General features: G+C 36.1%; 15 protein-coding genes and 1 long non-coding RNA gene across 33 annotated transcripts; 6 read left to right on the top strand and 10 right to left on the bottom strand.

The window, feature by feature from the left end:
- The first annotated feature begins 44,584 nt into the window (after positions 1–44,584).
- Positions 44,585–46,998, top strand: LOC138178966 (homeobox protein 6). Of its 2 annotated transcripts, none has more exons than XM_069111358.1 (2): positions 44,585–45,039; positions 45,888–46,998. In XM_069111358.1, the coding sequence occupies exons 1-2, from the start codon at positions 44,924–44,926 to the stop codon at positions 46,606–46,608; spliced, it is 837 nt and encodes a 278-aa protein (XP_068967459.1). In that variant the 5' UTR covers positions 44,585–44,923; the 3' UTR covers positions 46,609–46,998. The 2 variants fall into 2 exon arrangements, with proteins under 2 accessions (XP_068967459.1, XP_068967460.1); XM_069111359.1 differs by lacking the exon at positions 44,585–45,039 and adding an exon at positions 45,070–45,376.
- Positions 46,712–134,348, bottom strand: Src64B (Tyrosine-protein kinase Src64B). 5 transcript variants are annotated; one of them, XM_069111350.1, is made up of 8 exons: positions 133,944–134,348; positions 89,033–89,099; positions 56,650–56,875; positions 55,662–55,793; positions 54,226–54,436; positions 53,051–53,304; positions 51,931–52,641; positions 46,712–51,663 (listed from the first exon to the last, which is right to left on the bottom strand). In XM_069111350.1, exons 3-8 carry the CDS (start codon positions 56,690–56,692, stop codon positions 51,449–51,451), a joined length of 1,566 nt encoding a protein of 521 aa, XP_068967451.1. In that variant the 5' UTR covers positions 56,693–56,875; positions 89,033–89,099; positions 133,944–134,348; the 3' UTR covers positions 46,712–51,448. The 5 variants fall into 5 exon arrangements, with proteins under 5 accessions (XP_068967451.1, XP_068967447.1, XP_068967448.1 ...); XM_069111346.1 differs by having other exon boundaries at positions 55,602–55,793; positions 133,944–134,347; XM_069111347.1 differs by lacking the exon at positions 133,944–134,348 and adding an exon at positions 105,428–105,468 and having other exon boundaries at positions 55,602–55,793.
- Positions 134,349–135,269: 921 nt separating this feature from the next.
- On the top strand, positions 135,270–138,285 carry Uev1A (Ubiquitin-conjugating enzyme variant 1A). 2 transcript variants are annotated; one of them, XM_069110982.1, is made up of 4 exons: positions 135,270–135,531; positions 135,961–136,103; positions 136,361–136,486; positions 136,551–138,285. In XM_069110982.1, exons 1-4 carry the CDS (start codon positions 135,507–135,509, stop codon positions 136,689–136,691), a joined length of 435 nt encoding a protein of 144 aa, XP_068967083.1. In that variant the 5' UTR covers positions 135,270–135,506; the 3' UTR covers positions 136,692–138,285. The 2 variants fall into 2 exon arrangements, with proteins under 2 accessions (XP_068967083.1, XP_068967084.1); XM_069110983.1 differs by lacking the exon at positions 135,270–135,531 and adding an exon at positions 135,690–135,843.
- A 102-nt stretch (positions 138,286–138,387) lies between these two features.
- Positions 138,388–141,119, bottom strand: Cyt-c1 (Cytochrome c1). 2 transcript variants are annotated; one of them, XM_069110977.1, is made up of 9 exons: positions 140,985–141,119; positions 140,723–140,839; positions 140,109–140,156; positions 139,718–139,866; positions 139,517–139,649; positions 139,242–139,406; positions 138,990–139,103; positions 138,794–138,928; positions 138,388–138,708 (listed from the first exon to the last, which is right to left on the bottom strand). In XM_069110977.1, the coding sequence occupies exons 2-9, from the start codon at positions 140,792–140,794 to the stop codon at positions 138,595–138,597; spliced, it is 930 nt and encodes a 309-aa protein (XP_068967078.1). In that variant the 5' UTR covers positions 140,795–140,839; positions 140,985–141,119; the 3' UTR covers positions 138,388–138,594. The 2 variants fall into 2 exon arrangements, with proteins under 2 accessions (XP_068967078.1, XP_068967077.1); XM_069110976.1 differs by having other exon boundaries at positions 140,109–140,159; positions 140,985–141,118.
- A 270-nt stretch (positions 141,120–141,389) lies between these two features.
- Positions 141,390–147,251, top strand: tral (LSM14 family protein trailer hitch). 2 transcript variants are annotated; one of them, XM_069110971.1, is made up of 7 exons: positions 141,390–141,593; positions 142,622–142,776; positions 142,914–143,100; positions 144,228–144,435; positions 144,553–144,834; positions 145,107–145,286; positions 145,382–147,251. In XM_069110971.1, the coding sequence occupies exons 1-7, from the start codon at positions 141,473–141,475 to the stop codon at positions 145,683–145,685; spliced, it is 1,437 nt and encodes a 478-aa protein (XP_068967072.1). In that variant the 5' UTR covers positions 141,390–141,472; the 3' UTR covers positions 145,686–147,251. The 2 variants fall into 2 exon arrangements, with proteins under 2 accessions (XP_068967072.1, XP_068967073.1); XM_069110972.1 differs by having other exon boundaries at positions 141,401–141,593; positions 142,914–143,205.
- Positions 147,252–147,421: 170 nt separating this feature from the next.
- LOC138178757 (15-hydroxyprostaglandin dehydrogenase [NAD(+)]) lies at positions 147,422–150,128 on the bottom strand. Its single transcript, XM_069110975.1, has 7 exons — positions 150,008–150,128; positions 149,405–149,550; positions 149,197–149,323; positions 148,834–148,940; positions 148,581–148,754; positions 148,133–148,287; positions 147,422–148,047 (listed from the first exon to the last, which is right to left on the bottom strand). Exons 1-7 carry the CDS (start codon positions 150,009–150,011, stop codon positions 147,813–147,815), a joined length of 948 nt encoding a protein of 315 aa, XP_068967076.1. The 5' UTR covers positions 150,012–150,128; the 3' UTR covers positions 147,422–147,812.
- Positions 150,129–150,328: 200 nt separating this feature from the next.
- LOC138178766 (uncharacterized) lies at positions 150,329–154,700 on the top strand. The gene is made up of 3 exons (XR_011172801.1): positions 150,329–150,534; positions 151,381–151,462; positions 151,559–154,700. It is a non-coding gene; the product is annotated as an uncharacterized LOC138178766 (long non-coding RNA).
- Positions 154,701–155,691: 991 nt separating this feature from the next.
- LOC138178760 (15-hydroxyprostaglandin dehydrogenase [NAD(+)]-like) lies at positions 155,692–158,920 on the bottom strand. The gene is made up of 6 exons (XM_069110978.1): positions 158,411–158,920; positions 157,905–158,031; positions 157,334–157,440; positions 156,680–156,853; positions 156,454–156,584; positions 155,692–156,020 (listed from the first exon to the last, which is right to left on the bottom strand). The coding sequence occupies exons 1-6, from the start codon at positions 158,501–158,503 to the stop codon at positions 155,846–155,848; spliced, it is 807 nt and encodes a 268-aa protein (XP_068967079.1). The 5' UTR covers positions 158,504–158,920; the 3' UTR covers positions 155,692–155,845.
- Positions 158,921–159,381: 461 nt separating this feature from the next.
- On the bottom strand, positions 159,382–170,559 carry LOC138179117 (uncharacterized). Its single transcript, XM_069111567.1, has 13 exons — positions 170,267–170,559; positions 168,794–168,920; positions 168,114–168,220; positions 167,571–167,744; positions 166,994–167,151; positions 166,206–166,338; positions 165,849–165,881; positions 163,332–163,430; positions 163,121–163,247; positions 162,514–162,620; positions 161,337–161,510; positions 159,847–159,995; positions 159,382–159,706 (listed from the first exon to the last, which is right to left on the bottom strand). Exons 1-13 carry the CDS (start codon positions 170,357–170,359, stop codon positions 159,571–159,573), a joined length of 1,617 nt encoding a protein of 538 aa, XP_068967668.1. The 5' UTR covers positions 170,360–170,559; the 3' UTR covers positions 159,382–159,570.
- A 683-nt stretch (positions 170,560–171,242) lies between these two features.
- Positions 171,243–325,791, bottom strand: LOC138178761 (15-hydroxyprostaglandin dehydrogenase [NAD(+)]-like). The gene is made up of 7 exons (XM_069110979.1): positions 325,780–325,791; positions 173,770–173,949; positions 173,450–173,576; positions 173,252–173,361; positions 172,810–172,983; positions 172,453–172,610; positions 171,243–172,112 (listed from the first exon to the last, which is right to left on the bottom strand). Exons 2-7 carry the CDS (start codon positions 173,860–173,862, stop codon positions 171,974–171,976), a joined length of 801 nt encoding a protein of 266 aa, XP_068967080.1. The 5' UTR covers positions 173,863–173,949; positions 325,780–325,791; the 3' UTR covers positions 171,243–171,973.
- Positions 176,062–495,848, bottom strand: LOC138178765 (alcohol dehydrogenase 2). Its single transcript, XM_069110985.1, has 10 exons — positions 495,835–495,848; positions 180,650–183,574; positions 180,406–180,516; positions 180,135–180,249; positions 178,267–178,393; positions 178,034–178,140; positions 177,682–177,858; positions 177,422–177,567; positions 177,084–177,246; positions 176,062–176,558 (listed from the first exon to the last, which is right to left on the bottom strand). Exons 2-10 carry the CDS (start codon positions 180,703–180,705, stop codon positions 176,451–176,453), a joined length of 1,110 nt encoding a protein of 369 aa, XP_068967086.1. The 5' UTR covers positions 180,706–183,574; positions 495,835–495,848; the 3' UTR covers positions 176,062–176,450.
- Positions 184,299–194,433, bottom strand: LOC138178762 (15-hydroxyprostaglandin dehydrogenase [NAD(+)]). Its single transcript, XM_069110980.1, has 7 exons — positions 194,237–194,433; positions 189,061–189,181; positions 188,137–188,260; positions 187,636–187,742; positions 187,355–187,528; positions 185,688–185,842; positions 184,299–184,515 (listed from the first exon to the last, which is right to left on the bottom strand). Exons 2-7 carry the CDS (start codon positions 189,151–189,153, stop codon positions 184,401–184,403), a joined length of 768 nt encoding a protein of 255 aa, XP_068967081.1. The 5' UTR covers positions 189,154–189,181; positions 194,237–194,433; the 3' UTR covers positions 184,299–184,400.
- On the top strand, positions 194,581–204,538 carry LOC138178764 (kelch-like protein 10). Its single transcript, XM_069110984.1, has 9 exons — positions 194,581–196,441; positions 197,036–197,373; positions 198,105–198,436; positions 198,910–199,094; positions 199,589–199,800; positions 201,285–201,620; positions 202,238–202,360; positions 202,669–202,836; positions 203,179–204,538. The coding sequence occupies exons 1-9, from the start codon at positions 196,215–196,217 to the stop codon at positions 203,352–203,354; spliced, it is 2,097 nt and encodes a 698-aa protein (XP_068967085.1). The 5' UTR covers positions 194,581–196,214; the 3' UTR covers positions 203,355–204,538.
- LOC138178752 (protein FAM135A) lies at positions 210,454–256,195 on the bottom strand. Of its 6 annotated transcripts, none has more exons than XM_069110960.1 (17): positions 255,423–256,195; positions 226,289–226,566; positions 226,089–226,165; positions 222,644–222,857; positions 221,226–221,360; positions 221,042–221,071; positions 219,856–219,937; positions 219,555–219,749; positions 219,061–219,201; positions 218,589–218,829; positions 217,635–218,300; positions 215,281–216,239; positions 214,393–215,201; positions 212,885–213,197; positions 212,056–212,305; positions 211,618–211,845; positions 210,454–210,796 (listed from the first exon to the last, which is right to left on the bottom strand). In XM_069110960.1, the coding sequence occupies exons 2-17, from the start codon at positions 226,363–226,365 to the stop codon at positions 210,591–210,593; spliced, it is 4,623 nt and encodes a 1,540-aa protein (XP_068967061.1). In that variant the 5' UTR covers positions 226,366–226,566; positions 255,423–256,195; the 3' UTR covers positions 210,454–210,590. The 6 variants fall into 6 exon arrangements, with proteins under 6 accessions (XP_068967061.1, XP_068967062.1, XP_068967066.1 ...); XM_069110961.1 differs by having other exon boundaries at positions 219,061–219,195; XM_069110965.1 differs by having other exon boundaries at positions 212,885–213,086; positions 219,061–219,195.
- Positions 256,331–259,261, top strand: GlcAT-I (Glucuronyltransferase I). Of its 2 annotated transcripts, none has more exons than XM_069110974.1 (4): positions 256,331–256,428; positions 257,784–258,304; positions 258,371–258,667; positions 258,735–259,261. In XM_069110974.1, the coding sequence occupies exons 2-4, from the start codon at positions 257,837–257,839 to the stop codon at positions 258,831–258,833; spliced, it is 864 nt and encodes a 287-aa protein (XP_068967075.1). In that variant the 5' UTR covers positions 256,331–256,428; positions 257,784–257,836; the 3' UTR covers positions 258,834–259,261. The 2 variants fall into 2 exon arrangements, with proteins under 2 accessions (XP_068967075.1, XP_068967074.1); XM_069110973.1 differs by lacking the exon at positions 256,331–256,428 and adding an exon at positions 256,851–257,374.
- Positions 258,934–430,704, bottom strand: Fas2 (neural cell adhesion molecule fasciclin 2). Of its 4 annotated transcripts, none has more exons than XM_069110967.1 (10): positions 430,375–430,704; positions 291,857–292,022; positions 285,364–285,530; positions 284,461–284,726; positions 282,728–283,787; positions 281,703–282,155; positions 265,749–265,880; positions 264,697–264,766; positions 263,364–263,489; positions 258,934–262,319 (listed from the first exon to the last, which is right to left on the bottom strand). In XM_069110967.1, exons 1-10 carry the CDS (start codon positions 430,436–430,438, stop codon positions 262,178–262,180), a joined length of 2,646 nt encoding a protein of 881 aa, XP_068967068.1. In that variant the 5' UTR covers positions 430,439–430,704; the 3' UTR covers positions 258,934–262,177. The 4 variants fall into 4 exon arrangements, with proteins under 4 accessions (XP_068967068.1, XP_068967067.1, XP_068967069.1 ...); XM_069110966.1 differs by lacking the exon at positions 430,375–430,704 and adding an exon at positions 296,080–296,231; XM_069110968.1 differs by lacking the exons at positions 263,364–263,489; positions 430,375–430,704 and adding an exon at positions 296,080–296,231.
- Positions 495,849–496,652: the final 804 nt, after the last annotated feature.

Here is a 496,652-nt window from a genome sequence, read left to right as displayed (position 1 = left end):
TAAGAAAATTAGGAAAAACACACGTTCGGTTTTAACGTTATATCTATCGGCATTGAATAAAAAATCTGAGACTTATCGTTTCGACTGATTCGACAATTTTACCGTTGAAATCAAATAGAAAGATTAGCTCGCGAAATTGTTTGATAAATTGACGAACGAGAACCGACTAAAATCAAATAATTTTTTCAAAATTGTTACGAATAATTTCATAGTAGACTAATAAACTTCTACACATTCGAATATGAGACCTAGGCCTTTTTTTCCTATTCCAAATATTTTCCACCTACTAAATTTCAAAACTGCTCGCCTGTACAGAAAATGAAAAATGCTGACTTATCGCATTCTTCCTCTGTAACGTTCATTTGCAACGACTAAAACTAGAGATGGGACACTCGATACCCCGAAATCCTTCGAAACTCCAGATGAATTTCATTTCGACTAATAATAATCCAATTGAATTTATATTTAAAATCCTTTAAACTCGTTTCAATTGGCAGGATTTCATCGATAAATAATTTGATTTTCCGCGAAAAATTGTCTAACTTCCTATCAATCGTAAGATTTCTTAGAGATTTCTTAGAAATTAAAAAAAACAAAAAAATAAACATTTCGAATTTTGAGAGTCGCGAGATCTCAGTTTTGACAACTTTTCCGAGTCTTAAGGCCCAAAGCAAATTCATTCGAGTTTCGCCATCTAATCTGAACATCAGATTTTGACCCGCCTCTGACTAAGATCCACCTGAACGAAATCGACGCATTTTTATTAACCTTTCGTTTTGCGATTAAACAAATTTCTAATTAATGGAGAACCCGGTTAACAGGTTAATTGGGCGTGCCGTGGAGTACGCCATCGACACAGTGTTCCTGAGAACCTTTTTCTCGAAAAAAGGCGGAAAGTTTGGTAAAAAGGGAAAAAGAGAAAGAGAGGGGGAAAAAAAAAAGAAAGAAAGAAAATTATTTTCTATGCTCCCGGATACCTGCACGTACCAAATAGATTTCCATCGATTTTGAAACTCAGTATCGAAATGATTTTTTTACTCGATAGCCATGACATTGTTAATTTAAGATAGACTTTCGTAATCGTTATAATCGCTAAGACGAAAGTGACATGGAAGCTTTAAGTGAGAGAGAGAGTGAAATGGTATGGCGAATTTAGTGTTTTCCTACGATCGAAAGAGACTCACGAGCGTAATTTTTTACACACTTTGATATTTTTCTCGAAATAAAGGGACAAAAGGGAATACGTAATGAAAAAAGTAAAGTATGAAAGAAAATAATAGTATTTTTATTGAAATTATCTTTCAAACGTAGACAATTGCGCATCAGCTAACGCTAATTTTCTCTTATAAAATAACGATTCACCAGAAAGGCCTTCGACACCTCGACAAAGTACAATCAAAGTACCAAATACAAAAATACAGAACCACCACGGCAATCTGATAGAAATAAAACTATATACGAAACTGAAATTGTACGCGCGTGCAATTTCATTGAGTAATAATAAACTGAATGGATTCTCCAAGGAAAGGAGGAATGAAAAATGTATATTTGTAAAGGGAATTTGTTAAACGCGATATTTGGCGTGTAGACGAGCAAAATGGCGGTATCGACTTCGGTTCTCGACCTCGGGACAGAGCGAAACTACTCAAGTATCTCATGAGAAGTCACCAATTATTGTAATCCTTTAAAAAGAGAAAGAAAAAAAAATAACCGTTTCGACGAAGGGGTAAAATTGCAAACGAATGATCGACAGCTCTTTCCTTTCGATTCTCGGCTCACGCAGGACACGAATCTCCTTTCTAAACTTTCCAAATTTCTGAAACCATGTCTCAAGAAAATTCGTCCATTTTATTCCCTGTATACTCGTTATTTCGAATATTCTATCTAAAACGCTCTATTTATTAATATATCTATATTAATTATATTTAACGTATTTTTCAAACGTCGAGATCGAAACGAACATTCGAACGATCCCGTCCCACGTGAAACGAGAATTGAAGAAAAGAAGCGAATAACGAAACGAAAAAGAAACACCGTAGAAGAGGCACGTTTTAGGCGTCGAATATGTATAGGTAAGCGTTGAAAAAAAAAAAAAAAGGAAGCGAAAAAGAATGGAAATGCCGATGAAAGAAGCGTACACAGTCGGTCGGTCCTGTGTGTGCACACGTATCAGACATCGTTCTGCGTGTACGTGTGCGCACAGATGAAATCAGAAGTTGTTTGGAGAGAACCAAAAAACAATGCCCGGGTAGTTTTACACACGACACTCGTGGTTTTTAAACCGCGAACAGACGCAAGCTTTTTTCCATCGTTAACGAAAAAAAAGAAAAGATTAAAAAAATAAAAAGAAAAATGTGTTCACGCGCATGCAATATTAGGTGATGAAGATTAATCGTATTTCTCTATGTAAAGAAAGAAAGAAAGATGAAACGTTATTCGAAAAAAAAAAAAGAAAAAAAAGGAAGAAAACGAGCGCGAACGAGTGAGAGCGTGAAGTTGAAGGAAAGAGAAAGAAGTGGGAACGAGAAAGAGATAATCGAGAGACACGCGAAGAACGAACAACAGCGGACTAACGAGAGAATATACGGTCCCTCGCGATTGAACGAGAGAGCAATCGACGAGAAGACGCGACAGAATGATTGTACGTGTGCCTGAGTGTGTGTACATGGACGTGTGAACAAGAGAATGAGAAGCAGAGCGTGCAAGAAATGGGAAAGGTACGAAAAGGTATGACTAAATCCAAAAAAAAAAAAAAAGGGTCTTGTGCAACTCTCGGTTAAATTAAAAGGATTAAAAAATATTTAAAAAAAGAAAAAAAGAAAAAATAATTGAGAGAGAATATTGTTATTGAATTAGATCGAATTTTTTAAGGGCCGTCGACGAAGCGGAGTTTTAGATTAAAGAACGTTTAGGCGAATTTGTGATTTTTTGATTTACGCGAAAGTAAGAAAGGAAGTTTGATTAATTGAACTTTAGCATTCTTAATAATTAATTCGAGGTGTGTGTATCGTGCTGTCTTTTTAACCCATTAAGCGTGAAAATTGCGTTGACGAAACATTTCATTTGCAATTTCTTTCCATCGGTTTGTATTATCGCAAATTATTTTTAATATTAATATCATTCGATACGTTTAACATCAACGTTCTGTAACATTTGCGATATTAATATTTCGCCGACGTTATCTTTTATTTCGATTTGATCGTTTCAAAGGAATACAGAAGATTTAAAAAAAAATACGTTCGTCTTTAATTTTATAGAAAAAAGAACAAGCGATTGTTTGATGCTTAATGGGTTAATAATTCGTTATGGGACGCTCGAGCTTTCATTAGGCGATCCAGCTGGAGCGACGAGATCGATCTATCGTGGCCTTTCGCTGAAAATCACCGGCAATTAGGCTGTGTGGAACGACGACGGGCTAGCTATCTTGTCGATATTGAAAAAGACGAAGGAAACGTTTTCCATTTGCGCGGATTGCTTTCTGGCAGCGTACTTTCGACAGATTAGCTCGCTGGATCGATAATCGATACTCTGACGTTCACAGCAGCTATTTAATCGAAAAGTTACGGCTATGGATCGGTAATATCCCCCAAAATCATGGTCGTATCTTCTTGATAATAAATCGGTTAGAATCAATTATACTTTAGGAAAAATTTAGATGAAGAATCTATCTACAGTGGCTCAGGAAAGTATTCGGAAACTTTCGTGTGTTATATTATGTTTGTTACATGAAATATTTTCAAGTTGTATAACTTTCGTAATGGAAAGTATAGTAATAATTGTTAGAAACGACATTTATTTCGATTGTCAAAGAGAAACTGGTGTTCCATCGTTCTAATCTTGAAAATCGGTCTTCAAAATCTTAAGTAAATACGGACAAAATTCGTGATCTGTAAGATGAAACAGAAAGTTGATCGATACAATGATCTAAAGTCTTGAATATTCCAAAATCGACTGTCAGCTGATATTTAGAAAAGATCTTTTTATTCTTTTATTTTATCACCATTCGTAATTCTATTCCCACTGTTTCACATTGTATGAACTATTTGTACTCTTGAGACACGTTCGTACAATCTCGTTCACTCGTAATTTCCATTCTCACACAATCACAGACTCATCACACTCGCCCTCCTATACTAAGTTCATACATCGATACATAGGTTTATAAGTATATGATATAAATACTTGAAAAAGATGTGAAATAGCAAAGAAAAAAAGATGCGTGGCACCAACTTATTGCACGATTTATATGCTATGATCTTTAAAGATCGTAAAAGGTTTCTATAAGTGTTCAAATATATGTATATATATATATATACAAACTTTCATGAGCCACTCTATGTACTGATTAGTCCCTGCTTAGAAAAGAAATAAGGAGATTTTCATGAAAAAATCTTATATGAAAGAAGCTATTTTTGAGCGTCAAAGCGAACGAAAGCCCGTTCGTCTTCTCCTCACCGTCTCCGTGTACGTCTTCACGGAAGTTCAGGTTGATCGACCAAACGATATCGCGCGTGTCCCAAATTGAATATGTATTTGAGCCAAGTTCATCGTCAACCTGGCCGCTTCCGGTCCATCTAGTCATGCTAAGCCATGCGCGTCCTGTCGGACGATGAAATCGATCTGTCGTCGTTTCATCGATTTTTTCCCGAAAAATGGCGGGGAATCCATTTTACGTAGGCGCGATTTGTGATTAAACGATGTGTTCGGAAATTCTCGGACGATCCACGTCCGTCATTTTCTCTAGCGCGAGAATTATACATATTATCGAAATTCGACGTTAGATTATCGGTTATTTCCTCGAAGATGTAATTATTGTCGTATTGTCGATAAGATTGGTGTGTCTAGTCTTAAATACCACGGCGAGAAATTTTGAGATATAGGTCGATATGGCGTCTCGGTGCTCCATCTTGTCCTGTTTTCATTGTTTCTGTATTTCACAATTCTATGAAACATCGAGACAGCCATTTCATGTTTTTGATCCGTGTCTCACCGTGGTATATAATAAATTATGTCTTCTTCCTCTTTTTTCATTTGTTTACGTTATTAGGTAATCAAAGTAAAAAAGAAAAAAAATATAATAGATCGAGATACGGGAGAGTTATATTATAAATAAATGCACACAGACCCGCAGACTGATATGGATGCAAATCTGAGAATCAAAATTTTCGACCGTCTCGTGGTTTCTCGGGGACGCAGTGTCTTATGGGGCGGATCTTTTGGTACTCGTTAGAAATCGAGTGAATGAAAAGTTTATGGTCTTGAATAGAGAGAATTTAAAGATCATGGGTTGGAGAAATTAAATATCTTTGGTAGGAACAAAGGTACCAAAAGAAAAAAAAAGGAGATGCGTGCGTGCGTGCGTGCGTGCGTGCGTGTAAAGAGAGAATGGAAACACGTGCAACTGGAAGATTAAGGAACTAATTAAAAAAAAAAGACGTAACAGGAAAAAAAAGAACCACACTAGCCAACGTATGTCATTTGAATCGAATAATCATCGTTTCGTTGTCGTGATGTACGAGCAGGAGAGAGAGAGAAAAAGAAAATATGCGAGTGGGAAATTGGAGAATCTTTTTTCAAGGTAATCGATCGATGTTGTAGAAACAGTGTCATTTAAAGTAGTAGATCGCTTCTACCAAAAAAAATAAATGAATAAATAAATAAAAATAAGAGTAAAGTAAAAATAACATAAAATAAAAACGAGTCATCTCGAAGAAAAAAGTATGAAAAACGGTTTACGTAATTCGAAAGTCGCGCCAGCCGCGTTGTAGAGAACGCTCGAAGCGGCGCGAGATTCGAAATCGACGCGCGAAGCATCCGCCTTCACGCTCCTTGTCCCTTCTTACGCTCCATTTTTCTCTTCTTTTTTTCTTTTTCTCTGCTTTCGTTATTTTTATTAATTGTCTCGATCACGCGTCGAATCTCGCGTTTCCTTCTAACGTGTCTCCGACTCGCGAGCAAAATAAACGATTTTTATACAGTAGAATTATACCAATTGTACCACATAGGAAAGAAAAAAAAAATAATGATGTTCGTTGTTCACTGCTCTGGCTTGCTAGTAACGGCAAAACTCAATAACCCGGGCCTCTCGGAGGCTGTTCGGACCAGGAGCGGCGCGAAAATTAGAAAATGAAACTAAAAGACTGTTGACCAATAACGAGCGTAATTCACTTGGAAGAACTTGCTCCGGACAGTCCCCTTCGTGCCCCCTGTATGAATCGGCAACATTTCAACATTGCAAGATTATTGGTGTACTTATCACGCAGTTTTCTACAAAATAAAGAAAACAATTTTGAAAAAAAATATACAACTGTTTCATGATATTCCTTTCTCCCATTGAAATTGTTGTATGCAATATTTATCGTATGTTTTAAAGTAATTGGTAGAATTATGTTACTTGGAAGATAAATTTTTTTTTCAATTAACGAGACTCAATTTATACGTAGTATCTTTGTGTATTTGGAGTATTCGCACTGTTTTATCGACTTTGCTCGCAAAGTTGAGCAGTACGTTAACAGATCGATCCACGTGTTCAAATTGCTCAGTCGGTATTTCTCAGTTCTTTTCTAGCATAAAAAGTCACAGACGAGATACGGGAGTCGTCCATGATACTATGCTCTATGATGATACGTACATATATATATATATGTAATTCCTGTATTTGCCGTGGAAAATCGCAGAGGGCGTAACAAATAATTTGATTTTTCTCAAGGTCGGTATTTCAGAGCGTAAGATATAAAATCATATATAACGTCGAGTCTACCCCGTATTTAGTCAATGATATAACATCTATCCTCCCTCTCGTTTATGACAATACGGATCTATTTATATGTATCTGCATATGCGAATATAAATGAATCGAACGTTTCGCGTAACTAAAATTGTCGTCACGTTCATTCAGTCTTCTCCAACACGTCTATCAAAAACCTTTATAGAGACAGAGTAAAAATTGTTCTACTTTCATTCAGCGAAAAAGAGAAAGAGAATGAGTCAAAATAAATCATCTTTATACTGCACCGAATTTGGTTCGATAAAAATAATCTTTGGAGGCAGAAATACTGTCGTGAAACATTATACGAGGAGAATGTAATACCAATCGTCGAAACACTAAATTTCCAGCATGAAAGATCATTGGTGTGAATAAAACGACGTTCATTGGGCCACAGTCGAAATTTAGCGATTCGACCGCTTAAACTGCTGGAATAATTAACAATTTGTGTACTACTAAATTTTAATATATTAAAAATACACCAGGATATAGAACATTAATTACATTCATTTATATTTATGATAATAAGTTTTAACAATAAAATTTATAGTAAAAATGCAACATTAAATTCATAACAATAAAGTTTCAACCATCTTTGAACGACCCAATACCTGTAGCATATCGTCGTTATAACTCTATGCTGCAATGTTAAGATCATATTTGTATATTGCAATGTATAATTATTCCATCTTAATACTTCAATTTAATACATATAGAAAAGAGTATTAAAAGTTATTGTATCGAACTTATTATATCGAATGCAATACAACGAAGAATGATAAGCAACGAAGAATACCAAATACTTAAATTCCTTGAAAGAAGCCTATCTTGCATTTTTATACTACAAGCTTACTCGTATTTTAATACATATACCTAAAGACTTTTAATGTCTTAAGGAAATTTTTACTATAATACTGAAACAAAAGGTCCTATGTCTAGTAATAATAAATAGTTCTTTCATATTTTCCACAAACCTGCGATACGTTTAAACGTTAAACAGTTGACTCGATAATGACAAAAAAGAAACGCAGCAAGGTTATGGAATCTATAAATGCACGAACCATCTTTTTCTAGATGGTTGAACTACTAAATTTCCTTCGTCGACCATTTGTACAACACGGGGAAAATATATAGCGAGGGATGAGGAGGCCAATGTCCTAAACGAAGTGCCTAGTTCTTAGAGGTTAATCGGCTTAATGAACGCGAGACGTGATGGGTAGCAGCTTAACGAAAGTGATGCGATGCGATGGGAGGAAGTGGAAGCTACCGCAGGCGGGTGGTGTTGTTTAAATTTGGAGCGACGTTCGTTCGGAAATAGACGCCTTTCCCTGCTTTACCCTTGTGTACGCGATCCTCTGCTCGCTACTTGGATCGCGCGCGCTCTTTCCAATTCTCCTGATACTCGCGCACCAACTGACCTCTTTACGTTGAGGGCGCGCGCGCCGGAAATGCCGCGTCACCCAAACGGAAGCGCACTTTACCCGGCTAACCCTTTTCGCGTTAAGAATACGACGTGACTCTGGAACAACCGAGCAAAATAAAAGATCGTAAAAATAAGGGACCGTGAATCATAGTAGAAGAGGAAATTGAGTGACAACTTCGCCAGAAAAGTTTTTAGCGAATTATGTTTCCGCTGCATCAACTCCTTACGATGGATTACTATGACTAGTTTGAAGTATCTTTTCTACTATATTTTATATAACTGGATTTTAATACCAATAATAGTTTAATATATCGGCGACTTCTATCATATAAATACAATAATTAAAGATTTTCCTGTAAAATAGTCTGTAATATCTTACAGTAAAGTAATGAAATAAAATAGCTGTTTATTTATTTCATTATTAAATAATTAATATATTTCACGTTAGTATAATATAACACGATATTATACCTATTTTTCTAAAATGTAATGTCAAATCAAAACACAAGGGTTTTGTACAAAAATTGTATACCTTTTTGACAAGCGATTAAATGATACTAAGAAAATCGATGACGCGAAATATATTGATATCGTTATTATTAAATAACATCGAGTGTTGTTAAGTTACAGCAATACTAAATACGATTACAAGTACTTATTGGAACCTGTTTGCTTAATATTTTGCAAGATTTTTAGTCTCGGTACATGTAATGTACAGAAATATCTTTGTTGAAACGGTGAGTTAACAAATTTACGAAGACAGTTTCATTGGAATGTGTATAGAACTCGAAGTAACATTGTCTACCACGTATTATGATAAGTGGCAGGTACAAATGTTGCGACGATGAATGCAAATTTATTCGAGATTGCTACTTTTGAGATTTTCTACGTCACTTCATTAAACACTGTCCGCTGTTGGTAACAAAGAAACAATACTTTTGACACCTGAGATCACTAGTATTTCTGTCCATCTTCTTTAAATACACACGTAGAACATTAGAATTGTAAGAAATTGAAATTCTTCCAACAAATTATTACCATTATTATTTCTTGAAATTTTAATAAAATTATCCAATGAAATTCCAAACGAAGTGGATTATACAATCGTAGCAGTTATTTTGCAGATTAAAACGAATTTTACAGTAAAGTTTCCAGTAAAAAAAAAAACTCTCACGAAGAACATGCAATACCATTCCTTCGTCTCAAAAGATACCAAACGATATTTACTGTTTCGTTAGAATTTTTATTTTAAGTAAACGATCGCTATTGATAGACATTGAAAACTAACAGTCGTTTGAGTAGAAATGAAATGTGCTAGTTTATTATAGAACTAATTTTAAAAAAAGAGATCTCGTGCAAGGTTGCATGATCCAAGATGTAGCAGAGACTCGTTAGCGTATCTGATTTATTTGCAGACCGATCTCGTCGAGCCTCTTCAGTAGTCTTCGAGCACGAAATACGATTCGAAGTAGAAAAGGGTGATGGATCAGACACGTTTAAACACAACCGTCCAGTAGAATATTCCTCGCGTGTCGTTCAACAGATCAAGCGTTGCGACTCCTCTCCGCTACGATATTCCGATTTCTCGTGTTCCTTTTCCATACGAATTTAGTTAGTCGATGACACATGTTCCGTAATAATAAAACAACCAAAATTGCAGAACTAGGAAATTGTTTTCTTTTCAAACTGTCCTGTTATCGCGTTTTCGGTATGAACTTAAATATACTTCCTACGTTATTAATATTTTTGATAATCCCATGGAAAATTACAAATTTCCAAATATTTTGTATATTTTTTTTTTTAGTAGTTCCTGGATATCTTTTATGCATTTCATATATTTCTGCATCGTTTGATATATTTTTGCCACGTCTGGTATATATTAGAGGAAACTTTCGGTACATTTTCTCAAGGATTAATTTATTACGTGGCACACTTCAATTTTAATTCGAATAAAAGCGGTTTCCCTTCTAAACTATCACTTCATCTTTTATATGGACGTCGAGTATTTTCTCAGTTATAGCAATTTTTCTAAAACGTACTATATTTCCGTACTTGTAAGTGTATAAAATTTTCTATTCTTTACAATTTCTTTAAATGCTCTGAAACATTTTGCCATCTTTATATCTTTCCTCTAAACTCCTTAAACAATCAATTATTTCTTTCTACTCGATGCGTATTCCGGGAATAGATGCGTATAATCCGTACACTCGATTTCCTGAAACAAATCCTTTAACTTCACCCATGTTGTCAAATACGATGCGAGTTGAACGTGCCAGCGACTTGTAGGTAGACAGGATCGATCGATCGGAAGTCGTGAACAAGAATGAAACATTACTATGTAGTTTGTTTTCCTGCCTGGTATTCAGTTCGAATTTATGCATTCGTATAATTGGCCAGATGGCTCCCAGTTTTATTTCGGTGACACTAAAATATTACGGTATCCGCTTCCCCGTGTCATTCCACGTCTATTTTTGACCGGCACAAGTTTCTGGGGACATTCGACTCATTCTACATTCCATCCACCATGAACTTTCTTTTTCTCTCCAAACTTGATCTATAATCGCCCTCGTTACTAGCAATTGAAACGAACCACTCGCAGCGATACAGAGACAACTCTGATATTCAAATTTTCCATTTTAAGCTTTCACGATGATCATTAAACGACATATTTCTGATTCTGTGATCTGATGGTGGTTTCGATGGCGGTTTTAATGCTACGTTTCGTGCCGATCTTCCATCGACGAGGACAATTCCTTCACTTGTGAGTAGCATTTTGCGAATTTCGAATATTTGAGTAATATATATATTATAAAAGGAAATGTACGCTATACAGCACGGATCGGCACGTAACGGCAGCGTCACGTAGCGATCGGTGACGGATAGTGTGAACGGTCTCATTCAAAACGCATGTTTCAATGTTCTGTCATGCCGATGTCAGTACGTGACGGTCGGTGACGGATTGTGTGAATGGTCTCACCTAAAACGCATGTTTTAATGCTTTGTCGTGCTGGTGCCGGTACGTGACGTTGTTGTTACACGACGTTCCCGTTACGCGACCATCCGTCCACTATACGTGCCGTATAGTGTAAATTAATCTTAACTTGTGGGATATTTTATCGATTTAACAGATACAACATTTTGTGTCGTTCATGTAGAACAGAAAGTCAAATTTGATTCGATACGAAAGTGAAGATTTGGATGTGAAATGAACGTAGAAATTGTGTGACCTGTAGCAGACAAAGGTAGGGAAAAGGATGAAAAAGTAAGCAGAAGTTGGAGGTAGAAACTGGGCAAGCAGAAGACGAAGTGGGAAATGAGAAATGTAATGGAAATAGCAGCAAATCGAAAATGAGAAATGTAACGTGCGTAATGTAAAATGAAACAACTGGCTTGGGAAGCGTAAAATATGAAAGAATATGACGCGTAAAACACGAGGCAAGGTGAATCGTATAATTTGGGAAATACGAAGTACGAAGTAGGATGTAGACAAAGAAGAATTGCCAGATAAAGAACGTGCGAAATGTAAACGGGAAAATAATGTGGAAAAGAATAAACAGAAAATGGACCGGAGAAAACAAACAGACGAAGTTAAAAAATGATAAAGCATATGTGCAAGCATATCCGTGTAACATAAATAATTACACAAGATACTAAAAAATATTATTCCGTACGTATAATATATACAACATAAATGATTAAACAAGCTTGTAAAATAATCCTAAAGTGTTGTATACCGATGACGATATTAAATAGTGAACTCTTCTCAGTATTCGTATTTAATCTGCACAACCACGCGAACTATACTAATTTTTCCACTAAATTTAAGATCGATATCTACCAAAAATGCTTTGTATATCCTTCTATGTACCTACTATAACTATACTATACTACTATATATATTATTATTACTATTACTATTATTGTTATTATTATTATTATATTACTATATATTATTATATACAACTATACCGTATTACACTATAACTATAACCAACCTGAACGTTCTACATACAAAGAAAGAACTAAAGCTTGTGTTTAAAAAGCAAAAAGAGGATAAAAGAAATAATAACAGTTGCCCCGCGTTTCATTTCTATAATCATCGCTTCAAACGAGCCGCCATGCCATCGCTAATTGAAACGCACGGATCTGTTTTTCTCGAAGATGCGACACGATGCAACGCGACGGAAGCGGTGGTCCCTACCTATTAATATCGAGAGTATATTTCAATTAATTCGAATAAATCGGTAAGCGACACGGCGCGAGTGTGCGTGCGCGTGCGTCGAAAGGAGGCAGAAAGAAAAAAAGATGACCGCCGTGGCGCTTGCGCGAGGGGCGTCGCGACGACCGCCGACGCCTTCTTGAATGAAACCGTCGCAGTCAGTTCGCATCAAGGCGTCCACCTTCGCTTCCACTTTCACGGATTTTCTAATTGTCCAATCGACCAACGGCAAGTGACATTGCACGGTGATAAGTCGTTCGATCATGTTTCATCTTGGCCATCGAAACAGGTACGATTTTACGGTTTTTAATCTGAACTTGCGGAAGCGGTCACTTACGCGCTCCAACTTTCAACTTCGTTTCAAATCCTTCAGCGATCCTCGCGCCGAGTCGCAATCTTTTGAGATAACGAAACTCGTCGATCGCCGCGATCTTGATGCAACGTTGATCCGAATCGCTGGAAATTGAAATTTGTAACATCTATTTTATGGTGAATCTATTTTAGAGATTCGTGTTTACACGTGTAAATTTAATTAATTGTCAGGATTTGCGTAACGTATGGCGGAAAAATTGATTGGCAAATAGACGTCACGCGATTGTTATGATAATTTGTAGTTTTGTTAATGGTTTTCTGGCAATTGAGGAAATGATTAAATAGTCAATGGAATCTTGTTTAGCTCGAAGTACGTATTATTTGTTTAATTAATTGTAATATTAGGTTTATCTGCTGTGAGATTAAAATTCGATCTGTATACGCCATAAAGTTGCATGGTTTTGCCTTATTTGTTATTGCACGATTCCCTCCTTACTTTCCATCCCTTCCTTCTGATCTTCATTTCGGTAACTGCGTGATGTACAAGTTTCGATATATTCAGAGCTTTCTTTCAAAGTGATTTAAAATAATTTCAAATGAAAATTGTATGAAATGTAGCTTTTTTGTATCTTTTAATACATTCGATATAATATGTGAAGAACATGGCAAGAAACGTAGATACAGGTGCTTTACATGCGCCGTAGATCAAATACGGTTGCCGTCGCAAGACTGGATCCGCGCAACTAGCTAACCTACTAACTAAAACGATTTTAATTATAATCCTAATGCCAATTAGCTTTTCGAAACTTTATATAATGTTACAAAATTTATGTTGCTTTTCAATGAAATTAATCGAGATATTTCTCCCCGTTCTCAAACAAAGATCGTGACAGGTGATAGATCAATCTCCTATAGTCTACCAAACGAACACAAGTTTTTCCGAAACAAATCTTCCAAGAACTCGATGATGCTTATCCTTTTCTCGGAATTTCCATTACGATATGAATATTTATTGTCGTCTCAAGATTACGCGTTAACCGTAATATTTTCTCTTGAGAATTGCAATAGATTGAAATATACAACGGTATAACGTTTAATTTTTGCAAAATATTATATAGTATTTGCAACTATCTTCTCTCGCAATTTTACGTAAATCATTCGCATTGTTGAAAATATTTCGAGCCGAATGAGATTTATCATTTACTTACTACTATCCTAAGAAATCTAGTAACGTGGCTCACCGATGGCCACTGTGGCATTCAACGTGTTAATTTGAATTCTCGTGCATGGTAAACGCAAATTGCAGGTTACAATGGTTAAATCTGATCGCGAAGATACCTACGGATATTCGTGGATATTCGTAATTGCACGTACTAATGACTTCTTCATTCTTGTCGTTACGTCTCTCTCCCTTGGTCCGGCGATTTTATCATTCGTCGTTGTGTCTTTAAATAAAACCAATTTACAAACACAACTTTCATACAATAATCGTTTGAGAGTTGCGGGACTAGTAAAATTAGTTTTAGAACACGTTCTGAAGATTTGAAGAATCGATAACGATAAAGTGGCTCGGTTTTCTCATATCTTTTAAAGAGGAATTTATTCCTGTCAGTGGAAGCTACTTTGAGATCGAGAAACCTGATCGTTAACTCTTTATGTTTGGAAAATCATTCTAAACGTGCAATTTTTAATTGCGATTTAGAGCCTAAGAGTTTCACAGCGTTTATGATTTCGTTGATTGAAAGAACTTGAAATTTCATTGATTTTTTAATTTGGTTGTTGTGTTTAGTTTAAGCCCGTATTTAACATTAAAAATTATTAATTATTTATGATATTAATTTACGGTAGAAAAATACGAAAAGTTTGCGTTTTTAATGTTTGATTTCTAATCTCAAAAAGGGTACAACGTGTTTTCTGGAATTATTTCTGCAATTATTTTTATAGAAACCTTAATCACGATCGTTTATTTTGTTATTAATTATTAAATAGTAGTTTCGAAAACACTGTCTTAGGACGATATATCACTCTTACATACAATAAGAAATCACTAATTTAACTATAGAGAATAATTATACTTATTGTACAAACAAATCGTTTAACATAATTTCTCCTATTTATATTTCTATTTTACTCTATTTTTATCTTGCTGTTATTATTTATATTATCTGATTTATATATTTTACGCAAGCGAAATGATCGCTAAAATTTCACAAATTATCGATGAATAAACTTTTTAACCAATTTTCATTTGATATACACGTAATTTTATCGTAAAATCGGATAACGAAAGAGATCGTTGCAACAGAGAAGACGTTCGAAACAGACCTATCTGGATATTTTCTTTCCGGACGATGCCGCGGTTGGCCGAACGGATTTGCAATTTCTGCGGCAGTGTGCGCCGCGGCGCCAACTCAAACAAACTGAGCGTCGCGGCTGCAAGGAGACGCGTATCTGGGAATCGGGAAAGAACAAACAATTCCAAGCTTCGAGGAAAGCCAGAGAGGGGAATTCTCTGCGTGTGTTTGACGTTCGCTAATCTCTTAAAAAATCTTGCCGTTGTCAGTAAAAGACGAACTGTCAGAAACATCTTGAAAGTCGAGCTACATACGTTGAGTCGGTTTCGAGTTTTTTTTTTTTTTTTTTTATTTTCCAATTGATTTTGTAGATATTGAAAACTCTGAACTCTAATATTAAATTTCAAATTAACTACTTGCAGAATATTCACTTACATCTATGTTTACAAAGAAATTATTAAAATCTTGTTTCTTTCTATTCGATTATCTCCATCTATTAACGTAACGAGTTTCTTACGAACAAACTGCGTGTCAAATGTATCGATCCGAATCTTGAAAGCGCTCGGTTTACGTTCGAAGCAAATCGCCGACCTAATTACCATATTCTCATTAAATCGGCTAAATTCTGCGCATTACAGCTAATTCTACAAACGATACCAACAATTTTAACGTTTACTAATCAGCCTAAAAACACAAGCAAATAACGCCTAAATCTAATTCTCATCCATTGAAACAGTATTTCCTGGTAAACAAAAACCTACCGTATGATAATAAACCATAATAGTAATAAATGATAATGAAGAAACAAAATTTATATGAAATGAAGTTTCACTTATTACAAGCTTTAAGGGTTGAACATCGAACAGCCTACCGGTTTGTTCACGATGGATATTGGTTATTAGTCGAACGAGAGAGAACAGCTAGTTAACTACCCATGATAAATAGATATGGATTCACGTTTAATTATACGGTCAGGAACAATCGCCGTTAATGTTGCCATCAAATTGTCGTGTTACGAGCTTCTTAAGAAAGACGGAGGCGAGAAATTGTTCAATCGTGAAAAGAATCTTAGAGTTGAACTAGTGTTACGTCAGACGCACAAATTAACGGACTTGGTTGACCGCTAATTGTTTGGACACCCGTTTGCCGCTAGCGGAATTGTCAAGTTAAAATACGACCGACACCTTACACTCGCCTTCGCTCGTATATTCGACGATTATCGTGTCACCATCGCGCTGTGTAACGAAATCAACTATGGACATCAGCAATTGATTTTTGTAATTGTACAAACTCAACAAGCTGTGATATCTTTTGAGGAAGAGGTAATTGATCGCATTATGAGATTCTTTGCAAAGTATATATGTATACAAAATTGTAATTAATTCTTCGACAATTTTAATTATTTTCTCTAATATCCTGTCCACGTAACATAGAACGTACCACACATTGCTGGACATCATGCTGACTCTGTAAATTAGAAAGTAAAAAAAGTAACGATATTACGGACATTGTGTAGACTGAAATGTACTTCGCGTTAGAATTTATATTTCTCTGAACTGGAAAGAAAGCGCGTAGTCGATCAGTTGTTAATTTCTTAAAAAATCGATTAGTCATGTTTATAGAATGCTCTTCCCTTTGATCAATTCAAATTCGAATGGTTTTTACCAACTTACTCGCCTCGTAGCCTACCAGAAACGCCCATGAAGCATACGAGAACACTTTAATTTTCATCAAGCGATGCTGTCCTAACCATCGACTGTTATACGATTTTCCTGGCTAACTCTACGTTCGTACTTCCTCGTATCTCTTCCTATTTCTCCGGATTTCACACGGCAAGTACGATACGACGTTCGAGAACACATCAGGGGCGTTTCGCTTTCAACAGCAGCAATCAGCTGTCTGCCGCGCGACAGCTATCTTTGACGGTTCAACCGGAAGTCGTTCCATGTCTTCCGCCATAGCGGAAATCTCTGGCCGTGCTACCTGGTCGAACGAGGTTTCTCGGAAAATCTAATTCAAGCGACTACTTTTGCGCTTCAACGTTGCGAGGTCCGCGTCGCAGGAAGTGGCGCTCGCGCGTCCACGTTTCAGCATATTAAAGGTTCATAGAGGGAGCCGCGCGGATATGACTGAACGTTATATAAGGCGGTCTTAATATAGCAGGAACACTCTCTGGATCTTAGCCATGTAGCTGGTAGCCGCACGTAGCGTGCATAACGCATGGACGATGTTTGGAAAATGGTACAGAGCAAGATGGAAGGAAGAGGAAGGAAGGGTAGATGCGAAGTAGAAAGGGGAAGGGTGAAACAGTTGGACGGATGCGCGATTTTTTCACTCCTTACCATAGGAATTTTCTTCGATTATCGGAAGATTAAGGTTTAATTGGATTATGACGGATTCAGAGTTTATTAATGTAAAGAAGGAAATGAATCTTAAGGGAAGATTTATTTCGTGTACTGATTATTATAACGAGTACCTTTCTTTGAATATTTTGGATAGTTTTGGATATTAAGTGGATTCTGTATATTTTTGCACCATTAAATTTCCTGCGAGTGCATAAATATCCCTAGTGTACGTATATTTCCTGCAGTTACGTTATTTCTATGGTATTATTTGTTATTCGACTATGTTAAAAACGATTTAACACAGACACTTGATGAAAGCAACATCGACTGGTTTACCGCGCTTCGTTTCTCCGGTCTTTTCCAACATTTCATTCGTCGTTAACGATTGAAAAGTTCTTTAGAAATTTAGACACCGATAACTGTGACGAGTAAGATCGATGTTAGGTAAATTTATAGTATTACGAATTTATATTATTCACGAATACAACTAAAGAAATAGAATCTAAATAGTTCAGTGGAATATATAATAAGATACAACAAGGTTTATAATAGATGTAAGAAGGTATATAATTTCTACGTAGATATATCGCATGATGTTATAAATGGTTGATATTATACAGCATTTCGATCATCGATCGGTAATAGGAAATCTGTGTGCTCTGACAGGATTACGAAAGTGGCGTGACTCATATACATATTTTTCATTCCGGGATATTTCTTTGATTTTTGTAAATATTGGAGGATATTTTGTTAGCAGCATCAAAGAGCTCGCTTCTTATAAATCGTTTCACATGGTTGCAATGTAGGTGGATCTAACGTGTAGTATATGACAGATTTATATATTTCTCTCTTTTCTTTTTTTTCTTTTTTACAATTTATATCGTCATATTCACGCGTACCTTTAGAAACTATCGCGAATGCATTACATTTTTGAGTGGTATTCGTGGAAAATTTATGGACGCATTGAGAGACTTGTTAGATTTCCTGTTTTAGAGTTTGAAACTTCGCAATTATTATTTAAGAGAGAGTATAATATTTCCGCAACTGTATCAAATGTCAATCGCGGAGCAGATGTTGGAAAATATCGTGTACGTTGAAACAATGACTCGATGGTTTTCATCCAGATTGTTCAATTTCGAAAATATAGATTTTTTTTCGTGGAGAGAGCACTTTAGAGATCGGAGTGATTCGTAGCTTGTTCTTAAATAAAAATTCAAATCGTATCTTTAATTTATATTGACCGGATCGTTTGTAACGTAGTTTTATTTAACGCGATATCGAACGAAGAAATGTTGAAATTTTATACGTCAATCGGTAACGACGTTCGATATTTCTCGTTCTATTTAAAAACATCATCCTTTTGACGTTACCGAAATATACGTTAACTGGATTACGTTATCGAAATTGTAAACTTAGCAGGAGTTAAAGCACTCGCTGAAATGTTCCATCTATTTTTAATGCCACTACAAACTTTTTCATTTCTCATTCGACACGCTTTGAAGCCAGCGGCCATTATATCGTTAGCCTAAAACGTGCCTACGGCTAAGTATACCACAGAAATGTTGTGCTTTGCATAAATCAAGCTTTGCTAACATCGAGTTTCCATTCTATCGAATCCTTCCAGTCTTAATCCTAGATATCTTGACTTTACGTACTTTCCTTCTTTGCGTATCTTGCTTCTATAGAATTCGTAATCCAAGGAATTCCTCACCGAGCCACGACGTATTTTGTTAAGATATCGACGATTTAAAATTTGTATCGTATCGGTAATTTTCATAGAAGGAAGGAAAATTATACAGTTTTACTAAAATACATACGATTTATAATTAGTTCATGATATATAACTATTCGCTTGCGATATAAAGCGAAGGAACATGACTGTCTGCAAAATATTCGCCTATTGTCACGTGAAATGGCTCGAGAAAAGTGACGTTCAAGTTTCTCGTAGCTCGATTGTTGGAAATCTTAGCGGAAAAGTTGTTGCGCTCGGGGGAGGGCAAACTGGTTGCGGCTTTGCAAACTCGATTTCACGCGGCATCATGTGAATTTCAGAGTTAAGGTTAACCGCATTCACCGCACGCACAAATAGAATTACAGTTAATCCACACGCACGGTGACGCGTCCTGAGGGTGCAACCCTTTACCTAGGCCAAACTCACGTCGACACAGCGCGGCGCGACGATGATGCGAATTTATGATCGCTAATCCTCGACAACTTTCAGCTGCGCTTCCACATCACCAGCTGGTCGTGTTATAAGTGAAAAATGGAAATCGTTCGTTCGATTAAATTGCTCTACGGCTTATCTATTAAATCCTCTCGTAAGTTCTATTTACTTTTTACTATCGATTTTCCAAACTTGTCATTATTTTTCATTTATATCTTTATCAATTGTCTAACCGTTGTAGTAAAATTTTGTTTCTGTATCTTACTTTATCAGATCGTTCTTAGAACAACGTTATTATTTGGCAACGAATATTTTCTTTTAATTTCTTCGATCGTTAAAATAATCCACGTGTGCATTTTCACTTTTACTTCGTTCAAGCTTATTCAATGCACAAATATTTGTACTTTTAGAAATTACCCACGAATTTTCGTTAATTATTTATTTATTTATTATAAAAATATTTATTTATTTTTGAAACAATAATACGAAATATGTCTATCATTATGCGAAGAATAGCGATCTTTAATACAATACATTTTAGTCTGAATTAAATCAGCTTCTCTGTTTTATATTTTCCAAGCTGTAAATGGTCAAGAAATTGGTAAATTTAAATTGGAATTGAAATTTACAAGAAAACTACAAAACAGAACTAGAAAAAGAATTTGAAGTAAACGTTGCAGAAGCTTCCCACAATTCGATATCACGTAGTTTGAGCGTCGCAAACATTTTGCTTCGATGGATAAACAAATAGACAGGGGGACGAATTTCCCTCGCGTATGTGTTTCAGACTTGACGAATGTGCCAAGATTCTGTATGCGATACAAGTGTCTGCAAAGTCGTCGTCGGTGAATTGGTGCTCGATGTGGAAGGTAGTTAAAAGCAACAGGTATTCCATTTGCGATGGGCGTAAATGGCACTGATTGTTTTAAATGACCCTACTCGAAACTCACATTTAAATATCCTTCGCTACTTAACGACTGTTAAAGCTTTTCCGTGCAACTTGTGGGTTAATTATTATCTCAGGAGTTTGTTTCATATTTTGTTTACTTGAGATAATTCGAACTTTTACTTGATATTAATTGTGTATGTTCCTCGGTACAAAAGTACTCTTCGTATCGATATTCGTTGTTATCGATTCGTACCTAGTTTAATTGTTTAACTTACTAGATTTTATTGCGTTTTTTAATTTGAAAAGATTTAGGATGGTATCCGAAACTGTGAGCAGCGCGTCAAAGGAAACACTGCTATTTAAAACAAATATCTTTCGACGAATCGGAGAAATTTGGGACAAGGTAGCTTTACTTTAAACAAAACCTTCTACGAGTCAAAGTTAGGTCAGTTATAATTCTTGCAAATTATTGTATTATGACTTGTCTTGAATGGAAATAGAACTATATATGAAACGATTAATAATTCCTAAATAAATAAATAAATTATGATCAAGGGATTGAAGGTAACATACGCATCTCTAACTTGAAGAAAATTCATTCGAAAGTTTCTAAATGAAATGGCAAACAATTTAGAAAGAAAAATTGTCTTCCACGATCTGACACACCTTCCCGAGCAAACACGCCGTTTCAACGCGCGACTGTGTCAAAAGACACGAAAAGCTTCGACGCAATCTATTGCCAATTTTTCGTTCAAAGAAAAAGAATCGCTGCAGCTTATTTCTACGTATTCTAGCGAAAACTATCAAACTTCGTTTCTCCGGGAAGACAGAAGCTCGAAGCCTGAATGCAGACATCGAATCAATAACTTCGCGATGAAAGTTAAACAAATAAAATGTACAGAAGCGCAAAGAGTTGGACGTAACGAGTAAGTTCGTGGAACGAAAAGTCGAAAAAGCTTCTGCAAAGACTGTTCGTTCACTCGACGAAATTCTCTCCAAAATCCACACCGGTGGTCTGCCATTTTTTCTCCGAAGTCTGTATCACGGATGTTTGGAATTTAAATTTAGCCCGGTACCTTTCGTTTCCACGACTACAAGCGACCGCCCACCACGATTTCGACGATGAAATACAAGCGACGAGGTCGCCTGATCCCTGATTATAAATTTACCCCATACGACGTACACCCACTTAATTACATAAAATAATTTGTATATAATTAACTCGGCGTGCAGGTTTACTAAAAGCGCAATGAACGAGTTATATGTCTCTCCTTGACAGCTGAAATATGCTCGCTGGATGAATGTACCTATACGTTTGCTACTTTTCTCGTAATTGAAACTAGAGGGTGGCGTATATAGAATTTTGTGTCGAGAATAGCATGTTTTCGGACAACGATGAATACAAACCTTGTGTAAACCTGTAAAATAACATTATGTAAACCGTGCGAATGTTAGAGAATATGTTAAAGTTACGTTGTTTGAAAAATTGAGTAGAGCTTTTCACGAATGATATTGTCGTTGGCGAAACAATAGGCTGGATGAATTTCTTCTTGTTTTTAACCATTATACGTGTGAACAGTGAACGATGATTATACTTGAAGATTATACTTCATTTTCTGCAGAATTATATGATTACTTCAATTATGAATAGTTTCTATAGTCTATCAGAAATGTTAAAAAAACAGAATTCGACGATATAAATGTCGACGATGATAAATAGAGATAATAGAGTAATTAGAATGGCATAGTGATAAAAAAATTAAGCAGGATTAAAAAAATATGGATATTCCACATTTGGAGTAACTTTGTGGAATTTAGGGAATTAAGATTTTTAACGATAATAGAAGCATTAACAATATCTCACCATCACCCTTCGATATTCTCACAACCCCTTGTCAGATATTTCACGCCCCACGAGATTCTTCGATACTTCGAAATTCCCCTGCACTAATCGACCCTTCTCATTGCACTGACAACCGGACACCGCGTGACACGAGTATGCGTACACACTTAACAAGATCGACTAACCATTTGCAAATATTTCTGTTCATCGAACGTTCGTCCCTTCCCATGTGTATTCTATCTTTGCCTTTATCCGTTTTATATTACCCGCACTACTTTGGTTGGGGGTGTGTCTTTTTCGATATGAACATACCTCTGTTTACACGGAAAAGAAACGAATACAATTGATCGAAACTTTCTGTTCTAGTAGAACCTACGTATTAGTTTAGTTCGATTATTTGTGAAGCGTTCCACTCATTTATACAGGTAAATTTTCAAAATTTCTGTCCATGCAAATGTGCGAGTACCGTGTGCGCATTCGTCCTCGGGTTCGAAACTAGTTTGCGAAGATCGAATACATCGCAAGTATTAGGTTATCCGGAAAGTTTCTTTCGTTTTATGAGAATATAGTAGACGCACAACGTTTTTCGTTTTATATTATTTTGTCGAATTACGTACGATCCATTTTGTTCTGTCGAGATAAACACCGCGACATTTCACAGACTTGGTTTTACGTTCGTACGTTACTTGTAAAATACACGTTTGCGAAAGAAAAACACTTTCCGGACAACCTAATATAATACACGAGCTCGATGAATATACAATTATTGTTCAAGTAATTACTACAAGAAAAACACCTTTTTTTCTTTGTATATCCGTAACCTGGAAACCACTGTAAATATATATTGGACTTCGCCCCGGTAATCGCTAATCGCTAATAATGTCTAATACTATAATTCAAGGCTATAACGATGAAACGAACTGATAAACTGATACGTGTGCGAAATAACAGTTAAAGAATGTACACATAAGGGGTGGTCACGCTATTAGTTGGCAATCGTATGGTTCTGAACGGGCCACGAAGAGGCGAAGGAAAACAAAGCAAACAGCGGAGAGAAGTGCTTCTGGAAGGTCTGCGTTGTTCGTTTTGGCCAAGGAGTGTCCGACATGGCAGGAGTGTTGGCCGAGGGTGTGTCTTTTTCCGCTTTGCTGCCGCTGAAATCGAGTCCGCCAGCAAAGGGGAACAGGCCGACCCTCCCGCACCAAGTAAATAATATTCGATGACAGTGATTTACTGGGAACACCGCCGTGGAACCGGCGCAACTTTCTCCCACCGATAAATCTCATCCTCGATCTAGGTAAGTCGGTGTCTTAGGCAGCACGAAGTGTTCAGCGAAACCACGAGACCCTCCACTCGTCTGGATTTAGGCACATCGAGGCGATGTGCGAACAACAACGTTGTTTCGAAGCACGCGTGATTTATGTCCACGTTAAATGGACTGATCATGTTCAACTATGCAGTTTCACGAAGATCCGTGTCGCAGTGTTGGTACACGTTAGAGTATCGAATAATAGGAATTCTCTGATCGGTATGGAATTGTATTGATCGTTATTGTGCCAAGGGTTGGTTTGAAAATTAAAATTATACCAATTGGAGCGTGGTAAAATATTATATACATATTAAGTCTGTATTCTTGTATCTATTGATATTTAATTTATTTTTGCGCAGACGGTGAAAGTGAAGATAGTTCTGTATTATGAAATATTATAAAAAGATGGAAATCTGTTTCAAACCTTAGAATTATGCTATATTTTTTAAACTTCAATTTGTTGCCTACGATATGTGGTGAATCAACATAGCGTCAACGAGTTAAATTAAACAGATGGAGAATAAATAATTTGATTATTATCCATCGTCTGCGACGATTTAACGCGTAATTTACGAATAACGATAGCAATCTTATGTTCGAATATGCAGAAATCTAATTTCTCTTATTTTTCATTTAAAAAATTTCTAAAAAGTAGCACATATGTTTTAGATTCTTTATAATTACATCAATTTGACATGGAATAAACCAAGGTGAGGATATGATAAGGCGAAGGAAGGTTATATATTTAAAAAGTAATTTGCAAGATTTCAATTCGTTAAACAATTTTCGTCGAATTAATTCCATATTAATGGAATAATCTTAAACACAAAAATTTCTCGTAAGACATCTGGCGGCATTTTGCGATGTGAAGCATCTCTTCTGCAACACACGAGGTCACCGTTTTGCGATCTAACTTCCGCCGCACGCTATTTAAGTGATAAATTGCTAAGCATGTGCGAATACTGAAGTGGATTGGAGACATCCAAGATGCATTGGGTTACTTATCAACCGTATCACAATGTGTGCGAACGTTTGATTCTTGCATTTGAGTTTGCTTTTACGCTTATTTTCACAGAGATTTATCAGAATTGATAGAAAATTTCTGTCTATGTCGCCCAAAATTTCACACAGCACTGCAAGTAGCGCGAACTTGTATAATATTATTAGTAATACGAAAAATCGAATAAATTTGTTATGGAATAATTTTCTTTTTGACAAATTTGATAATACCGTGACGATTGAACGTTGAATTTTCTATAAATCATCGTAAAACTTTTAATATTAATAACATTAAAAATTAGATAAAGCGATTATGTGATAATATTGTTTGATAAAAATTTTATAATACCGAATTTTCCGCGATAAAATCACCTAATTGAGCACTCAAAAGGTAGTAAATTTATTTTTAAGTCGTTTATCAAGATTTTCGTATACGAGAAAAATAAAGAACGATATTTCACGCGTGATTTTGATAATAAATTCACAAATTGGTGGCAATTATTGATTTATTAACTCATAAATATAAATACAATGATATACCGAAACATATGCGATCGTTTAAAACTGGCAAAGTACATAATTCTTACAGATTTATCGTCGCGTTTTATTCCCCTTCTTCGTAATTTCATGAATTTTTCGCCGTAATACATAACTAACCGCGGCGCATTTTTGTCACGTATAAATCAAGTTCAACAAGATTTGCGTCACGTTTAATTTAAACCAATAGGAATGCGAGAGAGCATATGATGTTGAAATATGCAAGATTTAAGAGAGACTCGATTTCTTTTTTTTTTTTTTTCAATTCTTAAATACCTTTACCGTAATATCGCTACAAATTCTACGATTAAATAGCTCCTATAACAAACGTGAAAACCGATCATTGCGTTTAACAAGGTCAATTACAAAATCCACAAAAGTCAGATCACATTTAAAAAGTCAATGAAGAAGTTCAAAAAGTTCGATCAATTTAAACGATCGATTTACTTCTATCTTTTATCAATCTGCTATATATCTCTTGGAAAATCGAAAAGACAACGATTCCATGTACTTTCCATTTAAATTCTTCATTACGAGTCGAATAAACCTGAGAAGAATCTTCGGCAAAGTTACGAATATTTATACCTGTGTTAATTGTTAAAGCCCGTATATGTAAGTACCATATGCTCTAAAATATTCTATAAATTTTATTACAAGAACAACGTTATTTTGTTGCCACAATATGCAGTGACAGTTTACAACTTGTTCATACGTTCTAGAGCTATCGTCTATTCCAAATAAAAAAAGATACGAAATAAAATTATTTCTCTATAGACTTGCAGGCCATAAATGAATTATATTTGGAATAATCATTCAACCCTGAAATTCAAAGTTCAAGTTTCGGCTTCTCTTTTCGCTTCTCTGTCTCTTTTCCTTTGTATTTAACGACAATACGTTCCGCGCGAAAGCTAGCAATATTTTTATCGCGGTTGCGAATTCACCGAGCGCAAGCCAGTTTTTTAATCTTCTGTCGATCCAACGCAACGCCTTCCTCCTTGTAACCTACATCTAATTTCGGCATCCGCGTCCGGCTTGTTTATCATTCTATTAATAATCCAAGCTTTCCTATATCGGTCCTTCGTCACGCTCACTAAACCAATGAGAAATTGCTTGGAACGTTATACTACCGCTTCTATCGCCGCGTTAAAGGTGCAACTAACTGCGCTAAGGTGCATCCACGAGGTACACGCACTGACGCGTCTCATATTAATATCCGACACGGATGCACATTGGAACTTTATGTTTTCATGCTTGAGATTTTCACACCGGGAGAAGCAATAATGTTAATAAATACGCAGTTAATGGAAGGACAAATATCATAGTTTCGAGGAATGAGGAAACATCAGCAAGATTGAGAGAATAGCGCGAAATTTTCATATTATTTCTGACACGTGAAATTAGAAAAAGAATATGAAATTATAGATCCGGTAAGATCAATTATATGTAGACTATGGACATTTATGCAAATTTACATTTTTATGAATGCAATTAAATAGATAGAACCTAAGTAGAAAATTGTTACATCTAATAAATTTTATAAAGAATATTATGCTTTGGATATTGTACGTAAGAAATGTTAGATGCGTTAGTCTTATAGATTCTGATAAAATTTGATCGCGAGAAAGGTTTGAAAGAATCGCGAGCGCAGTAGATTAGAGCGTGCTTGGTCAGACGCAGCGAAGTACTGATTGCGGCAGCTGACAATTTTTTAAGCTCTTGATTAGTAGAAGACATTAGTTATTATAAGTTACAATACGGTCATTAAATATTTGATATGGTTGATTACAGTTTTAATGAAATTTTAAGAAACTTTTCTAGTAGAAAGATGCTTTGGAAAATACTAAATAAAATTCGGGAAGATCTCGGGATCATCGAAGAGGTCTAAAATAATTTTAGATAATTTAGTCAGTAATAATTAGCAATTCTAAATAATCAATTTAATCAATAACATGAAAATAGTATATGACTCTTACTAGTATTAAAATCTATTCCTTTGACAAAAGTTTATATTTATAAAAATTAAGTAAAAATATATTTGTCTTCAAGAATATATATAATTTTCTAATTAACGAATCATGTTTCTATTCAACTTGGATTAATTCCATAATTATTAGATACATTTGATTTGCAATTATTAATAACTAGAAAATATGTGACGTGTGTGGTGGTCGTTTATTACATTGTTCGGAGCATAGCGTGCATGTTTAGTTTCTCCTATCAGAAGCATTTAGATTTGAGAAATTTATGGAAACACTTGATCCAAATGACGACACGCAAATCCATGATGGGCGTCAGTCACGCTTGTAAACCAGAGCGGTAAAGAGCCTCTTGTTGCTCGTTTACACTTTGACGTGTATTTTCATCCACAGTTTAAAACACGAGTGCCACTTACTCTACATTTCTTCGTCTCTTTACCCTCGTCTCTTTTATCTTCTTCGGTTCTCTGTGCGTTATCCCTGTTTTATCGTCATTTCTTGCATATGTTTCTTCTCTCTCCGAATAATTCAGATACATACAATTCGTCAAATATATATATATATATACGCACATTTTTGTGAAAATGTATTTTGTACGTATTTCTCTACCAAAACCTATTCTATTTCAAAACCAAAAATTCCACTCGCGATCGTTCAAATACTTTCACGATTCCGTTGTTGTACACGTCTCCTTTCAACTTTCTCTCGAATTTCTCTCTCCGCCCCATCACGATTCTCGGAATACGTCGAATTCCCCAACCACGGAACTCGTGTCATCGATTGCTCGCATTATATTTACTCTTTGATAGAACCGTGAAGCGAATATTTTACAAGAGGCCGTGTTTGCTGAGCGATGTAACGATCGCTCATTTTCAGGCTGGAACGAGGTGCGACATCGTCCAATATATTACTTTGATTAATAATCTGTAAACAGAATCCTTAATGTCGCCTGGACCCGGTCAGAATCTGTTCTACCGCCTAGGATGATGGACCACGTTGTATTCACGAATACCAGAATCACGAACGCGACATAAAGATATTAGTAGGCCAACATCGCGAAACCGAGGCTCGTTTGCCTCGAGCGAATTACATGCGTGATCTACTGTTGAGTTTGGCACCGATCGCCGTTTACTCAGCTGCCCTCGAAAGACAAAAGGCAATCGGACGCTCGACACGACTGCAATCGAGCTTTCGATCCTCTATTGTTGGACCGTGATGTCAGCCTTCGGTACAGTAAGATGCCAATGGGACTGTGATCTTTACAAGGAATGCTATAGATCGGGTTAATTTCTTCAGAGTAGAATCTGACACATTGTAGATAACATTGTATATAATATACGACGATACGAGAGAAACGTTTTACATCTTTTGTTGTACATTTTAGTTGACAAAAATGGAAAACGATAGGAAGTGCTAAAACATGTGGATTTATAAATCAATCGATATGATATAATTAATATTATCTAGCTCTTTTTATGATTTTTTTATACTCTAAAAATACTCTTTTAGAGTATAAAAAATTGTCGAAAATATATACATATTTGTGTGTATTATGGTTTCATGATAGCAACGTTTTAATATATAATTAATATCACTAAAGTTTGGAAGATTTCTTAATAAGGTGAAATAAAAGATACGTTTTTCCACAGAATGAAAAGGTAGCACGTATAGTTTGCATCCGATACCAGAAATGCAAGAAATCTCGACGACAAGGAAATAACCACTTTTCAAATCATTCATCTTGCATTCTTCGTCGTTTTATCATATCTTATAGCTTTTCAATATTAATCAACTTTTTGCCAAAAGAAAGTTTTTACACGTATTTTGCCTAGTTCGGTGAATGAATGCGAATAATTAGGTGAAACCTAAAGTAGGAGCTGATTTTTCTACAAAATTCGATATAATTTCATTCGTCCATTTAATTCATGATCACTTATCATTTATCCATCGCAATCGAATCGTTTCTTATCGTGAGACTAAAGGTATCGATCCTTTCTGTGACTGTACAAAATCTATCCCATAGATTATTCATAGCCTACTTGACACACAACTTCCGAAAGTTCTATTTTAACGCGTTCGTCACGGTAGCGTGAAGCTCTCTATGAAAAGTGACACACGTAGAACCAGTAAATAATGAAGTTCTCACAGCTGTCTTCGCTACATCGTGACCAATTCACGGGACAATTCTATACCGTTACTAGGAACGACTTCCGACGATGAGCTGGGCGTGACAAGAAGTTAACCACTCGGTAGATTCGTCGACGTTTGATTGGCAAGGCAAACACTCGAACAGCGTTCACGAAACCGTTGAAATTCCAAGCATCCATTCGTTCAGAATCGAGAACCAGGTTCCGACGCGTGATGGACGGAATTTTTTTAACTTTGTTCTGCGATCTCTGCTTTCCCCCGTAACCACCGATCGATCGAGTTTCCGCCATTCATTTTCCTTCTCAATTTTTACTTCATTTATTTTATTTATCTTTGCAAAGACTAGTAAGAAAACTTCTCAAATTATTTCAAATCTTTTTAGAGTTTATAAAATAAAATATGACCTACAATTTTCCCTTTTGTCCTACCAATTTACCATAAAAACAATTAAGCGAGAGAAGATCCAGGAAGATACCAAGGAAAAAACAACTTATTTTTAATCCAAATCAAATTTAATCGATGTTAAATAGAAAAAAGGGTTTATATTGCTTCAAGAAAATAATCTAAAAAGTGTAATCTAAGATAAAATATACGACTATATTATAACTGTACTGTAAGTATTTCATTACTTTCCCTTCCGTTTTACTAATTTGTCGTCACACCATAAATACGATTAAACGATGCTACTGATCTAACAGAAAATATCGATAAACCTAAAACAGGAAAACCTATATCCTACAACCGATTTCGTGTTTTACTATCGTTTTCTTTTCCCTTTACCGATTTGTTATCGTATGTCGTTACAACGTAATGCAAAATCTGCCGCTCGAAGAAAGAAAAAAGAAAAGAAAGAAATAACGAAGAACCAGAAACACGTCTCGAAGTTGAGAAAATTCTTTGTTCCCAAAAAGCTGACAATTCTCCTTTATGATTGCAGGTCGGCGATTATGAGAACATTGTCGATTTGGGCAGTGGCTTGTCGTTCTCGTGGATATCTCGGGGACAGATTCTACTTGTTGTCCATGCAGAGAAGGACGGGCAAGACCCTCGTCTGACAGAGACCGATGCTTGGTGCAAAGCTTTTGCTTCTTTCTTGTGTTGCTTGTCACTCACTCTCGCTTTACCCATTTGTATTCCTCTTCGTTGTAAATTATCCACTACCACTGTATTTCCGCGTAGAGAACAGTCGTTAAAACGGCTAGGATCGAGTTACTCAGGAAAGAAAAGAAAAAGAAAATTGAACGGATGTCGTTAAAGACATGAGTGGTCTATTTGAAATTTCGAAAAAGCAACGAGAAATTCTTGAAGATTGTGCAAACGCGATCGTTAAACGGCCACGTGTTTGGCATGAGGACCTTCTGGCATGGAATCGCGTGCCATGTGCAATTTACAGCTACTAAAATTAGACGTTTCATCCCTCTGCTCGTATGGGGTGGTCAAAGTGATTTTCGATACGCCATTGGTTACGGTTATGGTTAAACTACTCGTTTCCGGGTTCACAGGGTGTAAATATATGTTGAAGATTCTTCTTCGTTGTATGTAATATAATGATATTTCTTTGATAATTTATGTTAATTACTATATTTTCAAGCAATGGCGTTTCTTGGCTAATGAGAGTCTTGACTTATAGAGTTTTGCCATTAGATAAAGAAACAATTTGTCCAAAAACGGACAAATTAAATAGTTGACATTGCAATTTTTTTCTTTTACAATAACGCTTTATACGTACTTTGGATAATTTATGTTAATCAGATTAGATATCACAAAGTATTATCAAATTTCAGATTGACTATATGATTTGAATTTTAGTTTGGGTGTTAGAGAGATCCGAAACATATTGCTTTGTAATGACATTATTTGCATCGATCGATTTCTAATCAGCAATATACATTATGTATTGTAAAATTCTTAATTAAAATTAAGGTTATTTCTTCTATTCATAAACAAAGGAGCAACTTGTTCAGAAACAAATCGACAATGAATTAAACATTTTCTTTTAATTATCTTTTAAGCGACTTCCTAAGTAATTTGATATTTCTTTAAATAGATCAGATATCTAAACTCGAAAATTTGATTACTTCTATTCGACTAGTTACGATCCTAATTCGACCAGCGAAGAGAAGCTTCGATGTTATTTGTTCGCGACGTTACGCTCATTCCACTTACAACTGTAATTTCTTTCTTTTATTCTCACAGCCAAGAGACCGATTATATTCAACCCCTTTTCGCTATTGTCTACACGCGTCTAACGTCTCGCAGTCTGAGTCCATAAAGAAGATCGTAAAGATGTCGAATACGGTATGCGGACATTTATGAGCCTCATGAGAAGAAAATTTCATTGCAAGAGCAACGTTTCGGAAGTTGAAGGACCGAAAGAAACGAAACTCGCCCTGTTTTCAGCGTTCAGCGTTTAACTCTGACCTGCACAATGAATCTCGTTCCTATTAATTTATTATTTTGCTGTTTTACAAGATTATGAATAGGAATGGAATCAAGTATCATATATATAGCGTAAGTAAGTTTTCGTTTGATTTTAATATCCAGGACATCTCGTGAGGTATTCGAAAAAAGAATATCTTTAAGTAGAGTTAAACTTAAACAAGATTTGGTTGATTAGACTAATTTATAAGTATTTTGGGAAATATAAATGGTACTTTTTTCAAGAATAATTAGAAATTGACCGAATAGATGTGGTCTGTACTTTAATCGGAAAACCGATCTACTATATAATACCCAACTTTCCGTTTGTTGCATCAAGTTCAGAAGAAATTATTGGAGTATTGGAATATACATAAAGATAAAAATTAAATTAAATTTACATTAAATTTCACGAAATGAGATTTTTCTATAGAAATTGACCTAGATTTACAAATGCATACTGAATTTGATATCCTTACCAACAACATATCGTGCATCGTGTGTCCATCATTAAGACAGAAAACGAAGGACAAGAGTTCATGATTTGCGTGATAATTGAAGCTCGTTTCCTTCATTATTTTTTTTTTTTTCTTTTTTCAACGTGCCCATATATAAACCTTGACAAATAAGAGCAGCTGCAGATATTTGTCTTTCCCCAGTACTACGCGAAACTATAATTCGTGACAAACATCACGGTCCACTTACTATAATCTGAAAACCCAACAATTCCTCCTCTACCTCGAGTAGAAAATATAATAAATGTATACAGTAAAAGAAAATAAGTATAAAATGTATAGAATGGATACAGGAGTATACATAAAAATACGTGTTTTAATAAAACTTATTAAAAGGTTTGCCACTCGTCTGAGATTTAATCGAATCTTTAAACACCTGCCGTGTCTATATTCGTCTGTGAGTACGACAACGAGTAGAAGCTCCTCGCTATCTATTATTCTGAGCGTGCAATTAGAGAAGCACGAGTCCCACTCTTTCATCCTCTCTGCGTTTCTATCTCTTTCCACCTCCGCAAACGTAATTTACTTTGTCGTGGCTCTTGACCGTGCAGAAATGATATACATTATTAGGCAGCACGCGTAAGTGCATGCATACTTTGTGCCCTTTGCTCGTCTATTATAGTTACGTCGCTGTTCCTTCTGTATCCATTCGCTCCTTTTTCCGCGTGAGTCATGGTGCACACGCGACAACCGACCCCACAATGTCACTAAATCGCGAAAATGTCCCTTCATCGTGTGTTAAATTGATCCATAACTCACTAGAGTTACGAAGTATTATCGGAAAACGTTGGATTTCTTTCGTGATTTTCATTCAGTTGCGTTTGCAATGAGTTTACGATAAGCTCGTGTGTATTCTTAAATACAATTAGACTATTAATTTCACGTGTATTTGTAGATTCATTTGGCGAAAATGATATTTTTGTAGCATGAGTTTTGAAGAGTAACGTACATAGTTCAGTGTTACAGCCTTGGTGATTATATCGTGTACCTTTTCTCATTCTTTTCCCATCAAGATTGACGAGCTACTATACCGTTAGGATGTTCCAAAAGTTTCTTTCGTTTCATTAGTGAAATAATAAATGCACGACATTTTTTATTTTACATTATTTTATGGATTTATGTATAATCCATCTCGTAGTAATAGAATAAAATGGATCAAACGTAATTTAATTAAATTACATAAAACAACAAATGTTGTGCATCTACTACTTCCTTATAAAACGAAAGCAACTTTTGGGACAACCTAATACATTTTGTTTTTATAATATCTAGTCTCAATTTTGTAATATCAGAACACACACAAATCCTAAAGTTAATCGAACTCTTTATAAGTCAAACTAATCGTGTCAAATTTTTTTACAAATCTTACACTCTCATTATTTACGTACATAATCGCTATACAGTGTGTAAAAAAGCAAAACTGCTTGCTTCTACAAATTAATTCCTTACGACAAAGTGCATAAATAATCGTAAGATCCAAGACGAGCGTTTTAAAACGCATAAAACATCATCATTCCCCTCGACTTTATATTTTACAGAATAGATCAATACAATTCAAAAAAATGTTGAAAAGTTCAACTATCAATAAACAACAATAAACTAGCCCTACAATTGTAAATTGAAACAAATGTTCGACTAATTCGAAAAAAGGTAGTAAATCGATCCTAACTGCAGTGAAACTACACATATCGTAAATCACATATTCCTCTATCTTGTAAAGACTGAAAAGGTTGTCGTTTCTTGCCTTTAAATCGCAAACGCCTCACACGCAACACGTCTCATTATCAATGATATTTCTTTGTCAATGGAAGTTTTTAATCGCTGTTTAGTAACTCGTAAATTAAAGCACCTATATAGCTAACAGGTTGATTTACGGATCTTAAATGTCGTTTGTCCTTTAGTCCGTTGGACAGACAAACATTAGTCTATCATATGCGTTGACGCGATAAATTGCCGAGCTTTGCCCTAGCCATCTTCTTTCCACCTATTTGGTGTTACGAGGATGATTTACACACTCGAACTGCCCTTTGTAAGCACGTCTATCTTTTCCCTTTCTTCTTCATGGTCGCGAATATTATAGGAAACATAAAGATTTCCCATTGTAGATCATAATGCATGAGATCGCGATCAATAACATATGTATGATCGATAACATACGTGTAGTTCGACGATATTTGGAACTTCTGAGTTTTCCGTGACTTTGAAGGCGATTTTTGGAATTTCTAAAATTTCTAGATTCTACTTCCTAATCTCTAGCTTTTGGTTTTCGTTTCCTAATTTTTTATTTTTAAGCTCGTGTCAAGTCATGATAATCTTCGAGTCATTCTACGAATAATATCGTAGTTACGTATAATTACAAACATATAATTTTATCATATTAAGAAATAAAATTTATCGCGTTTATTAACGAAGAAATGAAAATTATTATTTCCCCTTTTCTAAAACTATGTTCCAACTCTTTCGTAAATTTCGTAATTTAGCTGTTGAAAAATTGTTAGGATTTTAACAAATAACTTACAATTAGAATTCAGTTTGATGCAATGTATCTTCGTGTAAATTATCTCGCGAACAAAATATTCCTAAATTAGCTACCATTGTAATGTGCGTAAATATAGGAATATAAACAGTGCGCTAGTTATTAATTTACTTGCAAACAGCAGGCAAATTTCCTGCAGAAGGATCTTGGATTGCGACCAACTGCTGCGACCACCATGTTCCCCTCATCAGTTTCAATTATTATCAAGTAGCGTTATCCGATTCCCTGAACGCGAATAAGAGAAGACTCGCGAAAGAATTCGACCAAAGGTCGAGACAATTTTTTATTTTTCCCAGCTTCGACGTAACGATTGAGTAATTTTGTGGGCGTTTTCTCGAATAAAATGATGTGATCGGTGAAGATCGTCTAACTTTATTTAGATCCTTGCGTTTTTACCATCCTTTTTCTTTTCATGAAATGACATAGATGAAAATCACAAAAAAGAGATATGATAGATACAGTCTAGTGAATTTTTTAGATTAATGTTACTTTACGATCAAAAAGGAATATCTTTAAAATTGTCTACAATGTGAAAATATGTGTTTTATTCCAAGATCGAATAAAAAGACAATTTAGCAACATTAGCATTTGTGAAAATAATTGATAAATAACTTACATCTTTGGATCAAATAAGTTGTCTCTATTTTTACCTGTATTACGTAGAAGTACACGTACTTAAACATCAAAATTAGAAAATCAACGAAATTGTACTTGTAGTATTTCTCTTCTGTAATCTTCATTTTTTCTTCGATTCGATACAAATCCGAAAAACCAGAAACTTTCTTTCGCTTTCGATACGTAACAAATATATTTCCTTTCAACATCGAAACAAATTGAAGAACATCGACGTTGCTTCATTTTTAACTCTCGACTCGAGGCGAAAGCTTAATTTGTTCGTTCGCCAATTCCCATTTTTCACTCGGCTCGCGTATAAATGCGATGCAAACACGAAACCCTTGCTTTCTACCGTCTAAAGCAGCCCGAACCTACGCTTTGTTTCCAGACAAATGAATCGTTTGTTTGAGCAATTCCTTCGGGCTATTTCGCAAACCGTTAAGCACAGATTCTTGTTCCACAAAAATAGGCTTGCCGCAACATGTTCCACCGCGCGTGGACAATGCTTGGAACATTGTGTAGATCGGATATCCTACCTTTTTAGTGTGTTTCGTATCTCAAACTCCCCCCCCCCCCTTACATGATCCCTTTCTTAATTTTCAAACATTTTACTTTTCATTACTTTCCATCGAATTCTCAATCTTAACTTTCTACTTTGTGTTTTAACTTGTTTTTATTTCAAAATAATACTGACGTATATATTTACATATATGTTGGGTATTTCCCTAATTTAAACGTGCTTCCAAATCATCAGAATGAATACAATTGCGAATGGATATTCTTAAACGTTTAGAATCGTTTCATGCGTGGGAAAAATAAAAAATAATAATCTTTGCCTAGCCTTGAGAAATTTATTCCTCAGATTTACTACAGCCAACATTTTCGAGATGATAGTTCAAACGAATTTACGCGAAAGGAAACAACGAAGACTTTGTTCGATATCCGCAACACTTTTTCCTACTAAATCTTGCTCAAATTTTGATATACTTTGTTTTTACAAAAAGAAAATTAGTTAAATTGCATCCTAAATTTCTTCGAAACGAAACCAACGCGTTAAAAAGAGAACGTGCGATTACTTTCTCTATCATTTTGCCTATAACATACGATGTTCATTCGTGTAACAACCTAGGGAATGTGTTACGCAGAAATCGGAATGTACCGCGATCTGATTGTGTCGGAAACTGAAGCATCGGAAAAATGACGAGAAGGAGCAAAGTAAAGAGGATAAGTTACGAGATTTATGAGATAAAAGGCGAATCCGCTAAGGAACGACGAAAACGATGTAACCCCCTTTGCAATTGATGTTCGTGTTAAAAGCGATTCCTCGATGTGACTAACAAGCACCGTACATATTCTACTTATTTCGTTTGTGGTGAATATATATACGCATAGAGACGGCTGAGAAAAGTGTACTTTTTTTTGTTTTTTCCTTTTAAGCAAAATTTTCCATCATGTGCGACTAAACGCGAGTTTGAAAAGTCATTACTTCGATACGATATGACAGTTAATATTATTCGAGTTATTTACTACTTTAGTGATTAGTATGAGATGATAATTGTTATTTTAGGAGAAAATCGGTTTCGTAAGATAATTTCTTTGAATTAGAATTTTAATTGAATTACAATTAGAAAACATTATTTTTTAATTGACAATTATAATATTTTCTTATTTACTTTTTAACTGTTCTAACAGTTAATAAGCTAATAGATGAAGGGATACATCTGTTCATTAGCGTTGGATTTATGAACGATTTCGTGTCAGTGTTAGACGCGGCAAAGTGGCCGTAGTTTATAACATATTTCTGCGGATTGCGAATTTTAAGAGGTATTTTTGTGCAAAACACGTGGCGCCTGGACGAGATACGTTATCCGTATAAACGTTTATATTCGCAGTGTGCAACAACTGCTAATCTCGGTTCGGAAAATATACAACGAGCGTGGAGTATTTTTCGAACTTTCAACATTGAAAAGAAACTCGTACCATCAGACCATACACGCGCGTTTCAATTTCATAAGATAAACTAAAATTAAAGAAAATTCCCTATTCAGACAGAAGAAAATACTAAGACGAAAGTTGAACGCAGTAGAAGGAGGAAGAAAAAGCGACGTATAAAATAATCTGTGAAAGAAGTAAAAATACTTGTTCAAAAAGAAACATATTACAAGATAAACTTAATATTCAATATACACAGGGAACTAGGAGACAAATGTTTATGGCTGCTAAATAATCTAGCAAAGATTAATGTATTCTTCGTTTTTAAAAAAGAAAAAACATACTAAAACAGGAATATAATATATCCATCCAAACCAGATGTCAACGCGAGTTTCACGATTTTCACAAGAATATATAAACGAAATGCTTTTAGAGGAGTTCCAGCAAATTATGCGGAAGCAGTCTGGAGAATGTGTCGAAAGTGCGTGTCGTTTCACCGAGAAATCCTTGCGACCAGCTATTTCCGTCCTGGTCGCGGCGGCGTCTCCCCGTGTTCCAACACCCCCACTGAAGTCACGCGACACGTTCCAGCATAAGGGCTCTCATAAATATCATCCGATGCCTTTGGCCGCGGTTGTCGCCATCGCGTGGTGGCCAGTCTCTTTCGTTTTCTAGGTGGGAGCGCATTCGTGCGATGGAAACGCGCCATTAAGCTGATTGGATTATTAGAAGGTGAAGAAATGGATTAATCATTGGCATGTATCACATAACATTCACGGTTCGACCAATGAAAATGATCAGAGAATTGTTAAAAGTGGAATTTGGCTCGATATTCTGGCATTATCGACCAACCTTTTCTCTAAGCATTTTGACATATAGGTGTCTTCTTACAATGTTGTTAGTTTAAAAGAGAGATTATGACAGTCACTTGACATATTTAACGTTACTAAAATATGACTGCTCTTCTTGCAGCAGCTTGTCTCACCAGAAATATCTTTAGTTTCCTAACTGTAAATATATATAACCTTGTGAAAAATTTGAAAATATATGACATGTGTGTAACATATAAAATACACAAGATAATGAGAGTAATTATATATGAAAAAAAATATCTCTGATTTTAAGTGTAAAATAAATCTAGAGAAGATGAAAATATTTGTTAGAAAAGAAGGTTCGACAAATGGATACCACGAAAGTCACACACTAGTTATAACCTAATATAATCGCTTAACGAATCTAGAAATTACCTAAACTCACTCTATCGACCACCATTAGCCCCATCTCGTCTACTCGATCGGTAATATTAGATACTTGCATACAATGTAATCCCACAAATAATGCAATCGTTGGTTTTCGTGTACCAGATGAAGATAAGAAAATTACCTACTGGCAATTGATCAATGTTGAACTTTCCCTTGTTTTATCCTAATTTGGAACTATTTCCATGAAGTTTTCTATTCCAATTTTACGAAATTCCAATATAGTACGAATACAATACGATAGGTGGAAGAATGATGCATGAAATGAACAGGATTTTGTAACTTAATAAACAAAGTAAATTGGTGTTTTAATCTTAATTTATGTTCTAGATTCTAGAAGATCACGAGTTTCATAATTGTATATTGATAGTGCTATCTATATGACGAATTAAGTGTTGAGTATTTCACGTATCTGGGTCAGAAGAAAATACGTAATAAGGACAACTCGTTTTAGAATGTCAACAAATGTCCTTCGATGTGATAATCGATAGACTTATAGACATTAATACGATGTATGTAAACGGATTTTGAGGTATCTCGTATCATTTATAATTTTGGAATAGCGATGAAAAATAATAAATTGAGATATTCAATATTATCATGACACCTACTACCGCAAGTGAATCTATCAGAATCAGAAGAACTGATCAATGTTCATATTAAATAATTAGAATTTAAATAATTAGAACTTGAGAATGATTATATCAATTGTTAATAATACCAATTCTTTATAAATGATTATAACTTTATCTTGCAGTAAGATACGCGGGAACGAATTCCTTTCTTAATTTCACTTTGGAAATAGAAGTAGTCGACACAAATTAGACACATCAAGGAGAAAATCTATGTATCGTGTAGATAACAAACCTATCCTACAAACTCAGAAGCAAAATACTACATAAATTAGGAATTCTTAAACACAACCTATCTTATGTTTTTCTATGGAATATATAGCCTGGGATACATATATATAGAAGATGGTAGAATACGATGTAAATATAAATATTTTTTTCACCATCTTCTAAATATAAAGCAAGTTTAATTTTAAGAATCCACAACTCTTATATAAACATAAGAACAAACGATTTAAAAATCTATTGCTCTACAGATACTCCACAAAATTCTCTCTTATAGGCGTACATTTATTTCAAAACTTTCCCAATCTTCTAAGAAAATCCTTTTTTATCCTTCTGCTACTTACATCATTTTTACCATTCCACTTACTATTGCTCAATTACCAAAAACGAAGCTATACGATAGTTGGTAAAATACCTTCGGCAAATTTTTAGTCGAACGACATATGGGGAATTAAGTTCCGCTACGTTCGATCACTTTATAAATACTCGACGGAAACAGATGTCGACGACAAGTGGAAACGACACTGGCCGCGTACAATGTATCAAGCCGGTGTCAAATTGACGTTCGTGCGCTCGCTCGCGCTTTGAAACCAACGCGCGCCATTTCGTTGTGATAGCGAGGCATCGAGCTGGATCTGTCAGTAATTGCCTCGAGTCGTGAACCGTTATTGTCAGGCAAACGTTCCAGCCATCGTAAAGATCATTCGGTAGGCGATCTTGAAATATAAATTTACCGACGTGGAGAACGCGTTCACCGCGTGCCACAGTGCCACGCCACGGTCTTTTCTAACCCGTGTGCAAATCCGCAGGAAGTGAACGCGGTCGCGAGACGTGGGTGTAGTGTACTGTGTATATGTACGTGTGGCCACCGTTTGGCATCGTACCAACCCGCGTTTCTGGTCTCTTAAGCAAGAAAACGAGACGATACGGAGAACAGGATACGCCTTCGAACGATCTTACCAAGCTTTTTAATTGGTAAAATTAATATCTTTCGGCGGTTTCATTTTTTTTTTTTTTTTTTGGAAATAGGCAATTTGGAAGAATGAACGAAGATGATTGAAATGGATAAAAGGAATTCTGTGTTTGGGAAAATGTGATTGGTATGATTGGGGTTAGGTTATGCGCTTATTTGACAAAGATAATATTTCTATCTCTCTATTTCGAAGATTCTTAAGATTCCTAGGATTTCTATATCTTATTTTCTTAATTTTAGGTAAGTTCCTCTCTTATTTAACTTTTATCATAACTTCTTCTTCATATTCTATTAATTCTTACATAATTGTGAAATTCGTACATGGTTTTGTTTGTGTGTCTGTGCACGTAAAATTGTATCGTTTTCCTTAATTCCTTTCTGCTTTTTCAACATTACGAAAGAGGATTACTTAATCTGAAGAAGAAAAATGGCGCTCCAGTTTCTAAGGACGGACGAACAAACTGAACGAACAGAGATATATGAGAATATGGTTGAATGGATTCAACGATAGCTTCTGTTGTTTCAACCTGACGAATCCCGTGGCTCTTGAGTGCTTTTCGGCACGAGGAATTCGTAAATATTTCGCTCATATGCTAAAATAAAGCGCCTCGTAGAGTGTGTCAGGTCTTGTAAGCCTCGTTCGCTTATTCATCGGTTGTTATATTGAAAATCGAGATCTCCGATAAAATAACTTTCACCAGTTGATATATTTATCATTTTCTTATACATGCTAAAACTGCTGGGGTAAACAAAGTGACTAATTCATAATATTTCATCGAAAGTTTATAAATTGGCAGTGGTGAATTTTTGGAAATTTGAATAATATTTTTAGTAAAATATATGAATAAGAACTTATTTTTCACTTTACAAAATTTACATGATATTCAAATGATTCTAATATTAAAATACACAAAATATCTTAACAGATTCGTTACTATATGTTCGTGACGTAGTTTATTGACATACATACGGTGAAAATGTTTACACTTGTATCACATAATAATGTTATACTTTAATTTCACGGTTCTCTAACGTATGTTTCATGTTTTAATCAAGCCTCATAGTCAAACAAGATAATCATATCCATCACTCATACGTAAGAAACAGCTATGTATACGATTCAATAAAATTCTTACAAAAGTTTCAACTGTTCTACTTCGTTCCATAAATCTGTCCTGATATACTATCCTTCAATAAATAAACTATATTTTTACACCCGCACTCGCAGAAGTAGAAAAATAAAAAATACAAACACAAATACATGTGGGAAACATGAAAATATCCTACCGGTGTGGAACTATTTTAACATTGTTTAAAATTTGCGTGAAAACAAAAAAGAAAAAAGAAAAAAGTGCGGCACGTGGGATACGATAAGAAATATTTCCATAAATTACAACGATAAATTGCTCTTGGTTCTATTTTATCTGGAGATTTGCACAACGAGTCACGAGTACACGCGACCGTTCTATGTACGAAGACTTGGAGTTGGAAGCAAGAGAACAGATTAAACCTATCACATTTCACGATATTGTGTTCTAACCGAGGCTTAGATCGATCCCCAGGAGGCTTTTCAAACTTCCACGGAAATCACGACATCCTTTTAATGGCGCAAAGATACGTTTGATCGATATTACGACCTGTATTTTCGTTCTACTTAAATCTTGGCAACTTATGCAGCGGCCATAAACGCAATGCAAGAGATCTGTCAAAGGAGAACCGCACGCGATTCGACTATATTCTATTTGTTACATTACCAGAATATTGTATTTATACTTATAAATAGGCCTCTCAAAATATAAACTGATCAACTCCACTATTTATTAATTTCTTAATTTCTTAAGTACACGGTTAATAATATAAAATGATTTAAAATAAGAAAAAATAAATACGATGAAAATAATATAAGTAATCATAAACTTTAATGTAAATTTAATAAACAGCATTTGAAATATCGTCACTTTTCTGAGCTTTTTAATTTGTAGAGTTGATCAATGTAGCTTCCGAAGGGTCAAATCCCAATCGAATTCGAGCAAACACGATACATTTGCATTTCAATAATAACTAGTACGTTGATATAAAACTCGTGTTTAACAGGAAGTATAAAATACTGAATATTATAAACATTAAATCTATTGACTTTTCATGTATAGTTATCTAAATATAATATTGATAGTTAGATAACATTAAAACAATATGATGAAAAAAGTATGCGAATATCTATTGTATAAAAGTAAACGTTCATATTATCAAGGATATTGAAAAAAATTTGATTATTAGTTAGTTAGCTTGACTAGTTCTAATGTAAATATTATGAAATCGAATGTATTATTAAATTAATACATATGAAATATTATTTTACTAATAAGAAGTTAATTTCTTTCAAATTCTTTCAAACATCACACATTTAATCAAAGTAGTATCGACGTGAATCAATGCACTTTCCTAGCGATGTAAAAGTTATCAGTATCAGAAATAAAAAATTCTATATGTGAAATGGTGTTGTTACTTTAACCTGCCATAACCATATTTATGTATATCCTTACATATATATATTTCCAGCAACTTTCATCATAATTTTTTCAAAATTCACACTCATATGTCTAAGAAAATCATACGACTAATTTAATCATTTATTGTGACCAATAATGACATTTTTTTTAATTTTTAATTATAAATATGACAGATGGAACAAAATTTAATAGATGATATTAGGTTAAGTAAAAAGTTCTGAGCGTTTTTCGCTAGATGTCTTTAGTGAGCCATATCTCACGATGTGCACATCGCATCGAGTCATAGTATACACCGATTTCAAGGTGATATTACGCATCAAAAAGGTTCTTTGTCAGTTTTGTGTTCGGTGAAGCCAGTTGTGTGTTACAGCGTTCGAAAATGGAGATAAAAAAAGAGAAAATTCGATACATTCTTCAGTACCACTACGACCAAGGTGAAAAGGCGGAGCAGGCGGCCAAAAAAATTTGTGCTGTTTATGGACCCAGTACAGTATCGAATGCAACAGCAAAGCGGTGGTTCCAACGATTCCGTTCTGGTAATATGGACGTCGAAGATGAGGCACGCTCTGGTAGGCCAATCGTCGAAAATGTGGATAAAATCATGGAAATCGTCGAGTCGGACCGGCATGTGAGCACTTATTCCATTGCCCAGGAACTGAAGATTAGCCAGAAAACCGTTTGGAACCATTTGCATAAGGCTGGTCTCAAGAAGAAGCTCGACGTATGGGTGCCACATGAATTGACGCAAAAGAACCTTTTGGACCGAATTGATGCCTGCGATTCTTTGTTGAGACGTAACGAAATCGACCCATTTTTGAAGCGGATGGTGACTGGCGATGAAAAATGGGTCACATACGAGAACAACAGCCGAAAAAGATCGTGGTCCAATCGCGGTGGGCCGGCCCAAACGATCGCCAAGCGTGGATTAACGGCCAAGAAGGTTTTATTGTGTGTTTGGTGGGATTGGAAGGGAATCATCCATTATGAGCTGCTCCCATCGGGGCAAACACTTAATTCGGACCTCTATTGTCAACAACTGACCAGACTGAAGCAGGCGATCGACCAGAAGCGGCCAGAATTGGCCAATAGGAAAGGTGTTGTGTTCCATCAAGACAACGCCAGGCCGCACACATCTTTAACGACGCGTCAGAAGCTCCGAGAGCTTGGCTGGGAGGTTCTATCGCATCCGCCGTACAGTCCAGACCTGGCACCAAGCGATTATCACCTTTTTAAGTTTTTGCAAAATTTTCTTGATGGTACAAAACTGGCCTCAAGAGAGGCTTGTGAAAATGAGCTGGTCAAGTTTTTTACCAATAGGGACGAGGACTTCTTCAACCGCGGAATTATGAAATTGCCTTCAAAATGGACAAAAGTAATCGAACAAAACGGCGCATATTTAATCTAAATCGAATAATCTTGACTATGTTAATTTCATCGTCGAAATAAAGCGAAAAAGCGCTCAGAACTTTTTACTTCACCTAATATTAGGTTTCAAAGAAGCGATATTTTATATGCAACTAAATGTATCAAAATATCGTAGTGTTATCTTAATATTTATACATCACAGAATTAATAAATTATTAATCTCATAATTACTTACCACCCACTCATTTCGACCACCAATTAGACGATGCGTTAAATATAATCTTTATCTCGGATGTTTGATTCAAACATGGACGTAAGTTTCGAAAGTTTAAATGGCGTTGGGCGCGTAACGAGAATACAGTTGGAACGCCATCTGGAATCGTTGCTTCCGGTATTGAGCAGCAGTATAATGGCAGTTGCGCGCAAAAGTCTGTTTATTTACGTGCTGTCGATGATTAATTGATCGCGAAATCGCGTCTACAAGCGATATCCGATGAGTGAGTTCAATGGAAACGAAAACGAAATGGTGTAGAGGTGAAAACATAACTAAACAGATTCGCAGAATATAAAAGAAAGAAAACGCTAGTGAATGTCGTGACTGTGGAATTCAGCCTATCGTCATCGTTCTAACCTATTTCGCGAAACATCGTATTCTTCATTCTGGAATTTTCTGACGCGCTGTCAACGTTTGTTTGCCAACAGTGGTTCGGCATGATGCCATGTTCCCGCAAACGCTGAGCACGGAACCGTGCAAAATTATTACCATGGCTGACGAAGTACTGCCGGCGAGTTTAGAAAAGCTCGAAATTGATCGTCTCTCATCGAGCTGTCCTCAGTAAGCATTTACCGCCAGAAAGCTCATTTAAAGCGCCTGCTCCTCGCAACTGTCCTATTCCAGTGCCTCGAACATTCTGAATTCTATCGTGTGTGCTCGTTCGATGTATCGGTTCGTTGCGGTTTTGCGACTCAATCCATTTTCAACGCGCGGTCAAGGTCTTCGGTTGAAACCTTACCTCGTTTCAAGAGTTACGCGACAATTTCTTGTTTACCCATCGTATGCGTGCATCTTGTTAATTTGATTTATTAATGATGCAAGCACTCGTGAACACGCATTTTAATGATCGTTACTTCTTGTACTCGATGCTGCGAAATAATAACATCGACTACGATCCGTAAGCAAATGTTTACACATATTTCGAGCAAGTTAAAGGGCCTCCACACAGAGTCATCTACATTTACGAAATATTGCTCTTCGTTAATTTACGCGTTAATACGATAAAGGAAACGAAAATAGAATACAAGTGAAGTGCAATGATTGATGTTCGTCAAAATGTGATACCGTGGATTTATTGAATCTTAAATATAATTTCATTCAATTAGTGCTCCATTTTATCGTGGCTCCAACATGAATTCACGTAGTTGGATGCTATTGCATAAGCGACCGAGTATTAAACGTTTACCAATATCCGATTCAAGGTTACGTGGCAAGAATGATGAATCATCGCGAGATGATTTTAAATCATCATATAGTTAATGTTTTTGTAATGTTTTCAAATCTCTTTCTCGACAAGATTTTATTGAATTTTATTTACGATATACGAATGTTGAAGGGATTATGCGTTCCCAATAATTATTTTTATTTGTCGTGATGTTAATTATCAACACTGCTTTCTATTGTTTCAGTATTACACCTACTGACAAAGGGAAGTCGTCAAATCCATTTAGAACAACAAGTAAAATCGTCAGTTCTGATTGCAGTCATTTATTTCGAAGACGATTGATACCTGTCAAGCCAACGTTAACCACAAACAGTCCCAGAGGCGTTAAAAGCACAACGAATTTTAAACCATCAAAAAATGAAAGAGTACTTGATAAAAATAAGAAAAACTCAATAATCAAAGAGGCTGTATTAAAATTAAATGATACTGGCACTAATTGTCTTAGTGATAATCTAGCGAATACATTGATTAAAGAAACATGTAAATTTAATATTTCTGGTAAAAACTCAAAGATTTTTGGCCATGGTACGGTCACAAAGGACTTTAAAACACTAAATATTAGTGAAGACTCTAGACAAGCTAAAGACGATACCAGCATTCAAGATAATTATCAAGCTAATAGTTTCCAACGTGCACGTAGTAATACAATGCCAAGCTTAAAAAGAGGGCCTGGGCCAGGTGGAGGCAATAACAATAATAATAATATTAACAATAATAATAATAATAGTCAATCAGAAGCTGCTGGCTCAACTGGTCAACCTTCAAGTTCAAATACATGTTCAGTACAAGCACGAATATCTCCACCTTCATGCGATGTCACTATTGACGAGCTTGCCAGCTACTTCGAGGAGTTTGTTCATATTCCAAAGAAGATGTCGCACATGGCAGAAATGATGTATATTTAATTATAATATATTGAATTGTAACAGACAGATTTCTTATACGGTTTTTCAAAGACTAGCATACAATACAATGTTTATGCATGATTACAAGTCTAAACACTGTATGTTTGCTACAAATCCAATTTAATTTGGTACCTAAATTATATATAATATACAATAAAACAAAAATACAAAAAAAATCTGCGTTTTTGTAGAGTATTAAATTTAAATATTGTTTTTTTTTTTTTGTAAAAATGGTATAAGAGAACAAAGATGATAATGTATTCATTTCAAAAAGCCATTTGTGTCAAACTATTTCATTTAGTTCAATGAAAAGATTTTAATGTATTTGTTTTTTAAATTTTTGTATTATGAAATGAAATATTGGTACTAGAATAAATTTCTTGCAACTAACGTATTGTATTATTAAAACTCCCAATTTACTTGCGCGTTTATTAATGAAAGAATAATAAAGCGTTATATGGATAAAATATATGAATATCACTTGACACTCATCTGTTAATATGATACATAATATATTTATCTGCATAGGCTTATGGTACTTAATACAATGATACAAAGTAACCATTAAATTACTTAATGATAATAAGCTTTGGTACGTAAACAATGACGATATATTGATCCGTTTTTACTTTAGGTACGAGTGAACCATGTTGACGCGCGGTGTGTATGATCTTGACGAAAGCCTAAATGCATTAAAAAATATCCATCTATTTGGTGTGACGACTGTTTCATTTTTTAACATTTATAAATGGTTATTAAGCAATTTCTGACACGTTAATTTCGTTGGTGGCCCCGCGCAATACTCAAACTCTGTATCAAAAAACATGAGGTTTGTCACTATATCACAGATTTATTAAAATTTCATTTGAACGGAGCCACAACGAAACAAATTTTCAAAAGTAGGCAAGTCAAACCGAACAAGAAGGGTTTACTTCATATTTTACGAATTATAAAAAGAATGAAACTATCTTTTCATGGAAACTTGTCTCCAAGCCGAGAGACGCAGTGTTCGAAAAAAGAAATTCGAAATAATACAAAAAGGAAAGTATATAGAACCATAGTACGTATTACAATCCATACTTAAAAGATATGCTAAAGCTGTCACACGATTTTACTAATTGTAAGCAGTGAAAGTAGTTATTCAATAAGAGTAATAAAAATAGAACTAGCGTTATGAGTTGCTACTTTGATAATTATGACGACGAATATTTATAGGCTATAGACAAAAAATTTAACTCGAAGATCGAAATACTTCAATTCGGGAGCCTTAATATAAAGCCTATATATTTATTCGTGGCAACGAATGGTCGAAAAAACGTTAAAGGATCGATAGCCTTACATAAACCAACTAGCATATTGAGTATACATACTTTGCTTTGAACTACCGAAAGCACAACGATGATAGAGCATTATTGCATTCGTGATAGCTCCATTAAAGACTGGAACATCTATACGTTACAATCAAGTTGAAACACGCAGCGTCTCCCGACCAGAATTCGATTTCAATGCATCGTGAAATACGTCGATGTAAATTTTTTGCTTGTTTTCGTTTTATTTAAAAATCCTTTGAAATTTATTATTTCAAATACAATAGAAAGGATATATACCTATATCTGCTCGAATCTCTAATTTGAATATGGACAAACAAGTATAAAATCGAGATCGTTTTTGAATTATTATATATATATATATAAATTACCAAATTTATTCTCGTGTAACAATCTCGTAAGAAAGATTGAAATTTCAATTACATATGATTCGATATCCTCGTGAAAAATTAGATCGAGCATATATAGTCGTCAAATACAAATTCAAATGCAGTTGATCTGTTCCTTTTGTCTAAACAATATCAGTCTCTAGATCCAGTGGAAAGGCCACATGATGCCCTTACCAGTATTTAACATTTAAATATACTACTCTCTTCGTTTTGCTCGGATAAAATGATGTACATGCGACAGTGTTGACATTCAAGATAGAGAAAATCAAATACATTACTTTGTATATATGATGGACATTATTTGCCATCGATTCTCGACGAATCGAATTCGTGCATGATTGTATTTCAACATGAATTCTACGAACTATGGCGACAACATGATCGTTAGCGAAAAATCTTGAGTGACCATTCTCCGTGAGAAACACAACATTTTGATCGGTATAAAACGCTCATAGAAAAAGTTTGTTGGACGTAATACAACTACATTTCTAACACTACGTAAACATGATGCTTTTTCACGTGCATTCACCGCATCATACTATCATAGAATAAATTAGTCAACTCACACAACAAAAGTATGTAGTGTTTGCCTCGCTAATTATAGTAAAAAACATTATATTTATTGGTATACTATGTAATTGTGGCAATATAATGTCGAGTTCGCGACGAGTCCCGGTAAACTTAAGCCACAAAAGTATTCCACATTCGAATCGATATATCAATTGTATCGATATCTATTTGGAATCATTCGTATTATAGTTTGTTACTAGACAACAAACACTGGTTTGTCAGACGTTCGTGCGTCCGTTTCATGAAAACGTTCGTTTCGTTGAAACGACACGATTTTCTTTCTGTTGAGCAATAGTTACGGGCCGTACAAGAAGCATGACATTTTATTGCTCATCTCTTAATATTTTCACGGCAAAATGCGCGTGAAAAAAATACCACACATTCATAGTTGTAACAATTCACTACACTCGCGTACATAGTCGTCTTATCATCGCTCGCACTTTCGTACTTATATTCTATCATCTTCTCTCTCTCTCTCTCTCTCTCTCTCTCTCTCTCTCTCTCTCTCTCAGCTTTTATTCCATTCATTCGTTTAATATTTTTTTCTTGTTCTTATTCGTTTAAATGTTTTATATATTTAAAGTGTCATAATGGCTCACTTTGCTTATCGTGACATAGTTCAATGTACGCCTAGGGACTTATACGTCTAACGATACGTTCCGCGGAGGACGACCATGACGAGACAACGATATACGTCCTCGGGATCGAAACCCTTTCTTATCCGAGAAATATTCTTGTACAACGGAATTACGAAAAAAGACGTGGATCTGTCGGTGTTTCACATCCCGAGGAGATTTACAACTACCTTCATGGGCCTATCGCCTAAACTCTACCCTAACTTGTCGTTTGTATGTTTAGTAGAAAATTTACAATTTTTTTTTTTTTCAAACACTTTGTACGAGCAACATCGATGACTTAATTTTTACCTTCAAGTAGTATCTCTAGTATTTTTTATTTTATTTTATTTTTTTCTCTCGATAGGTTCACGTAGTTTCGAAAAAAGTTTGTCACTTCTCGTGGCGACGTGCATTTATATAACGTACTTACATATGTTTGTTTCTGTTATTAGTAACTTCTTCTTACTCGCGTCTTAACGAATTTGAAAAAAGAGGTCTAAATTAATACAATGACGAGACATATTCAGATGTAGGTACATTATCGACTCACCGTAGAGAACAGATAGCTCTTGGCTTTCCTTTACAGATTGTGATCACAGTAAAAAATAATAATATATATATATATATATTTATATATGTATATGTATATGTATATTCGTCGGAGAAACGAACGTGTGCTTTCGAATCGTATATTTGGAATACACTGTTCACAGAACAAAAATACACACATCGAAAAAGTTTTTCTCGTTTACGTATAAAACGTACTTAATCTCTCGTATAAAATATTGTCCTACTCGACGTATCGTTCGAAATCAAACGAAAAACTTTGCATATCCTAATTTATTATATTAATAGAATGATTGTATTTTAATACAGGCTTGTGCATTCAATAATCGATGCACAATCTGTGCACTTGGATTTGCAAGGAGTGAATCCAAAAGAAAAAAACAAGATTTGAATTTTAGGAAAAGTCAGTCGCGATTGATTCGAGATCAATGAAGAAGCAATCGCGCAGATTACATAGATGTCGCAACACTTCTGTTTATCTGCGTCGTAATCATACATTGACGGATTAATATAATCGATTACATTGTCTACCATTTAAAATTCTACTTTTTAGTTCTCAACTGTTTCCGTTCTACCGTCTAAACATTATCTTTTTTTTTTTTTAATAATAAGATACCTTTGTCAAATATTTTTAATATACTCTCCAAATTGTGAAAATGCTTAATAAATAGCTCAAACGTTGAACGATTTCGTTTTAGATTCTATAATATATATCGAATACGTAGCGGGTAGAGAGATTCTATACTCTTATCTTCAGTCGCAACGTTTTGGCTCGTTATTAGTCGGCAGTTATCCACGATTGGTCACAAAAGTTTAAAGTCTCATCGATACACAGTACGAGCAAGACTCAGTTTCATTTTTTCGTTTCTCAGTTCCATGGCACACAAGATCATTGTTCTTGATCATGCTTCCTCGATGACTCTCAATTTTCGTAAAGATAACGAAAGAACACTTCGTAAATTATCCACGATTATCGCAGAATTTTCTTTTCCTTTTCTTCTTCTTCTCTTTTTTTCTTCTTTCTCTTTTTTTGGCAGCGTTTAACAACCATTGCTTCGAAAAATCTGGTAACGTTTACAAAATTCTTCGCCATCAAGAGACAGCTTATAAATATTTCCTGTACCATTCTGTACTTTCGGTAATTCTCCTTTTTTTCCAAGTTTCCTTCTTTTTTAGAATTCATTATTCTTGTTCGCACAGATAATATCTCTGCAGATTTTTTAATATAAAAAAGGACACGGTAAACAGAGTCTTCAGACGTATTGCTAGAGATCTAGCAATAAATACCATAAAACTCCATGGCACAGTTAATGTGCGCTGGATGGAAATGACCGTGCGGTACCAGGTGACTCTGCATGTGAGCTGTGTATCAGTCAGTTGGTGGTTCTAGATAGGGTATTTCGCTAGTGACGTTGAATGACTCGAAATAGTGATTAAGGAACTCGAACGTGGGTCGCTTCTCGGGGCTAGCATCCCAGCATTGTAACATTAATCGGTAAATGCTGTCCGGCAGCGGGTGATTCAATGGTTTAGGCATCCGATAGCCTTTATTGATCTGATCGATTACTTCGCGACCCTGCATACCTGTAAAATGAAACGAACGATCGAAGAAATAGCAATAATTATTTTCTATATTTTTAATTGTTCGATAAATTTAATTTATACAAACGTCGATTATTATGTAAGGACCATATCAATGAGAAGATATCAAACAATTACAATCTTGAACATAAGTTAATAAATAGTGAATTAAAAACACAGAATTGCAGAAAATTAATGAAATTACAAAAAGAAGAATAAAACACAATTAAAAGTTAATAAATCAGAGTAAACGGTATTATTGAAACTTACCAGGATAAGGAACTTGGCCATAAGTGAAGAGCTCCATCAGCAGCACGCCATAAGACCAAACATCGCTTTTGATGCTAAATCTGCCATAGACAATGGCCTCGGGAGCAGTCCACCTAACAGGGAATCTACTTCCCTGTTTAGGACAGTACTCGTCATCCTCGATCGCCCTGGCGAGACCAAAGTCGCAAATCTTTGCTTTATTCTTCTCGCCTATCAGGACGTTCCTCGCAGCAAGGTCTCTGTGTATCAATTGTTTGCTCTCGAGATGTTCCATACCGGATGCCACCTGTGCAGCAATGTAAATCAGATCCTCGAACTGCATGTATTTGCCGTCACCTGTCCTGAGAAAGTCCAACAAGCTGCCATTGCACATGTATTCTTGCACGATATAAATCGGTTCTTCCTTCGAACAGATCGCGTACAACGCGACTAGATGTCTATGTCGGAACTGTTTCATGATAGCCGCCTCTTGGAGGAACGCCTCCGTAGACATGGTCCCTGGTCGCAACGTCTTCACAGCCACTTCGATTTTATTCCTCCATTTACCGTAGTATACCTCGCCGAAATTGCCGTGGCCTAATTTCCGTATCAGCTGTATCTCGTTTCTATTGATCTCCCATTTGTCTCGTAACTCGGGCCCGAGATCCCACATGTCCGGCTGCGGTTTTGGACAGGGCTTCGAAAGCACATGACAGAGACCCAATGCATTCTCTGCAACAGTCACAGTTCGCAAAGTTACAGAGGAATTCCAACGAAATTGTTGTTGCAGGGAACAGTGTACAGGTTGATGTGGTTTAAAAAAAAAAATACCGTCCAAAAGTTTCAAATCGTATGCGTCACTTTAGAATTCCATTTGCTGTAGGAAACATTTTAATAAGACAAATAGAAGAAGATTACTTGTTAGTTACAGCGAACAAAAGTGGTTCTAAATCTTCGACCGGTAACGTAGCTTATGTTGTATGAAATAACGTCTTAAGGCAAAACTACCATATTTTAAGGGCAGAATACATATGTAATGGCGCAAGAATTATATTTGTACGATCATATATTTTTCGTAAAGAATAGAGACAGTAAAGGGGAAGAGATTAAAATAAATCACTAAAGATTCAATACAACTTACTGCTGTACGCCATAACAAGGGCGGGTAGGGTCGGGAATGTCTGGTTGGTAGCGATAAAGAATCCTCCATTGTCGAGCGGCTTAATTTTATAGTGTTTTACATGATGACCCCTTCCCTCCTCCCAATCCTTCACGGATAAACTGTATCCTCGTGGATTGTGCTCGCTGGGTCTCACCAAGAACGTTCCCCGAGGGTTTTCATCCACCAGAAGAAGCTTTCCAGCTTCTTTACGGGAGACATTCTCGAAAAACCAACTGCAGATGGAAAAAAGAAACAGAAAGGAACAGTGTCCAAGATTAATAAATTTCAAACTTTCTCGATCATTAGATGACACGTTTGTTTGCTTCTTCGAATTCTTTTAATTTAATTTTATCGGTACGCCGCGCTTTGTTCCGATTATTCGTGAGCGTTTCGGTTCGCTTTTTCAGGACAGACCTGCGAATGAAGGTTCCGTGTCCTAATGGCGCTATATCTATACGTATCCTCGCTGTGTCTATGAAAATGACGCAACAAAGCGCAACGTACTAATAAAAAGACGATTGAAGAAACACGAACGTAGCGGCGGAAAAATAAAACTTTAAAATTGCTACTTGCGTATGCGAGTTTTTCTGATCTTTTTATTAGACATCTTTTATCAGTCTATTTATCATTTTTATCTATCTTTTGTAGCCTGTCGCAAGATATACAGGGTGGTTGGTAACTGGAGGTACAAGCGGAAAGGGGGTGATTCTACGCGAAAAAAGAAGTTGAAAATATAGAATACAAATTTTTTTTTTTTTAATTTTTTTAAAAATCTACAGCGAGATCTGTTATAACGAGACGTGATAAGTACTCGCGTACCGAGCGAAAATTCAAAGTCGATTTTCTCGAAAACGAAGCCTCGAACGAAAAATTTTTATTCTATATTTTCGACTTCTTTTTTCGCGTAGAATCACCCCATTTCCGCTTGTACCACCAGTTACCAACCACCCTGTATACTATATCTACTCATTGGTTTTGCAAATGATAATTCAACTTTGTAAAATTATACTATCTTGCCCCTTTACTCGTTAAACTTTCCTTTGTCCGCAGCTATATGACAACGTCGAAGATCGTTAAAAGAAAATTCGTAACGAAGGAAAGCAAGTCGAATGTATTATATAAACTGCTAATTGGAAAATGGAAGGAAGACTCACTCTTCGCTCTCGACCGAACGCTCCACGGCCACGAAGTTCCACGGGATGAGACCTTCTTGCAAAGTTGTCAAGTGTAAAACTTTCCACCAGTCGGGCTCGGAATCGTCCAATACTTCCATCCGGTCTCCCTTTACGAAACTGACATCGGTGCTCTCGCGCGCGGTGTAATTGTACAGGGCCACCACGATCTTGTTCGACCTTTGTGAATGCGCTGTTTCCAGAACAAATCAACGTAGAATGACGTACACGTGGAAATACGAACTATTTAAGGAATCGAATCCAAATTTTCGCGAATGAATCTGATATTGCACAGATTATTGGCGATTGCAATTGCAATTGACAGAGTATCGATCGACGAGATTAGCACGCGTCGATGAAATACTGCGGTCGTCGATTCATATAGAGTTATCGTTCGCAAACAAACTATTGTTGAACGTTAACGACGAAAATATTGAAATTTCGAATTTTATCGACTATTCATCATATACATGTAAATATTGAAAATTGAATAGTTTCTCAATATGAATGGACAAATTTTTTGAAAAGACATTCATAGGGCAAAGTGATGAATTAAGTATAGAAGTTAATTACATAATTACATATGGTCTTTTTTTTTACATTTTACAAATTTTAGTTTGCTTCTTTTTGCTTATTCAAAACTACATTCCTGTGAATTTACTATTAAATGCTCAAATACATTAGAAGATATTAATTACAAACATTTGTTGTTCACAGTAATATCATTTTAGAAATAAATTAATATTTTTGAACAGTTGTACGAGTCCTTTTTATATATATAAATTAGCAAGAATAGAATGTTTCAGTAATATTAGTTGCCATTATAATATATAAACTATATTCCTATGAAATAAATGAAAATAGGCATCATTTTGTACTAACTGTAAGCAATACAAAATAACATCTTCTTTCTTTATGTTCAATTTTTAGAAAATCACAAGAAATCTACAGCAAACATATAAGTTAAGCATACACGAATCAAGGCGTTCCTAACTTCCTAAATTATTCAAATATAAAATGAAATTTAAATATCGAGGAGTTTACCAAAAAGAAGCTCACTCTTAAATCTATGGGATTATCTTCTACGAAGCTGAATAATTGAAACGAAACGATAATAATATCTTCCTGGTGGCAAATGTATTATTTTCATTAATTCACTGACAGTGAATCGTATATCCATTCTGAACTAAAATAGGTATAATAAAAGAAGTTTCTGTCTGTGTAATAAACAGATCTGCTTGGAACGTGAAGCGTATTAAGCAAAGTAAATCGCAGGCTAAAATAGAATCTTAAACTAGAAACTTAAAGTAAAATCGCTATGTTAAAAAAGTAAAATAAAAGAACATAAAAATACACACATGCAGGCTTAACGACAGGCGAGCTTGTTTTACGGGGCTGGTGAGGAATTTGGAGCTTACAAGGTGTCGGCCTCGGTCGTATGATGTCTGCCCTCGTTTGTACACCCCTCTGATTCGGGTCAGCAGTGTACCGATCCAAAGAACCTCCATTACTGTGTTTTGAGCTTAGTCCTGTATCTGCTTTCTTGTAACCTAAATAACCAAGCCGAACATTTGTAACGCGAAATTATGATAAACGACGTTACGTGTGACGTTACAGTTCAGACGTAAACGAGGCTGAGTGAATCAACGGAAACGTTATTTTAAAAGAGTAGAAAAATTACAGTTTTTATCGGGTTGACGAACTTGGAACAAATAATTTCATTGGCAAGATTTTAAAATGGTAAATGAATCAAAGTATAAGAAATATACTTTAAGAATATAGATGATAAAAATTTTTTTAATTGCTTTCTTTTCGTGCACGATTCAGATAAAAATATTCGCTATCACGAAAGGAGAAGGTCAGAGTGGAGAATCGAAAAATATTTTCTAATTCCCCCGTAATAATTCGAAGAAAGGTATCTAGAAATTCAGTCTACACGATTCTATCAGTTGGAGTCGATCGAGGAAAGCAATTAAAGTAGGATTAACAGGAGTTCCAGTTAACAAAGCTGGAACCATTTAATACTTTAATTAAATTACATCAAAGAGGATTTTTAATTTGAAATTAAAACTCCCGTACTACGGCCGTACTATTCCCTTCGAAATACTTTTAATAAATCGGATCTCTCGATGCAACTCTTTATTGCACGCTAAAAGGAAACGCAACTCGCCATAATTAAACAGCTTTTCTACTTCCACGATCTCATTTTACTCTGTGTTTTGTTGCATTTAACCGGGAACTTCCATTCAAGAGTTTCAAAAGACATACTTGAAAAAAAAAGAGAGAAAGAGAGAGAAAGTGAAAAAGGGAGAAGAGGAACAAAACACGTAGTAGGAGTTTTGTAAAAGAAAACTCATCGCGGTTTCGCCACGAGAATAAAAAGCAAGATAGAAGGAGGCTACTCACCAAGGGGTTGAGGCTCTTGCCGCTTGCTACAACACTTGCCCATCTTGGATGTTGTGCTGGATGTTTCCCCTTTCGATCCTGATTCTACGCGCCTTCTATGCTGATGCGTGCCCCCAGGAAAGTCGCCATCTCGTGAACTCGGGCTGATACGGCGCGACGGTGGTTTCCGTTTCGACTTTTAGCATCACTTTCTTCTCTCCATCGCGTGTTTATCGAATCCGCGCACCTGCAAGGTAAACCAGAATTGTCGACCATGATTCCTCTTCGTCTTGTTACAGTGAGGCGACTTTTGAACGTGCCACGATGCATTATCGTAATTCACAGTTAAGGACGTAGGTTTATATATACATCGGTAGATAGAGCGGAAAGCTTTTTCTTTTTTGTTTTTTCACGTTCAGTTATGATTTATCGAATTAGATCTTTTTAGTGCTACTGTGCATTCGTATATTTATAGCTTGCCAAGTTTTTATGTTTGTTAGTTTGATCTAGTATAAATGAGACGAATATTAATTTAAAGAAATTGCTATTACAGTCAAAGTTTTTATGTTTGTTAGTGTGATCTAAGATAGATGAAATGAATATTAATTTAAACAAATTGCTATTACAGTCAAAGTTTTTATGTTTGTTAGTTTGATCTAAGATAGATGAGACGAATATTAATTTAAAGAAATTGCTATTACAGTCAAAGTTGTTATGTTTGTTAGTTTGATCTAGGATAAATGAAACGAATATTAATTTAAAGAAATTGCTATTACAGTTGCAAGTATTTATTATTTCTCTTGAGTTAGATTTCACTTATGTTCGCTTATGGTGTTTTAAGTTGTAATTATTCAGATGTTTGTCATTTCGAAATCTTTCATGTTTTCAATTCTAATTTGCAACAGATGGAATTGTAAGCAATTCATTATCAATTAGTTCGGCGTGGATTTCTTTCGCGTTGACGTGATTTATTGAATTGCAATTATTAATATATTTATTATTTGTGTTCCGGTGCAACTACGGCGACGAAGAAGCTGACTTATGAAATTGCTTTCGCCGCTCCCTAGCTTCCACCGGTGGATCATCGATCATGTTGTATTTAAAGAAGACTTAGGACGTCCGTGTTTTCTTTCTCCTTGCCTTGTTCAACATCGTGCATCTTCTTTACCGGAGACTAGTGTGTTCCTTTTCGGTGCGAGACAAATCAGGCATGCCGCCTGTGTTTCCGAGTAATACGTTAAATTAAAACGAGCGTAACAGGAGGACTCGGAGAATGCTAACCAGTTGATTGTTCACATTCATAGACACGGTGAACGCTCTCAAACAGAAAAATGTTTTCTTTCCTTCGTTCGTTCGTTGAATACCTTTAATCCGTAATTAAAATGCTGGCGTCCAGTGATAAATATTACACATTAATTTTCCTGGATGCTTATGAGTCATTAACTTTCTCCCTCCCTTTTTACCTTTTATTTTCATTTCGGGTATAAATTAGGAATTTTTGTCGTAGGTAGAAGCTGTTATAAGCATGGATTGTTAATGTACCATATCGGGCAAGCTATTACATTGGTATGTGTTTAAAAATAACGGGTATTAGTAAGTTTAATATACAATGTATAATCTCATTACACATACATAAAATTTAATAACAAAACGAAATAATTGTTTTATTTTATTCGAATAAATGTCTCGCGGAATAATCATTTTAGATAAATATTGCTCATTCTATTACAATTCTATGATTGTAAGATTCGAATGCACATTCGTATCACTCGAAGCTCCTTAAACAAATCTAACAAATACGCAATCAAATTTCCATTGAGCTCTTTATTTCTTCCTAAGCGCAATAGACCTAAATACGCGTGAAATCTAACGATCCATTTCCAAAGTCTCTCTAAACGCGTAAACTTCCAAGGGACCTGTTAATTATTTCCAAGTATCAGTTGCCAATACCTGGAACGAAGTAAACTAGTCAAACTCGAAGCTGTAAATACAAACGTATAAACTACTATCGAACGACAATGTAAGCTGTAAGGTTGCAGGTTTTTTCGCATTGCTCTCGATTCCTTAGGGAAGACCAGTCTGAAAACAAAAAGGCGCGACACGATCGCGAAGTCACGTACAGACATTTTCTATATCCGTGTCTGTTCTTCCGATGAAATCGTTGCAAGGGATGAGTCAGATAGAGCCCTGTTTCAATGAAATTTGACGTGGTAACAGATATAACGTAGATACATAGGTATGTTAACATCTACGTTAATATACACAGTTGATTAATATTTTTGTATTTTATTTGGAAAATGATCAGTTCTTTCGTAACGTAGTGTATAAATATACAGGGTGGTTGGTAACTAATGGTACAAGCGGAAAGGGGGTGATTCTACGCGAAAAAAGAAGTCGAAAATATAGAATAAAAATTTTTCGTTTGAGGCTTTGTTTTTGAGAAAATCGACTTTGAATTTTCGCTCGGTACGCGTGCACTTTATCGCGTCTCGTTATAACGGATCTCACTGTAGATCGTTGTCTCGATGGAAAAACTAAAAAAACAAAAATTTTTATTCTATATTTTCGACTTCTTTTTTCGCGTAGAATCACCCCCTTTCCGCTTGTACCACCAGTTACCAACCACCCTGTATATATAATATTATGTGATTTTATCAAATTTTAAATATATTTTTGTTACAATTGATTAGTCATGTGTAGCTAAAATTACTATTTTATATTTTACTTTATTGCAAATTTTACTTTACAGTTTTATTTTATTTAATCGTATCTGTATAGAATTCATATATTCATTTGATATAGAACTATCAGCAGGCGAAATTTCATTGAAATTTGAAAGGACCGTGTCTGATGTAGCATGATACGTAGGAAAAGCGCGAGCAACAAGGATAAATAAAGTTAGGAACGCGCCTACAGGGTTCATTTAGAGTTTAGGGGAATACGACGATGTCTTTTGTCGTCCACGAAATACCATTACAACGTGCATAATTACGACGCGACGTTGCGAATTCCAAGTTTCTGCGGCGACCTGTTACACAAAAAGTGAAAAGCGACTTGGGAAAATCAACTTTACGACTTTTCATCTGCAGGCCTGCTGCAAACGAAGCCTCTTCGTGATCCTAATTCTCTACCGGCATAAATTGCACGTGATAAAAGTTCGCTCAATTCAGACGCTATATATAACATGAGAAATATTACGAATTTGTGTCAAGAAGTAAAGCTCAAACTCGAGCAGCTTTTTATATTCCGTCAAGTGTTTATTAAAGATAAAATTCTAGTTGCTTTATTTCCAGATATCTTTTATACAATTTATTTAATATTGTTTACAAGTTTTAAGTAGTTCATTTAATATTTTAAGGTACAATGTGTCTATTAGTTATCGAATTTTAGGTAGATCTTTTTGTACTAGATTCTAGAATTAAGAGATAACTGTTTGTAATTAAGAGATATTGTTTACAAGTTTTAAGTAGTTCATTTAATATTTTAGGGTACAATGTGTCTATTAGCTATCGAATTTTAGGTAGATTTTTTTTATTAGATTCTATAATTAAGAGATAACTGTTCTTTTTATTTTTTAGTTGGATCCGTTTATAAATATAAAATATTTAATATTAATATAATATAAATATAAATATTTTGGAACGCGTGAATAAAATATAGACCATGTTAAAATTACACGTTAGTATATATAATTATTCTGCGAGTACTCATTTTAACTTGATGAGTTGAAAGAATGGGAAAACTTTAGACAACTTGAGAAAAGGTCATTTTTGTAGTAAAAGTAAAATACAGTAAACTTCAAAAGATTAATAACTCGTTTCTTAGATTATAACCATTTTACAAATTTAATTGTTGTTTCTATCTGAACCCAAGTTTTTTCAATCTGACACTTGAACAGCTTGCCTAATTGTTCCTTTTAGTCTTCTTAGTTTTATGAAATTAGTCTAAGTTAATCTTAGTTCTAGTTTAATGACGGCTTTCCTTCCAAGATTTTTGTAATTTACAAAAGTTTTCTATGTCGTTTGGATTCTACTTTCTTAGTATTTAATAATAACCAAGTTGAATTTCTTACACGATCTAATTTTTATACGGTCTAATAAAGACGTAAAACAAATTACTGCCGTTTACCAGCACACTTTCACGAATTTTCATTATATTTGATACAAAGATGATCTACTGGCAACACACTACTTTAATATCCTCTTGGATTAATACAGAGAAACACTTTATTAACGAGAAGAATATTTTCTTTTCTAGAAACGTTATTTCATCTACAACAAGATCTCTGATGGACGTGCTGAAGAAATACATCGGATAAAATTCACGTTAAAAGTTCTAATTACCATACTTTTATAATTAAACAAAAAATCTAGAGATATTCTATACGTATCTCTTGATTCATTCTCGTCGTTACTTCCTTTCGTCGTAAGAATTTTCAAAAGAAAAGTTTAATAACGTGGCGAAGAAAGAACCTTGGAAGATATAGAATATTTTCCTGAAACTTCTTAAAATTCGATAACTGAAAATACATATTTCCATATTCAGAAATATTCATCAAATATATATTGCAAAAACTTGATATTTTTTTAAGAAAGTCAACAAAAATGTACTTGTCGTGTTCTTTTTCTTATGATCTTCGTGTATACTTTACGAAACAAAGTTAAAGAGTTAAGGAACCTTAGCATAAAACGAGGAAGATACTTGCGCGGTACTTTGTGCATAAACTTGCAGCATTACATAAACACGCAAAATGACGAGAACTCGCTCAACTTCCAGAGAGCTGCGGCCATGCATCGACGTCGATCGAAATATTTACGAGCCTCGTAGCCGTCTCTGTGCTCCTCTGACACGAATGAAGGTGCGAATGTTTCGAGATTCGTCGTGTGTGTTTAATATCCCGTTTGGAACGAAGTTTCCTCGCCTACACGTACACGCAAACTATCACCTGTCTGTGAGCAAAATTTTCGTACACGTGTCGTACGACGGAAATACAGGACGTTCTCTGATGGTTGTAGGTCGCTTTCGATGACCGATAAACAAATTATGGTGGCGGCGGAAGCGGGCAGAAATGAAATCACCGCTCGAAAGGATCACCGCCGTATGATAATGATAATGACGTAAGACGAGGAAAGAAAATTTCGTTGGGACCAGTCTGAATCAGCTGCGAACACGGCAATCAAGAAGACCACTTGACTTATGGATCATGTACGTATACGGTGGTTTCTGGTAAATTTCGCTTTTAAAAGCTGACACTTGCGTCAGTTGAAATTAAAGAGGCATTGTATATAATGTCGATTTAAATTGTTAATTCTTGCTATGAGTTTCACAAAAGGAACTTTGTGTGGCAGAGAAATCGGAATAAAGTCATCTCTTCTTCGTCTTTCGATCTGTTTTACGAGCAAAAGACTTACTACGAGTAGATCGTGGATATTTATGCAAATTCGTATCTTTGAGAGAATAATTAAAAAACTGGAACTTTGACACGAAATTAGTTTATCTATTCGCTATTGTAAAGGGTATTATACTTTTACATAATTTTGCATATTTAGGTATATGCATTTTTCATCTCCAAATTGTCCATAGACGCGTAAAAATCTAATTACAAGAGAGAAGTTGCCGAGGGCCAAAGGAAGGCAATTCGAGTTTGTATTCGACGCAAAATTTTGTCAGAAACTTTGGTAGCTTGGATAAGGAAACTAGAGGAAGTATTCCTGCATTTGACGTAAATCCAATCCTTGGATGTTGTACATGATCCAAGAATAAACTTAAAAAAAAAGAAAAAAGGATTTAGAATTAATACGAATTAACGTTAACCGAGGTGTAAAGCAAGCGATTCAATGAATAATTAAAGAGCGTTTAAGTAGGTCAGAAGAGATCTAGAAACGAGTCGAGTGAAAATGCTAAACGAGAGTCTTTGGTCGCGTTTTTAAGCGACGCGGTGACGCGATGCGACGGGACAAATCCAGTTCGACATCGGCAGTAATGAATTTAGGACGGTGGTAATCGCGAGCAGAGGCACTTAAAATATCGGTGTGGTACTTAATCTTGTCGTACGTTCGACCGCGTAATTTCGCGCGTTGTAATTCAGGATGTGGTCCTACGATATTTCTCGTTAATACATAGGACCATGGCAATTGCTTCCCCTCCCGGACAGAGCCGTCGAAAACTTCGATATTTGTGGTCTGTTCGTTCCACTTTTGGGTTTAATTTCATTGTCATTTAATAATGATTTAAGCGTTAAAATTATAACTCTTATATGTATTGCTCTTTCACATTTCTTATAAAATTGAACGATTTTGCACGTTACAATTAACAGATTCCACTTTTGTATTTCTTGCAAGGTGCAATTAATTTCAACGTTTTAATTATCATTAATATACTCTCTTGTCATTACGTTTCTTGTGAAACGAATCAAATTGTACCGATATAGTAGCCATTATGGTATTTATTGGAGATCGTTAAAAGAAATTTACGTAAATCGCGTAACACCACCGCGACATTTTCATTTAATGATGATTTAAGCGTTAAAATCATAACTCTTATATGTATTGCTCCTTCACATTTCTTATAAAATTGAACGATTTTGCACGTTACAATTAACAGACTCCTCCTTTGTATTTCTTGCAAGGTGCAATTAATTTCAACGTTTTAATTATCATTAATATACTCTCTTGTCATTACGTTTCTTGTGAAACGAATCAAATTGTACCGATATAGTAGCCATTATGGTATTTATTGGAGATCGTTAAAAGAAATTTACGTAAATCGCGTAGCACGACCGCGATCTTTAAACGTGCAATTCTATGAATTTTCTTTACGAAGAATCCGATGGATTCTTTTCACGAATAAGATAAGAACATATAATCTTAAACGTAAACAGTTTATTTAAACCGAAAATGCCAGTTTCAGAATGAACCGCGGAAAGGACATGCCGATGAAAACTGTGGATTTTCCATAGGATAAGCAACATGTACCGAAGGTCCTCTACATTTCACAATCATCTGTAAACTCTAAACTCTAAACCAAATGACATACCGCGTTCCAGCAGCCTCGAGGCTTCCAAAAACCCTATCGACGAGGAAAATACGATGGAAAACCTTCTGTATCCGCACGTTTCCCGCCGTTCGCGGTGATTTGAGATGGACAATGCCGAGAGCCCATGAAAAGGTCCCACGAAACGGGTAGAAAAGGAAAACTTCGTGTACGGAATGTTTCCGTAAATCAGAAGATGCAACGGGATGTCCCGCGTACTCGTCGCGCCATGAAAGTTTTTAATTAAACAGCTCAAGGCTGCTCTATCTCGAATATTCGAATAACTAAGCGTTGAACTTCACCTTGGGATACAGCGAATTCCTAACTTTCTTTTCGAAACATATAATGCTTACAAATTTGCATATATCTGTATTTTTCAGTGGACCATTTCTTCACTATGTTCCATTTATACATTTTATTTGTATAGTATCAAATTTTTGTAGGCGTAGATAATTGGTAATACCATGAGTCATTATTTACTAAATGACACTTGGACCTGATTGATCAATCAGTATGTAGATATATACTGTAATAAATAGCACGGGGTGGAAATATATTTTGTAGCCTCTTTTGTACGAAGACCACGCAGCAAGAACACGACAAGTCACGTTTCTTACTTTTCGCAGAAAAACTGTTTTAAGATTCAGGGATGATTTATGAAAATGTACCCCAAAAATAGCAGATTCAGGAACGTGTTTCGTCGCCGAATAGATACAAGTAAGTTAGATAAATATAAGTGAAAATTCGAGCAAAGTACGTAAATAATATAAAGTTAGAATATGTTTTAAAAAAAAAGTCAGAAATTCAAAGTACTGCAACACGAAGTTTAGCTAACGACAGACAGAGAAAGCGCAAGGCGGTCGATTTTGCTTGGCCCACCCCAGTGGCGAACCCCATGGAAACACCATGGCGCGGGCACAGGATAACGTTCATACAGGACTATACCACCACCATCATAGTAACACGTTCTCTCCCTATGTCTTTCTCTCTCTGTCAAATTGGACTGGGCGCACATGCACGTCACCAAAAACACACGCACAGAGAACAGGGTAGACGGTCGATATCCCACGGTTGTGCATATATACACGCTATCTGATGGGGCTTTTATGTGACGAACAATGACGACGTTTCGTGGCAGGCTGCATACAGAAGAATTAAAATTTCGTCGTGGCGCACTTTGCTGCTACTTTAAACATAGATCGAAAATCTTAGGACGAGATGACGATATAGAATCTTTTAGAAATCTTGAAACTCTCGGTAGACAACCAACATATGGATCCTATAGTGTGACATGAAATGTTTCCCGTTTTGAAAATTTCTAACTCTTAACCTGTATGTCTATAAAATATTTTAATGAATCAAAATTGTATATGAAGCGGGTGTGTACCTGCGTCATTATTATCACAATGCGAATATTTATGCAGATATAAACGAAAGAAATTGTTTCATCCTATAAACATCGTAACGCGTACATTAGTTTCGATATTTTCTTACATTTCGGTATATCGTACTATACGTTTCTGGTTATTTCGTGGTTCTCGACTATTGTATTAGAATTATATGCAGATTACGTTGTTCGAGTATGGAAAATAAATAGTATCTGTAAAACAATTTATAGTAGATCGACGTAGACTTTTATAGCTTCATATCCAAACATGTTTAATGGTTTCGCGACTAAGGAATGCGGATTTTGTCATTAATTGGTATTGATTGGTATTGGAAAAAATTCCATATTTTCATGAACTTTGCCAAATGGACGATAAATTGGTTTCTAAACAGATATTCCTCTCGTCTAGCAAATGCTCGACGAGTATACTCGACGTATTACGAATCTTTACGTATCTTGCCACGTTTTTATGTATTTTATGTACATTTTAAGAATAATACATTATAACGATTAATGCTTATTACCATGATTTTTGTATTACATCGAGATGCAAAATGATCGCAGCTATTTAAAGGTAGAAAGAAATTCATTTGACATATTGTTGCAGTTGACGTCATTCTTCGTGGTTGAAGAGAAACCGTATTTTAGAATCTATTTTTCTTCACCCCCTAATTTGAATACTAATAAATTAAGTACTAAATAATTAATATATCCAGTCTTCCTATTTCCAAATGACATACTATCCGCGATTCGTCAGTTCTTTTTATTACACGGAACCCTAAAAACACAGCGCAATATACGGCCTTAAGTGGGTCTTACAACCCTAAAACGTCACTCCTACTTACTCGATGGTTCGATTTACGACATCGTTATATGCATCCTGCTATATCCCGGGGAGAGGGGGCGAAAGGAAGAACAAGAGGGGGAATACATTGTTCAACGGGGGGTGCGGAACCCCGAGACTACTTTTTCCTCTCGTTGATAGAAAAAGTTGGAACAATGGGTGTATTAAAGCTCGCTTACAACTTGAAATCATTCGTTTTGAGTTTAATCAGCGTGTATGTGTAGGTTACCATGTCACGAGAGTGATGTACTTGACGTTTTCGACCTTATCGTATCGTTCGTTTCGACGGCTGATGTGTTTGTCAAACGGATTGATTGTTATACGAGAAACAAGATATTTGAGGCTGCCAATAGCTAATCGTATGAATTTTATTAGCTTACATGGACGAAATAAAAATATTCATATTCCTCGAATCGTTTAAGTTCAACTTTATATGCATAACGCAAACTTGAGCTAATTTCATTAAAAAAAATTCTGTACAAATAGTTATGTATATTAATTATTTGCTATAAAGTCTATTCGTTTGAAATAATTAAATAACATTTTTTGAGTAAAGTAAAAGTTCATAACAGTTGAGAAAAGATTATTTGTTTCAACTCGAACAGCTTTTAAATGATATTTTCTATTTTCCTCTAAACAGCTGTACCGAATATATTGACAAAAATAAAATAATACCAACAAATTCATAAGAATATCGTGATCGTCGTAAATCGTTTAATTCGTATCACTGTACAGTGAATTTATACAAATTCATTCTTGGTTAATTATATGATGGCTCGCGCGCGTCTTCCGATTTTGCATGTTCACGTTATGTTTATCGCTATTTAATTTTGGTTAATTAACGATGATGACGTTTAGAATTACGTGGATATTAGATTCCATGGTACGTGTATACATATATATATATATATATTCGCGGAAACGCTAGAATTACATCTGTTAAATTAATATCCGTCGTTAATTAGAAGCAACGGTTTGTTTCGTTTGCGTAAATTGAATATGCATATCTCGTATCACTGGAAAAGTACGTGAAATGATATTTGCGAGGCGAGACGCAGATAGGATAAGAATATTATTTTATCAATGAAATATACTGTGCAAACGTATACGTGTGAATGTGTAGGACGAATATAGAAGAAACAGCAAGATATAGTTACTTTTAGAGACACTTACTATGTGTGGGAAAATGATAGTGTTTACTGGAAAAATTAGAAATGGCAAGAAAACATATAGAACAAAAATATGGAATATTTTGTAGTAAGAAGATATCTTGAATTCTCTAATTAAAAAAATTACAACGTAAAAGAATAACAGTTTTTACTCGATAAATTGATGGGACATTTTATAAAAAAAAAAAAAAAGATATGAACAAGATATGGAATATTTGAAGAAAATATCCTGAATTTTCTAATTAGGAAAGAGATGGTGTGAAAGATTATGAGAAATTGCGTTAATTTTTAGTAATATTTATGTATAGAAAAATAGCAGATGGAATATTTGATAAAAAGAAAATCTCGTAAATTTTGTAGTTAAAATAAGAACTTATACGGGTATCGGAAATTTGAAAAACTACAGGGTCGTTTAATAGAAGAATTGTTGTACTTCACAGATATTGATACAAAAGGGGTACAAATACTAAATAAAAACACGCGTTATTTCTCGATAAATTGATCAACAATTTATAGTGCCATTTATAGATGCCTTTGTAAGCAAAAAAAAAAAAAAAATAGCACTCTGCTACAATAGATTGTGAAAACCTATTTACGCTGTAACTATACTCGGAAACTATTAAACACGGAAATGCTATTTCGATTTTCTGCTCAATAAAGATTCAACGGAATCAACAACCTTTGCAAAGAAGCATACGTGCGTATTTCAATTCTATAGAACCAAATCCCTCTGTAATTGGAGACAATAGAAAAACAAAGCTTTAACAAATTTCGATATTCGAGGAAATTACTAGAATTTGTAAAAGAAATACACTTATATACAAAATTTGTTAATTTAAAATTCAAATGGACGAAATTTCAGGATTTTATAGAAAATGAAACTTGAAACGAAGTAAATGCAGTAAATACGAGGAAAGATCGATATATTAACATGGGAATTCAAGGAAACAACAATGTATGAATTATCGAAATAAAAGAGAACTAGTTTTCAAAGAAACGAACCAAGTACTCAAGTATTCGAAATGATGTCCCTGTTCATTAATACATTTTTGTCATCAAATATTGTTTCACTACATCGTACGAGTGTTTCTTTCTATTGATTTATTTGAACACGTGCATTCTGTTTTTACTTTCACTGTCTTCACCGATACTATGAGGTTCTGGGAGATCCCAGACTTTATAAAAATTTTCACAAACATCAAGTATCAAGTAACAAGATTCTCGACGATTTTCAATACTTTTACAAACATTAAGTTCGCATGATATTAGCATCATACGATACTTGATGTTAAGTGTCTGGCTAATTTTCAATTATTATAAACTACATTCAAATATAAATTTCTCAATCTCAGAATCCCAGCAGAGGATCGCCATACATATGTACATCCATTTCATTGTAGTAATTAATACCACAATTATCGACCGATAATATGTACCCTACACTATAATTAACTACTATAACTAACGCTAATAATAATTACAGATCGCCATAATTAATCCGTTATAGTCTATATCTAATTAACGTATTTCGTTATGAGAAAAACAATTATTACGATCGATTACAGTTTCTTCTATTTTAAACTGCAGTCTGGGATCTAATAGTTCTATTCAATTGTCCTAAGATCGTTGGATGTCAAGAGAATAGTACAATAGGCGATAATAGGCCGTCTCTCTACCTCTACAAAAGTTGACCTTAATTTCATCAAAAGCATCTGTATAGCTCTAACAATTTCAAAACCAAAACCTTGAAATCAGTCGTTCATTTGATACTTCTAGCACCGAGAGAACAAAATTTCCAAGCAACGTTTATTAAAACTTTCTACGCGATAAATTCCACGTTCTACGAAGCTAATCCCATTTCAAGCCCATGAACTTGCAAAATTTCATCGTATCTAAGGCACCCTATACACATAACCCAACGAAAAGCTACCCACCGAATATACCAAATTGAGAAAACGCTCGCTTAATACTCGGATCGCTTTCAACTCCTAAAAACATCGCCAAATATTCTCGATTGTTCCCTGGTAAGGACCTATCTATCGATGGTTTTCAATGCAAAACGACATATATAAGCTCGCATTCATACATGTACGTATACATGTATGTACGTAAGTACATACATATATATCCAGATAATCCAGCGAGTTTTATCCACAAGCAGGGAACTCTAGGACCGGCAACCCCGTAGATTTGTCGAGCTTTTGCCCCAACCCTTGAATATCGTCTTCTTGAATGGATATATAAGCTCGTGATTTCGGGGACTACGCCCTTCCTAACCTTCCTACCCTTCATCCCCGACCGCCTCGGCGCGGCGCGGCGTCGCGCTCCAGGGGGTGGCCGATCGGACGTTATTGCGTTGCAGGGGCGTACGTAGGCCACGGTGTGTGCACAGTGAATTTCCCTCTGTCCGATACACAAATGAATTCGCCGCATCTAGTTGGCGTTCACGAAATACGATTACGCGATGATGAATCGTGCCGGTCAAATAATGTACTCGCGTGCCCATTAGAATGTCGGTCGCTAACGGAAACCCAGTTACGGGTCTCTCCCGATGGTTCTAGTGTATATACAGATGGTTTAAAAAAGAGCGAGTGATATTTGAACCGTTGATAGGCCAAAGCGGTTATATAACCGTTGCTTTTCAAAGTTTTCGAAATTTTATTGCCAAACCATTTGATCGATGGTTAGCTTGTGTAATTGCGTTAATTTTCTTTGATTTATATCTTGGCAAGTTAACCGATTTGACAAATAAGCAGCTCATGTATGAGTATAATGAGTTTCTAATTTCGATACCTAGCACGTAGCAATAAGGAAGTGTTTCGATATGCTTGCAGTTGATCACAAAAGTATTTATATAGGTGTGTTCTTTTTTTTTGAGATTTCTCTTTTAGATTTGCTACACGTAGTTGCAAGAGTAACGAGTAACGAGATCGAGCAGGAACACCTAGCGATTTCGTACGAAAGGTGAAAATTAATCTACGTCATCGACCGATGAATTGCAATTTGATGTTCGCACCAAGTTGCGACGCGATAATTTTACAATATGATCTCGACGATCTGTTCGAAACTTTAACGAGCATCGAAGTTTCGTAGCAGTAGTCGACTTTTGGGATGAATGTAAATTTTCTAGGTTAAACGTTCCGCGTATATTATATCGTATATGCTGTTACCGGTTCGCAAAGTTGAGTTTTATTTCAAAGTATTCTTCGTTTAATTCAAAGAATGTAAATGAGAAGCGAAAGAAATCGATGGACTACATTTTGATATTACTTTAGACGCTGTTAACCCAGATGTAGAATACGTTGTCTCCGTTTAATTCACCAGTAAGATATTAACCTGAATTTATTTTTTTATACTGAAACCAACTCGATGAAATTATTAAGGAACAACATACTGCATTACGGTAAGGATTGTTGCCAACTATTGTACACGTTGTATCGGTACTTCATCCTTTCAGGGATCAATATTTACGTTACTTACATATTGAGAGCTCATTATGTTCTGCAAAATAGGCCAGGATAGTGCTTGACTTCCGACTTGTTAGCATTATCAGGCATATTCAAGCCAAAGTGGTTCAGAGCAAATTGATACTTGTCATATTTGCAGACGATTAACATTTATCTCATAATTCAGTTCTCTATAATTACGTTAAATAGCTGAAAAATTATATACACTCGTATATTGAAATAAAAAATAAATCGACGTGCTTTTGAAAATACGAACTGGTTAATACTTTACACGACTATATAATATATATCAAATATATATTAAATTAAATATATAATATATTTAATTAGAATATACGATATATATTAAATTAATGTAATATACAATTTAATATACGGATACGTTAAATTAGAAAATATTAGATGTCATTAACTCTTAGTTGTGGAAGCCTCGGTCGATTTATTCGAAATCAAAGCAAACGTCCCTCAACTCCACAAACAGAGTCACCTTTTTAGAGATTAAAAAGCAGCTATCAGAAGCTGTAATGAGAAACTATTGCGCCTAACGTACGACTGATTAACCGTCGAACACACGGCACCGTGCGTTCTCATTTTACGGAAACGTCGCTTTTAAAAACCGTTGGATTGATAATTCTTCCATTAACAATCTGTCCATCCACGCGATCCTTATCCGCCTCCAATTATCTTTATCTGTCATATAAAATGAAATCTCAAAATCTATAACACGCATAAAGTATTGTCCGTGAAAAGTATCGGCACATCACTGTACTTGTTACAGTATTTACGCATTAACACTAGAACTACCGATAATTAACACGAAGTTATTTCTACCAAAAAAGAGTCAGACTGGTCTTTAAAAAATACGTAATAATAGAATATTTTTATATTCATTGATTTATTACTTCCTTACAGAAGCGACTCCATGTTATGAAATTTTTGGTATTATTAATCCATCTGGGACCATCATCCCTAAACGAGGGTTGGCGAATTTATAAAATTGTAGAACCAGTCATTTTGAATGGGGTGGAATTTCTAGTGTTAGCATCTAGATGTTAGTGTTAGATATCTGATATCATCGTATCGAATGATATGCAGTAAAAATTTTAGAAACGTGTGGCAAGTTGTACAAAACGAGAAAACTGGTTAATTGTGGTTCGATAAACAGATTGCGGCAGCCTTTTACACTTTGACAAGTATCAGCTATTTTGACCGCTGTTGGTATAAGTAGCCTTGATACAAAATTATTTTCACTTTGAATACATAAAAAACAAAATAAAATTCATTATATTATTCTTTTAGTTATCGTTACGAAAGTCATTACATCATTGTAGACAAAAAATATAACATGAAGTAGGAATTTTAAATTAAAATTGTAAAACCAGTCAATTTGTCCGATGTGGTAGTTCTAATGTTAATTAATTAGATCCAAATACCATTTAGTTCACAGTATCATCGTATGATTATAAAAGTCAGAGAAAGGACTTTCAAAGGAAAGGAACAAATGCGTTTAAAGAAAATACTTAGTCGTTGAAACGGGGACAAAAGTGAAAATATTTTTTCAAACAGATACTTTCGTAAGCCAGTGAACATTTGTTTTTCCCTGTGCAGAACATTGTAGCAAACAACTTCGTATTTTTACTTCTTTTTTTGGCTATACTTTTAGCTGAAGCAAATACAAATACGAAGAGAAAGGGAAGTTACGAACGATGCTAGGGTTGCTTCTGACGGCACCGAATCCGGAGATGCCCCCAACTTGGACGAAAATTAGGGGTTGCAAGACAGAAATGGCTGCCTCCCCTCAAACATTTCGCGGAGGGACGTAGAAACGTAATTTGCAACGCCTTCGACGATGGCCTCGCGGCCCCTGCTTCTCGTCGTTGAAACGCTTCTTCTTGGTTGACGATGCGGCCACGTACCGTAATGTAGATCATATGTCTTCGTATAATATCTGTTTCTTTCACGTCGTAGACGCGATCGATAGTGCATGGAAATCAATGTGCTTCCCTAATCATTTGCGTGGGATGAGTCACTTTCGCGAGGGCTGTGCGTGTATCGACGAGTTCGTTTAATATGAAGAAGAACAGAGCTTACATGGTCGGACTAATTTCGATAAAAAGTGCTGAAACTTTGATATTTCTATTAATACAATGAGGAAAATGAAAGCTAAACAGAGAGATTTATTTTATTTGGTATTACAGTAAGTACTCTGGAATTAAATTGGAATATTTTATATTTTATATTCTTAGCGCGTATCCTCGTTTTCCAATGAAGCATTTTTATGTCAGATTCTATACGTTTCATTGCCATGGTATGAAATTTTTGTAGCCATACGAAAATACTATTTAATCATACGAAATCTTATCAGTTGTTATTCAAATGTTGTATTAAGTACAATGGTGCGGCAATACCTTCCGTAGTTGGCATATAAATCATGAAATTCAAGCATCGTGGAAAATCTCAGAATTTGCACGAGAACGAAACGCACTCTAAGGAAGTGATACTTAAGGAAACGTTGGCAAATAAAGGATGTAGAAATTCTAAAACCGAAGAAAGTTCAACCCACGAACAAACTGTAGCAGCGTTGGAAAACCAATATCAATGGAATTTAATTTGTTCTTTTTTATCTATTTCGACACTACGTTTGTACAGTACATTTACGGTATAATAATAACAAAAATAAATAAAAAAAAGACAGAGCAGCAAATAATAAACATAGGAAAGAATCGTTCAAAAGATACCCTTAGGCTACAGCTTTCAGCTTAAACGAAAGCATAGAGGGCTATCTTGCTTGCACAGACTATTCCATTGTAAATACCTAGCTTTTATCCAAACCCTAATCTTCGCGACGATCTACCTTGCCCGGATAGTCCTGTACCCTAACCACATATTTACAATGCGATTAGAAGGAAAAGTGGAACATCAGAGAATCTTCTGCAGTAGGAAACAGTGTCACCGGCTGATGAATAATAACAGTCGCCATATTGACTGGCAGACGTTGTACGACGCGACGCGACGATTCATTAGGTATGCTGGCAGTAGAGAAGATATACGTTTTAGAACGATTGCGGACTTCCTGTCGCGGATAATTAATCATGGTGCTAGTCTGGCTTGCAAGTGACTAAGGAGGCTCGCTTCGTAGAAATTTTCGTACTCTTCTTCGGTCGACGGATAAAAGTTGGCGCGCGTTTTTCATGGATCCCAGAGATACAGAGAGAGAGAGAGAGAGAGAGAAAGCTCAGCATGTTTCTCGAGTGGAAGGGTCGCGTTTGCCAGGCATTGCGTAGCCCGAAGGGAAAGAAGAAAATCACACGGAGGTGGTGGCAATTTCTTGGTCAGCGCTTCAACTATGACGCATTTGCATTTCCATCGAAGTTGCAGCCAAATCTCTGACGCGTAGTGCGGTTGCTATCTTTGCGTCGGCCTCGGGACTGGAAACGATCCCACGTACTTGCATACTGCAGTCCCCATCGTTCCATCTAATTCCGTAGATGTCCTCCAGATACTTGGGATACCCGTTTCGTTTCTATTTCTGGACAAGTTGGCTCGTTATTGGACCGAGGCACGATCATTGTCTTTGTACTCGGTTGTGTCGAATATTTTATCGATACGATAGAGCAGCACCCTGCGTATGGTGAGATTAGAAGATTGCCACTGACGTCGTATAACGCAATTTGAGAAATAATAAGAGCGAAATACTTCGTACGGGAGTAATAGCCGAAGATAGGTTTCAAGATAAGGAGTACAGGAATTCTGAAGTTGAAGAACGATCCAAAGATCAATCAAGAAGAAATTGAAAACGCGGTGTCGGTGGGATTTAGTGTTCAGTTTTACATCATTCTGGGTATATATATAGCGAAGAAGAAAGTTTAAATTTTTATTGCTTGGAATGTTATTTTCTGTTATACCAAAGCAACTTTCCATTTAATTCAGATATTTTGCGCTCTCTTATATATCCTATCCTATACGTTCAGATTTACTTTCTTCAATGGAATCATATACCTTTCACTTCACTGCTCCATACAATTCGTCATACTTCTTATTTCGTTGATTTAGGTGTACTATCGTGTACTTCGTCGTTATACTATTATACTCTCGCCAAATCTACTTATTGCAATTATACGTTTCTATTCTTCAAACCAAAGTGACAAATTCTAATAAATTGTAAACGTGACATTTCAACATGTGAAGATGGAATAGTTCTTCGGTTATTACACTACCTTTAACTACCCTTAATAACTTTCAATAGCTTCGTATTGAAAAATTCTACGCGTTATAAACCGTAGAAAACCTTTCTCGAAACACGATATAAATGTAAGTACGTATACCGATTGTGAGTCAGCATACGAGCCAAAATTTATCGTGTTCCTCAATGGACCCTCAGACCTTCGGATCTTCCCAACTAACCAGCCCAACACGTGAGCTCACGAATGACGTCAGCCGATCAGTTCAAACAGGGTCAAAGATCTCCAGTTGCTCGACCGATGACTAGAGTCCAATGTGACTCCCACTGGGATCATCGTGAGCCTCTCATTTCCATATTTCTTCGCAATAGATCGGTGAATTTATCGTTTCTCGTTTCGCGTCAGCGCAGCGGAAGCACGAGCAGAAATTATTTCACGCCTCGTTCCGTAACGGCTACTTGCGTCGTTCGAGCGAATCCTCCTCGTTCTGGGTCGAAGAAGCTCGCAGCACCCATTTCGTAGACTCGTGGCTTCGATTATTATTAAGTCGGTTTTTTATTATTTTTAATTATCATTAATTATTATTAATAATAATCCTTAATAATAATTTTATTATTAAGGATTATTATCAAGTAACACGGTAAAATCTCCGTTTCAGGGGAACACAGAATAAGGTGATAAAGACACACTTTTAACGAGACTTTCCAACTTCTTGCAAAACTTTCAATAGCAGAGATGATATGCTTATACATATGCATTTTAATCGATGGAAGAATTATAATTGTAATAAAAAAAAACTATACTCAGATACAAAAAAGTCAATCGATTCCTAGCGAAATTGTAGAACGTTCGTGACACAGTGAACTTGCGTGTAGTATACTTCGACAGAATAGTAATTCGCCTATAACGTTCAACAAGAGAGAAGATCAGCCGAGTGAAATCTCTAGGTTTCTTCGGAACTGTTTGTTCCGCATCGTTGGTCCACGTTTCTCCTGGTTTATCGGTCGTCCAAAAAGCGTGCTCCTTCACCGTACCTTTACGACGTGACGCGTTTTAGCAGGCTCTTTGTCCGAATGGGGGGATTAAACGTTTCGATGAAACCTTAATCGTGCGGTTAAAAATTGAACTTCGGATATTTGATCGGGAAAAGAAAATGATCACTGATTTCTAGATACTTCACTTCTTTTAGACGGAAAACAGAATACACTCATTTATTTAATAATTTTGTACAAGCTGATCGTGTATTTGTCACAATCTTTTTGTACCAACTTGAAAATTGTTTACTTTTCTCCAACACGTTAAAGAGAATTTTACTTTTGCGAACAAAATTACTTATCTGCAATCTTTTCCAAGTTAGCTCTTAAGTCTTAAGCTGTTGAACTATGGAAGGTGATTACACCCCTCATACTTGAATTACCACAGCTACAAGAAAAGATACATATTTGCTACCTATTACCGTTTTTCCAGCCTACAATATTTTATCCAGCCGGACTTTACTTTGTTGGGCGAAGCCTCGTAACGAAGGTACGTGATAAAAGTAATAAAAATTCTAAAAGTTAAGGATCAGAGTTACACTTTATCACGCTTTATCGTAGACTATCCGTGGCCCACCAAACGCGTCATACATTAACGCGTGGATCCTTGTAACTTGTAATTGGAAGGTCGACGACGGATCGTCATCTTGAACGTAACTGGTTGAAGAGACGCCGAGTGGACACACGCGGAAAAATCCTCGGCTCTGGCGATTCCAGTGTTTCGCGTTTCACCGAAGCGCAATTAATTCCGCGCGAGAACATCGCGTTACCGAACGAATTCATTAATTTCATCGACAATTTTTAGCGCGGAAAGACGAAGAAAGGGGAAAAATATTTCGTCGTCAATTAGTATTCCGTGCAAGAGCCTTGATGTTCGCGCTGAATTTCCTTCCTCGTGAAATTAGATTTACGTTATAATTAATTTCGTGCGAAAGATGAGGTTGAATTTTGAAAGTTGCTTCGTTAATTTTGTCACTGCCAGTATTTATTCAATGGAAATTTAAATAGAAGATATACCTACAAAGCATTCTATCTTTTTATCGTTTTAACTAAACTTTGTCAATATGAGTAAGAAATAAGCGAGAAAAAATTTGTAACCGAACAGCGATAATCGAACGAGCGACAAGCAACGAATAAAATTGTATTCCCTGTTAAACATTTTCAGTAGAAAATACGTAGAAAAATTAATATAGAGTTGGAGAAATTTTTGATGAAAAAGGCGCGTTAGTTCGAGTAAATAGAAAAATAACTGTTTATTAACTTTATCGTTGACTTTAAAAGATATACAACAAAAACATATAGCGGTCTATGAAAGATGACGGAACTTGAGCAGTATTGCTTTGAGAAGGAAAGCCAAGATGAATTTTAAATAACACGAGATTCAAATAAAACAGAGAGAAAATAATACGAGAGTGTGAAGAAACATTGTCTTCGTTGTTCCTGTTCGAGGAATATTCCTCTTATTTATGAGTTTAAATCTATCACGTGACCTTCCCTGCTTGAAGAAAATAAAAAATACAATTCCTAGCTGCGACAGCATGTTTTCTTAATTAATTAGAAAATATTAAATAATTACTTGGAATGAATGTATATATGCAGTCTGTTTGACTCGTTAATTTTAGATTAGATTTATCAGAAAAATGGAAAAATTCAAAGTTTTATTATTTTTATCGAATAGATGTTTTTAAATTTATAATTTGTAAACTAGCTTTCGTCTGATATTTTTCAATCGATAGAATTTTTGTCATATGAAAGCGATTATTGAGGCGAATTCAACGATCAACAATGTAATAGTATAATTTACTGACACTGAAATATATATAGATATATATAAAGAAATTTCCTACAGCTTTCAATGAATTTATTGCGCAAAACAATAGAATTTTGTAACCGTATTCGACAAATGCAATGTCATAAATTTTCAAAATAGATATGTATTTTAATTCTTGTGTTTCAGTGAAAAATAAATCGCGTTGGTCATTGATCTCGTATACCTATAATATGGAAAAATGTACAGCTCGATTCAAAAACATTTATAGGGCTATAGTAGAAGATCTATAGCATATAGTATTATTTAATATTTCCAAATTAACTGAAAAATCCACTACGTATCTATCACTGGAATTACGTTCTTCTTTTCACTAGTAGGCACTGGATATCTATGCAAGTTTATATCGTTATGAATGCAACTAAAGAAATACAACCTAAGTAAACTAATGTCATCTATCCATCAAATTGTTTAAGAATAAGATCTATCAATTAAAATTATATTTTTTAAGATTCGTTTTAAGATACGAAGAGTTGGTTTTTTGAAGATTTTCAAGATTAAAAACGCGTCAATTTAAATTGCAAATTGCAAAGACTAGGATGCGTTGATTTAAAATGAACAGTGTATTGTATTATATTTTTAGGGGGTTGTATAGTATAGTATAGTATAATTTTGTACTGATATTTAAATATATTAATATTGTATTAATAGATATCGAGTATTTAATTTTTATATGAAAATTAAATTTAGGTTAATTGAAATAAATATTATATTTATTGTACTGTATTTTTGAGGGGTTGTACAGTATAGTATATTATAGTATAATTTTGTATTAATTTAAAAATATTTAATATTATATAATAGTATTGTATAGTATTATATTTTTAGGTGAAATGTACATACAAATGTCAGTGAATGCTATAGTTTGGATATTTGCCTCTCATCCAGCAATGCGTTCTATGCATCGTCGCACTTTCAAATTTTCCTTAAACGCGCCGACACGTACAGTTCCAAATTGGATCATTTACGCGTGTCGATAGTGTTTCTAATGAAACGTAACTCGCAGGTTAATTTCATCCCTTCGCGTCGTCACTGACGACGAGATACGCTTGATACGCGGTGAGAAGTTGGTTTCCCTTCGGCTACTAATTCTTCCTAAGTTTCAACGAAATCTGTGCGCGGCTGTGTAACTAACTTCCGGCTTCGTCGGCGTTAAAAGCAACTCAATTATTTCTTGAAACCTGGCGATCAAATCACGGTAGTGAATTTAATATCGTGGATATCGACAAGGAGCTTATAAATAGGAGGAAACACGGCACCCTCCGCTATATCGATTATGAAATAAGAAGAGCTTTTCCCTCCCCCTGCCCTTCAGCTTGGAAACACATCTCTAGCAGCCATTCGTGAAGAGTTATACCCGTCGTAGAAAAGTCAATAGAAACTCGAGACAACTGCAGTGCATAAAATCAATAAAATCAGTTTTTCAAGTCTTCTCCCTGACGCTCTTGCCAGGTCTTCCGCGTAACCGCAGCACACGTTTATGCGTTCTTTATGGAAATGAGACTACGGTATTACGTTGATTACGGTAGGTAACAACGAAAGAAAGAACGTGTTCGTGCGTAGTTGATGTAAAAACGGTGAAAATGATTCATAGATATCGTATCAAGACTGTAGGAGAAGAATATGACAATTTGTATTTTTTATTTCTTTTGAAAGAACAGTTTTAAAGTTCAATAATTATAGAAATTCTTTTTATTTGATTTTTAATTTTTAGGTAAATCAACGTATTTCTGTATTGCCTTTTTGGCTTCAAAAATATTCCACGATATTAAGATATTGTTTCATTTATTCTGATATTACAAAGAAAGAAGATTAGTCTTCTTCTTTAATAATTATTTTTAAGGCATAGGAAGAGTGTATTTAAGAGGAATAAAGTCCAATCTGATATTTGTAGTATTAATATCATTACGAAACTAATCTTACAAGAATTCCAAGTAATTTCGACTTATCGTGATAGAAGAAATTTGCGGATTTGTCACGGTTCACGCCACTCCTCTGTAGAGAAACAGAAACAGGTTTCGAAATTCATTAGGTTCAGAGATGCTAAAACATCGTGCATTTAATAGTGTAATAACCCGACTGAATGTATAATTTAGCACGACGTGTTTGAGTCTGCAGAAGTATCTACGTACAGCAACTTGTGTAAGTTTGATTAGACCAACGATCATGTTTAATGTTGGAATATTAAATGCCTCGCTAATATGGTTATATTTGTTTCTACGATCGTAACAAGTATACCATTAGTTAAATATGACAAAATACGCATTACAGATCGAATTCTATTTTTTGAACCATTCCATGCTACATACCTCGAAGTTTACCAGCTTTCAACGAATAACTAACAAACAAAATACATATTTTTCTCTATAATTCTGGAATCTTACAAATTTCCATCTGTAACTCCGCTCGACATGGTTGAATAATAAACGGCGGAAAATATAATAATCGAAACTTTGCAATATTCTCGAGTAAAATTTGAATTTTCTCTTAAAGGGCCGAATTAATTCACTCGCCAGCGTCAAACGACAGAGATCAAAGCAAGATTATTCTAATTTTGCGATCGTTATCATAACCATCCAGCACGATTCACGTCACGTGCACAAGAGAAAATACACGCGTAACATCCTCCTAACGATAGACCGACGTTCTGCGGCAAAGAAAACGGGACATAGTCGATATCTTGATCGAACGTAACACGAAAGATCAATCGAAAGAGATAACAACGGCTCGTGGTCGGAGCTGAAGGGATCCATCGATCGGATCGCGACAGATCGATGGCCGAGACGCGAGTCCGACTCGTGTGTTTCGAAGGCGAACGTCGACCTCGTTTAACCTCGTGACTCGGTGACGTCTACCGTAGCAGGTACCAAGCAGCGGAGAGAGGGTTGTGTGTTCCATGACTATGACTAACAATAAGTCACGGAACATCCGTGAGTCACGAGAGCTAGAGCCAGGTCAGCGTAGCCCATCGCTTGCCGACGAAGAATAGGACGTCGTTAGCCGCGACTCGAGGAGCTCGACCCGCGGCTTTCGAGCGCCACTTAACCCTCGCCGTGTCGCGTTACGCGCCCTTGCGTTCGTGTAGGCCTCTCCATCGACCCAAAATTGTGCCCAACCAACCGACCAATCGGATCATGGGACCTTTTTAATGTAACTCTATTTTTCATATTACAGAAAGGGTCGAGGATTTGGAATTGTTTCTTTGGCTTTCGATGGTATTTTCATCGTACTTTACAAAGACTCTATGCGTAGCCGGTTGCAATAAAATTCGAACACTGTACGCTTTTAATTCCTATGTTTTCGATAGATGTACAAGGACCAACAGAGATCTATCACGCTATGTTATATTATACTATGTAGATAGACCTTCTATGTGGAAGAAACTTTTGAATTATTATATATCGTTGTTTAACTATTAACCCTTCGCACTGCTACGTCGAGTGTGACTCGACATCGGTTTTTATCTCAGCAGCTTCTTTGTCTTATTTTTCCAGTGCCACCTTCTTTTGTGAAACGTGCGAAAGAAAAGCAGCATTGCATCCTGGACATTGTTTCAAGGTACATCATACACTTAAAAATTACAAAATACAACAATAGTGTGAATAAAACTGGTATTTAAGTGAGTTTCTTTCTTCCTTTGTTTATTTAAATTGTCTTATTTTTTAGTTAAAGTAAATTCCAAATAAAACACTTAGAAGCGTTAGGAGCTGCTGGCAACGAAATTGAAATAAAATTAGGAGTGCAAAGGGTTAAAAGAAACACGGAGAAAGAGGAAACTTTTGTGTGAGAAAAAGTTTCGCTGGCTGGTACTAATTATACGCGTAAAACTAAACAACAGCTAAATTATACACACAAAGCTAAAATTAATAACGATTATTCGCAAAAGTTTAATATTTAGTTGGATGTGTCATATGTTTGACGACGATGCAAATTTCTTGGTATAGTGGAAATAAGTTTCTCGAACGATCAACAGGAATTTGTTTCTATTCTCCTTCCAAACACTTCAACTTCGAATCATAGTTATTTCGTTTAATTCGAATCTGAAAAACGACTCGTAGATCTTAGCTAGATCGAAAAATAAATCACGACGGCTGAGAAAGGTTCCCGCCTTCGACGTTCAGCCATTGACACAACAAGTTTCCAATCGAATCCAGACTTCTTCCCGACTTTTTACTTTTTCCTCGAGTTTTCCCTCCAACATTTTTAGTTCCCGAGTTGCTCGGTCGGTCGAAAGAGGAGTTGCTCGCGATAGAAAAATCGCGGCACGGGAAAACTTGAGAAGAAAGCGGTGTTCAGGACGTAGAACGATATTCCGCACTTTCGAGAAACACCCGATTCAGCGACTTTCCTCCGTTTCGCATTCTTCTACGTAAGTACACGTGACGCGCATGTAACGTGCCGCTCAGCCGCATAACGAATCTGAATGTCATCTTTCTCGCGTCTAATCCGATCGTACGATGACCCATAACACTGAATATATGTGGCTGAATCGTAGGTTCGTTGCAATTATTTTTTACAATTATAAGTATCTTCTTTCAACGAAGCAGACGATACATCGTCCGATGTATTGAGCTTTTTACATATGTATTGAGTTGGCACCTAAGTGATTGCGGATTTTGTCAATACACCTAATGACAAAATCCGCAATCACTTAGTTGCCACCCCAAATATATAAAATCTACCTGCCAAATTTCCTTAAGGATTGGCAAGAACAATTTTACCGATCGAATAACTTGAAAAAATGGAATTATTATATCCGAACGCAGCGTCCAGGGACTATAGGTACTGTACGTATACCCTTCTCGACCATACACGCGTACAAACGCACGTAAAATCGATATCACTTATACGAGCAGCCTCGCAGCAATCATTTCAACTGTGCTAAAAAAAAAAGAAAAAGAGAAGAGAAAGAAAAAGGAAAGGACGAGAACGGCCCCGATGACCAAATGAATCTTCAACGGTACATTGCACCTATTGTTCGAACGGTGGAAAATTGAAGTCGAAGCTGCGAGCCAGCTGATTAAAGGGTCCCCCCTCCAATTCGGGCTCGTTACGAGATTGCTCGTGACCTTCGGTCAATTCCTTCGGGACAGAGGGTCAAACAAAGGATCGATATCCGTAAAAAAAAAAGAAGAAAGAGGACAGGAAAAAAAAAGGAAGAGAAACGTCGAGGACGCGACGACGAGGTTTTTTTCAGGCTCGTGGAAATTCCTTTCACCCGGTCAGCAAACAGAAGACGAAGAGGAGGAAGAAGAGAGGACGGAAGGAAAAATAGGAGAAGGAGTAGGAAAAGAAAACGTCGAGCCATTTAACCGCGGAACGAGGTCAAGAGCTTTTCGCGGTTCCGCTTTCAGCCTTCCAATTCTTTGGGGATTAATAGACCGTCCCGTGGGAACACAGTCGCTACGTGATCCGTTGTGCCGCGTTACGTTCGCCTTATTGAAAACAAAATCGGCCAGTGAGCCAGCATGGAAAACCGAATTAAACTTTATCGCCGCCTGCTACAGGAGATGACACGAGAATATTTCCGGCGAGCCGAGAGGTCTCGAGTGCCCTGTGCTTGCTCAAGTATTCGTTCCCCTGTTTCGAATATTCCGCGTTCTCGCGGTGCTGCGAGTTTCTCACAGGCTCGTCAACCGTAATTATTTTTCTCTTTCGGAATTTAATTACGCTCGCTGTTTTGCAAGGAACACGCTTCCAGGTCAAAGGAGTATTCTGCGAATAAATAAACAATCGTGCAAATGGACGAAGGATGTACAATACGAAGTGTATAATCGAAAGAGTGCACGAGTCTCTAGCCTTCGTATCAGCTGGTTTTCGAAATATCATTCCTCCTTGAAACGAATTCGACTCGACAATATCACAGTTATATTAGTTATATCGTTTAACCCAAAGTTATTAAAAAATACACAAGGAGCTAAAAATATATCCAGATATAGAGTGAAGCATTTTGCATGGAAGCTGTATTTATAACCTTCGTCCCCAAAAATCAGATAAACGCAAGAAACGATACGTAACACACAGTGTCCAGAGGATTTTTCTAAATGTTTCTTTCAGAAATTTCCAAACCTTTGCGTCTACCTATAGCAACATATAGTAACATATTTAGAAGCGATAATTTCAAAGAATCTTCCATTTTAACGGGTGCAAATCAATTTCAAGATAGAATTACGATAAAAAAAATAAAGAAAGCGTAAAATTATCTTCGACCGCCAAGCACTAGTTTTTGTCACGCCCTGTATCCTCTGCTGGTCTACTAGAATCGACAAGAAATCGACGGTTCCACGATTACTTTTAATTTATCACCAATTCCACTATTAAGTCCAGGCAATTGTCGATCTCTGTTCAGTCGGTTAGCCTCGTTCCTGCTTTCCTCTCGTTTCTTTTGATAGAGTTTCGTTGGATTCGGCGTTGAGGGCGTCCGGTGAACGGAACTCGCCTCCAATCGTTCCAAGAGTTATATCCTCTGAGAATTATAACCACTGGGGGAAACACAACCTCTCGTAGGATATTAGTAGTTGAACGAGCTTTACCTGCTGCTCTCTCCACAGGGTATACGAGCGCCAAAAGTGTCAAAGGTGGCCTCTTTTCTTTCCGCAGTGTTAGAACACAAAAGGAAGATGTCCATCTTTGGAGAATTACTGACCTTCCGTTCCAGAAACAGCGTGAAACCACGTCGAGTTTCGACCTTTCGTTTTCTTCTTGCCTTTTATTTCTCCTTCTTTTGTATATTTATGATATCGTTGCGAAGGATGAAACACGATAACGGTGAATTATGTGCACTTTGACCCTTAAAGGTCGATATATTCCTAGAGTCGTACGTACAACATACAATTAGATTATCGGTGAAGCTTTATAAACGACGACTTGCAAGGTTACAGTGTTGATAAATTCTCTCGTAGAATAGGAATAATAAAAACAAAGTTTCGCGAATAAATTTTACCAACTAGAAGACAACGGCTTATCGCGTTTAACATTTTTACAACAGCGAATGTTTATGTAAATTCATATTTTTACAGGCGTAAATAAAACAAAGTTGTATATGGAAGTAGAACGCGAATAAATGTTTTTTTCTTTTTAGACGTTCTACCTGATACATAATATATTTACACGATCTTAGTTCTAAATAATTACTGAAAAATTATCGATTAACCGCTTTTTCTTAATCATTGGGCGATTATTGATTTTACGAGTTAAACGAAAAAACAAGTTGCAGCTTGTAGCTTGCAGAGTAAAAATGCCATGGAAAATGCCATGGAAGAAAAAAACTATACTGATCCATCAAAGAAAGGTGAAGGTTGTTAAATGTCTTCTCTTATGTAGATTATGATGCATACTCTTAGTACCACCTACATTTTTTAATGTTTCTGAGTAAGGATGCGTGCGAATCGGATTAAAAGCATACGATAAACAATTAATTTTAGAAAAATGTCATTGAAGTTGTTTATAAGAGGAATCGATATTTCAATTTGCACAAGTTTCGTTACATTTATAACGTAACTAATTTTGTTTCAAATCAAACGAATATATATTTTATATGACAGGTTCTTCTATCAAACAACACTACGTAATAAATTTATAAGCGAGTGAAAAAAGATGTAATCGTGTATAATTAAAATTATAATTAATCATGTATTAATTGTATAAAATTATACACATTAAAATCCTTCTTCTCTATAGATTGAACAAAATAGGATATCCTCGATCGAACAGAAATTTCTTTTTTATCTTACAGCTATTTTAAATCATTTGGACGATGCAATTACGTATAATAAAAATAAAAATGCTGGAGCAAAAACCAAAAAGTCTTCCACGTGTTAAACGATTAACTATAAAAATCAGAAATGACAAGACAGGAATAAAAAATGAAATAAACAAAGATAATGTTTGAAGTATTTAAGAGTTGAATGGCAAAGGATGAAGTGAAAATGTCCGAAGAATTTCAGAGAAAGCTTCATGAATCGAAGTAGAGTGTCGAGGACAACGTTGATGCGATTATTTCCAGCAAATGGAAGACAGTAGAATCGTCAAGCGGTCAATTGAAAAACATTAAAAGGACGTAGAACGTCGCTGAAGACTATCGAAGAGATTCAATCCGTCATTAAAACGATCACTCTGTATCTGTATTCATTGCGTACTTCGCGTACGGACGTTTTATTTTATCGATCGTTTCCCAAACTCGTTTCCCAAGCTCGTTTGTCTCGAGTATTTTAAGCAGGCAGGTATTGAAAATCATTGGAAGGACTTAGGGTAGCCTACAAAAGCCCATTGAAAATTCTAATCCACGCTCGAGTGTCCTTACAGAAACGCCTTTCAGTTGGAAACTAAGATTTTGTTCTCCGAGAATTCCCACAGGGACTTTTATATACAATTCTGAAGCTTTTACCTTCGTTTCGTGTTATTTTGAGATTCGCGGCACGAAAGAGGAAAGGATCAAACTCGATATTGCTTAAAAGTATGGAAACAACGTTGAAAATGTATCACGAACGCTAATACGTCAATTATTACTAGACTGCGCATATTTATGCAAATTCGTATCTTTGTTGTACCGTAGTAAATCGAAGAAATGAAATTTAAGTAGAAACTTGTCTTTGTCTACTAGATATAGCAAGTACCTTACTTTACATATTATATGTAATTTTCCATTATTTTCTACGTTTCTGTACCTTTAAATTTCCCATAAACGCATAAAAATCCACAATCTAGTCGTAATGTGTATTCCCTGATATTTAATACAAATTAAGAAATCTTTCAATTAATAAAACTTTCTATTCCTTTCATTTCCTAATTATTTTATTATAAATCTATTAAATATAGGACAATACGTTAACATTTATAACCGACAGTCCGCCTATATGTCTGCCACCCTACAATTAGCGACCGAATTACGATTTACTGATGGGAAAAATAATTCTTTAATCGCGAGAAATATAATCGACCAAGCATATCACCTTTAGGGAAATATTAAGGATTCAGAGCGCGCTATAGGCGTTGCTAGTTGCTAGCTTATCTAGACACGTCCGTGAAAGCACGAGAGACGACGGCTAAAGATCCTCTTGGCTCTTGGGTCTTTCGCTGATTTCCAATTTAACCGCTCAAGAACTATCTAACTGGTATTTTACGTTCACCAAGTGATCGCCCAAAGGGTGCATGCTTTCACAATAGGAGATTTAAGAGTACTTATCGTCCTTTTCCACGTGATAACGTATCGCTCGCCCAAACAGAGGGAAATAATGTTAAAGATAACGCCAGAAGCAAATTTATATAGTGGATCTTCCGAACACTGGATAACCTTTTTCATAACTTTCAGACGTTATTATTTTACAACATGCTTGCTGTACACCTAAATCGCGTCTTTGTAGGTCGTTTAGTTTTTCTTGAAGAAGATAAGATTTGTATTTGGCTTCGGATAAGAATATCTATTTTAATACGTTCGTTGATTAATACGACATTAAGATAAATTTAACGTATATATGCATGTTGCTCTTTTTGAATAATTTGCTTGGAAAATGATGGCCAGATGTAACAAGATTCCTCGTTAACGCGTGAGACGAGAATACATCTGCAAACTTATAAACCGAATAATGTTCGTGGCTGTCTCATACGTTAATAAGGAACCATGTTACGTTTCGGAATATAATATAATTAAATTTATCTCATTCACGAGGTTGTTAGATATTGTATCGATGAGAATATGAATTCAATTAATTTGTCTATAATGTTTCCAAATGCAGGATGGTGAGATAATGTTAGTTTTGTCAGTATCCTTTAGAATAAACGAACCAGTTCTTGAAAAGTAGGCAATGCAAGAATCTATATCGACGACTCGAATTAATAATTGTAATTAACGATATCGTTACGTATCGACGATGAATTGTATTATTTATTAAATTATAAAAATTATTTTTTTTTAAAACGTTGCAAGGAAATCCGACCACGTCTGAATGAAATATGATTTGTAATAATCGATACGATAACGGATAATTAAATATACGAAATAAGACCAAATTTGAATAACGCTTTACTACAATCGCAATGTTATGAGTCCAAGTAATCGTCATCGGAGAGTGAGATCCAATTGATCGACAAGCGTAACACGAAGACAAAAGCAGACGAGCGTTCAAACGGTATTTTAGTCGTCCGTGTTTTTCCATTTTCTAAATAAAGCCGCATTATAGCGACGACGATCTACACAAAAGCGGCGCAAAAATGGATACAACCGGGCAACACGATTACAAGCAACGAAGCATACCTTTTCCCACCAGCCTGACAAAGCGTCCACGCGTAGAGAAACTTCAGGATGTCGCAGGTACAACTACAGTGCCATTGCAACCAAACAACATACAGATAAAGAGAAAGAAATAAAAAGAGAAAGAGAGAGAAGCAGAGACATAGAATTGGATAGCGATAGAGACGAAACGAGTAACGAGAGAAGAGAAAAAGGGATGGCGAAAAGGATGGAGACGAAGGGGATTCGTTTAACTTTTCCAACATTACGATTCAATGGACAACGAACGACGCGGCTTTTGGAAAAAAACCATCGATCCTGGCTCACCTTACTGGTTACGGGCTCTCTTATTTTCTTTCTTATGTTTGCCTCTTCTTTCGAACGAACGCGTAAGTTCGTTCTCGCGTTTGGTCATCGAGTATGCGAGCCGCGTGTATAAGGGACTTCCTTCGTGCACTGACAATCATCGCGTGGAACGTAGTCATCGTCTGCGACGCTCGAAGACGATACCCAAGTACGTGACGATTTATGTGAACACCGGAAGCTGGTTGAACGTGAGATCGAAATCGCCGGAATCGATATGTTCGACTGATATATAGATTCTAGGGGTTGTACGGTTTACACATGTTTTGTTTTTGAAATGTCCATTTCAAAAATTTGACAACTCGTACAATGTCTTTGATCTTCTAGCTAACGCGAGATGTGCAATTTTTGATATCTCGGTTGCTTCAATATTTTCCTCCGTCTTTTTTACTAGCGCAATCGCCAAGTTTCGTTCGTATTTCATCGAATCTCTACACTTGTCGATTGTTCAATTCGTAATCAATAACGCGCTTACGTTCACGTCGTGTTTTAGAACGCGAAATTTCCGACTTAAATCGTTTTATACGCCGTTTTAAAACTAACAATAAGAGAATTTTCGCCGTCATTACACGATTTTAATTCTTCAACATTTATGTATGTATTGGGCTGGCAACTAAGTGATTGCGGATTTTGCCATTAGGTGGTATTGACAAAATCCGCAATCATTTAGTTGCCAAACCAATAAATCTGTACACCTATTTTACGATTCAATGTATATGTATGCTTAAAAATTTCACGTATGTATTACTACAAATTCTACCAAATGTCCAAATCGGACAAATTGTGAATGTAAACAACTAAATAAAAAAAAAAATGTATTACTACACGACATATGTACGTATGTACACGCCGAAAGAAACAAAGAACGAACCTCAATCTGAAGTTCAGCTCGAGTTCAGCTTCTATGACACGCGTCCTCCCTTAGCCATTGGACATTTCTGAAACACATCGTTTGCTTATATTTAGTGATTGTCGTGTGGCTATTACATTTTAAGGTGTTAGAATACACATTTTTATTCAAATATCATTTTTGCATATATCACAAATGAAGTAATTAATATTTCCTTGATCTGTGTATTCGATATTATTACTATTATCGTTACTTTTGTTGATAACAAAATTACACGTAACACTTGAACTCGAATCTTCTTTCAATCTTCTCTATTCAAAATTCTCCTGTAAGTGCCGTAAAAGATACAACATGTATTTTGTTCTTTAGAATCTCTGCGTATAATGTTAATAGACGCGTATAATGAAAGTTGCCTTGATTATACGTTATTTCCCACGAACCCACGCAAATTCTTCGAAATTTCATTTTTTAGCAGATTAGATTTACAAGATAAATACAATAAAATTGCTGCTATTCTTATTTCTTAGATTATTCGTAGAAGATATGGAATTCAACCAAGCAAATTACACGGTGAAATCTTCTCCCTAGAGACACATATCACATACAAATGCGCTATGCTCGTCGTTTCTCGCGAAATTCTGCTGTTCCCTTCGCATTTGGTGGATTACGATTGGCCTGATAAAAACTCGTTAAAGTTTCAAATTGACCAAAGAACCGGTTCTTTGATGTCTTCCATAGAGAAGTTCTGCAGGAAGGGAATCTGCAAGTTCCGTTCAAATTCTCCACCATGTAAATGCCATACTTACGATAAAAGTTTCTCGATCGAGTGTTTCGAACTTGAAACGCGGCGATGTCCGCGTGAAATACGATCGTCGATATTCTTGCTTAAATTGAATGAAGTTATTAAACGTCCAGATCGAAGGAAATCAAGAACGTGCAACCTTTGTCTTCCGGATATTACCATTGCAGATTGAGCTTTGTAATATTTAATACCTCGTTCAATTTCTTTCTTTCGAAAGACGTATACCGTGTGTGCAAAATTGTTATAAATATATTTAATTAAGAGACAGTTAAATACAATTTTCTAATTTCAACTATTAAAAATTCACGAAGAAAATTATAAAGACGACGAGGAGAAAAGTTCTAGAGAAGGATGTTCGGAATTTTCAAATCTCGATTTTGAAAAATTTACAGGAAATTAGAATGGAATTAATGTTACTCGTTGGAATTTTCCAAGTCGTAAGCTACATAATACTACGACCAACGAATTCTTTTATATCCTTTCGGTTTCCTACTTCTTTCCTTTCACAAGGAAATCTCACATGTTACGAGTCGTTTGGTCGTCGTACGTACTTATCGTAAAATTATAAAATGAAAAATTAATATGTATTTTATAACGTATAATTATTGGTCATTAAATTACCGCGTAAGAATGCAGCACCGACACAAGCAACAAAGCTTAAACGCAATCAAACTCGCCACACTCTCTTCTTCCACGTTGCTGCCAACAGTTGCAGGCGTTGATATTTTCATACTATCCAATCACGTTCCTCCACTTCTCTACCCTCTTTCAACCTTCGATGATCGTATAAAAAAAGAAAGGGGAAGATCAGATGAAAAAAGTGAATCTGCGACGGTGATGGAACAATGCCTGGCACAGATAGTAATATACGGTGGTGCAGAAAAACAAAGGACATATCTCAAACGGGTTTTCTTCCGCCTATCGTAAGAAATATATCGTCGTGGAGCGCTTCGGGGGTTCTTGCGGGCAAAGTCGCGTGGCTTCGTGTGTATGCCCCTGAGAGATCGATAGCCTCTCCCCCGATAAGGGTAGAACGATTAACGTGGTAATGACGTAGTGGAGGAGTGCAAAGGCCCTCGAGGAAGACTCGACGGCGGCGAGGCGCGGCGCCTGGAAAAGGGAAAGGTAGGATTCGACCGACTGCGAAACGGGGAGAGGCTCGTCGGCTTGTCTCTCTCTCCTCCATCGGGCCGTGCTAATTTCAAATCTGCTCGTTGTTCCGGCCAACGCGCCGACAAAGCTTTGATGCCTCGGTACGCTACAAAAAACTAAGATAAAAAGGGAAAAAAAGAGGGGAGAAAAGGAAGGAAGACGCGACAGACGAGAAGGAAGAAGAAGAAGGAACAAGGAAATTGCGATATGGATGAGAGGGGAAGAAAGAGGAAAATGTACAGTGTCAAAAATAAAGATAAACGTTTAAGGATTTATATCGAAGTACAGCAAAGTTATATGGAAGCAAGTTATAGCGAAGATAGTATCGAATGAGAAGAGCAAAGAATATCTGTAATCAACATACAATAGCTGTTGAGAGTATTCAAACGCTAATCAACATACAATAACTGACGAAGTATTGGAACACTTGTAGAAACGTTTTATGGATACACGACGGTATTTCTCGAGCGAGAAAAATATGACACTATGGAACTAAAAAAAAGAATGAAAGAGAAAAGTCACGTTCCATGTACTAGCGTCGATTTTTAGTGAAATTTCGCAGTTGAGTCACCCCGCTTTGATTACCAAACACAACCTCGCCTGTTTTTCTGTTGCTAACTCTCTTCCGGTAAAGCGTCTTCTTTTTTCTTTCCTTTTTTCGTCATGAATGATCCGAGTGATATTTTTAGAAGCTGTCGTTGCTCCATTTTCCTATCACCATTACTGGACGTTTGCGAAATACAAACGTACAATAGTAGGATGAGGGGCGAGAGTGTACGAACTGAATGTAGATGACTGGATGAAGCGATTCATGATCACTTTTATAGAGAATATTTGTTATCGATACGGTTTGCGAGATGTTCGAAAGTGTGGAAGTTTCTGCAAGTGTCGTTTGGTGAGTAATCGTTTAAGACACGTGGATTTTTTATTTGAGAGGATCGTTGTGGATAAAAGGAAATTTCCTCTAGGAGAAGAATAGCCTGATCTTCTCGATCGGAGCTTTATTCCATGATAATTTATTAATGAAATTTCTATTAAAACTTTAGAAAAACCGTCAAACTACTAAAAATAAGAAACAGTTTTCATAGAACGATAATGTACAAATAAAACAACTTTTCATCGAGCAGCGAATACTTCTGAAAAAGAATGAACAGTGATACGTGTTTTTCAATTTAATTTAATATTGTATCAATGCAATCGGCTATGTAATCTAAATTGAACGTCCTATTAATGTATTCCCTCCTATACGTATTCCACCTAACTTCTACAGCTTATCCTAGATATTATGCACGTGTGTTATCGCGCATAAGCTCGAAATATAGATAAACGCAATAGATAAGAAACGCAATAGATAAACGTGTTCTTGTTTTATTTCATATCGAGCACATTAACATATTCTGTTGAGAATAAAAACTGCAAATATATATATGGGGGAGGGGGAGAGGAAGAGGGAGAGGGAGAGAGAGAGAGCAAACCGTTTCCATTGTGCATTACGTTAGTCTTTTAAATATCATACTGCATGTATATCGGGAATTTCGTTGCATAATCGGATTAAATTTCCCATTAGCGCGTTCCACATATAGTTTGTATTTTGTATAACAACGTATTACTTTGGATAAATTCTGTCAAATTCAGAATAGGATTATTATACGTGCCGTATCGTTAAAATATTGCATTCTTTCTTTTAATACGAAACTAACAATTGTTGGGCGTTTTTGTATTTTAATTTACATCGATGGTAAGGTAAGCGAATCCCGAGGAATTTTCAAAATAGGATTATTATCCACGCTGTACCTATTAATGAAATATTGTGTTCGTTCTTTCAATATGAAATTTTTAATTTCTTCAGTTTGAGTTTCTCTGTATATTAATTTAAATGGCAAGATAAACGAATTCTGGCAAATTTAAAAATTATTCTCTCTTTTGAAACAATTACAAATTTTTAGACATTCTAATATTTTAATGTATACAATCGTTGATTTTTATTAAAATATCGTACGATCGATATAATGGCGTTGTTAACAGCCACGGAGGTATTCAAATACATTGAAAGATTCAGACACCCATGACTGGCAGACTGCAGCTGTTTAAGCATATTTATATTCCTATCAACACGAATAAAGAAGTAAGACACAACAAGTATTATAACGAGTATTATTCTTTGGATACTTTGTATATTTTTACATATTACCTGCATCCTATAAAAAATTCATAGTCTACTAATTGTACATTACACTCTCGTAGAACGTTTAAAAGCCTCATATAGAATATTGAAATTCCACAAGTACAGAGTGTTAGAATAGAAAATCGGATTCAGAGAATCGTGTATATTTTACGACTAATTTCTATGTTAACCATCCACTTGGAAAACGACACATTCCCCAGCTATTAACGACAGCGAATGCATTGAAATTCTAAGGCTCCATCCACACTATCGTTTCGTTCTCGGTTCCACCGCATCCCTGCGTGTCCACAGTTGTTTTCCATCCACGTCATCGCACCGATCCGCCCTCGATTCCGTCAAATTGTTATTCCGTACTTTCAATTATACGTACTCACACCGACAGTAACGACCGATCTCACCTGCGATCCCGTCCCTCCAACGATTCTTGGGAAGAATATTTTACTGGAGCGAGATCGGATTTGTTGGAAATTGATCCGATAACGTGAACGCGCCACATGCATATGCAGATAAAATAATATATCAACGCGCGATTGTAAGCGATAAAACGCAATATATATCTCGCTTGTCTGTGTGCTATGTCGTAGCGATTAGCGACTGCCAACTTACCATCAACGCACGACACGTGTAAAATCCACGAAAGACAAAATAATTCACAGTTAACTGAGTTTGACGAGTATACACGTCGAACGAAAGCTTTATTTCGCTGCGTTTGACGCGTATATTCGTTGTCGTTCCTATCTGATCTAATCCCATGACAGATTTCTGAAATTAAATCCCGCAGTTGACTGGTTAACACGTCTCGTCATATAGCAGAAGCAGAAACTTTAACAGTTAGACGATGTCTTTTTCATAGATGAATGATATACCGTTTAAAAATCTATTAAGAATTTAAACAAACTGGAAATTAAGTAACAAAGAATGAAGAAAAAATGAGTTTTTATTAGACAGAATCGGCTATACGGTCAGTCGTAGCAACGCTCGAAAAATCATGGGTTGCCTGACGGTAGATCGAGAAACGCGTTCGCTCTTCGTTCTATCGACTCAGTTTCGATCCTGCTGCAAGCAAAATATTCTTCCCAAGGATCATCGTGGAGACAAGATCGAACCAAGAGCGAACCGATAGTGTGGATCGAGCCTAAAAAGCCGAAACGATGAAATGCAACTTTCCTCGCTAGGATGCACTTCAACTCGAGAAACGCACGGCGACTACGAAATGAATCCCTCAAAGTAGAAGGTATTCGTGACGATAAACTTTGCCAAGAACAAGCTTGAACAGTCGTTAACTTGTCAGTGAAGACATAACGAGCGTATACACGCATACAGCTTACGTAGTTACGCGCGTATTGCGTGGCAATTAGAACTAGGTGCTATTGGTCCAACCAAATTGTCGATATTTATCCGCTAATGGAACCATATCGTTAACCAATTGGCAATCAGCGTTAACTAGAAGATACTTCGAATAACGAATGAATCCATTTTATGAAATGGATCGTTATTCGAATTATTCGCTGTTCGTGAATAACGAATAAATTAGGTCAGTACTGAATACGTATGGATCCTGATGAACGATCTAAATATCAACAGTTATTTGTACATATTAATGATTTGACGTACATACGAGACATTTTACTTTTCTTTTATATCGAAATTCGAAGACGAATATATCAGCCTCTCGGATATCAAATTTTCTACGAAGTTGTTTATTCCATAAAAAAAAAACGAATAAATAAAATAACGAGGAACAGGTAACGTGTATATAACTTGTATATGATTATAATAATAAAGTTAGTAAAAGAGCAGGAAACTTTATTCAAGCAGTAAATAAACGAGTAATAAATAATGAATGAAACTTCGTTCCTTGATTCAATAAACGAATAAATGCTTACAAATAACATTACAATTAATAAAATAACGAATGAACGATTAATAAATAAAATTGTACTTCTTACTTGATAGATAAACCAATAAGAAGAAAGAGAGAAAAGGAGCTATAACGAAGCGATGGATGGTAAGAAATAAAATTTCATTGACTATCTATTATTCGACTAAAAGTTCATTGCAGTAAATTGTACACCGTGAACCGGATACACGCATACCGATGATTAGAGACAGAGGTGAAAAAGCTGACTGATCGTGACGGAATGGCAAAGGTATTATCGATCGATAATAATCGTCGTTCGATCTACAAATTTATATTCAATCTCGACCTACATACAGTCAGCCGACTTTCGTGCGGTTGCACCATAAGGAAAGTTCCCGGAGAACTGAGAAAATTGCCAATAAATTTTCGCACGCGCCGCTTCCTCGCGTTACGTAGTCCGCTGTCGTTATTAATTCGGTCGTTGTACTCGCTACAATCGATCGATTCGTTTCCAGAAGAACCAACCGGTCGCCGATTTGCACAACTCACTCTGTGTGTGTATGACGCGCACAAAATTCGTTTCGTCCCTTTGATCGATTGAAATTGCGCGCGCGGCGTTCTGTTGTTGGCCACTGGTCGCTGCCCTTGGAAAGTATATTTCTTCTTTCATTTTCTCGATTAACAGATGTGCGAGTTGTCTTATTTGAGAAATATATTTCGAGTTCGAGGTTTCTCCAGTTTGTTGGAATGAATTTTCTCGTCAATGAATAAAAATATATTTTTATTCCATCAATAGGAATATATTAGCGAAAACACGATTTTTCAACGATAAACAAGAATACATATTTTTATTTTATTAATAAGAATAGTACGGTTTACGTGTATTACATTCAAATCGAAGAATTCGTGGTAAGAACTCCGATTCGTGTTTTTCGTATTCTACGAAAGCGTCTTTAGTTTTCGTCCAACGTATTTCAACTTTTTTCAATAAAATATCATTCATACTACGTGATTACTACAAGTGCATCTGTAATTATATTTCAGTAGAATCGTATTTAAATAAATTATGAAGCTGTGAAACTATTAGATGAGTTACTTTAATAGAACCGCTTTAATTCATTCGACAATAAATCAGAAGGACGTAGATCGTTTTTCATAAAAGCAACTTCGTTATATGGTAAGTCTCAAAGTAGGTCTAACTCTGGTTACAAATTTGATTACGGTTATATTTGTTACAGAAGAAAGAAAAAAATATTACAATATGATAAAGAAGATATATTAAAAAGAAGAAAACAAATATCGCACGACATGACAGAAGGTTAAGGTATACGTATGCACCTGCGTATTTTAAAACTTCCTTGTAATGAAAACTTTGAGAAAATATAAAAATTCTGCGTGGAAAGTTTAAAGAGGATGAAAAAACACGGAAGAAAAATATTGATTGAACGTATCAGAAAGCTTGATTGCTTCGAGTCATTTTAACCGTGATCGCAAGAGAACACTCCCCCGGCATTAAGTTCGCTAATCTCTTCCTCAAAGCTTTTTAATCTTCAGCTCGAACCCTTTATCTGGTATCGACAGTTTGTTGTACAACGCCTTTGTAATCGGTGCTCTCCGTCGTATTATCGTTCGCGATTTACTTTTAACGGCTGTAAAATTACTGTTAACGGCCCTTTCATGATGCAGGAAGCGGAAGAAGCAAGATTGAACTTAGGTCAACGGTACGCCATACCACAAGTCTAACTAGCCTCAACTTTCCGCACGAAAATTTATCATTGTTTAATACGGTTAAGTTCGTTGTTAATGACTAGACAAGAGACACAGCGAGTTCATTTTCGAAGTTGCCTATAAAATTTCATGATTCAATTTGGTAACTACAATAGTGCCATTTATGCTCCTTGCACAATTACATATTTACGCGAGTTGATATCTTCATAGCAATGCAATTGCAAAAAATGCAAAAAATTGTTCAATACGGTCAAGTTCGTTGTTAATGACTAGACAAGAGACACAGCGAGTTCATTTTCAAAGTTGCCCATAAAATTTCGTGATTCAATTTGGTAACTACAATAGTGCCATTTATGCTCCTTGCACAATTACATATTTACGCGAGTTGATATCTTCATAGCAATGCAATCTTGAAGGTCTATAGTCTATTAACGAATAGACAGGAATTTTGGAAAATGAGAAATGTAAGAATTATAAACAATTAACGTAATAATAAAATATAAGAAAGAGCGATAGGATTATACGTATGTAAAGGAATAAGTAAAAAAAGAAGGAGAATATTATTTAAAAAAGGGTGAGGAAATAAAACGAATACTTAAGTGTAAATAAGAAAATGTAAGAATAATAAGAAAATAATATAATAATCGAACGAAATAAGAGTTTGTAACTATAAGAAAGGTAAAAAGATATTCTTCAAAAAATAGATAGGAATTCTGGCATGGTTTTATATGAATGAAAAAGAACTGATTCTCGTTCTCATTCAGTTTAATACGGAAAATCTGTCTCGAGCACAGGTTGATTCTAACGACGATTTTGCAGGTTATTGAGTTCTGTTGTGCAGACTTGTCGCGCGGTTTGCATACTGAAAAGACGCTTTCACACGACGATTCGTGAACGTTCACAAGGATGACTGCGATTAAAATAGATCCAGCGAGAGTGAGGAATTGTTTCCATGCACGGAGTTGTTCGCCGGTACATTTGAAACGCGAAATGATTGAAATAGGCGAACGTAATCGACTCGTTTCAAATATCATTGCAATTCTTCCAGTGAATATTCAGGACCAAAATCATTCGAATCGTTAAACTTTGAATGCGACTAACCTTATTTATGCTAAAAATAGATTTGTCTGCACGATGAAGAAGGAAAGTATCGGAAGCTTTATACTTAAATATCATTTTGATGGAGTAATTTTCAAAGCTGTAAATTTTTTATCTATTAAATGGTGAATACTTAAATAAAGAAACTATGCAAAAGAACGCTACGAGTGAAAATTTGGTCTTGTTTAAATGTAAATAACCACATCCATAGATGTTGTATAGTATAGAGTCGTGACACGGTTCTCAATCATCTCAATGATCTAAATGACTATGATTGTAGCGGAAAGAGCATCAATCTCCTCGAAAGAACAGCCGAGAGAAAGTTCAAGCCAGCTTATTTGTTGAGACTGAGCAATAAACGAAGGTAGTGCTACATAATTTCGAGCCAACTAGAGATCCAATTACTCGATCCTAATTAATCACTGGACTACATACTGCTTACTGCTGACTGACAAACAACTCCTGACAAGTGAATTCTTGTTCTCAAATCCTGTTTTCCAACATACTTGTGCTTTAGACTGCCTCTTCTCGACAAACAGCTCTTGTGCTAATAACTACCAACGAATAGATGCAAACTTTGCTTCAAACACTTCCAATTTAACTACTAAAAACTATTTCATTGTTTAGATACAAATGTAACTTTGCCTTTGCATATAATATATTACTAGACTGTGGATATTTATGGATTCACGGTAAATCTTTAAATATAGTATGCAAAAATATATTAAAATATTTAGACTATTTATTACAGCGTTCAGTAGATCAAACAATTTTCTGCCCAGTTTCCGTTTCTTTAATTATATTCACAAGAATCTGAATTATCCGCAGTCTATACACATAGCCATTACTTTGCTACTGCAAACAATAAGAACAGAAATACATCTTGTAGTTACAAAATATAGAAATACTGTGATACTTCGCTATTAAACGTGATAAAAATTAACAATTCCATTTCGCTATAAAAAATGATAAAAGCTACAATTACATTTCGTTAATACGAACGATGAAAGTAGAAATTAAACAACAGCCTAATCTATTTTCAAACCTCACTGTACGTACTTTGAAATATCAAAACAGTGCGGAGAAAAATGCCCTTTCTTTTTCACTACAGTAAACTACAGTAAATCATCTAAATCTAAACGATTTCTCCTCGAATACCTATTCAAACATGCAATCGTATTTTCAAGTCATCGCGTATTCAAACGCGAATAAATACGTAAGAATGGATATCGAAATGAGTAAACTTTGTCGATTCACCAATGTACCTGGACTTCCCAGAATAAATATGTATGCGGATAAAACGACCATTCAAACAGAGCATCGAGATTCGATCGTTGGAAACGTTGGATAGCGAAATTTTCGTTAGCTGATTCGAGGTTTCCGGAACAGTCGGCCACCACCGAAAGGTCAGTCGCTCGATGCGGAAATCGTGTCGGTGCGGTGGCCAGTCGGCGAAATAACGAAAATTCAGCGACGTGTTGGAACACCTGGCTGATTCGCAGGCTGAGAAGGTGCTCGCCCGCACGAATTTAATTCTTTCGAACCGAATCCAAATTTCATTCTCAGCCTGTCCGCCTTTCCCGAGTAATCGTCGATCCGTGCGCCGTACCGGAAACTCGCCACGACGCGACGTTCGCGTTTCGTAATATACTTGCCCATGAACAATTACCCGCGAATAAAAAAGCTTTTGCTTTTGGATCGTACAACGAAATTTACTTTTCCATCAAGTTCTACGCGAGAAATTTTTAGCACGATAATTAAATTAGTGTTGGCCGAATTTTCATTACGTGCTATATTTTATATTGTTCATCCTATTTTATTTAGTTAAAATGTCCTATCTATTATCTCGAAACTGAAGAACTCTGAATGTTTATTATTTTCTTTATGCTATCTTTGTTTTTCTTCGATTTAAAATACTTAGCCTTATTATTCGTTTTCTTTTTCTTTTATTGTTATTGGCTTTTTTTATTGTTCTTATTTAGACGATACGAAACACGGGGAACATCAAATATTTTAACATATCTAAAATAAAAATAAAATACATATTTGAATATGTTTCAAATAAAATGAAAATATTATAACATTACTTAAGTGATAATATACAAGAGATCATTCGAATATAAAGTTACATGAAGAAGACCATTTTCATGTGAAATATGTTAATAAAATGGATATTTCTTCGTCAGAAGGCAGTGTTCCCCTAATGGAAATCATACACAGTATTCTATACTCCGTCCACACACATCATGTACTAAGTACGTATTAAATCTTGATTTCGTCAGCGTCCAATTCATGGCCTACCCTTACGAGCCACAAAATGTGACCACATGTGTCCCACTAATTTCATCGTTATGTGTTATATACTGCTAGATACAACCTAATAGCATGTGCCTCTAGGTCGTGCAATAAAATACATCCTACACATATTTCCATATTTTATTGACATTATAAATGTGTGGGTAACGAATTGATCAAGGACTAAGCTGATATACCGGAATAATTAAAATTTCAAACTATAATGACGCTCAAACACTGACTTTTATTATAAATTTTAACCCATAGATATCTACCTTAGTATTTCCTTTTTATGGATAAACGAATGAAATAAATATTATAGAAAAATACAGGCTGCAATTTAGGATAGAGATGCAGTCACATTTTCCAATCTGAACAATATACAAATGTAGATAAATTTAATGACAGTACGTGATGTTGCATTTCGAACGATATTTATGCTTTTAAGGGAGATTGACGTTAGAATTTATTTATTAATCAATTCAGACCTAACTATAAAAGAAACACAACCGCTATAAATATGTAAACAAGTATTTTTTCAAGCATGTTATAATAGAAGTAAAAAATAAAGAGTATCTTTTTCTCGACATTAAAAAAATTCAGAAGAGACGAAGAGATAAATTTTATCTTATAAGTAACGTATCGTTCCTATGTATAACAGCTTCAAAAATATCGTTAATTGTAATTAGATGAAAACCTACGTGTGCAAATAAGCGACAACATTTTAATGTTAAGAATAAGAAGTACGAAATTCGCACGTCATTTTATTCAACGGTTCAAGAGTAAAGGCTCATCTATAATAGGATTCAATATTCAAATACTTCAAATGACCCCAACCAAACACTCAATCGTATTCAAACAGCCAAGCGTCTCGTTTCTCTAACTTAAAAGGAGCGTCGAACCTATCGGTGACAAAAAGCAAAGTGAGCTGTTTGTCCGAAAATAGAGTCTGGTTGTTCAGTGGCGCGAAAGAGGAACGCGAAGAAGCCCGATCGGAAAATAATCCGACGGATCCCTGTCGCGTCGGATTCGGGGTTTCTAGAGCACTCGGACACAGTTTTTTAAAGGTCAACAACCTTTTCCACCCTGCGTCATTGTTGAGTTACGTTGGTACTCCCGTTCGATATCGCTAAAATGCTATTAGGTCGATCCCAAAACGACTTCCTGGCGAGTTCTCGCAGCTCTTTCCAACTTCGTTTCCATCTGCTTCGCTTTGCCCGTGAGCACGGTTTCCAGAAATTTACGAGACTTTCCTAGGCAAACTCGGAGAACGTGTTCCCTGCGGAAACGAAATTCTACAGAAAAAGCGGAGGACGCGTTTGCGAAATAAAATAGCCGTAAAGTTTCTCAGCGACAAACAGTTGGTTCCCTGTCGATGTCGTTTGTCCCAGATTGATTTTGCAACTCAGACGACCGTGCTTCCATTTTGTTTGATAAACGACGATAAGTTTCGGCGTGAATAACGATCTATACGTGTGTTCGATCTAATTCTACTTTCTTGTTGTGCACTATGGCTCCCTCTTGCGCGATAATTCAGTTAATAATAAACGAACTCTTGATGTTTGTGTAAATTCATATCTTTCCGAATATATGAGCCGTTAGCAGGCCAAAATCATTAGCTACACTTTTTGAAATTTTTGAAATCTTCCTGTCAGAACTCCCGATCGATGTATATCTTATAATAACATATTTTAATAACATAATTTCATCGATTTTTTCTACTTCTTCTTTTGTGAAGTAATACGTATATCTCGCAAAGTTCTGCGATTATGCTGATATTAAATGCTGAGATTTCTTTGACTCACAATTTTTGTTACAGTATTCATCAACCTGCCCACTTCGTGGCTAGATCGTTCGCTTCCCACATGCCACGGGGCACCGTGTCCTCTAGTGTTCACGAATGTAACTGAGTGTACCTGAGTATACCCGAGTGTATTTGAGTATATCCGAGTATATCCGAGTGTACCCGAGTGTACCTGAGTATTCCGAATGTATCCGAGTACACCCGAATCATTGGTACCGTGTAAACGATCTTCTGTGGCAGACAGCAACATAAGAGATCGCACCCTTGTCGACACTCCGAAACTAACATGCATGACTCTTATTGTCAGAACCGCAGTAGTCCTTAAGTCCTTATGAGTATCACCACTCAAACCCCGGGCCTAAGCCTAAACCCTGATGATACATTGGGGGTTCCCAGTATCGACGATACAATATTTATTGAAATAGAACGACAATAGAACATAGAACTCACGATGCATTGAGCTTGACACGCGTATCTCCTCTATAGAAGAATCGACACTTACATATTCATATGCACGCACCAAACTTTTGAACTCCCATTCGTCTAGGTACAACTGTAATCAAGGAAATAGAAGCTAAAAATAGAGGTTCATTGCATTGTATGTACATCTTGTACAATTTTACACCTTTGAATTTTTCATAAACGCATAAAAATCTGTAGTGCATTAATAATATTACTTCGCCAACACAAAAGAACCCTGATTTCTCTGTCACGACAAACATCCAATAAGTACAGTGACTTTATTTTCTCGCGAGGTGATACCAGGAAGGCTTCCAGTTATCGTTCGATCTTCTTCGACTTCTTTTCGGCGTGCAACAAAGACGAGGCTCTCCAAGGTACGTTGTACGTTCCTTTTGTCTAAACGCCGACATTATGGCTGACCCTACTTTTCCCTACGCCACTGTGCAAAAGGTTGGAGGGTAAAGTAAGTAGGCACTTCAGCGAACTATTGATAGCACTAGCCAACCGTGGCCTTTCAAAGATTTGTCTCGCTCTCTTCTGTTCCCGGTTCGAACCTGGTTTCGCCCCTCTTGTTGCGTGTGTTCCACACACACCAAGTTAAACACCCGTTCACAGAAGTCTTAACTATGTAACGGTTGTGTTATTTTCATTACTAACTAACGATCTAACTAGACAATACGCTCGGCTTTTATTTCATTCCGTATAATGCCTGTGCGCTCAATATCGCGCTGGAGAACGATCGTTGCTCGCCGTACTATACTACCAGCCAGAGCGTCAGGTTTCTCCTATTGCTTATTGTCAGTGGAAGAGCTATGAATTTTTTAGAATACTCCAATGGTGTGTTTCCAGGATAAAAATACTCTGCTTTTGCTACAATTCCATGTTACCGAGATATCAAGGGTTTTTGCGTTTTTCCGCTAATTACACGACAAATGTTTTATTCCTCTCTTTTTCCTTTTTTCTCTTCTTTTTTTCGTTACTATCATAGTCATTAGAAGAAGTATTCGCATACGCTCTTATTTTTTAACGCAGACTTCGAATGCGATTTCGAATATCTTATAAGTTTTATTTCATAACTTTTATGGAATACAGGAATCTTCAAATTTTGTTTATTGAATATTTCAGCAGATTAATTGAAAAACCATTTACTTTCCCTAAAGGACTTTTCTTCGCGAATAAAAATTTCCAATTGACCAGTGATTAAAGGAGCGAGTGATTTAAGTTTCTCAAATACAAGAGATTGAAATATCCAACCGCAATCTTACGCTAATTAAACGAAATATTCAGCCAGGTGGCTTGTAATTTAATCGATGAATGTGTGCATTATATCTTTGATTTTCCGATACGTATAATGAAAATTTTCTTGAAAATAAATTCACGACAAGCACGTGTATTATTTCGATTGTGCGCGTACAATGTATACAAGGTAGGTGTACAGGTCGCAAACCGCATGCTCGATAACGAATAACCTGCCATATACAGAATATTCGAACAGAGTCGAGGCGAACGCGTACGCGCTTCGCCGTAATTACGATTCTCGATATTGTTTTCGGTCGCATTATTAGTTCGAATTCCGGCGAAAACCACCGAGCATCACGGGAACGATAAATCGATGAGATCCCGACGTAATAGGAATCGATTAACGACCACGCACAGAGTGCTACATATTATCCTTATCGACGTTTGACATTGCAAGATGATCGCACGAAGTTTAACAAAAATTGCTTTAATCATTAAATACGTATACCTATTAACGTTAATCTTGGATTTTGTCTTACCGGTTAATTTGGATATTAATTAGAGATTTTTATTTTAGATACTGTCAGCCACGTGATATCAGAATATCGCTAGTGCGATATTGATAATGCAAATGGTTCTGAAAAAATGATTACGAATGAATAAATGTTTGTCTTTCTATCCCCATAATATTATTCGACTTATATGCGAACATAAATATCTACCTAATTAAATTCACTCGTTTCCACGATGCCTACATATATATGCGTTTAGTATTATGAAATAGAATGTTATATACGTAAGTACATTGTACTTGCGCGTATTAGCTTAGAAATCTATTTAGTAATTTTCTTTAATGCAACAGTATCACGTAGAAGAACGTTAAATAGAAATGACAAATAGAAATCTTATAAATAATTGAGAGCAGAAGGGGAAAATTAAAAATAAATTGCAAACAAGCTAGAAATGAAAGCACGGCACTCGGAAAATCAATAGTTAAAAGTAAAGGAATAATTACTGTAATTAGAAAGGAAAGAGGAACGTTTCCAATAGATTGAAGTCAAAACGTCTTACGATTTTTTCAGCAGTATAATCGATGTCTTGTTTCCAGAATACAAACAATCGTATCGCTCGTATATAGGGGTGAAAAAGAAAAGGAAACGAGCCGTGTAATACAAACCAGACACGAAACCCATATGCTTCAATTTCCGTGCACTACCCGGCGGAAAAGGAAACAAAACTAACGGCGCGCGATTAAAAACGGATAGTATAACCCTCGTGTTTAATTTCCCACCCTTGGCGTGCTATGGCAGAGCTGATTCGACTGGTAGAATCGAATCGAATCGAATGAAACTTCCTTTCTTCCTTTCTCGCCAGATAGATAGGACATACAGAGGAAATGTAGACTTAAGAGTATCGAGGAATTAAACAGTTAGAAGATGTAAAAAAGCATATACTTATGTGTCATCAGAATTATTAAATCACCCTATGAATCATATCTTTGTGATATGTTACATCCTGTATACTAATGAAACGTATATCTTTTAAATTGTTACGTAAACGTTATCTACTGATTGCTAGTAACAAATATAACAATAGCATATCGGTAACAATAATTAAAACGATAGATAATCACTGATGATATATAAATTACATAAAACCAAAGAATCTCCAAACTTGTCGAGGTGTATATTAAACGTGTTGGCTTATTTATTAAAGAGACGAATGATAAAATTACAATAGCCAGTGTATATTAAAATCACTGCAAGTACAAGTACAGAGATAATGTATACCAGTCGTAATCGTCGCTCGCTCAATGCTACTGTTCGACTCTACGCTCGCTATTCGACTGTTATGACTCGCTATAATGACTCGTTATTATGACTGTCCTAGAGAGCACGTTCGTCTATTTGTATCGACAAGTGTTATTACAAAAAGTTCCAACGTAACTCCGGTTGACGATTACAAATAACAGCGATAATATTTTGCCCGGAGTTCATTTACCTTTGAACCTAGTAAACCAAAACAACGTTGGTATTCCAAGGCACAATAATATGAGTCTCTCCCGATACAAATCTTCCGTTGATTCATGTGCCTCTATATTGTATCATCCAAAGGCAAAATTTCAAGCACCCAGCAGTATTTTCATAAATCACGTTTTAACCCGAATTCAAAGGTTCTCACCAATCTGACCGAAACATTTGCACGATCCTGCTGACAAATCCATATTCGCCTATAGCTCGTCGCGCAAGTTGTCCAATATTTTTCGTAAACAAGCATCAGAGCGGATGCACAAGCGACGCCGGGATACGCATCGACCGAGCGAGTGCAACATCCAGTTGCCAGCAAGCACGAAACACTTCCCTATAGTTTATCCCGCCTGCTCGTCTATTTGCTCCCTATTTTCTGGCTGGTGGCACAAAGTTCCTGCGCGATGCATACCGGGACCGTGGAAAGTTGTTGAAAGAACGGGAAAAATGGCGCGGTAAAAAGCGGAGGACGGCCGAGTTTCCGTCTTCCCGTTTTATTATCTAGTCTCCGTGTAATCTCTCTACCCTTTCTTTATCTCCCTTCTTCTCTTTCTATCCCCTCTTTCCCCCTTATTATTTTTTCTTTCCTTCTTTTTCCCTCAGTCCCGCTGGGATCGTGTTTAACATTTTTACGTGTATTCAACTGGTTGCCGTTCAGCAGGGTTTCGTGCTCGAAAACTTTAATAAACGAGCCATCCAACCGTTCGTTCGCTCTTTTCTTTCTTCGTCTCGTTTCCACCCTCTGTTGCTACGATGAAAGCGACGCGAAGGCGGAGGATCGGTGCCTCTGTCCTCCTCTCGCGCGCATTAGTGCGCCCCGCAACTGTGCTGTTCTCCGTCTGTCCCGGCGCTTTCGACTCTTTGGGACACACGATCGATCGATATCCATTCCCCGGGGGGAGACGAATTTTCGCACGGCAACAAGATATATCCGGAGGAAATAGGCCCGCGACATTAATAGACACCGGCAACATAGTAACACCCTTTACGTCTCTATCGGTCTTGAGCGGGATTATCACGATTTCCCACGAATGCATATATTTATAATATACAAAGGTATCGAGTTGGATAATAAGGTCGTTCGCGTTTCTTCAGAAAAGCGTCGAAGATCGTTTGCTGTTGTATGGAATTTATTCAATTAGCGACGCGTTCTATTGTTCTTTACAAATGCGTTAACGATTTATATGTTGTATATTTTGTAATATTGTTGTATTGTAATATGTATATTTTTATATTTTTCGAACTATTTTACATTTTCGAAATATCGAAACAAATATCGTATATCGTTAATTTGCTGATTCATATCGGTTTATATCGTGTATGGCTTCATACAGTTAATTACTCACGTTGAGACTGTAATTTCAGACTGTAGTTCTTATTTCTGGTAATGGATTCTTTTAATTTATGGTTGCAATCAAACATATACAAATGAAATTAAAATACAACATCAATAGTATCTTTTTGTTTAAACTGAATATGATGCTCGATATCGTGCGATTCGATAAAGTATAGTTCATTAAAATCCACGTAGAATTGAAAGTATTTTCTCGACAGCTTACTGTATGAAAGTTGAACAAATGTCCAATTAATTAAAACGAAATTGACGCTTGAAAAAGAACATATGTACTTCGATTTGTAACTTCTCTTTTTCATTTCTGCGAGATTAATCTAACAATTTGAGAAAATAACGTATGATATAATGATTCTTGTCTTATTTCCTAAAGAAGAATGTTCGATATAAATAATGCAAATAATCTCCTTGAGTGATCTAAATTTCTTCGATAAAGAAAAAGCTCATCGACACAATTTAATTCGATAAATAATTAAACGAACCATTCACATCGTCGTATTTGTTTAATCAACAGCAATGAAACCTTATCGATTTGAAAGCAATCAATATAATGGAGCATCTTCCGTGAAATTGTGTTTTAATTTTCGCACCACCATTAATCCTCGAAGAAATCCTTTAATCTGTTTTTCCTTTTATCCTAAGTCTTATAGGATACAAGAAAACAGAAGGGAAGGAAGAAGAAAAGAAATACGAACGGTATATTTTTAAGTGGTCGCAGCTGGAGTTAGCTCTAAGATTAGATAATAAACTCTTCGTTTTCTATTTCATCAAACATCTAAATCCTACAAATTCTCTCTAAGTTATGACTGTGTGTACTTATGTATACACAGACGATTTAACATAAACATCTAAATTCGAATAGACAACCAATCGAAAAGTATCAAGAATAGAATTTTCTTGTAGTCACACAATTCTCCTCGACTTTGCAGATAAAAATCGAACTTTCGAAAATTCTCCGATTCTTTTGCAATACTCCTTTCGCGTATATTTTTCGTTAAATAACGTAGTTACGCAACGAGGTATTATTTCCTGATTCTATTGTAGAAACTGAATAATTACAGTAAAAAGTGTTTTAGCTACTTGTATTTAACGAATAACTAGGATATAACTAATTTATATTACGATGTTTGCGATGGATAGAATATATCGTCAGTGTATAAAGAGATGACGAAAATAACAACAGCTTATGGTAATTGCAAACGTTTTATTCCCCGATTAATCACGTAACAATTACTTGGTTCTACAATTAGTAGCCGAATACACGAGGACGTTTTCTTCCTATATTGTAACTTCTTTTGCTGTAGCATATACGCACGTCACTATGCTCTTTACCGCCAACGTTTTGTAATTTTACATTATAAAATTATAAAAGATACATTCAATAGTATTTTAACAAAAGATATCATTACGAATAGAAAACAATATAATAAATCATGCTCAAAATACAACGACTGGAACGAAATAAATTTTTTAGAATTTTTTAAAATTTCATGACACAAATCGTTAATAAGTGAACATTTCGTACATTACAGCCAAAGACTTTTATCTCATCTCCACTACACGATAACAGAAATATATTTCACGGCCCCTAAAAACTGTATCAAACTGTTTGTTAAAAATTTCGTAAAAAAAAGCCAACGCAATTTTCCAAAATCCCCACAATTATCGGTCGTACCATAATAATCTATTGGAAACTTCCTCTCCGAGAGAATTCTTCGCCAGACTAGCAGGCGATCGTGCAACAATGTATTAGGGATGATCAGCGAATTCGAGACACGTTTTGTCCAATGGCCCTGATAAACACGTGCGACCTGCCTCATGGATCAGAAAAGGAAGAAGTCTGGACGTATTCCTGGCTCGGATATACGGCCGACCATTAACGAACTGCCCCGTGTTCAATTGAAAGAACGCACAACTTCGCCAGGGGTAAAATTCGTGGAGCACGTGGTCGCCAGATGCGCCTCAAATTGGTCCCAGAAATCACCAGGCCTCGTTGATATTATATTATAATAACTGACTAATGGCAAACAATTTTTTTTGTTTCGGCGGATTTTCAGTAAAGTATTTGAATCGCTAAGCTCCTTTAGCTTTTAATCCTGCTACATTCTTTTACTTATTTTCGATCTAAAGCTTCGAACTAGAGTTTTCCAACATCTTCAGTTGAACAAAATACGAACAAAGTGTTTACCTTCGTTTATCAGAATCTTCAACGGAGCGTTTGAATTATCTGAAATATCAATCCTCTTCAACCCTGCTGTATTCTTTCGGTCACTATATTTTTCTAACATTAGAAAATATCTTCGTAATAGTTTCCAAAATATCTTCATAATAGTTTCCAAAATATCTTCAAAATAGTTGTTTTGGGAAATTTTCACTATTACATTTGAGTACCAAGTCCCTTTAATGTTATCGGTAGTGGTACAATTATCGCAATGAAAGTTTTGAACCAGACACGAACTTATGTAAATCACTCATTTTTAATTTCTTGTGGGTGATTCAATATACCGTATGTGTGTATCTATATACAGCTGGAAAGATTTCAAAAGCTGCAAATTGTTCAGTGCATATTTCAATGGTCGTAACGTAAACTATTTTGTGCTATAGTGCAACAAAAATGGTACCACTGCATCCCAAGAAGTTAAAAGTTACAAATGAGCAACAATTTTGTACTATTTATATTATCGAATCTCATGAAAGTTTATTGAATCCTACAGTTCTGTAAATTTAAGAATTTGTAATTCTCGAAAATTTTTCATTGTCATATTATCATCTTCGTACGTTCCATTCCGCCCGTATGCTCTCACGTATGCACTGTTTATCGTCAGCATGAATAATCCATCGGACCACCCGGTGTACATCCCGGTGTGCATATACGCGTTGTTCCGCTTTGCTCACCTTACAATAGGATCGAATCTTCCATGCATTCATAAAGGACACGTGGTACGTACCACGTTTGCGAACGTTCACTGAAATCTCAGATCAGCCAAGTTACTTCGGCAATCGTAATGCAAACTAGTTTGTTTCAGTTGATTCGCAAAGATCTGATTTATCGATCGATTGCTTGATTTTCTGATACGAAACTGATTTTTGTCAAATTTATATAAATATTGTTGAAAAAAATTCACACAGAAAGAACACTTGCTTTCTTAAAACTCGAACGATCCTCGATAATATTGTCCCTTTTTTAAATTGAAGAATTCACTCATAATTTCTCTTATTATTACAGACACTTCAGCAAATTCCACATTTTCAACTCCTTCATCGTTTTAGTATTCCTTGCGGAAAATCAAATTACTTAATTTCGAATGACCCCAAGTCACTCAACTTTACTTGTATAAACACAAACTCGAAGTGAAATTATTCCAATTCGAACAACTTGACCAAACTAAAGCCTGAGTAAGCCTTTACAATAGAATCAACTCTTGAAGCCATGTAACTGGTTTTCTAAAATCCTGTGCTTAAAGAACACGTGGTTTCGTGCGTAGAATTCATTAGAGGGATTTGTTAGAAGCCTAGGTAATCAGAAGTTATTGTAGAAGTTGCTATTGAATGGTAGAGATTTTTGGTTCATAGAAGCGAAGAAAGTCGCGATCGTTCCTAAGAAGCTTACGCATAGAGATTATAGTGAGAAGGGTACTTAAATTGATTGGTAGAATTGACAGATACTTTGTCTATGCCTGGAGAAATTGATGGAGGCGCTAAGCGTTTGTCATTGTGGCTCATTTGCTTGATAATGAGATGAACTCATAGCATCGAACACACGACCGGTTGTGTTCAGAACTTGTAGTTTGAGGATTTATAATTTCGTGCGGCGAATAAATCTAATAGTTTTATCGATGAGTAATAATTAGAGAACGAGATTGGCATGTAGATCGAATATAATAATAATAATTGCAAAAATAAAAGGTCTAACGCACCATTTTTACGGGTTTACTATTTTGATCAAAGCTGTTAAAACGGGAATATGTACAGAGAATGAAATTTTCACCAAACTTTATAAACTCCACTGAAACTGTTTATAGCTGCAAATATACTAAAAAAAAAAAATCGATTTCTCTCGATGATGAAGGTTCGTTTAAAAAAGAAACCCTTGGCAAAAAAGAATTAATAAGTTGGGCATGTTCGTGTAAAACGAGCCCGTATGCAAATAACGCGATTAAAGCGGTTGAAAAAATGGAGTAACGACCTGCACACATCGTCGACGTCGAAGTAACTCGCGCAGATAGGCCAGAAATAATAATCCATGGTGAAGGTAAATGCACGAAGGAGAGGTTGAAAACGTGTCGTCGACACGTGTTGCACGGACGATACGACTCCTCGTAAAATCATCGAACGCCTCTGCGAAAGCCCGTGAAAACGATCCTGTTCGCGACCGATTGGCTTTTAAAGCCACGATGAAAATGCGAGACGCTTAACTGCACGTTGATTGCGCTTTAAATATAGGTAGAGTGTTAGCAATGAACATGATAAGAAACAATTTAATTGCGTAACGGTACCATTTATGTATACAGTTTCCTGAAGAAGTTTCTATGAAAAATTCAACGTGATATTCGAAATTCGTGATGTCAGGTTGGTCTAATAGAAAATATGTTGCAGCGCGAGAGATCGTTCATGCGAACTTTTACTCGACTGCCTCGTAGAGCAACTTAACGCGATCGAGTCTCTTTAAAACGTTCTGGAAAGGACCAAATTAGGCTTGTAGACTTGTAGAAGAAACGAGTGGCTACTTGATGAAGTTCTGGCGATAGACTGATTCAGACTGACGATAGAACGATGTTTGAAATTAGGCAAGTTGCCGACGATGGACACTCGAATTTCCTGATTTCGTATTTTCTCGAAATGGAGGAGATGGAGAGAAGAAGTGCTTGGCGAGTGTGTGTTTCGAAGAAGCCAAAAATGTAACCTCTGCATACCGGTCACATCAGGTAGCGAAAGGCCTTGACGCCTGATCAATAAAACAAAAAAGTGGGCTCGGTTTAAAGGAAGAAGAAAGATATAGCAATTCCACAAAATTTCGTGTCATTGGACTGTCCTTGGTTATAAACAGTTGTAGTTTCCTTAAATTGTTTCTGAAGACTCTCGAAGGTTTTATAATCGTATTGTTGCGTTGCAACGAAATGTTTGTTTGAAGTTTTCATTGAAACACCTGAATCAAAAATCCCTCGAATCTCATTGTTGATAGATGATTCTTTTTTAATGAAAGTGTTACAAACAATTGTTTAAAATTGTTGTAAAGAAGATGAAAAAATATAGGTATAAAAATTAATCTGAAAATTCTGTAATTTCCAAGAAATTACACTCACTAAAGAAGAAGAGATTATATTTAACATGCACAAGCCTGATACAATATCTATATTTTCTTGAATTTTTCGCTAATTTTCAAAAACTACCTTCATAATAGTTACGTAAGTTTTATTTCATGGTAATGTCGGCGGAAACAATATTTTTATTCTTTCCTCATAAAGAAGAGTTATTGTTCATTCTTATGGCCAGTTGTAATCCGAATGTTCGCCACAAACGTCTATTTCCATTTTTCACGCGTAAAACCAGCCGATGAAACTGGCTCTTCGTACTTTTTTTCTACCTTAAATATACTACTTAACAAGAAGTTTCATAGTTTTACACTTTAAAGCGCGAGCAGTTTGAAACTTCTAATAGTCGCATTTACCGGTGGGGATGATGCGAAAGAAAAAAGAAGAAACATTCATTAAAAGAACGAGAACGACAACCTTTGCACCTCGAAGTAAAAAAGTAAGAAAAAAATCCAAGGATTCTCGTATTCAACGTTTCTCTGCATAAATTTTCGAGCTTTCTGCTTCCAGTCCACGTATTCGTTTGCACAATCCTAAATCTCTTATTCATTAGGTAATCCTAGTCCATAATATTTTCTGATATATACCATTAATATCTAACAACATTCAACTTGAAGGTATATATTCTAATCAATAGAGCTTCATCATGAGCGAGTATAGAATACAAAAGTAGCAATATCATTAAACGTTGTAGGTACACTTATCATCCTTGAAACGTGCCAAGATCCCTCCATTCTACCAATAGAAGGCAAACTACAACGCTTGTCCCTTCGAAGATCATGTTTTATTTATTTCCCTGGCTTTTCCGGTTGCTGACGTTTCAGCATTCTCAATCTACCTTTTCCTTCACTTATATGGTGTGTGTAAAAAAATACTTAGCTAGATTTCTTATTTATATAACTTTATAAAATAAAGAATAATAATAAAAGAAAAGTAAATAATATAAACAATTCGAAGTGTATACTATTTTTAACTTATTTAAGAACCTCATCTATCTGTAAAACTATAAAATATATTTATATAAACCTATAAAATTCCCACGAAAAATTATAAATTGCACAGTCATTTTGTTCGCTCAAAATCGACAATTCTAACGTTAAGTTACATTTCATTTTGATAGCTTCCGCCGCCGAGAAAATCGCAATCACTTCGTCATCATTATCATATTGGGCAATGGTAACGCGCAATGTGCTCTACGGGAAAGTAAATCGGCTGAAGAATTTTTCCATTATTAACTTGTCTGCATTACACCGGCTATTTCCTTCGTCCTTTGTTTCCCTATCTCGCAATTTGTTCACCACCTTGATATTACACGATATCGCAATTCGCAAATACCATTGGACGTCTACCCTTTTCCCTTTCAACCCTGTTCCTTTTAATCCTGTCTTCCCGTCTCTTGAGCACGCAAGTCTACAACCGCTTTCCTCGTTTCATTCGCAACTAGGTCGCAGACCTTGCCACAGAGAGAGAGAGAGAGAGAGAGAGAGAGATAATTATCGACAAATCGATTAAGAAAAATATGCAAATTCGAAATGATATAAACGACCTCGTATCGGAAGTACATATCGTGATTTTTCATCAATCTTATCTCACCAACGTTTTGCTTACCTTTCCCGTTCACTGTTACGTCAGAGACAAAAATGTCTTTGTCGTGAATCATTCGGTTATCTATAATCACATTATACTACACGTTAAAACGGATAATGTAAATACAGTATATTGGAAAAGAAGGAAATTATTGTGCTTCGAAGTGATTAACGATGAGTTCGCTTCTGTGTGTGGAATATTTCTGTTTACCCGAGCATTTGAATCGTCTGTGTTTCTTTGCTTTGATAATAGCGTTTATTGTAATTTGAAGTTCAAACGACTGTTTACTTGGAGAATCTAGCGAGATGATGTCGAGTAATATTTAATATTCCGAAGATATTCCGGAGAATTTCTTAATCGATCTTCACCGAATATTTATAAAAAGTAATTTAAACGTTTATTATGAACTTTCGTTCATATAATACTTAAATTAATACTATAAAAGAAATACTTTGCATACAAGATTGCAAGTACTTAATACAATTATATATTATACGGTAAACTTGAAAAATAATTTTCTTAGATCAATTTTTAAAGAAAAAACAATTACAAACGCATTTATTATTTGTTGGTTATAGGTAAGCATATTATAAATATTCGCTATAAGATCTGGCTGTATAAATACAACAAATTTCCACCAAATATTCACACAAATAACTACACCAGTTGGACGAGGATAATTTTGAGCGCAGCATATCAAAGCCAAAGAAGGGAAGAATGAAACGTGCCGGTCCATCGAAAATCCCTTGTGGCCAGACAAGGCATATGATCAAAAATCCTTCATTTGCCCGTCCGTTACTCGGTATGCGGCACGAGAGTACGAGAGCGACCACGGACACGAGACAATAGGACACACTCCATGCAACATGTGTTACCAGTCGAGTAAAAAGAAGGAGAGAGGGACAGGGTATACAGTGTTCCTCATGTCCCTGTATCCTTGCGCTATACTGGTAATACGGACTGCGTGTGCACGAAAGTGGCAAACAAGCGGTAAAAATGGAAGGGCCAGCTGGGCCAGTCCGTATCCTGGGCCCATTGTCAACGTGCTTATTACAATCGTCCATAGTGAAATTGCTGTTGTATACTATCCCTTCCATCATACAAGCTGCATACAGGCGACATAATGGCACGTCGTACGCAATTTTCGTTTGCAAGATTCGACGAGTTTTTAATACATTTCAAGTATTACTTCTAATCGAGCATTAAGTACGATTGCCTGTATCTATCAGTTTGCAAGAATGTTGTTTATAAACAGCTACAACTTGATAATCAAACAAGCTGAGGGTTGCTTAAAAAATATTAATTTTTCGTTACATATTAATTCTCCAAAATGAATTTTATGCTGTCTTAATATTCTGTTCATAATAATCAATATTATGGTCTCGTAATATTCCAATGAAGAACAAAGTCACTATTGGAATTTTGAACACCATCTCTCATAGGTATCCGGATATTTCCAAAATGTATAAATCAACGAGAAACTAATATCAAAAACAATATTTACTCCGCTATATGTTCAAGATGGCTATTCGTGCTATATGCTACGTAACTTTTTACTGAATTCCTTCCCTCGTTCGAATGTTAGAGAAATTTCAAAATGTTTTATATCAACATATACTACAATATATACGTATTAGGTTGTCCGAAAAGTTTCTTTCGTTTCATAAGGTGATAATAGATGAACAACAATTTGTTTTATATTATTTTATTGAATTAGGTATGATCTATTTCTATTATTATATTCGTGCATAATTCAATAAACTAATATAAAACAAAAAACATTGTGCGTCTATTATTTCCTTATAAAACGAAAGAAACATTCCGGACAACCTAATATAAGTTCTGTATGTTTCGACCGTTCGCGGGGAGACGCGATCTCGAAGAAGCGCGCCAACGGGAGTCGTATATTCCCGTTACGACTCGAATAATCGACGCCACGAACCGATCGATCCCTTATTTCGATTAAGATAATAAGGATGAATGAGCATAACGCTGATATTAACAAGTTACAATACATATTTTCAACAATCCAATAACTTCAATATTTGATACAATTGTGCGTATGTTGACTGCCAAACTACGAATGAGTACGACCTGAGACTCGTTTCGTGTTGGCGACTGTGATGAATGATTTTGACTCTATTGACTGTATGTTACTCTGTCGATTGACTGTCTTCGACTTGACGACTCTGATGACTCGACTTCTGACTCCTTCTGTTCCTCGAATTGTTTTTAACTGACTTAGACTGTTACCATGGAACCAGTCTAGAGATGTGGTGACTGTTCTGTAGTTGTCGCTCAAGACCAGAGAATGAGTGAAGTTCGTTCTCGTGTTATCGCGGAGGAAAGCTCGGGGTGGGCGTGTTTGTTGTATGAAGAAAGCGGATTCGTTGCTCACATTTTTCGTTAGGAAAATGAGGGTAACGAACCGCGATGCCCATTGGTTATGACCAACGTTATGAATGAAGATGGGAGGAGGAAGTCTCCTACCAACGTGGCTCGTGGGTGACATTGTTCATAGGAAAAAAACAGCTTTCTCCGTGATTTTTAAGAGCGAATAATAAACCTAAGGACTGTTCTAAGGACCAACCATAAACCGAAAATACTTGCAGGATTAAAGATTGCGTTAAAAAGATTCTGTTTATGGTGGTTCCTTAGGTTTATTAAGGGTCTGTATAACGATGTGTGGCCTTTGACGGTCATACAATGAAGGACGTCGCACGGACCATCTCACGCGACGTAACAGTCGATGTTGAAATACTTTCGTGAGCCAGTGATACCAACACCTGGCACTCGGAAGAAATTCCGCATTTGAGGGACGTGTATGATTTTTGGAGCATATGTTTAGCGAAGATTGATAGCGCGAAACGCCGCACCCGCGCCACGCCGGCACCGAATCGAGCACGTGCGTGCACCGGTGAAAGAGGGATCGCGTGATGAGGTGTCATCAGCCTGGCGATGCTCGCCGACGCAGGCTAATGCTTCTAGCGTGTCGTAGTGAGCTTGAAGCGTCGCGCGTGGTTCCATCCTCTATACCTATACTCTATAGTATTTAACGCGGTGCAATGCCGCGGTGACGCTTTCAACGGGAAAAACGCGAGCCTTTGAAAACGAAGGAAATATGAATGGGTGTCGGAGGACTGAATCGCGCGAAACGAGGAAATTTGAACGGAGTGGCGGGCATTTACGTTCGAGTAGACGGGCAAATTTTTGTGATACGGACAGCAGCGTGAAGGAAATACGACTTTTTCGTTTTTTTTTTTTTACCATACCTACGTGTCCTATTTTTAATATTCTTTTTCAGGATTTCTGTTTGTTATTGTATCAGATGGTGTAATGTACAGGGAACCTCGGAGATCGTGGTATGGCGGGAAAGAGTTTTTATAAAAATATAGATTTCCACATACGACGACTTTGGTTTTTGAGAGGAAAGATACTGAAAGTCGATTATGCGGATATTACGATCCTGCTGCGCCGTTTGTCGATTTCATGGAATTTAGTTTCAGTTTCAAGAGATTTAAGATCGATGGTAGCTCATTAAAAAGAATAAAAATAATGGATAATATAAATAACGTGATGACAATTTCGATTTTTTTCTGGGTAATAGCAGGATTGCTGGAACACCTAGTACGCTTCTATGTATGTGACAAAGTAAATACGGCAAAGCACGAAACATTCAACTCGTTAAAGCAACATTAAATCTGTGAAGTGTACAAGACGATAAATTCTTTATCTCGGAGAAGTTTCGAGGGAAACCTAAACTAGAGACCATCGGCGACGAGATTACGCTACTACCCAAGAAACAAATTAGCGTTTCCGTTTATAATCTCAATGAAAGTTGGACACAACAGACAGCAAGTTTAAAATTATAATAAATTATTCTGTTCTCGCTGTATTCTAACTTAACCCTTTTACATCTGGTGATAAAGTATGTATCTCGTGACGCAACGTTATGGACGAGACACTCTGTGGTTCGTAAATATCCAAACACTTTGGTCGATTCATGGTAACCATATTTAAATTTGATTAACGTGAACATACGAATGACGAATTAATAATTAGCAGCAGAATTTACTATTTTTCTCTAGAATCAGTAGTTTAAATTACTTATCGAAAAATATAACAATGTGTCTTACAATTCTAATCGTTTATGTACTGTACATTTAGCTGCACATTAAAAACTATTTATATTCTGCTGCTAAAAACTATCGCTGGCATTAACGTCAGAATTCTTCCCATCAGTTCAGAAGAAATAAGACTTATTTGCATTTTCACTGTCTGTAGCCGCACGTCGAACTGGACAGTTTCAATACACAAAGCGTGTCTTTTGTCTCACACGTTAATTTAATAAAAATACGTCAGTGTAGATATTAGTTTCAAAAATATATAAAGCTTTTGGTAAAAGCAGTCAGAATAAAATACGAAATGCTGCGTAAACCGCGAAATCGTTCCGTTTCTTTGCTGCAAATGTTCACGATCCTTGGTAATTCCAGTGTTCGTAAAACCATATAGGATAGATAATAGAGCGTAATCGCGATCGTGTTAGCGAGGCGTATTATCGAAATCTTTCTCGACTCCGGGCCAATCGTGCGCGAGGAAGATCGTTTCGAAACGAACGTTGAAAGCAGCGAGAACATCGACTGTCGAACTGAAATCGAGTCGAGAACGGATCGAAGATGCCAGCTGACTCGCTCCGGACGACGGAACGGCCGCATTGTCGACGAGATTATTGCCCGAGCCGTCGATGAAATTGTACCGTTCACTCGACTCTGTCAAGCACCCACTCTTCGAGCACGGGATCGCGAGTCGACCCTCGCCACCGACCCTCTTTCAACCACCCAACCCCTTTCGACCAACGAGATTTCCAAGTTGTAGCGACGCTGATCGTCCGACGAGTCGACGCACTTGGAAAAATGCATTTAGAATATCGACCGATTCTCCAGACGGACGAATAAAGGAGAGGCGCTTAATGTAAACAAGAAACGAGGATGGAAAGGGTTGAGGAACGTGGTGTTTCATTAAAACCATGGACATTTTGTAGAAACTCGATGCACGATAAGAGAGACGTTGACAAGTGGAGGGAATTGAAGAAGATTCACCATGATTTCTAATTTGGAATCCTCGATAATATGTAATATACGTATGTATGTATACTGAAGTATTGCAATACTTGTAGATACGTTTTATGAATGTATTATGTGTGTTATGCGAAATATTTTAAGTTGTTGTTACGAGATTCGAATATGATGATTATATATTGTTAAAGTTTGAAACAGACCAGAAAAAAATAGGAATTGGAAGATATTTGATACAAATAGAAATTCTCGATTACAAAAAACTAAAATAAAATACATTAAGCTTTCTAATCATAATTAATCTCATATTATCGTATTTAAGATGAACCCAAAACTGTATTATACGTGAAAAATAAACCTGAATGGTCTGAATATCTACATTTCAATTACTGCAGGCCATCCATTACGTTCGACACACCGTTAAGCGTATACAATACAATTATTTGCATTCAATACAGTTTCAATGCGTCTCTACCTCTTCTATATCTATTCATTCTACTCCTGCATCACATACCGGTCCATAAAAGAAACCAACAGTTCACGGATATACCGTATCATCGGCAAATAAACAATCGCCCTTCCCCAATCCCCACATATGTATATAACTTATACGAGCCATATAGTAGCAGTACTCGACTGTGTAGCAATCGTAACAATCGACAAATCGGCTGCAACTTGTTAAACCTAAGCCTAACGAGCCTCGACGACAGAATACGACGACAACGTTCACTTCTCGCCATCCGACTGGTTTCGTCCTTCGTATTGTCGCACATGGCTTGCTCTGACTATACAGGATGTTACAGAAAATTAAAGTCCAGGGACTTTATCCATCGAATAAATGGACTTAAAAAGACATATGGAAAATATATTTATATGTAAAAACTATATATAATACCTGTGTATAAACCGTTCGTATATGAGAACTTCGTATAAAATGTTTGTATATCAGAAGCGTATACGAATATTTATATGCAGATCAATTCTTATTTCGTGACTTTTCCATGAGTCGAAAATGTTTCTAAAACACTGTCATTTAATATTTAAATGGCCCTTCAGGATTTGAAATGACAATATCCAGTTGCCCCCTATCGAAAGGATTAATAAACACAGGTTGATGAATATCGTTAACTTCCGAGTTATAAGATGATTCTAATTATGAGTTTGAAGTAACATAAAACGTATGACTTTATTGCGCGTCTATCTACAACTCATTGAGTGGGTGGTTAGATCGAAGAAAGTAACCACGACAGATATTAACATGTACAGTAATTGTACGATATCGAAGGTAACAGAATAATATACAGTCTTCTTTTAAATTAAAACCGCATGATTTTAATTTTATTATTACTACACGATGTTATTACTAATATCGCGTGATCCTAAAATCTGCCCTACCTTTTTGAAACAGCCTCTATATACGCGACAAAGACGGAAAGGTGAGTGAGAAAATGACAGTGAGAACAGGGCACGAGGAAAAAAGGGCAGGTGAGAAATGTTCTACGTGCCATACGCTATACGTGGGCGATTCGCTCGATTAATCTAACGCCGCTGTGCTACACCTCCGCCTGAGTCCGCTCGTTATTACGGTTAAACTGTACCCCGGCTGGACGTAATACCATACAGCGGTGGATAGAAGTGGAAAACGACAGGGGAAGTTGGTGGTATCCTTCTGCTCGACAGATAGGGAAGAACGTTCCTCTTCTTTCCAACCGACGAGGTAAACCTTTCTCCCCTTTCTCTTAGTTTACGGACAACAATTACACTTAATATCCCTGGCGAATTATTATTTCACAGCTTTCCGATAGAGACACTGCAAGTTTCTCTCGTGTCGATGCTTTTACAGAGAGTGAGAGAACTGCGACAGCTCTCAATCAATAATCGTAATTGGTGGCGTCGTCGCTGGAAAATGCCAGTGAATATTCGTTAATTTTCCGCGTGCGCTCACCCACTCGATCGCCCGACAGTTTAATTGGAAGTATCGCGTCGGAACTATTACGAAACGGATCGAGTGTAAATGAAAGCTGTTTCCTTCGACCTTTCGGAGTAAGGGTGGTTATTTTATTCTCTAAAGACAGAGCTGTATCTCTTTGTTCTTAGGTCAGTTCCGCGCGAGATGCTTGTTTAGAAATAAAATACAAGAGAATACGTGGTACAGTATATCCATTTATAAAATAGGATAACTTCGTGTCGACTGTTCTTTCCTAATTGGAAAACAATTATAAATGGATAGCTATAAACAACTATAAATATCTATATTGTATTTCTTACACAAATAGAAGAATCGAAGGACTCGTATCAAAAATATTCCTTGCTAGTCTTTGCTTCAGTGGAATGAAGCGGAAGAAGACACTCTGTATAGCATTCTTAACTGTTATTCAATAAGTTGCAATATTATTAACAGGCTGCAGATATTTATGCATTTATGAAAAATTTTAATGTACAAAAACATACAGATTAGATAGAGATATGCGTACATCGTCATCGGTATAATAGTTACGAACATATCTTATATCTATATCTGTATACATACACAGTAGTGTTTGTATATTGAGTAAAACAAAGAGAAGCAAAATAAAACGGTCATCCAGAATCAGCTCGTAAGCTATGGAGTCGAAAAATCTAATTTTGAAAATGTTTGTCTGTTCGCATTGGTATCGCGTGAAAACTACCGAACGGATTTTGGTGAGGTTTTCTCTGTTCTATAGCTTAGTGTTCATGAAAGAAAATAGGATATGTTTCGTCTCGATCCATTTTGTAAAAGCTGAGAAATAGCCTGGCATCTGAGTTGTATACATTGCGAGATCGAACCTTCTTATAATTGAATATTCTTTACTCCGCAGAATAACCTAACTGTTAGTATAAAAAATATGTGGCTATTCCATTCATGAAAAATTCATCCGCTTAAATATTTTTTCTTACGTTAGTAGTCCACGTGAACGAAGTCACGCACAAAAACCAGTAGATACTTATAATGATAAAATATCCGTATAAAACCAGTCTTACGATTAAATTCTTATATATATACAGTAGGGATAAAAGGTAGAGACGCGAACGTGTTACCGGTACGCGGATGTTACCGTGGATCACACGATTCCTTTATCGCTTTCTCCTTTAACACGCGTACGATTTTCTGTATGATGGGTTCGTGTCGAGGACAGCACAATGTGCCAGCAGGATCGCCCACGAGAGAGAGCCTCTCGATAATTCAACGGGACAGGGCGAAAAAAATCAATAGTACAACTACCCCGATGGGGGAGGAGGTCCCCTAACTCTAACGTGCATATATAGACGCCACCGAGGCCAGGAACGCTTTTTCCACCTCGTATACTTAATGAGCACGGCAACCTATTTGCGCAACGCGCATGGTTTAACACTCGACGATACGACGAGCCGTAGGTCAAGCGATCTTGCATGGTTTTTCCTTCCTTTTCTTTTTTATTTTTTGCTCCATTTTTTGTTTCGTTCGTTGGTGTTTTTCTTCGAACGAAGACGAAGAAAAATAATAATTTTGGTGTGAGAATGACAAGGGAAAAAAGGGGGGATGAAAATAGGGGAAATTCTGATTGAAATTCAGATTTGTTAGAAATTGAATTTCTCGTGAGTAGGATCGTTTAAGAGCGAAGACGTATAACGTGCATTTTATAAACACGATAACGTTCTTTCCATCATTTTCCACGCAATTATATTTTTCTACGTTAAAGAATATCTTACAATTGATTTGAACAAAATATGAAAAAGATCGTGTCGGTATGTGTGATTTCTCGCTTTGATTTGATATCGAAGAATTCTATATTAAAATGATAAATTTCATTTTACATTAAGAGGCTTTTATTTAGTTGTGAAAAGGAGTGCTTTTGATCACATCGATACATTTGTATGCACGCGTGCATTCGATTGTCCTGGTATGCCCACCATAAACGTTCTTGGACCACATTAGCAAGCACGGTATCCATTAATGGTGGTTAATGTTATTCATACCGCGTAAGGTAACTGTAAATATTAGGCGAACGTAGAGTGTTTTCGCAAATGAATTGGTAATTGCGCGTGTAGTGAGGACGTAATTAGATCCGTGAAACGTAGACGTGTTGTAATGTTGATAGAGTGAAGTACGAGTCATACGAGTGGAAGAAATATGCAAAAATTATACATATTTCTAGGTAACACTGCAGAACAAAGATATCACAAATTTTACTACTATAAAAAAAAATCAAAACCAACATTTTAACTTAATTTTGATTTTTCTAATCAGAAACACAATACACCTACAAATTGAAATTGATTATTAAAAAGTGAAAACACAAATTTAAACAAAATGTACCTGCATTTTTAGATAAAAGAAATACGAACAGGAATATTACAAATTTTATCAATTAGCAGCAAGAAAATTCACGCCAATATTTCAATCTAACTTTGATATTCGCAAACTAAAATTGATTAAAAAGACGAAAAATACGCTTCATCTGTAGATCAATCTCATTAAAAGCTCTTGCCTTACTAATTATTACCAACTACTTGCTGAAAATATAACAATATCAGTCAATCATTTAAGTTGACACGCTGTAAACGTCGTCCTAGATTCGCAGAACTTTCGAATAGCTCCCGCGGAGCGTGAGAGGGCGTAAAGCATGGCGTCTAGCAAAGAAAACAATTACGTCCCTCGGAAAAGTTTCGAAAACGCGGCGGAACAGGCGGTGGAACGTTGGCCTGTCAAAGGGCTTTTCATCAAATTTCTGAGGTAAACAGTCCGGGCGCGGCATGGAAGCACCGGGATTCTTATACAGCGGAACACGGGAAACGAATATCGAGCAACGAGATCGACCGAGCCGTGAGAGAGACGCAAACCTGTCCCTTTTCCTTCGATAAAACGGCTCAAAGGAATTCCTGTGCACCTTGTTTCTCGTTAGGAAAGCGGAATCGCGAGGCGCTCGCGTCAAAGAACATTATTTCCCACCGTGAAGAGGAGAGAAGAGAGCAAGAAGAAAGGAAGAAAATGTGATAAGAGGCCTCGAAGCTTTTTGTGCCACCGCTTATACACAGGAAACGAGAGAGAAAGAGAGAAAGAAAATCAGGCAGACTTGCATGAGCTAGCAACAGCGGAACGAAACGGAACGGAAGCGTTTTCTCTGCGTGACGCGCGCGTAAAAGTGCGTATCGATTTGTGAAAGCAAGAGTGATACGAGTTTAGGGGCTATTGCAAGATGGGGTGGTTATTTCAGTCGCCTAAGCTTCGACATCTTAAAAGTCAATCTTCAACTTTACATAGAACAATGGTAAGAGCCAGCGTTCAGTAAGCTTAACGCATTCGCGTTTATCATTATTTATTCTATGAACACGGTAATAAATGATCAAAATTACTAAATATATAGCGAAAGACAAAAATATTCGTACAATCGATCCATTGTATAATATTACAAAAATGAAAGGAAATAACAATTATTGTATTTACTTAGGTAGACGAAGCGATTTGATCGGTTGCAAAAAGAACAGAAATTCTTGAGGGAATAAAAATTGTTCATAATCAAGTTTAACGAGTTACGAGGCAAATTCATTTTTAGATGTACCCTGAGGAATCTAAAAAGGCAAATTACTTCCTTTCACTCAAATAACTCAAATATTCTACACTTTATTCTATATTTTCTTTCTATTTTTCGTTTTGTTTCAGTTTTATCTTTCAGAAAGTTACCGTCAAGCTCGACGCGATGAATCTCGTTAACTATTTCGAGGGTGAGCGAACCTAAAATAAGGATGGTTTCGAAGGAAGCTTCACAGGGGACTCTGAACAACCCCTGGAGATTAGAGGCTAGGGAAAAAACACGGGGAACGGACCGACGATCGATTTTCCCGAAGGTTTTTCATCGGCAATCGTCCTAGACGCATTGTTCATTGCCCCGTTTCTCCTGTCTTTGACCGACGTTGCAGCCACCAAACGGTTTAATCCTCGAACAATCTATTATACATCTGTCGTGTTGTTAAACGAGTATTACATATACGTATTATAATTAGGATAAATGTCCTTCTAACTTACTAGCCAACTTAATTTTTGCGTGTACAGGACATATTGATGTTATGTGTCAAGTTATCATTGGAGTTGGGGGCGTATAGGGAATCTTCACGTGAATAGGCCATCATTGTTACGTACTATAGATGATATTTATTGATACAAATGTGATTATTACAGAGTTTAACAAGTAATAGCGGCCATTGGATAATCGAAATATCGATGACAATGAATTTAGGTTCGATAACAAATCCACGGTCAACGGGATGACGAATGCGATTTGATACACGACTCTAGTGTCACTCAACGTACTTGTCCACTGTACAAGTAGAACTTACCGGGCTGAATTTCAGTTCAAGTGGAACTGCCCTTATATACTCCTCTCCGCACCTCTCTGTAACCCTCGGGTCAATCTTTGTTTTTAAGGAGAGCTATATAATTACTCCATACCTCTGTTAGGTACACATCCCTCCCGTGACCGTGGCTACTTTCAACGACTCGTTATGTCACTTCGAGCCCAAGCCCACTGTCATAAATCTCGGATACCCATACTCGTATTAGATCATAAACAACTATTTCTCAGTTTTATTATTTAAGTGCAGCTATAATAAAAAGTCTGGACTAAAGTATTGGGGACCTTCCCAAACGTTCCAAAAGAAAGGCCCCGATGTCCTTTCATCTCCGACGTATATTTTCTAGTATGATAAACGTTTAATATTAAATGTATCGTATGTTGGAATAAATTTGACAAATTACCAGCAACACTAAATTCTCTTGCGTAGCATCGTCGATACAGCAAATACAGCGTCGCAAATATAGTTTGCGAATTACAAGTCTGTTATTTCTTTGCCTTTGTAGGAATCGAAATCCCGATTGAATAAAATGTTTCTATACGTGATTCTTTATTCTATACTCTTCTATTTAAGTAGAAGAACTAAAATGACAATTATAGAAACAGCTATTCTATTGATAACGTAGAATTAATCGAAACTGGCACAATTTAACGTGGAATTGCCAAGTCTAGATATTGTTTTATATCGAATGATTGGGCACTGGCCACGTTCGACGCTCGATAAATCGATTCTTCGCATTTCAGCATCTCCATTGGCCGAGCGAATAATTGAAAAGCTAGCCGCGTCAATAACGTGCGGAATGATATTCGGTGGTCCGTGGACCGTCTATCTACGAAATTGTTCGAGAATACATATTTTGCCCTGTACAAAAGAAATTGTCGCGTCTCGTAACTCGCGCTTTTGTACATGCTCGATGTTGCGTTCGACAAACACGCCATGCCGCGTGCTCGACGAACAAACGGAACAGGGCAAATATGGGGGTGCAAACGGGAAAACAGGGTGATTCGACGGGTAAAGAGGAAAATAAAAATTACGCGTGAAACACCTATCCATATATGTATCAGATATATTCTTTCACAAGGTCTTTTTTTCTCTGTAACGATGATTTATTTGTCATGGTGATAAACAGATTGCGAATATTTATGCAAATTCGTATCTTTGTCGTGGTAATTAAGGGAATAGAATTTAAATAGATATTTTTACGTTAGATGTTCTATTCTAATCTTGAGTTTCGTTTCTGACGTAGATAAACAGAAGTGGCAGACACAAGAAATACGTTTGTCATAAATATATAAGTCTAACTATCTGGCTACTTTATCATTTGCATGATAAAGTTCCTTGTAGAATATATAATTTTATGTTTAAAAATGTTACTCGCATCGTGAATAAGAATAAGTCACGCAACTGGAGCAACTACTAATTTCAACTTAACGTAGATAGATCAAAATGGCAGACAAAGATGACATAAAGATATGGCTCAAGCATGCAATACTTTTATTACTTTTACGAAACAAGTCCTTGTGGGATGTTCAGTCTGATTTTCGAAAATGTAAACTCGCATGTGTCAAGATCTTCGATCTTGTTATAAATACAATATTATATTGTAATTATCCAACTTTTTTTTTTATCAATTTTATAGCAGAATTTCTTGCAGAAATTTCCAATTTTATTTTCGAAAGTATTATTCGCATCTTGTGACACGAGTACGTATCTACGTAATAAACAGAATTGAATTGTATGAAAAAAAAACGTAGTAGACAGGCGTTTTCGAACCCAATTTCTATGAAATGTCGTGCTCGCACGAAAGAAGCTGTTTCACGTATACGGCATGTACAAAGTCTCGTCCTGTTCTCACTTAAATCGCAATTTTTTATATTCCATCGTACATTCCGCGCTTAATGAGAATGGAAATTAAATCTCATTTCAGAAATGGAAGGGAGCTACTACGTAAAGTGATATATTATACCAGCAACTAAAGTATGAAACCATTTGAATTTGTTGTTTGTCCCCTTTATGGCGGACTAGCGTACCTCATCTGATTAAACCGGCGACGATGTGCTATACTGATATGACTGCGTCCCTATTTTAATTCGTGAAAAGTAGATTTCAAAATGTTAAAATTATTCGTACTTTCATAAATATAAATACCTATTATTATTATTATTACCATTTAAAACGAATAAACAACATATTTTTACAACAAACGAAAACACAAGGATTACAGTTTTGAAGAGTTTTTTCGTTAGAAAAAAAAATACAAAAACAAACGTTGTACGTCCTTTTTAATGTTTTCAACGAAGATATTTGCATAAATATAAATATACATTTTTACTATTTTACATTTTGCACGTAAATACATTTATTCGTGTTTCAGTGACATTCGCAAATCTTTTCACAAAAATAATCAAACTCAAAATTCTCACATTGTATTTTTACCTATCATTATCTGGCCATAAAAAGAAAACAGAAAGAAAATTATAATATCATCTCTTCGACCATTTATCGTTTTTTTTTTTCTTTTGTATAGATGAAGAAATACTCGACAACAAGCATAGCGAAGGAATAAAAAGTGAGAAAGGAGGACAGATTTAAATCAAAATTCCGTATCCTTATCTGAGAACGCGACTACAAGCAGCTCGACCAGGGAAACACGTGGAATTGCCTACTTCCGTGATACGAATGCCACTGTAACCGAGTCGATGAGGCCTCCAAGGGCACAAAGGACCGTTTCCAAGGAAGGAAAACTCGAGGCCATGTGTCCCCATCCTCTAAATCGCGACTTTCGACGGATAACTGGCACGAATCCAGTGGAAGCGTTTGCACGACCCGCGTCGACCGGAGGTGCTACGTGGATTAGATTTACACGCAGTTCCGTCTAGCGGCGCAACAACCATGAATAAACCAACGAGCAACGAAACTTATATTTATAACGAGCCACGTTGAAACACTATACAATGGTTAAGTTAATATAAAAGATTACGCATGCAAATAAGCTTTCCAACTTTTCGGACGTATCAAGTAAATCGATGTGATTATATTAGATATAGATTGGCTTATATTATACCCGAGAAAGGAGGAATCGCGATTTTATTAGACGTTTTTATCGACAATTTTATCAGAGTTTTGTACTATTTGTTATCAGTGTAAAACCGTGTTCCGTATATAAATGGAAAGGTTATGTGTAAGATATAAAAATAATAAATCATGCTATTTTTATGTACTCTACGATGAATTTATCACAGCTTTCGCGTAATGGTGTAACAATGATTATCTTTTTACTAGAATGATGAATTGAATGATCGCGATAAGTTAAGCTAATGTTTGATTAAGTTATTTCATTTCTAAATACTCCGTTTCTTTGTGTATACATATATATTCTACGTTTTATACTATCGTAATATGTTAATAGTATGTTAATAGTATAATACTAACTACATATATTGGTCGTATCAATAGTATTTTACTATAGCTAATGCAATATTAAAAAGCTGAGTTCAAAGCAATCTTCTTATATGGACAAAAGCTAAAGCCAAGGATATTATGGTCTTTTATAATTTCATTAACAAATAACTTTATAAGTAACGAAAGATTTTTCGTACAAGAAAGCTGACTCCAGATACGGATTTCTAAAGGAAGACTAAAGTACGTACTTTCCTGATTTTCGAAAGTTAGTGTAATCGTTCATTCGCGACAATGAAAGGCACGAAAAGATCTCCCCTTAATGGGCGCGTTTCAGTGCTAAATGGCGTTGCTCGTGAAAAGTGGTGTTTTGCATTTGAAACACGCTCGAATAGGACGAAACGCAAAGAGAATATTTCGAGAAATCGTAATAAAGAAATTCTTCCTGGCTATACCGGTTCTTCTTTTTATCCGACAACTTCTAGGGAGACCGTCTTAGGGCAATGGGGAACATAGTCATTAGCGAATGGAAGACTTAAGTGACTCGACACGATCTCTACGAGATCACCATCATAATTTGATCATGAAATATCTAATGTGTTAAATCGTTGCACCTAATTAATATGACTATTGATTTTGTAAAAACATGCAGTAAGAAAATTTTACGATACATCATCCTTCGACCATATAGAAATTTTTCAATTTGATCAAGTTGAGATAGAAATTTTCATATTCGTACGATCGAATTTCTCAAAAATTTCATTTTCTTCGATAATTTCTGAAAAGAAAAAATGACTTAACTCATCAAGAATCAATAATGTATTTAATCAGATTTAAGAAGATTTCAAACGCAATCCCACGCATCTTCCAGATATGTACTGATTTCGTTACAGTGATATTTTAGTTCCAAGCTTCTAACGCTGTTTTTGACGTAAGCCTATTCAGAACACCGACACAAATTCATCTTGTCGTATTTAAAGATACTTTGACGCAAGTATCGTTCTTTTAAATGTCGCTGGTGGGCGGAGAACGCTAAGTGTCTGTAGCAAGACTAAAATGGTTTTGAGTTAGCCATGCCTGATACATTAACATCTTTACTTTTTTCTTTACTTCGTTCACGTGAAATCATACGCTTTCGTCTTTTCCCCGAACATTTTCTAAAGTATGTCATTGCTTATTTCTTGCAACGTAATGCACAGACCGTACGATGAATACAGAAAAGATAAAGCAACCTCTTCGACGAATCTTTCATTCCGTTTCCAAGATGTTGCTTTAAAACGCATGATTGTATTATACGTGTGCTTGTTACCTCGTTGGTTTGGTAAAATAAAAAAGAAAGATTAAAAAAAGGTAACAGTAATAGGTTACAATGTTCCTTGCTATAAAACGCGTTTTCTAAGGCTTTCATTTACGATCTTTTTACTACGAATCTATAAAATTTGTTCCATCAACGTTTTATACAAATATTTATCCATATTTCAGTAACATACACACATTTTTTTAAAGAGAAATAATTAGAATTGAGGGTAGTGTAACCCTTCGAATTCACACATTTTTCATGAGAATCAATGATTAAAGAAATGGATGACATTTTGAAGTTTGACTATGACAAAGTAAAAAAGGAAAGAAAATATGCAAAAAGGCTAAAAGATTTAAAATCAATTTTATTACTTAGTATAATGATACGTGTACATATTTGGAGCCACCATCGATTAATTGTATTTCAACCATTTTAAAACCCATGATAAAGTTAGTGATAATAATTAGACCGCAAATTTCTATGCAAATATCCAAATTACAGTACACATTTTAATATTTAGATAGTAAAACAAATTTCTGCTTAAATTCCATTTCTTCAATCGTACTCATAAAAATATGAATTTACGTGAATATTCACAATCTAACGATCGTAATAATAATAAATAAATAAATAAAGAGGAGATTTCTTCGCAAATTTCTAGCAATGGCAAAGCAACGTAAAATCGCCTATTGTCAGAAATGTACTATAGCTTCGATGACCTTAATCGCGAACAGTGGCAAAACAGTGATTATTCCGAGATAGAAAATGCTGCTTGCATCGTCATACTCGCTCTCCCGTATTTTTATTAACGATCGCGATGCTTTCGCGTCGCTTTGTTCAACTAGATATTTTAATGTTCGCATAAATTTTGTTTCAGCTTATTTCTTTTTATTACTTTCCATAAACAGAAAAGCCTCTTACGCATTCGATATTATTATTACAAATTGGAGGCATTAACAAAATGTCAGAATTTCTCATTTCGTTAATTTCAATCTTTCATTTACATATTTATCGAGCAACGTTGTCATTCGAGTTCGAATGAAAAACTCTACCATTCGACGAGTTTATAACGTGAAATATGTGCTCTGATACGATATGAAACAAATCTGCATACCGTTCTGTGTAAACAATCATCTGTTCAGAAAGAGGAACCTAAAGCACATTATTCGTCGATGCTTTCAAACTCGAAATACATTTTATGCAACGCTATGGCTCGACGGACTCATGGCAGAGAATACGATTTTCATAAAACAGTCAAATGATCAATTTACATTCCACTATTAATAGTATTATTGGTATCTCCACTATGACTTTTGAATTTTTATACTCTTGTTTTGATAAACAAAAGATTTTTTACAGTTTTTAGAAAAAGTTTAATTGTAGCGTGAAATTTATTAAATGTATCAAACTTTTTAATGATAAAACAATATAGTTGAGTGAAAAATTCCCTAAATAAAAATAGATAAACTACGACAAATAATGTATGATTTAAATTGTTAATGTTAAAAAGGTGAATCGAAGATAAGGAAGCAAATTTGTTGAAATGAGGCTTCTCTTTCGATAAAATCAATTTTGAAATTGTATCAAATATGCACGCGGTTATAATTCCGATAATGTTAAACCAATAGATACTGATAACTCATATCGATAACGAATTACTAGACTTATACTAAACTATCATCGACAACGTTAACGTAATGTTTAGAAATATAAGCACGAACCGAAAGGAAGATGTGACACTTAAATCAGTCTTCCATACGAAAAATTTTCATCCTGATACGGCACTTTGTAACCTTTTCTTTATACAAATATCTAAATCTTTCACACAAACGTACGAAAAATTCCAAACTAAAATTATATCGTCAACTTGATATATCATATTTACCAATATAAGAAATAAATTACCATTTATATAGCTATTATTATTCAAACAGCGCTAACTGATAACGACGATAAAACGTTTTATAGATATCTATGAATCGTGTTTCGGAATACGATCAGTAGTTTGTAGTATCAGCGTTTCGTACCACAATGTTATCGAACGTGAACGATAACGGTCAATCCACGTTGCAAAGTAGGCGCGTGCGGTTCTCCGGTGAAAGCTCGCGAGCGCAATGTCGCACGCGCGTGCCGGCGACGCCACGCAACGACAGATTTACAATTAAAGAAAGTTTACGGCATGCGCTATGACTATATACCTCGCTACGATTCCCTTGTGCGTGATTTCTGGGCAGACCCTATCGAATCGAATATCCTCAAACTAGATAGCCACTAAATTACAAAATTTATATCAAAGAAATTAAGATAAATGATATTTAAAAAAATATATAACGCAAATATTGGTCATAAATGTACCTTAATAAATATCATAAAAATCCTCCAAATATTCGCTCTTGTAAATCTACATGTAAATTTCTTAATGGAAAACTATGATTTTATAATTTCAATTGTCTCTGTATTTTTAATGATAATCTAAAAAATCTCTAAATTATTCAAAGTATTCAAATTTAAATTGTAAATCTATAAAATCTCTATTTCGACTATTCTGATTATTTCCATAGTTCTAGCGTTGAATATCACATTTCTGAATTGAAATACATACAAGGTTGGGTTGAAAACCTTGAATATATACACCATTGTAAATCTATGAAATTTCTAGGGAAAATTACGAATCGATTACTTCGACTATTTCAATATTTCTAGTGTTAATCATCCTAATCTCATACACGCCTTGCAAACTTTTAAAATGCCAATGAAAAGTTATGAATTAATCATTTTGATTATTCAAGTGATTCTAAGTGCTAATCGCGCTTATAACGGTATACATATGAACCGAACAAACGGCCGTTCCTCGTAACAAACCGAGAAGGATACGCATTATTGGCTCTCTTACTTTCGTCCTCGTCATTGCCTCTGTTCTGTTTTTCACGGTTCACTACCGAGATCATTCATTGACAACAATGTTGAACGATCACGGATGGAAAGTAGACAGGATTCGATTGGTGAAAACTAACCGAGTTTATAATAGGTTCGTGGGACGCGAAACTATCGAAACTCCACTGTAGCTGCGACGATAGCGATTATCGTTTTGTTCGATTCCCCGTGAACATTTACGGCAGCCACCGTAAACCGACCGAGCGCGTTGTAACGCGATAGTACCACCCGTTTACGAGATGTTAGAAACCCATTGGCAACTAATAAATGAGATTTAAATATGCATGTATTTTGAGTAAACGCTATCAAAGATGTTCTACATTCTTTCGATTTCTTACATTAAAATGGATGACGAATGCACTATTTGTTTTACGCACAGTTAGATTAAAATTTGGTCACCGTTCTGGATATATTTTGTCATCTTCAAAGGTGCTTTGTATCTATATAATTAATAGATACAATAACAATATTTTTCGTATGAAAATAAAATGTATAAAGATGATTTTATACATTTCAATTAAAATAAGTTGCAATATAATTTATCAAACGTTGAATTTTAGTCAATTGCGAAAGAATACTACTTAATTACTACAAATTTTCGATACAATATTTTTTATCGTGCCATTTACTATTTATCTCTCTACGTGAAAAGCACTTGTTTTGATTCGATACCTTCTGTTTACAGTTCTTGCAATGATATCTTCCAACACTGACACAAATATTATTTGGACTAAAGACTCGTGTAAATGAACTGTTATAGAAGATGAACAAAATATAGTTTCTTAAGAAAAGAATGCTTTCGAATATAATATTCAGAAATTACCACCAATGTGCGAAACTAAAGGTCAATGGCGTTCGTTTGTTTATTATGGTGAGCACTCCAATAGGTATACATATCTGTACGTATGTCAAACAGCACACACGGCTATCAAGGGAAACTTTTAATGCGAAAAATTCAAATTCTTTTTACCTGTGTTACAGCAGAAGTTTCGGCGTTCTTCGAGTAATCCGCGTTCAATGGAATATTCAATGAAACATACAGCACATTTTAACACACGTCGGAACACACTGTGCGCAGCCAAGAGTCAACGAATGCACCACGAGCAGACTGACAGTTACCACGGGTTGTTCATTATTAGAAAATCTGTCTTGCAGGCTGCTCTTGCGCAGCCGGCGCGATACTACCGACTTCCTCCCCTCTACGAGCTGACGCCATTTGTACCAACCAACCTTCCTTCCCTATAGTATTCGTATCGTTCATAATCGTATCGACGAAATACGGAGCCCCGACTCTACACACGAAATCCAATATTTACAATAATATGAAATATTTACAACTACAGGATATCCCAAAATTGATGGCATAAATGAAGTTGGCTAATTATATACGAAAAAGCAAGTGGAAAATATAGAATAAACTTTTGTCATTTGAGATTTCGTTTTCAAAAAAGTTGAATTTTAATATTTGTTTAGCATATGTGAATTTAGCTAATTACCATCTGGATACAAGTAAACAATCAGCAGGAGATTATTCCACATGCAAAAATAAATGAAAAAAGTAAAATAACACTTTTCTGTTTAAGGCCTTGTTTCCAAAAAATTAAAATTTGAATGTGTTTAGTTAAGAATAGACCTGGTATACGTGTACTTCATCGATTTTCAAATTTTGTTTTCACAAGAACGAAACGACCTACGAAGAAATTTTGTTCTATATTTTCGACTTACCACTTATATATTTTCATACGTAGACTAACCTCCTCTCCAGCACGGAATTAACCAAGTTCAAGTATATGTATATACTCGATAAATTTTCAAACTCGATTTTCTCGAAAACGAAATATAAATAAAAAACAAACCTCAAATAATAAAATTTACTCCGTATTTCCGACTTACTTTTTCGTGTAGAATCATTCTTACCTATCTTATTTATACCATTAATACTGAAACATCTTGTATAAATTGTAATTTGAATATAAACATCGACCTATGAAATTTTATAATAAATTTCAATTAAAAAATTTGTAGATAATCTTCTTTATAACAAAAATCATTATTAATATATATTAATACTCTATCATTTTCTTTACATTTTTTATAGAAAATAATTTATATCAGTAGAAGGAATAAAATTCGTTTAAAATGATTGAACTGTCAAATTTTGTAATGTTACAATCATATGATTATAAATATCATAAATGTTGTGTTTCTAAATTTAGAAAATGAGAAAAATTGCCTTAGAGTTTGTAAAAACAACGATAGTAATTACAAAATATGAAACTTATGATGTGATAATCCCGTCTAGAAAGTGAATAGTCTGTGGAAACAGACAACCTCACGGAGGTTGGCTGAATTTTCGCAAAGTGAATTTCACTTGAATATTAGATATTATTTTCTTCGTCTTAGCTTTGGGTGATGAAAGATTCGCATTATAGTTGAATCGTATGTTCTAAAGTGAATTCGTTTCGGGTACATTATTTGGTGTTATTTGCTATTCTTTAGAAAAATATACAGCGCTTCATAAAAATAAGATATCATGGCGGTACCTACTACCGGTGTAGGTAAGTATTTTATGTCTGTTTTACGGACCAAAGATGGGAACAGCAAGTAGGTCTCGTATTTTTACAAATTTCAAGAGTTAAGGTTAATAAATGATATAAATAAAATATCGTTATGAAAATTACATCTACGAAATTTCGGTAAAATACAAGAGCAGACGTGTAATGTTATAATAAGTTATCACGTACAGTAAACGTGTATAAAACTAATCAATGATTCGTCAACGTTTCGAAAATATCAGTATTATTTTGTTTTTTTTCATATATATAAAATTATATATATTGGCGAGGAGATTATGAAAATATGAACAAGAGGCAAGTTACACTATGTCTAAAATCATAGAGTCATAACCTGTATTTGTTTCACTGGTTTTAATTAATAACATTTCACTCATAGTTCCGTGGAAGATAACTTTAGTTTTATGTTTTTAGTTGTGCCTCGAAACTTTCGTTTATTAGAGGAATTAGAGCAAGGTCAAAAAGGTGTAGGTGATGGTACAATCAGTTGGGGCTTGGAAAACGATGATGACATGACTCTTACGCATTGGACTGGAATGATAATTGGACCACCTAGAGTAATTTTTTCTAAGTTTTTAATTCTACTTCGATAAATTAATTTCAGTTATATTATTTTAATTATCTATGGAATATCTTTTTTGTTATTCTAAAATCTTTTCATGAATTTGTATTGTATAAATATAAATCAGAGAATTAACTACGTTAAAAGTAAAATAAAATTAATAAAACTGATAACTGTTATTATTAATAACAGGAAAATATTTTAATATCACTAACCAAATATGTTACTTATAAAGTATATGACATTTTTTAGACACCATATGAAAATAGGATGTATAGTTTGAAAATTGATTGTGGTCAGAGATATCCAGATGACGCTCCCAATGTAAGATTTTTAAGCAGGATCAATATGAACTGTATCAACAGCACTACTGGTGCAGTAAGTATCACTTTTTCTCAGTTTCAATGAAATAGGAATATGTATTTAATTTTAAATTTTATAGGTTGATAACCGCAGTGTACCAGTACTTGCAAAATGGCAACGAGAATATACAATTAAGACAGTTCTTCAAGAACTTCGCCGTTTAATGACATTGAAAGAAAATATGAAATTGTCTCAGCCTCCAGAGGGTAGCACTTTTTAGCCTAACCACATGTAAACACAACACCTCTTCCTTTCTGCGGTAGCATGGGGCGAGATACAATAAAGGTACCAAATAATATTAAATGGGTGCCGAATAAAGACATATACTAAGAAGTGACATCTGTATAAAAAAAGCAAGGGGGATAATGACTATAAAAGTTGATTCAGTGTTTTCAATTTAGTAAAACATTTACTTACAAAATTCATAAATCATTTACTACTTATTATTTCTTAAACATGAAGCATATTTCATATACATATATGACATAACATATATATACTTGTATGATATATATATATATGTTTATATGTGTAAAATTATTATTTTCATTTTAATATTTTAAAACCATGCACACATATTTAATTTAAGGAAATGCTGTTTCAGCTTTTTAAGTTAATACAATCTAAAACAAAAGTCATATTTTGATTCTTAAAACTGGAAACACAGACTGTGTAATAAAAGTAATAATCACTAAGAATAACTTATGCCTTCAAAGTTTTTTAAATAAAACAAAATTGCCTGAATGACATTTCAGTTTGTGCATAAGTGCCATTTCATGATTTGTGGAGGTGTCTCAGTAATTACTATTGTAGACAATTCTAAATTTTAATAATTTATATTTCTGTGTGCTCATTTTTATCAAGCCTTACTTTATTTCTTCTCTGTTAGTTGTTATTAAGATTTTAGCAAATAGCAGGTTGTTGAGATCAATATTTAATGTAATAATGTGCCTTTTTGTGCAAGTAGCATAAAAGTGAGCATATATTGAGCGTGTTTGGTTGAGACATCATCCAAGAACGGCCTCTTATTCTATAAAAAAAAGTATTTCTTAACTGATAAACAAATTATGTTACAATTGAAAATATAAAGTAATAACTTGATTTGTAATAACATGTGGTTAATGGTATAGTGTTTTGCATCATTGTATACATCAATTTATGAAGCATTAGATTAAAAATGCTTAACTTTCCATATATTCCACTATTTATATATTAGAAATATATTTTCAGTTTCTTCTTATCATTATAGTGCAAATATAGTGCAAACATGTATTATTTACTCTTTGATCAAAGCTTCATAATTGATGTATTAATAAAATCATACTTAACTTTTAATAAATATCCAAAGTACCATAAGTAGTTTTTCAATGATTAGGGAACCAGGTCTGAATGCTAGTGTAATTCTATCATGAATTGCCATGAACTATACCGTTCCCATAAAGTTGTATACAGAGGGGAAGAAAAGTTTTCCATAATTATGTTACATTTTAGAAAAAAAGAGAGAGAGAAATATAATCATAAATTATTTCAAACATAATATAATTTTTTGAAATTTTATTGTCCAAATTGTAGAGATGTTGATCCTTACTTTTAAAGTAAATCCAAACCAAAGTATGAGATTTTTAACACAAGTTCACATTTATCGTGTAATATTATTAAATTCTCAACTACCTGAAACATTATACATACCTCTTCATTAGCTTTGCATTTCAGTATTACACTATAAGTAATGTAATAGTGTAATCCAATTCATACTAATAAAAATATTAAATAATTATTACTCCATGTCAATGAAGTCAAGCTTAAAAAAAGAATAAACAAATTTCTTTAGAAATTATCTTTAAATCGTTTTTTCATTCCTTATAATATTTATATTTAGGAAATTTTTTTGTTTAGGCAATGAATATATAATTAAATAAGTTTAACAATTTATTTCAATCTGACGATGACATTAATTGTAGTTATATGTACAAGGCAATTGACGTATTAAATAAACGTTTACAGTTCCGTGCAATTATGTCTTTGCAACGTTCAAACAAGGTATAAAACTACATTTCAATATTCGAACCTAACATCGTCGGATCATTTTCGTCGAGCTAATATAGCTTTATAGGTGAAAGATATTACTGTCGTTTATATCTCGGGGTGAAAAGTATTTTAGTATTTTTCACAGTTGACCATTTTAGTTTCTTCCAATATACGACCAGTGGTAATGCTATTGCACCCAAACCAATGACCTGCAAACGAGTAATAATTATGTAATTTTTAGATTAATAATAATTAGATATATTTTAACAAATATATATTAATATAAATTATTACTTTGATAGTCATTTTCTTTCTTTCATCAAATTCAGAATTTGATGTCCACATAAGAAATTCAACAACATCTTTTGCTACTTGAGAAGCACTTGCAGGAGTGCCATCTGTATATTCTAACACTTCATCATAGATAATCTAAAATATTATACAATTAATTTAGGAATCAATTTTATGTATCTTAATTACACTGACTTACTTGTGGCATACCAACAGCTCCATTAAGGAAGTAAGGATTGAAATATTGACCCTCTCTTATAGTAATGCCAGCTGGTGCATCACAGTACCCAGTTAACAATGAAAATATATAATTCTAGAATGTAAAGTATGATTCATGTTTAAGAATACTCTACTTCTAGAATATTAATAATTTGTTTCAAATAAAATTGATAAAACGTATATAATATTCAATATAGGAATTATATAAGAAAATTTAATTTAATCAATTTACCTCTCCATTATGTGATGCATTAACAATGTATGTTAGGTCTGGTGGATAGGCACCATTATTTGCTGCTCTAGCAGCTTCTTCATTTGGATATGGAGATGGTATTGTATCAGATAATTTACCAGGACGCATGAAATAAGCTCCTGTATCATCAGGACCATCTTGAACCTATATTAGCAAATATATTCCTCAACGTATATTTTATTAATATTGTGCAATTAGCTTATTAATTTTTATTCCATGCTATTTATATCATTATACGTTTTCTTTATACGTACCTGATATTCTTCTGCAATAGCTTTTACTTCTTCTTCTGTATGTGTAACACCCACAAGATGGCGAAAGGCCATAAATTGTAGACTATGACAGGCTGAACATACATTTTTATATACTTCCCAACCTCGTCGGAGACTAAATAACAACAAATATATATATATATTTAAAACTTACTGGTTACCTTTTATAATACTTTTAATTACCTCTTATGATCTAGTGAAGAAAACACTCCATAGAAACCCCAATTGTACGTTGGTGCATGTGCCACCTGATCAAAAGCTTTTACAGATTGATCCAAAGCATAAATTAATGCACTAATACCTCCAGCCGTTACTCCTAAACATGCTAACAGCTGTAATTATTTTAATTATATAAGTATTTCAAAATGGATCTTTATATTTCATATATGTATATATATAGGTAAGATATATATATTATGATATTTAAATTATTTAAAACTTACTACAAAAATGTATATATATATACATATATATGTATATGTATTCATATATTTAGTGAATTTATACTTTATTGGTTGTACATTAGGAATAAGGATAGGGATGCATCTTCAATTGTTTAGACAAATACACATACCACTTTTCTACCTTTAGACCATTGGTTTGCAGTAGAGAAATTATGTACCTGCTAAATTAAAATTCAAATATCAAATAGAGTTTTCAACCTGCAATACAATATTTTTTATTTTAAACTTAATCAAATTGGAACATATTTTGGAGTAGTAGATATTGGCAACTATTTATACTAATTTTGCTATTATCTGTTTTAATTTGTTACAAAAGATATATAGTTATTTAAATAATGTAATATTTCAAGTACTTTAAGTTATAAATTTGATTTTCTGAAGCTACCCACATAATTTAAGATATGTTTGGTCACAGCAACATCACAATTTTCTATGCTGATAACTATTACATAACATCGAATAAAATGTCTTCAAAATCTTGTTGAATTTATTATCCTGTTATAAAACATGCTTAATTAGAATTGGAAAAGTAACACACGATACAAAATTAAAGTATTTTCTAAGAAAAATGTCATAGCAGCCGACAAGCTGTATAGTTCGTCAAGAGATCCGTATTAGTTTCAATACATCAATATTATAAGAATGATAGGCAAATAAAGAATCATATTTTTCGAATAGACATATTAATATATCTAAAAACAGTTGACATTTTTAAATTACATACCTGGTTAAATAATGTTCCATAATTCGATTTCAAAAGACCGAATTTACAAACCCGACCCAATGAAGCCGCCATGTTGGCCAGAGGTACAATGTGCAAGATTCTTAGTCAATTAAATATCTGTACAATAAATAGATTATATGCTAGTGGAACAATAATTGCTCATATCAATTAAATTTTCCTATTGTCACATATAATTCTTGCATGCATTCACAAACTTTGTTCAGAAAGAAAAGGCATACATTCAAAAGCCGTAGGTACTTACACAACTTCTAATATCTAAGGCGACTTTAATCAAGGATACCAATATACTAAGATCAACTTTTAAATGGTTCCATCAGATATCTTTTTCTTTTGTGTATGATGTTTTTTTCTACAAACATAATAAGCATAAGCAATGCGTTTTCTTAGATTCCGAAGATAACAATATTTAATGGCTATAGCCATGAGTTATTTAAAACTCGTTTCAAATCGTTTATGGATACAATATCGTACGAATAAAATATTTATTTACTTTTTTCGGTGATATCTCGTTGCTTTCTATTTTTAATATTTTATTTATTTTTCAACTTGATTACATTTGAAATTTGTAAACTATTTGTAAATATATAGGGGGTGTGGCGCATGCGCAATTTCTGTTGGTAGACTTGGCAGTTCGCTGTCGACCATTGGTGTCAGCTGGTGGTTTCGTCAGATGGTATCGTGAATCCTGTAATATCACATCGATCACCGTGCAGAGAAAGGAGATTCAAGATGAGCGGAGGAATGCCAGAATTAGGCTCAAAGATTAGTTTAATATCGAAAGCAGATATTCGTTATGAGGGGCGACTTTTTACTGTTGATCCTCAAGAATGTACGATTGCTCTAGCTAATGGTGAGTCTGAAATCAAGATGGATACCGAAATCAGTTTTGCCGCTGTTTCATTTCCCGGCTATCTTGTTTTAATAAGCGTCATTCTTCATATTCGACTATCTTTTCGTTATACCTCCTTGTGTCCCGTTTACGTATCTTCTACAAAAATTTCATGATTCTTGTGTATTTGTTGTATTCGAAAACGTTTGTGGAACAGTCGGTATTTGATTCATCCGGTAAAACTTTGATGCAAAACAACCGGGGTCACCCGTCACTTATAACGGGTGTTTTGTACTTTATTTGAATGTATACTTTGAAATTTACTCGATTATTTGACATACTTTTACTTCTAATAAATATATCAAACGTTCACAGAGCACTCTTAAATTTGTAACAAATTATACCTAGATACAAAAAAGTAGAAACAAATCTGTGTCAGATAATATTATTCAAATGAATAGTTGTACATTTTATTTTGTATTTCAGAGCAATAATTAAAATTTTAGGAGATTTTTCATAATAAGCGCATATTTAATTTTGTGATATTTCTTTATTTAATGTTACTATGTTGGATTTTCTTCCTATAGCTTTAAATTAAAATGGAAAAAACAAATAGAATTTAAATCATAGAATATCTATTTGATTAGGATTTAATATTTTCAATGATAATATAACTGCTATTATGTTTACGTGGAGTTTGAAAGCCGTTACTTATAATCTACCATTGTATGGGATGTTTGTGTTCTATACTTGCCCTGTTTATGTCTTATGTCCTTCCTTTTTTCTGTCATATTACAGAGCTGTTCTAATAAATCGTTAAAATTTAAATTGTATGATATGGGTTTCAATTTATTCATATTATTGAATTTTAATTTTCATCTGTATTATTATATTAGATAGTGTATATCTTCATTCTATATTTAATTTTATAATTATGTAATTATGACAATTACATTTGAAATTAATAATAAAAATGTAATAAATGAATATCTTATTTCATTTGTTTGATTTTTTAAAATATGTAATATTTTATTTTTTTCACAATATAGTACGTTCTTTTGGCACTGAAGATAGAGAAACTCAACTTCCAGTGGCTCCACAAAATCAAGTATATGAATATATTCTATTCCGTGGTTCAGATATTAAAGATATTAGAGTTGTCAACAATGTCAGTTCTATTCCAAATGATCCAGCCATTGTGCAGGTAATTATAACTTATGTATTTTTCTCTTTTAATATTTTCCAAATGAAATTTTAATAGGCAATACTAAACCTAAATAATAAAGGGTAGGTCAGTATTATCTATAACGCTGATTGCTAAATAATTCTGGTTATTTATAGATGACGGTACAACCGTCTATGAGCCAGCAATCATACCAGCCACAGCCTAGTTATGCTCATCCAATGATGGGCCCAATGGGTGGACAGTATGGAACACCCTATGGCATGACAATGGGCACCATGGGACCTGTAATGGGAATGCCAACTTCTACTAGAGATCCTCGTGGACCAATAAATAAACAGCCAAGTGAGTTGAGCTTGGGCTCTGCTGAACCCAATGCCATCTCTATCCCAAACTCACTACCGACGGCCAATGTCGACCCATTACCAAAAGACCAATCTCTGGAAGATGGTAAACTGTTTTTGCTATGAACTATCCCTTGCCAATGGCATGCTTGATGCTTCTCTGGTAATGCTTGCTAACTTCACTTGTAATATTATTGTCTTTTCTTCTTTGTTTTATTGTGTTTCTTCTTTTAATTGCTTATCAATCATTGCTTATGCTGTGTGACATATATTTTTATTTTGACTTGATTTGCATTTGAATTTTATATTGTCAATCTTTTTGGGTGATCTTGATTGAATGCTTTGAGTGCATTTGATCTCATATTTATTAATATTTTTATACATATATAAGAATATATGTATAGTTATTTATTACAAATTTTTAATATTATTTTGATATAATGTTTTGTTTAATATTATCTGTTACAATATAATTACGCTTTTATATTAATGTTTGCTTTCTTATGTTAGTAGTTAATTCATACTGTTAATTTTTAAAAATATTTATTTAAGCAATAACAAATAATTTAACGTTATTTACATTATTACTTAATGTGTATAATTTTTTAAGTTAAGACAAATATTTAATATTATATTGACAATAAATATTTAAGATAATGAAATAATAGTATTACAGTTTCAATATTTGAATTGATTTGTTGATATATTTGTGGCTTATAAGATATATTTATATGCACATGAGTTTTGATAGCTTTTTATATTTTGACAATGCATGACAATTTCTTTATTGCATTTATAATTTATAATTTTACCCTAAGAATATGCATTTGATTTTCATTTAAATAGCGTTAGAAGCATTATGCACTAGCAAGTAACATGATAGCAAGAACAGTTGAAATTTCAGGTAGAAATCGTTTTATAAGATTAGTTTTTGTGCAATGTATGTTTAATGTAGTACTTTGCAATCATACTTCAATTAGAGCTAGAATTGGGAATTTAATACATATTTTAAATATTCCATATATTATATCACGTTTAAATAAATATTTGACCTCAAAATTCTTATTTGTGGTATTGCTCACATGGTATAGGATGTAACATGCATGTTTATCCACCTTACTTTCACAGGTGTATTAGATCTGATTAGTGGAGGTTCACGATCAACAACTCCAACTTCCTCTTTATTGACGCGAAAGAGTCCAACTATGGATCAGGGTATCCAGGTGGGCCATCAACAACAACAGCAGCAGCAACAACAGCAGAGTGGAAATGTTGGCAAGCTTGGTGAAAAGACGAATATGCGAAGTATTCAACCTGCTCGGCGCGATCACGATAGGTAATAAATATTACAATATATCTATATTTGAACGTTAAAGAACTAAACTTCAATTAAATCAATTTAAATTAACTGTTGTTAGTATTCCTAAATACATTTATATATTCTTATCTTCAGCCATAGCGGCAATAAAACGGGAGGCACTGTATCGCAATATAACGAAGGAAAGCGTGATACAATGAAACAAGATGGTCAACTGCAAGGACAAGGTAGTCATAATCAAGGTGGTCGAGGAAATCGTGGTGGATGGATGAATCGTGGAAATATGCGCGGAAGAGGAAGAGGTCGCGGTGGTTTTAGAAATCAACCTGGTAATGCTGGTGCCAAACCCAAGAATACACTGAAATTCGATAATGATTATGACTTCGAACAAGCCAATACTGAGTTTGAGGAATTGAGGTATGTATTCTAGATAAACACATACATATATATGTAGTATATAGCATGGTACTGCCGGATTCTTTTCAAGTATGTTTGAAACGACGTATGTGGATACCATGCAATATCAACGATATGCGTCTTTGAAACAATATATTTTTATTATAATATCCTTTGCTTACGCAACGCATCAACATATCCATTATCTGTAGACTATAAATAGATATAAACTTGTCTACTTAAAAGATAATTGAAAATGAATTAAAATTTACTTCTTGTATGATGTATTTTAGATCTCAGTTAGCAAAAACGAAAATTGATGCTGGTACTGATAATGAAAAGAAGGATGATAGTGGTAACGAAACAGGAGCCGGTGAAGGAGAGCCCGAGGAAGAACCTGAGATAGTTCATTATGACAAGTCAAAATCTTTCTTCGATAATATCAGCTGTGAAGCTGTTGAGAGGAGTAAAGGGTAAGTTGACGAATTTTCAATTTAATAATATATAGTTAAAGTTTTATGATTAAAATTTATATAAAAAATCGTATGAATAATTCTTTTTATTTCAGACGATTCCAACGTACGGACTGGAGGACAGAGCGTAAATTGAACTCTGAAACATTTGGTGTAGCGTCAACGAGACGTGGTGGTTTTCGTGGACGCGGTTACTATAATCGTGGAATGGGAGGCATGTATCGAGGTGGTGGTGGTGCAGGTGGTTCTGGCTTCCGAGGTGGTTATAGAGGTTCCAGAGGTGGAAATCGCAAACCCGCTAATCAGCAGCAACAGAACAATCCTGGCAGTCAAAATCGTACGACCAACGAACAATCTACTACTCAGTCGCAGCAGAATAGTCGCGTTGTATCTTTTTGAATGAACAATGCACTATTATATGTATAAGTATTCACTCTAGATTAAGATTTTTACGATACATGCTCTGCCCTTATGGACTGATTTGAATCGAGTCTAAAATGGATTCAATGACTCAAAGGAACAAAAGAAAAAAGGAAAGAAGTTATTTAAGAGAACTTTACCGTGAATTTTTTGAATTGTCATGCAGGAACGTAGGAGACTAATCAATGCTTTGCAGATCCTGCGTTTAGAGTTTCTGGACAAATAATCTTGTTGTTACAAGTAGTTAATTTTTGAAAACTCGATATTCAAAGCCATTATGTCCTACGAATTAAGGAATCGTCGAATGCTTCTGAATGTAATTAAGTACAATACACGCCAGACGGTAGAATATTTGCAAAGGAATGTATACAAAGCAACAAGTTTTAAATTTTCTGTTAATCTTTTTTTTTGAACATTATTAATTTATTCGACAAGCATGCAACTACGATTAAGTGAACAATAAGAATGTAATGGAAACTTTTGTAATACAATGTGAAAGAGTAGCACGAAACGATTTCAAGGAAGATGGCGAAGACGAAGAAGATGACTAATTAATTTTTCGTGTTGCATGTGTTGCGATGTTTTTGAAACGAAACACATAAAACACTAACTGTTCTTTACAGATTTTTTGTGAGTAAAAAATGAAATAAAGGAAGATTAGAAAAGGAGGAAATGGAGGAATATGCATAAAATTGCAGAGTAGAGTAGGACAATATATTATGGTTATTTGGAACAGTCGAAACTTTATTTATTTATAATGACCGTGTATGCGAATTAAGCTGGAATAATTATTTTACTCACATATTTACCAGGGGTTTTGATTTTCGAACAGGAACGTTGAATTGTTCCTTATATAAAGAAAAAAGAAAAAAAAAAGATTGATTTTGTATGATTCATAGAGATACGCGTGCGCATGCGAAGCCGAATCGTACATCGATTGTATTGACTATTAGTTTTTGAAATATTGAACGTAGTATGCTAGTGAAAGAGAAAATGTGAGTGCGAATGCCTTCTTGTAATTCGACTGCGTTTAATAGCTCCGAATTTCGAAGAAATCGTTTGATGTACGAGAACGTTCTCGCGCTGATCGCGGATAGCGTTGCGAGAGTAAGACTCTAAAAACATGATAATGTCCTTAACAATATAAGACGCAAACAAAAAACAAAGGCAGAATAAGTATATTATTTGCGACTGTTATTTTCTTATGGCTCATATGGAGTCCCAAGCGTATACAGATATATACATACATAACATGAGATTTAGTTACATATAAATCGAAAATCTCCATAAGCTACCAGTAAAGTTGCAAAGTAAAGTAAAACTACAAAAAAATTATAAAGCATATATGAATAAAGATAAGTAAAATAAGAAGGAATATGGGGAAAGAAAAAATATAACTTTTAAGTTTTATGCATTGCGTGTGTAAAGAAATGCACAGTACATGCGGTTTTCCGATGAAGAATTTTTGTTTTGTACAGCGGATATTGTGATTCCCAATGCTGAATAATACTGAAGTAATAAAATAATGTTTGTTGTACTCTTTAAGCCCACTAATTATTTCGAGAGATTTGTTCGTATAATATTTGTCAATTATCATTGCGTTTTTCTTACTGAATAAACAAATTGTTTGTCAAAAAAGGAGAAATGATAACATGAAAAAGCATTTGTAAATTGACATTATTGAACAAAGGTTGAAGAAATAAAAAAAGACTTGATCATATTACAAAACAAATATCATTATTGTCAACAATTGTAATTATTTAAGAAACCTCTTAAATATGGTCACGTTGATTTTATGTACAAAACATTGAGTATATATGTATGACTATCTGTATAAATACTTAACATTGTATTAATGACTAACAAATACCAAGCAGTCTGCAGCTTGAACCTCTTTTCCTCAACAATTTTTCAAGTGATCGAAAAAGATGCAATTTGATAGTTTCCGTCGACCATCGGCAAATTTTCCATTCGAAATTCTCCACGTATGTTACTACGAGGGATTTTTTCAGGCAAGACGACAACACATTGTAGTGGTCCTAGTCTGAGAGCTTCTTGAATACCGCGGAAGATCATCATGATCAAAGATGTTTCGCCATCGTGCCTTCAAGCGCAGCTCATCAGACCTGTTCGTGTATTGTCACAGACTTCTCTAATTGGCCGACCTTTTGTAATTACCTTGGTCTCAGCCAGCGAGAAATTGTTTTTGTAAGTACGTCGCAAACTACGTGGATTTGGAACATAGACCTCATATGGAGACCGACCATTTTCAATCACCCATATGGTACCGGATTCTGCGATTCTCAGTATTGACATTAGACCCTGAGCTACCACATACGGACTAATTGTAAGAAGAAAAACAGATTTAGTAATGAAAATTAGTTCTGTTAATTTTCAAAGTAAAATTTTTATGGAAAAGGACTTACGTTTGTATCGACAGCTGTTCGAGATTTTTTACGAAGTCCGCCTTCATAACACGAGAAAGTAATCTGTTTGGACTGTTCACTGTGAGGGCGGTTTCTGTCAGACCAGGACACAGAGTTATCACACGAACACCAGTCTTTTCGTACTGGTAAGAATCCTAAAGTAGATTTACGTTAGTTTTTTTATTTAATCAAATTTGCTGTTTGTGATATCGTGTGTTTTGTAGGCTGATTATAATCTCTAAAGGAAAGCAAACGATATACGAAATAAAAAAACAAATTAAGGTATTGAGAATGAATGATATTTAATAATAAATCTCATCATCATCAGTCATTTTTCTTTTTCCTTTTTTTATATTAACAACTAATAATAACAAATATTTTAACGATAGTACTTTTAAAACTACGAAATGTATATCATTCGATTAGTTCAGTCAAATAAATAACTTACCGCTAAAGATTGTGAAAGACCAATGATAGCATGTTTGGTGGCTGTGTAAATCGGAAGTTGAGCAGTGCTTTTAATATCTATATGTTGACTAATATTTACTAAAGTTCCTCCGTGTCCAAGTTGGTCTCTGCTCAAATATTTGGCAGCCAGTAATGCGGTGCAAACCATTCCTCCCTGACACGATCGAGAAACAATAGAATACTTTTTGATTAAAACAAACGCAAATAAAAAATTAGAGTCCTTCATTACTTACAATATTAACCGCTATTTCTTTTTCCCATCGTCGTTCGTCCAGGATACCGGCATTATTTACAACAATATCGATGTCGTTCATGAAATTCAAAGCTTCCTCAAAAGCCGCTGTAATTGAAAAACGAATAAAAATTAATATATAATAAAAAAAAAAAAAAAACACATGCAGGTAATTCATAACATATGTCATAATCAGTCGGTTTCTAAAATCAAAATATTTATGTTCTTTTTAGATCAAGGTCCAGTCAACCAGTTTGCTTCTATCGTATATATTTTATCAGCCATATCTTAGAAACTCGTAAAAACTTAATAACGTGTTATCTAATCAATTATTGCTCTGTATGATACTGTATTTGATGCTCACCAGCCATAAGTTCGTAATTGGAGACATCGACGTGGATAAAGTGCACCTTTTTCTCCCCATAGGACTTTTCTACGCTCGATTCTATTCGCTTTCCGGTTTCAGCATCAATATCTAATATAGTTATTTTCTAAAAACCGATTTAATTTAAATGATAGAATACTTTTAAAACTTGATATTATTTCTGGAATCGATTTACGAAGACACTTACGTTTGTACCGTGCTTCAAAAAATGATTCATAAACGCATTCCCTAAACCTGCAGCGCCGCCGGTGATAAGCACATTTTTTCCAGAAACCAGTCCATTTATCGCCTTCTCAGACGAGGAAGAGCGTCTGCTTCTAGTGTCTTCATTCTCTGTAAAATTCACGCGTCATTAAAAATATCGTTTTACGTTTACGTAACAACTAAACATTCATAAATAAGAGTTTTAATATTAGAATGTTCAAATGAAATATTTTAAAAGTATTGAAATATTCGAAGATGAAATTGCCACTTTAATAATGACACTTTATTGCGTGACAATTCGTTTCTTCTTCCATTTAATAATAGCTTTTTTCATATAAACAAAAAATATTCACCATATACTGAAAAATCAATTCAAGAATCCTTCGATTTAATTCAACCCAATTATTCAAAATTATTTAATTAACTAATTATCAAGAAAAATTAATTTGAAATTTATTAAGGCGAGAAATTTTAAGCAAAATAATAGCATCTTTTATTCATTTTTCAAACTAAAATCATTCGAGTAAATGGTACTCTTCTTTATCTATCTTATTTATTCACTCTAAAAGTACGCTTTAAAACGTACCCATTTTTGTCTAAAGGAAATCGCAAGAGAATCGGACACACGAGATAATGGTTACAAAGAATTGGAAGCCACAAGACGGAGTCAACGTGTCTCAGTATACTAAAGTTCGATCGGTCTTTGCCGATGGTATTTATAAGCCGTCTTGGATTGTTATCGTGGAGGATGCCCCGTGGTTAGATGGATAACAGGGGCCGACTGTTTCTCTCCTCTCGCCGCTTCTACCCACGATGGACGACGACGAATAGCGAACAGTCGATAGCTTCTCTAATTAACCCTTCCCATCGAAAGTAATTAATTCAGCCGGGATCTCTTATCGCGCATTTGCTGATCGCTCGGAAAGGAATTTCAACGCAGTGGCGGCGTCTGCTCTCGCGATAAACCCAATTAAACTATGCTTCGATGACTGTAGTCTATCGATAAACACGATTTCTTCTGTGTTGTATACGCAGCTTTAATCGTATACGTCAGGTAAAAGATATGTCGGTGAATGATGTGCTAATAAGAATTTTAGTTAACTACATTCGAAGGTAAAATTTTAATTGAATTCGTTGTATTTTATTATTAATTTGGCAGTTATATTTCTGTATTACGGGTATAAATGTTTTGTAATGATACTTTGGATATCTTTCAAAGTATTAATTTTGTTCTTTAATGCTTTTTAGGTTATGATGTAAACGTAAATTGATATTGTAATATAAAATTAGTATAATATTATTGTAATAGTAGTAGATTTTTTTATTTATTAGGATTAGTAGAATTCAATATCTATATAAAAGTCTACATGTTAAATTGTGGATTCTATTGAAAATATATAAATTATCACAAATCCTTTTCAATTATCAAATTTTGTTGAAAGGTCTTGGAAAATTTAAAGCCACTAAAGGACTTGCAAAAATGAAATTTATGCATATACTTGGTATTATAAAATTTACATTTATATCCGTATTTAAATTACAATTATACGATACGATCACACTATCTTCTCAAAGGCATTATAATTGAATTATAATAGCATATATACATATATATAAACAAGAGAGTATTTATGTTGCGATAATATTAATGATAATATTAATTATGATTAATTGTAATATTAATAATAATAATCATAACAGTTTTAGAGATTAAATAAAATACGTTGCATATTCTTCACTAGATTCTTTATCGTACGGTTACATCATTCTTTCACAGGAATTTCGCGAAAACAGAAAAATTACGAAATAAACTCTCAAATGTGGGAATGTCGTGTGATATCGATGCTAGATTACTTCATGCGTATTGCTGATTCTATAAATGCAATTATGGTGCAGTGATCTCATGATACAAATTCTATGACCTATCCATCTCTCTTATACCATTGGTAATTCCCACAGGTCTCGGCGCCTATCCACTTTCCTCGATTCATCGTTGAACTTTGATGGACTGCGAAGGAAGGGCGATTAGAGGAAATCTCTTGTAAGTGCGTCATGTGATATTTTTTGATGTACTAAACTTGATTTATCAATGATTTTTCTCAATCTCTGACTTTACATTTGTTTGTTATACAAGAAGAAAAAGAAGTGAAAGGGAAAATCCGTAATACTGTCGAATCTTGATGACTCGAATCTCAAGGGGAGTGCGAAATCTTTCAGTCACCGAGATTTTGTTTTATCGAGTTTTTCAAGTAAGAGAGGTTTAGGAAGAAAAATATGATAGTTTGTTACCGTTTGTACGTTGCAAATACGTCTTGGATTATTAGTTTGCTTTAGTTTGCTCATCCAATCTGATGGATTGAAATTTGAAAATATTTTATATATCGCAATACAATATGAATGTAACAGTTTTCTAAGGTAAGCGTTCAAATTAGTTTTGCGACGAGTCAGTGTATTCTAACTTGTGGAGGTTTTTATAGCAGAACGGAAGAAAATAAACATGACATTACATTCCTATAGAGTATAGAGGATCGAGTCATCAAGGTTCGACTGTGTAATTCTTATTAAAATAAGGACAGAGGATAAAGTGACTTTTGAGAAGAATTACATTGTTCTAAATTTCACTTTTCGCGATTATCTTCTTCTTTTATTCTTAGTTCGGTTTTTCTTTTCGTCGCAAAAGGCTGAAACTACCGTTTCGCCGGATATGGTTGGGTCTCAAGCCTTGGAAAACATAGTTGCGCGGTGTCGTGTGGCGCGCAGCTGCGATAAAGTGTCGACGTACGCGCAGCTCGTGCTTCGAGGTCTGTTATCGCGAAAAAAGTGCATTTAATGTGTTCGTCTCGGCGAAGTTGTGATAAATCGCGGCGAAACCACGCGTTTTAAAGGCGCATCGCGAATCCGGTATGATTCGGTTCGCGGTGAACTTTACTCCGAGTAACAGGCTAGAAACAACGTATTCTCTTTTTCTTCTTCTTCCCTTTTTTCTTTCTATCCTTGTTCTTTTCTGTTTCATCTCTTTTATTATAGTTTACTTTTCAACGATTCCTTTTCTGTTTTTCAGTCCATTAAATTATATTAATTTTTCAAATAAAATAATTAATTTAAATTAAATTTTCGGTTCTTTTCATTATACTTTGCCTTTTACCTTAATATTTAATTTCCCTTAGTTTCCTTACTTTTGTTTCATTTAACTTTCCTTGTATTTTCTTTATCTTCCTCTTTCCATCCTTCTTTTTCTTTTTCTTTAGTTTTCACATATTTTATTTCTTCCACCAAAATTTTTAAGAAAAAGCAATGATTTTGACCGACGAATTTGATCGCATTGTTACGATATTATTGCATAATCGATTGAAAGTATTAGACAAACGAAGGTTCTAATTTTGAACGAAGATATAGGGTCTGCAGATTTAAAAACGAATTTTTTAAAATATGAATAATTATAAATTTTACAATGCGCCATTTACAATAATAATAACAACAATCGTTTACTAACATTCAATAAAGATCCTTATATCGATTAAAAATACTTTGAAAGCTGCAGAAATAGATAAATATAAATCGTTCGTCTCAAGAATACAAATAAGAACAATTCAGTTCTTTATGCGTGTTTTTCGAGCTTATCATTTTAGAATAATGACGAACGACGTACTGTACTTTACGTTTCTCTGATTTTACCGTCGAAATTACTTTTAAAAATAATGTTCGTAAATAAATCATCACCATTCTTATCGTTTGGCATTTAACTAATCAGGCAAGTGTTTGAATTCTACACTAAACGATGTAAAATTTTCTTAACATTCTCAAGAAAATTTCACGTGCAATTGGAAAAAGACACCTCGATCTTGGAAGGATTAGAATTATAAAATGACAATTCAGTAATATTCTTTAAATGAAATTTTCATTGTCCATGATAGAATTAATCGAAAAAGAATTCGATTCTAAAAGGGACGAGTTCGAAAATGGTAAGAATATTTTTATAAAATTGCTATTATTCATCGTATACATAGTAAAATGTCAGATGCAATTGATTCTGAATCTGCACAGATTCTTTTCTGTATCATATATGTATGTAGATATCTGTATGCTATTCATAGAATATTATTCGAAACCACCTTCTACGGCTGACGAAGCAATCTGCAACTATAGACGTAGATATTATATTAAGCAGAATATTATCAGGTTATCATTCACTCGACCTGGTTAGAACGTTTTGTACACGTACTCTAACATTTCGCAAACGAATTATCTGCTACCTAAGAATCGCTTGCGTGTAACCATGTGAACGTAAATAGTCGTCACCTTTATACAACGACACGTATTATACTAAGTATATGCTTGCATGGTTGGTACGCGAGAAAACGTAAGAAGGAACGGGGCCAAGCAGCAATCTCTCAGAGTTGTTGGTCTTTTTTTTCTCTCTATACGATAAAAGATTCGAATCAAAGTTCAAGAGACCCATGGTCTCTCGATCAATCGAGTTTCCAGTGGTCCTTGATAAGAAAATACCGTAACCGCTAGTGTCCAAAAACATATTTTTACTCCCGCGAAGCGTACATTTTTTAGGGTTCTCAAGCTGAATAAATCACAATTTTGTGAGAAATTTGACGCAGAAAATGAAATTTTTATTGGTGTGAATCATTATTTTTTTTTATTGAAAGACTTGGAGAATTATCTAGTTAATTATTTTTCTTCTTATAAATGAAGATCGGTCGGAAGAAATATATCACAGTCTAGCCTCGTTGATCTTTCGATTTTTAATTGTTCAGTTTTTCAATTCTAACAGAAGGGAATTAAAACTGTTAATGATACGAGAAACCATTATAATTTTATAAACGTTGAATATGCGAATGAATAGTATGAACGTACCGTATAATAGTTTAAGATAGACGACTGTTACGAACATAATAAGAAATATTTAGTACAGACGTTAGTAATAATTCTCATAAAACGAAGAGAAGATGTATTGATTAATTCCGCACATTAACGAGTAAAGAGTAAAGGTATCAATAATGTTACAAGCACTGCTGTTTTAAATTTATTTTGCAATTTACCACTGCCATCTTCCTGTGATAAATAAGCTTATGGAAGCATATCGCGCGTTTTTAGAGAAGTTAAATACTAATCACGTAAACAAGAACGATAGACTTCTTGAATATTCATTTACCCATTAACATTGTCAGTGAATAAGTTACGAGTTGTAGGTGTAGACTTTAGACTTCTCCTTTACAAAGGTAACGATCGACTAACACGTAAAAGCGAGCACAACGTGATTCCTTGTAAACAAATAAGAAAAGGATATGAAATAAAATTGTTTTATTCTCGACTTAGTTTCCGGGCAAATGGACTTTGAAAATTTATCGAGTCTACAGGAACGTGGCTAATTGCTGATTAGATAAAATTAAATAATCGATAGCAGTTTGTTGTACGTGTGAAAATAAGTTGAAAATGTAAAATAAAATTTTTTCACAAGACGCTGTTTCTCCGAGAAAAATAAATTTGAAAAGTTGTCATACTCGCGTATTAGGTCAATTCTTAACTGAACACGTTCAAACTCTATTTCCTTGAAAATGTAACCGAGAGTGAAAACGTTTTATTCTATTATATCTATTATTCTATATTCTTTTCTCACGAGGAATCAGGTCGTGCCCAGTTCTATAGCACAACCCTACGATTTTATGTATTTTTCTCAATTCTACGTATCTAAAACTAAATTAACTTGAATATTTGAGATACACGTTGTTTGTTACGTTGCCACGCGATGATAGCGCACATCAACTGGCATGAATTTTTTCGACCATAGAAAGTTGGTTTATCTATAGTGTAACTGACATGCGAACAAGTCGATAGTCATATCCGATATAATTACTTCCTTTTCTGTCTTTGTTTGATGTATGCTTTCTTAACCTGCTAAATACGAGGATTTTATAAATCAAGTAAGTTGCGAGAAAATTCATAGTTATTGAAACGAGATATAAGTAAGTTAAATTAAATCTGTCCTTGTTTAAATAAACAGATAAGTGTGTATATGTATTTGTTAGATGCGTAAATCTAGACCAAATTAAAATTTTATACCACGGTGTTCTTTTCGAACGATGCCAATGTTTAAACGCAATCCGCTTTGGGTTTGCCATAATATAAATAAAATAATGAAAGAAAACGATGACGTATTAAATATGTAAATAATAGGAAAACCTACGAAAACTTTCAATATCCTTTCTTTTTTTTTTTTCTTCGTGTAGTTTGATTTGTCAAGTCGATTACAAACGCGTATTTTGCTTATCGCTATTTATTTATTACATTCAGATACTTTTATCGTAAATTATGCAAACATAAAAAACATCATGAGTAAGAGTAATACATACAAAATAATATATACATCACACACGTAACATATTAATATTGTCTATTTACAGAATTCAGTGATTTAATCTATTTGCATTTTACGCTCGTTTTCTTCCAATATGGAATTATTATGCTTTTGCGGTAGGCTGTCGAACAATTGTATCTCGTAGACAGGTTTTCCATCCTCGCTGATCCATATACTTCCGTTCTGAGCGCATCTCACCACGTAAACCAGTCCGTGCGCCACGCTGTCCACTCTGATACAATAAAGCGGCTTGATAATAGTAAGAAGGACATAGAGATAACGACAATAAGAAAAAAGGTATTAGATAAAGTTGGAGAGTTAGCGTCAATTTTTAGGCGAACTTTGCCAAAGTGTGTAATTAATGCTCGAATTTTAGCTTCAAAGAGTCTTTCAACGCGTCCTTCATGCAATCAATCGATGCTCATCAATGCGAAAATCCTTTCTGCTCTTCTTCATCTTTGAAATACTATAATTCTCAGAAAACCCCAATCAATTGCAACAAGCTTATTCTCCAAAGATACGTGAAAAGATACAAGATTCTCATTTCAATATAATCCGAATATTTTCTTAATTATTCGAGGAACACGCTCTGTCAAAATTCTTCCAAACTTTGGGCCTAGTTCCAAAACCAAATATTTCTGTAATTGTTACTTCGTTGAAAATACCTTCGGAAATATTTCTGTATCAGTTGATCTTGCGACGGATTTACTTCTGGATTTTTTACATTGCACATTTGAGAAAGCTCGGGACACAGGACTATTATCCTTACTCCAGTCCTTTCGTAATGATAAGGTTGCTGCAAAATTACCATCGAAATTAAGGATCGAAGTGTCGAGAGGCATGAAGTTGAGAATAACTGTGTACAACGTTTCTCGATGAACCATAACGTACCGCGAACGAACGGCTGAAGCTAACCACTGCATGTTTCGTAGCGGAATATACTGGAAGCTGAGATAAAGAATACAGACCAGCCACAGACGATATATTGACGATAACACCGCCTTTGCCACCGGAGTCCTTTTGCATTTGTTGGATTCCTAGAAGCGTCGCTCGTATCACCGCTGTCTACGCAAATCGATCTCAATTAACGAATCGCAACAATAAATCGTAAGACGTTCGATATCATCGATATTACGCTGTTTCTGATCAGATTTTCTTGAATGAAATTTTTAAGATTTTAAGATTTTATATATATACAGTCAATAATTATTTATCGTTAAAATTATCTGCAGGTAATGCAATAGAAATTCATATAATTATTCGAGCTATTTTACCTCGTTTATTTAATTTATTTAATTTACTTTTAATTTCGCTGAAACTCCTAAGTTTTAACTTTTACATTTATGCGTTATCTTTCCTTCTATCTTGTTTGTTAATTTATTAGTTAAATAATCGAGAATCCGAGATAACAGAAGTGTGAAAGAAACTTGAATGGTTCCAGCCATCGCCTGGATCTCTGATCCTAAGCTCTCTGTTGCAAGATGTAATATTCTGTTGCAAGAATATTACATTCGGACAAACGTCGTTGTTCTTGCTGTTGCTTACCACGTTTACATCGATGGTTTTAGTGAAATCGCTCTCGTTAATGACACCAGCATTGTTCACTAGAATCTCCAGACCGCCGAGTGTCTTCACAGCTCTCTTGAAAGTATCTGTTACTCAAATCAAGCATAATTTAACGCTATTATTTTTCGTAGATCCGAAGGAACAGTTATTTGGATAGTTGATTAAAACGTAGCGTGAATCAATAATTAATTGGCGAGTATTTTAATAAATATGCTAATAATCCAAATAATCTGTAATGATTTATACGGTACCTGGCAATAACTTTGCGTGCTATATCATATCCATATTAATTAACATAATATATCGAATTAAGTAGGATAACTATCGATATCTGAAGAAAACGAAAATAAAAACCAAAGTATTTAGAGAGTTCCCTTTTAAAGGGGTCGAACCATCTCTCACGAATTTCTTAAAAAGTCACTTCATCGGTTTCTTCAACGACGTTTAACAATCTCAGAGAAAATCAAACTCATTGTCGTCAGTCACAACGTCGCGTATGAAAACTTGTATTCAATAATTATAAGATTATGCTGTATAAAAATATAATTACCATCGAATTCGGAATTGTTCGCAACATCGCACTGGAAGAATATAGCACGATTGCGGCCGAATTCTGCGTTCAGCACGTTCATCGCTTCCTTGCCAGCTACCTCCTCGATATCTATCATTGCTATTACCTGCAATTATTTTGCAATTATGCGAGTACACGCATCCACGTTTAGTGTAAATCTTTTATATCTTTTCTAATCTCTGTAGCAGACACTCTCCGTTAAAATATTAAGCTTTGTTTTATTTTCTTTCTGCAGCCATGGTTATCATTGAAGAGTTTTTGAGAAAAAAGAAAGTCCATAAGATAAAATGGTGAATCGAGTAAACTGTATTGCAAGTGTTTTAGTTTTAGTTTTTTTTTTTTTTTTTTTGACATCAACTACTTTCGAATCGATTATTATAGAGAATTCTCAAAGAACTTGGTTCTCTTCATACTTGTGAAAATCAAACAAACATGTCACTCTCTCAGAAAGTTTCTCGATGATTATCAAGATGACAAGTACTTACGGATGCACCATTTCGTAGCAATTCTCTGCTAATAGTCATACCCAAGCCACCTGCAGCTCCCGTCACAATGACTCTTTTATCCTTGATCTGCATGTTGTTTTACTATATTATGCCTTTGTTGCGAAGAAAAATATAAAATAAATAGCCGACACTTTCTTTTCGTCCAAAATAATATAAATACGAAAGGAATCGCGTACTAGGAGTACTGTAAATTATTTTCACCATATGGTTTCCTTTTAAAAGAGTCAAACTTGTCGATCAAATACGCGATATGGTAAACTTAAAACGTTTGTGAAACAGCCTAGCGCGATTTTCACTACAAAATGATTGCTGTTTTAATTGTCTCATTTACGTAGATAGGGAAACGAGAGATAAAAGAATCTAAAGAGAAGCGCGAGAGAGAGGAAAGGAAGAAATCTAAAGGTGAATTATTGAAATTGAAAATCGAAACAGACAGTGTCTTAGTAGCTACTGGATGTGTTTCTGTACTGAAAGTATTTCGTATCGAGCTGATACGAAAGAAGTTGTTTTCGTGTCGCGATCTTCGACCTCTTGTGCGCCATGATGTTTAACGAGGGCACGAATCTTTCGCTATCTGCATCTATGATCCATTGCAACACGTAACGTCCCTTGATCTTTATTGCTTACGAGAGCCGCGAGAAGCTTTGACGTGTAGTTTAGCGCTTTTGGTCGATCTTTGAAATAGTTGTACTTAGTGGTAAGTTTAATTTTCATTTTACTTACGAGAAAGTGAATATTTTTGTGATTTACAGTGGTGTATAAAAGTTTCTGGCCAGATAGATTTTTCACTTTATACTCTAAAGGCGATCTTCTATCAAATCATTTTGATTAATAAAGTAATTATATAGCAGCGTTTATTTCCTGCAATATTCTTATACTCAATTCTAGTTAGAATTCTTAAAGATATCGCTTTTCGCATATAACGTGAAAAATCTATCTGACACGATAGGTTTTTGCTTTTAATAATTTATTTGTTTTAAGAAAAATGTCGCTTTTACGTTACGTATGCTTGCATGTAACTTACAATTTGATAAAGTACTTCAAATACCATTATTTGAATTTCAGTTGCTTCAGATGTCTTCTTTAAGTACAAAATGGGACAAGTCAATAATACAATATAAAAGATTAGTCATTCATCTTTAGAGCTTCACCTCCACTTTTTTGAAAGGTGGAAACTCAACAGCGTATGGTGGTTGTTTGTTTTCAATAACCCAGACAGCTCCATTTTCACCTTTCAAGAGAAACTGCATCATGCCTCTTCCTACGTGATGCGTTCTGGTGATATAAAAACAAAAACAATATTCTGTAATATCATTTATATTAAGAGCATCATTTCATTTTCTCTATATTCAAACAACTTCAGATTATGTTCAAAACTGTGAAACGAAGTGAGTAACATGTAAGTGAGTACTTACGATTGTACCGGCAGTGATTCTAGCAGTGTTTTAACAGCATTCTTTTCAACAAAGTCTAAAGCTTTCTCTGTTATTTCATCTAAAATCGACGTTGCTGTGGCACCAGGGCAAAGTACAAGAATACGAACGCCAGTTTTGTCAAAGTGTTCCTGAGACAATTGGTATAAACGTATAAATTTTTGGGTCAGTATTCTTGTGAAATTACAAAAAGTATTTCTATACACTGTCATTATCCAATGAAACGTTACTTCTTTATCAGATTCCACCTTTCATTTACATAGTATTAAATTTGTTTTGTCATACGAAACTACTGTCAAACGTTATGAAACGTAATACATTTGCTTATCATATTTCACTTTTCATTTAGATAGCATTCAATTTTTCTTTGTCATACGATATTACTGTCAAACGTTATGAAACGTAATACATTTACTTAGAATCAATTAGTTAGTATATAAATGCTATAATGAATACGACGTACAAAATGGAAATTCTTAAATAAACCAATACATATATATATATATATTTATTATATAAATAAATTCTTAAATAAACCAATACATATATATATATATATATATTTATTATATATATTATATATATGTATTGGTTTATATATATATATATATATATATATATATATGTATTGGTTTATTTAAGAATTTCCATTTTGTACGTCGTATTTATTATAGCATTTATATGCTAATATGTATATATATATTATCCTAAATAGGGCTTACAATATATAGCTTGTATATAAGAAATTGAATCGACACAAAGTATTTAATGTATACTTGTTAATTCTAAATTTATACTTAATTTTCTGAAAATGAATCCTATGACAAAACTGGCAAAAGTTATGACCACCAATCTCTATCAGTCGTTTCTCCAATCTGACAATATACATTTGTTTATACAGGGTTGATGTACGGTAAGTGTTGATTCAGCACGTTAAAGTAAAAAGGAAAATTCATATGGACACACACTGAGTATCAGCTTGTTTTCGAGTTTTGTGTTTATTTTGTAATGCGAAATTACTTAAATGTACGATTTCGTGGCAAACGGATGATAGATCGTGCTGGTTTTGTTCGATACATTCAATCCATAATCATTCGATCGAAAGAGAATGAATTCATTCGATTATTAGCTACGATGGAATTAAAAAGTCTCTTGTTTCTGATACGTCAGTTGATAGTGTTGAAAATCTCCGTCAATCTGGCGACCAAAATTGCCTACGAATCGTAAAAAATTGTAAGCTGTTCGAACAAACTCGACGATCAACGATGCCTTGTTGGAAAATTGGAACAATTTCACTGAACGTGGGTATGTAACTATTATAGGTAAACACAAAACAAGCTGTTATTCAAGAACGAGGTCATACATCGGCAATGTATTTATATGAACGCATTTTTTTTTTATTTTAGAATGCTGAACCAGCTCTTATCGTGCTTTTTACGTGCCCCGACCCACTCTGTATGCATTATAGTTACCTGTATGCAACGGCTGAACGCCAAGACAGCGTGTTTAGTGGTACAATAAATAGGTATTTCAGCGAAGATTTTCAGAGCCATGACCGATGCGATGTTTACTATGGTGCCTCCTTTGCCACCTTTGTGTTTGCCCATATAATCCAAAGCGAGCAAAGATCCTTGGATTACGCCGTTCTTAAATTGAAACAATTGACGAAATTACCAATCAACATTAATACCACATAACATTATCAAAAATTAGTAATTAGAAATTGATGTTATTACCAATGATGCTACAGTGGTGTCATGTTAGTTTCTAAACTGAGTTTCCGGAAAGACGAACTCATCAAATGCGTGTTAACTTCGTTGCTACATTACATAAGTATACGATTAATATTCTATTGTGAGGATGATATAAAAAATGTAGAGAATTTGTGGAGAACATGAGTATGCCTTCTGAACGGCTCAATTATTAGCGTAATTATTACTATGACCAAGCTACAAACGAAAATTTAAGGATACAAAGAAGTACAGAATGTACGTAATGTATGTAACATAAAAAGATATATAAAGTATAAATTAAATAAATAAAAAGTATCGAAGGCAAAGAAAAAAGTACAAAACAAAGATCGATATACATCCACGGTATATCTAATAACTTTACATTAAATTTAAAGTTCGTTTCCAGATTCAGAAAAATGGTTTGCCAGCTGTCATCTGAGATATAATATATTTAGTTGAAATTATTAAGTTTTTCTATAAACATCGTAAATGCTATCCTTCGAAACCAGTCGATCGTCATAGTGTTAAATGATTTTTCAATTTTACAACATGAAACATACCAATGCATTTTTCAGAATAATTGTTTCAATCACCTCGTATATAATTTGAAGCTAATGTTAATCATTTGACAACATTTCTTTTTTATAGAGTTTTTACTTTATAAAATTTTTCGTTAATTATTTTATCTACATCATTCATGTTGTAATTTTTCTAATTACATATATAATGCAAAACGTGAAGCAAGTAACGAACAATATTATTTCTTCGGTTTTACAGCATGAAATATGCAAATTTCAGAATATGCGTATAAAGCTCAAGAGATCGACAGTGTTCTTTGTCAATGAATACTTTAACTTGCTCTTCTCTACATCTTAACAGACTGTGATATTGTTTTTCGTAAAAATGTTGTACTTACAATGTTCACGCCAATAGTTTGCTGCCATTTTAAGTCATTAAGTAGACCAGCATTGTTAATAAGAATGTCCAGGCCACCCAGAGTGTCCCAAACTTTTTTAAAGGTTGCTGCAAAATTACAGTAAATCATAACCCGATGAACTGAGAAAGAATAAATAAATAATTATCCTTTCTTAGTTCTCAATTAATGATACAAAGTAAAATTACATTATCACTGTTATGAAACGCGATTATCATGTTATAGTATATCATTAGTCAAGTTAGAAATAAATTTGAAAATATATACAAATGTTACAGGATATTTAATGCAAGTATATAAACTATCTAATTTCAATCTATAAAGACAAATGACCGACAAGAAACTATTCATTCCAAAATAATAAATGATAATTATATCTGATTTCGCACATTCTTTTGATCGGATAGTTACTTTTTGGAAAATCACAATTATCAATAACAAAAGATTTGATCGATACGTTAAATCGAGAACCCAAATAACGGGGAAAAATGACGTTATTTTGAAAAACAACAGAGAACGAATATACTGAATGAATAGAAAGTATATCTTTGACGAGAATAGCTATGTGCAGTAGCTAATTTCAAAATACCTTCGAATTGTTCAGCATTGCTTACATCACATGGAAAATATTTGGCGGTTCCTTTGCCGAATTCTATTTCCAAATGGGACACTGCAACTTCTGCGGACGAGATTTCTAGATCAATGATAGCAACTACCTATAAACGATATCATTATTTTTAACAAATAATAAGACCGTGACAGGAAGTGAAGATCTTCATGATTTATTTATGAAAATTTACCTTCGCTCCATCTTGCAGCAATCTCTCAGCATAAATTAAACCGAGTCCACTGCCTCCACCGGTGATTAAAACGGTCTTGTCCTGTACGTTGTTCATTGTCTGAAAAGAAATTTTTTCTCTTCATTGTCGTTCCGTGAAGAAAAGAAGCAAGAAAACAAGAGAAAAAGATCCTAAGCAAAGAATGTGTAACGTTCTTTCTTTCAGAGTTCCGACTTTGACTAATTTATTGAATTAGATTTATTAATCTTCTACACTCGATGATGAAATATCACTCTCTTACATGCTGACTGTACTTTCAGTGTTCTTGTTTACGACGATACGAAGTGTGAGAATAATATTTCTCGTTCGCCAGTTCTGTGCGATATGTCTATTGCTTGAAAAGGTTTTATAAGGTAACTAAGATATATAAGATTTACGACAGAATCTTCCTATTGGTTGATTTGCAATGATAGTGATAGCAAGAAGTAGTGGGAGAAGATCACGTTTGTGACGTTGGTGGAAGACCACGGTATTTCTTATGTTTTCATATTATCATCTAGCATCTATCTTACGTGAATATGTATTTTGTACTCTTTTTCAATGTATTATTCATAAAGTCGAAAAAAGAAAAGTTCACTGAAAAAAAATTCTGCCGTTACTAGATTAATATTGTCCCTATTTAATTGATCAATGAATGGAAAAAATACAAATTTCCGATTCGTCATTCTGTCTTATGGAGCTATTTTCCATGAAACATTTTTGTCGATTCGATTTCATTCGAAACAACATTTTCTATTTAACGATAATTGGCAATATGTACATTGAATAACGATTATACTGTAGCTATCGTTAGTTATCAGTGTCGATATCTAAACCGAAATAAAAAGCCACTGACTCGAGAATTGAAAATAAAAATGAAAATGAAAAAGCTCGATTAACTCTGAATTATCGATACCCACTTTCATGAAACACTTACCGTGGTTTTTGCAAAATATTCGGTTTTCCAGTAGACGATATAAATGGACGTTCGAAATCAAAGAAGGACTGATTACAGATTGAAATTATGTAAAATAATACATGTTTTGGAAAGATTAATATGGAGCAATGTGTTATATAAAAGGGCATATGCATAAATACGTAATTTCGATTAACATGTAAGAACATAGATACAGGGGATTTTAAGTCGAAAATCTAAGTTATTTGCGTCGTTACTAAAGGTAAGCAAATTTTACTAACGATAAGAAGCTTCCTAGATATTGTTGAAGGCTATGCTGGCAGTTCCCTGCAAAGTCATTCACATTTCCTTCAGTGCATCTACATATTCCTTCTTTATGCACCAGTCTTTGTGATATTCTTTTTTGTTCTCTCCAAAAAATATTATTATAGTTTTGTCTAAAAATGATTAGTTTCAGAGAGATATGTTAACGTTATTTTTCTTGGAAGACAAGAAATGACAAGGAAACATGAACACAGGAATATCGTTTTGCGTTTTTGCTTATTTGCAATGTCTAATAAAATTAGTCAGTCATTATTATTATTAGCATTTAACAGCAGAAATAGCTTGGATGTTCGATTTAAAATTAACGCCCTGTATATGTAATAATCTGTCTTACTCCTTTTTGATCTGATCTTACACGCGCCTTTCGTAATAAGAATAATCATTTGATAAAAATAAATTGCGCACAGTTAAAATGAATAGAATGTATTCTTTCATCGATTTATACTTTCATATATTCTTTTCTTCTTCTGTTTTAATTATAATGTACATTACATCACGCTGTTACTTGTAGTTGTAACACACGGAGACACTTGAAACATTATATAATAAATAAATAATTATTAACGTAGATTATATTTATTATCCTTTTAACTATAATTTTGTATTGAACATTAAGATTTATTATAAATTTTCAACAACGAAACATTTCGTCTAAAACGCTTTTTCAGACAATTTGCATTGTCGTATTTTATATTTTAATATTACGAAGGAGAATCCCAAAAGATTTGTCCAACATCTGTTTTCTACTTGCAACAGAGATAGGAGTATTGAAAATATAATAAATTATGGAAATCACGCGTGTCTTAATACCAGAATGTATGATTAGTTCATTTCTTAAATTATAGAAAATTATGAGAAAAGAAAATACACATACAGAGTTCACATAATATGCAAAGATATATAAATCATCCAAAGCATTTATAGTACTCGTTATACTATTTGCTAGGTAAAATAATTCTTTACCTAGATTATATTCTTTCAATTACATATCCAATAATACGAACTCGCATAAATATTATATACATAATCAAATAATAACACTTAGAAAATAGTAAATATGAAATATCTACGTGAATTATGATTCGATTGCTGTACATATTGAACCGATTATGTTAAAGGATTTAGGAAGCAATAATTATCAATGTATATTTTCTTTTCTTAAACGTTAATGAAGAAGAAAATTACAAATAAAATTAGAAGTTAAAAAGATTAAAAATTAAAAAGATTAAAAATTAAAAAGAAACACGTACTCAACTTACGTATTTAACGGCGCTAGACTTGGATTTTTTTAACTTAATTTACATACATAACTACATGTCAGAGTACGGTCATATATGTACATGAGCGTACACCATAGACAGAGAATCGTGATGTCACAAAGATGGCGGACAAGAAACGCGCGTTTCCAAGTCATTCAAATATCGGTAAAGTTTCAACTTAATTATTTTGCTTAATAACTAAATATATATAACGAAAATATTATTAATATAAATTTTGAATAAAAAAGGAAAGATACAGCAATCGAATTCAACCGATCTTTGCTATCCAAAAGTGAAATTAGTATCTAATTGATAATATTTTAACTAGGTTTGTCTCTCTGGTTACATTAATGTTTATATAGGGACTTTTAAGGCGCTATAACTAGGAATTTCGATCGCGTATGCAGGTTGATTGTTTTCGATGACGTAAATGGCGCCGTTCTTCCCGTGTTCGATTAATTGGATAATAGCAGTGGCTACATGTTCTGGCCTGTTAACAAATATTATTTCATTCAAATAGATGCATTTTCTAATGGAATCAGACGAGTCAAAATATCACGTGTACATTGAAATTAATATGTGAAATAATTAATTGAACTATGATAATCTATTCTTTCAGATATTATAAGATAAGATAAGATAAGATATAATCTATATTTTTTCAGAACCAGATTATATTATGGTAGGATTTTAAGTATTGGTATTTATATATTAATTAAATATTTTAAGAACACCAAACAATGATATGTTGTTTAATCAGTGTCCAGAATGAATGGAAAATGAAAAATCAGTAAAGGGAAAGCAATTTTAAATAAGATATACGTAATTTACTTTCAATAGAATTGAAATGATACGTAAAGAACAGGGAATTCCTAAATCCGAGTGACAAATAGCCAAATTTATGTGATATTATTTTCAACGAAAGCTGTAAACGTTGAAAGTTTTGTTAAGATTTCCATAAGCTACTTCATCTGCAACGACAAAATAAATGATCTTTTTGTACGATAATTTTGTATAAAATTGAAAATTGAAGAATTGGAAATTAGAAATGTATAATATTGCAAATAAACATATGTTCGATGCTGCAGCTGTTTTTTCAAAAAGTTCATGGAATTTTAATATGAAAAATTGTACTCTCTGCTTACGGTTGTTTCTGCATGGTGGCCATTGCCATAGCCGCGGTTTCTTCATCGAGAAGATCCATAGCGTGTTCTTTGGAGGACATAAATCTGGCAGCCATAGCTGTGGTCGTTAATCCAGGGCATATCGTCAGCATACGGATACCAGTTTTCTCATAATAATGCTATGTTGGAGAATAAAATGTTTTCTTTCGGAAATCTTATCCACAGAAATGGCAATTGTGAGAATTTTTCACTCCTTTAAGAAGGTACGCACTTACATATGTACATAGAAATTACAAAAGCTTATTGCGTAGATGTGTATGTTCTATCTTATTTTAAAAGTGTCACAACTGGGAAAAAATACATTTTCTTGGACATCTTAAAAATTTCAATTTTATGTTTATTTTAACTTAGAAGATATCGCGAAGCTTTCAGAAAATATGTCCAAAACGTATCCAGAATATTGTTAGACATTTTTGAAATAACTTTGTATAGAGTACGAGACATAAAAGCAAAATAAAGTGCAAAGTATTTTCATGTATTTTAAATTTTCATTTTTTGTATGTTGCCATTCGAAGCAGAATTTCTTTTGCTTTTTTACCTTCAACGATTGAGTGAAACCAACAATGGCGTACTGCGTCCCGCCATAAATTGGCGCTATAGGGATGCCCTCGAGGCCAGCTACAGAGGACATATTTACGATGACTCCACCATTGCCACCCTTATACTTCCCCATAATATGTAATCCCAAGATAGTTCCATGAACAATGCCTTTCTACCAACGGCAAACAAAACGGTATTAATCCTTAAACATCAATTATCGTGGGTGAGATTATTACTTTTTACTTTTCCTTTTACATATAGATGAAGATAAACGAATGCCATCGAAGAGGCTGCTGATCTTTCAATAATTTAAATAAGCTACAAAAAATTAAGAAAGAAATTCGGTATTTGCATACTTCTTGCTAATTATGTAAATGAATTCGGAAAGCAGAAATTTTGGGCACGCGATTTCATTTGTCAAATACTGAATTACGGGGTAGACGTGGAAATACTTTTTAGTCACGGTATCACCTTGAGTAACAAAAGTTGTATATATATTGATTTATATAATATTTGTATGCAGAATGCAGAAATCTCTTACGTAGTTGACATCGACCATTATTTCCCAATCCGCGTCGTCCATAATGCCCGCGATGTTGACGAGAATATCTAGTGTCTCGTACATGTCGATAACTTTTTTGAACGATTCTGCGTATAAATTAAATTTAGCGATAAATATTATTCATTAAAACGCTCTATAAAGGGTAAATAAAAATGTAATGTACCGATGAATTATTGGACATAAACTCCTACACTCCTACACTCGATAAACATTAGGAATACACGTGGATTCGTAAAATGCAAATTTTATTACGGATTAAATCATATTTATGCTAATGGGTAAAAATATCTAGATATACACAAATACATAAAAGCTACGTAAGCATTATATATAAAGTGTCATTTATCTTTTTATCATTTCATTCGTGGTAATTGATTTTATAGTATATTATGTAACAATCATCTTCACGAAATTTTCTATTGTGATCGTCGTTTGTTTGACAACATTGATTTAGAAGAAAACGATCGTTCCATCGATTCCAGCTTATATATATTTATTTCAGTATTATGCTGGAACATGCTTTCGAGATGTATCGGTTATTATGATATTACGATTTTTCCTTTCGTTTTGTGCTTTCGTTTCTTACGACCGCGGTAATCGCATCTAAGCAATCTAAATCTTATCAAGAGATAAAGAAAACTTTAATAATTTGCAAGTACCTTTAAGTTTTTCGCTCTTGGACACATCGCAGGCGATAAAGATAGCGCGGTCTTTGCCAAACTCGTTGTTCAATTCAGCGGCTGCGCTCTCACCACCGGAATCGTTCAGATCCAACAGAGCTACCGTCTAAAATATATAAAAGTACACTTATCACGCACAGCTGGTTTGCTCAGAGAATTTGCACATTTACCATAGAACACTTCTATGTCCATACGAATTTGAAAAAATTAGATGAAAAAAGATTGGTAGGGACAGAAGGACCACCCAATCTTGTCTAATCGAAACACATGTATGACCGAGTCTCCTGACTCAATTTTGAATTAAAACTTCGTGTACGAAGTCAAACATAGACTCTACGGATAAACTTGACTTTGAAACTGAACTGTGATCCGAGTGACTGTGATTATCGATGTAGTCGCTTGAAAATCATGTTTACCCCCAATTGACTTTCTTCTTCTTCTCCCCGGGGGCCAGTTTGTCGATCGACAACCTCAGTCTTCTAGGGTTACCAATTGGAACGTTATTCCAAAAGAATTAGAATCTCAACGATCCTCGCGACTTCCCCATGGAACTCGTTATTTTCGAAGCAGAGATGAAGAATTTGTACGAACTCTTAGGGTGGTCCTTCGTACTGTTTCTCTTCCAAGTGCTGATTTTAGACGTGTAATGTTCTTACGACTTTTACCTGATCGATCGATAAGCTAATCTCATATCTTCTTTTTGAATAGTATCATCAAACTTTCAGATAAAATCGAGGAAAGCCTCTTATCTGATATTTATCGATATTATTAGTTATAATTGGAATTATGTACATACATACATATATTTCTCTATACTAATTTTAGAACACATTCTTTCAGATGAATTCGTTTGTAGAGGACTTGGCAAAAATCAAAGGTCAAGTCAATTGCGCGTGACTTTTGTATTATTTCTCAATAAAGGTTTGCACCTACGTACAAAGCTACTTGCAATCAACTATTCTCAATCCTACGGAGCACTTTGGCCACGATGTTAAAATTAATTTATTATCTGTTATATATTTTAATTGATCGTGACTAATCAGTTGGGATAATCAAGGCGTTGCCAATACTTTAACATTATATAACACAACATGTAACATTATGTAACATTATATAAGTTATTGCTCCTGAATGGATTAAGACGAATAGTCAGGTTATGAGAATTTCGATTCCTAACGCTGCTGCGATTTTCAACAACTTTCTATATTTCAATCTCACTCTCGTTCTATCAACAAACACGATTTGTACGATCAAAGATGATATTCAACATAGAATCGAGTATGCGTACCAATAACTATGTTTCCATATTTTGTTGAAACTTAGGATATCTCCTAACGGTAGAAAAATATAATTGCGTAGAAAACGAGCGAAAGAACATAACAAGATTAAGAATCGAAACTCTCTGGATTTACTATATAACCATCGCTGCTACAATTTATTGAGTTTTATTACCTTCGCTCCGTTTCGAAGGAGTTTTCGGGCGGCGCAGAAGCCGATTCCGTTCGCCCCGCCGGTGACGAGCGCGATCTTACCCTCGATGTTCATGATCGATCGCTGGCAAAGAAACGAATGTTTCCCCGTTTTATTTCTCACCAGATACAACGGTGGTTCCCGCGGCGTTCACGCGCGAAACCTCGCGAATCGAATATATCTTGGCGGCTGGTTCTTACGGCGACAGGTGACAACGGTGACCGATGAAATACGAGAAATCGAGAATCAATCGTATCGAGATCGTATGTCTCTCGTGGTCATTTGACGGGTAACGTGACCGCGAATCTGCGGGTAAACAGGATCGAATTATACGCCGATCGATGGAGAAAAAATTCGGCACGAGGTGCCATGGTATCCGCAAACGCCGTGTTTATTTCTGTCGATTTATTGAGTTACAACGCTGCGTAAGAGGAGAAGTATTATACAGGAAATATTTATTTGCTCGCGAAAGTACGCATTAGGTTGGTGCATACGAAATTGTCAAAATATTTGAGGCAGTTTGCGTATGATTAACCAATTAGCTGTTGCGACCTCATTGAAAAACGTGTACATAAAACGTGTCGCGAAAAGTAAGCGACGACGAGTATACTCGTCAAACACAGAGTACGTGTGGCTGTTACAATATAGAATTTAGTTGCAATGAAATGACTATTTTACATTTTAATTTTATTACTGACAAGGCCCGTCGTAATACAAAATATTGCCATTTCTTTATGACGAGTTACTCATTAAAAACAGCTACCTGTTACATAAGTATATGTGTAATCTTTCGACTTAAAACTGAATGACAAAATTTAGAGATAAATTAGATAAGAAATTGATCAAAATTTGAATCTGATATATGGGATTATTCAAGGCGTTTATAGAATCAAAGGAGAATTTGAGATTTGAGAAAGGAGATTATGAGGAAACTTTGCGAATGTAGAGAAAAAAAATATTTAATGACATCGTTGTATTAAATATACGAGTTTCTTATAGTTTACAATGTCAAATAGGATAGTGGTTCTTAATGATTTTAACAATTATTATTCGAATTTACTTGATCCTTCGCAAGTGCTCCATTACGATAGACTTTTTATGGTAAATAACGTAACTGCAGCTTAAAATTAATTTTTTTTTCAAATTCTTGTATCTAATGGAATTTAGCGATTCGTGTAAACACATGACAAGATCAAAACGCGTCATACAATATTTTTGAGATAAAGTACATTTGCACTGAACATTCACTTGTCTGTCAGTATTTGCGAAAATGTGAATTTGTACAAATATTCATAGTGTAATCATTTTATTAGATTTGGTCGGTAAGGGACGAATAAGATGAAATAAAATTACGTTATGAAGATCACATTACGAAAAAAGAACATTCTTGTTTCCATTTTTGCAGTTGCTAATATTTTATTTTACAAAACTTTATAAAAATATTTGCATAAAACAATATAGAAAATTTTTACTTTGCCAGTCTATAAGCTCGATCGATACGTTTGCATTTAGGATAATTTGTAATAATGTATTAATGTGTTTGTTATCAATCGCGAAATATACCGATGGATTAAAATCAAACATTAAGGCGACGATCGATAAAATTATCGTATTATCGATGGATAAGAAATCACAGAAACTTTACGTGATTTATACTTATAGATTTCGCAAATATCATATAGTTTATCTCTAAAGGGGACGCTTCACTAAATTATCGATTGTCTGAACATTAACGACATAAGGTGGTTGCCCATCATGTACCAAACATATAGCGCCATTTCCTTCTTTCTCCATCAATCGGATTATCGCTCTGGCCACGCACTCTGGCCTATGAAAATGAAAGATTAGTACAAATTAATAATTGTTTTTATATAAGTCGCTAAACGTCTAAAAATACCGAAGAACCTTATCTTTCTCGCTTATTATTTTCAGTAAAGAAAAGAATAATCATTATTACGTATTTGCTTCAGAAAATTTCATTAGCAACACGAATACTTTAACGACAGTTGCTTCATGCTTGTTAAAAAATTATTACGTTTAGATTGTTGTGAGTTTAGTTGTATAAATATTTTACATTTCGATTAATAGATTAAACCTACTATATGAGTGTTAAATATTAAATTATTATGATCCTAAGACGGCTATTTCATATTTCCTAAAATACTTACGCTTGGTTACCCGCTGTTCTCAAACACATCAACGCTCTATTAACGTTAATGAAATTTAAATGTGGATTTTCAAAGTTGTACAAGTTTGCGATTAAGGGAGTGTTGGTACGGCCAGGGCACATCAGCATCATACGAACGCCAGTTTCATTGTAACTGAGCTGTATAAAAGAATAGTATATTTTAAGCATATTTTAATGTTTCCTTAATTTAATCGATCGTTGTAATGTCGATATTAATTTTTTAAATATTGTTCAAATTATTTAATTATTTAATAGTATGATAATTATATAATATATCACGCTTTAAGTAACTTTGTGTGCATGTGTGTGTGTGTGTGTGTTTTAAAGCTAGTTTTACCGCTAAACTATTGGTAAGTCCAACGATGGCATGTTTCGTTGCAGCATAAATTGGATAATAAATTACAGGTGCCAGACCAGCCATGGAGGAAATATTTATTATTGTACCACCTTTGCCACCTTTGTGTTTACCCATTAAATCGATGGCCTTTAGCGTCGTACGTACGAGTCCAGTCTGCAATGATTATTAATTAGCGTCGAAACGAATAGTTAATCGAATCACATGGAAATGAAATTAATCGACTCTATTGGGATTAATTACTTGGCTGTTGAAAAATTCATTACAAAAGCAACTAGCTGAGTATTGTATCTATTTTTGCATATACGGTATCTAATATTTACTAGTATGTCTAATTTCCCATGAATGCATAAACATCCACATCTGTAAGTAATAGTTGAATTTATTTATTTACAATTCAAAAAGTATACGACGATATACTTACGAAATTCACATCTATCATGCGTTGCCAATTTTCTCCATTGGTCAAAACTCCTGCGCTATTGATGAGAATATCGAAGCTCCCTAACAATTGCGTGATCTTATCGAAGCTCGCTGTTTAAATTAAATCGATCTATTGATTTTGATATTTTTTTCTAATGAAATAAGCTTCAATTTACTCTTGTTACTTGTCGTATCTTACCATTTACTTGCTCATCCTTTGTGACATCACAGGCGAAAAAATCCACACGGTGTGAACCATGCTGAATGCCCAATGTATCCGCTACGACTCTTCCATTTGAGTCTGGTAAATCCAAAATTGCCACGAACTGAACGAAATTATGAATACAATTTGAATAAAAATTGCCAGATTTTGTATCAGGATATTTTTTTATTTCAGAATTTTCTTCGTTTCGGTAAATTTAATACTTGAACGAAATTAAACAGATCGCGAACGTATCTAACAAATTTAAATTTAAATTTTCATCGTCAACCAAATTTTTACAGTCAACAAAGAATTACCTCAGCCTTGGAAAACAAAAACTGTTCAGCACAGGTGCAACCGATACCGCTTCCTCCTCCAACGATCACTACAATTGCGTGTCTCACATTCATTCTTTCAGCACTCTTTCAATCACTTACTGGGAAAATTCTTAGAAGTAGTATAATTACATATAATCAAACACTGTCGAAAGTTCAAATGATTCTTTTACTCTGAATCGTTTACATTGAAGTTTCCAACACATCCTATTTATAGGTCTAGTACTTGTGTACAGTTTTAGGTATATAAATGACAGTTATACAACATAGACTACTTTCCAGATGAAGAAATATGGATGTGTTGAGATATTTTGAATTGAAATATGTCTACAAGTGATTAGATATGTAAACAAACAAGGGTACTATATATATATCGTAGCTGGAAACGATATAGCGAGGTCGCAAAATTAAAATTTATACGCTTGCTGTTGAAACATCTTAGGGGAGATAAAAAGCTCGAACTTTGTTTAAGCCTGTACGATATTGTCACTCGGAACTATTTCTTTTTCTTAAACAGACAGGTAAATAATTCTTTTTTAACCCTGAGCGTGGCTAGATCGATCGGTATTACCGTTTAAAGTTTAACGTTTCAATTTATGATCTTACTATGTACGTATACAGCTTTCAGCTACATACGTATCTATATACATATATATAAATAGTTCAGTGTTTTTCAACCTTGAATATTTTGGGAGCAATTGAAAATTACTTTTATCGCTAATATCGCCGCGTATCGTAAGAAGATCTCTTTTCTACGCTTACAGACGTTTTGTTATGTAACATTTTTATGTAACACGTTGCTATTCTTCTGATTATCCAAAAGTTACGTTACTTTCAATTTAAGCAAGTTGAACACTTTGATCGTATTCGTTCGACAGCCAAAGTCATAAACATAATTTTTCATATTCTTCAAATTTATATTCAACGTAGACAAATAAATTAAAAACAGTTTTGCATATGTTTCTTTTTTCATTTCATTTGAAGTACGTGTTTATATTATACTTTAGCAGAATTTGCTTGATTATATATCATATAAAGAAGTATCCGAAGGTTTCAAAAACATTGACGACGATCATGATGTACGATCGTTACTATTATTATTATTTTGAAGCGATTATTAATACTCGATGTCATCGAAAAATCGTGTAAATGGCGAAACTGTCGATGATTTTATTGTTCAACATTTGTAAAGCTTTTTCCTATACATATAACCAACGATCGACCTTAGTTTACGAGATATTCGTAACAATGTACTCTCCTTGTACGAAGGTCGTGGAGAAAGTAATACCCGTTTTGAAATAACAAGCGTACAAATACGTTTTGAGAAGATTTCTTGATTTGTAACTTTGGCATACGTAACAAGTTATTTTTCAATACAACCATCGGCTGTACTTGAACATTCATCGTAACGATAATAATACGAGTTTCTCTGTGCTTTCGTCACACGTTTCCGTAGTCAGTTCAGCATACTTTTATTATTATTTTTATTTCGAAATGATATAATGGAAATTATTAACCATACTCTTACGCAATCGTCCAAACCGTTTCTTTTTTGCGAAACATTATCGGTCAAGTTTGACTCTTGAAATTTTGCAAAAAACTGCAATGAATATCATTTGCAACGAGACCTTTTTGAACTCACGTATCGCGTACAATTTTTCTGTCCTGATTGAATTCAATAATTCATCCATCCATAATAATTCAAACATCTATAGCTCTGTCACCGTTAACTGCTGTAAATCGATGATGAGTTCCTTTTGCAAAAATTCTTTCCGCGTTCCAGAAGTATAAAAAGCATTTTCAGTTCGCATCGTCGTTTTAAACGGCTGATACAACGACGATATTCAATATTTAAACAGAAAATTTTGTATGACTCGCGCCAATACGCGAATGAAGCTGGATGACCTTTTGTAAGTGCATTTCGTCGTTTTACATGGCTTCTGGATGTAAACGGGTAGTACTTTTTGGACAACCCTCGTAGTTGTGCGTCTGTGGCAGCGCATAGGTCGGTATTGATTGGTCAAATCCAAATGAAATCTAACTCTTATCTTTCGTCTATAGTACGCGTAAGCGAGGGTTGTGCGAGCTTAAAGCCTCGTGCACAACTGCGTACGCGAGGCTGTAAGAAATTTCTGTTATAACTTAATTAAACACGAATATCATCAACGTATTGGATTTGAATTTAAATTAGTTTTTTTGATCCGGCGGTCTTGCGCCAATCTTGACCCAATCGGAATTCGGATATTGAAAAAAACATTGGAAAAAATGTTCAAAGTGTTGATTCCTATAACGTATTTCAAAATCATCGAAATCGGAGGAGTGGTAACTCTTTTGCAATTTCACACGTGTAAATTATACTACGTATTTGTTAAATTGAACGTTTAAATCCTTCCCTCTGTTGTATGATTTTGAAACCCGCATCTGATCGTAATAAAAAGATTATTCTTTGGTTATTGTTCTTTTTTAATGAAAATCTGAATATCCGATTAGCTTAGAGAAAAAATAAGTATAGGGTAAGATAAAAAATTAGAGAGAAGCGAAGGGGGCAGTTTAAATATCTCCAGATTTCTCAAATTTGTCAAACAATCGAAGGAATATTTTTAACTTAATTATATAAATATATTATTTTCAATTGTTAAAATTACTTACGTTGTTGAAAGAGATCACTTTTTGTCATCATCTTTCCATTTCTTTTTTGCACACATTTGTTTTTGGCTGGGTACGCACACCTTAGGTTCGACGCATGATGGTTCTATCTTCACTGGGCAAGGCTGCTATTGTCATAAAACTTTTTTATTCTTACGAAAAAATATACTTATTAATATGTAACATGATATTAGTAAATAGAGACTCGTCTTTTAATAAGCATAAGTATTAGGTTGTCTAATAAGTTCTTAAGATTATCATCTAAAATCTGTCTAATCATCGATGCATATCTTTCCATTATTTCTTGTACATGCATTAACCATAACATTAACATTCTAATACTAGCAATATAAACATCCGAATGATCTGAAATATTCAATTAATTATAAAAACTCGATATCTGATGATATATGTATTCGTTTTCCTGCACTAGATCATATAATTCTAAGCAATATTCATTCGTACTTCTTGTCGTATGTTTACTGCAGGTAACGATAACATGAATAACGCTCCTATAATACTCATCAAATTGTAACGTCAAACGCATTAAAAGCGAGCTTCTTGAGCAATCAAATGCGTAAGGGAAGAAAAGAAGAAAAAAGAAAAGTAACGTAGATTGAAATAAAAGTTTGAAAGGAGATTGATTTTACTTGTGCCTGATAGACTTTAGGGTCCACTTGTCCACCTTCTTTCTCCGGGAAGTGAATTAATCGAGGAATTTGATGCACACTGATTGCTGGTTCTACGAGCCATGCACTTCCGTTCTTTGCCCACGCTAGTATGTAGCTTAAAGCAGTTCCTATGTGATACTTGCTGCACATAGACGTGTGTTCGTAAACTATTTTATACGTCTATTGATATTTTTATAAGTATAAATAAAACAAAAGATTAGAATAAATAACATAGAATAATATATCTTTCAATTGTAGACTGAATTTTTATTTCATTGCTACAACATAACGACATACGACGATGAAATTTAACTTACGCATGCGGTATACAAATTGGCATTTCGTTCATTATTTTATTTGGGATAGGTTCTGGGAAATCTGGTAATCCAATATTGGAGAAATATTTGGTCGTCGGACAAAGGGCCACAACACGAACATCCTTTTCTTTTCCTTTATAATTTTTCTTTAATGTAGAGTAAAACACATATCATTCAATAATAATAGATACAAGAAGCACAAATAATAGATACAAAGTGAATAGTTTCATTTGTACGATTATATAGGCAATGTAAGATACCGCGAAATCTCTCGTCACTTCTATAGCTGGTTCTTTGTTGCAATAAACCGGGAAGGGATCTTCAGGCCATCCCATGAAACCAAAAATACTCGCGCAATTTATTATTATCCCGTTAGAGCCAGCTTGATCCTTTCCTAAAAGCTCCAGTCCTATTTGAATCGTTTTAGTTGTAGCGTTCTGTAAATTTTTGTGATTAAACTGTTTATCCTTATTGAATATTTTATATTTACGTAAATTCTTTTATGACACACATGTTATGATATAATCTTACAAATTTTATGTTCCAAATATTTAAATACCTTCGTGAACCACTATAGTTAATTTTACTTCTTTTATCTTAATTATTACGAACCTGTTTCGAAGTCGACGTTGGACACTTTAATGGTGGTCGTTCTTTATCGAGATTGTTGAAAAGAATGTGAACCACTTTAAGCTTGCAGAGAGCGTTTGTCAAACCAGCTAAAACGATGATAAAATAAAGTTTGTCGTTATACTCACATTATACGTATTACTCGTTATCGTTGTACTATGTTTTATTTCTTCTTTTATTATTATATTTCATTGTCTTCGTCGATATTAATTTACCTTGAACGTGACAATCACTTTTAATGTCATAATGAACAAACACAGCGCGATTTTTTCCGTAAGAATCGCATAACTTCTTTACTGCAATTTTTCCCTCAATAGGATCATCGTCAGCTACTACGACGATCTGCAATGTTCGAAAATCCGAACGATTAGCTTTGCTCCTCTCTTTGAATTTTGATTATCTTTTCTACCAACGAAATAGACTTGTTTACGAGATAATTTGTCAGCACGTTAATTATATGCTTATACTCGAGGACGTGTTTGTTGATGACTACACTATACTAAACATGATTACTGTATTGCGAATGTTTATGCAAGATTTCATATTAAATGTAGAATCTAATTTAAGATTTAGTAGCTCCACAAATATTATAACGAACATCTTTTATCTCATAACATAAATTTCATCTTCAATCTCAAATTTACTCTTTATGTTTCGAATACATTGATTTATAATCTTTGATTTTTAAGCCAAGATAACAATTTGTCTTAGCAAACAGATCTTACTTATAGAGGCTAGTTTCTGATATATCAACGTAAAATGATTTCAACGAGCCTCTAACATTCTTCTTGAATGAAACCTTTTCCCGAAACATAAGAGGCAGACGGTTCTAGTTTCGAAAATATTCGCAAAAATCTATCGGTACCGCATATCAAATTCTGCCTATAATTGTGCGTCTGTGACAGGGTATGCGTTAGTATTGGTTACGGGTTTTTCTATGATTTATAGCTGGTGATCTACGGCCATGATTGTACTATATGTTCGTGCCGCGGTGTGTCAGTATGTGTAACGATTTAATTTGTATATACAGCGAAACGAGAAGAACGCAACTTCTTCGTAGGCGATGCGGTTGTTTACGAGACGCGTGTCTCGATGGCACGAGCCTGATTACCGATCGCCAATATTACAATTTGCACAATTTACAATAATATTATTTCTTTGGATTGCTGTGAGTCATTCGACAATCGTCGATGATGGTCAAGTTGTACATGTTATTAACAAAAGATAAGAGTTAGGTTTTGATTACGTTATTTTATTTACGCCGTGATCAAGATTAACGCAACTCAAGATTACGGACGATAACTAAAAGAATAATACAATGAATTTTATTTTGTTTTTTATGTACTCAAACTCCAAATAATTTTGTATCAAGGCTATTTCTACCAATACCAGTCAAAGCGACTGGTACTTGTCCAAGTGTAAAAGAGTCTTGCAATCTGTTTATCGAACCACAATTAACCAGTTTCCTCGTTTTGCACAACTTGCCACATGTTTTTCAAATTTTTACTGCGTATCATTCAATATGTTGATATCAGTTATCGAGAAACTTCCGGATGCTAACACTAGAAATACCACACCAGTCAAAATGGCTGGTACTTGTCCAAGTGTAAAATAATCTTGCAATCTATTTATCGAACCCCAATTAACCAGTTTCCTTGTTTTGCACAACTTGCCACATGTTTTTCAAATTTTTACTGCGTATCATTCAATATGCTGATATCAGTTATCGAGAAACTTCCGGATGCTAACACTAGAAATACCACACCAGTCAAAATGACTGTTTCTACAATTTTATAAATTTGTCAACCCTCGTTTAGGGATCATAGTCCCAGATGGATTAATAATACCAAAAATTGTATTACGTAACATGGAATTGCTTCTGTAAGGAAGTAATAAATCGATAAATATAAAAATATTCTATTATTACGTATTTGTTAATGATCAAAATGACTGGTTTTGGTAAAAATATCTTTGTGTTAACTATCGGTAGTTCTAGTGTTAAATAACCGACAACATATTAAAAAATCGTTGAAATCATTTTACGTTGATATGCGAGATTTCGTTGGAAATAGAAAACACTAACGCGCGCTCCTTTACACAGGAGATGATCAGCCGCTGCAAAACCGAAACCTTCAGACCCACCGATCACTATAGCGTTCTTACACGAAGGCTCCAGAATTGGTTTAGGTAATTTCTCGCTAAAATTCCATTAAAATTTCGTTGAAGATATAAACATCAGCATCCGAACAAAATAGCAGTGCTATATAAACGATATCGTTTATTTTAAATAAAGAATAAATAGTACGATGTTAAAAGTATCTTGGCAAAATATTAGTAATTTCATGGAAAATTACCAGATCGGTTTTATTATTTTTGGCCCGTCATCTCCTTTACCCTTTCTGTTCTTCTTTCGATACGCTATTGCAGTTGCGTGAAATTGACACCGTTCGATCTTCCAGAAGCTTCTGAAGTAACAGAAGAAAACGCTTATGATCCAGTGGAGAACTAAGGAAGGACGAAGTATACACTTCGAAGATGATGAAACGAAGGTACGTCGTTATTATTTACGAGGGAAAATATCATATTCAAGTAGTTTACTTTGGACTCTTATTCAAAAGGTTGATGAAAAGCGAGGTTATACATCGTGATTGCATGTTCAAAATTATGTTGAATCTTTCGCCGTAATTCCTACCACAATGCCACCATCGTTAAATAAGACATTAGAGAAAACAGCGAAATTAGTAAAAAAAAAAAAAAAAAACAGAATCAAAAGGGCAAGCGATAAATCTAATACGAGTTGAATGAGACAAGAATTTAAAAACTCAAGTCGAAAGTTGGACAGCTACGTTTCCGATATGTCAAAGTCACGTGCAGTTGTTTGTTTTTCTCTCGATTGACTCGTTAACGGTATATTTCATTTTCCACTGACTATCTATGAATCATTGAATTAAGGAAAACGCAGAGAAAGAAAAAAGAAAAGAAAAAAAGTCGCTAATTAGGAAACGAAATTTATTAGGAAATCGATTTAATTGGAATATTTGACGAGGAAACGAACTTGTTACTTTTACGACTTAATAACTTTAAGGTGTTTAAATTACTCTAATGCTGATACTGGTAATTGAGTTGTTTTGTAAAAAAAAAGCTATGCATTTTATTGGCTAGGCTTGCAACATACATTTCCAGCAAATTATAACAATTTCCACTAGCTATCGATCAAACTGTCGTGTCGATAAAGACCGTGCGATGTTATATTTAAAGGTGCGGCTGATCTTCGATTTTAGATCCTGTGGATCCGCTTCTTGTTTCTCAGATTATACGTAATAATCGTGTAATAATAATAATTTATATAACGATTATAATCTTTCAAAAATTTACCAGCTATTGTATTGCTTTTTATTATCAAAAATTTCAAGAATTTTTCACATAACGGAGAACATCGTAGTAAAAAATAATACGAATATAATATTAATTGCTAAGTACGATGGTGGGGACAGATTCTTAATTCGATTAGAGATAGACGAGGGATAGATTTTCAATTTTCAAGAGAGTATAATCGTTGCGAAGAAAATGTGATCGGGACAAGAGAGATGTTAAGGATGTTCGATGGAAGAATGGACGATTAGCATGTATAATAATTATGATTTTTCGTCGAAGACGTCGAGTTTAGGCCTCGATTTCACTGCATCTAAACCTAAGTTTCTTCGTTTCTTCTTTTACATTGGTCGTCCCCGTGTTTACGAATTTGTATAAAATATTACACGCACGATTATCATTCTGTTCTTGGACAAATCGTTTTAATCGGTTTCTTTCGTGATAATAAATCTATCCTCTCGATCGGTTCAGTCGAAAGTTTGCATAAAGTAGTCGCAAACGAGGGACTCGATCTTACGCGATTATCGATTTTATTTTATAAATGTAGAAAATCGTTAACTTATGGATGGAATGAATTTTGTTCAGTTTCTCAACATTCTCAGTATACATTTATCAATATCGTATTAACGTACTGGACTGGCACATATCGAGTCACGTCTGTTTGCAGACACTTTGATGCGTAATTTATTGTGATCGAGCAATTAGAACGGAGTAGTAGAAAATTTAAAATGTTATTCGATCTTGAAAACTACCATTGATTTCTATTGATATTCGCTCTTACTGTTAGTACATTATACGATTGCTTACGTCCAAGTTACAAATTGGACAGTTTAGTGTGTTTGAGGTAAATTCATTTATTTTAATTTTAAACGGTTAATTATTATTATTATTATTATTATTAATATTATCATTATTATTATTTAGTTCGAGTCGTTTTATCGCTTTTTCTTGCCTTATTACATTACTATAAGCCTAACTTAAAAAACGCTTGTACATTTTGAACATTGAAAATTTTTCAAGTCCAAAGATCAAAACCTTGTTCGATTTTTTTTTTTTTTTTTTTTAATGGCGCAGTTTATGTTACGTATCTTTACACGAAAGGTGTTACATTCCGGGAAAAATTGGTTAATGATAATAATCGTCGATAACATGAAATTTTACTTATTTTACTATTCAAAAAATATCGAACAAAGTTTAGTCTGAAACCTTCACCAGTAAAATATCTAATCGACTTGTGTATCTATTATTAAAAGATCGGAGACAGGTTTCTTCAAAGGGCTTAGGGAAGGTATGATAAAATTCATCGTACACCTCTTTAAATATTACTGCCAACCATTGTACGTGACTATCTAAGCGAAGTCCTTTGATTTTACAATTGTTTATGAAAAATGGTTAGAAACCTGTTGTGCAGAGTCGCGCAGTATAACAAATATGTATAAGTAAAGAGTGTCGAGGATATATTTTACAAAGTATCGAGTCTTATCGGGAACACATGGTAATTGTTAAACAATATAAAATCCAATATGGTGATTCTGATTTTTAATTTTCATCGAAAACGTTGTTCGTTCGACCAACTTTCGATTCACAGCGTATATTTAATTTTTTGTCGACATTTAACTTAACGCGTTGATCGCCAAGGTAGTTCGAGCTGACAGTTCATTCGAAGACAAAGTGAAAAATGTCGGTTTGACGTGTTAGATATACAATTTTAGTTTCATTTTTATATCACGTGATTGTTTACATTTTTAGAAATAGCGCGTTTCTAATGTCTAAAGAAGTTAAGGAGGTACGTAATTTAAAATTTTCATTGCAATTAACAATTTTTGTTGAATTTGCTATCAGCTTGTTAGAACCATTAATTTTCAGGTATTCGTAAAAATTGTTTCAAAAAGCGAACTACTAACTAGGATAGACGTGCCACGATTATTCAATTAAATTATAGCATTCAACTATAGTGTCACAATTTAAAGTACAACTGTTCCAATTCATAAAAACTATACAAATCTGAGAACTATTAATTAAATGATGAAAGGAAGCGAAGATTTTCATCGTTAAACGATCGAATAATTAATAATCTTGTGTTTTAAATCGATTTTCTCAAACAGTTGATGTTTCTCTAGTTACGTCATTCGTCTGAAATGAACTAGAATTCTATCGTAGGAATGATGAATATCAAACATATATCATTTGTTGCAACTCGACGACACAAATGGGAGTATTCTCCCTTTTCACGTGTTGTTATAGAAAGAACGATTCGTATAAAATGTATAAACTTATTTTTCTTAAACTGCTTACATCGTTATTTTTCAATCACGTGGTTGTTGTAACGAATGAACATAAGGTAACATCCGAGGTCCTCGATTTCTATGTAACGTGTATAAATAACATGGCGATAAACGCGTTAATGAAAAACTTACAGCAGTGCATGACTTCTCGATTTATAGATCATCATTTGCCTCCTTCGAGTAACATTGCGACGTGCCATTATTGAAGAATTTCCTGTGAATTTCCATCGAGTACACTCTCGAAGGAAAATAGGAACGGACACTCGAGAAAATCCCGTTAAATTATCATATTATAAGTAAAACGAACGTTATTCCTTCTAAATGTAACACGAAAGGATAACAACGCACAAAGAAACTTTCTCATCGTACTAATTGCCTTCCGTAATCTTTGGCAATAAAAATGATGCAACCTTACACCTAAACGCGTGTTCATTATCCCGCGTAGCATTTCACGCTTCCTCGATGATCGATCCTTAGGTCGTTAACTCGAATTTCCGATAAAATTTGAATTGCAAATAAATTTTAGCTTGTGGATACCAGGAATATTCTGGAATATTTGCTTTTCCTTTTCTCTTTTTTTTTTTCGCGTATTTGTAGCGATGATGAGAGACGATGAGAGGTTTTGTATGTGGTACGGCACAGCTATTTGAATTCAAGCGAGTAAATTCACGCGAATTACGACAGTTAGGATCTTAGTTTTTCGGGAATGTGATCTCATGAGGAGGTTGGTCCTTCTCCACCAGCCAGACGCTTCCACTTTTGCCTGTGTTTAGGATCTGGATCAGCGCTTTAGCTACGTGCTCTGATCTGCAACATATTAGATCGTTTAGTGAATCTTATAATTTTTGTTTAAGGTCTGTCAATATATGTATATATTCACGTGTAAAATATTCAAAATAAAATATCCGCTATAACTATTTATAGGTCCGACAAATTTCTACACAGAGAATTCCTATCCAGTTCTGTTGTATAAAGATATGGAACGTGATAAAAATCTACAGTCTGTTAACGATCTTTCGAAGCGAATATGAATTATTCATTGAATAGCTGTAAATATCTCAACATATTTATTTTTAACTAGTCACGAGTAAACTTTTGTTTCCATGTATAAAATTAAGTTCGCGTATGTAAGACAACAGATGTGTAAGCATTTTAATAAATATTTTAATATCTGCTATCCCTAGAAATAATTTCCTTAGTTCATTAAATCCGGATAGCTATAAGGCTACCTTTTATTTTTTCTAAACGATAAAAACGATATTTCTTTTTATTCTTAAAATTGCATCGGTCCATAAATATTTTAATTATTCAAATAATTGACAGAATGCAGAATGGAGACATAACTTCTGTCGAAAATATAAAACAACAAAAACGTGGCAGTATCCTATAAACGTTAGAATAAAACGAAATCTGAAAATTAACCGTTACTATTATATTTTATATTTGGAAGCTTGTTGAAATATTCCATTGAAATTGTGGGATAAAGCAGCGCTACAGAGGAAATCTGTGGTGCTTTTACGACCGAGATTTTAAAAATGTTATGTCTGAGCCAACTACCAGTGTTTCTAATAGCATTGAACGCTGTTCAAAGGGATAAACGAATTAATAAGAAAAGGAAGGAAATAATTTGTTATTACAGTTTATCGACAATTATAGTCAAATAATAAGAGTTCGTGTATAACATCGATCGTATATGTATTTATAAAACTGTAACAGCCATTTCCGCGTAATTTCACTTTTCCGCTATACTGTAACATCTATAGATACGTGGACATATCGTAATACAGAATATTAAGCACAGAATAAATACACAATAAAATCAAATTAAAAATTGTTTGCGATTTAATGAATTTAATCTAATGTTTGATTAGAAATTTTAAACAAAATAACTTGATAATTAAAAGCTAGATGATGATATAAGAAGCTATAAGGAGATTATGTAATATCTTGGAATATATATAATATGGAAGTATTATTACCTTTGAGGAACTGAACTGGCGACATCACGAAGCCAAGCGTCTACGTATCGAGCCCAGAGCAATTGTTTACTGACATCTCCTAATAATTTGCTATCTGTCGCGCTTGGGCATAATGCCATCACCTTCACGCCGGTTAAGTCCACGTGGTATTGGTGCTATGGCAAACGACAACAATATCAAACTGATTCCCACGATTTCCAATCTTGTAAGTTAGATCAAAGATAAATGACGATTTTTATACGGAAAATCTATACCAAGTATGTAAATATGAAACCGGAATTTTTGTATAGAAAATACACGTTTATTGTATGAAAATGATTAAAAATATTTTATTCGAAGTATTGCCCATCGCTAGCTATACATTTTTCCCACCTGTCTGGCAATTGGTGGATGCCACGCCAAAAAAACTGTCGCTCTTTTGAGGCAAACCAGTCATCGAGCCATTTTCGTACATTTTCGTAAGAAGTGAAGTGCTGGTCGGAAAGTGCGTGTCCCATCGATGCAAATAAATAGTAATCGGACGGAGCCAAGTCTGGTGAGTAAGCCGCGTGCGAAAGTATTTCCCAACTGAACGCTTCGATCGTTTTCTTGACCGGTTTTGCTGTATGCGATGGTGCATTATCACGAAGCAAAATTGCTTTGTGTTGCCTTTTTTGATATTCTGGTCGTTTTTCACGCAAAGCTCGATTCAAATCGATCATTTGTTGTCGATAGCGCTCAGTATTAACGGTTTCGCCAGGTTTTAACAGCTCGGTGGTCTTTTTCGGTGGTCTTCCACGTTCTTCGTTCCTCGCGTCAAAATTGCCACTTCTGAATTTTTTAAACCACTCGAAGCACTGTGATTTACCAAGAGCATGCTCACCGTAAGCTTCGACAAGCATTCGATGCGATTCTGCAGCAGTTTTCTTCAAATGGTAACAGAAAATCAATGCTGTCCGCAAATCGTAGTTTCCAGGCACAAAATTTGACATGTTCAACGCTATTACAAACTATGCTGTTGTATGAAACTTGTATTGTTCTGAGTCGAAAATGTTTGTGAGATGTCAACAAAGACTTTTGGCATCAATGACGCAGTTTAGTGATAACCTCATTATCAGCTAGGGCCATCTATATGCAAATTCCGGTTTCATACTTACAGACCTGATATACTGGATATTTTTGAACAAGTATCTTGGAGATTTTGCTTGAAACTTTCTGTAAAAAAGGGTTCGAATTGTTCGAAAGGTATCGTAAAATAAGAACATAAATACATCGATCGATTTTTATCCCTGTGATATCAAACTTTATAGATTTAGATAAAAATGAATCATGATGTTCGTGTAAAAAAAAAGGAAGTCCTGAATTGTAAAATAGATACGATATACATGTGTATGTATAATTCTATGCTTTTTGATAAATTGGATACAATGTAATTTATGACATTCGCGTACAGAAGTGTCCTAAATTAAACAAACGTAATGTCTCTCGAGGGAATCTCGTGTAATGCACATGCATATGTAGAGATAAGTACGTATCTATAAATATAAACTACATGTTACTAGAAGATTATTTATCTCTCGTACTTTTTCCATAATAACTTTCTACGATCATCTTTTTAGCTCATGATTTATTTAACGCGTAAACCACGAATGCAATTTTATTATTAATCATCGTCAAAGTTGATTTACCCCAAACGCTCTGGTGAAGTTGACGATTGCCGCCTTGGTGGCAGAGTAAATTGGAACACTCGCATAAGGGTTGATGCTGACGTTGCTTCCAATATTAACCACTATTCCACCCTGGCCACCCCTGTCCGTTCCCATAAATCGCTGAGCGAGCAAAGTTCCGCGGATCACGCCATTCTGCAATAATTTCAACAAAGACCTCGTGCAGATAAAAGAGAAAAATCAGGAGGAAAAGAAAAGAGCGTGGAGAAAGTTTAGGAAGGTGTTGAATATTAAATACTCACAACGTTGATGTCCACTTCCAGTTCCCAAAATCGATCGTTCATTATTCCAGCGTTATTAACAACGATATCGATGTGACCGAACGTCGCGAACGTTGTTTGAAACGATTCTGCGAATTAAAATTAGTACGTTACTCTGACGTAAATTAAATAACTATGTAAATTTAATTGCGATGGAATTCTGTAGATTGAAATTAATCAAGTATAATAAATCAAGTGCACACGTGTGTATGTAGATTGAATGTTTAAGATTATACTTTGCATTATGAATATTGAATATTAATGTCAAATTTTACAGAGTTTAATTTTATTCAGTGTAAATGGAACTTGGATCATTAGAGTATAATTATATTTCTATAAATAAGTTACACGCGTATTGATAGGTAGAAAATAAACGTATGATTTCCAATTTAACAATCGATAAATTAGATAGATTTTTCTCATTATACTCTGAAAATTTCAATTAATATTGTAATAGGAAAATATTAATTCAGAGTCTTTTACCCTCGAATTGCGAATAGTCTGTGACGTCGCATTGACAGAAGATCACACGGTCTTTCCCATGTTCTGTAGACAAAGTGTCTGCTAATTTTTCACCCTCTTCTGAGTTTATATCGCATATAGACACCTATATATAGAAAAATATAATATCTATTAGAATAGAATAGAATTTTATTTAATAATGTTTTACACGTAATGCGTGGCAAAACGAGACATTATTGCTAGTAACATGACGTATTACTATTCCGTAGAAGTCGGTCAGAAGCCAAGATAAAACTTCACTGGAGAGCGATCTAAATATACGCGAGATAATTTTTAGCATAAGGCGTCGAAACATTCATGGAACGGTATACATACTAAGTCAAGGTTACATCCTTAAGGAGGTTTCGCGAAATATAAGTATAAACTCTGCTGGTTCTCCTTAGCCCTCTATTAATATGAATTTTTTATAGGTACTACGTGCTATGGGGTAAACCCATATCGCTACTTCCCTTAATGAAAACAGCACTGTAAAAATTTTATTGCTACTTCACGCTATCATGACTGAAAATACGAAGATCCATTCTCGATACTTTCATTTCTCCTTTTCTTTCTTTTTCTTTTTTTTTTTTTTTGCTGTTTAAAAATTTTTCATTTTAGGATTACGAAGTGCATTTTATATTTTTGAATCGTATTTCGGAAAAATCGTGATATATTTTAAGGTAGCTCGGATAAATAAAATCGGAAGAGGAATTTAAAATTTGTTTAAATAGATAGACAAAATTACATACTTTTGGTATTTGTGAAATTTAATAAAAGCCTGCAAGAAACTGTTTCGTAGATATCAAACACGATAACTTTTTAAATTAAACGGAAGCTATGGAAATTTTTCTCTCGCGCTAGTTTTACATTGAATATTTTCCTTTTTCTCTTTTTTTTTTTACTCACCATCGCGCCTTCGTTTAATAATTCCACGGCGCAAGATTTACCGATACCGGAAGCGGCGCCCGTCACCAGGGCAACTCGCCCTTTTACGTCCATCTTCTACAGGCCCTTGTCAATTATCCGTCTGTAAATGAAAAAACACGATACCTATATCGTTCTTGAATAAAAATAAACGTTTCGTTCTTTCAGAAATTATTTGAGAAATATTTACAATAGTTGTTTAACGATAGCGAATATAAATTGACAGTAATAATTATCATGTAAAATATTGTATACCGTTTTATTTCACAAAATGTATTTTATCGAGAGAAGTTTCAATACACCTCATTAGCTAAATAAAAACATTTACACGGATCAATAGTAATTCTTTTCAATCGATAGAGATCAAACTTCTAACACGTAACATGTTGTTCGAAACGTTCACAGCAAAATGTAAGGCAAATACGACAATGTGTTTTTTCAGAACTTTTTACACATTTTTTATACATAGCTATTATCTCTTTAGAATTTATAAAATTTTTATGAAATACTAAAATTGTATGCATCGACGTAACAGCAATAATCTATAAACTGTTAATAATTTCTATAAACTGTACAAATCGTTCAAGTACTTTTACGTATTATTGTGCATCAACTATCGAAGAACGCTTCTAACTTTCTGAAGAATTTAACATTTTGCAAATCAGTTTCAAAGGAATCAATTTGAAAGGGCTGAAGTCAATCCGACGCGTCGGTTTCATCTTGAATCCGTTTTGAAAAGCACGTGCAAACGACTTCTGGTCTGCCGCGACGTGTGATCGGCCACACGGGTGAAATCGAATTTTACCGTCTCGTTATAACCATTTCGTACTCGACTTCCCGACGATGGGGATGCTCGTTCGGAAATAAAGGCGCCTGACTCACCGAATCCGCTTCCAACGAGTCGTTTACCACACGCTCCGACTGCCAGACTCCCGCCATGCTATGTCTATTAACTATGAACTGAGAAATTCATGAGAAACTACATCGTTCAAGATGAACAGTCGTGTAATTTCAGTTTTTCAAGCAATTTTAAGTATTTTAAAAAATGAATACATACAGCATTTACTATTCTTAATGGAGAAACTTGAAATCTGAATTTTTCTTAAATGGGCTAACAATCGTAGTAGTGTACGCGAAGATTTTGAAAATTTGTATTTGGGTAGTTCGGTTGTCAAAGTATCATTTTTTTACTTTTATTGTTAATTGGGTTGTCGCTTTGTTGCGATACTTTCCCGCGATTCGAAAATGTGTAACGTATTTTTCACAACAATAAAGGGAAGATACTATTTCATGGAAAATAGCAATAGACTGACTCGAACCATGATAATTTTTAGGGCTTTACATTTTAATAGTAAAGGGATTTGAAATCGTTTTTAAATTGCTAATATTTTCGATTGGGAAATTTAACGGATGATATTTTAGGGAATTGGAAAATACGACTTTGTATCTTAGATTCTTAAAACTTTTACTTATGTGGCAATTTCAAGTTTTGCAGGCATATTTTAACAGTAAGGTGAGTAAATAGTAAATAGTAAAGAGTTAATAGTAAATAGTAAAGTTTGAAACGTATTTGTAACGGTAAAAGTATAATTTGTGACAGATTTGATAAGTTTTCACTATACATTTCAACAGTGATATCTAAAAACTTTTAATTAATATTGGACACTGATTGGAAAATGTTTAAACATGCCAGCTTTACAATTTTTAGATAACTATAACACACAATATAGTAGTGTTTATTTAGCGTGTATAATAGTGTTTATTATCTATCTAAGCTTCGAATTGGAGATTTTACTGAGAGTTTACGAGGAAAATATATGGTAAATTCGGTAAAATGATGGTAGTTTTAATGATTCTTTTAAATACTTGAAATTTAGCATGGTTGAAATGTGATTATTCTACTGTTCCCCGTGAATCATAGATTTTATCTTCTTTCAGTAATTTACATAATGGGAATACATTCTGTTAACTATAGTTTGGCCAGGCAAAGTTCCGTTATGGTCACGTAACACGAAAATTCGTCTTTTAGACATTGTAAAAACACACAAAAACGATGCAGCTCGTACTCTATCACCTTCTGTAACTTTAAAAAATTGCTGAAACGCAAAAGTGATTATAAAAAAGGGATTTGCGTTTATAAATAACTAAACAGAAAGAGACTTAAAATGTTCATGCAATTTCATATATATTTATAAACACGAATAAAGAAATTAATAATTAAAGAACCGAATTAGAAATCTGTCTCAACCATAATATATTACGATAAGCAGCTGTATCGCTTAAGATATTTTATACATTTCCCTGTATGGAAAATCAGACTGTTTCGATGTTGAGAAAATATCACATATTACATATAAACCAAACTACAAACTTTCCAAAATTTTCCATTTCGTATCAAATGGAATTCATAATATCAATTGCGATAAAACCAACAAACACAAATTTCGAAAAGAAGAATACGAATGCCAACGATCTCGAGCAAGAATAAACTATCAAATACCTACATGCAATATGAAAGTCGAGGAAACTTTCTCTCGCAAACCGCGATCCGGGATCGTGAAATAAAAAATTCACCGCGTTCTCTCGAAACCTCCACCTGACTTTCTACCACGCGCCAAATAAAAGGAAGAACAAAGGGGGCAAGAAAACGTGTAACACAAAATAAACACGCAAAGCAGAAGATACCAGCAGCGAGTTGTGAAAACAGAACGTGAGAGAAAGAGAGAGAACGTGCAGCAAGAGGAATTTCACGCGGGCAAAGTAGAGGATTTCAAACGCGCCCCCATACTGTCTGATTCAAGCCTCTTCTCGCGACAGTGAAACAGCATCACGCAGCTTCGTTTAATATTGCAGACGACGTGACACGAGGTACGAGGCAGCTCGTGTGTCTGGCAGCCGTAGATAAACCTACGAACACGTTCCGGCCAGAGAGCATCAAAAAGGGCCGATCTAAAAAATTCACGACGAGCTCGATCGCTCGATATCCGGCTGGAGAACCGCCGCCCGTCACAGTTTACCACGCACCTCTTCTCCACTTTCACCTACGCTGCCTCCTCGAAAACACTCGACCACCATTAACCCTCCGTGTTTCTACCGTCTTTTCATCCATAGTGCATGTACATTATTGTCCGCAAGTAGTTGCACGATTCCAAGTCCTTGCAGATACATCGAAATGGTTCTGGAAATTCGCGATACCGTTCAGATCAGAGGGACTCTATAGCACGAAATAATAAGACGGAAAGCAAGAATACTGAAACTATATTGGAGGCTTCGTTCCCGAGGAAATTCAATTTGGAAGTTTATCAGGCATACGTGAATTTGTCTAATCTCGATCAGACAGCAATAGACGGGAGATTATTTTACGTGTGAAAATAAGTGGGAAACGTAACGTACAGCTTCATTCGTTCAACGCTCTCTTTTCTGTGTTCAGATGTTATATATTTGTACGAATGTTTCTGATAAAGCGATCAGTGTTGAAATATTATCGCGAGCCATCGTACGCTTAGTATTCCTTGGTCTTTCTTTTTTTACGTTCTTAGTCCGTGATCTTTTCTCGGAGAAGACAAGCGGTCCTCTGGGGACAAAATTTCCCGTCTGTGCGAGTGGCAAAGAATGGCAAAGAATCCAGTTCACGGGCATCGAGTGGTCCCGAGACAGTAGCCTCGAATATTCTTCTATTTTTTAAGGATACTGTGACACTGAAACTTCTCTGTTGGTGAGGTGAAATAAGAGACGTCGATGGAGTTCGGTTTTATGGGACTTTCGGTCAGAATGGTTGATGCGAGAAAAGTTACAACCTTCTTCGATGCTTTTTCGGTGCTTTATAAATTGTTTGAGAAATTTGTTAGGTTTAGAGTAGAAATAAAAATTGAAGAAAATCACTCGTCAAAACATAACAAAATTATGATATATCGTATACTTCTTTATTTAATAGTATTCATCCAGTACTGGTTATATCTAATTACACTTGGTATTTGTTTTTACTAGGAGAATCAAACGAAACTGGATAATTTGAGAAAAACGTATTTTAAGTTATTTTCGAGATATGTAATAAGAAATATGGAGGTACTTGTTTTATTATATTATATTATTTTATAACGATGATTTAACGCTTTAATGAACGAGGTACTAGAAAGATTAATCTTTGTATTCTAACAACGTTAGATAAGATAAAAAGAAAGAAAAAAGATCTGTATCCGCAGAACATAGATAATATTTCAATTTTCAGCAAACAAGTTCACTTTCGCATTTTAAATTCAAATTGTAAATTTATTATAACTTGGGAATACTTTTTACGCTATCCAAAGAAAATAAAATCAACCAACGTGATACATCTTCGAAATAATGTTCATGTAACTCGTTATCCGTAAACACGTCGCGGGATAACTCTTAAAACTCACTGTGAAGACATTTCCTTCAAATTTTTACTCGCCTTTCGGCACTAAGCGGATTTATCTTAGCAGTCCCTACTTATCTATCCTCTTCAATTTTTATACACGCTTATAATTTCGTACTTCTAACGCACGATTCTTTTGGGAATTCTAGGTTTTTAAATACTTCAAAACTTTTCACACGGTCTCCTTCTTTTCATACGTAATCGTCGCTCGTAAAATTTTTGCATCTTTCACGTTGTGAACTTTTCGTAGCTCGCTAAAATCCCGTAGAATCTTCATTCCCGGCTCTCATTCTTCATTCACTCTCTCTATTTTCATAAAATGCCAAGTGAAACCGCTACAATTCTACCTTCGAAATCTCAAAATCCCAAATCCGTCGAATTCGAAGCGAAGCAAATTCACCAAGAATCAGGACCAAGCACCTTTAAAGTGGTTTCTTCGAATACCATCGCGATTCTACCCTGAAAATCGCAATCAACAAGCAAGGCTCGTTTACGTTGCTTCGAAATCTACCTGGTATCCTCTGGTAAGACCCAACATTCTCGTGAAATCGAAAACGAAAAAATCACCACGATTCTGCCCCCGAAATCGAAACCTGAAATCCACCAGCCAGAATTCAAAGCGAAACAGATTCACCAAGAAGCGTGTGACAAGCACTCTTCCTTCCAAATCCACCCCTTTTGAAACTTCTATCCCTTCCTTTTTATTTTCCCTCCGTAACGAGAAGCGTAAAAAAAACTCCCCCGCACTATCCACCCAGGTACCTTGCACTTGTGATGATCCTTCCTTCGACGAATCAGCCGTCCCGCAACAGGCAGACCGCGTCGAAAGCGAAACGACCGGTCGAACGACGGCGACGGGGTGCTTTCTGAGGTGTGTGTGTGTGTCTATGTATGTGTATATATGTGTGCGTGGATGCGCGCGTGTCTCTCGCGAGCTGCTTTCCTCGACAAGGTGTGGTTGACGGCCGCGGACGCACTGGCTGCTCCGTCGCCTTTCACTGCCTCCCCGTGAACGCACACACCCCACAGTGCCTCGATATTGATTGGCGGCGGTCGCGTGCCACGTGACTTTTACGTGAGCCACCGCGCCACGACGACCGCGACGCATGTACGCACGCATGTGCGCCTTCCTCTGTCTAACTTTCGCTGTGTACATGTGGATAGGTGGCTGTGAGCGTGAGATGGTTTCGCGGGTAACGGCGAGCGCGCCCTCGCCCTCGCAAGCCCTTAACCTTCGACCGTGGCTTTTTGTTTCGAGGCCACGATACCGTTCTGCCTTGGCCCGATACGCTTCTCCATCGGCAACGACCCCGCCCTGCCGCCAGACCTCATCGAGATTACGCACGACGTGACACTATCTTTCGGATGCTGCTTCAGTTCGTTAGCCTGCGGTTTTGCATGCGATTTTATTTTTGTGTGTCGATTAAAACAGCAGGTGTGCGACGCGCCAGCGTTTTTGCGTTTTTGGGTAGAAGGATGGAGTTTTCCGATTTTTCGCAGTTTCAGAGATCGACGTTTAGGCTTGGTGGAAGGAACAATTTGGTACGTTGCGGTTTTACTTAGTGTCGTCGCAGGGATTCGATGTTTTCTTGGCCACATCATTCGGATTTTTCAACGGGACAACGAGCGCGTGTTCTACTTTAAATTCGGACAGCGTATCACGATAACAGTTTTTGCCGAATCTAACAGCCGACTGGTATACAATGTTTTGAAGTAAGAAGAATCAAGTTGTATCCCGTTTTGTATTCCTTTGCTACGCTCCTCGTTTCCTGTCCACCGTGTACGATGGCAAGGGGTTGATTAATCGTTCGCAGTTGTATTTACTGCTTTCGCGTGGGTCCGTCTGCGAGGAAAAATTCACTGTCCCTCGTAATCCTCCTTTCACGGTTTTCATATCCCTTTAACGCAAAATCGAATTATTTTTAATTGTAACACTTTTGAAATGTACGAGCGAAAATGTTCTTCAACCTTTGTCACTACGCTGCGAATATTTATACATTTATGGAAAATTTGTAAGCGTAAAAACTTACACAAATAATAACATGCGATAATATAAAATAATATTTCTCCATATAAATTCCATCGTTACAGCTTTGTCCATAAAACTATGCACGAGAGGGAACCTCAACTCCAATGACCTTGACCTGCAAAATCCTGAGTAACACGCACTCTGTCCAAGGCCTGGGGTGATCGTGGTTGAAAAGTTAGGTTAGGTTAAATCCTTCAGGATGTACGATCATGGAACCTAATCTGATCTAACCATACCTTACCACTGTTATCATCGCAATCTTACGCACGTGCATATGCAATTTCGTTTTCAACTACGTATATTGTAGTACGCGTAATCTGACAAGTAACATTTATAACTTCATGACTTATCGTCGTAATTTCTCAACCGCGATCGTCCCACGACTCGGGCAAAGTCTACGTTGTTCAAAGATTCTGCCATCTATAAAATATCCAGAATTCAAGAAAATTGCAATGAACGCCTGCTTTTGCGTGCGATCACCAGATATGAAATTGTATGCAAATCCGCGGTGTACGCTGAACCTGGGCAAGAATCGACGCCTGATCACGATCTCGATCGCCAGAGTATCATCCAATTGAAAGTGACGGCGTTCCTCTGTCATGGCCGCGACTCTCCGGTGTGCCGGGGCTCGCATCGCTAACCATAACGAATACAGAGCGGAGGACGAAGAAGAGGAAGGTATCGCGGAACGCGGTGGAAAGGTCGGGGCACATGGTGGCCAGCGACGCGGGGATCGCGTGGCTCGTCCGCGAGGCGATGGACGGCCGCGGAAGGATCAAGCTTAGGAAGCTGTCACGCAGCCGAATGTCGCGAGCCGCCGTTTCCGCTACCAAGCTGAAGCAGTGCGTGAGAAAGCAGCCGACTAAAATAAGGAAATGCATGTGCCTGCCATCCAATTACGCTCTGGTTGAATTCCCCGTAGTCTGGTCCGAGCTTAGGTTTGTTAACTTCCAGCTTTCCCTCTCTTGGCGTGTGTCCTCCGTTCTTTTCGCGTGCTCTGTCATGGGACGTTTCGATTAGACAGATGCAGAGTATAGTTGGACGAGAATGCGAGCAGAATCGACTCGTAAATCGTGCTCGATCGAGGATGAGATTTTAGAAGCTGGATCGTTGGGTGTTTTGTTTGATTTTGCCATTTAATGGTGGAATTATCGAGCTTTCTTTCATATTCTACTTTGATGTAATGTTCGTTGATCGTTGTAATTAAGGTGATACGACTTTAGGATATTTACTAACGTGTAGGTTCAATGACATTTATTGGAAATCTTTAACGTGTTCTACTTCGTTTACGTTATAAAACGTCTATTTTTATCTATACGATGCGAATGAGATAACAGACAGTAAAATAACTAGAAAACGAAAGCAACGAAAAGTATACACACAGTTCTATCTTAATAAAAGTCAACGTTTGTTACAAGTATATATATATCTTCATCAATTTTTAGCAATTACGAAGATATTATTGTTTCGATTGCAACTCCTTTTCATGTTTCATCCATTCATTTTTCCATTAATACGCATCGATATTTCAGAGCAAACCAGCAATTATGCGACGGTGCAATACGATGTGCCACGGGCCACATTTTCCCGGTGCATCGCGCCATTTTATCCGCAGTCAGTCCTTACTTCAAGGCGCTTTTCACCAATAGCCTAAAAGGCGGGAAAACAGAGACGACGGAAGTCGTGATCGATTCGGTTCCTGGAAAAATATTTAGTCTGATCCTTGATTACGCTTACACCGGTACGTGCAACGTAAATGCTGACAATGTCGAGCAGCTTTTGCCACTGGCTGACCAGTTCGAGGTCCTCGGCGTTGTTCAAATCTGCTGTCAGTTTCTTTTACAAGAACTTCGACCGGAAAATTGTCTGGGTTAGTAGGCGAAAATATTTTAATCGAGGAATAATATAGAAAATGATATCGACGATAAATATAGGAAACGATAAATAAGATACTGATTTCTCTAGAATTTTTTAACGAATTTTAATGCGCGGAAGCATACGCAGATATTCTTTGATTAAAAAAGTTTCTTGCTCTCAAGACTTTCTCAAATTTATCAAAATGTTTTTGGTTTTCTATTGGGAAATACTATACAATACTATATAAAAATAGACGACGTATAAATTAGAAAATTACTCATTACATGTTCCATCTATGTTGTACAAATGTTTAAATGTAAACAGTTGAAGTGTAATAAACAATATTCTATAAGCTCCCAAACATTAAATGTTTCTACGTGCCTACGAAGGTTTGTAAATTTACCTTTTTACATATTATATTCGATATAAATTTGTGGCTTTAAAATGAATAACTCTTGAAAATATTTGTAGTTATATGTAACAAGAATTTTCTATCTTATTCTATTAACCATCGTACGTGTATTTTCAATTTAATATTTAAATATTTGGTCAAATATTTTTCCTTCTATTTTATTAAATAGATATTGTATGGATATTAAAAATTTAACGGTTTGCTAGTTAAATCATCGTTAATACCATTTTTCGTGCTTACATCTTCTACCATCGGAAACTACCGCATTGAATATTTTAATAGGGACGCGTTTCTCTCGTTTCACGGTAATTTACTGAAATTTCCACCGGTAGGCATCTTCAAATTCGCTCGCCACTATTTCTGCCGCGACCTGGAAGAGAAGGGCCGGAAATATATTCGCCATCACTTTAAGCGGATACTGCAGGAGAGCCCGGAATTCAAAGAGCTGACGAGCAAAGAACTCGAGGCGATTCTACGCGACGACGAATTGAACGTTAAAAACGAAGAAATAGTTTTCGAGGCCGTTAAAACCTGGATCGAGCATAACGTCGATGAAAGGAGGCCCTATTTGCCTAGGCTCTTGAAATGTATGCGCTACGGTTTGATGAGCTACAACTTCTTTACGAACAATGTTCTCACGTGGAAGATCATCGAGGAGGATGAAGTGAGTGTTCTTTGATCGATCGATCGTTTAAATTTCGAAAGAAACAGGAACCTCTTCTTCTGTTTTTACCGAACCAATGAATTTATTATTTTTGCTTACTTTCTTTTACTTTTCTTATTTTTCTCTCCAGTGATCACTTCTCTTCTTTTCTTTCATTTGCTTAACGAGTTTCACACAAATAAATCCATTGAATATAATCTTATAATCTACATAAGTATAATACGTAACACAGATTTATGTTTCTATTCTTTCCAATACCTTGCGAATTGAGTTTTCATTACTTGTATCCTGTGGTAAAAAATAATTTTTGTAAGAAAAGAATCCATTTCCATGTTGCAAAACTTCACACGTAGAGTTCGAAAATATACTAAACGAACGAAAATAAAGGAAATAAACGATACAAGTGAAGAAGAACCAAATTAATTACGATCATCGAGAACATGAATTCTAAAATACATTCTCGTCCTTTTAAGTCCTGCCAACAAGTGTTAGCTCCCGCTAATCAGTACCTGAAAGAACAAGAAGCGAAACTAGGTAGTGGCGAAATCGATTTAAAGAATCCCCTGGCCAAGCCCCGTATTCCCTATGAAATCTTGTTCGCGATCGGCGGATGGAGCGCCGGTTCCCCAACAAATTTCGTAGAAACCTACGACACGAGGTGCTTGATACTCTCCTCAGACCACAAAACACAGTTTTTCATTACGGTAGAACTTCATTTAGTCGAAGGTTTAGTCGAAGAGAATTTTCATTGATTGAAATTTTAGTCGATTCCTGTCGACTGCTTCTATTTATTTGGATATTCAATAAATAAAAAAAACAACAGACTAATAAGCCACAAGTCATTAAACATACATCTCTGTCGACGAACTATTTGTTTTCCCATGAATTTAGATAAACGGAATTTTCTTGCAATAAAGTAAAATAAAACGCGGAATATCAATCCTTTCGCCGTATAGGAAAGTGACGAAGGAAATAATTACTACGAAATATTCCAAATTCAATATTATATGGATTGGTTATTCCAATTACTCTGATATTTATAGATAACTATAAACGTTTATAATTAACCGATCCTCGCGTTGTCGATTTCGCGGCACGAAAAATCGTGATCGGTCCGAGACTCACACAGGCTACGTGTAATGTGAACTCCAGAGCTGACAGATGGTTTCTATCAGTGAGCACGGACGCCACACCGAGGTCCTATCACGGCCTGTGTACATTGAACAATTTGATCTACATGATCGGCGGGTTCGACGGTAATCAGCACTTCAACACGGTCAGATGCTTCGATCCAGTAACGAGGGAGTGGCGTGAACGAGCCTGCATGTATCACGCGAGGTGTTATGTCAGCGTTTGCACTCATGGTCGGTATCGTTCCCTTCCGTAACTTTTTCAGGACAATGAACCTTGTACAACGATGTACGATACACGAACATAAAGTTTTTCCTTACGTGTTTCGTTGTGTTTCCACGGAATCTACTTTAATATCAGTTTTTTCATAACAAAATGTACCTGCATAAAAATCTGTAGTCTAATTGCTAATTATATCATATAGGCGTACTATAATTCCCAATTATTATTTTTGTAACAGAAATTAATTTTAATGAAAAGCTCTCGATCTTTCTTAACGATCCTTTGATCAATTGCAAAGTACTCTTTTGTAATATCAATTTTGACGATTATATCGTATACGAGTACTATAATTTCAAATTATTATTTTTGTAACAGAAATTAATTTTAATGTAAAGCTTTCGATCTTTCTTAACGATCCTTTGATCAATTGCAAAGTACCCTTTTGTAATATCAATTTTGACGATTATATCGTATACGAGTACTATAATTTCCAATTATTATTTTTGTAACAGAAATTAATTTTAATGAAAAGCTTTCGATCTTTCTTAACGATCCTTTGATCAATTGCAAAGTACCCTTCTGTAATATCAATTTTGACGATTATATCGTATACGAGTACTATAATTTTTAATTAATATTTTTGTAACAGAAATTAATTTTAATGAAAAGCTCTCGATCTTTCTTAACGATCCTTTGATCAATTGCAAAGTACCCTTTTGTAATGTAAATTTTGACGATTATATCATATACGAGTACTATAATTTTCAATTATTATTTTTGTAACAGAAATTAATTTTAATGAAAAGCTTTCGATCTTTCTTAACGATCCTTTGATCAATTGCAAAGTACCCTTTTGTAATATCAATTTTGACGATTATATCGTATACGAGTACTATAATTTCCAATTATTATTTTTGTAACAGAAATCAAGTCGAATGAAAAGCTTCCGGTCTTCTTTAACGATCCTTTGATCAATTGCAAACTACCCTTTTGTAATGTCAATTTTGACGATTATATCATATACGAGTACTATAATTTTTAATTAATATTTTTGTAACAGAAATTAATTTTAATGAAAAGCTTTCGATCTTTCTTAACGACCCTTTGATCAATTGCAAACTACCCTTTTGTAATGTCCATTTTGACGATTATATCATATACGAGTACTATAATTTTTAATTAATATTTTTATAACAGAAATTAATTTTAATGTAAAGCTTTCGATCTTCCTTAACGATCCTTTGATCAATTGCAAAGTACTCTTTTGTAATGTCAATTTTGACGATTATATCGTATACGAGTACTATAATTTCCAATTATTATTTTTGTAACAGAAATTAATTTTAATGATAAGCTTTCGATCTTTCTTAACGATCCTTTGGTTAAGTACAAACCACCCTTTTGTAATATCGATTTTGAAGATCCCAATATTTAGCAAAAGATGAATGTTTCAATGTTAAAATCACCCTATACGATATGACTCATTCTCCATTAGGTGGAAAGATATATGCTCTCGGTGGTTACAATGGTCGCACCAGAATGAGTTCAGGGGAAAGATACGAACCGCAAAGGAACCAATGGGAAATGATACCACCGATGCATCGACAGAGATCGGACGCGAGCGCAGCAGCCTTACAGAACAAGATCTACATCGTAGGCGGTTTCAGTGGTCGCGAAGTTCTGAATTCCGCGGAAGTGTTCGACGTCGAGACTAATCAATGGAGTTACATCCATCCGATGATCAATCCACGATCCGGCGTGTCTTTGGTCGCGTTTCGTGACAGCCTTTATGCCTTGGGTGGCTTCAACGGTTTCATTAGACTTAGCTCTGGTAATCTTATCAATTTTTAATCGATGAAATCTTAAACTTATCTCAAATTCGTACGACTCGTTTATGCTTCACTAGTTTATTCACTGACTTCAGTCACTTGATCTTTTTGATTTTATTTGTTTCTTTCAAACGAAAAAGATATTTTTACAGGGTTGTAATCGTACAATTTGCGATACTTTTAACAAGATCGTAACAATGTAAAGTATCGAACGCGACATGAAGCATTTTAAACGATTTTATCCTCCGATGAAAATTCTTTTAAACACGTAAAAGCTTCAATGGCGCAAGTATGCGACTCGATGTTACAGAAGATCGTTCAATGAACGAATTCTCCTTAATTGCATTAAATTTTCTGCCACGTAAACTTCAAGTCACGAAATGTATAAATCTCATTCGATTGCCTATTACGTAAAGTTGGAATTACGTAGCTTCGTCAGACGAGAAATTTTATTCTCGCAACTGTTTGTTTGTTAAAGAATTTCTGTTTATAATAAACTGCTAAATTCTCAGAATAGTCGGTGGAAATTTGCTGTCTAGTGGCAACCCATTGCGCAGAAATCTGACGCCGCATAGGAATTAATGTTCCTGTTACAATATCGACCCTCTTGATCTTGCAGGGGAGCGTTACAATCCGAATCATTCGGAGGATTGGCACGCGGTTCCAGAGATGTTCAGCCCCCGCAGTAATTTCGCCACGGTCATCCTGGACGACATGATATTCGTCGTCGGTGGTTTCAACGGTAATTTATATCAAATACATATTCTTCGAATTTTTATAATATTATCATTGTATTATATATAAAAGTGTTGATATATGAACGCTCAAAAATATATAAAATTGTTAATCTATAAATTATAAAAATCAATCGTAACATACTGATAATAAAAGTCTTTTATTTATTTATTTCTCTTTCTATTTCGTTAAATCTCGTTAAGGGAACCTATAACGTTATTATTAGACAGTCTTAAACATTCTAGAATTACTTTCGTCAAAATCTAATTCCGACATGATCTACCTATTTATACGAATATGTCTTTTGTTTACAAGGTTCCACGACGATTGCATACGCGGAATGTTACGACGGAGACAGCAACGAATGGTACGACGCGTCGCCGATGAATTTGAATCGAAGTGCCTTGAGTGCGTGCGTTATCGCTGGCCTTGACAATGTGCGCGAGTACTCGTATCATGGCAAAGCGCGAGATCTTGGTCAAGGTTATCAATCTTTATCTTTAATTGACCTTCGAATAAATCAAACTTTTATCAATTCGTTTTATTTCTTTAACTTCTTACTTCTGTTGGTCAACTTCGTTAGCTTAACTTGAAAAATATTTTAACACAGATACACTTTTTTCGAAGGATGATCGTGAATCTGTCTGTCGTCGTGTTTTATCATCGATAATATTAATATTATAAAATTATTAAGTTTCGTGTTAAGGTATGAAACGACGAAGATTATTAATATAGGATGACGAAGAAATGAAAAATTGATATACGTTATACATTGTAAGACTAATTAAATTAATAGTGGTATAGGAAGAAATTTACCTTTTTTAGGTCAAGCCTCGTCGGAAAACCAACAAAAAACTATCCAGGGTGGAGAGGGTGCTGTAGAAACGAACGCAGACATCCCCACCGAAGAGGAGGAAACAGCAAACTTCGATGAACACGTTCAAAGGGATGTCAGCCCTATGAACGAGATGGCTGAAAGTGTCGGCAATTATCTAGGATAATTCAAAGGACACTATACACCAAATTAGATTTTCTAAAGTTTAAAAATGTGAAAAAAGAGATACTTCGTTTGGGGAATGTTTGTTACACGAATACGTGAGATTTTTGTCGCACCATCTTATTGCAAACGATATGGAGAAAATCGTGCAAAAATTACAAATTATGCACGGTATATCACAAAATAGATTAATAAATGACATTTTTTACATTCTATCAAAATACAAAGAAATAAGAATGTAAATGCATGGTGGTACAAGATTCTCAATTATTTGTGAAACAAACAAAAAAAAAAGAAAGTTTTGCGGAAGATGAATTTAGAGAAGTAAAGTAATTAAAAAGAAAATTAGTAGCCAGAACCAGGCGTTTAGAACAAAGAACATGGTAGGTATTTAGAATGTTTCAAGTTGATCCTGTCTTTTTATAGCTCGTTTTACAAAGTAAATTTTCGCGTAAAACGTTTACGCAGGTTTTAATTGCGATTAGGTCTTCCAATTTTTATCGAAAATCGCTATTTTGTAAAGGGTATTATTTTTTCTGCTACGCTATCTTTTTTCTTTTTTTTTTTTTTTGTAGAAGATACTTGCGCCTCGCGAAATTTTTATCGAGTTTCCAGTCCGCAAGGGTCTGCGGATTTTATCGATTTGCGTAATAGCGACTAATTTATGTATTTTATTACGGCTTTAAATATCTTTTCTCTCGTTCAGAATACGATTCTCACGAAGATACACCTGCATGGCTGGTTGTTTCACACGTTTACCAGAATCTTTTTCTTCCCTTTTTTCCTTTCTTTTTTTTTTTTTTTTGAATAATTAGTCAAAATTGTTATTTTTCTATGCGCACGTTTTCCCTGTCCCTGCATGTGTATCTTAACGTAGCACATTCTTTTTGGTCGAGATCCTGATACGCCTTCATCTGTTATTTTAATCGAATAAAAATATACCAATTACGAAACTGTTTTATCTTTCTGTCTTTTATAGATTAACACGAATAATATGAGAATTATCGACATGTTACACGCACGTAACGTAATTCCAAAGCGTTTCAGTTTTATGAAATGTAATTAAAGTTGTAATGTACCGAAATATCCAAGTTGTTGTTTTCGCTAGGTCGATCATAATCTATCAGGGATATGATTCGACATTATTGGACATGGGATGATCACGTCGCGACTCAACTAGCAACATTGCCAAACGAATTAAAAATTCAATGTTCGATCTATAAATTCAGGTAATTCTGGTAAGAACGAAAAGACAAAATTCATTGTAAAACAACATGGAACGATATAGAACAAAAGGATCAAACTATAGAATCGGCGAAAATGACAATAAGACACTGAATCTTTTTTTTTTTTATTAATCTATCTCATTTTTGTATACGTAGATTTATTCACTTTTCATATGCATTCATATATTATGTATAGTGTATACATTGTTGTTACTTGTTCATTGACATTGCGTTACCGCAACTACAAACGTTCTTCATCGATTTAGTTCCCCTCCCTTTATCTCCTTCTACCCTCCTCTCTTTTCTCTATTGTTTTTTATTCACCTCCCCTCCTTCCGCAGTGAACCATTCGATCGACGATCGTTTCGCATTCCAGCGACACTCGAACATATCGTTTCGATTACGACGCTGCTGTTTACGATTGTTCTCGTCCAACGAATACAGCGACGAGATCTATCGAAACGATTCCAACGATCGTGCAATATCCAGAGAAGAAGAATCGCGATCGGTCGGCTGGAAAATACCGTTTTCCATCCAAGTCGCGTACTTCTTTCATTCTCCTTTATTTCTTCTCTCTTTTCTCAATCTGCTCTAACGAACGTTCGCGATTCGTTTTCGCTTCGAAAGAACCCATTCTTCGTTCGAGTTTAGCCGAAATCACGTCGCTAAAAAACGAATACAAAAAGATGAAAAACCGATGACTCGGCGACCACAGCGAAAGGTAAAGGACCAACGCCCCTACAGGGGACAAAGAGAATGTTTTAATCCATTAAGGAGCAAAGTTTCATTAACGCGACATGGCATTTATAATTATTTTTTAATTGATTTACATCATCGAATTCTATCGAATTCACATCGTAACTACGAAAAGGAATTTCAAGAATTTGTTTAACATTATTCTTCCTTTTCTTTTTTCTTCTATCTAATCGAGAAAAATGATTTTTTACTTTGTTCTTTCATTATGTTCATCAATTAACATAGATATGCCTGAATATTCTTTTACGACGTTTACCAAAGTAATTTATTACTTATTTAAAACTTAATTATCTTTCTGAGATTTAAATCTTCGAAAACGTATTGAATCGTAACATAAATTTATCGTATAAAAAGAAAGGCTCCGATACTTGCAGTATCAAAATGGCTCGAATGTAATGGCAGCTAAAAATTGTATTAGTAACAGGCATATCTGAGTTCCAATGATCTTTGAATATCTTCCCATTTCATTAATCTTTACGATGGCCGAGCCAAGAAATTGCGTGGTAGAAACGGTAAAATCGGTAAAAACTTAACATTACAGGGATGTGGGTTAAGAGTACAAAATCGATTGGCGATTAACTAGAACGCGCATTAAACGTACAATTAGACACAACGACGTACAATTGAGCAAACAATAGGACAGCACTGAAAATTCCTTCGACCAGAATCGCATTCGAACTCTTCGCACTATTCAGCTTCGTCGAATCTTTCTATCGCTTTGTGCCGAGTTCGCGACCATTCGCTCTTCCTATCGATCGACAAACAGGGTAGAACGCGTGTTTCGTCGTTCTTCAGGTGGCACGCCTCTTTATTCTCTTCTCGCGTAAACTCGAAGAATTTCTTCGATCGAAGAACAAATTCGAAGTGGCACGATATATCGAAAACACAACGCCGAAAAGATGCGTTGCAAGGACGCAAGAACGAGATCGCGTCGAAGAACGATGGTTCGTGCGATGACACGTTCGAGATATTACAAAGAGATTAGAAAAAGGATATACGTGCGAGTGTGCGACGAACAACGGCTGAGAAATCAACGGGGACGCGCGAGTGGAGAAGAAGCGAAGAGAGAAAAATTGCCTTGTAACAAATTAATTTGGTTCCTTTCTAAGTTCAACTGTACACTCGTCATTTAGAGAAACCATGTTGGTTAATAATTTAATAACCGCATGAACACCTTATGAAGTATTAAGACAAATACGTATCATCTAGAGTAGTAAAATTGAATCTATATTTTGATATCAAATGGAACATCGATTTAAATTAAAAGAATAGAAAAACAACCATTCTCCGACTTTTCAAATGCAAATGCTTCCTCTTCACTCCTAACGCACGCTCGATAATCCGACGATCGTAAGTAACGACAGAGCGTAATGCGTAAAAGAAAAATGAAGAAAAACGATGTGACCTTACGGATGGACAGGAAAAATTCTAAAAACTTTTTTGTGCTTGACAGTTGTTACGAGTGTGAGACTCGGACGAACGAAGACGAATACGAAGATACTGTGGTCCTGAAGAAGCAGTACTCGTTCTAGAATTCCGATGAACCGTATAGCAACACATCGCGCGACGCGGAACGTGTACAACGTTACACGATTTTTCGCGAGTACGCGCAACGTTTTTCTTTCTTTTTTTTTTTTTTTTATTTTCTTTACGATGTAAACGGCTTACACGACAATCTCATGGGTAAACGTTTATATTGGGCGCAGTGGGTTTACACTTAACGATATTACAAGAAGAATCGCCGTACGACATTGCAATTTTCCTTTACTACGTGCATAGAAAGTCATGTAAAAATTGTTTACAAATAATGCTCTGTAAATTGTTTTCAACGTGTCCAGATTTTAATTGTACGTTAGAATTTATTTGAATTTTGATTAAAATTATTAACTAATTCAAATACTTGTAAAGTGTGTAATTCATATATTATATATATATATTCATATATTATATATATATATATATTATATATATATATTATATATATATATATCCATATTATATATATATATATATATAATCGATGTAAATTATAGACGAATTATTAGATGTATATTTAACAAATACGTTGATAATGGCGTTACTTGGTATAAGTAAAGGCTTAAAATTAAAAAAAATATAATCAATGAAAAACATTACCTTGAACGACAATTCTCAGAAAAAATAAATAAATAAACTCAATTATCGACAAACACGTTGGTCAAAGTATTCAACCACACTTCGTAAAAAAGGGCAACAGATTAAATGCTTCCAATATAATTCACCAAATAACTTTCATCCAGTCGCGTGGAAATATCAAATTGCCATAATCGTATCGGCGTAGCGCGGCGTATCTCATCGACTCATGACCTCCTCCCTCTTCTTCCATCTTGGAAAACGTCAAAATTGCACACGTATCTTTCTCTCTCCCATTCTTTCGATGACATTCACGATTAGCAATTAGGAGACGCGACACAGCCGCGCGTCTTCGTTGCTTCGATTTTACGATTAAATGTATAACATTTTTACTTAGATTGTTCTGAGCAATTGAGATCTAGTATTGGAGGGATTTCATATACCTGAAAATGTTTAGTCACTTGTCTCGTTCTCCTCGTCATTTTATTCCTCTACTATTCCTCTTGCTCGTCTTGCTTCTGTCCGTTAATTTTCACTATCGTCGTTTCACTATCATCGTTTCACTATCACCATTCGAACGTAAAAAACATTTGAAATCTTGTATCTGTAAGTTTCCTCGACGTAACGATCATTTCGAGATTCCTCGTCGTACCTTGTATCCCTACACCTTCTTTTCTTATCTCTTCCCGCAATGTTTGCCATTTTCATAGTATTTTATTTTCTGTGTTTCGTTTTTGTTTTCTTTTTAAATTAAGATACTCTCACGCTCTCTCTCTCTCTCTCTCTTGCTTTCATACTTTACGCGTCTCATCCATCCTCCGCACACCGCACGCACTCACACTTATCTGAGAGTAACAATTGACATGCGTTTCGTAACTTTCCTAGCGTCTAGACAATGTGTCCCTGCATTGTCTTAATTTGTTTTTTCGTTTTCTATAATATACATCGTATATTTTTTTGCGTTTCTTTTAGATTTTTCCATTTTTTTTCTTTTTGCTTTTTCGACACCAGGCTACGTTAAAAGGTGCCACGGTGAAACCCGTCATGCGATGCGTCGCTGTGTTCTCTCGAGTCTTAAAAAGAAGCGGGAAAAAAAGGCGAGTTCACGATTTTGTTCTTTCTCGTTTAATTATTTTTGTTAACGAGAGATTCGTTTCTTGCTTTTTTTTCGCAGTGATGTTAAAACGGATTTTCCGGTTGGAATCGATGACGCGATATCGATGTCGATGACGATGATAGATGTCGATGAGGATCGTTCGAACGATCCTTTATTCGTGTCTCGATTATCCTTTAATGAATTGATTATACGTTTCCCGTTTTTCTATTCCTCTTTTCTACCCTGGGAATTACTCGACAGCATCGGGTTTTGCGATAGGCCGAAAACTCGATATTTAAATTGGTTTTCAATTGCTTTAGGATGGTTTGCCGTAGTTTCTGTAATCTTACGTAAACGTTCATTATCATTAATCGGTGACTCATAACCAGTGATTTAACTTACCGTAATATACGTTGAATTATTGACATTTCTATAGAGAGATATTGCTGCGCTGTTTTCAAGAAAGATGTTCTAAATAGACACGTATACATATGTATGTGTATGCGTAGAAGCAAATGAAACTTGAAAAATTATCTTAGCTCTGAATTAATAACATGGAATGCTTGTTACAGAAGTGTTAATAAAGAGATTCTATCTCGATGGATAAATTAATGGAATACAGACTAACAAGGATATAGATAAGAAGCAGAGCACCATTATTATAGCAGTATTCATCTATATATCACAATTATCATCATAAAAAGGAAGTTTCAATTCCAGTTTCTATTTAGATATTGTACATCAATTCCCATTTAATTCAAGTTAAATCACTGACCAAATATTCCATTTACTATATCCTGTATAAATCATTTTCCATCAGTATTCCATTTCATTGTCAGAAGATTTGATCTTGTGAGTCATCATTAATCCTCCGTAGGCAAACATGTTCATGTATAGAACTTGCAGACGATATAAGTAAGATTATTTTCAAGTCTAATTCCTTTATGATTACAGATCTTCGATAAATCTGAGACGATTAAGTAAGATTAAGTAAGTAAGAGAAGTAAGATTAAGAGTAAGTGAGAAGATTATTGGCACATAAATTTATGTTATTATTAATCGAAATTCTTATCGAATCCTTTGTTGAAAATTACTATATTCCCAGTATTCTTTTTAGTAGGCGTCACTAAACGTTTTTGCATCTCTGCACATTGCACTGTACAATCGTACGTTAAGTTAAAAGATCTCCCGATAGAAATTAAATTATTCAAGACATTCGGAATCGTTGATAACTCGGTTTGCTTACAGAGGAGTAAAAGTACACGTAACGTATCACGTCAATGATAAAAACTGCGCCATTTCTACATAATTTTCCATGAAATTCCCACTCTATCATCCTACGTTTCGTCCTCTATTTTTCCTAAATGCTCCCGCGTACTGGTCTCAGATAACAGTGAACACATCCAACACGATTGACCATGAAACCACCCTAAACCAATCTCAAGCTACTCGTTTCGTGATTTTCTTCCATTGAGAGAAGAGCCAGCTGCGGAAACAAGCATTCACGTAGGCCCATTCTTCGCGCAGGCATAGGTCCATTCGTTACAATACGTTACAATCGTTACAATGGCTCGATGAATCGTCGAAATGGAGGGCGAGGGACGCGCTTCGAATGGCGCCACGATGGAATGACACTTAGGAACCTAACGAGAGAAACTGATCGACGACGTTCTTATATTAAAACATGTCCGAACGATGTGGCCACTTGTGTGTAAAAACGTTGCAATTGCCCCGCTTCTGATCGATCGAACGACCGATTTTCCATCGTTTGGAAGAAGAGAAACGGAGCAAGCGTTGAAAAAAGAGGCGAAGGTATTTTAGTTTAGAAGCGGGGCAATTATCGAGCAGGACGCGCTAATTATTCCTAATGCGATCGAAGACGACACGGAGAGTTACGAGAATCCGCTCTCGACTTTATTCTTCTTTTTTCTTTTTATGTTCACCTCTCCCTGCTGCTAGTTAATTCGCTAGTATTAGACTAGTTTCTCTTCATTTTTTTTATCTTGTTCCTTTAACGGTTTGTTATTTAAGTCGCTAGGCAGTCCGTTCCTTATCTGAAGTATTTCAGACCAGCCACCAGCAGGAACTTCTCGATGAAAAGCTCGGAATCGAGGACGGCGATGTGCGCGGCTCGGCCAATCAGAGCGTTTGCCGTCGCAGGTAACGCGTGGTGCACGTCGTACCTCACTAAACTTACTCCTGACGAGGACATCACCGGGTACAGGATGTTGTGCACCATCTCACGATATGCTGCACCTGCAAGATCACATTGTTTTAATTTATTTTATTCAATTACGACGCATCTGATATTTCACGATTAGGCTCTTCTACTCAACATAATATTCTGTTATTATTCTATCAAATTATATACACCTAGTATATAAGTATTGGAAAGCCAGTTAACATCCAGTACAAATTGTACAAATTGAAATAAGGAGAGGTCAATATTAGTGTACCTTTGAATATAAATTTTCTTTTGGGTTACAAGGTCTAGAAACAAAAGAGCTATAAGTAGATTTCTATTGCTGTTTCTTGTAACCTTCAGCTACAGCTACAAGATCAACTCTTTGGTAATGTCCTTTGCTATAAATATATGAACGTGCTCCCTATCATAGCTTCTTCTATTGTATCGTAACACTGTAATAGTGAGGATCTGGATCAGCATACACTAATACTTATACGTATGCTTATTTCAATATATTTTTCTATTACAAATTCATCCACTCGTTCTTCTATCAGTCAACTTCAACAATCGCTATCTTTATTTTCCAAGTATTTTATTATAAAACTGTTGCGAAGTCCTACTCTTACTGTTCTTAAAAGTAACAAATCACGTTCCATTGTAGCGTAGAGAATGTCAAATTTGGGACACTACAATCATAATATATAGCTTCTCGGCATAGAGCCAATAAGCTCTTTTCTTTCGTAAGAAAGTGGAACTCTTTGCTGAAAAAAAAAAGAAAAAAAAAAGATAGCCTTTTAGGATCTCCTGATGGAAGTCTCTTATTCCCAAGATTGCTCGTTCGATAAAGTCGTATTACCAGAGATAAATGAAAAAATAAATGGAGTTCGATTACCTTGATCGGTCGAATCCCGTACGGCGGCTTTGCAGAGTTCTATACGAGCAGAATGAAGCGGCACGTATCGATCCTGCGCGCTCCCGCACAGCAGCACGTGTTTGAATTTCTCGAGATTGCTCTTCTGACTGAGGCGGAACATGAACGACCGTCTAACATTCGGCGCATCCTTCATAGCCAGTTGCAGCAACGAGACGGACTTCTTCAGCTTCTGCATGAACCACATACCTGAGGACATAGTTTTATTTTGGAAATAACAGTTTCAAGTCTTAACGTATGGGAATTTACGATTTTAAAATATAGAAGTTCTTTCGTCCTTAGAATCATCTAGTTTAGAATTGTGATAAACTTTTATTAGAAATTTATTAGAAATGTTTACAAGATCGCTAAAATTTCGTTTTTAACGACCAGAAGGGACGAATTACTTTCTGACATTACCTGCGTTAACTAATCCACTGGTGTTATACAGTGTACCTAAGTGTGGACCGCTTAGGCTGAGAAACGTGTGTAAACGTGGAAGAAGCGGCCGTAATTGAGGCCGCGTCAGAGCGCTTCTTATGATGATGGTCCCTAAAGAATGTCCAATAAAGCTGACTTTCGTCGGGTTCAGGCCCGACGTCTCGATGTGATGCAGAATCTCGGCTACCAGTCGATCCGTCATTGTATCGAAATCCGAAAATGTGTCACCCTTTTCATACAACATAAAGATATGCAATTTATTAACACACGTTCGTTACTTCTTTCGAATAGACAATCTTCTTCACTCTCGTTTCTAGTCATTTTTGGTTCTAATTTAGACTTGCTTTGAGATATCAAATCTATGGCGATTCTGCTTCAAACTCAATCTCACACGAATGTGTATGTATGTCAAATATTTTATAATATTTTTCATTCTTAAATTTACAGATAGCATCTTCAATCAACATCGATATAATTTTTCCGTTTTCCTCGATATCACTTACATGATTTCATTCGGAAATAAATACAATTTCCAAAGTTACAGTTAAGTTATTTCGTTATACAAAAATTAGTTGAGCCATGAAAAACAAAATTAATTGATGGTTGTTTGGTGAAGAAGAAATACAGAAGACCGATCTCCTCGTATTCGCAAAAAAATAACATGCAAAGCTAATTTCCAAGCAGAATCACAAGGAAATATATCTTGCAATCTAATAAATTAAAAAAAAAACATTCATGATAAATAAATACTTCTATTAACTAAGAAAAATTCTGTCCTCCTAATAAAATATAATAAAACAGATCTCACTTGATTTCTCTCAGACATTAAAAAATCTAGATGCGCTCCGGGAAGACTCAGTTCCAAGTACGTCTTGACCAAGCGAAGATCAGCAGGGTTGCCATCGAGACCGTGCACGCAGATAATCAGATGAGCTCCTTCCGGCGAGAACAGCCGATACTCGTTGCTGATGTGGAAGTACGGCATGGTCGAGGCCAGGGTCGGATAATCACTAAGAGGCACATTCGATCTTAGAGGTTTTACCGACGACGGGGTCAGGAAGTCACCGTATCCAAAGGAATGGGCACGTTTATGGAAACGCAACTGCGCTTCCTTGTGTTCTCTAGAGGGGATAAGGTAGACAAAGAGAAACTTAACTACGAAAAAACACAAAGTGACGGAAGAAAGCCATCGCCGAACTCAAAAAGGCAGATAGAAAATGGCACGGATGCTTGCGAACAAAGGCGAGAAAGAAAAATAGGCGAAAATAATTGCACGGTATTAAAGTATGGCTTAGAGTTATTCAGCTGTTTGGAAAGTTCGTAGCGTTTTTAATAGTTAGAAATATTTTATTGCGAGATTCTTAAGATGAGATTAGGTGGACACTGTTTGTTATGAGATTGAGAGAAGATAATTTATTATGAATTTCTGGTAATCGATAAGATATTGAGTTTAATGAAAATTAGATCAACTGCAACACGTAAAGAGGAAGCACTGGTGAATCGTAAAAAAATAATTATTTAATAGGACGTGTTTAAATCAAAACTTGTAATATCTTTCAAACATCTGGTACCAGATATCATTTAAAATTTCTAAATTAAATGGTAAGACGTCTATTGTTTTAGAAAGTTAAAAAAGACGTCTTTAAAATCTTGTCTATTGAGTAAAATATCATTTTTCTCAAACGCAAAACAAAAGTATTGTTTTAACTGAAATATTCAATGGTCGCTTATTCTGATCATTAGGAAACTTAAAAGTTAAAGAAAATATTCATTTTGTAGAAATATATTAGCTTTAAATTTTCCCTAAATATTACGAACTTTTCGAACAACCAAATACAGAAAATCATAATTTTCGCTGTGAAATTATACGTGTTATAACGAAGGGACTATGTGAAGGCCAAAGGACTTGGTAGCTAAACTATATAACTAATCGGTGTTGAAGTAAAAATATTTAATGTACGCCACTAAATCCTCAGCTAAATGAATTATAATCTGGTAAAGCGTTAGAAGGCTATTCAAACAAACACTTTACTCTAAACTTTCAAAATTATTTTATCACACGCATATTGCATTTAGTGCCTCGTGTTTCATCTGATCAATACGATATAGTTAAACAAATCGTCACAAATGACAGGAATAATTAATCGTCTTTAGAGCTGTTGTTAATTTAACAACACAATGCATGAATGATATCAAACCATCGTTCATCCATTGTACTTAATCAGCCAACAATCTTATTATCAAACGAAAAGCTTCGACCCCACCAAACCAGCGAAATCAAATCTCACAAGAAACCCTGTATAATCATCAACGCACCTGTAAATCTTTCCTGAGAAGCTCATCTGCCTCTTGAACGCTTCCTTGCATTTTTTAAAATTAATCGACTCATCCTGAATCGACTGTAACAGTTCCTTGCCCTCTTGATAGCAATCTAAACAAATATCTCTAGCTCCATATGGAAGATCTCTATCTCTCTCCCTCTCCCTCTCCCTATCCCTATTCTTCTGAGGACTACACGGCGCAGTCTTCGTCTGTTTAGGACTTCTAACCGGTTTCACCGTCTCGTAAACGTGATACAAAGGATTGTCGATGATAGCTGGCGGATCACGAAATTCCTCTGGAGGCGGTGGTTCGTCCTGGAACATTTTTGGAGGCGGAAGTCGTACTTCTTCGTACGAATGCTCTTCTACGCTTTCTTTCGTTGGAGCGGGTCTTTCTTTTCTTGGTACGATTTTTGACAATTTTTGACGAAGCTGTTCGCTCGATAGCTTCGCGTTTCGACGCTGCTCGGAGCTAGACGTGTCCCCGCTGCTGACCCATCCGGAACACTCGGACGTAAGGTTACTGGAACTGGAGCTCATCGTTGGGCTACTCGGTCTGCTGGACGGCGGGCTGAGAGGATTCGGAATGACGGGAAGATTGTTGCTAAGGCTGTCCTTGCTGTCGCGTATGGGCATGCAAGGTAACGACACTGCGCTTCGTGGTACCACAACTTTGTTCTGCGCCACTGGCACACTCGCACATCTCAGTCTTTTCACGCTTGGCGCTGGGACCGCGCTGGAAGTGTCGGATGGTGTTGTTCCATTCGTTGCTGGAGCCTCCATGGGAGACTTGATGGGCTCTACCTGTAATTATGGAGAAGGAATTTTCACGTATGAAGATTTTATATACAGAATTATTAAAGAAGAACGTAAAAGATACTACCTTCAGAATAATTTTATTATTATTCTCCACCCCCAGGACGCTCGTCGTGGTTACCGGAGGCGGAGGCCTGTACTTTGGCAGCGGAGCCACCGCAGGATCCTGATAAGCTGGAGGTGGAGGTGCTGGTTTCCTATTCCTATGACTACACTTCCTATTCTCCTCAGCCGGATGATCAATATCCAGAACAGGCGCGGAATGTGGTCTTCTTCCATGCCTGTCCTTCCTCTTCTCCACACGTTGCTCCTTCTTCGGTTCAGACGTAGCTGTCATCACCTTGTAAAACATCTCGTTAGTTAATTCTTGTATCTTATCTTCGCTATGTGGCCTCCTATGTTTCTCTGCTTCCCCGTAACAAGGTGCGACACCATTACGAGGGCTCTTGACAGCAGACCTCTCCTCTCTTCTTCTTGGTCTTTCTCTTCGAAAATCACAATACTCGTTACGATCAGCGTCATCTACTAATCTTTCTGTGCTTTTTGGTCTCCTTGGTCTCTCTGCTTCTCCACGTGTTCTCCCACTGGTGCCATTTGTTCGATAAAAGAAGGAATCCGTAGTTGTCGACGTGTAATTGGATCTTTTATACAAAGGATCAGCCATCATCGAATGACTGCTGGGCAACCCTCCGCCATTCATTGAATCCTGAACCTCTCGATTTCGCTGATTTAACCCGGACCCAGTTTTACCAATTGTGTGATACCTGCGAGACTCTAGACCATTCGTTTGACTGTACTTGCCACCCGTTTGATGCGTTTGTTTACGGGAATTTCCTCGATAGGTCACTCTGTCCAGGGTGGCTGTGTGAAGCGGCTGTTGTTCTGGGAGAAACGTGTCGCCATTGACGCTCGCTTTTGTTGGTAGAAAGTTGTTTTGGTCGTTGGCGGTCGACAGTGGGTGACGCGTTGGTAATCGGTGACTGCGTGGCTCTAGCCGAATTCTTCTTGTATCCAGAGAATGGTAATCTGTAGAGCAATAGTTAACGATTTGATCAATTTAACGCTTAGTAAAATTAAAACGGATAAAAATTCAATAACGTTTTGACCATTACTGAAATAGATAAAGGCAAATAAGTACTTATAATTGGATGTACTAGGATTTGGTGGATTGTTAGAAAGTTTCGTAAGTCAGTTTTATAATAACATAGGTAGTGTAAATAACCTAAATGTAATATTTTAATATTTTAATATTTCATATCAATATTTAATATTTCCTGAATACATAATATATTTTCTATAATATAAACGACATAAATACTCTGAAAGAGGAAAACTTTGTTGATTGCAGGTACTAGAGAACGTAGAATATTGACATAGAGGTGTTTTCTAAAGGGTGTCATAAACTTTATTGAGTGAGTAATACAAAGAAGAAAGAGCTGTTAAGCAGAGTATGAGCCGTAAAAAATAAAAATTTCAAAAATGCACGCTACGTAAAAGTTGTGCGATGAGTATGAGTGTACGGTTGTGTACGTGTGCACACGTAGGGGTGAGTTCTCTTAAGGGTGAACCGCGTATAGCGAATGAGAGTTCAGAGCGAGTGTTTTTTCCGCAAGTTCAAAGGGAGTGTTCCGGGGACAACGTAGGGAATATGGAGAGTTGTACAGAATGTACCATACTGGCGAATAAGCGAATTCATTACGAAGTAGCTACTCCGTAATATTATACAGAATTATTCCACTGAATGAAGAATATTTTATCATCAATTCTGTAAAATAAGTATTCTCCAAAAACATACCAAATCACTCGCATTTCAATGTTTTCGATAAAAAAGATATGTACTTGTATCGTCTATTGTAAATACAAACACGTGAATGTTAATATTCGAATATCATTTCAGTAATATTTACTTGGATTTTTATATTGTGAGTAATGAAAGATAATGTATTAATTCATGAGCTTCTTAGTAAGCAGTGGAATAAATATGTTATATAAGATGGCTTAATGTTTCATTTGGTATAATTTTATCATACTTTATAATATGATAACCATAAATTATATGATACATTATCGAGAAGCATATCGAATGTATAGGATGACATTAATATCGATTGGAATATTAAATATTAAATAGATAAATCTTAATGGAATTATTCAAGATGATTTATACGAATATTTATATGAGAATCATAAAGATTTGATGTTTGAGTTTGATATTTACTCTTCTGCTAGCGTTACACATAATCGCTCAGAAATCTTAACAGAAGATATCAGAAAAAAGAAACTAATACACCCAAATATAAATGCAATTTCATCTTTCCCTAAACCAATCTATGTCGATCAATCTTTCATAAACTCTCTTCTTCATAAACTTTGCTCTCAAAGAGTCAAAGAATCCTCCTCCACAAAAGAATACCATCCTACCTTCATTAATATTAGGAGCTTTATTCTCGCTCCAACAATCTGTCATCTGAGCATGGTCCATCGTTCCCAGACAAGTGGGTACCGTAAGAGTTTGTTCGCAGGACTTGTTCGACGGTCTGTACCCAGGCAACTGTCCTCCTGGCGGTAATTCAGGAAACATAGCCGCGAGGAGCGACGTTATCGAGGTGTTCTGAGGATCATTTTGTTGTCTGGGCAACACCAACATTTGCGTAGACTTGGCGCGAGGCAACGGGATCACGGGTGTCGATCCTAGGGATGGGTTTGGAGCGGAGCAGGCTTGCTGCCCCGAAGGAGGGAAAAGCGTGCTACTGGACGGCGCTGTCGACCTTTGCCTTCCTCTCGAAGGAACTGTCGCTGGTGGAGTAACGTTTCGCGCCCCGCCTCTCTGTCTTGGAAACAGCTGCGTGGACACGGATCGAGGAAGCGTCTTTGGCGATGTCCTTGGTTGAACTGGAGCGATGTCTGGACCTAGTTGGTCCAAGGATTTGCTGTGCCTGGCAGGAAGCGTGGATGGAGTGAGCATCAGACGACCTTGGACCGAACCGATATCCTGAGCCGCGCCTTCGCTCCTTGGTGACCAGATTCCCATGGATCGCGACTCTAGGATCGCTGCTATGCCGCAACTGCAGTCGTCGATGCCGGGAACTGAAACGAGCATTTGCTGTTTGATTAATTTTTGAAAAAGATAGGGGATGCTTTAGGAGTAGCAATCCCTATGACTTGTGACAATTTTGCTTGATAATATTTGTATGAATAGAGAGTATCTTGGTGATATACATATACAACGGTTGTTGGTTGCAATTAAATGAATAAAAATGCTTGGTTAACGATAACAAAGTTTTGATCCTGTGTTATAATCATCGTACAAAAAGATCGATCACTCGTGATATGAAGCTATATCGCGTTCATTCTTTTCATCAAAGTGATACTTGCCGCTGTTTCTGTGCCTCTGCTTCATATCCACGTACTGATCCTCGAAGATCAAAGGCAGGGAGTGAAGATCTCCGTCCAATTCCGGACAGTGCACTGGAAGCGGAGGCAACGAGGACAGATATCGCGATCTTCTTGCCGCTTCGCTCACCGCTTGATACGACTGGTAGTTCGCATCGTAACAGCCCCATGCGGATGACCTAGGGTTTTCTAGCACGAAGAAACCTTCCGTAAAACGTTTCACCTATGAATTTGCGACCAAAGATGTTAATTTAAATAAAGTGGTACTTTCTTAGAATATTTGAAACGAAGTTTCGTTTAATTAATTGATATCGTTGGATCGTAAAAGGTCACAAATTCGTTCGTCGTAATTCTATGATGTACCTGTCTCGTGTCTTTGAAATAAAGTAATCAGTCTAAAAGAGAACACCCAGAAGCTGCGGGGAATGTTAAGACAATAAAACGAGCGTTTTACCCTTAGCTGATGATGGATCTTCGCAAGATGCTGATGAACAGCCTCGCGTCCGGAGAATGCTTCCAGAAAATGTTGCCAGAGAACGATATTTTGTGCGCAAAGTTGAGCGACATCAGTCTCCTCCGTGTCCATCATCTGTAACTACAGCACAACCACTATCTTCCACAGAGAAGTCACAGAAAACAAAAAGAAAAATATTACATGTGTAAGTTAATTTGGTGTCTTCAAGTTCGTTATTTATATAATTTATCATATATAAGTTATTTATATTACCTGATAATATCAACATTGTTATTTACCTAGTATCTTAGTTCTATTCATAAAGATATAAAACACAAAGATCCGCAATTCAATTGTAGCAAGTAATTGAAATAATTTCGCTGACTAACTCTATGTTCCATAAATAAAAGTCGAATTTTGTCAAAAGCGACTTGGAATAATTTACATGTCTAGAACAAAGAACTTTGTAAGAAAACCTGAGAAGCAGTACCGACCTTGGTAATCTCTTTGTGCGTGTTCTGAGCAAGCTCGAGCGCTCTTTGCTGGCAAGAAGGTAGCAGACGCGCTAAATCAGCTAAGTTGTTGAGCAAAGATTCCCTCGCGGCCAAAAGTAACCTGATTACTTCCTGTTGAACTAATTTCGCGTGTTGTATCCTCGTGGCTGAACCAACGCACCTCGTTGTTGTTTCCTGCAATAGTTACGAATATCTTGTTGCAAGCATTCTTTTGATCTTTCTTTTTGTAGCAGCTAAACTATCAATTAAAAATTTTAATGAAACTCGTGCATCAACTCACGATATTTCCTAACTGAGCATTGTTGTCCCCGTTTGTTGCAGTCTGTTTAAATTGTAGCCACGGTTTCCCTCCACGCGGCGCGCTGCAAGCATATTACTCGGTTAATTACCCTGTCGCGATGTTAAATTAAAACGCAATCGAACTCGCATTGTCACTACGAACGGAATACAATTTTTTGATTGAAACGATCAGGAAGTCGGACATGATTTAATTTAAATTTGTAAATTGGTTATGCGTTTAATTTTTCACTGTGTGGATTTTTATTGTTCTCACAATTTGGACACTTGGAATTTAATATGAAATTCTGAAACTTAAAATTACGATAGTTTGCTATTATTCTATCACTATTTTGTTATTATTTTATTATTCTTCTATTATTGTTCTGCGTATAATAAATTATTTTATTAATAGTCATAATAGGATATTTGATATTTCATAGTGTTTAATTTAACTATTAATCTTCGACTATAAATTATTAGCTAATTAAACGATAAATGTGCTTTTCCATAAAAATCTGAACAAAAGGAATGTTTCCACTATAATAATACTGGGAACATGTGTGTTCGAATAATTGATAAGAATATTTTTTCCCACAGCCATTAAAAAGGATTCTGTACTCAAAGAATTAATTAATTCAGAAATAATATTCCTTTGATACTTTATTACATTATACGTTCAATTCGAGTACAAAAAGGTCTCCCTGTTACAGTCTCTCGTGCAATTTAATGAGCAAAGAAAACACCATTTTGAAAATTCCTTTCCTGTAGCCACTAATTGGCTTTCCAATATGAAATAACCACGTTACAATATATAAACATATGTAAAACATAAAATTAACTTAAAAGCATAAACATTTATATATAAATATAACATGTAAATATTTCAAATATAATAGACAATTTAAACAATGTAAAATAAACAATATATAAAAGTAATAATCAAAGCTCGTTTAACAATGTATTCTTCAATAATTAATCATTTTTCTCCTTCCTCGGTTATGTTCAATCTTTATTAATCTTAAAACATCAGAAATCACCAAGGTAGACAATTGAAAATAAAAAGAAAAGAACTTGATCAAAAGAGAGAAAACTCGAAGAAAAATTGTTATTCGCCTTAAAAGTACTGTGTCCATAAATTTGTCATTTTCATTGTCAAAATTAAAAGAAACGCGAAATTTTAAACTTACCAGCTCTGGACATAATGAAGTATGCTCTTCCTACGTGTAACACGGTACAACGAAATCAGCGTTCGTGAGCAGAAAAGAGAAATTTCCATCGTTAACAATCGTGTACGTACGTAAATAAAAATATTTTGTAATTATATTAGGAGAAAGGAATATGAAAATAAAAAATATTCAACTTGTTACCGACTTGATGTAAGGTTGATGAAGGGCCACGAGGCATGCGTGAATCGTGATGGAGACGGCGGCAAGATGAAAGTAGTCGAAGAGTACCGGCAAATGATAGTGAAGCCCCTTCGTGGGCGCGAAGTTCAGCTGCAACGCCCTACAAAGCAAAAAGCAAACGAAGCTCGTCAAACCTTCAAGGTAGAACATGAAAGCGTACGCGGCCAAGGTTATCGATCTCTCCATCTATTAGGTCTGTGGGGAAGTTCTGCTTTCTTGTCGTGTACTTTTGCCTAGGCATAATGGGCGGAAGAAATTTATGGAAGTTGTAGAGGTCGGTGTTCCTTCAACAACTAAGCATTACATCTTTTCCTCGTGCATTATATTCAAACCATGTTACGGAAATTGTAATGTGATTTTAACAACTGCCTACTTCGAATTACAAAATTTCCTGTAATTAAATGTTCAATTTTTTAGAAGAATTTCTGTCGCTTTTTGGGAAACATATGGGAAATACTTTTTTGGTCTTTATTACTTTCTTTCTCACAAAGACTGGTCTTCGTCAAATTTATTGTTTATATTAGTTTAACGTAAATTCATTAATTTGAACATTTGTCTCAAAACATATAGGACATTCGTAATTTCTATGCTTGATCCTATACATAAATGTAATTTAATATTCCAATCATACGTATTCTAGCAGTAGAATGAAGAAAATAATGCTGACCAATATGGCTTCTCAGAGACTAAAATGAAATTAAATTTCATTATAATAATGTTCATGACAAGTTTACGGTTGTGACTTACGTTTAATTAGCGTGACTTGGTGTTTCAAATGCATTGTCTCGGTGCAGGGTGCACACGAAGAAAATGTAATTAATTAATATTACCAACATTTTACATTTTATTCTTGTAAATAGAAAATGTTAACAATGACAGATATCCCTGTAATTAAGAAGTATTTATATCTTGAAAAAGAAATACCTTTAGACTTAAGCGTTCATATCACATCCCTTTGTGCTTCAAACGAATAGAACACGATACCAAAAATTAATCACCTATTTTTAAAATACTTTGTATATACGCATAGCGTTATTACATAAGATTTTTCTTTTGGTTTCTTTAACGTGTTATACAACTTCGCTATACGTGTAATATGTCTTAGTATATAGCGTAGACGCAGCTTAAGAGTCTACAAATCAACTTCAAACGTAACTACTCCTTCTCTTCACTGTCTTCGTTACGTTACAAACATCAGACTCTCACGATTCTCGTATAGCAAGTCGCATGTAGCAATCCTACGAAACCGCAATATCGTTTCTTTTCGCGAGCGACGCTGAAACGATCGTCGCGGTCGGCGAACATATCACTACCGTCTACCAAATGATAGTGGTACAGCGAGATGATAGTACGTTTCGAGATACACCATGACGATTATCTTACCTAGACGACACGCAGGCCATGTTTCCTGGTTGCGTCGGCTCGCTGAACCATAGCTCGACGCCGAGATTGAAGTGGGTGCGGGAGAGAACCTCCTCGATCTTGTGACTGTGCACCAGCACGTGAGCTCGGAATAAGACCGAGGTGCCGAGTGTCACCTCTTCGTTTCTGTAGAGGATCTGAAAGCGCTTGCTTGTCCCAGGCGCCTCCAACGAGTCTAGAACAATGATCGTACGGTTGACGTTTCTTCTGCATCTACACATCGGATAAAGTAGCGCAAAGTACTTACGTATTTGCAATTCTTAACTTTCATGGTATCATTGGACTAGTGGGAGCAGTAAAAATTTAGGGTTGAACTTTTAATTTAATTTTATTTTTACTCGCCTCTGTTGCGGAGAATGTAAAATACAAAATCAAATTAAATACTCTGCTTTTATGGTACCGTTGGGCTTATTGGGCACCCTAATAATTTTCACTTGGATCGCTCAATTTTCGAATTTCTAATTCAATTTCATCTCCATCGCGGAGCATATAAAATACAAAATAAAATTCAATACCCTAAATTTCAGTAATCGGACATACGTTATTATTATTTGTAACCTAACGATATTATTCGAGGATTAAAATACTCGTCGATTAAAAAGTAGTCTTTCATTATTTAACGTTGGAACGTTTTATAACAGATTATTTAAATCTGGTTCAGTGTATGGCCGCGCGTCTAATTTTCCAAATCGAAATTCCGATTGCCTGTCAGACTTGAGAGACACTCGTTTCACGTTGAACGTCTCGTGGTTTTCTTTCTTTCATTCGTTTTCACGAGATAGAAGAGAGAAGCTCGAGTTTCGGTGCACAATGAAGGGTGGCAACGCGATACAAGCGATTCAGGGAACTTTCTAACACTATCGAGTGCAAGCTAGGTTTGAACTAGTTGGAAATTCTAGTCGCAGCCGTTGTCTAACTCGACGGGGTGAACTCGAGCGAGTTTTCTACCGCCATCGGTGCCGCAGAAGTTTCTGCCTCCACGAGGAAAGTTCTTTGATTCGCCGGACACGCGTTGTCGCGGCAAAGGGCTGGTAATTTCTGGAAACTCGGTTACCATTTGCTTCTTTTCTTTCGTTCTTTCAAGTAGAAAGAAGGATGGCGAGGAGATTGTTAGTTTGGTTAGAGGATATGGGTGCGTGGGTGACGTTAATGAAGCGCGTGGATGTCACAGTTGGCGATTATTTGAATGAAATGTTGTTCTAGTGTTATCAGGCCTGTAAGTATGAAACCGGAATTTGCCTATAGATGGTCCTAGCTAATAATATAGTTATCACTAAACTGCGTCATTGATGCCAGAAGTCTTTGTTGACATCTCACAAACATTTTCGACTCAGAACAATACGAGTTTCATACAACAGCATAGTTTGTAATAGCGTTGAACATGTCAAATTTTGTGCCTGGAAACTACGATTTGCGGACAGCATTGATTTTCTGTTACCATTCGAAGAAAACTGCTGCAGAATCGCATCGAATGCTTGTCGAAGCTTACGGTGAGCATGCTCCTGGTAAATCACAGTGCTTCGAGTGGTTTAAAAAATTCAGAAGTGGCAATTTTGACGCGAGGAACGAGAACGTGGAAGACCACCGAAAAAGACCACCGAGCTGTTAAAACCTGGCGAAACCGTTAATACCGAGCGCTACCGACAACAAATGATCGATTTGAATCGAGCTTTGCGTGAAAAACGACCAGAATATCAAAAAAGGCAACACAAAGTAATTTTGCTTCGTGATGATGCACCATCGCATACAGCAAAACCGGTCAAGGAAACGATCGAAGCGTTCAGTTGGGAAATACTTTCGCACGCGGCTTACTCACCAGACTTGGCTCCGTCCGATTACTATTTATTTGCATCGATGGGACACGCACTTTCTGACCAGCACTTCACTTCTTACGAAAATGTACGAAAATGGCTCGATGACTGGTTTGCCTCAAAAGAGCGACAGTTTTTTTGGCGTGGCATCCACCAATTGCCAGACAGGTGGGAAAAATGTATAGCTAGCGATGGGCAATACTTCGAATAAAATATTTTTAATCATTTTCATACAATAAACGTGTATTTTCTATACAAAAATTCCGGTTTCATATTTACATACCTGGTATATAGAGCTTGTTATTGAAGTATTCGGCCACGTTTTAAGTGCGACAAAAAATTCCATTTATCTGATCTTGTTGGGAAACCTCGCTCATTATTCTCACTATCTACTATTGTTTGCTCACACGATAGCAGCTTATATTCAGATGAGTGAATTCAATCGGCAAAAGTTCAATTAATCGGGTATTAACTAAAATTTCGTTCTGATAAATAGAATTCTGCTGTGCGATAGAACCTCGTTTGTCCGAACAGGACGAAGAAGTTCAGAAAGTCGAGCAGTTTCGATAATAGAAATTTATTACATAATCATTCGCTCCAGCTTCTTTCGTATTAGTTCAATTATATTAGAATTTAAATACTTATTTTGCTATTATTTAGATCGCTTATATTAATATATTCCTTATGGGAGTCAGTGTTTATACTTTTATATTACGAAATATTCGATTGTTCGCGGTAGATCGCGTCAACGAAAGTGGCAAATTCTCTTTAAGATTCGATAATCGACGCCACGAATTGGTTTATCCATTTAGGATAATAGAGGTGGTTGACTGATTATAACATTGAAGTAACAGGTTATAATATATACTTTATTCCAACAACTTTGTGGATATAAAGAGTTACGCGTGGTGCGTGTAGGCGTATTCTGAAAGACGTGTAAATAGTAAATTACAATTGATGACTGATCGATGAACGAAAACCAGTCAAGACATTGATTGATCAACGGATGAAAAACCAGTCAAAAGATGTTGACTGATGTAACGCAGATAAACCAGTGAAGTTCGGTTACGATGCTGCCGCAGAGGCAAAACTATTGCTGGGTGTTGGTGGCCCCATCACCATGAGAAAAACCCGACCTTCCCATTTTTCACCTGATGGTGCAATAATCATAAGGAACGTCTCTACTTGAATATATTTTATAACAATTAAGGGCCCTAACGGTAAGATACAAATGCTTAGTTTTATGACAGTTCCTTAGGATTAGTGCGATCCAGCTAATTATATTTGCATAGCCAGTAGCCGCTTCGACCGAGGGATGGATCCTGGTTTACGTAAAGAGTCACCGGACGTAACACGAAATTACCTTCGATCGTACTTAGGATGATAAGGCCTGAGCATCAACTTGTTCGTACAAACGCGATTCTACCGTCTACTACATTTAAAACGACCAAACGATAATGGAAGAAATTTAGGATAACTTATTTTTCATAAACATTTACACACTGATTTGTAGTATTTTAAACCTAAGCCTATCCGAATTTCCAACGCTATCGAAAATTCGTGAAAAATCACTGAAATTCAAAAGAAGTACTCACGGTTGCGTAACTGGTTAACCTCCACCTTGACAGGCAGTTTGGGTGACACTCTGAGGGCAGTTCGTATCTGGTAATACCTGGGAAATTGGAAATCGTCGATAAGCTTAGAGGCGATGGCGATAGGTAAGCCGTTGCAAATTACGCAAGCCAGCCGTCGCGCACACATTCCGTCCACGAGAATGGCTGGAGAATCCGCTTACCCACGCTGGAACAGGTCGACATTGTAGAACTTGCAGAGCTCGAGGGAGAACTCGAGAGTGGCCTGTAGATCGCTCATCTCGATCGCGACGCCAACCTAACCACCACCCCTCCTCTCTCTTTCTCCCTTCGTCGTTCGAAGCAGCCCTTTAATCGAACGAAGACCAGCTTCGTCTGTCGCGACGACTTACGAGGGATGAAGATTGTCGTTTAGGGCCTGGCCGAGGTTCCCGGCTCGATCCTGCCATCCTGTCCGCAAATTTTCAACGTCGAAGGCACCCTACGAATAAAAAAGAACGGAATCTTTCGATTTACGAGACAATGGTTCAACCGCTTCGAGCAACCAGCCCCTTCGAATCGTTGAATCGTCCAGAAGGTGCTTGAACCGTTCAGCCGCGTACTGAAGTGGATAAAGGTGTATTGCATGTGATTTACGCGGAGGGAGGTGAGTCTTTCCTGTCTTCCTCTTTACGTCTCTCTCTCTCTCTCTCTCTCTCTCTCTCTCTTACTCTCTGGTTCCTGGCAAATATTGAACTTACGAAAAGTATTTGTATTTTTTTATTGATCTTTTGATATTTTATGTTTCTGTTATATACAGAACATTCTCTACGCGAGTACCCTGAATAGAGGCAAGCTTTCAGTAAACTCCCTGTATTTCTTGGCAAATATTAAATCAACGAAAGGTTCTGGCATTTTTTTATTCATTTTCTGCATTTTACAGATACGTTGGTGTCGACAATTTCAATACAACGAGAACGCTTTTTCAACATCGTTTCTTTCTTTGTACTGACATTCCTACGCAGGAAACGTACGAAAACGTATGATAAAAATAACAAGTACGAGTGCACAATATGACAAATAATCGGGTGTCTTGTTTTACATGAAACGCTCCTTCTAACAGAACAACTCTGAAATGATAGCAATTTTTCATTCGATCAATGTGTAGTTCGAATGTTTTGATTTTCAAAATTCTTTGACTGTTGTCGTGACAGTACGTATATATCTACAAAATATCTGTATATTCTATCCGAGAAAAAATTATTTCCAAATTCGGTAAATCATTGATTACGCCTGGAAGGCAGGGAAAAACTTTCAGCGTGTGTTTCTTCACGAGAGAAAAGAACGGGAACGGGAATTTCTCTGTTTGCTCTGATTTATTTCCCCGTTGGAAACGGCAAGCTAACGAAGTTTGGCCTCGAAATTCGCGAATGCTTTGCAATCGAGTCTTCCGGAAAGGAGGTTGACCACCCCCGCATACCTTCGAGTGACTTCTAATTGTAGCGACGACGAAACGATTCGAGTTTAAAGTGGATTTAATTAGAGCCGAGTTCGAGAGTCAAGTGGAAATTAACGTCTGCCGGTTTCCAAGTCCGCTCAGTGATTTAGCCCGCTGTAATTGCTGTTGCTTTTTAACTTCCCAACATTGTTACGCGGTATTCATGCCTCCAATACTAGAAATTTTCACAAATTGCTCGAGTAATTTATGGCAAACTAGAATTTCCTACGAATATTTATAATTTCATGTCGGGTTAAGGTTGGAATTTTGGGCGTTCGATGAATATTTATTGGTACAAATGTGGTCACTACAAGAGGCTATAAGTAATAGCTGCGATCGGATGGTCGAGATGTTGATGACAACGAATTCAGGTTCGATAACGAATCCACGGTCAACGGGATGACGAATGCGATGTGATACACGTATGACTCCATGTACAAGTAAAACTTATCTGCATGAACTGACCTACAGTCCAAGTGGAACTGCCCTTATATATTCTTCTCTCCACCTCTCTTTGTTTTTAAGGAGAACTATTATATATAATTATTCCATATCTCTGTCAGGTACACGTTCCTCCCGTGACCGTGGCTACGTTCAGTGACTCGTTATGTCACTTCGAGCCCAAGCCCATTATTACTTATTACTTAAGCGTAGCTATAGTAAAAGTCTGGACTAGGGTATTGGGGTTTTTCCCAACATTCCAAAAGGGAAGCCCCGATGTCCTTTCATCTCCCACATACATATAACGAACGAGGTTCTGAGCAATAAAAATTTGAAAGAGAATCTAGGTTTTTGGGCTATAGTACAAAAGAAGAATAACTATATAAATTCTGAAACAAGTGCAACAGATATTAAAGAACAGAAAGAAACAAGTTCAAACTCCCTTCAAAACTCCCAGGATGATTTATTGTATTTGTTGCAAAACTGAACAAATGTTAATTATTACAAGAAGATATAGTGAGATATTACTATTTGTCCATTAAACGAGGTTGTTCGAGGTATCAAATTCCTATTTATTTAGATGGAATCGCATATTTTAACTTTTAAAAGTATCATTCCTTCGGTTTCATAATTAAATTATAATTTTATTCCCCGTTACGAAAAATATACGCTTTTCTTACAACTATACATACACAATGGTGCTTTATAAAAAAAAAATAGAAGTAATTCTTTATACTGAAAAGTACAAATTCCTAATCCATCCTGGACTAATCGCTCTACTAAATCCTTATACATATATTCTGTATAATCTCCAGTATTAACAAAACTATCAACACAGCTAACGCTAAATCGTATTGAAACCTGATCGAGTAAAACGGGGCTTACGATAATCCTGCAAATCTCTCAGCATTCGGCAATTAAATCGTTTCCTGGATTCGCGAAGAATTAACCGTGCGATACCGGTAATGTGTAAAAGCCAAACAAATCAAACGCAAGTCTTTGTATCGTATCCTGACGAAATGGAAGGGCTGTTCTGTTGACGATGCCAAAGTCTCAGCTTGCAAAGGGTTAGACCGTACGTACAAACGTTCAGCAGGTAGATTGGATGTCGCCGACACTGTAAACACTTTGTCGAATATCTCTTTTGCAACATGTTCAAACCAGTGCATGCTTCTGACGTGTTTTAAACGTTCGCGAATTCCATTGAAACCGTGGGAAATTGTTGGCGAAGAGGAGGACTTGTTTTATAATTTCCATAATTCCTCGTTGAGACGGCCGATCAAACTTTAAACTTAATAACCTTCGTCTAGGGGTTGGCTAGCGTGGTTGATGGTTTAAGCAAAGCAACGATAACCGATCCGTATTGATCGAACGTCCACTTTATCTTAAGTGCTCGGATGCCTCGTGAATCTGGAGGAGCTGAAATATAACGTAAAATGATTTATCGAGCGTCAACGAGGAGACTTTCCTTGCTATTAAACTAGACAAAGTGAGAGACTCGTGGATTATTTATATAGTGTGCCGATGTATATTTAGATATTATATTTCGTATATTTAGTGTACCTAGTATGCATTTATTTTTATGTGTATTTAGGAGTAAAATGAAATTTAGCTTAGACACTCTTTTCAAATCTGGCCTTCACTTTTTTACGTTTAATATAATTCGTGAATTTCCAAACACTTTTTAATATCTTCAGTAATCGGACACACTCGATTCTTATGATGGAAATTTCCATTTTTACATTATTTACCATAAAATATTCTACTTTTAATATTTTTCCGATATTCAAATGTTGTATCTTAGGATGCACATTGGGCATGCAATATCGCGAGATACATTATGTAAAAAAGGAAGAGTTTCACCGAAATAAGAATATTTTTACTGATCAAGATGTGCCGATACTATTTATTCAGGATTTAAATCGCATGCGATTAAATTTCTGCATAGTTGTTTATTATTCGTTTGTGTCTCACACGATATAAAAAATCATCAAACATTATTGCCACAGATTGCCAATTTGTTATTGCAAGAACTATCTTGTAATCGTCCTTCTAAAGGAATACGTATCTGTGTTAAATAAAATTGTTCGTCGTACAATAAAAATTATTAGAAAACTATTTACTTTAACCAAATAAATCGAAGATCCCATACGTTACGACCTAATACAACCCGAAATCCATCTCTTGCACCACTAACCAAAATCCCGTGCAGTGAACTTTGATCGCCAGGTCGATCTTCACTCGTGAACGCTTCGACAAGCCTCCCTCGTCCGATCCTCGTCGAATTCCCTGGCCCGCAAAAATGATTCATTCACGATAGTCTTTTGCACGCGTGCAAATGCATAGTGAAGAACCACGGGGGTTAAAACTGCCGACAAAGGAAGCTGACAGAAAACAAAAATTCCTCAGGCTGCCCTCGGCGACTGGACGCGCTCGCGCGTGCCACTGTCAAGGACGCGAAGGCCGCGTGCACACTTCCTCGAGCGAAGATCAACGACCTGGCTTACGCACGGGGAACCTAGGTGAGAGGGTGGAACGACCGAGGGTGGAAAAAATGGTGACACTCCGTGACAGACAGCAACGATTCTTTTCTTGACTACTGGCGCGAGCTAGCTCAGGTTACACGATTTCATGATCTTATTTTGTTGGCTGTCAGACTGCGCTGCCAAGACGAACGTGTCTGCATGAACGTTTGTGAAATCAGTCTGTCGAAAGACGTTCGTTCGTTTGCGTTGTTCCAACGTTGGTCCGATGCTAAGTTTAAGAACAATGTTGTAGGTGTCTATTATGATATTTAATGGAATCTCTCGGAGCAAAATTAGTAGCTCTAACGCTAAATATATTAATAACGTGTAATTTGCTATCATTTTAGACTATTTTAAGACGCGAGTGTAAAATGTTTAGCGCGAATGATTGAAAAATATGTGAGAATGAGATCGATATTTTCGTAGAGGTTCTAATATTATACACGTGACCAAAAATATTTCAAAGCAACAACCAAGTCCTCGGAAGAAACTATTCATTAGATTATTATGGATAATTCGAGCGACTGTTGCTCGTTTCATTTCTTGACGTCAAATAACGTCTCTGGCGCCCCTTGCGATTCCCATGCCAAAACCTACAATGATGTGCCAGAGACGTCGCTTAACACTGAGGTGTTAAGAATCTTAATTCGTTTCGTGAGAATAGTTTAGTCTTAAGGTTGACTTAAAAGAAACGTAATCACCTCTTCATCGGTCCATATTAAATTATTAATGAAACTTTCTAAAGAAATAATGAATATGCAAATTGTAGTATTTTATACAATACTTGGTAGGTTAAACAATTTTCTATGGAAATTCAATTTTGTTAATTATATCCTAAATAATACCAGCTTGCATAAAAATTTCCACTCTGTATATAATATTTTCTTGTTTACTGGTTGATGTCATTAAAGTTAACGGTAGCATAAAACCTATAGATTTACACGGATAAAGTTGATGGTGTTGTACGGGAGGTAATGTAGTGGAGGGTACGATCGTGTAAAGTTTGGAGAATTTCAGGAGAGGGTTTTGTTATTGTGGGGTGTACGCGGAGCATTGCTTTATCTTCTTCTGGTCGGTCGTTTGAGGTGAATGTTGATAGAATTATTATGGGGAGATTATTTTTGTTTGATGATAATACGGAGGAGATGGAATATCGATTGTATGTTTAAAGACAAAAGATGTAAAGGTATATAGCGAGGTTAAAAAAGGAAAATTATGATTCCAGTAAATTTCTATGCAAACACATTGATCGAAAACTCGAAATTGATTCCTTTCGGGCGATATTTCGTTCAAATCCAACAACGAGAAAATCGAACCGAGAGATAGAATTATAAAATCGTGGCAAGAGATTGTAAAAATTCAGATCCATTCTCCGAGGTAACTTTTCTAAAGGGTATTGTATGTTCGTCTGTCCCAGAAGGGTCGAAGGTACAAGTCAGATGGCGGAAGTTTTAAAGAGAGTTCGAAACTCACCCGGATATGTCTTTTCCCATTCATTTTTCCCTGCTAAACGCAATTCGAAGTTCCAAACAACAAATACGTGACGTGGTAAGAAAGCTGCGAGCGGAAGTTTCGGCGATACTTTACGACGATACTTTTGCGAGACAGTTTCGCTTCCGTAAAAATTTTCTAGCTCTATTTTTACCCTAGAACATTGAAAATTTTATAGACCGATATTGAGAATTCGTCCTTCGTACTTATTCGAGAATCGCATTATCGCTCCTTTCATTTCTTTTTCTTTCTTTGATTGATTCATCATTGATATATCAAAAATCTTCTAAATTATCTTTTATGTAGGAGAAATTGGTATTTAACTAGGAACCAGCAGTGAAAAATTTGTTATAATATAAAATGAGATCGTCCAGCGTAATTTTCTTTTTTTTAATTAGGTTGAGCAACATTAAAAATGGAAGATACGAAATAAAAATGTGGAAACATTAGGAAGAAAAGAAAAATCTGTGAATAATAGTTTGAAATGTATGAAATACAGAATACCACACGAAATTATATCACTGAAACTTATTACTATTATTATATTATACGTTATATATGTTATACAGGGTGATTGGTAACTGGTGGTACAAGCGGAAAGGGGGTGATTCTATGCGAAAAAAGAAGTCGAAAATATAGAATAAAAATTTTTTTTTTTTTTAATTTTTCCATCGAGACAACGATCTACAGTGAGATCCGTTATAACGTACCGCACGTGTACCGAGCGAAAATTCAAAGTCGATTTTCTCGAAAACAAAGCCTCAAACGAAAAATTTGTATTCTATATTTTCGACTTCTTTTTTCGCCTAGAATCACCCCCTTTCCGCTTGTACCACCAGTTACCAACCACCCTGTATATTATTATTACTACTATATCTAATATTATATATCAATGTAATACCAGAACATTTTCATCATCGACGTTAATGAAACGATACACGATTGTTGCCAATTTAATCAAATTGTTGAACAATAGATACATTTAATTTCCACGTTTCTCATCGTATCATTACGAGATCGTCGATTTGTTTAAATTCATTTTTCATATCGATGAACGTAATGTAATGAAAGTCACGCGAATAGAATAATAAATCAATTCCAGTTGCGTGGCAGTTATAAAAAAAAAAACAATATTTATTTCTGTCGTATGACATATTACATTTCGTTATCACGCTGTTCAAATTATCTCTGGAACGTCTCATAATCATTTCTCGGAAATTGAGACCACAAGGGAGAAATTACACTTTGGAAAAATTTCTCAGCTAGGCTTTAGCTTTAAAGTTTTCAGCTCCGGAGCTGAATTGAAAAATATGCAAGTTATTAAGTACAACAAAAACAATATTCCAATGAAATAAAAATTCTTTTAAATTACGAAAGTTCGAAATGCACAGTCATACTTGCACGAAAGATAAACATAATATCGATCGCCACTCTAAAACACCTTATACTAACGAAGGAAATGTTTTTCTGAAGAAACTCTGTCATTCTGCTACATTTTTCACAAAGACTCGTATCGAGATACTGCGGTTTTGTAAATTCCTGAATGGCTGGTCCCGAGCAATTTTAATCGGGAATGCTTTTTGGTCGTTTCGAACGACCAGCAATGGTATTTCTAGACACGAGGCCGACGCACTGTGGCCCAGTTTAGTCAGAGGTACTCGTCGTTTCTGGCCTAGATCGGGCGTCACGTCGTGTGTATTTACGCGCGATACCATTCGAGGCCGTGAAAATGTTTCCTACACGCCACACGCGAACCAACGTCAAGCGTTCGCAAGTCAATGTACGGAATTCTATTGGGATTCTGTCGTTTGCTTTATTACTTTATGAAAAACATTGTAATTAATTTGCGTGTAAATTTCGTATTAGTAAATTGTAATAATTGGAAATACAGGCTGCTATAAAAAGACATGTAAGTACATACGCACGCTCACGAAAGTAATCCAACACTTGTATAGACACCTCTCATGGATATATTATGTGTGTTAGACGAAACATTTTGAGATTTTAATTAACGCTGTTATGAGATTTTATCGATTGATTGTTAATTTACTGATCTGTCGATTAGTAAAGTTCGAAGTAATCTGAGAATGTGAATCTGTGATAGAATTTTGTGTATGTTGAAATTACGATGTAAATGTTTTAAATGTCGCAAATTCTACAGAATTATTTTCTCGTATTGTTCTGATTCCACAATTCATATATTTTTAGAATAAATTTTTCTCTATGGAAGTTGAAATGGAATTGGATTCGAATTCGGATTGCACGAAGATTTATGGTATTGCGAGTATGTATAAAATGTAGGATTTAGGGATAATAAAATAGCGTGAGCTTGGATGCAGTTTTAGACGAGCTTGCTCGCAATCTTCCAATCGCGTATCAAGCATAAAGGAACGTCGAACACGAGCATTAGTTATCCTCTGCCATTGATCCGTTTCCATCGTCAAAATCAGCCGTGTCAAATAACTTATCGACAGTTTCTCATTAACATTTCGATATATTCTATATCTCTGATCAACCTGATAACATGATCAACTAACTGTAACTGTGCGAATCTTAAACAATATCGTACAATATCAATACCAGTAAATCAAAATTACCATCCATTTAAAATCGTTGGAAGTAGGAAATTTTAGATCATTAAACGTGAAAAATTTATTTACCACAAAATAAATATTAAATATATAGTATATATAATATATAAAACTAAATATTAAATATAGTGACAAACTATCAAACATGTTATATAAATATTGCACGTAATACACGTAGAATAAATATTCAAGAAAGTATAATCGATAAATATTGGAAAAGCGGAATACAGAAAAAACTGTGATTCGTAGCAGAACGCATTTGCAAAAAGCGTAACCAAGCAACAATAGCGAACTTAATCCCAGCAAGTCTGTCGATCGCGCAACTGTCGAAGCGTGTCCACAGTGTCCAACCATCGATACACGCGGAGCACAATGGCGCAAATACAGAGCCGAGCTTGGAACATCGACGATAACGGATTTCTAGGATCTTTTTTATCGACTTGGACGTTCTCCCTGCAGCGCGAGGCCTGGTTAAATTAAGTATGAACAGGCTATAAATAAATCTTACACGATATTTTTCGAAGCATCCGTGGTAGCGCGTGTTATGGATGCAGCTGAGCTGTTTTATGCACGTGCGACGCGTTGTTGCGCCTTGAAGACGATACGAACGTCGTGTAATGCCGCAGGTTGTTGCCCTTGTTTAGTTCAGACACGGATTTTCTTGAAATTTTAACGAATTTTTTCCTCTTCTGTCTCCAAAGGAAATATACACGGTCGAATTCGTGCAAGATATTGTGCCAGACTCGAAGATTTATGGCGATGTAAAGCTACGTGTCTTTGCGCGTTATAGCATCTTGCGAACTTACGGAATATTAAAGGCGAACGAAACGACGTAGTTTTAATATTCTAGGCGGCTTATGGAATATGCAATTTCTGTTTTCCAAAGAGGGTTGAAAATATCGCTTTACGGTGCAGTGAAAATTGTATTTCTGCGAGCATTTCGAAGAATACAGCTGGACTGTTGTAGTATGCAGAGAGCTACGGAATTATAGAATTCCGAATCCTGTAAGCTATACATACATATATGTAACCTATATGTCAATTTTAACCAAATTTGTATAGGATATAGTTCTTTCTTGGCCAAGTAGTTAACATCTGTTTTTCTATTAGCAACTGTTCGTATTTAAATGAAAATAATTGGAAACCAAAGGGTGTAAGACAAACTTTCTCTTTAAATTGCATGTTTTTCCATACAACATTGACAAAAGTACCATCTTTTGAAATAATAGATATATTAAAGATATTTTTATTAGATTTAAAAAAATTTTGTTGGCAATATTTCGTACCAAGCGTTTTTATTAAATATTTTATATAAAACGTATTTGTCAATGATTTTCTACATGTTATAAGGAACAAGTTAAGAAACCCGCAGCTACGAAACTATAATAGGAACGAGTTGTCCTAGCAAATCAATTTCGAGCAGGCTGCAAGCTTATCCGCATCGCAGTGAACAGTAGCAACGCACTCTTTGGGGGATGAAAGCTGAACAACGGTCGACGAACGATAAAACGGAAGCGTGGCAAACAGAGAAAGGGGAAGACGCCGAACGGGGAAGATTGAAATTCCGTATCGATTAGCATTTCGTTCGAGGTTGAATTTTCGTGGCTCCGGTCGTCTTCGGGTCGTCAGCCCCGCGCTCGACCTTCGTTTCTATTCGAGAACTCTGCGAGTTCTTGAAATATTTGCCATTCCTTGTCGCGCTGCCACCGTCTCGTGACTTCCTGGCTACCCTTCGTCTTGCTTGTATTTGCGAATTCAACGAAGTATTTCGACTGATTCCGGAAACTTTTCCTTCAAATCAACACAGGTTTTATTATCCTTGCTGTGAATTATAATGGCTTAATTCGTGATTATTATTGAGTTAATTATTGAATTTATTGGGCTACGTGGTATAAGATACAGGTGCAGGCTGGGAATTTAGTAAATGATTTTTGGTTAGTGTTGGTGATGATTATTTTCATCTTTGTCTGACGAATATCACAAATGAAACCTACCCCTTTTAGTAAATACGTTCGTCATTTTGAAATTGAAAAGGCTGAAATTTTGTATCATTTTAGTTCTTGACATTTTTATTTTCCTTCGTAGAATTTAAAATATTTAGCTATTATTTCAGAAGGGTCTATATAATATAACTTTATTTGCAAGGTAAAAAATATGCGTAACCAAATATTTTAACACTTATGGAAAAATAAAAAACAAATACCTAGCTATGACGTTTGAAACAAAAAGAGCAAATCTTACATGGAAGAGAAAAATTCCAGTTTTTTCAAATTAAAATTAACCCAGTAGATTATTCAACGAGAAAGAAAAGAAAAAATAAAAAAGAAAACATTTTCACAGTTACAAAAATTACTTCGGTCTCTCACCTGTAGTTTCCATCTTTGTCCAATATCTTGAGACTGTGCAAACGGTTTCGCCTTCAAAACACCTCGATATACCCGAGAAATGCAAACAACAGTTATTGATTAAATTTAATGTCTCCATCCGCAACTACAGCCCCAATCAAACCAGGCTGAAAATGCGATAACGTGTTTCCTATAATTTTCGCAACTTCACGTAGACGATTGTATCAGCCCGTCACTCTCAACTATCTTCTATCTCTTTCTTTACGATAGTTAATAATGCAGAGAATATTTATGACCGAGGCCTGTGCACGGTTTACAATCGCATCGACAGCTTTCAGAGCTTTTTCCCCATTTGCAATTCAACTTACGTAGTTCTATTTAAATATCGGTTTCCCAATGGAATACCGTTGCCTCGATAATTCATGATTCCTTTATGATCTGATTAATCGTCTCTCTCTTTTCATTTGCTACGACTCGAGTTAGTACGTTCCATCCATTCTGTCCTACAGAAACGAAACAATATTAATTTCGCAGATTTTTTGTTACCTCGAGCAAAGACAAACAGAATATTTGATGGAGTTTCGTGTTTTAATCGCAGCGAGACTTCGTATTCCCAGTTTGTGCTTTTAATATTTCGAATCGTGCAGTAGCTTTCAACTATGCACGTGGAATACGAATATTTTTATTAAAAATTCTTTTTAATACGAAATTTTATTTTTAGCGGTTTTATTATTTATGTCGTTTCGGTTATTCCGTTTGTTTCTGTATGGGAGTTGACGTTGGATATTCCATTGTATTATATGCAGAAGGTCGAAGATTAATTGTTATTTCGAAATACAAGATTGCCGTGTATATGCGGAATTTGTTTAATATTCATTGAATACTTTTATTTATCGTAAATTGTTTATTGCTTTATTAAAATTTTAAGTAGTTTATTTTTTTACTTTGACTGTTATTTATATCACACCGCTACGGAATTAAATACATTATTAATCTGAGAAATATTTCAATGTAACAATTACGTAATTGTAGAAATATATCTTATCTACAATTATAGCAATTTAATAATGTTTTAATTATACTACGTTAAAAGTATTTATTAACATCTCTGTGTGACCAGCACATTTTACAAGTAATTAAAATTTTAAACATTCTAACAATTGTTTTACTTTGAACATCGTCAAGTACTTTCTCGCTGTACTTACATACTTTTCATTTATCAGTTTCTAAAATATTAATTGTTCCAGTTGTATTATTGCTCTTTCGAACCTATAATGTATATAAAATTCTGTAGAAAATGAATGCCCAGTAAGAAATAATTTTCCAAATGATTGTTTCCATCAAAACAATCAATTCTATAAAATCCTAGCCAATACGTATATTAATTAATTAACGCATCATTTTCCTTCTCCTTTCCCCAAGAGAAATTAAACAGAAACTCGATAAATTTCTTCGCAGTCCACCCACATTATTTTATCCCTCGATAGATCGCCCCGATCCCACGAAGCCGATCCAAAAACAGTCCCTTTAACGATCAGGGCGAAGGATCTTATTTAAAAAACGAACTCGTACAATATCGGAAAAAGCTACCATCTCACGCGTGGCTCGAAGCAAAAATAAAACCTTCCGATATCGGTGGGACGTGTAACACGACACGTCGAGATGGTGTAAAATTAACCACTTTCGACAACGCAGAAACGCAAGGGTACAGCTGTTCGTAGAAACAATATCAATTGCGTGTTACCAATCGAAAAAAGGAAAAAAGAGAGTCGCAAAATATAGTCTCGTGATACGCAAGAAAAAACGGAACCCTGTTTTAAGGCTTACTATGATATTGCGTGTAAGCAGTCCAAAAAAATCACGAAAAATGATACGTATCGCGACACGCGAAAAAAGACGGAGCCATTTTCGAGAAAATTGACGTGCCATTAGATCGTTTGATAAGTTCGTATCGTATCAAATAATCAAATATTCCGATAAATACTCTCTCGGTTGAACATGGAAAAAATTAAGAAGGACTATTCAAAATTCGTTGAGAAAACAGATTTCTTTCCTTCGGTGAGATAATGTCGAAGCTCGTATATCCAAGGAGTTTTGAATCTTCGTGGAAAATTGGATAATTTGTTTCGTTCACTAAATACATCTAGTACAAAAAGACATAAACAAGAAACTAAATATTCTAGAATCCTATAAAAGCTATTGGAAAGAATTTGTTAACGAAAATAAGGAAAAAATGTTCAAAAATATTCTCGTGAAGTTATATATAGAAAAAAAACATGTAATTTTGGTTAAATCTTTTACTATGAATTTTCCCAGCAACCTAATATAATGACGCTCGATAGGGAACGTCTTTGATCCCTCTGCGGGTCGTTTGCCCGAACTTTCAACCTCTGACCTTTGCCGGAAGAAGAATGATCTTCCATTTAATCGGACGAGCGACTGGGTTTTTGCATTTTTTGACTAAATGCGCGTCTTTGGGATGGTAACATGCGGAAACTTTCTTTTGAAACGATGAAAGTAAGTAACACGAAAGTTTGGTGGTGGTCGAGGATCATTCAACTGGGATCTCACCCTCCATTTCTGAAATTTCATTTTCTCTTTCTTTTCTCTCCCCATTTTTCTTCTTACTTTGCGTCGCTTTCGTTTCTAATTTTTGCTTTTCATCCGAATAACCGGCAGTTTCTTTTTGAATAAGCGAATTACCAGTCGCTTTTCATTTCAGAAAATTGTCGAGAAATTTACTTCTCGCTAAAGGTATAATGGCAGGGCGAACGTCTAAATTGACTTCGTTAGGAACACCGACACGTGTTCGCGTTTTAATAGCGACGCTGACCCGCGTTCGTGGCCGGAGGTAACTTCGTTCGAATAATTAATTCTAAGGTGGAAACGATGCGAAGGTTTCGTGCCGCGACACAAACCCTTCCTTTTGATAAGTCTCATCGTGTTCTTTTTATCTTTCTTTTTCCCTCTTTTATTTCCTTGCCTACTTATTAAGGTGACGTTGCACTGAAAATTACTGGTATTCGCTGTGTGTCTCCGCTGGTTGCAGAGAACAATGTTTCGTGAAATTGTTCGTGTTAAAGCGTCGACGTTGCAATTGTTCGCTCGCGAGAATCTTTTCAAGTTGCCAACGCTCGTAACCACTTCTTATTTTCTTCTATTGCTCTGTGATTCATCGATTCGGTTGGAAATCATTTGAAAACTACAAGGAAAGCTACATCTTCAATCTTTTACGGGTAATTTTAAAATTCATTACGTTTTTGATCGATCCTATGTTGTTTTATTCAATTTTTGAAAAACATATGGATTTTTCCAGATTTACAGTTTAGTCAGAACCTTAAAAAATATTCCTTGTCGTGATATATTAAATAATATTAAACGACTGCACGGCAAAAATATAGTAAGTCAATTATTATTGACTTTTGTGCCTAAACATAACTATTTTAACAGTAATATGAATACTAATATTATTAATATGTTTTAAGAAGATCAGGCGAAATATATTTAATCTCGAAATTAAATGGAAACATAGCTTCGATATGAAATTTGTTTTTAATATATTGAATTTTAAAAAACTTTCTTCTGTAAAAGGAAAGAAATGTTTTTCATTTGTGATCTCATTAAAATGTTGAACGATATTGGTTTAAAATTTAAAATATTCAAATATAGCTAATCTTTGATGTACCTTTGGCTTTGGCAAAACTTCATCAAATGTATCCTGGTTTTATGAAGCGTGTTGACATTACGAGAGCATTAATGTGTATCTTTCTATCAACGACGTGAAGACTCTACGTTGAACGATTCAATCTACATTCAAGAAATTGTGTGCGGAAGCTTAACGTCGCGGAAAGAACGGAAGCACGGCCCGCTTTGAAAATTCGTGATTGCGATTTGGATGTCGAATAATCGAGGAAAATGCGATTTAAATGAAATTTAAATTATACCTCCAGAGATAGGAAATCTCTTATACAATTGCACAATTACTTTTATAGAATCTTCACAGACCAGGCAGAAATTAAACGCCAATTATAATCGTAATTTGATTGAAGCATAGGTACGATTGAAGCAAGCTTTTCCAAAAATAAAAAGAAAGCACTGAATAATTCGAGAATAAACGACATTCTAAAAAATGAAATTCTTTTATAGCATTGGACACGTACAGATAATTTTTTGAAATCAATTCTTTATTCATAACGTTCTCCTCCAATAATTTATTAATAATAGAAAAACAAACAAACTCCTCTTATTTCTACAGCTTTTTTAATTATAATAAAAATAATTTAAAGGTATATTACGAAATCTAAGGCTAAAGAATTTTCCAAATAACAAAACTGTGTTATAACATTACACAACTGGATATTAACTGTATTCTATGTTAATTTAACAAAATTAATTCCGCTTATCATGACGTTCTCCGACGTTCTATCAGCAATAAAAATTACAATCTTAATTTCTGATTTCGTACTTAAATTATATTCCTTAGAAATAAATAAGTATCCATGTATATTCGAGCATTGGTACATGTATTTTAAATTACGTAAAACATCGGAATCGAAGCCAAGTTTTTTCAGAGTCGCTGCAAAGAGAGAAAAAGCCTGTTTTCGCCCACACGGTTCATCAAACTAGCGCGAATTATCTTTTAAAGCGTCTCATCGCTGTTCGCCTGGCTCTCGGTTCAGCTTCAGCTCTTGGCAGGAGAAGCGCGCGTATTTGGTCAGACGTCTAGACACTTCTATCTGACGAAGGGGCGTCTGCAGCCAGCGCATCTCCCCAAAGACCAGCAAAAGGAAAGTATTTCTTATCTCTAGCCGGTGCCTACGTCTCGAAACGTTGAATCACGCAAACTCTCTGATTTGTCGACTACGTTACTCGAAACCAATAAACTCTGGTAAAAGGGAACTAAAATTGTACGTTGAACGGGAAATTCAAGTTGCTCGATTTATTCAAGCAATATTGGACTTTCGGGGAATTATGGAAAATTCGATATATTCCGGGAATATAGGGCAAGAAGGTTTGACATTTTGGTGGAGATGATGATTGTAAATTATCGATGGAATCGAGTTAGACTTTTTGACGTTTATATTTGATTTGTGAATAATATCGCGAAGGAGAGATCGCGAGTTTCAAGAAGGAAATATCGATTCTTGATAATTTGAGGAAAGTTTGCCTCGTTTTATTTGATAAATTTATTTCATGTAGCATTGTACGAACGTTTTATTATTGAAATAAGAATATTATTTGCGCAAAAATGAAGAAACGTATATTTCTATGTATTTATACGCATTCGCGTATTTATATATTTTTATGCGTAGCTGAAATAAATTTTCGTTAATTCTTTTCTGTTGATGCCCGCGTATTTATATATTTTTATGCATAGCTGAAATAAATTTTCGTTCATTCTTTTCTGTTAATGCCCGGGTATTAACCGGCATTGTAATATTGGGGAGACCAATGCTCTCAGGAAATACAACCGGAAGAGTTAAAGGTAAATATTCGATAAAACAAAAATATAGTGACATTGTGAGAAAAGAAGTACTAAAGGATATTACCGATATAATAGGAGAATAAAGAATTAAATTAATAGAGGACCAAGAGAAGTTCAAATATACTTCAACTCTGATCTCTTTTACTATGGTTAAAGGACAGAAAGATTTATACTTAGTCACAATATGGTTCATTGTATCTTTCAAAATCATAATAAACGGAAAACTAAACATACAAATACTTATATCCCAATGAATGATTATCATAAACGATGGCTTTTAACCATTTTCTACTAAAACAATAAATAATAAAATAATACGTATTAAAGGAGTAGTTAGATAGAAAATAACTCACCAATAAAATATCCCACAACTTTGAATAAACTAAGACAAAAACCATTCTGCAAATCTCTTCAACTTAATTCAAAACGAATTAAAAGAATCCAAATCAAAGTTGATATGCGCGATTAATCGAATTCTAACGATCGCGTTGACAAGAACGACCCACTTCCACTACTCTGCAGTCCATTCTGTGCTCGATCAGCGTTTTCCGGATGTCACACTCAGAATTGCATCAGCCCAACGCGCCACTCGATCCGAGAATGTCGCATTTTTTCACCCCATTCCTCGCACTCTCATCCAACAATCTCTCTCAATGTACCGTCTTCTAATTCTCTCGCTATTCCACCGTCTGCAATATCGATTGCTTTTATGTTAAAATTCTTCGCTTTTTCTGGTACTTGACTCGGTTGTCGTTCAAACTGAATTATGCCCCTCAAGTGAAAAATTAAAAGTATGTTTGTACTTGATAAATTTTCCAACTCGACTTTCTCGAAAACGAACCGTCCTACGAACAAATATTCGAGAAACGATCTTATTCTTATTTTTTCATAAAAAATCATCACGTGTCACCTTATACGTTATACGTCATTTGACCGAACGCTGTGTAAAAAACTGTGTGCGTTACGTGCTCGCGTATTTTCTAACCACAGAGCCAATGAACCTGCGTGGTTCAACAAACCACGTGAACGTGGCTCGAGAAGTTTCAAGCGTAAGGCGATAAGGCGTGGTTTATTGCGACGCGCGTGCACTCACCACCTACGTGTTTCCCCTCTCGCACACCACGGCGGAAGTGTATCGGGGCTATTGATAGTGATAACGACACACAACATGTAGACGGCCATACATAGATGTAGGCTGACAGGGCCTCCTCTTTTCCGCCCAAGCGATCTACGGGACGATAACGCGGGATTGCGAGCTTCAACGTCGCGTTCCTTTTATCGACGGTCAGATTATCTCGTAATTAATTATAGCAACGAATGACGGGTTGGATGAAGCGCGGTCTTTAACCAGGGAATCGCTGTTTAACCCATTAGAGGACTACGTTGTCGTCAACGCAATATTTCATTTGGAGTGTGAAGCTTCTCCTTTTTTAAACAATCTACCATATGGGATTAGATTTTTTCAATATCGTAGCTGTGAAAGGAGATTCTGAGAATTTTATTTTTAAAAACTAATTAATCTAATATTAGGTATAAGAGAAATGTTACGAGTCTCAAGATATTTCGATATTTTGCATAACGCGAACAAGGGCGATATTAAAATGAAATTTTGTTAATTGTAATGTGAAATTGTAAAATTGTAAAATTATGAAAGAGGAGTCAATTATGAAAGAAGTATTAAAAATTGCAATACGATCTTGACAGATGGTATTTGATCATCCAGAACGTTATTTTCGACTAACGAAGTTACGAGCTTTCTAGAAATGGCTGTGCCTCGTTTATAAAGAGTTAGTCTAAGTTGAGACATAAAATCGTTCGTGAAGGCGTCAGAGTTCGAAGAGACGGTGTGAAAGAAGCAGCGAGGTCAGGGTTTTGCGAGAGAGTCTTACAAGAGCTTTAGCGAGTGTTTCAGCGAGCTTAATTATTATGAGTTGTAGAATAGTGGAGTATATTTAATATATATATATAAAGAAACCCTTTTATAATATTTGAAACTTATACTCACTAAGACGTAACTCCCTATAATGCGAGATTTACCTTAAATAATTTTTTCAATTAGGAGTACAGAAGGTTGAATGAGTAGATAGATATTGATCGAGGAAAATAAAAGAATAAAAGAGTAAGGACTTGGTAGTTAAGAGAAATAAGATGCTGAATTTAATATAATTTAACTTTGAAAGGGAATAATCACGACCTTCCTGGAAGGAACTCTTGTAAGATTTAATATCCACCCTTATATGTATATGACTTCGAGGAACACGAGAGGTTCCTCTCTGTTTTCGTCCCAAACTCTCCCACGTACCTATTAATTTTTTATTTAACGAAAATCAATAAAATCTTGAATCAAGTCTCTTTCATGTGAATTTGTTATATGAATTATGAATTACCTGTTGTATTATTAAAGTCGTAAAATATTGACAGCGTATTCATTAAATATAGGAAAATATACTACCACTCAGAAACATTCGAACCTTTACGTATTTTTAACAATTCACGTGTATTAATTATAAAATCACAGGATAAGATGTTCGGATACATGTAAGTAGCAGTGTATAGAAAATATCAAATGAGAAATATTAGAATTTGCGATAAGAGTTCTCTTACAAAAATAGGAATGTCATTAAGCGTCACAAATGACCCTGTTTCCGTTGCGTACTTGACAAATATTTTCGGGCTTCGAGGGTTAAATAAGCACCGCGCGAAACATCAATCATTGGCGAACTCTAGTTGACCTAATCTCTTGTATGCGCTTTACCATAAAATATCGGCAGAAATTTCTGAGCGACATTAACGATATTAAAGCTGCTGATAGTAATTACAAATATTACGATTATTATTAGCAACTAGTTTCAAAAGTCATAAATGACGGTAGTATCAGATTGACATGTGAAAATAAGCTTAATAAATATTTTACCGAAGCAACTTAATAATTAATTTATAATAATACATATTCAATAATGATCTCAATAGTAATAAAATTTTCATAACAGTTATCTGAATTGTTCCACTTCCTTTACAAGCCCTGGTCGCTCTAATCTCTTTTCATATTCTGTGCTCCCCTATGGAAGAACAAATTTAGATCCAGATATTAAATTGATAACAGGAGATACTCTAATCCCAACCATGAAACTCGATATCGAATATACGCATAATAACAACCAATCGTTTCTACCACCATTTTGAAAGCTTAAGTAGGATTTTTCATTCCAATTTACAACGACCATCGAATGAAAGCTCTATAGAATTCCAAATTCAAATTGCGATATATTGGCAGATGTAGATGCTAATTCTTTAATCGCTGAATCAAAAATTAATAAAGACAAATAATTTAAGCTTTAATTCTTGCAAATATGAATATCACGTAATTTATTAACGCAAATAAAATAGCACGCAAAGAGGAACTTCTAAACAAACAAAATAGTATGTGTTTCGCTTTAATCGCGATTTCATCGAAGATCGCATCACTACACAGAGCCAGAATTTCATTGTTGCTTCTATCGTTACTTTATTGTTTTAAATCTTCACTCTTTTATATATCTATACATTTCTTATTCCAGACTATTAGACACCCTATCTGCGTGTCTTATCTCCACCAAGATGTCTCATCCAAATTTTGAACGATCATTCTCTGCACGAATACGATCATTTACCCTGCAACCTCCGAATAGTTTACTTCAGCACGCTTATTTCCAACTTTCCAGCGGTTTACTCAAACATTTCAACGTATAAACAGTTTCGAGTTCAGCCATTAAAGTTAATAGCTTAGTTAACATCGTCTTTCACTCGAATCAGCATCTCTATCGCCGCAACGAGCTTAGGAAACTTTAGCGTGAAACGTGACGCCGATATGATAAATCGTAACGAAGAATTACGATCTTCGTTGATCAAGTCACTCGTCGTGGGTTGTCTCGTCACGATCGCCTTAACAAACTTTGTTACTCGTCCTTCGAGCCGGATGTTAATGAACCGAGCATCCTCATAGACGTTTTCTGTGAAACACTTAGTGCGACAAACATTCAAACTGTGAGTGATTCTACACGGACTATAGCATTCACCCATTCCAATGAGAAGCGGAACATTCACATAGCATAACGATACGAAGGATCACCAAGTTGCGGCGGTCAACGCAGCAACTTGAAGAACACACCTTGAAGGACATCCGATCTTCAACAAGAACGCAACATTCTTCTGCAAGATTCCACCATTGGTTCGGACATCATAGCAAAGCATGGCAGTACGGACAATCTGGCAACGATAAGGTAGGTTCGATTAATTGTATCGCCAATTCCATCATCTTCTTTGTTCTATATCACGATACCGAACAATCCAGCAAATCAATCACAGTCTATAACACAGGGACTTAGTATCACTGCTCTAAGACGCAAACGCGTGCACATTATCAGTCGAATTATCGCGTTATCAGAATTCCTCGATGATTGTGAAATTTCGGGTCAACGCTACGTAGTCCTCGTCCAAACCCACCTCGATGATCCCGAACGTGGTGTGGAAACGTTTCAACGACGTCCGATTGGACATCGAAGAACTCGAGAAAAGAAAAGAAGCGCGTCGTTACGAAATTCGGAAGAATTGTTACAGCGCAGTTGCGCGAGCTAGCAAAATCGTAAGGAACAAAGAATCAGCAAGTCATCAAGTTATCAACCGCGTTTATCGTATCAGCTCTGATGGCGATAAAGTTACTCGTAATGCGTCTATCCACATTCGATAGTGCGATCGAAATATGGACATTCTTCTTCGACTCCATTTCATCGATGATCGAGCGGAATGAGGATGTAACATTCGTTCAGAAATTACAATATTTACGGTCAACATGAGAAACAGTCGTGTGTATACAATCTGTGAGCGCCACCGATGCAAATTTTACCGACGAATCATTTCAGGACATTGTAACGCATTACACGGAATTCCGAGATCGCGTAAAAGTACTCCGAAAACATAACGTGACCTCGTCGATGTTATAAATCAACAGCTTCGCGCGTTACAATGTTTGGGTGAAGATGTTTCGTCGTGGAACAGTTTGCTAATGTCCATAATCCTTTAGAAGGTAAACTCCGACACCGTATGGCACTAGGAGCTTACTTCGGAGGGTAAGAAAAGAGTAACAGCGTAACCACACGGAACTTCTCGATTTTCTCGAGAAACGATCGTATTGCGCTGCAACCGCGTCACGAACTGTCGTAACTTCCGAAAGTGGAGCGGAGAAACAACGGTGCAATAAACGTATAACGCCACGAGGACAGGTGTTCGCAGTTGTGCAAACAGTGCACGGGGTTGCGACATTTTCAAGGCACAAACAGTAGCCGATCGTCAAAAGACAGTAGGTAAAGAAAAAAAAAGACAGAATTTCGTTGTTACTTCGTTTACACATCTTTTTTATATGTCTACAACTTTATCGTTTTATGTGTTTACTCGTTTATATACTTAAACATTTATTTCTTTTTTCGTTTATACTTATCCATTCGTGAAGTTCCGACTAACCTAGCAGCAGTAACTTTTCATTAACATTTCCCGACAATAGCCGCCATGGCTTTAGAATTTTCGTTTCCTGCTTTATACTGCCGTTATGCTTGTCCGACTCAGAGTGCTTCATTCAGCATTTATTGTTTCCTATGGCCACTAGGTAACATTCCAGTACACGCCACTCACGTGTCTCGGTACGCATCGTACCTGATAGTGTTCTTAACTTGGAGGCGGTCACTTACATAGTTAACATAGTTGACTAACATAGTCAAATGGAATATTGATTACGTTTTTTAGTTTCCCAATAAATGTATAAGAAGTACGTAAATGTTCCAATACTCAGAGTCAACACAACAAATACATTAATAATCCAAAATAGTTTCACTAATATGGACCAGTCCATTCCATCAACTCTGTTATCTCGAAAGCCAGCAATAGCACGTGGCCAAGAACCCGATTTCGACCGACGTGAATCGCGCACGTGTCGCAGGATCGTTTCACGAGGAATCGATCCAGTCTAAGCAAGCATCCGTGGCACTCGTCGCCTAATCAACGGGATGCTACAAGCCAAGAATCGATCACGCACCAACATTGGATGTCTGACCTGGCATTGGTTATTTCCTGGTCGGTTGCCACCCGCCTTGGATTGTTCATCGAGATTCGTCGGCGACAACCTCGCCCTTCGATCGAAACCGAACCCAACTCTCTTACACATCGCATAGATGCTTCTTTCGTCTGTATCATCGTGTGTGTACGAGCCAGTTCACTGACCACTGTGTCGATCGAAGTGGAAAATGACCGTAGTCGTTCGGTCTGCTCGCTAAGGTTTCAATTTGGATAAAAGGCGATCCGTCGAGTCGACACGCGCGGATTTATACCGCGTCGTGAATGGGAATCCGGCGTAACGAATCGAGGAGAACGACACGCGATCACCAGTTAAAGTTGTTGTGTCTACAACTTAACGGTAGTATCAGATCAACGATATTAAGGTTTGCACGCAATGATGTTGTCTGCTTCAAAGGTTGTTGTCCATCTACCAGCACGAAGATACACATATATTCATTGAATAGAACAGCATCAGAGCAACAGTACATCGATACTATTTGCAGCACATTTGAAAATTAGTATTAAGAGAAAGCGAGGTCGAGTTTCGTACATGAAACTTCATAAAATTATTTTGTACCAAAACTTCATTTCATAAGAATACATCAAAGTAGAAATTTTAGTAATTGCATATTTTTCATGAAATTATACATCTTATAATTATTATCTATCTTTGAAAATAATATTTTATCTACCATTTTGCAAATTTCATTTTTTCATTTTGATTATATTTCCTGTTATTATATTATTCACTGTGACTAACAATCGTCTGGAAAGATTGAGCGAGCGACAATTTCTACGCGAGTCACTGCGAACGCAGTAGAATGGGATAGTACCATGTCGGACAGTCGATCGGTGGCTGTTTCGTTTTACTCGACCATGTTTGAATCGACTTTTGGCGGGTTCAGAGATTGAAGGATTGTCAAAGTCGCTAATGGAAGATTTGTTTCAGGATTACGTAGTAAGTTGTTCTCTGGCAGATTTATTTATACTATGAAAATTCATGTAGTAAATTCTAGGCTTTGAAACGATATGCTTCTAACCGATGTTTTTGTTAGATTTGTATGATTCTCCATCGCGTACGAAAAACGTTATCTAAGTAGAGCAATCGTGAGATATAAAATAGAATTATGCAAAGTAGCCAGGAATTTGTGGTTCGTACTGGTGTGAATTCGTGTGTAGGTAATTGTTAAGATATACATAATGAATTCGCGATTATTTTATTACTTTCTGTAGAGTACTTTTTCACGTTGAACGAACGAGTAGATTTGTAACTTTGTTTTGTAGTGTAATCGTGATATTACGTTCTTTTCTTGCACGAGAGGCTAAGTGAATTGTTAAAAATATGCACATAATAGTTTATCGAGATCACGAACTCCGCTGAATTTCAAGTTCTAGAGCCTCGATGTTTCGAAATGAAACAATTGTGAGTTCGGACGAAATACTTGTCCCTCTTACAATCTTTCTTAGATAATTGCTTCTTCAACAATATCCAATCTGCTACGACAAATACTCGTGTAATATTCGACACTCTTCTAAATCAATGCTATGACAATCGTTATTAAGAATTTTGAACCGAAAGTAGTTTAGATTAACTGTGTGTTAGAATGTGAAGATCTTTAATTTATAAATAAATAATTTATAAATAGGAAATTGAAAAATAGCGTGGAATAAATTAACTCTGCAATAGTAAACTTATATATAACCCTTTAACATTATACCGAGGAAGTGCATGACCTAACTATGAAAATAAATAAAAGCAGAGTTTAAATGACGGAGAAATATAATTTTATTAATATAACAGACGTTTTAAATAAATTGACACTTGCTAACAGATAAATCTGGCATTTGCATGTCAAAAGATTACTAGAAAACTTTCAGAAATAGTTAAAACAAAATTAAATAACAAATACAGTATCTCACTGTAGAAATACTTCATATTTTATAATTCTAACAAGAATAGTTATAACTTTGGACGCACCAGTTCGAAACTTTTGGATGATTTGATAAGAAGATTAAAATATGAATATCATAATTCCCAAAATTCATAAAATAAAAAAATGAACAGCGGTTTCGGACAATTTTTCAACTAAGGAGAAACAGTCATAACGATACACCATGTATGTACAAAGAAAGTTGTAAAATATCAGTTTCAAACGAATTTGTTGTGATAACGATAATTGGTCGACAACGATAAATAACTAAAAAACCGAGTAAAAGGCGAACAAGTCAAGGGTACATCGAATTTAAAAATATTTTTCATATTAAATATTTCACATCACACAAGTAATTTTTAAAAATATAGTTTATGTAGAAACATAATTGGCTACTAGGCATGGTTAATAATAAAATGTCTGAAGCACAAAATGTATGATAAATTCATATAATGACATTTGCATTTAAAAAATCATTAAATCTACATCGAGCATCACACTAAAAAGAAAAAGAAGAAATTCGCTATAAAACACATATACTCCATATTAGAAAGATTTATAATAGAAAAATCAAAATCTTATTCACCAGCCGTCAAGAATAATTAGAATAGTCCTATGACTTTGTTATACAACTTTAAGTGTAGAAAACGCATTATAAAAATTGCTAACAATTTTTCAATCCGTAAATTATTTTAGAAGAAACTGTAACGAAGCCACTATGGGTATTTCGTTTTAAAAATTTTTTATAAATCTGTGATAAAGAAAAGTGTACATTAAATACATAATATTTTAAAGAAATGACACTTTATATGCACCAATATAACATATATTTATAAGAAAGATACGGTAGAACGATACCGTCACCGATCAGACATCAATGCGCCACGGCTTCAACTTGAAAAAACAATAGCGGTCAAAGGATATTTCTTGACTTATATAACTCTCTGAACGGCCACATATTATCAATAAAATAACGTAGCCTAAGCTATATTATCGTATGGCATTGGGAAGAGACCTTGAAACGCTACGTAAAACATGAAATTCAATTCCAACGTAATCCCGACGAAGAAGTCGGAAAATGACCTGGCCTCGATCCAATCTACTCGTTCCAAAAACCATTTTATCCTCAAAAACGGTTCGATCCTCGTAGCAAAAGATCAATCGAAAAACGTTCCGCGCCGATGACTGCCTAATTAATTTCACAGCGCCAACGAGCACGACGCTTCCGTCGCTGCTAATTCAATGAAGCGAGTTTTTCGTTCCAGACCGTCGATTTCGCGCCTGTCAAGCTCCACGCCGTGCAAAAATATGTGTATACGACACGCGTATACAGGGTGACATCGAAATAAATAAGCTTTGATATATAATGGCTCATGAAAGTAGTTGAATACTTACTCGTCAATTAAATGATTAATCGGCGATACCAATTGGTATTATAACTTTATAACGTTAAATCTGTATATTGTAGAAAAAATATCAAGATCATACTATATAAGATTTTTTAAAAACCCGTTTTCCAAGCTATAGTAGTACACGCAATTTTTAAAAATATACCGCGATGAAAAAAATAATTTTAAATTGAATCTGTTTAGTTTTCAGTGAGATCTTGAGCTCCTTATCTTTCTATACATATTTCAAACTACTATTTCGTCTCTTCAAACACGTAAACTTGAACGCTTGGCCAGTTTTATGATCTCACTAGATCTTTTCCACCGACAGTATCTGCTTGAGACGATGCTACAGCGCTCAGTGTTTGGTATGAAACAATATCTCCGTTCTTAAGAAAAATATAATACCATAGTAAATATTGTTTATTTATTTTCATGTCACCGTGTATAATAGAGGCAAGCTCTCGCAGCTCCCACGAGGACGCTCGATCGGTCCGCTCAAAAGTTGCTCCACATTCGGTGACCTTTTGCAGGGACGTCGATAGAAAATGTCAGAGTGGTCGTTTACGAACTTGGGACCGCGGAATCTTCCTATCGCAAAAATGCAATTTCGACGATCGACGATCGCTTAATCCGCGAACAGAAGGAATTACCGGGGAGAGGTAACTCGCGGCCATTGAATTCGCGAGCTGCCGACGATTTTCATCCCCTCGGCGCAGCGTCGCGCAACCAACCACAGGAAAAGCTATTCATCTCGGTGGAAACGAGACGCTAATAAAGCATCATCGGGAAAAGAAATAAAGAACCTGGTCGGACAAATGGAAGAAGGGGAAGATATCAAGGCTCGATAATGGATTCCTCTGGTCGTCCAACCGTTCCCCGATATTTCCGTGATATTCATTTCGCCATATTGTTACAAGTGGTCGTGTGCTTGGTTCGTTCGCCGCTATGACGCTCGTTCGTTTCATTCCGGCCTCTCGTAAGAACTTCCCATTTCTTAATGAGGAAACAGCCGACGCGCGGATGGGTCAAAAGAAAACACAAGAGTTACATTGAAACGGTAACTTAACCGTGGAAGAAGAAGAAGCGTGGAGAAAAGTCGGGATCCGTGAATTGTGTTCCAGACAAACGAGAAAGAGGAAATGTCTTGTACACGCACGCTCCACTCGTTCTTCTTTCACTAGATTCCAAAAAAAAACCGGGCTAATGGGAAATTTTACTTCCTCGAGAGCTTATGAAATGTTCTCAATTTAATGCGAATTTTGTAAAACATCTCGTCTTCTGAATAAGCCGCGAGATGAGCATTGGGGATGAAAATTGATGGAAAGTTTCAAGTACTGATAAGATAAAATATAGAGTTGGTAAAAATATAACGTCGACCTTGTAGATGGAAATATAGGTCTTTTTTATTCGATCAATTATATCATTCTCTTTATGATAAAAGCTCCTTATGAAAATTGCCACGTGTATTCACACGTCATTTGTATTAAACTCAAACTTCTTGGAAATTAGTAACAACTTAACATTTCATTATTCCACACGACCTTTCAGCAATGAACGATTAAAACTCGCTTATACATATATACCTGTACAATAATACCCAGTATTAAAGAAGTCATAAGGGATTAAAAGAACGGTCGTTGAAATATATTCGATAGTTGCTTTAAATTAGTAGGTTTCGTGCAATGTCCACCTATCAAGTCATATACTTTAGGCTACATCTCGATTCGATTCAACTTGTGATCCAGTTATAAATTCAACGATAGCTAACCCCTTAAATCATTCTCAACACGTTAAGCACCACCTTAGCTTTTCGTGAGTCTTGCAACTAAAGATTTCGATCAAATAAACCTTATTTCGTATGCACTAGCGAGACATTTGCATTGCAAATGTAGTTTATAACTTAACAATCATCCTCCATCGAATCGAAAACAAAAGCCTAAGATATCTCATGTCAGCAACACTAACAAGTAAGTATATAGGGATTAGTACGTAAAATGTCCAAGAATCTCATCCAACCTGTAGCCTATTCTCAATTATTGCATCACCTGATAACGAGAAAACGATCACGGTATATGCCGTCACGCAATATCATCGATGATTTAATCTTATCTCGTCTCGGTTAAAGCCGTCGCGCAAGAATATGTTAAATAACTTACTATGAAAGCGCTGAAGAACCCGGAAATATTGTGGACAGAACGTTGTCTTATGACCGAGCTGACCGCATGCCGGAATCACGAGATCGATTACTCTTGCGAAACATGGTCGGAATGGTATCGACAGTTTCCGTAACCTTGCGAAATTATTGAACGAGTGTCGTCATAAGTTGAAGGCACGTTACGTGGAGAACGACCTCAGGCACGATCATTCCCTCTTGGCCTGGCATATTTTCTCGTCGCGTAAATCAGAGGGGCACGTTGCATTGGGAATTAAATCAACGTGCTTCGCTTCGTTGATGGAGATGAAGCAAAACGAGATGGATGGTAGGAGAAGGATAGAACGAGCGACTGGACGATGAGAGAAAAAGAAAGAAAAAGCTGGAATAGATGGAGTAAAGCAAGAGGAACAGGAGGAAGAGTAACCATGGTGGGGGATCAATTTAGAAGCCGTGACTCACTCGACACGGTGACGTCGTTAGCGCACCCCTTCCGTTCTCACCCTCTACACTACCCCTAAAAAAAAAAAAAAAAGAAAAAAAGGAATAATCCGGTCACAACTCTCTCTCTCTAAGCGAGAACTAATCGAGGCCAGTGCACACTACCAGGGGAGAACGAAACGAGAGGGGGGTGTTCTCGACTCTCTCGGCTGGTCGACGAGTCTCGAGTATTATTTCTGGTATTCGTGTATACCGCTGTTATCCGACGAGACGAGGGCCACGGAGGTGGCACGCGGAAAGTGAAGCGGAAAGGGCACCACAGAGTCATCGTTGTACACGATAACGCCACCGGTCCCTCGTTACGTCGAAAAAATCTCGACGAAGAGAACCGGTGTGTGAAGTCGAGTTTTACCTACGCCCATGTACTTCACGCGTCAGTGATTCCTGTTTACAGAACCGACTGAGGGGGTGGGCGGGAAATGAAGAACGCGAAAACGCGAGCGAAGAGAAACAAGGAAAATTGCAAGGGAAAATGAGAGAGGGTGTAAACGAGGAAGAGGATGCAAAAGGGGAAGTATCCAACGCATCCTCTCGCACCCCCGCGCCCACCAGAGCCAGCGTCCCCTCGCCCCAATTACCGTGCCCATCGCTCGCACCACCTCGTCCACGCTCGTAATTTGCATCCGACCTCTATTTCCTTCATAGCCGTCAAACTAAATGCCTCTTCCGAAATCGTCGAGGGAAACTAAGGATCCGGACACTCGGTAATCTTGCACGCCTACGGTAACGTGGGGGATGATGACGAAATTGTTAGAACTAGAATTTACTTAACGTTCCAGAGTATCAACGTACAGTTAACGTTGTACAGAGAAAAAGAGAGAGATAGAGAAAGAGAATAGCAGACGAAATAATGATCGAAGGAAGAAATTACATATATGCTGGACTGGAATGTATGTCCTGGAAAGGAGATTGTTGATACTCACGAGGCACACGATCAACGAGGATCAGGCTCTCGGTTAGGAGACGTCGACTCCTGGATCGTCGACCGACGAGCATCCTATACTCCGATTCCCCTGTTCCACGAGTCCTGGCGTCGAGGACCTAGATGATCCTCCCGTTGTCACTCCCGGCAACACCCACTTTCTCCTCTGGCCTCGTAACCTCGAGGGCCACTTTTCCTTCTCTCCCTTGCCACCGTCACCGAACGAGGCGCAGCACTATTCTGACAGCACCACCACTACTACCACCACCACCACGATATGAGTCTCGACTACCAACGGGCACCACCACGATAGAAAGCCACCACCACCGCCACGACCACTACTACCACTGCCACTCGCCACCACGAGTAGCACAGGCACAGCAGCTCGTCGTACCGCCTTGATACTGGCGATCAGTTCGCAAACCAGTTACACGGCATTTACCCTCTTTTCCTGTTCAGAGTTATCCGCGATTGATTCTCGTGAGTAATCATCGAACCACCCTTTTTAAACGCGGCGCGATCGTGCTGTTGTCAAATGTCGTTAGTCACTATTCGCGTTGACACGACGCGTGACCATCGACGAGGAACCCTCTGAACACGAGTCACGCGCGGCAACCTATGAGCATAGGATGATTCCGTAGCTCGCTGCGGAAACTCCACCGTGTGAGCTGGCCTATCTACGCGCCTGTTTGCTCTCCCAAGCCTCTACCCCTTCACGTCCCCTCTGCGCCGCCTTCTGGCCAGTCACGATAGAAATGTATGCGCGTTCCTGACACACGCGTGTCCGTGACACGTCCCAGCATGCGCTCCTCTACGCGCGCCTCGTATGGCACGCGCCCGAAATCAGCCGAATTCGTTCGACTGCAGCCGGTGTCGCTGCTATCCCCATGACTTCTAGGGAGTTTATGTTTGAAAAGGTCTATCCAAGGAAGCGGAGATACTTCGTCATTGGCGCTGTAGATATTTTTCGATTTCAAAATTCAAGAAGGAAAAATTAGCGATTGAAGGTAATTAATTTTATGGAGGAAAGAACGATAATGAAAAATTTGTTACCGAAATGTTTTCGTTTCATTACTTATTTTATTATGGAGTACATTATGTAATTAGTTAATATTATAAATTACATTCATAATTTTACTATCTACTGGTTATCATGGTTCTCTTACACAATGGTTTACCAACTAATAGTATTAGTGAATTGACATGTTGTAAGTTATAGGTTAGCATTAGTAATTTGTAACTCGTGACTTGTAAAATTTCACTATTTATATTAGTTCAATTGTGCAAAAAGACTCTGTTTCCTCCTATTATTGACATTTATAGAACGTATAATATGAGTATATAAATATGTATGATGTTTGTTCTAAATTTGGTGTCAAGAATCCTATGCAAAGCCAGTTTGCATACGCCCTAGGGATTTTTATTCAGTGTATGATACTAACCTGTGAGTAACGTGTAAATGCGTTTGTTTCATTTTTTATTCCCAAAATTCGTCTTTGCTGAAAGTTTGCGATGGTCATAAAAGCTTCAACATCGTGTGCCCGTATCGCATCTATTAAAATCATAAGTGAATTTTGTGTGAATAAATCGGAAATATTGTTGCTCTATGAATCTTGCGGTGGCTTTAATTGAACTCTGTTGATAATGCAGTTATAAACTGCGATTATCTTTTGATTACTGCTCATTGTTAAAGAATGACTACACGATGTGTCCTTCACGACGCAATTCTGCATTCAAGGTTAGACCTCACTACTGGCTTTTTTCAAAAGATAGTAATCGCCGCGAATAAATATAGTCAGCATACAGAATAGTGTCATGGCGCGGCAACAATGACGGAAAGTGTGTTCCTCACCGACGAATTCGGTACCAAATTTAATATGTGGGGCCGCTTCCGTTATAAAGGCTTGTTAATACTATTCCTGATTAATGTGATTGCGTTTCAATGTTTTATATGTAAGTATTTCTTTACTATTGTACGTAGAGTTGTGCATACACCTCCATCTTCTACAACAGATAAACTCATGAATGTAAAAACGCATGACATAAATTTGATATGTTATTACAGTTTCTACGCATGTTGCCCGCGATATTCGAGTAAACTCCATGTAAAACGTAGAGTACCTTGTAACTTATATTTCATTATTATTATATGTCATATATTTGCATTTTATCGATAATATACAAGAATGTATATGTTATAGGATGTAATATATTAGTCATTCTTCTTTTCTCTAATTATTTTTCATCATTAAATAAACAGATCTCGTCTAAATATTAAAAACTGCGATTAATCTTTATTAATTTGCATTCGAATTATAAGTTATTTTCTTGTAATGATGTGTATCAATATTTTTGTCAAAAGATTATCAAGAGAGCTATAAATGGCGGGAGTTAAGGAATAAGTTGGAATCATTAATGATCGAGCAACGAGACCTGTATGGATTAACGTATAGCGTAATTAAGAGGCTGGAGGGACATGGCGTGTTAAGCGTGAAGAAACAGGAACCTGCCGAGAAGCCTATGATTTATGCCATTACCCCTACGTTTGCCAGGCCCGTGCAAAAGGCAGAGCTGACCCGGTTGTTGCAAACGTTTCTTCATATACCCAACTTCCACTGGATTGTCGTCGAAGATGCGGGAAAAAAGACCAAACTCGTTTCGCAACTTTTAGAAGATAGTGGTTTACTTTTTACCCATTTGGCTGCGGCAACCCCGCCGAATTATAAGTTAGGGCGAAATGACCCGAATTGGAAGAAGCCACGTGGCGTCGAACAACGAAATGCAGCGTTACAGTGGCTTCGGGAAAATCGCAGGCCAACCGACAAAGGCATAGTATTTTTTGCTGACGACGACAATACGTATTCGATTAAATTATTTCACGAGGTAAGAACATTAACGATAGCAATCGGTCCAGTCACGAAATCGTTACATAACTTATGTGTATTTCAGATGGAGAAGATACAGAAGGTCGGTGTGTGGCCTGTTGGTCTAGTCGGTGGTTTGATGGTGGAGAAACCAATATGTGATAACGCTACTAATAAAGTAATCGGTTTTAATGCTGCGTGGAAACCAGAGCGACCGTTTCCATTAGATATGGCGGGTTTTGCCATCAACTTGCGACTTTTATTGGAAAATAAAAATGCCGCTTTTTCGTACGACGTTCAGGGTGGTTATCAGGAGAGTGAGATATTGTCAGAAATTGTCAGTAGAGATGAACTAGAACCGTTAGCAGATTGTTGCACAAAGGTATTTATTGATTGTTTTCTTTTTATATATTTCATGGTATAAATCAAATAATTATTTATGTCTACAGGTGTACGTATGGCACACACGAACAGAGCCACCACAGTTAAACGTGGAACAACTATTGATAAAGAAAGGTAAACGTTCGAATGTAGATATTGAAGTGTGATAAGAAAATTAGACTGCAGTTCGCTATATTTTGATATAGTGATATTAAGTTTGATAGTAAAAGATATTCCTATTATGATATTAAGTCTTTGAATCTCGAAAGAAAAATTAATTTTATATACGCTTTTTATCATTCGCATTTGACCATGTACTTTTTAAATTGAGGAACAATGCAGTGCCATATAACGGGTAGCCGCTTATAGCTGCATATTCAGTAAGGATGTAGAATGTACATATGACACTATTGCATTTTATATATCCTACATTCTATATAGAATATGCTTATCGATAGTATGCATGATAACATAATGGCCTGGGTTACATACTATTGTTAAGCATCGCTTTATTTTACGAATCGATAATTTTTTATATTGTTGAAGAAATGGTATATAGATGAATAAAATTTTTCGTGTAAAAAAAAAAATGAAATGCTAATGTAGACGTGAATCATTTGACCTTGAAAATGTTCTTTATCCTTTATTAGTCGAGTACGTTTCCTTGACGCGTACAGAAAAAGCATACATAAAAAATATGCCTTAACCTACGAATTTTAATAATGTTTCGTAATAATATTCTTTAAAATGGAAGATGCGCAGTAATACTTTTCGTGGGAAGCTACTTGGGTTACGGATTTTGGCAACGAATATAAAATAGCTAGATAAACGTGTCTTTTCCTCCTCATCGAATCATCGATTCTTGACTCGATAAAGGCTCGAAAATACTGCGTGACAATTACAATGAACAATCCACTATTTCTTTCTCCTTCTTTTTTCCGATGTAATATATATTCCTTGTGTACCTATAATGTGTACTCGTTGACTTATAAGCTAATAAGTACTATATATTTGGCAAAACTCTGTTTACGGTACGTAAAAAAGCTACCCTGCAGAAAGTGTGTTCGCAGGTAAGGGAACGATGACTTTTTAATTTCTTTTTCTTTAGGTAGAGGTACAATTATCTTAAATAAATATACACACATCGATTATTTTTTTCAGTTTACTTTTTCTTCATTTTCTTTTTTTTTTGCGAACACACCTTCCAACTTCACATACAACATTCTAAACTTAGCGAACCCTCCTAAACTTATTTCCAATATTTTCTTAAAGATTAGGAAAAACGTTTACAAGCATTTACAAAAACTTATCACATTTTAACTGCGTTTTCTTGAAAAGCCATCTTACACATTAGGACAAAATCGGCATTATTTTAATATTATCGAATATAATAATATATAATGTATATGGCAGCTTTCGATTGTTCTTTTTTCTGAAACAAAAAGATTCGAATCCCTGTTACAAATGTCAAGTGTTAATTTAGTGCTCAAAAGGAGAAAAGTTTACTTAGCCGAATCGAAGATATCGCTGCTTCGATTACACTATACATACACAGTAGAGAGACTTAATTGTCAAAAGATACATTTGGGACTTATTAAAATGCCATCGCGGTCGACATATCGAATACGACTTCTTTCGGTAACATTTCTTTTAATTTTCGTATTTTACAGTTTTTTAAGTATACTGTTCTCTAACTGTATCAATAATCCGATCGTGATGATACATAATCTTATCGATTACAATTTCATCGCGGAAGCTAACCAGTTCTCGGTTAGATTACTTTCTTACATACAGGGTAACTACATAGGATACATAAAATACTAATAACAAAAAAAGGATGTAAAAATGACAGAGACACTAAGGCTGCTCTTGCACGCGATGCCTCGACGATGTAATCTTTACATTGTGAGATATAAATGACAAAAACTATCACGATAAATTAGGACACGAATAAAAGAAACAATATTTCACGCAAATGATGTTCACTTTGAAGTAAAAAACACAACTACGTATTAATTAACCGAATAAACGTACGGCTCGTAACCAATACATCAGTCATGTTGGTTGACACGGCAAGAATACATATAACCATACTCAAAAGTCGAGCGGCAGAAATATTTTTGTAAAAGTTTGTTCATGGCTAGAGGAAACACGTGGCGGTAAATCTTGTCAAAAGATACGTAAACGACGAAACAAAATTTAAAACCGTTTATTAGCCTGAATTATTTGATCGTCACTAATAATCGGTACGATTCGTTTTCATAAGGTTACGCGCTTAAAGGAATCAGTCTTTGAAATCAAGTCATATAACCACGAAATTGATAATTCGTCGTTTAGAATCGTGGCGAATAAGATGCAGCATATCTGTGTTTGTGAATCTGGAACATATAATACGACTTCTAGTCGAAAAACATACATGAATGGAACATGTCGAGGAAATATGATAAATTTTAAAAGTATATACACAGACCAGAGGTTCTTATAGAATACTGAACCTCGTTGAGACTGAGAGAGAGAGACGTAACCTATTCCGTCCGTTTCTACTTCGTTCGCAAAACTTCTTAAAACTTCAGTTTCTTATTTCTATAATAATTGTTACACCATGTTCCTTCTATTAACGTAGAAGAAACGATATAGAATAGGTAAACCGTTCCTTCTTTTTTAGTTTCGTGCTGTGCACACGATAACACAGTACTACCCAGCGTACTAGACTGCGAGTATCTAGAGGGTGCCTCGAAGCAATGATCACTAATTATCGACCAACTTCTACCAATTTCGCGATTAATTTTGTACATGCTTTCTTCTCGTTTAAGCGATCTATCTACCTCCTCCTTCTTGCAATATTCGCTAAGTTACATTATATCGATAGTTTCCTCTTTCCCCCAATATGATCTTGGATTACAATACGTTTCGTACTTAACCATAGATCGTAGATTACAATTATTTTTCATACGCTTTGATGAATACATTGGCGAGGAAGGGAAGAAAGTGAGATATATTTTTCTTATACACACAGAACTATCGCGACTGATGAAAAATCATGTAGATGAATTTTGTATCGAGAAAAATCGGTAACGTGCAGACTTACGAATAAATGCTACAATCTTTTTGTCCTACCTCCCAGAAGGAAGGACGGACGAGAATGTACGAGCGAATTTATCGCGTCGATCTTTGAAAATTCCGCGAATGAAGCAGACGAATACGATTTTGTATTATTTGATCGCGGTGAGATGGCGCGTCGTGTCTCATCTAAGAAACGGAAACCGAGATGTCGTTCTGAACACGTCTCGTTGCCCCACGTTCCCGCGCAAATCCCGAGTAGAGTCGCGAATCGTTTTGAAATTCGAATTCGTCAAAGGAGAAGATTCTTAGCAACCGCGAAACTCTGTTTCCTACGTGTACGTTTCGGGATGTACGGGCTTATCTGTTGTTTTTCGTATCGTTCGAGAACACTTCGGCCAGAAATGGTGTTTCCATGGTTGATTTACAATCTAGTACGCCGGAAGAATATCTAGACCGCTGAATCCTTGCCGACGAAACCAGTTTTTGAGACGGATCTTTTGCCGTCAAACGTGATAGATGTCTCCCGGCGAAGACCCGAGTCGATGATCGGTGTGATTTTCTTCTCTTCCTTCAGTGGTTCCTTCTCGTCTCTAAAATGTGTCAATAGAAAAAGTGGGGTTATTAATGGAAGGCTATTTATCAGCTGGTTGTTATACGGTTAATTTCTAGTACTGGGCATAAAAGAGAGCATGTCGAGATGCGGCGCGTGGTGCAACATCGAATAATACGCATAATGCATGCCATCACTCGTTAGTATTGTGTATTTGCAATTGAGGTATCGTATCTTCGTTCTTCGTCGCGTGTTATATGATATACGATGAAATAACAACGTACAACATCAAGAATAAATATAACTAAAGTTTGCATGATGGAGAACATTCACGAAAAAGGTAAGTGAATTGAAATATCATTAAATTATTTGTACATTTCGTAGTACATAACAGTGTGCGATATTTACGACTGAAAAATATTCCTGTCTCCACAGTAACGTTTTCCACGAGGCAATGAAATTGAATTACCTACTTTCTCAAATCCACGGTTGAATAGAACAGGGTAAATTAGAGTGAATAGTGGTGAGTATGCTACGTAGTTAACGGGCAATTAATATCACTTCAGAGTGTTGATATCTCATGCAGCATAGCCAAAGCACGGGCGAATAATGGCGATAGTTTATGCAGCGCGCATAAAGAGTGACAGAGACAGAGAAAATAGGTAAGCGTTAAATGAACTGAACATGGTGAATAATGTACAGTGTTCTTTCGTTCGGAAAGTGGTTGGCGGCAAAATAAATTACATGTAAAAGAAGGATGAGACGAGGAAAGGAAACAGACAAGATCCTTTCATGCTGCAATTCTAGAAATTCAATTTCTTTTATCGACGGATCGTTAGTTTCGTTTCCATTGATGCCATTCTTGAATTACGTATTTGACGTTCCAAGATGTACACTAGCATCGTGGAGCCGAGGAATAAAAAAAAAAGAAAAGAAAATAAAAAATAAAAACGGGAAGAATATAAGAGTGTTAGACAAAGAAAAAAAAAAAGAAAAAAACATCATGCGAAGTAGAAAGCCGTGTCGGAGCCCCTTCGTGAGAGGCCATGCTTCTTACTGATTTTCACTTATGTATCTCTCTTACATGGCAGTATGTTTGACCAATTTAATGGTATTTTTTCCACTACCCGAGTCTTGGATGGCCGTGACCCCGGCGACATTGGCCATTTTTTGGTCGCAATACGGCAATGGAAACCGCCAACCGTAAAGACTACCGGTAAAGAAAAAAAAAAGAGACAGATGCGAGAGGGTCAAAGTGTCTCCTAATGGCGGGCTAGGTTTTAACGAGTTAACCGGACGATTTAACCACGGGACACTCTACTACCTTTTTGCGAGATAAATATAGTTGCAACTACAAACGTTCGATAAGAACGCTATAAAGGATGCCCGGTTTCGATTTGTCAAGTATCCATTAAGTTCGGACTATAAGGGCTCCTCTTCGTGGTCGTTCAGATTTTTATTCCATTATTCTGTACCCTCGCTATACTATTAAGAATGAAGACTGAGATCGTAGAAAGTCTGGACAATTCGAATTCATGGATCTCAGTAAGGACATCGCATTACTTAGAATGCACACGAATGAATATAGAATAAAACTGACTTTTTAGCAAAATTAAGTAATTATTTAGGCTCAAAAAATTATATGGAAGATAAATTTAAAATATTCTAGTATAAGGAATGTATGTCTGATATAAAAGAAATATAATAAGCATTTTTATCTCATCGAATTTAGATGAAAATCTAATTTAATCCTCAACGAGTTGTTGATGATTCGCAGTTGTTTGAATTAAATTACTTAATTTTACAATATTTTACTTTAATATGTACTCTATGTTTTAGTAACGGAGGCTATATACGAAATGAGTCCATTAATGAAAAATGAAAAAACCAAAGCAAGATTGAAATATCAAAATTCGAGGATCGTAGCAGGATAAAACATCTATAACCAAATGATATCACAATTATATAAAAAAATCTTCTTTCCGATATTCGGACCTATTTTAATGAAATTTTTCAAATAAGAGCTATTGAAATTTTTGTTGTTGAAAACTTCGGTAACCCTATAACGAACCGGTACTATTTCCACGAATATTCAGGTAAATCTTTCTTGAAACTCGTACACGTTCCGTAAACTAATTTGCACGTTAGTCACGGCTCCAACAGGAATCTCCATTCGAGTCGCAAAAATTCGTTCGACCTCTGCGATGCGAAAGAAAGAGTTTCACGGAGGTTTTGTAAGTTCGATGGTGGGTGCAAAGTTCGATGACACGGTAAATATAGCGCCAAAGACTTGCCAAAGCACAATGTAAAATATATATATAATGTATATAAGAAAGTCAAGTAAATCGATCTAAATATCGTGAGTATGTAGGTACGTGTAACGCGTATCGAAAGAATTCGATTGGAATGAGCCTCACCTGCCAAGTTTCGCGTCCTCTTCGTCTACTGGCTTTCGGCGGGAACGTTCACACACGTAATATATGATTCCTGTAATAAAAATTTCATAGAATCATTGGAAAAAAACAAGAAAGGAAGATATCAATGTCGATCGTGAAAAAGATTTTCCTTAAAATTAACAAAAATGATTCTTGTCCATGTTTGAAAATTAGTTTCAAATTTGATGAATATGTATAACTAGACGATCGCATCTCGTTATAGCGTTAATGAAATTTCAAAATGTTTTATATAAAAAACATAGTCTTTGAACTAGTTTTGAAACTTTTAATGATAAAAATTTTTAAATACTTTTGTATAGTTATAAGCCTAGCTTCTGGTTACGAAAATACATTCTGATCTAAAAAATCCAACACTGACGAGAACCGTTTTTGTTACAAGTCTTCCAGTTATATTTTATACTAAACTTTTTCTAACTTGATAAAATTTACTTGTCAAAACCGAATAATTCTATATGATCACTTAGCGCGAGCTAACGTTGCAATTTCACGTAGAATCACAGTTGCACTTTCAGATAAATCTGCGTTGCAATTTGAAACAAGTTTATGCCGCGGGTAATTCCAAATAAATTCGCGCTGCTATATCAAGCAAATTAACGTTGTAATTTCATATAAATCCAGTTTGCAATTTTAGATACGTTCCGGAGGTCGCGAGTGCTAATAAATTCGCGCTGCGCATGCATGTAATGCTATGACGTGATTTTAGAATTTATGTTGAAGTTGTGAATAGGTTTATGTTGGGAAATTAGGCGCACGTGTGATACGATTGTTAATAAATTCATTTACACTTTTACTTCATATTGTATATACTATAATTTTCTTAGATACAAATTGCGAAGCTTAATATTACCGTTTCAAATGCAACTGTTATGACTATTACGTTGCAACCTTTCGCTATAATTTTATTTTAGCTCGTGTTACAATCTTATGCAATCTAATATTTCTAAATTTTAGAAGAAATTCATATTGCAACTCGTGATAAGTTTGTGAAGTATATGCGAAAAAAATATTCTCACCTGTCTTATGCGCGCAACAGCATATCACGTCGATCACGATAATAATAATGAATAGTACCGCGATGACGATACCAATTATGGCTGCGCTTGATATCAGAGGTCCTTGATGATGAACCACAGTTGTGTCTATACCTTGAAGGATAAGAATCATATATCAGATAAATATCACGACAGAAAATGTACATTTGTTTGTTTGCAATCCGTTAGTGCAGAAGCATTACTCACAACGATGTTTGGTGATGATATAAAAAGAAAATCGTTCCCAGTCTAAAGTATATTGTTTTACTATTGATTATAAGTTTATGCATTCAAAATAAGGTTTGAAAAGCTTCTTGTCACATAAAACATATTACGAACCTAATTAAAAATTAATTCGAAATTGTAGCTTAGTTTTTAGTTTTTTTGAATGTGAAATTTTAATCCAACACATGTTTTAAGATATAATGTAAACTATATGCTTATAGTAATTCTTTCATTCTTAAATAGTCCTTTTAACAAATATATCTGCCTTTTTATTATTATTCTTGTATCTTCCTGTTAGCTGGTTTACTTTCTTTTATTTTATTCTTAGATAATAAAGGTTACATATGAAAAATTAGAATATAGAGATCCTACTTTAGAATTGCGTGTTATAAAATATTCATATACACGAATCATTTATTTTATATCATATTCTAACATATTTCCTATTTTCTCCCAAAGAAAGTTTCCAAATATAGAGACAATATTTTAGTAAATATTGAATTATACGCGATAAATCTATCGCTCGCTCCACACCGAACTCCATATGTCTGAGAAATCCTACATTCTACATGACAAGAAACCTTCTAAACTTCGCTTCCATCTAAACAAAAACTCCCCTATATTTCACTTAAGCACTTTCGTGTCCCGCGCGAACAGACTACATGTTTCTGGAAGCAATAGAAGCGAATGAGTCTACCGCGAAATTGATATCGCGATCGAGTTTCCGTCTCGAGACCTAGGAACATCACCAAACACGTTACGCGAACGATTAATTTTAGTCTCCTGAAAAGAAAGAAGATCGGCGGGGGGTTTTGGGGAAGTGCCAAAAATCCGTTTTCATCAAAGCGTAGACACGTAAGGAACCAAGAGAACTAAACACACGCACACCAAATCAAACCAAAGCGAACCAACGTATGTACATACGTGTATGTGTATACCAATGAAAGAATGATATCGGTTGTCGAATAAGCGATAAAAAGAAGCGTGATTAAGAAACAATTTTTAAGAAAGAAACAAACAAATATGTATAAAAATTAGAGAAATAAATATGAAAATCAAGAAGAAAAACGAACTAGATAATTAAATGAAATAGCTGGTGCACAAAGATACATGTGTGATACCAAGCGCGAAAATATAGCGGAACGGAAGAGCGACAAAAGGGTGTGGTAGTCCCTTCTGTCGGACCGGACGTAGAGATATGGGTGCTGAGAAAGCTCAAGGAAGGGGGAAGAAAGCTTCATTCGCTACCTTTCTCTCCCGATGTTAGTTTCTACGCGTCACTAGTCTAAATGTGCTACCTCCACACACATAAAGCTCTTTTAATATTTTTTTTCCACTGAGTGCCTCTTGCTCGCTCTCTCTCTCTCTCTCTCTCTCCCTCTCTCCCTCTCTCTCTCTTTCTTACACACACACACACACGCTCGCTTTTTTGGCTTCAAAAAGTCAACAGAGAGGGACTACTACGATATATATGTATACTTAGCAGATGTATGATACATATTACACCCGTCGTTCGACTCTTCTGATGTGCTTCAATATATTTACCGTTCTCTTTCGAAGCATGTCGCATCCCATCGTGTACATTTTTGCTCGTATTTGTCCCAAAAATCTTAATTTTTCTTTCGCCCTTCGTTTCTTAGTTCTCGATGAGACAGGTGGGCGGAAAATGAACGAGACGGCCGAGAAAGAAACCATCTCAAATTGATCAGCCCGTTTCGCTCGAGTTCTCATTATCTTTCTCATCGCTGGGTCTTAACCCCTTAATGCTTATGTGTCGTCGCGGTCTGATCACCGAAGCGGATGATTCAATTTATGGTGCGTCGTCTTTTAGACTGTTCGTTTGATGCTGCTAATGTTTTCTGATAGACATTGATGAATGAATAGACTGTTCGTATGAACGTTTCCGATCCATCGATCGGTTCTCCGAACAGGCTGTGTTCACTGTCATCTTCTTTGCCAGTTCTGTTCTTTATGCATGCGAGTGTAAATTCGAATTTTCTTGACGACTGCTTACTGGACTGACATTTATTCCTGTTGGATGGTTGGTCGTCGAGTAATATCGTTATTTTATTGTAGAAGATTAATAGGAAAACGTACCCTTTCAATTTTTATCTAGCCGTCTATGATGTCACGTGCTTTTTTGTTCTTTGCGAATTTTTGCGAATAATCAGACGCTGTGGAATTTGTTTAATAAACAGTGCATTATTTTGAACAAAATACGATATCCAGATATTTAAATCCCAATTAATTATAAGAATTCCAAGATTTACGAGTTCACGTACTTAGGTATAGCTCATTAAAGGAGCACGTTTTCGCTTCGAGCAGATAAGAACTTTAGCGATTAGACGTTTCTATTCTGTTCCAGTGCGTTACTTCGTTACGATTATTTTCGTTGTCGTTCTCCTTTCTTACGCTCGTGCCGACAGGAACCTTCATTTGTAATCCTCTTTACGATACAAAGAGTTCATTGCAATCATCCCTTGAACCAAATTTCATAACGCGTGATTTCATAATTTGTTATACTGATAAGAACGTCCATTTGTGATCCTCTTTACTCCCTAAAATACAAAAACTTGGTCGCAATTATCTTGGAATCTAATTTTGTAAAATAAAGGCCGATGATTTTTTACATAAAATTCAATCGTCGCATCAAGGGGTTAAATCTCGTAGAACCAACGATATTCCTAATTTCTTCTTTTCATCCTATCATTAACATTTTCTATTTGTCTCTTATCTCTTATTTTCTCTTCGGTTACGGTGTACTCAACAATCTCCACAGCGAAGCGGAAACAATTTGATGGTGGCTTCTTTGCTGGCTGATTCATTTGGCATTGTATTCCTTGAACACTCACATATATATTTCCATACTCATATTTACAATAAGTGTTTTCCACAGGTGAAACGATAAAACGTTCGCCCTCGTTATAAATACGAATGTATATATATATATATTATATAGTATATTAGGCACTAGGCTAGCACATAATCCTTGCACGTAAGAATGTTTATCTCTCTTCTACACATCTTTCATATACATATAATATTTATATGTATATATATATTTATATATATATACGTTTGTACATATACATGTGTATGCTGTATACAGATCGCAATTTAATATATATATATTCGTCGGCAATTACACGTGAATACCGCGAATCCTTTTAAAAACGCTGGATCTGATCGCGAAACGCGTTCCTTTTCAATCTTCCTCCTTTTATTTGATCGAACAAAGAGAAACGAAATGGCGCTCGAAAGACAGTGCACGCATTTCAGTCCATGGTTTTTCGTTTTCTCCTCGGTCTGCGTTTCATCCTCTTTAGTTTTATACGGCGGTCAACGAGTCGAGTCAGTGGAGATAAATAAAATACAGAAACGCGAAACACCTGATAAATAGCAATTTCATCGACAAACTCTAATTAACTGATGCTTAAAACGAACTAGTATTATACTAAAATCTTTGAAGAAATTTCTACTTATGCTTTTTTAATTTTATTCCCTTGAAACATGGATGGTATCTTTCTCCAAGCTTTTGCAATTGCTGACAGTACATCGTAACATTTATAGTTTCGTTTGAGCTACACATTTCAAGGATGAAGCTATCGATGAACATACATCGTCAGTTTTTAAATCAGTATCGATTTCTATAAAGAAGATATTGGAAAATTAAGATTGCTTCTTATTGATAATGGATAATTCCATAGAATATTGAACGAAGTATTCTGTTACATTTCAAAACGTTGTATTTTCAAGACACCAAAAGCTTTTAACTGATCCCTGTATGTATTTTCAGATACTACACTCGGCGAATAGAGTCGGAAAACGTAGCTTTTAAGTTTAAGAAACTTTCAAATTGAAAGTTACTTTTGTTGCAAAAATTGCCATATTCGATACAGGCCGATGCAGTCACAAAACCGTGAATCACAATCGAGTTTGTACTTTGAGTTAGGATTAGGTTTCAGCTAGATTAGATCTGGGTTAAGTTTGGATTAAATTTCAGAAGTTCCCTAAATTCAAATCTAATATTTCCGGCCTCTACTCATTTCGTAAGTATTATCAGAAAATACATGTATAAATTCGTCAAAAATTTCCTATGTCCTAAAACAAAATTTAACCTGTATCCTACATCTTGTAATTTTCTCACGACCACTGACTCGACTCGCACACGTATTTCACCATACAAAAACAGCTATCGATGATCAATTCGACATGTCAACCAAAGAAAGAAATTTATTATAAGGACAAAAAAAAAAAAAAGAAAAAAAAGAAATGTTTCCTCGAGTGCTGCAATCGACAGGATCGTGGCTCGGTTATTACCATTATACGTTGTTGCTGGAAGGACCAGCTCTACTCCATTTCCTCGCCAGAGGAAAATATCCGATGCGAAATAGACGGGAGGATTGAAAATTGTAACGGTCGACGATAGGATCGAATAAGAGGAATAGAAAAAAATGTCTACATGGAAATGGAGGTGGCTGGCGAATGGTGACGAATTTCATTTTCGAGGAACGTTTCTATGCGGCAGAAATTAACGACAGCAAAATTGCGTTCCTCGTACTGGCTTTGTTCATTTTAATGCTCGCTTGTGAAAATCTGCTCGTTTTTACAAGTCGTTTTCCATTCTGCTGTCCGATTCGCTATATATCAGGACAAAGAGAAGGATTGCAATATATACGACGATTGTAATTTCCACGGGACAATGTAATAACTTCATGCGTCCATTAACCGGTCCCGTGAAATGACTTCGACCTTACTTTGAATTTTCGTACTTCGACGAGGTGCTGATCGCTGGAAGAAGTTGGAGGAAGTCGGTAATTCGAAGTTCTTTAATAGCCGCGCGCAAGAGACGGAGAAGATGCCTATGAAAAGGAGGAATATCTTTCCAGGAAGGTACCGTACTTGTCCAGCACTTAAGTCACGATTGCGTTATCGTAATTCCGCGATGCACACAGCAGGAATGCCATGTGCCTCGAAAATAGATTCACTGCTCTCGACATTGCACGGTGCGCTTCATATCGCGAGCTAGCTTCATGTTGTTGCCTCCTTAACCCTTCTTTTTCCTGCGTCAAGTCACGTTCATATGTCCGTCCTCGTTTGGAAACGCGTCGCCTATTTATAACGGGCCCTCTGTTTCGGGGCGAACAGAGTTCCTCGAACGAGCTAGCGCTCGCTGCACGCGAAAGTATTGGCACTCAGAGATTATAATAAAGTAGAGATGTTACTTCGTTTTGGAGTTACCCGGTATGGGTTCTACGAGTCGTTTTTCTTTTCTTTTATTTTGGTAGAATTTGGCGGAGTTGTAGGAGTTTTATGGAATTATGCAAGTTGTTTCTTAGGAATTTGTACGTTGGGATATATGGCGCTTGATATAAGAAAGAAATTGATTCTTTATTTTACTGTATTTTGCAGGAATTTAGAGAATTATGGAATCAAGACATTGTAATTTTTGGATATTTGATATTTGTGGTAAAGAAAAGAATTAATTTAGAGAACTTCATGGAAACAAGATACGATTTCTGGACATTTGGTACTTGTGACATAGGAAGGAATAGTTTTTTTTTTTTTGGTAAGGGAATACGATTTTCAACTCTGACAGGAATTATGTGTAGTATAATGAAGAAAAAACGAAAAGTGTTAGTTGTAGAACTGGAACAGAGGTAGAAGTTGCAAAAGATAGTAAAATTTATGCAAATGGAAGATATTCACATGAACGTTGCCATGTTGAAATATAGATATGGTAGTTATTCATGAAAGTTTTAGAAAGGCATGAATTTTACACTAAAAAAAGTGCAATGCATTAAATATTATGAGAAAAAGTATAACTCAAAGAACAATTATTCATAGAAAAGTTACATACAAATGAAAATTTTGTTCAATGTTAAACGAAATATATTCCAAAGCATACGTCCTATACATTTTTGAAGATTTAAATTTCCTATAAATGTATACACATCCACAGCCTAATCATTACGCAACACATTATCCTAAATCACAGTTTCGATCACATAAAATTTATTCAACGCTTACTGGATTGAAAAATTGCTTTCCTTACGTTTGCTCATCTGTGGCATTCATATTTATATATTCCAACACTAACAACACGTTTGAACTGAAACTTACAAACTTTATCTTCCTATTATTGTCCAGAAACATAGTATTTAATTTGCAATTAGCAGTTGAAGTTAAGAAAGGAGCTTCTACCATTCCGCGTCAGACTGTTCTACGCGAGTTCATAAACAATTTCACAGCTACAACAGCTCTTTGTGCCAACACTTTCATCGACGATCTCGCGCGTTTTTTCCACTCGGAAGCTGAGAGCTGGGAAACAGAAGGCGTCTCTCTTCGCCGGGGCCCATTTGCATCCTCCTCGAAATTATCTCACCGACGCCGGTTTCTGATCTTTCCGACCGAAGCAGTTTCGCGGCAGACTCTGCGGCGTTTTAAGTTACAAAATTGCATCTCCGCGAGACGCGGTAAGCTACACAAGAAGAGAAGGAAAGAGAGAAGATCGAACAAGAGGACAGGATGCAGTTTACCAAGGTTCTTGCGCTCTCTATTATAAGTTACTGGCCGCGAGGCCAGCCTCCGGAGTTTTAATTGCGTTACAAGCGAGCCATTATCCCGAGTTTCAACGATTAATCTCGAAATCTGCCTTCTATCCGCGCGTTTTCGCGCTACCATCCAGACTTTCCGGTTTGGTCAAGAAAACTCACGCCAGATCAAGAGAAGTTAATCAAACGATACTCTCTTTTGGAAGATTCGTCCCATATAATGCAAGGGTTGATCAAGAAATATTTGGTTTGTTAAATATATTTTGATATTTTGTAAATGGAGGAGGAAGTAGGAAGGCAGATATTTTTGAAAATTTCAAATTTTTGATGATAAGAGATAATATAGAAGAGATATAGTATAATAAGAAGTTTGATAAAAAATATGTGGAATGTAAGTAGATTACAAAAATTAAGCTATTTCCTTGTTTTCGAAGGGAAGAGCTCAAGAAAACGACGTTATTTATGCACGAGCAAGGAAATAGAAGAAAATGCTGATTATGAATGAATAGAAGAAGGTTGATCCTAAAAAGCTATAAAAGGAACATTCAGGAAGAGGAAAAAGAACGAAAAACGACGAGCCAGGAAGAACTGTGATAGAATCCTATTTATTCAAATGAAATTTTAATTAGTGTCAAATGAACTGCACACAGAGTCCATTTATTCGAACACTAATTTGCTTGAATGAGAAATTAAATAACCTTCTACTATATGAATTATTATATCGTATTCAATTAATCAAATTAGATAAATAGAAATCTCCTATAGTTTCGAAATGACCATTCCAGCGTATAAAATAATATTTGACGAACAAAATCTGATAACAGTAGACGCCAGAAATCTTTTCATCGCGGAAACCTCACAGACATCTTTGCACAGACGTGCGGATGAATCAATCAGACAGACGATTAAATCGTTTAAACGAAAAAAATAGTGGAATCGAATCAGGTCACCGAGCAATTTCACGTGGTCTTTTATTTCCGGGGCTGGTATCGTCCAAACCAGAGCGGCTTCGCCATTAACGCGTTCGTGAATTATCTTTCACGGTGCGGTTTACCCAGCCACGAATACTCCGGATGAGACTTGCACAGCCCGATTTTTATCGATTTTCAGCGTGGCCAGGACGTGGAAAATACGTAGCCTGACGAAAATGCGTTCTACCGGTTCGTCTCGTAACGCAGTATATCCGTCGGACGACGAAGAGAGTTAAAACTCATTATTTTACTCTTTTTCTCGAAACTGGATTGGTAATTCTGCCGAAACGTTGACGAACGCTTCGTGAAAAAGGGAGATCCACGCAATCTCGACGATTCGCTCTCTCTCCCTCTCTCTTGTATTGTCCATCTCTTCAAAAGCGATTTAACTTGGACAAAATTACGTTAGGACACGGTTGAATCAAATCTCATTCTAATGGAGCCTCGTGGATGTTCGACGGTGCTACAAATTACGAGAAATCCTCCTCCTCCTCCTCCTCATCTTTCTCTCTCTTTCTCTTTCTTCCGCCTCTTTTCTCTACGTTTGGCAATCGTTCAACGAGCCTAGCGGATCGATCGGAAAAGGACAAGGATAGGTTTTCGCGAGACTCGAACAGCAGAAACGATTTTCTCGCTCGTTTCCGCCTGATTCTGAGGCGACCTATTGTCTTCGCCGGCGCGAAAACGCTTCACGCGCCGACGAGCACGCTCCTCGTGCCGCGAACCTTGCTCGAAAGCAGCCTCGAAGATGAAAACGCTTCTCTTCGTCTTCGACCGAGAGACGAGTTTTATATGCCGTGCACTGTGTCTATTCGCGTCTCTCTTTCTCTCTCTGTTTCTCGGGCGCGCGCTACCGGAAGCGACTCGCGTACCTCTGCGCGCTCTTTACAAGAGGGCGAAGTTGAAGACGGTCGAAAGTCGAGAATTCCGTGTTCGAGACGCGAGGATTCGAGGAACACGCGCAGATTCGCGAAAACTAGTCGCGATGCGATCCCGTGGTTCCGGGGAAGAAGAGGTTCCTCGAGAACTAGCCGGAAGTGGGATCGGTGCCTCGTTAACTACTGTTTCTTCGTCGAGTTCTCGCGTTTGGGAATGCATAGTCTGTTCTATTGAACGAGTTTCCCTTGCAGACACGACGAGTTGCGCGAAGTTGAGGTTTTAGGTGACTCGTTGATATGCTTTTGAGAAATATTTTTTTTCTTTGATTAAATGGATGGAATAGCCGTGAATAGAAAGATGTGATTGATAATAAAGTAGATGTTGGTGCATGGTTATACAGTGCGAATATGTGCGTTGAGATTTAAAAGGATAATTCACGAATGTTTTATTTTTAGCATAAATAAGACTTTCATAAATTATGATTTAAAGTGGCGATGATTGGAGTAGATTAAGTAACATGTTGCCCGTCAGATGAATTTTGGATGTCTCTGTGATGGATTTGGACAAACTAAGCTTACATTTAAGAGACATCTCTACTTTTTCATCAATTTCGATTAAAGGAACACGAGGCGCCAAATAATGTTTTCACCTAAACCATAAGATTAAAATTAGAATATTTTTAGATGTAGTCGAGATTTGCTGATTACTATAAAAATGTGAAACGCAGTTTCTTATTTATCTCAGAATAGTTAGCCTAATAACATAGATGTATATCAATTCAAATAAACCAACGATGTACATTAACATTCATCTGTATACTTGTATGACTTTTATTTACCAATTTCCAGCCCAAATTTTCGTCATATTTCGTCCAAACAAAAAAAAGGTCACAAATTTTTAGAGCAAAAAATTCCACCCGCTTCTTCTCGGAACCACAGTGTTTCTTCTTGCATCGTTCGATTCTATTTCATAGAAATCGCAAGATTTTTCATCCATTCACTCGTATAATACATCTAATATACATTCGTTCGTCTCGGCACTCGAGAATCTTAGGCCAGCTCAGGATTCGATCGATCATAAAGAAAAAAAAAAAAGAAAAGAAAAGGAAAAAAGGAAAGCGATCAAACATACACAACCCACTTGCGCCTTTATCTTCACGGCCGAGCCGGTTCACGTGAAATATAACCTCGTACGACTCGTTTACATGAATCTAAAACGCGACATTCTGGGCGAACGCTCGACACGCGACAGTTGAATCGTGTACGATCATTCATTCCCTCGTGCTGCCACCAGAGATATTCCCATATCTAGCGATATCTTTTTTATTCATAGAAACGTGATAGATCGCACGGACAACGATATTCTGGTGCAGGTGCTTGTTATCATTTTCAATGGGATCGGAAATCCACAAAAAAGTCAGCCGCGTAATTCGTTCCAAACGCTCATCTTTTACCAATTTGTGGAATGAAATTTCTTTTTCGTTGCATTTACTTAGCGAGTTATGGAAATCTTTCAGATGTGTGTTTTAAATCATTATTTGTATAATGATCTGAGTAAGATTCGTAAGAAGTTTGTGTTGCTACGCAAAGTTTATTTAATCCTGCTCGATTATGTGCAACGATAGTAACTGCAGGGAAAATATAAACCGAGTTTCCTTGCATGTATTTTCTAATATTTGTAGTTTCTTGATTTAGTGCCAGCTTGTAGTAAAAAGTTAACGATATATGTATTTACTATTTTTAGACAAAATAAAATTCAAATATAAAACTACGTATGTTAACATTAACAACGCGTCTTTTTTATCATTTTTAACATGGTTAATTCGTTAAAACTACTCCGATGGAACTTTGGATGGATGAAACTACTCTTGGAACCGCGCTACCAAGTGCATTTCCGTTGGAGCGCACGTGGATCGGTAACGAATCAGTTTGTCTTTCCTTTCCCTGCCTCCCCTTACAGATTTTAATTATTGCGCTCAAAGATATAAATCATTCGCTTCGTGTATTACTAATAACTATTCTCATACGAAAAAAGAGGATATTCTGTATAAAAATGTTGTTGAATAGCAATAATTACTGTGCGTAGCTAGATCGACTACATCCGATGGAACACATTATCGTACAATGAATAAGAAACCATTGATATGTACAAAATCGTGCACCAGAAACACGTTGCGTTTACGCTATGACCGATATACATATTGTACATGTATGTATGTATGTATGTAGCAGAAAGCTGTTATCAACAATGTTGCTAAACAACTGTCGCTGTTAGAACGTCCACCCAGTATCGTTCTTACAATTCTTCTTACACCTAAGCACACTCAAATGTGTTAACATACAATCGCTGATCACGTGGAATCCCTCGAGTACTTACAAAGGTACGTGGTGTGTTCGATGGAATGAGAGTGTCGCCAACGAAAAAGACAGGCGAACGGCGCTAAATTAAATGAAACGAACGATACCAAAAAAGAAATAATAAACGTAATTATAGAAGAATCAACAAAACTAAAGAGGCATTTTAAAAAAGGGAATAAAATACAATAAAATATATATATATGAAACAATAGAAGCGCATGCCATGCGATCGTAATCTAACATCTAACAATAAGAAAACCCAAGGCAAGAGCGAACATTTAAGAGATCGAGGTTGCGACGACCCTGTCGCATTCGTCGAAGATGACTCGCGATCGATACTTGTGGACTCGTGGACAAGGGGCCATTTGTATTTCAAACGCGACAGAGTATTCAGTGTACCGTGTACCTCGAGACTCGATGCTCGATATTCGATTTATTTGCCTCTTATGAAGCACCTTCCCTTCTCTTTGCTTCTTTTTTTTTCGTCCTCGTTCTTTTGCTTCTCACTCCAACGAAAGGAAGAAAAAAAAAAAAAAAGAAAAGATACGTACAAATCAGCTTGGATGATCGTGGCGACGTTCGTAATCGATAATCGTGACGGTGGTTGTGACGATAATACTAATGGTAATGACGATACACACGATATACAAAATAAGTGCGGTCAAGTAAACTAATTGACGACGATATTGACAATATATAGCGACGATGGTAATAATAACAATAATAATGATAATAATAATTATAGTAAACCGTAGCAATAGCGTACGTCGTGAATAATATAATAATAATAATAATAATAATAGTAATAAAATAATAATAGTAAATAACGCTAATAGAAATGGTAGAGTTAATAATAATAATAATAATAATAGTAGTAATCGATAATCATAACACACATCATGCGCACTAAACACGTATGGTCCAAGAGCTAATCAAGCAGGACTAAGTCCGATAACTTGGTAAAAAAGTTAATGAAAATTTCCCAAGAGAGAAACAATGAATAACAATTAAAAATAAAAAGAAAAAAATGTATTAACCATACACAAGAGGAGAGAAAAAATCGTATATGCGATCGGCTGAAAAATGAACCCAGTTAAGAAAACTAATTTTTAGGCGCAATCTAAAGGTATAAATGGTTAAGAAAAAAGGTGCTTTCTCCCGTTTCGTGCGGATGTTCTATCATTTGGGTATCGGTTTATCGTTTATAGACATATTTAGCTTTTTATTCTTTTTTTTTTTTTTTATAACTCGCGAATAGTTCGTGTACTCGGTCACGATCATATTTATCGACGATTATATCGCGTCGTCGTGTTCACATGTCCTATGTGAGTTCTTTTAAGGAGTTGAGGGGTTCAGTTCAGCGTAAAAACACGCGAAGCGTGGTTTAAGTAAGTCTAAGTATTTGCAAGTGTATCTTTTTCTTTGGCTCTAAACGTGTAAAAACTCCTCGGATGTCCCTCCTCGAGAAAATTGGTAAAAAAAACCCACAAACAGAAAAAGAGAAAAGTAGTTAGCCACAGGCAGGTCAGGCTATATGCAAAGAGCGCTAGTTCAGCTCGGACGAAAACGGATTTTTCGCGGACGATTTATCCCGGTGTTTTTTTTCTTTTTTCCTTTTTTTTTTTTGGATTTTTCTTTTCCTCAACGGACGTGTTGCGTCTGTAGAGAAATGGTAACGAGTTGCGTTCGTGTTTCTACGTGTACACCACGAAGAAATTGCTTCACCCCTGTAGCTCTACTCGTTGTTCCTTTCCTTTGTCACGTTGAATCGTTCGTTGCAAATCGAACCGCGAGAATCGCGAAAAATTCCATTCCAAAAATATTTGTACTCTACTAAGTGGCGAGAAACAAGAAAATACCCTTGGCAGACCCGATATTAAATACAATTTTAGCTAGTTTTTCGAATAACGTTTCTTATTCCTTTCGAAATATTGAGCAAATTGTATTAGATTGCTGCATAATTTCTGTCCGCCTCTTCGTTCACACATGTAAGTAGACTATCAGTGTTATAATAAACACGTATAACATTGCTATATAAGTTGATATGATATAAATATTGTTTTTAGAGTTTACAGAACAAACGAATAAGATGTTTTCATCGATCATTTAATCAGGCATTTAAAAGGGTTTTTTTTCATGATGACTAGACTGTGAATATTTATGCAAATTTGTATTTATATGAAAATAATTAAAAGAGTATGATTCGCTTATTAGATATAATTATGACTATTATACTTCAGGTGTTTTATGTAGTTTTGCGTTTTATGTGCATTTTATGCCACATTTTCACCAACGGATTCTCACTTCTTTTTCTCCAGCAGAGTATAGTTTGGACGGAAGGAATTAAATAATTTCGAGGCCATAAGATATATAACGAGTCCTTTCTTAAATGACAGATTCCAAGATTTTTATAAAAGAGGCATAACGCATATAAATATATCGTGTAAATTTGTAGAAAATTGACTCTCACGAGCCAGAATTTACGAAGCAACCTAATACATATATATTCGTTCTTATTCCCTTTCGACGATCGAAAAGTCGAAAATTCAATTGTATGAGCACTCCTACACAATGTGGTGAACATTTTTGTCTTCAATGTAGTACCTTGCGCGTTTTAACACTAAGCATTTGGCAATTTAAGGCAATACGTGTCTCAGCCCCTTAATTTAACGTTATGTTAAAATGGATTCACGATCCACACAACGATACATCTAATGCATCGATGATCGTGATATTATCCTTTGAATAAATTGATTTTCGAGCTGGACACACAACGCTATTCTGAAATTTACTCTGAATAATTCGCGAATATTCACAATTTATAATATTCCACCCGAATGCTGTCCCGATCCGATCACCAATCTACATTATACTAAACCTTCAATCACGTGCGAATTCTCGAAACAATAAAATTTTGCCTGGAAATAATACTAGAACACGAAACCGTACATTCGCTAAAAAAAAAAAAAAAAGATAACGACGCGAGCATACGAACAAGTATACCGTTAAGACGCGCTACTAATTTACAATGGATTACGATCATTTTCATTTCTCGTTTCCTCCACCGTTTATCAACACAGCGAACATCATCGAATCCCACTTATTCGCTAACGTTTCTACGTTGGAATGTTGTGCACCGGTCTAACAATAAGAGACTCATTTTACAATAATCGTTAATCGTATGTGTGTATGTGTGTGTGTGCATACGTATGTGTGTGTAGTTCATGTTTGGTTTGTGTGATAGTTGCGATACATCTTTGCGAACTTCACGCGCGTTCGACAAATAGAACACGCGGCAGAAACACGTTTATAGGGTAAAAAGTGAAAACTTGACGAACACGGAACGTATTACACGAGAATTTCTTTTCTCCATTGTGTTTTGTGTCTCTGGTTGTACTCTCTCTATCTCTCTCTCTCTCTCACTCTCTCTCTCTGTGGTATTATATAGCAACATTCGTACGTTCGTATTCGCATACCACTTTTTTTAAAACGTGTACACTATAAATTGGAAAGATTAGAGCGTGAACAGCGACCGTTCATGACGTTGATCTCTTTTAATATTTTCTGCATTTTTATTTTATATTTGTTTCGTTTACTTTTTCTTTCTTCTCTTTTTTTTTTTTTTGTTTCTTTTAAATAGCTAGAAATAGGATCGTTATTGCTGTGGCAATGGCGGTCACGGTGAGCTTGCGAGTATCTCCAGCGGAAGTAACTATATTGTAGTCCACATTGGGGCCCGTAGGTTCTGAATGATAAAAAGTGACTTGTAGAAGGATCGTTTTTTTTCGTTGTGTCTTGATTATGTTTTTTTTTTTTTAAGGAAGGGAAGAATATCTAATATGCCTAAGGTGCCCATATATCGAATGGCTACCGGACAGTTCATCTAAAGTCGCTTTTCTACAAGGGTCAAGGGGACTGAGGACACTTCGTTTATGTTCAACCAATTAAAAAGGATAAGTTTACGTATAGAAAATATTTCTCTAATTACAAATATTATTATAAAAAGAAAGAAAAAAGGAACGCAACGACGATGTATCGAAATACCTCAATGACCCTTTTCCCTCCTCCTTGAGTGAATAAAATAAAAACAGAGGCGAAGTGATTTGTAAACGGTCTCTCTCGTCGGGTTGAAAGTAAAAAAATGAAAAAAAAAAGGACGACATATCAATCGGTGCAATAGCCTCGTGCACATATATATATATAATGTAATAATTTTAAAGAGAAATTACGACTTGATGTATATAAAAAGGGCGCTAATGATATACCGATGTAAATATATATCTGAAGATGAAGAAAATGGCGAATGAAACGAACACGTTTCGAGGACACAGCGGCTCGCGAAAGTATTCCAATACTTACCATAAAATATAAAACGTTAAAAAGATTTTATTGACGTTATAATAAGGCACGATAGTCGTGATTATATTGATCAAATTTGAAAACAATCTGAAAATTGCAAACATATGTGTTATATATATTAGAACATTTATAGTGTACAAAATTAATGGATAATTGACTATTTGACTTGTCGTTTCTGCAAAACGTGATACATCTATTCTTCCACTAAGCATCTTCTAGCTTCTACACAAATTTTCACATTTGTTTCAAACTGTATCGGTATAATTACAAAGAAATAATGATATACCAGAAGACTTTTATAAATTTACCTTAGAATTGACCATTATTTAAATCATCAAGCCTCAACGAATGAACGAATTAAATTTCTGGAAAATAAAATATTAATCGCGTTCTTGTGCAATAAAATCAAACAGTAGGTGAAAAGTAACGTTGATCGGTTTAGCCTCTGAAAGGTTAAACATTCATTCACGGAAAGTTCTGACAAGTATTCGAATAATTTGGCGAGCTACTGTATGGTTAAAAACGGTGTAAGAAAAAAGGTGTAAAGAGAAGATAGAAAAAAGAAAGGAGAGTTAAAAGATAGAAACTTACCTCTGGCGGTCTTAAACTTCCCAGAGCCTGGCTTACTGAAACCCATTATGTTGTGCGCCTTCAGTTCCACTTTGTAGAACGTGTCGGAGTATAAGTTCTTGATCCAGTGTTTCAGCCTTCCTTGTGTCTTGATGTCTTCTGTTCGACAGGTATTCTCTAACACCTCCCACTCGCCAGAAACGCGTTTTATTTGACAGTATTTGATCTGGTACATGTCAATCGGCTCGCCGTTATCGGCTGGCGCCAACCAAGTTAGCTCGTATTGATTGTTGAACCTGGACACATCGTACTCTGCGCTAGGCATCATTATCTTTGGTTCGTTCGGGAACGTCCTTCCGGGCGTGATTTCACGATGGTACGCTCCCCAGTTACCAAGGCCGACCACGTTTCTAGCTGCGAATCGGAACTCGTACGAAGTCTGTGGTTTCAGGTCTTCCAGGACGTAGGATGAATCTGCAAACAATGAAAGGGATGACTAGTTTAGAGAGAGTTAGCTAACAATAAGTGCAAGAGCTGTCATCGTGGAAATGTTTTTGGCAGTGTATTTGATGTAGGATTAGGAAGATTATTGGGTGATAAGAGGAAATTTAAATAACAAATATAAAAAGGATAATTAGTTTAGATGGAGGCTTTCTGTATGATGATTTAAGTATATAAAAGTTGCAATTGTGGAAATATCTTTGACTTGATAAATAAATAAGAAAAGGAATAATTAGTCCATGGATTGATACCGTGACAGTGATCTTTCATAGTGTACATATCTATGAAATTGGAGAATTATTCACTAGATAAATAAAAGGAAGGTACACATAATTAGTTTGGATGGACTTCACGTAGGAGTTGTTGCGGTCAAAGTGTGTTTAACGATTACTCCATGAATGGCAAGAGAAAAGCTATAACGAATAAAGAAAGGGATGAAGAATTCAAACAGATGGATAAGGATCAATCATGGTTAATAAATAATCATAACTATCCATTAGATGGTAGAAAGAAATTTTGGTAGCTGCAAAATCAACTCTACTCACTAGTAGACCACGTTTTGTTTTTCGCCATCATCCAGGTCTGCCCATCCTCCTTATACTGCACGGTAATTGTCTTCGCAAGGAGTTCAGGATCGCTGCTAGGTAGCACGAGATCGAATTTAATCGTAGTGGCGGTAATTTCAGACATTTTCGCCTGCAACACTTCTGCCGGCTTTGTGGCCTCTCTCAATTCGATATTGCGTTCCCGCGTGCCGTGCTTGTTAGACGCGATGCACTTGTAAGTGGTGTAATACCGCTTGTCCAGCGGGACAATCATCAGAGTAGACAGAGGACCGTTGCCCAGCTGCTTGATCATGTTGTCATTGTCGATTTTCTGATCACCATACATGGTCCAGCGAATGGTAGCGTTCGGTATGCTCTCGGCGATGCAACTGATGTTCACAGGTCTCTGCTCCCATGACCAAAAGCTTGTATTCTGCATGGAAGCGAACGATGGCGGAAATTCGACAGTTAAATGACCGTTTCTACGCGCTTCGCCTCCTGCGTTCTCGGCGATACATTCATAGAGTCCATCGTTTGATCTGAGCGATTTATTGATCGTTAATGTACCGATCGTTTCGCCGTTCGTGTCATCGGCACTGTTCGTCAGCATGATTCTATCGTCGTCTAGTTGCGTCCCTTTCACGTACGGTTTCTCGTCGGTCAGCTTCCTAAAGGTGACTTGGGGTGGAGGTTTGCCAAAGGCCTTGCAGACAAGATTCGCCTCGTTATCCTGTACCACGGTACTGTTCAAGAACTCCATGATCTTTGGCTTCACGATCACGTTCACCCTGATATTCGTATTCGCTTCACCGGCTAAGTTTATCGCTGTGCATTGATACTCCCCTGCATCTTCGCGATTCACGTTCGTGATGGTTAATATTCCCGTATCAGAGTCCACCCCAAAGCGATTGGCGTTCGAAAGATTCTGGTGCGTGAGCGATTTCACCCAAGTGAATTTTGGCGGCGGTTTGCCATGAGCTTTGCATCGTATGTTTGCGTCTTCCCCTTCGATCACATCCACCGGGGCGGGGAACTCCTCCACCGTCGGCCGTATGTGGACCTGTTAAATGAAATGCAAACCTGTTCCGTGATAGCTGTGGCGGCATTATGGCTGGGATTGGGAATAATTGGCGCAGCCACTCCGGCCGAACCTTCCAATGGGGATGGAACTATGTGCAACGCGGTGGGTATACAAACTAGAGGGGAATGGATGGACGAAATTCTGTCTGATATTTGACTTTACCTGGAACGTGTAAGTAGCTTTTGTTTGCCGTATTGTTTACTTATCATAATTGGGCGGTACCTTAGCTTGCTCTTTAGAGGTGCTCGATATCGAGCGCGGGTTTTTGATATGACTTTTTCTTTAAATTTGTGCTTGTCACGTGATTCTGTTGTGTTCTCGAAGTTGATGCATATGATGCGTGTAAACGAGGTTTTTTGACATTGTCGGAAAGGTATCAAATTAATCTCTACGCCTAATTACAACACAGTAGACCCTTATATAACGCGATACTGTGTGTAACTCAATATCGTTAAAAAATTGTCATTTGCTCTCGTATAACTCGATTTGGAAAATACCAGTGTAAACGAAATGCTTTTAAAAGAAATAATATCATAGAAACATTTATAAATAAAATATTCTTATCGCGCTATAGGAGGTCTTATTTAATTTCAAAATATAATTTGCATAAATATCAGCAGTCCGGGAATAAAACTGATAAACGAATACCCACCTCGACGCGAATAGGTCGTTCCTTCAGCTCTCCAGTGGTCAATACGTAAGCACGGCAAGTGTAGATACCGTCGTCGGATTCTTGAACGTTCTTGATCTTCAGAGCATACGTGTCTATAATGTAGTGGTCGTTCGTCTTAATTAATTCGCCGTTGTACAGCCAGTCGACCGAGGGTGAAGGCCTTGCCCGCACTTTACACTGAATAGCGTAGTCTTCTCCCAGAATAGGATATTGATTGGGCGGTGCATTGTCCCAAGTGATCGCAACTACGAAACAGTAATTACTCTTTGATACTTTTGTGTACACTGCTTCTTTATTTATCGAGACTAAAGCTTGGGAATTTCGTTCTACAGAATTTTTTCAAACGTTTACACAGACTTCTGGCGAATATTTTTCGTTTGTCCGTAAACAGATCCCAGGAAATATTATACAAAGGATTGTTTGCATTTGTGAAATATGTAAATTGTTGTACTACTTTTTGCGAGGGAAACTTGTGAAACAACACGGATAAAGAAAAATAAAGTTTGTAAACGAGATTTTTGTCTGGATTTGATTTTTACATCTGACAACCTCTGGGATTTTTATAGCTGGAACGCTTGTAGAATTCGAGAAATTGAATCGAGAAAAATTTCAATGTTTCCTATGCTACGAGTTAAACGAAAATTTAATTAAAGTCAAATGGAAACTTTTAATGTTCCAAATTCCAAGTCTGCAAGCTTAAATATTTGAGATATAAAAATACAACTTTTAATTCGGTTCTGTTGAAGCTTCCTTTGAGTGGATTTATTAATGCCTTTTCTCGAAACACCATGAAATGTTTCAAACGAGGAAATTAAAATGGCAAGAACTTGAATTTGAAATTTTTCCCTCTAAAATTGAACTTTATTTAAATCTTTTGCTCACCTATGGTATCGATCGTCACAGACTTCTCCAGCTGAACCGAATTCGCGTAAGTGGCCTTGCACGTGTATTTCCCAGCCTGTTGTTCTTGCAGAGAGTTGAAGAACAAAGACAAGCTATTGTCCTGGAGCAATTCCGTGTACATCGGCGGCTGCGAATGACCCGGGGTGCTATACGGGATAATTAAAAATCACTATTATTACATCAACTTTTCATACGTTACACAACCATTCTAGTGATGATAATATTCTATAACGATAATGGTGATGGCGATGAGTGGTATGTTCAGGTGGAATGTTGCAGAGTGAATAGAAGAATTGGCTCAGTGTTTCACGAGTAAATTCAGAGATCGATATTCTATTAATTACGACATACATTTCACATGTGCTTTTTTAACATTGTTACTTTTTTCCATAAAATAGTTATGTTTTATTATTTAAAAATTAATACGTTAACACTACTTACTATTAGAAAGAGTCACTATGAGAGCGAAGGAAGAATAAATATTAACCATTTAACGCTCACGTTATATAAATTATAACAAATTGCGATATAAGACAAAGGGCTGATTCTTCGTGCAAAAATAGTTGAAACACGTCGAATAATTCTTTTAGAAAAGGTTTTGAATTTTTTAACTAATTTCATTGCTAATCTTACTTATTTTAACTTATCAATTTTTTAGCTAGTTTAGGAATAAAAGCTCTTTCCATCTAATCTTCGCTTTATCGCTACGAAATTATAAAATCTATAAAGCAACATTTTAAATGCAAGATTCGAGCGTTAAGGGGTTAAAACAAAGGAAAGAAACGAAACTCTCAATGTAACACTTTGTACCGCCGAATATCTCCCGAATCAGATCGTGCGAAATATTCGAGACGCATCGTGCAGCTCATAAATCGTTGGCAAAACATCTAATCCGTATTCTAACGTGAAACACCGAGCCGATATCGGTGAAATATCGTTACGAGGCGGGGCTGTACACGCGGTGAGAGCAGAGTGCCGCGTCGAATTCGGATCGATGGGCTGAATTCGAAGGATCAGCCGGTTCGCAAATCGATCGACCTTAATTCGACGTAAGAGCCAGATCGAACCAAGGCCTCTCTCAGAGACGGAAGATTGGTTCTACCTGGATCCTAAACTGGTGAACGCGGACAGCTAGCAATTTCGTCGTCTTTCGTGTTGTGCATGACCTGGGAAACTGGTACAAACGAGACGCATTCACATGGATTCACACAATTTAACAACACTGCATGACAGAGTACTGGCTCGAAGATAAGGTTCTGGTAAGGGAGAGACGTTGAATCGTGTCGTAATGAATAGCTCCGATACGAATTCGAATGGTTAGCTCGCTACAGATACACGCTTTAATGAATCCTTTCGATTAGGAAATGCGAGTTTCAGAGATTGGTGATCTCACAGCGAGAGGAACGTACAGACACAAATAACGATGATGTTGATCCCCGGTTCGACCGGTTGTTAGGTTCACGTGTGATAGAGGGTTATGGTACTAGCTGGGTCTGCGTTGAAGTTGGTCGTTATTTCGTTTCTTCGTTGTTAGAATCGTTTATGTTAATTGATTAATAGTTAGCCATTTATTAGGTAGGGTACATTTTATATTTAAAAAAAAATTTCTCTGTAGACATATTTTCTATCAAATTAAGGTTCCACGAAGGAGTACGTCTTATATGTGGAATATCGAATATGATTGATATTTCTAAAACATAGTTTCGAATAATAGGATCACGTTAGTAATAAAAATAATAAAAATTGTATTTAAAGATTTTTGGAATAAATCTAAAGGTTTGTAACTATATTTAGTTTTGTTTCACAAAATGGTTTTTGCTAACAGCATTTAATAAATACTGAAAATAATAAGACTAGTCTCACCTACATCGTGCAATATAAATTCTAAATTACAATTTATCAGTAGCATAAAAGATAGTTGGTTTACTTTTGACATAGCCAATTCTATATGAGCTATACTATTTGCAAATTTTCTGTCAGTACAATATATATTTCTCCACTAAACAAACATTCGTTAAGCCTTCATCCACGTAACAGTCCAACATCACCTTCGACCGCAAGTAGTAACAGCCTGTAACAAGCAGCCACGTATCCCGATTACTCAACTTCAACCTTTTCTCAACCCCTATTTCTACGAACATCCATGAGATCACCTTAAGCGGAGTTCACCAAAAAGAGAACATTTTACGGACGATTACGGTACACTGAGAAGTGGCACGTGGAATCGGGAAACTGAGAGAGAAGACAAACGAAAGACAGGAAATGGGTGAAAACAGAGAAGAATGTGTACGTATGTATAGTGCTGCTTCTAAGTTAGTGGCCACAGTGTTTATTACTGTAAATTAAGAATTTATGAAAAATTTGGAGGTATAAAAATGCACATATAACATACGAAATATATAAAATAACCAAAGTACATATAACTTCTCATTGCACAAACCTTTGGCTCGAGTTCCGTTTCTTTAATTGCATTCGCGAAAAATAAGAATTCGTATCAACATCAACGATCTATAATAAAATACAATATAAAGCTATCTTGAATATTTCCATAATATTCGTATAATTCTTCCGCCATCTTTCTACAATTTCCTGACTAAATCGCTAATTGCGTGAAAAAAGAGCAAGTGTCCAGGAACTTTCGAGCTGCGGTGTATTACGCGACGATGCAGGGGAGATAGCAGCGTTAGCCGAACGATAATGCAATAATACCCTTTCTTCTTGCCTAATCGGCGAACACGGGCAGTAAGTACGATTAATGAAACGGTTCTCGAGCGGGTACACGCGTCCCGCGCTGAATTTATCGGCCATTACTCGCCGCGACGAGCGGACATAATTATGCAAATCGCCCGGGGTCCGCGTAATCGAGCAAACACGCGATCCGACGAATCAGTTACCGAGGTTAACGCTCGTTGGATTGTTTGATCGCGGGGTTCAATATTTGCAAGACGCACGCCGCGATACATTATTTAGCCATGGAAGGATAGATCCTCGACGTTCGTCAGTAAACGCGCAGGATCGCACGGAAGACGCGATTACACGCGATCAACGAATGGGTACACAAATGTATAATACACGATGAATGGTTTCGTTGATCCAGTGCTGTGCGAGCTGAGTACCAGGCAAGTGTACTTTTCCAAGCCTCTGTGATATTATTACATACTACTGTTATTACACGTTTCAAATTAATTGGATGCCCAAGGCCACTTTCCCTTTCTATTTCGGGGATAATATTAGATTCTTCGGAAAGTGTCTTTCTTTTACAGACACGTCTTTTACAACGACGCATCTTTGTACAAACATGAAACCTAATCTGTCGAACGTTGTGAAAATGGATCATACGTAATTCGATAAAATAATATAAAACGAAAAATATTGTACATCTATTATTTCCTTACAAAACGAAAGAAACTTTTCGGACGACCTAGTATATAGCGAGGACTAGTGGAAAAAGAAAGGACATGATATGTATATCGTAGCTTATAAAATAATCGGAATTTTGGAATTTTTATTATAAGAATCGTGGCATTGCGAGTTAAATTTTATGATTTTTACAGTAATTATAAAAAAAACTGAGGTGTATATAAAAAATGAATACTTTTCATTTTTTAGAGTTTAATGTACTACTATCTGTAGTTATAGGTAAAAGTTGGAAACGATGCAGAATAGAATGATGTTTCATTTTGATGTATGAGAAAATAGGAAACTGTGACATTATACATATATTGAAAAATAAGATTTCATTTTCTGAGAAATGCCACAACTTGACATTTCTCTCTTCTTCCAGTCCACCCTTTCTATATTATCGAGTAGTGGGAGAATGTGATGAGAAAGGGTGCTATAAAAGTTGACATTTTATTTTTATGGCATAATAACGTACAGTAAAAATAAGTTTAAAAAATTCCGATTACTTTACTTAACCCTAATCTAAAATACACACGATTACGCTATAAATAAATAATGCTGTAGTAAAAAAATAACATGTCAACTTCCCTATTATTATCCTCACTATATCCATAAAATAAAAGAGGAAATTGGCCTTGAGTATCTAATTGATTTCAAGCATGCGGTAGAATATCATTTCAAATGGTTCGATAATTCTAATTTATTCGGCGAAATTTCCCTTTTGCTTCCACGAACAGCACCCATCTCTGGTAGAAGCATATAATTGCTCAGGTGGCCGTTGTTATCATTGAATGACGTGTGGCGAACGTCGTCTTATTTAACTTCTAAATAGCATGGCTATGGGTTTTCTTATATCAACGAGTAGCGCACGGTACACGTGGCACAGAGGCAGTGGGTTTGGCTCTGTTTAACTATTCAAATACAAGTTAGTTTGGCTACGGAAGGCGGAAACTTTTCTCGAACGGCTTAATGAGCAACGCTTAGCTCGCGGGCTGACCTGCAGCAATTAAGAGCTCCATAGAGGGGCTGTAGTAGACGTAAATCAGTCATGGGGTGAGTGAAGGTACAGGGTTGATGGTTGCATGGTGTGTGTGCACGTCGCTCGATGGTATCTATCAGGTATTTGCATGAATTGACTCATGAAAGTATTTGTATACCTATCGTAGGAAAGTTTTACGCGCTTATTGTTTGCGTTATATGAAACATTTTACATTGGCACTGTTATGAGAGACTACATCGTGTTTATAAATATTAATCAAGATGGAACCCTTTCAGTATTGGAATACTTTCGTGAGGCTGTGTATTCGTACAAAGAAAATGGACGTTTTCTAACAATAATTTCGGTGAATGGAAATTCTATCTATATATTGGTGTATATATATTGGTATATGTATATGTAATATTTATTTAAGGGGGACGATTATCGGAGAACAGAGAGGGACTTGGCAATGACACTACGGGGTTACGTGTAAAAGTTTTGAATGGAGTTTTGTATACTCGCCTTTCCATCGGCAAAACGACAAGTCTGTGTGCGAAATAAGTGACAGAAATTCGTTAAATTAGTGCGACGTGTCGATGATGTCTCTATTCGTGTGTTATTCTCACAGAGAAAAAAATGGGAAAAAAATGTGAGTTGCGTTAGTTGGGCGTGTATATTGGGTGAGGTGTAATTTTTTTAAATCTATATCTCTATTTATACATGTTTTTTTATATATTTATTCGTGTATGTTTTCTTATAGTAGCAATTTCAATATGATAAAGATTAAACAAATTTTTGAAGAAGATTAGAAAACTTTATCAACAAAGTATTTTCAGCATTGTATTCAATTGTAAAAAAAATAAAGATATCATGTTAATATTTCTATATGATTATAATTTAGAAAGAACACATTTTTTTACTTTTATCAATTTTCTCACAAAATCTCATACAAAAATAGGAGGAGAAAAACATTTGGTTTTATATATTCGACAGCAATCTTTACGAAAACTCGTAATATTTGAATCTGCATAAATTACACCACATCCATTATACTCTTCTTCCAATTATCTGCTAAAGGCTGCTCTGTTATTGTCGAAAAAAGCTAGGAAGCGTGAACTTCCCTTGCTCGTATATTCTCGTCTGACTTGACAAACGTTTGTTTGCGTTGTAACAACGCTTTCTACCGTTCTTTCTATTTTCCAGCCTCACAACATCCCGCTTGAGTTATGATTGCACGTCAAGCGTCGATGTTTACAGAAGGTCTTAATATTCATTACACCTACGAAATTGCACATAATCCTTTTCAGTTACTTCAGAGAAACGAAGTGGCTTGTATTATATCATTTTAAATAAATATTCCTGTCATATTTTCGTTTAAATTGAACGAATAGCTAGAATTGAGTCTACTTTAAAAAGATACTGAGACTATATTAATTTACCAGTATTTATTTATCAATTCCTTTTAAATTTACTTAAAAATACTTATAAATCGAATTAAAATTCCTCGGAATTGGCTGAATTTCTCTCCGTAGAATTATTTTTCATTCTCGTTATTACTCCAGCAGCTGATTTTTCCTAATTAAACGAACGATAGCTGAAGAAGCAAAATTTAAAAAAGACGTTCTTTCATTTCGTTTCACTCCAATTAAATTCTACGATCTTCACGAGATTAAATTGTATCTGAAAGACAATTTTCTACCGTTACTCTGTTCCTGTCTCGTCCATTCAAACGAAGTAAACGTTTCGAAGCGAATTTAAATCTAGAAATACCAAAAATCTACATCGATTCACCAGTCGCAAAATTCAATCTATTCGCAATACTTAAAACTATCCCCAATTTGAAGCACAATGAAGCTATCTCCAACAGATGTTAAAAGCGCGTAATTTGTTCTCAAAATGTACTCTCGTAAAATCAACCCTCTTAAATTCCCCATAAACTTTCTACAATCGTCGCAATCACCATTATACAAATTATCGCTGTTACAACCCTTTCCAGACGAGAATATACTGCATTGCATATGCATTGGAGCCAACGTATGTTCCAAAAATTAGGTTCTATGTGGATATATTTATAACGTTTATTGTACGTACTTGAGTGATTCGATCACGTGATCCTGGGGGTCGATCCATTGCATGTCCTTGATCAGCTTGGTGTCGTCGACTTTCGGTTTGCACGTCAGGATGATGCTGGAGCCGATTGGCCTCGTCTGTGTATCCCCGCTTGGCATAATCTCCAAGGAAGGTTCTTTCGCGTAAGCTGCAGGCAAAATCGAGACGCGGCCGCTCGTTAGACTGACACAAAATGGATCGTTAACGCGAGGTTTCATTCAAAGGGAAAGACATGGAACTTGTATAATTTTAAGCAGAAAAGGAGCGGGGAATTTCTTGACGCGATCTGAATACGCTGCATTAATCGGCGCCGGGTAATTGCATGTAATCCTATAATAACGACCCGATTACATCTCGTGCCGGGAAATCGGCACCGATTTTTCCAGACACCTTTAAACGCGCTTCGACTAACGCACGCTTGTATCCGCTTGATAATTACATGGTGTTATTTTCGTGGCGATCTGCGTGTTTACGACGCGTTTTCGATATCGTGCCGTGCCTTGGTGTGAAATTGGCTAATTTTGATGAGATAACGAGGCTGAGTTCCGTGGGTGTAACGAAATTTAAAGGGATGGGCTGCAAGTGGGAGAAATTGTTTGCACGTGAAATTTTATATTGAGGCTTATTTGTATTTATATACGTAGTAGCATGTTTATTTATAGTATACGCAATATAAATAACTATCTGAATATAGTTTCTTACTAGTTTTAGTGAGTCAGCGAATCTTATGTTGCTGTCGAGGGAGGAAAATTGATCGATTGTTCGTTTATTATGTGCGATTCGACCGAAAGTTTTCATTTTAAGAAGACCAAGAGAGCTTATGGCCGATATAAATAAATTTCTCGGTGATAGAATCATGACAAAATTATCCATATGGTAAAATAAAATAAAATATAATTATTATATTAAATTCAAATATTACTTGGAAAATAAAATATCTGCCGAAGAGAAGAATTTTACCTTCTAAGGAAATGTTAAGAATATGATTGCTACGTTGCAACGAAAAATATACTTAATTTAAAATCTATGACGATACCACGTGTCTGCAATCTCTTTAGGGATACAAAACGCTTGTTGAAACATATTGCGGTAACTTCTACCATATCTTGAAGCAAACACAGGGAGCAACAGAGGGCGAGAACGGGTAAAAAGTGGTGCAAATTGACACAGAAAAATGTGCGCAAACAGAGAGAATAACGGCGAACACGAAACAAAGAGCAATCACGGGGGTGGAAAAAAATTGTCTGTGGTTTACGACTCTTTTCTAGAATACACCGTACACACATTGTACGGTGAAAAAATGTCGTCCATCAAGTCTGTTTTCTGTAATACCATCTGATGTCACACGACGCATTTCCTTTTTCAAATATTATTTTCGTTCACAAAAGAAGGGACGTTTAACAAATAATTTCCATAACATGTATATACCGATTTCTAATACATGTATATAACATGTAGTACCAACCTATACCATATAAGAATATTAAAAGGAAAAATATATCTTATATTTTAAAATGGATTTTCAATAAATTAAAATGATAAGGTTTATAATGAGATTTTTTGAGTATCTCACAATTTCTTCTGATATTTTAGAATCTCATGATAGTAAAAAGGATTAAACTTGGATGTACATAACCCAGTTTGCCTACGGAGCATGAAGAAATTGTTTGTCTCGACAGTATTCTAAAGTCTGATTCACATTAACGGTTGAATCTAGGATTTTCAGTTTCTTTCAAGTTGATCAAAATCTGAGATTTTACCGAGGCATTCACACTAAACGATCGGAAACAATAAAATCTCGTCGCACTGTCTTTCATTTTATAGTGTTATATCGTCTCTGTTTCGATCCAAAATTTCGTTTTGTCACATATATCACAATATTTCTTGCGACTGAAATCATATATATGGTTTGCTGTAATTTCGTACAGATTCGATTAAACGCTCATCCTCCATATTCCTTCCCCGCTATTGACCGCGGTCTTGATCGCTAGTCACGGCTAACAGGTTTCTATTTGACTTAACCGAATCGCCTATTGTGTGCTCTCATTGGATTACATGTAAGCGATTTTGATCGGTAACTATGACTTAACGTGATCTGAGCGTACCGCCATCGCTAGTGTGAATGAAGCTTTAATTTGCCAGAAGTATATACGCAACCGCAGGCTGACGATAATATCGTACACAAAGTAACGATCGTTTAAACAGGGAAAGGCTTGTACTCGTAAATTTAACAAATTGAAAAATTTTTCATTTTTATCTTGAGTAATAATTACTACGAATTAATAATTATTCGCGGATATTTATAGTTAAATATAACTTAAAACTAATTTTAGTAATTAGTATTGGTAATATAATATTGTAATAATTTTGGTAATTAAATTTGGTATTTTTGGTACAATATAGGTAAAATATTCCGAGTAAAACTATTATTATAATATTTACTACATAGAACGAACTTCTACTCTTTAGTGATATTTACAAAAATATGAAATTTTCCTAATCTACAACCCGAGAATTGCAAACTAAGTTCAGTTGAACTTGGTAGCAGAACATTTTCATTCTTTCCATTAAAGTTCTCCACTTTGTACTATTATAGTGAACGAGAGTTCGCTCTCCAGTACGTCTTCTATTAGATTTATTATTTCAAGAGGTAGAAAAAATACGCGGAAGTAATTCAAGGGAAACAATCGTAGAACAAGTAACATAATACAAAGAGGGAAAGCGGATTACGTGTACCTACAGGGGTTGTAGAAAATTGTCTCTGACTCACGACGTAGTTACACGACATACACTCTTGCCACAGTGCATTATTGTGAGTCATAACTGTTTTCAAGTCGTATACCTCTAATCACAACGATTCGAGTTATTCGTGGCACAGCACCAACGTCCACGAGTTACTCGAACAGGACATGGGATCTACGTGGTTAGGTTTAGGTTAGGGTTAGGTTTAGCTTAGGGTTAGGTTAATCCGGTACCATCCGCCGCCCTTCTCCCAGAGGGTGCCGGGCGTCTGTGAAGTTTTGCCGCACGTAGAAAAAGGGTTAAGTTAGGCTTAGGAACTTCGACATTTCTAGGAATTTAGAAAAAGAAACAAGCTCATGATCGGTTTCCACGAATCCTGACGCCAATATATCTGTTACAATCGACTCCTTTATAGAGGAGATACACGCGTCAAGGTCGACGCATCGTCGATCCATTTCCAAGAGTATTGTATTGCCGATAGTCGGAACCAGAAATGTTATCAGGTTTAGGCTCGATGACTGTTTTGAGCGGTGATACTCTTCAGGATTAGCGCGGTTCTAACAATAAGAGACACTTTCTATTGTCCTTGTCCACCGTAGAGGATCGCGTGTATGGAGCTGATTAGTCGGAAATACTCGGCAGTTCACGATGTCCCATGAGGTACGTGAAAAGCGATAAGCGTTTTCTAGAAAGATCTGACCACGGATTTGGCAAACTGGTGAACTGTCTGGTAGGAGGGCTGACGATGTGTTAAAAAGCTCGACACCTGTGCCGGAGCTTTCGTGAGATCCAGATCGATGAAGATCGACGTGCGTATTATTTAACCAGCTAACTATGGAATTTAGTTTTAGAAATCTCTCGTGGTGTCCCATCGTCGAGTGTTTAACTAAATACAAGCGACGACGATTACACGTGTGTCAAACACACCGAAATAAAGTTTCTGTTCGACGTGTATACTCGTCACATTCAGTTAACTGGTTGATATATCTTCATTGAAATTCGCATTCGCTTCCGAGTGGTTTTAAAGGAAACGATGACACGATATTTAGGTGAAGTTGTTACATATATGCTACTGTAAGATCTGCTCAAAGAAAGTATGAAAGAGACAATCAAGCGTTAATTGTACGTGTTTAGTACCTGCAAAAGTTATAAGGAGATTATATTAATTATAACTAAATTGCGATTATACTAATAACTTCCAAAGTTACTTTGTTAGTCAGCAAAGTATTGAATTATCTACTCGTTTCACCAATTGTAAAATTCTAATAAATTTGGCTACGTTTAAATATCTTGCATTAGAAAACGCGTATAACACGAATGAAATGATAGATTTATAAATAAAGTAGCTATAAAATAAAACCACTGGGGAATAACATTAAATCCGACCAATTGGGTCATCCTTCTCGTTAGTCCATTACTGCAGACGATCTGAATGAATGCAACGGTTGATCCAACCTTCTTACCCAAACGACTGGAAGCACGTGGTGGTGGTGTGGCCCTGAGGACGTATAAGCACAGCACGGAAATGCAGATCGACGTCTCGGCGGCGCCCATCCTCGCGAAGCTTGGCGGATGCCACGAGTGCTTTTACGACGACATACGTGCGTCAACTATGACGCCGGAATGCGGCTGGTTATGCCGGCGTAACACGCAACCATCCTTGGGTGCCCCGCCGGTACGCACAACAGGAAGCCAGAATTAAGCTAATTAATCGTGACGAGCGAAAGTACGGAATTGGTCTAACTAGGAAACGTTCCGAGAGGCATGTGTTCTCCTGTCGCTAGCCGACTAAACCTTTACGCGTGTCTACGGAAGGATCGACAACAATTTGCCAGAGGAATCTTGCAACTTGCGCTAGAAATCTTCCAAGTTGTTTCAAGGAATAAATCTTAGGTTTTTACTTTCACGTAACACTCGTACGGGACTTTTGGATTAGCCGGTGTTAATTTAATAGGCTTGTAATTAAAATTATAGATAGTGCGAGAATACGCTTGGAAAAATATGTGTTAGGTTTGTAGCTTCATACGAGATTTATATAAATTGTTAATTTAACAAGTTATCGATAGAAACCATAGAAATAGCGCGCTAGATGAGAAATAGCGAGATGAATCTTCGAATTTGCTTTGAAAAATGCATGTCTCGTGTAAGATTTACACGACACTTTTACATTAGGTTTAGTTTAACGTGTTACAATGCTGAACATCAAGCCTCTTGCATCACCTGTAACCCAGCAATTGATTTCAATCGTCGATTAAAACTAACCATCTAAAACAACATTGTCCAACGGTTTGAAGCTGTATGAAAAAGCAAGCAAATCCATAAACGCGTAATCCATATGAAATTGACAAAGAAGAACAAGCGCTGTTCCGAACAATTGATTCTCATAACAATCAACAACGTTGGCATAGCAATTCGCCGAAAAAGCCACGGCCATCCGGCTATTTCGCTGCGTGTGATGCGAATTCGCGGCTGACGTAACCGGCGCGCGTTACGAAAATTGAAACTGTGTCAAATGAAACGGCTTGTTAAAAAAAGATGTCGTTCTCGCTTTACAGCATTGTTTGCTCGTGGGACAGCCATTTTGCGGCGAGATATTCGCACATTGAATACCACGGTACGGCAATTAATTCGATGAAAGAGGAACAACAACATCGTTCGCGAGACCAACTGGAAGCGTTTCGTGAGACGAGATGAGGGCAAGCAAGCCAGTCGCACATGTATATAATTTCCGGTCTGTGGTAGGGTCAAGGACGCGGAAATACCGACGTCGGACGCCACTGAAATGGCATCTTCAGAGAGAAACTTCTTTAATTAAGGTGGAAGATGCGTCGAATCGAGACTTGGCCCAGACTCTCGTTATCAAAGTATCGAACTTTCACGACGCGTTTTCGCAAAGTGCTTGGGGGTGGATTAAGGGATGACAAAAATTGGGGGCGTTACGTAGCGGAAGAACGCTTCCGAGATACTTTTTACGGCGTAGTAGATCGATGTTGGACGACTGGCTTGATCCAACGTGAAACATAGCAAGGTTAGTGGAACAAGACTTTTTAGGCGACGGTTTGATAGACTTTTATGGGTTGTGATTGATGTCTGACGCTCTTACTTGTAAATTAGATTATTCTAAATAGCGTTATTTTTATTAGTAGCAAATAGAGATTTCCAGTTCCCGTGTCTATTATGAACTGTCTTGTTCTATAAGTTAGACAATTTCAGAAGACGCACGTTTACTCAAAAAGTCTGTCGGGTTTCATAGGTTGCAGTTTAGAAAGTTCGTGTACAACTTCTTTCTTCTGTCTTACTTCTCTCTGTCTCTGTTTCGTTGTCGTCTTGAAACACAGAAGAATAAAAATTGAAGAGAAGAAGAGATCGGATCGGAAGAATCACGTTGAAAGCTGCCGTAATAAAATAAAAGAAAGCTCCGATAACACACATGAAATACCGAAAAATATATTTTTTAATATTCGATTTTCTATTTCTTATTATTATTTAATGCTACGCGTTTTCAATGGAACAACAGGTTCAAAATATCATAGGGAGAGTTCACGCAAGGCAAGTCAGGTAGTTGACGAGTAAACTAAACGGTACGTAATTCGGGGAACGTTCTCGGGCTTACGAGAAGGATGATTCAAACGGAAAGTCCAATTTTCGGTCTTATGGTCTTCTCGTTTCGCGATAAGAAGTTCAGCGATCGACGAAGAGGGAGAGACAGATTTTGGCTTCGAAACAAGGATTACGAACCCCGTGAGAGGGAAATAGCCTGGTTCGAGACAGCTTATTTGTTGAAGTCGTTTAGGGAAACAACGGCACATGGTCGTGATAAGGTTGGCGAATTCATCATTTCCGGATCGCTTAGTCAAAAGGAGGAGTAGTAAAACGCGTGACACAAAGGGAGAGAAAATGGAAAGGATCCCGTCTTCTTACATAGTTGGTACACGCCTTTAGGCATGACTAATAAGATGCTGGAAGAGCAGACGTTCGATTATATAAATGAGATGCTCGTGGTAATGATCGCTCCGGATGCTTGCCTACCTCCGAATGGCCATTATCGTTGCTCCATTATCTCGTGATTTAACGAAATTTCCGGTTGGAACTACGGCGAGACTTGATGAGTTTCGCTATAAACGATATCAATTATCGTTAAATCTTAATTGTTTGTATAAGGAATCAGGATTTTCTGTTCGAGTTCAGATATAGCTAATCCGTTCTGTAGGTGCAGTTTAGTAATATAAATACGAGTTGTACAGGAGCAGAAAATTGTATTTACGTGTTTGGAATCGCAAGACACGAAGAAGAGATTGTATTTATTTTTCTTAATTGAAAATACATACAGCCGATTCATTATCTAGGTTCAATTATTTTGTTTCTCTTGTTTCTCTAAATATCTAAAATTGCATAAACATTTACAGTTTAGATATGACGATCGATATATTTGAAATACTTCAGACAGCGACAACGATATAAATTTAATTGAAAAAGCAAATAAAACAGAGCATGTATGCGTAATAAAATAAAATATGTGAATAATGCATACATTGAATTTAAAAGTTGCCACCTTATATAGAACAGAAAATGTGACTTACCATATTTGTATGCAAAAATGATCGATACTGTTCGATTATTTTTCTCTCTTAACGATACTTAAATATCCAGGCCATAAATAGAATAACGAAAAAAATCACAGATCCACCACTTCCATAACCATTTTTAATTCTCCCACTTTGTTTTCTGTCGATGTATCACACACCATTAATATCTCGCCGTAGCAGCAATATTTCGTTGGTCACAATGGACGTCGTCGGCCCCAAAAACTGCGCCATAATTTATGACTCTGCGAAACACGTCGACTATTACGTCATATAACAGGCCAACGGAAGATAGCTGGGGAAACCGCCCACTCATCGTAGCGCCCTCGATCATTATGATGTTATACGAAACTCATTCGACGACCATTCAACGACTATCGTACACAAAGCTATCCAAAAAATCCACTCTTATGCATCCATTGATCGTTTTACAAATTCGTCTGATTCATCCCGATATCATTCGTAAACCTACCCAGCGTGTATTTACAATAGGACGTCGTTGTCTGACCCTCGAAGCCCCTGAATTCGTCGTCTCTGACGAAGCACGACGTCCATCCGCCTTGGTCCGTGCAATTCCCTTCGAAGTTTTCGCGAAGAAATCCGGTAATTGGCCCGGGGCTTCATCAGAATCGTCTTCGAGGGTAAGAGAACGACCCTGAGAATCAGTCAGGGGTCGGAAAAGAAGGTACACGAAAATGGACCAGAAAGCAGCGTGACAGATGGATATGGTTGGCGATGAGAAGGAAAGAGAGAGAAATATAAGGTAAGAAGGTTTGCGAAAGAGGGAGATTAAAGGAAGAGGAAAGGGGAGTAGGGAGGGGAGAATGTTTAAGGGTCAGGAAGAAAGGAAGAGAAGGTGAAGTAAGCTCAGAAGAGAAAGGAAAGTAGATCAAGGTCTGTGTCAGAGAAAGGTAGACATTTTTCTTCGAATGAAAATTGATATCCAGAGGAAGGTGACTCGAGGCGGAAGATGCGTATGAAAAATAAAAAGAAAACAAGGAAGGTGAAAGAGAGAAAGATGATGGGACAAACTCAGGGAATAGAAAGGATGAGAATAAAAATGAACCAAGAAGGTTTATGCCGCAGAGAGTGAAGCCAAAAAAGGTTATGTTAAAAGAACATGGAGAATAAATTGAAAGAAGGGGAACAACTGAGGGATAAGGAAGATCAGAAAAGGGAAAAAAGTGAAACCTAACCCAAATCAAGAAGCGATACGCCAGAAAAAGATAAAGGAACGAGGTCAAATAGAGAGAACCATAAGAAGATAGAAACAGAGAGACGACACCACCCTCTTAGGACATCTTATTTACGTTAGTTAGGGTTTGTTGGCATAGTCACCCGAGGGGCCATTCAATGAACCCACCACCCTCTCTATTCCCAAATGCATCCACGTACATGTACGTATATTCCAAGATTTCCTCTCCATCTAGTTCTAGCTGCCTGTTACCTTCACCCACGCGTCAAACACCCTCTGTGCGTCTCCTACCAACCTATCAACCGAATGGACGTGTAGCCCAGGAAACTACTACCTTAGAACCCAGCTAACCCAGCTTCGTTACTTACGCCGGCACCCTGTACGCGCGACGCAACGGGAGTTAGAGCCGAGTAAACTCGGCGACATGTCACACGAGCTGGAAGAATTCGATCTGCCGAGGGTCTGGAAACAGAGGGTGACCGAATTGGAAGAGGAGGGAGGATTTGATCAAATTCTGATATCGAATTGGCCGGGTAAGGGTGAAAAACGAGAGAGAGAGAGAGGGGGGAGGGGGGAAGGAGGGAGAGAATCCTCGTGAGGGTTTACGAAATTTTCGGAGCTAGCTACTTCGCGCAAACTTGTCAGACCAAGTTGCCAAGATTCTGCCCGGAAGTTGCGTTTACTATCGGCGATTGTTAGTTTTGATCCGGATGGAGCGTGGAAATGGACCGTGTATTGTGTGTAAAGTTCTGATGGAGGAAAAGGGAGATAGGGAGAAACGCGCGATGGAAACTCGAGATTTGAGAAACGCGAGAACCTTGAAATCCAAAATTATACTCGTCGCGCGATTGGAAATTCGTCTCCCTACTGGCGCGTTGCAACGAGTCCGAGTTTCGAACTTCACAAAGTTTATTTGTCAGTCGAATATCGTTGCCTGTTTATCGACATTGGACACCCTTGTACACTTTTATATCGGCAAACCTCTATGTCTCTCTATGCTTCTTTGAATTTTTATTTGATTTTCAATTTATTTTGTTCACTCTTTGGTGACTATTTTTATTTACGAACGAAGAGTGGTTTGGAAAATGTTGAGTTAACTACTTGACACGTTCATACCGTGAGAATCTAAATGTACATCTTCAAGGCACGAAATTTATTCAAGGTCTTTTACACATATGTTACGTAAATTGAAAATTCATTAAAAATTGATTACATTGATAAAAATATACGCAAGGGAATACAACCTCATTTTTGTAACGTATATTCGCTTTAACTTTCCCTGCACGTTGCTATACATATTAGATTATTTGGAAAATTCGTAGAAAAAATCAGAAAAGATTTAACCAGGATGAATTTTTTCTTGAAAAAATTGTCCATTTTTTTCGATAATATTTTGCGTAGCTTTTATAGGCTTGTATTCCTTTTTTCTTAATATATAATATATTATTCGTAAATTCCCTCGATAAGTGCCATAAAATATCAAATCAAACTGCTTGACAATATATTTAAATATCGAATACATCTCGGAAGCAAAAAATTGAAAAAGGAATTGAAAAAGCTGTAGTTTAAATAAAAGGTAATACGTACATGTAAATTACATGAAAACGGGATAATCGCGTTTATAATGATCGTGACAATCCTTTAATGTTAACGTTGTGTTTTGCATTTTCGCCCTTAATGTTAAAATGAAAATGCGTGCCGATCGTGAATTTCGTTTCGATTTAATTCATTTTGACCGACGCTGAACGAGAGAGAAACAAATTGGTACCGGAATCGGTGAAATAAAATACGGTTCAGTTATTTCCTTTTTGCATATCGGAACGTGCAATGCTACCGACTACCGGAATTAATTGAACAGTCAGGCGCGCTACATGGAATTTTTTACCAAAGGAAATCGCGTTGTTCACCAGCTATATTGTTACATTGTAACGAATACACAGGAAATATCGAAATGCCTCCAGTTTAACTTTTAACGAAATTAATATTTGAGATATCGACAACCTGTCTTCCCGTAATCGACTAATTTTCTTCCCTTAATACACGCTAATAAGCCGATCAATTAATTGTAATATGAGCTGACAACCTTTCAATGAAAGAGTTTCACCATCGTTCATCTCGTACAGCACAATTTTCACCAATTCTTTAATTAGAATTAGTCGAACGATTTTACGAGATTCATAGTTTTCAAATATTTATAGAATCGTAGATTTCCTGTATATTGAAAATTCACGTGTTTTACGGGCAACGGTTAATCTCTAAAAGAAGTCGAAATCCTTTTCGTTCCGTAGTGAAACGCGTAAAGCACGAATTAAGACGTTATTTATTTTTAAGTTAAAATTTAGAAAAAGTCGTCTATGAATTACTACGTATAACGATGCATAACTCAATTTATAATTGTAGTAAATTATGTATTAAATAACTGCATAAACATAGACAACTCATACTTAAGTTACCCAAAATTATCAATTTAGTACAATAACCATAAACTGTCTATAAACAAGTAAAACAACCCTTAACGACATATAAAGAAATTACCCAAAATTATCAATTTAATACAATAACCATGAAAAGTCCATAAACAAATAAAACAACCCTTAACGACACATAAATAAACAAACTGCAAATGAAATCCATTCCATACCCTCGAACGATACATCTCACACGTCATTTCCCACGAATCGTATCTCAAAAGAACTTTCCATCTTCTCCATCTGCTGACACACACGATTTGGAGTATCTTGGAATCGCGCACTCGAGCGCATCCCCATAATCGAGTTCCCTACTGTATTTAAATCGATCGTCTTCGTCTGGGAACAAAGGATTTCTCAAAAGAGGACGGGGGAAGGAGGAGGGGAGGGGTGATGTTACGTCGTTTTCGCGAGGTCAAAGGAATCGTAGACGGAAGATTGGATTCGAAACCGATACGTCGAATAGATACGAAAGAGGGTTGGAGATCTGGACGCTTGCACCCCCTTCCATCTTCCAGTTCCGAAAGTTTCTCGATTAACCCCCGCGAATTCGATGGCTGGGTCATTTTTGACTCAGTCGACTTAAATATACTCGTATATTAGTGTAGGATTTTTATTACAATTAGTTTATTTACAATAAATGGATTAAACAGATGTTGATTAAACAGGAAACGATGGTTGTTTAACTTGGACTAATCACAATAACGTATTATAATTAAGACAATTAGATAGTTAATTAGCAGGTCTCTTCATCAAGGATCCAACGCTCTCTCGACAACACTAGCAATACTCTCCGACTTCTCAACTCACAATGACTGTTAATTCGTTTTTGTCCCTTAGCAACCCCTTGTCTTTTGTCTTAGCCTCGTGTGTTTTATCTTAGCCCCACCATACACATGTTGCGCAACCGCCTGTTTATAATTCGCCCGACACCCCCCAGGTTCCTTGTCCACGATACTACATTAGGATGGCGGGATAGGAACTAGGCGATTATCTTCTAATAGTGAAACATGTTTATACCGTTGCACATTAAGCACGGAATAGTTAATTTTAGGGCCAATTTAAGATAAATATGTTTCACTAAAATTTGTCGTATTTAACATTCCATTTACTCGTGACATTAATATTCTAATCGGATTTTTATGCATTTCTAAAAAATTTAAAGACACGTAAGATAATATGCGATATATAAAATATTCAAAGCAGAATATTCGTTGTCGTATTTTATAAAGCTGCTATCAAAATTCTTTGTTTTACTTATATTTATAAAAATATGATATCATATAAGAATCCATGGTTTATCAAATAGTTCTTACTTTTATTATTCTTACTTTTATTATAACGTGTAAAATTAATTTTCTCAAGAAGCGGGGGATCATATTCCATATTTTCCATATATTCTTTCACTTACAATTACTCTCTCGCTAATTATACCATAATTACTGACACTCTATGTATAACTTATGGTAATGGTTTATGAACGAAAAAATTAGACAAGATTGCTTATAACAACAGTTTATGAACAACAAATAGATAAGATTCGGTCTATCGGTATGTATCGATCTTGATCAAATTGGTGTCTCGAAAGTTCGTCGATTATGTCGCGGCCAGGGATCGTTTCGTTGTAATCTGGTCGACAAACTCTTGCGATTAAGTAGCTCGATATAACGTGACGGGATAATGAAGTGGTCGAAGGGTTGTGGCCGGTTCCATAAACCGAAATTACACGCGCTAATGCGAACGGAGTATAGGGTAGTGGTTTTCCAAGCCGACGAAACTTCGAACAGCGCGAGTGCACGCGGATTATCCGCCTGTGCATGCTTCGTTGACCGGAGAAAGGTGTTCCGTTATTAATAGCAATTAAGCAAATGGAGCCTGGCTCTTGGAATTTCATTAGATTGGGTTGCAACCGTGGCCGGAGGGTGCATGAATTTCTCGTTAGATGTATATAGGTGTGAATGACAAGTGGTTGATGGACCTGTAACTTCGAGATGGAGCTTCGATTCCGGGTAAGACGAGTATGTGAGCGGTTGATGAAACACGTACCATCGTTTTAGTGGATGTAAGGTAGTGTTTGGATTGTTGCAGGTTTAATGAGCCATGTAGGAGAATTAATCGTTTCATTGGACTTTATAGGAGGGCTATCGAGGGTGGGATTGCCTTTTGAGAAAGTGCTGAGAGTTTTAATCGAAGAGTATTAATCGAATACCACAAGACGAGGCTTATGTTTCGGGAAAAATTAGAAAGAATAATAAAGAGGGATCACGTGACAAGTAATTAATGTCAAATACTCTGGATTATTTTGAGTAAATTTTAATATCCACTAATTTCATAGAATTCAATCAATTATTCTAACTTAAAACAGTCTTATTTGCATGAAGTACATTTACGTTTTCCATAACATTATTTTATTTCCGTTATATCATACCATAATCGTGTAAATTAATTAAATGTATTTAAATACTATATAATTGTAATTTAAATATATTTTTTAGATTATTAAGATTATTTTAAAGCGTTTAATATTTTGTGCGACTTCCTCTCGCTGTGTCGACAGCAAGCGCTTCCGAGAAAGCTCTTGAATAATTGTTTAGTAAACTCGCTTTATGCTTTATTCATATTTCGCTATTTCAAAAATTTCATTTCCGTGCCTCCTGACATTACGGCGACTGTCCCATGACATTTGCATCGAATCTTTATTTATCGTAGTATCTTTTAAAAATCGTGAACCAGGAAAGAATTACAAGCAAAAAGAAAGAAAGCAGTACATTTAATTACCATTACGAAATGAATAACCCAGCAAAATGCAACTTTTGTATAGCGTAAGGTGTAAGAAAATTAGGAAATTAGAAAAAAGGAAAATGCAAAGGAAGTCATCAATACTATAATCAAAGTACAATTTAGATAGAGACTCTACGTGATAATGTACGAAGGTGCCAAAAATATGCTTCAATTATCATTATGAAACCAATAATTTAGAATGCAGATAGTAAAAACTAAAGCTTCCACATAATTTAAGAAAGAAAGGAAAGAAAATTTCCTAAATTTGAAGCATGTAGAAATGCGAGAAGGTTAGCAACACTGTACAGATATTTACGGCATGTACAAAACATTCGGAAATATCAAGTTTGAGAGAAAGCTACTATAAATCGTTGACGTTTTACCATGCGAACCGCGTTAGTCGTAGTTTGTTTGCGAGTTTTAGGTAAAAGTAAGGAAGCCGTGAAGTGAGGGATGATGGGAAGTGAGTTCCGTATGAACATTTGGCACGTGGCTCGGCGAAGCCACCAGAAACAAGCAATTTGACTACAAGGCTTCCGTCTAAAACGGGCTTTCCGAGTGCCTCTAAAATAGGATATCTCTATGTAGAAACGAAGTTTACACGACAGCGACCACGTGAAGTAATGAGCTTCAACTTTCTGACGAAATAGCGAGGCAAATTTTAATGAAAAATTCATCTCTTCGTTGTGTTTGCAAATTATAAATAAATATTTAAATAAATAAAAAAGATAATTTCTACCTGTTGCCGTTAAAATTCCTATCTAACATACGTCGAAAAGAAAAGGGGAAAAGGATCTGGACACTAACAAAAAGTCCAACGTGTTCTAAAACAACCGAAGCATCTGTCTTGCAACGTTGACGTTTTTCTTCGCCATCGACTTTCTCGATGATTCACAATGTTCTTCTTCCACGCTCGTTTAACTTTGATCCGCGGGAAAACGCGTGCGGAAAGGACGGAAAGGACCACGGAGAAAGAACCAGTAAAAGTCTTCCTGTGTAGCATTTAATTAGAAACGGCTTATCTCTCCGAACAAGAACGTACTAGCACGTTCTAGAGAGAAAGAAGTTTTTATCGGGGTCTTTCCACAGTGTGCCTTTCAGCCATGACATGCAGTGGAGTTTAGAAGGCTGCCTTGTTACCTTTCTGTAGGCGTGTGCTTTGATCGAGGGAACGTTTCCATTCGAACGATCCCTGCACAGGTTTCTACGTTTCGGCACGATTTAATCGTCGTCCGATCGTACGAGTCTGTTTTGACAACTGGGTCTTCGAGATCGAATTTCGAAACGTTGCTTCAAAATAAAATACACATGCATTTTGCTTTAATTAGTTTTTACACTCGCAACCTTTCTTCACTATCGGAGAAATTAAATTGCAGTATTCGATCTTGCTCTGAAAAGCTTTCGATTATTTTTAGAATTAGAAAAATATGTGTATTTAATGGCATTTTGGATATCTTTTACCGGATTGCATGCTTCTTTTTTTCGTTCAAAATTTCCTAACGCTTACCATCCTTCGAGAAAGGTATTAACTTAGGGTGATTTTATTTCACGATTTTTGGAAGCATTCTTCATATTATGAAACGTACTTGCGAAAAATTAGACATCTTTTTACCGAAATAAAGGTAAAATAAAATGATATTTAAATCTGGAATAAAGGAAAAATTATGTTGTATTAAAAATGAAAAACCAGTACAGCAAAGATTTCGACAGATCTGGGTTAATACTCGCGTAGGTATGTTTTAAAATAATTAAAATACGCTGAAGCTTCGTTCCTCTCAAAATTGGCAAATCTTTTAACGAAGAAGCGTGAAGATTTTTTTAGGAAATAGATCGCAAAATATTAGAAAGATTATAACAGGATTAAATGTATATCAAGTGGTTAATACATTATTTCGTTGAATTTTTCTAAGAAATAAGATAACTGTGTCATAAGTTAGATTATGGTATCAGTAATAGCACAAGCACATAGTCTGCAATTGTTTCTTTGCTATAACTTATTCACTTGCGATTCAAAATTGATTTAAAACGTTTTGGTTGAACGAATAAAATAGAATATATATAGGTCGACAGATGATATTACTAATTTTCTACAATTTCCACAATTCTGAATTTAGAAGATGATGAATAATAAATATAATTATTACAGATTAATAGACATATATAAATTTTCGCTAGAACTCCTTGCTCATTCATGATCTGCAATGTGCTGGTTACGAATGTCTTCGATGAAAAGATAAATTAAAGCTATCGATCCGCAGATAACATAATCAATTTAACCGATTGATGGATAATATGATAGCTGCAATCTCGTATAGTAGCATTCCATTTATTTGAAACCGCTGTGGAGTAAATACTTGGCATAACTGAAGTTTATGTCAACTGTATTTTTCATTTGAACAATAGGATTTCACGTTACCATAAGCGAATTCGATCGATGAGAGTGCTACCAAAAATTAATTTAATCTGACACTGAAGCTAAAGTTTCAATAAAGTTTTAATGAACGAACTTTCAATTAATTCCATTCCGATTTAATGGAATTCAAATAATTGCGGGTTTCAATCAATATAGTTGCAATTAATAGAGTTCCAATTTAATTAAATCTTAATAAATAAAACTTCAATAAATGAAATTTCAATTAATAGAGTTCCAATTAATAGGCTTCCAATTAATAGGGTTCCAATTAATAGGTCTCCAATCAAATACAGTTCCAATGAATGGAGTTCGAATTTAATCAAGTTCCAATAAACGGAGTTCGAATTAATGGAGTTCCGTCCAGGACTTCCAATCGATAGATTTCCAGTAATTGCAATTCAGATAAATAAGCCTATGTCCAAATCTACATAACTGCGCTTATATCCAAATTTTACACTAATTCCATTATCTTAAATTAGTTTCCATAATTAATCCAATAAATTTCCATAATTGCTTGCTTAAATCGCTATCTACATACCTAAAAAGTCTACTGTATTACTTAATTCTACCGACGTCGCGTTTCGACTATTAAAATTTTAATAATAAGACGGCCTAGCGAATTGTACGCAATGTTTCTTCGACGAGGCTGCGAATTCATCGTACAGTCGAAGGGACGGTGGTTCATCGTTTGAGGAATGCGATAGCGGGGTGTTCATGAACGTCTGGCTGTGTCCGCCGGGTTAAATTGAGAATTCCATTGAGCAGGGGCGATGCAAACAAGCGTATCAAAATACACGGTATATATGTACACGGTAAGCACATTCGTAAGATACATCCGGAGGGATAGAGAGTAAGAGATTCGATATTGTTATTAAAACGCGAGCTGCCAGCGTTATGAACTTGGAGTGCGAGTGTCGGGAGTTCGCTGAAAGGGGAATATAATTATTCGCGGAAATATGCGAAATGTATAGAACTATCCCAGCTTTTATAACATACGCTAGCTGCGGAAATAGTTGTTCAATAATGGAGAATTTACTTCAGATTTTCTATTTAATATTCGTACATCCATAAATTCACTTATTATATCGATTTATGGTTCTTGTTAAAATTTATAATTACCTAGCAGTTGAAACGATTCATTAGAATGAAAATTACATGGAAATTTGTAAAAATTGATGATTTCATAAAGTTGTTGTGGCTTCATAATGAGCCTAAGGAGATTAACCACGTGCTATATGACTCACGGAACCTGTTTAGGTTGTAATGGAGTGTACGATTTCCTCTCATAGAGACAGAGACTTTTTTCTTCTAGAACGATTATCGAATCAGATTTCTTACACGTTTTAAACGAACAATCTAACGTAAAAACGTGATTTATGAAGCGTCGTTTCTTTTTTACCACCATTTTTAATTACCACGAGAGTGTAATTATTGCTTCATTTTCATTAATAAAGATCGTCAAAGATATTAAAATCTATACTTGTTATAATATCGAATTGAACATCATCGAAGAAATTCATTATCATATATTTCATATTCAATTCTACAGCCTTCGTCTACAATGTTCGAAATAATTAAACAGCTTTACGTTCAAATTACACCGTCTGGAATTACTAATCAACAGACTGTTGAATTACAGCTATCATTTAGCGTTTTTTAATTTCGAAACCTTTAATGTCGATATCACCCAAGCTATTACACAATAAATTTTTCCTCTTTTCGAGACATCCGATATCCTACATCGTTCGAATGTCACTCAACGCGTGTTTCATTTAACGCATGTTTAATTTCCAAACCTTCAATCTCCCGTATCGCTACTGTAACAGTTTTCAAAAAACACTGTAAATCCACGTTTCGAATAATTCTTCGACTCTCGCCCATCTCACCTATGCCAGGCTATACCTTGAAAAACTAAAAAAGAACCGGAAGGCACGTGTTTAGCTACAAAACCAAATAAAAGCACAGGTTTTGTTCGCCTCCCAACTTTCTTCCTTTTTCTCGCCTATTTATTTCTTTTCTTTTTTTTTTTACAAAATGAAAGCGCCCTCGTTGGAATTGTAGCGTAAATACGTGGGAAACTAATTGCAACGTCTGAATGCAGGGACAATGGGAACATTTAAGCCGCGCTTCACCCGCGCGCAGTAAGTTCCGGAGCTGAACACGGATGAAATTCCAAACTGTCTCCCGTAAGCCACACTTCCGTTTGAATATGATCCGTTGTCGTCGGTGCTCTCCTCTGTGCTCCATCGAAACCACCGGATATCGATTAAGCTACATTTCCATAGTTTCTCGACTAATTTTACCCACCGGTACACGCTTAGGCGCCTGCGATTGTTTCGAGCGATTTCGCGTTCTATCTACGTTCATTGTACAATGTACACGTCTTGCAACTCCACGCTCGAATTACGTGCACGGAAGTTGTCAAAGACTGTCTTTGTGCGGCCTGCGACCGTTTATGGAGAACATCCGGTTTAAACGAAAGTGTTTCAACATTCTCTACAACTTCGGCACGCTTGTGAAAAGCAGGAAATGCGACTTGTACTTTTTCATTGTATTTATATGAACTACACACAGCCTCATTTTATCGATAAAATTTGGAATTTTGTTACTTTTACTCCTTTTCCCTCCTCGTTCCCCAATGACTTCAACCCAAACATCCGCAAACCTCTTAACCTTTTATTTAGAATCAGTAAAATGCAGTGAAATTTGCATAGGAAAATCAAACGTCCGAATGCTCTAAAAGGACTTTATACTTTCACGACGAACACGAGCGAACGTGTCAAGAGATTAGATCGAACATCTAGAAGAATCGAAGAGGCACTTTTCCAGCGTTTCAGAGCATTCGTCGTATGGTTTGCGATTCGGTGAGCAATCGCCAAACGGTGAACGAATGCTCGTTTACACTTCCATTTTATCAAATTTTAGTAGAGCGGGGCACGCGCGACCATTCGCTTATTTGGTCTACTGCAGACACATTAAAATACACACCTGAGGCGAAATAAAAGGAAGTTGAAATTAAAATAAGCCCGTCTCACGCGAAACAGGATACCCGTTTGCACCATAAAGCATGATAAAAAAGAAAAATGAGTGTTGGGAAAATTCGTATGAAGCTTGATATTCAGCGAAGTATTCGTGCACAGCACGAACAAACGAGGCGTACAACACGTATTTAGTCGGCATCCTCTGCATTATTCGGTCTGTTCGAGGCTGGTTTTCCACGGCACCAAAAAGCCGCGAACTCAAACGGCTCGAGCTGATTGCCAATTTCGTCGAACATATTTTTCCCGGCCACGTTTCGTTTATCATCCCCCGGGCTCGTTCTCCACCGTGTTTTTCCCCACCCTTCCATAGCACGGATACGCCTCGCGGGAGAGATCCATTATAAACCGGCGAAAAAAAGCGCGGCTTGCTAAATATAATGCCACCGCCCCCGGTCCAGCGAGACGCATCGTCAAAAACAAATCCGAAAATGGATCCCCGCGACCGTGAACTCACTGTTTTTCCCTCGGCCAGCGAGCCACTGCGTTAAAAAACAAACGCAGCCAACGATCTCTGTTCATTCTGTTCGTGTTTGCAACATGAATTTTGGTCACTACACGACAAAGTTACTTGTGGCTTACTATGGATATTATTCAGACGTATTAAATTTCTCGACAATCTGACGGTGTTGCGGGAAATGGCATTGATACAGAATTTTGAGGCAATTGTCGGTTTACTGGGATTTTAGATTAGATTAGGAATATGGTGCAGGGGGTTTCTTAATAGTAGTTAGTAGTAGAGAAGTATTCGTAGTAATTTGCAGAAAGTTAATGAGTAGACTGTGTTTGTGCAAATTAATAAGTTCGTAAATGTAATTAAAGAAGCGAAGAACCTAAACAGAAATTTGTCATACAGTAAGTATTCTAAGCAGCAACTATTCTTCTCGCATGTTATTATTTTAACTTTCATGTAAAAGCTGTACAACCAGAAAGTAATTTAATTAATTTCATTCCTCGATAAATTCAAATACACGTATCTTTGCGGTTTTTTCAAATTCTTTACAACCTTTTCGAAGATGTGTGTCCGAATGAAAATCGAACGAACTTATTTAACGACTCACTTTCCAGCACATTAAATATTTTGTATATCTTCGCATCTTACGTGCATTCTGTACATTTTTACACTTTTAAATTTCCCATAAACGCGATACTTTGGTTTGTTCTTGTTTCGATGTTTCAAAATGGTTACTATTAGTATAGCAATACGGTCGTAAAGGAACTACCCAAGTGCCTATTACTCGACACTGTAAATTAAACACATACAAAGTGATTTCCTAAGTTCAAGAGCAATTCTGAGTTTCTATTGTAGTTATTGTCGTTGGAAAAGATCGACCGCCGCTATTCTGCCTAGAATTTCTCACATAAATCGAAGTTCGAGTTTCCAGAGTTCGAAGTTAAGTTTAAAGGAACGATAGCAAGTTCAAAATTACAAAGTGAATAGTGACAAGTATCTGTTTAGTTTTGAAAAGATAGCTCGTGGGATGGAATCGACTTCCGACTTTAGAAGTCCGATAATTTTGTTATATAAACGTGGCGAAAGTTGGAAAGTTATTGTTAATGCATTAAAAGTACGTTAAAAGTATGCGGGACCGCTGTCTATTCAACCATTGAACGAGAACGTTTTATTGGAAATTGAAGACGCATTTTATCGGCGATCGTTACGGCGATGAAAACGGCACTCAAAGCTCAGGGTTGAGAGCAGTTTCTGAAATATCCTGGGAACTAGAGGTTGTAAGAGAACGCAACTTTTCTTTTGTATTGTATATTTTACAACAGCAAATACCATAATACCTGCTTTTTCGTATCCTACACACACGTATATATATATTATACGTATAAATAGAGGATACTTACGGCTAGTTGTATATGTATATAAGTATAATGTCTACATTATACGTACAATATACTATAATATATGTATACACATATATACACATATTAGAATATATGGATAGATATTATATACATGGCCGTAAATATCAGAGCAGCTATAAGTTACATTCATTGGAAAACTCGAATAAATTTTATCTTACTTTGCTGTCTTGTACTATAAAGCACACGTGACGCGAATAAAATAATATGTTTCTAATAAAATAATAATAAAATAAAATTTGTAGAATATAACAGCTGTAAGAAGCATTATCGATTTGTATTACGTATGAGCAAGTATTGCAATGGCCGCTAATATGCATACGCGTATAATATAAATGTACACACATATTATAGATGAAAGAAAGTAGAAACAGCCCTTTCATAATCCAATTATGCATTTAAATTTTCCTTTACCATTTCCCCATTTATATCGTTATGTACGTGTACGAGACGTACGAGCTAAAAAGAACGGTCTGAGACGAAGTCACGATAATGCCTCTCCCCTTTTCTCTCCACCTTTAAGCACTACACACAATTACGCGGAGAGCGAGAAATCCTTGAAAAGAAAAACGCCTTTGCCGTATGATCATCCTCCTCTCCCTGGCCTCCCCCTTATGACGAATCGATGAAATGAGCACACACAGCACACGCTCTACCGTCCCTAAAAGGCGGCGCCTTCAAAGCGGTAAGACTCGTTAAAGGCGAATCTCTTCTCTGCTTCTTTTTTTCCTTTTTCCAGCCTCGCTCTGTCGCTACTCTCGTTACGCGTCGTGCACGTGCTACACACGACCGTGTCGGTGAGCATAAGTCGGTGAAAATAAGGGGGAAGGGGGCAAAAAAAAAAAAAAAGAAGAAAGAAAGGAGGAGGAAGAAAGAGTTGGTGGGCGGATGATTGGAAAGAAAGAGGGCTCGCGATACTGAAATTATGGGGTTCTGGCGAGGGGTTAATAGGTTGCCGGGAACTGGGTATTCCGTGATAATGGGGTAGTTTGCTGGAAGACGCGGATGTAGAGGAAGTTGCATCAGATTGTCGCTATTGTCGAAGAAAATTGGATGCATTAGAGAAAACTTGCGAGCATCTTGGGGAAATTGGGGGTTCTGATTAAATGGAAATTTTTATTGTTTGTAGCGAAGAAGGTTAAAGTTGATTGAAGTCTCTCAGGGTGCAATTGCGGTAGAATATTATATCACAATATTATATTTATATATACATATAATATTTGTGATTGTGACCATGGGGAAATAACTGGAGATTGTGATCGGATATAGAAAAAGATGAGACATGGAGATTAGAATGTGAAAAGGAATGTCGGTAGATCTTGAAAAATTGAAATCAGAGAAAATTGATTTTGATCTTGAAGATGTCCTTAAGATTTTGTGACAGGAGAATTTTAGAAATTTGGGTTATATAATTTTGTAGCTTAAAGAATGCATCATTCCTGCAGATTATTAGTTCAACTATGGGAAAGTAATAAAAATTTCTAAATAAACTACGAATGTACAGGAACATGATTTAAAAAAATAGGCTATTAACTGACGATTTTTGTTGGATTTCTGCAACCATGACAAAAGATAGGTGGAATAAAATTCTTGGAAAGCATCACAGTTGCTTATTAAAAAAAAAAAAAAAAAAATTGGAATATTGCAGCAGTTTATAACCGTGTCTATGGGAAAGTAATTGATTCTACTTTATTGGTAATTAGGGCATAAAACGATTCTGGAAAAAAATTTTGTTGGAGAGAAAATAACTGGAACAGAAGTAACAAAAATATAAACGGGTTACGATCGAATTAGTAATGGTTGCGGTCACGAAACGTTGGCAACAGTTACGGTTCTGAAAAAAAAACCAAACCCAGACCAAAAGCAGAACGATTATTACAGGCTGCTATTGTGAAAGATAAGCAACGAGTATAATCTTGGTAATAACGTGAAACCGCAACCATGACAGATAAAATATTAATAGGTATCGTAAAACTAGTTTTTATATGTGTGAATAAAAAGTTGCCTGCATAGGAAACGAATCAATCTGAAAATTCCTAATTTTAACTCATCTTTAAACCTTATGATTGTCAGTTTGCTCGAATAATATACATTAATATAATTATTTATTATTTATAATAAAATTGACTTTTTCTCTCAATACGCTTCTTTCGATTATTTTGTAAATTTAGAAGATGTGTTCGATTTATTTCATCGATAGAATTTTTCTATCTCGAATGAACTATTAACGGAAACGGGAAGTTTAAAAGCGTCGGAAAGAACAATTTCATCAAACCAAGAAATATATTCTATTTAAAATGCAACAAAGAAACAATTTTCTCGGGAAAAATTTCAATTAAAATCTTTGAAAACAGTCGAAAAAAACGTTCGAACGTTTTCATTCATTTCGATTTCATACTCTTTGCTCGTAATAAAATATACATTTGCACTTTAGATATTGCGTTTGTTATATACGTTTTCTGAATGCAAACTGTGATTTCATCCTTCTTATCTTATCAAAGAGAAATCAAATATCGTAACATATCGTAAAGCAAATTTGATTCACGTGCCTATAGTAAATTCGAACAAGTAAGTCGACCGTTTCCAATCGGGCTGCAAATTTTATGATAGTCGTTTTAATCTGCTGTACCTGACTACCTTGATCCTTATCGCCAGTTCCTTAGATAAGATACGTCTCCTTTTATCTCTATCGTAAAACTCACGCGCAAACATACATGTAAATACAAAAACATTTTGTTTATATAATACTCAATTATTTGTTTCTAAATCAATTTATTATTTTGTCATTTGTGTGTTGTTTATATTATTTTATGCTGCGGAGTAAAATATTCGCAAACCTGTGGTAGCACTCAAAGTAAACACGTTGTTAAAATTATTTACATAGAATAAAAGATAAAATAGCATAAAATTTCTATAACAAAAATTTCAGTTAAATTCTCAAAAGTATTTCTACCTGTTTATGTGTTTGTCACTGTGTGTACTGTATATACGTTTATTCAATACAATTTCATAAAAATTACCAAACTTGAGAAATCCTCCTACTCGAAGAGAGTCGAAGGATTTAAAAAAAAAAAAGGAACAACGGAAATTTTGTATTTAATATCAAAAATCACTGCAAATCCAAATATACACTCTTTTTTTTATTCTCTATACATTCGATATTCAATTTTTCATAGATACTGAAGGTTCTCTTATCGAATGTAATTTCACGCCTATTAAATTATTAAATTGGCAAAAATCAAATCCGATCTGGATCCCCTAAAGTCAGATATTCCGTACGCATATAGCTCTAATCGATCTGCATCTTATTCCCTGCTCTATGTAAGAAATTCCCTTTGCATCGATCAGTAAATGCCTCAAAGGAATATTTCTTACAACGTTCCAACTTCCAATTTCTCATATACATAACTGCGAATATTCGCTTATCGAATACAATTTCACGCCGATTAAATTACCAAATTGGTAAAAATCAGATTCGAGACTCTATAACTTACGCTCGATCCTCTAAACTCGAATTTATTACATACATCCATTTCCAATCGATTTTTATCCTCTTTTCTCTTGCATGCAAGAAATTTCCCTCGACATAGTTATGGGAATAGCCTGAAAGGAATGTTTCTTAAAATATCATTCCTTCCAATTTCTTATACATTTTTCAATACTTTCTTATAGAATTGGAACGGCAATTGAAGTATCAAATTAAAATCAGATTGAAAATCCAATCTCTTAATATTACTCATTAAATACCTTACATTTTCAATCAGTTTCTATTTTCTTGTCTTCTTCGTTCGAGAAAACCACCTCAAAGCGACCAATCATCATCTCCATCGTCAAACGTATCCCACACGTCGCACACTCTCACACGCATGAACATGCCAAAGCATCTCAGTTCTTTTCAAGTAGAGCGAGACGCTGATGGCGTAGCGAGGGATCCAGAACTCTTGAAATTACTACGAATCTGTACATGTGACGAACACCCGTTTCTAACATGATTCTAATATGATTTTCATTGGTTTGAAAGTATCGAGCATTTCAATGGATTTTAGAAACGTCTTTTCGAGAATTTTCAATATGTTTTGTCCAAGCAGTACACCGACGCACGAAGTATCTGAAAGGTAGCATCACGAAGAAAGTAACAGAAAGTCATACGAAGTATCACGAAGATTTTGAAACGATTGAATTATCATAAACACGTTCAATTTACCTTACTTCTCTTTATAATTTCTAATTCTGTTTAATACAGTCTATAGTTTGCAGTAAACGTTACAAAGATCGATGTCCAGACTTCCAAAGACTTTCGACATATCCAAAACTATTACAAGATCCAAGAGCTTCGAGAGGTATCTAAATTGCAAGACTAAAAATTCGACACAAATTTCAACATTACAGGACATGTATTACTCGAACAGCCTATGTCTCGTCATCATCGTCAAACCAAATACAACTGTGCGAAACTACAAAGGCCTGAAAAATATAATCTGGCAATTTAAGCCAACGACAAGTCTCTAAATCTTCTACCAGAAATCCAGTAAAACGGGGAAGTTGTTCCCCTAAAAACTCGATAGAGCTTCCGTTCTGCGGTACATAACGAGGTACACACAAAATCGGATCTGAATCAATGGGATACCATAAAGACACGTCCGGGGAAGCCTTATCTCTGCCTGTCTCCGAATGAAATCCCATAGGAGACGGTGAACACCGCCGATTACGCGGCTAAGTTTTGCAAGTGCACGCGGCGCACCCCAGCCTCTTCTTCTCCTCTTAGCTTTTTTATCGCGTCGCTTTATCACGATGCCTTAGCCGCAATTTTCCAGCGCATCGATAATGCTCAACTTCTTAGTCCTTCTTTCTCTTCCATCGTTTCGTGCCACGGTTCTAGCAGGTACAGTCTCTTGCCAGACTTCGATCGTATCGCCGTGTTATCAGAATTTATCGTCGGGCTCTGTTTGAAAAGATTCGGCTTCGTTTCTTCGTCGAGACGCTCCTGGATGAGATTCGATATTACGTCACGGTATAGCGACGGGCGAATTGTTCGGATCTCAAGTTTGGAACGGTTGGAAGTTTTTCAAGATTATGGACATTCGAATCATCTCTCTAATGTTATTAGTAGGTACATGCTTGTACGATTGGTAAACGTCTGCAGCGTAACGACGATCCTTGCGTTCGTCTTCGTGCTATAGCAACGGCAGAGTTAAGGAAAAAGTTTATCGAAGCAAGTAATCTATTGTAGATCTGGAAAATTATTTAAATTCAAATTTCAGTGTTCCGTCTCGATTGCAATTTTTTAATCGATTTTTTATTGGTGAGAAATATGCATAGGAGACTCGTGGGAAGAGCTAAGATGAAATTAAAAAATTTGCCTTGATTTAAGAATTTATTTAATTTAGTTTTATTATGAATTTTTAATTATGAATGTAATTAATAATTTATTAGAAATGTTATGGGGAAGTTTAGAAGAAAAGAATTTGCTCTAATTTAAATATTTGTTTCTATTGAGATATGTGTAATTTTGTGTGCTACACTAAATTAGACGTGTGGTAGTGACACACATATATGAGTATGCGCGTGTGGGAGTATGTGCGTGCACAGCGTCTCGTAAAACAGAAGAATGCAACTGTTCCGTTGGTAGTGTGGTAAAGAAGATGGTAAGACAAAGAGAGTGCTGAGACGCGTGCGAATGTGTATCGACGAATATCTTGTAAATCACATATTAAATAAATCTGAAACTAATTTTGATATCAATTCTAAGTGTAACGTAAGTGTTCCTATACATTTATTTCAGCGATTAAGATCCACAATTCTCAACCGTTTCATTTAGTTTTATTAAAGTGAAACATCGGAGGAAAATTTCTAGAGAGAGTCAGAATGAGAATAAAAGATTCTCCTGATTAAAAAACTTATTCGATTTAGTTTCATCAAGGTGTGAAGTGTACTGGTAGAAAATTTATGGGAAGGACGAGGATAAAAAAATTTCTCCTCCTTTTGAAGATTTATTTAATTTAGAAGTCTTATTTCAATGGAAATCATTCAATTAGCTTTTGGACGAATACATTTCTTAAAGGTTGTCGCAAAACGAAGTGGAAGTTGACTCGCGATTGAATACAGCTTCAAAGACATTTAAATTAACAGAACGGGACCATTGATAGAGTCGAAGCAGTTGTAAATGAAACATTCAATCAGCAGATTGCGAATAGCGGTATCCGTTTGCTTTGCAACTCAACTAAAGCTGTAACAGAGGTAGCGATAAGGAGAGTTCTCTGTTAGACAGGCCAGTTCAGTTGATCTTACTCGAAACTACTGAACTACTCTGCCACTTGGATGATCGTTTAGAAGTGTTTAGAAGTCTGGCCATGTCGGTGGTTTGACCGCAATTGATGGCCGATTTCTTACGATCATACGTTGGCACGCGGAGAACGAGCTTCCTTTTCGCTGGAAGATAATTAAAACGTGTAAGAACCAGGTTGTGCAAAAATTGAAGAAGAATTGAAAAAGAATTGAACAATCTAAATAAACTGATACAATCCATGTTTTTGAACTATTAAAGTACATTCTATACGTTTTTTAAATTTCTCGTAAATGAATGAACATTTATTTATTTATTTAGTTTGCTTATTACAATTAAAATATTAAATAACGACGCTGTGCATAAAAACAAAATTTGGAAAGATTATCCACTAATTCGTTTCAATGAACAATTCCGACTACTCGTCGCACGAAAAATTCAAACCTAGATGTATATTTTAAATAAATTACGATTTGAAAGATTACAAACTTCTTTATCGTTTCGCTGCAATAGAAAATCTCACTCGTTTATCGTATGGAAAATTCAATTGCCAGAGATATCTAACTCTTACAAGCAATACTAAATAAATTACAGTGCAATTTGCTACGAACGAATTACCGCATAAACAAGAATATCTTAAATCAGGAAAGAAGATAAAGGAAGTTTAAATGCCTTCGCGTGGCAAAGTGTGATCAATAACACCCTTACGATGAATAATTCGTCGACGATAGAGGCGGAAAGGCTTCAAATAAATCATGAACTGGAGAAACTTGTCGACGGTATAACTCGATTCAAATGATGAAAAGAAATGAGAACTCTCCCCTCTCTGCCGTTGGCAACAAATTTAAAAAGATCTTCTCCATTTCGATTCAATTATTTAAAACTCCTTCCTAAAGAGAACCAGTCTTTTCCATTCGGCAACGAGAACGCGAAAATAAATCTTCCGTCTTCGTGGTCAAAAATACACGAAACGGGTGTGTTCGTATGTTTGATCGTGAATGTTTTACGAAGCCACTGAACAAACCGATCACTGTAATAACATAACTTGTACCGGATCGTTTAGAAAGTTCGTAACTAAATTTCAAGAAGATTTTAAGGAAACGTATTTCTCTAAAATTGGTGAGCGTCTTTTCGATTTTATTGGGTTGTCCGAAATGTTTTTTTCGTTTTATAAGGAAACAATAGACGCACAATGTTTTTTGTTTTATATTAGTTTATTGAATTATGCAGCAACATAAAATTCAATAAAATAATATAAAACAGAAATTGTTGTTCATGTATTATCACCTTATGAAACGAAAGAAACTTTTCGAACAGCCTAATATAATGCAATATCATATTTTTGTGACCGTAAGTCAAGAAATAGAACAACAGAAGAATAGAATAGACAGAGGTATGTTTCGTTTATTATCAAAAAATTGAATCTTGAACAGGAAGTAGCGTTATCTAGCGAGTATCGTAAACGGTACTCTATACCTTGCGTATTTTATTTTATTACGTACATTTTTGTATCTTTGAATTTTCTATAAATGTATAAAAATTTGCAGTCTAGCGATGAATTCTACTTTCATTTGAATTGGGTTGTCAGTAAACGCATTGTATTCCAGGGCACGTGCATAATTCATGCAATCGAAGATTCAGGCGTTTAAAGAGTCTCTTGCAAATGCATTTGGAATCCGGACCAACGAGGCTACGGGGCCTTGAACGCGTTTTCCATTTCACCATCTGCCACCATTTGCGATGAACAACCGAGGAAACACAAGAATAGCGATTTCGTCGCTATTTGGTCGAAGACATTAAGTTTCGAAAGTTGTTCCTCGTTCAGAGGGTTAGAAGGGGTAAATATTTAGAAGTCAGCTCCTGGAATATTCTCTTTCTTGGATACATATGTACCTTATTTCGTTTCTTTGCTTCGAGATATTGGAAACTTTTCCTCTTTTCGATTTTTAGAATTTTTCTCGATGCGGATATTCCGTTTCTATACACACAGCGTTATGTACGTAACGTTTTAAGAACTTTGAGTGTTTGAATTTTACAGCGACGACGAATATAGGTCGGAATAATAAAATTTTGGAAGGAATAAACGCGTTGAAATATTCTAAATCGTTTTAAATGTTTGATTTACCATATATTTTTAAACATATTTTCCTTTCTTATTATTATAGAAGACTCTTAACTTTCTATAAAACATTTTACATATAAATGTTTGATTTACGAACAATTTCACTAATACTTTTACGAGCATAGTTCCGTAAATATTAGTAAAACTGTATATTATTAAACATACCAAGTAAATTTCATTTCATACCATGACGAAATTCGATTTCCATCGGAATAGTAATCTTCAACAAAGGACGATAAAATAATACAAATATTATTTTATCATTTAGTATTTCTAATTATTTTACTATTTAACGACAACGATATATATTTACCATTTTTCTTTTTTTTTCTGCTCCAAACAAAATTCGATCGGAATAACTATTTTCCAAAGAACAAGGGAATAATTCGAATGAGACCCATACTTTATCACATTCCAGAGATACGTAATCTATAATCGAAGTTTTTACTATGCACCGTAGCAACGCTACATTCAATTTCTCGGCTATATTCGATAACTAACAAGCCCGATCGAACATAACGCGGCGTTTCACTTCTGTGCAGCGCATTTCCCTGTTGTCGAAAGGGAAATTATAGAGGACTATGTACAATATATCCAATCTCTCGTGTTCTCCTCGTGGCTGCACGTTCCAAGCGTTGAAAACGTTGCTCAACGTCTGAGAATTTACGATATTTTCCACGAAACGCGAATCGAGATAAGAATGCAGGGTATTCCGGCCCTTCATCGTCATCCAATAGCTGTACGCGTTTCTATATTCTATTTTCCGAACGTAACATCGCTTTGCGAATTAAAACCGCTTTTCTTCTCTTTATTTCGCCGTCCAGGTGGCGGATTCATCGGATTGAAGGAATTCTTTCTTCCGGCAGACGTCCGACGAACGAACTGTCGTGGACACTAGAGGAAGGAAATAGAAGGAGCTGAAGGTCGCTCGTTTATTATATTGTCAGGATTCTTGTAGAAATTCTCCATGCAATTTTGTTTCGATCTTTCTCATTGCCCCTGCTTGGAAATATAAGAAGAATAATATTTGTTGTGTACTTTAGCAAGTTTTTTTATTGGTGGATCAGAGATTATTTGGTTTGCACAGTTTTGAACAGCAGGTACGTATGAAAATTATTAGATACATAACATATAGTTGTTATGTTATATGTTATTATTACGCATAATTGTATGTTATTATTATTTTTAGTAGGCACGATTGTATCTATTATTAATAGACTATGAATATTTGAAGAAATTCATATCTTTGTAAATATAATTTGCACAATCAAACTCAGATCTAAGACTTCTTTCATCTATTAAATATCGTAAAGGTTATTGTATTTTGAACATTTTATATATTTTTGTATAAAGTACGTACTCTGTGTTTTGTATGTTCGTCCCATAAATGCAGAAAAGCGCACAGTTTAATTGTTGGATGTAAGTAGACTGTGGATATTTTTGTATTTATGGGAAATCCAAGGATGCAAAAATGCAAAGAATGCAATAATAAGGAAGAATGTATGTCATGGGTATGGTAAAGTTAGAAGGAATTCAGAAAAATCGTTATTCGCTAAAAGACCATGTGCATGATTTATTTATCTGCCTTTTTCCTTTTTCAACTGAAAAATTCCAATCTTGTGCAAGGCAGAACGTGTTGAACAGATGTTTACTATCTGTTTTCACATCTCTGATGAAACCAGCCGCAATGCTAACAAAACGTCATAATACTTTTACAAAATGGCACGACTGAAGATGATATCAGCGTTTCAAGAAACGGTGCTGTGCGAGCTTAAAAATTCTTGTTTTCCTCTAGAACGCTTATCAGCGTTTCTTTCATCCCATTGTATCGCGTAAAAATCCTGATGCGTTGATGCGACTAAGAAGGAATTAAAAACTGCAAACAAAACGAGATTTCGCGATAACCACACTGATGCAAATTGTTGAAATGTTTGCCATTTTTACACCTATTTGTTGGATTAATGTCGTAACAATACGAAGAAATCGTAAAAATTAAATAAAAGATGGAACACTTTCAATTCTCTTCCTCTTTTAAATTTACATTAAAGTTTAACATCTATTGAGCAAGAAAAGAAATCGTAAAAATTAAGCACGAAATGCAGAAATTCCAATCCTTTTCTTCTTTCTTAGTTTGGGGTTAGGATGTTTGTCAGAGAAATTTTTAAACTTGAAAAATTAAGCGAAAGTATTTCAATCGTGATTAGATGTACCATGTAATTTAATGTTTCCTTTCTCGTGTTTCCGATACAAAATTAAAATTCACATGGTTGTACATAAATATCTTTGAAAGCTAAAACGAACGAGAATACAAGGCACAGGAATACATATATCGAACTGAGAAAAATGAAACGTTTTAAAGTATACTCCTTGCAAGTTCTCGATCGAAATTGAAATTCCGTGCGAGGAATAACTTCTGAAAAACTCTTGAAAGCTGGAGGAATAAATAAGATTTTAAACGTAGAGAAAAGTCAAGTCGCTTGGAAATATTTCAAATGACGTCAAACTTTTCTGTTCGTCGATCCCGGTTCGATCGTTTCGTTAACCGATCTCAAGCAAAATTAAAAATTCCAAGAATTAACTGACTTAACATACTTCGACAAAATTCCAAGGGTTAACGTTCTGAGAACGAATGGATTTTAAAGATATCAACTTTTACTACTATGTGTCCCTACGAACTATGAACGCGTACTTATTTACGAACCACCGTGTGGTGCCATCAAAAAACAGCCAGACGATCCATATTTCTCCGAGCTGTGTCTAAGCTTCTTGCAAATTTACTGAAAATTCCTGTTCCTTTCGCGGTGGAAGGGGAACGAGCCCGATCCGTGCATCAATCATTCGCCTTTCTCTCGTTCGCTTTTCACCTCGAGCACGCGCGTGCCTGCGCACCGGATAACGTGTTCAGGGAAAGCTTTGAAGACCAGTTCTGGGATACACACAGTCCGCGTCTACAAAATATGAAAAAAAGATAACCCTTCGGAAAGCACAGACTGCCGATATCAGCTGCAACGTTTCTCAATGTTATCTCTGGAAACGTTGTTGGAGCACATCCGTGACTCTAAAGGTAGACGTTGCAAAGAGAGGCTCCGTTGATTTCAATCGGATCCTTTTACAGTGAATCTGCAGCGAAAATTAACTGATTTTTATTCCGTTTATTTTTCGTTTATGAAGGAACTTGCTGTTTCAGTTTGTTCTTTCATCGCAGAGATGCAGCATGATGTATTTTTAGTTTGACTATTTCTCATATAATTTTTTACACGGCGGAAATTACAAGGATGCATTTCGTACTAATTCTTGATGGTATTAATTTTTAGACACACGTATATCGTAACTGATACGAACCAGTGAAAGACCAAGCTGATGAATTCCATCGAGGTTAATTGATACTTGAAATGTTGCACATTGTATTTTGATACTAAAATTAAGAAATTTGTAGAGGACCAAGTATATTAGTAGAATAAGTCAGTCACGTATCCTACGATCTTTATTTTTGAACTTCTTCGTCCTTTACGTATCAAATATTTTTCTGTGCTCCGCTTTTGACTTAAAGTTATATCCCTTGTTTATTTGTATCTTAGCTTGTCTGCATGAGTCGAGATAATGAAAATAGGTAGAATTTTTGGGGTAACGATGAATATAAATTTTAGGAGACTAAAGATAGCTGATGCTAAGTTTTTTCCAAGCTTTACGAGGGAAATATATCGCGCTTAACTCCTATAAAACACGTCTGTCGCCGAAATATGTCGACCTTGCAAATTTTATAACAGACCATGTTTTAACAAGATATCGCCGAAAATTTATCTCAGAAAATCTTATTAATGAAATTTATAAAACCAGAAAGGATTGACACACACAAACTCCTCCGATGTTTTCTTTTCCTTTTCCCTCTTTCATTCGCTCTGTCTCGAAATCCTGTTTCGAAAGATCAAGCTTTGAGGGAATTTTCCAATGAACGAGAAACAATTGTCTGTCATTCGTCCGCGATCCAGCCAAGGAAATTACGCCGCGAGAATAAACAAAATAAACACGAATCACAGCGAAACAAAAGGAAAACGGGCGACCTAGAAACGTATGAAAAATTCAAAAGGTGTCGCATAGAGTAAGATGGACGTGTCGCGCATCGATTGTAGCTGCGCGCGTAATTGCACGGAGAGGTTGCAGTAACTCGATGATTAATAGAGGGGACCCCATGTACCCAGAGAAAATATCGGCTTAACGCGATGCAGTTGGGAAGTTACAGCGTCGCCGGTAATTAGTCGAAGAATGTAGATATTTTACTCACACTGCAAGGAACCTTGGACAATTTTTATGAAGATCGAGTTGATGAAGATTAATGTGAGAGAAAAATACGCGACATTTCGGAGGTAAAATATGCGGGTGAATCTTCTATGAATTAGTGAAAGTCTTAAGATTCTTTTGCATAATTAAAGTAATTATACACTGCGTTATATACTACATATTAGTGATATTTTATAAATGTCTTAAAGACGTATATAATTATTCATTTATTAATTATGAATGTGAATAGACATTTTTTTAGTGGCTTAGAAATAACGTTATAAGTAATAAGCTAAAACTAGATGAAAAACTAAATTAGTTTTAGTTGCATATTATTATAGGAAAAAGAAATTCATTTTCCCATTGAAGGATAGAGCAGAAATCTCTACCCGATTTCCTATTTGCAATAGGATAGGAATTTCTTAAGGAATTTCATCTCGTTACCTGAATTGTATTAACTTATTAATTATAAATTTATATACAAAAATATACAAAATATACAAAATTTGAATTTAGGTAGAAAATTATTTTATATCAAATAAATCAACAAAATAAAATAAAAGAGTAAATGGATATTTCATATACGTTTGATACTCCACAGTAAAAGAATCCTCGCTTCTGATCGATCTTTTTCAATTTCAATTCGATAAGATCAAAACGAGATGTAGTGAAAATCTCAATGGCCACAAGCTAATGGCTAATTCCATCTATAGCGCCGCAACGTACGTCATCGTATCACCTTGCAAAGGCCACCGTTCGATTCATTCGACCGCAAACAGTTACAACCACGAACCATTCGCTCACAATCGATAGCTCTCTCTGGCAAAACGAATTCGAAAAGTACGTATCTCTGTGGCCTCGATCTTCTTCCTTTATGTTCGAGCCAACGAACACACTTTGTACGTCATAGACAGGGATAAATGGCGGTTAGAAATGTTTGTTCGAGATATTGAGAGGAATTTGACGCGGTATGAAAATGATTCCACCGCACGAACGTCGATATTCGTGCAACAGGTGTGTTAGCAAAGAGTCTTAGGATGGATGGGCAGACCTCAAGCATGACATGGTTTGAATGTGTGATGCATCAAATTGAAAAATTGTGTAGTAATTAATAAAATAAAAAAAAAGTAAAATTGTGTAGAAATATGTATAAGGAATTTTTTCTGCGGTTTTGCATGGTTTGAGAGAGAGAGAGGGAGAGATTAAAATGGGAGAATTTCAGTAGCTATGATTTATAGTGCATTGGAATTTGTAAGTAATAAAGTTGAATTATACTTGCATCTAAAAAGAGACTCATTTACTTGTTATTTATAAGAAACAAAGAAATAATAGAAGTACTAGAAATACCGAGCTCTATAATGGAACACGTCTCTGATAAATGACTCTTAATATTTGATACTAATTTTCTGACGATTATCTGTCTTCTGAAACGATGTTGTATTCTTTTATTCCATGACACAGTTGTGTTTTCATTCATTTAAATCACGCGCGCCTATAAAATAAAGCAGCTTACATACTTATATTTAAAATCAGTTTTCCCTAGCAGACGATTAATCTCTTTTACTGCGTATCGTTCTTCATTCATTTTTTACTACATTTACCTTTACTTGTTTCGAACTTACGGTATCTAAACCAGATGTTATGTAACAAGCACACTCAAGTGTGAAAGCATAATCAATGTGTTTGATTCGATTGTAAAAGATTCCAAAATTTCTTGCTTACTTTTAAAAACCGAAAAGCTTATTAATTGTTCGATAAAATACTAAAGAGCTAGACTTGAACAATCACCTATGGCACACACTTTCGAAGAACAGGATAGTTAAAACCACTCGCCGATCGATTCTTCTTTCAAAAATAACGAAATAATTAAAAAGTCAATATTCTAAGATCTCGTACAAGCATCCAATTTTCATTCAACCTCTCTCTGTCGTTCTTATAAAAATATTCGATTTATATTTTTTAAAGCCGACTATTTGTTGCAATCAAAAAAATTTCGAACAAAATTTCAAAAATCATTTTTCGTCCGTTTCAAGCGTCTCTTCATCCGCCCGCACTTTCAAGCTTCCAGTAAACTCTGAACCAAAGGAAAATACAAAGAAACACCAAAAATTCCTTGGAATCTCTTTGAAAGCTCTTGCTCCGTAGGAGAACCGCGAAGAAGACAATAGAACGGATAAAGGGATTTGCAGGCAAAAATTTCGAGGGTTCCATCTGCGACACCTGCTTTACTAAAGGGACAGCGAACGGTTACGAGGTTCGAGGCAAGGACGATATCCGGCAATTTCGGTAAAAGGGTTCGGTTATATAGAAGGACCGCACACCTGGTGACGCTGGCGTGCCTCGACTAAAAGCTATTTTCCCGTAATTCACCGGGCCGTCTCTCTCCCCAGCGTCGAGATACGCGACGATCGTACACGCCACCAGGCTGTTTCCATCAATTTTCCGGGCAACGTTGCTGCGCCGGGTCCGTGGCAGTCCCGTTTCGCGGCAATAAGTCGTAACTCAGGCGATTCTGAGCGCGAGGAACCAGGAGGACGACCCAGGAGAGCTGGTGCGCGTTTACGACAGGGAGGACCAGCACCCAGTTTCTCGATGAATATTAAATTGCCAAGCAAGTTCTGCCCGTTGGCAGAATTTCGCAGAGCAATAAGGGGAGATCTTATTGCGTTTGAAGTGGTTTGAGGTGGTGTGAGATGGTTTGGCGTGCGTGCAAGTTGGCGAGAACAGAAACTAGGGAACCTCTGTTGATTTATGGCGATTAACTTTTTTGTTTCCGATTGTTATAATATCGGCGGAGGTTATTTGGGCAAACATACGGGAGATTCTCTAGAGGTATACGATTTTCTTGGTGAGTATTTCTTCGTTGAAGAAATTACGAAGGTTGATAAAATTCGGTGGAATGATAAAGAGACGTTCGAGTGACTTGAATCGGGCAAAGCGAATTGAAGATGTGAAATTTCTGTTGATTTATGGACGTTAAGCTTTCCGTTTGATACCGTTGGGGATTAGGTTGAAGCTAATTTCTATAGACAGAAACAGATTTCTTTGAAATAATCTATAACGATGATGGAGGAAAAACAATTTTAAAAACTTGGAACCTACATTTAGAATATTTTATGGAACTTTGAATTCTTCAACTCTGCTGTATTATACATTTTGAAAAAATCATTAATAGAAACGTTAGATCTTTAATGCGCGTCTCACCTGTATAGTAAAGTAATCGCTAGAATAATTCTAAAGCCAGTTACATACCTGAAACAAAAATAAAAGAGATTTGTTAATCAACGGTGAAAAGCCTTACGAAACTTTTATAAAATTATGCTACTGCATCGTTCATTGTTTCATGAGTTGTTTCGACTCTTTTAAACCTTTCAGGATTATTAATACATCGTTTAAAACAGTGTAATGGCTAGTTGAAATGGAACGCGCAACGTGCAAACAGAATAGCAATCGTAAAAGGTCAACATACACGTAATTAAAGCCACGCTTTGTTATCTCATACGCTGCATGGAATACGTAATTTCCATCATTAGGAACACGTTAATTTCTAAATGATATAGCTAGTACACGATACAAAAAGTGTTCATTAACGCTTTGAACAGCGAATAGGGTTAGCGAACTTTATTAGTGCGGATGCGGCGTAAAACGAGGGTCGCAATGACTTCCTCGTTCTCACTGATCGCCTTCTTCCCAAGCGAACTGGCCAATTTTCACACGAACGTCAAATTTTTCGTAGAAGAAGCTCCAATTCAATTTCTCTGTCTTTCTTTTTTTCATCTTTAAACGGAATTTCAATTAATCTCGTTGACGACATCTTTTTACACAATTCTTATATTCTTCGATTAATATTTGTATTGTTGTCATTAAATAACAAGGCCAGTTATAATTTAAAAAATCGTTGGCTGATTATAAATTTAAAAAATCGTTGGCTGATTATAAATTTAAAAAATCTCACGAAATGTCGAATACAAATTCTTCAATCTGTTTCTTCATACGAAATTACAATTATCGATATTTTTAATAGCGAAATACTTTTGTTAATGTAAGCCAGTTTCTTTAAACCTTTTTATTTTATTCATACAAATAAATCAATTTGCAACACGTTAATCGTATTTCCGACAATCACGATATGAGTTTACAACTCTTCTTATTTCGAATCTGAAGAAAAAAAAATATAAAAAAGAACCTTCTTAACGTTAATTAGTCAAAATTTGCAGGAACCTCGAATGATTTGTGACACGAGCGAAAAATTGGGAATCATGATCTCTCCAAGGCGAAATTTAATCTTCGTTTAATACAAAAGCGGGCGACAAGAACCAACGAATTTGCTATCTGCTCCGACGCGAGCGGTAAAGCGAAATTAAGAGACAAAAAGCATAGACCTAATTAAAGTCTGAATCGCAAACGAGCGACGCGCGGTCTCCCTCAAGTGGGACACGTTCAGCGAAATGTTGGAAGCTGGAAGGCATCGCATTGTTTCGAGGCTTCGGCACTCTTGTCATTCATGAGAGTTTCCCGACTCTCGTCAACCATTTTTCTTTGCTCGGTCGACGAATACGATTTTCTTAATGAAATTCAATGGACTCGCGTAAGCTTCATTTGTTTAATTGCACTGACGAATTCAGCTGCGGTTTTATTTGACTTTTCTCCGCTTGTTTAATAGTTTTATTTCTGAGTTTTATTTCAGCTCTTTGACGTTCGATCATTCTTATATGCAATATTGTACCTACTTTGCAAGTTATTTAACATGTTTGCCATTACTTGCTATTGCACATACACACGTGACGTTTTAAGATCAATTTGAATTTATCATTAAACTGGAAGGTAAATGAATATTTATTATAATACATAAGACTATATGCTAGATTGTAATTATTATAATAAATTTACATATCTGTAATAACGATGTATAAAAAGAGAGCGCAGAAGTCTCAGATTTTCTTGGTTTCCTGCGAGCGTAAAAATTGATCGAGCGAATAAAATGTTTGAGTTCGAATATAAAAACGCTAAAGAGATCTTCATTTATGACTGGGATAAATCCACTCGTCTATCACGATAAAACTTTTTTGGATTATTCGAGCTCTGGAAAAACTTGGTCTGGAGTGGATACTTGGTCCGAAAGGTGTGAAAGGTGTAAAAGAAGAGTGTTTGGACTGAGTGCTTGAGATTATCGTGCGACTGAAGGGCGCATAGTCACCTGAAAAATAAAGAAAGGAAGAGCGTAGAAGCTCGAGAGAGTAAATGGTTGGGAAAAATACGCGAGTCAGTGAGCTAACAACCATGAGAGAGAATTAGAGTTGAAGATTCGAAGTGAATATCAGGCTTTTGACAGGAAGAAAAAGAACGAGAGAGAAAAGAAAATATGCGAGTTCGGTATATCTGTATAATATGTATATATCATTTATTTTTTTGTATTAGAAATTTTATTTTTTAATTAGAAAATATAATATATTTTCAATTCTAATAATCCATCCGTCAAAAACATTTCCATTTCTTCATTCCTTTCACCTCCCCCATTTGTCCCTTTCCATCGGCCTCGATTCTCAAAGTTATCCCCAATAACTCTGCCTAAATCCTCGAAATTAATCACAGCTGTACTACCATAATCCCATTCTCGGGAAAAGTAAAATTCAAGCAAGCACAGTACCCGAATGGCTCGGCCGTTAAGGGGCGTTCGTTTAAAACACATTAATACAAAGCTGATACTCCCTAACTCCTTACTTGGAGGGGGAGTATTAGGCTGCGAGTTCTAATCGACGAACAATAGCGAACTAACCGGCCATTTCGTAGCCTATTGTTAGCGATGAATGCAAAGAGGCTTGAACGGTAATTATCGCGAATCGCTTAATACCACCCTTGATAAAACACTAACGAAGTAGTAATAAATGTATCGTTGTTTGTGTAAAAGACTAAGGGTAAATGGATTAAAAAATAGAGGATCGATAAATAAAGAAATTGTTATCTTAAATAAGTAAGAAATTATTCAGAACTTTCAGAATCTAATTATCCGGATGACTCGCTTTTCTTAATTAACAAGTTCGAAACAAATGTACCTATTTTAATTTCTATGTCACGAGACAAAATGTTATGAAAATCTACTAATATTTCTCTTTCCATCTATTTAGGTTGTCCGAAAAGTTTCTTTCGTTTCATAAGATACTAGATGATAGATGAACAACAATTTTTGTTTTATATTATTTTATTGAATCAGGTGTGATCCATTTCGTCTATTATTGTGCGTCTATTATTTCCTTGTAAAACGAAAGAAACATTTTGCACAACCTAATACTATACCCGGAAATATCATATCTACGAATACGATACTCGTTGCAATAGCCAGACAGTTTATCTGCGATTAATTATAAACATACGACAACAGTCATAACGATATAAATTTGCACAAATGTCCGTATAATCGCTTTGTTTTACGTAACAAAATCTCTTGTATCCTGCCCGTGATTTCGTTTCGAAATTTTTTGTGATCTCATTAATTCCAAGCGAAACCCATTAGCTGCGTCGATACGTTGGCGAAGATAGCAGAGGGCGGTAGTCAAAGGACGACCCAGGTCCGTTTCAATGATGTCGAACGGACGTAAAAGTAAAACGCGAACTGCCCCCGAGAGGGATTCGATAGAACCAAAGGCTGACCGGGGAGTCTGCTCGACGATGCCTGCAGCACTGTTTTTTCCCTATGTTTGTCGGGTCGATGAGAGATCGTTGAGTCGGAGACACGTCGAGTTTTTTTCAATGGATGAGCTACGTGAAATTATTCTAAAATCGATTCTTTGTGGTTTGCACTGGTTATTTTGATGGAATTTCAAACTCTTTTACTACACAATTTACGCTCTCGTAGCTGTAATATTTACATATATCGTGAATATTTAAGAGTGGAGGAGAATTTAGCAGATTTTTTCATTTTTCATTATAGAATTATGTAAATCACGTGGTTTCCGATATTTCCTGGATTTATTAATGCGAATACTTTTAAAATATTTTTTCCGGAGTACGTGCTTCTTCCTCTTTGCAAACATTTTTTTAATTAACACAGGAATCAAATTAAAATATTATAAAAGCTTGTGCTATTCTTCCATTTTAAAAATGAACATTCTCCTAATGTAACTTTACACGGTTTAATGAACTGTACAACGCTGTTCTTCGCTATCCGTGGACAGACAGTCGATTCTAATTATAAATTGAAGAATTCTGATAACTGCATTGCCTGTTTCTAACAATAAATAAATTATTATATAAAATGGAATTTCCAATTTTTTTACAACACAATTTACGCTCTTGTAGCTGTAATATTCACATATATCGTGAATATTTAAGAGTGGAGGAGAATTTAGCAGGTTCTTTCAGTTTTCATTATAAAATTATGAAAATCACGTAGTTTTCGATATTTCCTGGATTTATTAATGCGAACACTTTTAAAATATTTTTTCCGGAGTACGTGCTTCTTCCTCTTTGCAAACATTCTCCTAATGTAACTGTACACGGTTTAATGAACTGTACAACACTTTTCTTCGCTATCCGTGGACAGACAGTCGATTTTAATTATAAATTGAAGAATTCTGATAGCTGCATTGTCTGTTTCTAAAAGTAAAAAAAAAAAAAAAAATATTATATAAATAAATAGAATCATTCGTCTAGTCTTAGTTACACACGAGTTTAATAAATTTTATTCGCGAGAAAAAAATTCCATATCCACCACAGTTTTGTTCGACCACAGTATTTGTCTTCTTGTACGATTCTTTCTCGTTTGCCAATACAGATAGACACAGAATTTATGTGACCAATGCTGGTTCCAGAACGGGAAATCGGTTAATGGAATGAGCTACGAGCGAATTCGAGCCACGACAATTGTGTCGATGCTGGTACAATATACGCTCGGTCTCGCAGTGACTGATTCTGTGACAGTGTTTGCGCGCATCGACCGATAATTGTTAATCGCCAAGTGTCGGGAACGCATTAAATTGATTGCCGAATAAATGGATTATTTTGACCGATCCTCCGTGGACTCGCGTTATTGTATGAATGGTGATGGTATGGGTCAAATATTTTACAGTACTGAACGTTTTTTGATGTCCAGTTTAACAATCGCGTAGTTTGGCTTTAATGAAAGTTTTGTGAACTTATGAACAAATTAAAAGGAAGAAATTATTCGGAAAATTTATTACGTTTGTTGCAAAATCGCGCGGTTCGACTTTAACGAGATCTTTGCGAAATTATGAAAAAAAAAAAAGAAATATTAAAGAATTAAATTATCCTTAAGGATTTCGATAACGATAGATTTTAAACAGCTTATTCGTCATTTTTACTCAATAGAATATCTTTCGCTTTTGTTATAATAACACTTTTTAATCCTCCTATTCGTTACATTATCTTAATTATGTGTTCGTTATATTTGTTGCTACTACTAACATCGGTATAATGATTTACCGCATGGGAAATTTTTAATCACGAAATGGGAACTCTTGTTGCGTTACTCTTTGCATTATCGTTAGCAAATTGATTAAAAGCACGTGCATAAAACAGAAGCCGCTTTACAGTAAATACGGACGTCATCAAAGAAACCAACTGCCGAAAAAAGGTTGCAAATAAAGCGACCAAACCTCTTTCAATATTTATACGCTTTGAAAGCTCCGACGTTGACAAAAAACTATCCGATAAACTATTAACAAGTCTACGAGATACACCTGCAGCCTGTTTACTGGTTTCCCATTATCGGCGTTTCTCCATAGCCCAACCTCCGCAGAATACCAAATAAAGTAAACTTAATTAGGCGGATATTAAATGAATTATTAGATAAATACGATCGACTACCCAGGTGTTCCTCTTTTATCGGTGAAACTCTGTTTCAGTTTTTTAGATTTTCAAGTTTCGTTTAAATTCTATTTTCACAAATTCACAATTGCTCTCTCTCTCTCTCTCTCTCTCTCTCTCTTCAATTTCGTTCAAATTTTGCTTTCAAAGATTTATAATCATCTAAGACCGATTTTACAAGTAGCTTTCATCGCGAAGCATTCACGCGATGATTTTCATGAGACGCAGAAACCAACCTGAATTGTCAAATTTTTAGCTTCTTTCTCCTTTCTTTTCTGTTTGCCTCCTTTTCGCTTTTCACATTTTCTTTCCTTCTGTTTCCTTTGTTTCTTTCTGCTTCTTTGATTTTGATCGTCAGTCGCAATTTTTCTTCCCAGGCAATTATCAAGCGTTTCGAGGCTTTATGCACGTACCGAAAGCAATCGGCGAGCGAGCTTTTTTCCAATCGTCGCCGACGTTCCGTTCTCGTTTTTGTTCGCCTTCGATTGCCATCGATTCGGCTGCGATTTCGTTTCGACGACGAGAACGACAATAGGAAGAGAGCTCGCTACCTATTTCCCATTCTCGGCCACATCGCATAGAGGCCACTGTTTCTAATTGTTAATTACAAAGACCGTTCCGCTGTACGTTTCATTCATTGTTGGTTAAATGTTTCTCGGTATCGAATTGATTGAACGAAGACGAGTAATTTGTTTACGTACTTTTATTTCCACTTGTGTCCGATCTACAGATTCATCTTCCTTATTTTTCATTTCAGTTTTAAATTGAAATAAAATGTCTACTAATATATCATTCCATATATCTTGGAATATTAGAAAAAATGTTTCTTTATTATGTATTACCTTCTAATGGATTATTTTATTCTTTTAAAAAATGATCAGCTTCTCTAACGTTAATCCTTTGCCCCGTATCATATGTTTCAAATAGTTAATACACGAATAAATTAATAACTATTTTTACTCTATTCGTAAAAATATTATCATCCGAAAGAAAGAAAAATCAAATAGCAAACAACCCTACTTATACCTTCTACTTAATATAAGCTCAAATAAACAGCTCAAACATCGACCGAAATAATATAAATAACATAAATTCTAATAAATCTAACCAATATCAGTTCAACTCTAAATAACACACTCGCAAAATTCTAAATAATATTAACTGATTCACCCACCAAACCCATTCGTCTCAAGAATCTCACACTCCAGTCCTTCCTCAACCTCACAATCTCGTCTCGCAACGAAACGAACATCTCACGTACTGAAATACTCCGGGTATTATTTGTATTCACGGGGAAAATGATGTTCTCCGTTTCATCGACCCCAGTCGCCACCGTCCTAGAATCGACTACTCCGACACGTTGAAATTCCCATCACGCTCGTCGGTCTACACAGATCGCATTAATGACAACGCCGCCGATGAAAGGCAGATAAAGAGAAAATCAGAGAGAGAGAGAGAGAGAGAGAGAGAGAGAGAGAGAGAGAGAGAGAGAGAGAGAGAATCTAAAGCTCGACAAGGAGAAGAAGAACAGAGTCGTATAACCCAGGGGTTGTAGGTGAAGGTAGAGAGAGAATAGGGTGACGAGGGTTCGGTTCTTGCACTCGTGTTCGCGAAAATCGAATTTGATATTTCCGCTCTCCCATTGACAGCACGTGCTCGGTCGCGCGCACGAGAAATATCCTCGGGATGGAAAACGAAGGATTTCTTATCTGAATTCCAGTTCCGCGAGTCAACGTCCCCGCGGGGACAGAAAAGAAGAAGCAGGGAATGCGAAAAGGCGAAAGCGGAACTCTCCCGGGGGCGGAGGAAGTTGTCGGAGGCCTCGCGTCTGAATTATTTAAGTCGCGGCCCGGTTTTCGTCGACCTCTTCTTCCTCTTCAAACCCCTAGAAACGAAGGAAATTTCATTTCATCGCCGAACCTGCCACCTTGGACTATGCCGAGTCTTCGTGAAGTGTTAGTTAATTGACTGACGCTTCTTGAGATGTGTATGAATTGGCTCGAGGAGGATTGCGAGGAATGAAGAAAGTTTGACAATTTTGCGCGCTTTTTCAAGCCCCTTAACACATTGACGCCCGTTGTCACGTAAACGCGACAATTTTCTTTCTAATTTAATCGACATTTACGCGCGGGACAGGTAACTCGTTGTAACGTTATATAGCCTTGTATTGCAGCGAAACGATTTACAAACGCACTGGAAAGGCCGGAAATTCGCGAGTGCATTGAAAGTGAATGGCCAGAGAATGACTATAATTCCGATTTCTATAAATGGAGAGGAATACACAAATAAATTCGTATAATACGATTTAAGATCCAAAAACGACGATCTATTCAATGGGATTTTCTCAAAAAGTGTATCATAATTATACGACGATAGATTAATATCAGATCAATCAGGTCAGATGTTTCTATTAGCAAATTTGTAGAAAAGATTCCAATAGTAAACGTAAATAATAATTATTAATTATAATTTCCACTAAAACACTTCGGTATATTAAAACGAATTGAATAAATAATTCGAGGTAAGTCTAAAAGGAAATCCTTCGTAAAATTTGTTATCAATTAAAATTTGTTTACCCATCCTTTATAAATATACGTACTTCGTAAAATATGATGCAAAATTGAATATCCACTATTACAAAATCTCACGATACGTATACACTACGAACAATTTAACCAATTCTCTCATGCGTTCTAATGCTCGAAATCTGTTTCCAGTTTCTACACCGATAACCACCCAATCAATTACAAACTCCAATTCATACACCTTCTAAATTCTACATCGCAATTCCAATCTTAATCCTATCCGCGATTCTTGCGTACCCCCAACCCTCGCGTATTAACTACTTCGCTTTATCGTTCGATCGATCGACGATTTAAATTGGAATGCCATCAACTTTCTCATCATTCGAGCACCGATTTTCGCCTCCAATAGTTTCGTCAAGAATTTTCCAATACTCGGAACAACATACGCGCAAACAATTCTCCTCGTATAGCATATACCTGCGTACGGGTTTATCATAGTCGAGATACAACTTACGTAATCGAGATTCGAGATTTTCGGGAACGAGGGTTGGAACACTCTCCATCTTATTTAAATTAATATATAAAACGCTTTATTTGTTCATCTCGTTGTTCACGAGGATTTTCTTGAGGATATCTTGAGGATATCTTGAGGATATCTTGAGGATATGAGGAGTGGTTATCCGTGTACGTATCAAGTTGTCCTAAATATCAGGCATTGAATCGTTATCAGTATACGAAAGCAATTTGAAATGGATATTTATAAAATGATATTTATAAAATTTTAATATATATTTATAAAATGTCGGCGATATATCAAATCTTCTATAATATATAAAGCTATTTCTAGCATAGCTAAGTATATCGAGTAATATATCGTCGTTTTGGATAATATCAGCAGTAAATTGTCTCGTTTCATCGTAATAGTAAACTTTATTCTCTTCCAGTCGCATCGAAATAAAATCAATAAATTATTTATATGCATTTTTTATTTTTACAAACGAAGTACGAATCGGATCTTGCTTGGATTCATATAGAATGCCGAACGCCCGTCTCGCTGCTCACAAACGATCCAATAGACCTCATTCAATGATCAAGAGCCTCCATTGTCAGCTCGATAGACGACGATTTTAGACTCCATGGGAATGATGTACTGCAATTGTGATGGACAAAGAGAGAGAGAGAGAAAGGGAGAGAGAGAGAGAAAGGGAGAGAGAGAGAGAGAGAGAGGGAAAGAGAGGGAGGCGAAACCTGTTACCATACGAAAATTACGTCTAGCGAAATTTCTGCAACCCTTGCGGTTGCACTGTGTAACGTGTCAATGATAATTCGCGAGGGTTGCTAGATGACAGGGTGTTGGGAAGCAATCTGTCGTTTTGTTCCGATGAAAGGATTTCACTTTATTTCAGTTCAATTCGTGGTGCAATTTATTTATTCCTTTTACTTGTAAACGATCAATTGTTACGTAAGATATTTTGCTTTCTTTAAATGTTGTGTTAATAAATTTAATCTTCAATTCGTTGATTTATCAGTTTCAGTTAGTTGTGAAAAACTGGAGTGTGGAAGTTGAAAATTCAATATACAATATACGTAATATATAAATTTCTGTGCAAAGCGAGAAATAAGCGAGAGACAGAAACGATTTTCTAAAAAAGTGTGGGAACTTGTGCAGCATATTTCCACATAGACTGCGTTGTACAGATATTCATTTGCTACAAGATGACGAGATATTGCTGTTTTTTAGCGAGGGTAATGGACTTTGCTGTGACAGAATTTATCGGCATCATGGAATTATGGTTTTTGGTTAGGTAACGTTATCTGACTGCAGATGGTAACACCATGAGAAAAAGATACTCATTTTGATTCACTGCAACATGCTCGTGAATCTCTCAGCAAGCGTGCTCGCATGATTCTTTAGTTTCTTAAATCTTTTCTCTTTTCAAACCTTCGGTCACTTCTGAAGATTTATCTAAGATAAATACAGCAATAGAAAATTTAAAAATTAAAATCGAAACTCAGGAATTGATATATTACAATTTTACCATTATGTTTTTAATACGAAGCTGTATATCGAAGAATGACGAGAATTGTCTATGATAATCCCGCCAATAAAACAGGCTGTGTCACAAATTCACGGAAACAGATTTGTTGGCGATAATTTACAAGGTGATTTATCTGCGTTCCACTTAGGCTACATAAATCATATACGGTAATTTACTCTTCAAGTAAGGGACGATAGCTACCATCATGTTTCGCAAAAACACTATATTTCAAACAAGCAATTTTATCGTAGACCATAAACATATTACCGTAAACAAGTTCATAAACACTTTAACTCTTTGATTTATAATACTCAGTTTCATACTCGTCGGGTAGATTACGGTGTATGTTGAACGAAAGCAGCCAATATTTGTTATAAAGTTTAACTTTAACCGTAACTTTAATAGCAGTTTACCAAACAGTCGACAATTGGATGCAAATTGTAATAAAATATTTTCATATTTTCTACACGACACGATACATATTATGCATTTCTATGTATGTAAACTTTATCGATATAATCGTTACAGTCGTGTCTCATCAGATTATTATGCAAATTCGTATCTTTATGAGAGCAACTACGAAAACCGATCGTAAGTTCAGGGCTTGTTTAACAAATATTATAACGAGAAGTTTACTTTGGAAATGTTACATTTTCTTACACGTTACGTGCACTTCGCGCAATTTCCCACATTTAAGTTCCTCATAAATGCACAAAAATCCCTACCTACTCATTATTTCGGTACTGATGAATTTTCAAAATCTTGTATACGCATAATAAATACAACGGTAAGTAGATGGCTGATTTCTAAGAAACTTTAAGGATGCAACAAATGTGTCTGAGTGCACACAATATGGCAAGCCATATAAAATATCCCAAATACAGCACCTACTTGTTACGATATTTTACTAAGTGAAGCAAATCTCTACTTAGATCCCATTTCTTCAATTGCGTTCATAGAAATATAAAACTGCAGAAAAGTCCTCAGCTTAATGGTAAGCGTTGAAATACTTTCGTCAGCTACTGTACGTTCCACCAATCACAATATATCGTGTCTGTCGTGAACGAGAATACGATAGTCCCTGCACGTTTAGCGCGTGCACGCGAGAGTGGCATGGTACCATTAACGGGCGCGAAAATGGGGTAAGAAGGCATATAGGAAACGACGCAAATTGAGCGCCGCAGCAAACTCGATTTCTCCCGGTAATCCGGGCTTCCGGTTTTAAAGGGTGCTTCACAACTGCCGGACTTACGCGCCGTTGAAACTTCAGTCGCCATGGCTGGGATTAAAGGGTCCCGTGACGCGCGAATAATTTCCACCGCTGGCCACCAACCATGCTACGGGCATCGGAAGATTAATAATTCGCCGAGCAACCGGTAAACTGACCTTAAAGTCGAACGTCTGCTAGAAGGCCACAGGCCATTCCTCGAAAAGTCATTGTTCGATGACGGATATTGGTGACTTGCCATTTGTCGGTCGTTGATAATTATTTCTTACGACTCTTTGTTCTATCATGTGCATGTTGTAACTAGAAAATGAAGAGCGGAAGATTCTTGTATTTAATCGAGGAAGTCTTATCTTATTGTTTTATGTAATTCGGAAAATTATATATGGCGAATGTGTGTAGCTTTCGTATCTGATATTTATATACTCGTACACTGATCAATGAAAGTGTTTGCGTATAGGATTATTTTCTAAGAAAGTATCTCATCAAGTTTTACGTTTCAGTTTCGTAGTATCAAATACTTGTTACCACGTATTATCGATTGATTTATGCGATACAGTCGATTCTGTGTGATACGTGTATTTAAGTCGTATTTAGATCATTTTTGAAAATACTTATTTTTGTATGTGTGGTTTGTATAATAAGAGAAAAGAATGGAAATCTATTTATTTATCGATTATTTTATGCGATGAAATGAAGTTACTGATCATTATATGATCTAACAATTTTTATTTTCATACAAATGTTGCATATTCTACTTTCTTCTTCTTTTCGTTTTATTAAATTAATTTGGAAAGATGGTTATTTCATCTTTCTTCGTTAGATCATGGTTTGATATTGATTTTAATTAGCGTTGTAAATGTAGGTATAAATGTTTCTCTTATCATAGAATGTATCTAATTGAGAACTAAATTATTTGATCAGCAATTGGACGATGCAATATCCGGAGGACATAGTGGATTTCGCTAAATTTTCCGCGCGACGCGACGTATTCTATTCGCACTAAACGGCTCCAAATTTTCCAAATTGCTGCCACTCAATCCCAATTATTCAAACTCGTCCATCTATATCCGCATATAATCGATTCGTATTTAACAATTTTATTGCTCTAAAACATACGGCTATTGTTATACGGCTATTTACATGCTATTGTTAATATTGATAGATATTGTTAATATCTGCACTGTACAATACATATTCCACCGCAATATTCAGCTATTTTATCCCTCTATTGTTTGCCTTCTTGTTTCCTATTACAGATATATTATTCCAAACGTAGAATTTATAATCGTAAAAAGTCACATAAATAGAAATTTCAAGAGCAAAAGCCTATTAGTTTAATGGAAGGACTAACTGACGAAGAACTCTACTAGCAATTAGCCTCGCATCCTAAGGATGTCGTAAGAAACCATTTAATAAAAAGTACGACGTTGTGACAATGAAAACAATAAAAAGCACCATGAAAGAAAATAAATCACCTCTGTCACGAACGTGACCCGCATCCCAAATGACACACAACCCAACAATCTCCACTGAAATCTTCCATCTCTATAAAATCCAATTTCAAACTCTTAGAAACATCCCTCGAAATATTCTGCAGATCGAAATCCTCGCCGTCGCGAAAACAACGATTTCGTGTTCGTGTGATCGGAAATGCCGATCGAATACCTCGCGAAAGTCCATGTAGCGTCCACGACTTCGGGATCTCCCCTGGTCGTCTCTAGCTTTCCATTCAAGCGAAAGGTCAATCTCGACGCCTGGAAATTTCGACCCGGCCCCGGACTACCACGAAATTAACTGTCAATCTCAATTCCGTGGCCGCCCCACGCCGCGAGGAGAGTGAGGGACCCCTTTGACACGGCTGGTCCCACAACGGTCGCGAGATATCGTACGCGCCCAGCAGCCCCATCCCCGTTTCGCGGGTGTCAATTAGAAAGCAGGGCGGCTGCCTGGTGTCTGCCAGGAACGTCAGCCTGACGTCACACGCCTCCTTTTCCCGTCAGGCTTCATTTAATCGAAAAAATCGGCCCCACCGGGATTATATCGGGGTCATCGCACGAGGACACGCCTCGTCCAAATGGGGATGATTTCGTGAATTTTCTTCTTGCTATTCTTCCTCGAGCTATGGTTTTTATTGCAGGGTAGGTTAAACGTTGTGCATAGGGTAGAGACACCGTTGTGATTTTTCATGTAGATAGGGTGTGAACGTTTTGGAACTCGAAATAAGTGGAAATGATAGCGTTGGGATTAATCGTTTATTGAAGAGGGGGTTGGCGATCGTCAGATGTGCATTTAAAGACGCATCACTGCAAACTGAATTGTTCGCTGCTCAAATGGTCAAGCTGAGTCGTCATTAAAGCCAAGTCGTCCAATTCGATATCGAAATGTCATCGGTTTTGGGTCATCGTTAGCTCCGATTCCTTTTATACCAATACACCAATAGCCTCTTTAAACGTCAATGGACTGAATGCATTTACGATAGGCTAAATACCACAATACTTCGTCGTTTAAGTTCTTCAAGCTAGAATAGAGTAGAATGGAATCAATAGAAATTGATAGCTAATGCTTATCTATTGTACTCACGATCATTCTGATAACAATACAAATTCTAACATTCTCCCTACTACAACGATGGCTATAATAACCATTTCTAGCGACGTACAATTCTATAAAATTCATCGTTCAGACGAATGCATACGTCGTCGATTGATTTGCAAAGTCACTTTTCTGGAAAACGAAGCTTCGCATGCTGCAAAGTTATTCAATCATTTCGACCCGTTTTGAATCATTGCATCTCCCGCCACCCTATCGGTCCCACGAATTACGAGCTATATATATATATATGCGTTGCCTGACATGCAGTCAGGCATGCCTCGAATCGGTGACACGATTTATTTGAATAGAAGAGAGTCACTGTTTGCCCGTACGGATGATTGACGGAATTGGGATTTTGAGAGTTTGTTTCGGAGTTGAAAGGCTTGTTTTAATGGTTCAAGCATGACTGCCATGGATTAATAAAATTGTTCCGTTGCACTGACTCTGATTCTTGTTTGGTACACGTTCGTATCGGAGAGTTAGGTCAATGACTGGACATCACGGGTAAAAAAATTATTTGTAACTTCCAATTATTTGAATAACACTGGATAAACTTCGTTTCTTTTTTTTTTTTTTTTTTAATATAAATCTGAAGATTGGAACTGACATTATATTCTATTGTAAATGACACTGTTGTTTTATATTTGGAGTAAAGTTGGTGTTACAAAGGTCGTAAGTTTTAATTGAATAAACTTATCGATTAACTTGATCAAATATGAAATTTGATGAAAGGTACTGTATTTAGATTGAATTCGATCGAAAGTTGTGTATAATTTAGGCGACTACAAATATAAATGGACACATCCAGCTACAGTGATATACGGAAGTGAAGATTTATGAATTTACAATAAGAGAAAATATTTATCGATTATTCGCACCATCTTTAATTTAAACAGTTAATAAGCCACACTATTGAACGAAACCATTTTTATATCTGCCCCATTCTTCTTCCCACTAACAGAAACATTCAAGATATTTAAAAGAAAGAACTTCAGTACAAAATTGAAATAAATATTCATGTATGTCAATCCTTTCGTATTCCCTTCAAACCTGACACATTTTATAACTAAAAAAACGCAGTAGGATTAAGATCATTATTCGTATGTCATGCTGTATGCTGATTTTTTATTTAAGTATATGACTATATTAAATGTAACCCTCACTTGTAATTTGCATGTTTAAATAGTTCCTGTAACGTTTCTACATGAAGTAAAATTCCGTTTCACGTTTACAAAGAGCAAAAGAATTACGAAAGGGATTAAGTTAATTCCAGACTTCGTTGTTAAAATATTAAAAATGCCCGTCCTCTGTAAAAGACAATACGACTGCAACTGAAGCGGTATTTTAAACGATCTTTCCGTAGTTAAATTAACTTGACAAAAAAAAAAAAAAAGAGGAATTCCTTGAAACCTGAACACGCTTTAATGAAACTCTGACCACGGGAAACGTTCGCCCTGCGGCTTTTTTAAGTTTTTATTTAAACGACGAGCGAAAACATGACAACGTCAACAGCCAGACCATGCGGTTTCCTCTCTGTTGAACTTATCGACAGCTTCCAGATAAAATCACGTGTATTTTCAAAATCACGGACCTTCGAATTTTGCTTTTTTTTTTTTTAATTGAACTGACGTTTAAATCGACCACTTTGATATTTGGATTTTTCATAAAAAATTTAGAAGTTTCTGCTATCAAGGAAATATACATATGTATGTATAATTTACAGACAAATATTCTCGATTTTTATGTAGAAACTTGAAATGCTTCCGCAGTTTTTACGCGGAGATTATAACATATTTACATTTCTTCGAAATTCGAGATTAAATCATATCTCCTATTATTGTCCTTCTTTTTACACGAATAGGAACATTGCGTTTATTGACGAAGTAAATTTATTCCTCGTTAAATAAAATGTAATATAAAAAATCTAGTAGTATTTTTATGGTGAAGATGGAACAAAAGTATGTATCTAATATAAAACAGGTATTTTTCAGGCTCTGGAACAGCTAATTTTACCATTCGCAACTTCTTGTTATAATATCCAAATAATTGGCGACTTGCGATACGTCAACACATTTGCATAGGAAAACGTTTTAATATAATTTTGACAATGTAATTCCAATTAAATAGAATATAATATAAACCTAAAAAGTACCTATTTTATTTTTGCAACGTTTCTGCACCTTGTACATATATACTTTTGTACGCTTTGTACATTTACTACATCTTGATGCATTTGCTACATCTTGATGCACTTGCTACATCTTGATGCACTTGCTACATCTTGATGCACTTGCTACATATTGATGCACTTGCTACATATTGATGCACTTGCTACATATTGATGCATTTGCTACATATTGATGCACTTGCTACATATTGATGCACTTGCTACATATTGATGCACTTGCTACATCTTGATGCATTTGCTACATCTTGATGCATTTGCTACATCTTGATGCACTTGCTACATATTGATGCATTTTCTACATATTGATGCATTTGCTACATCTTGACACATTTGCTACATCTTGATATATATTAACGCATCAACACCACAACATTATAAACACTTTCCAATAGATGGACGATTAAAATTTACCAAACGACCATTCCTCCGTTATTTTCCATCAACTTGACCCGCATAATGACAAATCCTATAAAATATCCATGTGTGTCATTCATTCTGGGAATACTTGATCGGCTGTGAAGAGTGACGTAGTGAAACGAAATAGCAATCAAAGCTGAACGAACAATGAAGAAGAAACGACCGTAGAGAAAGGGAACCGTGCTGCTGCCTTTAAAGGATGTATCGAGTTAATGACAATGGTGCTATTTGCATCTGGGGCCACGAGGAAGCGGATAAGTGCATCTCGCAGATGAGCACGTAGGCGGTGGCTGCGCGGGATCGTTGCACCGGCCGATAATTGAGACAAACCTCCATCCTTAGACCATCGCCGAGGACTCCCAACTGAGAATGGCCGGGCAAATACGATAACTAATGGCTCACAAGACCCTAATGACGGTGTCATTTCTTTTCTTTTCCTTCTTTTTTTTTCTCATCTACGGCTAACGACAGGTAATTGGTGCGTGTGTGGGCGAAGAACCACTTGAAACGACCCATCCACGTGGAAAGAACCATTCTTTTTTAGCTTGATTTAAGATAAATGGAATGATTGCAGAGAAGTCTTTCTCGAATTTTGGTGATTTTGAGAAGAATTTTATTTTCGGAGTTTCGCACCAAGTTCATATATGTTATTTTCTTCCACTTTCTGAAATTTTAGCGAGTGCAAAAGTATTTGTACGCATATGATAATGTCCTTAATTTTAAGTGTTCGTTGTACTTATGTATGTGTTCATTGGAAATAATTTCGTATTTTGTCTTTGCTTGATTTAATTCTTGGTTGACTGTTTTCAAAGAAACCGATGTTACAAGTAGTACTGAATCAACAAGTGCACTATATTATATTTCACTTGGTATCGTTTAAGATAGTCTGCAATTAAAATCGCTATAGTTCAAATCTTCACATCTTCGATCATACCAACACCGAATCTTTAATTATTTCCCATGATCGTTCCATCTCCACATTTTAATAATTACGATATGCCCATACAATAAAATTAGAGATTAAAAATTTGTAATAGTATCTTTCCTAGCTTATCCATCGTTTCCTCGAACAATATTATTAAATAACATCAAACGCTTCAATTGTTTCATTAATATCGTTAAAGACAAATTTCATTAATCACAGAAACTTTAGATTCCTTCAATTGTACTCCATATCGGTCCAAGATCTATACATCAAATAATGACTCAATCACGAATCACAACGAGTCAATATCAAAGCCTATGAAAGCAGACCATCATCTATATAATCCAAAGACGCCGAAATCAAGTCAGCAGGGTCGAAACAGCGTTGACCGTTCCGTCTCGATGAACTCGTCACTCGCACGTCTCTTCAGCCGAACATCGTATCAACTATGTCTCCCCTTATACGTCAGGGGTAACTCACGACTGTACCACACCCCTGGCATATGCTGCAACTGAAATTTATCGCAGAAGCGTGCAACGGAGTCGATTCGTCCCTACGTCCAGTACGATAGTTCGAAATAGGCTGTTGACGTCGATCCGTATTAAACGAGAAGGGTCGAGTCTGGTTCGTCGAGCGTCAGAAGGGTGGCCCCGCGCGAAATATGAAAAATCGAGCAGTCGATGTTACGGACGAGGGATGATCGGGCCTGATTCCACGGCAAATCTTGATGAATCGAGCCCGATCCTCGCTCAGGGAAAAATATAGACGCGTCACGTCGCGTATTTCCACGTTTCGTCCTCGAGGAAATAACTGGAAAATCGAGCGTGTCGATCCGTTAAGAGGCGCGCACATGAGCAACGATATCGACAGTGATATTGTCGAATCAGTTTGACAATGATATTGTCAATCCGCTTCAATCTTTTCTCCACTCCGATCCTTTAATGTCGATTTGCGTTACAAGCTGCGTTAACGCTGGCGAAAATATTGACAATGATATTGACTGTTTCCAGTCAACGATTAATATCTCTATCATCGATTAAAGTTCTAACTTTTCCAATGTAACAATTCTCTATTTATAGATATCCTGCTTTTTTAACGAACCTCGTCGTTGTTTATAAAAATAGATGGGGTGGTATTCGTTAATTTAATTTAATTACAGCGTACCTGATCTTGATTGAAGTTAGTAGATTAAATCAATATTCATAATGTCAAATCGAAAGACGAAAATTACTCAAATATTTATTGTAGCTCTACATTTTATTGCTCGAAGAAGACGCTCATTTTATGTATATGTATATAATACAGAAAAAAAAATAAAAAATTGTACGACACATCTGTAATAAATTTCCTTCTAAGAGAATCATCTCGGTACCACGATAAGAATCAACAATCTTGTTAAGTTATTCATTGAAAAACGAATTATTATATCGAATACGATGCAAGCAACAAGGATAAAGCAATAAAGAATACAAAGATATCATACAAGTACCAAAATATTATTGATCGTGTGTGTGTCCCTTTACGCCTCGAACAATCGACTTTGGACGATTTTACGAGCAGATAGACATCGGCATAGGGATCGTAACGAATGGAAAAGCTTGGAATAGAGATATTCGAAGAGATTTCCTTCGATATGGGCTGATAAGTGCACGAAATTGCGATCCGGGGCAGAGAAAAGGGACACACCAACCCTCTTGAGTTATTCCAGGGATTAATCGTGACTAGTCATAAATTCCTACCAAGCACTTCTCGTAGCTGTTGGAATGACGCATAATGGACGAAAAGTTTTTGGAACGATGGCGCAAGTTCGATTTCTCGGCTGGCAACGATACAAATAGGTCAAATCGGGTGAAGATCGTTTTGAAACTCGGTAGAGAATTCCTTTAAAGAGTCGAATGCATCGGTAAGTTGCAGGAACATCTGTTCGTAGCAAGTTTCTCATAGAATTGGGCAACTTTTGTCGCGCGTGTTTCATCGAGAGATAAGCGCGGTGTGTTGGCCGAATGGTCTTAATGGCTGCTGCTCTGATTTACGAGTTATTGGAAAATGTTTGCCGATTGTTTAAAAGCGGGAAATGACTCGACATTATTTCAGTATCCACTATTATTTATGGTTTTGGATTTATATCAAGCTTTCTATTAGTAGCGAGTTTATGATGAAGCGATCGAGCTTTTAATCAAAGTTACCATGTCTGTGTAGTTTTTTAATTAAAAGTAATATGAATCCTCTCCTATCGTAGAATTAATTGTCGTTCGTTACACCTGCTGTTCTCCTCGCGTAAAATGTAACAATTATAATATCTCTGTACAAACAGAGGAAGAAGTAAAGATGATAAAACGAATAAAATACGAAACCACGATTTTTAGTAATTTAATTTGTCATTGAACCTGGCTCTGAAAGGTTCGTCAAGACTAAAACGAAATATTCGTTACAGATGGAACCCTATAACTAAACGTACCATCACACTGCAACCGTGAAACCAGTTCAAGAGAGGAGCATCTCGTTCCCGCAGTCGATACGTCAAAGGAATTCGCAGAGAATACAATTTCCTCGCGAGCCGCGTTCCTCTCTGACAGTAGATACACACCGAGGTCACCATTTCTCTGTCCGTTGGAAAAGCCATCGATTCCCTGCCGCTTACAGTCGATTTCCGGTATAATGTCGAGAGCCCGTACTCGGAAGCTCAGAACGATCGACAAAGACTGGGATATACAATTCCGTAATATTATAAGGGAAACTGACCCTCGTTTGAGATAAAAACTACAGAGAAAAAAAAAGAAACAGAAAAACGAGACGAGGGAGGAAAGAAAAGTTTTGGCGCCGATGTATCAAAATTACTTCGTGGCTCCACGAATTTCCCCAAGAATTTTAGAAACTGCAGCATTTCGATATTTTCATCGGTAAATGATTTTAACAAACACGAGCACGAAAGAAGAGCCTTTTTGTATAAATTTTTTATCCGAAAAAAGATTCAGCAAATTTTATATGACAGAAGTTGTTGGTTTCATAATTTAGCTACATCGTACAGAAGTAATTATCAAAGAGAACTCGAGCATAAGTTACACATGAAGTATATCCACAGGCCTGTATATTCGAAATGTAGTTTAATAAAACGCAAGCTATCTGTCTAATTTAACTCCACTGTCTGAAATTAGCTGAAAACTCGATATTTACATGGCAAAAGGGTCATTGTGAAATATAATTCTACTTTGACTGACCGACGCAAAGCCGTTCAAAAATTCCTCAACCTCGTTTTACAAACTCTCGCTATCAGTTTTTCGAATAAACATCCCCAAAGCTACGAAATAACCAAAATCGCTTCAACGAAATTGTGGCAAAATTTTTACTTTGTCCTTTAAAAAAAAAAATACTAATTTAAATTCAACAGCTTGTACACCACACATATTTATACTACTCTTAAATGTATTGGATTAGACTAAAAATTGTTGCTATTTTACAGAAACGTTCAATAGGGTGGCACGAAATATAGAAACAAAATTTTTCCCTCCTATTCAACTCAATCATATAATTCTAATTTTTTCGTTCCGCCCTGATGTTCGTGCCGAGGTCATGATCGTAAGACGGAACGAACAGATTTGTGCAATCGTTGCCCATGCACAGAATTCAACAACTCGAAATAAATAACACTGGAAGCCTCACCGACGATCGTTACACGACATAAAAGTCAATATTTTATAAAAGTCAACTTCATCGGCTAGTACCATTATCAATCGTGAACACTACCTGTAATCTGAACATCCATATGAAGTTGCTTACAAAAAAAAAAAAAAGAAAAAAGAAAAACAGAGAAGAGAAAAACATGTCGTAAAAAAAAGGTGGGTTAAAGGATGGAAATAAAACCGAAGCTCGATACATGCGACGAAATTTTATCAGCATTTACCACGATGAATTCGAGCGTAGGTGGACAGATATCAAAGCGTTATCAGCGTAGTCTGGTATCGCGTTTACAACAAAATCTACTCGTCCTCTTTTCCCTGTGTCGAATTCGCGAGCCACCCCTACTGCCAAATGAAATGCGACAAACGAAATCTCGCGGCGCCGCGGTACCAGCCAAAGAGCATTCTATGTAGCGTTTCACAAATAAATACGTTTTCCCATCGACGTATTTTCCCCGCATCGTTGAATATCATTAATGCCATTCGACACCAGTCAGCGTTCCACCTCGTTTGCGTTATCCAGTAACGCTATCGCCCTCCAACGACTATCTGGGAGGGGCTCTCGTGTAAACGACTGTCACTGATTAGGGTGAAATTCGGTGTTACGATCGATAGACTGACTTTTCCTCAGTGACATTTTTTCTTCTAAACGGATGCAGTGATTTTGTTCAGGATTTAGAGAAACTCTGTTGGATTTAGAAAATTGATCGGTTTTCTTCCTGGAAGAGTGTTGGGGTGAGTGTTGTTGACAGTTTAGATCAACGATTTTCTAATCTTTTTTAGTTAAGTAGTTACTAAAATACCGCAGCACGCCAACAAATGTATCGTATTTGCTGCAAACAGGATATTCATATCGAACGATCGTTGTTGTCTCTATTTCGTAATGTAAAGGAAAAGAGATCGGTGCACCTGATTAAATAGTCAGCTATCGCAAGTTTCAAAAATTCTTGTGATACATCCGATGGTTGGTTTGATGATTCGAAGAATCCAGAGAGAGAAAGAGAGGGAGAGGGTGAGAACGAGAGTGCGTGTGTGTATGTGAGCGGATTCATCTGATTCTAATAAAGCAATCTGACCCAATTCCATTTCTCCTTCCCAATTTCCAAATCGGAAAAATCAACAAATATCGCGAACCTCTTACGTCACTGTACAAATCGCAGTTTTTTACCACTGTCGACAAAATCCTCCTTCGACACGCAACAATTCTCTGGCCCACCTAATAAAAAGCAAACAAATCTAAAAACACGAAAAAAGCTTGAAAACACGAACCGAAGCTCGCTCATCAACCTTCCAATCTCGTCTAAACGACTCCATCAGCAAATCCTCCGTCCATTCGCAATCAGAGCGCAAAGAAAGTTACCAGCGGAAAGGCGGTCCGTTCATCAAGCGAAGCAATAACGGTCGGCCAATTAACCGCCCCGTTCGAAGACGTTACCGTATACCCAAGTATCCACCATGACGTCACTGTTTGACGAGGAATCATCTCGTTCAGAATTCACTCTAGCGATGATCGAACTGCTACTCTCGATTTGACGATTTAGAAATTATAGTGGACTAAATCAATTGAAGATTTTATGACTGGAAAAAGTATGGTAAATTTGTATAAATGCCGGTGGCACTTTTATACGAAATAATTCTATTAATTTCATCAATGTTCAATAATCCTCAGAGACGATTACCAGTTACCACTGTACCGATTAGTCACAAGAAGACTAAATCAATATTCCCATCGCAATAATGTAGGATCTACGATTTAATACAACAAACAAACAAGTTGCCATAACTTCTATCTTTGTCTCACTTTATACGATGTTGCAATGGATGTAAATTAACTGAAAAATCGTCTTAATTTTGAGCGTGATATTATTTAAAACGTTTATAAAAGGGAAATAATGATCCTGTATTTGGAAGCACCGAAAAATCATCTTAATGTTAATCGTAATATTATTTAACATCCCCTTTGTTGCAAAATTCCAAAAATTAAAGCTAATAAAGACGGACTTTTTGTGTGCTCCTCATACGATCCAAGAAAGAGCATCACAACACTGCGAAAAGCCAGACGCATGGAACATGTGCGGCAATCGATTCGTTGCGAGCGTCCAGCGTTTTCTGTTTGCTTCGGCGATCAAATGTCGCTTCGACGAATTGTCCCGAAGCGTTTGATTCAATATGAATTTTCTCGCGATTCCATACATAGTTTCTGTTTCTCTCTCTCTCTCTCTCTCTCTCTTCCCCCCTGCTACACGTTCTCCAAATTTTTCCACCGTTTTTCCTTTTTTACCTTTGGGCCGGTCACGGTATATGCGCGCAAAACAGTGGAGTTTCGAAGGAGAGCGAGATCGGAGCAGGCAACGAATGGGAATTTCGTGCTCTATTTTTCGCGACGACAATATTCGTATCGCTGGCGAAATTCGAGGCGACGCGACACGGGAAAAATCGTTGATAAATTTTTAACGAGATACATGGGCGCACAGCCGTTTCGACGGCCGATCGAAAATTATTGGCAAACACGCGCACCTCGTTCAAAGGGCGAAAAATCGTCGAATATATGAACTGGTGTTGCTCTACTCTTTTCGGTACTCGTAAAATGTCCATTGTATTAGGGTATCCCAGGAAATATCGTGGCAGCCGAAAAAATTTTAGCTTACACAGATGAAATTGATGACGATGGAAACAACGAATGAAAAGCACAGGGTTGTATCTATTGCGATGGGAAGCTCTTTGGAATCGGTGTGTATTTCATTTTGATGAACGAAATAATTGTAAATCGCTCGGCGAAAATATGGTAAGGGTATTTTTTATTTATTTTTATTCTATAGTTGGTGAAATTTGCGAGGAATATTATATTTATGTATTTGATATTTATAATATCGCGTTCAAATATTCCATTTCATCATTCTGCGATATACGACGATAGCCGAGTACAAACGCTCAGGGTATCTGGTTTTCGATTCCCTGCCTGTAGCTCCTATTTTTCACGATTCCTACTTGGATCGGATGGAAACGTGGAACCACGCGGCTGTCAAGTGAATAAGTGGGGAAATGTGGCCGGAGGAGGAAACCAGCGAAGAAACTATTGTAACAGTCGTGGTGGAACTGAACGCTGGTTCAACAGACTCACACACGAGCAGAAATCGGAAGAGAGGAGGCACGTTATTTGCTGGGAATCGGCCGAAGATCGTACGGCTGCCGAATCCATTAACTATATTCGCTGTCTCTGTCGCCAATCCCCGAACCTGTTAGCGCGTGAAGATTTATCTTCCTCGCTTCTCCAAATTACGAACAAAAATAGAATCAGAGTTAGCACAATACCAGATTAATAAATTTGATCCTGCAATATCAGAGGGATAAAGACTTTGCGTAAAATACGTATGCGACGTAAAACAAATTTATTACGCATGGTATCTTCATCTTTCCGGAACTATTGCTTCTGTCCAAAGCAGATTATCCGAAACGCGGAGTAAACCCCATTGTCGGCGCTGAAGCTCGCACCGACGATAATTCCCACAAGATCGAGTATTAAAGGAAAAGAGTTTTAAAAACACAATTGAGTGAGTGATATCTGGAATAGCGTGACGCGTCAGCCGTGTCAATTTAGTCAATTTGAAGTGAACTCCGGATAAATTAAAATATCAACGTTTATGATATAATTTATTTTCCTGACAGCGATGACAATCCGCTGATATTTTCGTTTCACTAATTCGACTGTAAAGTACGTTTCATTATAATTCAGAAGGTTCTATTATTAAGAAGATGGACTTACAGGTATTCCCATATATTTTTAACGCGTGTGTTTTTTACATTACACGTACACGAAATGATTCGTGAGATCTATCTTTTATAGGAAAGAGAAAATAGAATTTTACTTTCAAACGATATTCGTTACGTACAAATTGGAAATACAATAGGATGAATCATACAAATTTTTTATCATTATATATTATAAAAACAATTTGCGAGCCAATGAAAATTAGACAGCAGCTTATAATTTGCTCTAATATTATTTCAAATTGAAATATTTCAATAATTTTACGGAACATACACGACAAAAGAGGTCTTTCGACGAATCATCAAGTTAGGCAATTTCACTTTGTCCAGCTGAGCAGAACAGAAGAATCACGTAACCGATTATGGTTACACGGTGTTGCGTTATTTGGCGAGACACGCGGCAAAAGCCCGTTGTTTCAACGCGTTCGAAGGAGAAATGGATTTTTCCGCACGGTCCGGTTAATTCGACCTTTGTTATTATCTCGAGCGCTGGCTCGCCACTTTTATATTGCACCACTTTCGCGTTACTCTGAAGCACACGAAACGTTCCGACCGAAAAAATGTTGCGTATTAATCCTTTGTTCGCGTTCCTCGCTGTACGTGTACACACACGTCACTGAAGCTTTCATTCGTCCCTTTTTTATCTCTTTTCCGTGTAGGAAATGACGTACAGTTCGTTGAAAATTTGTAATCCTTTAATAATACGGCAAAATGAAGACGCAGGAATTTTTCCTGAAAAGTAACTAGTTATTGGATGTGAAACAAATATCCAACTTGTTCGTTTGTTGGATCAATTTCCAATATTTTACCATTTTTTAGCGAGTCAATCTTTCTGATTGCGATCATTGTTCGATGACGGTATGTAATTTTTTGACGGAACGACGAAATGAAATTTTAGAAAAAGTAATACTTTTTCGAAAGCAAATATTTGGCAGGCAGCTTGTATTGGTTTTTAATTTTGTATTCTATTCCGTTAATCGTGGAATTCAAATTCAGAGAGTTTACCACTGTAATACGAATTTTTGGTTCATTTCTAGTTAATCATTAATTTTAAGTCAAACTCCTAACAAGAAATAAATAAAAAGAATAAATACTAGCTTTGCAATTTCATTTATAATTATTTATTTCTAGAAAACTTCTTTCTCCATGTCTGGCAATATGACTTTTCAATTTACCGAACGACATTAACCCACCTAATCCAAATAGCAAAGAAACGATGCTTCGTACGTATCATCCTAATACATACAATTAATTCCATTTCATTTTACTCTTATTTTACTACAAAATTTGATTCTACAGAACATCGTACGTGTAGAGTATACAATATACATGCAAAACTAAAGGCGTAGAATTTTTCTCCGCGTTTGATATTAATACTTCTGGGCATTCAGCTCGTACGAGAAAATACAATACGTTTCGAAGCAGCAAAATTCTAAGCAGACGCGAGAAATTCATTTAATTTAATTTAATGAGAACCGAACGAACGCGTCATAATTCACGCCGGTGGCTCGTTTCACTGGCCGAAACAATGACGGTCAGCGAAGGAGAAACACTGTAACACCGGTTTCGTTCCGCGGTATTCTCGCGAAATCGTCTCACTTAGCTTTTCACGTGGCCGTCTCTCGTTGCTAAATATATCGGCCGGTTGAATTTCGAATCGACAGAACACGGTGTCTGAAACGTTTTGAAATGAATACCGATTTGGTGCTGGTGAAAATGTTCTGAAACAAGTTGAGTATAGTGGTTGAAACGTTCCTGCAACAAATGCTGACAGCGATCCAAACGAATATTCTGAAACGAGTGTCGAGAGACGCTCGAAGAGAATGGCTTCGAGCAACGAACGATCGTGGTTGAAAGGAATGTTCTCTATCGAATTACTTTTTGGTTTCAGCTACTCTATGGAAATCTTCAAATTAGAAAGTTTCTCGTGATACGAGGTAGTGAAAGTTTTGGTGCAGTTTCGTTTAAGAAGCTGAGAAAATTTCGTTCCACACGTTGAGAAATTTTAGTTGAGAAACTTTATTTGGCGAACTGAGAAACTTCGCTTGGGAAATTGTGGTATGTAAATGCACAGCTTTGTTGAGAAAATTGCGTACTATTACTTGACAAATTTTCAACTTTTGTTTAAAAGAATACGAAGCTTTGTTTAGAAAATTATGAATTCCATTAGTTGAAAGTTGTGAGATTTCGGTTGGAAGATTGTGCTGCTTGGTCCACAAAAATTTTACTTCGACAGTCGAACAATCGAAACTAGTCATTTTTACCATAATCATATATCAATTCTAAAGTATAATTTTGCAGATATTTATCAAAACTTGTATTACCGTGAAAGTAATTAAAAGAACATATTTAATAAAAGATAAGAAATCAAAAAAAAACGTTCGTATGGATAAAATATGGTTTATTCCCGTGTACAACGAACACGTTCGATAACGGCTAACTATATTCACCCCTTAGCAGCATACGGAAAAGGTTGAAGTTCCATCGTACAAGGCGTGTCTCTTCTTCGTTAAGATAACGCGCCACGGGAATATATATCGAATGTCGCGTTCGAGCGCTTCCTCTTTTGCATATGGGAAGCTCGCCTTCCGGCGGCGTTTGCATAAAATTTCACGTGCCATTCCTGAGAACAGCTCCGTAAGGATGTGCTCGCTGGTTTCAACGTTTCATCCATAGGGAAGAGCTTTTGCTCGTTTTCATACACTCGGCTCAACTCGCTGTATTTCTGTGGAACATTAGCCCGCGGTTGCACGGAAAATTCGATTTTTGGAAATAAGCTTTCACGTTGAAACTGCAGGTCCGCGATCGATTACAAGTTCCTTCGCTTGATTTATGAGATGCTTCGAGTGATGGAAGATGATGGGCGGAATTTGATCGCTGCTTTGCGACGGTTGTCAGGTGGAATTTCTAGGTTTTCAATTGGATTGAAAAATGTTTGGAAGACGTATGGGGTTCTAATAGAGTATGGATCCTTTTTAAATTGGATATACTGGGAATTTTTTAAATTGAGTATAGTGGAATTTTTTAAATCTTGAATTCTCTAAATTGAATATATTGGACAAAACTTTTGTTTACGTTCTTTATATGCGATTTAATATGCAATTTAATATTTCATGTATTTTGAATTCGAAGATAGAAATTAATTATTTAAGATACGCGTGAAACGTTTAGAACATCGCTGAAATTTTAAACGCGTTATCTATTAATAGTTAATATACTAAGCTTCCAATTTCGCTATAAATAATAAATTAATCGTAGACGATTGATTTATTAGAATAATGTTGAAACGAAGCAGATATCTGGAACTATTGATGAAACTTTTGGTAAAAATAGCTTTCGAATAAATATTTCACTAATATTTTTTTTTTACCTCCTAGTGAATGAAAACAACCGTCAAAATTGCAAGTAGAAAACATGTTTTTCTCAGCATATCGAAAATCATTTGATACAGGAAGCGAAAGTATACACGAAATTCTGTTCCAAAGTAAAAAACAAACTATGTCTACAGAATCGATTTTTTCAATGGAAATTTGCATCCAATTCTGGAAAAATTCATCGATGAAGGGACATTCTAGCAGGCTAGCAGTGCAGAAAATTCATATTGGTGAAGGCCGTAATTCGAAAGGTAGAAAAAAATGATGATGTTACAAACATCGTTTTTTAAAAGTTGGATTTACTTATTAAAACATTATTGCATTTGGACTATTTCCTAAAATCTACTATGGATATTATTTATGTCATCTACCTGCGATAAATAATCTTATGAACTTTTTTTAAATCGTTTGTTTCTTAAACATTAAACATTAAATCCAATACCTGTCTTATGGAAATATTCTCGAATTGAGATATTTCCTTTAAAACGTTAATTCGATTAGTTTGCATTCTAAAAGGAACCAATAAGACTTCTACGCACGAAGGTGCGTCCTAACATCAGCGTGAAGTTCGCGACGGAATTGTGCAACTAAAAAATACCATAATCTGCCGTTATTCGATTCGAGGAAGAATAGAAACGGTTCGGTGAAGCCAGTCCCGCAGCTTCCGCGAAATTAAACTTTCGCAGGCGAGGGCCGAAACGAAAAGTTTCCGCTACGTTTGCAAAAGAAACTCGTGTTCCTATCGCGATTGGGCGAACTCGCGAAACAAATGGTAAAAAAGCAACGCTCGTGCTCTACAACTGACGAGTACCCTGATAAACAGGCTGCTTAAGAAGTAAAAAGAACTTCGAACTGGTTGGAAAACAGCCGATCCGAGGGAAGAAGATGATTCTGTCGTCTGCAGAAGCTTCACCACGCTCGTTAATTTCCCCGATCACGCATCCCAGTTACCGAACGATCGTCGACAAATGGCCTTTTTATCGATTTTGTAATTTTTTTCAAATTATTCTTGGATGTATTGCACAGATCTTTTATTAGATTCAGGTTGTTGTCGTAGATTTTTAGCTCTTCTATTTTAGATCCTTTTATTGCAGTAGTTTGATTTGGATCCTCTTTTCTATTTTAATATTTCTTTGAAATTACGTTCTCTTTATTTCAGTCCTCTTTTTTTTCCATTTTCAGTGAAACATAAGGTACATTCGATGTAGTTGATAGATTTTTAATTACATGTTTCTTTGGCGTGTAGAGTTCCGAAACATATCACATCCCTTCATCACGTTCAAGGATCACTTCATATTTTCTTCGCGTAGATTATACTTTGTCATATAAATGTGAAATTAAACGTTGTTTCTTCATATCTTTACAGAGTACTTCAAATTGTTCAATTTCGATGCAAATAGGACAAACGTCGAAAAACTTTTGTGCGACGTTACACATTTATAATTGAATTTTTATTAGATACGATCTGCTTTTCTCATGGAATTGTTAGTATTTTTAATCGCCGAATTTTTATTTGTATTTTATTTGAAACTTTGACATTTCTTTCAAATCGTATATGTGTACACTTTGATTGTTTAATTTTTTCTATTATCGTTTAGTGTTTTAAGCTTTTTATTAGATACAGTCTCAGTTTAGCGTGGACTTGTCAGTCGTTTTGTAGCTTTATTTTTATTCACTTGGATTTCATTTCAGGCTTTACACTTGAATCTTTAAACTTCGATTTTTTAATTTCTTTTATTGTTCGTCAATATTGTAGACTTTTTACAAATATAGCTTGCTTTTTACCACGGATCTGTCGATCTTTTTATTTCGCTTGTATTTGAAATTTTTCCATTTATCTTGAGCTATCTATGTATATTTGAATTTTTCTTTGTTTTATTGGCAACCATATTGACTGCCATATTTTATTTCTTTTTTCCCCCCTGGTATTTCATTTCAACATCGATGTTATACCGTTTTTATTTTCTGTATTTATTCTCTTTTCCGCTTTTTTCATACGTTATGCCCCGGTTCTCCTAGTTTCTTCGTTCGTCTCTGCAAAACTTCGTTACTTCATTAGTTCCCTTTCGATTCTCCCCCGAGTTTCGTCAGCGTTTCATCTGTCAGTGTCAATTATCCGCTTAATTCCCATCCCTCATGTCCCAATGCTATCCGTTTCCTTTTAAATTTTGCTTGTTCCCTTTAACCGTCTGCTAAGTTTCCGCTTGTTTTTCCATCATTTCCAACATTAGTCTTTTCGTTTAATCCGTGTCCTCAGCTAATTACACGATTTCCTGAAAATTTCTTTCTCTTTTATTATTTTCCTACTTTTACTTTACCTTTCCCTAGCTTTACATATTATATCTATTTTAATTTATTTTATTTCATATATATTTCTTCTTTATCTAAATAATTGCTATTAATTTATTAACAAGCTTCTATATATCTTTTACTTGCCTACAATTCTCTGATACATTTTGCTACTGTTTCCCAGTTCGTTTAGATATCTTTATCTCTCGTCTATATTTTACTGCTCCCTGCAATCTTTCTGGACTCTCACTTTCAGTTCGCTAGTTTCAACAAACCTGGCCGCAGTTTCTACCTACCATCACAAACATACCTGTTCCCTCTGCTAAAATCTCTGTTCGTTTCTCTCGATTCATTAACCCTTATCGAAGCTTTAATCGCATTCTATCTTCTACGTTCGTTTCAATCTTTATCTTACCATCCGCTTCGTGTACCTTCTCTTCGTTCTGTTTCTCGAGTGCCATTCCCAACGTTCTTCTTAGTTTCACAAATTCTCCTTTAGATCTTCGTTATCGTAACGTTTCGCGTTCCTCGTCGCGTTTTTCACTACTGTTCCGCTATCTTTAGATTCTAGATTGCCGAGTATATTTATAGATCTCTGAAGTATGCGAATCGCTTAGAAAACATGAATTTGGATTTCTTCTAGAAATTATTTTCATCGAACATATGCCATTTTTAAGAAACTACGCGCAGCGTTAAACTATTACTTGAATCTAATACAAAAATCCAAATTATTCAGAGAATAGGCGTTTCACGTTCATTCGGAAGATAACCAATCGATAACGAAAGATAATTAACCTCATCTGCTCGCTCCCCTGAAATCCACAAACGAAAAAGTAAACGAAACCCGGCCCAGTTGGTCAAACTTTCTACTTATCCCACTCACGCACACTCAATATTTACCCATGTCCGATATTTTTCCTTGCTGCAAACATCGCGGAGAACGCAATACTCCTAACAATCGGTCAATCATCGTTACAACACATCCTGCCAGCGGTCGAAGCTGCGAATTCATCTCGCACAAAGAGGCACACCACGTGTTTGTCCCTAGGACACGCGTGTCTCCGCTCTGGCAGATTACGTCCTCGCTGACCATTACGCCGGATCTGCCAATCTTCCAAGCAATATAAAGCTTCGCGCTGTTGTTTTATTTATGTACACGCCGACCCGCCTACTATAGCCGGCTGTTTTTCTCATAGCGAGCATCGAATCAGCTGCAACCACGCCCTTACAGAAACAGTATAATTGCAAGGGCGTTCGGGCGACTATATGACTAGCTAGGGCAAAGCTCGCCCCCTTCTTTTATAACGTCGTCGCGACGAAATGACTCGGGGAGGAAAGAAGGGAGATGATAGCGCTTCTCCTGATTCGATTCGTTTTCCTTTTAGGTTCGCGGTGGATTCGACGTTGCTGAGCGAGCGTGACATGATCTATGAATTTTTTTGACAGAAGTACGATATTGGTGGAAGATGGAGAAAGAGGCTGAGTGCCTGCAGGTGTAGAGGGCTTTCTCGGGAAACGTTTGTATGCTGATCTATGAATGGAAGTTGAAGCTATTGGAATGAGATTGTTTTCGATGTTTGGTGAATTTTTAATTGAAAGTATGAAATAAGCAATTGATGTGGAGAAGTTTGTTTAACGAAATAAAAAATAAGGGAGTGATACAAAAATTATACTATAATTATCTTGAACATGTTAGAAGTAACTACTACTAAGTATGTAAGACAGTTATATGTTGTGAACAAATTGTGTAAAGTAAGATAATAAATAGGTAAGATACAGCTCTGTAAACGTATGTTAAATGAACGAATCAAGAAACTTTTGCAAACTCATCCTCTCATTTCTCTGTATAAACTCCGGTTGTAACGTCTTCATGGAGACTCTTCTCTTGATCTTGCTGGTCATGCGCTGCTTGAATCTAAGGGAACTTATTCTTGCTCATACATGTACCTACTACTTTACATGTTCCAAATGCTCCCGCTCTCAAGCTTATTATTTAAATTAAATTACTACCATTTACATGAATTTGTTATACGCTGCATTCATACAACTCATACTGGTAAAAAATGTGGTGCAAGTAAGGGAAATAAAGATATATTTTTGAGTAGTTTACTTAGACCTTTTTCTAAGAATACTGCATTTAATGCTCTAAATTCAAATTCAATCCAATTTCTAAGCTTTTGCAATCCTATTGTTTCCATTGATTGTTCCATTTCGTTCACTTTTTATCAGACATTTTTCTGTATTCAAGTTCATATAGATTTTTCATATAAATACAATGTACATACACGGAATGGAGGTATATTACGAATAATTTTAGATACTAACTTGTCGAGCATAAAGCAGCTGAAATAAAATGTCGAATATGATTCGAACCAAACGAAAAACATTAAAATTTACGATATTTCCTATTACATATTTAAATCTACATGTCAAAAATAATAAAACGAATATTGCGAAAGGAATAAATCGATTGACACATACACATCCAGTTCAATGTTCGATCATCCGAAAAGTTAACAGATTGTTGGAAAAATGCACGTACCAAGCCGCGATGTGGCCCTAAGCCCAATCATAAATATCAATGAAATGCAAGATGAACCATCGTGCACGAGCAAAAACGCAAACAAGCACGTCAATTTTTAATTAAAATCAGGTTTGAAAACCACGAAATATTATCTCGATAAAATCGCGTTTCAACCCTGCATCCAACCAATACGATATTAACCGTGAACAAACAGCATTTTAATTATAATATAAAGTCTGTACGACGAATTAATGTAAAATTAAAATGAAAATTCGTACTTGGAGTGAGAGAGAAGGTTTCGTTGCGTTTTCATGTTAAACGCGTACGCAAACACGTGGTTGGTCTCCGGGATGGAAAAAGGAGAAATGAGAAGGGGTGGAGAATAAAAAAAATGCCAAAGTGGTGCGATTCGAACATGGAAACAGGCAAAAATTCGAATGACTACGTAGCTGATGCACACGAGCCACCGTCGCCACAAGAGAAACGTGTTGTTCCGTGGAAATCACGCCTCATGCTTTATTCAACCGCGTTCCGCGGCCGTCGTGATCGAAACGTAATTAAAAGCGGAATAATTAATGGACCGTAAACCGTCGACACTGGTGGAGATTTTTAATACGCTGATGAGAAATCGAGTATGGACGTTGACCATGAGAACGCGATTGCATTTAAAGTTTGAGATCATGGTCGAAAAAAATTGGAGGATTTTTGGAGAAATGGCAGGTAACGAGTTTCCCTATAGATGTCTATTGTATTTTCGAAAGGATTAGCGTAAGCTGTTTAATCTGATTTTGCAATTTTTCAACATTGAAATTTTCACGATTCGATAGATTTAACAGAACGAAATTTGGAAAGTCGATGTAGTAAAAAAGGTAACGAAAGATGGAGAGGAAAGATGAAATAAAATATTATTTTTAGAAGTGTCATCACGAAAAGTTTCAGCAAATATGTGTGTGATATAATAACTAAAAGACATTCGATATTTATAACAAACAAAGCAATTCTTTTAGAGGAATTAATTGTCGTAATATTTGATCAACTGTAAAAACCTTTAAACCTAAACGATTAGAAAAATCTGGTAAGAAATACCTAATTTTTGGTGAGCAGAATTTGTCGAGTAAATTATTTGTTTATTTTGTTGAACAAATTCCTCTTGTTTAAGTAAGATTAACAGATGTGACGAATAAACACAAGACAGGTAAAAGATTTAGCTGAAATATTTCAAATTTAAGACACGCTACAACGTAGTACATACAAAGCTTGTGTCTCAAATACAATATGACGTGGCGTTAATTTGAGTGTTTCGTACGCGGAGGTTGTTGCAGAAAATCGCGACAATTTGCCACTTTCTGTCGTGTTATTCTACGCTAATGCGCTCAATGGACATGGTAAACGGTTTGGAAATGGTCAGGCGCATCCTGTTTGCATAATTATTATGTTTCTACGACTTTAATACAAGGACGCTTTGTTTTGTTTAAAGATAACATACCGTCAACTGATAACAATCAGATAATTAATCAATATAACGACTCTAAAGTGTATTGAGATAATTCTGAATTTATAAACTGATATAATGTTTTGTATCGAATCAAAGAGCTTTAGATAAATAATATATCTAAATTTTTGTAGAAAGAATCAACATATACATACGTGCAGTAACATCTTTGTTTACGTCATAAAATGTATCGTCACTGTAACGCGTCAATATTTGTTTAACATTTTAAAATAATCTGTAACGATGTACAAATTATTTACCATATATATTACGAGATATTATGAAAGAAATATTAAACGCATCATTGAAATTCTCTGCCATAGTTAGAACGTTAAAAAGCGAATTCGATAATTGCATCCTTCGAGCTCTAGCAAACGCGTTTTTCCGCAATCAAGTTAAATGATTTTCTTACGCCACGTTAACGCCTCTTTTTTCCATCCACACCACCAACGTTCCCTTTATTTATTCATCACGTAGCCGCGTCAGAAGCGTTCAAAAAATCTTAATAGAATGAGAACGTGTGCAGAATACGTTTCAAGGTGTATTTTATGAATCTACAGGTTGTAACTTTGTTCTTCTTCGATTAAACCTCCTCACCCTCAGGCAGACCGCGATAGAACTAAAGTACGAATCCCCGTGTTTCCAAGGCTACCTGTTTCATGTTTTGCGTCTACTTATACCGTCGCATCTATACGAGGACTTTATTCCACCTTCTTTTACTCCATAGTAAAGGAAATTTACGTCTTTCCTTTATTTTTCTCGCTTCTTATGTCTCTTTTCACCAGCAGGGCTGATTTCACCGTTTCAATCCGGTTTATTGTCTCCGCGTCTCTTTAAAGTCGTTAAAAAAAAAAGCTGTTTAATAATTCTCCCCCGTTATTTATACGACACCTACATAAAGGACATAAAAACAGAAAAGATTCTGATAGGGTAAGAACTGTTAGCTCTGTATCCTTTTCTTTTTCTTCTTTTTTTCTTTTTTAGATGAAAACGGTGGTGTTTTAATTTTTCTTTTTCTCCTCCTTCCGTTTCCTTTTCCGCCGCGCGGCTTAAGAGTTTCTAAGAGGCTTTCCCTTCCGTAGTAGTCGCCTTCGTGTTTCGAAGCTTCCTGATGAAACGACGATTCGAAATCCTTTAAACGCTCGATGGAGGCAATTTAAAGGCTTACCAGTAGCTTTCCTCGGCGAAGTTGAGGAAAATTTGAGAATATTGTGGTGCAGTGTATGCTTGCTGCTTTCATTTTCAGCCATTTATTCAACACGAAAATATTACTTTGTTGTTATATTTTATAATGGTATATTTATTGCGTGTGATTATTAGAATTATTCGAACCTGGACGTTTATGCAAATTTATGTTTCCGACAATAATTAAAAAAATATATACCCAAGATTTGAAAATGAAGATTTGTTTTACCTGTTAAATATTATAATGAATATGTTAATTTAGATATTTTATACGTTTCTGCATGTTACATGAACATTCTTCACGCTTTGTTACGATTGATACGTTGATACGATAGTTCTATTGAAAAATATATTCTATTAGTCGTAACACGTTCTATGTTTCACAACTGAAATCTGAGTGACTTTCTTTAAAATATACCTTCATATTTCGTCAAAATATATTCACGACCTACATGAAAAATATTTTCATTCGATCCACTCACTGACCGACGAGTGGTGGCTTTAAAAATACACGTAGAAGATGACTTCAGATACATCCTTGAATCGAATATATTCGACGAGTAATACGGAATATTATTAACATTTGAGGTGAATATGGAAAGATTTTCGAAGAAAAGAATGATTCAATTTTTAATAAGTAAAATTTAGAAATATAATATTTCTATTGTACTCTGTTCTATTTTAACGTACAACGTTAATCAAGGATTATTCTCGTTTTGAGAAAATCTTCTTTCTAGAAAATAGGGAATAGCAATAAGTAGAACATAACAGAGCCACAGAAGTAAACCAGGATAGACTTGTTAATTTTGCATAGTTGGCTCGCCTAAGTAATCAACAACTTTAATCGCAAGTTATGGCGCTATATAATGCAGTTATTCCTTTTATCTCTCCGAAGGTGGAGTGTATGTATATTGCGTCGGCGTAATAACGTTATCTACCCGTAGCCATGAGAAATCGTAACGCTTGCGAAACGCTACTCCTTCCGTTCTTTAATTTTATAACTTCGTTATAAAATTTTATTGCACGGAGGGGCACAAGTCACGGTTTTATTTTAATCCGTTTTTTATCGTTCTAACTATCCAAAAAAATATACTTATCGGACAATTGGAAATTGAATAATAAAAATAACGAAGGAAAGAAATGAGAAAAGATAAAGAATACATAATTTTAAAATTTGTCAAGAAGAAAATTGCAAAAAAACAAATATATACCTTGATAAACAAATCGATAAATTTCTAAAAAGTAGATTTCACCTTTGAAACCTCAGTTTAAAAATCTCATTTTTAAATTTTCATTCGTTGTTACACATGCAGAGTCTCGTATGGAGTATCTAATATGAAGACGTATATTTGCCATTAACAAATTTCTCAGTTTTTAATTTTCAGTCCTTTATAAGAAGTCTTCATATATTCGAGTTTTTTTTATAAGAAACCAAATATTAAAGTTACATATTTACACCGTGTAAACGTCCCAACTAACTGCTAAAAACAATTTCTGCTTCCACGTTTATGTATCCAGACACATTCAAAGGAATGTCTGATCTATCACGTTATTTTATTTCTTACATGAAATTCTCCTAATTCGTGGATTTTCAATTGGCACGATGAATGTCCTTTATACTCGAAAATACATACGAGTAGATGAAATTTAATCACTCAATGATTAAACGTATTTCAGAGATAACTAACTAGCGATATTTCCTCACGCGCTGCACTAACGTAAAAAAACATTCGCTCAACAGTTTAATAAAAATTATTCGAAAATATAAAATAACTCTGACATATAACTATAACCGTAACATAAAATACGATACACGCGACGATTAAAATAATACCACTTTCCACACCATTGCAAAATCTCTCGATACACTTTGCAAAATTTACCACAACTATCGTGTGTATACTTCTAACCGATTACCAATTTCGAAAACGCCCAAAAACAATACTCAACCAACCCCCTTGCCACCGAGCAAACCAGTGTCCAATTATCTACCATACTCTACCATCGTTACTATACCGGTGTTTCGGCGCGTAAAAAATGAAAAAAAATTTTGTATTCCACGCGTCGCGTATTTCATCTTCGGAACATCGGCGTCGCCAATAAAGCGAAATAACACGAACGCCACCGTGCGCGCAATCCCCGACGTTACTTGAAACACCTGAATTCGCTCGCTGCGTTTTCCACCTACGAATTACACGTACATAGACACGCAACGTCGGGATTAATAAATCCACTATCTCTCCCTCTTGCAGTCTCACCGTAGTACGCGTCACCACTGCTGTGTGCATTGTTTCCATTTCGCGGTAATCGTGATTCATGCGTGCAGATATTCGAGCAAATCCGATCATGTTCGCCATGGAGAACGGACGCGTCGCTATTCACCCCTTTCCTATTTCTCCCCCCCCCCCAGTCTCTCTGTTTTCCTTTCTTTCTACATTTTCCCCGCCTAAAATGTCTATTTGTCTATTTGTATTTGTTAAATGTCTGGCTTCATTACATTTATTTTAGAAACACCATAAAAAATTGTAAAATTAATTAATTGTAAAATTGTAGAAGGAGTGATTAGACACTTACATGAAACGTTGAAATTAAGGGAACGACATGAATTAATCGCTTACCTGAAACAGAAAACAGACGTGTATTATTAGAAACATGTAACGATTCGTTTAATAATACTTGAATTATTATTATTATTATTATTAACACATTTATAAAATTCTTATTTCTCTTTATACCATCTTTTTTAATTTAACGACTTTATTGAGATAATAATTTAACGATAAACTATATAATTTAATTAAAGTACAAATTTAATAATACTATTATATATTATATATGTTTTATTCAGCGGCACAGCTAAGAATCGGACTTGGTTTCCGGTAAACTATTTCTACAAACCCACCTTAATTCGATAATAAACGACATAATTTCAATTTTAATAGTAATTTACTGAAAATATCAAGAACAGAATAGTAAAAAGTAACAAACGAGAAATAAAATAATCATTCGACAATTTCATGAAATTTGTCTCTTTCATTTCTCTCTGTCATTTCTCTCTTTCTACAAAATATTAATTATTTCAAACTAAACAACTTCTGTTCGCCATGAAAAACGTTGCTATTTGTCCCCTTTCCTACTTTTCCTACCCTCTCTATCATTTCCATTCTTTCTATCTTTTTTCGCTCGTTTCCGCGCCCGTGATGGTCCCTGCAGTTTCCGGCAGCAGTGGATGCTGCCTTTACCGGAAACGGGGCGCCAGTAGAGGGTAATTAAGGACGGTTACCTCGAGGAGGCAGGGTTAACGAGCCTCTGGCGAGCTTCGACGAATTCTGTGGGCCAAGGTAAACTCTGTGACCGGTTAATTTTCGAGAAGAGACGAGGGAACGTGTAAGAGAACTCTGTAACAGAGTTCTAGGAGCAAGTTTTCGATGCTGAGTTGATCGAACGGGTTTCGATCTTGGAGAATAAGGTAGTTAGGAACTTGAGATATCAACCGGTACTGTCGTTGAGGAAAAGTTGCCTTTGAGATTCGCTGTGGAAATTGACGCATCAAGCGGTACGAAGTGTTGTGCGAGTAGTGGATGAAAATGTAGTCGTTGTGAAAATCGGTATTGTAAACAAAGATACTAAATTAAGTCACTGCCATAGAAAGAGGACTAAAAAGAAAACACCCCACTGACCTCACTAAAGAAATAACATAGTCAAACTCGATGATGGTATCCCGCTGGGGGTAGCCATCCACATGTTATTTAGCAATTAAGTTAGAAAAATTTAGCAAATGTCCAGCTGGACAAATTGTAAAGTACAAATTAAATAATTAAAAAAAAAACTAAATTAAAATTTAGAATACATTTTTATTTAACTTACGAAGGATTAACACGTTAACGCGATATTTCAATTTTCATTTATTTTCAATCTACTTAGGTTTCTGAATTCTATTTGAACGTTCTAATTATATGAAAGGAAATATATTTACCGTTTAGTTAATTTAATTCTTTCGAAACTAACAATATCGCAAGACTGTCGGATTATTATAATTTCCTTTCGCGCTCAACTCATCTTTCTTTTATTCTTCATTCGCTCTTTTCAAATTATTTCAATGTATCATTGTCCATCCTATTATTGTTACATCTATTAGAAAATAAAATTCATCTTAACGAAGTTAAATTTAAATCCAAATGAATTAAATCTAAGTACACGAAGGAACCTACGTCCAAATATTCTACAAATATAGAAGAAGACAAAGATATACAATTGAAGTAAAAGTAAATGCTATTATTACAGCAGCTACAATATATACTTCGCTGGCTCCACAGTTTTAACAAGAAACCAACCACCGAATCGAAACAATACCCCGGAGCATGTACCTGTTTCAGAAAGATAGAACGGTTTGTCTTATCGTTTTCTTCTTGCGAAGTATCGTGATTTTCCACAAAAGTGCTGCAATGGTACGCTCTGAACCTCACGACAGCAAAAGGTTACAATGTCATTTCTGCAATGATACTTTCTGCAAGCTAGCATCACCCACTTCTAGTCGTTCTTGCAAGGAATTGGACATTGACAATCGAAAGGATCCTTTACTTTGAAAGACGTCAGGGAGTTGCCTCTGCGATTTGAATAGACGAGCTTCTACGAAATAGTTGGATAGAATATAGAATGCTCTGTATATGTGAGCTTCGGTTTGTATTATATTAATGGCGCTTTTAGATTGGATTTTATGGAACGTTTCTGAATAAAATACTTTTTTTAGAAGAAAAAAAGAAAGAAGAGTTTCCACGCACTATTATATGGAATTTTTGGGTATTAATTTCTTGGTATTGATAGCGCGTGGTTTTTCATAATTCGAGGCAAGATACAGTACCGTGTAAGAAACTTTGCACGTTATCTTCATAGTGTTCTCTAGTACAAAATTTCGTTAAGAATACAACAAGAAATAAAGTTCTGATATAAAGTATCGTGGAGGATTTTTAATATCATTTAAAAGAAATATCGCTCATTCGAGATAATTATAAAAAAAGGAATAGCATAATTACAAGAAATGACTCGATTAAAAATACATTCAGCAGCCTGAAAGGAACTCTCTCTTGTCTAAAAGAAAAGAATGTATTATCTTCAACGAATCGATACCTCTCCACGTAATCTCTAATTATTCAATTATCAAATATCGGATATCGAATTATTAGATATCGGACTATCTGACGAAGCAGAAGTGCTTCGTAAGCGCTAAAACTGCAACGTTGAAAATAATACGAGTATTTATGATTCGTCGAGTTTCAATCGCGTTTAATACGCCGTGCTTTGTTCCGAGCATTGTTCGGGGTATCTATGATAAAAACACAATTGAAACTCGAAGAATAGCGAATATATCATATAAAATACGAGTAATTCTTATGTCCATTGAGAAAAGCAAACAATTTTCATTTCCGTTTAGCGGGTGGTCCGAAGCCTTTGGTACAGTGCTGGTACGACAGATCGAATTGAACTTTGACCAAGCAGAGCGTCCCTTAATTTCCTGTCCGACTTCTTAATTGCATGCTCGCTGCCGGAACGTGCACTTACAGACCGAGGCCTAACATTTCCACTTCGAAGTTACCAGGGGCGGAACGTATTTCGATTCGAGAGGAAATTCTATACGTCGAGCTTTGAGATCAAAGGATCGCGCGCATCTGTTCGCTGACGAAAAACTACCCTCGCCACACTTGATTTCTGGATGCCAAACGACGAAATGGAGAGATAGGATCTCTGGAATCGCGATGTTTCATGCCCACTTGCGTGGCCATTTAATTAGAAGCCGCGTTCGAGTGAATCGTAATGTCTCGGTGAATGATGATAGGGATGGGTGTAATTGTTGTTGCATGAAAGACAGGGATAATTTAGGGGAAATTACGATCGTAATGATAAAGGCCGAGTGAACTGTTAGACGCGTGCGTTTGTTAGGATCCCGTCAATGTTGCACTCTGAATGTTCTCTTTCGAAAAAGATTTGGAAAGTTATGAATTTAATTACGAATTTTCTGGCGAAATCCTTTGCGAAATTAGGAGAAAGTCGAGGCTGTTGAAAGGAATTTGTAGATAATATCATTGTTCATTTGCCTATTGATTACAAGGGATTCCGCTTCCACGCTTTATTCTCATCGTAATTCCTACCTTATACTTGCAATTAATGTATCGCATATCACATATCCGCTTCCTGTTAATGATTTCTAGTTAGTGATTTGTAATTGTAACGACAAATATAGACTAATTGTTAAAATTCTGTAGAAACGTTTAAAATAGTTAAAAGCCAGCAATTATACAAATTTTGGGTTACATCAATTTCGTTAGAATTTTCATTGTAGAAGTTGGATTTTATATGTTTCCTTCCAAGGAGAGACTTTTATTATATTTAACGAACTTACACGAAAGTCTGTGGTATTTGAACGAAACTTGTAATTTTAGTAACGCAGATGGAGTGTTTTTTAAATTGAATGTGCTTTGTTCGAGTTTTGTAGAAGTTAGAGTTTGAACGTTTACCTTCATGAAAGATTCTAAAGTTAAGAATTCAATCACGATATTTTTGTAGAGTTTAAGCAAAAGTAAATTGGATACCGTTAGAAAGTTAGCACAATCGAAGTGAGCTTGTAATCGGAGTAATAAAGATTGAGTAATTGCTGGATTGAATGTTACAGACTTGTAGTAATGAAGGGGGACTAATTACCAGATTAATTATTAGAATTTCACCGAAATCCAGCGCTGAACGTTCTTTTTGTGAATAATTGAAAAAATTAAAAATTTAACAATGATGTTTCTATGAATCAGCAAGAAGAATTTTATTTAATAATCTTAGGAAAATTTCAACGATAATGAACAAGGAAATGTATCTTACTACACTTTTGTAAAAGCTGCATTCCTTTGTAAAAGGCTGCAAAAATGGCAGGTTTAGTTACATCTTTTCATAAAGTTTAGAAGGAAATAAAATACTTGGTAAATGTAAGAGTATCAATTAAACGACCGGATAAAGCTTTATCTTAAATATACGTTGTTCTAGGTTCATTTAATTTAGCTCGTTATAATGTTTTATACGCGATATTATGTGTCTGTTTCCTGTGGATAGTGACGCATATGCGTTTATGTTGCATCTGCGCTAGGAAGTGAGTGACGCTATTGACGAGGCAAATATGATCGCATTAAAAATACAAGATAACACAGATAACTTTGTTTTTTGTATTATATAATTATCAATTATTTTCAAATTTATTATTCTTCGCTAAAACCACTTATCGCCTACGTATCTGTGTCACGTATATGCCTATATGCGGATAATAAAAATTTTCAATCAACCGCTGAAATATAGTGTGAAAAAATAAAAGATATAAAGCGAATGAAGTGCACAGAATTGGAATTATTTTTTGAACTGTTATAAATAAAGCAAGATTTAATCTGATCTATATCTTGCATGAATTCATTTTCCCAATTATTCTTGACAAGTTTCAATTTTAAGAGAGGAAAACCATTCTTTAATTTATAATTACTTTTATATATTTTTAAGCTGTTACATGCATATCGTATCGTATTTTTACATTACATGTATATTGTCCCATATCATACAGTGAAAATAAATTTTGCTTGTCAAGTAAAATCGAGTCTCATGATAAATAAGTACGTAAGCAACATGAAGATATAGAAGTGCATGAGATAAATTACCCACAAAATTCCAGAACGTCATCCAACTTAAAAATTCCTCCTGTACAACTTCCTTCCTTGAAACAACTTTGAACAAGTACGCCAGAAACTTGAAAATGTATCTCAAAGAGGACCAAACAGTCGACAATTTGTTGCAGATCAAAGTCTCGCGACAGCACCTGGTCCCAGCGAGGTTTTAATTAAAAAATTACCTTCGCCTTCGTGCTTTATCAGCGGAAAAAGACAGAACAGAAGGAAGCGAGGGACGATGACGACGCCTCGCGTCCCGACGGAGGTACACGTTGGGTAGGAGATCGACGTAAACGACGGCCAAGGGCACTTTCATTTAAAACGAACTGTATCCACACAGAGAAAAAGAGAGAGAGAAGAGAAGAGAGGAGAGGAGAGGAGAGGAGAGAGGAGAGAGACAAGCCAGTATGGGACGCGCGCGGCCGCTAATCCAATTTGTGACGAGCCGTTCCTTTAATCCTTTGGCACACACAGCTTCCGGCGTAACCAAGTTTTTCAATTAAATTTCCTAGGCTCCGCAAATCCCCGCTCAACACCGTTTCACCCTCGATTTTCCCTCATTTTCGCCTTTTTCTATTCGGTTCTCCTACGTCGACGTTTCCTATTTGCCCGAAGACATGTGTGCGACAGTCCATTATCCAGTAAAACATAAGTATACATAGAATGAACGCACTTATACTTACGCAACTTATACTGCTAGAAGTATTACACAGTATCTCTATATACTCATTATATTTGTTGGAAAATTATAACAAATTTTATTTCATTTAGTATTTTATATTGAAGTTATTATTCGATAAAGTATGTATACATATACGATCAGTGGACTTGCACACAGACTCATGGAAGCACTTCAACACTTGTAGGCACATCTTACGAACGTATTACACGCGTGTTATACGTAACATTTGAAAATTTCACTAGCGCTGTTATATCAGCACGATTATGTCGGTAAAATTTGAAACAAATCTGAAAATATACATAGACATTACAAAACGTAATAGTTACAGGTATTTGGCAGAAATTACAAAATTATTTTAATGGTCAGTTATCCGTTGTTAGTGTTGTTAGTGATATTCTCTTCGAATATCATTCGATACCCGAAAGCTCCTCAAAGTCCTGGACATTTTGGAAATGTCTTGAACGTCTTGGGAGTCTAGGTACGAAGTAGCGAAGGTATTGGTGATTTTGATAAGTTTTGACAGCTTGGCACGAAAGTCAATATTTTACGAGTATTTTGAATACTCTGTTCCAAACAACAGTATCATTCATCTAATAGCAATTTACAGACTGGACTAATAAAAATATTAATTATCTTTTGCTTCACAATAGTTTGTCTCTTGCTGTAGGTTATAGACACCTTCGTCCAACGTGTCGCGTGTGTTCGTCTGTTGTATCGTGAATGTACACGTGCGGTCGATTGATCGACCGAGTATCGAGACACAGCGAGAGAGAGAAAGAGAGAGAGAGGGAGAGAGAGAGAGAGAGTAAGCAACCTAGCTCGGGACAAGACACAATTAAGTCTGGTTTACATGCACGCGTGCTTGGCGCCGGAACCGTTCCGGGAACTGACCCGTAATTACCGACTACGAACAGTCTTCCCCTGCTAACTGGTACAAGATAGCATTATAGGAGGCCGCTGCTACAATGTTAGTAACTGGCGCTACTGTACAAACTGCCTCTTAGACTCAGCTAGGCTAACTCTCTAACTCTGTGTTAGGATATGTATGCTGTTGGTAACAGGGGGTGGTTTTCGGTGGAGAAGTCAGGGAGAGGACTATGAGCAGTTACCACGATATCTGGTTGCCCGAGCATTGCACCGTCTGCATGCTGAAATGCGAGAAGTGTGTGCCTCACTTTCAGGGAACTGAATGGTCACATTTTGTTTGCCGAATGGCTGAAGAGGGTTTTGGGTAAGAAGTTAACGCTCAGTTTGAGATGTTTTTGGATGAGAATGCGGAATTGTTCCAAGTTTGGATTCAATGTATGAATTAGATTTGGTAATATTATCCATTTGTTATTCCATTGGTGCGATTATCCATTTTAGAATTGATTTCTTTCTTATTAACTATTAAGAACGATAGAATCTTTCGTCTGACTTTTCTAAAAAGAAAACGATAAAAAATAACATTTCATAAATATATGGAACATCGTCTATTTTGGTAGAATTGTAGGCAGTCTTTTCCTAAGATTAAGTGAGTGTACTATTCACTGATGTGCATGATCATGATTGCACAGAAAGCGTAAAATTGTTGATACATTTGACGAATTATTAGACTGTTAAATGATAAATGTCGTTCTGACATTCGAATAAGTATAAATCGTTCCAGGATGTTCAAGAAGTAAGTAGTTACTTGTAATAAGCAATTGTACCAGGACAAGTTCTAGTCTGTATGAAAATTATCTGAATAGATATATGTATATCTTTGCAATTGTACAATCTTGACGATTTTAGCTTTGCGCTCCTTAAAAATTTCAACTTTTATAAAAAGACTAGTTACAATATTTTACGTGCAAAGCTTTAAAGGAACACAAAATTTTCTGCAGCTAACAAATCGGTGTATAACGCTTGATATAATATAAGTAGTATGCGTGTAGATTTTACACAATTTTTGTTCAATTTCTGTCAAATTTTTTTTCAAAGTTCAATATGAAGTCCATCGTATTTTTACCATTATTTAACACACGAAATTCTTTAGAGCTTTAAGCAATCTTCTCGGTGAACTATAGATGCATAATCTCTCTGACCAAAAATATGGCTCACGTCCAACTAGGGATGATGTTGAAGTTCACGTTAGCCAAGTCGAACGCATCAAACGGAATCCTCGAGGAGCAACTACGGAAAGCCCAAAGGACACGAAGTCGTGTTAACTGCTCGACTACGTCTCTAAGTAGATACTCCCTGTGGCCCGCAAGACAGTCGAGTCGGACCACCAATTTTCCAATCCCCTTTCGCGAACCGCCCGTTATTCATTTTACGCCGCAACTTCGCTTAACTTTGTTCATTATATTCGACGTGGCTTGCGTTCACCGTCCAGCTCGTATCATTTAATCAAACTTTTAATTCCCGATCTCCCGTTGTTCCCTGGCAACTTGGCCCGCCGCGAGCGATTCACGGCCAATTGCTTCGAATTCTCTGCTACGCGTCAAAAACGTTTTATACATCGTAACTCGCGCAACTGAAACAAGCTGTGGCTTAGAAGAGATTAAAAATGAAGGAAAATTTTGTAAAATGAAATGAGATAATTAAGCAATATTTATAAAAGATTCTCAATTTACAGTATTAAATAAGACGAAATGAGAATAATATTTGCAGAAGAATTTTCATACAGAAAACAATATGAAATAGTATAGGATATTTATATAATAGAATATCTTAGTTACTGTAGTTATTTAATTTTATTATTCTGCAATGACTAGAATGTTCGGTTGCGACCTGTTTTTTAATGGAACTTTGCATTTTTGTTTTCCCCTCTTTACGAGAATTTATGAACTTATATGCTGCGTATTTAATTCCTCTAATTATTCTTGAAAAGTTTGATAAGGAAAATGAGATATTTGTCTCTTTGGTAGACTACCGGTAAAGAAAGGTTGAAAAAGATTTACATAAATCAGTCTTAGCAAATTTTTTGATAATGATTGAAAGCTGATATCGAATAAATAAATTAATAGTCGTGAAAATATAAAATATGTCTATTTTTTTGGTATGTCTCTTTTGATTGGAATGGTAAAGAAAAGGTAATTGTGTTTCTGGATAAACTCTTGACAATAAAGTAGAAGTAGCTGCTGGATAAGAAAAGTGACTCAAGGTTAATAGAAAAGCTTGCTGGGAGCAGAAGAACTTTAAAGAAAACTTGTCGGAACTAGCTGAAGAATATCTACTTGTATTGCAGCTTGTGAAAAACACTGGTTTCGCCTTAATACTTCGACGATGGTAAATTCCAAGGCGTGTGTGGCTTGTTACTTAAAAGTATGTAATAATCTATAGCAACTCCACTTTCTTCTACTTTCTCAACATCGAGAGCCTAAGTAAACTTAAATTGTTATTAGGATAATATATAGTTGACTGAATTCTTTCCTTCGAGTTAACTTTAACCCTGTTCTCTCATAATATATGCAAATTTATCGATGTTGAATTTTCAATAATTTCGTTCGAAAATAATTATGAATGTTAAAGATTTAATCACGAGATTCTACCAAAATTTTTAATGAAATTCTGAGAATACACTAAAGATAGATTAATTGTTAGAATTCTGTAGACGTTGAATGTTTAATATTTTCTTCAAAACGAAACCTGCGAAAGTTAATGATATAATTACGATCTTCCAATCAAAGAATAAATATCAACTATCCAAAATTTAAAAGAATCCCGCAACAATTTTAATCCGCATTGTGACATCGATCAGCCTCGATTCCCAAACCAAAGGAACCTCCACGAGAAACCATTTTATCAAGTCCAAAACATCTCGTGCGTCAAACATTTCTAATTACGTGGCTAATTGGTAATGCGATCTCCCGCGAAAAATTTCTCCGATGTCAGCACAAAGTGGATATAGTCGAAGAAAAATCAGCATCGCATGATCTGGCAAGAGTTGCCCCTGTGCCGGAAGAAAGGGTGAAAAGGAAAGCCTTTCCGTGGCTTTCATGGAACAGGAACCAGTTCTACAAGGGGGTACGAGAACGCGTGTAACGCGGCCTGTGGCGCTAGGTCCTGAGGAGACACTAGAAAAAAGTACAAGTGGAAACGTAATATAGCCGCTTTGTGTCTGCTCCACTCAGACCGCCGGCCAGAATCCACCCCTAATACTTCTTTCTTTCTCACTGCCTTTCTCGCTTCCTCATATACACCTCGATATCTCCAGATTTCCTCTCTCTAGTCTACCCTGCACGCAAAAGCTTCTCGACCAAACTATCCTCATTCTCTCTCACTCACTTTCTCTCACTCTCTCTCTCTCTCCTGTTTATTCTCTTTGGTCTTGTACTCTGTCTTTTGGCTCTAACAATGATACTATAGAAAACCACTAGGGATAATACGCGAGACCCTAGACAAAATCGATTTCACCCCTGGTCATGTTCATGGGCAGGCCTTTCTTCACAATCTAACCTCTTCTTCCCTTTTTCTTTCTCTCTCGACGCATCACCTTTGATTCAGCGAAATTCGAGACGTCTTACCACTCCACTCTCCGCTATTGTTTCACATGGGAAGAGCGGCTGATGGGAGTAGGGAATTTATCGAGAAATTCGAAACGACGCTCCTCCACGATCACCCTTTCCCACTCTTTTTCTTTCTTATATCGCCACGCTTCGTTCTTTTCTTCTCATCCTATTTCTATTCGATTCCTTTCCCTTCTCCGCGCTTTTCTGTCACGTCACTTCCTACTATTCGTCCTTCTCTACTCGTCATTGTCTTTTTCGTGTGTTATTGAGATAGAAGAAGTAGGTCGACCCTACAAGGATACTAAGATCGAATTTCAACCGATGCATTCGAGACGAAAATCCCCTTTTCTCGTCTCGATGCTCCTCTGTTTTATCGCATCTGGCCAGGGTAGATCGGAGGTCTAGTAGCGCGGTTTGACCTGTCGTCGTGGTCGTCGTATGGATCGGTTTAAATCAAACGAGAAAAAGCTTGGAGAATGCATTCGCGTAAACGGAGATTCCGTACGTTGCACACGGTGTGTTTCCCTCTTCGGAGTTGAATTTCCTGGTTCTTTCTCTGGTGAAGCGCGCGACATGTGTCGCGGGGATTGTTCACGTGATCGGAAGTCGATTTGGCTCGTGACGTCGTGATCGCGATTGCCTCGGATTTTATGCAAACACCTCCCGGGAAATATCCTGTCGATCTCTCCTCTCCATGACGTTCAGTCAACTCGAATTTATTTTATCTGCCGGCGATTCTTCTCCGTTAGAGTGGAGGGGGATTTGAGTTAGCTTTGGATTAGGTTTTATCGCTATTGAGTACCGAGTATTGAGACATTGGTATTTTTTAATCGGATATATTTCACCGATTATATTGATCGTTATGTAATAATTATAATTAACACATCTAATGGTTTCCTATTTTCTTGTGGACTACGCGAGGATAAGTAGATTTGTGTAGTATAGAAAAATCGGTTTTCACCCCCAGGGACCCCTTTCGATTTTGTGTGTCGATTGAATGTGTTAAATATTATCCAGGCAGATTTGTAATTAGAATTTTATGAATGTAATGAGGAAATGAAATTTCGAAATTTGTGTCACCCATTAAGAATTGTGAAAAGTATTATAATTTGGACATTTTATATGTTTTCGTATATTATAAGCTTTGTAAATACGAAGTTATACAGGATTGATGAAATTGAAAACCCATTTTTTTAAATCTTCGAATAATTATGCTGTCATATTCTAATGGCAGGATCTCTACATTATGTTTGTTTTCATGCTACATTTTAAGATATTTGCACAGTTTTATTTTAATATTTTTATACGCACAAATGAAGCTTACACGTTTAGTAGAGCAAATTAAAATTAAGCAGAGCTTTCACCGTTCAATTTACTTGATGATATAATCTAATTAGACCACCGGTTTTGCACGAAGATAATAGGGTTACTGAATTTTTCGTAACAAAAATTCCTTCGTCGTACGATTAAAAGCTGTAATTCCTGCAATAAGTAAAAATCCGAATACAATTAAGAATTCATTAATTGAATCTTCTCGTTCAGCTTGCAATCACAAAAAAAAAATGTTCTTTCACAGCTCTCAAAACCGCTCACGAATCAATTTCCTCTTCAAAACACGTCAAACAAACGAGCACAAAACTGACAAGCTCACAAATTCTCCCATCAACTTCGAAAATAGCCGATCGAAAAATAACGAAAAGCAACTTCTAAGCGATCGCTGTCGCGTCAACCGAGAGAAAACAAACAAACTTTTTCACCGGGTATCCGAGCAACAGGATCTTCATCCCCCGGTAGAATACGCGTCATACATCAGTTTTTCCTGCTCTTTTATCTTTTCACGACTTGTGACAGCACACACGAAGCCTCTGCGTCTCTCCTCTCTTTCTATCGAAACTATTTTTACGATCGTCCAGACTATCGAGGGAGAGACACGACGACGAAAAGCGTGAACAAGGCTTCAACGTGGATGCTTTGCACGGATTCTCGCCTTATCCGATGGTGTACGCTTCGTATCTCAGGTCATTACTTCGGTTGGAATTCACTCTCGCATACGGGGTGTGTCTGTATTAACTCAATACGTTCAAATACTATCAATTATGTGGTGCTTGTTGGTTAAAACTTTCTATTTTACATTTTCTCGTCTTTCAACATATATCGAAGCTGATATACCGAAGGAAAATAAAGATATGTAAATACAATTTGGATAGCTTTTACTGATATTGCGCATGGAATGTGAGATGTAAATGTATTCGGTTAAAATAGACAGCCTCTATACACGCGACTATGCGTAGGGTGCTACGTGCACGCGTGTGCATGCGTCACGGGACAACGAGCGGCTTTTACAGGCATGAATCGAGGAAGCTCACAATGGGCTGGCGAGAATATAGCGTTTGCGTAAGAGCGGCTGTTATACGCGTCGGAAATAGACGTATTATAGGATATGTTCGAGTGTGAATTGGAAATGCGAGAGTTTCGAGAGTCACTCGATGAGCCACGCGTCAGCGCACGATAGAAGCGTGAAGACGATGAGCTGACTGGTTCCTTGAATCGCGGGGAATTCTTCATTTTTTTTTTTTCTTTTTTATTGATCTTGAAAGACTTTTCTTGAATATCTTAGAATATTCCTCTTGGAATATAAATCCTCTTGGAAATTATTATATGGTATGGTGTGATATGTAACGAAAGGATATATCGATGATCTTAAATGGTAACTGTTTTAGAATTCATACACAAAACATGTTGATTTGTCATATGCAGATTCTGAACAGAATAAAAGGTTTGAAGCTACTTAAAAACGTCCTAAGATTTTTCTTGTTTTAAATATTTAATTTTTATCTTTCAAATAATAATCCAACCTCGTTATTCGTGAATAAATGTTAAGGGAGAATAGAGTATAATGATTTATTAATTGAATGTCTTTACTACCGATGGGGTACGGTAGCTGGTATTTAACTTGTAGTATTAATGGCACTCTTGGTAATACTACGGTTGAATTTATCGCTTCATTGGTATAGATAGATCTCGTGCAAGTTTAAACACACTTCGTGAAGTACATTATGGCGTCGATTGGGAAAATAATTTAAAAATAGGAATTTCGAGTAATGGTGAATATTCAACGAAAATTTTGGGCAAAATAAAATGACCTCAACGTAACTTTAAATAATTGAAATAATCTATATCTAAAAAAAATGATAAATGATCAGAAATAAATAAAATTATATTATAGGACATAACGCGTTCTTTAAAAAGCGATACAAGAACAAAACTCTCTTGTCTTCCACTTTCCCATATACGAATTTCTTGTGGAATTAGAACACAGACTTGAAGAAAAAAATTTCTCAGCTCATCTTCAAAAACTGAAATACGCTTCGCGAACCAGCTTTCTCCAGCTTTATCACGTAAGAAAGATATTTTCAAGCATAAAATTGCACTGTCAAGCAGGACAAGCGTGTCGACCAAGTAAATTATGCAGTTTCATGAACATAGAACAGTATCCTCGAGAGCGGTATACATAGAAAAAGAAAATCCATCTCCCGGCTAAGCAGATATCCCTTCCAACTAACTAAAAAATTCCCTGTGTTATCAATCTCCAAATACAATAAATTGTACCAGTTATTTTCCAGTACCTTCAACTTCAATCACAAAACAACCCTGTCCCAAGTACATTTGCATCGTTAACGCGATTACTGTGCCGGACCACGAGTCCTGGCATTCAGCTTTGGCTTCTATCAACCGAAGATCACGAGAATTCTGCAATTGGCGAGTCAAAGGAAAGAGACTAATGGAAGTAGGCCCAGACTCTGGTCAAAGGATTCGGAAGCTCGCTCACATGTACAATGCGTGAAGCTGGAGCGACAAAAAGACGAAAGAAGGGTGGAAGCAACCTTTTTCTTCAAGAAAGTTTCTGCTTTTTGACGTCACACAGGACACACCAGACGATCAGCCCTGCGTTCCTTTACGACCCAGGGGAGCATCGCGTAGTCTTAAACCACCCCCGCGGGAAACAAGGAAGAGAAGAGGAAGGAAAGGAGAGAGGAAGGGAAGGAAGGAAGGAAGGAAGGAAGGAAACGGCCAGGCAACCAACCAAAAGGACACGAAGGGACATGATATCGCTCGCCGGCTTCTTCCAACCAGCCACCAACGGTATTGATCCTATTTGCCACGTGGCTTTAGTATTCGGCGCGCAAACTTTCGCGAAAACGTGTCCCGCATGCCTGCGGCGCCCCATAATTGTAGATTCAAAGGATATAATTCGAAAGAGAGACACGGAGGGAACAGCGAGAGAGTATGGCTGGACCGAGGGTGAGCAAGCGAGGACCGAAACCAGAGGAACACATCGCTGGATCCCCGGGGATTTGCCTCGTCGCGAGACAAAGAGCGTATCGAAAATGGGGCGGGGGCCGGAAACAGACGAAGCTACAGCGCCCTTGGCCTTCTAACGAAGTGAAAATTGCCTGCAATTCTTTACCCTGCCAGATCTTCCATTTGATTTTGCCATCTTTGACTTTGCTTTATAGTTGTTCGACCTTTCTACAGGTTTGTCCGTTTCGTGGAATCTTCGTGTTTAGACGCATAGTGTTAGCATTTGAAGAATATACGAGCAAAGCGTGTTCATTAATTTTATAATTTTTATGCTACTTGTTGGTTGACAGGAAGCAGTTTTGTATAATACTTATGATTACCAATGTTCTTTTATTTTGTATACGACACGTGTGTTATTATTGAACGATAACAATCAAACGATTGTTGTTTAAATAAATGTTGTTAAATATCCTAAATCTTAATTATTATCCTTTTTATTAAATTTTGTTTGTATTCTTTAGAATTTATATCGGTACCTACTCGTATTATTAAATGTTAAATTCTTTTACCATCTTATCAGAGACTTGGTCTCTTGGCAGTTTCCCATAGACGCGATCGCAGATGTCTTTTTCCACGAGCAAGCATAGGAACATTCCATGATCAGCCAGATGTTCCATGGCGTTGTCCACTTTTCTGGCGAGCGACAGCTGATTCTTAATTCGCGCGTTGTCAAGGATACGCAACCGGGGTGCCACCAGGATTTTCTTCCCTCTGTGCTATCATGCCCGAAAAAGTGGGATTATTGGGCCATAATTAACGTTCAAACTCTCTCGTTTCGAACATACTAGGGCTTCGAGTGTGGACTTATCGGCTTATCCTTCGATAATATACGAGGGATGAAAGTAGCATCTTCGATTGGATTTGATGTTGCTTTTTTTTTTAAAGAGACTAATGGAACTAGATTTTTTACCCTTCAAACGTGTCCATTTTTGGTCGGAAAAAAGCAGCTTTTTGTACATATCTACACAAGATAATTAACTGGCATAAATAACTAATAAATCTTCAATATTTCGTAATATTAAAATGACGAGTGTATTAAAATACATACTGCTTGACTTATTAACCGTATATTTGGCTTCCACAAAATTTAATTTATCAGCTATTTTTTAATTTTTAGACACGTATTTTTTCACCTGACAGATTGTTTTCATTTCCAATTATGTCATGTTAAAATATTTCTGTCGAATCACCAGGTGACGGTAGAATCGAGAAACCTACAGAAAATATACTTTCTATATTCCCCCCCCCCCCCCCCCAGTAATCTTCACATAAGAATAGTATATAGTGACTTAAAGGTATATAGAGTGGTTTGAGAAAGCAGAGAAATTCGCATAGTCAATTCACGTTGCGCAACGTGTGAGCGAACACGTGTGACCAGGAATGTACCGCGTTGTCGGTGGCGGATAGGGCGAGTAAGCTCTTTTTCGAAGATAGCGGGCGCTCTTTTATGAAACGCACGGTCGGAGGCGGAAAAAAAGTGAAAAGATGACGCGATAGGAGCCGGTGGGTTTACGAAACAGGTGAAAAAAAGAGGGAATCTGTGAAGCTGACGGGCATTGTTCAGTGAAAAATGGGAGCGCGATGAAGGCTGCTTGCTGGAATATTTTAAGGAGATTATTCTGCTACTTTTTCACGGAAAGGTTAATGAGCGTGAAATGTGCTTGCAGATGACCTTTTCCTTTTTTTTTATTATAATCACCTTTAGTCTAAAATCGGGAGAAATGTGTTTTACGGGATTTTACCAAAGAATTTGTTATGCATGGCTTCTTTGTGAAATGAAAATTTAAAATTAGTTTCTGTTGCCATCGTCAGAATATAATATATCTGATATAGTTCGTGGATGAAATTAATGATCATCTGAATTTGTTATTTTAACAAATGTATGTTGGCTTAACAGACAATCCTAAAAGAGATAAAGTAACTTTTAAAATGTAATTCTGTCGTAGTAATAAATAAATAAATAAATAAATAGGACTTATTGTTATATCATTAAAATTAAACATTTTTTTAGATAAAATAAAGGACAGGAAAATGAAGTTAATGGAGGAATATGTTATAGATAGACTATCGCGAGGATGGTTTTAAAAAAGGAACAAGTTTCGTTGCTACACGCTAACAAGTTACTTGCATCATATTACGTATTGCAACTTTCAAAAATTCTAATTCCATACAACTTCTTACCTGAATAAAAATATATGAATTTTTATTTTTAAAGAAAACTCACCTCGAACGATCTTCGATTACTTTGCTCTAGTCCAGAATAGAACTAAAGTAAAGCTAATCTATTTTCTACGACACCTATACACTACAATAAACTATTATCGCAATTACCAATAGTAGATCACTAAAGCTATATGACATAACGATCCATCCCATACACATAATCCCTAATTGAGCTCATACCTATCATACCTCTATTGTAAGCAATTAAGCTCTATATATACCATCTCCCATCCACTAGCCATACTCTTCAACGAAAATATACGAAGAGCATAAATTTGTTACTTTTACGGGAAAGCAGCTTCAAATTTTAGACTATTGACGATCAATCAAATCTGAGCAAGATTCTCCTGCTATTTGAATTTCTCCCATCCAGTCAAGTATTTGAAAGATATCGATCGTCGATACCAATAACTTTGGCGATATTTTAGCAATATCTTAATTTATAAGTTAATTATAATCCATACATTAACTTTTTACATCGTTTTGACATGTAATATCGATCTCATAAACGATTCTCGTATATTCTGTAGCAGCTTGTACAGTAACCAACCACGGGTGTCTTTATAATTTTCTCCCAAATAATTTAAGTGAAGATATCGAATGGAATCACGCGATATAGTGTGCGTGTACCATCTGCAATAGCGTACATATTTATGGAAGGCGAGAAATCTCGAGATAGCACCGTTCTCACATCTGTAAATTTCGCTTAACTAAACCTCGGAAAATTCGATTTTGTCGGAGCACTTTAACCAGAACTTACGTAACTTTCGTGCGGCGTAAGTTCGCAAAGTAATGCCGCGGGGTTACGGAGTCCGCTACGCTACTTGCGTACTTTGTTTCCACAAGCGCTGCAGTTTTCCAAATAACATCTCGGCCCGTTAATTTACTGTTGCTCGCCGGATGAGTGAAACCGGGTGGAAAAGCTCTCATTAGTCGGCAACGTGTTGAATTTCTGACATCTTCCTGTATTACTGTTAATGACATCGCGCCGCTTCGTTTTAAATGTGCTTTTTGAATGCTGAATTTGTTAAATTATTTATTAGAAATATAGAAATATAAATTTATTAGAAAATTTATTGAAGCGTTAGAAAGTTACTAATATGAGGAATATTTAATTACGTTAATGTTTAACTGGTAGTTCTTAATATCATTAGTCGCAGATTTTATTTAATTACGTTAATGTTTAACTGGTAGTTCTTAATATCATTAGTTACAGATTTTATTTAATTACGTTCTATGAATATTAAATTTATTAAATTACTTTTCTACATTTTGCAGAGATACGTTTCGAAATTATATCTTTACTTCTATAAAAGCTAACAGATTTTATTTCATAATAAATGTCTCAGAAAGACGGTGAATATTTATGTAAATTTCATTACCTTTAATTGGATACATTAGTATTTATATTTTGTTTAAATTAAAAAACTAAATGAAACTTTTTCCTATTATCACACGACCCATTCCTTTAAGCTTCAATTTTCGTTTCAAGTAGCAAAAAACAACTAGTTAACGAAATTTAAAGATGAAAACATCGTTTCCATTGAACATTAACGAAATAAGGAGGGGTCTCCATTTTGTGTTAGAATATTGCAAAAATACAGCAACTGTACAATTGTATTTACAGATCTGAAATCTTAAAACTTAAAGAAATTTATTTCTTCTATTTTTACAAATTAACAAGAAGTGCAACGTAGTTTGAGAACAAAAATATATACGTATATAACAAGGATAAGGAAAACAAAAAACATTGAAATTTTTTAACTGGCTTTCACAATCTCCGACTGCCACAAGTCTGTCAGACATTAAGCTCATTTCACAGGTGCGCGTTCGACAGTGACGAACAGCCGCATCCAAAACCTGACAGGAAAGTAATTAAAGATCGCGATGAAATTTATGGTACCCACAGCTCGACCGAGTATTCATTCCATAAAGCATCGTGATCGAACCATCTTTCATTGTTTATCAATCAGCATCATTCTTGTGAAACGTCAGAGAACGTCTTCGAACACTGTCAAATAGCACAGAACGTAGTTGAATTCTTCGAATTTTAGTGAACAGCACAATATAATAAAATGTCAATGATTTGAAATACCTGAAACATCGTAAAATTTCATCAAACATCAAGAAACATCAAGAAATATTGTTAAACTTCATGAAACGCAACAAAATACTACGAAATCCTACTAAATGCCACGATACATTTTTAAGAGTCTTCAAAAAACTTCAAACTCTACAAACCACCATCAAACTCAAAACTCCACAAAACGCCGAGACATTTCCAAAAGACGAGACACTTCAAGTGCGACAAAACGTCTCTGGACGTAGGAAAATACGTAACAAAATGATTCCAAACGAAACAGAGTGCCTCCGAATTCTACAAAATAATTTAGAGCACCGTGGAACACTTGCAAAAAAAAAGCTCCGCAAAATATTTCTAACCATCCTTGAACGTCCTAAAATAATCCCAAAAATCACCAAACACCATTAAACATCGGCCAACATTACGAAAAGTGCCAAACACCTTACCAGAGCACCGAGAACGTTATCCACCGAGATAACGCCATGAATTCTCAGATCAGAGAGATGGTCTCGTTAAATCCAGCGTGAAAGTGTCGCGAAGACACCCTCGAAATGGAACCTTTCATCCTCGGCCGACTGGCCGAATCATCTCGAATCAGCGCACATGATCCGCACGAGACACGTTCCATGATTCGACTTGCTAATTCCGGCAGGTGGGCCGTCGAACGAACACGGTGGCAAACATTGACTCTGGCTAGGTGTAAACAGTCCGCGAGAGCACCGTGTCCTCTTTGTAAAGGCCCGGAAGAAGCTGATAAAGCGGGCTAAAAGCTGCAACACCAGTAGAGGGAAGTGCCGTCTCATCACGGAGACTTTTCACGGGGAAAATTCTTGTCGTTCCGGCCGAAGCACAAAAGCACCGAGCCTCCTCGTTTTTCTCTCGAAGATCTCTCGAAGATCTTTGTAGGAGGAATAAGTTCGAGAAAGAATCGCGACGGAATTAGATGAGCGAAGGCAACGCGAGAACAAGGGGACCCGTCTCTTGTAATTCTCTCAATTACCAAGAATGTCTGCTTTCGTCTCACTCTCTGCTCTTCACCTATTTACCGTAGAAAGAGGAAGAAGCATGGAACAAGATGAAGGGACGAAAGATGACGTCGACATCGTTCGACGGAGCAAGCAGGCGAGAAGAAAAGACGCGTTCTGGTCAAAGAAAAATTTCATTTCTTTCTGGGCCGAGTGGTGCTCTTCCTGCTTCCACGCTGAGAACAATCCTTAGCTAGTCTCTTCTCCTTCGTAAAACGATAAACGCGACGCAAGAGGAAGAGGGAAACTTCCTAGGGAAAGTTTCAGCACGTCTCCGTAAGAAGGCGTTTCTCCTCGTGGTGCTTCAAGGAAATTCCTTTTCACCTTTTTACAGACCGCCACCGGTTACGCTTCCCACCTTCCGGACCCGGCGATACATTAACTCTGTTTGTCTTTGGCCGGATAAGGGAGCAAGATAGGAAGTTCCTTAACGAGAGACGCGCAACAACAGCCATTGAACAACCGAGAAATCTCAACAGTGGGAAAACTGTTCTTTTTTTTTATGGTGAGAGGAGTTGCCTGACGGAAAGGAGAATCGAGTTGAAGCTTCGGCGAAGCTTTAATGCTTCGGTAAGGTGAAGAGTGTTCTTCGTGGTACGTTGAAGTGGTATGTTGGCTTCCACCGAAGCTTTTCGAAACCATCCTTATCCGAGGGATTTTAGCTTCTCCGTGGAAGGATTTGTAACAGGTCTGGATTTAGCGATATTGCGATTTAGACTAATTGAGGCACATATTTGGAAAAGTGATGTTTTGGTGATCTAAAATTTGAAATGTTTCGAAAAATGATATTTTGTATTTTATTGAAATATGAAATACCAGAAAAATTAGTCTTCTAATCTTTTAAAACATTTGTAAATCCAAAGTCTTTGGGAAAATGACGTTTCAATCATGCAGTGAGCTTAGAAAATTGACGTAGTAATAATATGAATTTTAAAATAATTGGTGTTTCAATCGTTTGAGATAAATTGATATTTTGAAAGTTGATAACTTTGAGTCCCTTTAAAGTTTTGATCTAAAAATAGAACACTGATAAGAGTATTTGATATTAATCAATTTTTAAGAAATTTCAGGAATTTACTAACAGACGTTGAGTTCTAAAGGTAAAACCGACGAAACTTAGAATCGAACATATTCATAGAAAATAAAAATTGATTCTACACTTAGGTACTATTCATATTGTGAAATTCGAATAAGTCAACAGCATTAAAAGCGGACAATAAATCGAAGAACGCTCAGAATAAGCGATTCTAATTTTAATTCAGAGGCATAAGTATGTATATGAAGTATGGAGTATACGCCCTGGCACTCGAAATACGTCAATAGCCTGAGCATTTCAAGTACCTTGCGAAGAAGTAAACAGAACGACTCCATCGATGGTGTTTCTCAAGCTGCATCGAGCATGCAAATCTGAAACTCTACCGTCAGAAATAGTAACATACAAGTGTCGATTGACCTCGAAATTTCACAGCGATCCAACCATTCTACTTGAACTCACTAACCCCATCGAATGGTTAGATATTTTGACAGCTGTGTGAAAGATCGCAGCGTAGCTCGCAAAACAATAAATTACTTTATTTCAATCGTTAAAAGCTTTCTCTACTCGAGAAACTGTGCTTTCAGTGATAAAACAATTGAAAACTATGTATTAATCGATACTGGAAAATTGACAACAGATAACTGAATGCAAATAATCGCAGATAATTTACTTGTCACTTTACTTACATTAAACCATTAAAACAGTTTTTGAAATTGGAAATTAGTAACTCAACGCATTGTGAATTTCGACAAAGAAAATATCCCAATTTTCTGTGAAAAATACCGAGATTTAAAAAATAAAAGAATTAAATGTAACACACGAGTAATGAATTTGCTAACGCAAAAATTTCTCCAATATAAATTTTACGAAGTAAAATGTCGAAACTTTTATATTCCAATTTTACGAATATGGGAATGAAATTATTTAGTTTAAAAGGCAACAAATTTTACAAGCTTCAATATGAAAAACACATGAATATTCCACGAGACATACAAATTTCTACCTAAACGCGTTAAATCACAAGGAGCTTTGAAAAAGAGTAAAGAGAAACAATAAAATCCGGAATAAGAGAAAAGCTACATATTTGGTGGTCGTGCGAGCAGAACAGCCGGGGGAAAGAGAAAAATTTCAATTTTTCTCCTGGTCGAGAATCTCTCTGATGCGGCTGGTTTCTTACTTGAAGAAATGCCTCTCTTCTTCCTCACCGTGTCAGGGCATAAAAACGACGATTCGTGTGCTAAAAGAGGGAAACGAAGAAAACGACGAAAGAGAGAGCGAGAAGAAGAGAAAGACAGCGACGAGTGGCAGGCGGTCATGGAATTGCGAGATTTCCTGGTTTGCTCGTGTTACAAACGCTTTGTCCCAGCTTTAAATCCAAGCGGTTAGTGTCATGTTATGGAAATAACACCACCCATTGGCCAATTGTGACTTTTGCGTGCATTGCAACCGCGCCTTTTACTTTCCGCTTCGTACCTAAAGAGGCTCTCTCTCTGATATCAAACTAGAACACATCTGACCCGTGTTAGCTTTTCCATTTCCACCACCTGCATACAACACCTGGATCCTTTTGATTGTCATTAATGTCACTAATGTCAGCAAATTGTACGTTTTATGGTAATGTTGCCTGAACCAAAGATGTATTTCGTTCGGAAATGTTTCTTTATTACAGCGCATAATATGAGCAACTTTCTCAGGCGAAATTCGTCGGTTTAATGCGCGTGTTTGAACTTTATACAAATTATTCATAGGAAATCGTAGAAATGTTTCGTTTCAGAGTTTCATGAGTCCCATTGATATTTACTTTAGATTATTTCAATGTTTGGAGGAATTTCGTGGAGCTTTAAGTTTGCTTAATTACATTTTTAGTGGTGTCTTTAGTAACGAGGATTATAGAAAATTTGTTGGTTTTCATGAAAATTGTTTATTGACGAAGATCATTGAGAATGGTAAAGTGATCGATGTAATTTATTATTCGTGAAATTTATTTGTAAAATTTCATTTACTTTATGATCGAACTTGTTTCAAATATGTAAGAACATTTATCGATGCTAATTAATTTATAACTCGTGACTCGTAAGATTTCACTAATGATATATTATTGTATTCTCTTATGGGAGAGCCCAGATACAGTAAACTTAAATTTATCTAGCTCAGTTTTAAAGAAAGAGTGCACACCAGTTGTGCCACATTTTCCCTGATCTCCTTTTAATCTATACTTTCACCTCCCATATGCGATTTCAATACAATGATTAGCATACAATTAACCAAGTCATTTTCTTTCACTCTAACGTCTAAAGTATAAATACGGTTATACAATTAAATATACGTACATACCTGAGGACAATTATTTCGAGATACAGTTGTGGTTTTATATCAAGAAACCTAAAAGAACGTCTAAAGGAATTATTTTTCTAAGACTTCAAAGTTTTTCAAGTTTCAAGATGAAACTGGAACATACGCGGACCCTTTTCGCAGAACAGGGCTCAACAGAGGGTGGCACGACACACAACTATGAAAGTAGCGTTGTTTTCTACAGGGTGGTGGCTTTGCAGTGTGCACGCGTTCTAGAAAGCAGGAACAAGGGTTGTTACGGGCTCGAATAATTTTCTGCATCTTCACGCTGAGTTTTACACGTTGGCTGTATTTGAAACGAAAGGATTAACGCTTTGAAAACGTGTCTACGACTTTGCACAGCCGGTTTGATGCAAAGATAATCAGAAGGATGAATCTTTCGTGAGCAAGTCCGACACTATGTTCACTGAACTTTCCTGAAAGCTACTGAAACTTTCTCTTTTGAATGGTACTTTTTGAATCATCTATGTAATCCACCATATTATTCTATCTGTTAGTCTTATTTTACAAATTATTTATAATTTATATTAGATTTATGTACATGAAATATAGTTTCTTCTCTTCTTTTTTTAAACAAAATTTTCGTATCTTTTTAAGACATTTGTTTTAAGATATTTGTAGAATTGGAGACGACTATAAACTTATTGTGAGAACTTTCTACTCGATAGTTGCTTAATTAAATTAGTCGTTCAAAATAATAATCAACTTTATAAAATAAATGATTCCTAACGATTTTGTACTAAAAAAAAAAAAAAAAGAGGAACTAATTTCTACAATTTCCAACTTTCACGAACTAATCTTAACTGTATCATATTATTTGATCTTTCGTTAACAGCTAAATTAATTATACACTCTTCAGGTAAATTTATTCTTAAGTACTCCGAGCTTAAGTACCGAGCTTTTAAGTACTCGGTTTCCGATATTATCGTCGAACGAGCCGTTACACGCCTTTTACGTAAGCCGACGACATTTTTATTACGCGAAATATGTAAAACCGTCACGTCTCGGGCGGCCAAACCTCGCTATCCTATAACGTCACTTTCGTCCATTAAAGGAGCGAACCTATCGATTCTCGATAACGTATTCCCATCCAGGTAATTTGTTATTCATATCCACGGTGAGACGAGAAGCTCGAGTAGTCGTAATTTAATACATCGTTCGTGGTAAAAACGAAAAATGAATCGAGTAACTGAAATTTCCCTATGAAATAAGAAACCAAGTGCAAGCATTCCGGATCCATGGAATCTCGACAAGCAATTTCATATTTCCTTTATTTCTATTACATCGCAATATTTATGGTTATCCGTGAAAAGTTTGGAATCACCAAACATAAATCCAATGCAACTCGTTATCGCTATAGAAAACAAATCTAATAACTGGATCTACTCTATAAGCCGTATGGAATAAAGTATGAGGATCTATTGGATTGTCGTAAATAATTCTAAAGTGGTTTTATGTGAATCATATTGCACTATTTTATTGTTATTGGTCAAAAGTTTGCAAGCAATCTTTACTTATTCTATAGGAGCGAAGCAATGCTTAAATTTCTATTGTTCTGGGAAATTCTTTCTTCAAAAGTTTATTGAAGTAATGTTAATTCCGAATTAACAATAAGACGAGTAAAATATTCGGCATCGATATAGCTGAGGAGAGGCTCAAAAATTTTGATTCATGTTATGTGGAATTGTATGAAAAAGAAGAAAAGAGGCGTAAGAACAACGCGTGACACAGATTGGAAACCAGGGATTTCAAGAATGCGTGCTATAATGCATCGGTATGGTATGTGGATGCATTCCTAATGCAAGAATGGTAGGCGGGCTGTAGTTCAGAAAACGTAAAGTTTCGTAAACGTGCCGTATTTGGAGGAAATTTAGTGGAGAAATTAGATGTATCTATATGCCATGTTTTCTTATTAGGAATGCAAGATTGCATTTTTAAATGGAGCAATGCTTATATCGTTTTGCAGAGTTTTATTTTTAAACTCTGCCAAGCATAGTGAAATCAATTCATCTTAATTTGCATATCTAGAAAAAGTAGTTCAATAAAAATAGGGAAATCAGCGTATCAGCAAATTTATAAAATATTATTTAAATTAACATACTGTGATTTTGATCAGCATATTTTTAATCTTTAGATTTAGAAAACATAGTGTTACAAATAACTCTCTAAAACATACGTGTACTCTCGCTATATGTATTATTTTACATATAAAGTATTTTGTATAGTATGCGCATCTTTGATACGTATATCGAATATATATATATATATGTCCATACATACGAGCACGTATATCTACACAATATAACAGTTTTTCCTTATCTTTATAGAACAGAACCCTCCTTATAATACTTTATTGAATGTATATAGCACGTAACGTTCTTCTATATCCCAAGGTTTCAATATAACGGAGTACAAAAATATACAAGTAAAATGAGATGTGTACCCTCTTCTGTTATAAATGGTAAAAACCGTTGCCAAGAATAATATTATCTTAATGATATAAGATAGTACAAAAGTAGGCGAGTTAAATGAAAACCAGGAGAACCAGAAAAATAATCAGAAACCAATCCTATTTTCTTCGATAAATTTCTCATAGCAATAAAACAACTTAGAAAACAGTACGATCGAGCGAGGAAAAGCTTTATCTCGAATTTCAGAAACTATCTGTAAAAACAACGATAACACGCAGTCTCGCGCAAACAAACAAGATTCGATATGATAAAACAAGAAATAATGCCATCCTTCTAATCTAGAATCACCCCATTTGCTAGGGTGAAACTTCCGTCGCGTCATTCCACTTCCTCCAACATACTCAACTGAAAACCTCGACGCAAACAGCGTACTTTTACGGGCGCCATCCATGTCGTTCCATTTCTCACCAGCATCCAACCCAGTGGCAAGCCTCCTCTTGCTATCGTTGCATCTCGTCCTCCTTCCTTTTCGTGACGAAGGAAGATTCTCAAAAATTCACTTGAAGGCGTGACAAAAGAAGAAAACACGCTTTTACATCGCCGCGAGCTGGCGCGTCATGCGTTGCACGGCTATTCATTAATTATTCATCCCGCGTTTCGTAAATGCTGCGGTGCTAGCTGCGGGCCTGGTAATTTCAAAAACGGGAGAAGCCGGCGTTTTTCATGGTTTCCAACGAGCGCCACGTCGACGGAGAAGTCGCGTAAACGACGCGCCGCGCCGTGGCCGACGCCGGTGTCGCGACGCGGATTTACGCAACATGAATATTAAAACGCGACGTAGCCAACGCCGTTTCATAGATTCTTTTCTTTCTGTTCCTTCTTTTCTGCCATCGACTCGATTCTTGATTTTTCGTCGTGGTTTCACAGATACAGAACCGAGCGTATTGAAGCTTTGGTTTGTTAAGGAACGATGGAAGAATTGCAAGAATATTGGCAGATGAGTGATTGCTTGGAGAAGAAATGCAGTTTGATTTTATCGCAAGAGGTCTCGTTTGAATCGATCTTTTATATCTTTTCCTTTTTTGCTTTTCTTTCTATTGTAGAATCTCAAGTGGGGTTTTTACTTGATTGGAAGTTGTATTCCGAAGATAACTTAGCAATATTACGACTAATTTGATTGTGGATCGTGTACGTTGACGTAGGTATTACGTAGGTATGACGTAGGTAGGTAGGTAGGTTGAAGGAGGTAGAACGTAGGTATGGAAATTTAAATGTGCAAAACGTACAAGATGCGTGCAACGTGATAAAATGTATAAAATATTGAAAATATATAGTGTTCTTTATCGAGTATCTAACGATATATGAAATATTCAAAACGTACAGTGCTCTTTATTAAATATTCGATATTTTTAATTGTGTTTATAAAAATACTAATTTATTACGCTCTTCGACAATATGTGACTATAGAGAAACAGTTAATAACTATTAAATCGAAATTTCTTGATGAGAAAGACATTGGATATTTTCAAAACACTGGTAATATCATTTTATATTTGAATTTCATATTATTTGAGAATATTTGACAATTTTTCATGATATTGTTTTTTAATTAAACTGTTTATACATATCTCTTACGTTGCTTATTTACCTATTCCACACGTTTGATAATTCGAGCAATTTACTGTTTGAGAAACGCTCGATGTATTCACTTCATTCGGCTATTTGTATTTCAATAAATTTACATGGCTGGCATTCTGTTGCTCAAATAAACCTACTAATTTACTGTTTCCTGTTTAAACAAGTGTCATGTCGTGAATGTCATGTCGTAAAAGCCATAGATTCTTTGCGTAAAATCGTGAGATATATGTAAATACCGGATCAAAGCTTTGAATGGCAGAAATCGCTGTGTGTTAATATTAACGGCTTTCGGAAATATTATCGCTCGATAAATCGTGAAAAGCGGCTACTTTATTATTTAATAATCAATAACTATATTCGAATTGATATGCACCGCTAATATTTATTTTGTTTAATACGATTAATTTCTCTCGCGTATTGTTCAATAACAACTTTCGATGTTGTATAAAGCAAGAATATTTTACCACCAAAAGGTAATTATTGCTTAAATAAATAACAGGATTATCGCTGAAAACACATCAAAATATTGAAAAATTCCTTTATGAGCTTAAAAATCAAAGACCGTAAAATGTATTGGTATTTCAAATATCTCATCGAGCAACAAATTCGTAACAAGACTAAAGGAAATGGAAAATCTATGTTGTATGAGTCAAGATGAAATATCAAAGTTGAAAATGAAAATTTAAGCTGCTTCCCTGTAGAAGAAATTTATTTACCGTGTATTTCCTCTGTATTCTTCAATTATTATTTTTCAGAGATTAGGATTCCAAGTGGAACGAATTAACATTTACTTCTTGCAAAATATCATATTGTACTTGTGCACTTTTTCTCTGGCAGACGATATCAAAGTAATTTACATTGTCGGCGATTTTTTAAATAATTCCATTCCATACAATTTAGTAAACCGTGGGTCGGCGATGATTACCGCGGCAATCAACGTGTTAACAATTTAACGTCGATTAAAATGTAGCGATACATATTAATTCGAATGTAGTTATCGATTATTAAATAACAAAGTGACTGCGTTTCCGAATTTACTGATTGTGAGCGATGATATCTCTCAAAAGCCGTAATTACACGTTGCCGACAAGCCGTAATTTGTGCTATTCAAAACATCGGCCGGATATTTACGTATATTTCACGATTATTTCGAGAATTATTTTACGATTACTTACAGAAAAAATTTTCACGACGTAATATTTCCACTCATTAAAATTCCCTCACCAAACATTCCACTCATCGCGAAACATCTCCTCTGTTCTTTGTCGATTATTTCGTTTGTCCCGGCATAATCAGAACAGCCGCTGTGTTGCATAATAACGCGGCATCGCAACGCGTCGAAGGGTGCGCGAAGTACACGAAGGCACAAAGGCGAAACGCGCAAAGCGACGGGCAAAACAACGCGGAATTATCCGACAGTGTTTTTCCAAGCGCCGAAGTCTTACAAGGGATGAACTCAAGGGACGAGTCCGACACGGTGAACACTCGGGGGGGGGGGGGTGGAAAAAGGGATGGGCACGCGAGAGAAGCCTGACAAATTAATTGAGAAAGCGAGACGACTCGAGAGACGCCGTCACGGAAACAACCCTTCAATCTAAATTCAATTATTTGCGCCCCTCCTGTCCGCGTATCGTCGCTCGAAAATCCTATGCGATATGTCCAGGAGAGGGACGATACTCGCGGTTGAAACACCGTTGCAAGCTGAATGCGATTCACGTATTTAAGGATTTGGAATCTAGGTAAATATGTATGGCTATAGTGATAGAATTTTTGTACTAAATACTTCTGTTCCACAATTGTTATACGACGAATGATTAACTCTTCCATTGTTGATTAAAATGGTGGTACGTTACAATGACTTTGTGGCAAAATTTTTTAAAGAATTGTTTCACATGGATTTTGAATGTATGTATTAGGTCGTCCGAAAAGTTTCTTTCGTTTTATAAGGAAATAATGGATGCATTTTCCGTTTTATATTATTTTATCGAATTACGTATGATCCATTTTATTCTATCAAGATAAAGATTACAACGTTCGACAAATTAGGTTTCATGTTTGTATAAAGATGCGTTGTTGTAAAAGACGTGTCTGTAAAAGAAAGACACTTTTCGGACAACCCAATAATTACGTATTCATCTGTTGGATAATATGTATTCCTCCGTGTTATATGTAAAATAAGATGATTCGTGTATCGTTGTAATACTTATACACCTTAACAATTTATGATTTTTTATGAAGTGTAGAGGATTAAAGATAGTACGCGGTGATTCATACAGGTCAAGTTATCAAAAAAGTGACATAAATTCCTGTATTTTAAGATTATTTATGTTCCGTGACAGTTACAGGCTAACGTTCAGGCTCGTTAATGTCATGTTAAATTTTTAAAGAAGATAGAAGTGACGAAAGAACTGATGGAGAAAGAGAATGTAGATTATGTATTCTCCAAATTAAGATTATATCACGTAGAAATAAATTTTATGGCTGAATATTATGTATGCGATCTTTAAATTACGTCGTTTTGATGTAATTATTATTGATTATTATGCAATTATTATTGATGTGATTATTTCTTAATATTCAGGCGAATGAATTTCGTCAACTACTGTATGATTTAATTTCTCTATTTTTTAACAAATTTTATTTCACCACACGATCCATTTCAAAAGATCAAACTTAATTGAATAAAAATAATATAGTTAAAAAATTGAAACAAACTCGATATGTATTCAACCAGAAGCAAGCTGAAAAGTCTGTATAGTATCATAAAATTATCGACACACCGTTACCCTTGAATTTCTATTTATTTCGAGCTTGCATCAATGGGGGGGGGGCGAAATATGTGAAAATGTGTGCGGAACAATAGAATGGATCGGTCCATGGATATGGAGTCTGTACAAGGCTCCCTTTGACCTTGGTAGTTTGGAAAATCTAAAAGGCCGAATGAAATTATTGATGCTTCAACCTGTTGCGATTCACGGATTGTCGCGTTTGTTTTTTCATGATCAATAAAACATCTTTCACTGTTTCCAATTTCACGAATTGCAACTGCGTTTTTATTCAAACCTTCCATCTATAAAAGAATTCGATATTATATGGAAAGTAAATCGTAAACCGAAATCCATCGCACCACACGATTTCTTCTATTTCAAACACCTCTAAAATTTCAATATCCTAAACATTTTTCCAAATGAAAATCCTGAATTCATAATAATAGACAACTATTTCCATTTCAAACCTCTTCAAACTTTTTATACTCTCGATACTGTGCCAAATTAAAATGCAATTCAGATTTCTAAATTCACCGTGCCAAATGTCAAATGTCCCCAACGTCTGACATTCTCGATATTTCTCAAGTCCAAATCTCATCATTCTACATAATCACTTGCGTTTCAAACATTTTCAAACTTTCTAACACTCGATATTTCTATATAAAATCTTCAGATAAACCAAAAGAGAAAGCGGCACAAATATTGTTCCGTCGATAAATTCAAGAAACGTATAGAGCATAGGGAAACTCCAAGTCCACTCGTTTCCATTCAATCTTTCCCCGTAGAATGGAAAAATTTGCGTCGACACAAGCGCAGCTCGTTAGCGTCGCGACGCGCTTCGTCGCCAGCCGTTGCCGTTTCCAACACGTGTTCCATGTTCTCTGGTCTAGCGATGACATAAATATACATGGATATGGTAAACAGGAACATGTGACGTTCTAATCGTGAAGACGCCCGAGAAACTAGCACAACACCGCGGTTGTACATCGCCGCGTGTTTACTAGTCACAAAGCCAACTTCGGTCCTCGTTGGATCGAAAGCGACAAAGAAGTTTTTTAATCAGCAAGGAAACACGTAAGTCGACTCGTGAGACTGTAATTTACGATCGTCCTAATTCGAGCCATTATTCTCGCGAGATAACGCGGCGACCGTGGTGTGAAGGTTTGTGAGTCCGAGTGTTGGAGTAAGTTTGGATCGTTCGCGGCTACGTCGATTACGGGAATACCCCATTTCACCAACAGCTAGGGTGTGTTGAAAAATTTACCGTAGTCTATCAAGGTGATGAATCTTTAGCCTTCGAGTCTCGCAATTTACGTTGGTTTAAAAATGTCGAACTATTTAAAAGGAACGTGGAATGCTTACATTGCTATTTTAAATTGTGTGGAATTTCATTTATCGAAACGAAATTTTAGTTAACGATCGAGTGAATTTTTATTGTATTAATTCACTTATCTGTACGTGTACATTACTCGTACTACATAAACTGATCGTCCTCCGACAAATTTAGGCAAATGGAGTTCTACTGTATAATATTTCGATAGGTCTTTTTAAATTGAAAGCTTAAGGTAGCATGAACCTTCTTAGGTTATAAGTGATCATAGTATATCTGGGACGATGGCATACACGTGTGAGTTTTACGCTTCATAATAAAGTCCATAATAAAATATTGGAGACTGTTAGACGAATTTTTTATGAAATTTAAATAAAATTCTGAGGCTGATATAAATGGTAGAATATTGGTAATATTTCAGAAGTTTACGACAATTATGTAAAAAATTTTGAAATTTTAGACATTTCTTTCTGTCAAAATTAAAATATCAATCAAAGAAACTGGTTTCTATGTATACCTTTGGTAAAGAATTTTGAGATATTAGTCTTTCCAGAATTTCTACAAAAATTTTTACCTCAGACTTTCTACAAGATCGTCAATTAATAAAACAGCCATTTCCTTTAAGAATAGCATATTTTCAATCTCTATTTTAAATGGTCGTACATAATAGATTTATCGGGGAAATTGGAAAAAGATGAAATACATTTCGAACCAATTCGGAAATAGCTTCAATCATCGCGAAAATATCAATTATAAAATTTATTTTCGATTTAATTATCGAATTATCTAGAATCAACTAAAATGTTCCGCTATTAGAATCTGAAATCTCGATTTCTACGATTTTTATTTTTCTTAAATCTGCTGATTATTTCGAAAATCTTCAAATTTCGTGAGATTAAATATTTATTTTCCTGTGCAAAGCTAACCAAATATTTCTTCTCCCTCAACATGTAAATAATTAAGTTCAGTTCGCAATATACTGTGGCCTGTAGGAAACTTTATACTGCCACGGGATTACTGAATACGTAGCGTCGATTGCTGAAATTGTTCGCGGTTCAGAGTAGAGCGCGTATCCGTTGTTTCTTCAGGCTGTTAAAAGATTCATCGCGTTCTACCGGGAATATGAATTTTTAATCTCAGCTGCACTCTCGTGTTGTCCTAGTTCTTGTAGTTCAAATTAAAAAACATGGATGTAGATCGAGCTTTCTACGCAGATTCTAGATTAGATTTTAAATATTTAAATACCTGGGTGTTCGAAAAATCGTGGAAAAATTATAGAAAAATTTCTGTTATTTAAGCAGTTGAAATTATTTTTTCGCTGATAAATTAACACATGAAACTAAATTATACAGAAAAGAAGACCTAAGAAGATTTTATTTGAATTCTCAAATAAGATGATATTTAAACGATTTATTATCATTATAATTATTATAATTACTTGTTACTTTAAAGCACATTATTATCGCAATTATATTATTATCACTACAATGATTGTGTTATTGAAATAATCAATAGCAATATTACTTTATAATATTTTACCTAGATGATACTCAAACAGGAAAGTAGAAAATTATATGATTTTAATTTAAGGGACAATTGAATAAAGTGAAACACGAAATTTAAAGCCGAGTCGCCACGAAACCACAAGGATTTAATTTGCTCTGTTCAGCTTTTCACTTTCGTTATTTCACCTTGCATACGGTAAACAGGTTGAAAACAACTACAAAGCAGTTTGCCAACCTCGTGTAACTCTACCTTTCCCTTTGTGAAATTAATTGTTGGAGACTGGCAAATATTGTAACGCGACGACATCAAAAGCAAGATAACAAGTACAGTTTTCATCGCGATTATCTCGAAATTGAACGATTTCGATAGTTAATAATCCTGTTAAATCACAGTATTTCAATTTTGTTCATTGATAAATCTAACGAGAAAATGTTCAGAATCGTTTCTATGTGTCTGCGGGTGTGTTCAAAATTAAAATGTTCATAGGAAAAAGAATGTATAGAAGTGTGCACGTATATCGATCGAGTATTCTAATTTCAACGAGCACTAAATTGAGTCGTTATATGGAACAGGTTACACCCTAAAGAGGGTTGAAGACCTCCTGCTAACTTCATAACAGCGAATAGGGTAGAAATTACGTATTTGTAAACTGCGCCTCGCAAAAATTAAATGGCCTCTCAGTAAACTCGATTATATAACTTCGTGTGCACTAATGTGCTCAAGCTTTTAATCACGTTCGAAATTTCGTTCTGGAAAATTTTTGACAATATACTTCTTACGTTTTTCTTATTGTTACATTTATATATTCCAGGATTATGGTCATATTTGAACTAACGGTATTTCTTCCTACACAATCTCGCTTAACCTATCGACGTACAAATATCTCTCTTGCACCGTACACAGAGAAGTTTCCTATTTATAAACAATATAAACTTAAATTTCCCTTTCAATTATATCAAATTTTTATCAAAGATAGCACACTAATAAAATGACTTTTAATTGCTCAAATCCAATCTCGAATGCAAATAACTTCATCAATCTGAACAAATCTTATAACCTGAAGTAGATATATATATCTTAAAAACATCATATTCACCAGGGGGTCAGGCGTGTCTGGGATAAAACGTTGAATCGATACACGCGTAGCAAAGTAGCATCGAGATATCGGTTGGAAAGATGACGAACGAATATAAAGGCTTGAGTGCGTTTCTCTGTCCGGGATGACAGTGATGTCAAAAGCGTTAGAGGCGATCGACTCCTATGGGAAAGGTGGTTTGGAGACTCAACGAAAATTCCACGAGGTAACGTGCGAGGTAATCCATCAAAATCAACCCTTGTTGTACTCCATCCTCTCCTCTACCACCCCCTTTCTCTCTGTTTCTCTCTTTGTCGTTACACGTCCTGACAAGATGACAGGGTGTCGCCAGAGACTAGGAATTAAGCCTCTATTCAGAAGAAACTACCCTGGTCCGAATTACGATCCATTCACCAACGATGACTGCTAGCTTTTTGATCGTGGCCCTCCGGCCTGCCTATTAATTGTAATAAGTCACTCTTTGACTTTCCTTTCCCCGTCCTGTTCTCCCTCTCTTTCTCTCTCTAGAAACTTTCTCTTGCACCCTCTTTGCTCTGTAAATATTTGTAGTCGAGTACAAATAAATCATCCCTTTCACGGGGCACAAGTATTTGGGTTTAAAACTGGGCTCGGATCGAGGGTGTCTTGTCTCGTCGCTTTAATTCTTTCGACGAATGTTGATGGCCGGGGGGGACCGATGTTTACGGGCCAAGTGTTTGTGCGAGTGATTTGGAGAACGACAAGCTTTCCAAACTTTTTGAGAAAGGGGAGCTCTCAAGTGTTTCGGGGCGCGAGTATGAGTTTCAAAGGGAGGTACTCAGGTGTAGCGGAACGTGGAACGTTCACAAAGGATTTTTAATTTCGTTCTGCTTTATTTTATAAATGAAATTAATCTATTTACGTCTAATGTTAATGTAACGTTTAATTCGCAATTTTTTTAGACTTGTATCGTTACATCTTTTTTCTTTTTTACCTTTTTTTGTTCCGGAACAGATGATTTCAAGTGATTTACTCAATACTTTGTCCGTCATTGCGCCTGTCTCCACTTAGAACTTAGAAATTTTGCTCTATCTCTGACTACATTTGCGTCTATCAATAAATTTTACGTATTGTACCCCTGTTTCGTCTTTGGCGGATTAAGAAATTAAAAATAAAATACGACATAAGATAACATATTCTATATACACAATAATAAAATTGTTATTACTAAATAATATAATAATGGCATTATTCTTATGTTTTGTTCATATTAATCTTATCCAGTCAAATGTTTACAAGTATATTATTTATGTAATTGTATCATGAATGAAGCAAATCATTCATTTGTGATAATTGTCTATTTTTCTTGCACACACACCTGTTTCTTATAATTCCATCGCACTTGTTTCAAAGTAACACAACGTAAGTACCCTTTTCTTTGCGTAACAGACGGCAAAACGTTGTTTCAAGTATCCCACCCAGCATAATACGCGTTACTAGTGTCGTTGGCCTCGCTGCTTTTCGTTACTTGCTTTTTAGTGCAAGAATATTAGCGAGAAACGCCGAGCACCGAGCAGTGAAACTGTTTGTTTATACTGTCTCAATGATTACGTGGCGTCGCTCATGACATATTATTCTCAATGATGCTGTAACGCGTATAGTTTGTTCACCTTTCTGCTCGTTTTGTTCCTATAATAATCCACAGCGTTGGTTTAATATTACTCTCGTCTTGATTTCTACAGCGAAATTTTCTATGAGAATTTTTTACCGTGAAAATTGATAATTAGTTAATTCTATGAAACATTAAAATCTTCCTAGAACGATAGTTATTGAAAAATCACAGTTAAATATTCTATATATATATACTTCATATAAATATTATTGTATAGTATGTATATTCTGTATATTTTTACGTTTTTAAAATTCCTATAAATATATAAACATTCATCTAGAAATAATTTTAGCACAGTAGAGGCTTATCAGAAATTACATTTAACAATTTTAACGCAAAGCTTTTGAAAATATGAAACGCCTGAAACTTTAATCATATATCACGGACTAAAGTGACTAATTGTAAGCCGAGCAAAAGGAAAAGTTTCTAAACCGATTTTCCCGTTCGCGCGAAACATTTAACCGTTCTTTCTCTGTATTTGCGACCGACATTAGCAGTTACGGTGCAATCACTGCGAAACTATTTGTTACAAAAGTTTGGCGATTAATAAATTCGCAGATTCGAGAGAAGCCTTACGGAAACTTTAACCATTAAACGAATTTATACGGAGCTGAGCTAAAGAGCTTTGTATTAAACGCGTAAAGCAACAGGGGTTTCGATCAATAAAACGAAGATATTTCGCTCAACGATACCGCTTACTACGAGATCAATTAAAATACGATACAATTTACGATGTAAAGTTGGATAATTAATGTATCAACCGAGTTATTTCATCGATAATTTAATCTTTTCTTTAGCTGTCCATTCCATTCTATTACTCTTTATATCGTTACCTTAATCTATCTGTTAAAATATTCAGCTTTGTAATTCTCGATTATCCATGCGATTATCAAAGATTTGATATTCCCATCAGGACAGGGGAATTTCTCCACTTCTTGTAAATATATTTAATATCTTTCCTAACTTTAAACAGAGAATATAAAGAAATCATTGATATTTTATTTAAAAGATAGCCTCAATTATCTTCCAAAGCATCTTTCTCAAATGTTCCCTAATTCTGAACGAATATAAAGAAATCATTATCGATATTTCGTTAAGCGTTGTTCAAAGAACAGATACAAAATTCTCTATTTTTTAAACGAAATAGAAATATGAATAAATCACTGTTGTATTTAAAAAAAGCGAGCTTAACCATTCCGAAAAATAGATTATAACAACTATAAATATACTAACACTTTGTTGCCTTACAATTTCACATTTTCCAAGCATCGTATTAAAGAAACTCCCTTCACACAAGCCTTCAAGCGAACGCGAGCGAACATCAATCACCAAACTTCGCGATATTAGTCAAAGGTGATCAATTAAAGCACGCCTATAAAATCTTTGTATGCGACATAAAACACCGTGCTTTGGCCGCTTTGCCCGTTCGCGCGCTTCCGGTAGTCCAAAAGCGAGACAGCCATTCTCGACGAGCTTTTAACCCTTTTACATCGCCGCACCGTTCTACAGGGTAACAAACGGCTATACACAGTATCAGCTCGTTGTGTGTTTGGCTCTACAGATTTTTCCCGATATCCATCCAAGAATAATCCGTTTCATTTGTTGGAGGATTCGCGATCCCTGGCGTAGCGAGTACGACGTTGTTCATTAAGCGAAATTTAATCCCCATCGCGATGCAGCGGTGCAATTAATGCGATAAGCCTCAAAAAATACCGCGGCGAAATTAACCGAACGTCAACTAGGGTGAGTCGCAGGGAAATAAAAGAGGAAACCAGATATACAGGGTGAGTCATAAATACATGCCCAAGGTTTAAGGGATGAATCTACGCACTAAAATGAAACAGAGACATTGTTGAACGAACGATCGTTACGAATTCGTAACTGGAAGTACGTAGGACGTATATTTGTAAGACGTTTTTTACTTATTTTAGTGTGCAGATTTGTTACTAGAAGTATAGGCATACATTTACGATTCACCCTGTATAGGAGGGTGAAAGAAGAAAGAGGGAATATAGAGATCCGGATGAACGTTTAACGAACGCGGCCTTTTTTCTCTTCTTTCATCGAAACCAGAGAACGGGGAGTGTGTGTTTCGGAGCGGAACTGGCGCGCGCTACGTCAAAAGGAAAATAAACGACTCTTCATCGATGCATTGGAGAATGGAACAGCACAAGATGTAAATGTGTAGGAATTGTGAGTTGAAAAGTTCATTGATGGGACGATTGGAAATGATTTGATTTTGGATCGTAGAGAATTGATCGTTCGATTCTTAAACAGATGGAATTGGTTTAGAGAAAAATTGATTTATGCTATTGTTAAGGATTTAAGTTTGTTATTTTGATATATTGACTAATTCAACCCGCTGGTGTTATTGCATAAATAAAATTATTTGTCTATGGGCACGAATAAATTTGGAAATTTGTTCGAATGAAAATTAAAGAAAATTATTTACAATAGCAAGATTGTTATGCGAAATCCTGTTTAAAGTAATATAATACACATTCGAAAAATTAGAATGTATCTTTTATCTGTTGTATCTTTTTAATCTTTATTTGAAACAATTTAATCCGTTTCCTAAGTTTTCATTAAAAGTCTCAGGATCAAGGTAATTATAAGGAAGATAAACTTTTAATTTCTTCTAAATAAATTTCCTTTATCCCAGGAGAATACTAAACGCTATTTGCTATGGAAGATATTGAATACAAAATCCTTTTTAGAAGAATATAATGTGTAACATATGCTAGAAATTAAGCTACATGCTGTTTTATCTTCTCAATCTCTTTGTGAAATATTTAAATGCACCTTCTCAGGCTTTATTAAAGTTCGCAGGAATAAGATACTTAAACTATAAAGGAGATACGCACAGTGTTATGGTCAACGTGAAATAATTGACCATGTTCCAAACATCTCTAAAATAAATTTTCTCTAAGCCACCAAGAGAATATTAAACCGTGCTGGCCACAACACATCTAAATTCTAACGTAAAATCCCTTGTAGGATAATGCAGAATGTAAGAACATGTACAACTAATCGCAGAGTAAAACTGAGCATTTCGATTTTTAGAAAATCTTGCGTTTCTTGGTAAAGGAAGACTTTCGATGGAATCTAGAGTTTATTTTCCTACAATTTGTTTATTTTGATTTCTTGTAGCATAAAATGTACAGCTAACTGTAAGAGATAATTTACTTAGAAAAATGTTTTGTAGTTGTGTAGAAAAGTTATTCAACAGTAAAAGTCATAAACGACGAGAGATATTATAAAATACTTATTCTACCGTATTACATATTACAAAATCACCGAATGATCACTGGCATGATTTTAACCAACTACATATACATAATGAGCCTATATATATAACTGTACTACCAACAACTATGATACAATCATGATACAAAAATTACTTCTACTTGGCAAATCGTGTTCCAAATTATCTATTTCAAACACAATTTGTCTCAACATTGTATCCACGACGGAACACAATTTTTAACTCCACACAAAAATACATCCTCCAATATACAGATTAACGATATCAAATGACCAACGCATAAAGAATCGTACCATTCTTCAAAATAAATTTTCTCTATCCCCAACACGACCAACACGATGTTAAACGCTATAAAACTTTTTGGTTTCTAACTTTTCAACTCTGATCGGGTGGTTCGACATAAAACGTATTTAAAATGGTCTTCGACGATTACCAGACGACTCGCTCCATTTTTCCCGTCGATACCTAACTGGCCGCCGTCGCCGCCGGTCGATTTAATCGGGCTACTCGCTCACGAAAAAGGCACGTCTCTAATGGAGCAACGGTCGCGTACACTGTCGAAAGCGGGACACGTTTAACGACACGTAAAACGCGAACCGGCAACGATACTTCGCGAAGGTAAATCGGCCTGGTCGCCAGCAACCGGGACGTAACAAAACAAATCGTCCGGCAGAATGGAGTCTCTTAACCCCTTTCTAGCTGGCGAGACATTTTCAGCAATTCTTGCTGTTTACGTCATAGTTACGGCCGGTTACATCATACGATATTTCGCGAAATGTACTGTGGAGAAACGTTTTATGGTTTGATGTTACAATCGCGGTGCATTTTCTTTTATTCTTTTGTGTTATAATAGGATATATGTATAATATAAGTAAGTTTCAACCGTATACCACTCATCCCTGAGAAGAGCCTGAATTTTTGTTTCATTAGCAGAACGTAGAGAAGAATTTCAAATTCTCCAAGACTTAAGTATTTTCCATTGTAAAAAGAAGAGAGAATTATATTATAAAATTACCGTATCTTTTAGGATTTTATTTTCCTCCAGGCATCTCCAAGTATAAGTTTGCCCTTTAATCGTCGATCGTTCCAATTGTTTATTATTTATTTATTTGTTTTATCTATAATACGTCTGTAGTAACGATAAGAATATAAATTTCATGTGTAATTGAAAGAGTTGACTTTCTTTTTCTTTCATCCTCTTATACCAACACGCCTATGTAGTGAGACAAAGTTGTGTTATTCTTCTCCTATCTTTTTCGGGTTAAATAACAGTGTTTTATGACAGCCTAGATAGTCCAAGATGAGATGAGGTTATCCTATTTACATGTTTTAGTGCACTTTATTTAGGTTTACGACGTAACTCGGGTTTATCGTTACCAATATAGACACGTACCTCGCTTCTAGTTTTTTCTGAAAATTGGGAGTCCTCGCTGGTCTTATGGTTAACGACTTCAATTATACTGCTCGAAGGTAGAATAAACTCGAAATTTTAATTAAGAGAAGAAGATGGCGAAGACTTTCTTGCTTATAAACGAGATACGAGATAATATGAATTCTCGAATATCGGATATCAGAGAATCGTATTGCAAGCATCATTGCCTCATGTACGAGATATGCACGCAGAGCGTACGTAAAATTCAGGAAAGACGAGAAATTCTCACGAGCGTCCTCGCATTCCTCTACCTAACCACACCTCTAAGAACATTTCCGCAGAGAAATCATAGCTCGAAGAAAGCCTTAAAATTCTAGCCTAGACATATATCTAAAAAATTCAATGCAAAAAAAGTTTAAAAAATACTCATTTTTGCAATAAAAATATTGCAAAATATTCCCTTAAAATAGTTCACTGCGAGGTAAAAAGAACGATAATGGTGAAACGAGTAATAATTTCGTACTAGAAAGAATGGAAATGGTTAAGAATCCTAACTATGAGACACAGATTCTGATTTTATTTTTAATATACACAGCGGTAACCAAAAGTTTGAGAACTTTGGAATAAAAAAGAATATCAGAGTTGAGAATCTTGTTCGTTTAGAAAATTTTCCGATTAAAAATCAGAGGAGTTTGGAATTACGAACGTAATATTTAAGTACAATATATGTAAAAGTTTCATTATGCATGTGCAATTTTTTTCTTCTAATTCTAATTTTTGGAATACGAATATCACAAATTTTAGTTATGAATTAACTACGTGAAGAGTCAGACAAAAATCTGTCACTGCAACCACACTGGCACATCTCAACCCCTTTCCTACGCACTTTATATCCACAAACTTCTAAACCATTCAAAAGCCACACAAATCAAAACACAGCACTTCCAAACTTCAATCTATTTGAAGCTGTTTTCCTAAAACTTCCCACTTGTTGCACGAAATTCAACATACTTCTGCTTGCAGTACATATTTCTATTAAACGTTAACCTTGTTCTTTACACATTTTCTCAGGTGTGACGTATCCATGATTTTGGCTGTCAACGATTGTAACCGTGTAACAGTCGCACAAAAATGATTGCAGAATAAAACGGATGTTTTAACATGTGAACGTGTGAACACTGAGGAAAAACGGAAATGCGTCGAAATACTTAAAAAATAATCAAAGTGAAACTCAACGGAATTCCGCAGAAAGAATAAAATGCTGTTACGCAAAATATCGCGTGCCGGCCAATATCAAAGTATCAAAAACATCCCATCGTGAAGGAATCAAACGCAACTCAAAACTCTCATCCATCGCAAGAAGACCAATCAGAAAAATCCAGAGATGAAAAAAATCCCAAAATCGGGTAATAATTCGGTTAACATTGTTGCACGTGCGCCAGCTTAACGATGGAAATCGGAAAGCTGATTTCGCGCGCTGGATTTTCGATAATTGCTCGACTCGTTCGACTGGCGCGTCGACGTTAATTTATTAATCGCATAGACGTGGGTTCGACGAGCAATCGCGAGGGCGCCACACGATATACGCAGGGAACACAAGCTGCGGTTTCATCTGCGCTCGTATTAAACGAAATTACCCATCGAAGGGAAGAGAGGCGCGACCGGCGAGCGTCCACAGGCCCCGGCTCGAATTCCATTTCGCCGTTTCGACCGATCACTAATCGAATTTTTCCCCGTGCACAATGGTCCGGAAAGGGATTTTAATGATATCACTTGGAGTATTTCACAGCCGAAACGCGTCGTTGAAAAGGGGGTAAGACCGAGTAAAGACCCTTTAAATTTCCACGTAGACTCTTGGCTTGATTCTCTCTCTCCTTCTCTCAGAATATTGATTTCCCCATAATATCGACCATAGAGAGAGATTTATCGGGCTTCGAGGCGGTAATACGGCCACCGTTTGAATACCAACGCCGGAAGAAACTTGTGAAACTTGATGATAGAAGGCTTTCGATAAATCCACAGTTATTTAATACTTAAGTAGTGGGTGAATGGCACTTAACCCTTTCAGTTTTAATATTGGTTGTACGAAGTAGACGCAAGCTTTGTAATTGAAAAGCTTGTTTGCAGAGTTTATGTATTTGTACATTTTAGAAATTTATTCGTTCTATAATTATAAAATTCGTGTATTGGCCGATCAACGTGAGCCTGTATTTTTGACATGAGAAATATATGGAAATATGTAACTCCGATAGAATACATTTCCATATAAAATTGTTTTCTGAATATTCGTTGCTGTTTCTGTGTAACTAAACTTGGAACTTTACGTGCTGTGACACTGGCTGATTTATTGCACGAAAAGTGGTCCAAAGTTTGTCTTATCGACGACGTTGTTTTAAAGAAAAATAATTGTAATTTGGATTGTATGTGTGTCTGTGTATTAACAGAGAAGACCGTTGGTATTATGATAACAAAGGACAGGGGATGCAAGAAGACGACATAAATTTCGAAACTTTCCTACTTTCTTTATCTTCCTTTGATAAATTACACAGATTTTAATCCGGCCGATAAATTATAAAAACTGACTCTCACAACTTCAATAAAATCAAAACTTTTCAATAGGATCAAAGCTAAGAATCGGACTTGCGAAACTAACTTTTATAGCCAACTCGTAAGTACAATACTGCCACCTATTTCTTCAAAACTGAATTCGACAACTAAGTTCGTAGCAACACGAATCTGATACAATCTTTTCAATGAGATTAAATACAGATTTTGATAAAAAGAAATCTTTTCGTGAATTTTATTTCTGTACCCTGTACTTGTTACAGTTACTTTGATCAAATGAAATGAAAGATTCAACGTACAATTATATGTCCGTTATAATCGTAAGCTTTTTAATAAAATTAACTGTAAAACTGTATTTACAAAATTTCAGACCAATCTGGTCACAGAGTAGACTTTGTGACACAGATCACTGTATTAGAAAGATATAATTTACTATAATCGAATCGCCCCTTTCTTATGCATATTATTTCAGTGCCACAGAAAAATTACTATGAATAGAGTGCTTCCAAGTAGCACAATAAAGTACAATCTTACAGTGATACGCATTACGGTATACACCTATACACATATACACAATAACGTAGTATTATAATACATAGATTATGCATGTTTATATAAATTCCTATTTTTGTGAAACAATCGCGCACGATTGAAGAAATGGAACGTAAATAGAAATTCATGTCATGTTCTACATATTGCAATACTGGTATAGTGAGAACAGTGAGTCGTAACGTGTATTCGTTGTTTCCATTTTTACCGATTTTATATTAAAATATTCCTTTTTCAGCTAGGTCAAAAACCTAACGAAGATTCGTCCGTTTGTTTGTCTTGTAATCTCCATGTAGAAACATTCGCAGTCAAATAATGGACAGAAAAAACGAATAAAAAATAAAGCCAAAACAGATAATCCAAAAAAAAAGACGACGTACACATTCTCTCTCAACGTAGCAAGATTCACCGATTCAACAAGGAATCCCAATTTCGTTGCAGCGAAACGACAAGCAAAAGAGCAAGGAAACAAGGAAAAATAAAATCCCTTGAAACAATCCTGCACAAACCTATTCTAGCTGTCGTGGCATAAAAAAAGCCCTGTCCTCGAAGCTTTCCCTAAAGCCTAGAAAAAAAAAAAAATCCAGAGAAAATCCTCGGAATGTAGCGTTTCAGGAAGATACTGGAGAGATCAGAGGATCACACAGTGTACGGGAAACACGCGCAGGGGCGTGTACACGCGGGAACGCGAAAGGGGTGGCTCCGGCCACGTGGGAGAGAGCGAACGTCGCAATTTTCGATCGATTCGCGGACGCGCGAAAACCCCTGTTTTATGCAAATCTCGCTGGCCGGTACCAGTAATAAATTATTCGCTCGGCTGAGTCCGTTTATAGGTACATAGGTTCATACAGCGCGCCGGGGCAGGGAAGCCCCTGGTATTATTTGTCGCTGTTGGCGCCGTAAATGCGACCAAATATTTGCCGGTAATAGCCCCGAGCGAAGGATAAATATTTATTGGACGTCACGAAACCTCCGTTGCAACCCGATGCGCTCGATATCGCTTTAGGAAAAAGAAAAAAAAATGCAGAAAGACAAGGGAGAGGGAAGAAAAATAAAGAAGGGTGGAAATGTACAACGTGCCGTGGCATAAAGAGGAATTCTTCGTTTGCACAATGGTTTCGTGATAATGTGACAGTATTATCGTTTACGTCTGTGTTTCCGGGAAAAGTTTCATGTTCTTTTTTACTTTATGCAATTATGGAATGTAAAAGAGGTATTTCTTTGTTTCTCCTTCTTCGATTTAAGCGTACTGAAAACAGCTATACGAAGATCGTGTGATATTATCGAATGTAAAATATCTGAAGGTTTATAATTAAAACGAGTGAATCGAAAAATGTAGCAGTGATAAATTATATGAATTATATGTTTGATTTTTGTATGAACTTTGTTTTAAATTTCATTTCGTTTGATCACGATACGAGAGGTACTGGATTAATGTTTCTTAATATTCGTTACAATAAAGCGATTATATTCAGTAAAGTTATAAATGTGGAAAATTTATTAGCCCCTGTGACAGAATTTTAATATGATATTCTACAACGAAAGAGTTGCACTACCTCAAAAATTGGATATTACTATCGCATTATAGGATCTCTGATCACTTTATATTTGTTGTTATTCCATGCATAATGTTAAATGCTGTATTTGATACATAAATAATTGATGGCATTTTGCTTAAACGATCCGCGTTACAGATTAAACAAGAAATTTAATTCAAATTATTCTATTACACGTGTGATGCGCAGGTTGCATTAATCTCTCATAGAAACAAAACCACGATATGTAGAAAAAGATGCCAGCACGCTCCTACCTAATTATTAAAATCATTAAAATTCATTTTTTCTATCTTATAGCTTATAAATTATCGTGTCTCCTACTTGGAAATTAATTTCTGTAGTAAGAAACCTACTAATAAAATGAAATTAATACTCTCCAAGATCGCAGTCGTTCCACGCATTAATCATCGCTTCCATACTTGCTCTATTTTCCTTTTCCTTCGACTCTTGTTTTATCGCATTAGATTATCTAGTACCGTTACTTTGATATCGAACGTCTAGTACTTTTTCGCGCATAATACTTCACTAATAAATTCATAAAAATCTCCGAGAATCATAATTGTCCCAGTAATTATTTTAGCATGGTGACACAATTTTTCATTCCATTCTTCAGAGCCAAGTTTTACCATTTACCACCCCTTACCTTTATATCCTATGACGATTAAAATACTTGCATCTCTTACCAGTGAAAAACATTCCAAAATTTTCGACAGAATTACCAAATACATTAACAAACGGGGATATCCAAAAATTGCCAGAGACCTGTTTTCAAATTTGTTCATACGAAATGGAAATTTCTAAAATTCTAGCATCATCCGTCAAGTCTGCAACCTATGTAACGTTCTAAATGTTGAATGAACTTAATCAAACAATGTTCTTCACTGAAATCTCAAACCATTTACCACCCAAATTCTCAGATAGCTCCTTTTTCCATGAAATTCTACGAATAATCGTCAACATCCATCAGAGATCACCGAACGGCGCCGACCAGCGTTTCACAGTGCAATGGAGGGGAACGAGAACCAAGAAAAGTAGAAGGTCAATGGAAAAAGAAACGAAATGGCGGGAAAAACGAAGAGGTGGATCGATGGAAAGAGCGCGCCGTTATTTCACGGGATTTCTATCGCGGCGCAGAGAGTAACCTGCGGAAATTCCCTGAATCCCTTCGCGCGTGACTGATCCACGTTCGCTCTTCGCCAGAAGGAGAGGGACATGAAGATCGATGGTAGAGAATTCTGCATGAATGAAGACACGTCACGGTGATTACGATCATCGTGGATAAACGTGAGCAACAGAGAAGAAGAAAGAGGAAGAGAGATAGCGGCCACTTGTCCCTGAACAACAATATGCAACCGGTGACATTTACCAGCTCATGTCTCGAGTGCTCGCCGTGTACTTTAATTATCCCGACTAAATGCACCGACCAAGCTGCTCTCCTTTCTCTCTCCTATGTATCTCTGTTATCCAATAAGCAGCCTCGAGTCTGCTCGCTACGTTCAAGCCCAGTGGCGCGAACAAAGAAGCAAAACGGAGCGAATTCAACGATTTCCCTACCTACCTACTTGCTTGCTTGCTTGCTTGCTTGCTTTCTTTCTTTCTTTCTCTCCCTTCTCGCCTGGTCGAAACGAGAAAAACCTCTATTTCCAGGCTTTTCATCAGATAACCGCTGGAACCGTTTATTAGCAGAGACTGGTAATAAACGATCCCGATTTAAAAGTCCTCCCTTGCCCCCTTTCTCTCTCGATGTCTCGTTATCTTACTATCTCGAGGGAGATGGAACCGAGCTATCGAGGGGCCACGAAGATCGCCTCTTGCAGCTTCTACTTAGAATTTAAATAGATCTTCAGAACCAGACACAAGAGTAGACTGGATGTACAAGCTCCACGCAACCCCAGATTTAACCACTTTGGTACAGAGATTTTCTAATGAGTTGTGTTACTTGGTGCTTACGACAGACGTAACGCGCAAGTTCATTGAAGTATTATTGTCTTGTGTAATGTTTCTTAATAGCGAAAGGACGAACAAAAGCTTGCAAATTATTTACGGTCAATGTAATTACGATTTTGTTGAACAGGATGAACTTAAACAATCAAATATAGCAATTGGTGTATAAACCATATGTCCATTATGTATTTGATGTCGATTGCAGCCAACGACTGCATTGAACTGCGCGATCGAACGTGTCATTTTATTTCCGTGAAAAATAAAATTTTTAATTTTTAATTTCGTAGTTATATACATGTTTACCACAGACTAAACACAAAGTCAAAACGACATAGTCATTTTATCCCTGGTTTCTACAAGCTATATACGTATCTCGTTCATCAATTTCTCTCTGTCGAGCGACCTTGTCTACCCCAAGTTTTCCAGCTCGAACCGTCTCCTGAACGAGTTTCCTCGTCACAGGTCGTACGATAATGTCGAACAATTATAAGACGTCTATATTTGTTATGGGGCTGTCCCTGGACGAGATAGATCCATCCACCTTGCCTGGTAATGGAACTTCACGCTGGGCTCGTCGTTAAAGCGACAGGTCAGCCGTGACACCCCTCGGTTCTGCTCTCGTCCCCGCACTTCCGTTAGCTCCGTTTTCGCGTGAACTGGATTAGAACGAACTTGGCCTGGCCTCTGTCCGCGACGAGCGATCCGTGGGAATCGGAATAACGGGCCCCCAATGAAAGATAGATCCGCGAAAAAGAGCTAGATCGCGATAACGAGGCAAACTACAAGGTCCGAGTTTTGTTCGTCTTTCAGCGGCTGGTCAGCGGCTCGTTAAAACTGCTTGTTGCGCCGTGAAATTCTCGCACGATCCTCACACGTCCGGCTTTTTCATACGAGCATTCAGATGAAGACCTACGTGAACACTTTGACAGAAGTTTGAATGTATATTCACGTTCGTAAGTATTAGGATTAAGTATTAGCCTAATAGTTTCATATCAAATATAGTAAATGATGTAGATTGTCGAAGGAAAAATTACCTGGGAATTACTCTATATACTGTTGTAATACAAGCTATTTAATTCTTCATTGGCAGTTTATAATCACAGCCATGGATAAGCAACACGAAGAATATCATGTAAAGAAAATTTCTAATTAAAATTCTAAATTTTTAATTCATAATGCAGAATTTTCAATTTAATCAAAAGCATTGAAGAAGTATTTCTATCAAGAAATTCAGTATTTTACGACAGAATCATTTTATATCCGATCAAGATGTCACTTTGTATCAATCATCCTCGCAAACAATTTTCACGTAGCTCGTACGATACCATAAATCATTTGAAGAAAGAAAAAAGTAAAAAACATCACATATTAAATAAATTTCGCTCACAAATCCTCACTTTAAGACAAAAGTGATAGGGAAAAAATGCAAACAATTTCCACTAATATGATTATACTCTATGAAAGGAAGGATGGAATTACATCCGGAGAATTGTTTTAAGTATGGTTAACAAAGCTCGAGAGATTATAACGAAATCAAAGCAGATTCAATTCCTTCTTCGAAAATAACGGCGAACGTCTGGCGTTTGCGGAACCCTTTCCAATTTAAAGGATTACGACTCCGCAGATTAGCGTTCCTATTAATGCTACAGTCTTCGAAATCGATTCCTACGTTTTACCAGCGTTACGGTTAGCTTCATCACAATAGGATTACACTGGGAACTCCGTTTATCCACGCTCCATTTATTCGAAAGAATCTTCACGCAGCGGTTGATTGCAACTAACAAACGTCAGCTATCCAAACTATTGTCAAACGATGTTCCAATTACACTGGGAACGTTAATCACTACGGTGAACGAACGTTAATTTTCCTACGATCCACTTGAGAGTACCTATAATTGCAACGTTCTGACAATAGGTAAATTAACTTTCAGAGAATTAGGATAACAATTAATCTTGTCGCTTTTGATTACTTTAAACTTTTATTCGAGCATCCTATCATAGAAAAGGGTTAAGTTCATTTGTATTGATATTTGTACTGATGTTTATTGTACTGATATTTAATTTTACCTGTTAGACATTTGATTTAATGAATCCCATCCTAAATACAATTATGTTATGAACTATTTGATTTAAATGTAAATTTAATAAATATTCTGCAAACAGGGATATAACTATTCTAAACTTTTTCAAATTTTCTAATAACTTAAAACAGTGAAAGAATTTCATTTGGACATAAATACACTATTCTGTCTACAAAGTATTAAAAGGTACCTATATGTTCTGTGGAGGACTATTATGACAGAGACCAAAATTTACGCAATGTTCAAATCAAGAAACGACACGTATTTAATCCCAACAAATTCAAATAAGAAATGAGCCTGTCGAATCATTAAATTACTCTTCTATGCAACATAGAAAACGTGTCATCGTATGTTTTTTTCTGATCTATACTGTAAAGTGTCATTTTTAACTACCTCTATATTATTTCAAGTGTACAGATCGCTGATAAAACAAACAAATTTACGTTCTAAGGCCGCATTAAACGTATTCACGAGAACAATATAAATCACCAAGGACAGAAAAGAGAAGTCTACGATTTGGCTTCGCGCGCAACAAGGAGGGTGCAATAACGTCCGGACGAAACTATAAAGAATTTTATATTTCCGACTTTTGACTGCATTAGAGGAACAGCCCGTGACGTGAATAGAATTTTCCATAGGCCCTGAATACATTTCAAAGCCAGGGAAGGAAAGCCCTTTCTGCTCCATTTCACCAAATAAATCTTGCCCTGACGTTGAAACGACCTAAACTCGTTCGCTTCTACACGTTCATATACGAACAATATAAGCCACCGAAACAAAAATGAAACGAAAGGTAAGGTTTCTTCTCGATCGAACCTAGTATCCTTCCAAACTAATCAATATCATTCAGCGATGAAGTTGCGGCAAATATTGCAGATATAGTGTTCGGTACAACAGTAGAACGATGATCGAGTAGAATATAAAATTTATATTCAGGAAATCAAAACGAGAAATACATGAAAAATGCATAAGTAATGCATAGAAAAATCTTATATTTATATACCTTAAAAGAAATCAAACAGAGAATCCTAAGTCCCTAATTCTACGCAAACTGCCCCAAAATACACAATAGTAACGTACAAAATTTCTATGAAAAATTATTTAATTATAAAATCTTAGAATTATAAGATTCTGACTTCCAATATGCTTCCAATATGAAAATTATCATCTTTCTTTTTTCAACGTATTTCTTGTTAGAATATACCTCGAACTTCATGATTAGATTCAAACTACAGTGTACTTCTCCCCGTACAGTATAACTTCACCCCGCCACGACGCCGCAACCCTAACAGGAGAGACACGTCAGAGCGAGCGTCGTTTCGACGACGTTGACTCGACCACCATGTGACGTAGAAATGTTTCGTGCAGCGGTAAATCCCGATTTCCGTAAGATAACTGTGTGCACAACGGGCACGACTTCCAGGTCGAGCATCGCACTCCTGCTATCTACACACGAAAGCGCCACGGAAATATTCGAGGGGAAGTGCCAGGGGATAATTTATCGTCGTCGTAATTTCACCGACGACCAAAAGACGGAGGAGGTTGGTTCCTGGTTCTACGCAAGTTAGAAGACACGCGGCGGTAGTTAGGCAACTTGTTCCCTGTTACTGGGATACCCTGAGACACCCGGTATACAAGGACGATCCTGGTGAACGCGACCATCGTGAAGGAAAAGGCCCACAGTGGTCGTTGAAAAGCCGAACAAGGTTCCCTCGAAACTCTCTTTGTCCGTACAGGTGCACGCGGCAGGTTACTGGCAGAAACCCAAAACAGGTTTTCACAAAACCCGCGGCTGGTCTCCTTTCCTTTTTATCTATCCCCTATCTTTTTTCTCTTTCTTTTTTTGCTCAAAAGAGAGACACTATTCTCTGCTTCCTCTTTCACGTTGCTATTCTTCTTCCACTCTGCCGGACTTTTTCTGCTTCATTTGTGTATGTCTGTGTGTGTGTATGCGTCATCCAGCAGCGGGTCGCACCAGTCACGTCACTTTGACGAGCATTCAAATTAAGCGGCCCTGAATCTCATGCACGCGGTCTCCCGCACGATTAAGGGGATAATTAATTTTACATTCGTTGCGCGGACCCTGGGACGTCTCGCGGCCTGGGGTGGAGGATCTACATTGTGAATCGTGAATTCGAATTTCGACCAACCCATGTTTGACGAGGTTTGTGGTCTATCATCACAGAGAAGAGTTTTGTGAACGAAATTTTTTAGTTAATTGTGGTTCGTGGATTGTTTTAAAAGTACTACTCAAAGCTACATAATTGTTATTGTTTCCAGAAATTATATTATTACGAAGTGCTCGCTATCAGTCAAGTATCACTAGTAGTTTGGCATTTTAGTAGCTCATTTTATTTCAACTGGTATTTGGTAGAAATTTTGTACAAGCTGTTTAACGACGGTTTTAATAGACGTTGCCAAAATTGTAACACTCTCATATTCGCAACTATCGTTGTAAAAAGAAATTTGGGTTTTGTCTAAAAAATTGAAGATTTCTTAATTTAGAAATTAATAGGTACAAATCATAGGATATCCGTTTGAACCAATTAAAAATATTAAATTAAAATTCCCATATCACTTTTGTATTAATAACTTGGATTAAACTTGTGATGAAAAATTGGTGAAATGATTTGGAAGATTCGATACAACGCATAGTATGCATATATGTAGACATGACAAAGACAAACATAAAAATTCTTCAAATATTTATTATCTATAATTTTTGCGAATATCCAACTTTTAATTTATCATGGTACGATTGGATAATTATTGCGCAAATACAAGTTTGAAGACTCTTTCGCACGATGTTGCACAGGCTGCATTGATCTGAAGCGCAGATTAGCTACCGTGTAATTTGACGATACTTTACGAGATATAAAATTGCGGTGACAATAATGTTTATCTCGATCTGCAAGCATAAACTTGATGGTATCAAGAACTTCTTACTCGTCCAGTAAAACCAGTGTAACTCCTATTATTAATTCAACAACTATCTGATTTTCATCTTTGCTATTCAAATGAAGAGAAGAATTTAATTGAAATTTATTATTCCATTTAATTAACTACATTATTATTATACACGCGAGTACTATTATTTATTAATATTTCGATATTCTTCCAATTTAAATGAGTCTCAACAGAAAGAAAAGAGCATCGAATGAAGAGTTCGAAAGTAAGACACTCGAGCAACGTCATCCTCTCAATTCGAGTCAATCAACCCACCCAGACGACTTAATTTTCTAAGAAAATATTCACGAGAGATTTCTCCCATCGTTCGTTGGTCGAGATGTTCATCGAACTTAATGGCAACTATCCTCGATCTCTTACGGAAGTACGAGAAACGAGAGGTCCGCAACCGGCATCGGAATTGCTTCAGAAAAATGTAATATCGTTCCTCTGCGACTTCTACGGGCAGAAAGAGGTTCAACGAACCCCGGAAGCGTGCGTTTCGAACAAACGCTGCAGAAGGATGAGAAGAAGAAGGAGGTGGAGGAACGACGCGAGGAGACGTCATCTGGTCGGAATATTTTAATTAAAGCCTATTTCTACGATAACGATTTTTCCTCGTGGAAGCGTCCATCGTGTTCGTCCAAGACGTCGAGACATCTCTTTTTGCGAGAGGAAAAAAAAAATATAAAGAAATGAGGCGGAGCGTAGCAACGCTTTGGAGCGTCTCGTGGACTGTAATTTGTCCGCTTGAAGAACGCGCGATCGTAAAACGAGATACGTAACTGGCGATTTGAGAAGTTTCCTTAAGATTGTATAATGTAATAGTAATAGACAGGATTTATAGGATCCTATTGGTCGTCAGAACTGTCGTTTCATTATTTTGTTTCATTTTAAACAATCTTAGATTTATCATACATGGTTGAGATCCTCTAGATATTATAGCACCGAATAGTACTACTTCACATTCACTGGTCATTGTTTCATCGGATTACCATCTATTTCGTTCAACGACTACTTCTTCTTGTTACATGTCGCAATATTTTATAGCGCGTAGCAAATTTGATCATATCGATTCTATGAAAAGAAACATTGAAATATTTTGAATATTTTATGAGAAATATACGCAGCACTCAAATATTAATTTAAATAGCACAACGATCAACGGGAAGACCTAAACTTTTGCTGTATCTTCCTTCCGATAAATATTGTTTAAATATTAGGAAAACTATATCCAAACCATGCAAGAGTATTTTAAAATAACTTCAACAAATCGTGCAAACAGGGAAAAACCCTTAAACTAACTTTCATATATTTCTAAACAATCTACGTCAGAAACCCTGAGAATAGTTTCAGCAAATTAAAATAGTGTCAAATTTCCAAATCATGATCAACATTCGCTTCATAATTCCAAGAACCAAGCATATGAATCATCTTCGGAAGGAGACAAGGCAGCACTATGTAGTATTCTTCCTTGCCAGATAGATCGGGAAGCACGTGATTAAATAACACAGCTGTTATTTTAGTAAAGTAACTCGGTCGGTGGAGCCCTTGCACGTCGAAGCGTGGGTGGGCGTCGGCTTAATTCACGTGAAGTATTTAGCTAGTTAATCCTACGGCCGGCCTAGTGACGTCATCGAATCCTTTAGTTCGTTGAAAAAGCCCGACCCAACCGGATTGTGTGTGTGTATAACTGGAATACAAAACCTATGCAACCGATTCCACGAGGATGCAACGTTATACGACTTTCCATTCATTCTTGCTCACCCGGACACGCGTACAAGATTCAAGCGTGTGATATACTTTCGCTTCGTACGCCCTTCGTTGAACAAATGCCTCGAATCTCTCGAGGCGCATTTAAGCTTTCGTTTGGAAACTTAATAGTTTCGAAACACGAGAGAGGGAGAGAGAGTCAAATGGAGACGCGTGCTAACGCACAAAGACGTCGTCGAGTTCGTTTGACGACCTGTTATTCGCTGACAATGATGCAACATTCACGTTGTAGACAAGAGCTGTCGTCTCTAAAAGACGTTCTAGTGTTCTTGGGACGTACCGGATAGTCGGAGTATGATAATGAAGTAGCGTCAGATTTGAAACGATGTAGAGCGAAGATAGGGTTAACAAGATTTTTGACATGAAAATAAGGAATTTGCGATGTGATAAGGAGGCTGCTTCGAATTTTAGGAAATTTAATTAAGCGTTAGGGAGCACATTTTCGTTGAAATATGTTAGAAAAATACAGAGGAAGTGTGTAAAGAGGTTGGCAATTTGAGAGGTTTCAGATTTCGCATAATGGTATAATAAAACTGAAGTTTGAAAGATGTTTCTCCGAAAATTGTAGAATTATAGTTGATAAGAGGTTGTTTGGAATATTGACAAATTTAATCATGAGAAATTAAATTGAATTAAAATGTCTAAATATAAGCAATTAAATCTTCGAACAAAGTAAAAAGCGCGTGAAAGATAAAATAGATAAAATTCGAACAAGCTGCATTAAATTTTCGCACACGAAATACCAAAAAATCAATAAAGGAAACAAAGGGAAACAGTTATTTATCAACGATATATACACATAAATTCGTATCAGTCAAAGCTGTTCGCTAATAGCGAGCAGATAGTTGCAATGGAGTATTTTGTACGATTCGCGCAAACGGCGAGCGACGTTTCACGCAAAAATAACAAATTCACACACCGACTGTTACTCGCGCGCCAGAATACCATTCGATATCTCGTACCATTAATAACAATATGCAACACGAACAACATTCGCAGTGAACGAGTTAAAATAAAATATCTGTTACCTCCTCGCTTTGCAGCTCGTGGAGTTGAATGATCCTAGCATGTAATTTCATGCGTTGGTGTCATCGAAATTTCATAGTTTCTTCGTTGGAAAAAATTCCAAAGCAAAGATTGCGCGATGATACGAGAGAAATCAAACAACGTGCGTTGAAAGATTCAACGTAAGAAACTGACGAGGAAAAAGAACGCGTCTCGCGAGATAAACTCCTACGAACGTGGGACTAAAGCAATCTCTACACGATGAGATTTTACCTGAAGACGTATCTCATGTGAGACGAATTAGCTGTCATGGATACCCACTCACGATACATTATAATAGTAGATTAAAGAGGTTCATTTGAAATATGTTTTATACATTTACTACAATTTGTAAATGTTCAAATACTTATGACATATATGTAAAAAAATATATATATGCGTATATAAAAAATTGCGATATATATAATTGTCAGATATAACAGTAGCTACATAGCATGTCGAAGAGGAAGAAGTACTATACGAAAGAAACTATTGTATCACAAGATTGATTAGAGGAATACCAATATTGCAGGTTCTATATGTATCCATACATTTTGAGTGTTACCTTGAATATTATTAATATAACCATGATAGTCGTGTCTCGTTATAGTACCAATGGAATTTTAAAGTCTTTTGTATAATCCACATAACATATATTCATAAAAATTTTGATTATTAATTTTATACTTCAAATATTTTTATGAATCGTTATAAACGTTGATGTTGAAACAACATCTTGTTGTCGAGCTTCAAAGTTGCTGACTATGAGTAAGATTATGATACCAACGGTTTCACACGAGATTTTGTCTAGAAGTAAATCTCATCTCATCGTGTAGGATTTGCTTAATAGAAGGCCATTCGTCGACAGGAACACGCTCGTAATTTTAACTCGCGCCTCGATCGCTGATTAAGAATTATCTCGTCGCGATGCACACTTGCCATTCCTCTCTTTTTCGTGATAAGATAGCCGTGTACATGCGCGGAGAGTTTTAACAGCGTAATCGATCATTCGTTGTCCGCGAGAACAACAACAGCAGGTGAAAATTATTTCTATTCGACGATTTCGAACGAACACTATAGCACTGTCTCTTTCCACTTCGAACTGTTTTCTCTGTTTCTCTGCATTTGTTCGACGTTTCGACCGCTTGATTAATGTTTGGTACGCGCAAATTGAACATTCCTCGACGCTCCCCCTCGAGCGAAATATGGATTATGGATATCAGAAATCGCAATTAAAAACGTGTCCCTGTCAATTGACCGACTCGTTAAGTGATCCACGCGCAATGACACGGAAATTATCGTTCGTCTATTTTATTCGAAGGAAATTCGCGATGATTTTTTCTGGTCTATTTCTTTTCTTTGTTCTCTGTGTCGTGACATTGGACTAATTTAAATAAGTGGTGTTATTACCCGTTTGTATTAATGAAGATTGAATTTAAAATGGAGGAGATGAAGACACGTAATTCGATTCTTAACTCTCAATATTATTGGGTTACAAACGATCAGCAATAGATTGGATCAAGCTGCTTAATTATGGACTATGAAAATCGAAATTACATCTTTGAAATTCTTTTCTTCCGAATTTCTATTTTTATCAAGTTTCAAGAAAGTTTCAAATATTTGACTTAACGAAGGCTTGTATACATGTCACGCAGTCATTGATAGACATATCAGAATTTTGAGAAATTTCTGTAAGCCTAGAATAACAGGAATAATTAGACTTGGATACGAACGATCTTTTATTTTATCTTTTATTTTACGTGTTATTTTAAATCTGATACAAAATATTATAGCTACCTTATTTATGACACATGACAGTGACATGATTATGATGACAGTGGTTCCAAATCTAAAATATTATATTCAATTTATCGTTTCTCATTTTTTTTATAGATACTTCAAATATTTAGATATACCACAAGCCCTAAGACAATTTGTTGTTTGAGTATTTTCAAGTAAATAGTTTCTCAGTACACACGTAACGCTTCTACAACCTCGCTTTTACCGCCACGTAAAACATCTAAGCTGAAGCTTCGCTATCTCATTAAGCGTTATGCTACACAACACTAAGAACCATAATCAGTATCCCATTCGAAGTAACTTTTCGTTTGAAACTGCGCAGGAAGACAAAAAAGAAGCAGAACAACACAATGCATTCCATTTATCGTTCAATTTCAAATGAGTACGAAAATTTTGAAACGTAGTGCAGATAGGGTATTTTTTAAAACACAGAATTTAGTACAGAAACACAGATAGCCATCTAGGTCAGCATAGCTCGTAAATTATTGGAAATGCAACGAAAATACAAAGAACCTGCAGACACTGCTGACCGAACAATATGCACAATTTTCCAATATTTTAGAATATTGTTGTCTAGTAGCGGCATTGCGACAAAAAGATATCGTGTTATACATTTTTAATAAAGTTTTCATTTTTAATTAAAAAAGAGATTTTTATATGCACTTCAAACATGCAAGATAAAATACCCCCAGTGTAATACTTGTTACGATATTTATCGAGTAAACTAAATGTCTATTTAAATTCTTTTTTTTTTTTTTTACTTGTATTTGCACAAATATTTGCATTTTGCATAATTTATTTATTGAAATTTTGCATAAATTTATTCGGAACGAAGATTTCACGTAATTGCTCTAACAAACGAAGCCGATGTTACAGTTCTTTCCAATCTTTACTTCTTACATTTTACAAAATATTCGAATAAACAATCCCATATTTTACAAACTCGCATAGAACTGTATAAGATAAGCTGATTCGTAACAATAATTTCTTTCTCGTTGTTTATGGACGAAGAATTTACGCGATAGCTTAATATGTTATGTCGATCGATTCTCCTCTCAAAATATCATTCATAGACATTAGAAATACATGCGTAACATATACCAGGGGTTCCTCTAAATTCCAGTGAAATTCCAGCGTTGTTCGAGGCGATGAAACCAGAGGCAAACGATCCTTCCTATCCCGCCAACTGAGTCTCCCTCTCTCAATTTCCCGGTTATTTCACCAGAGAGCGTTGTTGAAACGAGCCACGCGAGTGCTTTATGTTTGTTTTTCATTTCCTGCCGAAAAATCGCTAATTATCAGCCACGTAAACGGAAAGCGAGCAGACCGGAGCAGCATTTTTCTCCCCGTTTATTTCACAATCGCTAGAACACCCTTAACGTTCACAGCCTCTGTCCTTCTTGCGGAAAACAATTTTTTTTTTTTTTTTTACGACGTCCAGCATATTAGTCTTAAAAAAAAAGTAGAGAAAGAAGGAAAAAAGAAGAAAGAGAACCACCAAGACTCATTAAGTGGTGCTACTGTAGGTTCCTCGGTTTCCTCGGAATATTTTATAGCGGACACGCTATATAGCAACCATAATCAACGGTTACTCTCGCGAGTAAACTCTAAATTCTCCTCTTCCCTACCACATTCTCTAATTGTTCCAGCTTTATTGCACTTAGTCAATTTTTTTCGTGTTTCCGCTAGCAAATTCGACGAAAATTTTTAGAGCAGACTTCAAGTTTCAGTATGTCTGCGTCTTGGCTCTGTCCTTTGTATTAAACGTCTCTGGTTCTCCTATCTCACTTAAAATTGTGAAATTTGTCTTGAAATTGTACAAGAGAAGTGTACAATCTAGAATCTCTGACTTGTCGATTCACCAATACTTTTAGTCCATAAAGTGTGAAAAGAAAATTTTTAGATCATCGTCGAAAGAAAATCCAGGAATGCAATGTACGAAGAACATAGACATTTTCTATGATTTCATGATTTTTAAGACACTCGCAGTTGTGTGTAATAAATGTAATGAATACTTTGCTAAAATTCTGCAAAAATTTTCTAAAAAGATTTTACAACTATTCAGAAGTACCGAGCAAGGATCGAAGATACTAAATTATTCTTTCGCTTTTCTAGAAGAAAAATGTCCAAGACTATTTTTATTGTATGCCATTCGAATGATCTTTGTTCGTTTTCGTACATCAATTCTGCGCATCTTGACGTTTTCAGACGTTCGAAGGCGGTTTAGAATGAACAGGTTTACAACTTTTCGATAGAATTCGAGTGGTCTACAAGGTTTAACGGTTGCATCGCTTATATTTATGCGGCTGGATAATGGCGAGTCAGCGGGAGAAAGGAACTTTAATGGCCCCGGAATCCATGGTCCACGGCAATGGGTCACCGCGTAACAATGCGACGTGAAAAAGCAGAGGAAAAAAAAGGAAGGATCGATGACCCGAGCATGTTGCTCGTTCTCTTGCAATGTGTGACGAACTTTGAGAGAAAAAGAGACATACACTAGGATGCTATCCGTGCACGCGAGAGGCCGATGTGGCATCGCATACAATGCTGAAACGAGAAAAGGTCAGCCACGGGCCCGTTTATCTTCCAGCTATCTAACGTTTTTCTCTGCGTCTCGATTGCTTCGCGCATCCTTCCTTTTTCCTTTCTCTACCAACTCTTAAGATAATCGCGAAGAATCTCGCGGAGAAACACGCGATATACAGCTGTAGACGGTTAAGAGTGTACGAATGTTTGATTGCCTGTTCAGAGGATCGTTCTAAATACAAGATTGCAATAAATTTTGATCTTTTTGCATTCAGGACGTATAGTAAGTATAGCGTGGAGTAATTATAAAATAAACCGGAAATGTAGCAAGCCATATGAAAAAGATCTTATTATGTTTTGGATTTATTCTCACCTGTAGCATAAATTTCTGTCAATTATTTGCTTCTGGAAAATTTCTGGAAAATTCTGCAAAATGTTGCCCTTGACAAATCTCAAAAGCAAAGAATCAAATGATAGATTGTTATCGCCATTTTCAACTTATTTTTAGATAAAGAATGACATCCTTGCCCATTGTATATATGTACCGCAATTTCAGAAACACCCAGTACACGTGCGTGTGTTATCTCTCTCTCTATTCACGTTCGGACGCGTAGCATTGTCGTTGCGACACTTTCTCCGTGGAACCGATCCTCTTTGTGCCCTACCACAGACACTCAAAAGAATGCAGATGCGTATTCCTGCGCGTAAGTCATAGCCGGTCCCGAACAATGACAAATAAATTTCAGAGGAAACAACTCGCTGGCTAACGCCTTTCTTGGAACCTAAGTATAAGACGCACAGAACCACATACAACAGCCTGTTCCCGTGCTTCTATAACCGTGTTGCTCCTAACCGCTTCGAAAGTGAAACGGTCTACCGAAACGGTACCGTTCTACTGTCTCTGTTTCGCTCGTAGCAGGCGATGGCCATTTATAAATTACAACCGGTGCGCGAGCTGAGGCACGCTTGTAGAAGCGAAGGGACAACGGGACAAAAAGAGGAGGAGGGAAAAAAACAACGCGATTCCGAGGCGACTCGACGAAACCGGACTGTGGCGACGCGAGACCTCTCCGATAGACGAAGACGAAGAAAACGCCAAGAGACGAAGGTATATACGAGTATCTGTTTATAAGTAGTCTGGATAATTTGGTGGATTCGTAACAATTTTTATTAAAATGATGCTGTAACTTATATGAATATATAATGTTTGCAAGTAACCTGGATTTCCTATAGTAGAAATATTCGTAGAAATTATACCAAACGATGAATTTTATCAAACAATTTTTGGAAAATTTTAGCAAGAAGCAATGTGAAAATGATGAATTTTACCAAATATTAGGAAACTATGAAATACTGCGTACACGTGGCCGTTAATTTAAAAAATTCATCGCTTCAATTCATTTGTCATTGTTGTAATATTTCTAATATCACTGAAACTTATCGCGAAATATTGAGAAATATAGAATATGTGGAGAAAACGGAACGAATATGTGTTATAACCTAATAATATCTGGTTATAAACAGAACTATATGCTCTATTAAAAAAAATAAGGCTCAACCTATATTTTGTCAAACTTAACTATGTCATACTTCGTTACTATATTTCATTACCATATTCCTTATAAACATTGATATATATTCTGGAGGAGCAGCAGATATTTTAAATGATCGAAAACGAAAGCGAGAACGAGCCCAGAAATGGCCGCCACTACCATGGCCTTCCACACCGACGGGCAATTTGCACCAACCATTCGGACAGGTATACCATTGGAGAATTGCAGCGGCGAGGCCGTAGCTGTAATTTCACGGAAAGTGCTCGAACAACACAAAGGCGACGCAACAGAGCCTGACTTTCAGGTAACGTTTCCCTGATTCCCTTGGACGCGACCAGAGGGCCCAGACGGTCCCTTGGAGGTCAGGTTATTGTTAGCGGAAAGTCGACTCCGTGCAAGGTGCTCCTTTCTTCTATACCTAAGCGGACCTGCAGGTGCAAGACGATCAGTTTGCTCAGGTGTCGGCCTCTTTGCTTAGGCCCACAGTTTCACAGAGAGACGTCTCTCTTTCGTTCTTAATACTTGTACACCGCAACGTTATCGAGATTATACTTGGAGCACGAACCTGCTCTTTCATGGAGGGTCGAGAACCTCGCTAATTGGTATTTGCATTCCTACAGCGATTTGAAATTAAGTCGCTGAATATATATCGGAAGGTTATGCAGAATGTGCACAGTTGCTGACAGAAGTATTAGGGTACTTGCAAAAACCTTTTACGAATATATCAAGATGTTTTATACGAGATATTTGGAAATATCATTAGCACTACAATGAGACTCGATTATTATCATTGAGTTGTTAAAGTTTGAGACAAATCTGAAAATCTATATAGAAATTAGAGATGGTTAGAGATGTCATGGCAGTCGTGTCTTGTAACATTCACAATTTCAAAATGTTTTATATACCATAAATAATGTACACATAAAAGTTTTATATGGGCAATATTCGATACTTTTGAAATTTTTTTACTAGAGTATAATAATTCCTAATCTTCATTTGCAATATTCTTACAAGCAAAAAAATTAATCAGTATAATAATGCAGCATACAACCCTTCAAAGCGACATTAACAAGGGATTATATTTTAAATATAATGATATTTAAGCAGCCTTAGACAAATACTATTGTCCTCCAGAAGAAGATGTTTGCACCGTCAAACCTCTTCCTACGTTTTCATACGCCAATTCTTTATATCTCGACGATTTTAGAGCAGCAAAGACAATACACACTGGGTATATCATCAATATTTGTATGCGAAAGCAGTGCTAAAAACAAAATATCTACTGCTGATGAAAGATAACTAGGAACTAAAAACATGGTCGCCGAAGAATTTCTAGAAACACAGCTAGAGATATAAATAGTTCTATTGATAGAAATAGTACATATACCTGAGAGATAATGAATCTGATTTTTCTAGCTACATTACGTTTCAATAAGTGCGCGTCAAACAGTGAGTCACCTGCCGATAGATTACACGAGAGATAGTATCTTTCAATTACGATATCATGTCTCGCATTTTGACATGTCTGCTAACGTCAAGTTGATGAACTCTCTGAGTTAGCCGAATGCACATCTGTGGTCACTTGCGAGCATCACAGGTGCAACCGACGCGACGTTTTCGCGTTGCTCACTCATCATGCTGAACACGTAGTCGCTTCACTGGTTGAAAAAACGCGTCCACGGATAGCTTTGGTGCACGAACGACGGTTACGGTACCGCGACGCTCGAGATATTTGAATTTGAGTAAAGTTGCCGCGCTTTACCGGCAGAGATGACAAGATAAGACTACAGAATTGCAATAGACGGCTATTTGAACGAATTAGATCTCTGATGTTCAAACTCGATACGTCAAAGCTATCAAATATGTAGAATATAGATAGATTCCTTGAGTACATATAGCATTATGATTTTTAAATGTTTCGTCAGTTTGTTCGAATTCATTATAACCTAACGAAGCACACATACTTAGATATTTACGCAGTCGAAGTATTTAACAAATTGGGATTCTGGCAGATCCAACACGTCAAAGCAATCAGATATTTAGAACATAGATATAGCATTGGGATTTTACGTTCTTTTATTCGCCATTTCGCTGGATTCCACTATAACCTAACGGAGAACATAGGTACTTCTACAGTCGAAGAGTTTTTTAAGTTCCCTAGGTGATTTTAATGAACTCGATCCTACCGAATTCCAACGTTCAGTATCGCTTGGTATATTTCGGCCGGAATTCCACGGCACTGCGCGTTGGTTAACCACCTGCTGAGCGATCGCGTGCCAGTCCGGAATACCGCGGTGACTTTGGTCGCTGTAGCGAAAGCGCAAAAACTTCGTGGGAACGTGCACGTGTCCGGTGGCTGCAGCTCGCCTTTCGATATTATTATTTTGAAACACTCACCTATAAGCGGCAACAACGCGAAGACAACAACAGCAACAGCCCGATGATGCTCGTGGGCTGCCATCGTGACAAACAGGGATTCCTCTTCTTGCACTAAACGCCGAAGTTCTTTCGATAAACGTTCCTCTTTCTTCTTCACAAAATCTTTCGTATTAATCTCGTCACTGCACTCGAACACTCGGTTATCCGCGGTATTGCTCGACTTAGATGAATGACGTACCGATATCGAGGATCAAAACGATACAAGACATCGGGTCTATTACCATTAAACGACTGTTCCCGCACGTCGTATCGTCACGCTAGCCGATTTCGGACTGTGGCGGGGAGCAGCTCGTACGCGTTCGGCTCGGCCTTCGGCAGAGTTCGGTTGCGTTCGGTTGCCACCGGTGCGCTACTCGGCACGCAGGTACCAACGGCAAGCAGCGAGTGGGAAAGCCACGATCTCGCGGTTCTCCGCGAGATCAACCGATTCTTCCTCTCTCGGACGTTTCTTTCTTTTTTCTCTGTCGTTCTTTTGCCTTTCTTTTACGCGCATCCTTGCATTTTTATACGCCTCTACAAGAATGCCACGTCCTTGCGCATAATTCTTCCTTTTTCCCGCTGAATATTCAACGGAGAATGTTTCCGACTTTTTTCGGGACATCCGATGGTTCTTGCATTAAAGAATATCGTGCCATGGTATTCACAAATATGTTAATGGTACTGTTTCTGATGGATTTTTCGATGCTTGTTAGCTGAACCTTGACTAATTAATCTTTTGTGTACGAATTAATTATGGAGAGAGATAACGTGTTTAATATCAATGTTTGCACAGTCTTTACGTTAAATGGAATATTATGTAGTAAATCAATGCTTAGAGTGCTCTTTATACAAGTGTTATAATGTAATATATCACAGACAATTTATGTATTTTATGGACACTGTTGGAATGTTATGATAGAAGTAGTAATTTTTTTTCTTTCTTAGTAGACGAATTTAGATCATTCTAACCTTTGATTGATTAGCGTTGGATCATAGATACTTCAGTTTTATTTGTATTCTATGTTTTACGCAATGAAGACCATTGGTGACTGTTATCGCTCCAGATATAGAACGGGAATTAAAACTAAACAACTTCACTCGAATATATGTAATATTATATTATGGATATTTTGTTTCCTTCTTCCAATATATACAATTGGATATCGTTTCATGTGAAAGGAAAGAAAATAAAGAGAGATTTATTTTTAAAAATATGTTTAGTATGACACAGGATAGCTATGTATATATTTCGTAATGAAACTTCTTTCATATCACGCTATGAATATCTCATGTGTTTGTAATATGTACGCTTCACATGTAAAACAAAGATAAAACTAATAATTTTTGAAAGTATCTATATGGTATCTTACATCTCGCGAGCCAAAATATCGAAATTTACAAAGCTTCCAACTGAATATCATTCAAAGTAAAAGTAAAAGAAATATTTAAAAATATTTTTAGCACATATATCTATATTCCTCAGTTTAAGCATATATTGTAAGCAAGTAGAATGTAAATTGGAAGCCATCCTAAGCCGCAAAGCAGGGATTAAGAATAAATAATAATAATTATCATCTCGCCAACTAATTATTACTCGAGTCGAATCGAAAAGATCAAAATTTCCAAATCTTCCAAATAATTTTCTCATCGTCCAGCTGATCAGAAATCATTGCCATTTCAATTGAATTACTCAACAATACGGAACTATTCTACAGTGCATCCCGACATTATTTCTTTAACTTCACCATACAATCTGGCGAGCTAATTACAGCTGAATTATATTATTACAGGCCGTATAGCACGAGAACATCGTTAATTTTACAATTCAACGAATTTTCCACGCGGAAACGGGGAAACGACGAATACGGGCGACGAGCTGTGTGGAAAACACGTTTGCGCGTTTAATCAAATTCGTGTCGCGTATTATCAAGCAAACAGAAGACTCAGAGATAAGGGATTTACATTTCCACGTTGCGTTGGTCGGAGGCTCGCGTAGGAAACGTGACGAGAACGAAGCAACGGCTATCCATTCCCTCCACTTTGATGGCAATTAACTCTCTTATCGAAGCTGGTAACCAAAGAATTAGTAATTTAAACGATCTTCACGCGCACGCCGTGGACTCGAGTCGGTTTTCAGTACTTTATCACGTACGGCTACACCGTCGTTGACGCAGCCCATCGTCGTCATCGTAGTCGTCGTTTTCCCTCTTAAGGGGCGCGGCCACGTTTTATGGCACTCGACATCGGAGCTTTCGGTTCACTTTCAGCAGTCGACGACGATTCTCGAGGATCTTCGCAAGATTAATGGCACAGGTGTACGTTTCAAAGCCGTGCAAATATCGCTGTCAACGCTTGCTCCGCGGTAATGAAACGCGCGATAATGCTACGTGTACATAGAAACGTTCGCATGACGAAGCAACGCCATTCGCGAACCGTTGGGAGTCTGATTCGTGCAGACGTCAGGCTTACAGTCGGTCCGCAGATTTTCCGGAGTTTCGTGATAAATGACTCGCAACGATCGACTGACCGACGCAGCACTCGAAATCATAGTTGTACATATTCGTTCGATCCATAAGTTCTTTTTCATTTCATATCGAATGTAAGATTATATCTACCGTAAATTCACGTTCTGATGAACTATCGTTCTAACAAATGCGCGAGAACTTAGAACAATCAAATATACTAATAATGGATTCTTATGAGAGCAAGCATTTCATTCTTCAGATGTTTCATTCGTTAGAACAATAGTTCATTAAAGTAACTTAAGTTCAAACAATAGAATATTACCATAATACGTAATAACATAATATGTAATATAGTAATAACATTTGTCTACATTAAATATTAAGCTTTTGCTTCTATCTTTTATGTGAATGTTGAAATATTAAATCCTTTTTTATAAAATTTCACATTATGTCGGACATTAAATTAATAACAATGGCTCTTCAAGAAGTTCTCCAACATCCGCTTTACTCATTGTACAAATACTCTAACAGATTGACATTCTTTCTTTATTATCTTCATCCAAAATATTTTTAACGGAATTTTCTTCTGCTACGACAGAAGAATGAAAGAATTTAAAAAAATTACAAAGAATTGTAGAATTAAAAAATCATAGAATAATAAATGATAAATAAAACAATTATCTACCATCATATGAAAATGATCAAGATGCAGCTTGTGGACGGTTCAAATACAAATCGCGGAAAAACAAAAGTTTTTACATTTTCGGAATCGCATAAAAATTTGTGACTCGACCTAATGGAAATCGTAGTGGTGGAAATCGTGTAAAAATAAAAATTGAAAATGAAAATTTCGTTAGAGGCGTAAAATGTCGTTCGCGGTTGGCCTCGTGGTACACCGAGGGTTTCGAGTGGGTGGCTCTCTTTTTTATTTAAGAGAAACACACCTAATTCCCCTACCCTGGAGAGAATCGCTGTTCAAATAAACCGAGCGACCCCCTGGCGGTTTACGTCCTCGCCCTCGCGTCTTTCCCGCGGGTTGCAAAGCGTTTGCCTCCGAACCGACTGCTGACCCGCGAGAACAGAAGAGAAAAGAGGGCAAGTCATATATGTATATGTATGTGTTTGTCGTTTGTCATTGGCCCTGTTTACCAGGCCAAATGAATTACGCCTCGACAGAAGAATTTTCTTGCGTGCTTTTCACGCGAGACCTCATGCTCCTCGTTCGAAAGATACAAGCAAGCTCTATTTGTTTTCGTAACATCGACTGACCGGGTTCGTTCGTCATGGCTGCCAAACAGATACACCCAGGGAGAACGTTACTCTTAATTAAAAGCCTCCACTCGAGATGTGTTCCGTTTCGTCGAAACGGCTGAAAGATCCCGTGAAAGACGTTTCGACGTTCATCTCGAGTTCTTATGTATCTCAAGACTGATACATACATGGTATACCTCCTATATGCACTCGTGTATCTATGGTGAATGGTGAACGTTCAGCAGAAAATAAACTGTTTGTTTGTTCTGTGATGGCATTCGTGTAACGCGGTGGCGTTCAGAAATTTTAAAATCCTTAGATTTAAGTCGAGGATATAAAAAGTTCTATGCTGTTCTACATAGAAGCACTACAACGGTGTGTAAAAGTTTCCAGATACAGTGGCTGTAAAAGATATTTATTATGACATTTACATAATAACTAATTAGGTCTAAGTATATTAAAGTTCGTACCATTTAGTAGTTTAGTACTACTTTCATGTAGCTATAAAAATATGATACTGTAGAAATGAAATGTAAAAAATAAAAAGCAAACGCTTTAATGGAAAATAAATGTATATGCAAATATTTTTTGCAATCACGGCAGATTTTTCAGTTTTTGTTTTAAAAGCGATATTTTAAAAAGCTTTAACTAATCCTCTTACGTTTTGCATATTATTCTTAAAAAAAATCGATGAATTGAAAAACAAAGTCGAATGAACGTAAGCAAATAAAAACAAAAAAATCGAGATTATTCACAAAAATGATCCTTTGATTATCTATCGCAGTAATCAATTCTGATCCAAGAAAATTTCTACATCGTACTTGTAAATACCGAAAACATCTAGGCCCGACGTTTTTGAAGAACGTTGCTTCCATTTCAAAGACACGCGGAAGAAACGTTCAAGAAAATGTTCTTATATTTTTATAGTTCCCCTTTTTGTCGCTACTCCCTGTTGGCTACTGTATTGTTCCTTTTCACTTAATTCCGTTTCATTTGCCATTGTCGCGCGTTGCACCGACAACTACGATTAATAAACGTTCTGTTTCTGGAAGTTCATCGATTTACGAAGACACCGGGGCTGTAGTGGAACAGAGATAAAAATACAGGAGAGAGAAATAAAAAGACTTCGAAGATACGGCGCTGAATGATGCTCGAGATGTTTGTATCTTCTCCTGGCGAGGGCGGCCGTTATTAAACACTTAAATCTTCCTCGATGTACGAGATGAAAAAAGGAGGCGGAACAACTGACAAAAGGAATAAACAAAAATGAACGAAAGAGGGCTGAAGGTTACGGGATAAGTAAATTTATGAGAAACAAGCGATGCGCTGTTCTGGATTTTCTAGTGCTAACGAATTCCGTGTTAATTTAGCCTCGTTTCTCAATAACGATTCATAATCCGTCTATTTTATAAAGCATTCACACTGGTCATATAAAGAAGTGTTGTTTATAGGTGGGATGATTCACACGATTTTCTTCGTTTCTGTATCGTTTTTACAAGAAAAAGAATAAAATAATTTGGAAGAGTTCGAAATGAGATTAGTGGATAGGAAAGATTGAGTTAAAAACAGGTTCTGGAAGTTACAATTTTATGATTGGGGCATTACAATAAGAATTTTAGAGGATACAGGAAAATTTGAAAGATTACTGCTTTAAATATATCTCACAGATTCGATTTTGTTTTATAACCTAGATAAGATTAGTTACTAAAACGAAACTGTGTTTCAAAATTGATAGCGAAGAAATTTATTCAACTTCCCAAACTCCTAAGGAAATTTGTAAAAATGATTATTCAGAACAAGTTACCCACGTAATTATTTTGCATCTCTAAAGTTCTGATAAGTACATGTTTGACCTAATAAGTCTAACAAATATTTATTTAGTCTGTATCATTCACGCCATTAAAACAGTTTCAAACTATTTAGATCAAAGACTAGATACGAAACTGACTTACGTATAAGACTGAAATAATTCAAGAACCAACGTAAAGGAACGAAGCAATTCCATAAAACACGAAATGAATAAACTATCTTTATAGAAAAGAGAAACATCAAGTCTTTCGCAATATTCATATGAGAATAGAGACAATGCGATGCTGGCGTGAAAGAACAGAAAAAAGCAGATGGTCGAGAGCGTGAGATAAATCATTTCCAAGATCAGTCCCGAAAGACGCGAGTGCCGCGGAACAGGATGAAGAAAGGTCTTCTATCCGCAGGAGCGTTTTCGAGGCTACCGCGAACTCTTCAGAGAAATTCCACGAACGCTTCGCGGGTTCGTTCCGGTCTTGAATCTTGAGTGAGCCGGCCGGTAGAGAAATGTAATTAAAGTCCGATAGAAAACTCGACCTCACCATCGAATCTCGCTTCGTGATACAAGTTAATTCGGGAAATTAAAAAATTTCGAGCAGCTACTCCGTTTATTTAGCCGTTTCCTAGCCAGACAGTTCCGGATCCAATGAAACAACGACCGTAACGAAACGAACGGTTTATCTATAGCCTGGCCAAAAAAGCAGAAGAGTTAGGAACGAAACGAAAAAGAAGCTGCAGAACGAAGCTCAAGGTTTAATTAAGACAAAATAGAAAATTTCATCACGCCGTTCGAAAGTGTTTTACACGCCGGACAAAGCAATCTACGAAATTAAAAAATTCCTCCATTATCGCGACGTGTTACCGTTTCTTTCACGGGTAACGTCCACGGAACCAGCAAGACGCTTCCTTGGATCGTCGGGAGTTACTTGGTGGATCCGAAGAGAAGAGAACAAAAACAAGCTCTGGCGAGAACTACTCTACAAATTTAATTAAAACTTCATATAGACGTGGTCTGTCGCGTTATCATTCCCCGCGAATAAACCAGCTCGTCCTCGAGGTCCAAATATTTTTTTTGTACCGATCGACCCCTGACGAATGTTGAAACGACAGCAAAGTTGAAACAGTTGGACTTGTTATGTAATTTTACTTCTCTATTTGGTGCTTCCAGTGGTAATTGGTTCAGGTTTTCTTTCTCTTCATATATTAATAGTCTCTTCATGGAGATAACCCCAATCAGAAAAAAGATAGTATCACATAGAAGTGCATTACACATTAATAATCGATGATGTAACATTACATTTCTGCATATCCAAAACCTATCCGTGTAGATCAATTATATTATCAAAAACTCGTATTTCTTTGAATTAATAACAATAATATGCAATACGAGATTTCAGATTGGATAATGAATTCCGTAAATTCTTATCTTGCCTCAACTACAGAAACTTGTAATTTTTCTAGTTTAATCGATCAAGTTATTTCCTAAAATTCCATTTGTATTGGTAACAAATTTACCAATGCTATATATGAATATTCACAAAATTTCACTATCAAGTGAAATATAACTCAAATCTTCTTCCTGATATTAACTCTAACCATCGCAGCTATGTCAAACATTTCCATGATCATCTGAAACAAAATGGTACCTGTATATTTAACCTTAGTCTACAAAAGAGAAAGAGAGAGAGAGAGAGAAAGAACAAGAAACTCAAGGAAAAACGCGAAGAATGAAAGGTCGCGACGACGAGTTAGAAAATGAATGATGAATTCCAGTGTTCTGCGTCCTCGGCTCCATGTCCCTGTGCGCGCGTGTTGAGCCAGGTTTGCTGGCGCCTGTAAGGCAGGCAGCCAGACGGGCGCCACCGTTCAAAAGGGTTTCGCGTAGCTGGAACAAGGACGGTGTCGTCGGTGATCCGAGCGAAAGGGGCGATCGAAGCGGAGGGGAAATAAGCAAAAGAGACCCTGGAACGGGTGCAAAGAACGGAGACAGCTAGACGAAACAGGGACGCAGGCGCGAGCGGGGAAAAACCGTCGTTTTCTCCCTCTCTGTGTCCTCTATCTCCTTTATATGTATCTCGAAAATCGTGTTGCAGGACCAACAGCCTGGAATACGGCGAAACCTCCCCTTGGTCCAGGCTGGATTGAAAGCTACTTAGATGCTAACAACGAATCCATTTCAATCTCCGCGAATGCATTCCCATTGGGGCACATACAGAGATTCGTGGGACTAACTTCTACTAAAATCTGCGAAAACTTGTTAACTTAGGAGCTGAATGAAAGGCAAAGGGAAGATTCTGGGATGGGTGCGGGATAGCAATTGGTTTGGTGGGATAAGATATGTTTGTTTGAGGTTCTTGTGGTTTTGTCATAGGTGGAGATTGATCTAGGGACAGATGGCGAGATCGTGATGTGAGAAAGTTGAAGTGGTACGGTGAAATTAGAAACGATGAAGTTTACACGTTTCGAGTGTTGAAGGATATAATTATTTTTGGGCAATCAACTTACGTAAAGTCAACTTGGGATTTTCTTTCGAGACTATACATCCAGATCTTTAACAATTTCAGCTTAATTTTTACTAATAAAGCGACTGTTTTTATCCATCTAAATCATGTACAAAATGTAGTTTTGCTGATTGTACAAACACTGAATCTTATATTGTGCAATACTAACGTATTTATAGAGTTTATGTACATTGCAGTGGTGCAGAGTTCTCGTGGCGCCATGGTGGGCTTCGAGGATGAACTTCGGAATAAAACAATGAGTAATGGGGTGGTGACGCTTACAGTACTACAGAATGGGAAAGGGGTAGTTTTGCGAAAGGAACAATTAATGGCGCTTTTTAGTAGACTCTGTAGATAATGGGTTCTAATATAGCTCGTAATTTAGTATTTTGTTTTGTATACCATTATTAAAGGAATTTTCAGATCTAAGTCTTTCCTGGAACTATCAATTTTTCTTTATCAAGTCTCTGCTGGATATATCCTCGTGAATATTCTTTTGATATAACACACTAGAATTTCTTATAACATACAGTCTATTATTTCTTCTTGTTATTGTAATGTGAAAAAGATATTTCAATCATTGTATCGTGATTAATATTACACGAGAAAATACGATAGTAACTGTCAGCATCGAATTGAATATTATACTTTATATTGAATAAGACCACTTGAAAGTGGTCTATATTATACTTTATATTATATTATACTTTATATATTGAATATTATATAACGTTATATGCATTTATTTTTAGATAACCGAGTATTAAGTTCATTATATAATAAATAGCGGAGGAGTCGATGTCACTTGACTTAATAAAATTATCATTATCCGCGTCAATGTTAGATTAATTTGTTACGAAATTGCGAAAATCAATGTAATCTACTGCCAATGAGCAATCAATTTGGCTGCTACAATCAATCATGTATGACGCGACAAGCGGACGGGGTCACGAAGGGTGGCTGCCACCCTACTGCATCGAAAAAGATTATATTTTGTCGATGGAACGACATAAAATAGGGCATTAAGCGCATTATGAAGCGTCAAAATATATAGAAAAATTATTATTTTAAGTATAGCCATCCTAAATGATACTATATTGCTAGATTAATTGAAAAATAAAATAAAAAATATATGTAATAAAATCCTAAAATTAAATCAAATTATGCAAAGTCAAATTATGCAAAATTGAAATTAATCAAAGTTATTCTAACAATAGGAAATTTAAACTTATTTTTTTAATTTGAAACATTACAAGTTAATAGAAAATTCAATGTTATCTTAAGTAATAGTAGTAATAGTTAAATAATATCTAGAATAATCAAATAGGTATTACAGAAATATTTTGCAGAATAATTTGTTTCTTTCGGACGTTTAAAAAGTCAGAAAAAATTGGGCACTCTATAAGAATAGAGGAGATTGTTGAAGCGTCTGTTAGATGAATGTAACAATGTTGCATGTCATACTGATTGTTTGGGGTATAAAGGTAAACGGCAGCGAAAAAAAGCAATCGGAGTAGGGTGCTTAAAGAGGTAAAAAACGAAGCAAAGAAAGGAGAGAAGAAAGGCACGAGGGCGGAATAGAGTTAAGAGAGTAATTAGGAGGAAGTACGATTGTGAACAAGTGAGTGACTTAAGAGAATGAAATACGAATTCTTAATTACTCGGGAATTGTATACGACAATTTGTACAAGTGTTTCTCATTTACAGCTAAAACTTGGATAATGTAGTCTAGATAATCGTGATAAAGTTTAAAATCACGATACTGACTTTGTAATTATTCAAAATTAACACGAAGGCAAGATTTAAGACTTGAAATGCACGTTATTTGAAGTTTATTACAAAGAAGAGCACAATCCATTTATCAAAATTGAATTTGCTTTTGATCAGTGAAGTTACTTCAGTAGTCTTATTTAGAAGATTAATTTTCCAAAATTGGTTACTTAACGTTAGGTAAAAACCAATCAAATTACTGTACGAACATCTGTTGTTAATCTGTTGTCAATCAATAAATTCATACGAAATAAAAATCACATTCAATTTCGATGTAAAGATATTAATAAACTACTCTTAATAAAATATTTAATAAACCTCAATATTACAAAACACATAATATTTGATTCAAGTACTTCTCGAACTTCGCTAAGACTTCTAGACAGTCCACTGCAATATCTTTCTAATATCAGAGTAATACTACTTTCGTACAGTAAGAAACCCCTCTGGCCCAAAATAGAAAAGTTCCATCCTACAACATTACGTTCGATCGACACCTATTTACACCCCATCCACTTCCCAATTGTTCTTCTCTTCACGCATCCTCGTATTTTCTTCCTCCTTTCATAACCTCAGTCCAATATTTCGCTCGTATCTCGTACGACATTCCAACCAGCTACGGCGATGTTTTTAACAAGCAATCACCAGCACCCCGTTGCGTGGTGAAAATTTCATCGAAACACCGCGGTGAACCGCGAGCCCCATCGGGTTCCGCTATGCGATCGATGAACGAACGTGCATCGAATACGTTGAATCGTCGAAAAAGCGGACGCCGTCTTCATCTGGAAGGCTCCCCAAACATACCGAAATAATACGCGGTACAAATCGATATCGGTGGTTACTCGGTCGGTCAAAGGGGCGGTTCAAGTCGCGAAATATTGCTCGAGGAGACTGTGGTTTCGAACCAACGCGATAAAAGAGGAAAATCTCTGGCGTGAGAATTCGAGGAGAGATAGACGACGCGGAGGAGCTACAGCGACTCACGAAAGTATTTCAACATTTACCAGAGGAAAGTGCATATTGTACGTGTCACATATAACATCTTGAAATGTGAATGACAGTGTAACGAGACACGACTATCGTAATTACATGAAACAAATTTGAAACCAGTCTGAAAATATATATAGGATATGCAAAATACTACAGTACTATAAGGTTTGGCGAGGATTCTGAAACTGTGTATGGAGCTGCGATGATTATGAAGAATAAAATCGTTTCAGCCCGATTTATCAGTAATTTTGTAATCGAAACGCATCTCCTAAAAAACAAGCAAGTGAGCGAATACCTTTTGAGCGGCTGAAACCATTTTCGCATACATTTTTGACACGCATAACATTCATAATTATTCATAACCACGTACATTTATAACAGTACACATACCTGTATCATAATATTCATAACTATCGACACACGCGATATTCGTAAAAGATTTTTAGAAGCGTTCGAATACTTTCGTAAGCAACTGTACATTTATTTGGTCTGCCTGAAGGTGGAAGGGAGGAAGGTGATATTTTTCTAAGGGAAAAAGTTTCAAACGCAGACAGTAACTGCTTTTTACCGTGAAAAGGCTCCATTGTCTGTCCCGTGCTACGCCTCTCCGTTGTGTTCCCACCCGTTCTTTCCTTCTTCTCTGTCTTTCTTTCTCAGCATCCTCGAAAGCATAAACACTTCGCGACGGCCGGAAGTCAGAAGTTTGGCTTCAACCTGCGGTCCTGGAAGTAGGAGGGTCGAAAGGGTAGAGAGATTTATTTCTCGTCCGTTTCGTGTGTTGATAAGTGGCGACGACACCATAAGATGACATTTTGATGGTTTAGGAAGTTTTTCGAAATTTTGAATTATTGGATTCGATATTTTGTATTTGAATGTATGTTCCTCATATATGTAGTGTTTCGATTAGGCTTTCTAATATAAATGATACTAACAGGATCTCCAATTTGTAATAAATGATGTTAAGAGCAAGCCTCAAATGAGAAGACTGTACCTTTCTCTCATTTATCTTTGTATGTATGTAGCAATGATCTTCTACTTTGTGTTATAGAATAATTTTCTGCTTGGTTGTGCTCACTTCATCTAGTATAGTTGTTCTTTAATGTACCTTGGAATTCAAAGTAGAAGGTTCACCTATTTAAGTTGGCAATCTTGTATCAAAGGACGAAGCTATTTTCATACTATTGAATATTCTATTTCGTGCACGGTCGTAGAATGTACACTTTAGCGATTAAACGGAGTTGTACAATTAACTTAATGACCTACTCGAGTACGTCCTACGTTGAATTTGAAATTGATAACGCTTATTTTATGTTACAGTCCGTTAAATTCATTCCTCGATTATTAAAATGTATCTTAAAGCTACATTATAATTTCATTTCAGAAAATTCCAAACATATGTTGGAGTAACAAAAGATAGTTTTCCCTATATTCTCTTTAATGTTTTCACTTTCAACAAACTACGTAGCATACAAAAGAGCATTTTTCAAGATCAAGGTACTTCCAAAGTTTTGGTTTCATCCATTAATGAATCAGCAAGAACTATTAGTTTCATTAACAGAATATAATTATTCGCAAGTATTTTATTCTCAAAGGAGGATAATTGCTTTTCTGCATTCCGTTTAGAATTATAATAAATTAGTATTCATTGTTTTTAAGGCATCATGAAGAAGAACAGGTACATCGTTTACCTGATAGATGACAGATACATACAGAAAATTCTGATTTAAAATTTAACTTAAATCCTTTTATCAAAACTACAGTTGCACGATAGTTTTCAATTGATTCAAACGATTCACTGAAAATGTAAGAAAATAAAGTTGATTGAGGAGGAGATAGATTTTGATCAGCTGTCACAAGCTAAATTTGTAAAGTAACCAACTGATGATTTCTTTCGTTAGCGGATGCGACAAATATAGTAGCATACACAGTGCAAAACAGTTGAAGATATCAGAATTCTCACCCGTTTGGAGGTGTAACAGAAAAACGCTCGAAAATTTTGGAATCTCTCTGCGTTTGCTCATTTTACGAGCAGAGTTAGTCGATTGAAAGAATCGGGAAAGTGTTGCAGCTTCGTGCTGGATAAACGCATTTTCGTTTCGAAGAGAAATCGAGGTAACACCTGTCGCATCAAGCTCGTAGAAATGGAAAGTGAGCTAGTCGTGGTAGAAGGGCACTGGTGTGAACACACTGCTCCACGACCGATCGATTGTATATCTGGGGTTAACCTTCGCTTCTACAGAATCTGAGTCTTTTTGCAGATAACCATGTGTAATAACCAGTCATATGCTAGATCAACTTAGACATTTACTAACGATTTTTGTTGTAAAAATTGTATAGAAAAGCAAGGATACTAGGTTTTACCTCAGCTCTTTTACCCAGTTCTTCTGTTTTTAGTTTTAACCGCGGTTCTTCTCTTTTGCTAGAATCGTACGTTGCATTCTCCTTAGACACGTTGACTGTTACGCGAGTTTTATATATTTTGAAATACATCTGAAATACATTTGAAATATATATTGAAATATATCGTAACATTCAATTTTTTCAAAATATTCTATCGCATTTGTACACTCTCTATCTGACAATATCTTATCTTATTTTAATGATCCCTAAAAGCTTCAGTAACATCGATCTAGTAACATCAATGATAAGAGTAACATATTTTGATAAATTTAATTTTGCCAATAGATAAGGCAATAGAAAGGCATAGAAATATAATTTTTTAGTTTCACCTGTACTACTAGAGTACATTGATGCTGTTTCACAATTTCTAAAATTTCACCGTTCGAGTTTCGCCAAGTAATCAGTTTTCTTGTTCCAACATCCGCAACATGTTTACTTCAACTCCTGATTTTACGACCATGCTATGTCATGCCCTATACCGTACCTAAACCATCTAACATTCAATCTCACTATACTAACTTTATACTGAATCTGAAACTATACATCCGACACCATACAACGTCCCGTCTTCCAACCCTTTTGACTCGACTGCAAAACACTGAACATCCAACCGTATACATCGCGAAGCATCGGAGCCAACGAGCCCAAAAGCTTCGTCAACTCGCACCAGCGACGAATCTTCCAAGCGAACACTCGTTCAACGAGTCGACTTTAAAGGATACTTTTAACACATGTGCATACAGGGTGCTCCAGAATAAATGATATGTATTCGTATGTAGATACGAATTTCTGGATTGATTTTGTCGTTTATATATAAATTAAGCGATCCAATTAAAATACGCTCGATTTTATATTACGAAATAACCTACATTATGAAATGAACTTAGCATTTACGCGAAATGTTGAAATTACGTAATGTCAAGAATATTGTCACGTAATTATTCAAAATTTTGCTTCGTTAGGTGGACATTACAATGTAATTGATACATTGTACTGGTATATTATACTATGATACTTGGTATATTATAAAATAATAATAAAATACTAAACATCATATCATGAATTATTACGACACTTATTCGTTGCAATTATTAGAAAACTGGCAAATCTTACTTTATTCAGAATTTTACATTATAAGGTACATATAATACGAAAGCATTAATAAGTTTATAATAAAATAATTAAAAAAGGAAAACGATGAATGGCATTCCACTAAGCACAGCAATTCAATTGAATATCACGAAGCGTTCAAATATTAATGGCAGGCAGTGTATATATCATAATCCTACCCCTTACCATCCTTTAGCAATTTACCCCATAGACCAACTTCCTGTCCAAGTGCATCACTTGTCCTGAAACACTCTGTATAGTAAAATCCGCGGAGATCACGTGGCGGAAGGGCCGATAAGCAGGCGAAACATATGCACTCAGGGTGCGCACTATCCAGACTAGATCCGGGCAGATGAAATCGGCGCGGAAGGTTACGCGTTCGCAGGAGCGGTGTGCCGATCCTAATCGGATTACACGGCCCATTGAAGTCAGAAGTGCGATCTTTTAAAGGAGGCCAACATAACGCGCTTGTTAAACGTCGTGTGTGGACGCACACCGAGGAAATCGATATTTTCCGCGACGCCACGATATGACCAGCAACAACCCTCTGCGCGTCGTATTCACCGGCTGGTAGATAATCCAGCCAGGAACCTCGTTACCCCCGTATCGCGAAATTACCGAGGCCCCCGAATTTCCACTGCTGGGGATCCACCCTGGCCAAGTGCATCCAGCATCTATGTGGAATTCACTGGAATTTGGACGCACTGCACCACGATCCTATTCTCCTGCTATAATTTTCAATATGGATGTATCACGAGAGGAGACAAGCCTCTTCAGAAAGAAAATGTTATAGATTCTTTCGATACGTTGTTGCGTAAGTGATTTATGAAGGAAGTAAAGAAATATTTTTTGATGAGAAATATTTTCTTGTTGAATATTACGAAATATGAAAATACTAAATGCAGTTACGCCTCGTTAGGTATCATTTGGCTAACATTTTAAGCATATTGAATATTTTTATTCTACTTTGGTATAATATTCCAAAATTATGCTTTTTGTATTGCAAGCCTCGAAGAATGTTGAGTCTAGAAATTCAAGAATTTCGAAGGTCTCACGACCGGGTTATCACAATGCGTATTTGAAGGGGGTTGATAAGGAATGAATAGGGTGGTTGTTGCTGAATGTGCGATTAGGAAAAGTTTTCCTCTTGGAAGAGCGAGGAACGATTAGCTTAGGGTTAGATTGTATTATGGTTATTTTAGTGTTTGGTTGATGGGATCCTTTAGGGGAGATGTTCCTTTAGATATTCGATCAATCTGGAAACAGTCTCGCTGTTAGATAAAGACAAGAGAATAGGTGCCCTAGACCGAGGGCGAAATAACCATAGTTCTCGCGAACTTTTAATTACTTTGAAACTTCTGAAATTCTAATTACTTTCATATCAACTAATACCGATTACTTAAATATTAATGTTTGATTATCGATGTCAGTGAAATTGCATTCTCAAGGATGAAATCTGTTTCTAGTATATGCAACTTCTATATGTACGTCTCCAAAAACTGTATTCAGATTAACTTTACATCAAGAAAACAACTTCGTAACTCCGTCAAATAGATTTAGTCACGAAACTTCGTTGCACTTCTGACAATCCTAGCACAAGAAACAGTTGGCGAAATACGTTTGCCGTTATAATAAACTCAACCCTTAAGTCCCTCGCTTGGATTCCAACAATGTGTTGAATCGTTGGGAGATTGTCTCACAGTTTAAAACACTACTGTCCAAGATAAGCTCCGGAATTTAGGGAGATTCCTTCACTTTGTCCCCGTTACAGTAACACAGAAACGTTAGCTAATGCCACATTATACGCGAGAAATATACATACATATAGTATGGTATACGAACAGAGAATTCATCGTGAACATGTGTTGATTCGCCTGTTCTCAATCGTGATATATAAAACGGATGAAAGAGACTTGTGTGTTTTAAATTCGCTTAGAATTCATACTTTGAAAATACTGAATTCGCGTAAAAGAAATATTGTAAATTCTTTATTCTGTCACAGAATAATACGATCAAGCAAGTACTGACCTTTCGCGTGAGATTGAAATTTCATTGTAAAAACGTAAACTTTGAATTTACGTTGCAATTTAATTTACTCTAAAAAAAATCGTCTTCACCACTATCTTTCAAAGATCGTAAACTTTACAATCGGCGAAGACGTTCTTTCAAAACTTCGATTTAATTTTCCCTAAAAAATCATCTTCTATTCACGCAGGCAAAGCTTCAAATTAAATGAGATGTAGATTTTCGGATACGAAAAAGAGCACATGTCAAAATATGATCCCGTATTTTCCGTTATCTACGTTTTAAAAACTATAACTCTACGGTCAACGGAAACAAAATATATTCTACGCATTCGTCCATACCAAAATCGTAGAAAAATAGTATAGACGTCATAATCTGAATTCGCAACGTAATCTCGCAGTCCAAACGTAGAATCTTCCGCTTGGATGAATATAAATCGTGTAATTTCAAGATCCCTGCGAGTAATTCCTTACGGGGAATGATTTTATTAAGACAACGTGAACCGTTCGGTCCAATATGATCGAATCTCCCTAAAGCGAGCTACAAGGATCGAACACCAAAGAGAGATAGACGAATGGACTCAGACAGAGAGAATCTCTTCAAAGAGAGGGAGAGAGGGGGAGGGGAAATGAGTTTGTCGAGCGTTCAACCTGTCTCTGGCTCGATATCTGTCGATCGGTCGCGGATGGAAGAACACGGTCCGGGGGTGCACTTAAATAAAGGGCCGATCCGTCGCTCGTGGACGTCTAAATAGATGGGCAATGGGTTCTTGAATTATGAGCGAGCGTACACAGGCCGGCATGGTGTAATGTAATTATTGCTCTCCGAATGTATTGGCTCCATTTCTGTATTAAAATCGGCTGCGTTTACCGTGGCCACCTCCATGCACCCGGCGTACCGGTTCGATTAAATGGACTTTAATTCGCGTAAGAGGCAGACCGTAGAAAAGATCTCGCGAAACAGACGGTGCCTTGCTTTTGCTTATTTTCTCTCTTTTACGGGGTCTTTTCTTTTGTGTATAAATTAGAACGTAAATCATGCGGTTTCTCGGCGGTGAATCTCTCTTTCAAAAGAAAGTTAAAGCACCCATCTTAAGGGCAGAGATGCGTATTGAACGTCCCGAAGGACGTTGATAGTGTACAGTGATTAGGGGAGATTCACGATGTTTATGTGGTGAATATAGAATGGGAGAAATGAGGATTCGTAATCGGTTTATTCTTCGCGTATGCACTGACTGATGTAAGTACTTTCATTATAGGAACCTTTTACGAATACATTGTGTGTGTTATGTAAAATATTTTGAAATTCCAGTAGGACCATAATCAGACACAAGTATCACGATTACAATCCTAAAATTTGAAAACTGAACGGAAAATGTCTATAACACAATACAAGATATATTTGAGAGTACTATTCTAGCTGTATTAATACATTCGCAATAGTTCTATCTGACAATTGTTACAAATTTTTATTTTACACCTAAATAGTTGTTCCTTTATCTTGTTCCAATTGTAGGATAAATGATGTGAAAACCAGAAGATCAATAAAAACGCACTTTTTCTCGTGCGCTCTTTACACATACGTATTTATACAACCCTTATATGTATCCTCCCTTTCAAGGGTTCATTTCTGAAATTTACTTATCAAACATCTATGCGGTAAATGCAACGCGCAAACATAGTATACTACGACAATAACTCCTCTTTGACTGATCTACACCCTCACATACGCGAAAATACAAATACTCTCTTGCTCTCTCTCTCTCTCTCTCTCGAGGATTCACCTTGATAGACACGACGAGTTCGGTTGTCTACACTCGATTCACTGGAGGATAGCAAACGATTCGGAGGTCGAGTTACACGGATACGTTCTAACAACGCAACGTAGGAGCGAGAAAATCGTTACTGATCCCCTTTACGAGAGACACGTTGGCCGGCCAGAATTTCGTTCCAAGGGAGGCGACAAAAAGCTCCTCGTCTATTTTCCATGGCGATGTCGTAGTCCGGCTCCGGGTTTCCTGGCAACCAGCGCAACGGCCTGACGCCGGCTGGACCGATTCCAAGGACGACGATCTGGGTTAACGTCGCGAAATTGTGCCGGCCTTCGCGTCTTCGTCCCGACGAATCGGCTTTAAAGCTTAACCGGCGAATCGATACCACGATATCCAGCGACACGACGACCAAGGATTTACTTCTCGTCGCCGTTGGCTGACCCGCTACACACTGCGTACTCGGGAGGGGTTTATTGAGTAAATGACTGCTCGTTTTTCGACGTTAACTCGACGGATTGATCAGCTTGCGTGAATGGGTTAGCAAGCGATCTTTTATGTTAATGCATATCGCGAGTCTATCGCTGTATAAGAGGACTTTTTTCTTCTCTTTTCTTAAGGAAAATGTCCACTACGATCTAATCTTCTTTGATTGATCGACAGATCAGGACCTTCGAAATTGATCCTTTGTATGTTTGTTTGATGGTTACATTTTTATTTCGTTATGACTGATATTGAAGATTTTTATGGTTGTATGAACAAATAGTTAAAAAATTGTCAAGTATCTGATCGCTATATGAAAGTAATTTTTAAAGAAGAATAAATCAGAGTTCTCCTTTTTTGCAAACAATGCGAGTGAAATGTTTCATGTGATCGGTGTCATTCTTCGAAATTAAATGTTTTAAGAAAATTGTTAAATAGTAACCTAATATAAAGTGTCTTTGTTTTATATTTAATATACTTTATCTAGTACTATTAGGTATAACCTAATCTAAAAGTGAAGTCCAATATAAAAATTCTTGCTTCAATGTAACTTAGAAAGTACAGTTCTTAAATTTGTATTGATGTTAATGTTTCAATTCAATTAATGACTTAATGAAACAAAGATCCCGAGAACTGAGGACGGATAGGTTGGTTATATGTGTATTGAATGGATCCAGTTTTCAACCGTGTACGGATTTTGGCTGCTACGTACCGCATCAAAAATTCAAGATAAGACAGGCCCAAGGCCTCGAATATAAATCTCTGCTATTATAATCCGACTGATTTAAAGGCGCGAAATATATCATATATGTCACATTCTACTAAACGCGCGGTGAGATTTTTCTTTAGCGAACTCCTGCCTCTGAACATACATTTTTCACTTCCTCTGTAAAACGAATCATACAGAATTTTCCTTTCTTCGTTGATAGCTATTAGATCGAAGATTATTTATTACGTCAAACGTAATTGGCCATCGATATTTTTCAAGATCAGCCACTTATTATTGGAACATGAAAGTTAGAGAATTTCCATTTCTTGAAACTTCTTCGTATTTCAAACTCCATCTCTATTTGTACTTTCTTATAAAATTTCAAGATTTTTATTCTCGATCTTTTCTTATATTTTCAATCTCGTGCCTAACTTAATTAATTTCTAACTTAAATAATTTAATAAACAACGCGAAATATTCAAGACATTGAGTGGCCCGGTTGTTTTTGTTTGACTTTTAGTTCGCATCATTAATAGTGGATATTATCATATGTACACGCGCTGATAACATCAGCAACCTGAATAGAAAGTTCAACGTGAGCCGCATGAGACTCATGTTGCACTCAACGCGTTAAAATGAATAGTTTGCCCTATAAAGGGTAGAAATAGAATATATGTAGCAACGTCATAGAATGACATAAAATATCTAAAATATTTTATACATATTCTACGTTTAACGGAAATTTTACTATCAAATCGAGCAGAAAAAAATCCACAAAGACAATACATTCGTTATAGCAGATATGTGTACGACAGAACAGACGCCAAAAACTCACACTAATTTTATAACTTTTTTAATAGATTTTGTTCACGTTGTGATGAAATTACGAATACATATTTTTAAATTAATAGCTATAGTCTCTTTACACTAGAAACTATGAAAGCTTTTACAAACAGGTTCAATACCCTTCAGTACCCTACAATAATAAGCATAAATGTTGGAACTTTTTATATTCATTTTTACATCTTATACTCGATCAAGGCAAAACAATATTGTTACTTCAACGAACATTCATTTCTCAAACAGTTTACTCGTGCAGGAAATACAAACAAGATACGTATCACTTCTTATTTATCGTTAGATAAAGAAACGTTATTTATCGATTTGATATATTGATTGTTTTTTTTTCCTGGAACTAAACTTCATAGATTAACGAATAAATTAGTGAATAATCGAGTGACGATTCTGTGAACCGAACGAATATGTGTCACCGAGGCGAAACAGCGATAACGTTGATATCGCGATTTAATTCGTTGACAGAGCGTCATGCGATCACGATGCATTGGTGTGCTTACATGTCATCACAGCCAGAGATTTCACCGATGAATTATAGTTGAATTTCGACGGTACATGCCGCTTCGTATGACGCTATCACGCCGCTAATTAGTACGTTAAGCAGCAATGCGACGCTCCTGAATGCTTCTAACGTTATCGTTGCAGTCTTAATGAAACTATCGTGTCGCCAATTATGTCTACGAATTATTTGCTTGAAGATATGTTAATTGGTTGCGAGTCATGTGTGCCGAGGAAATAGCGAGCTTTACAATACGATGCACGTGCACAATACAGGCGAACTCATATGCAAGAGTTAATATGCTGATATAGAAAATGAATATCAAAGAAACTTTCCTCTGTTCCATCTTATATTAATATAAAATGATCGATATTTTATTTGACATTCGTGTTCTACGTTAAGATTTAGTGGTGACTCGTAAAATTTTTTTAACTTAGTTCAATATGTATTTTACGTAGATAGAGTAAATGGTACGATGCATTTTAATGCTCGATTCGGGATCTTTTTTATTTTAATTCCAATGACTCTATGCAATTTTCAATATGAATACCTGATGTTTGCTATTTTGTGTAGTAACATTTTTGTGTTAATATGTAATTTTCAATATTTTTTTCCAACGAATATAAGCCAAGTACTAAGATTAACGAAAAAAAAAATTTATACAATCGATGATAAATAAAAATGAATTAATTTAAATATATCGAACTGAAAGCTAAATAATTTAACAAGGTTAATGGAAATTAGTGCAATATCGTTCGAAATCACAGTACAATCGAGAGAACGGTAAATCCTAAATGACAGGTGTTTGAAATCAATGAATTACGGTTTGATTTTAATTATTTTTAAACGAGGTATTCAATAAACGACAAGAGAGAAACGATTCGAACAACAAACGCAAATTTATATCAAATCACGTAGCTGAATGACAAACAATTAGCATCTGTCGAACAATTCATTTAACAACACAATTATAACAGTAATTCGAACGTAATGAACGCTATAAGTAATTGCTATGAATTATTAGTCTATTGTTGCGACCGATACATTATCCAGAGGCTTTATGCAAGCCGGGTTGCCGTTCGCAGCTTGTTCGATGCCTGTAGCTGAAAATTGCTTAGCTTCCAATTCGATGCAGAAATAGTTTTTTGATCGTTTTCAGATAATATCCACTTAGCATATTGCTTAAATTAAATTGCTTAGTTAAAGAACTTGTTGACGAACTGAATTATTTTTGTTTATAATTAAATGTTGTCGTTTTAAAGTAAAAAGAAACGATCTACGGAGACTTTAATTCCTTAAGAATTAAAAATGAAAGAAGTAAAATTCTCTAGATTTATATAATTATTTCTATCATCGGTAACTTTGCAAAATTTCTATTCAGATCTATAGCGCTAAGTTTTAATAACGAATGTCGATAATAAAATTGTCAGACGTTTCAGTATAGGAACAGCTGGAAAAATGATTCCAAATTTCTGACTGATACTAAATATATGCCAGGTAATGGTGTGTGTAATAACAACAAGTCCCATAAAATGGGCTGTGATACAAAAACGAAGCTGTTGACACGCCTTCCGCTACGATTACCTCTTGTTCACGCGACATTTCGCAAACGAAATTGATCGTGATCGCTGATTAGGTTGATTCTATGTGGGTAGAGTGGAGAGGAAATTGTAGAATGGTCTGGTGTTACTTTGATCTTATCCAATAGTAAATTGAGGGGTTTATGTACTGGCTGACGTATTCTTGTTATTACAGGTTTTTTACGCGTTGCTTTATGACTGAACGTGAGCTTTGACGTGATTGGGGTACTCGACTCATGACAAATATATTTCCAATCGTAATACAGTTTCTTGACTCCTTTTAAGAAAAAAAAAAAGAAGTTTATATATTATAACCATATTTCACTTTACATTTTATATATTTTGTAATATTTTACTGTCCCTAAAATGCATAAATTATCCACGACCTATTCAGAAGTAATATTCTCCTTTGTTATCAGATCTAACAAAGATTTCTGTCGAATAAACTTAGCGAGACATTCTATTTATTTATTATAACAATTCTGTATCTGATATATTTATATAAATTTGTAGATTGAAATAGCGCGATAATTCGCGATAGGCCAACAGGATCTCCCATTGTTTGGGGGCTGATAATGATTAAAAGGGGTCGAATTTCACCAAGTGGAATCACGCCACTTTCTATCCATGGAAGGGTAGATTTGACAGATGCAACGGGTATCGGTATCGATTACAAAGACCATGCTTATTAGAGTGCCGTTATCGGCAAACAACATTCCCAAACGAAATTGCTTGATCAATCTCGAACAACCTCTGGTATTTCCCCATGCAACGTTTTGCTCTCGTACTTGAAATCTCCTAGAAATTGTTTTCCTCCATTTTTTTCTATTTTTCTTCCTTTTTCCTCTTTTTTCGTACTCGTTTGTTTCAGTTTGTTTATGAACGTATTCGATCGAAACGTCGAGGAGATAGTATTGGATGTTAAAAAATTAACCAGTAATTTGATTTGAGGACGATATACGATTTTTCGAGTATTTTCAAATATGAAGTTGATCGATGTAGTGGCCTCCTTTTCCGAGCGGATGGTTTCTGCGTTTGTTTTATTCACTTTTTTCGAAAAATAATTGGAGGATGTATTTGGTTTCGTAATTATTCGTTACGTGTTGATATGGCTTACAGAGATACGAACTGCATATGTGTATATATATATATAATATTGGTTTTTGTGCTGGAAAACTGCGAATCATTTTACCTTTCGAATAGGATTTTTAAACAAAGTATTAACGGTATTAATTTCACGTAACGTTGATGTATTCCTATCGATCCTTCGCGAGATACATGAAAAGAAAATGTACAAACGATTTTATTTTAAAATATATTATTCTGGGCGTATGTTGTTTTCACATTAAATCTCGATTAGTATCAGTTGTTCGTAATAAATTAATGATTTTAAAGTATGACATAATGAACACGCCGACGCTGAATATTAATTCAAACATGATAGATGTGTAGAATAAAAATGAATTACGTTACATAAAATTTTAATTAATTACATTCGTTCTAATTTACATGGAAATACAGAAATAATTATTTGGGAAAAATAAATTGACCTCAATCTCTCCTATAAAATCAATAATTATCCGCTGGAAAATTCGCTGGAAAATTCCACACGAAAAATATCCTAGCGTCTTCCTTTCTCTTTTTATTATTACTTCATCGCAATGGAAGACAAGTTAACTTACTAGTTACTTAACTATACTGTTAACCTAATTACTAAGCTATAAATCTGTACGCGAATTCCACCTTTCATGTACGTTATTAAAGAAATGTAGTCTAGAAGAAAGAGACCGATCAAATCCTACTACTCAAACCAAATCCACAGTTAATCACCCACCATCACCACCCGTACTCCAAAAACCACATGACTCCTGTAAACTTATTCCACTCACCAATCTATCTCTCCAAATTACGATCGCCATTTAAAATACAGAGACTTGAAATTACATACGAAAAAGTGAAATTACAGGAACTTGCATACAATTTAGGTGGCAGTTGCATGATAATATGCACCGATATCACGGCTAATTTTCCTCTACAGCCAGTTATTCGCGTCAGCGTTCGCCGTCACGTTGCAATGTTCCTGTTCCGGTCACGGCTGGCAATTCGCGTGTTTTCGCGGAATCCGGTTTCCATGCTCGCGCCAACTAATAGACTAATTCTCTAAGCGTGTCGCAATATGGCGCGATACGGCGAGGTGCTCGCGAGTCGACCGGCAAAATGACGATTAAAAGGCTCGTATTCGACTGCGCGTTGCCTGCAGCCAGCTAATTAGCATTTAATGACGCGTCATTACAGTTGAAGTCAGTGGTTCTTAACCTTTCCGAAGTCACGGAATACTTTTGAGATTACAAGGGAAATTTTCGAAACACCTAAATCTTTAAACGTCATAAAGCTAAAAATAGATGTGTATACTATTATGTAATATAATATTAAAATTTATAGATAACAGATTACATGATTTAACGAAAGATATTGTACGCGTAGAAACTGCGAGTAGAACAATTTCTTTGTAAAAGTGAAACGTTTATTAGAGTTTCCGAGAAGCACCGATTAAGAACCATATTGGTTTAAGTATTCGTACGAAAGGTATTACGCGAGTGTTTTAAACGTACGTCACGTTTATTGTTTCCGACGTTAAACCGCGAATCGAGATCGTTGGAAATAATGGCGATCGGCATTCAACGGTCATGCCATTGTTCCCGTCGAAATACGCAAGCAAAACCTTTCCGATACATGTTCCCCAGCAGCGTGTCGACGGTTGCTTTTGTGGAAGACCGTCTTCCGCTGTTCTTGCCCGCAGAGAGTCACAGACACGTGCTTCGACTGGAGAACCATCGAAAGGGAATCTTCAGAGGGGTGAGAAGTTGAAAGTCGCTTGCTGCAGGGACATGTGGAACGCTAGAAAATCATTTACGCTGGTCCTAGAATGTGGGTTACCGATGTCGCAACATGGGCGTGATGTTATTCGTATATTGCTAACTATTGAAAGATATTTTTATTTATTTTATTTTATATTAGACCATTTTTTATACAATTGAATATTTTAATCAAAATTCTTTGTCGAGTTCTTCTTTAAACTCTGTCGGATCATTTCTCACGTATCTGTGTAATTGAGAGGTTTTGAACTGAATCGGGAAGTTTCTTAAATTTGAGGCAAATATGAAAGAATTATTTAGAAATATTAGAAGAATATATATAAAAGAATTATATGGAAAGAAAATTGAAAATTCTTTTAATCGACAAGTAACGCGTGTATTTTTGTTTGATAAAGAGAAATGTCAGCCTGATTAAATATCGCGATGATCACATAAATGGAAATACATCGTTATAAATATTTCGCGATTCGCAGGTTGGCGATCATTGAAAAATTATCGGACGAAACGCTCGTCGATCCTCGTATGAAAATTCAGATTATATTGCTACGCTATCAGCCGGTATATAAATTTTTAAAGGGGGCTTCATCCCTCTGCATCGAATAAATCTTGCGCGCAATTAGCATACGAAATGCGTGATAATGATCAAATCTGCACATGTACGCAGCCGTGTGCGAGATATTAAGCGTCCACTCGGAAAAGGGGGCCACTTCCTCGAATGACTTCATCGCGCAATGAAAGCTGCAATAAGTGCCGCGACACGCCATATGAATTGTACATCACGTGGAAATATTGTTACGCGTTAAACGCCTGATCGTCTCTGTCATCAAAATTGTACGTTCACATTTTGGAATTTTCCTTTCGCAATCATGTAGCATTTAATTCTGCATTTTAATGCAAAGCTTGTAATAAAATAAATATATATTACGATAAACGAAACATATGTAAAATTATTCTTGTCTCGTTGGAATCAGTTATTTTATTCAAAGATCGTCCTTTTTAAAGATTTTACCTTTTATGTCAATCAATGAAATTGAAAAGAGATAATGAAGAATTCGCTTAGTATCGTAAAATTGTCCTATGTTTATTGAAATCGATCTTTTCTTTGTTCTATAATTTTCTTCTTGTTTTAATCCCGTTACGATTAAGAGAAAATAATAGAGAATTTCGAATGAATGTAATACTGTAAGCTAAAATAAATTAATAATATCTATGTATACGTAGATATGACTTTCGTAATTTACTTTTATATCTCGTATTAACTCTGCAGAGATTGCAATCCTACAAATTTCGTTATACGTCGTGATATACCTGAGGGATATAATGGCTTTAGTTTGTATCGCGGTGATAATTTTTGCATAAAAGTTATATATGAAAAATGTTTAATTCTACTAGAATAGATGCAATTTATTAATAAATTGATAATTAAATAAAACATAAATGTTCCCTTGCGGCAATATCCATTCATTATGAATATGAAAATTAACAACTAAATAATTCATTCTCTGTCCTTTTCTTTCTTGAAAATCAATTTTATCATGTCATAATATTCTACGATATTTACGTATACGATGGTAGTAATACTAAAGAATAAAATCGTAAAATCAAAGAAATCAAAAAATAAAATCGCAATTTTACGGGCTGGGTACTTAAAAGGTAGAATACAATTTTTTCTTAAATTGCGAATAAAAAGAAAACTATTTACTTTAACTGTCCCCGATTGTAAATCCTTTCAACTGCACAATCCTCTCAATCTCACAGTGCTTCTATTCTTTTTTTTTTTTTTTTTTTTTTTCTTTCCTCTATCCATCAAATCGATCCAACCAGCCAAAATCCTCAAGAGGCGAATTTAGAAGACGCAGCCAGACTATTTGTCAAACTGGTACTGGATGTGCACTCGTATTTTTCCTATCACACGATTCACACCTTCCACTCACCCATCGGTATACTTGTTCACGAATACCACACACAGGTCTACAACGATTTATACAGCAGGATCACACGTCTATATATCGGATACTACACATCCCTACATTCGATTGGATAGTTTATTTCATGATACGCCTCTGTGCTGCGTTTTTGTTGCAGCTAACTAACTCTGTTACGATCCTCAAATTTTTATACTTCAATTTTGCTTTCTTCTTTGCAAACAGAAAGAGTTTGTAGTGCTTTAATATTAACCATCCAGATATTCCACGATGATGCATATACCTTATATCAAGTACATCGTTGAAGAAAAAGGTATAAGGTACTACAAAAGGCTACTAAATCATACGAATATATCACTGACCCCATTATTGGAACCGCCAAACCGTACAAGACCTGGAAAAAAGTGACCAGCAAAGCTGAAGAAAGGTTAAAGGGAACTTGTTATTGAGGGACTCTTCGTCCGGAGATTTAACACTTAGTAGGAACTCGACACTACATTAGCCTATAGAATACCTTATATTCCCATCACTAACAAAAGTACGATATATATATAAAAAAAAAATATTTTAAGATGTTTAACATACAATTGAAACGAGAAGACTCCAACGCGCTCGGATAAGAATTTTTCTATATTTTGTTCAGATTTGAAAGATGTTTTTTTTCGAGTTAGAAGGCCATAATTGAGTCGAAAATAGACGAAATGACAGCGGAGTTAAGAACGGAAGACAGAAACGCGATGAGCCAGAGGATAGCGATGCACCTTGAGAAGCGTGCTCTTCTAGCAGGCACCCTTGTCACCGTGCACACGCGTGAATCGTGACGTAAAACTAAAGGCGGCGCGTTTTTCGTGTCTAATTTACAGCCTGTCAGAGCTACGTGCCACCCCATCACTCAGCCACTCATATCGCGGAAAATATGCATAATTCATAGACCCCACCGGTACGGTATATAATATTCCGTTGAGGTCGGCGAACGCCAAGCTTCGCGATCGACCACCACTTGAAATTTCACCTCAACTGTACGTACATACGTACATTGTACGTGCAGATCTCCAATAGGTCATGGAATAAAAATCTTGTTAGTCCAAGGTATATGCATACCTGTGCAGAGTATCTATTATCGCTTACTATCATTGTACGTGTGTACGTTTATTCAAATTTATTTCTGTTCATCGCTATTGAAAGTAAAGACAAATTATTTGGCAACGGAAATTTTAACAATCTTTTTCTTTCGTCATACTAATCTCGCTTATTGTTAGCGATGTTTTGTAACATCAGTAGAAATAATTTAGATGACCAACTTGAATTCCTATAAACTTTTAAAATTCTGCACAGTTTGAAGAGCTATTTGAAATAACTGTTAAACGATGGTAAATACGAAAGAAAATTGTAAATGTTTCAATAGCCATTATTTATAGACATCCTGTACATGTGTATGTATGTAATGGAAATTTTCGAGTGGACAAAATTCGTGTCGAGTGGAGATTGATTCGGTGAAATTGATCGGGTGCATCGTTCGTGAAGTAGTACTTTGAGAGATTTGGAAAAATTGTATTCATATCTTCCATTGAGTTTGTAGAATTTATACTTTGGAGAGGAATTTGAAGAAGGCAATCGCTAATAATACGAAGGATGCAGCTATCCGATTGTCTACGAAAACTTATATGGTGAAGTTGTAACAGAAATGACCTTATGTCACTTATTTTTCAAGTTACTAAAAGATAAAATAGGGAAAAATATGAAAGATAGATTTTCTATTTCTTTTAAAGAAGAGCCATTTTTAAATTATACGTGCGCTTAATTCTGTTTATTTGATTTTACGATTAAATTGCCATAACGTTAGCTATTTTTTCATTTCTTTTACTTTCGTCTCACAGGAATTTATTGTGCATTTTTAAAAGGATGGTATTTTTGAATCTAACAGGTTGTTCTCCATTGGAACTATATCGTATTAAAAGTTCCGTTTAGGTACTGAATCACTTTAATATCAGAAAATCAACACAAAATAACATATCACGTTTTCCCCAAGAGGTCTACAAACGAGATTTTTATTTTACGTTTGCACGATATCGAGAATATCGATATTTCTTTCCCATTTTATATATGAGAATACTATAGCAATACATAATAAATAAATTTTGTTTCCTTTAATAATTTCAAGGATTACGACAATTAACGGGAGCTTAAACAAATCGTTTGCTACAATCGACTCATAAAGTTATTCGACACATCCGAGAAAACGTTCCTTGGTCTTTTCACCGATTATTGTTTAAACGAACCTGTATCGATTAAATTTTATCGATAAACGCAATATTACATTAACCTGAAACAAAAGTACTGGCCATGTGACAAAATACAAACGAACAAATATCGACCACCGTACGAGCAAACAACCGTTTGTTTTTTAACCAGCGCAGCGTGCCAGAGAAACGCGGCCACGCATTGCAAATATCAAACAGTCTCGTAAACATGCTACTACGAGAAACTCAATTTCTTGAGTAATTCATTCAAGCTGGCAACTAATTGAGTGCGTTTGAATGAGTTTACGAATGAGTAATTTTTAGATAAAAAGCATGCAAACATCTAAGTCAAGAAATAGGAGCGAGCTATACTTTGGTAGCAAATATTTTGCTACGAAAGATCGATTCTCCCTCAACAAACTTTTTATATAATTAAAAATTCACTAAACATAATTAATTTTGCTCGCAACGTACAAGTGCACAAAGCATACGTACAAATAAGACAAATCTTTGTAACATATTCTAACTTATTTATTTAATTTCCAATTTTTACATAAAATAAACGTTTAAAATATGTACTGTATATTTATAATATGTTACAGAGTATAAGTAATGTGATTGAAATTTTATATCATAGAAAATTTACTGTCAAGTGTAGATTGAAATTAAAAATTACGAAGTTTTAGCAGGAATTTTTATAATAATTTATAAATAAAACAAATTCAGTCAACTGTGAATGTATTAACGGAGCTGAAGTTTTGAAGGCAGATAAAAATTTATTACTAGGAGAGTTAAAAAGTTCATAAGTAAGGCAACGTCTTTATTAGTAATTAGGTATTTTAACGAATGATCAAAGTTTATTCTTTTATGCGTTGAAGAAACGAATTTTTTAATCTTCTTTAGATATTGCATAAAGATAAATCTGTTAAAAAATTCTTCGTAATATTATGTTAACGAACATGAAATGGTCGCCGGTTTCTCTGTGATTTCCACGAAGAATAATAGGGACAGAGAAATAATCAATATTCTTGAATAATGCACAAGATAATTTACTTTATAAAAAGAATTTTCAGTCCTTTAATTACAATATTTCTTCGTAAATTCTTAGTTAAAAAGAAAATCAAGAAAGTTTTACAGGTAATCTACCCTTTAAGAATAATTGACAACGCCTGTAGCAATTTCTCCTCGTAATTCCAACAAAAATTAACCAACAAATTTCAAGATAATTCATCCTATAAAAAAGAATACAGAATTTTTATACCACAATTTTCCATAGAAAAGAATCCATCGTTCTATACCTATTTGATAAGTGCTAAAACCGAAGAAACATTTTCTTAACGCTTTTCCCAACAATATAAAATCTCTAAAAGCTGCAAATATCCCATAATTCCTCGGAAAGCGTTTAAAACGTCGCTCAATATAATCTCCAATTTACCGCGGAATATTAGTCCAGGACTTAATTGCTACCGAAAAACACGATCACGTAAAAGAACATGGCGAAAAACGTGGCGTCCGAGCGTATTAACGCGAGCCGGGTTATCCAACGGGGTGCATTCGTCGTAGGCGGTTTTTACGTGTCACGAATGAGACTTCCTCCGCTTGCAAGGCTGGTATCGTACAAAGAAGATGGCAGACCTGACGACGACAACAACCTACCAGTATGACGACTCGACGCGACGCAACGTCGCGGTTATTACACCGAGAGTCAACGATTTCCTGGCATTACGGCGTCGCGTCGTCCCCGTGAAATCCACGGGGAAATGCGCCAACAGCCGTTGTACGTCGTTCGATACACGGTTACGCCGGTCACCTCCCTATGGTGTCTCTTCGACACATGCTGTTCCCTCATTCTCGTCCAGCGCTTCCTCCTCCGCCTCATAGTTCCGCTATTTTCCACCGCCTTCGTGTAAACAACGTGTCGTAGATTGGACGATTTATTACGATAATTAACATTATAATTTACATACTTTTCGCAAGTATACTTTTCATGGCATTCATCTTTTACTTACATCTAATTTTGCTTCGTATAAAATTTGCAATTACAAGGCGTCCTGTTCTATGGCTCATTTGTAATTCTATAGGAAAATTTATTAGATTCAATTCGAACCACTACTATACTTAATCGATAATGTCGTATGTGATACGAAAATGGTAAAGGGTCAGGTGATCGTCAAAAAGTGGAGCACAAAAAAGCATTGCATGTCAGGTCTATTTTTCGTTGACGACGTCGAGGCAGCGAATGTAAATCGAGGACGCGTTCATAGCTGAGCTTTGAAAAACAGCGCGTGTAATCGTGGCTGACTACCAATGGGAGGAGAAAGCAACCCTTTAAGGCTTCTCGATGCTGAATTTTTAATCGCGTGTCGCTCGCATAATCGCGCGCCCTCCTATGAATATGTTAAGCTGGACGAAAGCTCGAACGAAAGCCACGCGGATTTAATTAACACTGGCTGATGAACGACATACGAGTAACGGAATTGAGTCGCTGGTCGCGAAAAGGCAATTAGCACGTTGCTACCCCGTAGAATATTCATTTTATATGATTTTCGCTTTTCAGTAAGGCAACTTGTCGTTTGGACAAGGTTTTTTCTATAAGGTTTTTATTAGGAGGGGAAGCTTTTACTTGATTGTATTCGAGTTGTTTGAGAAGAGGCAACGTATTTTTAGAGAATTACTATTAATTTATGGAGTGGCGGTTATGTAACATTTCTTTTGATAATCCTTTCCCATTCATCGTCTAAGTTCTCATCTTTCCCGGTAATAAATTTTTCAAGCAATTTTCACAGATCCCTTTAGCATTAAATTTCTCATTATTAAAAACATTTTACTGGGACCATCTTTATGGAGAAAGTTGGTAAGTTGAGAATTAATTGAATAGAAAAAAAAGTGAAATAATAATTTACAACTTTTTATCATTGGTTTCCACGTTAAAAATTATTATGATTGTGTTACTATAATAAACCTGTTTTGTAGCAGTAGAGTGACATGATAATAAAATACACAATGGTATGATTATAAATAAACAAAGTATGAATTATAAAAGGTACAAATACATAGAATTATTTGTCTACTAATGAAAGTTACTTGTTTTATTATAAGGAAAATTTAACATCGGTGATGAGAGTACGAGAATAGTTGACAATGAGTTTGTTAGGATAATACGATGTAAAGTACGACGTACCTTCTGTATTATTTAGGTTAAGATGCTTTTATCGTAATAGAACACGAAGGAAGAGAATACAATTTACATTATTGCAGTCTACAAAAAGATTATACGAGAAAATAGTCCTTGCGTTCTGTCATTTTTATTTTTCTAAGAAATTAAACTATACAGTTATAATGTCACCCTAAGTATTTTTAAAGACTCCCCTTTTGGCATTAAATTTTACTTCATAAACTGTTGTACACCTACGAAGTGGCGAGAAATATTGCAAAACACATTTTATGCTTGCAATATCACTCGACATTTGTCATCCATTTATGCTGTTCGAACTCCAATGCATGTCATGACACTGAAAATAAAAATTTATGTGTGACGTTGCTGTCCATTGTAAATTTAAAAGGAATTTCTTCATCAGTTTCTCAAGATTGGTAGAGAAATATTTTCTACTTGAGGAATTTATTTCCTAAATTAAAAAGAAAAATAAAAGTTCTAAAAGTACGACAGTAAAGATTTCGCTAATTGTAATAAACATGTAAGAATCAATAAAAAGATATTACATTGAGAAACTCCTTTTTTTAAATCTTCCTTCCTAATTTTTCCTATGTTAAAGAAGTAAATAAAGATGATAAATCCCGAATAATTTTCCATTGCCGATATCCAATGAACCTTTAAAGCTTAACTATTTCTAATAAATATCCCAGGATTAATAAGGAAATATCAGATTTCAAGTGCAACCCGATCCTCCAATTAATACTCCGCAACTCAAGTTAATGTACCAACGGTGTATTTCGTTCCTCCCGCGACACTTTACCGTGAATTCCCACTAAGAAATCGAATGAATCGTTCGAGAACATAAGAAATGATTTAAAAAAAAGATAAAACTAAATCTTTTCATAATATGTCCAATTAAATTCGTGAATAAACATTTCCTTATAAATACTTTCGCCTTCGCATTTATTTTTCGCCGTATAAAGTAATAATAAAATAAATAGCCCTTATTCATCCTATCACAGAAATCACTAACTTTGCAGTGAAATTTCGCAACATTTTCTTTCAATAAAAATTACATTTTCATATAGCGTACAAGACATTTACGTATGACCGTATGCTAAAATCATTCAAAACCACTAATAGAATTTCACGTATGGCGAACATACAAATTCATCAACGAGAGATTCATCAAAGAATCGCGTTCGATTCACCGAATGCGTACGTTTATAGCGATTCACGTGGAACAGCGCGGGACTTCAATGGAAATTATACTTTATAATGGATACTAAACGAGGGAGGTATCCGGCATGCCTTGCCGGAAGATAAACGATTCAAGAAGAAACGTAGGAAATATTTGGCCACCGTCCTCCTTCGACCAGATTCAAGGGGCACGAAAATTGAATAATGGAAGGACGGGGGAGAAGTTTCATCGGTGCTTTCAGCCGAACGAATTTTTCAAGTCGTTTATTCGTAGCACCCTGACAATATTCTCCCGGTATTGCTGGAAGATGCTGTTTATCGATCGAATAATCGATAAGCGTTGACTTATTGACAAATATATCGTTAACGCGGCAAGATAGCGTTATATCTATGGTACGTGAATTATTGGGAATTTTTGTTTAAGGTCGTCGTCGTATCCGAGAAGATGAATTTCTTGAAGTTAAAAAATAGTTATTTTTTCTTATCAATAATATAGAAACTCGTGAACATTGTTGCGTTAACTTTAAATTTTATAAGAGTTAACAACTACCAAAACCCATTAGTTACCCAATTACTTGACACGACGAATCAGATCCGCAGACTAAAAAGACAATACCCTTTAGATTTAAGCATTAGATTCAAGTAGAATCAAACATACTATAAACTCCTATAATCCAAGTTACAGTACCACGCCAAAATAATTTACTTATAATTCTCAATGAGAATTGATTGTAAAAAGTCTACCAAATAAAAATGAATTTTATTGCTGACGTGTGTTACACATATATTTGTTCTGGATAATGTTCGTTGAATTTATTCCACTTTTTGAATTAAAGTCCAGATTAGATTCAATTAGGTTATCGCTTTGATTAAGAGGATAGTAAAAACACATATTTAATACGAAAACTATTTAAAGAGAACACTTTAGGAGTTTTCTTAGAAACTTTAAAAGAAAACTGTAAAATTTCTCTCCTATAAAAAACGAAGAATCTCACTTGTCACGTTCTTCTACTGTACGATTTTTATATGCGCTAGAACCGTGTGTTCATTTTTAACTGTAAATATACGAAGTTACGTATTAAGTACGGAATAAGATTACTTTTGTTCTTTGTTAAATACTTTAATATACGCATATGTATCTTCGAAAATTGTACCCTGAGTAATTTCAAAGTTTCTGCAAAACTATATACAGTCCTAAAGTTTAGATATACTGAATCCGAACCTTAAGACGTGGTCTTAAGACGAAGTTCCAAGTAAACGCTGTAAATATAATTTCTAGTAAAACGTTGTATATTTAGCAGATATGCTTGAATACGGTAGGCAAATAATTCATATAAAAAAGCTCCAAAAAGAAAATTCCATCTTTTATTCAATAAAGTTTTGTTTCCAGACAGAATATGTATATATAACAAGAATAACAAAACTTTAGTTCAAGCGGAAGCACATTTTATGTTACGCTGCTAACCCAGCTTTGTAAGATTCAGGTCAGAGTTAGATAAAGTTTAGACAAAAGATATTGGAAACGTTATTTTAAATTATAAATCCTATATAGTTCGAATACTACTTTAGATGGGAAATGAAATTTCAGTAACGTAAAATGAAACATTTTAATGTTGCCCATTTGTCAAATATTTTTCATTTCCTCCAGATGTTCGCTAATATCAGATTCTTCTAACTGATTTACATTTATACATATTTCAAAGTGGTCGATTTTTCAAAGGTTATCCTGATCATAGTTATTAGCAACTCAGAGACTTCCAACGATTATTCAGCCTCGTAACAACTTATCGTTTACTGTAATCAATAACCCAATTATCTCACGAATCATCGAATCGTTGCAACAGATTCGTGCAAAATCACCACGGCGCTGATCGTCTAACGGTCATTAAATTGAACTCTCGGTTCGCGTGATCGATCACGGAGCGTGTGTCGACCGGCCAGACAACCGCAAAGGTGAAATAAAATTCATCGACTTCCATGAGCCACGGGACTACATCAAAGCCAATGAGAGGGTGCACGGAGTCTAGTCGCGGAGGACGCAAGCCTGGCCAGGGGTGGCTCGACTAAATGTAGCGTATAATTTAGACAGCAGCTGTGCTGCGCGACAAATATAATTCGACACATCAATCTGCGGCTTTTGGGGTCGAACTTTGCCTGGAAAAACGGCAGACGAAGTGTCAGATGTCGTGTCACACCGGTGAAAATTCATACGACGAAGGAAAGTTAAAGTGAAAGAAAACACAGAAGGATTGTGTAGCGTTAGTAGTCGTTAGGTTCAGATACGTTAACCATTCTTTTCTTTCAGATTGTAAGATTCGGAAAAAATGTAGTCAGTCGTACTGTAACTAATTTTAAGAGGTACGATTCTCAAACTCGATACCACCGCACACATTAATAATCTCGGAAGAAAATTAGATTTTAATCGATGTTTTCCTTACGAAAAGAAAAAAGAGAAACCTTCGTACCAACGAACCTACTAGGTATGTATTTCGAAAAATACATTGCGTTTTTAACGGTCGATTGATTTTATTATATTCTCTGTATTAGATATTTTTTGATAAGATTCGAGGAGAATTCTATGTATTTTTGCGAAATATTACTTGACAGATATAATACTGCTTTTATTGTAGGTGAACATCAAATGCATTAAACAACGGGAGAAACTGATCATTATTTTTATTTTTCAACAAGACAAAAAGATCTTATATTTCCATAAAACATTTATCAAGAATGTACTTCACCTTATTCATATTTTGATCCTGAAAAAACATATTTTTTATGACAGAACATTGAATACTCCACGTAATCCGATACTACTTCGCGTTTTGTGTTCGAAGTTATATATTTCAAAAAATCCAAGGATATATTGCTTAGTTTTAAACAGTTTATTTTTAGCTTGCGTGTTTTTCATCCAGATCCCAACAATGAATTGAAAAGGTTTCAACGTCCAGGAGAATTAGCGCGTCGCAGGCTTGAAAAACGTATTTGAGATCGATCCATGGTGATAAATAAGAAATTAAATATCGAGCCGAAGCTCCTGCGAGAGAGCCGTAATTTATAGGGAAAGTTTTGGTGCGAGAGAAAGTGCGATTGGGCGCTCTCGCGGGCGAAAATCGTAACGCGAGTAAAAAAAAGAACCGGCGGGGGCTCAGTGAGAAAAAGTAAATCGAACTTCTGAAATAAATTCTCCTCGCGGCAGCCCATGCAACGTGGCTAAAGCGTTCATTTGGATCGTGGTAAGAAAAGGTTCGGGCGATTCTGTTGGAAACTTCTCGCCAAGCTTTTCGAACAATGCGAACGCAGTTATATCATCCAAAAGATTTTTAGGTTTCATCTCTTCTTTTTTTTTCTTTTTTTTCTAGTCTTCAAACGAAATATTAATTTATTGGAGTACAATTGAAAGTTATAAAGCGTTGCAATTGTTTCTGATCTTTGGGTAAATTAATGATGAAGCAAGATGATCATTTTAGGACCGAATATTTTCTTGAAAATTATAAATAGGCGATCACTCTTTACTTTTCTGAGAAAAATAATTTATATTCCGTATCTTTTAGAGGAAAATAATGTACATGTTAAAATCAACTATTCGTGGAAAGCGTATAAATAATTTGACAGGAAACTACATACCAAAATCAAATTACCATATAAATATAGACTCATAGGTTTCCCGCAATTTCCACTGGCTGATATTCAGCAAGTTGTTGAATTGTTAAATGGAACTGTAATACGGTAAGTTACTATATAAATTTACTATATTATATTTTACTATAGATATTGCTATGTGAATATGAATAAAGATGTAATTATTCGATAATGCAGAAATAGATTCATATCCTTTTCCAAAATTAATAAATATCGCAACTATCATTGACAACTACATAGAATAACGAAACAACAACACAAATATGAATAAAGACGTAATTTTCATCAGATTCGAGAGTTCTTTCAGAGATTTATGATCTCGTACGCCACATCGGTGTAAATACGCGCAAAGGGCCATCGAAACGGATCGATCGGAACGAAACAAGCGCACAGTGGCCGACACAGGTCACGCTATAGAATGGGCGCTGTGAAAGAAGAATAAAAAAAGAAAGAAAGAAACGAAAAGCGGGCACGTGGAATCGTTTGGTTCGTTATGGCAATAATTTTTCTGGCGTTGAAAGCAGAGTGTGAGTGTATACAAAACGCAGCTATGCGTCTGATATCGAGAACGTGACCAGCCTCGTCTTTCGAAGTCTAAACAACCGGTAAGAACCACTCACGCAGCACTTCAGCATCGATCCCCGTAGCAAAACCGATGACGCCATCCGCCGAGCGTCCAGACTCGCTGCTTATCGTCCTTTCGATAAACTTTCCACGACGAATATTGCACGAAGCTCCTCTCGACCCCTCTAACGTTTCAACCCGGTTAAACCAATAAAAATCGGCCTTGTCCGCCGTATGAAATAAGCACGCGTGTGATGATGGTTTGTTCTTGGAACACGAAGTGGATTAACGACGTTGTGGAAACTAACCACTCGTTATGTACTCCTGTGTCACCTAATAAATTACGGGGGTTTGTTTAACGTTGGGACTACAGTGAAACCTTGGTTATCTGAACTGGCCATGACACACGCACAATGTCTCGATCGGATTTTTCGGTTGATTCCACGGTTTGATTTCACGTGTGAGATCATTCGTTTTGAGTTATTTCGTGAGTACTAATATTCAACGGAAATAGGAATTTTGGATTAATAATTGCAATACAAATGACCATATTCAAGAGAACAATTTTACTATTGCAATTTTTGTAATAAGATGTAATTCGAGAATGTATCAAACAAGATACTTAAAGAAGTAAGAGAGTCGTAACGAAAAGGAATTGGAAATAGAAGATTTCATTCGACTTTCGAATGAATGAAAAATTCGGATAATAAAAAATAAAGCAAAAGAATATAATAAAAGTAAATTGAAGGTAATGAAAAAGGACAACACAAGAGAGTTTCATACCAAATAAAAAGAGCAATGTAAAGGCAGCAAAAAAGTACAAAAAAATTTTGCACTAGAAAGAACAATACAAGAATACCGAAAGGAAGAATTCCACAACAATAAAAAGCTGGTACACAAGAGAAGCGAAAAAAAGAGAGCTGAAACTATAGAAAAAAACTTACCAGATACACCGAAAAAAAGGATTTTAGAGAAACGAGTTTTAAGGGCAACAAAAAAAATTCCGGTAGCATGAAAAGCACCATAAAAAGGACACCATAAAAGAAACGCCATAAAAAACACTAGGACAGGAGAAAAATACGACAAATGAAAATATGACGGACGAATTCTCGAGATATCTTACGATTCTAAAGAACATGCCCCGGGAAAGCTTTAGGCAAGATGGAGTGGTACTAAAATTCAAAAATGTACAACGATTATATAGAAAGTATTTATTAAAATGTACAGCAGTTCCTCTCAATAAGACAAACACATAAAATTCAGTAACTTGCAGACTTCTGTAACTGGCTATGTGCAGAAGAAGAGAGAATTAATAAGTATAATGAGTGGAAGATTGAAAATGATGAAAATTAGAGAAAGATGAAAAATGATAAAGAAATTTATATGATAGAATGAAAAATGCAGGTAATGCTCGTGAGACGTAAGATATAAATGGTTGGTAATTGGAGGGAAAGAAATTTGCTACGTTACCCAATAACAAAACCAACAGGAGTGTTTCCTGATTTTGCAGCATGACTATGAGTTTTGCTCTCGACTAATCTATTTTCCAGCGAAGCAATCACGTCTTCTATACAAAAGTTAATTAACAGAGGATGTTTCCTCTTTTTTTTCTCTTTTTTAGAAGAAATAAATCGTATATTACGGTAATATCATACTTTAAAAAGGCTTAAATAAATCATAGTCGATCCAACTTTTCAATTAGATCTCCGACAATCTTTCCTAAGAATTAAACGAAGGGATAATTACCCATTTGAGGATAATATATCACTAAGAAATAAAGTTAATCCATACGATTATTATTGGACTCGGAACTTTCCATCTCCCAAAAGACTCCTCTAATGGATCGAATAGTACGAACCTCTGATGAATACTTCCTCTCGAATTTTGTTTATATGAGTTTTTAAAACGCACGCAATGACTATAAATCCTCAATCCTTATCCGTCTAATGAATGAACGCGAATGTTTACGTAAAGTCGTATCTTTATGGATGCAACTAAACACAGAATATACATAAGGATTTGTGCAATGAATATTTAATACTTTGTTAGATATCCTATTTGTCGAATGATTTCTTCCCAGCATTGAGACATATGATTGCATATCATTTGCTTCAATATTTTGTGTTTGTATCGTTCCACTCTATATATCCCAGTTTTACCTGAAAATTTCACGAAAGTAAAAGAAAAATTCCGAACTGTTTACAAATAAAGTTGTTGGCAAATAAAATATCCAGACCCTAATATCGATCAACGAAGCCTATTTTATATATCGCCATTGATACCAGCGATATTTACGAGATAAACGCATTTGTTCCTTACGCGTTTCCCTTCAAAGTTCCCGCGAGACACGCGTGACAGATAGAACTCGGTCGAACAAAGTAGGAAAAGCGTTAGTACGAAATTAAGGGTCGTCTAGGGCCGTTCGATAAAGGGGAAACCGTACGGTCTCCTGAGGCGCATATACTTGGGGAAGATCCTCCTTGAATAGCATAAGAGTATACGAGCATGTCTCATCGACACGAGGCACATCTTGTCGACTGCACCCTCGCATGCTTCCTCGTTCTTATTCTCTCCTTTCCTATTTCTCATGTATATTCCATACGCAGTTGCACGCACCCTATAAAAGGAAAACACGCTTCACCCGTCTATTATACGACTTTTTCGTTCCGCAATAAAGACCATGGTACTCGTTATACGCACATCTACGAATAGTCTTGTGCTATGTGTTCTGGTTGCTTAAAAATTTCAATATACTCGGATAAAGGAAATTCTTCGACGTGGCTCGAGTGCAGCCACGGTCTGTTTTTCAACCCTCCACCTCGTGATATTCGTTTGTGTCACTCATGATATACGTTTGTCATAAGCCTCTTCTTTTGTGAAGATTACCGTCTGCCTACTATGTTATGCGATCTTCGTAGAAGATTATGTTTTTCGTTTATTTCGCGATTGAGAGTTTGCTGGTTTTCTTTGTTTACTTCGTGGAACGTTGAAAAATAAGACGCTAAATGTTTGATGACTTTTTGTACAGTGAGAATCAGAATGACTATACCCTTTATAGAAACCTAATAGATAATACAGGCTTACTTGAAATATCTACGTTTTTTTTTACTATTAATTTGCATCCCTACGTATCTTATATCTTTTCAATCAATTTTCAATCTGTGCTATGTACACATATACGTGTAGAAGTTTTTGAAAGAATTTCAAATTTCCTCGAAATATATACATATATTCACTTTTGGCTCCCACTATATATGTTGGAGTACAGTAGGTTTGATTGCACCCCACTGACCTCGCTAAAGAGATAAAATAGTTAAACTCGAAGATGGTATCCCGCTGGGAGTAGCCATCCACATGTTATTTATCAATTAAGTTAAAAAAATTTACCAAATGTCCAGCTGGAAAAATTGTAAAGTACAAATTAAATAATAAAAGAAAATTAGGTTTGATTATATTTCAGCTCGCCTTTTTAAAAGAATTTTACAAACAGATATCTTCGTCGAATTAAAAAAATGAATATTAAAGTGGAAGAAAGACCTAAACCAAAATTAGGAATTCTATTTTATATCGTCTCATAAATCTATAATAACTTAAACTCATTTAATCTTAAGAATCTCGTGCTATTTGAAACTCTTAACGAGTTCAAGGAACTCAGGCAGCTAGTGTGCGTCCGTATAAACGGTCCCACTTATCGCTCTGCAAGGCTTCTAAACGCGCATTCATCACGCACTTCTCTGAATCTGAAGCGATGTGACACATTTTCGATACACGCGTTCCATTTCAGTTTGCATTCGGGAAAAAAAATGTTTTGTCGCCGCTTCATAAAAGCGTGCACAAAGACGACTTCATGAATGTTTAATGCGTGCGTTTAAAGTACCCCACGAATGCTTTCAGATGCCTAACTGATTCATTTAGAATTGTATCGCGGGTTTCAATTTTCTATACACGTTCCTTTTCGTTCCATGTGACAAGGCGAGGGAACGGATACATAGCGAATGGTACACTTAGCTGGATTCTGCGACCAATTTAGTCTCGCGTTGTCTATCATACAATTTGCTATATTAAATGTTGCCATACAAATTTTCTGTACGTCGATATATTCTTATTTAAAAAGTATTCTAAAGTAAAAGAATCTTATAGATGGCGAGCGACGTTTAACTGTAGCGGTAAGCGTAAATGTTATATATCAGGTCTGTAAGTATGAAACCGGAATTTGCCTATAGATGGTCCTAGCTGATAATGTAGTTATCACTAAACTGCGTCATCGATGCCAAAAGTCTTTGTTGACATCTCACAAACATTTTCGACTCGGAACAATACAAGTTTCATACAACAGCATAGTTTGTAATAGCGTTGAACATGTCAAATTTTGTGCCTGGAAGCTACGATTTGCGGACAGCATTGATTTTCTGTTACCATTTGAAGAAAACTGCTGCAGAATCGCATCGAATGCTTGTCGAAGCTTACGGTGAGCATGCTCTTGGTAAATCACGGTGCTTTGAGTGGTTTAAAAAATTCAGAATTGGCAATTTTGACGCGAGGAACGAAGAACGTGGAAGACCACCGAAAAAGAACACCGAGCTGTTAAAACCTGGCGAAACCGTTAATACCGAGCGCTATCGACAACAAATGATCGATTTGAATCGAGCTTTGCGTGAAAAACGACCAGAATATCAAAAAAGGCAACACAAAGTAATTTTGCTTCGTGATAATGCACCATCGCATACAGCAAAACCGATCAAGGAAACGATCGAAGCGTTCAGTTGGGAAATACTTTCGCACGCGGCTTACTCACCAGACTTGGCTCCATCCGATTACTATTTATTTGCATCGATGGGACACGCACTTTCTGACCAGCACTTCACTTCTTAGGAAAATGTACGAAAATGGCTCGATGACTGGTTTGCCTTAAAAGAGCGACAGTTTTTTTGGCGTGGCAACCACCAATTGTCAGACAGGTGGGAAAAATGTATAGCTAGCGATGGGCAATACTTCGAATAAAATATTTTTAATCATTTTCATACAATAAACGTGTATTTTCTACACAAAAATTCCGGTTTCATATTTACATACCTGGTATATGTTATACATATATATAACATAATATATGTATATGTTGCTATTCTCATGTATTCTCGTGAACGGGGCTTTCAAGTTAAATAGATAACCCTGTATATTACGAATTATTTTGACCCTCTTTCGATAGTTACTGCGCTAAACATCCGAAACGAAGGATTCCTCCATTCTATCTCCAAAACTCTATCTTATAACAGTCTCTTCCTCGATATCAAGAAAACGATACAAGAACCTCAAACTCTATCTTCTTCAGCAAATTCCATCCAATCTCTAAAACATTCGACTCTGCTCAGAAAACTCCGCCAACCGTTTTAATTCCCAATCGAAAAGTCTCAGTACCATTAACCGTGCAGCAAACAAACCGGCGAAACTTTAACGACGAAAAGCTGTACTTCTATCGTTTTATGTTTTTCAGAGGATGGTGTTTAACGAACACTCGAAAGATCGTCAATCCCGCCGAATTACATCGTTGTTTTACCCCTGGTCACGGAACTTTCTGCATCGCGGCGGTCGATTCGCTTTCGCGAACTTCTTCTCGAGCAATTAGCCTCGTTAAAGAGTCGGAAAGGGCGATGAAGATGCAAGGAATGCGAGGGAGTGACGATGGAAACCTGGCTTTGTTCTCGACTTGCGGTGGATAGGACGAGAAAAAGGTGCCAGCGACAAGACGGCTGGTGCCAACACAGAGAAGTAACGCGGCACAGGAGGGTACTCGCAATAAATAGCTTAATTTCCTTAATTAAAATCCCTCCGCTCAGGGTCCGGGATCCGTTCGATCGCGCGCCACCCGGAATTATTCAAGCCTCTGCAGGCTTGTGTTTCCTGTCCCATTCCTGGTCGACACAATGCTCGAACAATAGCTTTCCTGCGATCGAAACAACACGCCTATCTCTGTTTTCCGTCTGTAATTGGGGATGGACGGTCGCCAATTGCCATTTCGAAGCGTTCCCAAAGTTTTCGATAGTGTAAAAATTGGAATTATTTGGAATATGATTTGGAATATGATAGTTGAGGATATTCGCGGAGAAAGCGATGGTAAAACGAAATGGTGAATCGAGTAAAATTTTTTGCAAATTTTAGTTCGAGTTTTTCAACGTTAGCTACGTTCGATCTTTGTTCTTTCTATGTTGTCATATTTACCGAAGAAATACCCTTGCAGTTTGTTTCGCGATAAAAAGATGATTTATTATTTCTCATCTCGTCTCAAGTATAATTAATAGTTCAATTATGCTCTTCGTTATATTAACAATTGATCTAAAAAATCTGCAAACTTTCCGACCTCGAATACGTTCGAAAACAATCGAAAGTCTTTCAGAACGCATCACTGACTATGATTATTATTGCGTGCGAAAAGCCCGGCAGCTTTCAGAAGCACGCTTTCACCCACCGACACACCATACCCAATTCATCCTATACTTGAAGCACCCTTTTTTACAAGCAATTATGCGTTCAACGAGAGACACGGAAGCATAGAGAGCAAATGGTTCGTTAGAGAAGGGCGAAACAAGACGAAATGAGATGGATGGAACAAGACGGAGAAGGATGAAAGCGAGAAAGCAACGTAGGTAAGCGAGAAAGCAACGTAGGTAAGCACGACAGAGACGATGATGATTATTACAGAGTTAATGAGAGAGCAGTAATTGGTTGTGGCAAGCCGGCCACGCGGCTGACCAACCACCGATCGTTCGCCACACGTTCACCGGTTCAACCCTGGCCACTGATCGTCACGTTGAATATTACAGAACAGCTATGGATGCGTGTGAGTGTCACGCGAGCGCACGTGTACACGCGTATTCGTACCGTCCATGTATCATGGGGTAATTGTCGGAAAATACGCTAGTTTAGCGACACCTCGGGCAGGTCAGGGACGCGTGTCAGCTGGCATTTATTAACGCAACCGGATTCCCGATTGCTACCGGCTTGCTTAATGGAACGCGGACCTGTCGATCGATCGCGTCTTTTAGGTCGTGAGAGGTACCAACAAGATTGCTTGCTTCTGTTTCTATCTTCGATTCGCTGGAAGAGCAATATCGACTCACGCAAAAGATGGCAACAGGATTAGAAATATTGATAATTTCTCGAAATTTAATTGTCTCCTTTTTTACCTTTTCAGAAATTTTGAGACTCTCCTGACAGATTTATCGTGAAAGGTTACAGCGTGGTTCAGCGAACCAAAATTAAAGAATTCTATTTTCGGGGTTTATTTCCAGAAATTTGTAATTTCATTTCAAGAAATTAAATCAAGCGAGTCAGTCAAGAAAAGTAAATTTTCAAGAAATTATTTTGCAACAGAATCTTAAAATTGATGATTTTCTAAATCGGCTGTTCTTTCAGCAAATCGATGATATCATCTTTTCTTACAGAATCTCTCTTTACATATATATTTTATATGTATATACAATTTCTTTCTGGTACTGATTATATTACTGTGTGTATAGCTTTCATGCAAAGAACGATGCACAGGGGATATACATGGAATGGTTATGAGGATATGAGGTTTGGTCATGCGAGAAGAATCGGAAGAACAGAAGAATTTAGGGATAGCGATGAAATGGATGATAAGGAAATTGTGAACGTCGGTTCCTATTCATAATTCACCCCTCGAACTTCACGCTTCATCGATGGATGTGCAAGTTCATCCTGAGTCACAGTCACGCTTTGCCATCTAAAAATCTGTAGCTTTATCTCTACACTAAAGTCATAAATTTATTAAGATAGAATCATCAAAAATGAAAATCTCGTCATAAAAATAAAACAATAGAATTTTGATAGTCTTTCCACTCCAAATATTTATACACTTTTCAAAGGGAATAACAAACTGAAATGATTTATATATCAACAATTCTATTAATTCTAAGAATTAATTCTATTAATCAGCCTATACAAAACATATATTATTTCTATACTATTTAGTTAATTCTGTACTTTTATACTGTTTGATTAATTTTAATCTTATATTATTTTTCTTTGGCCATGGATTAGGCGATATTTAGAACGGAATATGATCGCGAACGACGAGCGAACAGCTCGCGTATCACACCGACTGATTGGATTAAACTGTTCGGTCGCGTCCCTGACTGTACGCGACGAAATTAAAATCTCTGACGCGTGTCGCAAGGCTATAACAGACTTTTCGTGTGATCCTCAATTAACCGGATTAATGAGGGAACGGTAATTGGCTGTGGTGAGAGCCAGCGCGCCAGCCACTCGCGCTCTTCGGACCTGGACCGCACCCTTACAAAGCCGAATACGCACACGTCCCGTCTGCATGACGAACGACGCCGCCACTATTAATTTATTATCGCCAATTACGCGACTTACGCCACTTGCCAACTCCACCCACCGCACCTTTCATTAACATTATGCTATGTCAGTGAGAGTGAAATCTGATTTGAGAGCTAATTGAGAGTTTTATTAGAAGTATGCAATTTGATATTAGTTGGTTCTTGCTTAAGAAACTTGTGCAATATCGTGCAGAATGGATGAAAATAGATCGAGTATAGACTGAGTCGATTATAGTAATTTCCGATATTCTAAGATGATGTTTAATAACAGAAAAGTATATATTCGGGAATATTGTGTCGAATAGATGTAAAATATTGTCTAAGATGAATGGAATTAATTTTGGAATTCGAAAGTGGTGAGCAAATGTGTTTTTATTTTTATGATATATATGTACATGTAATATGAATGGACGCGAGTAAAATGAATAGAGTTGAGTAGGCTAAGCTATTTCCTCGAATACCGTGTTTTAATATACACGTTTTATTATTGTATTCGAAGATTAACAAATTTTGGATGTAGAATTTTTAATGGAAATGCCTTCAATTCTTGGGATTAATTTCTCACTTTGGATTAATAATTTAATAAATTACCTGGACACCTCTGAAATTTTCAATTAAGAGAAATGTGGTTACGTTGTTAGTATGATCCAACATTCTGTTAAAACTTTTAATTAGAAGATATGGTCGCTTTTCGTTGTTAAGAGACGTTGATTACTGAAATAATTTTATCAAAGGTTCTTATATTTCCACTAACAAATAGAATTCCTTGTTTCGTACTTCTTTCAGTTTACATTCTGCTATGATTTTGATTAAATTAGTTTACAAATAGAAATTCCAGTTTTATGAATTAATTTGCTCGTGTACACATGTAATTTGGAGTTGCTGTTAATTGAAAACACAGCCAAATACGAAACAGTGAGCAATTACGCCATACAGGTTTTACTATAATACATACTGATAAGTTTAAGAAAACAGATATTGCAATGGTAACAACACATGTAATAATTTCTGGGCAACAATAGCTAGAAAATTACAAACACATTATGAAGCAACTCAATATGAAAGTGTCCAATAAGACAATTATTCATATGTATTGTAGTATTGGATAATTAAGTCGTGTTATATTCAGCAATTGAAAAATTAAGTAAGTAATACGGTAAATTATTATTAATATCTCTAACAATTATGTGATTAAGATTGTGGACGATTCAATATAGACGAGTATATGTGTAAATTAAAAAATTGTAATATCTAATTCATAAAGAAAGGGATCTCACGATGTACCAAATTCAAATTCGATAATTATGTATTCAAATACCGAACTAATCATTCTAGAATTCAATTTAGATATTTCTAAACCTTCTAGAAGATAACTTTTAAACAATGAATCAACTTGACAAATTAAACACTCATAATTTTCATAATATATTCAACTAAACTTTTTACTTTTGCTAAAAAATTTAGTGGTTTTAAACATAAACTACGTAGCCCTGTCATCGAAGTATCCACAAATCCAATCTTCATCCATCATCCTCAAACCAACCATTCCACGACCGCGTCTCCATTCTTTTAAGGATATTTTAAAAACCTAGCAAACTGAGATTGATTCCACAAAAAATTTTCCTGATATAAAATACAAAATGGATAACCTTTTCACTTTACAGTCTTCCAATTATCAAAGAACCCAGGAATCCAATCTTCACTCATCATCCGCAAATGCTACTGTCTGAGTTACTCTACGTGTTATATCTCTAAAATATCGTAAGAAGATCTAGTAAACCAAGATTGATCCTAGCTAAAACTTTCTGAATTTTAACTAACATAATTTCCCCTGTTAATCCTTCCAAATATCAAAAAGTTGACTATCAAAAGATTATTCGATGTTCTCAATATTCTATTTACGTCTTTAGGAAAATTGCGAGGATCTCATAAATTGGACTACTTTTTACCTAAACTTTCCCTGATTTTAAAGAGAAACCCCGTATCTTATTATCTTCATATTACACCATTAACGCGACCCGCCCCTAATAACTTCGGGTCCCCCAAAAAATTGTAAATACGTAATAACCCTGTGACTAGCTTCACTTCAAATTTCCTCAAATTATAGCACCGGACTTTCACTTTCAATCCGTCGTTTACTACCAAAAATTCATCCACCATCCTTAAACTCGCCATTTCATAGTCACGTCTCGACGGTATTAAGAAAATTCTCCTTAAAAAGCCAGTAAACTAGGATTGATTCGCGACATTAGCCCGATTTCGTCGGCGCAGGATATGAAGCGCGACGTTAAGACGATAATAGAATTTTCATGTAATCCTTAGTAATTCCCTTGCGGTCGCACAGGAACCCACGGACCGGGGGACCCTCGGCAAAAACCCCCGGGACACATAAGCGGGACCCGGGCCGATGCTCCGTTTCACCCCCTCTCTAGTCGCCTTTAAATCCCCTGGAGGGTTAATTGCTCGATGTTTTGACGCGCGAGTTATCCGCAAAGGGTTTTTGCGGCCAGCCGCGGATCCCGGTCTGGCCTGAACAATTTTGCACCGTGTTGTTTTGCAACGCGCCACAAGCCAACGTTACGGTCACCCACGGTTGGTGCACGCACGTCCAGAAACGTGGCATGGTTCATGGTACATAATATGGACATCCTTGTACGGATCATCGTGATGGAGTATCTGCATATGCGTGTAAATATGTATCGTTCTTAGCAGGCAGTTGCGTTTTTGCAGGATTGTTTAGTGAGATTCACTTCGAGAGATAATATTATAGTTTGAAGATTATAGATTTATGGTTGGTATAAGCAGCGCAGTAATTTTGGATGAATTGTTTTTGATTGTTCTTTTGATACACGAGTACATTAGTAAAAATGGATTATTTTGGAGATCTGCAGCTTTATGATTGTTCCATGCTAATCATTTTTAGGGAATGTATGATTAAGTTAGACGTTAGAATAGTTTTGTAAAAATTTCGTATTTTGTAATAAATACTCTTTGATATCTTCTTTACTTGGTTATTAATACTTTCAATATTTTTGGTATTTTCGTTTTTCTCCCTTTCATAGGTAATTGAAGCAAAATTTGGAGATATTTAATTAGATTCGTTTCAGCAGATAGTAGTTGCAGGGCAAAATAGATTAATTGGATAGGAACATTTCTCAAAAATGCATTGGCAGTTTAATAATCTAAGGTTGTACTTGATCCTGTCATTAGAACACAATTCAAACTAAAAACAGGAACAAAAGGTATATCAGGAATCGATTCGGGAGCGATAAAGCGGGCCATCTAGTAGCGCACACGTGTTCATCCGTCAGATGCTGGTTCCCATCGCGAAAGCTGCTTTCCATTCTTTCATCCGACACTATTGTCGAAATCTAGTTTAATCTATTGTGTCACCGGACAGGCAAACTGTCGACAGCCGTGCCGAGTGGCGTTAATAGACGAGCAATCGCGATTGTAGCGCGATGCGATGGTCGTATTATAGGCCGGTCTCGGCGAGATTGACCGGACAACCGTAACACCTATCGACCAATTATTCGCCGGATTATTGTTTCGCAACAGGCCGCGTAAGCGGCTTCCTCGATTACATACGCGCGTCACACGTATCGATTCCACACTCCCTTCCATCACCGTGGAATTATTATTACGACGTCACGACGAACACGCATGTGACGACCATTTATTCTATTTACAGTCTTCCCCGTGTGACGCATTTCATCCCCATTCCAACAGCTAAATGCTCTTCAATAATTTTATGTTGCTTCAAAAGCCACCCCTTCTTTGTCGTTCTTTAAATAACTTGCGTTCTTTAAATAAAAAAATATGCCATGGGAATCTGCTTTTATCGTTAGAACGTTTAGGTGCCACATTTTTAGAACATTTAGTTATCTATTACATCAAATTTGTTCAAATATTAAATCTTACACAGTAATGAATTTATGAAACAGATTGTAAATATCGATATAAGAAAATGCTACTAAATGAACTCAGTTTGAAATGCTGTGAATACCCATTGGAAATTCAACTTTCAGTGTTTAAGAAGCTAAATAGCATTTATTTAACACCTATGTAGTACCATTTCAAAATCATCAAATCTCTTCACACAGCTTCAAACACCCCAAACCCTCCGAAAGAATGCATCACAAAATTATCTTCACCATATTAACCTCGTGACGAACATTTACCACGACTCTTCCACCGTGTTTCACCCCCGAGTTGCCTAAAACGCGTGCACCGACGCGACACTAATCAAAAGCCACCCTTCCATCGCCAACTTAAAAGGACAACGCGATACAAATACACCAACAGAGCTTCTCCAACTGATTCACGCTAACGCTTCAAATCATCGATCCCTTGCAACATCCTCTAGCTAGGTGACCAGCTTTTCTCCCTTTGCAACTGTCGAATCTCGCGTGATTTCCGACTTCACGTGCCACTTTTCTCACCCGACAATCTGTAACCTTCCATGGTAGGGTGTTCTTCGTCATCGTAAGCGGAAAAACGGGGCAGAAGGTATACGTCGTGGCATCATCCCCTTACGTTTATAGAAGGGGGGCGAAAGAACTGACCCTGGCTCTCAGAAGAAGACCGACTGCGCATAGGCACCGCATCGGGGGATGCAAGTGGCAGCGCGTAGCTACGCAGCGATGGCTCGTGCCTCTCCGCTTCTTATAATGTTTTTCCAGAATAAATGGGCTTTCCAGCGGGCGCGGTGCCGTCGTTGGTACAGCTTCTATGGGGTTTCGTCGCCATGGCAACCCCGTAACGCCATTAACCGGGCACAGGGTTTCTCTCCTGGCGAGGGTCTCCTGGCGCGTGGAAACGGTGACTCCCTCTTTCTCCTGTCTCTTTCTCTTTCTATGGTTCACCCCTGGGGTGCTTGCTCCTCCGAATCCTCGAGGACTTTTCGGGGAAGAAGGCTGCTGCGTGCGCGCTCGCGCCCCGGAAAGAGCGAAACCCCATAAAAATAAATAACTCGCGGTCCTGCGAACGTAAAGGTGATACGCGCACAACCACCAGCTTTTCCTTCGCGCGAGTACATCCCCGTTCACAAGTATCAGAACAGTTAGAAGAAACGGAGTAAAATCTGACGAAGCATTAGGAAAGTAATTTAACCTCGCTTGAATAATAAAGAATTTATATGCTCAATTATTTATTATATTAACAGGTATCGTTATTCGGTGACCCATTTTTAATCCCTATTATTAGATTGCATTCTGTGAACTTTTGCACTTTTCAACCTTCTATAAATGCATAAAATAAAGAGTAGTCTACTTATTATATGCATAAGATAACTATTTTTGTTGTATATTAGTCTTTTACAAATTTATGTTTGCAATAAATGTCCTGTAACTCCTATACACATTTTCAGATTGGTTTTTCTAATCGATATAATGACAGTTCTATCTCATTACAATATTAATGAAATTTTAAATTGTTTCGTGTAACCCGCATAGTATGTACGTACAAATTTCCTACATGCTAATCAAATTTGAATATAAAAACAATATTATAATGTGAAAATGCAAATAATATTTGAAAATATTTTATATAACATACAATGTAGAAGTTCTCTATGATAAGTGTTGAAATACTTTCATGAGCCACTGTACGCGTACACTGATACTCGATTGGAGGAGGAGAGGAGAGAAAGAGAGAGAGGTAGTCGGCTTTAGGAGCAGGCGATAGCGTGCGTTACGGGACGAGTGCGTAAAATGAGAACACAGGGATGAAGGGGGTTGATGGGAGCGGCGTGGCGGCCGGACCGCATAGAGCTCGTAACCGGCCGCTGCAGCACGATACGACTCCTCGATACCGAGACGAGACTCGTGTGAATGTTCGAGATATCGAGATCGCTGCGAATTTCAACGCGTATCGATCCGCTTATTTTTTTATTGCGCAATAGCGGTCGTGACGAAGGCAAATGAGAGGCTGTATAGAAGCTCGGTTTCCTTTTTATGAGACCCGCCGCGGGTAATTAAAAGGGTAGTAAAAGAAAGATGTAACCCCCACTTGATTCGTAAGGTGATCGTTAGAGGATCTGGTGGTATCCAATGGCCTAGGATCGATTATCGGAGTTTTAAGTATCGTCTGACTATCATTGGGCCATTTAATTTTCGGTAATTTCAGTTTGAAAGAACATGAAATTTTTTCATTATTTTTAACCTTCTCTACGTTTCAAAAATAGAATAAAGTTCGAAGAATGGATTAAAATTGACCCTTTTAATGAAGGGGAATATATTTAGCATTTCGCTAGTCGAGTGTCACAGTGTTAAGAACAGCGAGTTATTAAATATGTAATTAAGTTATAAGTGGATTTATTTAGTTTTCAATAAAACTAGTTTTAATCTGTAGCTGTTTCAGCTCTACAAAAATCGATAAAAGAAGAATTTCGTTCGATGGATGCTGGTTTTGTCTTTCAGCGCTTATAATTTTGTCACAGTTACATAATTTTCATAACTTATGACAAATATACAATGACGATTACTTGAACGACATTTGTAAGTAGCGAAGTGTATATAACGAAATTATTTAAAAAAATGAAATAATACCTATACATATGATAATCGAATGAAGTAATGACGTGAACATAATTTAAAAAGTATAATATAAAGATATAAAAAAATGACCCAGTCACCGTCGTTAATTTTCTGTTTTTGTGTGAGAATCATTTGGTATTGTTGCGATCGTCGTTCCTGCTCCAAGACATTTTTTTCAACTAATCCAATTTTGATTAATAGTAGATTCATTTACGTGGAAACTTCGTAGAAGACTTTCAATTAATTAATCAATACTTATGGCAAAGACTAATAGTCTTCTTCTTCTCGAATAATATCAAATCCCCGATAAATTCTACCACACATCCATAACAGAATTTTGTTTGCTAATTTTTGTATCAATTATTAATTTCAATCGATTCGAATCAATTTGCTTCAGTACTCTATTATTTGATTTTGAAACAGATAAAATTCAATGTGAAATTGATAGAAAATATGAAATATAAATGTTTTTCGTTGTATTATAATTGTAGATTTTTATTTAAATTTCTAAGAGGAACAACATTTTCTAATTCAGGCCTAAGCAATTTAAATAATTAGAATGAGATGCTACATTTGCAATTTTTCAAATTTCGCACTTAAAACGTAAAACTCAGGTTGATACAATATTCCTTAATTTTTATGTCGTTTCTGTAAAATCACGTCCGATAAAAAGTATTATAAAATTGCAATACCAAACATTGATACACGATATCGGGCACTATATCAACAAATTGGAATGACTCATTCGCGAAATGGTGTTTACGAAACACAGTCAGCAAGATTGCACACGAGATACCGAGCGTTATTCATAAGCAGTTAAATGGATCCAATTGCATTAGCTTAGCAGATATTCGCCGGAATTATTTGCGACCAGTTGAATGGAATCGGATGTGTTATCTCGATTTATTGAAGTAATTATCTTCTAAGAATAAAGAGGAAACAATATATTTCGACTTATAATTTTATATTTCATGTTCAAGGAAATATGAGTATATGATTTTTAATATCACGTTACTCCCTACTTAAAGTTTATATTAAGTATATTAATTAAAGTCGTATATTATTCCGGTCGTTTGTTATTCCAATTATATAAACAGAAAAACAAAATCAGATGCGAAAAACGTTGACGATCTTAAAATTACTATGAAAATTATCCCGCAATCGTTCTTCTGAAAATTGCTCTAAAAGAATCAAACAAAATACACTCAATCGTTGAATTTATGTTGATTCGTGTTTCTTCGCAGTGCTCATCAAGAACCGCATAAGAACAATCTTTAGCACCCTCTATAACCATATTCTCTTACTTCACGCCAGCCCTCGCCGAATTTACCTAACAACACCGGCACAATTTTGACCCCTTGTTTCTTAAAATCCTCACCGAAACGCCGCCATTTGCCAGTGGCTCGGTGGAAATTACACAGCAAGGATAACAATCCATACCTTCTCCATCTAATTCTGCGTGCTCGAAGAGCCGCGCAATTATTTTCAAAAAACACTTCTCCATTCGTTGGGTTGCCTATTGTTGTTCTCTTAAATGGGAACAACGGGAAAAGAGAGGTTAGGACACGCCTAACCGTTTAATTTCGGGAAGCTGCGTGCGCTCGACCGTCTTCCTGGCGTAGAGAACATTTATTTCCGAGACTAGGTAGGGGAGAGGAAATCGATAGAACAATTACAAAAGTTTCGTATCCTTCGACGAGCTGCGTAATCCGGAACTCGAACTTCCAGCCGCACTTGCCAACCTTTCAATCCTTCGCTCAATAATCGCGTCAAGTGCTTCCGAACTGTTTCCGAGGTGACTTTTCAATTGGAGCGTGTTGGTCGTGTACTTTTCGACTCGTTATGATTGATAATTGCTACGTTGTCTTCGACAAGAACTTAAGAACTGGAGGTTTGGCTTTGTAGATTGATTCTTCGTATATTCTTCAATACAATATTAATACGGTGCTTCGATAATATTAATATGTAGCTCCAAGACGTTTGTGAGATCCATGTCACCATGACTTATGAAGTTCTCGAAGATCATGAAGGTACAACGATATCTTTAGCTTGAATTTCCAAATAATTAAAGCGCTTAGACTTTTCAAAGTCTTTCAAAAGGGAATTTTTTAGCTTGTGATAACAATTGCCTTTTACTAATTTAAAAATAGAAATTCAATAAGAGAACTTATTTTTTGTTAATTTAACATTAGTAATAGAAACTGTTTTTCGGATTATTTTACGAAGAAAACACAGTGCGTTCTAATTTTACCTTTGACCAGCTTCTTTTTCACTGAGAACAAACACGTTTAGTGAATTAATAATTTATCGAATTACGAGATTGTGTGTTCGCAACATTTGAAGATATTTTAGGGGTTAAAAATAGCCAATGTCTTCGACTGTATTGAAAATAATAGCGTATGTTGATATCGTTTATTATCTCTTTCATCTCTAAAAACATCTTCAGGAAAATATCTAAATTTAAAGAAAGCATTTTTGAAACGTGTAGTTTTGATAAAATGTAAAGTAAGAAGAACAGGAAAGCCATTTTTTTACTTCCTACAATATCTTCCTCCTTTAATTGCGAGAAATCGAGCGGCGTTAATTTTAATCGAAGGTATTCGCGAAGGGGCAAGATGGAAAATGGAAGAGAATTGTTAGAGGTAAATGAAGGAAGCGAAAAGACTGAATATTTGGTGTGGTAAGTAGGTTAATGCGACTTTCACTCTGAATAATTAATTACCTAAAGAAACGAAGAGTTATGTCCATAATCAAAGTTTATTACCCAATCTTTTTCTTAAAATAAGTATTCTACGTAAAAACAATTAGATATGTGAAATGAGGAAAATGTTTTGATCCACTAGAGATAGAACAGTGAAATAATACGCATAAATTGCGTAAACGCAATATCATTGAAATCTTATTTCTAGATACAAAATTACAATAAAGAAATCATTCACCTTTTTAATGTAGAATGGGCAATTTTATAAAGTATGGTTTACAAGGAACACATAAAAAGCTAAACGTTCTTCATCTATTCTGAGAAAAGAACAAAAAAATAGAAGAAACCAGATTTTAATCGCATTAACTTTGAAATTGCAATATCGTAAATAAACACCATTGAAGAATTGTACAAACTATTCCGAACAAATGATACGCTATTTGGTAATAAATAAATATTCAATAAAATGAAGCAATTAAACTTGTTTCCACAAACTCCATAAAGTAACATCAACTTCCTAAAACGCACCAGCTAGTTTTCATCGACGTTATACCGGAACAATCACAAGAGTCCCAGTTTCTGAAAGTAACAGCGGAGCCAAGATCCACCCTCGGCTACAGCAGTTAAGTAGGTCGATGGGTGATAAATTCGATCTGTCCTCCATACGAAAACAACCCCCGAAATTCCAGCGGTTATCTGACTGTCCGCCCTTATCTTCCAGATAATCTCGTCGACGCATAAATCGCGAGGCCTATTCTCGTCTAATGGGGTGGTTGGACGCGTGACACCCTAGGAAACAAATTAAATAGCGTTTCGCGTATACCCCTACTCACGCACCCTACTCTTTCTTTCGTCGCTTACGTTCACGACGACTCTTCTTATTCATCACCCTATGACGCATCCGGGTCTTCGGTAAGGAAACGAGCCATGACTGGTTGTAGAACGACTAAGAGTGCCTTCTCGTAGAAATACATCCCCTTCATACTATCATACGATGATAGTATATACTATGGCTAGAAAAAATATTTGCACACACTCTTAGTTCCCAATGGAGTGTAATTTTCATCAGGCTTTATACATAACATTTTTATAGTATCAAACTTTTCTATTTTTATGTCAATAAAATTTATTATGTCCGCTTGGATTTAATTAATTAGAGCGCAAATGCTACAATAAATAGAATCATGTGAAAATACTTTTTGTAGCCACTGCACGTCCAGAATGTGATCTTATTCTTACAAACATTATACCATCGTGTGGAAGTAGTTTAATGTCACTTTCCTGTCGCAGTTTCTTCGGCTCGCTGCACGATTCGCGTGTACAGAATGTTGGAAGTTTTAAACTCACCCGAATATGGGGGTGGTTGCAGTTTCGAATTTAATGGGACGACTACAACTAGCGCAACGTGCTTTAAACGGCCAATACCAGGAGAGAGGTGAGTGAAAACTGGCCTCCTGGTTCACGTTACGATATCCACCCGAGGTATTGGCTTTTAATTGGAAATCGTATCGACTTCACATCGTGTCGAAGTTATAAGTGGAAAAGGTATGTTACGAGTATATAAACTGTACAAGGAGTAACAGATTTAAGAGATAGATTTATGAACAGATTTACGAGATAAGGAAAGTAACAATACAGCAATAACACATTGTAAGTTTTATTATATTTATATTAAACTATGTATATCACTAACGCAGAACAGCATCAATAGGCAAGTCAACTTAGAGTTTCCAAATGGAACGTTATTGCAGTACGAGAAAACTTTTGCTCGACTACTTCGAAGTGCAATTTAATACAATCGAGTCTCTTTACGGCGTAAAGACAATTCGGAAAGAGGTAGGATAGGCTGTAGAAGTATACCCTTGAAAGATAAATGCGTAGAGGAGATATAGAGGATAATTTTGTTTTTTTTTCTTCTTCCTCTTCTTTTAATGAAATGTCCAATTTGTTACGCCTGATTTCTATAGAACTGGAAATTTTGAATACAAGATATATACTAAAGTACATTCATCATATTACATATTACATGAATACAAGATTTTGAATACAACTTGTCGTTTCTGAGATATTTGACTTTGTTCATCCTACTATTTTCGTTATGAGACATATTGCAGGATGCGCGTAGGTAATACTTCAAATGCAATGAAATGGCGAAATAGCACTGTCTCTTGACACCATTTGACATTTTTACGTCGAATCGTCGTACGCCCGACGCGCTATCCATTTTTACATCTTCGCTGCTCCTTCGCCGATTCTTTTCTATGTTGCAGTTCGACGTGCAACGTGCGGCTGACGTATGTACGTACATATATAGACAATGTACTATCGTTGTACGATCGACTGCTTTTCGGTTGGCTGGTCTTATCGTTGTGAAACATCCAACTAGGGTATGGTATTCTTATCCAATCCAGAGAATTCGCAAACATGCTAAAGAAAATCGAGAAAAAGAGTCATTGAATTACCCAAGTAGACCCAAGAAGCATAGACGATGGCTCTCGTTCGATTGAATTTTAAACGGCTCGCGACAACGTTTCCTGGCCTGATAAACGAGTTTGACCCGGCCAATAAATTTCCACCAGGCTGCAGGTGTAGTCGAACGACCGCCAGAACGTCGCGGCAATTTGTGAACGAAACGTACGAGGCCAAGTTCCTCCACAGTCGACGCGAGCCTACCTTATGTTTTCTAGCACTCGCTTTCCTCGAATAATTCATATGTCGCGGAAGAATCCGTATTTCTCCGTTATTAACTCTTTGATGATTTGTTACGGTGTTTGTCTTTGGTACGTTTGTTATACTAACATCGATCGTTGGTACATTGCAATAGAACTTCACTTAGAAGCTGCAATACACGTTATTCTGACGCCTGTTAGCAGTTGTTACAAATATACCACTAGTAATCCTTAAAAGTCGAAGAATTATACTATGACGACCTACAATCTCATTCAAATACAAGTACAATATGAAACTATTATTAGTATCAAATTATGTAAAATCAAAAAAGAAAAAAAAGCAGCCAAAGAGATACTTTTAGAACCGATTCTAAGTCTTTATGGAAACTGAGAATTGTCGAGCAGTGGTAAACTCGCTATTCGAGTTCAACGATCCGCATAACTTCGTGGGTCTAATCGCGCGGAGAGCTTAACCGCTTCTCGCTTTGATATCGAATCATCGTTACCGCATGGAATGCCGGGTTCCCTTCGTCTTCACCCTAAGAATAGGATTCGGAAAGCAAAAGGAGGCCAGCCGTGATCTTTGCGAAATGTTATCGAATCACGGGAACCACTCTAACCGAATATCTGACGTCACATACGTTCTATACTTACTGGATATACAATATCAACAAGGGTGCCCCTGTAATCACGGTACAATTGGCAAAATAGTAATTCTACATCTAAAAACAAACTGTCAATGTATAACATGACAAAGTAGGGTTATTTGCGTCACATAAGCTTCAACATCTTGAAATTCAATCCTGAATTTCGTACAGAATAATTAAACTTGTTAAACGTCCATATTATGTGGCACAATTGGTCTTTAATATAATGACGCAAAAATGAAAAAATATAATGTACTTTAGGTCTAGCAAAAAAAAAAAAAAAAAAATAAAAGAAACAAGAGGAAATAATTCGAATAATCATATGATAAGGCTATTGAATTTATAAAAACTAATAAAACAACAGAATAAGTTTCAGGAATAAAGCAATTACTACATGTTAAATGAACAAACCTTCGATTTTGATGAGTCGAAGTTACACGCTCATAGATAACTATGTTAGAATTGAATTGAACGAATAGCTGTACAAGCTTTGCAGAGATAATTAGTAAATAAAGTAATTTCTTTCTTATCTTCGATATAAATAATACCATCAATCCCGTTCCCTAAAACATCCCTTCGAAATTGAAAATTAGGTCGGAAACCCGATCCCGAAAGCCTTCAAAGTTCTATACCCAATGGCAACGTGTTATGCCACATAGACGAAGGCAGAAATTCGATGAAAATCTCTGCTACTAAATCTCTCTTACATCATCCCCCGAGGGTCCCGTGGAAAATCAATAGAAGTTGGCAACGGCGATTCTTCCGACGAGATCTTTCAACCTCCTTTTGTCACCAGCCAGCAGAAGGAACGTTCAAGACTAACCTTCAATGTCTTTTCGTCGCAAAGTCAGCCAAACAAAATTGTTCGATCCGTAGACTTTTAGCGAATGAGAAAGGTGGGCATCGAAGAGATGCAATTACTGTAGAGGACGACGTGGCGAGTTGATCGGGATCGCTGTCGTAAATTCCTTAGACAAACACCTGTTTGATCGATGTGGGGTGAAACGCAAGGTAAACGGGAGAGGACCGTTCGATCGGTTCCTTGCTCGATAAGGTGTACAAAGTTAGCCGAGGATCAGCTGGCTTAACCTTCCATTAGCGGGCTCGAACTCGACAAGCCGCGCACGTTGAAACACGGATTAAATTGTGCCACCCTTCATACCACTCCTATTCCCTTCTCTTCCTCCACTTTTCCACGCGGCTACAAAATCTAGCGCACGTGTCCACGTTCCAGACGTCCCGCTACGAAACTACGCTCTATGAACACAGTTCATTGTCATTCATAAGAATCCAGTCACTTCGATAGATTTGTAACAATATTATTTTAATTTGATCAGAGTGTATGAATTAATGAATATAATTAATAATTCAAAATAACACGTACTGTTTCTTTGTGGAACTCTGAGACTATAAATCCAAATAGTTAGCTATTTCTAATCCTAAGAGATTCTATCAGAGTGTATTCGAAAGGTCGTGATCAAACTTCAGAAATATATAGGACTCGACAAAACAAGCACGAAAATCTCAATGAACATGGATCCGATAAGTTAGAGACACAAACGATCCAGCTTCGATTTGAATGAAACTTTGTAAGCCTGAAGAACAACTGAAAGCAGCGGTAAAACAACATGAACAAGCTTTAAGGGACGAAACCACCCTCCAAAATTCGATCCCTGTTCGGAAACAGTTTCAAATAAAAAGATGAAGAAAATGCTATATCTGGATCCATGTTTAGTAAGACATTTTACTTACTTTAACGAACAGTATGTGATCTTGAAGTTTGGTTCCAAGTTTTCGAAATATCTTGTACATTGCGGATCTGGAGGACAGTTGGTACTCAACGATGTCTTAACTCTATAAGCACATGTCTTGTCGACTCGCGAAGTCGGATTTTCTTTCATTTTTCGTCATGTCCACGGGTATCCAGTTACGTTGAACGACGTTCACCACCGCTGGCTGTGCCATCGTGGAAAATCCTTTCAGATGTTGTATCAGATATTCTTGAGTAGCGTATATGCATGTACGTGATCAACGGAGCAACGTAATCTAGGGTATCTGTTCCATGGCAAGCTGGATACAACGACAAAAGTGGAATTTTAGGGGAAATCCGATTCGGCGCTCGACGTTCTTCCGCATTTTACGAGGCCGCCTCCGTGACATGGCTGGCGCAGACGCGAGGATTTCCAGCCACGGGATCTTTGTTCTTCGGATGAACGTGATACCCTAGTGTTTGATCTGGATTTCGGCTATGGATAATGTTTCTTGGATAATGTTTACACAGTAGAAAAGTAGGAGATCGAGAAATTAACACGTTCACGGTGGAAATATCTTTTTATGTTTTCCGCAATGAATTGAGAGTATATAATTTAATTTTTTAAATTAAAGGAAACTGTGTTAGACTGTCTGAGAAATATATTATATGTTTACTATAATTTCGATATTTGTCTAGTTCTATTGCGGACAAAATATACCATATCTCATTCATATATCATCTACATCGATTTTCTGATTATAAATATCCTACGTGTATGAATTAATACACTAAATTGCACTTTAAATTAATTTTTGCCTTAATTTTTTCGCCTTAATACGACAAAGACTATGAATCTTCTATATATATTATTCCAGGCAACGTGTGCCTTTTAATTTCTATTCCCACTTTGCACAGACTACTCACGAACTGCAAACTAACGAAAGTACACGGATACTATCTCTCAAACTAGAGCTCAAAAGTAAGTGCTTAAAGACAGTTCTAAACCAACCTGAGAGAACACGAATCTCGGAAGAAATAATAAATCAAACGGATGCAAATTGTACGACAGTATCGACGTAGATTACAAGACAGGAAGTCCCGAGACGTATTACAGAGCGTTAGATCCTAGAAAATAATTCGTGCTCATTACTATGCTTCTCGAGGATACGATTCGAATAATTCTACCGTCTAGACACTTCCTCGAAATTCGTTTCCTCCTGCACCGGAATTATTCACGAGACCGGATACTTTCGAGGAGCTTGGGAAAAATGTGTCGAAAGTTCAGCCCATCGAACAGCTTGATTAAAATGAAATTAGCGTGGGTCCGTCCCGCGATTCGATCGTGGGTATAGCAAGACCAATTACCTAATTATCCCCACAAGAACATTCCCCATCGGTCGTGCTTCCTCCGCGACCTGATCTAATTATTATCGTTCCACAAACCCCTGTCGAGTGGACCAACTCGTAACAACCCTCGCGGCTGTCGCCTTTGTACTTCCGTCAACCCTCTGTAAAAACAAACGTTCTACGCTTGAAACATCGACGTCAAGACCTTTGAGTATGTTCTTTTGGATCTTGCAGTCATTCTGATTGTTGAGTATTTTTTCTATCTTTTCGAGGTTAATTTATTCGCGGAATTTACTATGGGTTGAAAGGAATAAAATAAACTTGAAGCTTATGCAATCTTAAGTAAATGTAGAAGAATAGAAATTCGTGTAAAAGATTTTCGAGAAGTAATAATGAACTGGATTAATACTTATGCATAGTGTGAACTTGAAAATTTAGCTACGCGCGACAGGAATGTATTTTATATGTGTAAAATTTTGAAAAATGTGGTATGGTAGAGGTGCAACAGGGTTCCAAATGAATCGACGAGTTTAAAGTCGTTGGCATTGTTTGAGTGGTTAAAATATAATAATCGTAAAACTGTATAATCTCTATACCACTGTTATTTATTATTATAATATTTAATAAACTATTATTTAATTATCAAATTTTATCTTTTTCCCTACACGTATTTTAATAATTTCAATGAAAAAAACGTTTGGATTTGTTAATTCAGATTAAATTTCTATTCAGCTTAATTTAGATTTTTTTGTTTGGTTTATAATAGATTGTGACTCGAATTCCACTATTATCATTATTCAGCGGCTCTATAAAATTTATAACGATGAAAATTATCGAAGAAAATGCCTTATGCTTCGAAGGAAATATATTTTTATTGACCATTACTACAGCCTCCGTTATACTGTTCGAAAAATGTCTAAATTATGTCTGGGAACTTCAACAATGTCTTCGTGCATTGCCTGACTTCGTTGTTTTTCTCTTAAATGACACTTTGATAATTCATTACAGACGTAACACGTTGCTTTAAAAGGAAGAATAGAAAGGTTGACGATAGCAGAGCACGCGTGGGAAACGAACGAGTGATTAATGAAGTATCCCGTGGAACGCAAGGTGTCGATCCTCTTTCATACTGGTAAATCCTTAGGGAAAGCTTCCGCTATCACGATAACAAAAAAGGAATCAATATCCACGGTGTTCCGTTATCGTAGAGTAGCGAGAGAACTGCGGGGAAATTGATTGCTCTTTGCTTTGGCCTGTTTCGCCGCGATGGTTTTAAATGGGGGGAGGGGGGGGGGGGCTGTGGTTCCGGGAATGAGTTGAAGGTGATCGGGAACCTGCGCTGTAATGTGTGGCGAGAGGGTTCGAAGTTGTGCAGCTTCGTTTGCAAAAGGTTTTTCTTTTGGGTGCCTGTTGGGCGCGGTTTAAGTGGTACGAGTCAATGGTTCGTGAGGTAACGTTTAAAAGGGATATAGTGTTATGTATAGATAAATCTTCTTACTATTTGTGGTTTCGACATAGAAAGTAAATTATGCATTAATAGTGATTTAGATATGCTAGATAAGGATTATTGGAATACGTAATGTAGATTTTGTCCTATGAATACAGCTTGATCGCAGTGTAAGTAGTACAAATCAATAATTCTGGATTTGAAACTTCTACAGTAGTTAGATAGCATATTCACGATTCCTCGGATTTCACGATTGGAATAAATAATTATGAAATTTAAAATTGAATTTTCTGTTATACGTATGTACATATCTAACATAGTTTCAGTGTCAGTATAGAGAACAGGTTGTGTATTAAGAATGATTTCGATACGACGAATGAAGATAATGGAAATACACGACGAAGCCTTTTCTTTTAAATGACAGCTTGAAGTCTGGATTAAGTAGTACGAGTCAATAATTGTTTAGCAAATTATAAAGCACATATTATGTTACATATACTGTTATTGTTTTGTTATACCTTTGTTATATTGTATTGATACAACGTGGAATCATTAATAATGATTTGGGAAGGATGATAAAGATAAATGAGATATGTGATGAAAGATTTCAAAGCTGCGTTAATCGTTTTATTAAAAGTTTTTCCATTGGACACTATCAATTTAAGCGCAGTTTAAGTAGCATAGATCAAGGATTATTCACACAAACTTTAAAGCGGGTGTAATATTGTTATTGTGATCTTTTTGTTGATCATTGATTGTTTTGTTACGTGATATTAATATGGTAAAAATATATTAATAACGATTTAAGAATAATAAATGAAGAGAATTGTTTATAGAAGACACCTTTGTAGATGAGGTGTAAATGATACAAGTCTATTTAAGATTGTGCAGGAAAATATAAAAATGAATAATGTTATTACACATACTGTTATTTTGGTTATACATAGAATTAACATATTATTATTACTCTCAACGCAATGAATAAAATGTACAGATAGAAATGTTGATATATTTTATAAATCCGCGTATCAACATATGCAAAAACTAATTTGTCTCGAAATAATATTTGTCAAACTACATATCAAATAAAATAAATAAGATCGTATAAAATACATAATTCACGATGCCTAAGAATTCATGGAACAGCTTTATTCGTCAGATAAAATCTGAGAAACATAAATGAACAGACCAACTTATAACAGTGAAATCATTTTCAATAATAACGTGCAATTCAAAGGAGTTCGAAGGATTAAATTACTTTGATGAATTTTTGACGTGAACTAAATGCAGCTGACATTAAATACAACGGCTGCATATATCAGGGTATTTAATAGGAAGATAACTCTAGCTCTTAGTTATAACGTAAGTCAGGCTTTATGTAAATTTTAGTGTTGAAGCGGAGATAGTTCGACAGGATTTCATAAAATAATAGAGGAGAATTAGCCAACTAACGCGAACTATTAATCAGAGAAAGATAATTAATTTTTCGACGTATATAATAAACTCCCATTATAATAACGATTGAATCTATCCAAATTATCACACTTAATTTTATAACAAACTTTTATTACTCACTTTTGCAAACTCTTGTTAACCTCTTTCTACATTATACTAAACACCCAAAATAATTATCGACCTCGTACACCGTCAATTTCCTCCACGACGTCGTCGAACGTTCCCTCCGATATTCGATTAATAATGAGGCCAATATATGCTAATTAGTGGCATCGTTACGTAAGGATCTTTCCATAACTCCAGTAAAAGCCTGTTCCAAGCTGCATCTAGCTGCGTATGTATTACTGGCATCGTGAATCGAATTATCAGCTACCGTCTGTCGAATTAGCGATCCTACATATCAGCCACTATAGTAACAGTATGCATTCGATATAACGTAATCATGATGGAGAATCTCAAGTGTCGAAAGGATCGCAGTTTCTCGTTGACAAGAGGAATTCGAGACATAACTAAGGATGTAGCCTGTTGTTTCTTGCTCCGTTTTCGATCCCTCCACCACAATTCCAGCCACGTATGCCTAATTTACGCTTTCGCTGGTTTCAATATCGACACAATTTTTCGCGACTCGTATGACTTGTCTAAAAACTTGTCTAAAAGTACAAGTTAAACTATTGAATACATAATATTTGTAACAGATACAATGCTTTTAACAAATATGATAAATGCAATAACTTAGTTTTATGGTGGCTCTTTTTTTTTGAAAAAATTGAACGGTGAAATAAAATGAAATATATACTCTCAAATATCCAGCGATCATTTGTTAAAAATGAACCTGCACGTTTCGCGTAACATAGATTCATTTTTATTTTCATTTGTGTATATCATACCACAAATATAGCCGCAGAGTCATATTTACGTACCGTAAGCCATAAATAATAATAATAGAATAACATTGAAATATTTCTTTTCCGCAAGCGAAAAGTGTTTCGATTTATAACAATATGAAAACTGTCTTCACACACGTACACGTATTTCCAAAGATACCATTAAGAAAGCATTAATTAATAAACTGCATTTCCTACAAATTGAGAGAGAATCTAAATAAAATGTTCAATTTACGATTTTATCTTCTGATCACAAACTTTTAAAAGTCCGCTTGTTCAACCGTATCGTATACGTGCCCAATCCTATGAATGGCCATGAAATTAAAGAGGAAACGAACGAAAGGCAAACGCGTGCACGGTCGATAGTTTTCGTAGCACCAACGAACGTGTTACGCCGCGAGGGTACACGTCGGTTTTGCGGCTGATTTTATGGCTGTCCCTGGGAACTTTACGAGCTGACCCCTGATCCTAAAACACACCGAATTACACCGTGGCCACGTTTCGTCCGATCCTGCCCCACCTCTTTTCCTACTTCTCGTCTACCCACGTTCCTACGAGTTCACTGCGTGAAACGGTCTCGCGGAAAGAGACGAAAATTGAGAGCGGCTATCGATCCTCTCGGCTTCTTTGGACGCTTACCAACAA

The sequence above is a fragment of the Bombus flavifrons genome, chromosome 4 (genome assembly GCF_040668555.2).
Source record: "Bombus flavifrons isolate JBK064 chromosome 4, iyBomFlav1_principal, whole genome shotgun sequence".
NCBI classification, from domain to species: domain Eukaryota; kingdom Metazoa; phylum Arthropoda; class Insecta; order Hymenoptera; family Apidae; genus Bombus; species Bombus flavifrons.
Note: the sequence above shows the minus strand (reverse complement) of the source record. Positions and strands in the feature narration are given on the sequence as shown.

Coding starts and splice junctions, on each gene's coding strand:
- LOC138178966 (XM_069111358.1), top strand. CDS start 44,924: ATGTTCCCGCAAACGCTGAGCACGGAACCGTGCAAAATTATTACCATG. Junction 45,040..45,887: donor CTCTCATCGAGCTGTCCTCA/GTAAGCATTTAC, acceptor CTATTGTTTCAG/TATTACACCTACTGACAAAG.
- Src64B (XM_069111346.1), bottom strand. CDS start 56,692: ATGGGCAAGTGTTGTAGCAAGCGGCAAGAGCCTCAACCCCTTG. Junction 52,642..53,050: donor CCTTGTTATGGCGTACAGCA/GTAAGTTGTATT, acceptor TGACTGTTGCAG/AGAATGCATTGGGTCTCTGT. Junction 51,664..51,930: donor TGGCCAAGTTCCTTATCCTG/GTAAGTTTCAAT, acceptor TTCATTTTACAG/GTATGCAGGGTCGCGAAGTA.
- Uev1A (XM_069110982.1), top strand. CDS start 135,507: ATGGCGGTACCTACTACCGGTGTAG. Junction 135,532..135,960: donor GGTACCTACTACCGGTGTAG/GTAAGTATTTTA, acceptor TTATGTTTTTAG/TTGTGCCTCGAAACTTTCGT. Junction 136,487..136,550: donor TCAACAGCACTACTGGTGCA/GTAAGTATCACT, acceptor TAAATTTTATAG/GTTGATAACCGCAGTGTACC.
- Cyt-c1 (XM_069110976.1), bottom strand. CDS start 140,794: ATGGCGGCTTCATTGGGTCGGGTTTGTAAATTCGGTCTTTTGAAATCG. Junction 140,160..140,722: donor ATGGAACATTATTTAACCAG/GTATGTAATTTA, acceptor ATTTTAATTTAG/CAGGTACATAATTTCTCTAC. Junction 139,104..139,241: donor ATGCATCACATAATGGAGAG/GTAAATTGATTA, acceptor TTTACATTCTAG/AATTATATATTTTCATTGTT.
- tral (XM_069110972.1), top strand. CDS start 141,473: ATGAGCGGAGGAATGCCAGAATTAGGCTCAAAGATTAGTTTAATATCG. Junction 142,777..142,913: donor ATGATCCAGCCATTGTGCAG/GTAATTATAACT, acceptor GGTTATTTATAG/ATGACGGTACAACCGTCTAT. Junction 145,287..145,381: donor GCTGTTGAGAGGAGTAAAGG/GTAAGTTGACGA, acceptor TTTTTATTTCAG/ACGATTCCAACGTACGGACT.
- LOC138178757 (XM_069110975.1), bottom strand. Junction 149,324..149,404: donor TTTTGAAGCACGGTACAAAC/GTAAGTGTCTTC, acceptor ATCGGTTTTTAG/AAAATAACTATATTAGATAT. Junction 148,048..148,132: donor GAACAGCTGTCGATACAAAC/GTAAGTCCTTTT, acceptor TCTTACAATTAG/TCCGTATGTGGTAGCTCAGG.
- LOC138178760 (XM_069110978.1), bottom strand. CDS start 158,503: ATGCAGATCAAGGATAAAAGAGTCATTGTGACGGGAGCTGCAGGTGGC. Junction 156,854..157,333: donor AAACCATCGATGTAAACGTG/GTAAGCAACAGC, acceptor CGATTTGCGTAG/ACAGCGGTGATACGAGCGAC. Junction 156,021..156,453: donor ATACAGAAATATTTCCGAAG/GTATTTTCAACG, acceptor TTATTGTATCAG/AGTGGACAGCGTGGCGCACG.
- LOC138179117 (XM_069111567.1), bottom strand. CDS start 170,359: ATGAACATCGAGGGTAAGATCGCGCTCGTCACCGGCGGGGCGAACGGA. Junction 167,152..167,570: donor GTTTCACTCAATCGTTGAAG/GTAAAAAAGCAA, acceptor TCTCCAACATAG/CATTATTATGAGAAAACTGG. Junction 163,248..163,331: donor TGCTGCAAGATGGAGCGAAG/GTAAATTTTCAT, acceptor TATCGTTTATAG/GTAGTTGCTATCATTGATCT.
- LOC138178761 (XM_069110979.1), bottom strand. CDS start 173,862: ATGAATGTGAGACACGCAATTGTAGTGATCGTTGGAGGAGGAAGCGGT. Junction 172,611..172,809: donor GACTTACCAATAGTTTAGCG/GTAAAACTAGCT, acceptor TCTTTTATACAG/CTCAGTTACAATGAAACTGG. Junction 172,113..172,452: donor AGAACAGCGGGTAACCAAGC/GTAAGTATTTTA, acceptor TCATTTTCATAG/GCCAGAGTGCGTGGCCAGAG.
- LOC138178765 (XM_069110985.1), bottom strand. CDS start 180,705: ATGCAATCACGATGTATAACCTCGCTTTTCATCAACCTTTTGAATAAG. Junction 180,517..180,649: donor CTTTTGAATAAGAGTCCAAA/GTAAACTACTTG, acceptor CTGTTACTTCAG/AAGCTTCTGGAAGATCGAAC. Junction 177,568..177,681: donor AAGTGACGAGAGATTTCGCG/GTATCTTACATT, acceptor TCTACATTAAAG/AAAAATTATAAAGGAAAAGA.
- LOC138178762 (XM_069110980.1), bottom strand. CDS start 189,153: ATGGACGTAAAAGGGCGAGTTGCCCTGGTGACGGGCGCCGCTTCCGGT. Junction 185,843..187,354: donor ACTTCACCAGAGCGTTTGGG/GTAAATCAACTT, acceptor CGTTTGCCATAG/CACCAATACCACGTGGACTT. Junction 184,516..185,687: donor GCCAGTTCAGTTCCTCAAAG/GTAATAATACTT, acceptor AATATGTTGCAG/ATCAGAGCACGTAGCTAAAG.
- LOC138178764 (XM_069110984.1), top strand. CDS start 196,215: ATGGTGGCCAGCGACGCGGGGATCGCGTGGCTCGTCCGCGAGGCGATG. Junction 197,374..198,104: donor TCGACCGGAAAATTGTCTGG/GTTAGTAGGCGA, acceptor TTCCACCGGTAG/GCATCTTCAAATTCGCTCGC. Junction 202,837..203,178: donor AGCGCGAGATCTTGGTCAAG/GTTATCAATCTT, acceptor TACCTTTTTTAG/GTCAAGCCTCGTCGGAAAAC.
- LOC138178752 (XM_069110960.1), bottom strand. CDS start 226,365: ATGAGCGATCTACAGGCCACTCTCGAGTTCTCCCTCGAGCTCTGCAAG. Junction 221,072..221,225: donor CTTCATCAACCTTACATCAA/GTCGGTAACAAG, acceptor TGTTACACGTAG/GAAGAGCATACTTCATTATG. Junction 212,306..212,884: donor TAATGTCTGAGAGAAATCAA/GTGAGATCTGTT, acceptor TTGTATGAAAAG/GGTGACACATTTTCGGATTT.
- GlcAT-I (XM_069110973.1), top strand. CDS start 257,251: ATGACGGAAAGTGTGTTCCTCACCGACGAATTCGGTACCAAATTTAAT. Junction 257,375..257,783: donor TGCGTTTCAATGTTTTATAT/GTAAGTATTTCT, acceptor TTTTGTCAAAAG/ATTATCAAGAGAGCTATAAA. Junction 258,305..258,370: donor CGATTAAATTATTTCACGAG/GTAAGAACATTA, acceptor TGTGTATTTCAG/ATGGAGAAGATACAGAAGGT.
- Fas2 (XM_069110966.1), bottom strand. CDS start 296,170: ATGGGCGCCGCCGAGACGTCGATCTGCATTTCCGTGCTGTGCTTATAC. Junction 282,156..282,727: donor AAACAAAACGTGGTCTACTA/GTGAGTAGAGTT, acceptor CATTGTTTGCAG/ATTCATCCTACGTCCTGGAA. Junction 265,881..281,702: donor GAAGTTTAAGACCGCCAGAG/GTAAGTTTCTAT, acceptor TTATCCTTCAAG/GTATAGACACAACTGTGGTT.